The 505890-nt window shown below is 38.2% G+C and overlaps 5 protein-coding genes across 31 annotated transcripts; 1 reads left to right on the top strand and 4 right to left on the bottom strand.

Moving 5' to 3' along the window:
• Nucleotides 1-43190: 43190 nt before the first annotated feature.
• Nucleotides 43191-253676, bottom strand: CNTN1 (contactin 1). Its single transcript, XM_036400229.2, has 24 exons — nt 253530-253676; nt 196274-196317; nt 119298-119430; nt 111031-111160; nt 108402-108574; nt 106344-106439; nt 104875-105081; nt 103544-103640; nt 103209-103390; nt 101946-102070; nt 99818-99935; nt 98049-98199; nt 97432-97559; nt 95934-96109; nt 85372-85492; nt 82065-82223; nt 78662-78811; nt 75214-75284; nt 71709-71943; nt 65717-65820; nt 59933-60119; nt 58370-58482; nt 57066-57222; nt 43191-45744 (listed from the first exon to the last, which is right to left on the bottom strand). The coding sequence occupies exons 3-24, from the start codon at nt 119410-119412 to the stop codon at nt 45665-45667; spliced, it is 3075 nt and encodes a 1024-aa protein (XP_036256122.1). The 5' UTR covers nt 119413-119430; nt 196274-196317; nt 253530-253676; the 3' UTR covers nt 43191-45664.
• A 33838-nt stretch (nt 253677-287514) lies between these two features.
• NRCAM (neuronal cell adhesion molecule) lies at nt 287515-433823 on the bottom strand. 25 transcript variants are annotated; one of them, XM_054514787.1, is made up of 35 exons: nt 433716-433733; nt 423263-423327; nt 388701-388796; nt 368951-369060; nt 355904-356092; nt 353510-353527; nt 351434-351539; nt 348420-348616; nt 347383-347505; nt 346839-347009; nt 346342-346398; nt 344247-344358; nt 342134-342318; nt 340554-340685; nt 332698-332841; nt 331573-331684; nt 331079-331245; nt 330840-330987; nt 330155-330279; nt 328879-328908; nt 327414-327515; nt 324387-324584; nt 324204-324274; nt 323119-323344; nt 322714-322829; nt 319073-319277; nt 318791-318913; nt 317584-317760; nt 316461-316496; nt 309132-309197; nt 308494-308619; nt 307303-307455; nt 303724-303855; nt 300531-300609; nt 287515-291041 (listed from the first exon to the last, which is right to left on the bottom strand). In XM_054514787.1, exons 5-35 carry the CDS (start codon nt 355992-355994, stop codon nt 290804-290806), a joined length of 3966 nt encoding a protein of 1321 aa, XP_054370762.1. In that variant the 5' UTR covers nt 355995-356092; nt 368951-369060; nt 388701-388796; nt 423263-423327; nt 433716-433733; the 3' UTR covers nt 287515-290803. The 25 variants fall into 25 exon arrangements, with proteins under 25 accessions (XP_054370762.1, XP_036257572.1, XP_054370763.1 ...); XM_036401692.2 differs by lacking the exon at nt 423263-423327 and adding an exon at nt 291597-291654 and having other exon boundaries at nt 290929-291041; nt 433716-433823; XM_036401679.2 differs by lacking the exon at nt 423263-423327 and having other exon boundaries at nt 433716-433823.
• Nucleotides 296033-300509, bottom strand: LOC118698423 (lamina-associated polypeptide 2-like). Its single transcript, XM_036401719.2, has one exon. It carries the CDS (start codon nt 298756-298758, stop codon nt 296923-296925), a length of 1836 nt encoding a protein of 611 aa, XP_036257612.1. The 5' UTR covers nt 298759-300509; the 3' UTR covers nt 296033-296922.
• Nucleotides 433824-451097: 17274 nt separating the features above from the next.
• Nucleotides 451098-488116, bottom strand: PNPLA8 (patatin like phospholipase domain containing 8). 3 transcript variants are annotated; one of them, XM_036401716.1, is made up of 10 exons: nt 487985-488116; nt 485733-486945; nt 484680-484829; nt 483295-483446; nt 482470-482564; nt 478917-479088; nt 474181-474238; nt 471826-472020; nt 453813-454008; nt 451098-451955 (listed from the first exon to the last, which is right to left on the bottom strand). In XM_036401716.1, the coding sequence occupies exons 2-10, from the start codon at nt 486852-486854 to the stop codon at nt 451681-451683; spliced, it is 2415 nt and encodes an 804-aa protein (XP_036257609.1). In that variant the 5' UTR covers nt 486855-486945; nt 487985-488116; the 3' UTR covers nt 451098-451680. The 3 variants fall into 3 exon arrangements, with proteins under 3 accessions (XP_036257609.1, XP_036257611.1, XP_036257610.1); XM_036401718.2 differs by lacking the exon at nt 487985-488116 and adding an exon at nt 487632-487714; XM_036401717.2 differs by lacking the exon at nt 487985-488116 and adding an exon at nt 487295-487393.
• A 12887-nt stretch (nt 488117-501003) lies between these two features.
• Nucleotides 501004-505564, top strand: LOC118698424 (arg8-vasotocin receptor-like). The gene is made up of 2 exons (XM_036401720.2): nt 501004-502047; nt 503112-505564. Exons 1-2 carry the CDS (start codon nt 501132-501134, stop codon nt 503306-503308), a joined length of 1113 nt encoding a protein of 370 aa, XP_036257613.1. The 5' UTR covers nt 501004-501131; the 3' UTR covers nt 503309-505564.
• The last annotated feature ends 326 nt before the right edge of the window (nt 505565-505890 follow it).

Raw genomic sequence — 505890 nt, 5'->3', positions numbered from 1 at the left:
GTGCTTTTCATACTGGTTTTAATCATCTATCCATTGATTTTAATTGCTTTGTTCATGGAGTCAAATCAGTGTCATCCAAAATGTTATAGAAAATTATTTTTAAATAGTGTCCTCCTCTCCATTTTCGAATTTAACTATTAATTTGGCCTCATTATTTGTTTATATCGTCTTCTGTCTTCCAGGCTTCCAATGTATTTCTTTGACCTCATTATACATGGCCCAGAACTTCAGGCCTGAGGACAAGCAGTAATGTCTTCATTCATAAATTAAACTGGGCAAAGAAAAGGCCCTGACATTGGTTCATGATCTGTTAAGCTGGTATTGCTTCTGTTAGTGTGATGCTTGAAATGGTTTTGCCTGAGACATGTGAGCAGCCTCCCCAACCCCAGCTGGACACAGCATTAGCCCTGAAGGGGCAAGTGCCAAGAGATGGTTTGAGGTGGCTGCCCTCTTTGGGAGGTGGAGGCTTAGGGGCAAGGCTGTAAGTCCTTCTGGAGTCCCTGGCACATTTTATTCACCAGTATAAATGCACTCATAGGAATGAGGTAGCCAGGTTTGAGCCTTGAAGCCTTTTGCCTCCCTTTAGATAGGTGATTAATTAAACAATGGTTTGGGATTCCTGTGGTAAGCATACTTGGAAAAAACAGCTCTGTCCTTTCTGGCCCACTTTGGGCATTGTCAGTCAATGCACTGGCAAAACAGTTCCAGGAAGTTGACATTTTCTTTGCTTGTTCTGGACTAAGAAATTATCTTTCTTTGCCATGATGTCAGCACAGATGGAAGCACAGGCAACTGGGTTTATAGCAGAAGCAATTTTCCAGGGCAGGAACTTGTAATAGAGACAAATATACTAAACTCATCTAAAGATAACAGCTGTCAGCATACCAGACCTCCATGGATAAATACATGCAAATGTTACCAATGTGCTTACAAAGGATGATTCCTACAATTAGTCCTGTTAGTTCTGATGTAATCAAGAAACAAAAAACACAGTCCTCATGCTGTCCTAAAATATTCTTAAAGACACAACATAATTATAATTTTTTTTTGCTTCTCCAAGGTCTCAGCACCTACAGCTCCAAGTTTCATATAGCCACTCCAGTCATTGGTTCACTGAGGTGGTCAAAGAGGGAAATGCAGATTTAGGGAGATGGAGAGAGGCTGAGGAGCACAGGAACAGCAGTGCTCTCCTGAACACTGGGGACAGCTGTGATAGCACCACACTGGGACTGAACCCGGTCGCAGATCAAATAAATGTGCAGTGCCTTGTCTCCCAATCAGTCCATGTCTTCAACAGCTTCTAACACATTCATTTTGGCTCTGCTTGGTAAGGCAGAAAAAGTAACTTGAGATAAGACAGCATTTGCTTCCTTAGTCACTGGTACCTACACACACATACACAGACACACACACTTTGAGGGAGGATTTTGGTGGGGGTAACTGCCAAATAATAAAGGAATTCTTTACCAGCACACAAACCCAGCTGCTCCTGATCATCAGAGCCGGGAGGAAGAGCTATTTCTATTATAAATAGAGGGTCATATCTGCCCATAGCTCTTTTCTCATCCTAAGAGGATCTACAGCTTAAAGGATGAATTATACAGCTGTTTCCAAGTCTTCTGATGAAAATATCACAAGAAAGTAAGAAATACTGCTCTGAAATACTGAAGGTAACTGTAAGGCTCCAGGCTCCACTGAAGTCAAAGGGGAAAATCCTGTGAACTTTCAACTCCCATATGTGGGAATAAAATATGTATTTTTGTATTTCCCCCCTCAATCTCATAAAAATTATTTGAGCCTATTATTCATCCATAGGATTTCACAAAAAGGTTCTTTTCCAGTCACACTAGTAAAATGCAGTAACTAATCTAGAGTTAGGAAGACTCAGCAATTTCACTCTGAGATAAGAACTTAGATTTGAGCCTTTGCTATTAAAATCTGTTATCAGATTTTAATAGCAGAAGTCTGCAAATAATTTTTGTCACTGAACTTTGGAAAAAAAAGATTATAAGCATAAAATTAGACAATATTACTAATGTTTTATTGAAAAGAATCACCTCAGAAGGTTTACAAATTTTAAGTCAGCAAGCAATTTTTCTGTACTACAGTTTATCACTGAGCACAGTAAAAGTGTTTGAGGAAGTGTCCAAGTCTGAGAGTGTACAAGTGTACAGATATTTGCTGAAAGCTGAGCAAGTATTTGCATTCATCAGTTAAGGAAAGAAAATTCAATTAAGTTGCACACATTCAGTGAAAATGAGTACATCCAGAAATATTTGTAATAATTTGTAATATGTTATTCACCGGCACAAAGACACTGTATGATCTCTATGTTTGTGTAACTATATATGGCATCAAATAAACCAACAATCTGCTCTGGCCACTAGGAAAATGAGAACAAAAAAAACCCAAAAAAACCCAGTAAGTAGGAAGTCTAGATTTTTGACCTGCCTCTTTCAGCCACTAAATGGCCATAAGCAAGTCCTGAAACAGCTTTTCAGTTTTCTCTTCACTTACTGCTAATGCTACCCAGCAGACTTCACAGCAGTCAACTCAAGTCCCTATACAATTCCTGTAGCTAATAAAGATGCCTCACTAGGGCACCTTAGGGCAGTCAGGATTGAAATATGCACCTTCCAACACAACAGGTGGATAAAAGCACCTTCCAGGACGTGCCTGACCTGGGAGGTGTGCTCTGCAGTCACACCCTTGAGGTGTGAACCTTGCAGAGAGAGGAATTCAAGGAGCAGTGAGATTGTGTGTGATCTAAGAGTCAATCTGCCTAGTACTATAAAAGCCAAATGCTCCTAAGCATGCCTGTTCAGCCCTTTAGGAACTTACCTGATAGAAATTAACTATGCTATCAGCTTTGGACACCTCCAGCAGCTGAACAGGGGTTTTTTTTCAGTATCACATTTCTACTGAAGTCCTTGGTACAAGTCAAAGGTAGATATGAGCACTTCGATGTGTTTTTTTTTCATAGTCCTTTTTAGCAGAACATTTTAATAGTAAACAAATTTGAAGGAGGGAATAGCTCCTACACCTATTTTGTGGATGAGGAGGTAGATAATTAAATTCTTTAGATTCTAGGTCAGAATTATTCGCATAAACTGGAAATATGTGCCAGGACAGGAAACTGGGACTTCTCTTTCTCTCTTGCAGAGCAAGACAAAGCCATCTCCTAAACTGGAAGCCCAGGTAGAGAAGGCTATGCACTTGACCTATATCGATACAGTTTGAGTGTTGAGACTGCTTTTTCTTTATTCCCCTTTACCTTTCCCCCCCTCTCTTGTTCAGTGTTCAACATAAGCTACTCGCCAGCTCTGTGCCACCTCCCACAGCCAGGCTGTGCTGGCTGCCCAGCCCTGCCCAGCACTCCTGCACTGCCCTGCTCACCGTGGGGCTGCCTGCAGCCCCAGCAGAAGGTGCCAGCAGTGGGTATAAGGGTAAGGGAACATCAGAGCCTTGCCTTGCCTTGGGCATTTCTCTCTCATTTCCCTTTCCCAATCCAACTGTTGCAACCTGCAGACGTCACGGGTTTTAAATTTGTCCCTGCAGAGCCAGTCCATGGTGCACTTGCTGCAGACACCTCCTCTCTGCACAGAGCTGCTCCCTAAGGGTATGCAGATACAAAAAGCTTTCTATTTTAGCACCCATTAAATCAAGGGAAAAAAGGCTTAGGGGATAATTTTTCACATTATGGAGTCTCATCAGTTGCTGTCACTGAGAAGAGCCACTCACTCACCTTATGAGATGACAGAGCCCAAACTGGACTGGAAAGGGATCACCTCATTGCTGATGACAGTCCCTCCTGAGAAGGGCTAAGTCCTCTTGCCCTTGCAGTACTTGATCAACCAGCAAACACCCAGTGGCTGTTCCTAGGGCTTCCTTTTCACAAAGCAAAATGACATAAACACCTAAGATGAAAAAACAGTCACCCCAGTATTAGTAAAATAAGGCACCACAAACTGGAATAGAAGCAGAACCTCAGTTTCCAACTCAGCATGTCTCAGTGAAGGCTTTGACAGCTGTTCAGAGTAAAATAAATTGTTCAGGGTATTTGCACCCTTTTGCATGTTTCTTTCCAGTGTCACATTGCATAGCCTTTAGAAAACTGCCTTTACCTATGCATTTTTTGTAGTATTAACTTACATATCAACTGGTAAGGGAGACAAGTAAAAAATTTAGAAACATATATGGAAAGTTCAGAGTGAAATTTAACAAACTAAAAATAAATAAATGTGGGAATTTTGTGGTAGGATTTTCAGAACTTTTATTTAAATACCTGAATTTAAGCCTTTGAAATTAAAGTTAAATATCATTGCCACCAGAATGTGGCTGGTCTTAGTCTAAACCAGGTGAACAGGCTAGGAAGTGTGTGCAGAGAATTTTGATTACTTTATGCATTTAAAAATGACACAGATTGGAAAAAGCTATTAGTAAGTCTAAGAAAACCAGTCAAAAATGAAAGAAGCCAATGGTAATCAGTGCATGGGAATATGAGAATCCATGTACTGTTTCAGTGTTAAAGTCTTACATGATACAGTACTTAAAAAAAAAAACCAGAAAAGAAAAAGAATAGGTTAGAAATATGGAAGCAATAGAAAAAATGGAAATGAAATGAAAAATTAGTATCTTGTTGTTGATATGGGCCATAAGATAAGCATATAAGAATATGTTTCTGACTCTTCTATATGTTCTATTTGTTTGTTACACAAGCTGTAATTTATACAGTGTAGAATACCCTCTTAAATCCCATGCCTGTTGCCTACATGTACAAAATAGGTTAAACAGAAATAGCCAAGCAGCACTTTACTCTGTTGGTGTTCCTCAAATATGAAAGCTGTGATACTCCAAATATTTAATTGACCTCAAGGTCAGTTCCTTTGTGATTCAGCTTACATTAACACAAATAATGCAGTGGTAAAAAAGAAAGATTTGTTCATGTAATTAAGTATTCTAGTGCACTAGCAAACATGATTCCTAGATATATTTTACTTTCTCCATGAGACACTTACAACATTGAAGTTTCATGATTGCATTTGACAGTAGAAATAATATGCAGTAATGATTTATAGTAGTTAATCTTTAGAAATGTCAGCATAAAATAGAAGCAAATATTATGAGCAAGGAGAAATAATGAGTTTGGATTTTGTAGTTTTTCCAGCTCTTGATCTTTTTAGCCTTATTTTTCTTCTGAGTCCTGTTTTTCTGAAGTTATGCTTTCAGAAATTACTTATTAATGAGTCTGAATTAAAATGCATACAATTGCTTATTCCATAAGTAGACTTAAATCATTTCAATGATTTGTATTTTATTTTGCTTATAAATAGGATTTATTGTATTTGTCTTTTGTGGAAGACCACCTTGACTAGTTATTCTAAAACCACATCTGGAGCATTATTCTTTCTATCAGAATGTCTTGTTGCCACCCTCACTAAAAGTGGAGAGAACTTGCTACAGTTTGTGATTTTTTTCCTTGTAGGTGTGTGAGAACCGCTGTTATTTCAAACAGGTCCTTCCTCTCTGCTCTCAGCAAGGCTGGAAACCATGACCTCTGACAGATGGTGACTTTTTACAGTATTTTGGGTAACACCTGCAAGGAACAGCACTAAAGCAACTGCAGGGAGCTCAGATCAGCCTCCATTATCGATGCCTCCATGGTTTCCGTTCCCTCTCTCATTCCAAGCCAGGCAGAGGGCCACGGTGGGCCTTTGACTCTGGTGCCTGGGAGCTGTCAGAGGGGAGACAGACGTGGCCTCCCGGTGCTCCTGTGGGGGGAGGGCATCCCCAGGCTGACAGAAGGTTGGCAGAAGATTTGGCAGAACAGATGAGTTGGGGTTTTCCCAAGAGTTATGGATGGTGTCTGGTTTTTCTGATGTTCAGTGACAGTGGGGTTCATGGTGTTGTTTCCTTTGGTGGGAAGACCCAGGGCAAGGGCCTTCTCCTCTAGCAGTTTGCCAGGTTTTATTTAACTTCTACGATCTTTCTGTCTCCTACACATTTGCAAGATGTGGTTGAAAGAAATGAGGAGTTTAAGCATAATTAAAGAGGGTACCCAAACAGATATGCATATACACAGATAAGGCCAATGCCAGATCTTTTCTTAGAGACCAAACTAAGAAACAGTCTGTACAGGTAAAGCCACAGTAAAGATCTTGTGGCTATTTATCTTAGCACCTGAGGGAGTGCAGTTTAGCTGAAGAGATGTCCTGGAAGAATGCTCTCAAATGAAGTGGATGTCTTCCATTTCTGGAAATGTCAAGAGTGCTGAATTAGAAATTTTCAACTACATGATTTAATAGTTTCTATTGCAATGAGCTCAAAAATGGAAAAGAAAGAGAGAAATAACTTTCTGATGCTTGAAAACATTTTAAAAATATTTTGAGTTTGACCAGCAACATCTACTCCTCTTTTTGAGAGATTCAGACCTGAAAGATCAGAGATGACATCATTGAAGCATATTTGGACAAATTAAATCTACATTTTTCCTTAACTGCCTATCATCAGGAATTCATGAATGTTAATTCTGGTGTACTAATGCAACTTTCTAATGACTACCTACTGCTGCACTGAGGATTGACATGTACAGCCTGATAGTCTTGTTGTGGGGTGTTTTGTCAATGTGCTAATGCAGCTCCTCCCTGCTGTATTTCCTCATTGCTATTTTTTTAACCTATAAAGGTTTTCAGAAAAGAAGCCTGAGTTTTAGAAATGCTGAGCAGCAGGACGCTTCAGTGACATCAACAGGAAATAAACAGGTCCAAATCAGGTGCACTTTTAGATAGGCTGAACATGCTTTTTCTCATACCTATTAATATTGTCCTGTTCATCCTACTCAGATGTATTTCAAGATGTTTCCACCCTTCATGCTGGAGTCATATTATGGATGCATCAGTTTCTGCTTGTATCACCAAAGATATGGATCAATAACATACAATGTAGTGTAAGGGTCTGATATTAACTTTTGAGAGTTAATATCAGACCCTTACACTCCCCTTACCTGAGTGAGAAAAGCTGGATTTGGCCCTTGGTTATGTTTTAAAATTAATCAAGGCACAGCAAGATGTTCTATATTAATTTTATATTTTGCTATCATGATTGTCTCTTTTAAAGAGAAACATAAGCTGAGGTTTGGGACAACTTAGCTTTTCACCTTAAATGGTTATCTGGTATATGCAGAGGCAGGGTTTGAAATTTATTACATCTCATTTTAAGGCCAGAAAATTTTCCAAAATTAGTGGTGATTCAAACTGTAGTAAAAGCTGAAGTCCTTCCTAGATCATACATATTAATATGCCATCAGCATAAAATGCCACTTTAAATTCACTGATTCAAGTCTCCATCCCCACGAGAATCTGAAGCAGCATTAACAGCTTCTGTGAAACATTCTCACATTAAAATAAACCAGCATGATGGTTGGAAAGAGGAGAGACACAGAAAATAACTTTTTTCCGTAGTAATGAGACTTATAAGTTTCCAGGTTTCTTGCTCTCTACAACATCAAAATTTATCCAGCTTTGTGTTTGAGCAAGCAGTGATTCACTGCTGACTAGGACAGAGTCCAAAAGTGGCAATCTTTTTCTCTAAGGCAAAAGTTAGATGAACACGATCTTTTGGCAGCCTGCATATTAAGAGCTCCCCTATTCCCAGGTTCTCAATTGAGGACCTTCAGTGAGGTAAGCACTGACATTGAAATCTGATTTTGTACTGTTTGGGAACTGAATTTCAGTACCTCAGTGTTCAGGCTGGTTTTGTGAACATGACAGCCTGACAAATAGTACCAGCTGTCTGCAATACCCTTCAAGCAGTGTGATTCAGACAAGCAGGAGCTTCTCTTTCCATTAGTCCCACTTTCAGCTTTCTTTTAGTGATTCCCTCCTTTCCTTCCCACACAAATAATCTGTTCCTAAAGAAATCCAGCTTTTAGAGATTAATAGCATTTTGCAGTCAGTCTAACCCTTTACTAACAACTGTCACATTGTCAAGGCCAGAGGGATCAGAGCTCAGGGCTGACTTTCCTTATCCCTGATTCTGCCTCTGACGTGCCTTAGGATCTTTATTAAGTTAATTAACCTCTGTGACTCAGGGTAAGCACTGGTGTAATGTACATAGTAATGCTTAACACAGAGTCCACAGATGTGAGGTGTGATAAAAGGGTAGAGGACTGTTATTGCTACTAATGATCATTAGTTTGAAATCATAGTCAGGCAAAACCAAGAATAACAAGACCATTACAATTAGTTGAAAGGTAGGGTTGTGATATTTAATCATCATTAAAAGGGTACATGATGAAAAATATATTACATATTTTCAATGAGTGTCAAGAAATAACTTTGTGGGCTATCTGCAGTAAATACCATGAGTAACAGCTCTGAAAAACAAGGTTCACTAAACCTTCTGGTCTTTTTCATCCAGCATAGAGGTTATTTTTCCTACTGTGTCACACACTGTGGCTACTAGACTAAGTCTATTTTCATACATGTGATATGATGGAGCGCTGAAAACCAACAAGCCACAAGTCTGTAAGTTTATCTCTGACTTTTTCATTGTTGCTATTTTCTTTACTGTGCTTAATACTAATTATATGCAATTTCTGGAGAACCACAGATTTGGGTCAGAGCAAGCACTTTTGTCCTCTGTGCTGTACAAATGCATTATGAGATATTCATGGTCTCAATGAGGTAACAAAAAGAAGCTGACACTGTCATATAGCACAGTTGTTTATAGCTATCTTTCATTTTTTTTTAAACATTGCCTCTGGGACATAATTAGATAAAGGAAAAAAATCTCATCCATCAATTAAGATATTAGTAATCAGAACTGAATATTGGCAGTCTCAAAGAAGACATTCCTTTCTAGCTATCAAGAATTTTCCTTTATTGACTTGTCTCTTTCAGTCTATCAAAGAAAAGTTTTAATTTGCAGCTGAAATCCTGATCCTATGATGAGTCATGTTTTCTCTTGAATGCAAAGGGCGTCTGTCTGGCAAAGTTGGCAGCCTGACCTCTGTAAATATTGTTCTATTGATAAAAAGAGGAATTGGATATAGACACTAGCCAAAATAAATATTTTGCTGGGATCTTGAATGTCTCACTACAATAGAGCAAAGGGATGTTGCTGCATTTTAAATTATTCAGACATGAGTTGAAGTGAGTATTAGTTTTAGTTAAAAAACTGTCAAAGGCAGTCTGCACGTTTCCTTTCGGAAATGAAGATGGACACCTATTTAGGGACTGCTCTTTTCACTTTATTTTCATAGGGATTTGCCATTAGTTTTGTTGGGAGCAAGTCCGGGCTTTTTGATTTCTAGGAGAATTAGGAAAATATTTCAACAAAGTATTCAGAAATACCAGCATGATGTGCTCCTGTCTTTTGGATGGAGGTGCATGGAAAAAGAGCCCTTTGTGCTGTCCCTATCAGAAGCCTTCACAGGCTCAGGGAGGCTTCCTCAGCATGCCCTTGGGACAGGTATGCAAGTGGAAAATCAGCTGGGCATGGTAGGCAGCAGACAGGCTGGGCAGCCCCAGGGATCAGGGGAAGGGAAACCCTTATGCCCCCACTTCATACTGAAGAAGTACAGAAGCACAATTTCTCCCAAAAATGTAATTGCTCCAGTGGGTCTCCTGGCATGGCACACCTCCCCACTGTTTCCTGACATGCCTGTATCCCAAAAGAAGAAAGATGCACTGCTCTGTGTTGCCATACCTCCTCCTTTCTGTCCCCTTTGCTCCAACAGAAACTGCTCCATAAAGCAAAAGGGGTGTGCAGAAGGAGGAGGTGTATGTGAAGGATTACAAAGAGAAATCCTCAGAATAGCTGATGAGAGGTGTCTCAGCACCATCAAGTCACAACAAAAATGCTCTGACACAGAGGCATGAGTGAGCTTGTGCTGAAGTCAACAGAACTGTACCTTTGCTTAACCAGTGACAGCCTCCTGCTGCTCTTTCCCAAAAGGAGAAACAAAGGAATTTTTCCCATCAGAGACTTTTTCTTCTTATCAATAAATGACACTATCTCACTACTGCAATAGATAGTCTGTAAATAACAGAGGACATATATTTTTATTGGCTCATCTGTTTAAGCAAAGAGAATTCCTGTCATCAGTGCTGAGCTGCAAACTAAAATTTGAAGGTAAGATAAAATCTACTTCTTCTTTCTCCTGGAACTCACAGCGCTGCTGGGATTGCTGTGCAAGGGAATGTTTGTCTAGTGCATGTGACAGATACCCTAACACTTGCTGTTTATCTGGTTCTCCCTTCCTATCAATCATTCTCCTTTCTGTACTGTATACTTCCTGAAAAGAGCCTCCTGTTTCAAATTTTTTTAAATTAATGTTTACAATAAAATCATAATAAAGCAATACTTTTGCAGTAAAAATAATTACATAATTTACCTGGAATTTGATTCCTCTTTTCTGGAACCTCAAGCTGAACTTCCTTTTTTCCTTATTTTCTAGATCATGGAGAAGATTTGCATCTATCATCTTTCTTTGTTATGGGTATATTTTGGAAATGCCACCCTCTCAACATTTTGAAAAAGCTTTCCTACTTTTTTTTCAAAGAGGGTGACAACACTTGCATCCTCAGTACCATTTGCAGGAATCAACAAAAGGCCACCAACTGAATCTTAAACATGTGTATTAGTCACTCAAAAAAAGAGTGAGACAGGGATGGCATTCTCCTGTGTTAATCCAAATGTTCAAAGAAAATTTAAGAAAACCTGTCCATGCCGAGAACAAAATGCAGAGAACACTATCCACACACAGAATCCACGACCACCGGGCAATTCCCATCATTCTGAGTGCACAGGCACTGCCACCAGAGCACCCTGAAATGCCTGCTGAAGTCTGCAAGCAGAGCAGGGCCCACTGTGAGTGCTGGGGCTGCAGGAGGCTGAGCCAAGACCTGCACAGTGATGACACCGTGCACAGCAGTGACAGTGCCCCACACTTCAGCAGTGCCGCGGCACAACTTTGTGCCTGTGACCCCAGACACTGCCTGCTCCAACTCTGCCTTAAGGGAGGCTAATGGTGACTTCCTGGCCATGCTCCTTGCACAAACAAGCAGTGAACCTGAGGAGAAATAAAGAACAGCTTGTAAAAGGAAGCAGGCAAAAAACCAGTACAAAAAACCAAAAAATGGTTTGTGACAATCTCACACAGTCAAAACCAAGGGCACAACATTTATCAGAGAAACACAAACCTGCTTGTTAGGTTGCCATCTGCTAGAGTGCAGGTCTTCAAAGCTGCCAGAGGAAGGCTGTGTGCCTAATCAAAACACATCTCCTACTCCTGGCTCAGTGATTTAATACCTTTGCTTTTGGGAGCAAAGCATTCTCCTAAGTACCACTGGGCTGCAAGAAAGTCTTTCTGGTATATCTGTCAGAAGGCTGATTTCTGAGCACAAGCTGAAGCTACTGGGGAATTTTGCCTAAAGTCAGATTCTAAATGAATTTCTGCATAACTGTTATTGCCTTGTTCACACTCCTCTCTTTCTGCTTTTTGCTCTAATTCTCACAGCTAGAATTGATAAACTGGGGGGACGAAAACCAGGATAAACTTTTTCTTGGTTTAGGTCTAGAATATTAATGCACCTATTTTATCTCTGGGACTGCAATGGTTTTTCACTAGCAAAACCTTGTGTACCAGTACAAAGTTACATTCTGGGACAAAGTTTTAAGAATTTTCTTCCTATTACATCAAAAAGCCACAGCAGACTCAACATTAGTGCATCAGCAATGCAGAGAAGGATCCGTAATAAATGCTTGCAGTCCTATCTTAGAAGCACAGAACAAATCAAACTTCCTGAATACAGGCATCTAGTGCCACTTGCACACCCTGCCATGTCCCACTTGGTTCCTTGTCTGTCTCTCACACCAGAGAGTGCAGGTTCCCAGGTGCCTGCAGCCAAACCTGGCAGTCCCTTGCAAATGTCCTTAGTGAATTTGCCTCTTAGTACATGTAATCAATCCACTGATGACTGCACATCTAATTTACTTTGAACCTTCTTAACTACATCTCGGGATAAAAAGATTGATTTCTAGTCTTGTTATGTTTTTTGAGCAGAGCTTTTGCAGTGCTTGGGGTTTGCCTGTAGAGAAATTCCCACAGCCATCATGAGCATCCCTGTATTCTCTGGGAAAGCCTTCTTAAGTTTCAGTGAGCTTTGAACAGAGCTCATGAAGTTACTATTAAAACAACAGCTAGAGGCCTCAGCTGAGACTGACAAATACTGAATAAGAGTCAAGAACTCCCCAAAGGTTCTGAAATGAACATCAAATAGATGTGATAGACAACAGGCAATTAAACTTCCCATTTATAAGTATAAATTTATATCTTTTTATAAATTATACTTATTTTATAGATTTGGTTTCTACTCTAAACACCTAAAACATGTGGGGGAATCCAAAAAAGGAGACTACTCTTCCCAGGTCCCAGGTCAGCACTTTATCTACAAAGACATTCTCTTCACCTATTAGCTGTGAGGTAGGTAACAGAGATTAGGTTAAAGACTAAGAATTCAGAAGTTAGAAAATGAATGATGACCAGGAACTTTGAAACAGCAAGGCAGTGTACATGTCCTAGGATGCCATCTTTCCTCATGTGCTCATGTTGTTTTTTCCTTTCCATGGATTCTTAGTGCAGAACCCTGACTGTGCTCAGTTAATGAGTAACAACACAATGTTATTTTCCTTCCATTGTTCAGTGCAAGACTGTCCAGGTTTCATCTGGGATAGAGTTAATTTTCTTTCTACTAGCTGGTACAGTGCTGTGTTTTTTGGATTCATTATGAGAATAATGTTGATAACACAGTGATGTTTTCATTATTATGAAGCAGTGCTTACCCTGAACTAAGGAGTTTCCAGTTTCCCATGCCCTGCTAGGGAGGAACTGCACTAGAAACTGGGAGAGGGCATGGCCAAGACAGCTGATCTGATCTGATCTGGACAAAGAGGTATGGCCATGCCATAGAACATCATGCCAAGTACATAAACTGGGGAGATCTGTCTAGGAAGCACTGATCACTGCTTTGGGAGAGGCTGAGCATTGTTCATTGAGTGGTGAGTAACTGGATTGCACATCACTTGTTTCTCTTGGGTTTATTTCTCTCTCTCTTTTTGTTCTCTTCCCTTTCAATATTATTATTATCATCATTACTATATTTTATTTCAATTATTAAACTCTTTTTATCTAATCCCACAGGCTTTATTTTTCCAATCCTCCTGATTCCACTGAGGGTGTGTAAGGGTGAGCAAACTGTCTGGAGTAAAAACACAGCAACAGCCCAAGCTGTCTTTCTTCTCCATGAAGCTGTGTTGTGAAAGTAGGGTTATTCACATCCTCCAGAGCTCTTTACAGTGCCTTTCATTGCAGCATGTGTGTGCTTCATTGTAATGTGTAACCTGGTTTCACAAAGCCCTCTGGGACGTGGACTTAGTGCTTTTCCATGTTCCAGGTTTGTAAGTGCAGTGCAGAGTGACTAATGTCAAGTTGAACAGCATCTGCCTGCTTAGGGCTGCAAGGCCCTTGGATGTGCTCTGGAAGCTCTGGCAGGGAGAAGTCACATCTCTGTAAGCTTTCACTGGTGAATCACAGCCACTTTCTACAGAGATGTTTTGAACTTCTCCAGAGAAATGTGGTATTTCAAAGGGCTGTCTCTTGACCAAAATTGAATTTTCGTATCAGTAAAAGATAAGCTTATATATAAGGTTTATCTTTTTGTGAAACTTTATATCATAGCACTAAATCTTAAAAGAAACTACATTTAAAGTAAAAGAAGATGTTAAGTTCTGAGACAGGTAGAAGTATATTCTTTATCCCCAAAACACTGGCACTACAGTACTAGCTTTCCCAAATATTCAGAAATATGCTCTGGAAAAATAAAATAAGTTAGATGGAAGTTAGATGGAAAATTGCATTCTGTATGGAGGAAGTTTGGAAGAGTTGTGAGAAGCTAAAAATGGGGTATTGCAACAGGAAATGTGCAACCTCAGGAATATGCTACTGGCCTCACTGCAAACTCAGAGAGCATTCAAAAAAGAGATGAAAAAGAGTGTACTGCAATGCTGAAAAGAAAGAAAATCATGATAAGAACATGTAACAAAATAATGCCTGTCAAAAAATAAAGAATCTTTAACAGAGAGTAATCTCATAGAATATTGAGTGTATTTCTCTGGTCATTCTTATCCAGACTTGTGGCACCATGCAAAAATCCTTTTCTTGTTTTCCACTGCCAGCTCATACAGAAAAAGAGCTTTCTGGTTATATAAAATGGAGGTTATCAGCAATATTGCTAATTAATGGTGTAGTTGCCAAATAAGAAGCTAAAATCTGACAAACATGACCTAATGCTACACAAATATGCTTCATAAATCACAGTTAAAAAATTACACAACAGGCAGCATTTTTTTTTTGGACAAGTAATAGAACCTATTGGCAGTTAGTATAATTAAAGGCTAGTAAGCAGATGAAAATGTTTGGGGGTTTGTAGACTTGTGTATGCAAAAAAAAAAAAAAGATAGAAGTGTTTTTAAAATTCCACAGCTTTAACTGGTTGTTGCTTCAAATGGGAAGACTTCAGTGGGAGTCCAAGGATCTACAGGCAAACCCAGGTTCAGCATGGGGAGGTCTCAGATCTCTGGGCACAGTGAGGCTGTTTTGGATGTCCTCTGATGGACACAGCTGTTGCTGGCACTGATCTTGCTCCCAGCAGCCAGTGCCAGTGCACTGTGGTCTGGCATCTCCCTGGGTATCTGCCTGGTCTTGTGACATACGGGCTGCTTTCTTTGTCCCATTGTATCCCGTAAAATTTGAAGCTCTTGTGAAATACTGGAAATGTGGAGAGCCCTGAAAGGCTGTTCAGGAGATGGGTTTGCTTGGCATCTTCCCTTTGAATGGAGCAGAAGGAAGTAGAGTCCACTTGTTTAATATATTAAGTGCAGAATGTGTTCAGTGATGGCTTGTAACAGGTGGGAGCTGAAGAGTCCAATGAAAAGTCGGGAACTTCAACAGCAACCTCAAATGAGACATCAACAGATTTTGTTCTTAGGTTTAGATGCAAAGATTAAAGGCAAGGGGAAAAAAATCTTGCATGGGAGAATTCCCTTTACTCATTTAGTGAAGTTAAATCAAAGTTTTTACAATTCTGTTTCAAAACAATGAAGTCTAATGATGAGGATGAACCAAACGTTCTCATATATTCACTCAGAATGCTGTTTCCCCACATCCAACAGAATGGATTGACTACTTTTTTATTGCTATCAGAAAAGCATTTCTCATCTATTTTAGTACAGACTTAGTAAATCATTTCACAGTAATATTTATTTAAGCAGAAAAACATTTGTCAGTGACATTGAGAACTTAAGTTCCATTTGTGCTTGGCAATTTATCATTAGACCTACTGGATTGACATACCATCCCAGGAGGGTAAGGAATGCTATGAAAAACTGTTACTTATTAAAAGGAAAATCAAAATATGAATATTAAATAGACTGCACTGTGATGGAGGTTTTGTTTTAGTACTGGTGAAAGAGAAAAGCACCATAAAAGCAAAACATGCTAGATGAAAAAAACATGGACGGCAGCAGTGTCAGTGACAGCTGGCTCTGAACCTTTTGTGAACCTGCTGATTTCAGTGGCCTTTGGATGAGGTCCAGACAAAAGCCACATTTTTATATGGCAGGCAAATTTGATAAAAGCACAGTCAGAAGCAGAAACAAAGAAGTGTTGAGGAGCTTTGCAGAGTAGACAATGAAGCAGAAATAAACAGAATCATACAGTCCAAAGGACTAGAATTTGCATTAACTCACATTGAAGCCACTTGACTGATTTCCATGTAAGGAAATTTGAGCTGGAAAAAAAAATAGTAATCAGAATTGAAAAAAATCTTCAATATCTGGGTTATACACCTAAGATAAGCCCTGCCAGAAACAGTGCATGCATTATGCCTGGCATTTGGCCCATGCTTTGTATTGCAGTTGGATTTCACTAATCACAAATCCCCAGGAATTTAGAACCTCCTCCTTTCATGGGATCACCTGGCCAGCTCCCCATTATACCACCAGCACAACTAAAGCCCATGAAACACATACATACAAACACTTTATCTCCTCATGAACATGAGTAAGAGCTGCTGTTTCCACTGATGTAGGACTGGGTCTCCAGTGAAAGGTTTCCCTTGTTCCAGATGAAATTGTGAATGGCCCCTGCTGAGATGACAATGCACCAGAAAGAAACACACAAACATTTAGTGTGGGTTTACAAACACAACTGAAAAGCTGCCATGCCAAACCCCTTCATACCCCTGTAGGTACAAAAGCTCTTCAGGTGCCTTGGATTTTTAGCTTTTCCCAAGATTGTTTGAATAAAATGCAATTATTCAAATGAATGATTTCAGCAACACAAGATATACTGAATCCCTCTTTTTTGTTCCAGTAAGGATGAGATTTGTCTGACCTTGTCTTCAGCTTCAGTAGAAAAAGAGACTCTGTCTGGGTCTTAGGGCAGCCAACAAATGGGGGTGAGGGCACTCTTTAAGAAGCCCAGCTATATGACTGCAGGTTTGTAGGAGAAATTTGGATGAGCCTTTTATTTTCCCATCACTCTAAAGTAGTAACTGGAAAGGGAGGAAGAATAATAATGCATCCCTGGAACAGAGTGTTAATGGCTGCAAAGGCCAACCAGGTTGTGCTAGTGGCAGCATAAATGCCAGATTTAAGATATATTTCAATGCACAGAAATTCTTTTATCTATGTATTAGGTATTTTCTTGCTGATTGATTGATTCCTTTCCTGAGCAGAAACAGCTTATGAGCTAGATGAAGTTTTTCTCACTCCAGAAGCCTTCCCTTTTCCTTCTAATGGAGAGACTGACTTTCCTGCAAGGACAGCAGAGACCTAGGTAGGAAAATGTGACAGCTCTTCTAATGCTGTGTTGTACTGGCCCGTGGAAGTTTTGTTCACTTTTTGTTCCACAACTGATTGTTGTATTTTCTCCAGAACACATCTGCAGACAAGTTACTTTACTCTTAGCAGATGCCCAATGGGGTTTGTCCCTCAGGATCCCAAACAGCTCTGCTGTCATGGTGCTTTGGCCAGCACGCTCTTCCCCCTGGTAACCCAGAACAAAGGCATGTGTGTAATTGCATCACCTTCTTGTGTGCTCTACTGGTTAGCTCAGAGTCCTTTGTGGGGAGTCTGATCTTCCCCAGGCACCACAGAAGTAACACAGGCACTACAGCATTTTGGATTCTGCAGCAGAGGCCCTAATTTTAAGGCAATTTAGTCTCTTTGAGGATCTGGCCATTTATAAATGGTGAAAAGCAAATATCCTCTATTTGCACATGATTGACGAAGAAAGACTTTTGTAATAATATTTCATGGCTTCTCAAGAATGTCTCATGTTATGAGTCAAGATTTCCTGGAACAAAGTTGTGCTCATCAATCTACTGCCTGTGAGGAACTTTTTCTGAAAAAGAATGTGAAAAATTACTGTGTCTTTAGAAACAAACATGACTGGCTAGAATAGACCATAATTATTATGCGAAAATGAATTTTTTTTTCTACAATCTTTTTTCCTCAGGCTTCTGCAATGATGTCTTATTTTATCTCCTTCTCTAAAAACAGTACATCATTTATGATTCACAAGGAAGATGCTTTCATAGGCTTGGAGCAGAACAATGACAATGGGAACACAGTAAAATATTATCAAGTTAGAATGGCCAAACTGCCATAATTTTCTTTGCATTACACCTTAAGATGTTTTAACTGAGGTGCAAACCATGTTTTGTGGTTTTTGTTTTTTGTGTGACATTAAACTAGCCTAATCCAGGCTTGAATAGGCACCCAGACATAACTACAAACTGAAACACAGAATGTGTGAAACAAACTTTACAGAAGTACCCGTGACAGAAATTATCTTTGTAAATACAGCACATCTACACAAACATCTAGAGACTAATTGCATTCATAATTAACAAATGTTACTCAAAGCATTGTTTATATTATAAAACCTGTAGCTGGGAAGAAAACATGTTGGGCCTTATCTACATCTATCGTAGCCCAGGAATACTCTGACTTAGGTTTTGGATGAAGTTGCAGGCACTTTGAGATAAACAGGCCCAAAAAACCAAAAAATATCTGAATTTCATTGTCACAGAATAAACAAAAAAAAAGAAAAAAAAGGTATTCTGGATCAAAAGACTGCTTTGCCCAGTCACTGATATGTAGGTTTTGTCCTGTTTGATTTATCACGTTTTGAGTGGGCTTAGATGCAGACACATTAAAACATGTGATGCTAGCACTACATGTTGGTTTTGACAATTTTTGTTAGTCCTGAATTAAATCTAGCCTGGCTTCTGTGACATATGTCTGACTGTCTCGTTTCTTGAGAACACACTTTTCTTTACTTTGGAAAGAAAAATGAGGCTTTGAAAACCTTGGGGACAAAGATTTGCTCTGCAGATTAAAATTACTGATGTAAATATTTCTATTTGTTTGCCAAAGATAAAATTTGAATTTCCTATTTTATTATTTCAGACTCTTGCATGCACAATATTTTATTTAGTTGTTTTTTTTTTTTTTTAATAGGGGAAGAAAGGACATATTTACAGCAGCAAAATTATTTAGAATGAGGGTTTAAAATTTTATAAGATCATTCCTGCTATTAAATTAGAAATCATTTGACCAAGGATATAATTTTCCAAATAGTTAAATAAATGCTGAGTAAGCAATACAATTTCCTTCTGTTGCATTTAAGAGTTGCACAAAGTCACGTCACATGCTTAGATGAGACCTTTTCACTCTACTACAAAGTTGTGCAATGGTTTCCACACCCATGCTGGGGACTGAGAGGGATGACAGACTGCTTTATCTTCTTCACTTCAGGAAGAGAAAAACTGGTTGACAGTGTATTCAAAGGGAGAGAGAGAGGAAGAGGGAAAGAGAGAAATTTGTTTGGAACCCACCAATGTTATTATGAAATATCAAGTTCTAATCCACATGACTCATACCAGCTACTCTCCCCAGGCTGGCCAGAAGACAAAGCACACTATAATTATGTGGGTAAGATTGGAATGCTCTGAAAGCCTACGCAAGGAGCCCGTTGGACTCCACTGAAACCCACCAAGGGCAGTAGACCTCCTAACCAAAGACCATACCTAGAGATCACAAGTGGCAGGGCCCTAGTCCAGTTAAAACATGATGCTACTTGCCAATTGTTTCTCCCTAAAATGATTGCTCTGCTGAAAGCCTGAGAAGAGTGACATCAGTAAGTGGTCACCCATGACAATTTTATTCCTTCAGCCATTTCCTATTGCTTCAACTGCAAGGAAAAAGATTTTCTTTCCTTGCATAAAACTCTGTTTGAAAGGAATAGGCCAGGGGAAGCTTTTCTAAAACTAGAACTCTCACTCCTTGAGTAAACAAGAAAATTCCTCGAAGGATTTATTCATAGCAAGATTTTCGTTATGGTACGGATTCTTCAGCAAAATAATTTCTTATTCTGTGTGAAAGAATTAGGGTAAATGAGGACAAAAGGAGAGCACAAACTGCTGGTTTTACTTGCTGGAAAAGATCAGCCTTCCTGATTAGTTTGTCTGTTCTTTTGCTCCCTATTCCATGTTAGAATGAAAATATAATCCTATAATGTGTTTGTAAAAATGTCTTCTCCATAAACAAAAAATTTTTCTTGAATAGCCAGTTCTCAGTGCACTGCAAGGCCACCTAGATAGTCTTAAAAAGGCAAGGTAAAAAAAGAAGAAAACAAGCAGCAAAAAAACACAAGATCAAACATTTTCAATGTAAAAAAAAAATCTGTTATCTCAAATACAGTCTAGAAACACAGATCCAGGAAATCATGCCTAAAAATTTCTGCTTTCCTTTACTCATTCAAACTTTTCCCATTCATCTTCCACTTTCTCAAGGATTTTAGTATTTGCTTCTTTTCTTCTAATTCTTCTAATTGTTTTGCCTTTCCCTGTACCAGCCCCTGACCATCCCTATTCCAGTCTTCAACATGCCCAGTTCTTCTTTCCAGTTCTCCTTCCCTCTCCTTTGTCATCTGTAGCTGCTACATTTTGTGTCATTTTTTCTATTCCTCCTTTGCTAGTGAGGAGCCATGAGCTAGCATCTTCTACCTGCCACAGAAGGGAGACAGGAACACATACAAAATCAAACTCCTGTGGGAAAGAGGAAAAAGTAGAATTCCCACCCAGCTGTTGCCTTGTGCTGCTTCCATTCAAAGGCTTGCAGCTTACAAAATCTTAATTCTTCCCTCGTCCCTGTAGGTGAGGAATAAGGGAATAAAAGATCCCTCATGGAGGTCCCAGACCATAAGAACATCAAGAAAAGGAAACACTTCTAGCAAAAGAAGAACAGATGTAGTTTGCCCTGAACCTTTAGAAATATTGTACAGTCACATCCACTGGAGAAAATAATTCATCAGTTTTCTGTCTATTTTCAAATCACTCCATTTACTTTAGTTCTTCAGATTAGATCATCGCCTGGCACAGGCAGCCTCCAGGAGCTCACCCTGCTCTTCCAAGTCCCAGGTTTCCCAATGAAGAACTCAGGGAAGTTACAATATCCATCTTGATTTTAGTATCTTTCTTTTTAAACCCTTGCAATGATGTGAAAAAGAGCTCATAGAGAGCTTGGATGTTTCTAGTCACTCAGTTCAAATGCCAGGCCTGCCATATCTGCTGCTTTTACCACTAGCCTACAGCTGTTTGCTCTCCTTTGTGAGACCTAGCCGGTGTCCTAATCTACCTGTGATTTATTTTTGGCACTGGATAAGAATTGTATATTCAGTTTGTGAGATTATTAAGGAATAGTGCCACTAAAAAACTGAACTCTTGTTTCTCTGAAATCACTGAGAATATATTACTCAAATACAGTTTACACAGATTCATGATTACTAAGCAATTCTGGGTAAGATTTTTTCCCTTGTTTTTAGTTTTGGGGGTAACGCTTCTATTTTTGATTTATGCTTCTTAACTGAGGTTTCAAAGTGTTATAGTCACTCTCAGCTTACCAAGATATTGTCTGAGGCTGAAGAACAAACCTTGCCTTTAAAACAATTCATCTTTTGTCTGGGTTTTTTTGTAACCAACATTGCAATGGCACTACTTGGTGGTTGGGTTTTTTTTGTTTTCTGAACTCATCAGTACAGACAGAGCTGTTGAAATAGCTTGATGCTGCTCCTTTGCCTCCTGACATTAATCATAGTTAATTAAGTGAGAATAAAGTTTGGGTTAATGCAAACAGGCATTAATTCCTGTCATCTTCCCGCTCTCAGGAATATACAAATTGAACAAGCAGAGAAAAGCAACGTTGAAAATATGTCCTGGAAAAAACATTCAATTAACATCAGGATTAGAGGTCTTGTCAGAGATCTGTTAAAATGTGTTGCCCATATTTTCCCAATAACTTCATGAAGACAAATCCCAGTGTCTGCTCAATGAGACTATGGATTGAGATGTACTTTACTAGCACTAGGATAAAACCTTTTGTATCCTTGCAGCTGAATGTATGCCAGGCAGTGTCAGGCAGAAAATGTGCCAGGCTCATTTTTCTAGAGAACCTTATTTCAGAAACACTGAAATTCTTCCTCATGTTGCTTAAATGTAGAAAACCAAGCCCAATCAGGGATGAAGAATAAGTGATATTCCTTGTGTGGAAAAAAACTAGGTTTAGAAAGCATGATTTAAGTAAATAGGTCTCTCTTTTTTAATTTTTATTTGGAAAAGAATAATAATTTAACAATCAATTTGAAAAATCGGAAAAAGTGTCACTAGGTGAAACACTGTTGTTCCAACCTGTGTTGGCAGTAGTCCTGAAATGCTTCTTTCAGCTCAGTGAGGGAGCAGTTAGATATGTTTATGTATCAGTCACAGCTCAGTGCCTATTCTTAGAGATTTAGAATCTCTTTCTCAAAGGGTATGAAATACATGAGGTCTGTTACTACATTTAGCTAAAGCATTCACATCTCTGTTTCTAGTTACAAGACCCACACAATCAGCTCTGTCTCTAAATATGCTCTCCATGGCTTCTTCTTCATGTTCTTCATGGCCTAAATTCAACTCAGCCATTTGCCACCACCAAAGCAATGCTCTGCTGCTCTTCCTCACCTGCTAACCAGCCCTGCAACACCAGTGCCACTGGCACTACTCCTCTGAAACTTGCTGCTGCTACATCCCCATCACAGTCTCCTATTTATCCCCATCCCACAGAGTTGTTCTCACTCACAGCACCCCTGCAGCACTTCTGCCTGCTGGAGGAGTTTTATGTCTTACAGGACTGGCTCCTTCCAAAAGGAGAAGGCAGGAGAAGTTGGGATAGGAGTTGCCTTCTTTTACTCTAAAAAAAAGTGAGAAGTTTATTTGTAGCAAAAAGACATACTCAATACTTGAACTGTCCCATCAGCTCCCATAGCTCTCCAACAGACTCCTGGAAAGTGCTCCTGTCTGTCTTTGGCCACTTCTATTCAGAAATTGGAACTGCCCTCCAGGCAGGACCCCTGGGCAGTACATTTACACCCTCAGGCCCCAAGAGGGGACAGAGGGATGGGGCACTGCCAGGGGGGCTGTGAGCACCCACCCCAGGGTGCACTGCTGGGGCTCCCTGGGGCAAGCCAGCCCTTCCAGAAAGCAGTATGAGACTCTCTGCACCTCCACTGCCAAGTGGCCTGTCCAGGTGTCTGTCCTCCCTGGAGTGTGTTTTCACTCTGGATAACTCCAGATAAGCAGAAGCTGAGTGCCAGTGAGTGCCTGTTTTGTAGCTTTATGGATGACTTGTGTTGGACAAAAAGTCTCTTCAAAATAGTTATGGAAGGACATTTGCAACAAAGAAGATGTGCCCACAGCATTATAAGTTTCTCATAGTAAAAAATTTTAATAAATCTTTTAATTTGGGCACTCTTTTGCATACTGTGCTATACACATAAGTGTTGGCAGGTATAAAAGCAGGCTTCTGTTGCAGTCACAGGAAGAGGAGCTGAATTATTTACAAGGGGAAACTTTTTCAGTCTGGGAATCGTAGTCAAATGAAGAAAATTAAAAATCTTGACTGCTGCACAGTCCAAAGGCTATAAACATAAGATCTCCATCCCAATTTTTTATGTGGCTACAGGACATCTATATTCAGCACAGAAAATAATTCATATACAAGTGGATGCAGGGGGACCTGCTTTTCCCTGTTTTGACTCTTTATGCATTAATGTGTGGTAAATACATGATTCAGCACAGAAACTAAACATAGCCTTTGAATTTTTTGTCATGGGCTTATTTTTTCAGGATTCTGCTCCAGTACACTTCTGTTATCTCCATTTTTGAGTTCACAGCATCACAAACCTGCTGGGTGCAACAACTCAGCTGTTTTTCTCCTCTTATTGCTGCATACAACACATACAACTAATAGCAATGTGGAAGGGTAAAAGGAATGTGGAAGCCAGATAGAAAGCATGCTTTTTTGTAGGTACATATATTCAACTATTGCATGGTATAGATACATAAATAGCTATGCCCTTCATCCATGTCAACTCATAAAATTCTTGTTTTAAAGATGCATTAGTGTACTGCAATAAAGAAATAACAATGTATTCTTGTGTTCATATTACAGTGACACTATGGAAAAAACAGACTTTATATTCATTCTGTAAAAACAATTGTGATAAGGACAAGTCTCTTCTACTTCTGTTTATTGGTGTTCACTCCTCCAGAAAAAGCTTTTATTAGAAACATTGCCTTGGCCCTCACATGCCATCCCAGAATGGGGACCTGAACTCTCCTGTTCCTTTTGATAAAGAAAGAGGTGCAGCTGCCTCAGCTTTCAGAGCTGGATTGCACACAGGACCCACATTTAGATTCATGTGCTACAGCTTTTCTTTCTCATGGTAAGCAACTAGCAGGAAATAAATTTGTTTCCCCAATTCTAATACTGTGCAGCAGCTCTGCACTTTTGCTAATCTTTCCTCTAGCAGAGGAACTGGGTTCTTGAAGAAATCAAAAGCGTCTGTCTCTTCACTGAACCACTGAGTGGGGAGAAAACCACTGCAGTATGAGAAAACCCAGCTCATTTTGGTTTCTTTTTTACCTTCTAGACACTAAACCTGAGACAGCCATCATCACAACACTGGCTCTACTCGTTGAAAAACTTGATTAAGAGGTGGACAAATTATGCCAAGGAGATCCTCCAAGAATTATTTCCATAAAGGCAACACCATCTCACCTGGTAAAAACTATTTTTCATCTACTAAAAGTCAAAGGAGGAATTTAAGAAAGACAGAATTAAAATTTGCATAATTTTCTTCCTTGTGTTCTCTCATATCCACTTTCAGCCAAGACCATTAGTGCTTATGAGGAAGTTTTGCTTTAAAAATATTACAAAAAATCAATTATGACTGCTAGCTTTAAATAAAGAGGTGACACTTGGGAGCAATCTGGATTGCTTGATAAGCTGTGCTCCTTTGAACCACACACACTTGCATATGGTTAACATAATGCCATTAACCTTGACATAAGAATGTAGGTCATGGTTACAGAAGGGTGATTGTATTTTGGAAATCAATAACTACATTAAGGACTTAAGGGTCATCAGTAGGTGGGAGTTAATCACACTTTCCTAATGCAGGGCTCATCCTGATTTCACCCTGCATTTGTGCAGAATGTGAAATTAACTCTTTCTGTTTCTAAGGTCTAGCTGAATAAGTAGAAATTCCAACTGGAAGACAGGAATGAATGAGAATGCTTTTAAATAGTATATTGCTTTAAAAAATAATAACTCAATATTCAGCTGCCTCTGCCTGGTCTCCCAGAATCATACAGTCAAGTCAGAATTGCAACTTGCATTAAAAGGTGAGCAACCCTCCACCACATATTGCTGCTCAGTTCTGATTGCTAGGGGAAAGATCTGAAAACACAAACCTTGTTTAAGTAAGTATCATCATGCTTGGACCTGCCATGCTTTCTCTACACCAAACAGAAATTTAAAAAAAAAATCATTTTAGAAAATATAACAACAAGGAGTAGCTAAAATTAAGACAGTTTCTAATACGAAGATACCATTTTGTTACCAAGGGAGTTTCTGTCTTCAGGTTTGCACTTGAGAAATGAAGACTACTGCAGCAAACAGGCTGGATTGACTTGGCTTATGTATGTCTGTAGACGGACTTGGGATAGTCCCACCTAGCTCTAAAGTTTTGGAGCTGTCCATCTTTGGTTTCTTGGCTCCAGCCCGTAGGATAACAGAAGTTCATCCTCTGCGTTAGCTGGTAATTAATCAGTTTTGCCAGCTGTCAGCTACAGTTTTGTCAGCTATATATCAGCTGTGTCTCTCCTGAATCTTGTAACCTGGAAGGTTTTTTTAGCCAGCTGGTGTTTCTAAAACACAGAGATCAAGGCCTGCACTGGGGTGCCATTAAAAAAAGGCACATTTGGGGCCAGAACTCCTGAGCTATTTCTTTCTGCTGAAATAGGTCCTCAAATACTCACAACACTTAGTCCTGGCATGGAGTAGGACCCTGGTTACAGCAGTTTTATTCCCTCAAAGGAAAAATCTGAGTGACTCTACCAGCCTTGCTTTCTTTCAAGTCACAGCCTCACGGCCAGTGATGGGTGCTGGCTCTTCCTGGACATCAGAGTTCCTCTCTGCAAAGTGTCCCCTGGGGTTTCACAGCTCTCACCTCAAGCAAGAGTTGAGCTATAACCCTGTGATTAAAAAAAGAAATTCAGGGGGCCCAGCATCAGGCACACACTTTCCCAAAAGGAAGACTCTTCCTGTACTTTGTATCTCCTCCTGGTCCTCCTGGAGGTTGTCTAGGTGGGTAACTAGAGCCTGCTGCTTCCTCGTGCCTCCAAAACTACTTGACTTTTCCTTTGGGTTTTTTACCAGAGAGAAGCATTTGCAAGGCTTACAGTGCTCCTGGCACCCCTCAGCTTTGACCAAAAGGCCTTTTTTCCCCAGCAGTCCTTACCAGTACTCTTCTGTCTTTAAGTCTCTGTTTCTGTGCCAGGATAGCTTGCAGGAATGGGGCTTATATGGGGATATAATCGCTTGGGAAAGGAATGTAATTAAAAGCAACATATAAAGCAGTCAAAAAAAATCTTCTGAGGACGCTAGCTGGCACAATGAGAATCTTGCTGAGAATATTTAATTTGTTTGCATTATTAAGTGCAGACAGGTTGGTTTTAATTCAAAACAAACATGGCAATTAAATAAAAAGACCTATGTCAGTACAACATTGTAGCTAGAAAATTTAAAAAAATGAAAATGTAGGAAACACAAATATTCAGGCTTTCAAAAAATGGGAAAGACTTACTAGATTAACCAGATAATTAAAAATAAAAAAGAAAACAGTCCTAAAGTTTTATATCAGCTATGCTATAAGGAACCAGATAAAACACTGATGCAGCTGCCTTGATCATTAATATTTTTTTATTCCTGTTTTTCCAGTTATATGTGCAGCAGAACATATAGCATCTGATGATATCAAGTGCATGTCATAAGAAACATTTGACAAATGAATTTACATTTATTACATTTTCTTTCTTTAAATAGTAAGACACGTCCTGTCTCACTATTTAATTTTTGAAGTCTTAGCACATTGACATACTAATTTAGGTTTTCAGTTTCTTTTCAGAGAATATATGTATATATATGTATCTATATATATGTATATATATATATTGTTTTCAAGTTTGATGGAAATGTTTGATAGAAATACTGTGAAATATCAGATAGACTTGTGTGAGGTAATGCCAAAATTGATCAGAAAGATCAAAGCTACTTTTTTCTTTTTTTTTAACTAACTGAGAAGGAAATCCAGGCTTCTGAAAGACACTACATGGGTTTATCTAGTATTTCTCTTCCATTGATAATAATGTATTAAGTTATTCTTACCTGAGAGAAGTAAGAAGCATTGAGACCTGTTTGAGAAATGGGAAGCTCAAATAGGGAGATTGTTTGACTACCATAAATCCAAAAAGGAAACACCTTCAGTTCTATTATTAGCTGTTAGGAGATCTGTATTTCTTACCACCTGCTCAAATCTATAGACAGAATTATGCCATCCACTTCAAAGAAAATACTTAAAATCTTCATCTCTGGAATGGAGTATCATTAAAAGGTGTATTTTTCCCCAAACTGACCAGTTGTTCTCTTGGAACCCTTTCCTGAGCTCCTGTATTTATTTCCATTTTGCCCTTACTACATTCAGACACTGTCTAAGCCAAGTTTCAGCACAAAACAATTTTTCCCTTTTGTCAAAACCAGTCTGGGGAGGAGGGAATGGAGGGTGCTTGGATGAAAGTGTTGACACTTGAGCTGTTGTTGAGAATCATAAATATGATGCTCTAATAAATAATCCCTGCTGACAGGTTAGAAATCAAAGCTCATTAGCACAGAAGGAAGACGAGCATTTTAATGCCTCTGGATTCCACCCACTGCAATTAACACCACATACAGCATATTGTTCACCTAAAGCCATAAATCACAGTAAAAATGTCATATTATACACAGATCCTGAAACCACAATAAAGAAAATGAGAAATGGCTCAGAAAAACTAGGGAATACCACATTTTATTCATATGACCAATTGGAAACTAAACCTAGTGCTGAAAATATTTTAAAGCCTTGTAAGGTGGATGGTCCTCATAAATAAATGTGAAGGTCTCCATTTACCTGAATGAACTGCATTGCTGTAATGCCTGTGGGTCCAACCCTACCAACCCAGGAAAGCAAGAGTAAGGCAATGGTAATCCTGAAGTGAATATACGAACTTATGTGCTTTAGTCTATACGGAACTTGATATAATTCTTGGTAAAAGTCTTACAGAATTTTTTAAAGGGAAAATTAGTGACCCTTAAGTTCAAAGGATACCAAGAGCCAAATCTGAGCCTGAATGTGACACACAGGTGCAGATTATTTAAACTAGTGATTATTTCTGAGTATTTCTATTTACAGGTGTTGGACCCCAAGAAAGGGAATTGTTAGACTGTTGTTAATGTTTAAACTCATCCTCACATCCACTATTGTCAAATTTTTTATTTTAACCGTTTGATGCACTGCAAGAGGAGGCAGAACTCTACAAGTCCTGTGCCTTGTTTGATATCTTCCTGTGCAGATTGTCACTTAATTGGTCTCCCTTCCTGTTTAGGGCATTAGGTGTGCACACCAACCAGCTGAGAGAGAGATCTGAATTGAAGCAGAAAAGGGCTGGAAGGGGAAAGCGTAGTTCTGATATATTTTGCAGCATAAATGCTGAAACGTATTCAGAAAACAGCATCAGTGAAGTGGTGCCATGGCCTGTGACAGCATTGGGGATGCACAGGGCACCCTGATGGCCAGCACTCTGCTCAGGCATACCAAGGAGGTTCAGGAAGCATCACCAACCTCCAGCCTCCACCTCCTCATCCACATCCAAAAGCACCCATGCTGGCCCTGCAGCAGATGATATTCTGCAAAATGTTTCTTCTGCTACCCAGGTGTAGCACTGTACACTTGCTTCTCCCTTCTGCCTCAGCAAGGAGAAAAGCAGGATGGTAGGATGGTGCACAACCACACAAATTCCACATAAGCAACATCACCCTTCCCAAAAGGGTTTCTGCCAGCCCATCTGCAAGCAGAGACTGTTTCAGAGGTCATCCCAGAACAGCTTTGGTTTTCCTGAGGGACAAACAGACCTTATGACCCCCCCCCATTTATCAGACTCACCTCTGTCCTGGTCTGGCCTGTCTATCGGACCCAGTCTGGGTGAATCCACGGCTCAGGAGGGATTGTGCAGCTGTGCAGGTGCTCTCCAGCTACATGGAAAATTTCTCAATAATCTGGGCTTGGCTGGGTGTGGAGGAGAGCACCAGATCTCTCTTTGGGAGCTCCTTGTTTTAGTAGGATATAGGCTTGGCACTGGCCATATATGAAGAGTGGCTCTTTCCTCTGTCTAATTACCATTTTGAGCTGAGGGCCAGGAGAGGTGAGCTCTTGCTGCCAGTTCCTTTGTGTGCAGCTCCTGCACAGAGGAGCCACCTGGGTGGCTGCCCACTCCCTGGGGACAGAAGGAGATTCCTCTGAGAGGAGTCCCACTGCCTGCCCCTTGGCTGGGAGGTGACCAAGGGACAGCAGTTTCACCCCCAGCTCACCCTGGGACCCTGCCTTTGGGATCAGGCTCCCTACCACTTGCTATTTTCCTGGTCCATGAGCCTTATGTTCCTGTCAGTAGGGGCTGGGGTCTGACAGGAGCATGGGATCTTGTCCCTTCCCTGTGCCTCCTCTTGAGGATATTTTGCTGCTGAGTGGTTAAAAAGAGGCATAGAATCCCTTACAAGACAGAAATTATCCAGATACTCTTTCTAAGAGAGGTTGCAGATCAGACCCTATCTGAGGAAAAAGCTGATACCACCAGCAACATCAGCACTTCTGCTCCCATAGGAGACCATTAACCCTGTCATGAACTTGAAGGCCTCCACATTCTATGGACAGAAGAACAGAAAACAGCCCTGAAGTAGGTACTGCACAATTTCAGGGCAAAACAGTGGCAGAAATTCAGGTGTACATCTATGTCTACCATATCCTGATGGTTGCTCTGTCTGATCCCTGCTTGACACACAAAGCTTTCTGGATCAAGATTTTAAGGCAGAAATCTTTCCATGAGTAGGAAATCTGTGTCTTAGGTGGTCCAGATTTTCCTGCCAGATATCTCTTTCTGCCTGTTGTAGCTGTCTGCTTCATGTGTTGCAATCTCTGTCTTGCCCTTAGGCACCAGCAAAAGAAAAATAATCCAGTTTTATGTCAACAAATGGTTGGAAACAAACATGTTTCTAACACACCATTATTTCATGTCAGGTGGAGAAGGAAGACCTATAGCACAGCAGTGAGAACAAGCCTCACAAATGCCTCTGCTTTTTTTCACGTTCCAAAGGTATACATCCAGTCAGAAACAGGAAACACATAGCAGAGTAAGGGATGGCAAAAATTTGAGCTTCATGCATGTTCTGAAGTGGTCTTTGCCCCACTTCTCTTGTATTTCATTTTATTACCCAAAGCACTCAGTTACACATCTGAATTTCTTCATCTTGTCAACAGAAATTTAAGAATTTGGCACTTTTCCTAGAAGGGTATGGCTGCAGCTAAAGGAGAGCAAGATTCTTACCATAGTTTTCTAATCAAGTGTTTTCTTGTGGGCAAGAAATATTTGTGGGCAAATATTCCCTGTCCCACCTTAAGCGTCTCTGAGGAAAGACACATGCTGTCCCATGCTCCATAGTCATCACATATCTGAGCACTACCAGTAGCATTATTAAGATGGAAGAGAGCAGTTTCCCACAGATATGCTTCTCATTTGATTCTCATGAAAAAATAATTTTCAAAAAAATAATTTTCAATTAGCCAAGCAAATATATACTGCAGGGAGCACATGAAGGCTGCTGGCCACAGCTGGTGGGTGGATTACTCTGCTGATGTGGAAGGGACTCAGCAAGGGCCTGGTAGGGGCTGTCATGGCATCAAAGTCCAGCCTGGGCTTCACGCCACTGTGATTAATGAATCGTTTTTTTGAAACCAGTGGCACATTGTGAACGGCCTTCAGCCACTTCTCCAGCCTCAGTGACCACATAATTTACAGCTGTAGATCCAATGAGTGTATGACTGAGTGTGGACAGCCTGTGGCACAAGTCCATTGCAAAGATTTACTCATGCTACTGTGCCACAGTGTACAGCCTTTACAGCATCTTTTACAGCTGAATGATCACAGAAGGAGATTATACACTTATCTTTGTGTATTTCTGGAATCTGAATGAACCTGTGACAACTGCAGCTGAACAAATGTCTCCTCTGCATTACAGAGAAGATTGTGGCTGAAGTCCCTACAGTGTTCTCTGCTTCCCTCCCTACCCTCTGCAATCTTCCTTTTGTAGTGGCCACCACCAGCAAGGGTTCAGCATTTCCTTCCTCTCTCTGTCACTCTGGGTAGGCAGCTTATTCTCTCTGTCAGTAATACTAAGGTACTAGCAAGAGTAGATTGTCCCACCTTTATGGAAGTCCACGTGGAAGAAACCACAAGATTTCTTAGTGGATCCATATGCCTGAATCTGCTGTGACACTTTTGTGGGCACATATAATGAAGCCAAGAAAAAGCAGAGATCAACCTGCCTTGGCCTGTTTGCTGCCTTTAGGACTTTCTCAGCAGCCCTGAAGTTTTGCCTGAAGTAACTCAAAAATGCCTCTTACATTGTCATACTTGTTATGTGGGGCTCCCAACAGTTATATGGCAAAAACTAACCCAAGACATTTCCAACAACAAATTAAATAAAATAAAACAAGTACTAACAATCAAAGATGCATGGATTCTGTGGGCAAAACCCAGAACAATTTATTGTCTATTTACATTCCTTTAAAAAACTCACCACTTACTCTACAGATGTGTTTTGACAGCAGCATTTCGGCAGCTGCCAAGTAAGGATAAACACAGAGACCTGGTGCTCATAGGGAAAAGCACAAGAAATGGAGGAAGGAAAGAAAAAAAACACACATGCACATAGAAAACCCAAAGAATTTTGCAAGTAGATCAGAAAATGGGAAGACTATTTAGAAACAAGTCTGAAGTCATTGAACATTGGGAATGACTCTTCTGAGAGGAGCCTTCATAGCACCAGGACATGAAAGGTTTGGCCACCCAGTGGGCAGGCAAGTGTGACCTCTGCTGTCCACACTGACCTGACAGGAAAGCACAGGCAAGTGCTACAGGGCTGTGTTAGCCTGGCACTGTGCTCATACTTAGAGGCAGCTGTGATGAGAGCTCTCAGCCCAAACCTGGGTTACATCTGACCAGCCTGAGGGGAGTGGGAATACTAAGCAAGAGTGGATTGTCCCACCTTTACGGAAATCCATGTGGAAGAAACCACAAGGTTTGTCCTCATCAGGTTCTATGGGCCTGGGCAAAATTGCTTGGCTGAGCCACAGACTCCTTACACACCACACTGGTTGATAAATTGGATGAATTGGTTAAAGACTAGGATTTTCCAGAATACAATTATGTCATTATCAATTAGAAGGGAGGTGTATTTGGACTTTCAGTGTTCTGAAAAATGTTAAAATTTCTCCAAAAATGAAAGCTTTGACCATGCTCTTTTCTGACAGCCATTTTCTGCTTTTCCACTACTTTAACTTCCTGTCTCAGTTTTACTACTAAATCCTAGTGCCACAACCTAGTGCTTCTCTCCATCCTGGCTCTTAGGAACACTTTTTTTCCCAAAACTATTCTCCAGGTTTTTCTCTGACAGCTGTGCTGCTTGCCTTTGAAAAGCTTCCCAAATCTAAGCCCTTTCCCTTCTCACCTTTCCAAAGATCTCCCTTAGAAACTTCTGCAAAAGTGGTGGCTGTAGAGTACTTAGCTAGCACCCAAAAGTGTCTGAACAGACACCCAAAATCAAGATTTGGTATGTATATGCAGACCTGATATCTGAAAATACCCACCAGTAACACAGAACAGAGAGGTGAAATATGTCTAGAAGAGAAACTAAAAGCTAGGATGCTGTGTAAGTAGCTTAAATTTCAGAAGGATCAAGTACCCAGTAAATTTCACTGAGACTAAGAGAATTATTGTCTGATTGTGGCTGTATTTAATACAAACTCCAGTAAGAGAGACAGACACAAAAAAGGCAAGATTACACTGGCTTTGAATGTGAAAGCTGATTAAATGCATTTTCCTCAGTCACTATTTGTTGCTACTTGTCACTGTATCTATAGATTACTCATTCTTTCTGCATATCATGTTTGTGTTTGCCACACAGTGTTATTCAAATAGCCCAGATGCTGAAGCACGAGCCTGTTGCATTTTGTTGGCCAGCTGCACAAGGAAGAGATATTCTATGCCATGTGTATATAAGAGGTACTTTTTCTTATCCTTCTGTGTAAGGGAAAGCAAAATACAATCTCCACCTTTTAGAAGTAATTCCCATGCTTTTAAGTCTTTCAGGCCTTATCTATGAGGAATAATAATTCTAATTCCTTGCATTACTGACCTGTTGCCGGTTGAAATCCATTACACATGGTGAAGTGCTCCCATACCATTGTGAAACACTAATGACAAATACCCAGATATGTACCTCATTACCAAGTTACACAAGTTAAAAGTCACCAACTTGGTTTACCAAACCTACTTATCTGATTACTACAATCTGATGAAAATACAACTTAACCCCAAAATATGTTGCCTCTGGATATTTTAAGATCAGTGACTGATGTTACCTAGAGACCACATACAACTCCTGGTTGCTTGTTAGGATGTGCTGTGGAGTGGACTGTGACACAGTCCACTGCTGCTGGCAGATGTTTACAGTCCCTGTAGTCTAAGATATAAGTTCAGCTCTGGTCTCACAAACCTGAGCTTCGCTTTTCTTAAAGCCTTCTGCCTCAGGAATGCTCCCACTGCCACCACCCTTCCCTGCCCAGCATGTGGCTGGTGTTCTGCTCTCTTGCTGGGACTCGATGGGGGAGGCTCTGGTTAGATGCTACAAAAGCCTTGACTGTCCTCTTTTTCTTGAGACCAGAACTGGAACATACCTCTAGCTGTTCACAAGAACATAATTACAGGTAAGTTTAATCTTGCTGGCTTATCCCCCTCTATCTGCGTATCAGCTCAGAGTACAACATCTCATGGAAATCCAGTATTTCCACAGTGCTCAGCACTGTACCTCAAGCATAAGTAGGAGGTGTGCAGGGTGTGAGGAATGTATTAAAAGCATATATATTTGAATGCCTAAATGCCTGCATTTGCCAGCCTTGCCTCCCTGGCCTCCCTTGATATTCAGTGTAGACAGAGCGTCTCCCCCAGCGGGCAAGTCAGAGCGTATATCCAAGGCTCCTCTCTGAGTCACCCCCAGAGGTGTTACCCTCATCCCCTGACTCTGAAGGAGGAGAGGGAGACTTATTTCTCCATGCAGGCATCCCAGTTGAGTGCATATACCTTGTCAGTGTTACTGCTTTCCATCTTCCCTGGATATTTTCTATTTCAGTTTCTTAAGGGAATGAAAAATAGCGAAAGAACTGCAGGTATTACAAGCACTTGAACTAAACCCAGACTAGAGAAAATAGACTGTTGCCACATTAGCTTAATGGAGAAACAAGCCCTGGCCAGGAATGGGTGACAGCAATGTCTAAATCTGAAAGACAGACTGGAATGATACATGGATGATACACAGACTCCACGGATGATACAAACTCCCCGACTTCCAATGAATCCTACAGCATGTATAGGCCCATAAGCAAGTGCTCTGTATATGGGAAGAAACTGGTTGTTCTCCAGTGCATCCTCAACTCTATGTAAACCAGGAGGTGAGCAACCAAAGAGAGATTCTAAATGAGATACCAGATAGGTCTTTCATCCAGTTTTAAATATATGAATACATAAATCAATGTGCATGTTTATGTGTCTGGCTCCAATTAATAAGCACCCGTCCTATGCCTCAGGCTTCCTGACAAGCATCAGAATTAATAATTTAATACATGGAAGAATGATAATCTTGTGGTTAAGTAATTTGAAAGTTGGATCAGTTCTTGGCTCTGCCACAGATTTCCTGTGTGACCGTGGGCAAGTCACTTAATCTCCTTGGCCAAGTACCTCAAAGGTATGTAGGTGCCTGATCCCACCAGTTCGGCGCCACTGCTATCTTCAAAAAAGCATTGCTTAGCTGTTCCTTTAGTTGGTAGGTGTCTGAGTTCTCTCAGTAGGCATAAACAGGGTTTGCTGACATCATCCTACAAATTAATGAGCCACTTTGAGGCCTTAGTCGATTTCAAACTCCTGGGTCCCCACTTTGTCACCGCTGGAAAAGCTGGCTTTCAGCTCACGGGACCCCGCGTGGAGGTGCAGAGGATGTGCCTGCCTAGCTGGAGAGAAGCAAGCAATTTTGGCTGGGGAAAGCACTGCCTTTTTGCGAGGACTTTGGCTGCTAGAAGTCCTTTCTCAGCTGGGAAGGCTATTTCCCATCCATCCCATCTGGACCCCTGCACATTCAGTTAGGTAGCAGGTAATCTCAGTTTAGGGGACATTTTAGGAAGGACAGAGCAGAAAGACAGAGGTTTTAGCTTAGGCCAGGGCAGTGCACCCTCTGTACCTCCCAGAAGGGGAGCAGCCATGTCTGGGCAGTGTCAGCCAGCCCACAGCAGCCCAGCAGTGCCTGAAAGCTGTGTCTCCTGACTCACTGTCTCCTCTTTGCTGTGAGAATCCATTGCCCTCCCTTTCTCTTTCTCCTAGTGCTGCTGACTTTCCATGGGGGAAAGCTGTTGCTCATCACTACTGCAATTCCTCACAACAATAGCAATGATCAGCACCCTGCTGAGTCCCCTGGGGAGTTGGAGTTGTGATCTGAAACTCAGAGCAATTAAAAAAAAAGAATCCACCAAATTTATTTGCCCTTGCGGCAGACTGGGGGGACATTGACCAATGTAGTGACAGGAAAAATCCTGCATTCCTCCCATTTCCAGCTATTGTCTGAGGGTGGTGTGTGAGGCATCTTGGTATACACTGGCCAGAGCTGTTTTTCAGAGGCCCCTGCCCATCTTTCCAGAAGGATCTGGAAACCTGAGCAGCCCCAAGTAGAAGAATGATGTTTTTAGACTTTGAGGACTGGATTTAAACAAGTCAGTCATGTTCAGGTCTTTAGCATACCTTCTAAGCTCAGCCAGTTGTGCTTGATCCAAAGGAAAAGAACAAGGAGAGAAATTTTACACAGAGAAAGGAGTAAACAGAAAATGCAGCACTGAAATTAATTTAGTTGGTTTAAGAAACTATTCCAGCTAAATGCTCATTTACTCTTTTAGCTCTTTTGAGATATTGCAAACCAATCAAAATTATATAGAAAATTAGAATTTCCACGTGTGCTTTAATGGTTTCCATAAGAATGTGTAGCTGCTAAATTTCATTAACCATACATGAGAAAATCAAAGATCTCTGAGCACAACTGAGGGGCACTGAGCTACCAAGGTAAGAAGATTTCAAGCTGATGAAAGCTACTCCCTGATGTGGCTGTACTTGTGGATGTGCAGAGCTGTCTCTAGTGCATATGTTGTGGGGGTAGCAGCTTCAGTGAAGGAAAAAGCAGGCCCTAGTGGTTATTTCTCCTTCTGCTGAAAACACAGACCTCTCTTTTTGTCTCATTTACTGGCACAGCCCAATGGAGTGAGCTTGCTTGCTGCTGCTGCCCACAAGGAAGAGTTCCCAGACCGGGGGATGATGACCTTTCCCAGGAAACCTTTGCCTATTATTCCCTGGACAAATGCCAAACAAACCCCATTCTCTGGCAACTTGATGCTTCAGTCATGTTTTGTTCCCTGTTGTGCAGTTGAAGCTTCTCCCTTCCTACAGAAGTGTCTCCAGGGAGGTACAGAGGAATCCCACAACAAATCTCAGCTGTGGCCAGGAGGGCAAAGGCTTCCCCAGCCTTGCAGGTGAGGCTCTGAGAGATGTCAGCTGAGATCACAACTTCCCTGGCTCTTGGGTAGATTCAATCAAGCTGGAATGAAAGCCAGCTTTACTGAGTTCATTGCAAAGTTAAATGCACTAGGGTTTGACAAATGAACTCCCCTGATACACATTACAGGAGAGAAGCTAGGTTCAAGGTTTCTCCTGTGCCTCCGTGTTGTCCAGGAGTGCAGCATGGCAAAAATGAAAATTTAGGAACTCCTTTGTGACTTTTAAAGTTACCCAGAAAGGGCTTGTGGTGCACAGATTGGGACATTACAATGACAAAAAAAAAAAAAAAAAAAAAGGGAGGAGATTCATAAAAATAGCACAACATTTAGAAAAGAAATATTTTAGAGAGGAAAGCAATTATTTCATACCTCTGCTGTATGCATCCTCCACAAGCAATCTCAGTCCCAGTCTGCTGTCATTATAGTCAGCAACTGCCACAAATGTCTTCAGGCAGGATCAGGTCTGTGTTGTCCTCCTGGGAAGGTTTTTTTAAATTGATAATGCAATGAATAGAGTAAAACAATGTGCTACTTAACAGTTTTCCCCTTCAGCTCAATCATTATAAAGGTTGATTTTTTTGACAGTTGATCCAGCATACAGGCATTGACTAAATAAATAGTGGATGGAGGCTTAGCCAAGAAATTAGTCTACCTGTAGGTGAAACACTGGTTACAAAATGTGGTGGAAAGGCTCCCATGACAGTTCTTACACTACCCTGGGCCAAAGTGAAGGTTTGCCCTCTTATTGTCTGGTAGAAATCAACTGTTTTCTTATGGCCCTCAGCCACCTGGTCTAGTGGAAAGTGTCTCTGCTCATGAAGGGGGGTTGGAACTAGATTTAAGGTCACTTTAAGGTCACTTCCAACCCAAGCCATTCTATGATCATGTTTTATTGTTTAAAGAGAATATAGCCATTGCTCTCTGTACTATGTTTTACAGGCACATAAGCATGAAACACTTTGTGACCTTAGTCATTATTATACCTAATGATAAGCACTTAGAAATAGTTTATTAACATCTGGCAGTCATCAGCTTGTAATGAGAGTTAATATATCCATTATAGAAAATTACTTTTTGATGCTTAATGGACAGAAACATTAGCATCCATAATTGAAGGATTTTTTAACACGTTTTTTCTACATATTTTACTTATTTTCCTTTTTTATGAGTTACTTTTTACTTCTGGTTGAGCACACACTTTGCGAAGGAAAAATAACAGAGGCTTCCTGATATGAGCCAAAGGAAGTAAAAAATAATCAAAGACATTTTAAATGGGTATTATCAAAAAACCACATAATGCTTTTACATGTGTCCTTAATGAAGTGTACATTTGATTTATCTAGATTTTGCTTACAGTTCTACCAGAGAGAAGCAAGGAGATTATATATTTGGTATAGCTACTATTTAACCCCTTTACACAGTTCATTCAGTGGTTTGGATTCACAATTAACTTACAGGTCCTGTCAGTATCTACTCATGGCATGAAGAGCTGCAAGATTTTTTAAGCTGTAATTTATTTTTTCATATTTATCCTAAGATGTCATCAGAGAACACTAGGCCAGTGAAAAACTATTAGTTAGTAAATCAGGAATATGGAAATCAGAAAAGACACCACCACTTTCTACAAATAAACATGAAAAGGGAAAAACTTAAAATAATGATCATAAACATATATATTTGTCATTTAGAAAACTATCTACTTAGATGCAAGATCTCCCATTGTATTTTTCAAATGTTCTTTCTCATAAGATTTTTTCATCCCATGTTTACTTGCATTTTTAAAGATCAGAAACGGAGCTGACTTCCCTGGAGTTTGATTTTGTAATAATTCTCAATAGACATCACAGCTTTTGGCATAACATCAACATTATCATAGTTTATATGCAATTATTCTCACAGTAGTTCTAGTTCATTACTTTCTGAGGAGCTAATACTGTCAACAAGACTTTGGTTTTCTAATGCTATCATTAGAAAGAATATTTTTATTTCTCACTCTGTTATTTCTCCACTGGTGTACTCCACAGTAGTAACTCCTTCCTTTCAGTTGCCCTGAGGTTCCTCTGTGCTAGGATGGTACAAACACATTTTCTCTTGAGCAGATATCCCACAGGATTTTACTTTTGGTATAATAAGGTTCAAATATTTCACTGATAATCTAAATTTTCCAGCATTTCAAGATTCTGAAGCAAAAAATAACCCAAAACACATATGTTGGCAGCCTCTCCTGGGGCACACAGTCTCCCTCAGTCTCCTTTATAGCCTTAGGAGGTAGCCAGCCACCCAGGTGTTCCCACCTAGCTTCAGCAATGACTCAGCTGAGGTGAGCTCTGCTTGCCACAAGCAGAGGTGAGGGTGATCAGCCTGTCCCAGGCGAAATGGCTCCCTGAAGCCTGCCTGGCTGGCTCCCCAGACCTAGGGGAGGTATTGTAGGACATAGGGGAAGTCATGGAGGTACCTGAGTTGGGGTGGAATAAGTTGTCCATAGCACAATGTAAATTCTTTATTGATGTAAACGCCTTGTCCTTCAACATAAAGCCAGACCTAGGCATATTCCCCCCATTCTGCCATGTTGTATGTTAGAATAAATGCTGGTATCCAAATATCTATCATGTTCATTATGAAACTAGATTAGAAATTGCAGGTTGCTCATTGGGTAATGCATAACACGTGTTTGAGTTTAGTTTTCAGAGCACATGGCTTCAAGTTCTTTAAGATGTCTGACACTGATGTCAAGTCTTTTTAAATCACTGGACTGTATCCTTGATCCTCCAAATCTGATTCAGAGCTTTGGGAAGAAGCCTACACAGGGCTTGACAGAGTTAAAAGTCATGGTGTTTTCACCTACCTCTTTGTTGTACCAGAAACGTCCATGAAATTGAGTGCTTGCAAAATCTCTTGGACACCTGGATAGTCATTAAGGGATTTTTCCTTGTTTTAGAGCTTAACTAACCATGATATTCCCTAGTGATGGCTTTTTATTACCAGTGTTAAAGTTCCTATTCAGTTTTTCTTTTGAGAGAAGGAAGAGAGGAAGGGAAAAGGGGAAAGCAAATGAAGAAAAGCAGGGGGAGAGGAAAGAAAGGAAGCAAGAAAGAAAGCAAGAAAAGAAAGAAAGGCTAAGTACTTTGATCATAGAAATATCCATTTTTGTTTATCTTTGCTGAAAGGCTGAGTGCTGGGAGAGCACTGGCCAGAAGCCACCAGGTTATCAAATTGCAGCAAGGACATCCTGGAAGATGCCAAGTAGGGAAATGAACTGTGTTAACTAAGTTCATGCCCCCTGTGCCCTGTGTTCCTGACAGAGTGAAGGCTTTTAGTTTCTTCAGTACTGATTAGAAAAAGACCAAGCCAGTGATTATGCTGTTTCTATATTTAAAAAGTCCTGTTTTCCTGCCTCCTGGAATCCATAAACCTCAAAGGAGCAGGTTCTTTTGTTGTATGCCAACACAGTTACTAACATTGAAAGTTGATGCTATTTTCTAGGTCATTTGCATTAGCACATTTGGCTCAGTCTTGAGTGTTTGAATTATTGATTCCTTCCTTACCTACATAGAACTGTTTTACCCTCTTCTCCTGTACTGCTGTCTAAGTCATCATCTCTGCAGCATCACACAAATCAGTGCTGTAGGTTGATGACAGGAACCTTTGCTGAGCAGAACCCAATGCAGTCATTCTGTGTGCACTTCCTTGCCTCTTGGAGCACGAAGTTTAACCTGCCTGTATAAAAGCTGCCACAAAAAACTGCAGAGCTCCTCTCTATTGTTTTGGGCTTTTTTTTCCTTGAGGTATTAATTTTTGTCAGATTATGTTACAATCCCAGTGCATGCTTTACATCCCAGTGTGCTACTTGCAGAAGGCCCACATATATAAATACACTCACCCTCTGTAGACCCCTTTGTATCATTCCATCATGAGCTTTTTCCTAGGTATAAATCAGGTACTGAAGCTGGCTGAAGAGTCTTGTGATTTGATGCCAGAGGAGACATCACCTTGGCTTCGGCACACATGTCAGAGTCCTGCAGTGGTACTTGGGTGCTCTTTTCCTCTGTGAGAGGAGCACAGTGGAGAACTGGCTGATTTTCAGCAGCTCTTTGAGCTGCAGGTAGATCCACAGGGAATCTGACATGCATTATTCTGTCAGCGTACAGTTAAATAAGGATCCATAATTAACTGCTTCAGTCCTGTCACAGAGATCTGACAGATGCTTATTTCTCAGGATCTATAGCTAAAAACCTTCGGGCAGAGAAAACAACATATGACTTCATGAATATTATTGGCTTATCATAGACTCACAAGATAAAGAATAGCAGTTTAATGTTGAAGCGCAAAGGTGGGTCTGCAAAAGCCTCACCAGAGAGCCTTTCCCTAAAGCCCTGTGCATGTCTCCACTCCCTTCTTAATTGCAGATAGAGATAAATTAATAGTAAGGACTAAGCTTTTGTGGAACCTACAGCAACCCTGAAGATTTTAAACTGATAACTAACAGACCCAACCTGCAGCTGGTAGTGCCAGCCCTGGGGCACAGACTCCTGCACTGCTAAGTGGTTGCCAGGGGCTCTGGCATGGCTCCGGGCTGCACCATCTGAAAACCAGTCCTGGAAAGAGCAATGGTGATGAGCAGTGCCTCATGAATGCTGTGGGTAGTACCAGATTTGAGCAGCTTGGAAACACCATTTGATTCCACCAGCCCAATTCACCTACCATGTCCCATGAGTGCTACCATTCTGCAGACAACTGCAGGGCAGCTGTTCATAGAGAGCTGTCTGGATGGGATGAATTCCCTGAGTTTAGTGTCTCTGGGAATTTGGCATTTTTTTAGACGTTTCTCCCTGTGAGAATCAGAAATAAATGTCAATGTGCAGCTAGTACAGTTATTGGCACATAGGTCCAAGTTGTTGAGAACTCCCAAAGACTTTCACTTCAGGGCTCACTGGATGTTGAAATTCTCCCTGTTCACATCATATGGACCTTTATGCTGGAAGATATTTCCTTCTCTCCTCCCATTGAGGAGAATTCAGTGGCTTGTGCTGGATGTATCATTTCTGAGGCCAGGGCTCTGTTTCCATGTCTGGACAGAGGCTTTGTGCTCTGAAGACAACAGCTGTTGCCTGTGTGCTCTCCAGGGCCCTGGGACCACACCACCTGGGTATTTCCTGAAGGATTTAAGACCAGACCAAAGTCAGACAATGACCACTGCTGCCATTCACCCCTATGGCATGTGCCCACTTGGATCTGCATGCCACAAAAAAGGATCTAAATTTGGCTGGAGCTGGATTGTCTCTTGTGCAATGGAAACACTTCTCTTTCTGCAAGCATCAGCTGAAGGACAGAAGTGACATAGCTGCACCATGACAGCCACGAGGAGGGGACGATGCCCAGTCAGTATCTTTGTATTCTCTGTTTGGATTTCTCTTTTTGCCAGCAGATGATACTACAAACTCTCATGTATGCTGCCTGCTTTGAGAGAAAGAAATTATGTCATATCTTTTTGTGAAGCAGACAGTTGGTGGCTGTGACAACACAGTAAAAGACCAAAAGCATCAGGTGTTAAAGACATGATTAGATTATTTAAATATAGACCAGAAGAATCCAATCATCAGTGCTTACCAGGGGTTGCCTGTTGAAGTTACCACCTAAATCAAGAGCTTGTAAAGGGTTTTGGAGAATAAAAACTGGCATAACTTCCAGTGTCATTAATTAATCAAGAGAATAAATTAAATGAGAGTTAAGGCCAACTAAAGTGGAGGAGGTATTTTTCAAGTGTCTTTTTATGATGTTCTTTAGACTTGGTTAATTGGCATGGAGGTAAAAGAAACATGTTAGCCTGGCAAGAAAAGAAAAGACAGTGCCACTTCTCTTTGAGATGTGAACACCATTTTTTATTTTCTATTGATGAGGACTTTTGTGCATTCTCTCCTTTCTTCTGTTTTTGGAAACAAGAAGAATTTTTAAATGGCAAAGCAAAAGGAATTAGTGGTAGAAAGTTAAAAAGACAAGTAGATCATCTCTGGAAGAAATGGAGAAGGGTGCAGAAGGAGTTGGGAAGGGACAGCCAGGACAGCTGACCTCAAAATGCCCCAGACCACAGGCCACCACCCTCAGCACAGAGAGCTGAGGGAAGATGAAGGGAGTGGGGAACAGTCAGAGTGATGGCATTTGTCTTCCAAGTCACCATTACCCATGCTGTATCCCTGTTTTCCTGGAGGTGGCTGAACACCTGCCTGCCCATAGAAAGTGGCAAATGAATCCTTTGTTTTGCTTTGCATCTGTGCATGGCTTTTGCTTTTCCTATTAAACTGTCTTTATCTCAATCCATGAGCTTTCTCACTTTTACTCTTCTGATTTTCTTTCCACTCATGATCAGACAGTGAGTGAACAGCTGTATGGGGCATAGTTGCTGGCTGGGGTAAAATCATGACATATATCTACTGGAATAGAAAATGTTACCTGAAAAAATACTCTCCTTAGTTATCTCTTGTTTCCAAAAATGCTGAAAAGCTCTCAGGATGCTCTCTCTTACCGATTTTAGGAAAGTCTTTCTATCTGTATTACCTATAATCAAAGCAAATAATGCAGAAAAGCTCTTAAACTCCAGCAATAGTCACAGGAAGGCAGGGCAGGGATACACAGGACTTCATTCTATCCATACCTTTACTATCACAAATGACCACATTGCTGTTATGAAATTAGAAAGCTCCAATTCAAAAGACAGTTATAATACTTTGAGTAACATTAATACATTTATTTAATTGTCATTTACTTTTCATTCATAAAAAGGACAAAGCACAGTCCTGTTCTACTCCTTTGAAAAGAAAAGATAAAAAGTAACTAAAAAACCAGTTCAATATTCATCAGTATCAAATAATAGCAATATCAATTTTCCTGAAATATAAGGAAACAACAAATATGTCTATCTATATAAACTTTAATTAAGAACCTTGCATTTTAAAGCAGATGATACATTAGTTAGTTTTTCTTGACAACAATTTGAAGCTGAAGGTCCCAGTCAAATTTACACAATTATGTGAAACAGAAAATTCTCCAACTATCTGATCAGTATGTGACACCTACCTCATCCATGTTGCTGATTTAAAAAAAGAGAAGTGGCTTTCCGTCCCAGGTCATTTCCATGCAAAATGAAACAGTTTTGCTTCTTACATCATGTATTAGAAAAGTAAAAGGCAATCATGCATTTGGCAAAATATGTACTTGTGGTTGTATATTATATAAAAATGAGTCTTACTGCAAAAGAACAAAACCAAATGAAGCACAATAAAACACATTTTTTGTACAGAAGGCTTACAGCATATAAGTCTCTTATGTATGAAGACAGCTCATTTCTCTTTCAAATAATTATACAATTTATGAAACTGAGTAGTGTTTGACACTTTGACATTCCTCTATAGGGGAGTATCACTTTTGCCTATTTAAAAAATTTTCTTCTTGTAACAAATAGTTAAAATTAAACTAAAACCATATTATTGATATTTATTAATGAAGACTCTACACTTTTACATGTAAATATATAGTACAAAATTATACAAATAAAAGGAAAGGGTGTAAATTATTAATAGACCTATTCTTGCTTCATGTAAATATTATTACGGACCTCTACAGTATCAGTTCTAAAAAGATAAAATCTATTTCTAAGTAGCTAGCAAGGTTGTGCTAATAAAATATGATTCAAAGCTTATAATTCTTGAAGCATCAGACATTGCACTATTACTTGAGCCAGCTGATTCAACACCACTGTGTTTCTTCATCATTCACACCCAAACTAATTCCCAGCATACCATGGAAAATGAAAGGAATGCGCATTTCTTTAACAACTTAAAAAACCCCAAACAAACCAACAAAGAAACCCAGCACTGAAACACTCTAGACACAGTCAGAACAAAAACATTCTCTATCTCTAATAGATTCCCATTTTGAAAAGGCCATAGTAAACACGTAGCTTTGACTAACAGTTGGGATCTGACTTTCACGTACTAACACACAGTTGGATCATCCAGTACTCTGTCAAATAGAGAAATGGTCTCAGAACTTTAAAACTCTTATTTACAACACTATGAACATTAGAATAATATCAAGTTCTTGAAAAAGCATATAGTTCCCCCAAATGTATGCCTTCAATACAGGAAGGTAACACCTGGTGTCTGCAGCATAAAAATGTAAATATAATAATTTTTTTACTGTGCTACTCTGCTTTTGCCATTTATTGTATATCTTTTTTTTTTTTTTATATTTTAAATCTTTTCACTCTAAAAAATAACATACGTTTCCTACCATTTCATGGTCCACTTGGCTGTTCTTAGCATGGACTTCATCTCCAAACTCCTAAGTGTTATATTGCTACCTTAATAATAACAATAGGAATAAGACTAAATCAAAACCAATACATTACGCTGCTTCCCTGAAAGCTGACATTTGACTCCCAAAACCAGCAACAATTACCATAACAGAATTTTTCAACAGAATTCTTTTCAGAAAAGAATATAATAAATCTCGGGTCAGTGAAGCACAGGTAAATTCCTTTAAGCTGAGCATGCTATCCATGCTTGGGTGAACATATTTAAAACAAAAAATCCTTATCACTGACTTTTATTTCAATTCCTTCAAATTCTATCCAATGACCTCAAGAAATATAGCTCTAAATAATTAAATGTTTTTGCTTTGACTGTCTCTCTAAAACCAGTAATCCCAATAAATGATGACGGGGCTATTCAAAAATATGCAGTACACAAAACATATAGGATAGTACAGACAGACGCAGTACTCTTACATTTATCACATACAATCAACATTTCAATCTCTATTATATTTCACAATTTGTTATTCAAGTTAAAGCACCTACGTATGGTGATTTTACTTTCACTGTACAGCCTATGTTATTGGGTTTTAACACTGTAACTTGCCCCATTGGACCGAATCATGCAACTGTCACAGATCAGCATAAGTGTTTTATAAGGCATATTGGAACAAGTTAAAAATTCTTAGCCGTTCAAAAGTTGATTACTTCATGAAGGAGTTCCTGGATGCCTCAGTCCTCTTAAAGTTCATAGGAAATCGGTAGGGTAATTCTTTTTAAAGTGTAATTTATTTGGCTTAGGATGGTGACACAGGAATCAAAAAGAATCGTGGTCCTCATCATCAAAGGGAATCCTTTGTGTAATGTGGAGGACAAGGTGAATCCAGCTACATTCAGAATCCCGAGCAGGCAAGGACACCCAGGGCAGGCACCACTAGGACCAGGAGCAGAGTTGGTACTCCAACAGCGGCACCTGTGCATCGAACAGAAAACAACACAGTATTGGTCTGACTGCAGCACCACTTGCAGTGGGGGAACAACCCTGAATTCGACAGAGTATGGAGGCTGGAAACCAGCTGGCATATCTCAGCACAGCCCCTACCTGGATGAATAATCTGCAATGGACAGAGACTTGTTACAGTAGGGCGGAGGACTCGCTCCTTTGTTCTGCCAGAGCTGCATGTTTATGCAGCATGTTTATACAAGAAACAAGGCCATTCAGGACACATCAGTGTATTTTGATTTGGCCAGTCTGACAAGCCAGGAGGTTATTATACCAGAAGGGAAAAGGTCAAAATAAATATTTAAGCTTGTGAAAACAAAATTAATGGAGTCTTTGAAATGTGACAAAGCAAAGAGACACCTTTGGAAATGTTAATGCTCATTTGAACAGCAATAATCTGAGAGATGTCAAAGAGCCTGGTCCGTTTGTTTACCTGCCAGACTACAAAGTCCAGATGGCCGACTTCTAGTAGTGTGGCATTTATGTCTGTTAAAGTCACAAGGGTATTTCTTAAACAAATATTTTAAGACATAAAATATTAATCTATGGTTTACAAACTTTACATGACTCGCTCTGACAAACAAAAATAAGAATTGCTATTGTTCAGAGGTTTGTGCTGCGATGGTCCAGCTCCCTGTTAAGAAGCATCTATATGAGAAAACAACCCAGCCAAACTGTGCAGGCTGTCAGTCTTGGAGATGGGCCAAAGGAGCCTGAGAACTGGATATTCTTTCACCCCAGGGAGGGCTTGTCTATACCAGGATGGTAGATGGGCAGTGCAGGACCCAGCTTACTGCTGCTGAACACTCAGCACAGAGGTGCTTGCAGCTGGTGCTGAAGGCATTGCTGGAACAGGCCCACTGGACAGCTCTCCAGAAAATGTTAAATGAAGAAAAACCATACTGAGAAGGTAATGCACAAACTGAGCAGCAGAGATTTCAGCAGGCCTAAAAACAAGCACAGCATGACCAACGGCGAAAGCACAGGGGTATATTTATCTTATTTTTTAGTGATTTATGAGCACATTAATGTTTTGGTTTTGTTCTTAAATATCAGAGTACAGGTTCTTAATGAATGAAGACATAGGGGAAAAACTCCAGGTTTTGTGTTTAAGAATATCCACAGAAAATGTATTCTGCTTTTGTCAGACCAGGATAATGCAGTTGGAAAGACGCAAATAAATATTTTGAACACTTCTAATGAAGAAAAACAAGACAAAAAGTTTGCTGAGTAAAGTTGAATGATGTGCAAGTATGAGGAAACATCTCTTTGCATGTTGCTGTTCTACAGAGAAAAAGGAATAATAAATCTTCCCCTGAGATGTGCTACTGGCTCCAGAATAGTTAGCAATTCACCTCTATTATAGTGATTCCTTACAAGGTTTAGGCACTGTTGCAGAGATATATTTACCAGTTTTCTTAAATAAAGCAAGTCCTATCCTTGGACAACACATTAACAGAACATTAGCAGGATAAATGCACATTGAGCAGATCATCTTTTTCTTTCTTGTTAGATTACTGACCTACATGTAAGGATCCATACTTTACTGGAAACATTATTTGCCATTGCATGACATCAGAACACTCCTGTAGCTCATGAATGAAAGTTAAGAAAAGTTTTGCCTAAGAATAAACTACAAGAATTAAAAAAATAAAATTCTGCTCAGTAATGCAATTGTGATCTGTCAGTTTTATCAACCTTTAAAAGCTAGAGAAATGCCAGATAAAGACTCAGTGGAAGTGTACAAATAAACATGTGGAGGTAAATTAAAAGAGAAGGATTAGTAAGCTCCGTCTGAAGTCTGGCCAGGTATGAGCTGGATATATGTAGTGCCTAAATATTCTTTCTCTCCTCAGTGTTATAATGTGTGATCTCTCCTCTCAATCAGCATTTTATGGATCCAGTGTGCAAGCAACTGCAAACTAAAACTATCAAAATCAGCATCAAAACCAAATCAGCATCACACAACCCAACCACCACTCTAATGCACCATGTGCGAACTTACTATCAAGAGTCCTCACATCTTTTAAATAAACAAAACACATGCCCTTAAATTTGGCTGGGGTTTTTTGTTTGGGTTTTTTGTTTTGTTTTGGGGTTTTTGTGTGTGTTTCTTTGTTTTGGTTTGGGTTTTTTTGGTTTGTCTTTTATTTTTTTTGTCTTTTTCTTTGGTTGGTTTGGTTTTTGGTAGGGTTTTTTTGTGGGTTTTTTTTTGTTGTTGGTATTTTTTGGTTTGGTTCGGTTTGTTTTGGGTTTTTGTTGTTGCTCTTTTTTTTTTCATCCCAACAGTCTGAAGCAAAAATAGTGAAATCTTGCACAGGCTTTACTACTGTCTGGTATATAATTCCTTCAGCAGATAATTTTTAAGATTAGGTCTAAACTATCTAGAGAAACATGTACCCAGAATGTAGTTGAACATCAGATAAAATCTGTATGGGATGCATGCAGTTAACCTAACTTTTTTTTCTGTCTCCTGTTCTCAGAAGCCTTTCTCACACAAGTGGTTGTTCATCTGTCTGAGTAAATGAAAAGAAGAACTGCTCGATGGCTTTTCCTTCAGCTTGATCTTTATGTATCACAGAAACTTCTTGTAAAGTTCTACTAATTCACAGCTTTCTACTACTATTTTAAATTCTCTGTTGCCATCTCAATCACATAACATCCAGGATGAAACTTCCACATTTCTGAAAGGAGATCCTAAATTTTACTGACATCTTGAAAGTATGCAACAGTCTTCCAAATATACTCAAAGGAAATAAAATCAATGCCTAAATGAAGCATGCATTAAAACAGTTCCAACTTTGATGTATTTCTTAAGCCTTTGTGACAATTTGTTACATCATTATTTTCTTTAAATGTTACTTATCTTTATATACGATATTTTTGGCCCTTTTCCCAACATCAATGTCTTTTCATTGTGAAAAAAAAAGGACCTTTGAGATCTCTTCCGGACCTCAGCAAGCTGCAACCTCCCTCTGAGTGGGCCTTCTCAGAGCCAGCAAACTCTCAAGTTTGTTAAGCTCAGGGGACTGCTGATGAATGCCAAGGACACAGCCTGGGCTGATAATCCCCCTCCTTAAGGCTCAACCCTTTGCCTGTGAAGATGCAAATACATTTAACACGAGCTCTTCCCTAAACTCAATGGGAATTATTCACACACTCCTTTAGGTCTGTGTGCGTGTGAGTGTGAATATGCCACAGCAAATGCACTGTGAGCGTTGCTCTCAGATTCTCAAGTATGTTGGATTCATAAGTCAGGCCCATAAGAGAGTTACTGATGTGTTTACAGTAAATTCTACAGAACCTTTTCTTAAATTGTTTGACTTAGGCTATTGATTAAGTGCTGTTAAGTTTAAGTGCTGCTAAAACCACTAGGCCTAAACTGTTGGTCAAGCTGAAGGCTAAGTTTGGTGAAGGGGGTCCCCTTGAAACATTCTGACACAACCAGAGAATGTCCCTTATTCCTTTTTATCTTTACCCTTCCCCATCCATACCTTTTGCCATTCCCTGCCTCCATGTGGATAATTTGAGGTTGATTTTAGTTTTAGACAGATTGATTTTAGATTTTATTCTGATTTTTCTCTGTGTGTTTTGTCCATCTAGTAAGTAAAAGAGTGAACCTTACCAACAAACTTTGTTGTACTTTCATTTTTACATTAAATCTGCTTTTGCGGATACCTTTGCTGATGATTCTTCAAACAACCTAAAAACTCACTCATGACAGTCTGTCTTTGTGACTGTTTTGCAAAACAGATTCCTTTATTTTCTGAAAGAATGACCAAACTCCTACTCATTTTCCTGTAAATAATACTCTCCTTTTGGTGCAGGATCCAAGGACCTATATTCCATTAGGGCTATCTGGTTTTTAGCTCTCCTTTTTACTACAAGAAGGTTAATTGCAAAGCCTTCTTCTATTCTGTTTCTCCTTGAGTCTAAGTTTGTCCACTTCTGTGTGAAAAAAATAGGCCATCTGAAAAAATGAAGGGGTTTTTGCCTATTCCAGTCATTAATTTCTATATCAACTATTAGGCTTCATTTGTATCTGTTTTCTCAGTGTTTTCATATTTACTCAGGTAGAACAGGAAAACAGAAATGGGGTGAAATATAATTTCTTCAAAGACTACTGCAAAAGAAATAGGTCGTATCAGGTGACAGGATTTAAATTCTGTTATCCCTATTCATGGAAAATGGAAAATAATGGAACTAATCATAATATACTTATCTTGCATCACTGGCATCATTACTAAATCAAGCATCCAACCTTCCCTTGTCTAGGAAACCTTTTTTTGTGCATGAGGAAATTTTCCTCTTGACTGCACCATAAACCTTTCACTATGGAGTGATTCACAACTCTGTGATTTACTGTTTTTGCAGCAGAGTAGATGTATGGGATGGAAACAAAGCTGTCTGTCCATCTGCTCATGCTTTGGGCTGTGCTAAGGTTTGCTGTGCATCTGGGGAACAGCTTCAACTATCCTAAGAAAAACATATTTAAATTGCTGCTGATGGTCTGGGTGGTTTTTCTACCCCATTATGTTAGTCTGTCCTCTCCTACTTGAAAATTCTGTCAAGGAAACATTTTGTTTTCTTCTGGCAATAGCATCTGGAACCTTGGCATTGTCAGCAGCTGGAGCTTCTATTTCATTGATTCTAGCCCTGCCACAGACCTGGGCTGCCAACATGAAAAGATGACCTGGACTCCAAAAAAAATCAGAAAATTTTCAGTTGTTGGGTTATTACTTGGCTGTCAACAAACATAGGTTATTTCTCAAATACCTCTTCCCCCTCACATATACTAATATGCCTTACAGATTCTTTTGCGTGGAGAGTAAAGTAGAAGACCAATGGTAATATTTTTTCATAAAATATACTCTTAAAGCTGTGCACACAACAAATAATAGCATGAAGAGATTCTTCTGTGACCTAGGCAGACCATCTTCTTTGGCCAGTTGGCATGTCGAGGGATTTCTACTCCCCCTTGTTCAAGAAAATTGGGGTTTGTGAATTTTTCTTACAAATAAATTCAGCCCAACTATATACCAGCTGTGTCACTCTTTTTGACTTGCAAATAGTCCACATTTAAAAAGCCACAGGGTGCAATGGGTAAACAGCAGAAACTCTTCAGGTGCAAAATGGTGGCACAGCCTCCCTCCCTCTGCTCCCTGAGTACTGCAGCACCACAAGGAACAATCAGTGGCAACAAGCAGCACCCAGGGCTGGAGAGCAACACAAAAAATACGCAGACAATAAAAATAATGGACTGAGAAGCAGCAAAGAAAATAAACTAGTCCAGCAGGACAGATCAGCTTCAATTGACCTTGCTCTTCAGCAAGGCAGAAAAAGTCTTAAATTGGGCATTAAAGTCACTGCAGAAAGGAAGAAGGAAACAGGGATTATCACAGGATAATGCAGACTAAGAAAACATAACTAGATATGAAAATACTTCCACCATCTGTCCAAACTTTGAGTTTGAATAGAAGAAAAAGAGAAAAAAATTGAAATTAATGAGAATATGGCTGTTCAAGATAACACTTGTTCTATCACTGAGTATGTCACCTTATTCAATCAAACTAAGGCTTGGAAGAAGGCAATACCAATAAATTAGAATTGTGATGAAATGAAATGTGATGATGAAGAAAAATCAAGAAAAACAGCAGAGAACAAAATATGTTGTTTTAAGCATATGTATGTACCAGGTTAGAGGGCATTCTGAGTATTTTCTAATTAATTTTTCAGTAGTGAGACAACAGCAAATGCATTTTGAAAGTTACTCTTCTTTTAGAGGAGAGCTCTTTCAGAAATGTACTTTTAGTTCAGTAGAAGCTTTTTGCTGTATTCTTGTACAAGATGCATAAGAAGTTCCAAGGTGAGGAACAAAGGACTGTCCTGCCCCAACTAGGTAGAATCTGTTTTCTTCAGTATTATGATTTTTATCTGTGTTCTCCTCCTCTTATTACTACAACAGCTTTTGCAACAGATGGGCATTTTCAAATCAAAAGGTTGTGATTATACCACATGAGAAGTGAATGATCACCTGACTTACTTGGTACTAATGTGTGCAACAAACATTTGTCCCCTTTTAAATAGTAACTGAAAAAATTAAAAGATAAATAATTAAAAGGATTGTGTAAATTAGTACAGGCAAAATTTATGCATTTTCCTTTGAAAGAGCTGTACTTCAAAGTAAATGCTATTTCAGGATCCAAAAACATGCCTCTGGCAAATGGAATTCATATGTGTATATATATGTGTGTGTGTGTGTGCACTGAACACAGAGAAACTGTAATTTTGTTCTCTTGCTATAAGCATATACAATACCTAAATTATTCTTTCTCCATGCCACTATTAAAACTGAGACATTAACCTGATTTCACATGTGAAGCTGAAGGTGTATGGTACTTCCCTTTCTTCCCCAATATTTATTCAAATAAGAAGAGTAACCCTTCCCTCTTTCCCACTCTGGATGAATATTTAAAACTTGAGAGCTTCATTCTTTTTTTCCTTACTCTGGCATAAAGCAACTGCACTGGGGCCAGTGCAGTTACACAAGTGAAGTGAAAAAAGAACTAAGCACCATATGGTTTTAGTTCCTACTAATTGCAAGATTGTTTTGATTACACTAATTTTAGTAATATGACAAAGCACTGCAGTCCAAAACTCATGCAAGAGACAAAAAAATTTCTCAGCCTTTACTGTATTTCAAAGGAAACAGATAAGCCTATTAACTCTTGAAAAAGACTCCATTGGTTAAACAAGTCATTCCAACCTTCATCTGGTTGTGGTAACTCAAAAATGAATTTTAAATTGTGTAGCTCATTAATTCACTATAATGGCTTAAAAAATAAAGCTCCTTGCTCTACGACAGGCACTGGCCAATAAAATACAAAAGATCGTGGCTGTATTTTACACTGATTATAGCTGTATGCTGGAATGCACATATACAGAGAGTTATTATATAAGAACATTTATTTCAAGATGTTCACTAAAAAGAAAGGCATGTGAGGTAGCTTCAGATACTGTTTGATAAACTTGTATCACTCTCAACTAAAATAGTGTAACCTGTTGGAAGCTGACTGGTTACATGAGAGCAAAGTGGCTGCAGGATATTTGCCTCCCCCTTCTGCAGGTGACTGGGTTTTCTGTGAGATGGGAGAGGATGAAGAAAACAAAAAGGAGTTTTTTTCCCTTGAACAAGGAATTGAGATAGAAATAAAATCTACTTCTAGTTTCTTTTCCATTTGAATTTCAAATGTAATTATGTTAGTTAAAACATGCTACAATTTTAGTTCCTATGTTAGGACCTCAGGGCCAGTTAGTGCTCCTGAACCTGAAATATAGGATAAAAGATGTGTGCTGGTGTCCTGTCTGGCCTCCACCTGTGTGCTGGGATGACTTTATGATGCTGAATTACATTCCCATTCATCTGTTTAGCCCAGAAAGAAGTCTGTCCTTTAAAAATAGATCTGAGAGAGAAGGAAAAGCAGTGGAATTTTTTCAGGGCTGTATTCAAAACCAAGGAGACAAGAGCTGCAGGTGCCTCTGAGCGCACGTTGTCTGCAGCATGGACAGGGAGTGGGAGAGAGCTCTCCTTTGCTTTTAGTTAGTTTTTAGCTAGCTGAGGCAGAGAAGTTCCTCAGACTGTGGCTTCTTCTTTTCCTGGAACTGTTCAAACCTGCTCTGGACAAAAAACCCAGGAAAAAAACACTGTGGGCTCCCACTTGTGGCACACTGGGGGCCCAGGACACTGCACTCCAGCACCAGAGGGACTGAGAGACACTCAGTGAGCCAGAAACACCCACAGAGCACTCTCTCTGAACTACAGAAGGGCTTTCTGAATTTGCCCTCTCTTCAAAACAGCAAAAGGTTTTATTGTTGAATATTATTCATTTTTTATGCTTATAAATACTTTGCTTGTTAAATAAACAGTTTTTTCCACTTTTCTTGAAGGAAGTTTATCACCTAAACAGGTGGAGGGAAGGACTGCTGAATTTTGCCCTTTAAGGAACCATCCCTTTGGAGGTTCCCCTCCAAATTTGTTGCAAACTAAGACAACCTACCTATCCAGAAGGCCTCAGGTTCCCTGTATTTCATGTCATGCCTGTCAGAATTGTGTCCCTGGACGTAGCATTTGAGATGCCTCAGGATGTCCCTGGTAAACTGGGGCATCTCAAATGCTACAGGCTTTATTTAACATTCTGAATTACACCCTAAATGACAACTGATTATAATGGGAGCTTAGACACCTAACTCAGCCATATTATGTAGATTACTTTGGATTTGATACCCAGTGAACAGCAGGGAAACACCCACTTGGATGACACACTGGTGTTGCAGACACTCCTTGTTTAAGATCCTGCCATTCCTGGTCATATAGGCTATTTGGAACCTCTGCCCTAGATACTTAATTCTCCCCATTCACTTCTGCACAAAATTAGGTAGGTTTGCAAACACTGGAATCGGATGCCTAAAGGTCATGTAAGGCAATATTCCTCTCTGAGTTTGGTAAGACTCCTTATGTTTTGCTTTAACTATTGTTTACATCTCTGTGTAAATATGTAACTTCCATTTTGGTCAGTCAAGCACCACAACATACATTCCTATCAAACTACATCTTCTCTTCTTTGCAATTCTCTGAGAAAAACCATAATTTAAAAAAAAAATTAACTACTCTATCATTCTTTTGAGATAATTATTCTAAATCCTAATCCATTACTGGAAGATTTCCTTAAAAATAAAAATTAGCAGACATAATTTGCCATGTGTAGGCATTAAAATTATACTTTGTTCTGCTTTTTGGAAAAGCAGCCTAGAAATAACCTGAAATTCTTTCCTGATTGGCTGTATACTATGTGTTCCAAAGAGAATACCTTGCCTTTTGTCTCTTTTTCAAACTTTCCTAAACTGAGTCCAGGGAATGCTGTCTCTGTCTAGGTCAGCAGAGGCACAGTCCCTGTCTGTCTAGCTGGTGTGTGGTACAATTTATGGATGAGAACTTGTCCGCAGTGCGGAAGACAGTTTAATGCAAAACTCTGCAAATCAGCATTAGCAGGGTGCTAACTCTCCCAGTGGTGCTAATTCTGTACAGACATACTTGGGACAGGTCACAGTCTTGGCAAGACTGATCAGCTTGGGCTTGACATTGCACTGACACGATGCTCTGGGAAATAATCTGCCAGCTGCAACCTAAAGGCCTTTGCACCACACCAATGGCAGGCTGTAACACATGCTTGATACAAAGATACTTAGGACATGTCCTGAAGACAGGAGTTCCCTAAACATTTTTGTGACTTATAAAACATATTAAAAGTGATTGTCCCAGTGAATGATAATACAACAATATATTTCAGATTTTTTAAAGTGGTTGACTTACTATCCTAAAATAGTCTCATAGAATATGGTACACACAATTAACACATATGCTAAATGGATTAAGAAGTCAGACACTAGCAGATTTCAAACCACAATTATTGAAGAATGGGCACTGAATTTCTAGTGCAATTCCACACTGAACAGCTCTGGACTGAATGCAATCCATATATTTATATCAAAAGCAGCAGAAGTAAGCACCTATGGAACCAAGATGGCAAATAGAGACAACAACAGATTAATACAAAAATTCAGACAGGGACTTGAACCATTCAAACCAACTGTGCTTTGTCATAGCCACAGGCAAAATTAAACACAAAGTTAAAAAGAGACATGACCCTGCGGTGGTACTCTGCAAATGATGAGATAGTGCATCCTGGAAAGTATGGATTCCAGGAAGAATTTAGAGATGGTATTGGACAAACAAGATGAACATAATTTCATAGCCCCATGAAAGGTAATAAATGGCTAATGAAAGCCGTTCATGAATAATGCTGGAAGTAGTTAAGTGTGGGGAGGTGAGAATATCTCTGCAGACAGCTGAGTTGAACAGAGTGCATATATAGTATCTAGTCTTAAAGGAAGTATCAGAAGCTGGAGAGGTGAAGAAAAGAGTTGATGAATTTATTTAAGACCTGATGATTGTTATTGAGGAGAAATTCAAGGCAGACAGTGTTTTAAACATTTGATTAGTCACTTGGCTAGTATAGATACAGTTCTTAATGGGAACAATGTATTAGACACAAAAACACTCTTTAATCTAACAACAGCTACAAAAGGAAACAATGCTCGGACACCAAAGCCAGAAAAACATAGATTAAAAAAAAATAGGTAAAATGTGTCTACTGTGCAGGTATTCATAAGAACAAAATAAACACAAAATAAAAACTTAATACAAACAAAAATGGTGATACTCATGAGCTCACGCCAGATTATATAAGCTGTGTATATTATTGGAAACCTGCAGATGGGAGGTCCACTCCTTTAGGCACGGGCAGCTTCCCCCACAGTACAGGTAATACAGCATAAACATTGTTCTTTTTAAAAAGCCACAATAATGATTGCATTGCTTCTGTGATAAGAATATTTTTGACATTTAATCCTTTCTATTCCCTGGGTTAATTTTTTAGATTAAAAATACAAGAATACAATGTAAGTGATGGAATTATAACCTTGCAAAGAAACTATCCAATTCCTTGATGTCTATTCATATGTTCTCTTTCATACCAAACAGTGCCAAGGAACTACTTAAGATAAAAAACTAATAGGAAGGAGATGTGCAGACCATGTCTGAACTTGTATTCATAGTCATTATTAAGCCAAATTTGAATTATCCTAAGCCACGGTCCCTTCTCGTCTTTACCAATCATCCAGACCACTCTGAATTAGAGCATGTGGAGTTTCTCACTGCTTATTTATAATTTTTGTGCCACAGATCCCCTTCTCACTGAGAAGTGGAACTTCCCCAGCAAGAGGTCTGTGGATCACTGTGGACCATTCCTTTTCTCTATTATTTTCCTTTTAGTGGCAGTTGTCAAAGGAATGACATAGAGGCAAAAGGTGCTAGGCCTATGGGGTTATTGCAAGCTGACACCTAGATCCTGAGGTCTGCACCATGTAGTTATGCCTGTGGGACATTACTAGAAGTGGTAGCCTAACCGGGGGCACCAGTAAAAGCACTCTGGTATTTGGAAGATTGGCAGTGCTTCTAGGATTGAGCTGGACTGCTACAGGAGTGTCCTGTGTGTGTGCTATGAGTCCTCAGAAATGTTTTAAGATATACTCTTATTCTCAGTGCAGTCACTCCTGAAGGGCTATCTTTCCAATTTTGGGTGTGCCCATCTCTCAATAGCATGCAAGAGGAAAACACTCAGTCCAAAATTTCCAAGGAATGTGGCAAAGAAAAAGGGAAGTTATTTGCTCACCTGAAATTTTTATTTGGGCTACTTCTCCATCTCCTCCTTCACTGTGTGCTCGCACCTCAACAACATATTCACCATCGCTGGGGACTGGGACCTCTATCGTGTGCTTTCCAGTGGAAAACAACTTGCCTTCATGCTGTCCATCTGGCCTATATAGTACCTAGGAAAGTCATGGTAAATACAGTTATTGAAATGTTACATTTCCATGAAGATACATTTCTGTATGATACATTCTGTAAACTGTGTCAATGAAAAAGTATTGGGTTTTAATTTATATGAAACACTATATATACCCACACACATATATATATATATATAAACTTAGGGGCTAATACAACTTTTTAAATATTTACACAAGGTGAATTTAGACAGGATGTCTTCTCATTTTCTGTTACAAAATTATGCCACCTTTTGAAAAATAAGTTTAGCACTTACACTCAAAATAAGTAATTAAGTGATGGAGAATATCAAGGCAGGGTGGCAGAGACCATAAAATAAAAATATGAGAACTCAGCTGGGTTTTCTGACACAAAATTTATAAATGAGACGATTAGCAATTTTATTATTAACTCTCAATAATGCTAAACTATTGCAAATGAGATGGTAGTTGTCTTTTGGGACCTTTAGAAAAGATCCTATTTCTTTCTGAAATAATCTCTGTGAAACATGATTAGCAATTCCCAGGAAGGAGTGCAACTCCACAATCAAATTTGCAAATGAAGAGTATGATACTAATTTTCTTACTGCCAAGCAAGTAGCAACATTAAACAGGAATTAATAGCTGAAGTTTTCTATATGCCCTATAGTCAGTATATACACTTGCTGTGGTTACAGAGTAACTGCATCTACTGATGGTAGAGGTCCCTTCCCTTTGTCTTTCTTCCCAGACTTTAAAAACTCATGTTTCAGGAACTATAACCCCTGTATGGAGATGGGAAAGGAAAACTGGAACAATGCATACTGATAAAAGGAAAAACGATAAAGTATATAAGTTTTCTATACATTATTTTAAACCAACAGACAATAAATGTGATCATGTGGGAAATAAGGTTGTTGCATTCACTGCTATGAACTTTCCCCTAATGTGATTTACCACCCAAATGAATTTCAGTCCCCTAATTTTTTCTCACCATATTGACATAGGCTTTGCCCTAGGCCTACTGGATGGTTGCGATTGCTGAGTATAATGCCTTCCTCTTCAGCATTCAAGTGTGTGCAAGTCTGATTACATACAAAGATTCAACACTGTCTATAAAATGCACTACAAAAGCATACATAAAGATAAAAAATATTTTCAGATATCATACTTTGTATCCTTCAACGGCAGACTCATTTGACATTGCCTTCACGTGATCCCAGGTGATGATGTACCTTGAACCAGATCTTACAGAACTGATAATTCTTGGGCGCTGGCTTGGAGCTGAAAAGAAACATATGTATAATGTACACATAAATGAGGTTTCATAAATGTTCAATGATGTTTTTATTGAGACATGTAAAAATATGAAAATGGAAATTAGGCTGTCATATATATAAGCAAAGGATAGTCTCCTTCCTGGAATGAACTGCTACAGCTCCAGCCAGGCAATTTTGGATGGCTTTGTGCAGTGGCTGCATTGTGGGTCTGCCTTTCTGTGTTGCCAGAATGTAAGTGGCCAACATTACCCCTCAATGTTGCTGACCACCAGTGTTTGCTGGCATGCAACTACCTTCAGAATCTCCCAGAAATGTGGCATAAGTCATATTTATTCATAGAGAGCAAACATTCAATCAATTATTTACAGCCATTTCTACATAATTTAACTCAGATCAGCAGAAATAACAGTACGCCAATGCAGAAACCATTAATTATAACTTACACAGAAAGCTTATAAAATGGGCTCTTATTAATGAACCCTGCAGATGCAAGTTGCACAATACACTATTTACTGACAGAGACCCTCAAATCAGTTGTATGCATTTTTAGCCCAGATAATTGCATTTTAAATACACAAGATGCTTTTCTTACATTGTTCAGTCAATGCTAGTGCTAGGTATCCTCATTGAGTCAGGAACAATATTCAAAAACCTGTTATGGTATGTCAATTCTAGAGTGAGATTCAGATCGCCCACTTCTCAAGGCAGCCTGAATTTGCTGCTCTGCTGCTGATGACAATGGCATCTGGTCACATTTTATTCATCATTGACAAAACAGAAATGCAGTGTATAGACGCCTAAGCAATAGCTGGTCTCAACTGCTCATCATTTAGAATATTGTGTCCAGCTTTGGGATTCCCAATACTTGAAAGACACTAGTAATCTGGAGTGAGTACAACAGAGCAATACCAACCTGGTAGGGATCTGGGACACTTTATTTGTGAAAGAAAGGTGAAAGAGTTGCACTTGCTCACCCTGGAGGTGAGACAGGAGGGGACCTAAGAGTGCCCTATCCTGGCCAGGGGTTTATCAAAAAGGATCCAGGCTCTTGGATGGCACAGCAGGAGGATGAGTAACAAAAATGCACAATATCAATTAAGAGTCTCAGACTAGATGCTCAGAATAAGTCAGGGACTGGAATAGGTTTCTCAGAGAGGTTGTGCAGTCTCTATCCCTTTAGGTTTTCAAGATCCAGCTGGAGAAAACCCTGAGCAACCTGATCTGAGCTTTCAGGTCACCCTCCTTTGAGCCTATAATCTTAGCCTCTTTACCGCCTTTTGTAAGATATCCCCATTATATATGGCAACAAAAGAGAGGAAGGAGAATTTTAGCAGAAATTTTCAGACTAAGCAGCAATGCCATATGAGAAGAGAACATTGGGTATGTGAACAAGAAGCCATGTTTGAAAACATGGTGGACATGATTATACTTGACCTAATGCTCCATTTACTTACGTGCTTTCCTTGTAACAACATCAATGGTGCTGCTGGGAGGTCCATAGCCTGCACTGTTGAAGGCAGACACGTCCACATGGTAGCGAGTGTTAGGCTTGAGGTTTTCCAGTTTGGTTGAATACTCTTGATTGCTCACCTGTACCCGCTGTGCAGCTGCTTCTTTATCATGAGCAGCCCAGTAACGAATCTGTAAGCATGCCAATTGGAGGATTAAATGTTACATATTTAATCATAACGAAATTTTATAAAGCCTGATGTATTTCTATATTGTATATTCAGATATAAGCCAGCTAAAAGAAATCTAACAGCAATAGCATAGAATTCCTTCTACAGGCTGTGATTTTAACCAAGTTGTGTATAGGCATAAAGGAACAAAAATTATGTAAACTTTTCTCACAGTGGTTTAACTTGTTCCCAGCTAAGTCACTAGAAGCCTGGGAGCTGGATAATGCCTTCAAAGAACAAGACTTTTTTCTTGCTTTTTTGTTTTTGCATGCTACTCTGAACTTTAGTATTATTTTCTTTCACTTGTAGAGACTAAACTCTAAGAATGTTTTTGGCGTGTTTTGTTTTGCATGTCTTACAAATTTAGGCTTTTTGTACTTCTATCTATGGAAAGCAAAGTATTCAGTCATGTTAGCTGCATTGTAGGTCTGAATAGGTGTACCTAACCATTTTCAGAGGTTTTCAGCTGAACTTGATTAGGTTTCATAGCACAATATAACATTTGTCCAAGTAGATTAAGAAGTACATGAAAATATTTACAATATGCAAAAAACATGACTGTAAGCTTATAACACCTTAAAACCCAAAGCCAATTAAGAGTACCCAGAAATTCCATTAGGGTTCTTTTTTTTTTTTTCCCCAAGAACTTGTTCCATCCTATTTTAATTCATTATTATGAATTATTTAATTCATAACAAAGCACCAGGTGAAAACAGTGTAATTCCTATGGAGTGATGTCATTCCATACAGTCCCTCACATATACAGGGTCCTATTCTGCATGGCCTTGTGAGATGCAAATGAGAGTGAAACACTGTCAGTCTCTGGGTTTTGTCTGGTTTATAACCATTTGCATAAGACTAACTTACTGCAGAAACCTGAAAGAGCAGAAAGCTGTGCCCATTGCATTTTGTTCCTGAGTGTTTTCACCCTCAGCATTTCTGCTCAGCTTCTGTCTGACTTCATAATGAATTTTTGTATGTTACATGAGGGCGTTTAAAATTTTTTAGGAAGAAGTTAATACTGTTGGTAAATTCAGGCTCTAGGAAAAATCTTACTTTGTAAGATATTATTGGTATCCTGTCATCTTTTCTTTTAAATAGCAACTGCTTTAACCTTCTGTTCTTCTGACATTAGTTGTCCATGAAAACTTTATTTAAGGAATAGGTTAGAAGAACTGATGGTCTTTCAAAGTGTTAATATCACAAGTTCTCTTCTTTACAAGTTGTGGGTACAGCCCTTGTTTAGTGAGGCTTTATTTCTCCTATTTACATTTAAATTACAATATTTAATAAAAATATTGCTTCCTTTTATCTTGGAACACTTGCTGTGGTTGAATAATGAGAGATGCAGGGGATTTAGCAGCAGATTTCTCTTTACCTACTTCAAATGTCTTTGTACATGAGAACAGTATCACTACCCAGAGATTACTGTCAACTAAATACTTCTTGGAGCTTGTCTCTTGTCAATGTTTTTTGCCACAGTCCTTCCCACCAGTGCTACAGGTTACTCACTCTGATTATTACAAATGTGACATCTTAGTGGCCTTTGTCACTCTTTCCTGCTGCAGGGACAATCACACTCCTGTATCTGCAGACCAAACTGGATTTGCTTTTTAAGTTCAGCATGCACACCTGATTTCCAGCAGGCACAAAAAGATAATCTTCAGTTCTATAAATGTATGTCCTGCATTTTGTTTAGAAAGTATCATTCACTAGCATCCTAAACATCAGTTTACTTAATTTAGGCAATCGCACTCATAAAATTCACACTTATAAAGGTGGCTATTTTCCCAAGTAAACAGCCTTTACCCTAAAATGAGGACTCTGCACCCAGTCCATTCTGCAGGCTTCAGCAGTAGAGTGGCAACCTCCACCAGATGAATGGCTTCAAACTGGCATGGATCTGAAACTGTGACAGCCATTTCAGCTGAAGGTCTGATAGTGATCTTCAAGTCAGAGTTTCTTTTATATGAAGAAAATTATAATTAACATATTGTTGTAGATAAGCAGGTCTTGTTGAATGCAACCAGCTGTACACCATAAGGTATTAACAGTAAGTGGCTGACTCAGGTGAGAGAGGGCGTGTACATCAGGAGCTAGAGAACGTCATGTCTATCTCTAAGTTCAAACAAGTTTCTAGCCTGCAGCAAAAGTATGTCTGTAAAGTTCTAGGTGGCCAAAAGTTTATTAACCATGACAGGACCAATAGTAACTTTGTTGTTGATTTTAGCTGGCCACTGAAAAACAATTAATTTTTTTTTGTATGATCTATCATGTTAATTAAGTAACAGCTTTACCTTTGCATTCCTCTGCCTTGCAAAGCTTCTAACAATCTTAATGTTCATTTACAGTACAGGGAAGCTAATGGTGTAATACAAGAGTAATATAGAGCATGAAACAAGACAAGTGAGAAAAATGAATGAAATGCAAATGTCATAACTGAGAATATACTACATTTCAGACAGAATTTATATAATTTAAAAATTAAATAAAATTTAAATCCCAAATACAATAGCTCTTGGCTGCAATGTTGTGGACTCTACTCCCATACTGTGTGAGCTATATGTCATGAACACAGAAAGTTCTTCTCTAATACACAGCCATATTTATATATTTGGACCATTGTAACAACTCCTGGAAAAAGAAATACTGCTTCCCTGAGAGCTAAGAAAACTACTGTCTTCATACCATTCCTACATTTCTCACTTTATTTTTAAATAATTCCAAACTTTCTTGAAATAATTTGGAAATTTCTTTCTTGCCTCTGGAATTAAATGCCACATTGCTTCAAGGGATCACATTTCCCCACTCTACTGAATAGCCCCTCTCTCTTTTTTTAAAGAGCTAACATAGCAGGCCCAGACAGCCTTCTTATTCCTGGTGCTCTGCATTTACTTTGTTAGGGTACTCCACAGGCAATGAATTCCCAGAGAACACAGAAGGAGATTTCAACCAAGCTCTAGAATTTTTGTGGGAAATAAGCCAGTTGTGATTTGTGCGAAGGAATGCCTTAGCCATCATGAATTAGTGCATCTCTCTGTGCTAAAATCAGGAAAAAACCTGTCTTTCATGGTCTTCTCCTCTATTCAAACTTTAATATACTGAAACTCTTTCTGTAAGTATCATGAAACAAAAGCTTCCATATTCTTGAAGGTTCTACGTAGGACTGACACAAAAATACACTTTACTCATATTGAGAAAGAATGCTAATAGCATATTTCAGTCTAGAAGATACAATGGTGGCGACTAGTGATAAATTTGTTTAGTAAAATAAACCTGTTTCTATTGCATAGAAACGATGCAAAATAAGAATAGTGTCACTGTGCTGCATGCACTGCCGAGATGTGGCTGTTAGCAGTCTATTGTAAGAACTCATCAATCTTAAATTCTCTATATGGATGGAGATAGTTTTCATACTTTATCTCTTCTTTAAGTGTGAGCTGAGGATACTTCTCTGTAATAGCAAAATGTAACAGCTCACACTCATCGCCATGGGGGCACTCATGCTGACAGAATGCATTAGTGTCAGGAAAATCTAACTCCTCCTGCTGTGAGAAGCATTGTGTCACAGGTGAAATACCTCAGGATCTTTGCTCAGGGCACTCCCACCTCTTAAACTCTAGCATTCAAAAAAGTCAATTATGCAATTTTCTAGAAATAATAAAGACCAATAGGAAACTGAGAAGGTGCTCTGGTGAATGATGGTTTCTATTAACCTGTGTTACAACTGAGCAGTAATTTAAAGGTTACTATTTATCAATGCAAATAGACCCAGAGCCTTCCAGAGATAGTCACTAGAATTTTATAATGCACTTCGAATACTTCTTTCACCACAACTTTTACTGCAACTTCACAAATGCTATCTGCAGCCTTAACCTTCCAGAACAACCCTCTCTATTTTTGCCCTGTCCTATGGCTCCTTCAGGACTAATGGGGGTTCTGATCTTCAGGAACACAAGTCTTTCTTTTTATCCTCAGTGAAGAAGCATGGACTTTCCTTTTGCTGCCTTCCCTTCTGCTAGAGTGAGACTGGTGATTGTTCTGGGGAAAAATATCTCAGAATTAATACCTTATTGAGAATTGTGGGGCAGTAATTTGGGACTATCAGTCTGTTTATTGTCTAGCCAGATGGGATCTTTTACATAGTCCTGATAATCAGAAGATTTTCTTAGAAAAAGAGGGGGAGAAAAAGGAAGAAATTTATATTCTAATGTAGCTCCTCACTGTACACATACAAGCCAGTCAGTTCACGCTGGTTTGTGAATTTCTCCACAAATAGGTGGATGAAATTACACTACAGCTATCGAAACAAGGCCACACCCCAAACATCCATAGTCCATGTAGCAAATAGTCCATCATCCATAGTCCATGTAGCAAACATCCATAGTCCATGTAGCAAATAGTCCATTCCCAGGATATCCCACCTTTCTAACAGTTATTCTCTTTTCCACTCAAAGATCTCCCACATTTCTTTCTCATTCTTTTTTCGTTTTTTCTATTGAGTGTTCCATTCATCCTGGTCATTCCTGCTAAATCCTCTCTCCTCCCTTCTTCCTCTGATGTCCCCTGACATCAACCTTTATATGGGACACTATTTTTGTTAAGGTATGACAAAAGTTTTACATAAATCTCATGGAAACAGAAACAGAAGTCAGGAAATAAAAAAAAAGCCCAAGTATTACTTATTTATGAATAGATTTTAATTAAAAAAATACATTCCATGAGATTGCTACTCATTTGCATGTCCTTATTTTGGAACATAGAGGATATCTTCAAGTACCTGAAAACTTAAATCCCAAGGTAAGTCACTAACAAACTAAAGACCCAAACCCCCATTTTGGGTTGCAGCCAAAGTAAGCAGACTGTACACTGCAGAGTTTGCCAGCATCTACTGTGCATGGATGATGTTAAGACTTCCCTGCTAGAGTACTACATGGCCATTTCTCATTGCACCCAGCCTGTGGTTGTTGTCATCTCTGCAGAAGGACAAGAACAATTTTCACCAGTAATACCATTGAGATGGACCAGATGGAACATGCCCTGAAGCTCTTTTTCATGCAGAGCATAGAAACCATCAAGAAAACATCACTGTCTTGCACAATAGCAGCGTCTCTGTTATACTGGATTTTGACATTTGTCAAAATCTTACTGTAGGGTTTTGTTGGTGAAATATATTAATAACTGCTGGTAATTTAAGTGGGTCAGAGTTAGTTACAATTTTGCATATGTGTTGGAAATTACACCCAAAATTTAATTTCAATATATTTTAAGAAGTTATAGATAGGCATTCAATTACATGAAAGAGACAATGTTATTTCAGGAAATAATGGTGCCTTTTGTTAGTTGAAAAGTGCAAACATACATTTCCTAATCTATTTTAGTAATGAAGTACATAACACCAAAAATAATCTGTTTCTCAAGATGCAAAATCTGCATGGAACATGCTAACTAAAGAGAAGTGAACCCTAAGAGATGGAATGCCAGAATGCCAATTATTGTTGGCTATAACTACTGACAGTAAATTAATAAATGGATTGACAGAGTCACTACTAAACTCACCTGATATCCCTCCACAGATTTATCAGAAACATGGTGCCAAGAAACAGACATTTCAGAAGATGACAAAACCTTTACGCTCACATCTGTAGGTATTTCAGTTGGAGCTGGAAGATGAAACATATGTTAAACATTCAATCTGATCCTGTGGTAATGTTATACTTGTTTACAGGGATTCTCCTCACTTCAGTATTTTATATTATTTTCAGTATTTTATATAATTTTCCTGACATCACTGAGCTAAGTTTTAGTGTTTGAGCTGGTTTTTCTTGAGTAAAATTCAAGTCCAGTGATGATCTGTAAGGAAAATGACTCTATAAAAACAAAGCAATGATCCTGTTACTTGGCTCAGACTACGTATTTTTACGCTTCAACAGACTTCATGCTGAAAATTGTGTAAACTGAAAACAGCCTTTGATAAAGCCTTTGAAGCATCTAGTGATCTTTTACTAAATGGGGCAGCAGCTCACATATTATATACATGAGATTTTAAAGTCAGTTACACACAAATACTCATGTATGTCGCTTAGTCCTAATAATACAATTTTTTTGTGAGAGCAGATATTAGATACACAGCTGTCAGTGGCACATACAAACTTGAACTTGGTGTGAAATAATCCAAAGCCCCTTTTAGTAAGGCATACCATAAAGTTGATTTTGTTTGCATTCTCAGTTCTGAACAACAGACAACATAGAGTACAGACCATCATAATGTGATAGACCTTTATCCAGGGCTTAGAATATTACAGTCTAGTTTCATTTCGCTGCTGTTTGAATTTTAAATGAGGAAAGGAATAAAGAAAGGCATAAACTTAGCAATGTCTGTAAAAGATAAAGTTTTCCAAGTTAACAACAGTTCTCTGTCGTGAACCTTTTGAAACAAGTTGCAACAGACTGGCATGGCAGCCCTAGCTGAGGAAAGCTTTCATATACCTAATCTTCCAACTGGGCATCCAGTCAACTATGCATCAAAACAGCCGCTGTTAAGAAAAAAATCACTAACATCTCTCACGAAAAGTATCCTAGGTAACAAAATAATCTTATATGCAAAGTTACCTTTTGTAATTGTCTTTCAATGGCTGTTAATAATGCAAATGTCTAATTAAAAAATTATACATTATTGCAAAATTGTTTTCACAATGACAGGAATTTAGATAAGCAAGAGGCCTGTGCACTCATTACTAGCAATCATTACTCACTACTAGCAAAGGCAGATATGACTAGCAGTTGTCAGACATGGAACTTGGCTTATTCTGTGGGAACACAGAAATTCCCTAGTCACTGAAGGGAATAACAATGCCCAGAGTTACAACTAGAGAAACATAGATCTATTATAGGATACACAACTTAGGGGAAAAGTTGTCACTATATTTATGTATATATAGATATTTATACACATCTGTATGGAATAGATCTGCTGTTTGCAAATAGAGATGGGCTGGTGGGAGATGTGGTGGTTGGAGGCCGCTTGGGGCAGAGTGATCATGAAATAATAGAGTTCTCAATATTTGGTGAAGTCAGGAGGAGCACCAGTAAGACTCTTACACTGAACTTCTGGAAGGCAGACTTTGGCTTGTTTAGGAGACTTATTCAGAGCATCCCTTGGGAAATAGCCCTTAAAAACAAAGGAGTCTAGGAAAGGTGGGCATGCCTCAAAACAGAGATCTTGAGGGCACAGGAACAGACTGTCCCTGTGTGCAGAAAGATCAGTCAACAGGGGTGAACGTCCAGTCTGGCTGGGCAAGGAGGTTTTGGAGGTACTTAGGAATAAAAAGAGGATGTATCAGCATTGGAAGGAGGGTCAGGTCTCTAAGGAAGTATTCAAGAAGGCTGCTGGAGCATGCAGAAAAAAATTAGGGAGGCCAAAGCTCATTTTGAACTTAGAATGGTGACTTCTGTAAAGGATAATAAAAAATGTTTTTACAAATACATTAATGCTAGAAGGAAAGGTATGACCAGCCCTTGTTCTTTATTGGACAAGGAGGGAACTTAGTATCTGAAGATGAGGAAAGGCAGAAGTGCTTAATGCCTACTTTACCTCAGTTTTTAGTGGGAAGATGACTTGCCCTCAAGACACCTGCCCGCCTGGAATGGTTGATGGTGTCAGGGAGCAGAATGGTCCCCCCATTATCCAAGAAGAGGCAGTCAAAGAACTACTGAAATGCTTGGATGTTCATAAATCTATGGGACCAGACAGGATCCACCCCACGGTAATGAGAGAGCTGGCAGATGAGCTTGCAAAGCCACTCTCCATCATTTACCAACAGTCCTGGCTCACTGGTGAGGTTCTGGATGACTGGAAGCTGGCCAATGTGATACCCATTCACAAAAAGGGTGCAAAGGAGGATCCTGGTAATTGTAGACCAGTCAGCCTGACCTCAGTACCTGGCAAGATAATGGAACAGTTTACATTAAGTGCCATCACACAGAATTTACAGGATGGCCAGGGTATCAGACCCAGTCAGCATGGGTTTAGGAGGGGTAGGTCATGTTTGACCAACCTGGTCACCTTTTATGACCAGGTAACCCTGCCTAGTGGATGCAGGGAAGGCTGTAGATGTTGTTTATTTGGATTTCAGCAAGGCCTTTGACACTGTCTCCCACAGCACACTCCAGACAAGCTGGCAGCCCGTGGCTTGGACAGGAGCACTCTGTGCTGGGTTAGGAACTGGCTGAATGGCCAGGCCCAGAGAGTGGTGGTGAACAGTGCTGCATCCAGCTGGCAGCCAGTCACCAGTGGTGTCCCTCAGGGGTCTGTGCTGGGGCCAGTTCTGTTTAATATTTTTATTGATGACATGGATGAGGGTTTAGAGTCTTTCATTAGCAAATTTGCAGATGACACTAAGCTGGGAGCTGGTGTGTGTGATCTGTTAGAGGGACGGAGGGCTTTGCAGAGGGACTTGGAACGGTTGGATGGATGGGCAGAATCTAATGGGATGAAGTTCAATAAGTCCAAGTGCCGAGTCCTGCACTTTGGCCACAATAACCCCCTGCAGTGTTATAGGCTGGGGACGGTGTGGCTGGACAGTGCTCAGGAGGAAAGGGACCTGGGCGTGCTGGTTGACAGTCGGCTGAACATGAGCCAGCAGTGTGCCCAGGTGGCCAAGAGGGCCAATGGCATCCTGGCAGTGTCAGGGATAGTGTGGCCAGCAGGAGCAGGGAGGTCATCTTCCCCTGTACTCAGCACTGGTGAGGCCACACCTTGAGTGCTGCGTCCAGTTCTGGCCCCTCAGTTTAGGAGGGACATTGAGAGCTTGAGCGTGTCCAGAGGAGAGCAACGAGGCTGGTGTGGGGCTTGGAACACAAGCTGTATGAAGAACGACTGAGGGAGCTGGAGTTATTCAGCCTGGAGAAAAGGAGACTCAGAGGTGACCTTATCACTCTCTTCAACTTCCTGAAGGGTGACGGTGGTGAGCTGGGGGTCGGTCTCTTTCTCTGGGCAACAACCGACAGAACAAGAGGACACAGTCTCAAGCTGTGCCAAGGGAGATACAGGCTAGAATTAAGGTGGAAGTTTTTCACAGAAAGAGCGGTCAAATACTGGAATCATCTACCCGGGGAGGTGGTGGAGTCACCATCCCTTGATGTGTTTAAAAAAGACTGGATGTGGCACTTGGTGCCATGATGTAGTTGAGGTGTTAGAACATGGGTTGGACTCGATGATCTTGAAGGTCTCTTCCAACCTAGAAATTCTGTGATTCTGTGATTCTGTGAATATTGCATGACCATATTGCTTAAGATTTCCTTAGTACCTTTGAGAAGTTTTGTTGTTTAACAGTAATAATATCACTTGCTGACTCAAAGGTACAGAAGTACAGGTGGAATAGTTGTTATCATCTAATCTATTCCCAAATCACTGTCAGACTCTTCTTACTGTATCCATTACAGAACTTTCAAAAAAATTTCATATTGAAAAGTTTCAGCTGCCAGGGCTTTTGCTGATAAAATACTCTAACAATATTGGATCTGCTCATGCTTGTTTATGAGCTGCAAATAATTTACATCCTTATTTGTCATTTTTGTTCTATAAATATTTTGCAGCCTCTCCTGAGCCAGAAAGATGGCATCAGTTGCTTTCCTCCAGCCTTCTAATTCACTATTTCTACCGATAAAAAAAGAAATCACATGGTCATAACAATATATTCTCTTCACTGAAAATATATTGGTCATCACACAGTTATCTTCTAAGCAAAACTATACAAAGTTCAGGCTGGCAGCCAGTAAGCATGCTACAAGGTATGGAAGTGATTTTGTTCATGTCCTGATGCCAGGAGACAACTCCCTCCTCAATGCTCTTCAGAGTAACTTCCATTACATCTCTTGGAAAAATTCCCTCTAACTTGCTCTGAAGTTCCTGGATTGGATATAGGCAGTAGTCAGGGTCACAGCTCCACACAGGAGCTGTGAGCATTACTGGTAAGGTTTGTACTCTTGTGCTTGAAATCAAAGGAGTAGGTTCACTGGGCTTCTATTTCTTTTTCAGTCTGCATCTGGCATCATTTAATCACAAACTTTTTTTTATCAGGTATCTGGACTTTGCAAAAGTCTGTTAGAACATCAGCAGCCACTCAAGTGACCCCTTTATCTGGAAGCTGGAACTACTGCACATTTCCTTTTCCTCTGTCTTTTTGAGCTACTAGGCTCTACCATTTCCCTGAACTTGGACACCATAAAAACACACTTGCCACTCCTGACATAGTATGGATAATCCTAACATAAACACGTGGGAACTTATCAGTCAGTTGTTGATAAAGTCTCTGAGGAGGGATGGATACTTAAGTGTAATCTGACTGATACTGCGTTCATTACACCATAGCTATTTACTAACACACTTATACAATTGCAAAAAAAACCCCTCTGTGTTGTTGCAGCAGCTGTTGAAGATGATTTGCTAAGGTGTGCTTTCCTGAGAAAAAAAGATTAGTATTATCCCCATCAGCCAGCTTGTATTGAGGACTCTTCTGTCCTTTCTCTGTGTGTGGCCGATTTGTGAGTGAAGTTCCCATTAGTGCTAATGGGAACCATGGACATAAATCTTCCATAAAGTACACAGAGCACAGAATAGAATGGGAAGTGTGAGAATGTGGTCCTGTTATCATTTCCCTCCTCTTGGCTCTTTGGTCCACATCTGTTGACTGTGTGGAGATTTTGCTCTATGGAAAAAAAAAATACTAGCAGTTCTTTGGGTTTCTGGCAGAAATTAATAAACTGAGTTTTTTTAGAACAGGCTTGAGTGATGATAATGCAATTAAAGATGTTGTATATATTTCTTCTGATTTAAAGTAATCTTTCTTCCAGTTCTTTCTCTCTTCTTCTAAGTTTGGAAATGTCATTTAAACTTCAATCCTAAAGATCACAGCATGTGAAACAATTACAGTAAGAATTAAGAAAAATATTTTAATGGAATGTGAAAGAGGTTTCTGTTAAATTACTCACTTGATAGCTCCAACATGCAAACCAGAATAAAGTATGTAACAGGGATAATTTATATGAGACTCTAAACATGCTGGAATAGTAACTAGATACAATTGAACTATCATTCCTTCACAATTTTGGGCTAAATTCTGATACTGATCTACTAAAATACCAGGCTTTCATGTGGTCCGTTAAGAAGAAGAAAATTAAGCATGTGTCAAATACATGTATTAAGATCACAGAGACATTGCTGAATAAAGATCTAAGTATTTTAGGTAACCACTGTGAAGAGAAGAATTCTTCTTCTATATTATTAAATCTTTTAACAAGCTGTGTGAAGAATCTTGCATCCTGCTGTGTATTGCTTACTGCCAGCAAGTACCACCAAGTGCTCTGCATCACACAGAGAGCAGAAAGTGGGAGTTGGCTGTTCAGAACAAGTGTTTTGGGCAGGCAATGCACAACCCCTCTGCTGAGATGTGTCCTGCTACACTAATCAGTGTCAAGGACCAGGTTCTACTGATGTTGGTAGTGCTGATCTGGACCCACAGTGTAAAACTCATTTGGAACATTTACTCACCATCTTGTGCTGAATAAATGACAGCAGTGAGGCTGAATGGCCCATCCCCTTTGTTGTTAAAAGCTTTCACTTTTACTTGATACTGGGTTGAAGGTGGCATTGATTCATCCTTGTGGACATATCGGCCAATTTCAGGATTAGTAACTGTAACTCTTCTCCATTCTTTCTCACCAAATGGCTTGAAGGCCACTATATAACCAAAGTTATTGCCATAGTGGTATTCTCTTGACAAAGGCTGTAGAGACAAAAAACCAAAATGTTAATTTTTGCTTAACAGCTAGGTCAAGAATTAAGTATAAATAATGCAGAAAGCATTGATATGTATGTTGTAAAAACACTGAACCAAACCTCCATTTCATCCTGGTTTCCTTCAATGGCTTGTTTCCACCCCCTTTAAAATAGGCCCTGTTAGATCTCCAGTGTTAGTGCATTTGCTAGGAAAACATTTTAATAACTTTTCCTCATCTGAGCTCAGTACAACACACATCATGTTATCTCCCACAGGAAGAAATCAAGAATAATTGTGTAATAAAACAGTTGCAGCTAGCAAAAAATGACCTAAGGTATGAGGCACAGCAGATACGTAACACAGAAATATTATGCCAGTATAGGGGTCCATGTACATGTAGATATTCCTGAAAAATAATCACAGTGAAGAGAAAATCTATGTGGCTGGTCCAAATTATATTAATTTACTGAAAGTTTGTCACCTAGGCAACTGGCACAGCTGACAAAGAAAGATGGACACATTCAAAGAATGACTCATCCTACCACTTTTCACTGATGATGGAGGGGATCCAGAGGCTGATTTGGACTACCCAGCTTCTAACTGGCAAATCCTTTAATGAAATGACTCCCACTTTCAGTACAGGCATTAAAGGTACCTATCCAAAGTATTTCTTAAAACTATAGCTGATTTCCTATACCTAGGAACACTGGAAAATATGAAATCAAGGAAGACAATCTGCCATAATGGATTTTTCTTCTTTTACCAACGCTCTACATTCAGTTATCCCTTCTCAGTCCATAGAGCTTTAACCACAACTATTAGACACTGCACCCAACCAGCCAAAATCACATCATTCATCTGTGCATCAGAGGTTGACCAGAAGCATCCTTTGAAAATAAGCTTTCTGCATCACCTTTTTCCCTAATGGAAACCTCACAGAGATGAAATAGAGTATCTTGAGGCAAAGGTCTTGGAGCAGTGACACAGAAAGTAATTTTCTCTTTAGGTGTTTGCCCACTACTGCAGCACTTTGGCCAACATGTGTGGAGATATTCTGAGCAAGGTTTTATGAAACTTCCATGTAGCTGATCTTCTGAATCTATCACTGTAACTAGCTGCTTAAAATAAAGCAGAATTCGATCTCATATGCCAAAGTAAGCAGACTGGAGCCTCAGAATGATTTTCAGCCAGAGCAAACTTTAGAAAGCCAGGAATGGCAGATAAAATTATACTCTGAAAGGTCTCATATGAAATTTGAAAGCAGCTTTCTCTCCAATGGCTGCACATAATAAGTAGCTGAATAGTTTGTAGAATCCACTGAAAAGTTTATAAAAGAAAATGGGAGAGGGAAACACAAATGGGGAAAAATGAGGAAGAATGGGCATGCCACTCCTAGCTCTCCTTCTCAGTTCCTCTTTCAAAACAAGTCTTAGAAGAACTTTGATTGCATCTCTGGCTGTCTCATTCAACCTGGGCTTATGAATCATAGAAGAAGCTGAAAAGGGGTTGGCAGCAACATGTGAACCTGCCATACATTTTGTTCTTCTCTTCTTAATTAAGGACTATTTAGAGTAGCATATGCAAATGTCAGCACATTTGGGGGAATCAATATGTATTTTTATCTTAGCCTTACAGATAGATATATTGTTGTCTGTCAGACTCTGTGAAGCTAAAGTCTCTATTTAAAAACTCTTGCTAGACATAGGAGAGAAGATTCTTGGGAAATAAATACTTGAAGCCATGCTTAATTTATCTCTCTAAAGGAGCTACCCAGAACAGATGTGAAAAGCATAGCATTAGGTAAGAGAAATAATGAGAATAAAAATCTGCCTAGATCTACAGGAAATACTAAACTGGTCTTGTACTTCTGGTCTCGCATAATTCTTTCTCCTGATTATATTTTCTTTGTTTAGTTTGGTCACAGCCAAGTTATCACTGTATTGGAAATGCCATGAGTACCAGTCTTCATATACAATGCCAGAAGCAGCTCTGTAGTTTGTTAAAGTTTTTAGAGGAAAATCTTATGAAGTAAAATAATCTAGGTCTTCTGCACTTGCCCATTGCATGTGTTCTTTTGCTCTTCAAAAATAAAGAGACCAGAATTAAGCCAATTAGGACACATTTACTTCCTAACCTATTATTAGGAAAACTTCCAACCTTTCCAATATATTGTAACAGAACTGTGGACCTCTTTTTTCAGACACTTATAAATCTTTTCTTCACCGTTAAAATACTTAGGAAGACTGAATAAATATTTTGCACTCAGTTAAGAAACAAAAAAACCCCAACCCCCCCAAAAAAACTCAGCCAGGAAAGCACAAATCTGATAGCTCAAAGATATGGCTGGCTATTTCTGTCATACTTTCACAGAAGTTTCACAGAACTTTTACAGATATATGATCAATCCTAAGTTCAAAAAGAAGGAAATATGCATATGGATGAAAAACTGCATATTCATAAGGAGAATTCCTATACAACATACATGCATTGGACTTATGACATCTTTACATTACTTCCCCCAAGAAAAAGCACTCTTCCTAGAGGCAATTCAGCTGCTACATATGAAACAACTATTCCCCAGAAGACACAAATGGCATAATGTGCCATATGTATCTCATAGCCTTACAACAGTGAACAGAGAGGTCAAAAGAAAACAAACTTGGTAATTTTCTCAAGCATAACACAACCACCCTTCTTTGCCAGAGGTAATGTTGCTGTATTTCTGTTTTTCCTGGATACTGATAGGCTCTGACAGGAATCCAACAATCATTTTTTTTAATTTCTTCTCCCTAGCTTCCCCAAATACCCTGCAGTAGATTTCAGTTCTCTCTTTCATGCTGCTTTTGCCTATGCAACTTTGTTCATAAATCCTTATACTCTCTTGTGCTGTGACTTGATTTCCTCTTACCTTGGTGTCTCCTTTCCCTTGCTTTAGCTATAATCCACAGAATAGATAAGTTTTCAAAACCATTGCTTCAATAGCAGAATGAAGTCTGCTTTTAGTGATGCATTATCATAGTCAGTATGTGTTTCAAACTCTGTTTTAGAATGTTTTAGATGATATTTTAGAAATGTCCAACACATCAACCCCTAAGGTACTCTCCTTCTCATTCCTTTTCATGTACTTGTTCATGAGAAAAGTCTGAAAAACTACATATTATATACAAATCCTGTTCTCACAAGACCCAGAGACAAACCATTCACAGGTTTGAGTAGGAGCAAGATCAGATATAAGATAGTACAGATTTCATGCCATCTTGCATGCGCAATACTTACCATCCATGTTATTGTCAGCTCTCGATTGCTTCCACCCCCTCCTCCAACATCAGAAGGAGCCACATTAGGAGCTAGTGAAACAGAAGAGACAAGAACAATTACTAAAAAGTATGCAGCAGACAGCTGCAAGGCCAATGAGCACACGTGGCACACACAATTAAAATAATGATGGTGTGCAATCTGCCAAGACTAATGTACAGCTACTGCTTCAGGAAATGTGCCAGCTGTAACCATAGCTAGCAATCATTCTTCCTTCTCCCTGTATTATCTACAAATATTTAATTGAATATTCAGGAATGGAAAATTTCTTGTAAGTCTTAAGAGAAGTACACTGTGTATTGTTCTTGTGCTTTCTCAGATGTTGGTATGCCAAGGGCTCAAGCACCATGGACTAGCAACGTGTAATTACATCAACACATTGTGATCAGTTACACCTACTTCAATGGATTTACTTGCCATATACTTGCCATAGGTTTATCTTGGAAGCACTGGCAGCCTAACTGTACTCTAGATTAGTAGCACATGTCTTCTAGATAGTCATATTCAGGATGGGTAGATGTACCTAAGCAAAACTGGCATAGCAATTTATAATTTACTAATTGCATCTTACACCGATATCCTGTGTAATGAAATACAATCTGTTGATCTATCACTGGTGCACAGCTGGTAAAGCAGGCTACTTTCAATCATTCCTATACTGTCATTTCTCTCAGATTCTTTGCACTAAGTGCAATGATTCTGTTGCTATCCTCTGTGGTGTTTGTGTATTCATCTGCTGTCACTCAATATGGACACACAGTGTACCACTGAAAACTGAGGACGTGATAGCTTATCTACAGGGCATTAATTATGCCTCAGATATGCATGTATGAGCTATCTGCCCTACCTAAATTAATGTGTTCTTTGTGTAAAAAATTCTAACGGGATTGGGCATTTTCTCTACTACTCAGTGAAAGCCCTAAGTCATGGTGCTGAAGCACTATGTAATAAGATGTTTGCTGAGGCCTTCTCTGAGGGTCAGCTGAAGAGGAACACAAAGCAGAGCAGAATTAATGTTTTCAGACAGGATAAAAGTATGTAAAAATAAATTTGAAATTGAAATCAGCATTCAGTGCATGGTTTGCATTATTTATTTCTGTCCTTTCTGAAAACAAATTAGTGGAGATCAAGACTAAACATACATATGATAATTTGAAAGAAAGCTGGAGTTTGTTACTTGACCTTGTAGTCACACTATCTATTATAAATATATAGCTTTAGAGCAATGTTAGACACAGAGGGTTGCTAGAATGCTTAAGTAGTCCAAGCAGATAGATAGAAAGGCTGCTGAAGAACAGAAAAAACCCTGACTGTTTAAAGTCTAACAAGTCATTCTTTTCAAAAATATCTTCCTCATTCTCCCAACCATTAAACCCAGGTTTCTCTCTCTGTTAAGACCAGGTAACTAACTTAGACAACGGTACTTATACAATTACTCTAATGTGCCCAGAAGCTAAAAAACATAAAACCAGCCCTTGATCTATTGAATTCAAGAAATCATGAAATGTTATTGATGTAGCAAGCTGCTTCATTAAAAATAAAAAGCATTGCGCACAGTCTTAGCATGTTAGTAAGTTACTGAAATTAGTTATCTACCAGAAGAGAGACTTTAAAACTGAAAAGATGCTGACAAATTTTAAATGTAACAGACATTATTTGTCACCCACATAGTACAACAAAGACACAGCCTTGTTTGTTGCTGTTTAACACAGAAAATGTTAATAATAACTACAATATGTAGACATGGATTTTTGTTTGTTATTTACCTTTTTCAGAATTACATTAAAATGTACATAGAGTTGTGCATACTGCTTCTGTAGTACCTTTGACATTGACAGTGCAACCCAAATCCTACTGTTGCTTATAACAAATGCCAGCTCCTGGCAGAAAACACACTTGGGTGCAGAAGTTAATCTGTAAACTGTAAATTATTTATACCCTACTTTGTCATGACAATAAGTGGTGACTGATGCCTAAAAAGACTATACTACCATTTTGCATGGTGTGTCAAAAACTGTCACACAGTCTGCCAGGGCATGGTGCTGTGCCCTGGGAATCAGACAACAGACTAAATAGGCCACTTCTTGCAAAAGAGGTACATCCTGCTACAAAACTGGAAAGTATGCCATTTTTGGGGAGGCTACAAAAAATGCCATGAACGTAGCACACTGCAGACTGCAGGACACCACCCCTATTCCCCATTCCCCACTACCCCTCGTCCATTATATCTCTCCTTATCTGTGTCTTTTCTAACATTTTTAAATGTCTATTGTGCACTAGACTTCTCCTGTAGATTCTTGGGTCTTCAAATGCAGCTCTTGAGTCATAAAACATGCGCTAGTAGTCAATTTTCTAGGCAGTGATTATCTTTTACTTTAGTATTGAAGTTCCATGGCTTTTCCTTCCTTATCCAATATAATTTAACCAATTTATTTTCTTTCTCCCCAAGCAACAACATTTTAATGGACCAAGTTTGTCTTTAATGAATGTACAATGCAAATATATTTTATTTTGAAAATACTATCTAATCAAAGTTATGACGTAGCAGGTGCAATTGTAAAAGTTGTTTTCCACACTGGTTTTTCACTTTTAGTTTCGAAACTCAAGCTATGGGAAACAATTGTAAGGAAATCTGGACTGCCAGTGGGTGCTACTCTGTGGAATACAGGTTTGTTGGACACAGTCTTTGTGCAGTGATACATTAGCCCCTAGGACACTGCTGTTATCTCCTCTGTACAGACAAACCAGAATGTAATATCTGGAATAGTAACATATAAGTTCTCATTTTAAAGAATTCATTATAAAAAGGATGTGCCTGAGCCTGAAGAATATCCTTAAATATGCTCTGAGCTATTATCACTGAGCAACCAGACTGGTAAGAGAGTACGTTGTGTTGGATAATGTCACATACATGACGTGACGTAAGAAGACACCAGAGCAAACCTGCAATCACAGAAAACTGCCATTATCCAGTAGAACACATATCCTTTAGTTAGAATACAAACCAAATGGCAAATGGACACTTTCCTTGTTAAATACATGCATGTTTTTTCCTAAGTCCTGAACCACACTCCCAAACATGTGCACGCACTCATACACACACAGCCTGGCTGACAGATACAGTGGGGGATCTCTGAAAGATGCAGTATGATTCTGTTTCACTAATGAAGACAAATTTGCCATATCTTGATGCTTCTTTTCTGTCTGCTTTGATGCATTCACATCTTCATAGTTTAGTACTTGCTTAGTACAATCTGTAGTAGTGGGTGGCTGAAAATATATTCTCTGCACACTGGATCTTACAAACTGCTTTTTTTAGAGTAAAACCTAGAATTACAAAATCGGTGAATAAAAGTCTAAAAATTAAGAAACACATTTAAAAAAACCCTGACATTTTCTGTTTACGTACGAGCGCCTTCAGTTCTAATCCTCGGTGACGGCATGCTGGGCTCTCCTGTCCCCAGAGTGTTTGTGGCTATTATCCGGAATTCATATTCCATCCATGGAATTAAATCAATCACTGTAGCAGATTCCATATTTCCTTCAATATCTGATGGGTCTAAAAAAGAGATTAAATGCTTTAGAAAACAGCATTTTCCCACTTGTGTCAGCAACAGTGTGGTTGATTGTAACAAAACTTGCACTATTCTGCAACCACACAGAGAACGCTAAAGCAAACTTGACATTGTAGATTAGGAATATCACATTTTACAAAGAGTACCCACAGCAGTGACTGGGAATCTGGAAACTATGACACTATCTTGGATAAACCCTTATTGACATGTAAGTTTTAACTGGGTGTGAACTAGTACATGTAGTTACGAGATTTCCTTACTAATTACATACTGTAGCTGTAGAATTTCATTTTACCTACAGACAAATGCAATAAGAAATTTGTAATGCAGAAACAGTAAAATAAAAATTCATTACATGGACAGACAAGGGCTTGACATGTAGGGTTCAATCAATTGATGAAGAGAGGCATATAAAATGTAGTCCTATTTTGGTGCACCTAATTAGTGAACCTGTTATAACTTGCTATCTGGTTCTGATCAAGAAATGTAAATGTTCCTGCAATTCCTGTGAAAAGACTTGTAATTGTCTTAAGGATAAGCTTCTTTATCATAAATAAAATGAGTAACTCATGACTGTCTGCAATTCACAGACAATACAGGTTGTTTCTATAGCTGTCTGCAGCTATGGAAAGACAGAGGATTTTCATTTATATACAAACAAGAGTTGTTTGCCAAATTAGAGTCTTGTGTTCAGAGGAGGATGAGAACTGAGATATTCTGCACTGGAAAGGCAGCTGATTTGGAATTAAAATATAAATGCAATGCCTGCAAAAAACGCAGGCAATAACACTGTAAGCACTAGATGGTGACACCACTTCCCTCTTCCTAATGATCATTACATTTCATTCCAAAGTGAGGTCTTGAAGGAGAAAGGAACACACTTTCCATTTTCTTTCTACCTGACCACCATCCTCCCTCACCCTTACTCAAATTATTTTTCTGTCTAGTCAGTAAAGCTATTGCATACCTCTCATGTCATCCAAGTAGTGATACAAATTTAACATAATTTCAATGTCCTTCCTGGGATATCTGATCTCTTAATTTAATTTTACTGTCCCTCAGATTCCCAGAACCATTATGAACACTTGGCACAATGAGAATCTGTATCCCCTTAACTGGAAAGAGCAACATAATTGTAAACAACTTATTACATAATCCATTCATACATATTTCCATGCTATGAAGTAGAATACACTTCTTTCACAAAATACACTCAGTACTATGAAACCTGAGATGAATGATTTGGCTGGGAGAATAATGTTAGTAGTAATAATAACAGTATTTTCAAAAGGCAATGCCAAAGTATATTTTCTTGTTTCACACATTGAAAATTAGCAGCATAACTGATAGCCTAAACATTTGGTGACAGATCAATTTGGACTGTTCATCATGCTTCATTAATCTGAAAGTTAACACTGAATCAAAATGGGAGCAGCTCAGCAATTAGGTAAAAGCTTGTAGTGATGCCAGTGATGGGTACTATGATGATTTTACCTATTTTGAGGGAATCATCTATTTAACAAAATTCCTAAGTGTGGTTCAAATGAAAAAGTAATGACTTTGAAACACCAGAATAGTTACTGTCAACTTTTCAGAACTTAATAATGTGTATCATTTGTGTTAGTGTCTTTAAAAAGGAATTCAACAATCTGGATTCCTCTGTCCCACCCACTCAGCATTGTTTAGGGTAAGATTCAAAGTCTGACTGCATGTCTCAAAGACTATTTCAGTAATTCTGAGAAGCAGAGAACTTCAGAGGTGTGGAGAATTTCATCCCATCATGCCTATAAAATTGCAAGTAGGGAATCTTCCCGAGAAGTGAGAAGAGTGGTTTCAAGTCTGCTCTGAGTCAGACAGAATGAAGATCTGAAACCAACATTTATGTTAACTCTTATACCTCCATTTCCAGTTCCAATAATGCACAGCTCAAACAAAACAGTACCAGTTGCCACTTGAAATTCTTCACATTTCCTTATTTTCTTTAATTGAAAAGTACAGAATGAATAAGAAATGAAATTAACTTATCCTGAGAAAAGCAGAGCTAAGTCTAAAAGGATCCTCCCTCCTGCATGTATTTTTACTGAACCAAATAATCGTTATTTGAACAGCTCTAATTTCTAATTTATTTGAACAGCTCTAATTTCTACATTTTTTTTAACGTTCAAAGAAATCTATTCTAAAGAAGCCATTAAACAAGACATAAGAGATAAAAAGGGGCTGGGGAACCTTCTGGGTTCATTTTCCAAGCTCTTTGACATAAAAAGTATCAGTGCTGGCTGATGGAGGCAATCATATCCAAGTGAACTTCATATACTACATAGTCTGAAAGAAAAATATGATCTGAGGCAGAAGGCCTACTATATCTAACTTTTTACTCTAAAAAATGTAATGGATTTTCAGTTCAATATGTCAGCCTGTTTCTTACACATCTGTAGTTTCAAGTGAAAACTTAAATGGAAGACAATCACTGAAACTATTATTATTCTTAGTATTTAGAAATGCTGAGTATGTGATATCTAAATTCCACAGGAAAGCATTTAAGTTGCAATTTATAAGGATGGGATAATGAAACATATTGATAGGAAAATTCTGTATAGCTTGTGACAATGCTATCCTTCATAAAGCATTCAGAGATATTAGTAGCTTAAAAAATATTAAAATGTATGCCTTTATGTTAAATCCTGCAAAAAATACTACATTAGCACGTCCTGTCCTCAGGTAGGTTCCTCTTTAACTGCAATTTTGTGGCACAATGATGACATCCAGTGGTTAGAAGGATAATCTTAGCTATATTTTCTCTAGGGGTGCCAGTTTTAATGCAATTGGAACTTAGTCTGCTCCCAGGAAAAAGCAGACAATTTTAACAGCTTTCTCCATAAAAAATACAAAAACGATGACATCCACTTTTAATCCCAATTAACCTATAAATAAATTTTTATTATTCCAGCAGTTGACATTGAATGTTTCAGGCAACAAGTAAAGAGCCAAAAAAACATGTAGAAACTCTGGCTGGATCTTTTCTGTATTTCTTCATATTCAGTTCAGGCCTTCAAAATGCTGGGAACAGAATTTCCCAGCAAATGCTGTTGACAAGACACTGACAGGACAGTAAACCTGCAGCAGACAACAAGAGCATCCCTGGTTTCTTTCTACTGTGATGACTTTCTGATTAGTCAAACTTTCTAACAATCATATTTTAAAACTTACTATCTTTATTTCTTCTGGCATTACTCTTACCTGTTTTGGCATCTTTCCACTCTTCAGATAGAAAGGTTTTTGACTGGATAGTGTATTTAGAAATAGGACTATGATTGTCTGTTCCACGACTCCAGGTAAGTGCTACAGCAGTGTCTCTGATTTCTTCTATTCTTATACCTCCAGGGGGGCCTGGAGGACCTGGAAAAAGAAAAAAAAAAACCAAAAAACAGTACAATTAACAAATTAAATGTGCTGAAAGTATTAAAGTTCATCAACTTTTAATACTCTAGGGAATGATTCAGAGGACAGCTCCTCTTGCATTTTATTACTACCAAATAAAACTTCCATGATTCTTGCCTCATCAATATTGAGATAATTTTAAGTGAAAAGATGATACTTTGAAAGTGTTGCTGCTCTTTTTACTAAATAAAACTGAACTCAGGAAAAAACTCAAAAAAATTTCCTTCTCAAATTCCACCTAATGCTGACCTTATTGGGGCCCACCTTTAACCTACACTTCTGCTTGTGCCATATAGGTCCTGGCTGCAAGTTATGTGGAAAACCCTGTGACTTATTTTGGAGAAAAACCATACTGCAGAAGAGATTTCTATAGATCTCTTCCCATTTTTCTTGGTCTTCATATTACCCCAGTGTGGTAAACCCCTCATCAGGTTCCAAGCTCCTACAAAATTCTGGTTTTGTGATTGTGCTTCTGTTTTCTAAGATACACAGTTATCTGATGCATATTAACTGTTGTGTAAAAACACATACAATGCATTAGGACTACTGAAATGTATTTTCTGCTTCAACATTCAGAGATAATAAAATGCCAACATGATTCAGATAATTATCCAACAACCTGATTGAACAAGTCCCAGAGAATATTAAAAACCCCAAGAGTACCATAATATACTGTGCACTGTTTACAGAGAAACCACAGAGAATCAAAACAAAACAAAAAAGAATGGAAGGAGATTTCTGCATCAGATCTAAACACACAGTGTGCCAAATGTACTTTCAGCTCCTCTTGAGCTCTATTTTCTCCATACCGCTGAGCCAAAGGACTCAAATGAAACTAACTGAAACAAAAGCATGTACTAGCATATGTTGCTGTTCCTTGGTTTCAATGAATATATCCTTCAAGCAAGCAATTTCATTCCTTGGATCTCCCTTTCAAGGTAAGGACTAAATACCTCACTGCACGTGGAAATAGCTTCTTACTCTTCACAAGGGATGCAGGAAGTAGAAATTGTTGTTAAGAGCTGATTTTTAAGATGAGGGTTGTTGGTTAACTCTGCACCATAATAACATGCATATTTCCTATCCCAGCTCTAAGGACACACACAGGGAAGGTTTGATGAGAGACCCTGCAAGAGTGTTCACTTCAGAAGCCCTCAGGCTGGAAGCTATGGAAAGGTTCATCAGTCCCAACAACTTACCTTCCTTCTTCAAAAGATACCTCTTACAGCTTCTCCCCTCCCCATCAGCTTCTGAAAATGGCATGTCTCAGGAAACACCAAGGGCCATAGGAAAAGGAAAAGGCTTCATAGGATAGCTGATACTGGACCCACAACTAACCCCAAGGTTGGTAGTTGCTTTAGCAATGGGGCACAGTTCCACTGGGTCCAAATATAGTGGGCAGAGCCATGTGCTGATAAGACGGTACCAGGGACAGTAAACTGGGTGCATCCAGGTGACAAACTGCTGCATATATCCAAACAGTCCATCCAAGAGGCAGCTACCCACAGCACAGGCCTGAAGCACACCCAAGACGCATTCCACATTCCAGAGCTGGAAGCAGGCACATCTGTAACACTGCCCCAGTGAGGCCAACACAGGGCCACTGAGGTCCATAGGTGCACAGAGGGGCTGCAGAGTCTTCAGTGGACTAACATCACCAGCAATTTAAACAAGATCACATAGACCAATCCATATGAACTGTTAAATTCTTTTGGGAACAGACAAAACATCATGTGCCTGCAGTGACAGTGGCTATCCTTTACTGCCCCACTGATGAGGTGCTCTGGAGCATAGCTCTTTTCATTCTCTGCTGTTGCCTCTTCCTTACCAATGCAGTGAAACTACAATCCCACATTTGTCATATTTTGTAAGGTATTTACTCTTGGCCTGGTAAGATGCTGAGTCTTACACTCACAAAAATGGCAGCTGTAAGCAGAACTGTGTTCATTGCACTAAAATCTGAATTTTGAGAACAAAATGAACGCTAATTTCTTCTACAAAATAGTCTCTGAGAAACTCTAATTACTGGGTTGGAAGGGGAATGAGAAGCTTGATAAAGCACCTTGCCTTTTAATTTTTAAAAGGAATTGCTTACATAATACTAAGGCATATGAACAGATCCTACTCTTTACTTTGCAGATCTATTCTGTAGTTTCATCACTTACCATATTTGCTTTGACATTTTATCCAAAACTGATGACATTTCATGGGCTGTTAATACCCAGCAAAAAATTAAATGCAGACATATTCAAATGCACAACAACCTGAGATAACAGAAGCTCAGAACCACTACACTAGCTATACTTCAGCTGCTACACAGCTCTGTGGTGTGACTCGAATGTGGGGCAAAACACAGCAGCAAGGCAACTCAATGTACAAGTTACATCAGTTCTGAATTATCAGCAAAACAGAGCATTAGCACTTCAGAATGTGTTATGCCCACAGGCATAAAAAAAGCAAAATGCCCAAAGGACATTAACTCATGCTATTAAGACTTCACATTGTAACAGATCTTGTAGGATGCATACTGTATGAGCAAGAATAGCATTTTGAGACTGCAGTAACACTTAACAGATATGAATCAGAGAAAAACTGAGATAAACTTAACCTCAGATATCTTGGTTTCTGTAATTTGAAAACTCAGAATCCTTTTAATGTAGGCCTAGTATTATATACAATAATTTAATCCATACAGCTCTATGAAAAATGAGAAGTGACTGTGAAATGTATCCAGGAGATACATTGAAATGATCCTTGAAATCTATTTTTAATAATGATTTAATAATGAAAACCAAATTATTTTCAAATATTGAATTGCTTTCAATAAAAAACCAGAATTGCTTTCACATAAGGAAAACACCCATAATCAAAAAATCCTTATTTCTTTCCAGGAAAACACTTGCTTAGTTAGACCTCTAAATGTCTGCAACCAAATCAGTACCCTGAGTAGACTTTTATGACTTTGCTCATTTATGGACTTCTCATTTTAATTTCTACCATCTGTTGATGAGACATCACATACCCTAAACAATCAGAAACACTCTTGTCTTGGTGTCTTGTCTAGGTGAAAAGCAGCCACATTTCTGTATTACCTGGAGAAGCTTACCTCTTACCACAAGGTCAGCTGAAGCTGAGGAGTTGTCCACAATTGTCTGAGCAGTGCACATGTACCTCCCTGCATGCCGCAGCTGGACGTTTTTAATCAGCAGCTCACCATTGGATTTAATCTGTCACAAAAACAACACTTAGTGAAACTGGTAAACATCCCTAGGCAGCTATGTGATACCTGTCTACACATCCTTCCCAACTCACAGGGGTTGCTATTTCTAAAAAGTACGTGCTTACTTAGAGGATGGATCACCCTCAAACATACATCTGATTTACAGGACAGCTGTTGAAAGTGTCCCGTGTTTCCTGAGGAGCCGCAACTCTTTACTGGACATGAAAAAACTAGACACTTCAGTAAATGATTATTAACAAATCAACATTTCCCTCTTACTTTTTGAAGCCCATATCTGAAAACTAAACTTAGTCAAGAATTTGTTCATCAACCACAGTTACATGATTTTTCTGCACCATTACTTGCTTTTTTTTAAACACATTGGCAGGACAGAATGTCATGGAGTCCTACTAACAGAGCAGGATGCTGTTTGGCTCTTCTTTTTAATCCTATAGCAGTACCTGAGCTTTTAGCTCAGAGAGGCTGTAAGCATAGCCTAAACAAAGATGCACCAAGAGCTGCCCTGTACTCCTCTGCCCTCCCTTGCTGCTGAGGCCCCTGTCAGGCTGGAGATGCTCTTCCCTGGCTCAGCTCTCACTGCTCCTTGAAAAACAGCAGGACTCCAGGTAAGCAATTTACCTTTTAACAAGGCTCATACACTCATCATCCCAGGCCCTAATCCTTCCTTAACACTCTTCACCAATGCCAGACTATTGGGAAATACTCAGCCATGTTTTCAGATGGCTATGTGGGCCACTGGCTACCTTTGGCTGTGCAGAGAGGCAAACAGAATACAGTATTTTTATCCTGTGACACTTCTGAGTAACCAGATGTGCACCTGTAAAACAACAAGTGGAACGGAGACCACTATGTGCACCACAGCTATTTCTTAATGAAAAACACATTTCATGTGAAGACTTTGACTTAAGTGTTAAAAAATAACTCACTTGAAATATTTTGCTTATCCATCCTGCCTTTTATTCCAGAAAAAGATTACTAGGCTAAATCAATGGGTTATACATGTGCTAGTCTTAAAGGGATTTCTCTAAAAACCCAAATGTTCTCACCAAAATACATCTAAACTTTCATGGGAGTAAAAGTTCTACCAAAAAAATTAATACATGGATTTATACCACACTATATCAACAGGAGCAACATTCAGATTTCCTAATTCACTGAAAATTGTTCAAAAATATAACTGAAACACCCTCCCCGCAATAAAAACCCCAAACATTGAGATAACTCACTGCAATCCATAGATCTTTACATGCAGGAATAAAAGCAATTCAGATGCAAAATGGTATATATGAAAAAGAAACTGCAAAAATATTTAGGTGTAAGAACTAGTGCTTTCATCATCACAGATGCTGGGTAACAAAAAAAACCTTTGAGACAATCTTGAATAATATGGGCTGTGTGTCTGCTTTTAGACATTCAGAAGAAATGGAATAAATCTAATACCATTATGTTTCCTGATTGAAAAGGATGGGGAGAGAAAGCAAGATTAAATCTTTTCCAAATGCTCTGAAACTAGAATGAGAGCTTATAGTCTATATTTAGTGGAGATTAAAATACCCAGATAACACTACCCTTTTCCTTTCCAGACTCCAGTGAGGATTTTGGTTGCCAGCTTCAATTTCTGCTGGTGTAAAATTTCAGCACATACTGAAATCTGTTAGCATCAATTTTTTTAGGGCCAACATAAGAATTCACATATTTAAGAAATTACTGTGGTAAATAAATAAGTGGATAAAAGAAGAATCAAGGACACATGAAAGAAAGTGTTTGACTCTGGCTAGCAATACTTCAGCTGATTGCCTTACAGGGTCAGCAAGAAAGGCAGGTTACACTGTGCTTTCTCTCCTTTTGAGTTACACAAGTGCTGCTATCAAGGATCCTGCTGGATCAGTAAACAATCCAGTATTCCTGATATATTCCAGATAATTTCTCTCTTAGTTATTATTATATTATTTCCATGAGGAAATAAATATATTCACACTGTTCACTCAAGGCTAATATGGCTTTTAATATGATTTTTCAAAATGCATGCATCTACAGAGACGAGGAGAGTTAGAGACAGTGCCATTTCTGTGCTCATGCCTCCCAAGTCATTTCTGTGCTCATGCCTCCCCAGTTTATTCATGAGAACTCCAGTAAGACTGCTGTGGCAGACAGCACCCTTTGAAAATCTGCTGGGATTAGTGCATAAGTGAACACTGTCTGGCTGAACACCTGACTAATCACATGTGAGCCCTACAGTGGGCTGAGCAATTCTGGCAACAGCTTCCAGGGAGAAAAATAGTCAGTGTCAGTAGCTCTACGGGAAAAAAGATGGCAGCTACCTGATCCTCTGTCCTCCAAAAAAAGAAGCTGTAAAAAATCAAACTCTTTGATTTTTCAGTTCCTGTTTTTAGTTTGGCTGTTGGTTTTTTGGGGTGTGTTGTTTTTTGGGGTTTTTTTTTGTTTGTTTGGTTTTTTTTTTTAATTCTGCTCTTATTGGTTTTAATAAAAAAGACAAACAGTTCCCTATTTGACTGCTGTGTATTGGTTCACTAACACTAAATGTCATCCTAGAAAGCACCACAGTGCCTGTGATTCTCTGACAATTACTTGCATTTTTATCTGCAAATAAACATATGCAAATGCTGGGCAAAGCAATAAGGTTTAGAACCAGATTATGAGAATTCTTATAATCATATTATTACTTCAATAGCAAATGATTGCAAATTCTTACTGGGGCTAGTACTTATTTCTATGTTTGCACTTTAATTAAATTAATTTACTGTATTTAATAATGATGTGCCCATATACTTGCCCAAACAATAATTTCCCTTATGGAAACTTGGTCTTAAAACCTAAATGATGAAAATCAGATTGAAAAATGTAACATAATTTAAAAAATAATCAAAAAATCATAGATATGGTGTTGTATCTTGTTGCTTCAGAAGCTCTCCTGGAGCAAGCCTTCATGAAGTTGGTAATGAAGCTTTCCATACCTCAGAAGAAGCCGAAGTTCTTGGTGGTAAGAGAAGAGCTTACCAAGCAAATTAAGAGCACAGGCATCAGCAAATTCTGTCCACAAATTAGATATGAATGTACTGTACGTTTTCATCCCAAAACCTCAGCTTGGCTATGCTTAAAAATGCCTTCCTTAACTCAGAGAAGACTGAATCACAGACTGGAAACAGTGATAGCAATACTTAGGGATATTCCAAGGGTATCTGCGGTTCACCACTCAGTATTTACCAAGTTTCAAGCAAATACTTGCATCATATAAGCCCTACATTTATGATTTAATAGTGGTGTCAAAAATAGCATTTTATGACCTATTTCTGAGAGTCACTGGTTTTTTTGACCATCACCTTTGCCAGGGCACTAAATTGCCAAAAGCCATCAGAATGTGCCCCTGTACAATTAAATATCATTTACAGGAATCTAGTGTTTTGACTGAAAACAGTGTCTATCCATTTTGTTGAGCCCTCAGAGACAATAAAGGAACTTCAGTTAATATAAGACTTACAAGCACAAGTAATAGGAAAGTTAACTTGGCAGAAATAGAAGAACCTGGTAAGCAGAGTGTTTTTTTAAATTCAGGTTCTAAAATTAGACATCTGAGCTTCAGCATTGTTTAATACACAGTAGATGTAAAATGGTAAGAGAATCAATAAGAAGTAATCCAAAAGAGACAGGATTCTTGGTGATGAGATCAGTTTGTCCAAAGCTAGAAATAATGTTAAATACCTTTTTCTACTACCTGTACCTAGAATTATTTTCTCTAAATGAGCTCACGTGAATTGGTTTGATCCTGCCAGTACAGAATTAGTTGAGTGGTTGCTAAAACCAGAACAGATAATCCGACTCCTGTTGTGATAATTAAATGTAAATGTGATTATAGATATTTTCTTGCTATTGACATCAGAGACATAGGGAAAACACCCCCAGTGCAACACTATTGTCTTAATCCTATTCACCTGAGACCTTGTTTCTGTTGTATAAACCATAGTTACAGATAAATAAAAAACTCAGCAGGATAATGATGACAGTCATTCCCACTAAAAAATCTTTTCCTTCAGTGAGCTGTATTTATATGTAAAGGATATACAATGTTAATTCTACACTTGAAATGTGGACCAGGAAATATTTCCAACAAATGTATTATTATTCTTCTCCATTCAGCATACCACTGAAAATTTCTGAGGACATTGCTTTTTACCAGCATCCCTTTGGTAATAGGCCTTGTTATTTCACTTACAACAGCAGAAAACGCCTAGCTATTTGCTCACTTATGCTCATGGCTCACAGCTTTATGGCTGATGACAAAAATTCACAATACACTGCAAACTACATTTCTCCGAGTAGTGTTCACACCTGGCTTTCTTAGCTTCTGCTATCTAACTACACATGGCACATGAATTTTGGTAGCCTGGTAAGTCTCACAAGCACATAAATGTTACAGTCAACTGCTTTTGCAGAGTATTTTTTAATTCTAGCAGAGAAGTTGGCAGATCTAAAATAATTACAATTCTTTCTGCTGTAAGTAGAATAAGTTTCCTCAGAGGCTTCTGCCAGAGCAAACTGCTTGTTGGCTTCACCCTCAGCATTATATCTTCTGCTTTCCTTCCCCTCCTTGCTCCTAACCACTGACTCCATCCATCACATTCCATGCTCACTAGGTTATTATTAGGCCATTGCCTCTAAATATTCCTCCAAACCTACTCAAAATTGGGTAGCTTTGGGAGTAATACTTAGAGTCACTTTCAGCTCACTCATGTCTAAAGCACCTCCCTATTACATGAAGGCACTGAAAACAGTGTATTGAGACAGTACCTTGAGAGAGTCCTGGAACTCTCTTCCATAAAAAAAAACAGTAAGCAGTTGATTTGGTTGGTCATGCTTCATCAACAATCACCTGACACTTTAATATGTTCAAAAACTGTACTAAATGAGCTCACTACAACTCTGGCTTTGTTCTAGCCCATAAATAACCTCTTCTTCCTAATCAGTGTGTAACTGTTCTTTCCTATTTTGGTGACATCTTCATTGGGTGAGGGAAAGGCTGTGGATGTTTTTTGATGGACTTTAGGAAAGCCTTCGACAACATTTGCCACAGCATTATCCTGGAGAAACTGGTTTCCTATGGCTTGGGTGGGTGGACTGTTGCAAGGAAAAAAAAACTGTCTGGATGACCAGACCCAGAGAGTGGTGGTGAGTAGAGTTACATCCACCTGGCGCCTGGGCATCAGTGGGGTACTCCAGGGCTCAGAACTGAGGCCTGTCCTGTTTTTTATCTTTACTGACAATATGAATGAGGGGATCAAGCGCATGCTCAGTGAGTTTGCAGATGACACCAAGTTAGGCAAGAGTGTTGATCTGGTGGAGGGTAGCAAGGCTCTGCAGAGGGATCTGGACAGTCTGGATCAATGAGCCAAGGCCAATTGTATGAGGTCAAGGCCAGGTGCAGGTCCTACACTTGGGTCACAACAACCCCAGGCAGTGCCACAGGATGTGGGAAGAGCGGCAGGAAAATGGCCTGGTGGAAAAGGACCTGGAGTTGCTGGGTGGCAGCAGATGAACATGAGCCAGTGAGTGCTCAGGTGGCCAAGAAGGTTAATGGCATCCTGGCTTGTATCTGAAAAGGTGTGGCCAGCAGGACTAGGGTAATGATAGTCAGTGTGTCGCTCTGTACTTGGCACTGGTGAGGAGGCACTTCAAGTACTGTGGTCAGTTTTGGGTCCCTCACAGCAAGAAAGACATCGAGGTGCTGGAGAGGTCCAGAGAAGGGCAATGAGGCTGGTGAAGGGGCTGGAGCACAGGTGTGATGAGGAGCAGCTGAAGGAACTGGGGGTGTTCAGCCTGGAGCACAGGCTGAGGTGGGACCTTATCACTCTTTACAATTACCTGAAGTAGGGAGGTGGGGTTGGTCTCTTCTCCCAAATAACAAGGGAAAAGTTTCTCCATGGAAAAGGTTGTCAGGCTTTGGAACAGGTTACCCTGGGAAGTGGTTGAATTACCAACCCTGGAGGCATTTCGACGTGTAGGTGTGGCATTTAGAGACATAGTTCAGAGGTGGACTTCACAGTGCTGGGTTAACTGTTAGACTTGGTTTTCTTAAAGGTCTTTTCCATCCTAAACTGTTCTATGATTCTATAATTCTATCTCTTTTACTCTAATTCTTCAGTTCTTTTGAACTTTCTATTAATTTCCTGGTCTACATCTGGAGCCAGGCTAAACGCTCTGGAAGGAGGATTACCAAGGAAAGCAGTGAAGAAAACTGGAAATTAAAATCCTTGTATCTTTTCTGCTGCAGGTAACAGTGGAATCATAGAATAGTTTGGGTTGGAATACACATTTATGCAATAAAACTAGTGTCTCCATAGCAACCTATTGAAGCAGGAGCATGCAGTAGAATAACTTTGTCTACCCATGTCAGCCAACAAACTGCAATTTAAAATAATGTACAAAAAACAGGCAGTGGTAAATCTCTACTCTTCTAATATTACTTTCATAGTTCAACTTGTTCTTTGTTGTTTATAAAACCATCAGCTTTGGAGAAGAAACAAGCAAAATGTTTTGGTAAACACCATCTCCAATCCAGAATTCATCTCACCACTTTCAGAAATCTGCAGTGGGAATTTTGGTATCTGGACTAATCACCTTAAAGAATTAAATAAAGAAACAGGCTTTTCCATTTGTGTTGCACTTAAATAAGTGTGAAAAGTACCTGTCTGGCTGTGTATGTCCAGAATATTATGAGTGTCATCCTAGAACACTGTAAAGCTTTCTGTACTTCAAAGAGAGATAAAGTAAGCGGAATAATATTTGCATGAGGAAAAAGCAACCTTTTCAGTATTCAGAGAAGTCCACACTACTGCAGGTTAAGCCCAAGATAGCTGCAGGGATACAGAGGTGGTTATGCACAGACAGCTTGGATTCAGAAGCTACTTCAAAGTTGAATAGAGCCTGAGCTGTGGGTCCCGCAAGTTCTATGCTGAATGTATTTGTCTGCCTTTGTGCCATGTCTCTGCACCTATGAACACTGGAGAGAACACAGCAAACTCAGAATTCACACTTCAGAGTCAGCTGAATTCAGCAGGTTTTGCTTCCTGCTCTGTAGCACTCATGACAGTGAGGTGTGTCAGCCTCAGCTTGAGAAATGCCCCTTTATATGAGAAAATGTGAGGAGGTGGCAAGTCAGTTGTATCTATGACCAAATTCATCACCTGGCTTTACTGGATCTTTCTATCACCACTTACTCTTTTTTTGAATACTGAAAGAAGAAAGCTTCTTGCAAGGTCAACTTCCTGAACACTTGTACAGCAATTCAATTTAACTTATTAAAGATAAAATGGTGATAAAACTATCAGGGTTTCAGGTTCACTGATATAAATTAGGACAACTAATAAATAATACAGCAAACAGAAATACTGATGATATGGGAAGCTATTTAAAATGCACTTGTGTCATTATGTCACTAAGACAACTACAGCCTAAACTTGAACTCTTCTTAAGTCTACATACAAGTTTCTGACTTGAACCAGTTAAATTATGGAGTTCCTTTTCCTGACTATCCATGCGAATGGACTAGTGGGACTCAAAAGTATAAAAAAATACTCTTTTTTTGTAATTAACTTAAAGGAATATTCCTTTTTGGATACTTTATGCATTTTTTAATATAAACATCTTAAAAGTAATCTTTTCAATCTTTAAAAATATATGACAAAAAGCAGATCTATAAATAACAAACAAACATTAGAGTTTTCCAGATTACTTGAAGAGCTGTATCTTTCCAGGACTTGAAAAGATATGTTAATGTTTAATTCCGCAATCAAATAATCAGAGGAACAACCATATATAAAGTTAAAAGTAATCTATTTAATAGTAAGATTTTGAAGACTCCATTTGACTCTTTGGAAGCTAACCAGTTCTTTTTTTTTTTTTTTCTTTTTTTTCCCCCTTTACATACTGCTGTCACAGGAAATGAAAACAGAACTGACAAATGTCCTTTTGAGAAATTAGTTTTAGTATTAATGTAATGCAAATTAGCTTTGCCTTCAGCAATGATGGAGTGATGGAGACACCAAAGCTTTCATTTAAAGAAAGAAGAATTATGCAGGTGTTTACCTGAATTTAATTAGCATTTATTATGTCTATATGACAATAATAATAGTATTATTTTGAGAACTGAAATACTGTGGCTCAATCAAGTTTCAGCAACTTGATCTGCATAGTCACATAAATTAATAGTGATATTATCAGAGGGATAGATGAGGATCCTTCATCAACAGGAAATTATGCACATGCTTCATATACCCAGTAATCTTAATATTCACAGTGCAGCATCTTTTTCTTTTGTGTTTGTGAAGTGCTGGTGAGCAGTTTCAAGCTCAGCAGCTCTGGCTGCTGGTGTCAAGTGTAAACCAGCTCACTCTTTACATCCAGGAGAGCCTGAGCAAACCTGCCACCCAGTGACTTCAGCCCAGAATTGCCAGGGAGAGGGAAACTCGCAGGAGAAAAGAGAAAATCCCTTTGCTTACCCAGGAAGGAGAAAACCCCTTAATGCTACAATACAATAACAAATGAATAGAAGAGAAATACATAAACTGCATATTTGTCTTAATTATCTTCTACATAAACCATTGCATTGGATTTGCTGAATTCTGCATTTGTTGTTACTGAACTACTGAACCACCTAATACCTACAAATGCAGACTTCATATGCAATCCTACTGTTTCCTCTGCCCCAGATAAAGACCAAGGTACCTGTGGAAGAGTAACAAAGACTATTTGCACTTGCTTTGCATTTGAAAGCCCAGAATTAAGGCTTAGGAATGCAAAACTAGAAGATGCCTCTGCTAAAAGAATTTCTACCAGTTTTGATAGATCGAATGCAAAACAAACCAAGAAATATCCTTCAGGCAGTAGGATATCTTCAGGGTATCCTGAAGTAAATTAATTGATAATAAATTCATTAACTGATAATAAATTAATTGACAAACTACTTAAAGGTCCAAGTGAATTAAGAGTTCTTCATCTTCTTTTGAATCCTGTGGAGTATCCATCCCTATATCTACTGAAAAAGGAAACATTCCAGCACAAGATTCATCACCCACATGAAGAGAAGCACCTCGTTCCCTCCCTCTGCAGACCACAGAAAGTTTGTAGAGACCAAGGTAGTCTAGAAAAGGTAGGGTTATTTGGTTTTGAAATGAAGCACTTCAATAAAGGACATACAGTACTGTGGAGATAATCAGAATTTGAGATCAGGAGTCCAGGACCACTGGCCATCTGGAAGATGAAAGTGGTAGCTGGGAACTAAATTGTCAATCTTCTAAGAGAATACACATTTTCTGAAGGCCTTATTTGGTCCCACACTTGTCAACTTAAAGTGCTTTGCTAGAAAGTGCCTTAAAAGCAGGATTAAATTTCAGAATTAATTTCTCAGCAAATGAGCAGGTTGAGGCAACTCTTGACTCCTCAAAGGGCTGTTTTGTTCCAAATCAGAATAAAAAGTTACACTTTAAACATATTTTCACATAGAGATAAACAAATACTGAAAGCAAAAAAAAAAAGGAATCTCTTGGTCCATGGAAAATCAGATAATATTGCCAGCCTAGGAGAAGGACTGTTCAGGGGGCACTGGTACATCATTTTGAACACAGAGCTGAAACTAAATGTGGTCCCTGGTGTTCCCAGACACCACAACTACCATTAGCAACTATTTCTCTCCATACCCACAGTTTCTCTTGGGAGCGCAAAAAAATGGTATCTAAATATGAGGATTTTTGAATAATTTAAATTCAGAATAGCAGAATGAATATTTACACAAGTAGGCAGCCACTGGAGGTTGCTGATTATTAGGCAAATCAGTAGGTGATTAGATATAACAAGAAAGGATTTCTACTAGAGATATTAATTTCAATAAACCTGATAGAAGACTCTAAAAACATAGCTATACACATAAATAGAAAGGAACTATGATTGTTCTACAAGCCAAAATGAATGTCTTTGTATTAACATGTTTAGCCTTCTCATAAACTGCTCTTCCTCAGTGTTTACAGACTGTTTGACTCCTACCCACCATCTGGCCCAGTTTCGTGCCAAATTCCAGAAATACTGATGATAAAAACATGGGTAGGTAAAAATTAATGCATATGCAAACTTTTTTGAGGTAATTTGCACCCTGTTTACAATCAGGCTATCTATCTTACCAGCTATTTTCACTAATAATCAGAGTGGTATTTATCTGAGGTACCAAAATACTTACAGCAATTCAGAGATCTGATTTCAGGTATCTGCCTGCAAGTGTCTATGTGTCTGTAAGGTGTCTGAACTGTAATTCTGTTTGATGTTCTTGGCCTACTGGACTCGAACTGACACAGACAAGACAATTATTCACAAAAAAGTAAACTAGGCTTTCACGTGTTAAATAAGGTTCTATAATATCTTACCATAACATTCCGTTCATAATGCTCATGCTCTTTCTCAAAATCTATTACAAAGCCATTTAGAGACCAGATAAATGTCAGGTCTAATGTGGGGTCATGGGATGCAATGCATTGCATGGTAGCATTCTCTCCAACGGTGACATCGACATTCAACGGAGCTAAAGTAATTCTTGTAGCTTCTGTGAAGTTAATGGCAAACAGGGAAAATTCCAATAAATAAATATTTATTAAAATATAAGCTCAGCTCTTTACATTTTGTTCATACATTAAACCACTCCCTTGAAGTCTAGTTTACATGCTATTCACACAACCATATTTCAAAGGACCAAACTGAAGACAATAAAGAAAGCATTTTGTAACTAAAATACCTGGCTTCTGTTTAGATCTTTAAATCTCTGAATCACATTACAACTATTTTTATTCATTGACTCTGTCTCAAGTAGAAAGAAGACATATGATGAGTCCTACATGACTTGTGTTGCATTTCTTGTTTCAATTATAATATTTCCTATATTTTAAAACTTGTCTCTATAATAAATGAAAAGTTCTACTTGGTTAGGCCAAGTCAGATTTTCATTAGAGCGTTGCAGGGATTGTGATCTTAATTTATCTATTGAGAAATAGTGTAAGAGATGCATAACAAATTGTGTAAATAGCTACATGTGAAAAAGAGAAAACAATACAAGAAAAGTAAGAAAGCACATCAGCATTGAGCTGTAACATCCAGCATGATTTCTGGAACAGAGATTAAAAACCTCTTTGACAAATGACTCTTCCACTATCAGTGGTACTTCATAGACATGGGTCTTACAGAATGCTGTTATTCCTGTCTGTAGTCTACAGTTATTTGACATCAAATTTAAAATACACAATTAAGGATATCAGTACTCACAGTAAATAAAAATACTGATAAAGGAAGGTAATATAGAAGTGCAATCATATGGATATACACCCTTATCTCATAAATTTCATGCATATTTCTTTAATATGTTGAGAGCAATGCTCTCTCAAACATGCTTATACCACCACCACACCAAACTAATAAACAAACAACCAAACCAAACCAAACCCCCTACAAAAAAAACAAAAAACAAAAAAACAAAACAAAAAAAACACCAAAAACAACCAAACCAAAACAAAACAAAAAACCCACAACACTAAGGAAGGTCATCAGGAGACCCATTTCTCTGAGCCATGGCCCCAGAATCACACCTTAGCATAAGTGCTAAGCCACCAAATAAAGGGAATGCATTAAAATATGTCAATTTAATGGATCTTGTTTAGTAATCTCTTATGGAAATATCAACCCTGAAAACTGAGATACAGTGTTAGAACTGATGCAAACATACCCAGTTTCAACTGAGCAATATGCTTTAAAAGCATCAATTCAGTGTTAATGAGCAATTAAATTAGAAAAAGTAGTGCAATGCTGGAACAAAAATTAGTCATTTTGAACTAAGGGGTTCTGCCCAAAACAAGCTATTGCAATTCTGAGGCTTACCTGTCATTTCTAGAACACCAGTGCTATTGGCTTTTCCTCGGTTATTTTCTGCAAAACAGGTGTAGCGACCTTCATCCAGCTTTGTGACATTGATAATTTCCAGGCTCCCATCATCCCAGATACGTATGCTATGGAAAGTGCAAGAGAAATTAAATTTCCTATTAGAAAGCAATGCTTCCTGTAGAACTGTAGTAAATGAAAGAACAAACCAGAAAAATCATTTGCAAGCTCACATCTAACTACTGGATTTATAAACACACCTGCAGTAAAAAATGTTTAAAGAGACAGTGGATTAGACTGAGACATTAGATCTAGACATCAATCTCAGATTGCGGGAGCAAGAGAACATACTTCTATTCACTTGTACTCATTCAAGTATTTTTCTTAGAGTTTTATGGTACAATTCAATTCTTAAATCAGACTGGGTAAAGTTGGATACCCTGCTAACTCCTTAAATCCATACTGCCAGCAACATTTTGGCATATTATTTTCCTGAAGTTACACATTCTCCTGGCCCTGAAGTCTGAAAAATGGAGAATCATCCTATGAGATAGGCAGGCAGATACATAAGGTTACACTTTTAAAGCCGAAAGTGTTCACTGACAGTCGATACTAACCGGCTCCCATTTACAAGCAATTCTGTTCCTTTGCTCCAGGAGAATTTTGGCTTAGGAGCAGCTTTAGGCTTGCATTCAATGATTACACGCCCCCCTTTAGCTGCTAGGATTTTCTTCTTCATAGGGTTAAATTCAAAAGTAGGAGGTGAAGCTGAAAGCAAAAATTAACACAAATACTGCTGTTAGTGATTTTACTGCAAAACAGAATTTGTTTCCAACATACAATAAAAGACAGAACTACTGAATTGTTTACAAATGTTCATTATGCAGACTAGTGAGAAAAATATTAACAATACAGAGATGTACTTGAAGTATGTGCTGATCTACAAGAGACATGAAAAATCATTACGTAGTTTTGTGCTGTTTTACCCTAGAGGTTTCTTTCTACTGATTTCTGAACTTTCATCTGAGTTTAATCTAACAAGATCAAAGTCCACTGAAAGTTCCTCCCTTTCAAAAGGCCTTTTGATCAGCCCTAATAAAATTCAGATTCCTGGAGATAAATTTCTTTAACAAGTTGCTCACTCAATCATAATTCCAAAGAGTAGTTGGGTTTACTTTTCAGTGGTTTTAACCCTCTCTACAAACTAAAATTGCACCCTTCTTATTCTTTATGGTTTTCTGTTTGGCCAGCTGGCTGTAGGTGCATTCTGAGATGCACAAGAGTATTGAGATGTGACTGTCATAAGCACCACGCTTATGTCTCTGAGGTCAGATCTATGTTTATTAATTTTTCCTTTATTTGAAAGCAGATGAAAGAAAATAAAGCTTTCATTATTTTGCATCTTGGCATATCAGCAAGTTAATTATGTCAGCAAGTGTGTGCACAGCCTGAGGAAATAAGGCTATTGTTTAATTACAGAAGTACAGAGCAAAACTCTGACCAATATCCGCATATTACCAACACTGAATTTTGAAAACGCACATTTAAAAAGTGCTCATTTTGTGTAAATCAAGCTGGTAGTGAGCACATAGTAATGGAAGAACAGTGTAGAATGAAGGATTGTTGTGCAATGGGTTGGGAAAACCAAGAATAGTTTGGTTCTTGGGAAAGTCTGAAGGCAAGTGTGAGATGGAAAGAACAGCAACTACCACAGGGAAATTTAGAAACATACAGCCAGTGCGTCTGCTCTAATGAAATCAGTAAAAACATCAGAAATTGTTTAAAGGCTGAGAACTTTGGATCTGAGAGTCAAACTTTCAACAGGATGCTCCTCAGGAAAACAGTGGACTCGTAACTACATCCAGCCATCAAATGGCATATCTATTTGTGGGCAAAACCAGACATTGTGACTTCAGTGTAAGGGGTTGCAGAAAGCAAAACCAAAGGGGAGAATAAAAATGAAGAGCTTCAAAGGCCAAGTAAGTGACAACATGGTTTCTTAAAAACCAGATTTTATATCACAGAGGAGTGATAATATGTGAGCAAAAATGAAAATGCTTCTTAACCAGTTTTGAAAGCTTAAAAGCTTAGGCTGCAACTCTATGAGCTTCGTACACCTTCAGCACTATCAGTTCCTCTGAGGGGGAGCACCAGGAAACAAGCATTATAAATACAAACAGAAAACATGCCCCACAAGCCGGTAAATTTATTCCTCAAGTTGTTGTCAAAAACCAGCTAGAGAGCTCAAATAAACCCCATCTCACCTAGACTGAGTGAGAGTTCTTAGCTTCATCCTCACAGGAATCTGTTACCAAATAGTACTTGCAAATATAACTGCTATCTTACTCAAGCCTGAAATAGTAAATAGAGAAATAATCCCACTGACCCACAATCTTCAGTTCAGCATTTGCATAAATAATTCCATGCACGTTTTCTGCTATACACTGGTACATGCCGGCATCGTCAAAGGTCAGACTTTGCATTCTTAGTTCACCTTTCCGGAACTAAAACACAGAATCAATAAAATAACAAGATATTAACATAAACTACATAAGCTGAAGAATCCACACCCATCCAAATTCTTCTTTTTTTTTTTTTTTTTTTTTTCCTTTTTCAGTAACATTGGGATCACCTTTTTCTAAAAAAAGAGTCATTGTCATTCAATATTTAAATTTCTGGGAAAGTTCTAGTTGAGTGTCAGTAGAGAAATTTACTCTCCAGTCCCCTGTTATCATATCAATGCACACTACTGATTCAGAAATAAGAAACAAGGAATTAAATTAATTTTATGCACATAAGCTTCATTATGCCATGCTCACTCATCAGTGCTTTCTGTTGTTGCATCATTTTAGAACAGGAAAAAGTCAAAGCAAGTCCCAGTGAGGTAGAAAGTTTTCAGAAGATTCCTCTGAGGGATAGTATAAATGATTTTCTATTATTTGATTTTAATGTAAAAAAGCAAAAACCAGTCAATCAAAATAAGGTAGTTAAGGTGGGGTATTTTGTAAATGTAGATGTCAATCAGTTTTTGAAAGATCATGTTAATGTGTTCTGTTTTCTTGAAAAAATGAAGCTGAAAGCTTTAACTCTTGTATCTAAGAGCACTGGAGTGCATGGAAGATGAAGAGAATAGTACTTAGTTGAAAAGAGAACAGATTAAAGGAAGCATATTTTCTGACTATTTTATGTGAAAATGCTTTAATCAGATTTTATACAAGGAATCTTTGTTGTGCTCTAAATGAAAGGCCTAATTACAAATTATCTGATTTAGAAACAAATTATATTTTCAAGGCAATTAACATTTCTGCTATCTTTCATTTGGAAATCATCTTATCATCATAGTAACACACAGCATAATATTCTGGTGTACTACTGGAGACTTGCACACTGTGTTCTGCAATCCAGTATGCAGATTTTGTTAGTGAAAGCCAAGTACAGTGGGGACCAGCAAGTAACTCACTTGTTAAAATATTTGTTTGCAATAACTACCAAAGCTAGACAAAAGCATTGTTTTTCCTGGTTTAAGTCACCTCCATATAGCAGATGGTGGTATCCCTGCTCTGCCTCCAACATCATACATTCTTCTTAAGATATACAGTCAAAAACCAAAATGCCTCATTGTCTTTTTTGTTTGTTTTCCAAGAGTCACTACAGCTCAGCAGACGCAGAGCTGCACTGTGCCCTCGTATTCTCTTGTTTTTTTAATGGCTTTTCATGTAGTGTAAGCACTAGACTTTGAATACACTGTTGGAATGCCTGATAAGGTTTTTCCCAGAGAAGTTGTGGATCTTCCATCCCTGGAATTGTTGAAGGGCAGGCTGATGGAGTTCTAAGCAACAAGGGCTAGTGAAAGGTGCCCCGGTCCACAGCTAAGGGGTTGGAACTAATAATCTTTAAAGCACCTTCCAACACAAACCATTCTATGATTCCAGGATACTAGGAGAGAAAATTTACTTTGTTTAAACCAAATATCCAATGTAATAGAATTAAATTATCAAACAGTACTTTAAACTTCTTTTAAACATCACCTAAACATTTGCAACATTCTTTGTCTAGAAAAAATGTGAACAAATACAGGATAAAGACCACTGATACTTTAAAAAATAACCTCTATTTTCATATCTCCACTGACTATTTTCTCTTCTATTTTTAAAGACACATTCATGTTTAATGTGGTAAAAAGGATTAATTTTGAAGAAAAGATGACATTTTTTATCCAGAGTGAAGAGCATTTACTTAAAAAGGACTAGAGAAAAAGGGATATCTACCTCCTAAACATGTGGTCAAAAGTTAAGTTGATAAGTCAAAGCTGAATACTAAACAGCCTGAAGAAATAGGAGAAGATTGAGATGAAACTTTTAAAAATAGATTTTAATGCCTCATGCAAGTGGCATCAGGAAATATTTAGATCATTATAATTAATTTTCCTTTAACCTTTTAATAATGCATACTTCAAAACACTGTTTCCATGAGCTAACCACTCAAGTCTGTGTTACCTACAGCAATACACTCACCGAGGCACCATTCTTCAGCCACCTAATTGTTGGAATTGGCTTGCCCGTAGCTACACAAGGCCAGTACAGGTCACTGCCTATATCCCTTTCTGTGTCATTGATATGTTCTACCCACTCAGGAGCAGCTGCAGAATAAAATACATGATACATTGTAAATACAGCACATACATATTTAATTAGCATTATGTTGTATTAATTCCACTGCTTTTTCCATGATACTTAAACAGGAAACTCAAAGTAACGATGATACGTCAGCAATGCACCAGCAGAAAAAAGAAATTTTTGTCTTACTACATAGATTCAGAAAAGCCTCAAACTATTTTTTATGAGAATACAGAATTGAAATAATGGTTCCTGAAAAACAGAAGACAAGATATCACTACTTATATTGATCTGTAGATTATTCTGTGTGAAAATTACTCAGTAGCACCATGAAAATGATAGTTAAATGACATGAAATTGTGCAAAACTGCGTACGTACTGAAAGGATCTCCAAGAAATTACTCTCTTGGTGCAAACAGCATATGTAAGAAATTAATATTGAAACAGCCCAGCATATTTGCTTTTGCTAAGCAAACAAACCAGTTTATTAGCTTTACAAGCAGTAATAACCTTGTCACACTAATTCTGAGTTTGATCTTCTGTAGTTCTAGCACTCAACCAGAGATCTTAACTAAGATGTTCTGTACAGCCAGTGAAAGAGACATAAATCTTCTGAGGGTGCTTCAGATGTTATGTGTGACCTTTTAATATCATGATTTTATGGCACAGACCTCAGACAAGAAGCCAAGTTACTTGGGATGATTTCAGTATGAGCAGTAAGATACAATTTTTAGTTATCTAATTTAACCAAGTGCAAAAAGGGAAGTGAGAGAGAATGGAGGAATAAAGAACTGTGCATAGCTAATAAGACAGAGAGCTAAGACAGAAAACACAAACAAAATAAGAAAAGAAATCCTAACAAACCTAATGGTCTCTTTTTCTTCCAGAAGTTCATTAACTTCAAGAACTATAAATTGATTTAATTTACATTATGCATAACAGGTAACACAGAACTGTCATATAGTATATACCAGCCATCCAACCAGACAATTAATACATAAATATCATGCCTGCCACTTAATGCAAGAATTTTGATTCTACTGTATTAACTTGAACAGCAGTGTATGAGGAATCAACACAGACATCAACTGTGAAAACACAGACATTTCTAACCTAAGTAAAAGCAACACGGATCATCAAGAATAAAATTGTTCTTCCTACCTTGTACATAAACTCTTGCTTGGTGTTTATCTTTTCCTTTATAGTTTTCAGCTTCACACTCATAAAGACCTTCATCTTCATACTGAATATTGAAGATCTTAAGAACTGCACCAGACATGCTTATCTCAGCAGAGGCTGGCAAGGGTTCAAGGTATTTACTCCATCTGAGCTCAGGAACCGGACTTGAAAAGGTACAGTAAAGTACAAATGAGCATGTTCAAGAACTGGCATTTAAACTGCAGACTACAAAAAGAGCATTTGATCATGAAATATTTATTTTCATTCTCTGAAATATGAAAGCAATTCATGCTGTACAATAACTAAAACACACTTACTTTCCAAGAGCAAAACACTCCAGTGTCACGTTTTGTCCCAGGAGAGCATACGTGTCCTTGAACTTCACCTTGATATCAGCAGGATATACTTTTGCTCCTAACATGAAAAAAAAGGTTCTAAGAAAAGGCCTATCAGAAAGTTATAGAGCTAATAAAATTTACGCAGTTCAATAAAACTTTTCTTAAAATTCCAGACAAAATTCTTCTTTAAACTGCAACAGCCTGTCAATTCTTAAAGTCTGACTAAGCACTGAACTTTTACTAGTAAGGCATAAGTGTTTTACTCAGCAACTAGTTATCCTTCTCTGGATGACTAATCCTAACATTTTTAACAGAATTTCTAATTGCTTTTAAAGCATGATGATGTACTCTATGTGTGGGTAGACAAAAACCTGAGTCTGTTTTTTCACAGGCTTTTTACTGGATAGAATATTTTGAATTATTTTGAATTTAGGCTCAATTTTGTCTCAGTAATGGTATGAAGCAGCTAGAGCAAGCATATCTACAGTTTAATGAGTGCAAAGGGATGTCAAATCTCCCTACTAGCAATCCCTGTAGGAATCCTCTTGCAGTTCTAGACGAAGAAGACAGTGTGAATACTGGAATATTTGGTCAAAGATCACTTATTTGAAAATATATTAATTCAATCAGTAATATGGAAAATTGTACAGATAAAAGAGTCACTGAAAAACTGATGATAATTTTATGAGAACCTAGTGACTGACAGTCAGAAGTGGCAAAAGGGAATTTGGTTCCTATTTAGAAAACATGCAGTTCTCCTGCAGAAACGGCAGCCATTAATCCAGTAACACAAAGCCACAGACGTGCCTTAGGAGATTGAATAAGAGACCAAAGCTCTCAGGCCACTGTTGGATGGGAAATTTCATCATGGTAAAAGGATTTTCCTCTTTCATGGGGGATTTTCTGGGGGAAAAGAAGTAAATCCTGAAGCTGTTCATCAGCATTTACATGAAGTTTCTACTTTTCAGCCATACTCCTTTGAACCAATGCCAAGACTAGAAAAGATACTGAAGATTTTGCGATCAAGGGCTTATCACATAAAAAAATGGGGGTTCTGGGGATAAGAATTCTGTTCTCAATGATCTGAAAGGAAATGTGTGAATTAATCAATGGAGATTTCTTTCATAAAGTTTTCACTGTGAATGGGAATGATTTGTACCTCTGCATCTGAAACACCAAGTAACATTGTGCAGCAGCCATTATAATTTGCCATATAATTCTCCTTACAGAAATGAAAGTAGTTATGAATTAGCAAAATTACAATACAAGCAGTTAAAATGCCGTGCATAGTATTTCCAATAAATACTTACGATCAGATTGCGGAATAAGTGGAATAAATTTACTGAATACACTCTTTGTTATGGAAGGGCTGGACACAAAACATGAATAATTGCCCTTATCTGATGCTTCCACATTTGCAATGTAGAGATTGCCATTTGTCTGTGACACAAATCGTCGTTTGTCCAAAGCAATGAACACTGGGAACTCATTTAGAAGCCAGCGATAACTGAGGTCATCTGGAGGAAAACACTTCAGTCAATATTAAAACCCAACACTATCAGCTATTTAAACCACAGAATACTGTCTGTATATAAATCACTTGAGTCTAATTTCTAGGTTATAGATCTTTTCTTCAGAGAGACAGCTATGCAGACAGATTTATGCATGTTTCAGCAGCCAGCTCATTCCTGACTACACTGAACACTGGGGCACTGCTGCTGTCAGTGCAGGTTACTGGGGACCTGGCTACAGTGTGCACACCTTGCCCTGGGCACAGCCATCCCACAGGAACAGACTGGGATGGGATGAGAGAGGCAGCTGGGTCTTGACCTCATGCAACTGAGAAGCTGGGAACTGTTCAGCAGTCTTGTGATTTAGACAAAACCTTAGAACATTTTATCTAGTCATATGTCTTCATTCTTCAGTTCCTTACAATGCTTAAACTGAGCATGAAAACTAAATCATTATTCCATTTTACAAGGTAAAAGAGATGCTAACAGCCAATTTCATCCCTCATGATGGAACTCCAGATGCTTAAGATTATGGGTATAATCCATGCAGAGCTCTTCAGTAGCTAATGATGAGAAAAAGTCCCTTCCAGAGAATAAATAACCTCATCTCTGACCCTCTGGGGTGCTTCAGCTGTTCCATGATTTTAACAGAAGCCCATAACTGTGACAGTGTTCACAGGGGTTTTCAGGTGAGGGAAGAGACGAGAATGTTGACTCTATGTTCAGAAGGCTTGATTTATTATTTCATGATATGTATATTACATTATAACTATACTAAAGAATAGAAGGAAAAGCCTCATCTCAGAAGGCTAGCTAAGCTAAGAATAGAAAGGAAAAGAATGATAACAAAGGCAGCTGGCTTGGACAGAGAGAGAGAGCCAGGTCTGCTGTGACAGGTCACTAAATCCAAACATCCAGACCAATCACAGATCCACCTGTTGCATTCCACAGCATCAGATAACCACTGTTTACATTTTGTTCCTGGAGCCTCTCAGCTTCTCAGGAAGAAAAAATCCTAAGAAAGGATTTTCATAAAAAGATGTCTGCGACACATGACCATAGCACTTGAGGTGACTTTACTAGGTGCAATGAACAGTCAACATATGGTCAGCAAAACACATTCAAAACAGCAACCTAACCTAAATAGTGATTCTCAAGCTGCACAAAAGTTACTGTTTAAGTGAATATAAAGGAAACTTGCAAAAGAAAAAAAAAATTCATCTTTTACTCTTCAGACATTGAAAATGAAGCACTTTGAGCTGACTTACCTGGGTAGTGATAAGGAGGTTCACAAAGGAGCACTGCCCCAACACCTTCTCGCACTTTAACCTCATAACGTTCCTCAGGTGGAAAGGGATCCAGATCTAGTTTTTAAAAAAGCAAGGGGAGGAGAAGAGGGATTTTAACTACAGTAACTTTTTATTATTATCATTACTTTCTGTCCTGTAGTGATTACTATAGAAATACACCAGTGCATGGCAGATAGAAACTTGTTGACCCCTAATGCCAGTTTTGCTTATTTTTCATTACCAATGAATTTTTTGCTATTTTTGTCATCGTAATTTTAAATAGCAGGGAAAAGAAAAAAGTGATGCAAACTTTATCTTTAAAAAATTTGAATGAGTGTTAAGGCACTGGATCTAAAAAGTATGTACAGTATTCTCAGATGGAGTAATTGATGAAGTATCTGAGAGAATGTGGGCTCTGTTCCACAGTTTCAGTAAATTTAACAACAAAACAAAATTACAGCTGGTCAAGACTTTTGAACTATTCTAAATGGTTGTTGACATTTCTCAATCAGTTTATGCATAAGCAAAAGAAAAAAACTTACACTAAAGATCAGACTTTTTCTCTACTAATTTTAGCAACTCAATTCAGTTCTTTAGAAACATTGATTGTAGAAAGAAATGTTTTTATAGGTGATCATTAAGTAGGAGAAAGGAAGAAATACAAAAGTATAAAGAAGAATGAAAGCAGGTACTTTTTTAACAAATATTCATCAGTTTCTAGCTATCTTTTCACTATTCCTTACCTCTTTACCTATTTTAGTTTACATATTGGAACTCTGTATATTAGGGTTCTGTTCAGCATAATTTCTTAGTATACTATCAACATTTAGCTCACGAAGCCAGTGAGCTGGTAGGCAGAAGGCTATTTATTTATTCTTTGGTTCTATTTATTTATTTTGGTTCTATTTATTTATTTTTAATCTATTAGTTTTATTGTTTTTTTTTTTTTATCCTATTGGTTATTCAGGACTGACACGACTGAAACCTGCTTTAGGTATAAATAAATATCCCATAAATGAAATGTTGATGTTTTCTCCATTAAAAAAGTAACAACCTGGACTTCAATTTTTTTTTTTTTCTAGAAAATACCCTGGCTAAATATAGACTAAGACTATATCAACAATGATATGATCCTCATCAGCTCATTATAGCTTCTGACTTTCCCTAATATTTGTAGCCCCACAGTCTCAAAAGTATTATCAGAAAGCTGAACTTTTCACTAAATGTCTGATCTTCTACAGCAAGGAATGAATTCTACTTATGGAGGCCAGTTAAAGACAAGAGGGGCACCAAACCCTTAGTGTCAGGGTACCTAGGGCTTTGTGAATGGGCCCCAGTTGGAGTGGATTCCTTTTTTTTGGGATTCCTTTTTTTATCCTCTGATGATAAAATATATTTGGGGAAAAGTCAACTTAAGTCAAAATAAAACCTAAATCTCAAACACTGTCTTAAAATTTTGCATTATTCCTCATTTAGTACATCGATTTTTTGTAATTCATGTATTTGGTGATATGCAGGGCTGTACATGTACATGTCTTCTCAAGACAAGCTCATGACTGTCAGAAGTTGACAGAAATTTCCTGCAGCAGGGTTTTTTCACTGTAGCCTAGGAGTCAGGGCATACTTTACTAGCAAGTGCTGTGCCTTCCTCCTGCAGCTGTGCTTGCACTGCACCTCATCACCCTATGCCCTCACTCAAGCCTTTCTCCTGTGACTATTCCCCCTCAGGTCCTACCATGATTTTAAAAGAGTCTAGACATTATTTTCTCCAGATCTGGCTCCATTAGTCTCTTCACATAATAATTTAACAACAACTCACTGGGAAGTCTGTTATGTTATGTCAGCTGAATGCTAAAGAATATAAAATGCTTACAAACTTATTTTGTGACAATATCTGCAGACTAAGGCACTTAAGATACTGTTTTTACAGAGTAGTACAGATACAGCACATGTTAGCAGAATACACTGCAGTGTAAAACATTGGGCATTTGTAGCTAACCATAATTTTTCTATATTGTGACATAAACAACAGCTTACATCCAAAACTCAGAGTGGCTTCACTGCTTCTGACAGTTCCAAAAACATTGGACACTACACAGACATATTTTCCAGCATCCCTTGATTTCTCTGGGTTATTGATAACAAGTCTGCCTCCCACCATACTGTACCGCTCCTTTGTCAAATCAATATCCCAGTTGTTGAGTTTCCACCTATTAAAAAAGAAAAACAAGATGTAAGATTGGCCCCAAAAAGCAACCTGGTAAGAAAAATGATGTGAAAAATAACCCATAAATTCTGACAAACTATGCAGGAAGTTATTAATATACTCCTATACAAGTTTTAGGTTTTCCTTCAGCAAGATGCACAGATTTGAACTCCAGAGGTCTTTTAAAAATAGCAGCATCAGTTCTTCCTTCTTAGAGATGTGACATACTTTGTTAAAACATAGTTGCCAAGCAGTAAGAGATGCTTGAGCTGGCTGTGAATGAGCTAGCCAGTCACCAAACACATGGATTTTAAACATATCTCAAATAAATATCTAAGTTCAGACTGGATAAAAATATACTTCCTCTGCCCTTTTAAAGTATGGAGTAACGAGAGATTTTTTTAAACCTGCTGCAGATAATGAAAATGCTTCATAAAACATAACGTGCCAGTAAAGTCAGTGCAAAAGCTGTGACATCCTTCATAAAAGACCTACTTACTATTGGTTCAGTAAATTGCTGGACACTCTTCCCTTAGTTATGGTAAAACTCCACAGTCAATTCACTGAATTTCTGCAATTTTCACTTGAGGGATTAGGAGAGAAACTGGCGGCCCAGTTCTGACCAATTTTTACTTTAAGAAATGTTAAAAAAGACGGAGTGGGTACCTGTGCTTATATTTGTGTCTGTTACTGTGTCCACAAGAGGGAGCCTGTTACCTTAGAAAGGAACTGCCTGGCTCCTATGTGCAAATAGCAAAGATGCAACTTAATTACATTTAAAGATCATTACATTATTTCTGCATATTTTCTTTTTTCATAAGGTATTAGTAATATATTAGTAATATATTTTCATAGGCATTAGTATTTGACAATGATAATACACACACCACCTGTTCATAAACTATTGAAGATGTACCAAAATATGCAGAGTTCTCATTTGGAAGTGGAACTCGCTAAATAAACAAAACAAAAAAAATTAAAAATCAAATTAAACAGAAGAATTTTAAAGATGCAGCAAATAGCATTTTGATCTTATAGAGTTCTAGATATCTCTAAAACTGTCAGTGTTAGAAAAAATAAATATATCCTTTATTCAGAAATATCTAGGTATAAAGGTGCTGAGGACAGCTCATCCTGCAATGAAAATGGTAGGAAGGACTTATTTACCTCTGAGAAGAAGAATTTTGACTCAATAACCAGTAGAGGGCTGAGATGAAGACAACATATTGAGGTATACTAAAAACAATGTGTCAGGAAATAAGAAAAGTGGTCTTATTCTGTACTGCAATTATCATCTCATCACCTATCAGTGCTAATTGTCAGATCTGCTCCTAGACATAGAAGTTCTGGAGGTGCAATGCAATTCTTTGAGAGTGTTTTTGCCAGTTCAGATTTTGCTGAGCCCACAATAGATAATGAAGAATGTCAGAATTTATTTAGAACCTGTAATCTTCTATAGCTGGTGTGTTTACAGTCTTGCAGACAGAGCTGGGGGAGTCTCTGGACCAACTGGAAGGGATGGGGAAGTACAACAAAGGGTATCAAATGCATATGCATTTAGCATATGCAATCTCTCCACATCTTCCAAGCATGGCAAGAGGAAGGCAAAGCAAGGCAACAAAATGTGATATTCACATGGTGCTTCTGTACAGGCAGACAACCTGTAAGCAGATTTTTAAAAGTGGCAATAAAGATGAAGTAAACTCTTTTGATGGATGAATACCATAGTTCACCACAACACTCTATTTAAAATAATAGCAGACTTAATTGGTTTTTCTGTTCTAGAAACCAGTCTGGGAACACACATAAGTGAGTACTGGGGTAGGTCATAGGGTAATTTTCTGAAACGGATCTCATATAAATGCACACCAAAGCATTGCTTTCTACAATAATATCGTTATTGTGAAAGAAGTCCTGTGAGAATCTGTATTAAAACTAGCTGAAATGATTTTTCAGAATGAAGTTTTTCACGTCTTCAGTAGCATAGCTGACACATTTTTGCCCACTGCCCTGCAACACAGAGGATGCAAAACCAACATGGGATGTAGAATATCCAGGTTCAACAATCAGTACTTCTCCTTTCAATGCAAAATAGAATAAAAAAAGTCATTCTGTATCAAAAAGAACAAAGACTCAAATCTCTACTAACCTCAGCCTAAGCTGGAAAGATAACCTCTCAAATTTATTTAAAGGTCACTTTTTTTTTTTAATTCACATATGGAGCAGTATTTCTTTCAGAATATGAAAATATTTAATACAATATACTGTTTTTAATACTGATTAGACATTTTGGCAAATTGAATCAAGGTTGAATCTTACTCAAAAATTGTGTATCTGCGCACTTTTTTCCAGTCTTGAAGACTTCACTCCAACCTTTTAACGCAATCATTTAATAAAACAATTTGAAATAGCTGCTGAATAAAATATTCAAGATTTTTAAATCAAAACAGTAGATATTACCTGTAAGTAGGAAAAGGAACTGCTCGTGCTCTGCAGTTCATTGAAACTTGTCCATCTGAAGATTCTTCTGGATAGATGGTATCAATAGGTTGCTCCTCAAAAACGGGTCCATAACCTTTGTTTCCTTCCTCTGAAAACAGAATAGAATTTCAAATTAACTAGCAGTCAAACTGAAGACAAATTTGCATCACATATTCAAGAATCAAAATGTGAAGGAAAAACAGTGAGTCACCCGAAGTGAAATTCTATGTGCTTCAGCAAAACTGGAGCAGTACAATTTTAAAAAGGTCCTACACTGAAAATAATTTCAGTTTGGACAGTCAAGCACTTAAAGGTGAATAAACGTAAAACAGGTTTCAACACAACCTGTATTTTTAATCTTTATCCTTCATTTGTGGATGCTGTTGTAAAGTTGGTAGGGTCTGCCCACCCTTGCTGCACTCCCTTCTCCTTTATCTCCTCCAAGCATATAAGGTTGCTCTTTGGGGTCTAAGAAGCAAGACTAGCAGCAAAGGTGGAATGTTCTGGGAAAATTCTTCTCAGTAAATCCAGGATGTAACTGGGTTTTTTTTCTGTGAAAACGTCAAATATGCATTCTACATAAAGAATGACTCTGTGAGGAGGCAGTGGATGCTCAATACAGATAAAATTTTGAGACAACACAGTTCTCTTATTCTCACAGGTCTCTACTGAGACTGAAACAACAGTCTGGACACCTGTGAGCAAATTCATGGGAGAACAAATGAACACATGATTGCATGATTGCTGAACCTGAACACAGGTTCACTTTCCATTCAAGTTCAGAGCTTCAAATCCTAGAGATGCCAGAGACTTGTAAAATGACTGCAAGAATCTTCTAATACAAGGGAAACAAACAAAATAAACATAACTTTAATTAATAAGATCCTCAGAGATGGCTGAATAATTTAAATCTAAAGCAATGGTTAAGGATGGAAATTATTTTCAAAAGAAATGGTTAAGGATGGAAAAATCCTATCATTTTGCAGTAGTGTCTGTGCTATCTATAAAAATTTGCTACATATCTTGTAATTTAAAAAATCTTCTCAGATGAGTTATTAAACTGGCAGTGTAAAAGATGAATGCTCTTAAATCAAATTATGACTTTGTACTCATGCCCTTAAAAGTCCTGTGTTTTGTCCTAAAACATTTTAGATTTAATTAGACAGTTTTTAGGAATCGTGTAAAAGAGGAAGGAGTCTCTCTATATACCTAAGGAATGTGAATTATACCAGTGTAAAAATACCACATATCCATAAAATATGCTTTCTGCAGATATCTTTTTTTATTGTTTTTAAATTACCTATTCATAGATGGACACTGGATTACAGTACTAGAAGAAGACTGTTTGCAGATAAAAAGCAACTTCCCTTTTGGCTCCTAATCGATGGTAAATGGTAAAAAAGTCACCATTTGCCTTGATGACAGGAGCAGGTACAGAAGATACAGTTACACTGTGAAATGTATAGTCAGACAACTTAATTTTTAAAAACTATTTCATGCAATGAGAATTCTTTCAAAGAAGCAAAGAAGAGCAGCTAGAAAGGCAGAGATTTTAAACAATGGTCTGTTTTCTTTCGTATTTTAAAGCACAACACAGTATAAAAATCTACATATTGCTAGACCAAAAGAAGAACTAATTTCAGACTGAAAAGGCAAGATTCACATACTTGCTCAGAGACTGGAATGACTAAGCCAGAAACCTGATGGCATGTTCTGTGCAGTTCTTAAATATGAGTACAGAATAACAACAGTCTCCAGCAGCAAATTGCCATATCATATGCAGCTGACTCTTCACCTTAGGACTCAAACGATGTTACAGAGCACTTAGGCATTTCATGGCATGCATTTTTAATGCTGCCAGCACTATTAATTATACTGAGTGAATGCCTGCTTCTCACACCTATCAAATGTGCTTTATAAAGGCACTTCTGCTGCAATCTATTATGAATCTGGTTTCAGGTGTCTGTCTGCACAGAGTAAGATGTGCACACTGAATTTCAGGTATGGCAAACAATAAATCTTTTATTCTCAGCCACAAGACCACACATGGACCAGTGATATGAAACAGCACATGGGAGAAAAGAGAAGAGAAAGGGGCTGTGAAAAGATCTGCAAGAATGTTCACACTTTAAGTGAAGTACCATGACTGTGGGACAAAGTCTGAAGAGTGACAAAGGGAAGACTAAGAGTACAAGGAAAAGCATCAGCTCACTGAAGTTGTGCCTACACGAAAAGTAGAGAAAGAAGAAAACAATAGCTATATTAGGCAAACTGAGGATGTGACGAAGATCACATTTCCTATGTTTGGATCCTGTTTTAGACAAGAGGATGGACCATCTGACCTCTCAAACAATGCCCTATGTTTTGGGTAGATTTCTTGTGATTTTTATTTTAAATTGGAGCAGAAGCTATCACCTGACTATTAGAGGCATTCTTCAGTGAATTCTGAAAACAAGACTCAAACCTTTCAATATTGCTAAAATGCATTAGGAAGTCTGTGAAAAGGTCAAGAAAATCTTTCCTCAACTGATGAGATAACGGACCCTGTATAAGAATCTTTCCCTCTGGAAGGTGGTCATATAATTCATTCTCCAAGTGACATATTCTAATGAGTCTCCTTCTTCTCTGTTTCCTGTGCACCTATCTATTTCCTTGGCACTCAACATTGCCAAAATTGACTGTCTGAAACAGTTGTTGGATGTGAGTATTGATCTACCTGCAAGTGTTGTATCCAGTTCCATATTTTAACATGAGAGAGAGACAAAGATCTGTTGACGTGGTGCATGGCTAGATTAACCTTGAGTGCTAAAGGGTGTTGCACATAAGAGCCCTGGAGTCATTCATTATCAGTTTAACTAAGTTGTCAGGCTCTGCATTAGCCTTGCAAGACCAGAAATCATTTGATATTTAGAAGTAGATCTGTTTTCAGTATGTCAGAGAAATGAGGACCCACCGGTGTCTGAGAAGCTCACGCTCAAAAGCAAGATGGGAATGAGCCAAAGTACCTCTACCAGGCATGCAGGAATACAAAATGGCACTTCCACATTTCTGAGCACTGTGATCACCAAACAAATTATGATTATTTAATTACGAATGTCAGACACTGAGCAGTAGCATGTAATGGTCTTCTAACATCCAAGCAGGGACAAGGTAAACAGGCATTAAGTATATTCATCCACTTCTTTTTTTGGAAGAAAATTATTATCTCTCTTTAGAAAATGTGAATAATTCTGCATGTTGTGATAAAAAGCTTTAAATAATGTAGATTCTAGCCTCCAGTTCAGAAATGCCTTTTTGAACCTACTGTTCTGGAAAATGTCCAAGCATGAATTATTTAAGGTTTGGGGGCTGGATTGTTTCTTTACTTCTGTAAATCATGTGGGAAAAGTTGTACTTGGCATTCATGGGAAGCTTATGTGCTGAAGCAGTAATGTGTTCATATTGAGAAAATTCATAACAGAGTGTCACCATGATGGAGAAGAGAGGGTAAGTGTAAGCCATCAAGATGCTAAAGGCAAATCATTTTCCAAGAGCCAGTCAGCCCTTAAACGGAAAAGGTAACCACTCCAGCACTCCCCGCTTCATATCATATGAAAGATGAAGACTGCCTTTGGGAAAGCTGCCTCCATTTTTCTGGACTCAAAGGAGCAGGAGAATATTGAAGAGCCCCATAGTTAATGATGTAGTTTCTCCTTTACAACAAGTTTCAAGTACAAAAAGCTCCAGCCCCTGGCAGAGCAAGTTTCTCCACCTGTGCCTAACAGAGTACAGTTTTCTGGTCTTCTCATACTGCCAAGAAGAATGTCAGCCAATACTAATTATTGTATTTTAAACATGTTCCCATTTGTGTATTCACTATTTAAATTTTTAGGTGGTTCTTCCTTAAAAATCCAAATGTTAGTTAGGAAGTGACTGAAGACCTTACATGTTGATCCTATGGGAAAGCCAGTGACAGCAAATTAGGGATGAAGCTAAAGTGCAGCAGTTATCCTCCACAATCCCCCCACACAAGCCTTCCTGGTGCATATGAAATACTGGCAGAACTCAGAAATTCAGCATGCTAACAGCATCTCCATGTACTCATCAAAACAACTGTCTTGCACTGAGAGGTTCTGCTTCTTACTGGCTTTCTTGCTTTACCAGCCTTTCTCTGAAGTTTTGGTTCCTAGTGATTTTTGGAAATTTGGCTGCCTAAAAAGCAGAAAGGTTTAGACATTTTCACCCCTGGACTATTGCCTCATTTTGCACATTTCAAGATAGTTTACTAGAGTCACAAGCTGCCTTCTAAGGCATGATCTGACCCAAACTCAGATACTGTCTGGCTCTGCAGTATCAAATCCCAAGGTAAGGTTTCACAATCCTCCACACCAATGGCTCCCATCTTGTTTGTGGGAATCTAAGGTAAAAAGTAGAGCATTTTATGAGAAACATATTATCAGGGGGACATTTTTCACTATTGATTGCTTTCATGGCCAAATGTAATCTACTATTCATTAAACACAATAAAATACAGGGTCTTTGCAGTTTTTGATTAGTCTTTTGGAAGAACAAAACAAGCTGTGGCTGAAGAACAGTCTTAATACTTTTAGCGATAGATTAGAATCCCGACTGAAGACACACTTGAGTTCACTGATTTACCTGGGAAATAGTGGATGACAGAAAAGTTTGAAATTCAGACTTAGCAACAGGACATGAATGTAAAGAGGAGTCAAAGGTAACTTGGAAGTGCATTGGAGAAATGTCAGGGGGAAGGGGAGAAGAGTCAAAATATTATCAGTAATAGGCATGAAATAACTTTTTTGGCAGTGGACTGACAATCACTGACACGTTCCCTGAGGAGTGGTTTGCTGCTCTCATTTGCCTTGCACTACTTAAAGTGCACTCTGAAAAGCAACTCTTGTAACAACTGTCTGTTCCTTCAGTAAGTGGAGACCGAATTATTTATGGGATTTTCACCAGTTTATATCTGCAGGACTACATTTCAAGCACTAATTTACCTGGAAAAGAAATAGTGCTCCTGTCTCATTGCAGAAGATGATCTCTGCCTATACCTCTGATGCCTGTACCTCTGATCCATAAAATCTTTGCTTCCTTTCAGTTAAATAAGTGCACATTCACCACTGATGAGAAACAGCCAGTCAATGCAACAGTTCTCAATTTCTGCCTCTAATTACCACAAAACAGAACTGGCTAAAAAATCAAGGTGTTTACTCCAAAGCACACTCTAAAATTCTAAAAACATATGTATTTCACTTTGGGAAATATTTTTTAATTTCCTGCTGTGAGACAAAGAACAATTTTAAAACAAATAAAACCCCTCAGCTTTTAGAGTCTCAGAATCCCTGTCCTCTCTTCAGGCCCAATTCTAAACATCTCAAGTCAGGCAGCTCAGGTTGCTGGCTCTCTGTTCCCGAACACTTCTAGCTGTTAAAGTCTGAAGGCTCTCAATGCTCAGTCAAATACATTCATACTGAATACTTTCAGGTTTTTTGGCTGGTATCTTTGAACTTGGGGACACCCATAGGGTGAGACTTCTCAAAACAATGTATCTGCAAGCTATCACTTTCCTGGGTCCAGAGCAGTTAATATAATAGTAGGTCTGTTTAGGAAGCATGGATTGCAAAAACCTAGACTACAGAGTCACAGACAAGTTTGCCAAAGGCAATTTATAGAGTAGAACCACCTAGAACTGCAGATCCAGCACCACAAAAGGCAAGAGGAGACAAATATACTTCCAGAGAAAGCGTGTTTTGGTAAAAGGTGCTAAAACAACTTCTTAAATACTCTGCTTTCAATATCTGCTTCCAGTTACCTTGCCTCTTCACTCTGGAACTTGGTCTGCCTTGCTATTTTAATGAGAACTCATGATCTTTACTCAAAAACTGTCCCCAGTTTACACATCCTCCATTACTGCTGACATTGCCAGCATTCCCCTTGATAACATCCTGTGTGAAAGAACACCTCCGAGAACTTCATCACTCTACTTGTGCTCCTTCTTCCTCTTCAGTATCTTTCAATTTTTAACCACACTGAGAACAGTTCCAAGCAACCTGTTATATTTCATCTTGGTTGCAGATACATATTGCATACTGCAGATACACATTTTCTGGATACAATGGCATTTTCATTGCCAAGACATACATTCAAGACAATTAAGCCTGACTGCCAGCAGCTCTCAAACCCATTTGAAATAAGAAACCCTCCAGCAAGATTCAAGTGCTGGGGCTGAGCAAAGACTGCAACATCAGATTTATATAACCTAGATGGGTGCCATAAACCCTAGATGATAGAAGCAGATTTTCTCTCCACTCAAAAGGTTATTTAATGATTTATACAAATTTATTGATTTAATGATTTATGCGAAGTAGAGCAGGTCCAGGAGCAGAGACTATGTGCACTACTCAGCCTTGCAGTAATACACTGGCAGTAACAAACACCCTCTGATTATATAAAACTAGGACTCTTCCACACTGGAGGGCAGGTGCCATACCTTTAGAGATGGTCAGAGGTCTTAACTTTGGCTTTGATGAAAAATGCAAGCAAGTATTTATTCCATACCAGGAGATAAGTTAGGAAATGTGTTTGAATGGTAACAGCACGATTAGAACCTGCCCTGGATTCACAATCCTCCACACCAATGGCTCCCATCTTGTTTGTGGGAATCTAAGAGTGCCAAGAACAACAGCCCAGTGAGAGATCAAACGAGCCTTGCTATGGCAGTGCCAGTGTGTACTCATGCTGCACATGGTGTCATGACAGCCCACTCTCCTCTTCCTATGTCACTTAGTTGTTACCCTCACAGTTCACGACCTCCCAATGCCATTTTCAGGAACTTGCCAGCAGCTTCATTCTGGTGCCAAGGTTTTTTTTGCTAATGGGCAAAAATGTGATGTGCAAAATACACAATAACATTAATAATTTAATCCTGCCTGTCAAGAAATTACCTGAACATTTGTTCTCCTTGATTGACTCACCCCTTTTATCAACCAGTGTCCACACTTGTTTGGCTGCTGTAGTTGATTGTTTTGTTTGATGTCAACAGGTCCAGAGCAAAATCACGTGTGTAACGTTACCAATAGCACTTCATAGTCTTTTCTTTATTATTATTTTATTCTTTCAGGAAAAGCCCAGTATTGAATTAAAGTGGTGAGTTTAAAGTTTTAATTTTGGTGCTAGCAGCAAGCCTCATATCTTAACAGAGAAAAATTCTCTTGAAACACACAGTGAATATATTGTGAAGGTATTGACTTTTATCAGGCATCAGTAATCAACTCAGATGTGGACTGAAGAACACCATTCAAAACCACAGAGTAAAGTAACGTTCCTGCTAAACCAGAAATCATTCCTGTGAGCTCTGGACTGATTTCTTAAAGGCAGTGAGCTTACATCACAGTCTAAATCAGATTTTTTGACTCAGTAATAAGGAATATGGTCCCATGGAAGTGAAATTAGGGCAATGCCTGAAATGACATCCCAGATTAAGCAAGACTGTGACCCTCAAAGTAGGGAAGGATCCAAAGCCTAGCTTGAAATTAACCAAAACATCAGTATGTGCTGTGTTTACACTAACATAAAAATTCATCCCAGCAACTAAAACTCAGCATTCACTTGAATTGGCATGGAAATCTGAAACAAACTTTAGAAATCTCAAAGTTGTTTGGAACAGTTGGAATTTTGCCTTTTCACAGACCTCCCTCTATCTCTTAAAATGGAACTAAAATTTCAATTGCAAATATTTCTCTAAATGCAGATGCTAGAAATATGACTCCAGAATGTTTTATTATTTATGGCCCCTCTATTTGTGAAAAAAAAAAAAAAAATTAGAGTCAGAATATGCAGAATTACCCCCCTGTATTATGAAAAACTACCACTACACTGGGCTTCTGAAAAATTATGAATTTTAGATGGTGTCAATAATACAGAATTTCGTTTTTCATTATTCTAACCATGTCGATCATCTGTGCACAAAAGACAATTTATATACTTTTTATAAGCTAGAGAAAGATTTCATTCTGTAAATCAAATTAGACAACGCCAAATTTAAAGTCCAGATCTGTCTTTCTTCAAACTTTTTATTATGGCAGCCATTCTAATAAATATGCTTCCTGCCAGTTTCATTGTTCATACTTAGTAATTTGTTGTATCAGCACAAATAAATTAAAGCCATAAAAACATTCTAATTGTCATGGAAACACATAAAACTAACAACAGTTACTTTAAGGAAATAACACAGGAGATTGTCTTACCTACTGCCAGGGAGAAGACAAAACAGGGTGTAATAAGATGATAAATGAAAAACCAAATGGTTATCTTCTGTTCGGCCATCATCTCAAAAGGAATTGTGCACTTCAATACCATCATTCAGAGAACTAAAAAAGTCTGTTACAGAGAAAGAAGAGAGAGTCAATAACTCTGACATAAGGCTTTATCTCATATCACATTTGGCCTGGCAGTTGATGTGACTAAACTGAATACTTAAGAGTTGATATAGGAGAGAATCTTTTGAATAATAAATGCATCATCAGAATTTCTGGACCAAATTAATTATATCTATTATTCAGAGAGCACTCTGTTTCAGAGTACTCAGATGTTCTGGTGATGGTATAATACGGTAAATGTTAAAACTGAACATCCTTTTTTACACTTCTCTTCTGTATTCTATCCTCCATCTCAGTAAATACTACATTTCAACTCATGCCTCCAAAATCTGTAAAAAAGACTACAGTGAAACTAAAGTCCATGCATCTCTTTCAGATTCATTTTGTCTAGTTATCACCATTTTAAACCTTTAATATACAATTAATGGTCTTTCACAAAAGTGGCTATATTTTTCATGAGTTTCCTTTTAAATACTGAATATAATCATTATTGCTATGTTGTTCTCAAAGGTTTCTCTTTTCCATATGGGAGAAACTCTGCCTGTATATATACTAAAAGCAAGCTAAAAAAGCATGCAGCTTCTTTTGAATATTCTAAGATTTTATAAATTATTTTTCAGACACTTCTGTAAGATTTGTTACTACTTCAAATTAGAATATTTTGCCAGTTTTTTCTTGCTGGGGACTATTATCTATTTCTTTAGAGAAATGTGCCATCATGTTTGCAGTGTGCAATTCTCTAGGTTTTTTTTTGATGGATTTCTTGTCACAAATATATAAATACATCCTTTATATCCATCACACCTTGTTCTTGCTTCTTGATTGGTTCTGCTCTAGCACTCATTAAGAACTTCACACAAAGCAAGGCTTCCAGCTTATCACTGACAGAATACTGTATCTCAGACATATGCTGCTATCATCCAGTCCCCTCAGTATATTCATTTTGTTACTATTTCATTATAGAATATGCTTATACTTACTTAAACACCCTCCACTAATAAGCATCCCAGAACATGGTGCATGCTAAAAAAAAGAAGACTTATAGATGAGGGACATTATTTAGTGGTAGACTTGAGCAGTTCTGGGTTAGCAGCTGGACTCAATCTCAAGAGATCTTTTCCAATATAAATGACTCTATGATTCTAATATTGCATTGTCATTTTTAGCAAGGTGTTGTCTCAATGCTCCTGCTTTCCAGCCTCTCATGCCAGGAATTGACACTGACGTCCACCTTTTACCATACTTGCCCTTTCCATGTCAAAATTTTTACTTAATTGTTCATTTCCAAAAGCCAGGTATTTTAGATCTTGTTTTGAAACTATCCCATTTCCCACCTCCAACACCACGAAAGGGGCAATTTTAAATGACAAAGCACAAGTAAAAATACACTTGACTCCCTAAGTATGGTCAGGATAAATCCTGTCCTTGTTACAGAGAGCCTCTCATCTGAGCTGCTGCCAGACATGCCTGCTGCAATGTATGTGTCTCACATCTCCCCCTGAGGTGGCTAGGAATGTGTCTTGGCCACTGGGGCCTTTTACTTCTCCCCTCTTTCTCAGAATAATGCTAAGATGTTCATTTGAACATGCCTCAAACAGTGAACTTTCCTTAAAACAGAGTTTCAAGAGTGTTTTGATAAACTCATAATGCAGGAAAATGAGGAGAAATATCACAAGAAAATCTGCTGGCTCAGAAAGTACAGGAGCTGTTGCATGTCACATTTTTCCCTTTTTTAAGCAGAGTAAATCCTTAATAAAAAGTTAAAAGCTATATGACCCTACAGTTATGGCTGTTACATGAAAACTGTGCTCAGCAAAAGACCGACAAGAGTTAAACAGTGATTCCCCAGAACTGAGATTTATTTAGAAATATTTCCTAGAAAAAGGCTCTTAGATTGGCAACAAACACATATGCTTACTATAGCTGGATCCAAGGAGAAAGATTTACTAAACGTCTTTACCTTCCCACTTCTGTTGGCACTAAAGTTTCTTCAGATTCTGTCACACAAAGGACATCCACAACTATTTCAGGCATCTACCTTGACCAGTGTATGAACTACTGCATGTGATTCATCCAGAAGGCAGTGGTAGGTTTGATGAAGAAATGACTTTCTATACTTTTCCAGCAGCCACGCCCAGACTATGACATCCTTACATTATGACACTGCCTTGCCTGAAACATTTGTTTCCAAATGACATGAGTAGAGTGCATAGTTATGCTGAAATAATGCACATAATTAAATAGCAAGGAAACAGGAACTCTTTAGGGAACAACGGTAATTACACAGCAGCTCATGATGATAATAACTGTGTTCATGTGTATTGATAAAGGAGACTGTTAAGAGCACTGTGTTCTCTGACATTATAGTCAGAGAGGGAAGATCCCTCCTCCCTCTCTTCAGCAGAATTTAGGTTTGATTTTGGAAAGATACAATGTCCTCTAGTTCCCCAAAAATCCCTTTTTGCAGGCTCAGGAAAAAAAATGGTTTCAACAATGGCTCCAAGTGCAGTAAATAAGAATTGTGTCAGTAAATGCTATAAATACTTCATTTTATTCCGAGACAAAAATATCCACCCTGCCAGGATTTAAATCCTTTCCCTACTCTCACTTGTTTCGGCTGAGTGGGTTCTGTATCTACAGCACAGCCATCCCTCCTGATTCATCTCAGCTTGTGGGTGAGAAGCTGTTTCACATCACTCTGCTGCATTTTGGCAGAGCTGGCTGCTATGAGATGAGATAGCACGCAGGTTATTGCTGTGTGTGTGTCAGGTGGTAGAGCTGTGCACAGTGTTACCAGCCAGCTGCCCAAGGAGTCATCCCAGCATAGCTGAGGCAGCAGCAGTGGTGCCAGAGGCAGCACTGTGGGCTGCAGTGCTCAGGCAGCACAATCTACTCCTGCTCTACAGCTCTCAACCTTTTTTCTTTGCAGAGTGCAGAGTGAGAGGGATATTGCTGCCTAACTAAAAATCATTCCTGAACAAATGAACAGCTGAGTCACTTTTCTCCTCTAAAAAAGCACAGAGCGTCTACATACCTAGACATACATCATTCAGTCTGCACAGTACACTTTCCTTCTTCTTCCAAACAAACCATCACAATTTCAGAAAACAAGCAAGACACTTTAAAAACATGTCTTAAAATAAGCAGGCATTTAAATGCAACCATGCCATGTTTAATTACTAACTAATGCTCATTAACACATTTAGGTCCCTTTCTACTGTACAGTTTCCCAAAAGAACCAGTCACCACTACAGCACCTTTGCTAGATTCAAAAAAACCAAGTTCTGGTGAGCTGTCTGGAGTGCAATGACCAAAGGAGGTGGAAAAAACTGGGGCATTGGCTGCTGAATGAGAAGCACATTGAATTTTGAACACAGGGACTTGCCAGAGTGCTTCTGGAGGCCTGCAGTGTCTTGTGATGCTTCATTAGGATGAGTTGTGTTCCCAGGACACAAGGGTAAACCTGTCTCTCTACAATATCCAAGTGTAAGGATTCTTTCATCTCTCAAAATGCACTTTAGGAAAATGCCTACATTTTCTGCCATATCCTGTGTGGCTTTCTTCAGATCTTCAGTACACTTTGGCATTTATTTAAGAAAAAAAGACACCTATTTTACAGCTATGGAAGCAGACAGTGTTTTCCATCACTTCCCCACTAAATCCAGACATGCAGATGACATCATTGTTTTGTGAGGACAAAAAGCATTTATAGGGTAGACAAGAAAAGAAATTACAAACAGCAGGTAATTGAACTCAGTTTAATAAAGATTTTCAAGATCAAAGGCAGCACAAACAAGGTACATAATCTACCAGATTTGAAATCAAGAAGGGATAGGGATAGACAGGGGACAGCAGAGCAACAGTAGGGGATGTTGAAGGGGTGAAGAGGAGACAAAGATCTCAACACTACAGAGGGAAGGAATGCCACGTGGGACATTAGGATCTGTGGGAAGATGGAAACAATAAACCAACCCAAAAGGGCTGTTAGAAAAGAAGGCAGAGAGGGAAAGTGAAGGAGATATAGGTAGATAAAGGTGTATGAGAAATACCAGTTGCCTCTGGCAGTAAATGTCAACATTTAGCTTGGAAGAGCTTTGCCTGAACATTGCCTGCCAAGGCTTTCAGTGTGGGAGCAGCATGATTGTCAGCCCCTGACATCCACTCCAGGCTCCAAGGAGGAACCCCAAGTGCTGAAGGGGAAGAGAGGGGGCAGAAGAAAGTGTTTAGGAGCTCTGGCATGGTACACTTAGCTGGAAGAGGTAAATCAAGATGCTTGTTATGATCCTCATTTCCTGGTATATTATGATAATTATAGACATTCAAGTTTCAGAATTGGTAGAGATTCTGTCCAGATTAGACTGTAAATAGATACAACAATCTAGAAGAAATGTGTGGCTCTCTACCCTTTTTCAAAAAATGAATATATATAATTGCAATAATTCACTCACAAATTAACACAGTGGCAAGTTATAATCAAAGTCTTTTAGGAGTCATACAACACTTCAGCCAAATCAGTGTTTTGTATTTGTTTTTACTTCAGACTCTTTCAGTGATTTTTGCAATCATGTAATTTCTCCTTGTCTTCATTTTCTTAACGGAGTTGACATTTTCTTCTATGATAAGTAACTCCTCACAAATCTCATTAGTTTCTCGTAGAAACAAGATAAGTATGTAATACTAATAAGTATGTAGAAATACCACAAAATGTTTTAATTTAAAAAAACAATTATGTACATTGCATATTATTTATTATATCACTTTTTGTCCTTTTCTGCTATTTTGGCCCTTACAAATTAATTTTGTGATCAATGAACAAGTTCTGAAAATCTGGGTAAAAATGTGCCATTAAAAAGGGCACTGAATCTTGTTCACAAGTCTGGCTTCTCAACCATCACCTGCGCACAATCCAATTTACTTCTGAAGTCAATGCTTTAGCCACTAGCATTTATAGCTTTCTCTATTACTGGAAAAGTGATGACAGTCAAGTTCCTTGCCACTGCACAGATTTTTCTCATTCCAGTGGTCTGGGATTGCTGTAAGCAAAGTTCCAAACCAGCCCTCTTACAGCACTGCTGCATCTGCAAGAGATTTTATGTGTTAGCTGGTTCTCACTTAGGAGTACAAAAGTGACTTTAGTTCCCTTCAATAAAGGCTTGTAGAAATACTTCATTTCCTTATGATTTCTATAATTATAATCTTTGTTTTTGACAGATTTGTTCAAGTGAAAACAGAATCTCAAATCCACCACTCACAATACTGCCCACCGGCCCAAACAGTCCATCATCAACAGTCGTGCTTCTAATATTTTCCACTTCATCCTATATAAAGAATATAGCTACACTCTCCCTTTCACATGAATGAAATCCAGCTAGAAAGCACATCAATTTGATAGCCCACAAGTAAGATACTCTTCTTGAACAGAATTTACAATTTCAAGGACAATATGCAATGACATAACAAAAAAGCACAAAGTTGGAGCAACATGCAGGCTAATTTTTCCCCTCCAATAACTTCATGCTTTTTAACTGTTTACTGGTGCCAAGTAACCAATAATTTAAAAAAATTAAAACAAACCCAGAATAAGTTTATTAATATATTTTAACAGGCTAAATTAGCCAGTTATTCTATCACTACTGGATAACCAGCTCTGGGATTTTGTTTAATAAACATTGACTTGGAATAGAAAAAAACAGCATCTTGGAGGTGATCTGGAATTTAATACCATCTGGAATTAAATCTGGACAAAGATGACAAGGAAGACAAGAAGGGATTCTTCAACTGCACCAAAAACAAAAGGAAAACAAAGGATATAATGTGGGTCTATTGCTAAATGGAGTGGGAACACTGGTTACATGAGGACGCTCAAACAAAGCTGATGGACATCTAACAAGGCTGCTTGGAATTATCTTTGAAGGGCTGTGGTGATCAGAAGAGGTCCCTGAGGACTGGAAGAAAGCAAACGCCACTCTGGTCTTCAAAAAAATCAGCCTCACCTCAATCCTCAGCAAGCTGATGAAGTGCCTCATTCTTGAGGCCACCTCTAGCCACACAGATGACAAGATAGCAATCAGGAGTAGACAAGGAACATTCCTTAAAGGAAAATGATGCCTGACCAACCTCATTACCTTCTACAATAAAATAACTACCTGGATGAATGAGGACAGAGCAGTGGGTGTTTTCTAGCTCAACTTCAGCAAGGTTTTGAACACTGTCTTGCACCATCCTCATAGGAAAACTCCAGAAGTGCAGGCTGGATCAGTGGACAGTGAGAAGGATTGAGAACTGGCTGAACAGCAGATGCCATAGTATCATAAGTGGCAGAGGGTTTAGCTGGAGTCCTGTCACTAGTACTCCACCCAGTATGGTTTAACATATTCATCACTGACTTGGATGAAGATGCATCCTCAGTAAGTTCACTGGCAACACAAACCTGACAGGAGGGCTGATACCCCAGAGTGCTGTGAGCCCTTCAGAAGGGCCCCAGCACATTGCAGAGATAGACAGAGATGAGTTGTCTGAAACTCAGTGAAGGCAAATGCAGGTTCCTACACTTGAGGAAGAATGCACCAACACAGGCTGCATCATCCTTCCCATTTTCATTGTTCTCTCTGTTTTGTCTGTTATTTTGTCCTCATAGTTTACACAACTAATAATATGTCTCATTTTTCTTACTTGCATCCACTGATTCATTATGAATCAACATTAATTTTCTTCCTACAAGGGCCTTAGAGCAGTCACAGCTCAGCTAACCAACACCTCTGTAACAAAGGGTCATCTGGTAATACTCTTACAAATATATATTTTCAGGGACATTAAGCATCTTCTAATTTGTGGTAAGCTCAACAACTCATCTTAACTATTAATCATTAATACAGTTTAGTTACTTTTCTTTAGGCAGGTGCAAAAACATCATTTGAAATACTTTCAGATCATGAAGTCTTCCTTAGTGGTACTTACACACTGTCTTTAATTCTCACATCAGCAACATAGGGTCAGACAGACAGTCCCTATCCACACTATTTGCTCTATCAGCAACTGGTTGCTCTTCTAAGGTAATAAATAAGAAAAAGATCACTTACTACTATCATAACTCACAGGCATTACTCACTTTTCTGAAAGCTTGCTGTAAGGGCTTTGCTGCTTAAAGACTGCCTGGTAAAATATTTCAGCAACAAAAATCAATAAACATCCTTGCAAGTCCTGAGCATCCTGCAGAACAGCATACTACTCTGTTCCCATATGTACACTTGCACAAGCTTCCACTTGTGTCTTAAAGACCAAGCAGTTTAAATTTGACTCCAAGGTAACCAAACATACCCAAGTCTCTAAAATCAGCATGAAAAAACATCAGCCACTAATACAAATAAATATCCATTACTAAAACTGGGTATTCCTTCATGATAATGGAGATTTTTTAGGTTACTTTGGCCTATAACTTTTAAGGGACAAAACACATTAACTTCTTAAGAAAAATTAAGTGTATAATTGATGTTCTTTTTTTGAGCTTTAAATTTTGTTAAAGTTTATAAAAGAAAAAAAAATACTAATCAGAACTTTATATTGAAATTAAATCTTAAAGAGATCCATTTCTAAGAAAAAAAATCATTTTATGTTTCAGAAAAATGAAATGAAGACTGTATAAAAATCTTTATCATGCTCTTGGCATTTTCATTTGATTTTCACATTTTCTTGAACTTAGTAATACCTTGTTATTCATCAGTAAATGGAGATACTGGAATGAATCACGTATATTCAATAAGTTCACAGCAGATGTATTTATATACATAAAAATTTAACCGTTTATCCATATAATCTGCAACTCAGGACACTCTATAACATACTACTTATTATACAGCCAAGGCCAAGCTCAGTGGGAGATTTCATCTTCAAAATGCATGTTTCCTAGCAACTCTCTTGAAATCAGAGTAGCATTTTTAAAATTTACATCAATCACTTGGAACTGTTGAGAATCCTTAAAAACGTCTCTTTCATGCTATGAATAAACAGTTTGAATCAGACTAGCAGCTGCAAAAAGGAGAAAAAAGGAAAATCAATTCAATGTTTACTAGAACTTGCTGGTGGATTTTGGAACAATACATTATTTGTGCCTTTTGGTTTTAAGCTTACACATTTCAGAACAGATGTTGGTGAGATCCATTGGTGTTTTTTATAGGTTTGAGCTGCCATCACCATTTCAAAGATCCTCTGTGTTTTAAAGACTACTTTTCAAGGATACATACTCATGAGGTAGGCTTAGCTGTGCTCTAGAGATTTTAGCAGACAAGGAATGATTTCATTCTATTGGTTTCATGACCTACAACTAAAGCATTGTTTCTGTCGTCTTCAGATTTTTGGGGAGAAAAAAAAGAATAAAACTCATTCTTTTGAAAGCTTTTTTTTTTGCCTCCTAATTGTCAGTTGATACTTTTAATACAAGTTACCTATCAATGCCAGTAGAGCCTCAGAGGCACACAGCATGTATAGAAATCCCTCCTAACACATAGTCAACAAGGAGGGACACAAGGACATATAGCATCAGAACAGCCTTTGGAAATCCCTGTGCCAAAACCACTACATCTGACATAAGAAATCATATTTTCCCAAAGCTACTCAGAATCTTGATCTCATGATTGCACTTAGATTAAATCAAGGTGGATCAAGGAAGAGAATAGACAGGAAAATGGGCAGGCAAAGGGACAAAGGGTCTGGTTGTGACTCTTCTGGGTGACAGGTCCCCATTCTGTGTGCATGTGTGTGGACAGACACACAGGTGCACACCACTGGGATGGGACCAGGAGTCCAGGTCCCTGTGGTGGCAGCAGCAGAAGACAACAGAATGTGTCAGAGGTCTGAGTGGTGGCTGTCTCATCTTGCAGCAATTCCATGTTTTTCCATGCAAAGGAATAGTCCCTACAGACAGAATTAAACAACTGCCTACAGGTCCTGCACAGCTAATCTGTATTTACTGCATTTCTGACATGGCCCAGACATAGCCTCCAACACGGGGGCTTTCCCTGTTTAGGAGCTTCTCACAAAACAGGTATGATGAAAACTGAAGTAAATGATACCTGAAAAAGACAATCCTTTCAAAACAGGAATCGTACCAGTTTTAAATAATAGCTCTGACTTGAAAGTATGAGAAAGTGTGTAGTAGTGTAAGGGCTCTATGCTTACTACTCCTGCTTTTCAGCACTGAAGAGAGTTCAGACATACCATGTCTTTGCTTAAAACTTACACAGTGAATAGGCATGGTAATTTTATTAATTTTCCCTATTATGACCTAATGTTTTCATTTTTGGCCAAAGAACAATACTTCCTAATTCCTGATTTTCAACTTCTGGATAAAAGAATTATTATTATTATCATCATCATCATGATTAAATTTTTCCAATTATTTAGGTTTATCTAGAGGTTATATATGACCAAAACTGTTCAACAAGCAAGGTTGACCATTCAAAGTGCACTGTTAAGTACTCATACAATATTAATGTTCTGATTTTTCATTGTCTGGTACCACAATTGAAGGGCAAGAAACTCATTACCTGAGAAAAAGAAAAGCATACAATCACCTGCAGACACTGTTCTACCCAGTAAAAGCAAAGTAATCAGCATATATTCTAATATCTCTGGTGATATGCTAGTGGATCTACAAATTCTGCTTTAATCCATTAACTTTTACACATATTTTCTATCATGCCTGCCTTTGTCCTTCTTCCTTGACCTTTTCCCCAAAGTGCTCAACTTTTCTTAATTGATCTAATTAAAATGGAGAGGTGTAAGGTACTTTTCACATTCAATTTATTTGTAAAAAAAAATTTGATAAAATTACCTCCAGATGTACAGCTGAAATGACAAGAGAACAAAGTGTTACTCACAGCAACCAATACCAGAAACTAAATAGCATCATTACCTTCATTGCAATCTCTGTGCTTTCATACTGATGGAGATATGAGAACACAGTTTAGCATGTGAAAGAATATTTTTTCAAAAGGCTATGTGAAGGATGATGCTATTTTTAGTGATCCAGAACTGCTGTATATCACATTCTATGGTCTGCTAGTGTATCAGTAAAATGCATCATTATAGTAACACAAATGTAGGCATTTAGTATTTCCATTTCTCAAAATATTGCAATAAATCACCTTTTAAATGTACAATGTTTGTTCTGTAACATTCTTTGGGGGTATTTGCCTTTTTTTGGTAAAAAAAAACCCAACAATTTCCACTACAGTAACAACAATATGAAAAAAAACTTCTAGTGGAGAAAATGACGATAAAATATTCAATATACACAATTAAACTAACCAGGCATTTTGCATCACAGTTTTATATATCACCTTTCTCTTCTTATAAGAGAGTACCTACAGAGTAGCTCTAGGTCACAGCACAGATAGCTTCTGTGTTGATGGTATAACAGAAAAGCCCTTTCATAAAACATTGAAAGTTGACAATAAGTCAGTATTATCTTAGATATGCCTTCTTACATTACTAATTGCTTAGGTCATTTATTTTAATGCTGTAATCTGTCTTTCCCTTCAAAGCAAACACAGAAGTGCAAGGGCAATTTTGAAGAGCTAAGATTTCAGTATTTGTGATCCAACACATGATTTAAAGTTCAAACTCTTGCAGATCATTCTTTGGACTCTTCAGCAGAAACATGACAATGACAGGAGCATCCAGTCCTTTGTCAGTATGGCATACTGGCACTGAAGGATTTAGGCAGAAGCACAGCAGAACAAAGGAAATAACATGATGGTTTAGGACCCCATGGACCAAGGTTAGGGTTCTATGGGAATGAAGTGTTATCAGATTATTATGAACAGATGAGTTTTGGAAGACATGCAGCAAACTTCACTCCAGGAGGCACGAGATCCCCTAATAGAGCATGTACCAAAGAACTGAGAAATAATGTACATTAATATAACCCTTTTTTGTACATGAGAATTGAATGAAAGCTAGATTTTTCCTGGTATACATGGGCAAACTCGTCTTTGTCTATGACTAGTATAACATGGTCAAAACCAGATTTTTTTGATACAGGCAAAAAGAAAAATTCTCTTCATCTCTGATCTCATACTTCATATCTGAAATTACAGTTGAGGAGATTATTTAGGACACCTTGCTATATTCCTCAGTAAATTGTATGTGAGGAGAAAAAAAACAAAGTAAGGAGAATTTAATTCCTTTGCTTATCATCAACTTTCCTCTGTCTTAATGTTTGTTTTCCAGTATATAGCTTGAAGAAAACCATCACTAGTGGATAAGTTTACTATTCACAAAATATTATAGTGCTGTGCCTATAAAATATAAAGTGTCAGATATTTTCATTAAGTGCTCCTGTTAATACCACTATTTTATGCTTCATGGCATATCTAAAGATTATTTCTTCTAACACATCATTAGAATTTTAAAAAAAATGGTTTTGGTTGGCAATTTGGACTTATCTTGCAAAGAGTGTGAACCTACAATGAACACCAAATGCATTTAAATCAAATACAGAGAGAACAGGTCAGATGATGGTCCTAAGTGACCAGTATCAAGAGCTCTTAGACTCCATAATGTTTAAATTACGCAAGAAATGGATTTGTAAAGAATTCCCAAAACCTGACAGAAAGCTCACACAGTCCTATACATCTGGATGCAAGCACTGAGATAAGGTGTGCTGACTTAGGAAGGCCATGGAATACAGATGACGTTGTTGAGAGAGAATGATTCACTAGAAACAAGCTTCAACAAGTTTCAAAATACAGCCTTACAGAAAGACTAGATATTTTAGAGAATCAGAACTGTGAAAGATGCATTGCGGCAGGACCACGTGGGGAAAAAATATAGGTGATAATAGCAGCATTGATTGGCAAAAGCTGACAGGCTGAGAAACATTTATAAGGTATTGTAACCAGGAAATAGGTTGCCTTCTGATGGAATGGTGCTAAGTTTTACATCTCTTGTGTCTCAGTATTCATCAAGACTGATAATGAAATATGATCTTTTAAAATGCCTCTCAGTTCTCTGTCTCTGTAAAAGCTGGGGAAACCAACAAAAGTGACTCATCCAGTGTCTCATAAATTTTATTGAAACCATTTAGCTAAAATAAAATGCAAAATCATAAACTAAAAAAAATTCTGAGGAGGGTTATCTGAAAGTGATCAGCTGCTGCTGTGAAACAATTTAATGAATTTGACTAAAATCTGTAAATATTTTGAAGAAATTTTGAATAAATTTGTATTCAAAACATGAATATGTACCATAAAGATGGTTCTAAATAGTTATTTTTTGTGTTTTAATGACCAACTTTTTGTTATTGATTTTATACATTTAATTTTTCATTTCTTATGTGGTGTATAACCCCCTTCTTTTTCTAATTCCCAGCAGACACAGGTTAGATGTTACAATAACACTCAGGTGGAAGAAGCCTGACAGCACTTGTGAATAGCTCTTACAGCAAGCATTGTAAAAGTTTCCTTGAATTCAAGCGACTTTAAAGTATATCTCTTTGAGGCCATGTTTCAGGGTCACTTTGACACAGGAAGTTTCCTTTCTGAAGTCTTCCCTTTCAGAACTGTATTGTTGTTCGTGCTGCCAGGCAGGCACACAGCTGCAAGATACAAGCAAAACTCTGAAGTCTTGGGCCTTTCCCATGTACTAGTGCCAAAGGAAGGACATGGAAAAAGAAATTACAAGAGAAGGTTTTTGACCTGTTCAGCTTGGTAATACTTGTAATTTTGAATTAACTGTAAATTCACTCCTGGTATAACTGCAAATGAAAAAAAAGTCTGTTTTTTAAAAACCACAATTAACAGAAGGTACAAAGCAGCCACAGTGTTCTTCCATGCTTAGAAAACCAAGGCATTCACAGCAAAAAGGAATAAATTATGGAGGTTATAAACCAGAATGGGTGCTCTCTGGACAGCAGCAACTCTGAAAAGCATCTAAGGGATTCAGTGGACAAGCAATTTTATTGGGGTTTCCAGGACAATGCTGTGGCTGAAAGAACTGTGTGACCCTTAGGGATTAAATGACTAACAAGTACAATTATCATGTGAATTTGCTTGTTAGAAAAAAGCAAATTTGCTTGGAACTAGCATGACTCATATGTGAACACTATCAATAATCGTGATGCTGAGTGATATTTATTTAAAGAGACAAAAAAGAGCACAGTTATGTAAAATATACACAAATATACAAAAGGAGTGGAGAAAATGCCTTATGACAAGAACTTTGCTTGTTCAACCTGTTTGGCATATCAAGGAGGTGACTGGGGAATATCCTGGTTACAGGACATAAGTATGGCTTGAAATTACAGGAGACAAAAAGGTACTGCTATCTTCTAGAGAGAGACATAATAAAAGCAAAAATCTGGAATTTGATTCTGGAATTATTTAGATGGGATGTATGGTAAAATTTTAGCAAGGCATACAGTGACATTCCCAGCTCTTGATGTCTTCAGTAACTACTGAACAGTTTTTTGCAAGGCAGAAAGTACCAGCACTGAGGCAGCTGACCTGCCTCGGAGTTCTCGCTGCCTTTCAAGACCTCCAGCTGCAGACAGAAGGCAGATGATGATGTTCTGGCATGGTGTTTCCCCAGAGTGGGATCCTTTCAGACTGACAAGACCTGTTCCCTGTTCCCAATTTTTTAGCACCTCCTTTTGCTGTTTTCTGTAAAGGACACTACAATTCCAGAAAATAAAGTGCCATGCTCCAGTGACGTTCAAAGTAGATTATTTTTTAGTGAACAGCAAATTTTATTGTTCCTAATGATTAAAAACATTCCAACCTACTTCTTTCCTGAATATTACAAACAACTATGGAAGCTACAAACAAAGCTGTGATCAAGGGATCAAAAATATAGAAAGGAATGATTGTAAAAGAGAAACTTCTTGATAATAGCTACCTCAATTACAAAAAAGTCTGGAGATGATATTGGGTTATGAATTATGATGAAAGATGTGCCATTTACATAGAAATAAAATACCAGCAAGAAAAAATTTTTATAACCAGCATACTCATCATTTCATCAGCAGCAAGATAAAGAAACAGACCTCCATGTATAGATCTCACTGCTTCTCTCTTAAAACAAGCTTCATAGTGCATTTTAAATTTATGCAATAGACCTTATGTCAAAGAGTATTGAGAAACTTTAAACTTGATACTTCAAATGCTACAGGCAAAGATTTAAAGACTGACTTCTATACCTATTATAAAAAATATAATTTTCAAAAAGTTTTCAAATATTTTTGGATGTTCCCTCCTTCCCCCTTTTTTTTTCCCTAAACATTTTACTCATTTCCACCAATTAATTTAACACTGACACTTCAAATCACATTACTCGAGATGAGATGCTGCTCACTCTAACATCTACACTCCACTCTTTCCCCAAACATAATTCACTTCTTATGTCTCATTTTTTCTTTTTCACATAATCACAGAATGACCAGGTTGGAAGAGACCTTCAAGATCATTGAATCCAACTCACGCCTAACACCTTAACTAAACCATGGCACTCAGTGCGACATCCATTCTTTTTTTAAACACATCCAGGGATGGTGTCTCCACCACCTCCCAAGGGCAGACCATTCTAGTACTTTATCACTCTATCCATAAAAACCTTTTTCCTAATATCCAGCCTGTATTTCCCTTGGTGCAGCTCAAGGCTGTGTCCTCTGGTTCTGTCAGTTGCTGTCTGGTGAAAGAGACCAACCCCACCTGACCACAGCCACCTTTCAGGGAGTTGTAGAGAGTGATAAGGTCACCCCTGAGTCTCCTTTTCTCTAGGCTGAACACCCCCAGCTCCCTCAGTCGCTCCTCACAGGGTTTGTGTTCCCAGCCCCTCTCCAGCCTCGTTGCCTCCTCTGGACGCGCTCAAGCTCTCAACGTCCTTCCTAAACTGAGGGGCCAGAACTGGGCACAGCACTCAGGGTGTGGCCTCACCAGTGCTGACTACAGGGGAAGGATGACCTCCCTGCTCCTGCTGGCCACACTATTCCTGATCCAGGTCAGGATGCCACTGGCCTTCTTGGCCACCAGGGCACACTGCTGGCTCATGTCAGTCAGCTGTCACCAGTACCCCCAGGTCCCTTTCTGCCTGGGCACTGTCCAGCCATACTATCCCCAGCTCATAGCATTGCAGGGGGTTATTGTAGCCAAAATGCAGGAAATGGCACTTGGACTTAATAAACTTCATCTTGTTAGACTCTGCCCATCCATCCAACCATTCCAGGTCTCTCTCCAGAGCCCTCCTACCTTCCAACAGATCAATACACAATCCCAGCTTAGTGGCGTCTGCAAATTTACTGATGAAAGACTCAACACCCTCACCCATGTCCATCAGTAAAGATATTGAACAGAACTGGCCCCAGCACAGACCCCTGAGGGACACCACTGGTGACTGACCCCAGCTGGATGCAGCACCATTCACTACCGCTCTCTGGCCCGGCCATCCAGCCAGTTCCTAACCCAGCAGAGTGCTCCTGTCTGAGCTGTGGGCTGCCAGCTTTCCAGGAGTGTGCTGTGGGAGACAGTGTCAAAGGCCTTGCTGAAATTCAGGTACACAACATCTACAGCCTCTCCTTATCCACTAGGCAGGTCACCTGGTCATAGAAGGAGATCAACACGGTTGGTCAAACACAACCTACCCCTCCTAAAGCCACACTGTCTGGGCCTGATCCCTGGCCATCCTGTAAGTGCTGTATGATCATATTCAACATAAACTGGTTTTGGCCATTTTTACCTAATTTCAAGCACATTTATATAAACACATGTACATCCATTCCATTTCTTGTCTGCCTCTGTCTAGTGCCAGGAACTAGTGGCATCAAGAACCAGCCTTTTTGTACCTTTATTTACTAACCAAAAGCTCCCTCCTATAGTACTTTACCATTGCTTGTAGGTACTAGTTGAGTCCTTGTGAGTTCTCTATGGTATTCACCCCTTAGGATAAGGTATGCTTCCAAATACTGCCATTATTCTTGTGATTTTTCTATGAAGCCACTAATATTTATTCAATATATTAAAATCTACCTGAAAGGCATCTACAATGCTTTCCTCAATCTTACTAAATATTTCCTATTTTACTGTAGTTCAATGTCAGAGAAGAATATTTACAGATAGCACTAAGATACTGATTATCTCCAAGACTCCCCATGTCATTTTTTAAAGCCATTCACCTCATGGAGAAGATAAGCTAATCCACAGAAATGTCTGAATTTTACAGATATCTACCTCAGGGAGGGGGAGGAACTGAAAATGCCAGGAACTGCTTGTCTGCCTATCTATCCATTCTGTTCTGCATTGCAGCTATTCAGTATTAAGGAAGAAACTGTTCATTCCTGAAACCTGTTTTTAAAAATCATGTGGCATACTTTCAGTTCTGTGAAATGCAGTTAATGAACTGTGCACAATGATTCGCTGCTAGATCCTGACCTTCCCTACTATTTAATTGGCAATTAGTTCAACACACTGCACTGCATGCACTGCTAATGTTACCACGTTACCCAGACAGAAAGTTGTTTTTTCAGAAAGGAGTAAAAGCAAAGAAAAAGGATGTATGAAATTCCTTCACTGGAAAGGATGTTTGAAACCCCATCACTACCAGCCCTTGGCAAAGATAAAGAAGGCTGCAGATTGAATATAACCTGTCTCCATAGGGAGCATCCTGCCAAAGCTCAGTGTGATGGTGCATAAAAGAACAGAATAAAGGAGGCTTAAAAAGTGACCACAGCATTCTTCAGATTTCTTGGCTGTAATCCACTTATGAGTCTTACAGTTTTTATTAGTCTTCCCTTCTTTTAATGAAAACTGAAATATGACACAACCATTTATATTTGCAATGTTTCTACTTCAATACTATATGTGGAAAATCAGGAAAGAAATTATGAATACATTGGCTGCTGCTTTTTCTGCATGAATAAGACTGTTATTGCTTTGGACTATAATCTGAATTCTCAGACAAGTCAGACCAAGTGAATCACAGATATTGAAAGTGTGCTGAGAAGCCATCTGATTCACCACTGTGCTACCACGCCTCCTGGATAAGGTTATACAACATAAAAATAGACACAGTGAAGCACTGTATTGGAAGCATGTTTAAACTGTAAAGTTTTCTGTTTGTATTTAAATAATTTTTCTAGAAGATTTTTCAGGATAAGAAATGTAATTTCAAGAGTTAAAATAGAAAGCAGATGACTGTAAGCTCTGTATGGACTCTTTTTTCCTAGGAAGATAATTACAGGCAACAATCTGTCCAAATGTCTCATAGCAGATAAAGAGTAAGTGATGTATATAACTATTGTGCATCCCTGCCGTGATGCAGCTGCTGCTTCTGTGTCACTAATGGACTCCTCTCTTGGCAGAGAAGGAATCTCCTGTCCTTTTTCAACAGGTGACAGGCAAAAATAAATTGCAAATCTTTGAGTTGGCCTGTCAGGAAGCCAATTATCATTTCAACTGACCAGAATCACTCAAAAAGAAAAGCAAGGAAGAAGAAACATGACAGAAGATGACAGAAAAATGACAGAAAAAACAACAGAACTGGGCAAAAAAGTTGATTCAATGTTGAAAATACGAGTAGTCTCAAAATAAAATTAGGATAGCCTCCTAGTAGTTGTGCTGTTTTCCTTGCTTTCTTTTTCATTTGACGGGAGTAAATGTAAAGACCAGGCCCCTGTGGATCTTTTCTGGTATCTTAACAAAACACACTTTTCCCCTGGCAAGTTTTTACAGTTCATTATTTCAGTGTTTTGGGTTTTAATAGAGTGCTGCATCTTATTCAGCAGTAAATACTGGTATGAACTTGAGAGACAGCATGGGTGGAAGAAGGGGAGAAGACAGAGGGAAGGCTTGCTCATCCCTCCAATTGTAATACACTCCACAGCTTGCCCAGGGGAGGAAAGGGTGCTGGCCTCAGGGACAAGGGTGCAAAGAAAAAAGGGATAAACATGGTGATTTGGCTTAATAATATGCTGCCTACTATATCAAACTGGATTAGATACAGTTCATTTCCTGCAAAGGTTTCCCAAGATTTGCTTTACATTGCCTTGTGCCAAACTAGAGAGTTGTTTCCTGTTATCCCATAAAAGTGGGTTTAGTAGAAGGACACAACTGTAGTATGAAGCTGGGAGCTGCATGGTCCTGATGGTGAGTCTCAGATTAGGACACCTCCTACTCTACAGCTTGCTCCTAAATTTTCCCCCAGTACCTCAGCTGTTTAAACAATGACACCCAGCATAGATGACAAAGATCTTTCTCACAGATGCAATTTTACCACATGTTAGAGCAAACCAATTTAGAGACTGTTTAATGAGTGGCAGTCCTAACATGATACCTACACGTTTCTTTCCTTCAGAGTTTTCAGAAAGCATGTCAGTACATATGGTGCCACTGGTTTCGTAATTCATCATGTAAAGTGTTTGATTTGATTTAATTTATATGTAAAAATGAATAATCATATGAATGATGATTAATTGATAATCACTAATTTGCTTCCAGCTCTTATCTTCATGTTTGAATGGGTATAAAATATGAGTCCTTTGGGAAAGGAAATGCGTGGTGACACTGGAGGCCTGCCTGCACAAGGGTCAGATGATAGGAAGCTCAGACAACGCACTCATCAGAGCTGCTCAGGGTTGTGGCCTTTGCCCCCTGGCATCCCACTGAGCTTCCTGCCTTTGCAGCCAACAGTAAATAACAGCAGATTTGTGCATTCATACACAGGCAGATTCTATCAGGAGGGAGTGGCTTTTATTACCCAGATTACACAGAAGCAGGTTCTCAGGGAACTTTAAATGTTTGCAGCTCCTGGCATGTCTGGTATCCTGCTTTCCACCACCAAGAAACCTACCAGCTTTTTTCAAAATGTTTTATTAGAAAAAAAAAAATTTCTCTCTAGCAGATCTAAAAACACTTTTCAGAATCTTCACCTAAAACTTAATTTCAGGTAAAAAGACAAGATTGTATCAGTATTCTTCTTTAGCACAGAAACACAGGGCTAGGCACTCACTCATTGTCACAAAATGGGGGAAATAAACAATGTCCCTAGGTGTGCTTCTGTCTGCCTCTAGAACTGCTGTGCAGGAACTATTATTAGAATTGAAAAAGAAGAGCTAGTACTGAACAGTACTAAGTATCCAGGTAGTAAACAAGTATACTAAGCAGTAAAAAAGTTTCTAAATAAAAGTAAATAATAAAAAAACTGAAAATGGTCTTAAAAGCATTATGTTCTTAGCAAATAGGTGCAAGTTACATGGAAAAAAGACAAATATCTATTGTTTATATAACTAGAATCTACACAGTATGTTGTACAAACTGGAAAGTTGTTCAAATTCACAGGTTTTCAGATATGGTACAAGATTCTGTTTTATCAATGTATGTCAATGATAAAAAAGATTGTATTAATATAAAATAAACAATTATATTATCTCTAATCTCAAAACTCATTTGACTGATAATGCTTACATTTATAAAATGTTGACTGGGGGCTTGAAGACTCAACACTGTGCCAACACTGGCAAACTCACTTCACTAAGTTTGCCATTAAGAAAAGCAGGGTGAATTTGCTCACAGACAGAGTTGGTCTGATTCCATGCCATGCTAAAAAAAATGCTTACCACAGATTCTAGGAATGGCCCTTGATAGAAGTAACTTCTGCTGCTCTTGAACTGTATCTCTGTATTTTGAACACCAGAATGGTGTCCCTAACCCAGAATGGGCTGTAAGAAGCCTCCCTGAGGCCCCCACTCATGCATGTGCTGACCCCTGGGCTGGGGGCTTTGCTGCACTTGGGCTCTTGCCAGAGAAATGCTGCAGACACCTGTGCCCAGACCTGACCGTGCCTTACTGACTTCAGTCCAGACTGGCAATTTAGACTGGCAACCCAGACTCTTGCCTGAGTCCTGATTTCCATGACTGGACCTCCTCTGCTCTTCTTATTCAGTTATAAATAGTGAGGTGTATGTCTACATACAAGAACATGTACCTTAGCATGGTTTCAGCCATAAGAAATGGAAGGATCTGCAATTTGCACGTGTCTGTGTGTATGAAATGTGAGTGAGGAAGGCTGCTGCAGCAGGCTGAGTCTGTAAATGGGGACTGTAACAAGGTGATGTGTGTGGCCAGCACAAATGGTACTGGTGTCATTGAGGACACTGCCCTGCCTTGGCTCATGTAGTGCCATCCCCTGCCGAGCAGCCTGCTCTTCCGGGCCCTGAGAAATTGCATCATCTGCTTTGGAAAGCACACAAAGAGCTGAGCTTGTACACAATGGGAAAGAGACACAGAATAGGTAATTTTTATAGAATGAAACAATTTGCATCAGACATTATGAGGTCACAGAAAAACATTTTGAATTTTTTGTATCCAACAGCTTAAACAGCTCATTAAATTTAGGTTAAGATGAAGAGGATTGGCTAGCTTTCATATCCATGAGACATTCCATACTCTGCATGCCTGCAGGAAATAAAATTAAATTAAGAGTTTAAAACTTTCCCATGCTCTCTGTAAGCATCTAAAGGATTATTAATGTTCATTACCAGCCAAACGCCAAGTTCCATTTGTAGAACCAGAGAAGAACTCCAGGATGATCACTGAAGCATTATGCATGCTTTTGTAATCATGTGGCAAGTTTCCTATGTCATCAAAGCAGCTGGAGACTGCTTACTTCCAAATGCTCCAATGCCAAGTTTGTTTGTCCCAGTTTCAGAATGTTACAGCAAAACAAAGCCAATTTGGACACTTTATTTTCTAGTTTTCTGCAATACTTTCATCTTTACTAGCCTGTTTTGAACTACCAATCTTTAATAAGTGAAGATGATTTTCATCACAAAGGCACTTATTCAAAAGTTAATTTTGCAGATATCCATTAACTCATGTTGTCTACTGCTAGTAGGCAAGACATTTGATGACACCCCTGCTGTTGAACTGACTGTAAAAGTACATAAAAAATAAAAAAGGAAAACACATATCTACAGTAGAAGATAAATAAAAATTATTTGTGTTTTGCTTGCTTAATGCCGATCTTGCTTGTAAAAATTCCATCATTTTATTTGACCTTGACTGCTTTTACTCATTGTAACACACAGAAGTATTCTTTTTTTACAAGTTTAAAAAAGTAAGGGAAAACAATAATGATGAGAAAAGTCTATCCTCTTTTAGCTGATGTTCTGCCAACACTTAATTGCCATTATTCTGCACACACCGATCTACCAACTAACCTTATTGTTTCCATACACTGAGGAATTAGAATAAGACTTGTACTTAATAAATAATTTTTTTAAACTGCTTATAAACAGTTGCAGTACTTAGTTCAAGAAAAAAAATATGTATCAACAGAGACATTCATTCAGGTGCAGATTCATTCAATGATCCTGCTTCTTCTTGTTTCCAAAGCTGAAGTATTCTATATAACCTAGATAGAAAAATCTTCACACATACTGTATTTTTCTTTCAAGTGTTACATCACTTTAAAAATCCTGCTACAGTTCCTGTCTTTCCAGGAATACCTAAAAACTGAGCAGTCACAGTTCTGTATCTCAGTGATATCTTTGTATTATCATCCTATGTATCACCACCACCATTCTCCTTTGACACCAAATGTCTCCTTATGTTCCTCCCTTGACACCAAATCAGGCCTGAAGACATGCTTTCCAAGGAAAGTAACCACTTTAACATGAACTTTTATTTAGTAGTAAGGCAGTAAAAAAGAAATCTATTTTTGTATAGATAACTGGTACACGGCCTTTTAGTTCCCTCTGAGCCTCTAACTTTTCCTTGTCATTCAGCCTGTAATGAAGAATTCCCCACACATGCTTCCTTTTTAAATATCACAGAAAAGGAGCTTCTTATTTTAAAAAAGCACAATAAAAAGGTCCGGCTCCACAATTTAAAATAAAATTCCATCATGGGATTAAATCTGAACTCTTATCTACTTCACGATGTGTACATGGTCATGTAAGTCCCCAAAGAAAAATTGCCTTAGAACAAATATCTCTTGTCAGTGCAAGGAAAGACTCACACAAACCCACAAATTGTTTCTCAGAACTAAACTATAGTTTTTGCAGCAATAAATTAATGTTCAGTTCAGAAGGATCATTTGCATTACAAATGCCAAAGCAAACCCAAACTAAATAAGGAGATATTAGCGATGAAAGCTAGATTCTACAATGTGTTTTGTTCTGATCTCTGGCAATCAGAGTAAAGAAATATTTCATAGCCTACAAGCTCGGGGTGAAGTAACCAGACTTACCCTGTCACAGCTGCCAAGAGCTGACTGTCTGTGCCCTCCTCAAATACTTAACTTCCAGGAGACAGATCTCACTGTTCTGCCAAGAACTGACTGCAGCAATTCAGAGCCAATGAAGGGTCATGTCATGAAAGGACATTTTCTATAGGAAGAAAATCCAGGAGGCTGCCCATCTCTAAGAGGGGATAGAAAATGCCTAGTAGCATCTGCTGGGGTATAACCTGCTTCTTGTCATGGTGGAAATGTCTCTGCAGTTCACTTCCTTGCTGTGGAAGCACATCAGATATGATGGTGATAGTGTTTTTGCTGGATCTTAAGGATAATATAATCAAACACCTTCCAGCACACTGAGCTGTTTAGTGATAGCAAAAGTCTGCCCATGACCACCTACTGTGGTTTGGTGGGCCTGCAGACCACTTCAGCAATGCTTTCCACAAGCAGATTTTGCTTTTAAATATGCTGCAAGCGTGAAGGGGAAAATTATGAAATGTGCTAGACAGTACTAGAAACAGAAGCCCTGCGTGGGTTAAAAACAGTAAACACTGATGGCAATTCCACCATAATCCCCTTCTACTGTCTTCTGAAGAAGAGGAGACAATTGGCAAAGCATCTCATCTGCTGTAGCCAGCAACATCAGATAATTGCAATGGAGATTCCTAGGATGGGACTCTTCCATTTACATTGTATAGACTAAGGTTTTACTGTAAATGGTATCAAATTTCACTATGTAACTAGCTGAAAGTACCTCCAATCCTTCACTGCCTCAGCTTTATTATCTTACAGCTATTCACATTTGGATGTTTATTGCATTTTATTGTCATTGGCACAGTTACTCAAAATTGGCACCTTACAGCGATTCTTACACATAATCATTTAGACTGAATTTGGAGACTGAGTCATGGCTAAAAATTGATTTGAATAGAGCTTTGTTCATTTAAGCTGCAGGATGAACACTTCCAGAAGTGGAGCATAGAGTCCACTTCTTTGATTACTTTGATTTTCAGTAACTGCACTGCTGTAATTTCTCAGCAGTATTCAATAGTACCTTCATGTGTTTCTGCAATAATTTTGGTACAAATAGTAATTTCAGTAGAGTGTAACTGTTGGACAAATACCTCTTGTATGGAGAGACATTTGAAAATGTTTGAGAGAAATGGGGTTGAAGACTAGCAATAGGTATTTCAATAATTCATGATTAAAAACCAGAAATTTCCTTAAGGGTCTGTGTGAAAGAAAAGCAACATACACTATAAGAACGAACTGTAGAGCACAGAACATTATTTAAGTGCCATAGGCTCTCTATTTAACCCCTTTTACTTCTTACTGAAGAAGCTTAAAGGAAAGGGACAAACTGCAAACCTAAAGCTCTGGAAGGATGTGCACTACCACTGAAGACAGCCTGATTTTTTATAATGCAGTACAGAATGCAATTTTTCTTGATACTGATTAAGCCACCAGAGAGGTGCTGAACTCCTTATTTTCACCAAATGGCAAATTCCAGGCATGCTCAAAAGTTGACATTTCATTCCAGTGAGTCTCAGGAGTAGCTGCAGATGTTCAGCACCTATCAGAGTTAAGTCCTTTGTCACTCTAAAGTAATTGTCTGGTTTAATTCTAACATGTACCTGGCCATAACATGAGATTTTCATCAATTAATGAAAATACATAGTAAATGCTATAATAAATGATACTGGCAAGGAATACATTCAACTCACCTAAGAGATTAAAGGGTAGGACAATTTCAAAGAGGTTATCTTTGCTGGTAAGCCTGGTGTTTTAATTATTCCTTAGAATTAAAATTTATATGCAAATTAAAAAAAAATACATCTTTTTTTTGAGGAAAAAAAAAATCTACCAGTTTTCATAAAGAATGAATAAATGCTTAATCTCCATCATGTGCCTAGAAACCCAGCATCTTTCTTCTGCTACTCTTCTGTTTGTAGACAACAGCATTATCCTGGTACCAGCGAGACAAAAGCCATTTACTGCTAATAAAGTTAAGCCAGCCTGCCTTTGCACTGCAGAGAGGCTGCCTCTAGGAAACGTGCTTAAGTTCAGAAACTTCGTTGAGATGACCAGAAAAATGTGAGACTAAAAAGAAGACTGACAGAAAATTCTTCAGTGAATATGTAGAAGATTTTTTTGTCCTTGGAGTGGAGAATGGTTGTACTCTCTCAGTTAGATATTACAGTACTAATGCTTGTGGATACAGCAACCTGTTCGAATCTGGAATACTTTAAGTAGATGAAAACTTGCTAAGGTTTCCTAACAAAACTTGCTTTGTTATGTTTTTTTTTTCCTCAATTTAATACATTTTATGTTACATATCTTTCATATCTAATGAAACATACTATTTCATGAAACTGAGATAGAAATACAAACTAAATGACATTTAAACAAAGGTGTTTTGGTACTCTGGTTAGTAACGCAGTCATATACCTAATATAATTAGGTAATAAACATAAATTACTATATTTGAAGACAAGCACATTTCAAAAACTTGCTCCCTGACCATTTTTCCTTAGGATTAGTGCTGGAGTGTCCTTTTCTGCCATGTTGGAATTGAGAATATGAGTGGACTTGAGTGTTGTTAGTGACACTTTTACCAGTAATGACATTTAGGTTATATTTTGCTTTGATTCTTTTTGTCAACAAATCTTTCCAATAAATTGTTAGTGCTAAGAAGATTTATTCTAACAGCCCTGACAGAGATAGTAACACTAACAGCTTGATAAATAATTAGAAACTTACCTACATTGGTACATGGTCCTAATTTGTCGAGTTTAGACCTAAAGTTTTCTTAGTCAGGGAATTAACAGGAATAAAAAGGGAATGCCTGTTTTACTTCCTTAGAAAATGTACAGGACACTGGTTACCACTATAATTGTGTTATAAACAATCAGCACATGCCCTAAGATTTGCTACGGAAGCTGTAATACCCTATAGTTTATAGTAGCTATTTGCATGCCATACAGACTCAGTAAAGAAAAGCAGCACTATGTTAAAATACCTATTTAAGAAAAGCATTCATGGTTTGGAAATTTAATTAAAAACAGCTAATGATTTTAAACATGCTTCTTTAAAAAAGAAAACAAACAACAAACTAATCGAGTTAATGTTTGGGAAATCACATTTTAATGGGTGATTTCTCAAATGCATATCTTTTACAGTTGTGTAATCTAGAAGCAAAGGCTAATACTCTGAAGCACATCCTGAAGCCCTGTTATTACAAACTTAAGAGCAGAGTCATTCAGGATACTGTCTACAGTTGGAGGATAGAGATCCCCCTGACTGCAAAACCAGCTCAGCCTACCAAAGATCTAAGTGTCATAGTGGGTGCTTGCTTGATTGTCTTCTTTCACTTGCCCCCTCCTAAGAGTGCCGAAGTAGACTATAAACCTAGCTCATGCAACTCACTTGGATGGATAAAGTTAGGTGAGACGAGCCTGATTCCTGGCTCCTAACATTTTAATATATTAAAAAATGACAGGATCTGTATCTTCTATTCCTTTTAGAAGGAAATTTACAAAGAGTCAGACAAAGTGCTTATAAAGAGGATAGTTTTGAAACCATTTCTGATTTAGTGACAGGGTCTGGTTTCCAGTTTTATCTTTTTTGATACACAGCATGTCTGTCTCCACACAGTCTCAGTTATGGTCCCTCTCAGAAAAGAATACAGCCTTCAACAAAACAATGAAGCTGAAAAATAGAAATAAATATATGATTTCTCACTTTGCAGAACTGGCCTCTTCATGTAAGACTGTGACTTGAGGGAAAATACAAAAAAAGCACCATAATTTCTGTTGGAAAGGCTTTCAGGTTTTTTAATATGCAAAGACCTACTACAATCCAATAATCCCAGTTGCTGATAGTACAAAGACCCAACAACACTAAGTTACTGGAAAAAGAATACAGCCTTTAACAGCTCTCATTCACATTTCCAGTAGGAAAGAGCAACCTCACAAACTGCTGAAATTATTTTTGAAAATGTATACATTTAAAAACTAGTCACTCCTTCTAATTGATATAATACATCTAGAGGGCAGCTGAATGCCAGACAGTTGTTACTGCCGTGAAATTTTCATCTAGTAAGTGTGACAATTAACATCCTAACCGCATTTGTCTCACGCTAATGCTGAGTATCACGAGACCAAATTGAGCACAGCCTGTTAAAAACCTGAAGAGCAATTTAATATAGGAATAACATTTTGTAGCCAGCTGAGATTTACAATTTCTCTTACATAAAGTAGAAGGATATATGGTTTCAGATTCTATTGCCGACAGTACAAATAAACATGAATTCATCCCTAATAGGCACTGCAGGAAGTCAGCTATGCAATGTTAATGATTCTAGACTCTTTTGCTAAAGTATACAGTTCATAATCTCAAGCAGATTCCACGGTTCTATGACAATTAGGATATCATGCAGAGCAACAAAAAAAGCAACGCCAGCTGGAGACAGTCATTGAATCACACTGTCAATGCAGCAGTAAAAGAAATCCTGTTCTATCAAAATGAAAAGCATAAAACAAAGATAAGATGAATAGGGTCAGGATGTAAAGCAATCCAAAACTGCCACCTTCAAACTGCTGAGTATTAAAGATCTTTGGGTAACTTTGGGTACAAGTCAGCAGATTGGGAGCTGTCTAACAGGATGCCACCACCGGATGTCATGGTGCTTCCACAACAAGCCACTGAACACGCATTTATCAGGCTGCACAGCTTGGAAGTGGCAGTACTGGGAGTTCAAAACACTGTCATGTTAACACTTTTCTTTTAGTTGCTTTTCACTTTTACAATTTTCCCAATTTACTCCAGAAGCTGAAATTACTTGGTAAGCCTCAATAATACTTGAAGAAGTGAAAAAAGAAAATAAAATTTTATAGCTAGCAACCATAGTGCTGCAATTATCCTAACCCTAACATCATGTTTTGTTTTCCTTTAACGTAGGTATAGCAGGCCTTCTGGAATATAATCTATTGTACTTACTCTTCTGTCTACTCAACACAGAATTGAAAATTTCCTTATTGTGTGCTAGCACCTTTATGTTCTACCACACCATGAATTTTACTAGCCAGGTAAAATGTGTTACACGCTTATCACAATCTAAACAGCAGATTTTTGCAATAGAGGGATCCCAACAGCTAAAGCTGGAAAACACCAAACTTTATGCATCTACTATTATCTTTCTTTAGAATTCAGCCATGATATAAGCTTCCTTTCACCTAAAATGATATAGCTATAATGAAAGTGGTATTTTTGCTCTTCTGATTATTTACTATAGTCCACTGGCAAATCTAGAAAGAAGGGAAAAAGCAGCCTAATTATATAGGTATTGTATTAAAGCATCCTCCTCTGCTGATTGGCTCTGTGAAGGAAGCAAACGCAGAAACTCACAAAGCAAAGAATACTGGAGACCTGCATGAAGCCTCTACCCACAGCTAACAGGGCACTTCCCCAGAAAATACTGTTTCCTTTAAGAATATCTTTTCGTAGATTAATAAGCAGAAAAGATAGGGAAAAAAGTGATATAGATATAATAAAAGTGATATAGATATAATGGGGTGGTTTTGACAATGGAATAAGGGTGCCAGAAGGAGATATTTTGCCGTGCAGCACATCCTTAAGTGTGACAAAAGGAGATATTTTGCTGGGCAGTACAACACTGAGATGATGAAGAGTGCTGAAGATACAACACCCTTCAAGGCAGTAAGATCTAAGCTATCTGTGAAGAATTCCAGGAGATCATGAGACCAAGTTACTGAAGGTAAAATGGTAAAAGAGCAGATGAAATTACGTTCTGACATTAGCAAGTGATGAATATTAGAAAAAGTAACAGCACATACAAAAAACCAAGGTCTAAACCAGCCATTACCACTCAACCTCCCCCACATTTTAGCACAAGTCCCCAAATATATCAATCCAGCTCCCAGCAGCACTACTGGTCCAGTTTTAGCTATGATGAGCTCTAAATAAAGGTAATTGTCGTTTCACAATCAATGCTATCTCATATGGGAAGAGTAAACTAAAAAGCCTTCAGACATTCCAACTCTTCTCTGGCTCTTAGCAGTAGCAGCAGCCTTCCAAGCTCACTACGAGCTGCGAACAATAATTTTGAGTTCAACTTAACTATGTCATGCAGTTACACCATGTTGAGCAGAAAGGGAGTGTTAAGTATGCTAACTCTAATGGGCAGCTTTAAATGAGCTCTGCAAACACCCTGAGTGAACCTGCTTTAATGGAGAAAGAAGCCTCACACTGTCATATATCCACAGATATCACATACAGCCTTCCAGGAGAAACCATAGAGAATAATAATTTAAGAACAGTAATCCACATGAAAAAATGATCCTCCCTCATGTATTTTTCATCTGCTTCTACAACTCATGCAACCCCTCAGCTTTGCTAAGGTCCTGAATAGGAGCAGTGTCTCCTCACACAAATGTATGCTGCCACTGGAACCAGCTCACGCTGGGCCAGCAAACACAAGGATTAGCGACGATCTGCACAACCAGCAAACAAAAGTGGTGCTCTGACAAGAACCACTCAAACTCCTACACCTGCACAGCTACCCAAGCATTTGATACAATCTACCAAATGCTCTTATCACAGGCGCCTATGTGGCTAACACTGAACAACCATTTTGACAAGAACAAAATTTCTGCTCCTCTTGAGGAATAGAATTTGAATTTTCTTTCTCAAATCAGTGGAGCTAAACCAGTATGAACATTCTTGCTGATCTGCAACCTAGAAAAAACATTTTAAGGAGAATGCATATTAGTGCCTTGCTATTCTGAGGAACTGGAGAGAACGTGCCATACTACATGCAGGCATCCTCTGCCTACATCTAGTTCACATTCTTTTATGTGTCCATCTTTCAGATGGACAACAGGCTACAATTTAAGTCAAATTCAGCATGCACAGATAGAGAGATATTATTCAGACTGCAGTGAGGCATTAGCTTCTGCTTTCTCATTCAGAAAACAGTCATTTCAATTTCTGTAAGCTTCACGTTCTTTTGGATTTATCTGCTCTCTACCCACTCCAGCCCATGAGAAAACAGCTATCTTCCTTTGCAACCATGGCAAGGTCACTTGCCGCAAACTGCAAAGAGAAAACTGGCTGCAATTACTGGATGTAAGCACAAACACTCATTCTCCTCACTTGAGAAACTGAGCTGTTGCTATCAATTACATGTATTTAGCTCTTCCCTGGCAAGCATAAATGCTTGCATACAGTAATTACAGCTGCTCTGATGTCCCCAGAAGGAAGTAGGGGAAGTAAAATAAATTATAATAATTAGTTTTTATTGCCTTCCACTTAAGTTTTATGCTTTTAATTACAAAATCTTACAATTAATAATTTAAAACATATTTTCTTTTTTTTTAACAGTATTTCATAAACTTAGGCCACAAAATACTGTCGCTTTGTAAAAGCATCTCAAAATCTACTGCATTGCTTGTGGGCTCAGAATAAATAACTTGAGACTCATGGTTAAGCATCCTAATTGGTTTGATAGACCATATTTCAAATATATGTATTATGTCTAAGAAATTTAACACTGTAATTAATAAAAATGCAGTAAAATATATTATTTTACACCATATGTTTAGTAGTGAAGACACACCTGAAATTTCCTTACTACAAGGTATTCCTCTGTAATAATTCTTTGTGCACAGGCTAAAAAAACACAGCATTTTTATATTCCTTATATATGCTATATTCTTCTGCAGTGATTAATGCTGCATGTTTAGTAAGTTAATTGTTAGGAATTCAACACAGTATGTAATGGCGTTGGTCTTTGTGGAGAAAAACAGCAAAGAAATTAAGGTATTTATGTATGAGAGAAAGCAAAAATTATTCTTTCAAAAATTAATCTTCAATGGAATAGTAACTCAAACCTGCATACAAATTCTAGTATTTGTTAAGTGTGATATACCAGGGAAGATTAAAAACCATCCCTCACATTTCTGCTAAAGTTCTTTGAGGGAGCCAACAAGGTAATCAACTCATTAACAGTGAAAAAACCTCAAAGCTGGTTAAGTGTCACTAGGAAAGAAACAGAAACCTCACCAGAAAATGTCATGATGCCATCCTATAGATGCTGACATCCCCAGCTTAGGTTCTGGGATTTTAATTCTCCTCCACTCCAAAACACTGCAGGTAGAAGGGTACTGACTGCACTGACCCCAGGAGCAGTGAGGAGGAACCAGCCCCAGGGACCTCACCCCACACCACCTGCACTTCAGGTGTTCCACTCTGCCCAGCTCTAATGTGGTGGCACAGATGAACCCTGGCCGTGTACCCTAAGCTGTCTGTGGCACCAGACTGAGCTCAGCACAGCCCAGTTGTGCAGCCACTGCTGCAGTTTATTCATTAAGAGTGACAGGAAGGTGTAAAACACTATGTGACCTACAGTTAATGAGGTAAGAAACCTACAGAAAGAAGTGTTATCGTTGAGAAGGTAAAATACAGCACTAAAGCAGTTCATAAGAAAAACATAACAGTTTAGAACTTTTAGGTTTTTAAGGTTTAAACCCTCAAGGTTTAAAACCCCAAGAATAAAAAACAAGGACTTGGAAGATGGAGATTCAGGAACACTGAAGATAATAAATTATTATTTCCCCACATGGCTGATACCCACTGCGGAACATCAGGACACACAAAGCTTCTTTTTGAGAGGGGTATTTCATAGCTTTTTAGGTCTATCTATTGCATACATTAAGTAATAAATTTGAATTCCCAAACTGCATCTATCCTGCTTGCAGAGTGTCTTGAGGAACAGATTACTCATGCAATGCGTTCCAAAGAGAGTATTCATTTAAAATAAAGATGCGTGTGAAGCACAAGTTTCACATCAGTTTCCTCAGAAGAAATCCAGTTTGTGTATTGCCCATGCCTTTACACGAAAAAAGGATGACCTGGAGATTGCCATCAAAGCCCACTCCACAGTAGGCATAGGTACTCTGGATCTCACTACTGATTATGTAAGGATGTCAAGTTTCTTTTAATTAATTCAAATGCAATTACACAATCAAGCAATACAGAAATCTCTAAAACAAAATTAAGCCCAAGGATGGCAGCTGTGATTTGGGAATTCCCAAAGTAACAAACTTCTGGGAATAGAAAGAATATTGTAGGAGTACATTATAAAAAATTTTCCTTTTTTTTATACTCTTCTTCTTTATATGTTATTTCAAAGTCCTAGAGAGAAAATACTAGGCTGGATAGAAAGACTATTTTAGAATCTTACATAATTCCTGTTTCCACACAGTTTTGATAGTATGTACTCGATATACAAAGCAGTAAATTTTATACACATGTCCCTTTTCATCCAAAAGAAATAGGCAGTAGGGTTTTTTTATTTCCTTTCATTTTTCTATTACAAAATATTAGCTTTTTCTGATGTGGCTTCTTTGACTATACTTTGCTGGTCATGTTAAACTGCTGCATAAGCCAGACTTTGCTTAAGTATGCACAGAAGTTAGGTGCTATTATATATATATATATAAATATGCTATAAAACCTCTTTATACACAGTAGAACACTCAAATGTCAGTGTCAAGAAAAGCCAGGATAACCAGGCCTCTTAGTTTAGCCACAACTGTCCTGGGATACCTGTCTCTTCCCTGCAAACTCAAAGGACTACCTAACAGACAATTTCCTTTCAAGACAGTATTTCTGTAGTCTTCCCTGTTCACTTTGTACTAAAATGACAAAATAAACTGAACTCAATCCACACTTGTGTATTCACCATGAGCTTAAACTTCTAGCATCATGACCAAAGGCTGGCTGTATGGGACATAGTCCCCTCTCAAGCAATCTGTCCTGTGATGATACAACCTCCCTGGTAAAGGGAGAATCAAGCTGGGAACAACAGGGTCACAGTTTCACTACAGAACTCCAGCCACTTCCACAGAATAAGGATGGTTGCGTATGGTGTCTCAAATAGGACCAAGTACTGTAAAGCAACTGCAATAACTCTTTAGATGCATGAGGTTTGCATGACAGTCCACACAAAGATGAAGGACAGACCTTTGGTACACCTTTGGACAAAAAAATTAACCCTCCATGAAAAACATTTTTTAAACAATTAACCATTTATGGAAAACCATTTTCTAAGACATGTATTTCGGTTTTGTGAGGAGGGAGAAAAAACAACACTGTTCAATCAGGTAATTTCAAAGCCAGTAACTAAATCAAATGAATTTTCAGGACATTGAAAGTAATTTCTTCTGCTAAACGCCCACATGAACCCAACATCTATCATTCCACCCAAAGTCCGCCATTCTACCGTTCAGATTTTTGTTAAAAAAAAAGAAAAAAAAAAAGGGGGGGGGGGTTTCAGACCACTAATTATCACATAATCACAAATTTATTTGCACTTTGAAAAAAGACCAGAGGCAAAAATATTTGTGTCAAGAAGGGTTGTGTAAGAAGATAATTAGATAATTAGTGTATGGAAACACTGATAATCTTTTTTGATGATCTGGGTATCTGGGTGAGGGGATTGAATCTACCAGTGGCAAATTTGTGGAAAACAAGAAGTTGGGTCAGTGCGTTGATTTGCTAGAGAATAGGAAGGCCCTACAAAGGGACCTGGACAGGCTGGATAGATAGGCTGAGACCAGGGCCATGAGGTTTAAAAAGACCAAGTGCCAGGTCCTGCACTTGGGTCACAACAACCTCAGGCAGCACCACAGGCTGGGGGCAGAGTGGCTGTAAAGCTGCCAAGAAAAAAGGCCCCAGAGGTCCTGGTTGACAGCTTAAACACGAGCCAGTGTGTGCTCAGGCAGCCAAGAAGGCCAATGGCATCCTGGCTTGCAACAGAAATAGTGTGACCAGCAGGACCAGGGCAGTGATTGTCCCCTGTATGCAGCACAGGTGAGGCCACACCTTGAATCCTGCATCCAGTTCCAGGCCCTTTTCACTACAGGAAAGGCATTGAGGGGCTGGAATGTGTCCAGAGCAGAGAAATGGAGTTGGTTAAGGGTCTGGAGCTTGCGTCCTACAAGGAGCAGCTGAGGGAGTTGGGGTTGTTTAGCCTGGAGAACAGGAGGCTGGGGGTGACTTTATTGCCCTCTGCAACTACTTGACGACAGGCAGGGGTTGAGCTCTTGCCCCAGACAACGAGCTGCAGAAGAGGGCTTAGTCATAAACTGTGCCAAGGCAGGTTTAGGTTGAACATTAGGAGAATTTCTTTCACAGAAAGGGTGATTAGACGTTGGAATGGACTGTGCAAGAAGGAGGTGGAATCACCATTCCTGCAGGTATTTAAGGAAAGACTGGATGTGGCACTCAGTGCCATGGTCAAGTTGGCATGGTGTTGTCTGGTCATAGGTTACACTGGATGATCTCAGGTCTTTTTCAGCCTACCTGATTCTGTGACTGGGCACTAGCAAAGTGGGAGTGCCCGCACTGCCCTGACAGGAGAGTTCATTTGTGATCCAGTATGAAGTATAACTTGTAGCTCCTACTTTAGTAAACCTGGGTTCTTAAAGGTAGGTCAAAAATTCAAATATGGTGTTTTAAACAAAAAATTTCTTGCATTTTAACGTCATGAATCTACATATCCATTTGCAGTGGAAAGCAATCAGTTTGACAGCATTTTTGAAAGCTTAATCATGTGTACTTAAGGATTTCAGAAGCTGACTTTTAAGGCTCAGAAAAGTTTCTTACTTCTTGAAGCTGCAAATGATATGAATACCATCTCAGGGGCAGCTCTCCAACCTCTAAAGGTCCAAAAGTGGCAAAGCAAATCCACTGACATTTATCTTCAAGACACCCATTATTGGAAGGCTTCCATTTGATATTTAACACTTCCAATATATCCATTTTCTAATCTTACTGATCTCATACTTTACTATGTGCTTTTAGCAATATTATAAGATTTATGTGTAACAATAAAAGAATCTTTAACTTATTATTTTAAAATAGAATAATAGAATAACTTGATTTGAAAGGGTCCCCTAAAAATCCAACTTTTGGTCCAGCACAGGACAACCCCTAAGAGTCGCAACGTGCACCTTAGAGCACTGTCCAAACGCTTCTTGCACTCTTGTCAGGGATTGGTGCTGGGACCACTTCCCTGGGGAGCCTATTCCAGGGCTCAACTACCCCCTGGGTAAAGAATCTTTTTCTAATATTTAACCTAAGCCTCCCCTGACACAGCTTCAGGCCATTCCCTGAAGTCCTGTCACTCATCACCACAGAGCAGAGATCAGTGTCTTCCCCTCAGGAGGAAGTTGTAACTGCAATGAGGTCTCCCCTCAAGTCTTCTCTTCTCCAGGCAGAACAGACCAAATGGCCACAGTCACTCCTCACAGGGCTTCCCCTCGAGGCCCTTCAACATCTTTGTAGCTTTCCCTGGATGCTTTTTAATCGCTTAATATTTTTCTTATATTGTGGCTCCCAAAATGACACAAAATATTCAAGGTGAGGCCACCCCAGTGTAGAGCAGAGCAGGACAATCCCCTCCCTTGCCTGGCTGCCAATGCTGTGCCTGATGCCCCCCAGTACAGGGTTGCCCTCCTGGCTGCCAGGGCACTGCTAACTCAGACTCAACTTTCCCTTGAGCATCTGCCCCAGGTCCCTTTCTGTGGCATTGCTCCTCAGCATCTCCTTCCCTAGTCTGTGCATCCAGGCTTGCCTCATCCCAGGGGCAGAATCTAGCACCTGTCTTGTTAAACTTTATACAACTGCTGAATGTCTAGCCCTCTAATTTGTCAAGGTCTCTCTGCAGGGCCTCTCTGCCTCTGAGGGAATCAACAGGTCCTCACAATTTAGTGTCAGCAGCAAACCTCTTTAACATACCTTTGCACATCCAAGTTATTTATGAAGGTTTTGAAGAGCACTAGCCCTAAAATGGAGCCCTGTGGAATGACCCTGATGACCAGTTGCCAGCCTGATGTCACCCCATTCACTGTAACCCTTTGTACCCAAACCATGAGCCAGTTGCTCACCTGTCACGTGATGTGTTTGTCCAGCTGGGTGCTGGACATTTTCTCCAGAAGGATCCTGTGAGAGAGTATTGAAATCTTTACTGAAATCCAACAAGATTACATCAGCTAGGTTCCCTTGGTCAATTGTGAAGGGACAATTGGACAACTTAGTCAAGTTCTGTAACTTTTTTTAATTCTACAAAGTTTTAATATCAAGCATCTGTATCGATAACTCGTACGGCAATTTCTATCCCATCCAGGATTTTAGGAAAAATATACTGATATATTTTATAACTTGAGATCAGAGAGGAAAACACTCTCATCCAAACACCTACTTGCAGTCATTTAAGACTGCAGTCTGGGGAGGCAGCCCCAGCTGGACTCCAGCCTTGAGAACTGATGTAGTCTAAAGTAAGGCAGACCTGCAAAAGCCTGAAGCGCTCAGAACACACCCAGGGTCTGGCATCACTGCACCACCAGCTTCCTGTGGTATTCTGCTGTGCCTGGTTGTGATGTGTGGTGGAGGAATGGCCTAAATACTTAATGTCTAAGCACTGACTAATATTCATAGAAAACAGATGGGTTGGAGGAGATTCCAAATGCCTGAAGCTCTTTTTTGTCCTCATCCGTCTCCTGCATGGAGTGTCTGGCAGCTGTACTCTAATGTTTTCATTTGTTTTGAATTAAACTTTTCTCTGCTCTTGTCCTACCCATTTCTTCTTTCATACTCTGCTTGTGACCCTCTCTGCACATGTGCCTGTTTTAATTATGAATCTGCTTGAGTAGGGAAGGCAACCTGGGCTTGACTTATCACAATATTTACCTGTAGGTCCAGGGAGATTTTTTTAAGCAGCACTTTCAATGCTAGATTAATCTGTTACCTTATTCTACACTATGGCTTCCTACAGAAATCCTCTTAGAGGTCTTTAAAAAATTTTTAACCATGGTTTAAAATAAAGAGGTTTTTCTTTTAATATGACCTCTGACTGTAGCTGATAAGGTTAAAAACACTTCTGCAAACTGCTACAGATTGTGTAATAAAATAATTCAACCCCTAATAATTGTGTTCTTACATCTTATGAGAATTGTGTAGCTCTTGGAGACACTTTTAAAAAAGTCTAATCATTCTGAGTACATTTCATTAAAATCAGAAAACATTTCATTTAAAAGTAAGACAGAAAAAGAAGGCAAAGTCTTGAAAAGACTCAAGCATGTGTTACACATATTTGTGAGAACTTGCGTATACACACACACTGAAGTACAACAGATCTAGATGATCTACAATAAAAAAGACTGACACCTATTCCCTGATCTGATTCATCACCCATTTATTATTTCGATCTGATAAGTATCTTAGTTTGATTTAATGTCATAAATAGTATTTCTATTAATGTTTAATAAGGCATAAAAGTTACCATGAAAAAGCCCTTCTGACCACTGCAATTTATGGTTGCTAGAACTAATAAAAAATGAAATTATTTAAATACAATTGCATGCCACTGAAGTACTGAAATTAATTTTCAGGTTTTTTCCTCAGATATTATTTTAAACTGAAATCCAGACTAAGACTCATCTGTATACTATTACTTGCTTCCTAATGTCCTTTACAACTCCTTCAAGTCCCTCTAGTCCAGCTATTTCTTTCTCTGATTCAAAAAATCAAGTTGGACCACCTTCTCCTCCTAACTTTTTATTCTAAGTAAATGTTAGTAACAAGTAGCTCAAAGCTGAAAAGGAATTAAATTTATTTTTTTAGCCTTTTACAGGCTTCATCTGCTTGTACCAAATACGATATTCTCCACTGCAGCCATGGCACAGTGCACATACTTCTGTGTTTGGCTACACCAGCAGTCCTGATAGTCTAAGAAATCTTCTTGATTGCTTATCTCAGTGCCAAGGGACTTGGATGAAGAGCAGATTTAGAAACTTGACAGAAAAACAGTCAAGAGGTTTCCTGCCCCACTCTCATTTTATGCCTCTCCAGCTAAGGAGGCCACTACACCTGATTCAACTCTATATAAATCTGGAACTGACTTCTATACTGAAAAAGGCTGAGCAGCAAAATATGAATTTTTCGAAGAAACTGGTTAGCCTCACTAACAGTACAATCCAAGGATGACTTTCTTGAGTTTAATGACTGAACTACAATAGTGTTTGAATAAGATGGACACCAGGAAAGAACACCACTGTATTCATGTTGGACAGAAATCTTCAAAAGTTTGAAAAACGTTCAGCAAATTGAAATGGGAAAAAAAAAAAAAGCCAGCACTGTGCCATTTCAGTACAAACAAGATAGCCTAACTTGCTCAGTTCTAAATGAATGAAACAGGAGCCACTTTAAGACTGTCTTAGAGTTCAGCCTCCAGAGGAATTTTTAACCCACAGGGTTTTAATTCTTTTCTGGCTCAAATGACAGAGGGCACTTCCTGGTGCCATCTGCTCTGGACTCAAGAACTATGACATAGCAAAATATCACAGAGTGGGCTCCACCAGTGAGGATTTTTGCCTGCTCATCACTAAATGTGCCTGATGAGCTTTCAGAGCCCTCATAACATCAGGTAGGTTCACACATACCTCTTCATTGGTATATGCCTGACGTCACCAGTGAACCTGGATCAAAAAACCTGGACAATCTGTGTCGCATGAGGTGGCTTAATGATTTCTACTCAGATTAAACCTGAAAAATATTCCAGTGGACGTCACTGTCTTGAAGACATTTTGTTGACCTCTGGGTATCATGGATAATACATAACATCAAATGCTCTCCCATCAGAGAGCAATGAACAAAAGCCAGACTTGTCCCTGCTTGTGCTTTGGAATGAGTGGCTTCACAAGGCCTGGGAGCTGTAAGAGTGAAATGCAAGGGCAAGAAGAGGTGCAGTTTCATCATGATATAATGTTAAGGACTTCAGCAGAATTACTTTTGGACTGGAGAAATAGAAGTGAGACTGAAAGACTCCTTAGAACTTCTTTAACTGAAATCTTTAAAAATACGCTGTCCCTAACACATTCTGTTGTAGGCTTCTCTGCACCTATAGAACAGTTGGAACAGAAGGACAATAAGAGAACTTTTAAAAATGTCTTAATCACAAAACTTGCCATGCTGCACTAAACCAAATCACCCATAGGAGCACATTGGAACTGTGTGGTAGAGCATCTCAGTACAGCAAAGCCGAAGGGCAGCGATGCTACATCTGAGAGCCATGGCAGAAGGAAACACTTGGTTTCATGCCTTAGCACACTTGCTTTCCATGTTTCTGATTTAATATATAGCACTTTGTAAAAAAAAACAAGAGAAGCAGCAAAATTTCCACTCCTGGGCATATGATACAAGGTAACTTAATGTACACAACATCAGAACAGGGATGGTGTCTAGAAACCAGACTTCACAGATAACTCTTCAGAAAAGTATTTAATCCTGGGATTAGTTTTAGAAAAATTAATTGGCTTTTCATAGAATGAAATCTATACCCATCAAAGGAGGGAGATTCTGGAACAACCTTCCAAAGAAGGAGCCAACAACTGTTCTTAAAAAATTGAGAAGTTTTTGAAAGAAGTTAAAGAACAGAATGCTCTCTTTATTCTACCATCCTGCATTTTAAAATAAAATTATTATTAATAAAGCACTAGAAAACACCACGTTCAAAAAATTTAATTCAGAAGTAAACAGGGAACAATTTGAGTACAGTAGCATTTTATGTTTCTGGATGTTGATTACCATAAGCTCTTACTAAGGTACCTGCAGTTTTCCAGATCACTGTGTCAAGCTCCATCCTCACCTCCTATTCCAGTGAGTATATGGAGGTGTTCACTTTAAGATGAGCTTGCCATTCATCAAAGGTTTGAGAGGCCTAAGGAAATTATTCATGTCATAGTGAAAAGTAATACCAACATCCTTCAAATAATCACAATCAAACCATAAGAACCTTGTGCCTTCCTGCAGTAAAACTGGCAGATGGGGCACGAGAGGACTCAGGCAAACCTGCAAGCTCACCTCTGGATCCTTCTGTAGGGAACTGTGGTGTGGGGGGATCACTCCAGGAAGCAACCAAATAGGTGCAGAAGTGTTCTCCTACATTTCAGAGCTATGGATCAACAAGGAGTTAAAGCATAAGTCTTTCCTCTTGCTTCTATATCCTGGCTGCACAGCCCATAGGCAGCCATAGGACACATTTCTGGCATATGTTAATAAGGGGCAGACAGAGAGAAATAATATCTCAGAAAAAAATGCCTACAGAATTTAGAATAATTAAGATTAACTGTTGATTAAAAAAACCAATAGTGTTTTAATTAAAAAAATAAATAATTAAAAAAACCAAGAGTGGTATAAACATCTTTACTTTCAGCTGAATATTTTGAGTTGCTTTCTCAATATAGTTGTGCAATGTAAGTGTATGGACACAGTCAATCTGGTGAAACATCTGAGGAAGTAATTTATCTTAATTATAGCAAGCATGCAGGACAACCTCACATAACATCAGGAAATGTATCTAGATGATATAATAGGGCACGGCAAAGTAGTTAAGTGATGGCTCATGAGTAGAATTGTTAGTTAATTGATTTACAGCTATTCTTTAATTAGTAGCAAATTTTGACCTAAAAAAATAACAATATTTGCAGTTAACCATTTCTTGGACAAGGCAACAAAACTTTTTTAGTGGTTTTACTGCTGGTACCCTCAGATAAAATACTGGATTTTCATTTCAACATCTTCACTTTTTAAAAATTATATCCAGATAGTTTACAATCTAAACACCATTTTAAAATGAAGTGCTGGAGAAGACAATGTCTAAGTATAGTGCATAAATCACATCCTGCACTCTTTCTGGGAAAGAAGAGCATTGCTTGCTGAATATGAAATCAGCCCAAGTTCTATTAACTATACATTAAAAAAAATTAAAAGAGCAAAAATTGTGATTCTCATGGTATAAAGCCTTAAATATGTTCAGCATTAAGTTCTCTGCCTCATCATAAATAACTTATAAAAATCAACTGAGTGCATTTTCAGCAGACTGATCTACATTGCAAGAATGCTGTATATATTAAGAATATTATCTACAGAAATCAGCAGGAAAAACCTTAAAGCTACTCTTAAAGTTTTAATTTATTCTAGGCTATCAAAATATGAATAACTGTAAAATTACCAATTGTTATCTAATTTGAGCTGTTTCTGACCTGTCAAAGAAAAAACATTAATCAATTTCTATTTTTATGTGCTTTTACCTTTTATAATATGTTTGAACCAGTAAGAAAATCTTACTGGAATACAGGGAAGGTTTTAGATGAAGCAATTTGCTTCAAACTTTCTTACAGAGCTTGCTTTTAAGATATTCACTTTTAAAAATGGCTGTGACTCTACACCACACCACTCTCAACCTCAGCTATTGAGAATTTCTAGTTACATTTTTGATGTTAGATCAACTTGAACATGAATTTTGGTTTTATTCACTCAAAAGTCATACACAAGCATGTCATATAGTTTGATAATGAAGAGGGCATTGACCTTATAATCTTTCAGGTCCTCTGGCTATTCCAGACCCTGGTGGCATTCCCAGAGTCCTGCACTTCAGTGACAGAGCACACCACAGGCCACAGCTGCCTGCCAGTAGGCACCTGGGGAGTGTGGCCCCTCAGCACATCTAACTGACCTTGCAACCTGCAAAACTGGGTGTTTGTCCTGTGGCTGAAAAAAAATTAAGTGACTAAGTAGAAGTTTTTTTAAATCTAACTACTCAGAATTTGTTAATGAGAGGACAGGAATTGAATCTAATCAGTGAAATGACCACACCCCAAAATTTAACCATCACTTTCAAACTTGCAATTCATCTCAGAAATCCCTCACCTTAGTCTGCTGCCTCAAAGACATGACTTCTTCCCCTTATCTAGTCATTATTTATAAAAATTATTATGAATAAATGAAAATTTTATTTATTTATTGTTCTTTTGGCTTCCATGAACATACACACCTAAGCCTTTGGTTTATATACTCCATTTAGTATGTTCCAGCACAGACATTACTACAGAAATGTCTCTGAATAATTAGGTACAGTGAGTGGGTTATATGTAATCAGTGCCAGCTGAGCTCACACAGAAAGAAATACTGACAAAGATGTATAAAATATTCACAGAAAGAGTTCTGACATTTTCCAGTGCTGGACAAAGTAATTAAAATCAAAGACACAGCTATCATCTCTGCTACAGTAAAATCAAAACTCCCAATGAAGGCTCCAAAAGCATGCAACAATAACTATAATAGAGTTTCCCAAGCATTTTATTCCAAATAAAGAAGTTTAATAAACATGGAGAGAACAAAGCACTGCTATTCTCATATAAAATTTCATGAACTTGAGTAAAACAAGAGCTTAGCATTTTTGATTTGTCCTTCATTGCAACCAAGAGCAGAGCCCAGTCCCTGTATTTATGCCCCATGACAAATCCTCCCTCAGGAAGGAGGAAGGATTGCATTGCACAGCTACATGGCACCTACATCTAATGACTCAATTCCCACCATCAGACCACTGGGCAGGCAATGGGTCTCATTCCACAACTGGCAACCTCTAGTGACCAGTCTCATTTTGCCATTTGCTCATTTGATCTCAGAACCACTGTTGTCAATCACCTCTTTCATCAGAAGTTGTGGCTGAAATTTCATTTAATATAAGTGAAAGGTTTTGGATGTACACAAAAATCAGGCTAAGCATAGAAGGCCACTACAAATGGAAACTAGCATTAAATGCTTCCTTTCACCCCTGAAGAAAGATGTCTGGAGGTTTTTTTTTTCCATAAGTCTAATCATAACTCACTGTTTAACAGAATTTCATAAACAAATTATTAGTGCAAAATAATAACATTTATATAGGGCTCAGTTATCCATACTTCTTTCAGGCTAAGAGAGAAAACAAACATGGAAAGTATAGAAATGAACAGCACACATTTGCTTCTCTTTTTCTTTTCCTCCAGTCTCCATTAAAAATAGCTGACAGTATAAGGAATTGTATAATTCATGGTAAGATGCATGCCAGAACTAGGAAAACAAAGTCACCTGGGAAATTTCTGCAGGCACAGCAGAGATACAATAAAAGAGAAAGCCTCCTAAAGAGTCACCTTGGAAAGTTCTAAGTCACAGCACTCATCTCCACTGTGGGGAACAAAGAGGAAGGCACATTATAGCATCCAAGACATACTGTAGTACTTAAGAGAATGAAGTTTCTCTGAGAAAGCACATATTTCTTGTTTTAAAATCTTTCATCTTCATACTTTCCCTGTTTGAGGTAGTTTTGACAGAATTTTCTAAACTCCCATTGGACTGAAAACAAGAACATATTACAAGTGCAGAGAGAAGTGCCATGAGAATGCTTTTCCAAGCATTTGAAGAGAAAAACCAGTTCAAAAAGAGATTAAACAAATTCCTGGTGGACAGGTTAATCAGAGACTACTGAACTACCACCAGCTGTCTCTGGATCAGGGATTCACTGAGTAGCTGAAGGCTGGAAGCTGGAAGGTAAAGCAAGGGAAGTGTTTGTTCTTAGTGACTGTTCAAGCTAGGATGTTGGATTAGGTCTGGTCCAGCACAGCCCTCCTCAGAGTCTTGCATTATGCTCCCCAAAAAATCTGAACTGTAGCCACTTTCACCCAAAACATCCTGTGTGACAAGCCAGTCCTAGGTGTCTCAGACAGGTAAAGATGCTCTGTAGCAACAATGGCAGAAAAATAACCAACACTACCAGTTTTCTGAATACTACTAATTGCTTACTTGGATGAAGTGTTTGGCAAAGGTTCTTTACCAGACTCTGGAAAACAATGGTTCTCTTTTTTTCCTCAACAAAAGCCCATTTAAAAAAATCTTCATGGTCTGGATTGTTACCAGGCTACCAATGGACTTCTGGTTGCTGTAGCCCAGGCAGATCTTTCTAACAGAAATAAAAGGTAAGAAGGTCTATATTTTATGCCAGATGTACTCAACTGTTTGGCATCTCCTTCTTTCAAGTGTTACTTCATTAATGACTAGATTCTAGATGAAAATTAGGGTAGTCTGTTTTATTTTTAAATGTACCCCAAATTGAGATTCAAAGGGGATTTTAGGGGGAAGAGAAGAGTGTTTCTGTCTTCTTACTATGTGATCCTATATATAGCTTCACTAAAGCTTCTGCAAGTATGTGCAAGCCGTACTTTCACACCCAAGTGTCTATTTCAATTTGGACTGGTTCCATGTGTGAACATGCCTTTATTTTATGAAACATACAATGTCTATAAGGATTTTTCATTACTTACGCCATAAGATTATAGCAAACAAGGCATTTTAAAAAACAAACAAACAAAAAATCCAAAATGCTAACCTCAAAAACACAAAGATGACCCTGCTCTGTATATGTACCCGTAAGTGACAGAAGGTACACATCCTCTAAAGAAACTGTCACCAATATCAGGAATAGTAACCTCCCGATTTTGGCCTGTAGTTTTGGCTCATGGTATAACCCAGAAGCTCCTGAGGATTTGGCTGCATCCCAGTGCCTGTGAACACCTGCATATGGACAGCTCTACTGCCCAGAACCTCCACAGCACCACACATGGCAGCTTGTCTCAATTCTGAAGCTGTGTTGTGGGTTGCAGCTGCTTGTGCACTGCCATCAGAATGAAAACTCTTCTTGCCTATTTAGTGAATTAATCAATAAACTACAATTTCATACAGCACATGTGGAGCCCTTGGGATGCTAAAAATAGACAAAATGATAAATTTCTCTTTCTGGATTTTTTCATGCTTCTTACTACTAAAACCATGAAGAGCAAATACACAGGAGAGTATCATACATCATTGGTGTCAAATTATTAATTAGCAAAGTCTAACTTTTCCGATGGGAAAGCTGCCTGCAGATTTCAGAGCAGCTATGCAGGCTAGGAGGACAGGAAGAGAGGAGGGGTAACACACTTTCCCCGTGCATTGAAGCTACCTAGTAAGAGGATGAAGAGCTTATGCTTAAGGATCAAAAGGGAGGGTGATGTGCCCTGGCCCCAGCACTGCTGCTTGGGGCACTTTGGGGTCTGAGGTGCTCTCACAACAAGACCCCTGGAACAGGGGAGCAGAGGAGGCAGAGCAGAAAGAGAAGTTAGCTCTAGGATGAGGAGTTGAGAGAGAAGGAGGAAGGAAGAAGGAGAGAAACTCAGCAGGAACTGATGTACTGGTTTTTCTCCTGGCACCTTGGCTCTGCTGAGCTTGTTTCAATGCCTACACCAGGCTGTCTCAGCAGATTAAAGGGACTCCATGCACACATAGGGTGCTGGGAAGCATCAAGTGCTCCTTATTCTTTAGCTTCTAAGGAGATTAGTTACTAACAAGCATTTCTCTAACTCCAGCAGCACAAATGCCCCCTTTTCCATCCCCAGATATGCATTTCAAACCTGGGATGCTTCAAATCAGGGGGAAAAAAAGGAAAAATCAGGTCAGGAGTCCCAAAAGGTAAATGGCGGAACACTCCTACTTCCACTGCAATGTTCAGTTCTGGTAAAGACAAAGCATTTGAACCCAGTAAATAGCAAAACTATTATTTTTTTCTGGAATAGTAGTAGAACTATATAACTCCTTTCCAGTAGTTTCCACTGTTTCAAGTGGAGCATAAAACCAGTAATGAAACAAAGTGCAGAATTAATTCTATAAATGCAGCCATGATCAATACAATGCTACATTACCATCACAAATGTAGTAATGCCTTAAAAAGCCAGTTTGGGACTTCTTTCTGTCTTAAGAGAAAAAGGCACTTACTTGTGCAGGTTAACAACCCAAATTTTCTTCCTTTCCATGAAAAAAACCTGCATAACTCCCAAAGTATGATGTTGCTGCAGGCAAGAGATCAGAAGCTACTGATCAGAAGATCAGTGTTGGCAGTAGTAGCCAATGTGAAGATCCTGACCTACATGTAATGGATACAAAGTTCAGACTCAGCTCCTGGGCCTGGCTTACAGCCTTCATGGACAACGTGGTTGTCTGAAACCTGAGCTGTGGTAGGAAACCAGCCCCGCGTTGTGCTGAGGCTGCCACTGCCAGCTGATATTAAGCCCCATGAGTCCCAGCGCAGGGAAGCAGAGAGCAAACACTATGCTATATTTTATGCTATTACTTCTATTAATATGGTGCTTTGTTTTGAAGTGTCTGATTCACACAAGATGCAATAATCATAGAGGAGACGATTGCGTTGCCTGGACAAATCAAGATTTGTACAAATATAATTCTGCATAACGAAATACCTGACTAATACCAATAAATGCTATTAGTAATTCATGCACTCTTCATTTGTGATATTAGAGTCATAGAATCATTTAGGTTGGAGAACACCCTGTACTAAATCATTACAAGAGGTTGGCAAAGCTGTGGCTAAACAGGCATCACTGTATTCACATAACAAAACTGCTCTGTTGCAGACATCTTTTCATTAAAAATCCTTCTTTAGGATTTTTCCTTCTGAGAAGCTGAGAGGCCTCAGAAACAAAATGTAAACAATGGTTATCTGCTGCTGTGGAATGCAAGGGAATGCAACAGCTGGACCCGTGATTAGTCTCATGCATATGTTTAGAATTAATGGCCAATCATGGCAGAGCTAGATCTCTCTCTGTCCAAGCCACAGACCTTTGTTGATTCATTCTTTTCTATTCTTAGCCTAGCCTTCTGATGAGAATTTTTCCTTCTATTCTTTTAGTGTAGTTTTAATGTAATATATATATCATAAAATAATAAATCAAGCCTTCTGAACATAGAGTCAACATTCTCATCTCTTCCCTCACCTGTGATCACGGTCACACTGCTCATTATGAGAGCTTCAAACCCTAGGTCAACCTTAGAGTGATCTTCCAATCACTCCAAACAGACCACCCAGATAAGATGTGAGGGAATCTGCAGGTCTTGCTTTTCCTTGCGTGGCTTCCCCTTTTCCATTCTAAAACCTCTTCCTTCTTCATCACGCTGAAAGACTGCAGAAGCAGCAGCAATGGAACCTTCTACTGGTTTCATTCCCATTAAACTATATGTGACAATAGCAGAAAGGACTCAAGTTAAGTTACTCTAAGAAACAGGTTTTCTGAAAGAAGTAAAAAAAAAAAAAAAGTAAAACAAATCAGAAATCCTTCTGATACTTCTGTTCTATTTGGCAAGAGAAAGCTGTCTGCCAGTTTCTAGCTCACAGCCCTTGGCTGTTTCCCGGCTGAGACTTCTCCCTAAGGATATCCCTGAAATATTTTCATCCAGAGCACAAGGGAACAGCATGCTCTGCCCCAGGAGGAAGACAAAGACTAGCCAAATTTGTGACCACTCTGCAATCATTCCCTGCAGCTATCCCACTCATCCCACACTAACAGCATTTTCAAAGGGGCCCAGTCTTCCAGACCTAGAAACTTAAATCAAGAGCAAATTTAGGAAGAGTCTGGTTCCAGTCCTACAATAATTGGCTACGTATTTTGGTCCATAAAACAGTTCCACCTTCCCTGCAGGGGAAAAGGTAAACTAGAATCTGTCACAGGCTGGATACAAGGTCCTGAAATTTCTAAGCACTTTCTGATGATGGTGTATAACATGTAAGCTCATTATTTTGCCTATCTAATGAGTTAAAAGACTCCATTTTTTTCAGATGTCAATGTTTTCTATACAGCCTAAACTTTGCTGAAGTGTTTGCTGGGATATCAAAGTGAACATTATTACCAGAACTATATAGGCACAATTAATTACAGTTTTTAATTTCCATCAATTAATAAAATGAAATTTTTTATTTAATTTCTAACACTATTTTCTGGTCAGTAACAATAAGTATGAAGTCTTGTGACACAAAAATGTCAAACTGGTGGCATTTATCTGATGTCAAGAGCAGCAATAACACTTTTACAGTCTGCTAGGTTTCTCCACACAGAGGCAAACAAACAGCCCAAGGGTAATCTATTTCATCCTGTAACAGGATGCAGTGGGAACAGCCTCATATCCAATGAATAAGATCACCACTCCCATGCCTTTGAAGAAGGACTCAGGATGGGAGACTGGCTACTGGACTGAACAAGAACAAACACCGTGGGGTTAAGTCATATTCCAGCACCCAGAAGAATGGCCTGTGTTTGAACTCCCTGTGCTGAAAGATCTGCAAATTTTGGTGCCATTATGTTGATGCTTCCAACATCAAACCTTGAGGAACAGATTTTTGCTGCCTACAACTGTTTTATTTTCTGCTATACTGTTCCTCCAGTCTTTTGTGCTTTACTGTACCCATACCAGACGAAGTTTTCAGACACTAAACACATTTTAAAAATAAAAAATACCATGTAGCTCAAGAATCTCAGCTGAAAAATTCTAAGTAATTTCCCTGACCTACATTAATCAATGAATTTATAGCCTCCACCCTACAGGCAGCTGAGTAATTATTTTTATAAAGTAATCTTTAGTGTGACAGCTTTTTTTTAGTAAAAATGCTACCAGTACAAATCCTATGACACAGGTTTCTCTTACCACTTTCTCCTAAGAGACTCAAGACCTCATTTTCCAATATACTGAAATATTACAGTACTGTGAACAACATCTGCAGCAAATGAGACAGAGAAGTTTCAGTTCTCTTTCTGATCAGCTAAGCCAAATGAGTTTTTGGTGCTGCCAGTAAGTGAAGTTTGACTCAACTCTGTCATCCTAATTTCATCAACAGGAAAACGTTAACAGAAGGAAAATTTGCCTATTCTCAGTTACTGCTGAAAAATTAGTACTTAAGGAACAGACTTCTTGAACAAGCAGGTATTACATACAGACATATTTTTCTGCTGCAGTGGTAAAGTATCCATATGTTATGCACTCTAAATTATTTTACACAATTGCTAATTGTTAAGTGTCTGAAGACCTATTTAATCATTCAAAGCAATCTCATATTCTCAGTGATTACTTCTCAACCATGGGATAAAATGTAAAAAAAATAAATTACTAATAACAGTATATAATATAGTGAATTACAAGAAAAAAGCCATTTTTCAATGTGTTATGAATAATTTAGAAGCATGCTCCTGCTTGCAAAGATACATGCTGAAACATTTCTTTACAGCTAATCTAGTATTTTGCCACTTTTGGAACAATACCAACTGCATGATAACTTAATATGCATTAATTCCTGATATTAATTCCTCTTACTAATATGCATTAATTTCTCATCTGCTTTCTCTTTATAGTAACAAATGAAAACCAATATTGAGCAGAAGAAAAAACCTTTCCTTTTACCTATCACAAGGCCATAACTCAGAAGTATGATAATGCTACTTTACTGCAACAGGGAGTGAGAACTGATCTGTGTTCATTCAAGTTCACATGATGCTAAAGCATCAGCTCTTAAAGCTCCTGATTTTTCTACTAGTCACCCCTTGGGTTACTAACTGAACTGAATGGATCTGCTTTACAGCCCAGAGCAAGAACAAAATCAATAAGATTTGGTAGCATGCATCAATTCTGATTGTAAATGTATTTATCAAAAGACAATTTTCCAGAATTAAGCCCAAGTCAGTTAAAATTTGCAAAGTTGCAATTTGAGAAAACTAAGTACTATAATTGAATCTTTGGCTTTATAATGAGAACAAGAAAGACAATATTCCAACACATTATTAATGGACACTTCTATCCACATTAAGCTGCCATTTTTTTCCTAACACTATTCCTTACTAATAAGATGCTTGCAAGATTGTCCCTTCTTTACCCTTTTCTCTGTATAGCACCATGGATTACTTATTGTTATTTTAAATTATATAATTAGCCAGTTATCTGAGGAGATTGTGGACAAGAACACTACCACCAATCTGTTCTTCCTCAAATTACATATATAAACAGCAAATAGTTGCTGGGCTGCCTTTGCTTTTCTCTCTTTTATTCAGGCTGTTTGCTCTGTAGTGACTAAAATATTTATGTATGCTCCTTTGAAAAATCTCCTCAGAGTGACCAACAATCACAGTCCCTAGGCAATTTCAATGGGCCCTGGACACCTTTCTCAAATGCATTGGAAACCCAGCCATTATTCTTTAGAGAATATTCGTATTTCCAATTTTTTACCTTTAATTCATGTACCTGTTTTCTCATTAAACAGGTAATTTAGGTACCTCACCTTCAATGTGAAAAAAAATGGTAATTTAGGTACCTCACCTTCAATGTGAAAAAAATGAAAAAACCAATATTGTTGTTATAAGATCCATGTCACTGTGATTACGGCTGTGATGCTTATTTATGACAGTCAAAGAATGCAAGCAATGTTCATTCACTGATACATCTCCACATAGTAGCAAAGCATTGCAACAGCTGAGCCATATTCAGTAAAACACATATGTTCAGAATTCAGTATTCGAATGTGCAACCTTTAAATGCACACATGTGAAATTCTCTCTCACAGAAATACATTTCCATTAATTTACTTAAGTTTCCATGAAAACTGAAGGTATGTATTCCCTAGTTAACCGAATGAAATTAATTTAGGAAGTTTTTTTTTCTGCTGTTAGTTATTCTCATTTTTACATCTGTTTTCACAGTTGAAAGCCTGCTTAATCTTCAAATTACGCATTTCAGGTAATAAATCATGGCACAAGCACGGGAAATAGAGTAAATCCTCCATGGCAAATGAAGACTGACGAGCATCTTTGCGAGCAGCCAGCTATGATACACATCTCCCTTGTTAGTGCCACAGCGAGAGCTCCTCCCTGCTGTCGCTGCCATCCCCGCCGCGTCCCCGGCCCAGCGCTCGCACGCCCAGCAATGTGCTGGCATTCAGCGCACGCCAGACCCAGCCTTTGCCTGCCAGGATTTTAAACCCCCTCTAGGTGTGTTCCCCTTCCCCAGGCTGGATCTCGCAGCCGTGGCTGCTCCGGAGGCCGGCGAGCCCCTCCCAGTGCCGCCGTGACTCAGCATCCCGCAGGCCGCCCTGGGCTCCAGGGCCGCGCACGACCGGGCCCTGCCCAGGAGCTCCGCCGGCACGGTCGGGCCCTGCCCGCACGGTCGGGCCCTGCCCGCTACGCTGGGCCTGCGAGCTCCCCCGGTACGGCGCGGAGAGCGGCGAAGGGCAGCCCCGCACAAGGAATGCGTTCCCAGGGTTGGAAACCGCCGCTTCAGCCCCATGACCGCTCGGTTTCAGTCGGGCGATACTAACAATGCCTGATCTCTGGTACAGCGTGCTTCCAGCTGATTATTTGGTAATTAACGAGCAAACACATACTGTTCACTGAGACAGGGCTCCGTATGTGTTTCTGTGGAAATGGGGCATAAGGAGTCAGGGATCCAAAACTGCCCGTTAGGCGTTAGTACATGTAAATGTAAAATTACAATGTAAACTCAAAATAAAAAGGCATTTACCAAGGAAGGGTAGCATACTGTTGTGAATGCTTGTAATGCTTACTGGCAATACCTTGGGCTTTGAGATCACATAGGAAACAGCTTTCAGGTTTATTAAACTAGCTGTTTCTCAGTACTCTCTGACAATATATCTCTTTGAAAGTATGGGTATGTCTTCATGCTACTGAACACAAAGGCTGAACACAAGCATTTGTACTCCTTTTTCCAAAATATGAAAATCTACAAGTGCAAAAAATAGGATCTAGAATTTTTCAGCATTTACTGTGGTAAACAATTTTAATTAAAACATGTAATTTAACTTTTCTTTTAAAAGCTGGTGTCTCTATTGTACATCTATATGCGTTAGACAATTTTCTTGAATATATCCAAAACTATCAAATTAAAGAAAGGTAGACTGCTTTTATTTTTTTTAAATTTCCAGCAAGTTCCATAATTAGAAATAGCTGTACTTATATGTAAAATTTCTAAAAGTACATTGTTTTCTGAAGGACAGTAAGAACAGGCTTGTCTATTCACTGAATGAAAGCACAGATTTTTATCCAAAATGTAACAGTATTATCATCTTTGTTATTTACAGGACAGACAAGCAGTAGATTCTGGAATGCATTTTCCTGGCACACATTTTACTGTAGCTTGCAAATATTACAGAAAATGCACAGAAAGAAGAAAAAAGGTCAATGAAATTTCACTGTCATTATTCAGTTAGGACCTCTAATGAAACAGATCATGTTATTATATTGATCATCTCAGTGACTGTCCTGCCCCTCCCCACAACGCAGTCATCTATAGCAGACAAAAATTGATCAGAAATGTACACTCTTGAACAAACTGCAGGATTCAAACACAGTATTTAGTCTCAGCAACATTTAAACAACCATTTATCAGACTAGTAGGATCTCTGCAGTTATATCCACCTGAAAATCCTGACTCTGCGTTCCAGCCCAGGTATCTGAGTCAATGTAACCACACTGCATCATCATAATCCTTTCTCAGCATATTCCCTCTACCGCACTCAAATCCACAAATAAAAAATATCTCTTTTTACCTCAGATGGTGAATTCCTTCTTGTCCTTTTGTTCATAGTAACTATTCCAAGTTTGCATCTTTGAAAAAATACAAGGATTGTTAAACCAATAAACTTCGCAGATCCTCTCCTGCAGCAGAAAACAAATTAAAGGGAAAAAACCCAAAAACCAACCAAAAAACACTTCAAACTGTGACCTCAGAGCAGAGCACAGCCGTTAGCATCCCTCAGCCAACCTTCAGCAGAAAGCAGGTTTAGACAGCACGAAAACTGGCTCTGTACATGGCTGCAATGCTTTCAAATCAAGCATTCTGTGCTGTAAGCTCAGGGATTTATATCTTCTTAAATAGGCCGTCCCACTCAATGCTGCTTGTGTGCATGAAAATATGAAGGATTTCACTGCAGTCACTTTATGCAAGAAACTACCCCAGTCATCTTTACAATTTCTGTCACTATGCTTTGAGACTAAAGAATGAGGACAGCATGCATAATTCATGCATTAAAATTTTCTGTGCACTTCCTGCAGCAACTGTTACATCCAGTAATGGGGTATCGATCAGCTCATCGCTAAAACAATTGGGGCTGGGCAATTGCTGTGCTGCAACAAACAATGTTCCATCCAAAACAGGATGCAGACGCAGGCTTCCCCCTGCAGCACTCAAATGTAACTCCAACATACATGGCATTTACATATTGCAGAGTGTTTAATCTAGACTCTGCATTTCTTTGACCTCCAAAAAATGCTGTGTTATCTGAGCCTTTTATTTGAAGTCTGTATTCTCTGCAGACTTCTTTGACTGTGCAGCATGAGAAGCAAGTATGTTTTCCTAACCCCATGTTCAAAGCACAGTGAACCTCTGAAAGCACAGGGTAGATGTAAAAGCTTTCTACCCCATGACATATTCTTTGCCCCATACACACCTGAACCATGTTTGTACCAGGAAACAAGTCCATTCTCACTTGAATCCTCTTATGAGAGAGCATATATTATATTCTATCTGCATAGACCCGCATAGATACATCATTTTTGTCTAGAACAAAGCACATAATTTGTATCTGCCAGATCAATTAAAGTATGTTCCAGAGTTTCTACTTCTCTCCATAGATCTGACCATCTTCCAGCCTTTTCAGCGTACTTCTTTTTCCGGCACCCCTGTCATTTAAACAAGCTTCATTGACAGTATATCAACCCTATTTCAGCCTCTGTCTTCAGCAGCCTCAGGCAGTCCCCATCTCTGACACACATCTCTTACACACAAAACCCAAAACTGCCACTGTTTCATAAGAAAAAGATGGACAAAAGGAAAACAAAGTCATAACTGAGGTGAAAACCCAAAGTAGTATTTAAAAATAACATAACAAGTATTGTTGATTACCCTTGTGTTGCCAAACTGCACTGTGTGGGAACACTGTTGCATGAACCACCCAGACCTGTAGTTTCCTGAATGCCATGGAATTATTCCTTAGCCTTGACAGTTTGGCTCTGCTCCGTAGACACTAAAATACATCATCACTAAGATAAAGAACTCTTACTGAGGTTGGTTAAAATATATTCAAGAAGTTAGTAAGATAATAATAATTAATTATTCCTGGCAAAACAAAAAATCTTGATGGAACTGCAGCACAGAGACACATATTGTTGAAAACCTGAATCTGGGCTAAAGTATCAACTCTCCTGCAATTGTACACATTCAGAGTCCTACCAAGGAAGTTAATGGAAAACTGTCTGGAGCAAGTAGGATTTGGCATACAGTCTGGAAACTTGAATGAATAGAGGCTTTTTCAGCAGAAATTCAGGAAGAAGTTTTCCTTTGTTTGTCTCTCACCAAAGCAATCACCTTTCAGTACATGCAGCATCTACTGCTTTCCCTTATGCTGAGGCATGCCCATACATTTCAGTGGGTTGGCAAATGTATCTCCAAGAAATTCCCATATGTTCATCTGGTACATCCTTTCTCAACAGCTACCAAAGCTATAATATAACAGCAGTTAATCACTACTTTGGGAGACATCAAAATCAGATGTTTAGTTTGTCAAATTCTTCATGCATTACAATACTGAGTGCTGGGTCACAATAATCTCTGACAAGCATTAAGCGTGAAGTTAAAAGTCGTATCACCAGGTGATGTTGTTGACCACCTGACTCCTTAATTAATCAGATTAGAAGGTTTATTCAGAATGGGAATAAACCTCACAAAGATGAGATTCATGCCCCAGGTCATGCAGTCCCCATGAGTTCACTCTGGTCTTACTCTAATCAGTCCTAAGTGGGAAGTTTACTGGGAAAAGAATGCTCATGTAGGCAGTGCAGACTAGTTCATCCTGCACTTACCAGTACAGTGGACATCTCCCACTTCTTACTATGTTGGGAGTGTTCTCCAGCTAGACACCTGAATTTGGACAGATAGCAACCCATGCCTACGCCAGAGTAAGATGCCCATTCACTGTCAGAAATCTGTCAGAACCAGTTCAGCTCTTGTTGTCTGTTTAAGGGCAAGTTGAATCATTCTTATGTTTGTGACTCTGTTGGTTAGATTTCTGCCCAGTAGGATCAGACTGAGAGCGTGTCAATCACATATAGGTACTAACATGTAGACCACTCAATTTACACATTTCATTCTGTCACTGTATCTCCCCTTCATTTGATTTAACAAGACATTTCCTGGACATAGGGAAAGAGACATGGTAATTTCAGGAACATGATCACTCTCCCTATTCAAGCTATGTTTGGGATTCCTTAAAGAAAATGAAAAATTGCTTAAACCTGATTTCATATGTAAATACCGCTACACAAGTGCCATATTGGACAGTTCTGTCCAGAATATGAATTTTGATCATTGACTCAGAAAGAAACCAACTTTTTGCTTTTTTTATGAAAGTTAAATTACTCATTGAATCAGAGTTGAAATGGAAAACATCTCCATGTGATTGTCATTGGTACTATAATACATCAGTTAAATAACTATTTATGTGGAAAAAAATTGTTAAAATGTCAGCAACACTTGCCTGATATTTTAGAATTTGTATGTAATATGGTGGGCTCCTCAAGACAAGTTCTGAAGAATAAAGTCTTACATCTATCAGGGAATTTCATAAGAAGCATGAACAATACAAATAGAAACTGGTACAATTTCTTTGGAAAATAAATATAAGAAGGGTCTTAAAATTTAGAAGGGTAAGAGCTAGAAACTGGACAAACCAGTGTTTTCTTGAAGTTACTGGCATCAGCAAACACAAATAGGAGTGTTATAGGTATCATTACACTGAAGTACTGCCTGGGTATTTCACTGTGTTAGACAGGCATCCCAAAAATATCTGACCATCCATGCTGACAAAAGCTGTGACAATATGACAATCCATGCTGATTGCCTTCTCTGTGTATTTAATTGTAATTTTAGCATTCCCTGATTTGTTGCTGATGAAAAGGAGATAATGAAAATGCCCTGCTCTCCTTGCTTTACTCTGCCTATTCCACACTTCTCATGTAAATGAGACATTCTCATTTTTACTATGCCTAGATAGATGTCAGAAACCCACAAGAAAAAATACAAAGATTTATCCTTCATCATGAAAACCAGTTCCAGTATAATATACAGCCTCCCAGCCCTCCTGGAAAATTACCCTTTCAAAGTAGAAACTCCAGAATTGGGAACTTTCCCTTCAATCTGGAATGGGAAAGTACTCATGGCATGTAAGGTTTTAAGTCATACTACGCAGTAGACTGTCAGGTACTCTCAATCACAGGATCCCATTTTTAGCAGAGTATATTCTGAGACCACAAAACCATTAAATGCTGCCATTTCTTATAAACATCTTACAACTCTTCATTTTATTTCTGGAATTAGTTTTTGCAAATTTTGCTGGTTTATGTGCCTCTATTTTACATTTGTTATTCTCTCACTATAGTCCAACCTCAGCCTTGATTTATAGAATCATACACACGTTTAGGTTGAAAAGATCCTTGAGATCGTTTAGTCCAACCGTTTACCTAGCACTTCCAAGTCCTGATGTTCTTCCTTTCTTGATGGTTTTTACTTTTTGCACTAAAAATGTGCAAATTAAACTCATTAAATCTCTATAATTTGCAGTTATCCAGGCCTCAGGAAGTGGGCTCACTTTCATTCTTCCTGACATCCAAATAATTTTTCATGTTTAGCAGTTTTTACTTCTGATGTTTTGGCTACCTTGGCACAGTCTTATCCTGATGTCTCTAACTGTTGCTCTGGATGTGATTCAAAGGAACAACTTCATGGTTTCTTCTATGCTTTCTTGAGAATTTTTTGGTGTTTTTCCTCCTAAAACTTTACTCTAATACAATCTCATTGATAGACACAGTATCAACTATTATCTCCTCTTTAGATGCTGTACGTCTACTTCAATACTACCTCATTCTTTTCAAATTGGTATCTCAGACAGTATTTCTGATACTGTAAATTCAGGCATCAGCTTAGGCTCCTCATAGACAACTTAGGGTTTTCATTACCCACCCCCACAAATTTATTCTGCCAGATTCTTTCTGAATCACTGTGTCAGTCTGGATGTTATCTCTAACCCAAATCATCCTTAGATCATTAAATTCACTTGCAAAATCTTTCTGCATAATATTGCTCATATAAAATCTTTTAATATGCACTTAATACCCTTGTCCAGATTCTCATAATTTTAGAAACAAATTAATACAAAATATTTTCCTCCGGCCTGGACAAAGACAGCACCTTATCAGAGCACTGCTGCTCTGAGCATGTGACTTCTCTCCTTGCCTCCACTTCTTTCTTTGGTATGACAAATAAAAGCAAGTTCACACTGGTTCCATAGACTACTCTCATTATTATTCTCACTTGGTACTGAACAGCCAACTTACAATTAGTCTGCAAGTTATTTTTCATTATGTCCTTGTTAAATTCTCAGTGAACCACTTCTGTGCTTCCTCCCATTACACTTCACACTTTGGAAGAACTCTGCAACACCTGCAAAGTTATTGCATTGCCCTCCTTCAAACCCTTTCTTAAATCTTGTTTGCTATGATAATTGCAAATTAAATTGACAGCATGTAGGCTGCTCTGGAAAGCTGAGACCGCTATCCTCAATGGATGATTTTCTTTCACTGTTTCTTTGCAATTCCCCATCTGTCTTTGCCTTTTATGTTATACTTCCACTCATAACTACTATGAGTAATTCTCACTGGGAGAGGGAGAGACTTCTTGTTTGTTTAAAGTGATCTCTGTTTGATGACTCTGACTTTTCAGCACTACAGTAATGGAAAGTACTGGAGGGCACAGAACAATAGGAATTTAACCAGAACTATCTCACAGAACCTGTGGAGTCAGGCATAGAATTTGAGCTGGCCCTCAATTCCTACAGAGAAGTCATATGAGGCTGAACGAAATCAAGACTGCCAGTTCAGTCATTTAAGCTGAAAATGTGACTTTGATCTTCTGTGGACCACATTGCTACCAATACCTAAACATGTACCACAACAAAACTGCTGCTTGTTCTGCTTTACTGTTTAAGCCAGTGTTCCAAGATGTCAAAGATACTAATTATATGAAAATGCTTTCTTTAAACATTATTCAAAAACAATCATGACATTTAATACGATTATATAAATTGCATGCCAATATGATTCTCCCTACTACTTATACTATACTGTATTCTGTAATATAGCACAGGCTTTAAAAAATCATACTATTTATTTATAGTTATATTATAAAACAAAAGAAGAATAAAAAAATATAGTAACCATAGTTATTGGTACAACAGACTACTATATGTATCAGCCATATTTCAAGTGTAAAAGAGATTCCATATATACTGAGAAAAACGCCACTCCAAATGTCCCAAGAGCTCCAAGAGCCAGTTACAGATATAGAGCTGTAGAGAGTACTACTTTCATGTTCTCCTAGGCCTTTGCACTCAAACAGCAACAAAGGCTGTATCCAAGATAACACAGAAAACTTCCCTCCAAATGGTTTACAACGTTTACAGAGCGATCTACTTCAAATCACTGCTGATCCAAAGCTAGCATCAAGTGCATCATGACTTGCTGCAGCATATGCTTCCACAGACTATACTGACAGGAACTATACTGACTGACTGTAATACTGACAGGAAAATTCTCTTCACATGTTTTTTTGGTCACATCCTTGTCCTCAGGCCAACTGGCCAACCCTTAGGGCAACAGAACCTCTTCATATGTTTTGAGCTTAGGAAACAGTCTGTTTGATATGTTTTTTTCCTGTATCTTTGATACTGCTGGTTTTGCACTCTACTATACATGCTTCTTCTGTGACTTTCCTGACCTCTGGATTGATTGTTCTAGCCATCATTAGTTAATAACTCCCTCCGTTTTCTTTATTGGTCATCACACTACCAACTTACATCACAGGATAGACAAAGCAAGCCTATGCTTGACCCAGCAGCAATTCAGTGTTGGGCTGCTTGCTATTAAAGCCAGACTCCTCTCCATATCATCATCCAAAGACCTACAAAAATTCAGGGTACACCACAGGAATCAACTGAATTACGTGTTTTGCCAAAAAGGAGAAAAATCCAAGTATCCATGTGAGCAGAAATTCAGGGCCACTGCCTGTGCAGAGCATAGCAACAAGTTCAGGGCTGCCAACTCTTTAAGCATGAAGCTCAAGCCAATAAATGTTTCCAGCTGACTGAAATGCTTTCATGACAAGCCTTTTACCATACAAACTGCTGCATCCAAACATCTTGCTGGAGTTGGGTGGGAGGGGGCCACAGGGTGAGGGCAGGGGCTTGGGTAGCCAGGGGCCACAGGCAGCCCTTGCCTCAGAGGCACAAGTCCACAGCCCCTGAACAAGCAGTTTGGGGCTGGGCTGATGGCAGCCAGGGCAGCCACAGATCCAGATCACTAGACAAGACCACTGCAACAGGGCAGGCCTGAGGTCCTCCCCAGAGCACAGCACGTGTCACAAGGGCGAGACCAAAATCATGACAGTGCCCACTCTGCCTCTGTGTGCTGCAGCAGAGTACTCTGTTGAACACACCCTGCCAACTCCAGAAATCTGGGCAACAGCACACTCCCAATTCAGAGATCTTGTGGCCACAGGAATCTGATGCCCTGAAAAAGCGTTTCAGATGCCAAACCACAGAAATACCAACTTATATTCTCTCTGCAAATTAATACTAGTGACAAAGTACACAACAGTCAAAAGGCATTTTCTCCTGCTCACTTTGTAATCTGCACATTTAGATTTTTTTCTGTTTTCTACTCAGTCTGCAAACTCAGAGAAAGCATATTATAGCTTTTCAGAGTGGACTGCTGTCCTTGCCTTTGCAATGATGGAGGAAATGAGCATGTCTTTTCCCACAATGAGCCACTAGAAGAAATACATTATTTGCTCACCTTAATTTTATTTCATTCTTTACTAATTTTGCATGTCATAGTAAAAACTTTTGAATGACAAAAATGTCCCTGTGCTTCCTAATAAGCAACATGAGATAGCATTTGGGTGCATGAAAATCACAGGAAAACTGAAGTGGGAGGCCAGTATTTAATTTTTATCCTTATGTCAAACATACTTCTCAGTCAGTGCCATCAAGTGTTTTCAAATGCAGGTCAATCTAGATCAGTAGCTTGCCAGTAAAGAAGCAAAAAGTGACACAAAATAGGCAGAAAGCTTCCCACTTCTCTGCTACCAACAGCCTGTATTTCAGTGACAATCATTCTCTGCTATTCACCACCAGCCCCTTCTCCTCTCTGCCAGAGCATGGGTTTTGAATTTCTCATCTATATTAGTTCACAGTTCTCTGAATCAACACTTCCATCACACAACACACAGCATTAGCTCTGTCTGACCAGAGAAAATAAACATAAAAATACAAAGGGAGAAAAAAAGTCTTTTCTGCTTGGGAACAACTGTGTTCCTTCAAATAAAAACTGAATCAGACATTTGGATTCTCCTAGGAAGGAATTTCCCCTGCAATAATATGCATTCTCAAGTCCAGGAACAATCATGTTTTTAATCTTCCACCTTAGAAATGCACTGTGAGAAATTGCAAACTGCAAATGAAGAGACAATATGAAATGATGAGTTCTAAATATGCATCACAGATTGAAGGGGGAAGAGCCTAGCAATTAGGAGAAGCAGAAACTCTGTTATCAGTGAGAATTTAGTGGAAAATCAATTAAATATGTAAATTTTCACCTTTGGGAGAAAACACAAAATTAAGCCAGACCAGGGTTACAAATTCTATAAAAAATGGGAATGAGAAGCTTTCTTTCCTTTAAGCCTTATTTTCTAACCTGTATCAGTGCAACTGGTTTATGTGACTCTTTACTTCCTCCTCCCCATGCTGCATAAACTTTTTGGGGTCTTACGTGATTTTTATTTTTTTTCCAACAAAAATGAGATTTCACCAGCACATACAGAATAGGCTATTTCCACGGGGTGATGCAGATATCTGAATGAAGAGACTAATGTCTAAAACTTTGTCTGAACAGACAAAGGAATAACAGGCAGCACTTTGTGAGAAGCACAACATATGACATGAACTACAAAACATAAGGGGTTGCAACCACAACATAGGGTATGCAAGCTCGTTTGTTTTAGAAGAAGCTAAAGCAATGGTACTAAAACAAAATTGGGAATTGTTTTGAGGAAGTATGAGCTCGATTTCTAGTCCCAAAGTGAAATGCTACCATGAGATATACTGTGGGAATATTGGTTTTGAATGAGTAAACAGTCAGTATGCAAAAAACAAATAAAGGATACTTTTGAATGGGTGTGGTCTATTTCTGAAAGAAAAATACTTTTTGGTCCAATGACTGTAGCATTGCAGTTTCTGATTTTAACAGCAAAAATCAAAATGAAAAATGATGACACAGTATCAGAAACACATCTGTTGTACACATTTAAATGTTCACCAATTCTTTTAATACAGACAAATTAAGCTAAACATTTCACAGATTAAAAAAAACTAAGCAATTTAATGCAAAATAAATATTTCTAGTCATTGGCCAGTGTGTTTTACTGATATAGTTCCAAGACCAAACATTTTCATTTACATGGCAAATGATGGGATGGCTGAAGGACTGCAACATTCTCCCACTGTTCGCAGAGACACATGTCTGCATTGAAGCATGGACAGTCCCATAAAGATAAATTAAAGAAAAAATTCCAAATGTTCTTTCAATTACTGAGGTCTGCAAAAACTAACAGCAGCTCCTTGACAAATACAGGAAATGTTCCATAGGAGTCAAATCACCATAAAAGGCTAAATACTGTGCCTTCTGGAATGCAGAAGTTAAGAAACACTCAATCTCCTTCCATATTCCCCCCCCCCCCCCCCCGCAAAAAAAAATCCACCAAAACAGTTAAATTACTGCCTTTTTGTAGTTGTCCATCTTACAGTTCTCCATCTGACTAGTGAGATGAATAATGTCAATGTAACCATTTAGGCCTCTGAGTTGACATAAGCTGCCTGTTAATTTTTTAGTTATTTTTTACTTGAGATATTAACAGGCATACAGAGACTGTATTTTCGAAAGAAAAAGGCACAGCATGTTTCAAAGGAAAGGAAACTGCAGTGAACAGCTTAATGGACATGTACTGTGTATCCCACTCTAACTGTCCACGAAGGAAAGTAGCAACCTCAAGAAAAAGTACAAATATGCAAGTCTTCTAGCTACCTCACATGAAAACTAACTTCTGAAGAATATCAAAAGGTACTATCCTTTTGTGTTAGCTTAATTGTGTGTTTCAGGGCTGCATTTTTTAGGATTTACAGAAAGGGGTGGACTCCGTTCTCTATATAAAGCTTTTATTTATAACAGCAGTATATGGATACTGGCAAACAATGAATCTATGGCCAAATCCTGAAATAAATTGCAAATATACCATCTGGCACTGAAGATTTAGTTAAATGTCACTGATACAGCCCACCTGTTCAGAGAAGTTTCATTATACTGAAGTTTCACCCAATTTCTCACAGAAATTATTCGTTTCTTTCAAGCATGAGAATGGTCTAAAATAAAACAACTGCAGGCATACAACTTTAAAAGTAAATAACATAAGTTATCCATTAGAGAATTAAATATAAATCTATTCATTGACCTCTAAAGAGCAAATTAAGTTAGTCTTGAACTTAAAAGTGATATTGGCCATATTCCATCTCTTCCCCTTGTTTTCAGTGCATTTTCTGCCATAAAGCACATAAAAGGTTTTGTTCCTATCAGATTGAGTAATATTCTAAGATAACCTGACAATGAAGGACAGTAATCCTCTAACGAATTCAATTTTGATCTTACCAGTGTATTTCCAGACTACTGATATGTTATCACATCTTAAAAAGCTAGTAATCTTTTGTAGTAGAAGCACTGAATCTGATAGATGCCTCTTACCACTATCTTCCTCTTCTTTCCTAATATAAAACAAAATTGCTGCTGTACTGTACAAAACATGGAGCACAAATTAGTGACATTTAAACGACTATACAAGCTTAAAACTGTGGCTAGGGTTTGAAGAATTGCTTTCTAACCTACAGGCTCCAATTTTGCTATAGAGCTACTGGCAGTTTCTATGAACTTAGCAGGACTGCAGGGTTGTTGTAGTGTGGATGTTTGCTTCGTAGTATTTAGTTATACTTCTCACAAAAGTAGTTATGTTTATCTGCTATCTCCATAAAAACAAGCTGAGATTTCAATGAACAGCACTGTTGCTTTAAAAGGAAACATACAAGACTTTAGTTGTCATGACATTAAGACCAGACAACAAAGCCATCAGAGATAAACTAGAGAAAACGTGTCTTCTACAACTCTCTCTATAGTTCTGCAGTGTCTGGAAAATACCTACAGTGTTCATCATAAAATAATTCCTCAAAAACACATCTAGACATAGGGCAGTACAAGTAGTTGTAACATTGCCCTGCAACAGCCTTTGCCCTTCTTACCAAACCAGCTTAGTTTTCTGAGTTTTCCTTTAAAGATTCAGACTCTGACCATTTTTAAGGAAAAAAACCCTAAAACAACACAGCACACACCAAACAAACAAAAGCCCAACTAAAACCTAGTTGCATCTCAGCTTTTGTGGTTCTCAATTTCTCCCACTTCTGTCTCTGTGTGGTACTACAACATGACATTTACTTCACATGCAACTCCAGACAGCCACATTCTCTGCACCCTTTCCAGCTTTCCTTCCACCACAGCATTAAGCTTCTCTTGGACACCAGTCATCCCCAGACTGGGAGCACTGATGGCATGGCAAGCTGAGGTATAGGACTTGTGATCATAACTTTGGCACCCAAGCCTTGAACTTTATCAGAAGTTGCTGCTGCTAGAAGAAAGAGCAGCAGCTCCCCGTCATCCAACTGGATGAAGGAAATATATGAGTTCTCCTGGCTGATGACATCCAGAAGTTTCCTTGCAATTATCCTAGGCCTATTAAAATAAAAGTTAAAGAAGACTCCTAAATACTGCTCCATGCCAGCAAAATGAGACACACCCTGAACTGCTTCAGCATTCAAAACTGCCACTGACAGCAATGCAGTAAAGACTCTTCCCTGCTGTTTATCACAATGGAAAGTCAAGAATCCATAATGAATAAACCAGCAGGAAAGACCAAGTCTGTTAGTGCTACCATTTCTATGTTCACCTCTATGAGCTGTAGAAATGCTCACTGAAAAGTAGGAACAGCTTGTCAAAATAACCCAGCCTATGTAAAGTCATTTTCATTCTCAAATTCTGCTTTTCACTGACACAAGGACTGAGATCCAAGATACACTTGGAGGTTCCTAACTTCTCTGCTGCTTTTCTTCCGAGATGTGAAAAGAAAGACTTTTACCTTTTAAAGGTCAACTCACACTGTTTAGACTTTCTTGCTTTCTTCAACAGGGAGAATTTTGAAGATTTATTATCTACTCCCACGTGATCCAAACAGCCCACCTCCAAGTCACAAAGGATTTATTTTTATCAGAAATAGAAATAATTATCAGTAAGCAAGAAAGTAAATAAATTGCAGTAAGACTGCTAAGGCACATTAATAAACTATTGGAGCCAATGCTCTAATTCCTATATGCAGTTAGATTCACAGGGGAATTTACACAGTAACAATATTCATTAATAATTATTGCTATAATTCCCTTATTATGATGATCAAGGAAGCTTTAATTTGGAAGATGTAACAATCATCTGGGCCCCAATCCAGCAAAGCACTTTAAAAATGTTAATTTTCATAATAAAAATAACCAACTGGATTTTAACAGGACTGACATGCTTAAGATAATCTTGGCTTTGTAAGCCTATAATGGGAAAATCAAGTAGAAACATTATAAAAGTAGTCCATGAAATCCTGCCAGAACTTTGCCTCAATATTACACCATTATCATACATTCTCCAAGGAGCTGCTTTCTGCTAGGAGACTTCCAAGTAAAATAAAGAACTTTTACAGAAACTAATTTAGAAGAAAAATATCTGTTATGGAGCCAAGGACTCTTAAAACAAACATACAGCAAAGAGCCAGATGATCACAAGATCTATATCTGGTACTTAAGATTTATGTGTCTGACCTGAAGCCAAACCCTGAACAAGATCTTCCACATCTCATTTTGAAATGTGTTGTCTTTTCCTTTACTCACATTCTCCAATAAGTGGTTGCAAAAACTCCTTCAGAAACAAAGACTTGGGGTAGATAACTGGGTGTTCAGTTGCAATTTATGGAAGAAAAGGAAGAAACACTGGAACACGTTTTATTTAACATCTTGGTGACATTTGGACTGGGTAGGAGCTGATCACAGTAGTTACGAACAAATTGCCAAACCTCTGCAATCTTTCTGGAGAATAGATCAAGACTAGCCCTGGGGAGAATGACGTAGGAATGTTTTTGGACAAAAAGCTCAAGATAACCCTTTCTGCAGCCCAGAAAGTGAAACATTTCCTGGGCTGCATCCAAAACAGGCATGAGAGCAGGCCACGTGAGGTGATTCCACCCCTCTGCTCTGCTAAGACCCCACCTGGAGCCCTGTGTCCACCTCTGAGTCCCCAACACGACAAGGACCTGTTGGAAGGAGTCCAGAGGAGGGCCATGGAGTTGATTACAGGGTTGGAGCACCTCCCCTATGAAGACAGGATGAGACAGCTGCAGCTGTTAAGCCTGGAAAAGAGAAGACTCTGGGGAGACCTTTAAAGTGCCTTCCAGTATCTAAGGGAACTCACCAGAAAGCAAGATGGGGACTTTTCACAGGGGCATGTAGTGACAGAACAATGGTCTTTAATAGAAGAATGGTAGGATGTGAGACACTGGCACAGGTTGCCCAGAGAAATTTGGCAGAGAAAACACTTCCCATCCCTGGAAGCGTTCAATGTCAGATTGTATGAGGCTCTGAGTAACTTGCTCTAGTAGAAGGTAACCCTGCTGAAGGAAGAAGAGTTGGAACTAGATGATCTTTAAAGTCCCCCCACAAACCATTTCATGATTCTATGATGGGATCCAACCCCTTTTATCTTACCTGATGCAGAATGCCTGTCTCTAAGGCTGCGAGCTTGCCACAGCATGTCAAGACTCTCAAAAGCTACCTATCCATCTGCTTAAAAGAAGCAGTGCACCTCTTCCTAGTCCCCTATGGAAATGCATTCTTTTTTGACCAAAGTCTTTATTCAGTACACTAAACATTTACAAAACATCACCAGTCATAGTGTTCAGCCTTATATTTAGACAAGGCTTTTTGGAAACACAGACCTTACTTTTATTTTTTTTTTTTTACACCAACCAGGAAAAGAGTAGTGGTCAAGGAAGGGTATCTCTGAATTTCTGTAATTAAATTGTATCTGTATTTAGCTGCAGCAGAATGAATTCTGAAGAACCCAAATAAATTGTCAGGAGTTTTTGAAAACAACATGAACAACTTGCTGCCTTTTTATTCTACAACATTTGATCATGCTCTCCTTTAACTTTTTTCTTTTGCTCTTATTTCAGACCAGTTGTATTCTCTGGTTATATACTTAAACATTTAATTTTATGTATAGAGTCCAGTGAATTCATCAGCTGTATCTGATATTAAAACCCCTACCTACGCCTCTTGACTCTTGCCCTATGCTAGACAGAGATTTCTCCTTCTAAATTAATTCAGCATTATTAGGAATGAAACACAATGACAAGTTTCACATAAAATCATATTTCAAATGCTCTGTCCAAGTTCCAGACAATTTTATAACGTAACCTACCAAATTTTAAGTGCTGGTTCGTGCCTCTCTTCTCCTTGAGTAGCTAGAGACCACTAGGTTCTATCCCAGAGTCCAGCATTCAGAGACACCCATCTCCCATCTGTATTTCCCATGTATATAACACACATCTTCAATTTGCCCTCACACCTACCTTTATGCTTAGATTATTGATGCTCCTAATTAATGTTGATGAGACTCAAACTCATACTTGGAACTTTTAATTTCAAGTCATACCACCTCCCTCTGCCTACCCAGAGCATAAAAAAACAACCAAAACAAAAGGACATCATATTGAGGAGGCAGGAAACTAGGAGAAGACGTAAAGGCCATTTTAAGGTTTATATGTTGCATGATGTTTCAACTCAATTAAATATAACTCAGTACCAGAAAATGTGATTACATATATTATTAACTGTACTAAAACAAATTATATTTGAGTTGCTGAAAATACAGTGCACTGCTAGTGGAACATAAGTGGATTTCCTGACTCATTCAGGCTGAAGGTTAATCCTAGAGGCTTCAGAAGCCAAATGGAAGAAAGGCAAAAAATCCCACACCACCAGTGAAGGACATTTCACTAATTATATGCACTTCTATATAGCTCCCAGACTTGACATAAATGCTTCACAAAGAAAAGGCTATGAAGTTTATCTGTATGCCATGTACTCAGCTATCTGGAAGCAGCAGCAGGTGACCTGTCAGGTAAGCGTGTGACCCAGGACAGGTAGAGCCCCGTACCTGATGTGGTTGTTGTCCTATGAGTTTACCTAACAGTCCTTCCCACATCTGCACTGATGGCACAAACATATTAAACATCTTGAATATGCCATGGCATTGCATAGGCTGGCTCATACAAAACAAACTATATTCCCTAGGACTCTTTTGACATTGTATGCCATGCTCCAGCTATATCCTAATTTGAGAAGGTAACTCCACTTTACTGCCTTTTCTTCTCCCCCCTCCTCTCAAGGTGCATCAGTTTCCTAACATATCAAGGCTGGAAAGAATCCATGTTGTATTTAAGGAGGTCCTCTAAATTAAAAGTCTGACAGGTGAGGACTGTTGAAGTGTGCATATACCCCCAAGATCAGGATTTCAGACCATACTGATTAAGCTAAGCTTTGGATACCTGCAGCATACATAAATGCTGCAGGTATCCAAAGCTTAGCTTAATCTACTCCAACATCCTAATACAGCAACTAGGAGCCTAAAGAAAAAAGTGTTTGAATTTCTTCAATGAACACCTTTGTCCTTAACCTTTTCTAACCTTATGCCCTTGAACACAAAGAAATTTATTTCTCTTACCCTCTATCAGAACTATCAATGATCTTTGGCTGTCCTTTGGAATTTTGTTAACCTCTTTTGAGATAATAAACTGTCATGATAACATCAATACATCATTTTGCAAAATATGTTTACTTTTATTAATTGAAAAATACTTTTAAAATAATTGGATTACTATGTCACTTATTAATATGTCAAAAATAGGTGGAATTATTATATTATCTGTTTAATCATATACAGATGGTCAACTTCTGTTGATCTAATTGTAGTTCTCCAATTATACCTTCACTGGAAGCTTTTTCATCTGCAAAATGAACTGTCCTAAGCAATTACTTTGCAAAATAGTTCACCTGTGGGTCAAAGCATTTTTCTAAAATTTCTACCTATTCATATTTTTGAAGGTATTTTCTAACCTTTTCCAGATGCTTTTTATGCCTTTATGCTGACAGATCATTTACCTTTGGTTTTGATCCTAGGTCCTCTTTGCACTATTTCTGCACAATTCATTCAAAGTATTCTATTTTTATTAAAACTGATCTCCTCCAGGTGCAATACCAGTTTCTCTGTGTCCCTTGTCTTACCACAGGCTCTCTGATGAGCTGTCTGGCACACTGGTGACTCAAGGAGGACAAGGGCAGGTCAGTGGCAGTCACATCTCTCCACTCTGGGAATCTACATCTCTGACTGTCAGTCAAATGCCAAATTTAACAAAATTTACAGCACTCATAAAGGCTTTTTCTTCACTCAGGATAAGGTGCATTATTTGATTTCCTTCTCTTCATTCTGGCTTGATGCCAAAGGCCACTCTAGCTTTTATAAAAGCAAAACTTCTGAACTAATGTTATGCTTTGTTTTTAGAAATTATTCATAAGACTCAAATCCTTTTGTCACAGTACAGTAAAAGTAAATATATCGATACTAGCAAAAATACAAACAAAAATTACTAGCTCTCAAAATATGACCAGTGGCAAAGTACTTTAATTGTGACTCCATACAGAAGTCTATTTTTTTTAATGGTTTTTCTTCTGGAGAGACATTTAATGAGAACTAATGTTAATCTATTGAAAGACCAGACAAAAGTATTTCTGAAGCTGTACCTCAGACTACTGCCAGAGAACAAAACCAAAAAATGGTTCTGTTAAAGATAAAATATAAAGCAAAATAGCTTTAGTTGCATTAAGCATAAATGTACATAGACTCAATTTTCCACTTGTTCTCATCTCTAAGGCATCTTATGTCTAAAACTGCATGGTTGGTGAATTCAGTAATTATGTACTTGAAAACTGAAACATGAAGCATGAAAGTGAAAAAAAAAAGTAATCATTTGTTCTGTGGTCAACAGATGTAATGAAACAAGATTTCCTACAAACTGAAGTCCTACTTCTCTCATGCTTCTTGAGCCAAATAATTTCAGTTTCTTTCCCAGCACATGTACTTCCTGACATCTCTGGGCAGGAGACACCGCCTGCTATGCTTAGCCCAGAGTGTGTACATGTTGATGCTGCCAAGGGAAATATGTAGCAGCTTTCCACTCAGGAGGGCATTGATTTGGGTTTTTTCCTCTCTACTGAACCATGGACACCATGAAACTTGTAAGAACTTAATTCTCTTCAAGGCTTGCAGAGAACCTCACTCATTTTAGTGGGAGCTAGTACAGGAGGTCAGAACTTGATGTAGAGGACAGGCAAAAAGCAGTTGCACAAACCTCATTTCCTTAAGAAACACTAAAATGTTATGCCAAATTAAAGTTCCATTACATTAGCAGTGCTGGCAGCACAAGCTCTATGAAAATTTCATCAGCTTATTAAATTTGAGTTATGTAACATAAGACTGTCATAATGGAGTTAAATGTACAATGAAAGTATATCCTAAAATGTTTATTTTGAATTTTATATGTACCCTGCACACCATAACTTATATATATATGATGTGTCCTTGTGTGAAGTGAGTCCCCATAAGTATTTAATTATATTAATGATATTTTTTTCAGCTGTAGGTTCTCATCAAAGTAGAAACCAATCTAACTGGGTGATGAGATACTCTGATCCTTGCACACCTCCAAGGCTGAGCAGCTGGAATACAAAGTGACAGTGGTTGGTACCACAGCCCCAGGGCTGTGCCTAAACCAGGCAGAGCAAGGAGCTGGAGCAATTCACAAGCCAGCTCCAAGAGTTGTTCTGTTAGCTACTCACTCATGAGTCTTCACATCTTCTTTATATTCAGCATAAGATTTAAGCAAGAAGTAGAAGCGTTAGTTTTACTCTGTATTGAAAGTAAAGGTCAAACAGGATTCATGTCTTGCCCACATTACTGCTGTCTTTTCCATACCTTCCCCAAGGGTGGACTGGCTTTCACCAGACTCTCAAGTCTCTGAAATGCTGCTCCTTAAGACCCAGAGCTTAAGAATTTCCTTCCTACAACCTACATGACTGTTCATTCCCTTCTTAGCTACACCCCTGAGAAACAACTAATCCAGGTTGGTTTGAGCACTTTGGACAAACAATAATGCTCCTTGTTTGCTTCAGGTGGTTTTCATTCAGGGAAAGCCTCTGAAAAACCCTCTGACAACCTCCTGGTTTCTGCACTTCTCATGAGGAATTTCCAGGTTCCTCTTCCCAGTCCTACTCTGCGAGGCTGAGCCATGTTGCTGGCAACCAGCTGCTTGCTTGACCTGTAAAAACATCCACAGTCTGATTGCTCCTGTCACAATTTCCCAGATGCAGTTTGGCTATTACATGCAAATGGCTCTTATGAAATTACTATAAAAAGCAAAATGAAAGCCTCCTGTCAAAACAGAGGTTGTGATAAAGATGTTGCTCACAGAACCAACACCAAATTCACACAGACATATTCCTAGCCTGCACAAACATCACTCACTTTGAAAAGTATTATTTTTCATTTCCTATAAAACAAGGGAAAGAGAGATCAGAAACACACAGGTTGCACCTCCCACCTTAAATTATCATCTTCAAGACAACTTCTCTAAGAATTGGTTATCAGGAGGCAAGTAAATGACAGCAAGTTAATGCAGCTCAGGAATGTACTCCAATAACTCACACATGGTCTGCTGAAGCACCTAATTTAATACTTGAGCTTCCTAAACAATAGGCCTGAAATATCAATACCATAAAAGTCACTCTTCCTGGACTTCTCCACACAAGAATGTGACCAGTTGGTTCAGTATTGCTCAACTGAGTTTCACTGCAAACACCAATAATGGGAATTTTGGAGAGTCATGTTGCAGGCACAAAAAAGCACACACAGACAAAACTGGAACATACCTAAGATATGCATGCAGCCACAACAGTGAACAGGGCTCAGCAGCCTAAGCAGGAGAGAGACTTCAATCACAAGCCACAGCTTTCACCTGAGTTCAAACTTCAAAATATAAATGAAATAGAAATAAGGCTGACTTTCTTTATCCACCATGAAATGAATCATGGACCATCATTCTTGGTTTCTATTCCTGTTTAATTTAAATCCTTTATTAACTCCAATGCATGTTGTGGATACAGAAGAACATTTTAATTTAGAAGAATATTTTCATCTTCAAACTCTGTTGTGAAGCAGAAGAAGGAACATTTTCAATATTCAATCAAGTCTGTGGCCGTAAAGCAATGTGCTGGCCATTTTTGCTTTTCCCTGTGCAGACCTGGTAGAGAGATGGTAGCTGGTGAGTTTGTCACCCTCAGTGCTCCACACCTGTGATTTTTCATGGAAGAAAATTACTCACCACTTCTAAGATTACTGTATTAGATTTTTTTTTTGTTGTTGTTATGAACAGGCTGGTAGGAATCTGTAAGATCTGTAAGGAATACATGGGGGTAAAGAGCCCATACTTTCAGTCTTTGCCTTCTTTAGGCAAGCCTAAGGGAAGAGAATAATAGCTGATGGGAGTTTAGTGGCCTAAAATTCTTTTTCCTAATGTCAAATAGTTGAGAACTGGATTTCACTGGAAGCAATTATTCCAGAAGGATTGAAACAGTGCCAGAAAGAGAAAACTGATCTAAGAAAAATGGGGTAAAATAGAAAGGAGGAGAAGGAAACAAAAAATCTCATCAGAAAAATAGAGATGGGAAGTACTTGGGCCATCTAGATCAGTTTGTATACCTCAGCAGTATGCATACATCACCTTATACAATTTCATACTTCAAATGCCTATTTTTGACAGAGCTCTAGAAACAAACTCAAGTTTCTAAATGAAGTTATCCCTAGTAAAAAACAAGTCCCTGTAGGCCACCACCCCTCTGCATAGAAGATCACCTCTAGCAATATTTTTTTTGGCAAAGCAGATTTCCTTTGCCACTACTCAGATGAAAAACGTGACTGCATCTCCAGAAGCACTCTGCAGTGATGCAGACTCAAGTCTATCAAGACCATCAGCCAATCCACCTAACACCACTGTCACCTCCAGCTGTGGAAGCCACTTTTCTGATCCATTATCTGTCCCACAGCTTATCTCCTGGGAGAACAGCTCACCTGGCTGCAGCCAAAACAGACTCACTGCTTTCCCATCAGCTCCCCACACAGCTCTCCTCACCAGAACAGCACTGAGTAGACAGCAGATGGTCTCTCTCCTCTCTGTGATGCACACCCAAAAGCTAAAGTCTTCACACCATTATTTCCATTAATATGAGATTTTTTCTATGTTACTTCAGCAGCTTCACAGTGAGTAATAATCTAATTTGCAGAAGCAATTGCTTAAATCTTGATGCTGTTCTGGCATTTTCAATGCTCCGCATTTTAAGGAAGATGCTGATAAGTTTTGGAGACACTTTCAAAGCCAGGATACACTCTCTATTAAACAAATGCTTCAAAGAAGATTGAGATTCTCTGAAGCTTATTCAGTGTGAGCAATCAGATATCCCATCCTACTGCATCCATGGGAGTGACTAAAACAGGTATCATCCAGGAGAGAGCAATTCCATTTAAACCTGTCTTGTTTGTGTGCATGCATTTACACATGTAGAGACATGTAGGTGTATGCAAATGACATTAAAACGATATAAGGAGCTGTTAGCAGCACTGCTGTTTAAATTGCCATGATACAGGATTAGCAGAGCACATGTAACTCAGCAGTTGGTGATACCTCATGTGCAAAATCAGGTATGCACTACTCAGTCATTTATAATTCATGTTCAGATCAGATTGTTGTCCAGCTCTCAGTTACAAAGTACTATGCTTCTGCTATTTCTCAATTTTAGAATGGTACTATTTTGAAGAATAAGCATGAAATCTTATCTTTAAAATGGAGAGCTATATCCCAAAAAGGCTCTTGAGCAAACTCAGCAAGGACCAGGAAATCAGCTGAAGGTGCACTTTAGTGTGGAGTTTTAGTCATCCTTGAAGTGATAAATAGGAGAATTATACACTAATACATAAATATTCTTAGAATGAATATCTAATTTCTGCTTTTCTATTTGGTATAATTAAGACAGTACATGATGTTAGTGAAGTCATTACTGGTATTATGCATTTAGTCCTTGAATCAACACCTTAGAATATTTAAGACCGAATGAAAAGTTTCTATTTAGTCACAGTTATCAAACTTGCCTCAGGCAGGACCTAAAGAACTTTAACCTATTGGGTTATTCAAAAGAAAGCTAAGATGAAATTGTATACTCCACAAATACCAGCAGACAGTAACAGATTTCATACTATCTGCAGTGGTTTTGAGTGGGATTTATACAGCCTATTGTTTAAAAAGTCCTTAGTGTTAACATTAATCTGTGATCACTTGATCTGCTTTTTAGTGAATAAGCATCTTTAATAATGCAACTATCAACAAATGGAATATCTTACTGAGACATCTTTGAAAAAAAAAACCACATGCATTTCAAATTAATGTCCATATTGAGAAAAGGTTCTGTGGTCTGCAGCTATCTAGTAAGTGCTTTTGGGCCTTAAAATCTACAAGTAACAACTGTTTTGCATAATTATTGGAAGGTCAAGTAAGCACTATTTTGCAGATTTAGTCTCTTTACAATGAAATAACACACACTGTTCTTGTTCTTGATGCAAAGTGAAATATGTCGAAGATGCCAAAGTCCTGCAAGGCCATTTGGCACACTCAATTTTTATCCACATGAATTACTTTTTTTATTTATTTGGGAAAACTGGCAACACATAAAACTGCATTAATGTCTTGCCTTGATTCAAATAGATTTCACCACACCTGTGATCTAAGTGCTTGACACAGATGCTTCCTTCCTCAAGAACGAGTGGTGTTTGACCCCAGCACCAATTCCAGAGGTTGGTTAGACAAATATCTGGATAATCTTCCTCCCACCAGCTCAGCCTAGGGAGTGCAGTGTTGACACATGAGCAAAGGAAATGCCTTTAGCATCTGCAAGTGCTCTGCTCCTAATCTACAATAAATTATGTTGTTTATGCAAACAGTGCTTCTTCTGAGCAAAATATAGTTTAATTTTCTTTTGCAAATGAAGGGCTTGTGGGTTATTTTGGGAACTGGTATACAATCATCTCTGTTACATCAGTTACTGGGTTTCCTCCAAGGCTACTGGCTTTTGTGGTCCACTCTAGCAAAGACTTCTCTGGACACCCCCAGGTATAAGTATCCATGCCTGACCAGCACTTGAGGCTGGTTTGATAATGATTGAACTCATGGCTACATAAGTGCTTCCATACTGTCCTGCCAAAGTCAAAGGATTTTGCAGCCGGGGGAACCGCACTCCGGAGGTGCCTTTCAGTAACATACCATGCCCATTTTAACCCCAAGCAAGGTGGGAAAATACTCAGGCATGTTAAAAAACTGCAGCAGTAACTATACTGAAGTATGCATGTAGTAAATACAAACTTTAAAAAAATTAAATGTTGAAGGCACATGGTCCTGCCTATTTCACAAGAAAATTAGTCAAAGACACAAATACAGTTGATTCAGGCAATCTTAGCTGGACATAATTAATCTTTTCACAGTCCTACTGTATCAAACACCTGAGTAAATTATAATCTTAAACAAAATTTTCTCAACAGAAAAATGGCAAGATAAATTACCTGGCCTGTTGCAATGCATCAGTGTATCACCCAATAACTCAATTTCTGCAAATTTGCAGCAGTTTTGTAAGATACTGCTGTACACAGTACTATTGAAAAAAAAATCTGTTGGTTTTTTTTCAAATAAAAAAAACCCGCAAAAGCACAATTAACTGCATTGTTGTGAAAACTGGTGCATATCCAAAACAGCTCACAGGTGAAGATCTTTTATCAAGGAGATAATACAAGACATTTACATTTCTGCCAGTCAGCTCCACAAGAAGAGCAGACCACTCCAACAGTACAAGGATAAGAATGTGGAGCAGCAGAAGCTGAGGCAGTTGAGTAATTCATCTCTCTTGAGAGGAATGATTGCACTCTGTACTAGCTGGCACAAACTGTTGAACAACAATCTACTATGTGGAAAACAGATTCGCCTTTATACTTTGCTTAGGCCTTGACCAAAAGCATCTTAAAACACTTGAGTAATTTGAAAATAATGCCTCCAATATAAAAGGCAGATGCATAGTTCTAGAAAGTAATGCATAATAAGCAGAATCTATCCTATGAAGGCCTTTCCAGGGAAAGGCTTATTGGACCTGTTTCTGGTCATTTAAAAATATCCAAAAGGAATTCAGCAAGACTGTTGACAAGTATTTAGTCTGAAGTAACAGTTACAACCAGATAGTCTTTCATGCTTACAGGTATTGCAATGAGGAAGAGACTCCACTGCTTCACAGAAATACAACTATGTATGAAAAGCACTAGTTTTGAATGCTTGGATATTTAATTATCTCATAGCCTCAAAGAGATTTCTAGATGAGAAAATCAAAGATTTTCTAGATGAGATGCTACAGCTTATTACGCAGTAATTAATACACCAGCATTACTTCTGCTGAATACCTGAAGAATGATAGACTTGCCTCTCAGCCTTCTCTTCAAATACATGAGAGCCATCATGCTTGGTCTTATCACAGAACCATGTCTCTGAATCAGACACCAAGAGAGGGTCACAACAGGCACTTTGTGCCACTTCCCTGCAGCCTTGGCCCCAGTGCTGAGCTCTGCCAGAGAGTGCTCCTCTATGGCAGCTCAGCATCTCTCCCAGACCTGAGCAAAACATGAATGACTGGCAGATCCTACCAACACTGGCTAATCCCATAAGGTCAGAGAGTAACAGGGAGGCTGCAGTGTTGTATTCCAGCTGCACTGCCCTACGCCCAGCCTCTGTCATTTTACATGACAGGCACTGTCTAAAGATGGTGATCAGAGCTGTATGCTTACCATGTGACCTGGTCCCTCTCTGCATTCCAGGAGAGAGCTGTGCAGGACACCAGTGACTTACTCCCAGCTGCTTCCTTCCCTGGGGAAAAGCACTGAATTACATTACACCTGACCTGCATCTCAGTGCAGCTGCACAGATGCCCAGCACTACCTGATGAGCTTGCAGGCAGGTGCCCTCTCCCAGCAGAGATAAGCAATGCTATCAGCCACTACAGGGAAGCACGCACTCCTGCACTTACACCTTCCACACTGCTGTAAGGATCTTGGTTCTTCATTTTCCCAGGCAAACAATAAAAGATTCATCTTTGCTGATGACATAAATAAATTGGAAACAGCAGGAGATTGTGGCCATTTTGAATGAAGACAAAAAGCATCAGGTATTATCCAGCTGCTCCTGGGATCATGAACTCATTTATACAGGAAAAGAAAGTAGTTCTTTAATTAAAGAGAGAAACAGCACAGTCATACCAGTTAGGGGCTTACTGGTAAGGAAAGTATAATATATACTTGGAAAATTGAGTGTGAGGAACAATGCCACTAGGGTGGATAAACTCTTCCTCAAACAGAAAAGGAGTGTGTAAACAATTTCATGGATCTCATCTCAAATAGGAAACAGGTTTCAGGAATGAAAGCTCTATCTCATAAATACCTGTCCTACAGAAAAGAATGATGCCCTTGTAAGCACAGAGGGCAGAAACCCTATGAACATCTGCTTGCAGCAGTGTGCATGTGCTGCAAGTTTGAGAAATGCTAATGGCTCCAGCAGATCTGGCTGATAAGAAGCTTCACTTAAATGTGAATTGTACTAAGATGCTAAGCACAGCTGTGTAAGGACCAGAACTAAAACAGTGAGCCATGATATCATACTCATAATCCAAATAGAAAAGCATTGCCAAACTTCCACAACTCTGATCAGACAACAAGAATCACAAATAACTACTTACATCTTTGTTAGTGAAGAAACCAGTTTTATAGAACATAAATAAAAACAGCTTAACAGATGAGTTAGCTCTCTCCAGAAGTTATACCATAAATCAAGGTCCAAAGACTGAAATAATTCCTAAAATGTATGCAATCTCATTAGCATTGAACACTCATGTCATACTATACAATATATATTAATGAACCAGCATATAATCCACATACTGTCACATAGACAAAAAGTCATGTCTTAGTACTTTGGAAATGGATGAAAGATCCAGATAAATATTTAACTCTAGAAGAATGAATTAAACAGTAAAACTGGGGATTTTGGGAGTATTTGTCAGACAGGTTAGCTAAGGATGACTAAAAACTTAAGTCTGATCTACACTGATTTGTTTGTTAAGTTAATATACTGCTTCAGTTAATTGTAAACAGAAATGCAAGGAGGAATTTCACAAAAAAAAACCCCAAACCACAATATGAAGAATTACTGTCATTTGTTTATATGACACAGATCCCTTGGGTCTAGTGCTACAGAATCATTCAACAAAACAGCTTTCAATATGTCAAAGACACTGAGGTTCTGGCTCTCAGATTACTTTAAAATTGTATGTAAGAGCTGAAAAAATAAAAGTCACCAACCTCTAATAAGGTAGACTGTTTCACTGCAGATCCAGATCCAGTATCTAGAAATGAATAAAAACAGGTTTCACTTGTTTGCTCAATCCTCAGTTTTTCGGTTACCAATTGTCAGAATTTGTTATGCATATTTTTGTAACATTGTCATACAATCAGCTTTTAACAGATGTTTCCAGCATTCATAAATATGTGGGTTTCCAGTAAGTCACTTCTTTGTATAAAAATAGGACATACCCACAACATTCTTCTAAAATTAAAAGCAGAGTAAACCCATCTGGTTTTATTTTTCCTGATAACTTCACAACAAGCTATTATAGGCTTCCTTTAGAAACTGGCTTGGTGAAGATGTAGCTACTTTTTCAAGTTATTAACACCTGACCACAAAAACATTATTACCATCAGAACCACTTGATCCTAGAGCTCTCTCCTGAAGTAAATTACACTGAGATGCCTGCTCAGATACATGCTATCACAAAACTCCTGCTTTCTCTAACACAATTCTTCCCTCTGTGGTAACTCTTCTGACCCCTCCTTAGATTTGTCTCCATCCATCAAATTTTGGCATGCCCTTCCAGGAAAAAAAAAAGTACACAACTTCGGGTATGACTTCTTTGTCCCAACTCTTTTTCGATTCACAGAAGATGCTGATGCTGTCAAACTACCTCCAAATCTCAATTGCCTCCCTTAGGAGTTTGAGAGTTACATCCACAGTATATCTTGATCAGTGGATCAAGGTAGGAACTACATTACAGTGGCACTACTTGCAACTTTCAAATGCTTCAAAAATCTACAGCAGCTCCAACCTCTGCATAATACAGAGAACTCACTTCAGAAGTTTGCTACGTAAAAGGAAAAGATTTTTCAGCTCGCTCCTACCTCTGTATTTGCTTTTGTAACTGTAGTTCATTCAGATTATACAATAGGACTTCTAATTTGTGTTCATAGCCAAAAGCCCTATGATTTAAGTACACGAGATATGGAATTATCTTAACAATATAAAGTCCAATTGCTGCTTCTATGAGTGCCGTAAAAATCCAGGCACTCAGGCTCCAAAGCTGTATTACTCTGTAGGTAGCTTAGTCAAGATGTGCTTGTTACTCTGTTTCTCTGGTACTCTAACTTACTGTACTACTTTTCACTGTGCTGAGAGAAGATCATGACTGTACTTTCAGGCTCATCCCTTCTCCCTGTTTATAGGTCAGTTACTGTACATGTTAAGACACCTGGGCTTAATTCTTCTGTTGCTGCTAACATGGACAGAATATCACAGTATTTCCCATCTATAAAACTTTATTATTTCTACCTCCTTGTAAACTACTATTGAGAATATGTAATCTTAACTACTCTTACAGACCCAGACAGAAAAAGACTCACTTTGCCATACCTAAGTTTCATTCTCTATTCACTTCCTTGCTGAGTATGTGTTTTCATGGTCAGAAGTCTTAGTAACTCTCAAAACTGGCTTTCAAGAAACGCATTTATCTTGAGCATGAAGTTCTTAGATAACAAGTTATGGAGTACACTATCAGAACAACACAATATATTCTGTCATTCTTTTAGCTCTAAATAGAACTGTTTACATGCTTGCAACAAAATTGATTAGCTGGGTTGGAAAATAAAGAAAAGGTTCTGAATGGTTTTCTGAAATGGCAAGAATTTTAGGAATGCCAATTTCTTATTAGAGTTCCCTAGGCTAATAATGTATTTTTCTAAAGCAAAGGCATGAGAACTATTTACTATCATGTTCAGTGAAACTCCCTAACACTACTAAACAATAGTCTTTCTATAACTTCTCCACATTATTTTCTATCATCCCTTTATTGTACACCAAACTTTGCACTTGTTGTTACAAGATTTACATTTATTTATTTCAACTAAAGCTTATGACTGCTGTAAAATTCAAAAAGAAAAAAAAACTAAAGAAATCACCAGCAAATTTAGTCCTCACAGCTCAGCAGCTCCCCTGCCCACATACCAAGGCACAGCAAGGAAAGGAGATGCTCCAGCAAAACTCACTCCTAGTGTCTAAATAAGAATCTTCCACAGGCAAGATTCTTAGAAGAAGAATGGAAGCCATCAAAATATATTCCTTTTTGGAAGCCATCAAAATATATTCCTCCTTCATATCTGAGGAACAGCACTGAACTCAAAGTATTTCTATCTGTTGGTACCTGAATCGAGCCACTGAGTTACCTAGGAAAGCAATCATATTCATTTTACAAGGATTCACAATATTGCACCAGGTGTCATGATAATAGGATTTGATAATTTTAGCTAATAACATAATGAAGACAGGCAAAATACTTTTTTTTTAGTTTTACCCCACTTTTCCCATTCACAGTGGGCTGTAAAAGATAATGAAGTGATTCGCATAAATCTCCATAAATGAAAATTTATAGAAAAACAGAGAATTTTAGAACATCTTCACTTCTTCAGCCTTAATCACATTGTGAAGCAAGAGAGAGCTGCAATCGATGAAGTTTACTGCTGAACTCAGTAATGCCAAAGCAATCATAAGGAGACCTTGAAAACACCACTTTCAGACTTTGCTAATCAGAAGAACCCATCAGTTCAGCACCAGGCACTGGCTGTGCACAGCAGTGGTAAAAAAAGGCCATTATAAATTAACCTCCACTCAGAGAAAAGCCCTTTTGTAGTACTTGTCACATATATTGTGAATACATTGTGGATGACACTGTAGGAGGAGTATGTCATACAAAAGATCACCCATGGACAAGAAACACAGGGCAAGTAAGAACTTGACCAAGCTCAAAGATGATTACTTGGCTTGCATCAGAAAGATACAAGTATCTCCATGACCTACTTAGGAGTGGCTTCTGGCTGGGAATACAGTATACAGAACCCCATAATAATAAAAAACAGGTGCTGTTTTTTGTGCATGTTAGGAGCTCAGATATTCCAAGTTTGAAAGATACACAAAGTCATTGCCTTCCTAGAGATATTAAGGTTCAATTGAAAAATAAATATGCTAGTTTGTCACACTAAAAAAGGATCTTGGTACAAGCCATTAGACAAAGCATTTCTACAGCTATAAATTATATTAAAATTTCAGTTCTGACTCAGAACAGTAAGGACTTCAGACATTGCTCTAGTAGCTTTAATCATACTGTTAGCAATAATTTTCCACGCTTCCTCTGCATTTCCACCTAATCACTTTAAGTATCTTTCTTCTTCATCCTGCACATATGGCCTTTCCTACATACACCAAAAAAAAAAATACCTCGAAAACTGTAAAAAAAATTATATAACTTAGCTCTTTCTGAGACTATTGTGTAGAAGTCATACCAATCTTCCTTAAGCTCAGGCATTAACTTAACTCACCTCACACGCTGTAAGGGCAAGCTTAAAGTCAACTGAAAAACAGGCACATTCACAGGAAGGTATGCACTGGTATAAAAAAAAATTCCAGTAATCAGAAGCCAAATATTGAGAAAGCTCCTTCATAAACTATTAAATAGAAACAGAAAAAAAAAATCACAGATTTATCGACAACCCCAGAAAAAAACCCCAAAGTGTAGTGCAGCACTTTTTTCAGTCTTTTTTTCTAGCTCAGACAAAAGGTATGAGCTAGAAAGTACAAGGCACAGTATACAGGAGTAAGGTAAAATCAGTTTTAACATTAGTAAATAGAAGAAAAATTATGACATGGAACTAGGAATCAATTAAGAAAGTGCTATTGCAGCATATGCCACAGCATATGCCAGAGCTGAGAGGGCCACAGTGCACAGCATCACCACACAATTTCAGAAGGCTTTAAGCATTTTCCCCTGCAGAGTCACACCATACCTCATCTGAAGGCTTCGGGCATCTGCCCCAACAGAATAACATCATAGCACATCAGAGGGCTGTAAACATTGCCCTTCTTGGGCTTCAGCCCAACCTTTTATACCCCGATGGCTAATGCATTGCACCTGTGTGCCTTCTGATCCCCTTCCTGATTGGTCAGTGCTGATTGCTCAGTGCTGATTGCTCAGTGCTGATTGGTCAGCACTCCGTGTCTCATTACCTTCAGTGCTGTTCACCTGCTTTTCACAGCTGTAGCCCATTAGGGATTGAGGGTCCGCCACAGCCCCACTCCCAATTACCACAAACTGTGTGCCTACAAAGTGCAAGTAAGGCAAGCTTGCTAGAAAACAAGTAAAAATGTCTCTTAGTGGATTTATGAGAAGGCAGTAAGGGAGCCCCAGGATTAGCATGCCACTCATCTTTGGACCAATGTGCTGTTGATTCATTGTAACCTCACTCATCTGCCCCTCCAATTATCCTTGAGAAGTATTGGCACCATCAGGCTGCAAGCTCAAAGCACGCTGAAAGGGTGAGTGTACACCAGAGAATGGAACACACACTAAAGTCTGTGTATTAACTGTATCACTAACTGTAAGGAGCTGTTATTATAAAATAACAGCTGTTATTTTGCTTAGAAAGGTAAGACTATAGCTAAAGATAAACCACAGCTCCTCACATCACTCATCATTTCTCTGTCTCTGTAACAGAGGCACAGTCCCAGGCTGAGCACCAGACCCCTGCCTGCCTTCAGCAGAGCTGCTGCTAAAGGCATCAAAAATCACACTTCCAGCTGCCATCATCAAGTTAGAATGAGATTAAGCAATTTTTAAAATTGCTTTGGTTAATCACAGCAACATCTCATCATCTTCTACTGGCTGCAGGCTGTTCTATTAGCTGTTTAGGTCTGCAAACAGGGACAATTAGGTCGGTGAGCAGTGGACATCCAAGATCTCACCCTTCTACAGATGAGCTCATTGCAAACCCGGGCTAGAAACAAGTCAACTCAACAGTGCAAAACAGGACAACTGTCAGTGTGCTAAGAGCCTCTGCAATGTTTGCTCCCTGTTTATTCTGATTTTAACTTAGGGCTGAAGCTTAAGTCACCGCTTTCGCAAGGAATTAAAATTGAGTATTTTAAGTTCAGTCATACTGGAGGTGTATCACAAAGCAAAGAGACAGATGTAGCTCCTGCATGGGAAATTACAAAGGCTCTTATCCTGAAAAAATTTACATATCAGAAACTTTATTCATGTAAGTAATCACACAGGACCAGGATCTTATTTAATCTTTCTTCAGAAACTGAGCCTATACAAAAAGCACACCAATGCTGCCTCTACTTTCAAAAGCAAATCATTCATTTTATATTATCATTCTACCAGTAATTTAGCTGTACTGTTGCTAAGAGGATTTCCAACATATTAAAGTATTATTGAAATAATATAACTATTTGCATTTGAAGAGTATATTGTCTATTCCAAACAATACAGCAAGAGATCCCCTCCATATATTAAGAAATCTCTAACTAATCACTTTAAGGCAATGATGTTACTCATTGGAGAATATGAAATTCTATTCAAAACCTCCTTCATAAGCCATTCTTTATGCAAGACTGGAATGGCTTCTGGCAAAGCAAAAAAGATCTGCCTGTGACAAGCTAAGTGTAAGTATGAATTTCTGTTGCTACAAATACAAAAGGAGGTTTAAAAAAACAAACCAAAAACCAAAGGTACTTGCTTTTTGACAAAGACACAAAGTTTCTTCTTTTTGATTAAACTACCCTTTGTTCTGGAGAATCTTCAAGCTTGTTTTGTTAGTGTTGTTCCAGAAACCATGTGATAACATAAACTTGAGTTATGTAAGTTACCATCCTACCACTAAAAGTCTCTTTGTAACATCCTCTGGGTGTGAGATGTAGTATTCCAAATGTCTTAGCTGGGAACAAGTTAGAATCACTCTAAACTGAAAGCCTCCTCATTTCTATACTATTTTAAGGCTCAAGAAACATCAGAAAACCAAGAAAATCCTCTATTTCATAGCTACCCTCACTACCTACATACCATTTATTGACAGTTGGGCAATTAAATAATTTTTTCTAAAAATATGAGACTATTTAAATGGTAAAAAATATGTTGCATGAATTAGTAAATTTTATTCTACACTCAGCATAAAGAAGTTCACTTTGTGCTATTTATTGTTAAGTGGTATTTTCAAGCTCTGACTTTGGTAACATTCATGTACCTTTAAATTGCCAGTTCATTGAAGAACAAAACTAGATTATTAGTTATTGGATTTCAGTGATCCAGGGAGCATGTTTGGACAGCCATAGATTTTGCTTATACATTGTACTTTGAGCATTAGATGCATAAGATATTTTGAGGTGTCCCTGTTTCTAGCATGTGCTGATTATGGCTGGGATAGTTAATTTTCACAGTAGCTGGTATGGAGCTGTGTTTAGGATTTGTGACCAAAACAGTGCTGATAACACAGGGGTGTTTCAGCTGTTGCTGAGCAGAGCTCACCCAGAGTCAAGGCCTTTCCTCCTCTCACCCCACCCCACCAATGAGGAGCTGGGGGTGCCCAAGGAGATCTGAGGGGACACAGCCAGGACAGCTGACCCCAGCTGCCCACAGGGATGTCCCAGACCATGTGGTGCTGTGCTCAGCACATAGAGCCAAGGGAAGGAGAAGGGAGAGGGGGATGTTTGGAGGGATGGTGTTTGTCTGCTCCAGTCACTGTTACCTGTGATGGAGCTCTGCTTTCCTGGGGATGGCTGAACACCTGCCTGCCCACGGGAAGTGGTGAATGAATCCCTTGTGTTGCTTTGCTTTCAGGCACAGCTTTTGCTTTGATCTCAGCTCACTAGTATTCTCACTTTTACTCTTCTGATTCTACCCCCCACCCTACCAGTCTGCTGATGCTTAGTGGCCTGCAAGGGTTAAACCACAATATAGCTCTTATCTGGGTTTGGTCACAAGAAAAAATTACACATAATCCCTCCTGTGAACAAGTTTCATTCACATAGAAGCAGTAACAGCCACACAAGTGAGATCATTCTGTGCACTAGGTCATTATAAGTGTACATCTATAAAGAATTAGGTATTTCAATGAGTATTTCAGCTTAGGGTGGTATATCCCGTATTTAATACTGTTCTTCACCATTGACCAGAGCAATTACCAGCCCAGTTAAGGCTAGATTTGAAAAGTGCATTCATATTTCATACAAAATCTATTAGGAAGTGGAAAAAACCACATGTTTACTGACTCCCTCGTTTTCATGTATTGTGTCACTACTGTATTTGCTCTGAAAGATAATGGACAGTTTGAAAAAATAGCTGCAATAAAAGCATTTACTGAAACCAAAAGCATCAAATCAAAAAGGTTTGCCAGAGTGAACCAAGCTCAATCAATTTATCAAGGGCTTCCAAATTTAGGGCTGTCAAAGACCTGTTACATATTTCTCCTAAGTATACAAAAGGAAAATAATCTTTTACCCTTGAGAATAATGTTAGCAAAGTGCATTCAACCAGCTCAAGCTGAATTATGCTAACAACCCTGTTCAACTCTGGACATGGAGACCTTCAATCCATCACTGTAAAATTTGATAAAAGTGTTCTGGGAACTGCCAAAAGGTTCATGTTTAATTACCACTAGAATCAATAGAATGAAATATTGCAGAGAATTACATGTTCTACATCACTTAAGTTTTCTGATTCCCGACTTCTGGGCTTACAGAGGCCTGGCCTGCATTACCTTCTAAACCGTAATTCATCTGGTTTAGAAAGAGTAATTAATTTCTACTCCAAAGAACATAAAACTGTCACCACTTCAAAGTATGTTCCACAGGCCTGGATTTACTGGGAAGAGCAAGGAGCTGCATCTGCCCTTGTTTCTATCATGCAGAACACCCATTAAACAAATGATCCAATTCTTCATTACAGGCTTTTCAGCTGGTGAATGCATGCCCAAGAACTAAAAACAGATCTGGATTTAGCTCTAGTTATGAAAAGAGAAAGGACATCATATCAGCTCCTTGGGAACAAGCAAAAAATTTTAGTAGCATTTGGAGAAGGATTGCCTAAAATTTTCTGTCAGGTAGCAGGATACTAAATAATTTAGTCTAAGAACTCCAATTAGAAAACAAAAGCACTAATAATTCTGCAATCCTTAAGGTACTAATATGTTTCTCTGACAAAATCAGATGTAATTTTCAAAATACTACTACCACAAGTATCAAGCCGCAGGAATAAGCATACTAGTGCTTGAATGGTATGCAATAAAATAACCTGAAAAAAGGAAATAAAGTATTTGGGTATTAGTTTTTTATTTTTTGCACATGGCACTGAACAGAGATGCTAGAAGCATGATACATTAAAAGCACTATGTTTTTATTTGTGAAGTCCTGTTAAGATATTTTCATTAAGGTACCTCTCTATAAGACACAAGAATATATACTTCTAGCTGTACTAGCAAGCAAAAATCCTCTTTTATATCTGACTTCTGCCTCCATAATGTTTAACAATTCACCTATGCATACTAAACCAGAAAATACTTAACAAATTTTCTTTGCATTTATGTAAATACTCATAGACCAATGTAAGTTGCTGCATGAGCAGATGACTGAAGAAGCCTTAGATACATGAATCCTGCAGCTTCTCCTGTCTGCCCTGCTTCAGTAAGAATTCCAGCTCCTTCCCTTGCCCTTCAGAATTACCCACTATCCCATGGCACCTACGACTGATGTCCACACTCTGTAAATCGCCCTCCAGGTGTCCCCACAACGTGCCCTATATCTCGCTTAAGACCTCAACGAGGTGCAGCCAGTTCTGCAGGTGTGTGTGCTTCCAGCACAACAGGTAACTGTGAGCTAACACTCCTCCTTACTGGGGTCAGTTGTTACAGTTATTTTGGGAAATTGCATTCATTCTCAAGCTTGAATTAGAAACAGCACAACAGGTACAAAAGTTACCAGAGAAACACCTGTGAGTGCACAAGACTCGGTACACAGTATCCATGTCTCATTTCCTTAAAAACAGGCTAAACAATATGCAGGCCCTTGTTTTTCATTAAATGTTTCTCTGGAAAACTAAATACTGATGAAACCTTTAGCATGTCATGGGCTTTTCTGCCATTCCACTGATGTAAACCTCATGTTTATAGATATATAAGCCAGGGAAAACCAGCTTCTCTTGGGCTAACAAGCACAATTTTTCCCCTGTTTGTAACTTTTCTGAAATTAATGAATTAATGAAAGTATTACTTCACGTAAAATTACTTCACTGAAAAATGAACTCTATTCTCAATTCCTGTCACATGAGTTACCATCTCTAAATGTCAGATATTCCTTCTAATGAGATACTGATCACTTGGATTGGATTAAATCTGAAGTAAAATTTAAATAATTTCTCTTCTATCATGTGCTCCCTGATCAAACTAGCTTTCCATAGAGGCATTTTTTGATGTTAAAAATAAACATAAACCAAAAATGTTTCCTTTAAGTCTAAAAATGTCATCAGTAGTAAATATATCTTTTTTTTCCTTACCACCCAATTTCTGAAAGGCCAGCTCATATTCCATGTTGAATATTTTAATGATTTTATCTTGGTGCCCAGTTAACCAAAGTCTCCTCAGTAAAATCAGTATGTATAATTTCATGGTTTGGCAGAATTGGCATTCTAGACACTGAAAATGCTAATGCTGTTTACCACGTGCATGCCTAAAAGTCCATCTACTATTTTTTCTATCAAGCCAGCCTGCTGGGCTTAAAAGCTGAAAGTTAGAAACCTACCTATTGGGCATGCAGCCATATCAGAGCCTCCCAGGACTTCTTGAACCCATTAGAGAATGTATTACACGACCAGGGAGTCATCTCCCTCCTGAACCTATACAGTAAAAACATCCAAGCATGTGTTTTACTGTAATGGTATATAGATTTGGATTTACAATTAGCTTCATCATAAAAATTTAAGGTCTTGCATAAGTATCTGCTGAAGAGACTCACCTTTGCCCCAGTACAAACTAAACAGAACTATACACTTTTACACCTGACTACTTCAAAGGAAGACAATTTTTGAGTGAGTATAGGTGGAAAGGAAAAGTGGATGGAACACCCATTATCTTTTTTCTGCAGAGCTTTTGGCCACAGTTATAATTTCCCCAAACTGGAGGAGAGTGAGAAGGATGACAACGTGAGCAGTATTACCTTAAATACAGGACACTTAAAACTGGGAGAATAACTGTGCTGAAGTTCTGATCATCTGTTTTCCATTTCTACAATTCATAGAAAACAGCGTTCTCCACTGGCAAAGATAAATAATGCACTGAATTTTAGGATTTTGGATGACATCCAATGGGAAGAAAACTAAGATAAGATCTTAGGGATATAAATGGGCCCACGTAACGAAAAATGAGATTAGGAGTATTAAAAAAGTACTATGAGAGCTTTCCTGATTAACATTATGTATATTATGTCAGATCAGAGAGTCCAGAGAGACTGGGGCTGTTATCTGTATCATTTCACACAGCACAACACAGCTCAGCCTCTGGGATGCTTCCACCTAGTCTGTGGGGTTTTTTTGCCTCATCCAGAAGGTGCAGATCAGCTGTTTGAAGAGTAAACACAGTTCCAACAGTCATGCTTCTCCTGTGCTTGCAACTGGGGCCACACAGTGTGGCTGTAGTGCATGACAGGAGGTGAGATATTTCCTCCTATCCATACATGGACTGCTAAAACTCCATGGCTGCAGCTGCCAGTGAGTCATGAAACTTGGATCCAGCAAAGCCTGAGCCATTTTAATGTGCAGTGTTCAGTCCCCTCAGATGTAATACTCAGAGGAAACCAAGCCAGGCAAATGACACATGGGAAAGAGTGAAGACAGAGTAGTGCAGTAACTTTTTTTTGTGTGTACACATAAAATGTCTACTATTCTGATAATAAGCGGATATTTTCTAGTCCATGTATTATGAAATATTAAGAAAATAACTAAAATAACTACAAAGAAAGAATATTTAGCTTCTAGTTTGCTCTCATTCTTCACAAGGAATGAGAGCAGAATACTGTGACTGCTTTCAGAAACAAGCTCATGAATTATACCAATTAACCACAATTAATTACCAGTCTGGTTTTTTCCTCTGTCTCATCTGTTTTGTTGACAGCCATTGACAGCCATTACTTTGCTCATAGTACCATGAGTGCCCACCTGAGGGAAGAAAACCTCTTTGAACTGCAGAGAACTCCCTGATCTTTATCAGGTTAAGAAAATAATATTTACCTTTCCTTTGCCTTCTTCTCTTAGTAAGGATAAGGGAATTAAAAAATACAAGGAACAAGCAATAAATCACTACTGAGTATTAATTTCTAATAAAAAATGACACACTTCCCAAAAAAACCTTACCCTTATGTCAGAAGAAAGGAGGGGAAATAAACAAGAAAGGAGCTCTCCCAGACTATCCTTCACCTCCACCTTAGGAGAACGTCAGACTGAGTAAATGCATCTCCTCTTCTGCAGAAGAGACCATTAAGGTCTTCCATCCTTTCATTGCACCAACTCCTCCTACCTCTCAGGATTTGATAATTTTAGCTAGTAACATAGAGATCAGATCTTACTGATTCTTCTTGACAAAGAGAAAACTGAATCCTTTGCCCCTATTCCAGCCTCTACTACAGATATTTTATGGCAAGTCTTGAAATGTCATCTAGTGCTTATATCTCACAAAGAGTAAGGATTAGGAAAAATAAATGTTGATTTCATTATGTGATGCTATGTTTATGTTACAAGGTTCTCTCTTACTTTTATAGTTATTTCTAGAAAGCCTTTACCAATAAATAAATCACTTCTTCCATCTGGGCTTTGATAGGACTTTGTAAAATAATAGCCAAATTCTGCTCTGACTGAAATCACTGTTAAAATTTCCACTGATCAAACTGGATACAACACCCTATAGTAAATATATGATCTTAACACTGTCCATATTGTCCTAGGTTTCCCTTTAAAATACTTTAAAACTTAGAGAAGGTCATTCCTGGTTGCATATTACAAAAGTACTTCAGGAACAGATGTGCACTGCTTAGGAAACTCTTCCTCTCTCAAGCATGGTGCTTTGAACCTTGTCCTCCCCAACGTGGTCCCTTGAAAGCAGGGAGCATATGTTTGTATAAACCAAAGATGATGGATTATATGATGTGCAAAATCAAGATTTGATTTATTGTTTGCTTTTTTTCTTTCAGAAGCACACATACATTAGATGTATATAGATGGATATTGTATATTAGATGGATATTGTATAATAGATTGTATTGTATATTAGATTGGATATCAAGGCTAAGATTCAAAATCAAAGGTTATATAAAACAAAACAACTTTAAAGGAAGTTATGATATGCCTTTAAAGACTACCAAAAGACAAACTTATCTCTGTTTACACCCCTTTCAAACTTACATTCTGTTTGTGCCAATGCTGAGCTGTGCCTCACAACTGGCTGAACCATACCTGGTGAACTTCCATGCCTCCCATAAGTCTTGGCCTGATCTGACTGGATGGCTTATGAAATCTGGCTATATACTGCACCAGTTAGAAGGCTAAAAGCCAAAAACAGCATTAGAAAAGAACATTATAAATGTCCTGTGTTCCAGCAAATAATGGACTCCAAAACATGTGTTCTTCCACAGAAAACTAAAGTGGACTTCTTCAATGTGTTATGAAACATTATTCACACTGGGACTGCTTTACGCAACTGATATGCTGGAAGAAATCTTTTCCAAGATAGCATTTTTTATTGCAAGTGGAACTGTTTCCTCCATTTTATTTCAGATCTCTCATTACTAGGTTAGAAATTAATTTCACATGTTTACATAGTAATTCTCAAAAATAACTCACATGATGGGAAAAAAAAGGCACAGATTTTGAAATGTTTTCCAGTTGGAGAATGAGTTTTGGGATCAGTAAATGAGTCAGTAAATGAAAGCTTTTTGAGTCAGTAAATGAAAGCTTTTTCAAGGAGATTTATCCTGTATGTTATACATGCATTAGGAGGAGAGTGGAGGAAGGATAGTGGAGGATAAGCCACAAATGAAGATAATGAGGACTTTATGTGGATGGGAATTTCTGGAAGATCAAAATGGTTTACAAAATATTAAGGAAGCTCCTGCTACAGGAAAAACACTGCAAGATCTGTACAGATGGTTAATATTCTTTGCTTATTTTTAGGACTAGTTATTTAAGAAATGTTTTTAGTTTTCTTTCCTAGTCTACCTCCCATAATTATATATTTTTGATTTAAAACTCCAGAAAAAAGCTTGTTTGTCTGAGTGGGCCAATCTCTTATTCTTTTATTTCTTTTTAAACTTTTATTAAGGAAGCCGTAACAATCAAACTAAGCTGACCATATTTTTCTCAAGTCTGATTTCTGCTGTGCTTTTTCTTTTTCATAGCTTGCAGAATGAGGGAGGGAAATAACTGCCCAAGTCCTGGGTCTATCCAGTATGGTTTCAAGAGAATCCTGACCAGAAAATTGTTTGGTAGGCCATGGTGTCCTGTAGCCAGCAAACTACATTTCTAAAATTCACATAAATAACTGCTGAGAAAGCTATGTCTAGCAGAAAACAAATAGGAGAAAAATCTTGCCACGATTCAGAGAGACACAGTGACAGATTCATTGCTAAAAGTATGGCATAATCAAACTGGGATGTCTTTTATTGGATTTTTTTTCAGAGTTAAATCTATTTGAATAAATAAGGTTTTAGGACAGCTGGGAACCAGCAAAAAATATGGCAAGGGACTAAAATACTACACTCAGTTTAAATGACATATCACAAAATCTGGAGCTCAGTTCTGTACATGCAATGTCATCCAAGAAAAGTATCAACATTTCGTGAACTCTCACTCTCTTACAGTTAGAATCCTGTTGTCACTGGCCCTGCAACTTCAGCATCCTTAAATTTCATCTTTCAAAACCAAAGATATTCAAGAGTATGGTTTTATTTTCAGATAAGGAAGTCCACTAAGTAGCCTGTTACCTGGGTAGGAAACCGATACTCCAAACTTAGATATTTTAGCTTTGGTTTGATACTAGATGAGCTCAAGTAGAAGATATTCCAGGCAGGTGACTGCCTAAAACTGTAAAACAGAGCTGCTTTTGTATAGTTCAATTCAACTATTGACTAAAGCCATCACCTTTGGCTTCTTGATCCAGAACTCGTTCTACCCCAAAAGATAATTTCTTCTGCTTGTCATGAGTGATTTGGAATTGATAAAGAAAAATATCTGAAGATTCTTCTAAAGTTGCTTTACTCTCAAAATTTTTTTTTTACTCCTTCATCTCACGGCTTATACCAAGGACTGTCTTGAAAATCTGTCTTGGGATTGTAACTGTAGATGGGAGCTGAACTGTACTTCACTCTTGACAGATCCAACCAAACATCTGAAAGCATCCATGAACACTAAGGAATAATATAAAGCTTTGCAGCAGTTTCTTTTTGGATGCTCTAAATGCAGAGTATTTAACTAGTTTAGCTGCCAATTTGAACCTTCATAAAATTTTATATAAAGTTTCCTGTGTTTTATAGGAATTTATAAAAACTGCTCTTACAGACTTCCCCAATACATGCTAAATTATTTCTCATAGCTTTTAATTGCAATTTCTTGGCCATCCAAGAGATGCCCAACAGTCTGCATTTTATCTTCTCCCATAGTTTAAATATATACATGTAGAACTGTTTCTGATCAAAGAATTTTAATTGGAATCCTCAGAATTTGAGTTAAATAAAAAGAAAACCTACTTTTCCTCAGTGAAAAGAGAATCAAAAGGTAAGGCAGATAAGTCTTGGCTATAAATATTTCAGTATTTTTTTCCATTGTTCACCCTGAAAACCTATTGGAAAAAAACATCCCTTTCCATGGTTTTTTTGTTTTACTTATGCTCTTTGCTTTGCAAGAAACAATTTCCACTATGGGCAACAAAAATATATTACTGTATTTTCCTACAGAAGGACAGAAAACTATTATATTTTTCTCCTTTTCCCTAAATATTGTCCATAAATTATGAGAAGCTATTTCTTTGCAAAGTTAAGCAGAAAAAAATGCCAATATAAAATCAGTAAAAACTGCCTATAACTGTAACTTCTACTCTACAGATCCTCACTTTCATATCAATTAGTGGTATGTTTGGCCTGTATGTTTTGTGTTGTGCAGGCCTTTGAAATAAACTGGTTGGTGTAACATTCCTGAATGCCAAGTGGAGAAAGCAGATCCTAGGAGGATGCTCACCAGTACTTTTCAACAACATTTTTATTACAGGAGAAGTAGTGTCTCCTATCACCTTGTAATGTCTTTTAATGTAAAGGAAAAAACAGATGCTTACTTGTCACTAGAGACTGAAAATGTATTTTCTACAAAATGATTGCTCTACATCTTCTTTGACTGCTTCATCAGTTTGCAGATTGCTGAAGAAAAGCTTCCTATTTTAGGCCACACACTACCTTGCAAAAAAGCCCTATGAATGCAGGAATAAATAGTAACAAGAATACAGTCAGCACAGAACAATATCAATTTCTAAAAGGAACTCTTGATGTTCTAAATAATAATGCACTATCCATCTCTGAATTCTGACAGACAAGAGCTGACAAATGCTGAAGTTTCATTTTGTTTTTTGTTCAACAGCTGCTTTTCCAAACCATTCCAAGTTGAAGAATTCCCAGGCCTCTGGCATACATCACAAATCTCAGCTTTCAGCAGATGTTGACAGCACAGCATGTCCCTTCACACACACACTTTTATTCACATAGAAGCTCAATAATTCAATAAAAACTTGACTATGCAGTAAATGAACTAATACAAATTAACTTAAGACATGGCAGGAATGGCTTATAAAGCTCCTGGGCAGTTATCACATTTCTAAATCCTTTCTAGCACGTGGAGAGGAAGAAGGGTTGCTGACACCAGGAGATGCAGCAGAAGCTGTACAGGACCCTGTGCCCCAGACCCTCTGCAGGTGCCTCCTCAGTGGGAGGATTACACTGACTTTTGTGACATTGGCAGCCAGCCAGTTCTGCAACAGAGAGAGAAACATACAGGGTGCCAAGTCCCAAATTATGCTAAACATAGACACAGGGATGCTGAATCACACTTGAGGGATTAAAGTCCTTCTTTCTCCACTCCCTTTTCACATCAAAGTGGGGTCAAATTCTTTGGTTTCTGAACTATTTCTGATTGCTCTTTAGAGCAGCAAGTGCTACTCCAGCCCTCCGACAGTTATCCTGTGCTTCAGCTACCACAAGCTTTTTTATAGCATGCTATTGACAACAGTGTTCAAATTAGCCCTGAAAAAATATACATTATACACACCAATAGGCAGAATTTCAGGGCTGGTTCTGGCAGTTGCATGACAGTTCCATTACTGCACAACCACAGGAGCCTACAGGAATGAAAACGTGAACAAGATTTATTTTTCCTCCATTGATATAAAATACTTCGAAATTATATGATGAAAAGCTCAGCTCCTTGTTGTTACTGCAAATGAGTGCATACATAAAAATTAAATCAACTGGAATTTCACTGTAAGACAGGCAACATTTTCCATACAGAAACTTTGGCCTATATAGGTGCTTCACTTTTCCTGAGTGCACTGGAGAATGTGTTGGAAGCACAAGCAACCAAAAAAAGGGCACACAAACATGTTGTGCATTTCTGTAAATTGTCCTCTTCCTTTGAAAGCAATTAGATGTTGGGTCCTTGAATAAGGCTAACACAAAAACACACACAAAGATTCAAAATAGGCAAGAAAAAATTGTACTATGCAGACTGCAAATATAAATGACACCATGCTATCTCACAAGGCTTTAACATATGAAACAAAAATTAAAAGAGAAATATAAAAAATTAGAAGAAAATTAGTCAAATTATACATAGCAGCCCAAACAGCTGTATGCCTCTTGTGAATGTAGTGCTGTAGTGTTTGAATTTCACTCAGCATTCACATGATATTTCTATAGTCTACATAACAAACAGAAGAAGATTTTTTTTTATACAAGGCCTTAAAAGAAGTACTTGGTTATTGGCTGCCAGAAGACAAACAAGTGAAGCATTCCTTAAGCTCCTTGGGAATTCATATCTCACACCTTTTTTTCAGTCCTGTTTCAATCTTCCCTATGTGGATGGAGTATTTGTTTACTGGTCTTAGCAGTCACAAATGCCAGAGTCTGGAACATGACTTGCAGCCAAACATACTCTTTGACAACACCTGTTAAGTTAAATAAAAAAGAAAACCTACTTTGAGGTTTAAGCTCAATGACTTGGCTCGGGGAAAAAAAAAGGGTCCTCTTCAGTACTAATACAGTGCAACAGTTCTTCACAATAACCTGTCCATTGGAGACCTCAGGGAGGTGTAATTAGTAATTTCTGATGAAAAGGTACAGTGACCAGAAATTTTTGTTTTTCCAGACAGCTAGAGCCTTTCATTCAGGAGGTTTTTCCTTGTAACTGAGGATGCAATCATCTCTTTGGTGACAACTCACTTGCAACCAGTGCAGGAATTACCAGGCAGTAGGTAGCAGAGTGTCAAAAATGGCTGCTGATGGAGGCTGCTTCCCCCACAGCCAGGGCTGGCACTTCTTGCCTGAGAGAGAAATGACCTGGGGAAGCCAGCAGACTTTAAAATATACTGTTCTTAAATGCAAAGCCTCTGGTATCTTAGGAGCACTGTATTTAAAACATAGGATTAGACATATTTTATTATTATAAAATTAGGAATTCCTCACGCTTTTGTACACAGGGGCAGATTACTTCCCCAGAGAGCAGAAATAAGGCAAGCAAATACTTAGACTTAAGCAAACACAGAGCCTTGCCAATGAGAGCAGAACACACTTGAGTCTTACTCCAGAGCAGCACCACACCAGCACATCCTACAGCTCCCTGAGGCAGCTTTTTCTCAATAAAACTGGACTATTTCTGCCAGTGTTGTTTCTCTTATCAGGCAGGGAAGAAGGCAGGGTTTGAAGTTTCCCCTGGCAGCTCCAGGCCCCCATTTCCAGTGCTGCTATCACAGCTGGGGCAGATGTAGCTGGCTGCGATGGCCAAGTGTTTTGCAGCCAGGTGTATTTCCAGTCTCAAACAATGACTCTCACACTTCTGGGGCATCTGTTTGGTTTTGATACCAAACCAAAATCTGTGGCTAAATAAAGGGCAAGAATATTAAACCATGCAGCTGACTCCCAAGAATGAAATAGTAAAGTAAAAGAATTTTCTCTTTGGTCTGAAGAGACTGATCAAATCCCATCGTAAATCTGAATCAGAACTGTATCTTTACTGTGCAAAGAGAATTGATCAGCAATATAAAAATAGGACAGCAAAACAGTAATTTCTTCTCCATTATGGGAATTGTACATCCCAAAATAAACATCTTCCTATCCACCAGCTGAATATAAGAGTTATTTTCAAGGCTGACAACTGCCTGCTCTATTTATGTAATTTAGAAGTCTGAAGTATTTATACTATTAAAATCCAGCATGTGGTAGAGATCTGGTTTTGTTTGAACGGGTCCAAGGCACAGACTATACTGAGATGAATTTTTTTCTGACAAAAATGGAAAAATGTTACTTTACTGAATTTCTAGCTAGTAATTGTTTTATTTAAAATAGCAACTCAGGTAGTATTGGAAGGACCAGTTTTCTAATAAGACAAATTAAATTTAAGAAAATTCTTCCTATGCGAATTGGAACATACTGATAATTTCTTATTTTATCTGATCTTCCTTAGTCATCTGTTATTATGTTTCTGTGTGCTTTTTTTTCTGCATGTACAGTATTTATTTTCAAACCAAAATACTCTTAACAAAAGTAATAAAACAGCATATTTTAACTGAACTCTTTAAGTTTAGATTGACTAAATAAGGATATTAGAAGAGGGACACATTTTTGAAACCTTCTCCATATTTTGCTGGGGTTTTTTATTACAAAAAAACCCCACAGAATTGTACCATTGCTGTTTTATAGAAAATATAAGAGTGAAGTCAGTTTTTTGCAATTAAATTTTCAACTACTGCTGTGCCAGGAATTACTACAGCTTTATAATTTAGTTTTCTGCGTGATTCTATCAAGTTTCTGTCAATCCTCCTTGTTTCCAAATGTGTGTGTTAGTAGCAACTTTAGAGGGATGGAGAGAGTCAAGAGAGGTGAAAAAGCTCTTTACTTCCTCATCTAGTTTGCTGCTCAGTCTCACTGACAGAGAGTCTCTCTCATATAGAGAACTCAACCTTGTTTTCTATAGTTCAAAAAAAGAAGGGAAATTCTAACTCCAGCACAAGACATCTGCAGGTTTGTGCTTTTTGTATGCTCAAGCAAATTATTAGAATTTGTCTAAGATTAATGTCAATGCTTTCATGGTTAATTGACATACATTATCTAACATTTATTTCTGTAATTTCATTTTGCTGTATTCCCTGCTCATTTTGCATTCTGAAGGAGAGAAGGGCAGTTTTTCAGCTGACCTAATGAAAACACTGCCATGACAAATGAGAAACCAACCTGTGTGCAATGGAGTCTGGCTGGAGAGAATGCTAATTCTCTGCCTCAATACTGCCTTCAAAGAGATTATTCAAGGCTCCCTCTGACATGGAACACAGTGACCAGCCAGCAAATGCTAGAGATGAAAATAACCTTTATATGTTTTAACAAAAAGGTGAACTAAAAAAAGCAATCAGTCTTACCCTTAATGTTTACTATTAGTAGTGAATGAAGTGACTTTATTTAGTGCTTATTCAGTAACTTTCACTGGCAGGGTTTTTACTATAGATTTTTAAGTTATTAAATCAGAGTAATTTATCTACATAAGGCAAAAGATACAAAAAATAAGAAACAGGAACCTATGTTTTTTAAAAATTACCTGTTACTGAGATCTAGCAAATGCCTAAAAAACCTAGAAAAGGGATTTAAGCTACAGTTTTGCAAAAACTACATACACTGAAGCTGTGAACTTAGTGTCCTTGTCAACCAGGTGGAGTTGTTTATAGAATTTAGGTATCAAACACTCAAAAGCATGATGACAACTCAAATGACAAAAATGAGGCTCAGCCCCAATCTATCGAAGATGCATGAATGAACCAAAGTCAGCAAATGAATCAAAATACTAAGAGTAATGAAAACCTTCTTAAGGTGACAAAATGTAAAAGTGTAGAAATTACCTGAGATTTCTAAACTTATACCTATAGAAAACCAGAGTGATGTACAGTAAGTAGCTTATACTACCATGAATGCACGTAACTCATTAGTACTAACTTTTTTTTCCTGAGAAGTAGTCTTAATAAATTTTAAACTTACAGTAAGTGCCTAGCCCTCCTGAGAACTGAATCTTAAAACAGGACACTACTGTGACAATTCTATTAGAAGGCACAAGTTTTTTAGAATTTAAAATTGCCAAAGTAATTTAAATATGTGACAACAAAAAATCACAGGTTACCAGCCTCGCATAAGACATACTTCAAGGGCAGAACTGAAAACTGAAAACAATAAATACTGTGTAGATACAGCAGTTCAAAAACAATTAATGAAGTCTTACCTATAGCAAAGAACTTGGAAAACTTGCAGAGTTCACATTGGTTTTAAATGTATTAAATAAAACCCCAGAAAATACACAGTTTGTAAAGTCTCAGAAATAGGTGTCTAATACCGTTTAGGAGTCTGTCAACCCCTCTAATAGCCAGACTCAGGTGGTGAAGTCCATAGTTCAGTTGTACTCCACATCCTTTCCTCAGGACACACAGCTCTTGGAGCTGCTACAGGTATTAGAAAAATATTGAAACAACTCATCCAGCAACAGCTGCTAATTGTCCCCCAGAATGCTCCTCTGACAGGGAGAGAACATAATGCTTCACTTCTGGTTTTCCAGATAGATTCCCTACCTTGAGGCATCCTGCCATGTCACATGGTACCAGTCAGCTCCTGCACATTTCTAGAAGGTGTTTCTCCAAACTATTCTGATGCTCTGTCATTCTACAAACAACAACCACAAGTGAATGGACTGTGGTCTAAGTTCACATTCTGTATTACAGTGACCATTTGATAAAGCCTTTAACACCCCTCAAGTGGACAGCTGCTTCCTGATTCCCAGGAACTACTTTCCAATCCATGATTATTACTAGCTAACTGATGGCAGAGTTCTTCAACAAATCCATCCTCCCTATCTTTGGCCTGATGATCATAAATGTCAAGGTAGCATTAGTTGTCATTATTTATCCCTCATTATTTTTTCCCTCAGTGGTATCTGTGTCACTTGATTCCACCAGTTTACTGTGCATTAACTTCAAAGGTGATAATTTTTAATCATCATGTTTAGTTGTATGATTTTTAGTTTCCCATTATGTTTTCTTCCATTACAGTTATAAGCAGGAAAATGTAAAAGCACTACCTTTCTGCTGCCATTTGTTATCTTCATAACTTTGCATCAGCTTTATATTAGCTCTCTGTCTTGCCTGAATGGTTTGAAGAGGTATTGAACCAAGGGCTTTGATATTTACTAAATGCTCTTTTTACATTATTCATGGGCAACTGTCAAAGCATCAATAGAGAGTCAGTAAACCTTTCTGCACGTGAAAATTAGAAAGCTACAAGACACACTGCACAATAGGTAGGTGAAAACTGTTTTCTAGGTAGAAGATTTACATTTTGCAAGCATCAAGATGGGTGTTTAACATGTTTCTAGGATTTCTAGGATGATGTGGAACACTGCCCCTGGAGCCCTGCTGGCCTTCTCCCCCCGCCCCCTACCCCCCAGCAGTTTTGGGCTCAGCCATGGAAACACATTTGAACCATCCCAGGAGCTGCATTTGGCTGAAACTCTCTGACTTGGCCAATTTTACAGTAACAGAAAGGGCAGATGCAGCGGAGTGGAGAGACCTGTTTTCACCTAAAAGTAAAGTAAAACAAAGGCACCTTGAGGAAAATGCCATTTGGAGTTTTCATGTGATCAGAATGAGATTTCATCCCCTGAATAAAATCTTAAAATGTCATCCAAGTTCATTCACACAACAGACAGGAACATGGGTCATGTAAACAATCCCTTACTTTCCAGCAGTCTACATCTTTCAGAAATTACTAACAAAAGTCTACAAAAACCCATCCCACACTTTTTCCTCTCATTTACTTTCTCATCTCTGTAAGATCAGAAGTTGATAATTGCTTCTGTCTTAAGGGATGGTAAAATGGGCAGTGATCTTTCTTACTCACTTATTTTATACAAGGAAACACTACAGCAACACTGTCATGAGGAGTTCCCTTCCTCTCTGACACTTTCAGTGACTGTAAAACTCACCTCTTTCTCTTCTTATTCAAAAAGACCTTGACTCTGCTGTGAACTAGCACCTTCAAACACTTAACAGGAGAGTAATGCCGTCCCTGCGCTCCTGAGAAAATATTTTCTCTGCATAAGGCAGCAAAAAATTTACAAAGGGGTACAGAAAGAGACCAAAATGACTTGGACCTAGTTTTAAGAAGCAGAGGTAAGCAGAGGTGAGGCAAAAGCAATAGCTTTCCTCTCTAATGGACATTTGGATAACTATGCATGAGAGAATGGAAATTCACTTGTGCTGCCATGTTTCAGCACTGCATTTTCCCAGACAAGAAATGCAGACACTCATCATTGGAGAAGACAGAGGAGAACCTCACATATTCTTTTCACAGGACTATTTTTGACACAGTAACATGTCTTCAAAACTGGGAGTCACCCCACATGCACACTCCCACAGTTTAGCTTAGCATGTAGGGAATTAATCTGAGGCAGAAAAACCTCAGCTACATTGGGCTGAAAGTCAGGTCTTCCAGTTCTTGGGTAGTGCTCTCCAAAAAAAGACAGCTAACATCCTCTGACTAAAAGGTTGTTTCTTTCAAAAAAAAAACCGAACAGCTGAGACCATACTGGATTTTGCCATAGGTCTGCTCTGACATGAAAGCATGAGATGTTCTTTCTTTGAATACATGCAGGACACTGACCTCTTCAGAGGATTTAGGTAAAGCAGTACTTAAATCAAGATTCATCCCATCTCATTACAGCACAGAGAGGTCCAAGTTACAAAAGTCACCATGCAGTGTAGGGTCATTATGTAATGAGTGGAGAGAGACAGGCTGTGATTCATGTGTTAGGTATGTATTGGCTGCAAAGAATAGCACTGTTTGAAGATGGAACAAAATCAGTGTAGGAAGCTGGGGAACTATCAGTCAGAGAAGATACCCACTGTATTAGAAACCTCCTATTAAAGTGGGGATTAGGCTTTGGGCACCAAGCCCATTATTAGGCAGAGCTCTCATTTAGATCTGTTCTTTTGCCTATTTCTTAAAGCAAATCAAAAGTTTAAGAAATAAAGTAACATTATAATTAACCAGTTTATTACCTGGATTTGCAGATAAGTATGCAGTAAGTACTGTGTGCTTGACTCAATTCATAACAGTGTGTTAAGCCTTTAAAGTTCTGAGGGCAACTATCAACACAGAAACATCTTATTCTGCCTATGTCATTTCTTTACTGCTAAATTAATATTTATTATTGCACAAAATAGCTGCAAAATGCAACCACTCATTTTAATTGTCTTTAGGAGTTAGGAATAATGACAAGTACAAAATGGACTAATAACTTATGGTCAAAAGCCATTAAGGTAAAATGACTGCATTTCTGAGTATAAATGCAAGAAACAGTAAAACTTTAACAACGAATCAGGTAGGAATTGAAATAATAAAATAATTGTTTTCTGGCTACCTGCATCTTCCCTGAACTTGTCAAATTTCTTTAGACAAGTTATTATGTATGAAATAAATTTGAACATCTGGAGGAAGGGCTCTCCTTTGGGGGAACCTCCTCCTCACTGCTGACTGCAGAGAAAGCACAGAACGGTAGCTTAACTGGACACACACCTTCAGATGACTGAGATTTGCTTAAATGTATAGATAAGTCACTGGTTGCCACCAGCACCATGGACTTTTTCTAAACCTTTTTTCTTTTTAACTGCAACAGTTCAATGATCATTGTGAGGGCTTCCAAGTACTAACACCAATGCAAGCCAGAGGACAAGAAGATCCAGCTTAAACCAAGGAGGATGCCAGACCTTCTCTATTGATGGCAGAGCAGATTTATAGAAGAATAAAGAAAATTGCTTTTCACAGTACAAAGAATGCCATTATTTTCTCAGTGTTTTTGGAGCAGAGATTCTTTCTGCCTGGACAAGCAGAGAATTCACTGAGTAGTAGTTTCCACTTATAAGTAGAAATTTCTGCTTCTTAGTGATTTCTAATAATTAACTTTTCTGATGTTTATTTTAGCTAATTAACTAATATTATGAAATAATATTTGATGCCAAAATTAAAGTCAACTAAATCCCATTATTTATTTGCTTGTGATCAGTGATCTATAAATAATTACACTCTTTATCACTATTTCACTTATCTCAGCTTTACAGTTCTAGAAAACAACCTTGACAGTTTTAAAAAGCATCAATATCAGATACAGGAATCAGCACTATCAGATATGGGAAGCAAGATTTTGGAGCTTTAAGCAGATGTATGGACTAAAATGACATTGCAGAATGTAAAGGAGTTTAGGTCACTGAAGAAATTGTCCTGGTGAATATACAGCCTTATACAGTTACAGTCTATCAGCTACAACACGTATAACAAAATTCTGTAAGGTTGTCTCTCTAGTTTCAGAAATAAATGTATAGTTTTAAATATTTAACTATAAGCCAAGGAAATTACAAAATCTGAAGTGCTTGTGAATAGCAACACAACTAGTGTTAGCAACAAAACTAGTGGTTCAAAACAATAACTGGCACAGGACTAACAGTAGCCCAGCAGATAGCAAAGGTGGCAACAGTAAGATTACTCACAATGAACAGGAATTGGCAATATCCCACATATGTGTTAACCAGCTGGAAGTGCAGTTCCTGTTCCTGCTCTGAGACAGGGCTTCTACCAGCATCCCAAGTACTGACACTTCATAGGGAGTGGGGAACGGAGAGGTAGCAGGGGAAGCTGGCAGCAGGTCAAGCAATGCTATGAAGGAGCTGTACAATTGCAATTTCTTCAAGGCAGTGCAAAACCTACATCTCTTTATTTTGGGAGAAGCAGTTAGCCAGATGTTAAAGCACAGTACTCAGGACACCAGCTGGTAGGTGGTGCATGACCTGGAAAATAAAAACTCATCCAAACATACATAGAGGAGAAATGTAGCTCAGGTCTAGGCAGCCAGACCCCACAGAGCAGCTCTTCAGCTGGGGGACATAGTATTCAGCTATCAACCTGTCTCAGATAAAGAAGTTTTTGTGACAAATCCTGGGACAATTTCCAGCCAAAACTGAATACACCTAGTCCCAGGAAGACAGAGAACTACGCACAAAGCAAGGACCTTCTGACTGCACCTAGTAAACTCATAGCAGACCAGCGCACCAGCAGTGGAAAGTGGCCCTGGCACAATGCACAGGGGCCAGCAGGACCACCTGGAAATACAGTCACAGGAAGACACAGTCAGAACAAGAGCACTCTAAACTCTGCAAACCAGCTCATCTCCAGCAATGGCCATTGCCAAAACGAGATGCCAGCTGTAGGTGGTAGATGTAGCTGACTCCCTCTAAACAGTTCAGGCAGACTCCATTGTTAGTATTTAAAATTTGGGAAACATAGCTCCATCCAAAATCCACACACTCCAAGGAGTAAAATGAGGGAACAGATGATGAACACTTTGCTGGATCTGCACAATAAACACTTCGAGAAGCAGGAAAACAGAAAGAATTACAAAACCAGCAATGGAGTCAATATTGCAGAACAGCTGTCGAGGCAGCTTTGCAGATCTAGCTTCAGCTGCTTAGCAAGCGTAATGGCATCAGTTACATCTTACTCACATTTTAAAATACTGAGTGCCTACAGAACAAGTACCAGTGGGGGAATGGTATTCTACATAATGCACTGGACAGCAAGACAATTTCTTCAAGGAACTGGTCTCTCTGCAAGGAAGATCCCAAAAAAGATACTCTAGTCTTAGTATTCTGACCCTTTAGCAAGTGACAGAGAGCAATAAAACACAGGGTGGTTTCCTCAGCCTGATGAGAAAGCTCAATGAAACAAGCATGTATGTTGCCACTGGCACAAACCTGCAGCTTCTCACTTACTGTAAATCTGCCTTTTTAATCTCTGTTTGATTCAAAAGCTTCCCAGGTGAGAGACCAAAGACAACTCCCCCTCTTCCCATGAGTGTAGTTTCCTCTCCACCTCTCAGTTCCATTCACACAGAAACACAACTAAGGACCTTAACTTCAGTGACCAAAAAAGTCATGTGTCAGTCCTGCCCCATAAACCCCATGCCACATTCCATTGTTAGCGCCTGAGTTTATCTATTCAAATCCATAAAAGGATTTCTTGATGCTTTCTGCATCAAAAATTAAAGTATATTCACCCTACTCCAGAGTCCCAAGGGGTAACCAGGAATGCCCAGGCAGCAGTCTCATCATGCCCACATCTCCTGTCTTAGCAAGCAATCATACATGCAAGGTGGATCATCCCACAGAGAAGATGCCACCTTTTGTTCCCATTAGTGAATTTAATTTTCTCAATTTCATTCTGAAGATCCCCTTAATGGTTTCCTTATATTCATAGACTAGGCTATTTTTCATGCCACCATGTGAGTGGGCAAATGTGAAGTAACAAATTTGGTTGTACATAATCTATTTGCTGGGGAGAAACATAATTGTACCAAGCCCTTGTACCACTGAAAAAATAGTAATTTGTTTGATTCATTTAGTAATATTTAAAATTCATTCAATTGATCATATATTAAAAAATATTGACTAATTTTCATAGCAATTGATTAATTACAACGACGTTTCAATGTGATTGAGTACACAATCTCTACAACAACTGTCATACTTTAAAAATAGCAATGGAATATGTTTCCCTAACCACCAGCTGGAAGTTTAATTAGTTAAATGGTAAGTTTTAGCACTTACTTTCAGAAGAGATAAGATAAATATGAATTTTTTTTTCCAGTAATGTGCATACTGTGCATGCCACTCAAAAATTGACAGTGAACACAGACTGGGAAAGTTTGCATCCTTTTCATATCCCTTACCAATCCCTGAGGCACATACTAAATATAACCAGGGTTAATTTTTTTTAAACTATTTATTTTTCAATTTATTATGACTTCATCCTTGGTGATGCCCTATTTTAAAATTATACTAGGCTGGTTTTAGACAGTAATTAGTTATATATAAAACCCAATAGCCTTATTGAACAGAAAGTAATGACATTATCCCTTCAGAGCACAAACTGAATTGAAGTTACCTAATAAATTCTTTGAGCAAAGACAACACATATCAGAGAGAACATTATTCTACCAAAAGTAGATCACAGCAGCTCATGAGCAAAAAGAGCAAAATCAGATGCTCTAATTGTTAGTACAGTGTTTTAGCTTCTGTTAGTAAACAGAAATGCTAACAGGTTTTTAAGTCTTTATTCTGTACATGTGTACATAATATTTAATCTGAAGTAACTGACACTTGGTAAAATGGGAGCCTTTTGTTCATTCTACACAAGAAACTGCTGATGAGGAAAAATGTATTACTCTGTTATAAGAAACTTTTTACAGAGCATTGCACATTATTTTTTTAACTTCTATTCTTGAACAATTTTAACAGATAGGACACAATGTTTACTTTCTTAGCCAAATAAACCCTCAACCATTGCTATTTGACTTATTTTATTTCAGATTTCAGGAGGAAAACTCAAAAAGCACAGAAAGGAAAAAAATAGAAAATATTTCCACAAAAATAACATTTTTACTTTTCTCTTTTCATAGCAAAACACTACTCTATATCAATCAAAATTCAATTGAATTTTCAAAGAACTTTAAATTCTGTCAATTAACTGAGTTTATTTTAAAAGTGGCTCTTCATTCTCCTGAAACTCTGGATCATCAGTGTTGCAAGACTAGAATTTACATGCTAATAAAATCACATAAAAACATCCAGATAAAAAGCAGACTGCAAGAGCTCTGAAATTACTCAATGTTTCACAGCTATTTCTTCTTAATTTTTTCCTCTAAAATGCCAGGTAATTTGTTGACAAAGTATTTCTAATAAAGCAGTATTTTCACCCACACAGTATTTTTTGTAATATGTAATCATGCTTATGTACTTACATTACTGCTTTCTCAGTACAATTTCAAAACACTCCATAAATAAATAGTTTCAACCTCACACATGAAAAGTTTTGTGCTATGTAAAAAATTACTAAAAGATTTTATCATCAGGTGATCTCTGATCACCTTACACTTGAAATTAAAAAAAAAAAAAAGAGTACATCCAAAATGGTAACTTTGGTTACAAGTTGGTAACTTGTACAATGGTACAAGTACCGCAGCCTTTTATACACGCAGAAAAGCAGTAAGGAAATGTTTTACCAGGTCACACAGAAAAAATTCCAATCATCTTTCTTAGTCAAATCACGTTTTAAACCTCAGTAACCACGCAATGTAAAAGAAAGCCAGCCAGCAAAGATTGGTAGAGTGGAAGTACTTCTTTCTGCTAACACCACTAGTCATATGTCCTTTTGCATTAAGTGAAATCTTCAATCAAAAAAACAGAGAAGGAAAGGCAGTGAGAAGAGATGGACAGCAGTGAAGCTGCAGACTGTGGTGGAAGAACACTCCAGACTCCCAACGCCCGGATCTCCCAAACTGACTTGGTGAATAGTCCTGAAATAGCACAGCAAGGTGATTGGAAACACCATGCAAAGCAGGCTAAAAATCAAATATTTAGCACACTCGAGCTTAAAGCTCAAAAGCTGCATTTTCCTGCAGAGCTCCCTGCACAGCAGGCCACAGGCAGTGAGGTTGGCTGTGCTGTGCGGGCAGGAGCCGCCCTTCGCACCGAAGCCCCGGAGCGCACTCAGGACAGGCTGCACTGCACGGCAACACGGCCTCTTCAACATGGAACAAAGCCATCGCTGGCACCAGCAGCTCATCATTTACAAACATGTGACTAACATGAACATAGTGCGATCTTTGTTCTCATGCTGAAGCAATTATCAAAGAAGATTCAATGTGGAGAACTGACATAAAGGCATGTGCATGTAGGAAACCTCACGGGATTTATCTAAACACAGGCTTCAAAGACTAGAGTTTCTCATTTAGGGACTTAATATTAAAAAAATAAAGTTCAAACTGCTTCATTTTTCTGAATTCATGGAATAATAATGAATTTGCTTTGAAAGGTTTGAACTAGAATTATACATTTACTTGACTTTTATAATAATATCTATATAGGAAAACTGACTGCATACTTAGACCATTATGAGGTTAAGTATTTCACGAAGAAAGTTTAAAAACTGGCTTTTATTTGGAAATTTAAGTTTAAAATTTGAAATTAAAATATCAGCAGAAGCTGATTGATGACATCACAGTATCAAAATATTAAATCACTCTGCTGCTTCACTGATTTCCAATGCTCACCTACAAAGCAAGCATAACCATCTGTAGCTCAGCTCTTTATTTCAGAAGTCAAAGTACTTCAGTGGTCTGGTGAAAGCTATTCTTCACACATCCAGAAGCAGAAGAGAGAATCCCAATGAAGCTCTCCTCCTCCAGCCTTTGGAGTGTGGAACATGAGATGGATACACCGCTGCCTACAGAAAGAGCTCTCTTGACCTGCTTAGATCATTCTTGTGTGTGATAAAAGGTGAACCCAGTTTTGCCACATCTACCTGCTGATCTGGATTAAAAATCTCAAGAGTTGATCAAAAAAGTAGTATCAGGCTACACAGATTGACATATATTCTGGAGTGCTTATCAAATAAGTAAGCTGCCCTAAAAGAGGACCAACATTAATAAGAAAACAAAAAGGAGTGGGAAATATAATCTCTTCTGAGATCTTTTTCTGTCCCTTATGCTCTCAGCAATTTCTAAAAATATTTCTGCCAACATATTGTTTTGTGTCAAATAAAAACTGAAGACATTTGAGGATATGATCTTTGGTTTTTATGCCTCATTGTTATAAAATTAGTCTCAGATTCATTTTTCAGAATAGAAACATTTAAATATTAAACATGAAGAGTGCATCTAATACTTGGACCTGCAGAACATTTTGCATCCTGTTTGTGCCCTCGGAATTGAATTTTACTATTTTCAAAAGAATTAACATAATTTTGACTGGGGAAAAACAAAAAAGACAGCCTACATCAAATTTTTCATGCTGAAACATATCTGGTATACAAGATTGGTATGCACAAATGTCTAGTCTATTTGTGTTTACTTTCAGCACACCATTTCAGAAACATTTTTTCAAATAGCCACAATATTAATATCTGTTCTTCATTCAATGAACATTCAAATTGCATTGTTCCTGAATGTTCAGAGTGTATTAAACATATTTCTTTTTCTAGTTCATTTTTGTGTACTTACAATTGTAAATTTCATTGTACTGCAGCAGGCATTTAAAATAAAGTGGTTGGCTAGTTGGGATTTTTTTAGTGAGATGGGGGAAAAAATGGAGACATTCTTTTTTGAGTGAAAATCTACTACATTCCACTTCCAGAATTAAGAGCACAACCAAATCCATCTAAAAGTTCCTTCAAGACAGGCACAGTTATGGAATGGTCTTTCAGATATGTACAGATGCACTCAAATATCAGCAAAAGCGTGTTTTCAGCTATCCAGGCATTCCTGCTTTAGGCCTTACTTAGCATTGCAGAACTGTCACTCCACAGGACTTTCTGCATACTTTCAGTCTGATAAACTGTGTGAATAAGCTGAATTATTTAAGTAATGCACTGGACTATTTAAGCACATCTATCACCTCCTATCACCAACTAACTTTCTTCAGAACCCCTCTCCCAGAGAAAGGGTGTTTCCTACTCAGTTTCTTGTGCTAAATCACATTCTGGCATAGTGCCTCTCCTTTCCATTGTGAGTGAGAAGTGAAGAGTATCACCCAGCCCACTTTGATGGCAAACCTGGGCTAAACTTGGGTAATACATGTTGTTATTAGGCATCTCCAGATTGGGTAGTTTCAGAGAGATTATTTCAAAACAGATTGGTGAAAAAGAGGCTTGAATTATTCTGACCTAGTCTTTCATTTTTTTTTATAAATACATGGGTCGCAGGCACTTACATTCACATCATGTTCAGAGAAGTGAAGAATATATCTACTCCTCCTGAGTGATTAACTCAGACAGAAATATCTACCTTTTAGATGCCTCAATTGGGTTAGATAAGTATCAGCAAATTATTTAAGGAAGCATTCTGAGGGATCATGAAAACATCCCAGATTTCCCCACACTTCCCAAGGCCTGAAGACAGAACTGCAGAGGAGCAGGGCTGCCACAAGCAACAGAAAGACAGCAGCAATGACTCCATACTGTGGACACTGTCCAGATTTTCTCAGCTTCTACCTAAAAGAAAATTCTTTGCATTTGAGACTCTTGAGTTGAGCTGACACAACTCTTTTGCCTTTAAGAGGAAAATAAAATCATCTGAGGGAACTAATTATGGAAAGGAATCTGTGTATAACTATGGAAGTAATCTTTTCTTACTTCCCCAGTTAGACGGGGTAAAAATACTTCACAACATTTCCAAGGAGTTAACATAATTTGTTTCCAACCTGTTTATGGAATATCATTCTCAAGAGATCAAATTTAATGAACAAGGGTATGTCTAAAAGGAAAGGGAATACAGATCTAAAGGTACTTGACTGAAACTCTCAAGCAATCAAGCATATGAAAATATTTAATAGGCATGGAAAGCAGGAGATAAATGAACACTGGAGAAGGCATTTTTAATCAGTCAAGTAAATTCATAACTGCAACATAAGCGTAACTTGATTGGAATTCATGTAGCTTAGTAATTTTTACAGTATAAAGGCTTTTCCTTGCTTATTAGATTACTGAATTAGGTGGTTGAAGTCTAAAGCACTCTAATGTTCTTCCAAGAACTTGGGTGAAATTCATTAATTCACCTGATTCTATTTTGAAAACTTCTCATGAGCTGCTACAATTCATTGTTAATTGTAACATTACACCAAGAACAACACTAAATAATATGGGTTAGAGGCTTTGTCTGGCTACTCTGAAAGAATCTACTCTTATTCTGGTATTTGCTGTGTCACACAAATGGTACTATGCTGAGGATGTTGCATACTCAGTCACTGTTTAACTACTGGAAAATTTCCAATAGAAAGAAAATTGAGAAATTGTTTTAGTGAAGTGGTTTCCTGAACAATCTTGGATAAAAAGTCTCTCTCCATACAACTTTTGAGCTGAACCTCTATCTCACTCTTCATCTCTATATTTCTCTATTCTCTATCATCTAAGGATCTTAGAGCGTTTGCCAATATTTATTATACTTCATGGCAATCTTAAATTATACTTTTAGCTTTCTATAACAGCAAAACTAAGCAATGACAGGACCACTAGGACATGCACTAGAAAAGGTCTCTATGACCAAAACGGCCATAGTAAGAGTTTAGTATATACATGTATAATGCATACCATCAACCACCAACATTAATTCTTGCATCAAGGTCTCCTAACTTCTGAAAACACTAACACACAGATTTTATGAAATAGTCCATCTTGGTTAAGGTTAATATAAGAGTTAATAACCCTTCTCTTAAAAAAAAAAAAAATTACTGTACTTTACTGGTGTTTCTTGCATTTTCAAATTCGAGCTTTACAGCCCTGCTGTATTTTGTCAAATTAAAGGGCTCTCTAACAGTAGCTTTCTCTTCCCAGTGCAGGGACTCACAATCTTTGATCAAGTCCTCTTTATAAACCAAATAAATTGATCTTAAGTCAGCCTGCAAGGTGTTTTTGCTAGACCACAAAGTATTTTTGTATGAGGTATATGCCTTCAGATCTTTCACAGTAATGAAAAAATTCATTTTGCTTTGGAATGTATGTGCAAGAACTAAATGAAGCACTAACAGAATTTCTTAATGAAATTCAGCATTTATTATTTCATATAATCGATAAATTATTTTGGAGACTTCTCATATGGCTATATAGGCTTTCACATAGTTGTAGAGAGAGCTAGACTCAATGATCCTTGTGGCTCCCTTCCAACTCAATATTCTGTGATGCTGTGGAGCTAAAAGGTCTCCTTTTTCTAATCCATGATTTTACATGTTCACATGAACATACTCCTGTACATGTACACACATTTTTTGTGTTAACTGTGCTGATTCAACTGCTTACTTTCACAATAACTTTAGGATTACTGCTTTTAAAGTAATAGTAACATTTCAACACAACACATCGTATTTCCTCTCTGTTAAGGAAATCCTAAGGCTCTTTCATTTAATGGATTTATGGAGTATTAAATGCAATTAATGAAGCTTTATTTAGTTGAAGGAAACAACCACATTTTCACAGGATTAGCAAACTTCAAATTGTATTCAATCAAGAAAAGCATTAGTCATATTCATCTACCTGTATCTTATAATTTTCTAATGTTTTTTCTCATGTGATAGAATTCCTGCTTCATCATTCATTCCCAAGAAACAGGAATTACACTTTTGTGTGTGCATTAAGTCATCATAATATTTACTTTATAAATGTTGCTTTATTACTTAGCACTTAGCTGCATACTTGTATGGAACCAAAATTAAATCATTTTTGCAGCTGTCAATGTGCCACACATTTCTACAGTACCAGATAAATCCATAATCACGCTGCTGATTGTCAGCAAAACTACAATGGACAGTTTTATTACTGCTGGCAAACAAATGTCACAGAGGCCTCTGAGAGCCATGCTGTGCCATGACTGCTGCATGCAACACACTGGAAAATCCTATCTCTGGAAGGATTAACCACTACTCCCCTGCCAGTAAAGACTGAAGGCCACATAAAAAATGAGATAATTGACAATTAAAGTGTTGGGAGATTGTAAGTGGTTCAGTCATTATTGGGCTTGATCCAGTTCTGAAAGAAATAACTGAAAGAATCCCCCTGATGATGCAGACTGTAAGTAACACTACTAAAATAAATCCTATTCAAGTACAGGCTTGAAGTTGTCTTCTATATTTTACACATTTAGAACTACTAAAAGCAAACTGCTGCCACTTATAAGTTTCATTTTTAGCACATATCCCTCTGAAATACTTAATTAGGTAATCTAATGTTCCACTTTACTACGACATTTAGCTCTGCAGGAACACCAATAAATGGTACACAAATTAAATGCATAGTAAGGACTAAGGTATTTTTATGACACCTGTTCCTAATTCAGAAGGCACAATAAACATCAACCAGTTCACAAAATAATCAAATATTGACACTTCACCAATAAAGCAGGGTATCTAGTACAACTGGTGATGAAATTAACAGGAACTAATACACTAAGAACATCCATCATTGCTGCCTGTGTTGTTTTTTATCCTCTTTGCATTTCCCACCCTTTTTAATTTTTCATCTGTTGTTAGCAAACAGTTTATTTTAAGGATCTTGAGGGATTCTCCATGAGCACACCTAGTCTTTCACCTGTTTTAAATGACAGTGCTTTCACTTAAAATAAATGTTACATTCTGAAACAGTTTCCCCAAGACCAAAATACTTTTTTCTTTTGTACCAGTTACATTAAGCCTTTCTGAGTAGTTTTTGCTCAAATATATGCTTCAAGGTCATTGCCTTAGAATATCATTTTACCTTAAGAAAGTGTAAAAGTTAGTGTGACCTACTTTATGATACTTGTATGCTGACACTGCTTTCAAATGAACATCTAATTTGTACAATTCACAACACAGGTGAACAGTTTAATGGGATATGGGAATTATTCACCCTGAACTGAACAGGAAAAAAGAATAAAATCACTCCACAGATATACAATGGAGAGGTGTCTGTTAGTGGGTGAGGCTTGCATGAACTAACAACAAAGCCTGGAACCTTGTTATCCAAAAATGTTCATTTGTAGCTTCCCCATAATTTTTCTTAGGCAAAATTCTGACAACTTAACAGTGCTTGTCTCCTCCTTAATATGAGAGTATGCCACCAAGACCTCTGTGTGCCTCTGTCCCAGTTACTGCAGTTACTATGCTGCAGATTAAGACAAAACAGAAGTGTTAGTTCATGGCAAAACCAGTGCCAATCTGCTTTGGCTAAAAAATATTCTTTCATAACAAACTCATGTTTTAATTTTATGGTACCATTTCTAAAACTATTTACATTATCTGGGCAAAATCATAATTGCAGCATACTTACTTGTTGACAGTTACATCGGTGTGGTAACATGGAAGAAATTGTTGGTTAATTGCTCAAGAATTTTTTCAGAAGCACAGGCATATTTTGCAGCTATTGTTGAGCCCCAATCTCCTAGACTGTCTCCTTAGCAATTAACCCAATTAAGTGAATTTAAACTTAGGTCATGCAGGTTTATCAGTCCTAACAGTAATGTTTCTGACAGTAGAAAAGGCACCTGTTGTTATGCACTATATTGTCCTGAGTTTCCATGGGACTGAGTTTGTACTGAATTTTTTTCCCAAAACAAGGATGACAACTTCCTAAATCAAAAGGATCACCACCTGTAGTTCTCTAGGAGCCATACATAGTAAGCAGAATGAATAACAGACCTTGAAATAACTAACTGAATTACTGAATTAGAGAATTGAGGGAAGGGGGCAGTGGGGGCATGGAGGGAAGAACAAGAAATTGAAGTGGAAGTAAACTACTAAGAGCAACCCTATTTTATCCACAAACAAATCTTACAACCAGCATGTGTTCAGTGGAGCTGGAGAATATTAAGGATGCTCGATGCAGTCTCTCAGACTCTGCTGGAATAGAGATGTGGTCCGTGAAGATCAGAAGGTGGCCATTCCTCTTTCATCATAGCTGGGGATGTGCCATTTTGCCCTCATTACAAATGCAGAGTGTATGCTTGGCCAACAAACACACTGAATCTACATTCTGCAAGTGACAGGATCAGTATAGTTAGATCTACTATGCTACCCTGTTCATCCTTGGATAGGGTCCCTTAAATCAACTATCATATCTTCTTTTCATGAAGGACTACTCTTGACGTGATTCCTTGTATGCACTGCAGTTCTCCTGATGCTGGAACTCTACTGGTCAGCTCAAGTTGTTGACATGACTATTTGTGTGATATGGATTTGAGTTTCTCACATGCTTTGATACCACGCTCCACTATTTGCCATGAGCCTCTAAATCACTTCAGCAGTGTCACTGAGTAATTAAAGAGGTGATTAGGTCAGAAGCACAAGTACAACTCAGAAACTTTCTTTCTCAAAACCACTTCTTCCTCTTGAATCAGAAAACAAATTATCCTATTCACAGGAAGATCTGCCTTGGGAAAGATTAACTGCTAGTGTCATCTGTCAATCCATAGTGAATCACTACAACTTTCTACAGCTTCAGAACAAACTCTCAAAGAAAAATGTGATTAGCAGGTTGTTGGCACAGATGAATCCACAGTACCAGGCTCAGGCATTTTGTCTGGAAATAGAGAAAATATTTCTCTGTCTCAGCCATCAACTTGAAGCAATCACAGATGGCCCATTATATTACATACACATTTATAAGGCAACAAACCCAAAGAAAAGCCTTCTGTAGAATGATACAGAGCCTAGTTACCAATAGAAGTTTTTCAGACTGAAAGAAGAGAAAATTAAACATACTGTTCTGAGGGATGGGAAAAAAATAGCAACAAAATCAGATTTTAAAGACCTTCATAAACATGTCACTTCTGCTAAATATCTGGCCAATGCATGCAATACTTGGAATTTTTAAGAATTTTGTATGGTCTTCAAGTTAATCTGTATTATACAGCTGTGTCTAATCTAGAAATTAAAGATGCTCTAAACCATATTACCTGACATAGAGTTCCACTGCCATTTCCACACTATTGCCACCTTATACAACAGAGCCAAGAAGACACAAACTCTCTCTCCTGGGAAATGGTTTGGGACCATATTAACTCCTGAACTATGCTCAGGATTGTTTCTGCATGTCCCAGCAAGAAATCCTTCTAACAAGTTAGCAGGAAAAGCAGCTGAACATAGCCCTCTTGACTAAAATTGTACAGTTACAAATCAAGTGTTCCTAAGATTATTTCCAGCAAGAGGCATGAAGACTGAATATTACTTCTACACATTTACACATTAGGCAGAACCAGTATTCCAAAAATCCTGCAGTTAACAGTTTGTGATTCTAACTGAGCATTGGTAGCACCTTGAGTCTAAATGTCTAGATGCTATTTGTGAAACTTAATTTTTTCTTCCATTTAAAAACTCATATTTTTCTTTGGTCTCAGACTTTTGTCTAATCTCATTGGTAATATTCAAAGGCTCATCTTTTTGTGTTCATTAGAGGAGCTGCACACACAATTTCAGATTTGCAGCAAGCCTAACCACACAGAATTTAAGATGTTCTTCTTTACCTATAAAGCCCATTAAAATTTTGAAAAGTATCTCAGTATGGTCTCATCATATTGACACTGACTTTGTTTGGCATCCACCTTGCCTCAGTAGAGTCACCACACTTGAAAATGGAGATGCTCTGACAGTGCTGAGATTGCCTTAAAGCTAGACAGCATCTGGAAACAATAAGCATGCAATTTTTAGACAACATGCATACATGAATACACACACACAAGTGGCAACATGAATTCTTAGCTCATATGAAAAAGCAGCTAACACTTCAATTACTAACTACAATGTCATTACAAATAATGAATGTTGTCAACTAAGAACTATATATCTATAGTTCATATCCAGATGTATAGAGATATCTAGTGATATATCTACACATCTGGACCCCCACACTGAAGTCATTGTGCTCTGTGTACACTCCACTGCCGTATGTATTGTTCTCAAGATAAAAAGGAGCTTGTTGTCTGGCCCAGACTACCTTCTCTCTAAACATTAACTTCCATCCACAGTCACATTGTTACAAGAGAATAAATTTCTAATTAAAATATGGCACTTCAAACACAACACACAGTCCTTTTGGTCTTTCCACAGTAAAACCCCAAACCAGGAAGAATATTAGAACTAATAAGTATAACAGGACTTCAGATATGTTTTCAGTTACCAGCAAAGCAAAATAAACTAATATCTTGATGTGATTCTTGAAGTAATTTCTCTCAACTTTAACCTAACTTACGCACCAAATCATGAAGACTCACTCACTAGGATCTTGCTGGAGAGGGGTGCACAGACCGAGAGCTGGCATGGCCAGTGGAAACACTGCAATCTTCAGCGCAAATCCAGACAGCACTTAAATAAATAAATCCAATTATAAAACAAAATTTAGATATGAAAAATAAGAATAGAGCTGATCTTTTTATGCATTTCTTTTCTTTCAGGATAAGAGTACTTTTACACTGCTATTGAACAAAGTGAAAATTCCTCCATCAGAATGAAATAAAAATATAATGTTAAAATCTTGTTCACACAGAAATTGATCAGACTAAAATTACCTTTAGAAGGTTACATTTCATGTTAGTGCCTCCACAGAAATGAAGACATTTAAAAGATCAGTAACTATACTGCTAGTGGTCATGAAGTTATATGGCATTTTAAAAAAATGATATTTGATGTAATTAAAAATTGCAATTGTTGCTACTTTTATTAAAGATAAACCAGTAGTCATTAAGTCAAGTTTAACATGACATTTAAAAACAAAAATTAATTCTCTCTTGGGTAGAAGAATTTGACATTCCAACACGGCAGGGTGACTCATCTACCTGACCAGAATGCACTGGAATAATTTGCCTCCAGTAATAACAAGCAGCATACTGAGGAAATTATGATCAATTTGTCTGTAACTCCTGCCTTACAATCCTCTGGAATATTCTTGAGGAATGTGTTTTACCAGGAATGTCACAGGGGCAATGACAGGGAAAAAAGTAGTGATACCCCCTGAATATTAGTACAGTATTTGAAGGATTGATTGTATTAAATTAAACTACAAAATGCACCTTATGCAACAACCACAGAAAAACAATGCTGTCTACTAAATTCATGAACAGCCAGCAGGACTAACATCAAACCATTTATTTAAATAGATAGCTATTTTTCTGCATTAAAGGTTTGGCCCAAATCTAAGCAATAATGGAGCTTAAAGCACTAATGGTTAGAGAACCAATGTTTCTCCTAAATGATAAGGCAGAGAAGGTTGCAGAACATTTACATGTAGCTGAGATATTAATCCATATAATCATGCAGTTCTCTGTTCCCATGGCAACCATTAGAGAAGAGTTTTCACCCTGAAGGACTTTTTCTTTCATGGTACTACTGGAAAGCTGCCATTGGAACAGTGTTGGTTATCTGTTGCTCACAGCACAGGAAATTCAAGAATGTGGACACGCTAACCTTGAGAGAGGCTGAGCCCACTGAGACCAGAGAGGAAAAGTAGGCAAATCCACATGGCCTGAGTATCTAACTTTGCATCCCCTTTCTCTCAATTTCCTCCCAAAACCCCACAACTGAAAATAGGATCACACAAGTTAAGATTCATTTCACCTGAACAAGATCATCATAATAAAAGGGAAACAAATTTGAAAGAATAGAAGCAACTCCATGTCAGAAACGCTTGGCATCACGTAGGAGCAGAGTCCAGCCCCTCCTCCAGATGCAGTTGGTGTTTCTCTGGCAGTCTGGCCACCCAGCCCATGGGGCTCCTGGCCACCCTGCTTGGGTGCCTCTTCCTTGCAGTCCAGCCAGCCAGCCTGAATACAGAGGGAACGTCTGGAAGGAGCCAAGGCATAAAGTTTACATACCACAACTCAGGAATGAACCAAACAGCATGCTATGCTCACATAGGATATTTAATAAAACCAAAACACAACCATTTTTATAAGGACCTGCATTTGAAGGAGTTGAGACTTCCACAAATGTTAAAGAACTGTACTTTGAAGATGAAAAACTTTCATTTAATGTTAGATTAAAGCAGCTTCTCAGGAATATGCCCTATGCTCTCCTATAGCAAAATGTAGATCCCACAGGCATCCTCCTCAAGAACAAAGCCCCTGGAGTGCCCTCTCCTGAAACACCTCCCAGATTTAATCTCATCTCTTGAAAGCTTTCTCTTAGCCTCCCATAGCCTGAATTACCAACGGGGCAAGAGGAAGGTCCAAGCTATGTACTGGTGCCTTAGAGCAGATCAAAAAAGACAGGCTGAATCTTAGGTTAAAAGCTTCCTGAAGAAAACATGGAAAAACTGATTCATCAAATACTCTACAAGAAAGGCCAGAAAATAGGGTTATATTTTAAAGCCAGTTATGACAGTTGTCTGTGGCAGAACACCATTTAACAAACCACTGCAGAGTCTGCACTCTTCCATTTTGTGAGGCAGATCAAAAGCTTACATTATAAAACAGAAATCATACAGCTACAAATCAAATACTCTTAGACTGAAGAGGAAATTAAAATGTCAGTAACATGAGATTTTACCCCATATTCCAATTTTTTATTTTTAAAAAAAGCAAATGATATTAAGCGATTATTTTCCCCAGCTATTCAAAACAGCAGGCCAGTTCAAAGCAAAGCATGCTATCATACTGACATGCTCAGAGTTTTATTAGGAAGCATGTGTATTTTTAACTCTTGCCATTTTTGTCTGATAAAAATACTAAATTTCTGTCCATTTGTCTGCTGTAACCAGTAAACTAATACTGCAATATGTGAATTCTAGTAACTAAAATAACTTCTAGCCTAAAAGCATGACAAAATAATACTTTCATAACAAGCATAAAGTGGTAACTCAGATACACATATCCAAAAAATGTAAATGAAGAAAACCAACAACAAGAATACTAACCCACTGTCTTATGGTTCAGAACACAGGAGTTATCTGTGTTTGCTTGCTATCTCTGCTGGAATACAGAATAAGAAGTATGCAAAAGTCTTTTTAAAAACAAACAAACACCACAACAAAAAAAATCACAATAAACCCCAATGAAACAAAACCAAACAAATCTCCAAAGCAAAAACCAAAAAATCTCCCACAAGAACCAACGCTTTTTTTTTCCAACTCAAACAAGCTTACCTTACATTATTGTCTTTTAATTCTAAGATCACTTTGGATGCTCAGACAGAAAATTAGCTGGTTGGAGTTAGTTTATGTGGTGGGTTGACCCTGTCCCCTCCTCAGCTGGACAGAGGTGAGAAAATAGAATGTAAGGTTCATGGAAAAATGTAAGGGAGCAATCATTCACTAATTACTATCACAGGAAAAACAGGCTCAGCTTAGGGGAATCAGCTTAATTTATTACCAGTCAAATCAGAGATGGGTAATGAAGAGTCACTGATGGGCTTGGTCATGGCCAGTGGCGGGTCTGTCCTGGAGCCACTTGGCACTGGCTCTGTTAGACACAGAGGAAGTTTCTGGTAGCTTCTCACAGGAACCACCCCTGTGGCCCCCCACTGCTAAAACCTGGCCATGTAAACCCAGTACATATTAGTAAATTCTCTCATTGTTCAATGAAAATATAATCTGTTGAAAATACATCCATTTATGTATGACTGTTATCTGCATTAGCAGGTGAACACCAAATCAAAATACTTAGAAGTTCTAAATTATAATACCTGGAATTACTTAAATTTCTGAGTCATTAATAATATATATTCAAATTTATTTAAAATGAGCAAATGTATAACTACTATTTTTGTATACCTAAAAACTTTAGTATGTGAAAGCATATTTCTAAAATACTACTCTGATCATCTTTTCCTTACACTTTTGTCTTCCTAAATTAAAAAGAAACATTAAACTATCACTATGACAAAGATGGGAATAACTCATTGTATTTTTTTTTTGTCAACTAGTTTTTATTAATGTTTTTCTGGACGATTTTATAATACTTCTTACTAAATTCTACAGGAAGTCACAAACACAGTCTGTAAACAGAATTTAGTTTCTCAGTAGAACAGAAATATATTTCTAGGGAGCTGAAATAACAAACCTATTACCTTCCCATTTATTAAAAAAAAAGGTTGAAAACATTTCCACATCTTCCACACAAATACTTAAAAGGAATGTAAAATTTAAATAAAATATTTTAATAACTCTACAATGCATCTGCTTTGACTCATGCTTTGTGCCTCAGGACTTCTAGACTGCTGGTTGTTCAGATGGCTCACTCACATTTATTTGTATCAATAAATAAACAAAAGATCTCTACCAGGGGATCATTTCAGCAGTCTGGGGATGGTTTTTCTCTTCTGTAAGAGATCTCTAAATGTGGTCTCTTAAGCTGTAATAATTTGTAAAAAGTGACAGCTTTCTTAGTGATTTCTAATGTGTTTTTCCAAGAATTTACCAACTCATTAAAAAGGTGATCTTTAATAGAAATCAAATTCTTCACAGACAAATAAACTGAAATCAGTTTCACATCTACATAGCGGGAGAAAAGTCAAAGGCAATCTTCACTTCTATTTGACTAGAAATTCAAGTTGAAACATCATCATCATCTCTTTTCTCATGAAATCCAATCATGCAAATACTTAATCAGTGACCTGTCAAACTCCTCCTCATGACAGCATCAGTATCAAAAAATTATGCCCTGAGGTTTCAATATGCATTGACTTTTCTATGGCTCCACTTAGTGATAAACCCAAAACCGGAAGATAAACCATGACCTACTTCTTCCATTTTACAGATTTCATTTACTGCCTCTAGTGATAACCAGAAAACATCTCTCCAGGGACTACATGAGCATCTGAATCCAAGAGGGAAAATGAACATAATCCCAAACTCTTAAGAGTCAAAGCTGAATTTAGTCCCTGAGAAAAGAACACTCTTGCACATACTGAACGGGACAACCATCTGTCTGAATACATCAACAGAGAATATTTTTGATAGCTGTCTGAACGGCTATCAAAATCCCCAAAAGGAACATAAAACTTGCTCCAAATTAAACATAATAAACATTCTAAAGCTACCACTATGCAAAAAACCCCACCCCAAAACAAAACAAAAATCCCCTGCAGCATTATCTATTAATTTAATCTGAAATAGATCTTCCTGTCATCAGGCAATGAAATTCAGTATATTTCCTCCTCCTTTGCATCTATGATAATTATTCAAATTTTTTTCTACTCTTTGCTGTGCTTACAGCTTTTGATAGCTTTAAGTACTGGGAAAAGGAAAAAATTGGTCTAAAATACAGGACATCAACAAAAACAGCATGCTCACAATTCTCCATGCAAACATCTACAAGGACATTACTTGGTATATCACTCATACAAGGACCAGAAACCCGTATCAAATGGGTTCACAGGAGATAAAACACTGTGCCGAGAAAGATAACAAATACAAGCACTGTCTTTAGGGGATTATGTGCTGAGACTCTGCATGTCTGTGAGCTAAACTAAGCTATAGAGGCAGCTGAAAGGAGATAAATGACACAGGCATATAGTTTAAGGGAACTTGCTATTAAAGGACCATTGAGATTTGCACAGTAGTTGTGGGATCAGGGTGTTCTTCCCAAAGTATTCAAATACGTATTCGTAACATGTGCATATTAAGAGTGGTGACAAATTCAAATTGTTTAGTTAACATTAACATAATCACTCAGAGCAAAAAAAAACATAAAAAACCACAAAATAAGACACAAATATTATGTCCCTGACAGAATACAGCTTGTATTTAATTTTCATTAAATCTAGTTGTCTAATTTACTTGCAGGTTCTTAAAAAATTAATGCTAGATTCAGAGATATTAATATGCCATTTAAAAATTCTAGTGATTCCAAAAGAATCACTAAACTATTTTTGTATGAATTAATGGGATTCCCACTTCACTGTGAAGTTACAAAGTATGGAATGACTCCAGAATTACTGAGCTATTCATCACATTAAATTGACAACCCCATGTAGTGAAACCATCAAGTGAAGACTCTGTAGCCAATATGCTCAAAGGGACATATAAGATCCAAATGAAATATTCAGGTAATTAAAATACTAGAAATTAAATTAAAACATCACGCTATGATTCAGTCTATATCTAAGGACATATTAAATACTAAGTACCCAGGAACACCAAAAAGCAGGGACATAACAAACTTCTCTTATATAATGACAAATCCAACTAGCTTGATATCTCCTCCCAACACTCACAAGAAATTCAATTTGAAATTCGAGCTGGAGAATATTAAGGATGCTTGATGCAGTCTCTCAGACTCTGCTGAAAATAGAGACGTGGTCCATACAGATCAGAAGGGGGCCATTCCTTTTTCCTTATGGTTGGGGATGTGCCATTTTGCCCTCATTACAAATGCAGAGTGTATGCTTGGCTAACAGACACACTGAATCTAAATACTGAAAGTGACAGGATCAGTATAGTTAAAACAATCTTAAAATAAAGATGCCTGCTTCTGCAGAAATAGTTCACTCAGTTATAATAAATATATTTGTGTTGGAATTGCATTAAAAGGTTAGATAAAATCATCATGAAATGCATTTGACATGACACATTTTTTGTTAGTATTTTTATAACAACTGGAATATGGAATTGAACTTGGTTGCAGTGGAACAAATAACAAAACTTCCACAGAAGTAAATTAGTATACAAAATGAAAATTCAAAATTCAAATTGATTACAGTTCAATTCCAAATATAACAAGAAGATTGAAAGAAAATTGAGAAAAGTGTTTCACAGGTGAGTGACATCCCATTGCAGCTTTTCAATTCAGTAGCAGCTGTACAACGGTTGCATTGTCATAAAAATCCCACTGCTGGGAATTTCTCTACATGGAGTCAGTAGAAAAGAGCAAACTAGAAAGAGAACTGTGTGCTGAAAAGGTGTCTAGCAAACACTAAGAGGCTGTAGAGATTTATTGTCCTGTTGCCTTCTCATGACATGAAATGAGACCCAGGGCCTGTGGCAGGTGTGTGAGGCCCCCAGGCCGTGTCAGTGCCAGCCAGGGGCTGTGCAGCTCTGTCCCCATCCCAGGTGCCCGTGGCAGCTGCGCACCCACAGGGACACCGGGACTGCCCCTGCTGCTGGGGGACCTCAGGGACCCTGTGACCCTGCCCAGGGCCACTGTCACACCAGAGAGGCTCCCTGGGAGCCAACAGCCGGGCTGGGCTGGCACACGGGTCACTGGGAGTGACGGCGGGGGTGACAGGGTGTGTGTGTGTGTGTGTGACAGGGTGTGTGTGTGACAGGGTGTGACAGTGTGTGTGTGACAGGGTGTGTGTGTGACAGGGTGTGTGTGTGACAGGGTGTGACAGTGTGTGTGTGACAGAGTCTGTGTGTGACAGGGTGTGTGTGTGTGACAGAGTCTGTGTGTGACAGCGCGTGTGTGTGTGACAGGGCGTGTGTGTGACAGGGTCTGTGTGTGTAACAGGGTCTGTGTGACAGCGTGGGTGTGTGTGACAGGGTGTGTGTGTGTGACAAGGTCTGTGTGATAGTGTGTGTGTGACAGTGTGTGTGTGACAGAGTGTGTGTGTGTCTGACGGTGTGTGTGTGTCTGACAGGGTGTGTGTGTCTGACAAGGTCTGTGTGATAGTGTGTGTGTGACAGCATGTGTGTGTGTCTGACAGGGTGTGTGTGTGACAGGGTGTGTGTGTGACAGGGTGTGTGTGTGTGACAGGGTCTGTGTGACAGCGTGTGTGTGTGTGTGACAGGCTCTGTGTGTGTGTGACAGGGCCTGTGTGTGACAGGATGTGTGTGTGACAGGGTGCATGTGACAGTGTCTGTGTGTGACAGCGGGCTCCTGCAGGGGTGGGAACAGTGGCACAAGACAAGCATTGTACCATGCAAGTGTCTGTTTTAACAATAGCCTTACTCTAGTCACAGTAAAACCTTAATTGACAAAAGTTGTTCTAATACATTTTCACTGGAATCTCTCTCTCTTACTCACTCCCTTATCAGGGAAAAGAGAATTTACAAGCATGTTTAAAGAGAATTTATGTTTGGATGCTCTAAATGACATCAGGACTTAATCTCCTGCATACCCTGACATGCATTGCAACACAAACAAAGTATTTTGTCAACATGTAATTCTGTTCTTTGTACAACTTGCCTCTGAAAATGTACTCATATAAATGGGTTTTTCACACTTTCACTATGAAGAAAAGGTACTACAAACTCCAAGACATGATTAGCTCAGATGTCCTGTTTGATGCATGAAGAGACTCCACTAGCCCCATAGAAGGACAGATTTCTCTGAATTCTGTCATTCTGGCTTTAAGTTCACTGTGATTTGTACCCATACACATTGACACAATCTCCAATAACTGTTCAAAGCAAAATACACTTCTAAGTATCTCTCAACAGTAATATCCCACAAAACAACTCACCGTCGCTCGATTAAAAAATAAAACAACACAAAAAGAAAAAAAAAATCCAAACTAACAAAAAAAATTAAAGAAAAGCAAAATGAAGTAGTAAAGAATCATATTCTCAGATGCACAGTATAGAAATCTGATTTTTATGAAAGGGAAAGGAGACTTTTTTTGTATAACTGCAGACTGACAAACATTTTTCTTCCTTGTACAGCAATATCTTTTGCCACTAATTTCACACAAGTACCCCCGAAGTTTTTCCCAATCAGCACCCTCTTCAATTTCCAAATATTCTTAGACTGGTTTTCAGAGGTATAGGTGAGACTGAGCTGCTGGCTCTTAGTGACACAAGTAATTCAGAGAGCAAGTACTTCTTCCTCATGCTGCCCACATATAATCCCTTTTTCTTTGAGAAAATTTAATAATGGCTGATTTTCTCAGGAAAAGGAAAAGAGAAAGAACTTGTCTTAGAAAGCCTGTATTGTAGCATAAGAGAAGGAGGCAATTTCCTTACTCAAATTCAATGCCAATTACCAAGCTGTGCAACTTACAGCTCTCACTGGGAGCCAGCACCTGCCAACTGTCACTAGACCAACAGAGAGAAAAGAGACTCAGTAATGTTTTCATACTCTTCTGCAGTCAGAATTAACAAAATCAAATTAAATCATGTTAAAAAATCTAACCAAAACACTACTTGCAAATGTCTGTAAAAGGTAAGAGAGTATTTCTAAAAGGCTGCAACAAATATTTCTGCTTTTATATCTCACTGCACTGAGAAAACATGGTCAGCAAATTTATGAGCAGTCCTAATCTAGAGCAGGGCAAAATCAGACTATTTGTTTTAAATTGTTGTTGTGAATTTAAACTCATGCAAACAACTTCAGACTGAAGAACAGAACAGCTAGGCAAATTAAGAAATGTGCGTTTGCCCTTGTTAGCTACTGCCTCCTCTGACCCAGCTTCTCATCACTCCCGATCCTGAGATGTGAATTACATCTACTGAAGTTCTCAGGCCATCAAGAGAACTTCCAGGGAAGATGAAAGAACAATCCAAGATGAAAGCCTGGTTTTCAAGTTTTAATGAGCTATGAATTTGGAGACAAGCATGGGTACAAACAATGTATCAAATTGATATATCCAGCAACAGAAAATTTTGCTATTTTTCAGGAAGAGTAAGTTTTAAAATGTCACCCTAGTGCCCACACTAGAATTTTTTCATATGTACTAAACCAACTCCCAGGTAAAGATCCCATAGAACAGGAATAATGAACTCAGAATCAATAAAATTACCCTGTAGATTAAAAAATAAAAATAAATACACTTTTTACATAAATTCTTAGCAACATCTGAAGGATTATTTAGAGGCAGCACAAGCGTCTATGTTCTGTGAAGTTACTCCCAGCACCTAAATATTGATATTCTATACTATGGTAAACATCTTGAACAGAGAGCTCAGTCCAATCCCAAACTTGCATCTGGATGATAAAGGTTAACAGACTAAAGTTAACAGCTAACAAAAAGTCCTCTCATTTAAATTCACTTATTTTTTACTCTGAATTTTGTGTTCTGACAAAGCTTTCAGATAAGGAAGATCAACTGACAAGCAAAAAAATACTGAAAAATGTATATTTAAAAATAGATTCTCCCAGAACAGGCAAGAATTAGGTCCTGGCCTCTTTGGAATGATTGCCTATGTTTTATGAAGCTGAAATGAAATTTCCTTGCTGGTACACCAAAATTTCAAAAATTTAATTTAGTAGCTACACATATAAGCATATTTCCTTTTGAATTATTTTATTATCTTAGATTACAATGGATCCAAGAGAAATGCCAAATAACTGCCCCTTGACTGCTTGCACACCACATTAAATAGCACAGTATCTAGCCAGTACCCACACAATAAATGCTTTACCCCTTTAGAATGGCACTTAGTACTTATAAAAAAAAAAGTTTAATCTCAGTAAACATGGCAGTCCTTGAAAAATAGGCCAAGAATATCCTAAATGTTTGGAGTGCTTTAGTTTAGACAATCACAAGTATGAAAACTGTTCTACCTAGAAGTCTGCTAACCTTAACAACGGCTGTCTAGAGACAGGTACTAAACTGCTGGAATAGAAATTGCATTGTAAGGTGCTCTGTATGCTTCACTGTCCTTATATTAATCCAGTTTTCTTTCAAGCTGATCTGGAAAGAATATCTGAAAGCTGATTAATTCTTTTATATAAAATCTGTGGGTGCTTTGGTAGTATTAAATAATGACCGAACAGTAAATTCTGACCTGTATTCATTGGTTTATGTGATATACTAGACATTTTTTGACAGTGGCCAAAAAACCACATACATCTCTCCCACACTCTCCTTTCTTCTCTTGCCACTTGTACCATACCAGAGTGCTTGATACTTGTTGGGATTTGGGGGGCTGGTTTGTTGATGCTTTTTAATAACAAAAAACACACAACACACACATGGAAAACCTTAGTGACTATTTGCAGGCTTTATCTAGTCACTGTCAGTTTAAATACTATGTTAGCAACGCTGCCAAGGATAAGATCAGCTAAAAATATTTAGTAGGTCACAAAAGCCTGCTACATGAATGTAAATAAAACTGAGGTAATACATAAGTATATGGTAATGCACTGAAGTATATTTCTTTCAGAGTTGTCCTAGTTTAAAAAAAAATTAAATCCTGTGCTGCTACTCTGTCCTTCCTTCCAGTATATGCATAGGCAAAGTCTGGATTATGTGAAGATGCTGTAACTTCAAAAACAAACATCACATTTGACTGGAGTTAAACCTTCTGAAAAAAAAAAAAAAAGCCTTTTTATCTTTTGAATGCTTCAAATAAGATCTCATAGAAATGAGACAAAACAGGTTTTATGGTTCAGCCACATTTAAGACTGGGTCAGCTGGTCTGTAGAGAACCCACAGAATGTATTTCTATAAAAGAATGCGAGCGGAAGTGGCAACAGCTGTGCTTTATTACAAACCTGAGGCTGTTTAAATACAAAACTTTCTTTATGCCTTTAGGTTTCTGTAGCAATCTCTGCCATTCTGCGCAGCAGATAAGTAAACTCCCATTTTCACAACAACAAAATATTTGGTTTAATCAAATTTGTCTTTTTCTGTGTTTCACCTAAACAGTTAAGCCCAAATTAACCCCATTTCTCACATATGCCACTTTCCTTTATGCCCCAAAATCATATTTTGGAATCACCTAGCCTAATAATATATGAACCAAAAAATTGCTGGTAATAAAATTGCAATCATGTCTTTTTCATTCAAACCCCTTTAGTTATCTCAAGTATTCTTAGCTAATAAAACACAGATCACCATCATTTTAAAAACAAAAAGCTGTTTAAAATTTTAAAACAATTATCTGCTCTACTATCCCAGAGGGAGAATTTATATTGTTCTTGGTCCTGTTCCATAGTCAACATGAAATTTCCAAGAAGAAACAGGGAGAAATACTTCAGTCCAAGAAATTCCTTAAGTAATGACTCATTTTTTGCACACATTGATAGAAGATCCCCAGAAGAATAAAAAGTATCCTCTACCAAGTAAATGTACTTGTTCATTTCAATAATACAATGAAATTAAGTCAAAGTAGCTTTTACACTGACATTTTAATAATGGAATTAGTAACTTCTAAACTCAGTTCTTCAAAATCATCCTGCTTGAGATTATCTACTTCTCTTTGGTTTTTGGGAGTATTTAATAAAATATTAATGTATTTAACTTTCTTCTTCAGTTCACTATCTTCAAACAAATAGGAGTGTATGGGGGAAAAGACCATGTATACAGATATATTTGAAGATGTGAATATAAGTTAATGTAATAGTGACTGAATGAGGTCAATGTGTCAAATAAGACAGTCAAATATTTTTTCCATTAAGAATTTTTTTTAAATAATTTTAATTAGGTTTTGCCAGGGCTTTCCAGACTCTTATTTTATAAATACCAGCTACTTAAAAGGAAATATCTAAATGCCTATATACTCACACATATAACCTCTTTATAAAAAGACAAGAATTATCAGGTGAATTGGTTGTTATAGGAATTACCCCATACATGCATTTTTCAGTTAATGCATTAATAAAGTTTGCAAAACTCTTCTTTTGAATGGGTAAGATCAACACCAAGAAATGAAATAGGCAATGAACTATTATGATGAGGTAAAGGAATTAAGATCTCATACAGCATTCCCTTAAAACTCTGACAATAAACTTTTATTCCTACACTGACAAAAAAGAAACCCCAACTAAATAAAGAACCCACAACCAAGGGAGCCAAACATTCCATCTAACAAGGCCTAATGCAAAACTGAAACAGGAAATGTTTAAACAACAAAGTGTAAGTATCACCCCAGATGTTTAGAATGGAAGTCGGCATTGGCACCATTCCAATAATTATCTTTCAATGGTTTCGTTTGGATTTTGGTTGGGTTTTATTTGCTTGTTTTACAAAACTTGCAGAGTACTCATATCAAGAAAGAAATTAAAGCAATCAAAACAAAAATCATGCATAATTTTAAGTGCAGCAAGTGCTGAACTTTCACCTTTATTTCAAAAACAACCTATTACAGTCAAGTTGCAGACTAATTCTGCCATTGGGATGGCCTGTTTATGCATTTTTCAGGGATATCATGGCTACACCTAGTCTAAGTGGCAGAACTGAATACTTCTTCAAAACACGTTAAAAATTTCTGAAAAATTTCAGGGTCAGGAAAAGTCAGAAGGACGAGATATAATAAAAGTACAGAGCAAAGAGAGTTCAGGAAGTGACAACAAGAAGGCAAAAAAAGCAGCATTTCAGAATGCCTGGCTTCCCAAGATCTATTTCAACAGCAGCTGGCCTCCCTGGGAGCTCCTTTATAATGAAAATCTGAAGTGGAAACTGTTCAATATTCCAAAGTTCATTTCTATAAAAGAAGTAAACTGTAGACTGCTGATGAAAGGGGAGCTGGGCTTCTGGCAATAAACAAAAGAGAGATGACCTTAATCTCAGAAGAAGACATTCAGAAAACAAAAAAGTGTTATTTCTAGCAGCTCTTTCTCATTTATCTTAATTATTTTCTCTTTGCTTTGCTCAAAAATGATCATAGTGGAAAAGTCCAATGTTTTCTCTAAAGTACTACTAGTAACAGCAGAGAGTTCGCACTTCTAGAAAAAGCAAGCCTTATCAACAGGTATGTTATCCTTCTAGGCACTTTTACAAGTTTGCTTATAATACTTGGTAAAGGAAAATACAGTCTTGCTCTACAGCTCAGACACACTTAATGTCTTTTTAATTTTATTTAAGATCTTATTAGTGAGTAGTTGGCAGGACAACTGATTGTCTTTATCAAAACAAAGTCAGCATTATTCCAAGTTTCAAAGAATGTATTCTAGCTGGAAATACAGATATCTAGAAGGAAGTCTTCATGAAGAAATATCTGAGGTATATGACTGCTTCTCTTTTCTCACTGAAGAAATAAAAAACTGGCTTATTTCTCCTAAGCTCTGATGAATCCTAAACATGAAAACCTCAAGAAAAGACATAGTGAAAAACAAAACTATAGGTGAAAGGTTAATTTATGGTATTCATAAAATCAAGAGAGTTCTCAAAAAGTTACATATTCACCACTGCACCACACATTAACTGAATTATAAGCAGGGCCTAAAAAAAAATAAAAAATCAGTGTTCTTACGGTACACAAAAATTTCAAATTACATGGATTTCTGTCCTGATGGTGGAAAACACCAAATTTCCCATCTCACTGAAGCTGATGTGTTAAAACCAGTCACTGTTCTGTTGTCCCATCCCTCTGGTTAAGACAAGGCACCTAGTATCTCCTCATTGAGTAAGCACTGATCCTTCCCAGAACGATTAAACAATTAACACAACAACTAGGAACAACATTGAGACAACATGAACAGCCTGTTCCACTTAGCAGCATCAGTGTTTTAAATATTTACATTCAGATTTTGAGTATGAGATTTTGTATGAAAAATATAATTTTTATAAAGAACAGTTGTATTAATAGACCCAATTATTTTTTCCCCATGAATTTAAAGATGAAGAACTACAACCTGTTACAACGTGTTAACTGACAAAGCTACTGAATTCTGCTATAATCTCCCTGAAAACAGACCTATAATAAAACATCTAGCCTAACTAATCCACAGCAAATCTAGCAGTGCATTTAAATACAATTACCAATAAAAACTATAAAGGGAATTCAGTCTGTAACATTATTTCATTCACACATTGAGTATTTTGTCTGTTGGCACAGCTATCCTTTCCCATTCAGAAAGTACTGTTCAAACTGTATATTGACTTTCCCCCCCCATTCCCTGAGAATTACAGAATAACCTCATAGGATATTTCATGCTGTAAGACAAGTCAGAAAAAGGGATGTCAAAGGATAATTCATATTGTTAGGGATGTCAGGAGGTTTGCAGTCCAATCTGCTGAAAGCTAAGACATTTGGTCAGGTTACTGGGGGCTTTATTTTTCAGTCTTGAAATCTTTCAAGAAGAGAAAGTGCACAACTTCTCTGAGTAACCTGTTCCAATGCTCGACTGAACATATAAACATCTCTCTTTGATTTTTACAAACAAATTAAATTTAGCAGCTAGTAAGCTGAAGTGTATTACTCATATTTTATGGAAAAGAAAACCAATTTCATGCGAATCTAATGCAGCAGTAAATTCAAGTCCATGTCTAACAACTCTGTGTATTGGCTTGACTAGGAATAACTAATAGTAACGCTTCTGTTCAACTCCTGCTGAACTGGAGAAAATTGAATTGTCTATAGTAAAACAGGATGTTTCCAATAAAGCTATAAAAAAGATCACTTATCTCATGACTAAATCCTGATCTCTGTGCTCCAAGCTAACTCATTTGCATGGCACCAACATATCATCTGTCCACTATATGTCAATTATAAAAACATTACGCAAATAAGGACAAAGAACTTGTCAAATATGTTTATTTATGTTTCTTCATCTTAAAATACTCTATCACATTAATTATTCTGTCTGTAGTGCTAACCATAGCTCAACCATGTCCCTTATCTCAGGCACAAAAGCTACTAAGTTATTGCAAATACTATTTTACCACATCCAAAGACTACCTTATGTAAACAAAACTACCATGGTGCAGTGGCAACTCCAATAGTTTTATCCAGATCTCAATTCGGTGAGATGCTTACATCATCTTTTTGTAAGTATTTGTCTCAAGAGGTTGTAGCAAATCCTTGAGATAAAATGAAAGAGATTAGTATGAATACAAACAAAACCCAAATCATCCATTATTTTATGTGCCAGCAGCACAGAACCCTGCAAAACTTAGCTGAGTTAAGTAAAAATACAGGATATGCTACAGTCAGAATGGCTGATTTCTCTGCATAAATAGAACTATTGAGGTTGCTTGGCATTTCTATAGTTCACTACCACTTACAACTACGTCCAAGTGTCCTGTGTGTCCTTGCTTTCTGCCAATGCATATAAAACATATACTTACATGTCACATCAAAAAATTTAAGATTTCAATTTTTAATAAGGAAAACCACAATAATTTTTCTTCAGAAAATGTTTGTGACTATGGCTTGAAGCCATCAGCATAGACAGGCTTCGAGTTATTCTATGCTGTTTCATTTATCTCTGAAAATGTAACAAAGACCAACCAACTTCTAAGAAGAAAGTACCGCGTGGTTTCAGTGGAGAAGAACAAAAGCCACCTTACAGTCTTTGAAGAAGAATAAAAATTGAGACCAATGTCTGCTAAAAGCACAGAAAAAGTGACTGGAGACTGCAGAAAGGAGACTAGACTGGGCTGACATAGCAAATCAGGATGAGGAGGCTCCAAGGAATAAAGGAAAGTAAATTGAAGAAAAGCTGATAGGAAAAAAGCAAGGAGACAGGACTGGGTGAGATATAAAAGCAAAACTTGGAATGGTCGAGACCAGGAATAACTAAGACACTCAGACCAGCTACAGGACGAAAAAAGAGCTGTCATTAGGATACATATAAACGATGAAGTGAAAAGGACCATGCTTACAGAAGTCGTGCAAAAGAGCCCTCATGCACCACAACACATTCTAAAGCCTACAGTACAAAGGACTTCAGTCTTGCACCACTTTTCCACTACCCAAGCAAATGCCCTACAAGTGACACCATTCTGTTTAACCACTGCTGTACATGAAAGGGACTGCAGTCCTGTAATATCACTCGTGATGGTAGAAGTTCAGGAGCTTTTTGCAAAGGATTAAACTTTTCCCATTCTCTTTGTAACCACTGTAGGTCCAATACAGTAAAACGATAAGAAATTTACTTGGAGAATTGTTTTTTTTCTGCATTTGCTTGGTTGGTTGGCTTCTTTGTTTGTTTGTTTTTAATTCCCTAAAATTTAATTTTCTAGGTTTTAAGGACATTTATGGGACATGTATGCATATTTTACTTCACAAACAACACAAAAGAACATTATTAAGGTTACTAAATCAAGTACTCAAAAGGTGTAAAATGACAAACTGTTGTCTGTGCAACCATAACTAACTTCCCTTGAGTGTTTTTGGTTTTTTACAATACACTTAAGTAGACAGTAGACAGACTTCTTATTCAGTTACCTTGCCACTGAAGATGATACAGAACTGAAGGCAGGTAGGACTTGTTTTATCTACTGAAGAACTGAGCTTGCAGAAAGAAAAAGAGACAGGGGCTCTGCAATATGCCACAAAGACTTTAATGGCTAACATTTTCTCTATTGTAGTTTCCTTCATTCCCCTTAGTGCCATGCAGCAAGCCATTTAACCTAAAACTTCCATAGTTTGTAATTGACAGTAAATTACTCTTTTCCCCATTCACTCTGCAGATACACTCACAGATGTGGAGCAGCCAGGACTGTTATAAAAAGCAGTAGCAGGTATAACTTGAGCAAACATAATTACATGAATTGTAAAAATTTCAAACTGGACACCAAAAATGAGTGAGTACTTTTCACCTAACCCTCTTTGTGCCTTTCTTCACCATCTGCATAAGTGTTGTCTCACCTTAGGTAGTGTTTGATAAACTACTAGTACTTTGTAGGGCATTCTGATCACATACTGATAAGCACTTTGGCAAAGCTCACACAGATGTTATCAGTTCTGTCTTCAAAGCAGAGCTGAGTAACACTGAATAAATAAATCATGGGCTCACACAATGATCAATGAAAAATACTGAATTCTCTTAAGTGAGCTCAATCTATCCCATGCAGTGAAAGACAGGATTCCTGTGGAAAAAAAAATAGTATGTGATCATGTAATTAAGACTGTACCAGAAGTACATGCTCAAAAAGGCACTTAAAACCCCTTTATCCCATAACCTTAATAATGTGGGATTTCTCTAGAAAAGGTGTTTAAGACAGACACTCAATTTAAAATTCCATAAAATCAAGTAGGTTCTTGCATTACCACGAAGCTGTGTTGAGGTTGCATTACTTTTTAGCACCACTTAAAAGTGAAACTGGAAATTTCTTGCTGGTTTAGAACAGCATTGTGGATAATACAAATATGGACCAGGAAGAAGTGTTTTGCTTAGGTTATTTTTACTTTTTGCAAAATTTAGAGATAGAAAAGATCTATTTTTTTATAATGTCAACTATTGCTAAAGAGAAAAACTAAGCAACTGATAACATATATTTGAATGCAAATGACCAAATAAAAGATTCATACTACCAACAATTTTCAGAAACATTAAGGTGAGTTCTTACTAAAGAAATTTTGGTGCGTTATCATTTATAGAAGAACATGGACCAAAGATCATATTTTCACAGAGATCTGTACAGTATTTGCACTACAAGGACATTTAGAAGTTACTAATGGTAGATGAAAAAAACCTGAGAATTTTTATAACTTCCAGTTATTTCAGAAAGCTTTCTCCTGTCTTATGTAATTTCAAGGCCTGTGCTGATGATTTTTAGTGGTTTACCATTCTATACAAAAGAATGAAACTAAGTAACATATTGTTAATTCCTTCTTAGATACAGCCACCTCTGCACAGGTGGCTGCATTTTAAAGGCGTATTTTTCCCTAAGTCGTACAGCCTAGTAATTACATAATGGCTTATTTTTTAAAACGTTAACAAACCTTTTTTAATGTGCTTTAATATAACTGTATTATAATATTGTTATATAACTATGACTGTGCTAGAATATAACACTCGAAAACATTCACAGCTCAGAGGTCACACTTTACTTTCATTACTAAATGGAGCATAGTTGATTAACTGCATAGATAATCTCCCGTAGATTTCATAAGCAGAATTAAACAGCGCTTCATAGAGCAGCTGCAATTCCTAAAGAGCCGCTCACCGAGGTGCAGGCTCAGCCCTTCCAGGTGCCTTTAGCGGAGCTCAGCAATGGCATTTCTGCCCTCACCGGCAGGTTACTACAGCCGCCCCCAACTACTGACATTACGGAAACGCGGCGCTGAAAAAAGGCACTATTACCATTTTACAAGGAGAAAAGACAGTGAAACGCTACCATTTTTACTGCAAGAAGGTGCACTGAAAAAAAAAAAAAAAGCCAAACCAAAAACCAACACCCTTTTTAGCCCGTCACCACTAAGCACACCCAAAACGCAGGTAAACCAGCGTACGGCGCAAGGCTGCGGCTGCTCCGGCACACAGACCATGGTGCTGAAATGATGCGCTGCAAGACCACGGTACGGACGCGTTTTTACACACGCTGCCAAAATCCATCCGTGCGCCGTAGGAAACCGCGCACGAGGCGTCCCCTGCGGCAGCATCCCGGTCCCTCGGCCGCCGGCATCCCCCCCGAGCCCACGACCGGCGGGGACAGCCCTCGCCGGGGGATTACCCGGGGCAGCCGGCCCGCTTTCGGCAGCCCGGGGTGCCGAGTAATCCCGTGCCCAGCGGGCAGGCTCCCTGGGAGGGGGCGGCTTCCCGCTGCCGCCCCGCTCCCCGCGCCGGGAAAGGGCCGCCGCCCCCGGCCGCCGCCAAGGAGGGGTGCTGCCCCGCCGCCCCGCACCTGCCCCAGCTCCCCGCCTTCCCCCGGCCGCGCCGGCGAAGTTGTGACTCCCTGCCGCTGAGGGGACCCACCCGAGGCGGTGCCCGCTCCCCAGGGCCGCTCTGCCAGCGCCGCTCGAACGCGGGACCCCGCTGCGCTGCGCGGGCGGGGGGCGCCCGCCGCGCCCGCTGCCGAGCCAGCCCTGCCCTACCTGCGCAGTGCCACCGCACGGCCGGGCTGTCACCCCGCGCCGCCCGCACCTCCGCTGCGCACCGGGCACGTCTCGGACGGCGCTGCCCGGCCGGCGCCGCTGGCTCGGCTCGGCGCGTCCCTGCCCGCTCGGCAGGGCTGACAGCCGCCCGCGCGCCCCCGCCCCGGCCGCGCGCGGGGCCGCCGGGGCCGAGCGGGGCCGAGCGGGGCGCGGGGAGCGGCGGCGGCTGATTGGACGGGGGTGATGTCACTCGTGCGCGCGCCAGCGAGCGGGAGCGCGCGGGAGCGGGCGGTGAGGCGGAGCGGGGAGCGAGCGGGAGCGGGGGCTCGGTGCCCGGTGCCCCCTGTGCCCGGTGCCCCAGGCGCGGGAGCAGAGCCGCGCTGGAAGCGGTGTGCGGAAAGCGGCGTGAGGAGTGCCGCGGGGCGGAGGCGCGCACCGGCCGGCAGCCCTGGCTGCGGTGGGCGGGAGGAAAGGGGCCTCTGCAGAGCGGGAGGGGCGGAGGTGAGCAGGGCCGGGGGCGAAGGGGGCTCGGCATCCCTCCGTCCGCGCCCGTCCCGTTGGCCCTGACACATGCCTGCAGTGGAACAGCACCCCGCCCTCTGCAGGGAGCCTGTGCGGCACCGGCTGCTGCTCTGCAGAGACACGCTCACCCGTAGTGACGGACACACAGGCACAGATTGATACAGGCACGGACACACAGACACAGGCACAGATTGATACAGGCACGGCCACACGGGCACAGGCGTGCGCGCTGCACGTGCCCAAAGGGCGGGCGAAGCCCAAGTTAAGCTGCTGCCCCTATCCCGAGCGTGGCTCTCAGCTGCGCCGGCATCCACGGACCGCGTCTAACAAGAGGCGGGAGGCGGGACAGACCGCAAGGATGCAGCTGGGCAAGAGTCGTGATGCTCGGGATACCCGAGGGATGTGCTCGGCAAGGCCAGGTTCAAACTTCCAATCCATACTCTCCTCACAAACTAGGAGAATGATTTTGAAATTACACGATTTGTCTTCAGCCTGAATTTATTTTCTGAACTCTGTGTCTTCTCTGTAGGACCATATTTCTTACTTCTTTTTCATTAACACAAAGACTAGCTATTTATTTTTAAAGTATCTACTTGTCCCTTGAGCCCCAGTCTTATGGTATTTTCCACATTATAAGTTGCAGAAATCAAAACTCCCAGAGGAAAAAGAAAAAACAAATATGGGGCTTGCTGCATACCCCCTTGTAGAAAGCAAACAGGTCCGGAAAAGTGGAGACATGATCCACTGAAAATTCATGAGCTGCCAAATTTGTGACGACTGCTACAGGAAGGACTCATGAGGGACAGAACATGGAACCTAAGAAACTTTGGGACACGAGTTCATTCTGTATATGAAATGCCATTTTTGATGGCAGTAGGGGCTGCAACCATGACACTTTATATTTACAGAGAGTGACAGATAAGACACAGTTACTAGCAGGTACAGCAGAAATAACACTTGACTAGGTTGCACCACCTGCATGACAGTAAAGACCAGAGAGTGAAAAACTTCAGCTAGTCCAAGGCCCTGAGACTCCTTGTTTCTTTATGATCAATTCTTATGGTGGGAGTAACACCAAAGCAACGTACATTTCCCCTTATGAAAAAATTAGGTTCCTGCAGTTCCTTTTTTTCCCTGACACTTGAAGTAAGAATGGGAGGACTACTTCACTTATAGCTGTCATCTTGGATAGTTCTCACATGTCTGAAATGATTTGAACTCTAAAACACAAGATAGCACTGACTTTGTGGCTTCACTGTTTGCTGATTGCACCAAATACGGTTTTGTCAAGTTCAGTGAGCTCATATTCTCACGACCATATGGATCAGAAGCTTGTTCAAGAATAAAAAAGATGGTTCATAAAAAACCTCAACCAATAGATTTTCATTTAGTCATTCCAGAGTTGGAGGTTTAGACTTGGGTCTTTAATTCCTGTATCTTAATCCAATACTGACCATTGTATGTGTACACAAACATTCAGAAGAGGAGAAGAGCTGTCACTGTTGGTGTGCTCTCAAAGCAGCAGGGACAGAGATTACATGCCAGAAAATTGGGAGAAAATTGGGTGGTTGCAAAAGTGCAGAAAAAAATGGGAAATAAAGATTGAACAGCATATTAAAGTAAACAGGTTAGATTATGCATATTGGCACAGTATCTAGTCATTAAAGAGAAGGCATTTGAAGTATTAGAGAGCTTTGAATCTCTGGCACAGACCTCACATGAACGTCAGTTTTTAGATACCTTAACTGCTTTCTTATGGTGAGGACTACAAAACAGTTTCAGCCCTTGCTAGGATTTAGAGCAGTCTTAGAACTGCTCTGAATGGCGTTGTTCATTGCCTCAGGCTGCATTTGCTGCTAGGAGCTGTAAAACACAAAGTCAGCTCTAGGATGAGTTGTGCAGAAGGGCTGTGGCGTGTCCCCTCTGATGTACAGCATGGGCTGCTGTGTACTCTGCTACTGTGCATTTAACACTTACAGTACTCTTTGAAGGATGTTCCTCCCTAATATTCAGTAATCTCAGTTTATGATTTCATTGCCAGAAGTTAAGATGGCTGTCTCACACATTTTGAAGCAGGGTATTTTTTTACTTAAGTGTACCAGTGGGTGTCTCTGCACTGCACAGAACGTCTCTGTCTCCCCCTTTGCTTGATTCAAATGTCCTTTGCTAGAGTCAGGGAGTCAGTAAGGCACAACAGGAACAGAAAACATGCTAAAGGCAGAAACAGAGTGCTTTCGGCACCCTGTGCATTGTAATCATCAGCTGCTCATTATTCCATAACACTCTCCTTACAATCTATGTGTATTTTAGTCCACATACATACCTACATCCCTGGGTACTTGATTCCTGTCAGGGATTTGCTCCCTAGCTATGTCTATTTCATCCTTATGTTTGAATCCCAAAAGTCCTTTGGGATCCAAACATAAGGATGAAATAGACATAGCTTCAGCCTGCAGCACTTATGGAGGGACAGCAACCACTGACCTCACTTCATATATTTTACAATACTCCTAGGATCCCCCATGGGAGGAAGGGGGGGAAGGGAAAATGAAACAGGGACAACAGCTTTCTGTTATTGTAATAAAATGGAGACAGAGGCTAGCATAAGCTTTATATACCCCTACCCAGTACCAGCAATCTTTTAGAGGATTAATGAGATTAGAAGCCCCTATTCTTTTGCTAATGGCTGTTTATTTGAAAAATGGCTTTTCTTGTAAACATACAGAAATGACCATATGTTACTCCATACTCCAGTGCTGCCTTGGGATACTGCTAAAAGCAAAGAATTAATATTATGTTCCAACTCCAAATTTTACAAAAAAAAAAAAAATAATCTGCCCTTTAACTCTTTGTCTATAGAGTCTTACCTGGTTGAGGGTAATGCATTAAAATAGATTAAGACTATTCCTTTGAAGAATTGTGCTGCAGCTTATGCTGCTGAAGGAAGGCTAACAATGTTAACAATCCATTTTAAAATCCATGGTTATTTGAATTCCACATGTATATTTGCAGAGATAATTTGAACTCTGGCTATATCCGAGCCTATCATCCATGAAATTGACACATGCAAGTTCCTTTTCATTGCTCCCAAATGTTGCAAAATATTTCCCATGATATTAAATATTTTCAGATGAAAGGAAGTTTTAGAGTCAGACTTAACTGAGCTGAACACTATTCTTGTTGAATTCCAAGCTTTTTTACAATGAATGAAACACATCAGGAAGGTAATTTTAATTATAGAGCTTAAAATAGAACATACGGCAAGACTCAAGGTTGAAATTAAATTCTGTATCATATGAGTTTATTCTCAATAGCTTGAAGTTTAATCATTGAGGCTGTTATTTCCTATGCTTGATCTCTTTCATGAATCAAATGTTTCTGGAAAATGATTCAGACATTTTTGAGGATGCTAAAGGATAAAATTAGATACTTGTAATGAGAAACAACTTTTTCAACCATTCTTGTAATGGGAATACTGTCCCTATATCTCTCCTCAGAAGGGATTAAGAACTCAAGGTCTGGCCAAAAAAAAAGTAGCTTAGAGCTCAGACAGGTTTTTTTGTAAAAACAAAAATATTAATATCTGACAAAGAACTGGAGCAGGAGAGAAATTAAGAGGATGACATGATAATATATTTACAATCTGTTGATCACTGACTGGTGCCATATGCTCTGGATACCAGCCCAACTTTGGTCATTAGGTTGCTATAAGTTGCACTGGAGTTTGTTTAAGAAGCAGTCACATTGTGTCATGGGTTGGGTGAATATAAAATTAGGTTTTCCTCTCAGAGGGCAGATCTCAATTTTCCAGTGAACCTACCCACAAATGAAAATATTTAACTTTTGCTTTAAATTCTTTTCTCTATGAGCTATTACTAGGATACCACAGCACAGACAACTCAAGTGCAACTTCAGAGAAGCAGAAATTGCCCAGATTCTCTCCTGAGTCAGAAGTACAATCTCTCTCCAGTCCAGTCCATATTCCATGGATCCATATAGCCAGAGGCACAGACAGTGTTCTCACTGCAAAACAAAAGACAAAACCAAACCAAACATTTTTAGAAAGTGGCTTGTGTGGCCCTGTATCAGCCATTTCTCACATGTGATGTTGATTCTGTTGATTACTGTTGATGCCCACAGTTACTCATTTAGCCCAGGTGACAGACCATCATCTCATGAACACAAAATTCTGCAGTTTACTGACAGTGTCATATATAGGGAAGATATTTCAGTTTTCTTTAAGTATATGTGAAAATCTGCATAAACATTTTGGGAAAAGACTACTAGCACTTACTGCTGTTTCAAGTCTTTAAGAGATACTGTGTTACCTTTGTTTCTCACCCTAATCTTGTTTCTCACTCTAATCTTATGCATTAGAGTTTTACAAGGGCTTCATGGGTTTTCCTTTAAGAATTCCTGTCTCGTTCACTATAAAAAGTGAATATATGTGATACAGCATCTCCATAATATTTCTTTATGTCTGAAACAATCAACTGATTCAGGGACAATTTACAGCTAACTGGTGCTAAGTAAAAATTCCTCTTCTTTTTTCATAGTAGCCATGAGTGCATTTCCTGATGTTCTCCAAGGTTCCCGTCTTCAAAACCTTTCTTCCAAAAATACAGGTATGACAAGATTTTAGTATCTTCATTTCAGTATATGCATCTAAGATACAAAATGACGTGTGGAAATTACTAAATAAATTGCAAATATCTCAGCAACTAGATGCCCTTTTTATCAGAAATGCTAAACATTCTCCATATTCTTTATAGGCGAGGGACAAGGTAGATAAGATTACCTAAAGTCAGGGCTGAGACTTTCAAAATATAATACACCTATTTCAAAGAAAGTCACTTCATTCAAACCTCAGTAACAATGCAAACATATTCTGTACTTTGGACTCTGGATTTTCGTGTTCTTTCACCATCATTTTGTGTGGGTAATATATAATGCATATTTCTATGTCACTTTTTATTTGCTTTTTAAAATAAAATATTCATCAGCCATACAAAAAGAAAGAATTCATTTACTTCAAAGAAACGGGATTTCTGTGCAGTAGGATTCAGCATATCTGTAGAGGCTACAGCATGCTTCAGTTTTCTGAACAGTATTAAACAATTCTTTGATGATATTTTAAGAAGTTCTTCTAGAAGGAGCAGAAGGAGCATTTCTAATGGAAGACTCTCAGTCACAGAAGGTACTTGTATATTATATACTTAGCATTAATACCAGATGCTTTCTCCTAAGGTGTGGCAGATGCCTTGGACTTCTAGTACATTTGTATTTGCAGTAGCCTGCTAGTCATTGCTTATTAGCAATGTGGGATTTAACCTCCTTTTCCTAAATCTTATCTGAAATCTGCCTGACAGGACAAGATACAGAAGCCGATACAGCCTTGCCTGTGGAGGAAATGGGAGAAAGATTAGTGCTAAAAATTGTATGTCCACTGTTATCTCTGCTGTTGGTTGCCATCAAGGTTAGTAGTGAGTGGCTTCTTTGTTACTGCCATTGTCTTCAGCTGGGGAATATGGGCATGTCTGTCAAGGCTAGAATGCTGCAGTGCTTGCAAAACTACTCTGAGAAGATATTGCCATTCAAATGTCTGAAACAAAACAACCAAAATATCAGCTCAGTGGTAACGACACAGCCAAGTTTACTGCTTGCTGACACATTTGCTTGATGATCACTAGTACAGGAGATAAGGTATATCAAAATGATGTACTGGAACAGTATCAAAATGCATCACCAAACACTACCATCATCTTCACTTAGTTTTAATTCTTATTTAGCAGAACAGCCCTGCTTCAATATTATATTTTGTATCTTTGTTTTCTTGATATCCTGATATTCTTGATATCCTGTCTTAGGTAGCATAACCTCTTCTTTATCAGGTTCAAAAGTTGTACTTCAGCTTTTCTTTCCTAGTGTCCTGAGCTTTTATGTGACAATGTAGAGGCTGAGAAGCATGCTGCAGCCCTACAGCTCCAACATGAGGGACATAGAAATCTGTCACATACTTGCTAGTGCTAATGAAAAGACTCCAACCCTGAAATCTCCATTCATATCTGAAATCTGTTTGGTCACCTTGTCTTGACTGCATGTGCATGTAGGTAAAGATACAGATAGATGATAGAGATAGAGAGAGATGATATTGAGATAGATACAGGCATGTATGCCTGTTCCTGTGCACAAATGGATTTAGAACAATTTTCATCTGGAAGAAAATAATAAAAAGGACTATGTCCTAATTTTCATCCAATAAAAATCTTCTCTTTTTGAGCTCCAAAAAAGTCTTTAATCTTTTCAACTAAAAATGACAAAACTTAATGTAAAGAATTCTCATGGGACTGATGTAAATTGGCTGCTCAGTAGTTGAGATTTTCTAATAAAAGGCTAATCTTTAAACTCGACCAGAAACTTCTACTTCAAAAGATTATACTTTTTTCACTCATGTTTTTTCAAGCAAGGTATTTTTCTGCTAAAAGGACACAAAAGTAGAGAAATAAAGGGAGAGGTAATAAAAGGCTCCAATGAATTCCTTGGTGCTTTGGTGCAATTTGTGCTTAGCAGATACAATATTTTGGGGGACAAAAACCCCCAACAATTACAATTGACAATTAATGCCTTTCTAACATTTTTGTGACTAATCCCAACAAACTGCATCGTTAGACTGCAATGCACACAATTCCTCTGTTCAAAGAGTACTTTAGAAAGAAAAATTTAAATTCAGCCTATTATCCATCTGGTTTGGGTTTTTTTTTCATCCAGTGACATTCTAATGGAACATGTAGAAACTGTTCTGAACAGCAACCGGAACTAGAAGGTCTCTCTCCTGGATAAATGACATAATTTCTTCTTCTTCATTTCTCTCCCATTAAATCTTCATTTATTTTCTACAAATCTTCAGTTGGACACTCTTAATCCTGCTGGGATTTAGGAGCTAAGTGTTACTGGGGTGGAGACTGTATTTGGGAAAATACACACTTCCTACAAGAAAATATAACATCCAGGGAATTTAAGTTATTAGAAGCTATAAGTTTGTATGATACAAGTCTTAGAGATCTGAAATTACTGTTAGGTGGCACTTAGGTCCTTTTGTTAATCTGCTTGTCTGCTGCTCTGCAGATATGTCAAGACCAAGTTGTAACAGACTGGTCTAACCTCCTCATACAGCAGCCTAACCTCTACTGAGGAAAGATAAAAGGTAGCTGATGTTAAATACTGGGGAGTTTTTAAAGTTTCCTCATAATAGATACTGAGAAAACTGGGGAGGATGATTTAGATAAAAATGCTGTTGCCCGCCTACAAAAGTAGTTGGAAAAGAATACTCAGGGTAATTAGCAGTAACTCAGAGTCAAAATGGGAAGGTGTCTGAGAGATGTGACAAGGGCCTGCCTTGGATTGTGTACTTGCATTGTTGAGAGGAGCAGTTGAGAATACTACATGGCTTACAGTGGCAGAACAGTGGAGAGAAGGATCTTGGCCAGACACGGGAAGTAGGACACAGTGATTGTGTGGATGATTGTGATTAGATTTATTGCTAATACAGTATCTAAATATTGCCAGTGCAGCATGTAAATAACAATTCTATCATCTATTACATGGATTATAGTGCACTCAGGTTGTTGTCCTTCCTATTGAGTGAAGCATTTCAGTGAGACCCACTTGCTTTCTAAACTTCCAGGTGTGGCTCAGTCCACTTAGTCTCAGATTTGCTCAACAGTTTATTTCTAAATGGTTATAATATAAGCTGGTTAAGCTAGAAATATACAGTTTCAAAGTCTTTGGCCTTTTAGAATTCAAAATTTAAAAGCCACATAACATCTATGTAGCTACTTCAGGATTTTATGCCCCTGTTTGACTGGATCTTGGTGCTTTTCATTCGTGCATACAACAGGGAGTGTTTCCTGTCTTTGGGCTGAACACACCCTGCAGGAGTCCCTGCTGGGCCGTGTGTAGAGGTAGCAGTCCACACAGAAGCTGCTTGTAACCTTAGGAGACCAGTTTACACAACTGGCCCAGTTTCCAGCAGCATTTTATACCTGTATGCAGGCTGATGAGCTCCAAAGTAAATGGCAAACTCTTCATCTCCCCCATCACTGGAGCACGTTAATTATGCAAGCACCTAGATGGTTCCTCCTGCAATACCCACCTGACATTTGCATCTTTGGACAAACCACACTGGCCATCAGAGATGGAGAAGGGTGGTGGGAGGCAAGGGAACAATGCATGCAAAGACCCATCACACTTACTAAATTCAAAGATGGCAGTGAGTCAGCCTGACAGAGGCCAGGTTACTTCAAAATAGAGTGCACATGTGGAGAATCCATCTGAGGAAAACTAGTGTACTGTAGGAGAGGATCCGTGGGTTATTTGAGACGATTCCCAAGCACAAGCAAACACTGTCACAGTGCTGCAAGAAAAATCACACATTGTACTGGGACTTAGAAACAGCAACATACAAAATGTGTGAGCCAGTCCTTCCACCCACCATAGGTCTGGCAAGGTTCTATACCAGTACCATGTTTATTTTTGGACATGACAACAAATGGATGTGGAGCAGTTGGACAGAGCTGAGACATGCTGAGAAGAGTCACTGTGTTATATGAGAAAATCAGACAAAATGGGATTGTTTAGCTTAGAGAACAGGGAACAGCAGTCTGTTACAGAAAAGGTGGAAGAGGTTCACCTGTTGTTCAAGCCCTAGCAGAGAAAACAAGAAGAGATGGCTATAAATTACAACTAGGAAGCATCAGCTTAAATACTAGTGGTTTGAAGTCTCCAACTTAGGAGCTTTGTAAAGACAAAAATAATCTCACTAAAGATGACCTTGCCTCAGGAGATGGTCTGGAGCAGGTGATCTCTTTAAAGCCCCTTCAGCCTTGTGATTCCCTTATTGATCTCTAAATCTCAACAAGACTGTTTTTGTGTCTCAAAAGCCACAGGCAATAGCAAAACCAATTCCTGGGTATCTTCAGTGCCAATTTTAGGTTATCCATGCCATAGTAATATTGTGTTCTGAAGCTGTAAAAGTGTATTTTGCCCGTATTACTTTGCATTAACTGAATGATGATGGAAACACCTGCTACTTTCTATAAGAAGATAGTGCAACAAAACTAGTGGCTACTTCATTTATCACCCTGCCTGGAATCTGCTGAGCTGTACCATAAGATGGCAATTTCAAAACAGAGAAATCTGCTGGAAATACCAAGGCAGTGCCTGGATTAATCACACCTACCTTCCTGTGTCCTGTGTCTACTGTATAAATACCTACAACCACACAACTCATGCTGATCTCCGTTCATGGTGAACAAAGAAACCAGGCAATTTTAGGATGTAATTCATTGAACTTAGTGTGGATGTTGGTCTCAGGGTGAGATGAACAGAAATGCTTATTATTCTCCATTGACTAGAGGGAGACTTGATGTATAGCTCAGATGGAGAGTTCTCCGTGGTTAACATCCTTATTCTCTAAGAAGAAATGTATCTGGTGTGTCTCTATTCAATAGAGTGCAACAGTATTGACCTAGCAGAATTAGATAAAAAACTGTGATGACCAGCAGCTGTTTGAAAGAGAAGGGAGACCTCACTCCACCTCTCAGTTAACTCCTACAATCAACTGCAGATAAAACTAGGAGCTAGAAATTATGAAGCTGAAATGACTGACCTGTAAGAAGGAAGTATCATGTAATTGATGTTAAAACAAGAGAATTAATATGTAAAATCAGGGCAAGTATCTTTCAGCTTAAGAGTCTGTTGATTGAAATTGCTGTGTACTGGTGTTTATTTTGAGTTAGAATGACTATGTAGATTGAAAAGCATAATATCCCTTCCCTTGGGCACTCCAGATGAAGTGTGAAGTTAGGTTCATGCTATGTATAGAGTTACATATTCATTATCAGATTATTGTATTTCAATCATCAAAAAATAATCTAAAAGGAAGGAGCATGTCACTTCTAGCCTAAGATTTTTTTCTTGAAAATGTGTCCCTTTCCTATGTTAGGATTTTCTGTAAAACACTGTTTTAAATTGAGAAAAGACCAGAATGCACTCTTTAGCCTCAGTGTTGAGTACTTAACCCCACCTTCCTCTATAAAATCAAATTTCTTCCTACAAGATCCCCTAGTTTTCTTTTGCTCTGGACTCAACAACTATGTTAAATTAAACAATATAGCATTGAAACTTCACCAGATATACAGGTTTTTACCTGTATAAGGTAAAATCAGGCATCCTGACTGGTTCTATGACTCCTGGCTATTCCAACACGCCCTTCTTCTCCCTCTTCAGCATTTTCTCCCAGTATAATTCTCTCTCTTTATTACAATGTTCTGTTCTGGGGTTGCAAGACAGTCAGATCCCATGCTAATGGTTGCAGTATATGTTCCCACTTAGCAGGAGCCATTTGTTACCAGGGTCCACTCTGAATATCATCTTGCACAGTGCTGGAATCATTCTCAGTCAGTCACTTGCAGGAAGGAGAAAAATAAAAGAAAACTCTCAGCTCTGGGGCTACTAGAGACAATGTTTCCTCAAGTGCATACAATTTTAATTGTTTTTTCATTGCTTGAGGATCCAGAATACGGAAGCCAATCAAGATGAACAAAGATCACCCTTTAGAAATTTGCCCTGCACACAGACCCCTGAATATATATACAGCATCAGACTGTATTTCTTTTTGCCATTTTGAAAAACCTCATCAAGTCTGACAGAAATAATAGTTTGTATATAACACAGAATAAGTTCAGTTAATGGGATAATTAGGGATGTGTAGAAGATTTCTGAGTTCAATGTATATTACCCAGATGCATTAGAGTCCTGAAATAGCAGGTTGAAGAACCTTTCTCTGTACAAGAGGGTGTTATGCAGCAGTCCCTGGAGCTTCATTATAAACATATTTTTAGATAGCTACTTCGAACTCATGTTGAGATGAAAAAAGACTATGTGTAGAAAGAGATACTAGTTAATTTCACTTTTGTAACAGCTACAATACTTTCCTGTTCTTTACCATGAAATTTTGACTCCCCAGCAAGTTTCCATGGATTTTCCAAGGCAAAACCCAATAATTTTGCTAAAGGGGGGAAAATAAAGATACTATACCTTGTAAAAAAGTATTACATGTTTTTTGAAGTGTGGAGTATTTGTAAATTTGGTGTGCATTTTAAAATTGCACACCAAATTGCATTTAACTATTCAGCCAGCACATGCCTGTATTTCCTAAATATCAGCATATTTTTAAAAAGTAATACACTGAATTTGGCTTTGCTAAAATATATCACAGATAAAGCTGTTGTGTTCCCCCAAACTGCTAAGTGCTGAAATTCAGACATTGTTTGAGAAATTTATTGACTTTCTTGCCACTGTCTCCCACAAGGATTGAAAAGACCCTTACACACAAAAGCTTCCCATTTCTGAGGTTAATGAAATGGTGAAATTTGCTGGATCAAGATCCTAATTTCCAGCTTAGCATTTTAAATACAGTAGGAAAACAATTCATCAGTATTTAGTGTGCATATTTACTTATTTTCCAGTGACCTCCAGATAACTGACATGTTCCAGACTGCAGTCACTGAAATTGCATTATAAATAAACAATATAGACACAAAAAGCGAAATGCAAAGGTGGGTAAATGAGCAGATCCCAGAATGCCACGGGTTATTGCTCTCTGGAGTTAACACTGAGAACAACAATATATCCCCTTACTATGATTTAAATTGTCTCCTCAAAAGAAGCAGGTGCTCCAAGCAAGAGACCCAAATAGCTGTGAGATATGCTGTAACACAGTAGGAATACAAAACAAACAAAAGATCAGAGAACAGACTGAGTGCAAATCAGAATAGAGTGCAAAAGTCTCTGCTTATTCCCCCAGTGTTTGGCTTAGGTTGAAGTAAGATGCAGATTGTTTCTGTGTGGGTAAGCAAGGACTGCCTTGGAAGCAGATGCAGATGAACACTTGGGCTGTGGCCAGGCTGCTTCTGATCTGGCCTTAGTCTGCAGTGCCAGTGGTGGAGAGCACTGAGACACCATGCAATGGGCCCAAAAGCACCCACAGGTCCAGGGTTATTTTATGTTGGGAGATCACGTGTAATTTTTCCATTCAGTTTCTGTTTTTCAAACAGAATCTGAAAATCAGCTGTGTCCAGTAAGTTCAGCTGCATTAAGGACATAAGGACACGTTTCAGGCATCAGCAGTGACACTGTCATGCTGTTAGGTGATACTTTCCAACAAATCCAGTCATCTCCACAAAATGCTGCAGCCACATGCCAGAAAGGCTCCTTCTGTGTACAAATCTGATATCAGTAAAGCATAAAAGATGAAATTGCCAGTAATGAACAAGAATTTTAAAGCCATATACACAGAAAGCAAAAAATCAAGACCAGAAAGTCACTGTTAGGTAGCAAAATAAAAAAAAAATAAATCCAAACACAAAATCCAAACACAAAACAAGCTAGCAGCCTGGCAGCAGTCTCTTTGGAGCTCGATACTGGTTTTCAGCTCACAGCTGCTGAACACCAGCTGCCTGCACCTTATGTGGCAGCCCACATGCTAGTCCTGCAGCTTTCCAAAGGCCCCCCTTGGTGAGCTGACCTTTTAGAGAGATTCTGGAGAAGGAATACAGTGTTTTCTGCCTGACCAAAACGAAGGCAAATTTGCTGAAAATTAAAGCTTTAATGTATCCAGATATAAATTACTAGCCAGCAGTGTGCTGGAGAGAACAGAGGGGCTGCTCACACACACCACAGGTTCAACACACCTGAGGCTGATGAGCTCTCTGCTGCTGTGCTGGTGGAACTAAGAAAAGTGAATGTAATCTCAACAGCCTTACTGTTCCTATTGCTAAGGAGCTTCCTACAGGTGTCATTATTGGAGTAACTGTACTATCAACGTCACCTCATATTTGCATTAGGAATTTTTGTTCAACTTGCCTTTATTATTGACAAACCAGGATGTTTTTAGACAGACAGCTTGTCATTTTCCATGCCCAAATACAGTCTTTAACAAATTCCTAAAATGCTGATGTTTGTCTTCAGGAAACCCTAGAACTGTATCCTTTGGAAATGGTCTTGTCATTAGATGGGGATGTAGTTTTTGTGCTGTTACTTCTGTAATTTTGGTCAAACTCAGGCAAGTGACTACTCAAGTGAGTAAAGGCTGCCACTGTTTTACAGGTTAAAGGTGTAATGTGTCAGGGCACAATAAGCACGACTGAGTCAAAATATATTTAGGCAAAAAAACTAAATGTGTCATGTCTGGTACAGAGACCAGCTGGCCTGACACTGCCCATGGCATCATTATAATCTCACTCTGTAGAGCAGGGGGGCCTCATTGCTGCTGCCTGCTGGGAAAGGTCCCTGGCTCTGCTAGCTTCCAAATGGTGCCAGTGAACTGTTTCTCAGAGTGCTCATTGGTCTGGATCAAAACTGTCACTGTCACCATCACTTAAGAGTGCAGACAGGTGGGTGTCAGCACCCCAAGACTGTTTAATTTACTGGTACAGCTTTGACCTCAGAGCTCCTATGTGTCATCCTCACATACAAACATGCTTCATACTCCCTGTTCTGCAACAAGCTTGAGTTGCATGAGGAACAGAGAGGGAATCTGTGTTTGCCCAGAATTACCTGTATCAAGCCAAACTTTCCTTGAAACTGCTTTTTTTTGCCTAACTCTAGGACACCCTTTTTCTCACTTTGGGGTCCTGATATTGTGCTAGAAGCAGCCTGACTCAACCCTGCTAGGTTTGATGTGCTGACCAAGGTGTTACTGCACCAGACAGGTCAAAGGGGAGCATTGGAGAGTTTTCAGTTAGAGCTGCTGGAGAGACAAGGAATGCCTGGGCAGGGGAAACAGCATCAGGTGGACAAAACTGGTTGAAGATCTGTGATTAACATTTCCTGCTAAATAATGCCGAGCCATTTCCAGGGTATATCCACAGTGCTACTTTGCATAACACTTACCATATGCTCACTGAGACAACATCTTGGTGGAGAAAATAGTCTAGGCCTATTTTGTAAAAAATTTCGATAATCCATTAATTAAAAAGGCAAATTAAGCTTGAGCAGAAAAGTTTCATTTTAGCGCTTTGTAACTTTTTAGTGTTTGTCTTTCCCACTTCAATAATGAGACTTTAAAACAATTTCCTGTTTTGACATTTAAGATAAAATGCATGAATATGTATTTATCCTTTCTCTACAGAGATGCTGTGAACATTCTGGTACTATGGATAAGTCAAAACACTCTTGGAAATGCAATGTGAAAAAATATAGGCAACAATATTTTAGTTTAAATATTTTAAGCATTTTTACTGGGTTTTTCAGACAAAAATGCCATGGCCATCCTTCAGACTGAACTCAGGAAGGATGGCACATGTACAGTTGAAGTGCTCTGTTTGCCCCTGCAAACATTACCAACTTACAGCTGTAGTAATAAGCTGCTGAAGAACATGCTGCTTTAATACTGGAAAAATGAGTTTAGAATAAAGACAGGCTGTAGTTAATTACAAACACACTCAATGCTCACATCTGAGAGCTCTTCAGTCATAATGACAGCAGATATTCTATATTTGGTACAAGACATAGTAAAGGAAATTGACAAACCGTATGTCTGATGGTAAAATTAAGAACTCATTGACTCTCTGGGGTGCTTAGAGTTGGAGAGAATTGCCTTCAGATAGATTACTTGAACTCTTGTGTTTTGTACCAGCATCTGTGCAAAATCAAACCTGAGGAATTCAGTGTTGGTTTTATCCAGATCGACCATCCTCCAGCAGCCTTTCCTGCTTTTCTGATAGGGAAGCTGTGTCAAGCTATTTCAAAATTTCACCAAGCTTTAGACATGGAAATAAAAGTGATGACCTGACAAAATACAAATGAGATTTGGATCTCTTTTAAATATTACATCAGATGGACTATAAACTAATTAATATAATTGAGCCTTTGCTTTGCAGTAGCAATATAGGATATAATTGAGATAATAAGTCAGAGAAAGAGACTTAAAAGGAGGCAACCTTTTAATATAGAGCTTACATTAACTTTTATTTATTCATCAGATCCCTTTTTGGAATTATGAGATTTGGAGGCACAATATGCACTCATTCTGTCACGATGGCATAAAACATCCTTATTGTTTGGGCTCAGTTGTAAGTGCGTGTATGAAACAAAAAGCTAACACAAGATTAAAAATGGGGTCAAAACCAGGGTGATTACATTTTTTGTCACATCTGGCATTTGGTGATTATTTCAGTCTTACAATGCAAGAGACCAATTCCATAAGAAATGGATTATCCATACACATATCATGAGGCAAACCCAGACTCTCTCCTCATATTAAAAAAATGTTCCTTTATCTCCCAAAAATACACTGTAGATTCTCCAAGATTCCACATACCTGTTGGTGTATTTTTGAATCAGGTGCAGTGATGAAATTGCAGCACCACTGTGAGGACACAGGTTTACATCACCAGCAGAAAACACCACCCTCTCCTGACCTTTATTTTCCTTGACCTTTCGGACATGTTGGTCAGTATGTGATTGGAATAGTCAGGAGTTTAATGAGGATTTGGCTGGCACTCAAGCAGCCTGTGTTCCTGGGGTTCATGCAGTGCCAGTACAGGGCTTGGGGAAGTACACTGGCTTCAAGGCTGGGAAAAAAATGGTCACAGTTAAGATTAAAATTCTAATGAATTTGGGCCACATGCTCATGAAGGGACCAGCTAGACAAACTGCATGTTTTTGCAGGGCTGTATTTCTGAGAAATGCTCCCAATAAATACCAGAGATTAACAATAAAACTCATAACTACTTGAACAATTTTTTTCAAAATGTCTGTCCCACATTAAAACCAGAGATTTCTTTTCTCTCATGTGCTGGCCATTTCTTTTCCAGGATTCATTTTTCAGCTCCACAAGACCCTTATCCAGGTGCTTTTCACCAGCTTTGTGTCCCAGCTTTTTGTCATCTTCTATGCAGCCTGAACCCCACACAGCTATTTATGTGCACCACTAAGGATTTCTGTGCCTCTTAAAGTCTGTGCCTTAAACACTTGGGTGACTATTGTTTTTTTTCAAAATGAATGTGGAAAGCCTCCAGAGATGCTAGTGGGAAGTCAGAGGGTTGATATGCACTGTGTGTTCAGGGTTGTACAACACGGAGAGAAACTGCATCTTAGATTTCAGATTGCATACAAGGACAACCTGAGTGTGCGTGGGAGCATCTTGGAGGCAGTCCGGATTCCAGGTTCTGTCCAGGTTCTAGATAGCTCAGTTAGACATAGAAGTGATGATGGGGTCACAGTGAATTTAAACTTTTGTGAAAGGGAGCAGATATTCTCAGCAACAGACCCTCTTTCTTACCATCTGCATCATTGTATAGTACTGTAATGTCTTAAAGCCCAAAACAGGGAATAATTTTAGACTCTACTTTTTGTTGTTTCTACACAAAGATACAACAAAGCACTCTCTGGAAATGCAGTGGTTCTAAATATTCTCCTTGGTTGCTTCTGAGGTTTTTTAGGAAGTTAATAGATTTCAAGTATTCATGAAAACTCTGCAGGTCAGTAAAGGGAATGCAAAACTGGTCAGAAATGGTATCTCTACATAGAGCTAAATCCCATGTAATTTGGGAATTGATGTGTGTTTCTTCATTTTTAATTCTGAGGGAAGCCTTCTGTTAGAATAATATTTTGTCCAGCATTACATATTCCCTTTATCTAGGGAGCTGGCAGGGGAAGAGGACAGAAGCTCTTCAGGCAGTAGAAGTTGAATTTAATAGGATTCGCAGAAGAGATTTAAGGAGCTAATCATCCTTATAGCTGCTCAAGTTCAATTTTTATCCCCCAAAGCTACTAATTTTTTAAGCATGTATTTTTGGCAGTGCTTTGCAGCAAATATCTCCCCTTGGGGCACATAGCAATGTGCAGGCTGTATTACATAAATGAGCTTCTTTCCCATCCCAGTAACCCATAAATGCCAGTGACACATAAAACTAGGTATTCCCTCATCTCAGCAGGCTGACCTAGCCCAAGCCTTACACTTAGTAAAGTCAGAGGAGGACACAGTGGCAAGCAGAGCTACAGTCCTTAGATGCCAGGATCCAGAGTCAGAACTGACAATATTGGATGCCCACAAAGTACCATCCTAACATGAGTAAGGGTCTACACCAGGATTTAAAAAAATTGGCACTTCCCCCTCTGTCAGCCAAAGTAAAAGCCATAGATGGCTGTATGTTTGATATTTCAAACATATATTGATATACGTTCAATTTAGAGGAAAGAGGGTTAGAAAATGCAAACCAAGTAGATTATTTTTTTGCATACATTTATCCCTCTCTCAGTTACCTCCATTGTGAATTCAGTGTGATTTAAATTAATGGAGTAAGAGGGATATTGTCAACAATTTGGAAGGAGATATTTCAGAACTATTTGAGCACCCCTTATGCCTCATAGTCACCTTGTTCTCATTAACATAATGCTTGTCAAGGAGCTGCAAAGTGTTTTTATCAGTGAATAGGTAGAAAAGTGAAATAACTGTGAGTTTTGGGGTTTTTATCAAACACTTTAGATGAGAGAGATACACAGCCCTGCTTTCCTTGAGTTCCCAAAATTCCTGGCTTCTTTGAACCTATCTTGAACATGTCTGGTATCTCCATAACACATCCTCCTTAAAACACAAGGACATTATTTTAGCATACTAAATGCAAGGACAGCTGAACAACTCACCTCACAGCAGTTTCCTTCAAAAGGAGTGTGTGTCCTGTGTCTATATGGCAGAAGAGGGTCATTCATTGGTGTCTGGGCTCACTGCCCTGCACTGGGAGACAGCCAAGATTTGTCTGAAGCTGGCAGCCTTGCTGCCAGGGGAGGCAGGCTGTGGAGAGTTTCTCATCATCTGATAATTACTGCAGCACACTGAAAGAAGAGTAGGGCTGAAATTGGCCAGATCTGGAAGGGTTGAGATGCCACCACCGTTTTCAGCAAATCTTACAAAGCTGAAGGCAGCCTACATGCAGATGTTAGAGTCTTTCCATCTCTGTCCCTCCAGGAGTCCCAGAGGCAAAACTCCCAAATGGTTCCTGGGCACAGGGGGGAACAGTGAGCTCTGAAAACACTCAAGAGAAAAGTAAGTCCCTCTGCTGACCTCAAATTCCATTTTAGACCGCTGCATAAAAAAAAATAACAAGTTTGAATACTTCAGTTTTCAGAATTAGCACACAACCTCTGCAATGATCCTCCCAAGAGGTGTCACATTCCTCAAATCCTCCTATGAGTCCTTACAGATTTTCAGCTACCAAGTGCTTGGCAACACTTTTTCTGCATTGTCAAATATTTTCTGTATTTGCTTGGATAGAAGCAGTTTGAATCTTGTAGGTTAAGTACTGGGACAAGGCTGTGAAGGTTAGTAAGAACTGTGAAGATACAGTGAAAAACACTTGGAAGATAATGGGTTGTATACAAAATTTTTAGTGATTTTAGAAAAGGCCAATAATAAAAAGACATCTAGAAGAAGAAAAAAAGTCAGTGAAGATGAGGAGCCAAGGCTACCTGAGTCTTCCACCTGACTGGTATCTTGAGTGTAGCAACTGTGGCCATGTTGAAAAAGGCAGAAAAAGCCATAAATCTCCCCAGATGAATAAAGATGGGGAATTAAATGCCAGAGAGAGTACCTGGATCTTTTCAATGTATTTTAAATGTATTTAACATGTAGTCACAACACTGAAAAGTTCAAAACTGTACTTCATTTATTATATCTTTTCTACCTAGGTAGAGAGGTCCTCAAGAACGGCAGGTCAGCATCAGTGGATATTGCTCATGCTACCTGAAAATAAAATATATCATATTTCAGGAGCATCCCTCTTTTTGAAATCCTTATCCTTACACTTGAAGAAAAATATATGTAAATTGAGATTGCCAAGATTGTCTGTGGATTTGGATGATAAATTTGTATTTATTCCCGTAGAATTTGGGGAATGGGATGTTTCATAGCAATTTTGAATTATATTATTTTAAAGGTTTTAGATTTTTTTTTCTGCCATGTTGATAATCTGAACAATATGCAATATCACTTACAATAACAACAGAAGCCATTATTACACAGGTGGCCTACTGAAGGCTTATTTTATCACATTTTTATAACATTACCATGCTCATTAGAATACATGATCATGTATATCAGATGAATGCCAAAACCCAGTAATCATGCAGTCACTAGGAGCTTCTCCTGCACTCCCACAAAAGCTGCACTCATTTACTTTCAAACTTGTGGCTGTGAGCCAGTGTACATGGGCAGCCTAAACTTATCAAACAAGGAGCTGCTTCTTCAGTCGTGAGAATCTTGCTGGCTGCAGACCCTCGGTAACTTCTGATGCCACTAAATCAAAAGCCTGACACAATTCCTGATTCTGTGTGGGAACTTGCTTAGACTTGCTTCATTTCTCACTTAACCAGAGCCAAGCTTTCAAACCTGCACAATTTCTGTGATATTTGTAAACTGCTGATAATACAGAACTATACTCATCAAACATTGTTTTGCATTCTGATAAGAAAAATAATTAGCCTAAGCATATTTCTATAATTACAGTAAAAAGCTTTGCTTTTCATGGTGCTAAAACTTATTTTTAATTGGATTTACAAACTGAATTAACTTTATATAATTGCCTAGGACCCTGTAGTTCAGCTGTTAAAAATCATTATCCCAGCTGGCCCCGAGCAGTCTTTCCCCATGTCTGACCAAGCAGTCCTGAATACAGACACATGTGAAGTGCTGCCTCGTGCTCCAGGGGGTGATGGAAATGCAGGAAGCTATCAATAGCCAGCTCAGGCTAATGAAAGCACATCTCTGCAGGGCCTGATCAAGCTGATGATTGTTTGTTAATTACATGGGGCAAGTTCAATGGCATTTCCCTGCAATAGGTTATGTCTGCTTGACCATGATATCTACTCAGTTTATACACCCATTTAATTACATTGCCTTTTTCATACTGGCAAAATGCAGAAACTCCTATTAAGTGAATAATTCAGAAATAAATGGGGTTTTGCCAGTCTTATCACATAAACTCACAAAGAATTTTCATTGTGTATGTATGGAACAGAAATACCAAGGTCTACTTACCATTTTGGTATCTAATGTCTCCTTTCCAAAAGAGAGTTCTCAGCCTGTTCTGTGTAGCTCCCCTTTTCATCCTTACCTCTGCATTTCTACCAAGTGAGCTGTCTGTGACTGCCTCCAAAAGCCCCTCTGCCCACATTTTTCCTTGCTTTGTGAGACTTCTCTGCACAGAGATTTCACAACATTTATGGAAGAAGAAATATTGTATCATCCAACTCAATTTCTCTCTGCTTTCAGCATGTCAACCATTATATATTTTCTTGGTATCACATCCCATGTGAGTTTTTATGCCTCTTTCTGTTCAAATTTGGGTCTCATCTCGTCTCACCCTTGTCTGAATCAGAGTAACAGCTCCAGATAGTAGCTGCACTCCTCTGCTTCCTATTTTTTTTCTCTCTCCCAATATTAGTAGTTCTGGCAAATCTCTGTTTCTTTGTCTCTTGGAAAAGGAAAGTGGTCTTTGTTACAGTAGAAAGGGAGTCTTTTTGAGACCCATACATTTTCTGCACTTGGTAATGTACAGCTCATGAAATTGGAAAGGGACTATTTTGGACCAATAAGAGCGTTTAAGGGCTCCTTTGATGCTGCAGAGTCCAGATTTGTTTAGTTTCCAATGCAGAGAAAGAGTGCCAGTCTGTGGAGTAAAGGATGTCTACTCTGACATGTACACTTAAGGTAGAGCCACAGGAAGCATCTTAGCTCCTGAGACATGGTCGGTACCCAGCCAGCCCATAAACAATGATAAATGGTTCAGCTGCAGATCTGTCTTCCCAGAAATCACTTTATACATAGCTATGAAAACATCCCAGTTAAGCAGTCAGATGTGTTATCATAGCACCAAGCTCTGACCCCTGGGGTTACATAGGATCAGCTCAGAACTGGAGTCTCAATAATGGTTTTTTCCTACTCTTTACAGACCTTTATACAGCTTCCAAATCTGAATCACAGTAGCTGTATTCAGTGCCTGAAAAAACAGTTCCTATTCATTATCATCCCTCTAGTACTCCTTAGGCTGCCAAATTGCCATCAGTGCTTTCACTCTTAGTTTGTATGTATCTTCCTGTCCCACTGGCTCAGCTTCTTCTTGTGTTCTGTGTTCTTTCAGGAATGATAATTTAAAAAGATACCATGCATCTATTTGAAATAATACCTTTTCTCAGTGGCTGAGAAAAGGTATTTTCTCCAGCTGCAGGCTAGGGTGCTGACTTGCACATCATCTCCTACAGAGATGCATCTTCACTGCAGTTCAAGCCTGGGAAATCCCATCACTGATAGCTTTGGACCCACCACAGGACAGGGCTGTGGGACCTCACCTCTTTGCCATGTCAATTCAAAACAGAACCAGGCTCCAAGGGCTCCAAAGGGTCAGGGTTGAGCTTTCTGCAGCTGTATGGGCAAAACTAGAAGTTTTGTGAAGTATTATTTTGTCCATTTTTGGGTTTTGGATGGTATCTAGACATTCACAATTGATAACTAAAATGCTGGGTGATGGATTATTGCCATCAATATAATCTTGAAAATTTTTGTATGATACCCATGTGTGTTTGTAGCCATTTTATCTTCTTGGGCATAATGTCAGGCTATTTTTCAGGTACATATCATGATTTATGCCTTTTCTCTTAGAGTGAAACTTATTTCACTGGAGTAATCACAGTTTCCAGTCTACCTTTTATCAATGACATCAACTCATTCACCAGCCTAATGCTGCATTATCCCAGGAAAATCACATTGTTGTGGTGTTACCTTTCCCCAAAGGAGGCTGAATTGCTTTTATTACTTCCTGCTTGAACAACTGCTAATCTCATTTCTGGAGTTCTTCCAGCAGGAGGACTATACTTCTGACATGATGGATTCAAATCACCCATGCCAGGATTTAACAGACTGAGATATCTTTCTTCAAGGGCAGAGATTTGATTTCCTAAAGAAACTGTGATTTAAGGACAAGTGGATTTTTTGCACAGTTCCCCATTTATTCTCCTGTTTTAATGAACTTGCCCATATTTTGAGTTTTTCTGATTCCAAATTGATAATTAATTGCACCTACAGCAAGACTCTATAAAGATTTACAACCTGTAAGTTCTATGATTTCTGTCCCTATTGAAAAGGTAAATTACCTAGAATTTGTTGTTCCTGTTTTCCTGCATTAATTTTCCAGACTAACATTTTAGTTTGTTTACCTGAACTGCTAAATCATCTGCTTATGTTTAATATTCAGATTCCCAAACGTTATTGATTGTACAGAGTAAGGTCTAAGGCCAAGAGCTTATGAGCAGTCACAGGACAAATCCATATCATACCCAGCCTTCACCAAGGTAAAGCTGTGGCTGTATCCTCAAAATACACTGAAGGGACACTCCCATTTCGAAACTAACAAATTAAATTCCCCTGAGATTAGGCAGTAAATCTGCAGCAATGAATTTTTAGTCAAAAAGGTTTCACATTGAATAGAAAGCCTACAACGGGGCTCCCCTGGGTCTGGGGAAGGAGAAGAGATCTGAGGATGGTGGCAGAAGAACACAGGAGCCTTTTCCTTGACCACTAAAACCCCCTCCCATCCCCATCATTCCCCTTCTCCACCAGCCCTCACACAGTTCCTGCAGTGACAAGTACATTCTATGTCAGCTTGCGTCAGGAATCTCCAAGCAATATTACTGAATAATTTCGTGTGCCTTAACTTCTGCTTTTAGCTGGAGGTGAGTATATTTTTTATAAGAATCTGTCCCTTAAGCAACACCCTTTCAATTCTTGGGGAAGAAAAAAGTTAAGGTTTCTTCTGCTATGAGGGACTGATCCAAATAAACATCTTAGAGAAGTAAGTGGATAGTGGCAAGTCTCACGGGTCCTGCTGTGTCTCCATTTCCTCTCCCAGTCCATAATGTGCATTTTTACTCTTAGCAGAAGGATTTAAGACTTGGACCTGAGACTTACAGTTGGCTGCTATTTAAGAGAATTTGCAAAATAGAGAAATATCTTATCAGTGTGTCTTGTGAGAGGATAAAGATTAATTTAAAGTCAAAAGCTAAGTTGTTTTTTTAAGCAACTTAAATTGGATGCAAAGGGCCCAATCACATTTTTAGTATCACTTAACATATTGGGATCTCTAAAAGCCTCACTGTACTTTTGTAACATGAATAATAACAACCATAACAGATTCCTTCTGGCAATGGATCTGGTCTCATGGACGAAAATCACAGACATAAGAGTAGAAAAAACTTATTTAATTGAGATCTCTTTTCCACATTGACTGAATTCTGCCAGTCCCAGTGTCTGTTTCCAACCTGTTCAGTCCTACTCAGTGGGAGCAGTTTGGACTGAGGAGGGACTCTCTTCTCTTTCACTACCAGAAGGGCACATGGTAGTCAGGGCAGCACAACAGCAAGCTGAACCCACTGGAAAAGTATATGGTATGAACAATGAAAACTGATCTTATTTCCATTAACTTCACCACATAAATTTCAATTTGCCCTTAAGGCTATTACCCACAGGAAGTTACTAATTTTGAAGCTGATAACATACATGTCTGTAGTCTATCACTTGTGGTTTGACTATCCAAAACATAAAGCAGTGTTTTCTCAGCTCAGTGGTTTTAGTGCAGTGTGAGGCCCCAAAGGGGGCTGGATTCTGAGAAAAAAACAGTGCACCCAGATATTAGGTCATTAACAATGAACTGCATTTCTAAATGAAGAGTGTGACTTATTTAATTATCCAGTTAGTGGGAATATGATTGCTAAATACCCTTTAGAATAAAGTATTTAAATCAACTCAATTCTCCATGGATGTCTTATTAACTACTATTTGGTAGAAGAGTGGCTATTACTTGGGTCTAAAATTGTTCTTTTCCCTCAAAAAAAAAACATTTTAAGGCATCACACAAATATGCATGCAGCAATGGGCAGGCAGTTTCCTTTTAGGCTTGGGCAGTCAGCCATTCATCTCTTGCTTTTTGTTTCAAGGTTAATGTTTCCTTCATGTCATAGTGGCAATAAAGTGTTTCTAAGTGGATTTATTCTTGCCTATTTATAGAAAACAAATGTGAAGATCTTAGAGATTAATTTCTTTCAAAGCTGCAGAAGTAAATACATCTGTGGCAGAAAAGTTTTGTTTTGGTCACTCACACTGCTTTTTTCTCTGCCTTTTTTCCCTGGTCTGTTACTTACCTATTTCCTCACCATCCTCACCCCTCCTATGCTCTCTTCTTTGGCACTTACCTCTGAATTCTGTTGGGGTGTTAATGCTTGAATCAGTGTATCTTTGAAGGTACCTTCAACTGGGTACACCTACATCATATATGCTGGCCACCCTATATATACCATACATGCATGTACTTTGATCTGTGCACTTTGTCCTGTTCATTTTTGCTGTTAGTTCATGTCCTTAAAAACTCAAATATTTTAAAAAAACACTTTAAAAGGACATTTTTAATAGTGATGATTTCTTGTGTCTCAAGCAAACTATGGAATTTAATTAATTTAATTATATTATCTTAAGAAATAGATCATGCCATATGAGAGAGAAAAGAAAGCAGCCTTGGAAAACCAACCTGTTGTAAAACTCATCTGTGATCACAGAGCAAAAGCTGAGCACTGCAAGAAAATACAGCAGCCACACAAGATCAATTACTCTATAGTGTCATTAGTTGGAGAGAGTCTTCAACCTCACAGAAGAGTGGAATGTTCTCCCTACTAGCCACTTTGGATTTTATTTCACAGTGCAGTGAACTCAGTGGGATTTTGCTTTCTGGTAGGCATGGTCACTGCTCTGCTCGCAAAAGTACACGTGCAGAGCTGGTTCTCTAAACTAACTATTTATTTCCTCAGAAAATATGATTGGGTAATTTTAGGGAGTGTTATTTAAAGTTGAAGGATCCCTTCCCTCTCCCCCTTTATCTCCCTTTTCAGGGTGACACATTTGTCTCAGAACCAGAGAAGTGCTGAGACAAATGTGCATACAGGTGTATGTTCTCAAATTAAAGAAGGTGTAGGATGAGGTGGTAACCACAAGACCAAGGAGCAGAGACCTGGTCTTGACAACCCTGTGTAGACCCCACTTTGCAGGGGATGAGCTGCCCCCACTGAGGCTCAGCCTGACCCTCCTTCCCCCTCCCCAAGCCTAAAGCTGTGGTAGTGGTACAGGATTATGTTTTTCCTGCAGCATGGCTGTAGTACATCCTAACTGTTTGGCATATGGAACGTGCTGAGACAGCACTGAAGGGAGCCAGAGCTCACATAGTCCTGTCTCCGTTGCCAGCTGGGAGCAGGTACCTCTGAGAGCCCACAGAGCACTTGCAGAGCCCTTCAAGACAGCCTGGTAATGAGCTGACAGCAGTGCTGTGGGGCTGGTTGGGGCCCCAGAACAGAGCCTGGACCAGGGATGCTTCTAATTAACAGTGGAGACAAATCCACTGAGGGCAGTGCAGAGTCAACAACACTCCAAAAGCATGCTTTCATTAGGGCTTAACTTCAGCTGTTTGCTTTAATGCAGAATGATGCAAACTAACATGTTCCAAAGCTACACTGAACCTTAGGAACAAGGGCAGGCTTCAGCACTGGTTTGAATGTTCTAAGGAATTATGACTGAAAATACCTGGATATAAGTATATTTCAGTAGAAATATGTATATATGCTGAATGTGGTTTGAGCATACCTGTTGAAAATGTAGGGGTGCAATTGGTAATTATAATATCACATTACTAACACTTGGCCACATGCAGCTCAGGTATGTGCAATTTATTTTAATCAGTATATATTTTAATTTTATCACTTCAAGGTGAGGCATGTTTTCAGCTTATTATTATGTTAGAAGGTGAAAAAAAAAAGTAGTGGATAGATTCATGAAGTTGACAACCTTTCTTGCAAGGGTGGTGCATGGACCCATGCCAAAACTGAAGCAGGATGCCTGGGGCTATTCAATCTGGCCAGTAACCTTCCAACAAACATATTTATCCAAACCATTTGGAGTGAGCAGCTGTGTGGTACTTAGTTGCCAGCTGGGGTTAAACCTAAAGACACTCAGTTTTAGAAGAGTTGAAAGCATTTTTAGTTTGTTACCTGTTGCTTCAGGAGCAATGAAACCCGGAGAGACTTACAGATCTGAGCAGCATTGTGATTCACAGCCACCAACCTGCAGCATCTCAGGAATATACTCATTTTGCACGACACACGCTCTCTCTGGATTTACTCTCTGAGTGTTTCATGCAGTGAGGGCAAATGGTTTTTTGTTTCGTACAGGAAAATTGTGTGTGTGTGTCTGTGTGTGTACTCATTTCTGAAGCGCTTTTTGGAGGTGAAGATCTACTGTAAAGTTAATGTGCTTAGGAAATCCATGCTGATTCTGAATTCCAGCTCCTTTGCATGGGTCTCAAGTATCTCTATCAAAACTAAGAAGCCAAAAGTCAACAGAATAGTTCCAAGTGTTCTGTTGACCAGCATGCAAGGTAAGAGCACAACAGTGTAACATGGAGTAAATATCCTGTTTATCATGAGGTCAATAAAGAGCACTAACAGGTGCTCTATTCACAGTATATTCAGGAGTTCATTTTCAGTACTTAGTCTGTCCTCTGCACACATCCTGCATCAACACTTAATACATGTAACAATGTGAATTAACAGAAAAGCACAGTATCTAGCCACTTGATTTTACATAGGTCACAGCTTATCTTGGGAGTCAACCACTACGGCAAGACAAGAGAACCTGAGAATGACACATGGCTCTCCACACCAAAGCATGCCCTTCCTCAGCAACCATGATACCTTGTTTTGGCATTAGCACAGTTTACTTGTGATCAGTAGCAATTCCAGGCAGAGTAATTCAGGAGGGGTTCAGGCACACACCTCCAAGTCCTGCTCTGTCTCTGTTTTTCCCCTGCAGCAGGGTTAATAGATGCTTGCTGTGGAGATAGCTTGAATGACAGCACCAACATCACACTGGCTCAGAAAGACCTGGACACTGGTTTCCCCTTTTTCTCTGACCAGGCATGTCACAGGTATATTTTATGAAAAATCCTTTTGCCAGGATTTTTTCTCCTGAGAGGCCTCAGAAACTAAATGTAAGCAATAATTATCTGCTGCTGTGGAATGCAACAGATGCATCTTTGATTGGTCCATGTGAGTTGTTTCTACTTGATGACCAATCATGGGTCCAGCTGTGTTGGGACTCTGGTCAGTCACAAGATTTTATTATCATTCCATTCTTTTCCTTGCTAGCCTTCTGATGAAATCCTTTCTTCTATTCTTTTAGTACAGTTTTAATATACCATTTTCTTTTAAGATAATATATATAATAAAATAATAAATCAGCCTTCTGAAACATGGAGTCAAGATTCTCATCTCTTCCCTTATCCTGGGACCCCTGCAAACACGAGCACACGGGCAGGCTCTTCCTATGCTGGCAAAGGAAACACATTAACTTATTCTTTCTGCACACTTTCTTTGAGTGTGCAAAAGTGTCTCGGGGCCATTCCCATGACAGTGAACCTCATGACACTGGTAGGCTGGTCTCTCCTAACCTTGATAAATGTTCATCTCTGTGCCAATGCAAGTCTCTGCCCTGTCTAAGGAAAACGGGTGATCTTGCTAACCCAGGTGGGCATCTTCATTTGTCTTTGATCTTCTACATGGTAACACACTTTGTCTATTTGTATTTGCTGGGCTGAATTAAAGGTGCACAAAGCCTTGGTTTACTCTGTATTCCTTTCCTTTTCTTTTGTATAAATAACTCCAGATGTGTCAGTTCTTTATAAAGTTAAATTCAAAATACATAATGAAACACTTGTTAAGACAAAGTTAAGCCAGTGGCCACAGCCACCCTGTTTGCAGGAACTGTTTCCAGTGGTTACTGTGTGAGATGTTCACCTAGCACTTTGAAGGAGGGGAAAATCAAATGTTCTCCAAGGATGAGCCTTCCTTAAGTGACTTCTCTCTCCCATAACTCTTCCCCTCTGTGATGGTGGTAGGATTTGACCCTGGGTGAGAGCCCTGCCTCAGAGCAGAGCTGATTCCTTAAGGCTGCGTGTGGGGTGGAGGAATTGTAGTTCTTGATGTGAGACCAGAACATAAACTAATGGCAAGACTTTTAGCAAGGCTATAATTTCTGCTCCTATATGCTTCATTTTATGTTATCTTCAATAGAAATCAACTCCCTAACCCCACCATAATTTACTGGTTTGTAATTTGTCTTGAACTAGAGCAATCCATGTGTTTCATACATTAGCTTTTATTTTGTCACTTGAAGTAGCTGAACATTTCAAATTCAGTATCTGTGTATTTTTATACCGATTCAAGTCTGACATGTAAAGCTGCTTTGACATTAAAATCTGAGTTACAGGGAAAGACTTGCTAAATGCAGGACTAGGTTGCACTGATTGTCAGATCAGATTTTTGATAGACATTATGGTATACAATAATCTTTCTCCAAACATCTTACTGAAAACCTCATCATGAGGTGATTAATAGATGCAAATCACTCTTGAAATCTATCTACTAGACATATTAAAAAAAAAAAAGCCTGACACACAACAAAAGCCAGAACTAAACCTGCAGAAAAGCTTATGAGTGATAGTGAAATTTATCCTGTTTCTTCTATTTTTTACATGGAATATCAAATACCAGCCATTAAAATAGAAACTTTTATCTACAAGTAAAAAGGATATTGCAGTGATTCTCTCCAAGCTTTTATGTATAGAATTAAAATGTACACCCTGAGAGCAAGCCTCATAAAAATAGACTAAGTCCATAAAAATGGACTAAGCTTCTGCAATGGCCCTGTTGCATTATTTTCATTATTACAAATTGCTAGTGAACAAGCAATGAGCAATAATTTCACCAAAATTAGGTACATAATTAATGTTTTGCTTTTTTAGTAGAATGTTTTTCAGTTGCAGGCTGAATTTAGAAAATGTGATTTAGAAAAAACAGATCACAGTTCTGATAGATGACTATCTCCAACACATAAGCTGGCTGTGGCTGTGATGTCCCCCCTGGAGGCTGAGGCTGCTGTCATTAGTGGAGAGACCTTGACACCCTATTAGACAGTTACTCACTAAAAAATATTCATTATATTCAAAACTCTGCCTGAAGACCTGCCTAAAATGCCACAAGCACTAGTCTCAGCTGGTGTAAATGAAAGCAGCTTCAGTGGCTTTGTCAGGATGGAGACTGCCTTCTCCATCTAAAACATCTGTCCTGGGTTCCCGTTTTCAGCATCTCTGCTCTCACCACCAGCAAAAAGAAAAAACTTGCTAGATTTTCTTCATTGTTAATCATTAACCTCTGGCTGCATTTTCATCTTTAAAGCAGCATGCACCTATTTGTTTGGTATGATGCTGATATATGATGATTTTTCTATAGCAGTGTTTTGAAAGCTTCTGTTATTTTCTTAACACCTCAGGCTTTCTTATTTTATTCTGCTGCCTCGATCCATGCAACAAGTCTCCAGCTACAAAACCATGCACAGCCTGTGCACCCTGCAGATGCCTCCCCCTTCCAGCCTCACTGTCACCACAAGGCTGATGTGATGCCAATCCCAGAGGGCAGAGCTTCTGTCCTCCTCACACGAATGGGCCCTGACGTGCTGAGCAGGTTCCCGCAGGCAGAGTCCCTCTGAAGATGATGCTGTCTGACAACAGGAATCAATCCAGCATTTCTTTATCTCATTTCAGAGCCGCAGGACTCCTGGGGCTGCGACATTGAAAATGTGCCGTGTGTTACCCATCCTGATCAAAACACTCAATGGTGGTCACCGCCCTGGACACGCTCACACAGGGGCAGCCCAAGGACTGTCAGAGCCAGGGGCGCCGCGCCAAGCCCCGCTCCTGCCGGAGAGCAATCTGCTGCCTGACGAGATGCTCCCATCCCCTGCATCAAAACCTTAAGCTTTTCTGCTTGGACACAGAGATTAAGGGCAATCCTGACAAATTCAAAACCGGATCAAGTATGGTACCTCAGTGAGATGAACCGCTGTCCTACAAATTGCCCAGCCAGGCTGCACTCCTGACTTCTCAGAGGAACCTGTCCCCTCCAGTTGCACAGGTTCAGCAGCCCCAGGCAGCGTCTTTTCCAAACCCATTGTGGCAGTGTAGGCTTCACATGAATTGCAAAAGCTGAGCTAGTTGGCTACACACCAACCAGGTCAACAGCATTTAAAAAATCTTTATTATTGTTCAGCTTCCAGGCACACATACCTACAGACACATATCTGGGAACTGACAGCCTAACAAGACATTTGTCTGGCTTCTGATCCTGCCTTGAAAAAGCCTTTGGGACACGGCTATCTGCCGAATATCAGACCAAGCATCCCTGTCCCATAGTTCTTGCCAGTTTACTTCTCAAACAGCACTTCTGCCCCAAATGTCCATGCAATTGAAAATCATGATAACAAATGGTTGAATTAGAATAAGGTTATTGTTGCATAGAAAACCAGAATCAATGTGTTATGCAAAACAAGCAAATTATTATGAACTTGTGTCTTATTCTTTTTAACCACTATTTTATGGTGCCTTTATATCTATAGATACACACACACACACACACAAACACACACACACACATTTTTATCCATTAACACAGGATGTGAACTTCAGATGCTTTGGGCTTCTGCTAACCAACAATTGTAACTTCCCTCTAGTGGCCAATTGTTGCTTAAATGCTAGTGAGTGAAGACCCGTCTGCCTCTCATTATAAAAAAGATAAATCAGCTTATTTTAGAAAAATATATCTGAGTTTCCATTTTGATAAAGTTTATGGTCATTGCCTAATTGTAGTAGAACAGCACAGGCTGTTTCCTTATTCAAGCAAAACTTTGGAACCAAGCACCTGTAGTGAAAAGGACAGGAAGGAAAAACAATCTCAGTTAAATAGAAATTCTTGCTGGATAATTGTTCAAGTGATATAAGTATACCAAAAAATTGTGGTTTGTACTGCTAGAAAATAAAAGCTATAGTATTCACTTATAGGCAGGGTAACCAGTTTTCTTGTGGTATTTGTGCCTACAGGCCATCATATAGCCTAGCAAAGGCCATTTTCCCTCTCCTTGCTGGAAATCAAACTCTTCCTGTCCATGCCGGCATTCTTTTACATTCATCTGTCCTCTGACTTGTCCAGAAACTGTTGCAATTAGCTGTCTTTTTTTTCCCTCTCTTCAGTTTTATTCTTGAAGAATCTCTTTAAAAACATTAATTCTGGTATTCCGTGTTTGGAGGCCTCATTGTGTAGGTTCTTCACCTATCAGTTTGTATGGCTTCCTTGTATCTTCCTTATCTCAACAGCTAGGAGAATGCCCACTTTCCTCATATTACTGGAACACTACTAGTCAAATTCCTAAGAACAGGGAAAAGTATCACTTCAGATTGCCTAGTCCTATACCTGCAGAAAGTGGGTGCTTTTCAGGAGATAGTTTTAGCTTACTTCAAAAAGTAAGGAAATTAAAGCAACGGCCTTGTATGTTTGATTGTCCAGCTGGTTACTACTTCCCCTACGCCAAACCTACAAACTTCCTGGCAATTCTCAATTGTTTGACTGACATTTTTAAGATTGTCTTAAAGATGTCTTAAGATTGTCTTATATCTTTCTAAGTCTCCTGGGAAAATAACTAAATAAATAATAATTTTAAAAATCAGGAAGGAGAGTGATGTCCTATTGATCTACTTTATGCTGTTTGTCACCAACAGACAGTCTGGTCTGCACCCAGCAGGCTGTGCTGCTCCACACAAGCAAGGGCTCCTGCTGCCTCTGCCATTTGTCTGTTTTTCTCTTTTCGCCATTCAGGCCAGCTATCCTACTATCTGTTGGTCAACTCTTTCCAAGAAACCTCAGATATTATACTTTTGTTCTTGCATTTTCTCTGTCCCAGAAGTTTCATTTTCACTACCTCTTCTTGCCGCACCAGAAGGTAAACTTTTCATGCCACAACTCTCTTTCATTACAGTACATACATTGCAGAATGTCTATTTGAAATATATCCTGAACACTGCCATTTGGAAAACTTCATTTCTTCCCTTAGTCCTGTGAAGTCTTGAAACCCTTTAGATCTTTGCAAACACAGGGCAGAGGAGTGGGCTGCTATCCTCTCTCAGGTAAGATGTTGGGTTTCAAAACCAAAGTATCCCTCTTCTGAAGTCTTGGGAACATGGGAAATGTAGCAGACCCTCTGGAAGATACATATCAAGTACAGCTTACTGTCAAAGGTCAATGCAGTTCATTCCTCAATGTAGCGCAAGACCTGGTAATTTTTAAAAAGTTTGGCACCAGAACTGGACTGACTAAACTTTCCCTGTTAGAAAGCTCAGGTCTGGTCTGAAACCCATATTTGTACAGCATGGACCAGGTATGTTTCCTCCTCATCACTTATATCCAAAATGTGACAGAAAGCCAGGCAGAATTAATCTAAGCCACTGCCTAGATTTCTGACATGATGCCATGGGTTTTTTTTTCAGCTGGCAGGGAAACCACACTACCTTCTGAACTTCTTTATTTTAGTTGAGCACCTTAGGGCAAGACAAAACAGGTCAAAAGGCTGGCTGGGTCCAGGTGACAGGAGCTGTCTCCTGCCCTGCCTCTCTCCAATTTAAACATGTGCAAACCTTTTACTTGCCAGCTGGCTTCAGATTTATCCGGAGGGACAAAGCCAGTGCTGCCAAATACAAAATAGCACAAATTCCTCCAAACCCAAATGAAGAATCATCCTTCAGGTATTGAACATGATCACAATTTTTTACCAGCTCATTTACATGTGAGCACAGTAAGGAATGTCGTGGATATTTTTGCTGCCAAAACTCATGAGAACACTGGGATAACCATTTTTCTCCTTGCTTACAGTCACAACAGATCACATCTACTGTCAATCATAGTCCTGCTGACATGTATTTATCTTGACAGTTTGATCTAAAGTTTCCACTTCTCATGTACAAAGAGCAGCCAGAGATTAAAACATGATGGCCAGTTGGATTTACTTTCACTCTAGGGGCATCATTTGGGGATAGATTCCTACAAGTAGTACATTCAGTTATTTCCATCTTCCCACAAAACCAGTTCCTGCTTCTGCCAAGTCTCTGAAAGGTTCTTTCCTAAGGTAGATGAAGGGGGAAAAAAAGAGAGGGAGTGGGACAGAAACATAACAAAGGACAATTGCTTTTCAGAAATGACTGGAATCTCATTCTCTTCTGATTTTCTCCCCCCTCCCATTTTTTTTTCAGAAAAGAAGACACTTCCAGATGGTAGCTAATATTTCTTCATATATAATTCCTAGGATTTCGTTTTAACATAGACCAGACATCATGAAAAGAGAATTTGGTTCCCAAATCTTTTGCCACTTTGCCTCTGCTAAGAGGAAATTGCATTTTCCTAGGAACAATGTGAGAATAGATTACAAGAAAAATTACGATTGGAGTATCCTCTTTAATTCCCTCAGGATTTATACAATCACTTCAGTGAGAATAAAATCAAAGCAAAGGTATATCAGTAAAAGAAAAGTGTAGCAACTATACGTATTAGTACACTTTGGGGAACATGCATAGATAATGTATGTGTGTCTCCAAAAATTGTTACTGTATGAAATCCTTCTCCCCAACTATGCCTAGGGAACTCAGACCTCTCTTTTCAGGAAGTATTCTTTAATTGAAACAGAAACAGCTGTATTTCATATCTCCCAGACAGTCTACATTGCTGCAAAAATCAACAGATACCTGTACAAAAACCAAGGCAGCCGATATCTGAAGATATTGCGAAGATATTTGAAGATAAAAGTGCCAGAACTGAGTCTGTGCAGGTGACAGGAGCAGAAATATCCAGGGGTTTCCAGTTAATATGGGAAGGCTGGCAGAACAGCTTCTGATTCAGTGATAAGATCCCTTTTTCAAGTATCATGCCCACTCATCAGCTTTTGGATACATCTCCTGAAGCACCTGCATCTCTTGGAATCCATGGCTCTCTTGCAGTCTTCTACGCAGAACAGCTGCCCTCCTGCCCAGTCTGTTTCCATTCATATATAGGATAGACAAGATATGAAAAGAGCATTGCAATGGATTTTGTGTATTGTAAAAGATGATGACTAAAAATTCCTCACTTCATATTTAAAAACAGATAACCATAAGTTTGTATGTCAGACAATTCCTTTAGGACACAAAATCCTTATTTGGGATCCTATCTGAGGGCTCTTAATTTCAAATCAACATTACTTTCTCTTATTCACACTTACAGGTATGGAACATGACTGTTTCAGTTATTTTCTTTGCAGTAATATGACTAAATAAATAATAAAAACATTCATGGAAGTAAAATGTAAATCACAGATTTCAAATGGAAACGGTCAGACAAATTTACCATTTTTTCAATTGGTAGCATGTGAAGGTATGCAAGTTTCTGTAAATAATTTGGTGACAGTAATGGAAGTTCTGTAACATCATGGGAACAACCTCTGTCAGGGCTCTTTCATGCTGTTTTACTACTTTGAATTCTTAATTACAAGACTAATCTGATGTGATTTTTACTGCTAGTGTAAACAGAACAAACAGTGAAATTTTAAAACCACATTTATTTTTAATACAAAATCCGTTGCACTATTACAGAAGTGAGCCTTTATGTTTACCCCCACATGCACAGATAATTCAGCATCTACAATTAAATAAGAGTAAAATGATATTTTTTTACCAAAACCATTGGCAAATCCTGTGAAGAAATGTTCTCTTTGTGCTTTGTAATCAGTGTTCATAGAATTCATTTTGTATTTCAGTTCCCATTAAAAAAACTGACCAATGGAAAGCTCAAAGGTGCGAAAGAAGCTTATTACAGCTGGGTTACATTTGGGATTACTTCAGTTGTGCTTTACCTACAATATATACATGAAAGCTGCAAGGTGTCCTATGGGCTAATGTAGTGCACTGGCAAAAGCTCCGAATGGTTCAGTTGGAATCTGCAGTAAATGAGCAGATAACTATCTTATTTTCACAGAAAAAAAAAAAAAAAGAAAAAAGAAAAAAAAAATTAAGTAGATGCTTTAAAATACCATGCACACCATTGGCTATAGTACTTCTTACACAGTACAACATAAGCTTTCTTGGTTTATTTGTCTGTAACACCTAGAAGCATATAGCATCTACGCTTTAAGTGTATTTACAAATTCAACAAAATATCTACATATAAAAAGCTTACTTAAAATTAAACTTGATGCAAGTTATGAAAAACCAATTTATTGGCAAATGAAACTGAGCATTCCTTCAACCATAGGTTGTTATAAAAATTTATATTTGGAGGTAAACATTTGATTGATATAGTATGCAAGAAAATAATTTTTTAACCGATAAGGGAAATCCTTTACCAATAAACCGTATTAGCACTTGTCAGATGGAATGCTGTGGTCTGAGCGTAACCCCCACACTGCTTCAGGCTGGAGATAATTACAAAGCTGCCACACTGATCAGGCTGGGACACAGAGAGAAATGCACTCTCACCAAATGATGGAGTCAGCTGCTTTGGGTTTTTAATGATTTATTTTACAAGAGCTTATTCCTTGCTGTGTTAGTAAATAATTTAACTCTGGTTGTGTTTTGGGATTTTTGTTTGTTTTGTTTGTTTTCATTTTTGTTTTAAGTATTCTAAGGCCATGAAAACATGTTGTGCTGTAACTGTGTAGAAAGCTTTTTCTAAAGGGAAAAAAAATCATTCTCTTCTTTATGTAATTTAAAATATTTTAAACTTTCCATTTTTAGCACAACAGTTTCATAACACTTCTTTTTCTTCACATTTTTCCTTTATTTGGCAATGACAGTAGTCTGCTAATCACAGTTTACTGCACCAACTGATTTAGTAGTACAGCACATTACGGAATGCATATTGTATAAAGGCACTGAATGTAATTTGCCCTGTGTTTTCTGGAATATTTTCCTTAATTTTTAAAGTTTTTCTTTCAGTGACTGTAAAAATTCCAAAATGCATTGCAATGCATATCTTTTATGCCCTAAAATCAATTCAATATGTTTTGATGTAAAAATAGAACACTGTACTGCCGTAATACTCGACAGATTAAAAAGGCTATAAAGTAATAGGAGCAAAGAGCAGATAATAGGGTCTCATTAAGCATCAGCAAATGCAAGTGTCATACTTAAATCATTTAGCATTTATATACTGTACATACTGTTCCTAACTGTCTTGCAAAAAGACATATGATAGCTAGACATTAAGTCACCAATTTCACAACAATGTCCACAAAGACATTGAAGTTCTATATAATACTACTATAACACTCTGACATTGAGAACGGAATTCATATCCAGGGATTCAGCTGAGGACTGCATAACAAATTGTCAAACCATGTCTTTATAGTGTACACAAGATTATCTGTGAGTTGTGTAGGGGGGTTTTTTTCCATGCATTTTACTGTATTTTCAACAGGAAACAAAATTACAAGCTGATGTTACTGTTTGTGTCAGTTCCTTTAAAAAAAAGTAAAAATACCCAAGTTTTGAACAAAATTTGAATTTTCTATTTTGACTCATAGTAACATACCACTTACTGTGTCATTATGCTGTGTACTGGTGTTAACCTGCATGTTCTCATAGCATTAACTTCTGGTGGTGAGGAGCTCCGATACCTGCGTGTTCATAGTATGAGAAGGAGGATGTACAAGTGCTTTAAGCAAATTGGAGATACAAGGGGATCAAGTTCTGTGGTTACACAAATGAATTCATGGCATTTACAGGAGAAGGAGCCTCAGAGCTTTCATTTCCTTCTGCAGGTTCTTTCTCTTTTTTACCACTATATTGTCCAATAAAGGAGCCATCCTCATTGAACTGACCATTTACACCTTCTCCATAGTCAACTAAACTATCATCACTGTCTTCTTTTTTCACAGTTCTGTCTGAAGGTGTCCGGCTTCCTTTTTTTAGAGGTTTATGGTCCTCTGCATCGCTGCAGACACAAACAAACAAACATGGGATTAATGAATGTACTGTTTATTAAGACAAAATCAGCCATGCATGCAGATTTTATGAAAAGCATGTGTGCAGCCCTATAATCCTTTAGTAAACCCACATCACATTGTAGAGACAAATCAATATGATGCAGTTCACATGGAAACATGGTGTAAGAATGGTTTAAACAGAGAATGTCTTCAGTGGCGGGAGGGGGAGTTGTGGTTTCTTGTATTTTTTTCCCCCATCGTGCATGACTTTACAGTGGGCCCTTGGCTTAGAGGTCATGTAGATGCAACTGCAAGCATTAAGAAGTGGGTTGTAAAGCTATAAAAAATAATTTGTTTGTTCTCCAAAGTAACAAGCTCATGATGTGCCATGAAGTTAGTCTGTTAAACTTCTTAATTTCTTTGACTCCTTGAAAATGAATGAGGAATGAATTTGGTTAAATGAAATATACTGATTTTCTTTACTAGTATAAAGAAAATAAAAGAGCTGCATTTCAAATAATTTGTTACATAATGCAGGCCAGACTTGCAATTTTTAACCTTACCTTTCAAGAGACCTACATATTCCATTAAATGGGTGCAGAAGAAACAAATGAAAATAGCCTAAGAAGAAAAGCAAAGTCCATATCCTGATAGTGATCAGTATTGTATCAATAATAAGTTGCTCTTAAAATTTCTACAATATTTACTGTATTGCAGGTAAAGCAACAATTTAGCTTACAGTAGCTAGAATTGAGGAGTTGAGAGCATGCTTAGTCTTTTTCATTTCTTATCAGATCCATCTCCCTACCCTACTCCATGACTGATAATGTTCTGACAATGATGATGGTGATTTGGAGGACAACAGAAAAAGGAAAGGAAAGAAAGGCCAGTAGAGGAGATCCCTGTAGCAAAGAACTGTGGTCTTTCCTTTGTCAGTGAAAAGCTGCAGCACCATCAACATCCTCAAATAAATTTGCAGCTGTGGTAGGCTTGTATTTCATGAAATAGATATAGTTGGGCTCTTTTCAGAATCCTTTACATTGCACTTCAGTGTCAAGATGAGGACTTCAGCAGCAGCTCCAAAGCATTTTGAATTGAAACCCACCATTGCCAGCTGCACTTTTGGGTGCAATTATATACCTTGTCTTAAACAGAACATGTGACTCGATTTGCATATAGGGTACAAAAAAATGAAGTGGTTTGGGGTTTTTATTTAGATTCACAGCTTATGGGAAATATAAAGAAACACATACAAAATATTAAAGAAACAAAATTACATTTTGCAATTTCTAGAACACTAGGCTGAATATATACTCAGCAAATTATTTTAACCCTCTTATTCCTAAAACCTTTATTCTTATAAAATAATGCATTTTTTTTCTAACTCATACCTTTAAGCACCCAGAGAAACCATATATATATATATATATATATGGGTGTGTGTGTATATATATATATATGTAAAACACAAACACAGGATGTACAAGGCCACATCAGATCATATAGTTAGCCAACAAAAGCCCTGTTGAGAAACTGTTGCTAGAAAACCATTACTGCCATTTTCCATCAAGCTGTTTCTCCTCATCACCTTTTTCTTTTGTTTGTTTTGGAAAACACTAAGTTATTAAATTCTAAAAGAAGGCCACCTCTAATATGCATATACTTAGAGAAAAGCATACCAGAGATTTTATCATTCTGCATATACACCAGAAAAAAAGTGGTAGGAATATCTCTCTTATTTACATGTAAGAAAATCCTCATGCTCAAAGCACACAAAAGAAAAACCTCCAAATGTGACTGTATCAGGCTTGATGTTTTACTTATTGTGGTGTACAAGGCATGAGGATAAATGTCATTCATCTGTGCTCACTGGTGCTACAAACATACAGGCAAATAACATTTAAAAGACTGTACTCCAAAATTTCAAGAATCCAGCAGCAAAGTGAAAATGTTTGTAACACTATGAGCACAAGCAGATTACAGAGACATTACTGAAGAGAGTTCATTTTGGAAGGACCCCATATTTAAATGTTGAAGATGGAATTGAGTATTTAATACTCATACACAATGTAGTTTCTCCAATGCCCCCATCAGAAGGTATTAACAGTTATTAAAAAAGACTACAGGAGTCAAAAGAAGGCCAGGCCCTCCTGCTGAAATTGTAACCAGTCCTTCTCCCAGGGAAGATCTGCTTTCTGGGTTAGTCTGTTAAGGAAAGGGCACCGGTATATGGTTTGCTGTTTAATTTCAGGTGAATAGCTTCATAGTTCTTTACACCATAATATGCAGAAATTAAAATAAATTAAAATTGCAGTTGTATCATACTCCGATTGGTCATGAATCTCTGTGCAAATATTCTAAAGTATGACTCTAAGCCAGTGTAATTCACTAGGTTGGAATATACATATATAAACAATATGCCACTACTGTATAAATACACCAACATTTTTGTGTTTAATCCAATGAAAAGATTGATTTGCCATTACAATTTAGAAAAATCTGAGTATGAGAACTTCTGCTTTCTGTTGCTCTTCTGGTTTTCTTATTTATATTTTTGCAAATGAAGTTTATTTATAAGACAAACAATGAAGAAATACTTACAGAGTTGCATTGAGTATAAGGTTTTTTCTATATTTTAGTCAAGATGTGAAATCCACAATCTCTATAATTGAAAGCAAACAACTGCAGATTTACCCAGGAGTGTAACTACATGGAGGTGGGTACTGGTGTGAGAGCACAGTCACAGAAACTGCAAAAATCAAATATGAACCCGGGGATTCCTTCACTTGTTGCACTATATAAGTCTAGAGAGAGATTCTGTCAGGACTCTGGCAGTGGGAAAAACAAGTGGGATTATCCAAGATGCTTTACACTCCTGGTTCAGAAAAGATAACATATGCCATGGTACTATTTTTTCTGTATCAAACTGGATTATGACTCTTAAAATCAACACAGTCTTTTGGGTGGAAGAGAAAGAAATTGGGAAAAAAACCCAAACAAATAAGAAAAGGAGAAAAAAAGTGAACACATCAATGTTTTGGACAACACTTTTGCTATCCTGGGAATTCAAAACAGAGGAGGGGCTCTGGTGGTCTGGCAAAATGAGTGTATTATCTGTTTCCTGACAAGAAGCAAACTACAAAAACTGCTGAATTACATTAGGAAGAGCTATAGAACACTTTAGACAGTAGAATATATAATATTATATTGCCAAAACATGGTAAAGCCATAAATTTTGATACTGTACCCACAAGGTTTGCCAACCTTGCTTACAACTGTTCATAAAACTATTCCAAAGTGCAATCAGGACAAATCATAGTTTCTTTCTGTTTCTGTTTGGGGTTTTGCTTGCTGACTTCTATTACATACCTAGTGTAATACTGTGATATTAAAAAATAAAGTGCAAATTGGGTTGACTAAAATTACAGTGGTAAATTGAAGAAGTTTTTTAAAGCGTCATTTATGCAGTGCATATAATTAATAGTCAGAAAACAATACTTGATGGGAACCAAACATGAGGTGAGAATGGGTATGCTTTATTTAGAGCCATGGAAGTTAAGTGTTGCCATACTTTTACTATTTTTTGCTGTAAAAAATAAATTCCATACTAGTATCTTTTTAGGGATGCAAATTTCTCAAAGAAGACTCATATGTACCAATCATTTTGATAGGTACTTATATGTACCATATACACTTCTTTTCAGTAAGAAAAGTGTTCTTATATTCTTCTTCGTATATTAAAGCATATTCTAAAAGCATGATTTAAATATTAATCATTAATGATTGCTATTATATGAATATGTTTCTTTCTTCTTAGTTTAACGAAACACATCTCAAACTTGAAGTTAATTATGAAGGTAACAATAACATAAGTGCAAAGTACAGATTTATTTGTTTAAAAAAAGTAATTCCATTTCACAAGCTTATCAATTATTGAAAGAAATATGTACCTTGAAATCTCCTTTCTTCTTTCAACTTTTCAATTTTTCTTCCTTAGATATGGGTACATGCAGCAACCAGTCAGAATGGGGAAGACACTTTTACGATGCCTCTGCAGTCCAGCAGGCAACTAGTTCCCAACTAAACTTTGCCACATTCACAGACATGCAAAAAGACTCAATATATGGTTAGCAATATACTACTTTTCCTCACAGCAGAACTGTCAGGTGAAAGGCAACACGAAACAAAGTGGGTAAAACATTCTGGGCAATGAGACACAGAAAGTGGATGCAGAAGATGAAAACTGTTAGCAGTAAATTCCTTTTTCTGTGACCTCAGGTCAATAGCCCAGAACTGTTTAAGTAAAAGCAATGAGGAAAGCCACAGAAATCCCTTCCTCTATGGCTTCCCTGCATACCCCAGGAGAATCTGTCCCTATACCTAAGAGGTTTCTGCTGACACTCTTAAATTATTAGGACTGTGAGTCCTAATATTATTACAGTCAATCCAGACTTCAAACCATTTTACTATTTCTTATTTAAGCACACCTATATTAGTCTTCTGAGTAGTTTTTCATTAACATCTCTCTAATATTCAATCTTCAATCCTGACAGAAGCTGGAAAAACTGGGTAATGAAGCCTTGGCTTTAAAAAGCAATGTGCTGAAAAAGTTGTTAATCACACAAGTATTAAAGAATTAAAACAAGAATTGTCAAAGAAAGTACATGTGTGTAAATTAGAACACAGTGAGACCACTGCCAAATCCAATTGGACTGTTCAGTTCTTCAGGCAGTCCACTGAGATAACCTCTTGTTCTGGAAGGGACCAAGCTTAGAATTACAGTCTTGAGGCACAAATCATGGCTAGGTCCCTAGGGAAACACATCTAAGCTGCAAGTTAAGTAACTACAAGAGAAAAACCCCACAATTGTGGTTACAAACTTTATTTTCATTGTTAGTTAGCTCAGAAGAAGAAGAGTAATATATTATCTAGAAATCCCAGAACTCTCTGCCACAGTGTCTCACAGCTATCTAGATTCTAGGAAAAATACTGTGTCAAAATATTGAAGAAAAGAGGCAAATAATTCACCAAAATGTGCAAATATCCTGCGTTACCACACTATCAATCCAACCACTGTAGTTGCCTTGTCCTGTTTCATCTTCTTAAGAACATTCTTCAGACCACTGGACTTTCATCCTTCCCTTGTAGTTGCTTGCTTCCAGTCTTCCAACCCATGAACTCACGGGTCTGTAGCTGTCATAACTTCTTAATTTCTCTCCATTTATGGACCAAGAGGAAAATTTAGGCTGCTTTATACACCTACACTGACCTCAACACACATCTGTGGTACTTATTCTGTTTCTTGCAGGTTCTTGGTGTAGACAATGACTGTCCACAATTTATTGTCTCAGTCTTCTACAACTCAGAAAACCACTGAGAGTGCAGAGAAGATTGCTACAGAGGCACTGTTTTCCCTTATTATGTAAAAATGAAGGAATCCATCCAGTCACAGGAACATAGCATCCATAGTCATTCCAAAGTTCCCGAAACACCTGCATTTCCTAAAGCATTATTTCCTTCACTAGATCAATATGGCAGAAAAATCTGATTGCTGTCTGGTCCTGCAGACCAGCCAACTCCCACACAGAAAGTATTCTCTTAGTTGAAGTTGAGGAGTGCAAAACTTCAAACAAATCCAAAGCATCCCAAGACCACTAAGAAGCCGAGAAATAGAATGGGAAAAAACCCTCCCCTAAAGAGAGAGGATTTGAGAGCTATGATTTCTCTAGCTTAATTAGTCATTAAGATTTAAGTAACTTCATAATTTAAATCTTTCTTGGAAACACCTAATTTTCTAAGCACTGGGTTTATTTGTCCAGAAATACTGAAACATTTCCATGTCTTTCACTCTTCTCAGTTCCTGAGAAACTAGGAAGCAAGTTTATGTTCTTAGAAAGTTCCTCTTGATGGTCTGATATCTCTCTGAAAGTGAGATGTCTTTTCATACTTGGCATGAAATGACTGTGAGACCTTATACTTTCCCTTCCCTCCTTTAAACTTTGGGGGAGAACGCAAGGAACTCACACACTTGTGAGGAGAACAGGAAGAGCTTCCAGCAGAGCTCTTTTTTTTCCTCTGACCTAAGTAGTGCTTGTGTTCTGAGACATCCTTCATGATCTGGACTAAGGATTCACCAAACAGCTTGCCCCCTGTGTATGGCAAGGACAGCAGTTTACATTTCAGATCTAGTGATGAGCTCCAAGGACGCAGCCAGAGAGCTCTCCAAGCTACAGTGAGGCATGCCACATTTTTAACAGTGAGTCTGAGAGAATCCTCAGCTGCATCGTGGATAAAATTAGCTGCAATTTTACACAGCCTCTGTTTTCTCTGCATGGCACCAGATGGGACCCATTTCTTTTTGAATCTAGCTCGTTCTTCCTCTAACCATATTAGTAAAGCTTTAGAAGCATAAGTGCAGTAGATAGATACTCCAAGCTGGGCTGCAACTAGCTTGAAAGATCTTTTAATTGCTTCCTCAATCTTTCTGTCAGTAGGATCTTTAGGGAGAGCATCTGCATTATCAGGCACTGACAGTAGAGAATTACCAGTAACCAATACTCTGTCTACCTCAGGCAAGGTTCCCCACAAAGCAGCTTTGTCCACTGGAAAAGGATAGAGCTTACGTAGGACTGGTGGGGCTTCATGCTTGCCTTCGGGATTTCCCCAAATTCTGCAGACAAGATCTTCCACAGCTGAATGGATAGGAAGTGCATTATCTACTTTGCCTTCTTCAGAGGGGATAAGTAGTTCTTCAGAGGCACATTCAGATTTGGAAGATTTTAGCATTAGCACCCTCTTTATGTGTTCAAAAAGATAATTCTGATTTTCCATGTCAAATTTACGCAGAGGATCTGGTCCTTCTGGATCTTCTGTAGGGGACTCAGATGCCACCTCTCCATCTTCAGGGGCTGATTCAACCTCCAAGGCCTTGTCAGCCTCAGGTTTCTCCTTCCCAGAAGCTGTTTGATCTTTTAGGCTGTCCATATGATCAAACTCAGAAGTCTGGGAACTGCTCCCAGATGCTTCTAAAGGAACCAGTGGAACTTCTGTAATTGGTACCCTGGGATGCTTCACTGAATGGGACCTAGCCTGTGCCACAGATGTTATGCTTTGTCTGGCTGCTGTCAAAGCATCCTTTAAGACAGTGGCCAGCTCAGGCAAGATTACAGATTTCATTAGTGAATTCTTTTCAGATTCGGAGAAGTGAGTAGCAGTAGAAGGTCTTACCTTCCTGTGGCAGGAGCTCTGCGTGTCGTCTGAATCTGAGCTGCAGTCTGGGGTCTGGCTGCACCAGTGCTGGAGAGAAGAATGCTGCCTTGCCAGTAAGCCACCAATTGAGTTGCAGCTGAGGGGTTGCTGGAAAGGGGATGGCTGTCCTGCCTGAGAATCTGAGCCCTCCTCCAACCCCATAATGTGTTGCTCAGAAGCATGATGTCTAGAGCCATGCCTGTACTTCCATTTGTCTGACCTCTTTTCCTCTTGGCAAAGGGAAGGAGAGACAGAACTAACCCTTGTAAGCTCTGAAGACTGCCTAGCCCTCCTCCTGGTGTAGGAGGTCTCTGATCTGGTGCTGGAGTATTGATCCCCTGACCTTCTGAAGAAGTTGGATCTGTCAGATCTCACAGACTTTGCTTTGGTAAAGAGAGGGTTTGCTTCAGGAGAATTGGCACAGCTACCTTTTGTTTTCTTTTCCTTGTCCAGTTTCTTTCCTGTCCAAGCAGACATGGACCTGAAGTGATGAAAAAAGTTCAAAATACTCGAATTCCTAGATCTTTCAAAAATTACATTTTTTTCCAAGGGAAACCCTATACCCTTTTTCCTCAAAGAAGCACCGCATCATGTGAGGCAGACAAACTGGGAACTGAGTGACTGCAGTGATGCTGGGCTGCAGAGAGGATGACAAGGTATCTTCTGTAATCTGACTGGTTGCTGCTCCTGCCCTGTCTCTAAGGAAAAAAGAGGAAAGCCCAATATAGACTAATTACACAGAAATACATTTTTAAAAGGAGGTTTTGCAGGGTACATAGAAGTCTCCCATTGAATAAGTGTGAAAGCTTGGCATGCATCTGCCCATATTCACTAGACATGAGTGAATGAATGCATTATAAAATAATTTAATAAAGCTCTAGATCATTCTTTAGATTAACTCAAGCCACTTAAACATGGAGACATAAATTAAAATCTTGCTACAGGTCACACATGAAAGCAGGCTTGAATACTTATTCCAGGCCTGAGAAAACATGCATTGAGGTCACCTCATTTGTACAATTCTGTACAAAGGTCAGTTTCTGCTGCTGGAAGTTCCAAGAATCAAGAACCAGTGGAGCAATACAGGAGTATGCAAACTAGGCTTCCCAGGAAAACTTATACAGTACTTAAACTCTCCTTCCAAAGATTGCTCCATACTTCCTTTTTTATCTGTTGAATTTAGGTAATTCATATGAACTTACAGCTGTAATGAAATACTATTCTGAACTCATTAACCTAAGAATGGAGTATATTGTTTTTAATCAGAGAAGAATAAACAGAAACTGCTCCTTAGCATTCAGAACTGCACATCTAGTCCTGTCAGATCAGGATGTACCTTTTCCTTCTATGAAGAAGCTATGGCAACAAAGTAGATCCTTCTTGAAAAAAATCTGCTTTTTCTATGTACATTTGTAAATGCCAAATCTTTGCAATAATAAAGAACTTCTACACTGCTTTTGACACAGGAATGCACCACAAAATCTATTTTATACCCACGTAAAATATAATCATATTGACCTACTTAGAAAATAGTAACATTATTTTTTGTACTAATCAAAAAACAAATAAACTGCTTATTTAATAAGCTATATTCATAATTGTTGTATGAATAGTCTTGCCAAGGCATGCTTTTGGTAATGCCAGATTTGGCTAGTATAAAGAAGAGTGTCAGGAATAAGAGCTGTGTTGCATGCTTTGAAGCTGCTTGCTATAGATCTTGTACTGAAATACATGAAAGGGAGATTTGCTTTCTTTGTAGGACACTCCTTCACCTCTGTGTATAACATCACTTCTTTGTTATTGGATTAGGTGTTAGAACTGGCAGCTATTTTAAACACATTTGTTTTCCAGTCAGCTTTCCAGATTGTCTTTGTTAGGCTTCAGTTAGAAATTTATTTTCAAAAACTGTAATGCTCAACATAGTGCCCCAACTAAGGACACTGCATCTGGCATTTGAAATCTCTGAAAGATGGCTTCGTAAATAAAGATTCCACACTTTGACTTTCAAACACACACAATGGTGTTTGAATGTGGTTTTCACCTTGCATTAGCAAATGGTTTATACTAAGCTTGGATAATTTTTTTTTTCTAATGGTGTGGTTGAAATGTTATTTTTAGTTCTAAATAACACAGGATACAAAATCTTTGACATGGAAAAAAAAGTTAGTCTTAAATTAATAAGTGTGATACTATATACAGTACAAGTGTGATATGAACAGTGAACATGACAAACCACATCAGCTGCTCACCTGTATTCACCAAATGTTCCATCATCTTCCTTCATAGGTTGTATTTCTGGATCAGCATGTGCATCCTCCTTTTCCTTCACTAAAATATGTGAAATAGCAATTTTTATCATGAAACTGCAAGATGAGAAAATCTAAGACCTTAATTTCTCAAACTGATCACACTTGGCAGGAATGTCTTTCGAATAAAAACTATTTTTAAATGGGTCCGTAGGCTTTTTTTTTTTCAGAGGAAAAAGATCTGCTAATTAGTGATAGGATTTTATTTCCATTCAACTATGACTGCAAGTCATTTTGTATTAGCAGAACTTTTTCTTTCTTTTATTTCTAGCAAAAAGAGAGAAAATTGTTAAAAATCCTACTAAAATAACTTATTTACTTAGATTATTAATAGAGTTATTGCCTAATCAAATTTGAATTATTTAGTTCTACTTAACAATGCTCTCTATTTCTTCTTGATGTTCTTCTCATAATGATAGATAAAACTGAATCAGATTCACTTTTTTTCACTGTCAGTTTGAACATTTTCTGCTTTAACTTCATGTAGTAAGCCTCCAAACAATTTTAGATTTTTTTTTCCATTATTAATAATTCTCAAAATGCTAGGCATGGTTTGTTTCTTCTTTTCTCAAATGTGATCAAACCCAACACAAAGTCACATACACTGGAACCTAAATTTTACACAATTGTATTTCTTGCACATTCTGGTTTTAGGTTTAATCCTTGTTCACTGGTGGGAATAAATCTAGGCATATAACTTGTCCCTATAACATAATAAATGTAGCACACTGACACAAAAACCCACTAGCACCTGAGGAGTCAGATATTTACAGATGACATATATTCTTATAAGTTAAGATTGTTGACAGGATAAAACAATATACTGACTTTGAGAATTCTATTTATGGTTCTTCCCTTTGCCTTTTCATTTCTGTTTTTCTGGAATCTATTCAATTGTTTCCCTTGTCTAGCAGATACAGTTATATAATCCAATACACAATCTCTTGTCTTTTACTCTGGTAATCTCCACACTTTATTTGTACATCACTGATTTATGTGCCATTATTTAAGAGGATATTAATTATTCTTGACAGTATTTACTAAGTCCATAATTGCAGTAACACATATGGCCTTGAGACATATCGAGCTGTTACAATTTCATACTGAAGTAATGAATTACCTTCTACATACCACAGGCAACCTCAAGATGACATGCAAAAAATTATGATGAAAAAGAGTTCATAACTTAAATTTTCATAGATTTCATAACTTACATTTCATAACTTCAATTTCTCACTACCTGTGGAACAGTACATTTGCAATGACCCAGGAAATACAAAGTCACTGCTATAAACACTAGTACAAACTGATTCTGGAAATCATAAAAACAGTCCAGGTCCACCTTTATGTATGAGTCTGTATATACATAGGTATCTGTGCATGAAGAAACGTATACCTTGCAACTAATAATTCTGCAGAAGCAGCAAAAAGGACAGAATATCAAGGATCCACAGAGCAATGACAATCTTAGCATCCAACTGCCCTCTACACTTTTATGTAAAACTTCTGTTTTACTCTCCTCTAGATGGTGGCTCACTCTATGTCTTCCTTACTCTTTTTAGTTTCATCACTTCATTGTTTCAGTCACCTGAATCACTTTTTCTATGTCCTCTGTTATCTCATTTTCTCTTTAAAAAAATCCAAATATTAGGAAAAAAACCCTAAGATGATGTCTTTGGCCTGTGATATTTCTCTATGTACTACTATGTGTTCCTTAATCATCTGTTTTTTCACAGGCATAGGCAGCTGGAACAGAAACTTCTCTTACCTAATTTTTGCTGTCACTAGAAATCTTTGTTCTCTCTGTAAAACAATCTAACAGATTGGGCAGAATAGAATTCTTGTACTTAATAACGTGATTGTCTCATAAAAATAATCTGCTATTCTATTCCAGCAGATTTCCCTATGAAGAGCTGAAGTTCTTAGTGGTCCCTGACACTATGTTTTTAGAAGTGCACTGATCAAAATAAGCAGAAGAAAATAAAACAAAGTGTGGGTTTTATTTAATACTTTTCTAAATGCATCCATATTTTTCATGCCCAAATTAACAGTATGAACTTCAAGAAGTTTGAGTTGAATTTAAATAAGCATTCTAGAGTCTAGATATTTATTCTCAAACCTTAGGAGAAAATATTTTTTCATTAAATCAAGATTTTACATGAAACTTAGCAACTGTACTTTCTATTGCAGCTAGAATAGGAGAATGAAAAATCAAATTATCCTTGGATGCTCACTTGAAGTTCATTCATAGTCACTCATACCTCAACAGCTGCTCTGTGATCCTATCCAGCAGTACTGTGCAAGGTACAGTGGTTGTCACTGCCCTTTTCAAGAGAGCTTTGGTCTATGGAGCTACTCCATAGAAAGAAATATAATACTAGGGAAAGATATATATGATACCTGTATGTCCACATACATACACACACATACATGCCTTCTGTAAAGTACACCAGGAGGGATGAGTGTTTTGATAGAAGACATACATTGTCTAGCTCCAATTTTTAATGAATAATTATAAAACATACTTGGCCATTCCTAGACATAGTAGAAAAAGCCATTTATTTTACACCTCCTCTTAGAAAGAAAAAAATATAGAAAAAACCCCCCAGCCTAACTGAAGGATGGTAACTTTAAACTTAGCTGAAAAACTGCAGAGGCTGAAGATGACACAGATTCTGGGAGGGAACTCAAGGTATTGGAAACAATATAAAATATGAAGAGATTTGTCCTATGGCATGCATTCCCATACTTTAAAGTAACCAGTAGCTATGATTTGGACTTCTGACCAAATAAATTCTAACTCAACTCATGTTAGTGGACTAAACTCATCTGCATTGGACTTCAGAAAGTGGAATGTGCACTAGTGGTGACGTTCCAAACAAAGCTCAACCTCTCTAGAGAGGTCATGCACTGATAGGACCCTCTGGGGATGAAGAAGGTCCTTCTCCTATGCTGAAATAGATGTAGGTTTCCTACCAAAAGGCAGATGGCTCCTGCCAAGCCCACCAAATGATCAGACTGATTTGCCATATACACAGTGTAAATGTAAACCAGCAGCAAATGTAATTTTCCAGTAAGCCTGAGATCTTAGTGGTTACCAACAGATGAATTTTACTACCCTGGTTAAATAGCTTACCTGGATACTTGCCACCCTTATTCCTCCTTATGAAGCAAACAATGAGTAAAATCAAGATCAGAAGAGCAACAGCACACATTAGACCAATGAACCATCCTTGAGTAGCGATGTCTACCTGCCGGCTTGCCATTGCTAGAGATAAAAGAAGAAAAATTATGTTTTGCTGCATTTAAATGCTATGCTAATTCAGATAAATAATAGACAATATAATGTTCATCAAATAATAACATTCACTGTGAAAAATAGATAGCATTAAGAAAACCAGCAATTCTGTATTTTGTATTTCCATTATTCAGAATATTTCCAAGTACCTACGCATAGAAGTTAGTTTTCGGTATATAAAAAGTCTGCTAACATTTAAGCTTAGCAACTACTTTGCAAAATCTACACACATACTACATTACTTTCTACAAACCTCAAAACTATTCTCAACCATTTTGAATTAATTAAACTCCTGATATAAAATTTCAAATTGTAATTCACACAAATATGTCGATTGCATTCTCAAGATGAATAAAAAGCCAATACTGGTAAGCTAATGTATTTCCATCATTCTGAAATGGGGAAACAGATGGATCATTCAAGGAACCTAGCATTAAATTTCAACTAAAAATCAGCAATAAAGCATCCTTTAAAACTTTATTAAGCATCAGGTTTTCTTTCTTTCCTCAAACCCATACCTCATCCTACAATTAATTTATCATGATTACCATGATTTAGCATTAGTGAGGTGGGAAGCCTTCCCTTGGCACTATTTCTCTCCAAATGCTAACTCTAGCTGGAAGATAATGTAAATAATAAGCAAACTACAAAGAAAACACTACAGGCACTAATAAGAACAGGAATTAACTATGTGTTCTAGAGTCTGGATCTACTGGTCTCCAACACAGTAGGAGGATTATTCTGGTGAAGCTTATTTTCTCCTCTATTGCTGGAAATACACTACAGGCAACTTGATTTAGGATTAGCTGCTGGGAGAAGGTGGAAGAGTGAGAGGAGTTAGGGATACATGCTCCAAACAAAAAAAATATGAAGTGAAGGAAGATGAACATCTCTCCAAACCTGTCTTATTCATTCTTCAACTTCTTCTCCAGACCCAAAACCCAAGTATGAAACTCTGTGAAGAGCTGCTCAACTGACAGAATTCAAGCCAATGTCTCAGTGTCATTTTCTAGTTAAGGAGTGTGAGACAGGTATCTTAGAAAAGCAGCAATGGTCTCACATTCCTGACAGATTCTATGGAAACACAAAGTTCTTCCGATGTACAGAATCTCCAGTCCACTCCATACAGAAGACCAGTGTGTATTCCACTTTAGAAGTACTTTTTCTTTAAATGCTTATATTTGGTCTCACTGGACTATGACTTGATTTTCATCTAAATAATTCAGTGAGTTAATGTGCTCAGTTATTTTGGAGATACACTCAGAAGATTTCTCAGTCCTTGTTTATATTTTCTGATATTTTAGAAAGTGACTCTTATATGCACAAGAATTTAAACTACTTTTACATCAAAGGCTCTACATCTCATATATAGTTTATATACCAAAATATTTCTACTCTTTATGCCACATATAAATATACGTAAATACATATACATAAAATAGTAAAAAGTGGCAATTAAAAAAGTCACAAAAGGAATCTTCCTCTGAACTACATGTGAAAATAAAAGAAAATTTTGTTTTCATCTTAAGGGTAAAATTATTTTGAGTTTTGTGCATCTGCATTCATAATAGGACATTAGATGTTGTATAATACATACTGTAACAAAATGCAAAAGCACAATTCACATTCAAATGTAGTAAGAAACAGAATCAAGCCAAAAACTCATGCATAAAAATCTGCAAGGTAGATGGGAAGATGAAAACTTACTTATGCAGCTTCCTGTATTAACTTACTGCATTTCCAGTAGGAAAGGGTTTCTAGATCTCTGTGCATCTTTAAAATGGCACATTTCCTGCCTATGCTAAGCAAATTATTTGCTTCAGGCAGAACAATGTTGCATCTTGGTGAACCACTGATGCAGGAGTCAATGCAGAACAGTCTACCAGGAATGCCCAAAAGGATAAACCTGCACACTATGAAGATGCTCTATAGGAATGCTTGTCAAAGAAAAAAATGTGGGAAAAGCCTCATATTTGAAATACCAAAGTTTCATTCCTAATAAGGACATACTCCAGTGTTTGCCTCTTTGTCCACTCCATCTTTTTGCAGTGTTTAAAAGCTTTGACCAAGACTGAAGACAGTGTGACAGAAGATTTTTCTGTAAGAAATAGGCTGTTTAAAATTTCATGCTGAACATTGAAACTTGCCACTAGAAAGGAGAATGGAGTGTCTAAAGTCCCTTCTTCCTTAACTACACAGGGGAATGAGTTAACATGACTGGGTAAGTACAGGAATCCTTATCTACTGGCTCAGTAATTTTATGCAGGGAGATGCTTTTGGGAAGGTTTCCATGCAACTTGTTTTGAATTATATTACAGTCTTGGTCCTTGTTTTCTGCTCCTTTAGGCTTCAGATGTGTATATGCATAGCATTTCACAGGTAGGCTTTTGTACCACTAGCTGTTCCTGGCACTGTATTCAGCCTGTACATATTTGCCTGGCACTGTTATTCAGCACTATGTTTTCAAACCTTCCTGCAACATGATAAACTGTGAACAGAAATTGAACGAATCAAAGGAAAAAATGACGATTTTAGAAAGTGCTCACTTTCAAACTGGCATACCCATTATCTATATTGTTGCCTGATAAATATAACATAAAGTTCAAGTGTACTTTTGTATTTTAAATACTTTCTTATAACATTCTGGAGTTGGTGGGGCTACTGCTGTATAACTATGCACTGGCTAAAATGCTTAGAATGAGCAGAAGTGGCTGGCAAAGACAAAAATAATAACAGCTGACCAAGAACACGATGATGGCATGGCATGTGATGGCAACACAATATTCAGCACAACATCAAAGAACCTTCCAATAGACCCTTTTTCCTGAGTGCAACTGGCAGGCATTGCTGATTTGCTTACAGAGAAATAGGACTGCAGTAGGAACATAAGAAACTTAAACAGCCTTCCTGATTCCCAGGATATATGTGTGACATCAAAATCCATATTAAACTAGTATATGGCAGGAAAAGAGAGATTTACAAGTAGGAATGTCTTAACACTGGTATAAATAGATTAAATGAGACATCAAATTGAATCTGCATTTTCTGATTATGCAAATATTTTAGCCCTATAAAAAGCAGCATTATTTAAATACAGCCCTGTAATGATACTAATTGGAAATATAAGAAATAGGCCATCTTCAGTGCACAGCACACAGATGGAGTAAGGGCAGGGCATATATTGCCCCTAGTACAAACATGAGTCAAGTAGAGTGATTTGAAAGGATTGTAACATTCATAATTCAAACATAAATAAACTGGCATTATTTAGGCATTTATAAAATAATTTAACATTGCTCTATGAAAGGAACATGCAAAGATTCTAGCTGCAGCATCTCTTGCTAGAAGCATTTCAGCATTGGTCTAACATGGTTCTGGCTAGGATACAGAAATGTACTACGGTACAGTGTGCCTCACCTGGACCTGTCTCAAACACATCCTCTGAACTCCTAAAACCAGACAGGCCCTCAGCACCAACCCGGACTTTATATGCTGTTCCTGGTGTTAAACCCTTTAAGACAAAGAAGCTTCGAGAACCATTTACAATTTCTTTTTTCCAATCTTCTTTGCCTATAAAAATTTTAGGAAAACAACAAATCGGTATTTTAATTTTATCTGTATTACTGAAAGTTTCTAGACAAAATACTACTGACAGTTACTTGACTAATCTATGGATCATCTGAGAAAAATAGCTGTTGTCTCAAAAATAATTATATAAAATTATGAGTAATAAATTGCATGCAACATATTAAAGAATTCATTGTACAGCAATTATGAAACTATTTTAAACATTTGTTCCATTGTACTAAAGAAATAAAAATTTAATTTATTTTTAAAATGCTTATTGAACCTGTAGTTATGAGAGACATTAAAACAGATTTTAGACATTTTTTTAAATGACACTTGCAGTTTCAGTCCATATTTATTTTGGTCAAGAAGTTCTACTTCAAAATCTGAATCTCTCTTGTATCTTTTTTCTAGGACAGTCTCAGCTATTTCTTGGCCAATATCCAGAAAAATGCATTTCTATTCCAATTTTCAGATTAGTCACCTTTTGACATAACTTTAGAAGGATGAGGTATTTGAAAAGGAGTATCTTGCTTTTATTAGCTAACTTTGTTCTAATTATTACCAGTATTATCAAAGTTTTAAACCTGGTTTTAGGCAATAAGGGCACATAAACTGTTTCATATCTTATTTTAAGGTTTAATTTAATAAAGGATATCTTATTTAATCTTTTCTTCCCTGAATTAGGCATAATTTAGGAAAATCCTTGTATCCTACTTTAATGCAAGTAAACATATTTTTACACATGTAATCGCTTCATGATAAACTTCATGCAAACTACGTTTTTAGAAGTTTGCGTTCAAAAGAATTTATAAAATAATACAAAGGAACAAAGGTTCATGTTTATCTATTCATCAAAAACATGCTAAGCATTGATGTTTATTAAAATGAAAATTATTTGATCTTCCTGATCAAATTATAAAATAATTTAAGACATTTAAGAGCTATCATTAACACTGGGTCAATTTAAGACCCCATTTACTGTAAAAATCCAAAATACATCTCAAAACTTTATCAGAATTTAATGAAATGACTTCTTACTGCCTGCTACACCATATTCAACATAAAAGTTCGCATGATCTGGTCCCTCATACTCCCAACTGATATTGGCATAGGTCTCAGCAGCAGCTGTTGTAACATTTCTGATCCTTGGATAAAGTGGTTGAACTAAATACACAATAGAAAAACAAAGCAGAATATGCAGTTGTGACTTCATACATTTAAAAAAAGTATTAAAAGAAGTTACTATGTTAATTTAGACCATATAGAGGGAAAGTATAGCACATTTTTCATTGGTTCCATTACTGGAAATTAGTGACTAAAGTACTGTATTTTGAAATTTAATCCCAGGCAGTTACTACACTAAGAAATTAGAAAGTAAAATCTATGTACTTTACTGATCATGCTCTGTACCATAAAAACTGCCAAATACTTAAAGATTACCTAACTGCCAAAATTCTGAAAAACATTATTTCTATTCATCTGGAAGTAAAATGAGTAAAAGAGATGAGAACACTGTCAGGGTAATGGGAAATGGTAGGACAGAAGGGAGGCATGAAGGTGGTAAGCTCCTCCCTTTATGGCATGTGGCACTGAATGGACTGCAAATGCCCCAAGTGCAAGCCCTTAAAGGATTTTGGCTCTATTGCATGGATAGTGATAAAAAAGGAAGACAATACCCTTATAGAATGTTGGACGGACAGTATGCATGACTGGGGAAGTTGCAAAAAGGATTTCTGAATATCCTTCACCATCAGAGATAGTAGGAAAGAAAAAATAAAGAGTAAAAACATTTTGCATCAAAAAGTAGCAATTAACTAATACAGTAAAACCTTACCTGTTAAATAAATAACACATGCACATTCTAAGATCATGCAGGTTTCAAATAGTTTTACTTGTTAAAAGATGAAACAGCTAAGTGATACACATGTATTTGAAAACAAACTGAAGTATGTATGTACTGGCAGCTTTGCTTTCACAGGACATTCCTGAAATCAGCTTTTGTTAATACTATGCATTCATGGCACCTTTAGACACCAGAAAACTAGATATCAGATATTGGAAAGCCAATATCAGAGTACTCTGGAGTGAAGGACACGAAGGACTGGAATGCAAGGAGCTGCCCATTGTAAGGTGCTGTGTCTCCCCGCTGCCATTCCAGTCAGACAACAGCACTTCTCACAGACATGCAGAATGCCCACATCTGTGAGAAGAAGAGCTTCTCTCTTCAGCATTCTGAAATTAGCCACTTCTCTGCTCATATCTTCGTTCTTCGCCACTTTTCTGCTCATACCTTCGTTCTTTGTAACAAGCTAGTAATGCTTGCTACAAATGAACATATAGATCAGTGTCTCTGCTTACCTAAGACTAATGAAAAAATAGATTTTAATAGTTTTAATGCTGTAATAGGGCAGATACAAAGAGGATGGTCCTTAGAGGCATGAAATTAGCTTTAACTCAAAATGCTTCACTTTGCCACTAACGTTTCTATCCTGCTAAAAATAGCTTTTCTATTAGGAGCATTAAAAATGCTTCCTAAAGGACCATGCAACATCAGAGCTAAAAATCGAGTCTCAGTTAAGACAAATGACAGAATTCCAATGGCTTCATCTACACAAGAAAAAATGAGCAAAAGCCTGTTATCAAGGCAAAAGAGGCTACACAGAATTTATCTATCCACTTAAATTACTTTCTTCTTCTAACAGGCTGGCTTTGTCCATATGGCCATCTGGAAAAAGTTCAGTTATATGCACAGACAAAATGGCTTACTTCGGCCCCTAGATGAAATAATATGTATACAATGTCTAGAAACTGTAGATTTGAGTATTTTTTAAAATACCTAAATTAGGCAAATTCCATTGGTTCTTCTGATAATGTATTCTGATTATTACAATGTTTTACAAAATAATTTTTTTTATCACCAACCAAAATAATAAGGAATATATTATTTAAATTATAAAGAATAGATTAATTTCTTGCTAAAATCACCTGACACAATAATTGAAAAAGCACTAGATTAAAAACAAAAAAAAAAGAAGAGCCATTTAGGTCTCTAAGTCACAACAACCACCCTAAGAAATACCAAAGCCAGAGCTGTCTATGGGAAATCTAGCATGTAACAATATACACTATGGTAATGCAAGGGGATTAGGTTCTGTTTCTCTGTGCCACTTGTAGAGGTAGCAAGAGGAAAGAAAAGCAGTCTCTAAATTTAGGAGGGTGCAGAGTCTGAGATTGCAGACAGGATGTATAAACTTCCTCCTGATTTAGACATAGGAACAGGTGTTTATTTCAATAACAATCTCAGCGTTTGTGCTGTGCCAAGAAAACAAGTGGCTTGTATTTGAAATATGACTTTGTTTTGTTTCATTGAATTGTATTTTCTCAAGGCCATATTCGCCTGGATTTTGGTCTTCCATGGAAGATGTCTAATTAGCAACCCAACCGTACAACTGATATTTATCACAATATTAAGGACAGAAAAAACTGTTAGCAATAATCTGTTTTGTTCTCCTGCAAACAGATGCCACAGCATTACCCCTAACTTCTCCCTTCTCATGCCTGAGCACTTGGGGATGAAGGAAACTGTCTCATCTTCTGTGAAAGACTCCAGATAATGGAGAGCTTCTAAATTACAAAGCAAATTCAATAATCACTCCATCTTATCTTGTGGGGTATTTTTCCATCTCCAATTTCCAGTTTCTGCTCTCATTAAAGAGTTGCCTGCTAGATTAAAGTATCTGGTAAAAGTCTTCCTGTTCATATGATTGATCATGTGTTCATATGATCAATCAAGTTGGCTCCGAAAGTTACCGTAATTTCCTTGCCATCTTACTTCTAAATTCTCTCAAGTGACTAATTTATGCTTATATTTATCGAATGTACTCATATCTGATTCTTACCAATAGCTGTATGAACATATAGCTATATTTACCCACATGTAGTATTTGGTCAGATTTAATTTCTGTGGGGTTTAACTATTGAATAAGGTGCACCAGGAAATTTGTTCAGTAGTGCGCTTCTTTGCAAAGTTATTATTTTTGCAATTCTTTTGCATTATTGCTTGATCTCATTTTCCATCAGGCCTGCCAAGTTTTACTTAAGTCTGTTAAATGTGCCATATTTGCAATATGACTACACACAGAAGAACATAAAAGAAGGCTGATGGATCCTGAGGTGATGAAAACCTGGAGGTGAATTGGTTACGACATTTAAAGCTTGTAGTCAATCCACCCAGACTCTTTTGTCTTCTCAATCACCACACCTCTAATTGTAATTAACCTCTCAGTTCTTCAATATGTTTCCCAGCACTGTTCACAAATGGCACATGTGTAATTGTCAGCTGGCAGAAGCTCCCAGCATGTGCAAGTGCCAGTTGGGAAAAAAGGGGGGAGAGGGGTGGGCAAGAAACTCTGTCCTGGAGAGCAGAGCACTGTGCTCTCTCATCTGTAACCATGCCCCACACTGTGCAGCAGTGCTGGCAAAAGCATCACTCTGAAAAACATGGGAATGGACTGCCAGTAAGTTACAGGTTTTATACAGACCCACTCTTATTCATCTACCTTAATTAAGCTATTTCACTCCTGCCTTGATACCGTGCAACATTCAGCTGGCATTTCCAAGTATGGTTTCATTCATGTAGTATAAAATATAAAAGCACTATATAAAAGCATTTGCCAATTGTTGAGAAAGAGGCCCAGGCTTGAAGCTAAATTTTCTTCCACTTTCAAATTAATTCCAGTGCTTTTTTACTATAGTTGTTTGGTAGAGTTTTATTTAATTTTTCAGCCTTTCAGGAACACAGTTCCTACAAATAACAGTTATAGCCAGGCTGCAGAATCAATAGGACTTAATAAGACAGAACTTGAGACTGGAAGGTATTTTAACAATGAAATGGTACTCTTTCTCAAGATTTTGTCCAGAAGAACAATAAATAATCCCTAAAGTGACTAAAGTTTAGGAATTTCTTGGAATTCACCTGATATTCAGGAAAAAATGTTGGGTGAGTGCAAAGCACAAATTTGAAGACTAGTGTCAAATGGGAAAAAAAAAACCCCACAAAGCAATATATCATAGACAATTAAGTTAAAATGCATATATTAAGAGAAAAGTTTATTTAAAGGAAAAACCCACACCCACACAAGAAAAAAATGAAGAACAAAGGTAATAGATTCTGCCAGAGCCTGTCAGACACAGGAAAGTGGTTTATTTTCCTTTGCCTTTTTAACATTTGTAGTATGAAATTCAAGCTTTAGTATAACAGTAGGAGTGAATTCCATTTCTGGCAGTGAGAAACGGGCATCAGTCACTTGTGGGATTATTTAGATCAATTGCAAGAGCATTTCTGTGTGTAAGAAATACAGAAGCCAAAGAAGAAATGCAAAAAATTATGTCACTGATGAGCACTAGAATGACATCTACAAAGCAAAAGGCATTTTCAGGAATTTTTGCACAGTGATAATAATAATTTTCTCTAGTCTAGCATGCAAAGCATCAGCATTGTTCCCAGTGAACTTAAAAGAGGACAAAAAAGTGGTTCTGCATAGCAGGCTGTACTGAAAGAATCACACAAATACATAATGGAGAAGTCCACAGGGGGAGAGTGGCTGAAGGAGCAATACAAAAATACTACACTTCACTTGACTGTAAAAGCAGCTTGAAATTGTTAGCAAAGACATGGACATATTATGTGAAATTATTCAAGAGAGAGGGAAAACAGATGGTGGGCAGAGAAAATTATTTAAAGAACTGCATTTTGTACAGAACAAAGAAAACTGAGACAATCTTCTACAAAGAGATCAGAGATACAAATTCAGTTGAGACTGATTTCCAGCCCACAGTGAGGAGTTACATGCTGGTGATTCATTCAAAAACCCCAAAAGAATAGCTTCAAACCCAGAGGACAGACTACTTACTTATCCCCCGTGTAACAAAAGGGAGTATTATTTGTCACTGGTACGTGAGATATGGAGTTCAGTAGAAGAAGGCAGACCAGATTGAGTACCAGTGACAGGAGGCACTAGCTACAATTAAAGGTTACTGTGATCCCACAAACTTATTTTGATTGCATTTCAAGACTACCAGTTACCAGTGTTGGCATGCATGCAGATTAGAAGTCCTTGCTTTCAAGTGTAAATGTTGACTAAATCAAAGAGAAAGCAAAAAGTGAAATGAGAAGGCTTGTGGAATGAGGCTGACATGCCATGCCATGACTCCCTGTACTTCAGCTTACAAAAACCATGCATCCCTATGACTCTATTTTAACCAGCAACTTTCATTTCTGCCACTGGTCAAATTGGAATTCTCTTCCTTCCTCTATAGGGCAGGTATTTGAAACTTCTTATGGAAAAAGACTTGACTCCTGTGGTCACCTGAGTCACCTTGCAGGTGCTACTATAATTATTTTATATGTAATTGGGTTATTCCCCCATTTTTCTCACACCTGTGTTACCTCATGCCTGTGGTTAGCTGCCAATATATAAATGGCAATACCAGGGCATGCTTAGTATCTAACATTAGGTATAATAAATTCTGTTTTACATATGAAGTTTTCAGACACATTTAGAATATAGCTTGCTAAGAAAAATCCTTTCTTTTTTCTTTGTAGTACCATTCATTTGATCAATTTTAAGTAATTCATTACATCACAGTATTAGAAAGGAAAAATGACAGTGCAAGTCAAATAGGATTATCAACTGTAATATGATAGCTTTTTCATTTAGTAAATAACATCTAATGATTTACTAGTGTAGGCTTGGGACACTAAAAATATTGACTCTATTATAAAGATCCTTAGATTTACCACAGCAATATATCATTCTGCACTTAATAGTTTTACTGTAAGAAATGAAATATGTCCCAAGTGGCACAGCTCACTAAGGTTTAAATTATTTTAATTCCTCCAGGACCATGTTTCTAATGTATATGGCTGACCAAGCTGCAGGTCTTCACAGGCAGCTATCCAGTAGAAAACACCAAATGCAGAAATTTCAGTTCAGCAGTTTAGGCCAGCTGAATCTGGGACCTACTGTCTACTTAAATTCCAGGATCAGCGTGCTCAAATCAAAAGAAAAAAGAATAATTACATTCTGGTAGGTTCTGCCCTTCAAAATTAAAAACCCAATATGTTTTTGACAGACCACAAAATGGTTGTGGTCTAAATTTGTTCTGGCTTTGGGTCCAAATTAATAAGAAATGTATAGACATGTAGGCTCTCCTGCACTTAACAGAAAAGGCAAGTTCACTGCTGGGTACAGCTACTTTTTGAGTGGGCTGAGCACTTCTATCTTCCAAATCCACCCACTCATGAGACAAACTAACTTGGTGCTTGATCTTGATAATATGATCCTCCTTTTCCTTACTCGTGGTCCCTGACCAGTGGCAAAGCAGTTAACATGGTATTGGAGAACATTCATCTCAGGCCTGCAGCAACTCAGATGTCCTAACAGATGTCATGGCTTTAGTTCTGTGCTGTTTGCAGGTCCAAAGTCTTCTTTGTAACTGCAAGAGCTACATGCTACAGGAATATGTGAAAACTTTGAAACCATAAACAGCATGGAACCAAACAAAGACATCTGCTTAGTTTTCAGAGAATTTGAGATGACAGCTCTGAAATGTGAGCTGCTCCAGCTAATCTTACAAATAAGATGCTTTCTGATAGCCACATACAGCTATAATTAGACCCCAGTTTCACACAGAGAATCCATTTTTCCTTGCATGAGTTTTTAGAGTCAGCTATAAATAATGAAAACTTAATTTACATTTCTGCTGTGCATGTCCAGGACTAAAGCCAGTTTGATTGTTCCAGTCTGTGCTGACTTTTCAGCAACGACTAGAGTAAAATAGTAAAAAAGACTTGCCATCAAAATAATTCCACAACTTCACACTCTTGCCAGAAACACATCTGATATCAGAATACACTTATATCTATACATATAAAAACATATCTATATGCCCAAATGCAGGCATACATATATTTATATATTGTCTGATTCATACCAGACTGGGTGAATGAATTTCTTTCTTAGGGCTATCATTCACAACACCTGATAATCAAGTGAAAAGAAACTATATGTAAAATAATTTATGCTGTCTCTTCTAAGTTTATTAAAAATGTTGGGTACTTCATGTACAGATTTTGACTTGTGCTGTTTATGGTCTGAGAATCTGAGGCACAGGTGCTCATTAGTGTTAATGACACCCTGTTATTCAATGACACCTCTGTATAGAGAGATATTCCTGAGTTTGAACTACCTCAGGACAACCTTTGCTTCTGACAATGAAGTATCAAAATTCATTAAAACTGTATGCAAAACTGCATCATAAAGAACTAAATATTACCAAAATTAATGAATAAGAATGATACTAGCTTATACTCACTGAAATATCCTCAAGTACTCACTCACAAGATCTGTGAACCTAAAACAGCCGGAAGACATTTGCCTGTCTATTCAATCTGATACTCAAACTGAGAAGTAGACAGAGGGTATTGTCAGTCATCTGTCTCCTATGCACAGTTGGCTTGCAAATGAAGTAAATGTGTTCAAGTGGGAAGCAGTAATCCACAGTGAGAACAAGATTGCAGATAGTTTTTTAAAACAAAAAAATGCACATGGCCCAAGCAGTAAATGAATCTCCTTCACAAAAGTGATGTTTTTTCTACTCCAGCTAATCAGTGCTAGTGCACCTGGATCCTGAATATTTATGACAGTGACATATAGCTGTTAAATGTTCAGAAATAATTAGACTTTGCTAAAGCAAAGCTAATGAATTCCCCTGAAACTCTGTGGCAAAATAAACAGATGAAAGGTATTAATAAGCATTCTGGACTCCTTAAAAAAAAACCCAACAAACCCAAACAAAAAACCTCCACAACTGTTTTCTTCCAGCCCTGATTATACTTTGTACAGAAATGTGTAGTCCAAGATTTTCTGTCCTTACCACTGCAATTTCCCCATTTGCAACACTGCAAAATCCACACATTAATAAATCATGCAGTTTCATTTTACCTTTGCCTGCACCTACAGCAGGACGGAGAATACCAGCTTTAGTGGAGGAAAACAAGAATAGGAACACTACATAATTAGATACAACACCAAAGGAAACATACACATATAATTTCACTATACAAAGCATGCAGACTAGATAAAATGTATTAATTCAAATAAATTAGAAACAATCCATCTATGCTGAACCCTGACAGACTACAAGACAAAATGACTGTACATGCATTTACAAAATTTTATTGGTCATGCTTGTTAGAGTGCAAGATTTAAAATAAATATGGTTCATATGCAAACTTAATACCCTGACAGAGAAATTGCATTGAATAGCAACTCATCTATGGCATTTCCAATAAACCATAATTTTAATGAGCATAAAAAGATGTAAAAACATGGTATACCAAAATAGACTTATTAATATTAAGATGATCAAAATGATAAAAAAGTTCCAAATTTCCTGTTGGCTTTCAATTATTCTTATTTTGTTAAGCGTCAATATTTAATTTACAAACAACTTTAACAAAGGTCTAGAATGGCTACAAATATAAAAATCAATTGTGACAGGATTTGACTATACACTTGGTAGTTTTTAAATTCTATACAGTTACTTGAGGCCACAGGTGACAAATGTATTTCAACAGTTTCACAGTTTTTTGCCAGTTCTGTGAAAGCAATTTAGATTTTTTTGCATACTAAAAAAAAGTAAATAACTTCCTCTAATCACAAACCTGCATTATTCCAGCATTTTTCTCTGTAACCAAAGCTGGTCAATGATGCAGAATAGTTGAATAGACAATAACCACTAATGATGTAAAGTTACATGAAACTTGAAGCACGGAAAGGCCAATGACTGTCTTAGAGGTTGCGAGTTGATACTAAAAGAAGAGGCTTTATATATTCTTGGGGATTCCCACTACAGCAGAAGGCCTTTACATGTATTTTCTTTAAAAATATTTAAAATACTTTATTAGTATATGACACATTTAAGAAAGCTCTAGGAAAAAAAAAAATCACTTGGCCCTATTTCCTTAGTGGAAGGAAGCAATAGAAATATTTAGATACAGATGTTTAATATAATCTGTAGTGGTTTTTAAACTCAAAGGAATTTCCTTATACATATATATCTTACCTTCATCCATAATTGTTACCGCTTCCTCAGTTATCTGACTTCCTGATCCAACTGAAGTCTGTGCGTTAAAGTAAAACTTGTACCGGGTGCTGTAATTTAAATTTTTTAATATCAAGCTGCTTTCATTGGCAGGAATTCTTATCTCTACCAAGGGACCCAATTCATGTGTGTTGTTGACTGTTGTTACAAAAAAAAAGAAAAACAAAAAAATTAGGAAACTTGTATACACTGTCATTGTATTTTAAAAGGTTTTTGGTTTGTATGTATTTTTTTTTGCTTGTCTCTGCATCTATACTTTCAAAAGAAAGTCATCTTTGTATAAAGGTGCCAAAATCCAACTGGGAGATAGGAAACACCAGCAAGTTTTTTAAGATCAGGTTTCATTCTTATAAATCTCTGAATCCAAGGCAAATGAGTTCAGTTCAAATCACCTGAATTTATGCAGCATTGAAGCCCTCCCTGACCATTGAAAAATTCTGAAACTCTAAGCTCAGTATGCTTAGGAAAAGAAAACATTGAAGCTCTTTGTGTCTAATGCCGAAGAACAGTGGGACTTGGTAAGTGGAAGAAAGTAAATTTCCTTTATCTGTTCCATGCATATGAAACTCTTTCCTTACCAATGTCACTGCTGAGAAACTTCTGGGCTAAGTAAACAGCTGGGATATAAAAGAAGTGATTTAATAGCTCTGAGATGAGTAAATGGCACATTTATGAATTTTTATTTTTAAGATTATTATACCATGAAAATTGAAAAAGCAGACAACAATATAATTTGGCATACTTTGGTTTACTTCTAATGACATTTTCTCTGCAGTTAGAATACAGAATTTTTAAGTAGTAGTATCTTGCATCTGACTTCAATGCCACTTATATGTAGGATCTCACCTTCATTTGTCTGTGAATTACAGTTTGAAGTAATGAAAGTAATAAAAATGTTAACCTTGTACTACCTCAAGAAAAGGTTTCCAAGTACAGTCATCTATGTTATCAAAATGTATTAGTCTTTTTCAAACTTGACATTTGCAATGCAATAATATCTTTTGTACATTATAAATTTAACATAATATTTTCTTCATAAATGGATTATCATTTGGTAGATACATTGCCTAAGTTAGAGTTGTATCACAGAATCAAATAATGATTTGGGTTGGAAAGGACTTGAAAGATCAGAAGTCCAACCCCCAAAATATATTAATATTTAACTTACTTGGCTGAAACTTCAGTGTATATGATGTCAAAACACCATTTGGATGGGTGGGTGAACCCCACTCCAGAGTCAAAGAGTCCAATGTTGGGTTAGTAATCTTCAGAAAGGAAGGTGAACTAGGAACTTTTAAAAAGAACATAGAGTAAATACAAAGTAGATTAACTTAAAACAGGTCATTAATTATGAATTCTTAAGAATATTACTGTATTGAGAAAGATTATTATTTTATGAAGTCCAAGTAAACCCCATTTAAGTTTAATATCTAGGGTTTTCATTTCATACCTCCTTCAGGGGTCTTAAATACTTTGTCTGGGCTTGCTGGTCCTTCTCCTTTACCATTAACAACTCTAACATTCAGCTTGTAGGAACTATAGGGCTCTAGCCCTGGTAACATTCCAAAAGTCTTGTTTCCCCTGAAAGTCAAGATCTTTTTTTCTATATGTCGTCTACTCCTTCTGGATAGACTCTGCACTTTCCAGTAGTAAACCTAAAGACAAAAAAAAGAAAAAAATTTACAGTGACTGCTTAGCTTCTCTGATTTTCTAAACTCTGAGCTTTTCCATAAGTGTCCATGAATTATAGGTAGAAATAACTTCAATTTTAATAAACTCGGATTAGACACAGCATAGAGCTTTCCTGCTCCAGAAACAGACCTTGTCCAGAAACAGTCTACACAACTGGGTACATACTACCACCTGCCAGTCCTGCCAATGCTCAAAACCAGTTTTCTACAAGTTCTGGCTGGGAACTACTTTGGTCTGTGATCATTCTTCTGCTATCCAGTCTATCTGAGACGCAGAAGTTATCCATTCTTTCAGTAAGACGTCTACAGGCCTTTCCAAGCAGATTTGGACTTTGGCTCCTTGTTAGATCACATCCCTGACCAAGCTATTCCTTGATGTCAGATTACCTATCAATGGGGAAGAAATCAAAAGTTTTGACTTGGCTGGAAAAACACACATGTTCTGAAATTACCCTAAGGTTACAGTACTGGAATGATCTCCACCCAGGGATGGGAACACTGTCCCTCCAATTATGTGACAATTTGGTCAGATGAGAAAGCTGATTCTGGTGTCCATTGAGCTGACTGAGTTTCTAAAAAACCACATATGAGCCTTAGAGGTGCTTTCCCTGCACCCTCTTTACTACACAGTCTCTCTACCATGGTAACTTGAAAGATATTAATAGCTGCCCCTCCAAAAGACTTGTGTTACTCCTGAGACTGTCAGCCTCAAATACATAATTGTTTATTTTTCACAGCATCATTATCATGTGAATATGATCACAAGCTAACGATCATTAAGAAATCTAAATGAATAAAAAATCCATTCCTATTCAGGCCAACTGCAAAACATCTCTTAAATTTAGGAAGCTGGGATTTCACACAGGAGTTTTAAAAAAAAGGGGCTGTTAAGACTTGCAAAGCCCAGCTAGACAGCTATAAAGCAATGTTGCACTAACATCAGCTTTCAACATACCATTTCACTCCAATCACTTTTAAATGCCACTATGTTTTACATGGTTTGAGTTAATGTTTTTCAATATCACCAGCTGTCATCCAATAGCTCTTATCCTATCAGCTAGTGTAGAAAATCATTTACAAGCTAACAAAAATTGAAGTGTTGGTACTATTGGTACTGAAAGCTATAATAAAATAGAGTGCATCACATTTTCCATAATTTCTTCCTAAGTTTGAAAAGCTTTATAGTACTGCAGTATATTAAGTAATAGCTAGATTAATACAAGAGCAAAATATGAATTATGTGCTGTAGATGGCTTTGTTACACATCTTTCTGCTTTGTTCAGACATCTGCCTTCAAGACGTGACTCTTGAGTCACTCTCTTGGTTCTCTCTTTGTTAAGAAATCTGCCCCCAGTGCAACACTGTATATTGGGCTACTGACAGAAGAATTTTATTAATTAGGAAAGAATGAGTGTGCTGGTAGGATTTTGCTTCTGTGTTTACAAAGAGCTCGTCATGTGCTTTGTAAGCTACGTCAATGATGAAGATACTTCATCCATGAAAAGTTTTCAGTTTGTATTGAGAGAAAGCTTTTTACCAACAGCTACCCACCAGGTCTTATTATTTCTCATGCCTTGTCTAATCTTTAACCTATTTTAGCTTGATTTAGCTGCATTTGCAAAAATTATTTAAGGTATTCTTGCTGCATCTGCAACTTATTCAAGGATATATCATTGTCACATCTGTCCTAGCCAGAACAGCAAAACTATTCAGTGCTCTGGTCTGCTGTCAATCCTGTGGTTGTGAGCTTCTTTTACTATTTATTATCAAGCAACTTATTTGACCTTCAGTTTTGCTTAGTGTGTGTAATTGTGTGGCTCTCCTCCCCACAGAAAAAAAATTATATCCTATATAGAGAAAGCATAACAAATTAAATAGAAGTGGTCATGACATGGCAAACCCCCTGGATCATGTGGAAAGGAAAGTGATCCCATTAGTGATCACAGGACAGAAGATAACCCTCAGACACTGAAATTCAGAGGAAAAAAACTTTGGATGATGCCAATTCACTGTAACCATGCTGTTGAACTTAACACCTGCTGTACAGGCAGAAATGTGTCTATGGATTTTGGTTTTGGTATCATTATCAATCTTTAACAGAAATTTTGTGATTTGGATTAAGAGCTTTAGTGTTGCTGTAACTTGATTAATAACTACCACTAATTTCACTAGATTCCAACTCTTTAATCCTCATATAACAGACATTTTCTTTTGATTGCCCATTTCTGCATGAAATACCAGGTCGATGTAAAGCTGTTCATCTAATAGATAACATTTAAGAGACTAGTGAAGTCCTGTTTCTCAACTGAGTTTATTGTGTTAGTGTGGCAAAGTAGCACACAAGCTACAAACATTCATACTATGTCATACAGAACTTACGTGTCAGACAGTCTAAGTCTCCCTGGATGGTGGTATTTTCTGCCAGGAAAGAGATATCTACATACCAGGAACTCACATTCATGTGGTAACCAACTGAAGTTCAGTTTCAACATTTTTGACTGCTCCATTTTATAAGTATGGTGTACATTTATTCTTCTCCAAATACTCTTTACTGGTTTGATGTTTCAAATACTTATTTTACCTCCTTTCACTTAAAAAGTAGTAGTTCAAATTAGTCTTAATCTAGTTTGGGCTAAGTAATCTGTTTTGTTAGAACACCCTTATGAGAATACTTACAGAGGAGCAAAGAAGGAATTACTTTGATTTTCTTCTATTGTTACATAGGATGTCAGTATACCCTCACTGAAGCAACTTCTCCCTATCCTCCAGGGACATCAGTTTCAAATCTTGAAGTCATTCTGTCTCCCCTTTTCTATTAAATTGCAGTCTTTTTCTCCAGCACAGCCTTTTCAGTTATGACCAAAGGCAGCACACTACCTTAGAATAAGTTTCCTTCCATTATATGGGCACTCTGAATCTTCTGCCATTTCATATGTCCTTAAGTTGAGCTTTTACACCAAAAAGACACAGAACCCAGCATATACTACTAAGTGCCCAGTTACTCTGAATTAAAGACATGATTGATCATATTGAAGCAGAAAATGAGTAACCTTAGCATTACACCTAGAAGAGAGTCCTACCAAAACTAGCTCTTCACATCCTCTCAATTACTTTAGAAAAAGGTCTGTAAAACTGTTACCATTTCTTAGCCTGTTTAACATGTGCAAGCTTGATTGCAAACACATGCCATTTTTCTTCAAGGACAATGTCACAGGAAGCTAGTGCTACAAGGCTGGAACATTGCTGAACTCTGTATGAATTGTATCAAAGCTTGCTCTTGTCAGCAGAACTTGGGAAAAGCATGAGTCCTCCTCCATGTCAGTTACTTCAGTCTGGATACAATCTCATACAGGGAGACTGATCTATTGTAATAAATACGGAAGAGAATGACCGTACTTACTTTGTACCCTTGAAGGTGTCCTCGGACACTTTTTAGTGGAACTGGGTCCCAATGCACCTTTGCTAATGTGCTGTTAATAACATGAACCTGCACATTGCCTGGAGCAACCATTGGCACTGTGTGGAAAGGATGCAACAAGCACCTAGTTAGAATTAAAAACCACACAAACAGTTTTTTAGAATGAGTCTTTGCATTGTACTCATGGAACAGGTTAAAATGTTCCTATGTTTTCAGTATTGATACTACAGAGTAGCATGAAGCCTTTATTATCTCTGAATTGCTTCCTTTCAATTAAAAAAATAACTACTATTCCCCATATCAATATTTCAGTATTTTAAATAACCATTCAGGCTACACATTTATCTCCTTTTAATTAGGATAACTGAGTCAAACTACAAAACTTACAGTCTTCCCCTGAATGTCCAATCACCTCTGATGGCTCTGGTGCATACCCCAAGTCATTTAAAGCTTGCACTTTTACTTCATATGGAACAAAAGTTGGTGTACCAGACACAATATATTTAGATACATTTGCAACTATAACAGATGTCCATTCATCATCAACATCTTTCTGGCGCCAGCTGACTTTGTACTGAAGCCCTGGTCCATTAGACTGAAAACCTTTTAAAGGCTGAAATGAAAAGAAATATTTTTTAAAATATTCTGAAGCATCTGAAAAATCACAACTTAGAAAGAAGTACATTGATTCTTTTATAGAATGTCACTGAAAATTCACATTTGTATTCTGCAACAGAGAAGCACTGGTGAAAGTTATGCAATTTAGTTTTTACAGGAGGTCACTTCAATTGACCATTTTTTTCAGTTTTCACTTTTTGGTAAAAAGCACATTGAGTGATGTTGGTGGCTAATTCTTACACAAATAGCACATTATGATTTCTGTATATATATTTCGTTTTCAAATATTTCCTAAGAAGTGGAAGAGAGAAAACCAGACTTGCACCACCTCCTTATGAAGAGTGTACCCTAGGCAATATTTCTTGCCTGAGAGGGCAAATTGATTATACATGGCTCTCCTTCAGCTCCTGTCATGATGGTAAGGGCATGATGGAAAAAACTTCAACCAAAGTTTTCTACTGAGAAAGTGCACAATGATTAGTTTATCATAAAAGGTGACAGTAGAAGTAACATTCACATTAGTATTCACTCTAAAAGTTAGACTCTCCTTGACATAAACCTCCATTTATATTTTGAAGTTTTCCTAAACTGGCAGCAAAACATCCTGTATTACCTAATTATTGGCTTATCTTGAGAAATTATGCAAGGAAATCTGCCCTCCACCTTTAACTTATTTTCATATTTAAAAAAAAAAATCAGTTTTTTCATGAAAATGAAGATGGGAAATGTATGAATTTAGCCCTTTTTCAATAATATTTTAAGAGGCAGTTGGGTATTCTCATCATTGGTTCTAAAAAAAAAAGCTACTCACAAACCTGAAAACACACGAAACCTTGAAAAAAGACCCAACTTACCTCCCATGTTATTACCAAATTATCAGGTTCTGAGCCTATCCCCTGTACATTAGCAGGATTTTCATCAGGACCTAAAAATAAAATATTTACATGTGAACAAGAATGGCTGGTGTGTGATTCCAAGCAAACTCAACGCTATTCATAGCAGGAATCAATCCCTGGGAAGTGGGAATAATTATTTACTTGCAGATTTTGTCAGGTACTGCTCAGATGGCTCACTGGGCTGGCTCCTGCCAATCCTATTGACGGCGATCACACGGAAGGAGTAGTTGACGTAGGGAGACAGCTTCAGCTGCGCCATTGTCTGGGTGCCAGGCACCTCCGTCTGGTAGCGCCACACGCCCGGCTCGTGCAGCGCGTCTTCAAACTCGACCACAAAGCCTGCAAGCAGGAATTGAATCCAAGCCCACGTCAAAACTCAAAACAGCCTCCCAGACAAGTACAGGCGTTTCTGAATGAGCTAGCCAGAAGGGATTGCTCCAACCAGTGCTTTCAAAAATCACAGAACCTGACATGTAAATCCATAAATCTAACACAAATCTATAATGTGGATATCAAAAGTAGAAATAAAGGTGAAATATAAAAAATAAACCCTTACTTTTATCCTTTGCTACTGTCATTAATGCAGCCATCCCTCAGGTAACACATTATTACAAAAGCTCTCTGTCAGGTACCGGATTTTAATTTAATGGGAGCCCTTGTACTATCACAGCAAGGAAGTAGAATTTGACTGCCAAATACATTGTTCTTAGTTGTATCAAGCAGACAGCAGGCAATACCTGTATAAATTTAAAACTCCCTGAATATTTCATTTTCCACAGTGAAACTGGTATAATGAAAATCTATTTAAAGTCAAGAACCTATACTTGAGGAAAGTTTTTGAGAGCACTTTTCATTATCTTCAAATTAAATCAGGGAATGTATGTTCAGAAACTAAATTTTTTGAGAGTACTCTGTGTGAAAATTATGATGATTACTGTTAAGACCTTACAAAGCATACAACCTCAGGGGTAAATAATTTTGTAGAATTCCAAAAAGAAAATTATATCATTATGAAAGACAAAAGGACATTTTTTACAGATGTGAAACAGCCAAAAAACCTTGCTGTAAGATATGAGACATGAATTCTGAAAGACTTAGGAGGAATTTTTAGGACTCAATAAAAAAATGGGAAAAGAATGTACAGTCTGAGTACATTCCACAGAACCTGGAGCATCAAATATTTACCTGGAGCATCAAATATTTGTGTGTTGTGTAACAAGAATTTCCTCTATCTCATGTGTGGGTGGAGACAGAATATGACTCAAGATCGATCCTGTTTGAACTACCAAAAAAATCAGAGTGGCATCTAGAAATTTCTTTTAGAAGAATACTTACAGCAAGCACCACGTAGAAAAATGAACAATTTCAGGAGCAAGATATAAAAGAGGTAAGTAGTACTAATCATAGCCTTCTGGCTGGCAGATTTAATTCTGACCTAAGTAGTAAGAGGGAGAATTGACCCCAAATTACTGAGCTACTGCTGCATTTGTGTGCTCAGTGATACAGGTCTTGGGATGGGATGCCTCCTGGATAAAGTCTTGCTGAAAAGGTGAGAACATTATATGCCAAAAAAGGTGTTCACTACTGCTTTTTGCTTCCCTGTCCACTAGCCTTCTGCCTGCAACTCCAGTAGAATAATTTATAGGCAACTTCAAGGGAAAAAAAAACTATCTGAGCTCTCAGAGAGATTCTAGCATGTCTGTCATACTGTGCAAACAGATCACTCCTAATGAAGTGCAATCCTTGAGTCTTCAACTGCACTTTGAAGTGATAGCAGCAGCAAAAGAAATAGGCTTACTTAGAAAGCAAATGCCTTATTTTGCATGCTCTAAGAAGACCATGCAGGAATATAAATTGTATTATAATTAAACCCAGCATTATTTAGTTAGAAGAGTTCAGTTTCCAATATGAGAGTGCATGCAGTATATAGTTCTAGAAAAACCTACAAGAGACAACACTGCCTAGCACTAACTCTTTTGCAACAGTGTGATCTCATTCCTACAGAAAGACAACACTTCTGGCATGGAAAACAATGAGAATACCAATAAAAGTTTATGTATATGAATAAACCACTATTTAACTGTTTACATTGATGTCTATATATTATATTTTAAGGTATATTACTAATTGATATACATTAGAGATGCCTGAGACCATAAAATTTCAGAAAAATCACTTAGCGTTTCATTAAAATGCAGCCAAAATCTTTCATGTGTTCAGAAACTTGTGAAACTCTGTCTTTTACAAATTTTCCTTTCCAGATATCTGATCCTTATGGTTTGTTTTCAGTGTTGATACCAGCCCACCATCAAACCCTGGACAGCAACACCCAGTAAGTCAGTCTAACTAATTTGTTCCAAACATAACATCCACACCGATCTTAGCAACTTGTGGCTCTTATCATCTAAAAACACACTGCATAAATAATGAAATAATTGAATTAAGTTGCTCATAGGGAAAAAGTAATGCCAAAAAGTCTTTCTGATCCCATGATTTTTTGGAAAACAAACATTAATATCTTTATTCCTTGCTCCTAAATTCCCCCTTTGTCCTCTCTGCTCAATATAAGCAAGAGTTTTCATTATGTTTTAATGGGAAGAATAACAGCATTTAATATCAATTTACTGTCTGAAAATTGTATAGATTGTTTAGTTTTATGGATGTGGTTTATTCTTTTAATGGTCTGGATTAGAACAAAAACCCAGAAAAACTATCTACTTTATATTTTCATGAAAAATAAACTTCTGCACCAGTAGAAATGGATAATCACATACAATGGTGGTACTGATACTATTTCAAATTCACAGAATTACAAAAGAGTTAATGCAAGATGTTAGTAGCTCTCTCATTCAGAAGCATACAAGCAATGTACAAGACTGCTCTCTACATATTCATAAAATTGGACCTTGTCAGACAGACCTCATATCAGTAAATATAACTTCTATATTATCTAGCACAAGTTTTTGAATAAAAAAGCCCAGCTCCTCTGGTCTTCCTGCTTGGCTGTACAGTATTTATTAAGGGTATGTTATGTAAATAAATGGCAGCTGTAGAGAATTAATTTATCATTTCCCCACGCTGTACACAACATTTATTCCAGAAATTTTTGGAATTTGAGAACAGTTAGAACAAAACCTTCAATGTAGTGTAGTAGACAAACAAACATACTTGTAATGGGACTGTTGTTTTCATCCCCTGGTATCCATGAGAGATCAATACTTCTTTCTAGCTGACCTGTCAACTCCAAGTCAAAGGGTGGATTTGGCCGAGCTGTAAATCAAATGAACACAAAGTCAGTAACCAAACCAGAATATGTACTTTAATATTTGAAAAAAATCCTTACATTCCAATTAAAGAACTCCACAAATAGAGCAGGGCAGGTCTACTCACTTATGTAAGCATGACTTAAAGACTAATAGCATGCAATTTTTACAAAACAGACAAAAATGGAGAACTGATGTAACCTGGAAACTTCTATACCTTACCAAGAATTGGTATTTATTTTTAGCTATGTCTGAGTGCACTGTGATATAAAAATGTGACAAGATGCAAGGAATTATGAAATGCCTCTTTAGTTTATCTTTCAATGATTATGGGTGGTTATCTATTGCAACAGACATACCTCATACAACATGGAAAATAAAGAAACATTCATATAAAAGAAGCTTTTCTAGAACCATTACAAATATTTTTATATGAATTCAAAACAAGTATACTTCAAACAGAAACTAATTGCATGTTACTAAATTATTTTTTGTTGCTCTTTTAAAAAGACTCAGAAATACCATGCAAGCTGTTATTATAAATCCTTATAATACATAAAGATGTAATTGTCTGTTCCAAATTCATGAAGGTAATTTATTATATGATTTGTTACACAAAAATCACAACAAATAACTAGGTTCAGGTAAGAATACATAAGCACTTTCACTGATAGGATTTACATAAAAGTGCTTAAAACCCTTACACTTAAAAGTATTTTAGCTTAATATATTGCACTTGAATCCCCAATTTCAGAAAACATACTACTATCTAAGGTTCTATATAATCAAATATAAGACTATGCCTGACTAACAGATTTTTTTTTTTTAAGTTTTAACTTAAATTTTAAAATTTTGGTGATTTCATCAATTATAATTCAAACTGGTCAGTATGAGCATATTCATCTTATGAGTGGAGTAAAATTAAGATAAACTATGAAATAAAATAGAGCAGGACTACAAGGCTGCAAAACCAATGTTAACATACAACATAATTTGGTTGGTGCAAAGTCTTTAATAGTGAATTACCTTTCACCAAAGAACTGGATTTACATTTTAGATATTTCATTTACTATATAACTAACTTGTGTTACAGTGTGGTCTATGAGAAAAACATTGCCATCCGATACCCAATCTTAATTAAAATTATCTCTGAAAACCAATTATTCCCTAAATATAAAGCAGCCTGCATTGTAACATTCCAAAGTTCTGTGCTACAGTAATGGAGTAGTCAGTAAAATGGGATGAAACCACACAGACACAGACACACACAGAGGAAAATGGGAAAGAAAAAAGGCAAAAAGAAATTGCAACAGGCAAATGAGCAATATATCTGCCTGATGATGTAGAAAGAGAACTTTGTTTTAGTTTACCGTAAATGATAGCTGGTGTTGGGGGAGCAGCTGAAAAGAACATTAATATAAAGGATTTAATCAGTTAGTAGCCAAAGAAACAGAATACTGTAGGTAGTTAAAGACTATAGTTATTAGAGACAAAGAAAAGTTAACTTATTTAGATTAAATGCTTAATTAAAAAAAAAACCAGATTATAATTTTTCACTGAAGGGCTAAAAAACCATTATTGAATACTTTATTCATTTTTAAAATGACAGATCAAGAAAATAAATAAATTAAGCAATCCTATAAAAATTCCTAAATGAGTGCTAGGCTTTTGGCTTAGATCATTCCTGGATAGGCTTAAGATCACAGCAGAATTTTAAAACACAAACATATTTGCTCTGAGTCTCAGATTGAACTCATGTAAGAATCATTCAGGAAATCTACTTAAAACTTTCTTACAAATTGGAGAAAGGGCAAACTAATATATTTGGCAAGAATCTGCAATCATAAAACTTAAAAGAGAACAAAGCTAAAAATACAATCCATGAGAAGTCATACAGCCAAGTCTGCTCAGTCTTTCTGAAGCATAATTTAATTGTTGAAGAGATTCCTGAGATAACACACTCCCAACACAACAAAGACATGTTCCTGTTGGAAGGAGTTCAGAGGAGAGCCACCAAGGTGACAACAGAGCTGGAGCACCTCTCCTATGAAGACAGGCTGAGAGTTGGGGCTGTTCAGCCCAAAGAAGAGAAGGCTCTGGGGCGCCTTAGAGCAGCCCCCAGCACATACACAGGGGACTTTCACAGGGGCATGTAGTGGTAAGAGAAGGGGGAATGGCTTCAGCTAAAGCAGAGTGGGTTTATGTTATGTATTAGGAAGACATTTTTTTATGGTGAGGCACGGGAACAGGTTGCCCAGACAGGTTGTGTGGAAGGTGTCCCTGCCCAAGGCAGGGGGGTTAGAACTAAATTACCTTAAAGGTACCTTCCAACCACAGCCATTCTGTGACTCTACCAGGTTCATGTTCAAATACCCTCCAAAATTAAATTTCCTGTAGTAGCTCAGATGTGGTCAAAATAAAAGCTATACAGCATGAATCTGCCTGTAGCTACTCAGTCATCTTGTAAGCAGCTGACTCAAATGCAAACTGTAAGGTGAGACTACATTTTTTAAAAACTGAAACACATTGACACTTAGGAGGCATTTCTGTTATCCTGTCCTAAAAATCAAAACTCTGTTTGTGCTTTTCACTTTAAATCTAATGCTGTTTTCATACTTAACAGTAGAAGTTTGAGAGCATTCTTACCAACAACAGTAAGCACAGCACTTGCTGAAACACTGTCCAGAGTAGTATTAACTATGCAAGTGTATGTTCCATCATCTTTATCAGTTACATTCATAATGGTCAAGTTGTCTTTACCAACTAGAAACCTGTAAATACAATAAATTCAGCCACTGATTTTTCAATAACTGGTACTGTAATAAGAAACTTGCATAAAACATTATCAAATCCCATATACTTGTACATACCTAAACAGCTATGTTTACCCAAGTTAAGCTGTGGGACAACATAATCTTTTTTTTTTTCTTCATTGCTCTTGACCGTCTTCCCACGGTGATTTTTATTCTAATGCGCTTTTCTTTTCAAATATATTCAAACAAATTTTAAATATTTGTGATCCAGAGCAAAATAGTTTTATGTTATTTGTTTAGCTTCTTAAGTCAATTATCTTTACCTTACACTTAACCTATAAGGCCAGTGTGCATAGTTTGTATAAATGTTTACATCTCATTTTATTTTTAATTCTATCTTGATATTTTCATCACACTAGGTAGGTCCTTTAGTCACCAAATATTGGATAGCCATGATGTTTATCAGTCTTCTTTGGAAAATATGTCAATAGGTCAGTATGTTCCTTTCAAAGATCAGGAAAAGGAGCAGACAAAAGGACCTAGAAAATTAAAATAAAGGAAAACTATGCGGTCCTTACCTTTCATCATCTGGCAGTTCATCATTGTCCTTCAACCATGTAACTGTTGGTAGTAAGGTAGAATCATGTTTTATTATACACTCAAAAGAAACCTGGCCATATCTCTGAATCACTTTGTATTCTGGCTGTTTAATGATCATCGTTGGATCTGAAATTTAAAATTAAAATTAGATATCCAGAAAGTTTGAAATTCTGTAAAATTCTGAAAATCAGTGATGAAAGAATGACTAATTTCTCACCTTTAATTTCCAACTGCACCTCATTTTGTATCTTTCCTAATTCATTCCTTGCTACACATGTGTATGTACCGGCATTACTCTTCTGAGCCACTGGAATTTCCAAGGTTCCATTATCATGGAAAACGTACTCATTTCCACGCAGGATGCTACCTTTCACTCCCTTAAACCTTGGTACAAGAAGTAATATCATTAGCCAGCATCACAGTTAAATTCTGAATGGTTTTATTGCCAATAAAATACAAGCTTAGGACTGCCACATTAGAAAATAGAGACAGAAGCACTCAAAGAAATTTAAACTTGACTCTGTAGGCGTAACTTTACTGCTGGTTCATTAAGTACCTGCAATATTGCATTAGCAAATTGTAAACAGCATATATTTTAAAAACATTATTTTGAAATTGTAAATAGATTTAGAAAATTTTAAAGCTTCAAGTGTTTACTTCCATAGATATAAGTGGCTCATCTTCTGTTACATAAGCACAGCTGGAGCTTACCATTCAATTTCAGGCTTAGGTGACCCAAAATAAGCACAGTCTAGCAAAGCAGGGCTGTCTGCAATGACTTGATACAGTTTATTAGCAGGAGTTAGAATTCTTGGTGGCTCAGCTGAAAAGACAAAGAGATCTGCATATAGTTACAAAGTTACAAATAGCAAATACATAGTAAAAAGTATAAATACAAATACAAAATACAAAGACATCAAGAATGGCCTAAAAAATTACATAAAAACATTTTTCCCTGGGATGATTTGGGTCTCATTTGGGCTCAAATACATTCTACTACTGGTACTAGCCTGAGGAAAAGTTAATGCAGGGAAATTATCTTGTGAAAAACAACTGTTTCATGCCTATTTACAAGTAATAGTGATGGGCACCAAAGGCAATGATTTCAATTGGAAAATTTAAATCAGTACATACTTCAAGAAGATAATCTCCTGGGTACAGACCAAACTATCTAATTCCAAACAAACCTGCAGGCAGAAAGAAGCTAGGATGCATTTTTGGTGTAACACCTACATTTTCTGTCTTTTAAAGGACAGTGTCAATCAACACATCTGCCAGTTCCTGCAAGAGAGTCACTAGAGGCCATTCTGCCTAGGATTATGCTACTAGCTTTTTTAAATTCAGTGAAAAGAATTAGAGGGACCACAACATATTGTATTGTAATCAGAAACACATGCCAGGGAAGCCTTAGAGACAAATGCATAATCATGTCCCCTTGCAGCAGTAACTTGGAGATCATCCATTCCACTAATCCAAAACATCCAGACTCAATGAAACTGTATTGAAATGTACTAACTTAAGCAACACTAATTCCTGCCTTCTTTGTTGGGCTTCTGTTTGACTGACTTACACAAACAAAAAAAAAAACAAAAGAAAGATAAAATTTCTTCCAATTTTTCCCAGCTTTCACATCTATCCTTCTCACTTTGGAACAGTGAAAGTGAAATTCAGAAATATCCTAAAAAAAAAAAAAGCTATGTATACCCTTGCTCTTTACAGGGGTCAGGAAATAAACCGATTCCCAATGAAGACCTCAAGCAAGGCTTGAGCAGAGAGTCTGTGTGTTAGCAGGAGACAACTGAATACCCAAGAAAACAGAAAAATATGAAGTCTTACCCAGAACATTCACAAATGCATTTGCTAGCAAGTATCCATATTCATTGGAAGCATTGCACTGATAGACAGCACTTGACCTTTCTTGCACGTGTGAGAAAATAATGGTGTCACCATCCACCTTTCTGCTAGGATCTTCTGGGGCAACTGTTGGTGTAAAGAAAAAGAGTTATTGCCTTTCCTAAACTGCTATTGGATTGCAAGTTTCATGCTTCTGAAAAGAAGGAAGAATATGAAAAACCAATACCCTTTGAGTTGGTTTTTTTCCCTGGGTGACTGATCACTAGTAAAAATGTGAATTTTAATGCAGTTTAAAAAGTTCTTCTCATTCTACAGGTATTAAGTCAGGATGGTTTTTTTGTTTGTTTTCTAAGGGAGTGAAGTTAAGATTGTATTTTGCACAAAATACAGAGGAAAAATACCAATATTACAAGATTCAGGCAAATACAGTCAATATCTAGAAAATTACAGAAATATTTCTGAATGTCACGATACAATGATACAATGACATAGTCCTCTGTGTCTTTAAAGTTTCAAATTGATTGTTATTCCATAAATAATTTTCCAAATATAAAATTAGCCATACTCAGTTGAAAATTATCTCAGAGTAAAGAATAAGCATTCCTTCTAACCAAGTCAAGAAACAATCTTCTCAAGAGCAGAGTTAGTTCTTCAGTAGGTGGCACTCTTTCCCTTATGTAAGAATTATACAATGCCATTTCCTCAACTGCTCTGGAGTGGCCTGAGCTGAATCAAACAGCTTCTGCATCACAGAAGCACCCAAGACATAACAGAAAATAAAATTCTAAGAAAATACTGAAGAGTAATAGCTGACAGTTCTGATACAACTGAATGGCATTAAAGAAGTATAACGAAGAAAAAACAGCTTGTAACACCACACTGCATAAAAACGCAAAATCTATAGTTTAATATTTTATGAACATACTAAATAAGACCAGATATATTATTATTGTATTAAAAAGCACAAGTATTATTAATAATGAAAAATTAATGGTAACATTACTGATCTACTAATATGAAAAATAGATGTATTTCTACAGAAATAAATGCATCATAGTTTGGCTGCATCATCAAAATTGACACCCTTATTGAAGCTTGAACAAGAATATTTGTGGAACACATTATCATACAAGGAAATTCTTATTTTAATTCATAATAAAAGATCAATCAAGTAAATTAACATCCATTTTCTGTGACAGGAACCTTTTGATTCAGACAATACCTTAGTTCTCATCTGTAAAGAAAATGGAGACATTTCTCCTGCATTTTCTTAAAGTATGTATTACTGAATTCTCTACAAAAGAAACCAGATGAAGGGGACCACAGTTCTGTGCTTCTGCTTAAGGGTATTTCCAGCTTGGATGAAATCTAAGACCATTTTTCATGTGAATACCTCAATATCCAAACAGCTGCCTCAAGAACAGATTTCCATTTCTGGTTTTTCTCATCTTCCACCACTCTGAGTTCAAATAAACATCACAAATTGAAAAATTTTGGGAAGGAAGAGAAAGGTACTACTGAGATTTTAAATGCTTAGTCTCTGGACTTCTGGATTGCTGGCACATATTTTTCTCTCATTTGCTTTACTTCCTATTGTGTTCCATGTTTCACATTGCCTCCTTTTCTACGTAAATGCCATTTTCATTAAAAGATTCATGGGCTGAAAATAGCTGGAGCAGGTGAGCAGCCCAGCAGGCAGGCCAGTCAGCTGCGGGAAGCAGTCTGTTTCTGCATACAAATCACAGTTCAACAGAAGACAGGCACAACTGCTCTCCCACGAGGAAGGAGAACTGTCCACAGCCACTCCAAGCATGGCTGCTTCCAGCCCTGGGCTCTGGGCTTCCCTCCACTCATGCCCTCTGAAGCCTGCAGCACTTTCTGCACCCAGCTGGGTCATTAATGGGTGCACAGACTGCCCCCCTCACACACACTCCCACACATAATCCCTTACAGGATGATGGCAGGCCCCTCCTGGAAGGCTGAAGCCATTAATTCAATCTTCTATGGCTGAAGGAACTGCATTGAAAAGAATGATCTAACCACTAAATTACTATAGAAAAACAGAGGCAGCGTCTTCCCTTCCCTCTGCCATACTGACAGAAAAAAGGAGATAACCCCTTTCAGCTATCTGAAGGAAAGGAGGTGCCTGTTCTCTAAAAAGGGCTTCAAACTGGGGTCCCAAGAGAAAAGAAGGCAGAAGTGTCAGGTTAGCTGGTGCTTTCTGTTAATTGGTCAAGCCAATTGGATGCTGAAGGGCACTGATTCAAAAGCTCCCTGTTAAGACAGACATCTATTTAACTGTCTGCTGAATACAGCTTCTTTAATGGTCTGAAGCACGCACTGCTGCACTCACAGACACAGAAACATTGAACTTGGAAGGGACTTTTGGAGGTCATCTGGTCCAACCCCCTGCTCAAGCAGGGCCACTCGGATCCAGTTATCCAGAACTGTGTCCAGATGGGGGAAGGATCACTTTCCTCTACCTGCTGGCTACACTTTTGACTCATGTAGCCCAGGATAATGCTAGCCTCTTTGTAGCCAGCCATTGCTGGCTCATGGTCAACTTGGCATCCACCAGGATGCTCAAGTCCTGCTCTGCTAAGGCACTATCCATCTGGATGGCCCCCAGCATGTACTGGCACTAAGGCTGTTTCTCCTCAGGTGCAGAACTTTGTTCCACCGATCACCCTCTCTGGGTTTGGCCATTCAACCATTTTTCTATCCACCTCTCTGCTGTTTATCCAGCCCCTACATCAACAGCTTGTCCATGAGGTTCTAATGGGAGACAGTGTCGAAGGCCTCACTTGCAGTCCAGGCAGACATTATCCACTCCTCTTGCCCTCATCTATCTGGCCAGTCATTTGATCATAGAAATGTATGAAGTTGGTCACCTCTTGGTAAAGCCATGAAAACTACTCCTGAAAGTTTTCTAGTCCTTAATGTGCCTTGAAATGGTTTGCAGAATTAGCTATTCCATCACCTTCACAGGGATAAAGGTGATTGTAGTTCCCTGGTTTCTCCCTCTGGCTCGTTGAAGACAGGAGTAGCATTTGCTTTCTCTCCATCTTTAGGCACTTCTCCCAGTTACCATGATCAAGCAGATTGAGACTGTTCTTGCAATGCCAGCTCAGTCAGCACTTGTGGCTGCATCCCATCAGGGGCCACACACTTAGGTGTGTTCAGTTTGCTCCTGACCTAATCCTTTTCCAGCAAGGGTACACCTCATTCTAGTCTTTTCCCCTGGTCTTTGGCATCTGGGATTCCTGAAGGTCAGTCTTGCTAGTAAAACCTGAGGAAAAGTAGCATGCAGTACTTCAACCCATTCCATATACCAGCCTACCACTTAAAAAAAAAATCTTTTAAAATCCTTTTCTGGGGAAAAGGAGTGATGGCAGGGCCAGTCAAGCACTGCTTGTTTGTATATATGAATATTCTGGTCACATTACATGATAGTGGCATGAGAAGGAGAAAATGCTTTTGACACATTAGACAAATCTGAATTTGGCACTGATAGGCAAAATAGCAAAAACCTATATAAGAGTTAAAATGAGCTTGTACAAATAGGATGATGAATTAAAAGGATTTGCTATAGGAGTTCTGCTGCTGCAACAAGACAGGTGAACATGTGCCATCTAACAGAAAACATCTGCTCCCAATAACATGGAATCTCAGCTTATCAATGTGTTTTGGTCCTTTCTGAACAAATGCCTGGTTTCACTTGATTTTTTCATCACATTGTACAATGATACAGCTTCTTGACTCTAACCATGTTCAACATATTCCTAAACAGAGAAGGCAGGGCCTCCATCAGATATTCTTGTTGTAGTTAGAGATCAGCACTGTGAATAACTTCTGTTCATTTGATTGCATACTTCCATCTGTTTCACAAACTTTTGACAGCCTAAGCAATTACTTTTGCTAGTATGCTCAAATAACCACAATGGCACCATTATTACTTTTTTTTCTTGAAAATAAAGACAGAATGACATGTGCTCTCTGAACAGAAGTAGTTCAAACATACTGTTACACTTAAAACTGGAAGGGGAAAAATCTGGATTAAAAAAACACAGATAACTGAAATGGTAAAGAATATATTTTTCCTTGTTTTACCAATCTCACTTGCTCCTCAGCATATTATTTTCCTCTGATCACTGAAATCCTTTTCTTGCTGAGTTTCTGATTCTGACAGTTCTGTTGTCTCCAAAGGCACAGCATTACCTGCACTAACTATAACCACCCTTGCCTATTTTGTGAAGAATTGAAAAAAACCTGATAATCAAAGGTTTTTCATCTGCTGAAGTTCCTAGGCCAGATGCAAAGTTCCAACACAACAAGCAGTGGATAAACATCTTCCCATGCAGTCTTCTCTCCAAGACTGAAATAATGAGGGCATTAGGGTCAGCAAATTTCTCTCCACCCTCCCATAGCTGCAGTGAACAACTTCTGGTTTTTACTCTCAGAGAAAATGAAGGATGATGAATCTCTCATCCAGGGCATATCAAGGCCTTTCATGACAGAAATCTAAGGGCTAATGTTTCTCCCTTAAATTCAGTGTGAGTACTAATGGAGACTAACTCAAACCTAAAGATTCAATGTGGAATGTAATATGAGAACAATGTGTTGAAAGAAGATAAACAGCACTTTTGCACTACTTTGTATAAATCTAAGTGTCTGTATCTAATATTTAATAGCTCACCATGAAGTATAAACCACTGGACCAAAAAAACCAGTCTCTTGTACAGTATTTGCAATGCCTTTCTGAAGTCCAATTATGAAAGCGTTTCCCCTTCCCAATTAATTTGGGTTGTTACTTTCTTAAAAGTTGAGACACTTTATGCATGGCTTCTCTTTTGTAAAACCATGCTGAATATCTAAGCAGTAAGACAGAATGGATTATGCAGTGATATAAATAATGCAGATCTTGAGTGTTAATTGAAGCACAAGGCAACACAGAGTCATGGCCTGAACTTTCAACAGCTACTTGCCAAAGTAATTCTAATTGACCTTAGCAGGCACTGGGCACATAAGTTCAACATACTCCTGTGAGTAAACATTAGGAGGTTAGGTTAGGTCCTTATCATTCCAACATGACTAAAGCAGCTTTTTTTTTTAGAAATGCTGGTGTTTTCAGCACGACTGTTGAAGAAAACTAATTAAAATATTTCAGGAAAACCTAGAATCTGACTTAAAAAATATATTTTTACTCAGATTATTGGAATATTGAACAAAATTCACACCATTGCAATTTCATTTTATAGTTGCTAACACACACTACATTTTTATATATATTTTTTTTTGCCTTTTCCCTATAGATATTTAAAGCTCAGCCTTTGACTGAGATATGGACGAATGGTTCTTTCTCCAACATTCCCTCTTCCTTGTCTGACTCTATTATGGAAAAACAAAACCAGAAGAATTAAGTATCTCCCAGCTGTGCTTTCCAACAGAAAATTAAAGTATTGCAAACAGATTACTAGGCCACAAGAGGCACATTGTGGGATATATGATGACAGCAGTGCTTTGAAATTCAAATGTAGCTCTTTTTCTTTGAAATCCTGCCATGGGTGTAGCTCTCTCAGCACTGCCCTGAAGCAGAAACAGCTGCTTTAGTTTCCTTTTACAGTGATTTCCTAATCATTCAGTTGGAAGATGAGGGGCTCAATTCTATAATTTAGTAACAAGTGAACAAAAAGGCACACTGTACTTGGTAATTTCCAGAACAGCTTTTGATAACTCAGAATAATAAAAAATCACAAGAATCTTAAGAACTGCACTTTCTGTGATCATGATGCCTCTTATGTCCTGACAGATGCAGTGTACTAGAGCATCCAATGAGCATCCAATGAGCTTGCACTTAAATATTTAATGTGGATAAGACTTCAGCTTTTCTCAGCAGTGAAAATGACCTTTAATATAAGGCTGAGCTTTACTTATTTCCTGTGTTCTATTTTTTTTCCCCTATGGAGTTTGAGTGGGTAATTTAATTAAAGTCTTTTAATTTTTACTGAATACCCTCAACAAGACTTTGTGTACCAATTCCTCAAGGCCTGTCCAATATATGCTTCCTTGTATTTAGGAAATGTCATGGCATCCTGCAGCTGCTTCTGGAAACTCTGTTTCATAATGTTTTACTGTTACTGTGAAAGAAAGCAGAACACATCACTGCTTTTCTGGAAAATGTGCTTGTCGGTCCTTTGAACAGCTCATCCCACAGCTTTGATAAGGAAGAAGAGCAAGGCAAAGCTGACTCTCATAGCCAGATAAAAAGATTTTACTAGTCAGGAGGCCTGAAATAATAGTTAACCTACAAGAACTGGAGGATAATAATCCCCTCCAAACAAATAAACAAAAAGGGAATGGTGAGTATACAGAAAACAACAAAGGAAGATGAGACCACCAAAAACCCAGAATGGAAAGTGAAGGACAGGTACCAAACTTTGATGATAAAATGCATTATGATATATTTATTTATAAATATATACTATACAAAATTACATTGATATTTTCCTATTTTCCTGTCTTACCATTGTTTGATGAGGTGATTAATGTCAGTTTATGTAACTTATTTACCAATGGAAACTTCTCAATTTAAATTTCAGGCTGTAGATCTCACCTTCCATTTAATTAGGATTCCTGAAACAGGTTATTTGCTAAGTATTTCTATTTGTTTCAATATATATCCTTATTTTGCATTTTTTTCCCTACAAATAAGTTTGCTCTCTTTTGTATACCAAATAGTTCAAATCTATCTAATGAGGGTTCTTGTTTACTTCTTGCTATTACCTAGATTCTGACCCTAGACAATCCTTCTCCATGTCCCAAACCTGGTGAATTTTATTTTGTCAACAGACTAACAACTCCTAAACTTCTGAAAGTGACAGAAGGGACACTGTCATAATTTAAACAGAAAAGTATTTTAGAGTACATTATCTCTCATGAGCCAACAGGTGAGACTGGTTTTTTATTATTGTTTTGAGAAAGGGGAAGGATAAAGGTAGAAGAACCAAGTGTGACTTTAGAGTACAGGGCATGCTAGTGCAAACCCAGCTGACAACACACTGCAGTGTCCTCCAGAAAGTTCTTTCCAAGGCAAGTTGTACTATATATAGCAGCTACCTTGTGTCTGTCATACAGCATTGCCAGTCCTAACACTGCAGCAAGTAAGTGGCTCAATCACCAGTTCAGGGCTGCTTTTCTTACCCATGCACACTGAAACAACTGTTCCACTGCCTCAGGGGTTCCTTTTCTTTGACACCAACTTGGCACAAACTGTTTGCCAGGTAGCTGCTGACACATTCAGACAATTTTGCTGCTGCAGCTTCTTAGAGATGAAGCCTGGAAGGCTCAAACATACACTAAGCTGCAAATCCTGCAGTGTATTGCAAATCCTGAAAATCCTACAAGTGCTCTGTATATCCACACATGTGGGAAGTTCACTTTTTATGTCACATTTAGGATTCCTAGTCAACATTAGAGTTGCAGTGAGGCAGCAAAGGAGAGAGCTAGCAGACATGACTGCCACAGAAACACAGGGGTAACAGTGACATCCCAGCAATGGCCCTCTGAGAGGCACCATCCAATAGCCACAAAGATACTACCAGCAGAATGCCAGACAGAAGAACCAGGAGCAGGATTACACATTTCAGCTCTTTCAAAGGTACATTTTGTTGTTCAGCTTTTACAAACCACAGTATTTTATCACATCTTTTATGATGTAGCATTACCTGTCAGGAAAAAACTACACAAATACAGACTCTTCACATCTATTTGACAAAAACCACCCTGAGACTCCTCATATTTTCTTACTCATGCTCCTGTAAGGTAATTAAGAATCTTACTTGCTATGGGAACACCATTTGCTAACCAGCTTATACTAGGCTTCGGGCTGCCATTAGCTCTGCAGATCAATGTTCCATCTTCTCCAGGAGACAAAACCAAGTTTCTGGGTGCTGTTATCCAGTATGGAGCAGCTGGGTTTAAGAAAAGAGAGACAGCAATTATTTGCCAAAATTATCTACAGAAAAACATAAGGCTCAGGCATAGTAATCAGAAGATAAATCAAACAAGCTATGTGTAGATATAGACTTACAGCTATACTGTTACTGTATATGTACATATATACATATATATATGTGTGTGTGCGTGTTTATGTGATACTCAATTAAGTGGTAGATCATACATTGGCCAAACTGACCTCCTGGTCACCCACTGCATTAAAAATCTGAGAAAAACAACAAGAGGACTTTTGTTTTATTTAGGGTTGCCTGCTTTGAATCTAATTTGCCTTTCCTAAAGAAAGCAAAATTTATCCGTGTATGGCATTTGCAGACACTACAGTGGTCTTCTGATTAATTTCAGAGATATCATGCTCTTAGTAGTTAGGATGTTAGGAATTAATTTAGGTTTGATTGCAAAAAAGAGATTTCACATCAAGGGTGAAATTTTAAAATGACAAAATCCTTGATCTCACTTAATTCAAAGGCTGATTGCAGTGGGGTCAGATGTGTACCTGAGACAGATAAAAACACAGAGATCAAAATGGGTGAAACACTGTCCTTACTAGAAGATATTCACATGTTTCTCCATCCTTTTATACAATAAATAACCACAAACAGCATATATTATCACATCTTGCAATTAATTTTCAGATTTTGGATTGATGGACAGATGCAAACAGAAAATTAAACTTCTGTTCTTAGAAAGGAAGTTAAATGTGATCATAAAAAGATGCTGATCTACAACAAAATAAGTGACTATTTAGCATGCAAAGTAAGCAATACAGCTGATGATTTCAATGACTAATTAACTGTCATTACAGTTTTTTGTTTCATGGCATTCACAGCATACTTACAATTCCTATTTAGACAAACATGTTGTAAATGTTTTTAGAACTATAAGGCATCATCTTTGGTAAAAACATGAAGAAGATAGGAACAGAAATAACAGTAAAAGAGAAAAAGGAAGAAAAACATAAGAGTGTAAGACAATAGTAAAATAGAAGAAAGAAATAATCTGGGCTATATGAATGAAAAAAAATGGAGAAAATGAGGATGAAATGATGAAGAGAGATAAGGAGGAAGGTAGAGAAGCAAGAGAAAGAAGCACTCTAATGACAGATAATCAAAGGATCTAAAATAAATGTAGTATTTGTGCAAACCAAGGCATTATCTTACCACTGTTACAGTAAAATCAGTAACAGTTTAGCCTGATGCTTTACCAAGTAACATTAAAAGATGAAAAAGCTATTATAGATAGTAAAGCTCTTCCAGTGTTAGAATTCAGATAGTTGAATGTTTCCTCAGGGTGATCTTTAACCATTATCATTCATCCTTTTAGCTATACTTCATCCTAGAAAGCCTGCTTCCATCCTGCATTCTGGACCTTGACAACATTCCATTAAGGATAATTTTAGTATTACCTTTCACAGTTACTGAAATCACATGATGAACTGAACCTAATGCATTTCTTGCTATACATTTGTAGTTCCCAGAGTCAGCTTCTGAAACATCTATAATCTTGAGAGTTTTCTTAAAGTTTTCAAAAAATGTTCTGTTGGCTGGCAGTTCCCCACCCTCCTTGATCCAGCGGATTACTGGTGTGGGTCTGGAGAAGTAAAAGCACAGATCAAATTTAAGGACTGAAGAAAAGGGAGGTAAGAGTTCAGAATGTTAATATTTTTAATATCTGTTTTATAAATAATTATTTTAAAAGCCTCTACCCAGATTCTGGGCCACATCCAACAAATATGAAAATATGCCAGCATTTGTTTCTAGGAAATGACAAGTCTCACTAACATTGTCAATGGCCATCTGTTCATAGGATTAATAATTACAGAATACATTTGTCTGCTGATTGACCTAAAAACCTGATGGTTAATAAATGAAGACAAGCTTCTACTATCAAATTGATGCTTATGGTGCTTGTAAAGGTAGCTTCGATAAAATGACAAGTTTATAATTATCCTTGGTGTGAGCAATATCCTAATACTTCATGAACATCATACACTTCACAAAAGACCTGTAAGGAGGCAGAAACATTTCTTGTGTGAAATCAAGAAAAATCGTCAGTATTGAGCCAAGTATAACTTCTTGTCACTGCACTGAGTCTAAATCTTGGCTATGCCCCATGTTATCTACAGAAGTTGAAAGTTGTTCAAACATGTGGAGATATACTTTGAAAATTACAAGAAATTGCAATTTGTTGCTTACTGAATAGAATGTGCTCTCTCAAATAGTAATGGCTCTAAGCAAATGTTCCCTTAGCAGTCTAATACCACATATTTTATACCACAGACAGCTAGGAAAGATGACTTTTAATTATGGTGTCAGTGATTAGGAACAGTTGTTTCAAATAAAATCTGCATCTGGCCCTTTGTAGACAAGTATTCCCTCACTGATTATTTGTTTTTTTAATTACATGACAGCTAAAGACACAAAGCCATCTAATATAGTACAGTCTATTTTTTTTCACAGGTTTTTACCCAGCCATTTTACTGGAATTTGGATCACCTAATACTTTTATTGCAGGGTTGTCAAAAGGCATATAACTATATTGCAGATGGAGATTACCTGGGCTGGTGCTAATTCCACTCACAGGGGTGGTTTTGCTGGTGCTGCTGGGGCAGGCACCTGAGCAGGCCACAGCTGAGAGAGAAATACTGCACTGAGGCTCAGATCAAGCTGGCCTGAGCACAGCCCTGTGGAGCTCATGCAAATAAACATGTGTGTGGTGCTGTGGTGCATGATTTGCAATTACTGGCATTCCTCATGGCTACCTGAGAGCACTCTGCCTTTGTGCACTGCAAACATATTTACAGTTCTTGAAATAGGTACTAAAGGTTTTCTGCTTCTATTCTAACACCAATCTATTCTCAGATTTCTTCCTGAGAATGAAACTGATTTAAAGGTCAACCTAACTCATGAAGTTAAATTGCTCTTAGTAATTTTCTTCTTGCACAATAACCAGCAAAAGCAAACTTGCATTGCACTGAAGAAACAAATACCAATTAAGCTCAATTACAATGAGAAATTAGATGTAAGACCTGAAGATTTGTTTTAACAATTCCCACCTAGCACTACTAAGCAATTATTACCACATATAAGCAGTTTTCTTGGATTAGAACAGCAAATTCATATCTATTTTTATATAATTTGAGAACCTAATGACTGTAAACTTAGGAAAACAACAGAAGCTTTATTCCTGACTGCAAATCTGTGGATATATGTCTAAGATTAGTCTATAGGATTTCTTGCCTGTGTCCTTTACAAACAATGGCCCAACCTATATCCTGTGCATAGGGTTTGGGGATAAGAGAAGGCAGAGGCCATACACATTCACAGCCAGTTTCAAAGTCTGCTGATGCCCAAGTAAATGGTGGAGTTCCTTAAAAAACCTCTTTCCATTTTACACTTCTGCTTCTTTGAAACACATAAGCTTATACAGCAGTCACGTTTTTAAGCATGTCTGAAATGTTTCCCTCTGTTTCTGTAGTCCTATTTAGAAAAAAAAAAAATGTCTCAAAGGTTACTCACAATCCTGCTGCGATGCACTCCAACAAAAGCACATTTCCTCTGAGTTCCACTTTGGTACTTGCGCTACCTGTTGGTGTTAGAAGAACTGGCTGCCTTTCTGTAACTGGCTTTGCTGGAACAAGAAGTAGTAAAATAATTAATTCTAAATTTTCTTCTGATACCAATCAAGTGCATACATCCATTTTCACATTTTGAACAGAGATTTTGCTCCACATTGGGCATTTGATTAAAAACCATTGTGCAGCACAATTACAAAGCTGAATACATTAGTTTTTTGACAGACATAACAGATCTGTTAAATGCCACAATGTTGAACACATAGAAGAGAAATGTTATTATTAAAAGACAGGAACAATTGATACAAAGGTTTTACATAGGCAACTGTGCAGTCTTAATCCTAAATAGCTGCTGTTTCATTCAATAGAACTATAATGGAGAGTAAGGCCACTGGTGTGAGGCACAGGTGCAAGACTGAGTGTTACCGAAAATTCCTGGGCTTCCATCAAAATAAAAATAAAGCAAAGTTATTTTTAATCAGAAATATAAACCAAGGGAGTGGAAGGTACAGTCTGCTTTAGAATGTGTTTTAATATTTTCTAGACCATGTGAGGCATTGTTTCAGAAATTAATCCCGGTATTTTCCTCTTACTATATATTTAACTTTAACGTAAGCTGTTCCCCAGTCTTACAATACAGAACCCTGATTAACCTGTAAGCAATAAGCACAGTAAACAGGCAGCTATAAATATAAGATTCATTTTTGATACTATACTCTGTTGGCTTTTGAAGAATATGGTATTTCCTATGTCTTCATGGAATTCAGAATAAGAGTTTTCTGTAATTATAGAGTGTTTTCTGTGAGCAGTCTAATGTTCTCTTGTAACAATATTCATATATAGAATTAAACGGCTCTGAAGTGCTGTAAGAGTCTGAACCATTACAATAAATAGTTTTGTTTTTTAAAAATGGGATAAGAAACATAATAAACTCGAAGCTTGTTAGGGTACATGATTTACTGATACATTAACATAAATACAACACTTCATTTTAATCCAGTATGTGCTGTGAATTTCTTAATAACCTGTACACAATCAGCTCAAAGTTGTGGGAGAACAGAGCAGTACAGAGTCAAGAATGCAGCCGACAGTCACAGCAACAACTCACCAACCCAGGGGCTGCAGACTCACTTGGCCAGACTGTGAGTGCTCAGAACAATTACTCAGGGTGGTTCTGAGCTGGGAGCCAACCCAACAGTGTTTTCCTCACTAATTGTAGCTGATACATCGCTTTGTGTTCAGATACTCATTTCTTGTTTGTCCCTCCTGAATAACATGCAATTTTTATGTAGAGAAGTAATATATTCTGTGCCCATGTTTTATTTTAGGATAATGTAAGTTATGGTTCAATATGCACAAAGCCCCATTGCACAAAGAGAAAGACAAAAAATAGAACAAATATCAAGTACTTTCTATGTCACCCAATATCAAGTGGAGAGTCTAGAATCAGTGGTGCTCCACAGTCAGCCTTGCTAAACACACATACATCTGTTCAGGGGGATTTAATTCAGAACATACAAAAGACCATTCAACATAGATTAATGGAAAGACCAGCTTAAACACAAACAAAAATTATCCTACCACTATGAATTTATTGGTACATTTGGTAAGTTATTAAATGTGAAGTGGATCTGTTAGGTGCTTAATTGTTGTTATTGATTATGCAGCACATGACATTGCATAGTCCTAGTGATAATGAACATATTGAAACTACTAGGTAAATTGGAAGAAAAATATAAAAAAAAATCAACACAGTATAGAAGTAGTTTTTAAAATCTGCACCAGTGTGAAAGCAGTCTTTTATTATAAGCGTTTATATTTTCTATGAGTCATATGTTACAAGAGAATTGAAAAATTAAGTATTTGAAAGGATCACACTGTGCAGTCCCTTTGTAAAGTATGTATTATCACCAGCACTAATTGATACCTTTATTAGAAACTGAAAAAGGAGCAAAAGATTAAGTAGCCATGGAGGTGAAGTTAGTTAACTAAATGCTACTGTAAAACAAGGAGTATCAGTGGGGACCAGTGTAACTCACCACCATAAATATCAGTGTCACTCAAATTAGCAGCTATAGTGTCATTCAATGAATCCACTGAAATAAACAGAATATCATGAAGAAAGCATAAAAAAGGGATAAATTAAAGTTCTGGGAATCAAAAGGTGATGACATGGCCACGGTGAGTTAATCAAGTGATTGATTAATTTGCTTCAATAGTTACAATAATCATAATAACTTCATATTCTTGCACTGGAAAAACATTTGAAAACTGTTATTTTTTACACTGTATATATCAAATCTTAAAATTTTTTTCAAAACATAAAGCCTTATAAAGTGAAAAATTATAGCTTTTAAAATAAATTATCTATCAAGAAAAGTGGAGATTACTTTTCAAGTTCATACACTAATGTAATTTCTTATTTAAAATGGAAATGAAAAAATTCCCTAGCATAACACTACTTAACATTAACATGTAACTTGAGAACTCTGGATAAATACTGTGTAAGTATGTAATTTGGTGATGCAATACCTACTTGAAAAGACTTTTACAGATATGGGCTGTTTCTGCTGTATAGTTTGTGTGTGATTAAATCTTGCGTAGCAGATATAGTCCTCCCGGGTGTCCTCTGGTTGTACATTAGAAAAATAAAGATCTCCGTTTAGACCTTGGGAAACTCTTTCACTTTGAGGCAGCCTTTGGAAAGCTGAGGGAAAGAAAGCACACATTTATGTTAAATATAATTGACACACTCTATTATTATGATCTGCAGACTCCACATTCATTCAATTACACTTGTTTGTGCCTTGGTACATGTACAGACATTTCTAAGCTTCCTGATGAGACCCTTGTCTACTCATTCTTCCCAGTGGGTTAATCTACAACTTACATTAAGATCTCCAGCTGCTTTTGGCTTCGTGCTTTTGGGCTGTATGTCTGCTTGTTTCCTCTGTTCTACAGAAATGGAAATTCACTGAGTTTTAACTTAGAGGGAAACTTCACCATCTGTGGTTTTGGTAAGCAATGATCTACTACACAGAAAAACTGCAAGAAGTCAACTGCATAAAAAACAAACTCACCATTATCCATCCAAAATATGATAGGTGGTGGCAAGCCAACAGGAGGTCTGCAGTGCAGCACTAGGGAATCACCCTCGCGAACATGATTTGGTTCGAGCTTTTCTTTCGTCCACAAAGGCGATCCTGCAGAAAGTGAATTTGACACACACACAACCTTTGAATTGGCAAAAATCTCAAAAATTTAAAGGGAAAATGCACAAAGTACTCCATAGAAATGAAAGAACTACATCCACCAGAATGTTAAGTCCTTACATGTTTACTAAAGCTTTTATTTTTGTCCGTTTTTATGTTTTCTTGGAAAAGTTCACCAATGATTTATTAAAAGGATGATCAACTGATTCAAATTAATTTGTCTACTCACTAAAGGTTTTATAGCAGCATCTTGCAAATTTTTAACTATACTGAAAAAAAAGGTGATGTGCTAAAATAGAAAAAGGGATAGACATTCCTGAAGCAGTATTATACAGGCACTCTAATTAAGATGTGAGAACAGCACATATTAAGCTGAGAAGCTTGAAAACTAAACTGAGATAAAGCACATAAAAAGCTGTAGAAACAATCTACCTACAATCAAAAAATTTTAGCTTCTTTTTAGTTCAAATCTATTATGTTTTAAAGCTATTACAAAAACTATGGAGTACAGACTAATAAACAGAATAAAAATTGTGGTCATCAATTATGCCATCAATGTCAACAAATTATCCTTAAAGCCTTAAAGATGTAAATATTTTATTCTAGCAGTAGTGTCATACATACAACTCAGTTTTAAACATTATAAGGTTATCCAGATGTATCAAGAAAAAAATTAAATTAAAAATTACATTTTAAAAATAATTTTTTTTCTAAAAAACCCCCGTATTTGAGAGAACCTGTAATACAGTATTATACCTGATTGTTAGAAAATAGGCAGTAACTTCTAGCATGGTCATTTGGATGACTGAAGTTTTAAGACAGGAAAACAAAAAGGCAAAAAGTTCATAAGCAAATAAGAAAACCCAAGTGTTTCACACTTTATGAACATTAAGAGCTTTACTTACTAGAAGGCCTTATAACGATATTGTTGGAAACGGCTGCTCCTCGTTCATTCCTTGCTGTACACTGGTAAACTCCCTCATATGCTTCTGCTTTCCCACCATTCATAATATTTATGACAAGAGTCCCTGAATTTGGTTTCATTGTTACCTGGGCATCTTTATCTATATCAAAATGAGTTCCATTGCGTGTCCAGGAGAAGCTAAAACAATAAAAATAAGAAGTAAAGTTTATTCTTAGCTGCATTTTGTAGATTGTATGAAGAAAAAGGAGAAAAAACAATTAACAAAAATACATATTATGTTTTCATTAGCAGATAAGTAGGACTAGTTCCCAAACTGAATTAACTAATAAAGCAATACAAAAATTTTACTATAAGAAATCTTGCAATATTTTAAGATAAAAGATTTGGCTGAACATATTAACAGGAGCTATTTCAAAGTCATTTCTTTTTTTAAAAAATACATTAAAAATTTCTGAAGTTAATCATACATGGAAAAGAATTTATTTCCTTTCTATTAAAAATTATGCAGTAACATCTGCAAGAACTGATATTGCTAAAGCTGCATTAGCATTTCCATTATAAAACCTATTGTTGAGAGGGTTTATAAACCTGTCTTTAAAAACTTGCTCAGGGCTGAAATGTGTCATCTCAGGCCCCAGCAGGAGACCATTTCTTTTAATTGGTTTGGTGATTTTGAAGTTATGCAAGTGAATTAAAGATTGTGGTGAGTTTGAGTCCTTTTCACTATTCTAATGCAAACATAATTCCCTAATAGAAATTATATAGTCTGAGAGCCTTTATTTCACCTAGTAAATTTATACCAATACTACTCAAAACAAGAGATATTTTGAAAGGTAGTCCTTAAAAATGAAGACTGATAGAACTCATAAAATAACTTGTCAAGAAGCAGAGATTCACAGTCTACAATTTAGACCATAGACACCACTTTCCTTCTTATGCTCTGTTTATGGTCAGAAGTATAGTCACAGAGAGCTTGACCAACACCTATGAAGTGCTGAGCACTCACAGCTTCAAACACTGTGAACAGCAGTTTTCATACTTGTTACATTTCAGCTTCAGAATCTTAAGCACAAACACTTTTTGTGCTGGTATAAATGTATAAATATATATGGTACTGGAAAAGCTCAAATTCTAACTGACTTAAATTGTGCCCTGACCCTCTGCAGCAGGACTGGACATGATATTTGCACCTTGTGTTGGGGGAGAGAAGAACTGGACCTGCAGCAGTGCTTGGGAGGACTACCAAGCATAGTGAATTAATAGTGAACCTGTATCTTACAACTTTGCAGGTGAAGTTTCAGAATGCGGGGTTTCTGTTACCAATAATATTAAAAATGCAAGAAAGTGTAATGTAGATTCAAATGAGAGGTGGAAAAAGTGGTACAAACCCCTGAATTTGAGATGAGCGACAGTCAGAGTCTTTGCTGCTCTAGCTATAGGTAGCAGCACATCCACAAACCTTTATGCCAGGTGCTCTCACCAATAAGAAGTTATCACACTGATATCACACAATTCACACTGTGGGCTGAGAAAGTCCACCTTTGACTTCAGAGCTCTGGAGCAGTTCCAGTTCCAAAATACATTTGCAGGTTACCAAGAGTGATGGACCAAGCAGACTAACTATTGATAGAAATTAAATAAATTTCATATCTTAAAAAAACAGCAAGGCTAAGCATAAGCTTAGAAAACTCATTAGAAATTTCTTTACTTAAAACCTGTCCCTTCCTCTGTAGCATGGAAACAAAGCCATGTTTGATGAGGAAGATGAGGATGTGCAGCAGAAAGCCTAGGCACATGGCTCAGGTATCTCAGTCTCACAGGCAGCACTCTTGTTCTCTCAGGTAATTCCATCCAGAAGTGTTCAAGAGAAACACCTGCAGAAGCAATACTGTTGTCCCAAAGTGGACAATAATAATCTGATCCTTTAGGTAAACACCTAGACTATTAAAAATGGTATTGGGCCAGCAAAATTGAAATGCTGTCAAACAAAGCAGCTCTGTGGAACTCCTGTCCTTAATGGAACACTAGAAAGAGTGAGAATATCCCAGATAATCTCCATCTTCTCCATTCTGTTGACTGTGATGCCAAGGCAACCAGCAGGAGTAATGAAGAAATAAAACTGGTTATTCAGAAGAAATACATCTAACAAGCTCTGTCTGTGTCTGAATGAGCAGTTTAACATGGACCTTGCTAGTAAGGTGTGGCATAACACTGCTAGAGTAGAGAAAAGGGCATTTTTATGTTCACAGTCTCTGCAATCAGCAGCAGTTACTAACAATGCCAGAGTGTATCACGGCTACTGATGTTTCCAGTGCAGGTACTCAGTAACTTGAAAGGAGTAGCTGTCAAATATTTTAAAATGCTGAAAGATAATCTTAAAATGGACAACAAACAGGAATCTAATCCATTTCTGCCAAAACCAAAAACTTGAGGCTATTAAATACACAAGATTTAAATTAAATACATTAAATACATATGATCAATAAGACTGATACAGACTACATAACTTCTGACAAATTGTATTTCAAGACCAGCCTCATAAAATGGAATTATTTACAAAACATTACATTTGAATGCATTAGTGTTAGCCTGACTTTATTCACTGTCTGTTCTTCTTAAAGACTATGCCTGAACTTGGCACATGATCTAGGTCATAGTACAGAATGTCTCCTAGTGTGTTCCATGGGCATTTACCTATCTGTAATAATCAAGCATTATTTTACTGTTAAGAGTTTTGAGAAGAAAAAAATGCTACAATTGCTTGATGACTCTAGAAACATTTAAATGTCAAGTGTGATAAGAGTCAAAACTGTGCTGATATCTGGTAGCTGTGTAATTTACAGAGGTACAGATGTGTGCATGTTCTTGCATGTGCAAGCACATTCATACATATAATCTTGATCTTGTTAGTTTACAAAAATTACAGTATGTTCTCCTAGTTCTTCCATACTCCTAGGCCAATAAAAGCAAAAAAAAAAAAAAAAAGCTACTAACCTAGGAGGTGGCTTTCCTTTGGCTTCACACTGTATTACAATATTCTCTCGAGGGTCAACAATGTAATCTTTTGGAGATTGCTGAGTTATCGTAGGAGGCTGTGACACTTCAAATACAACAAAGAGAGAGGATTTCAACAATATTTTCAAAGTACCATCAAGACACTTCTTTGTAAGCAGAGAAAGAAGAACTGCAGTTAGCAAGCACATCATTGACAGAAGAGTGGGATTAAAGTATCATTTGTATCAGGAGGCTGAAGTTCTTTACCCTTGTAAATCAGTGTAGCTATGCTAACTTCCAGCTGAGCTATCCTGATTTACAGTGGATGAAGATCTTGGCCAAAACGTTTAATGAAAATATAATTTCTATACCTCAGATTTCAACAGATTTTTACAAAACCAAAGGACACTCAAATTCTAAGTCCAACAATCTGAAATCAAGAGCTGCAAGACTAAACCTCCACAAAATGGTTTTGTACCACACAGAAGGAAAAAATATACATTGCTTTGTGCTTCTAAACATTTTGTATATTTTCAAATTCTCTGCATGTCCACACATTTATTTTGTTTAAGATATTGCCTTAATCTATAAAGCATGCTTTTAAGAACTACTTTTCAGGAGTAAAAAATGTGTTATAAGGAAAAGACACTGTTAAAAATGACAAAAAAAGTATCTAGCTTCCAAATAAAGTAAACATGTAGGAAAAGTAAAGCACCAATTCTCCTTAATGTATCCATTAAAAATATAGTCACGTGAACTGTCCAGAAGAAGTAATCATTTAACATTTTTAATTTTTCAAGTACTATAAAACAATTAACACAGAATTAAAAAAAAAATTGATTCACCTGACAAAGTAGTTGGTGTCTACCTATGGTAATTTATAACCTATTACCATTATCTATGCCCATTTTTGCATTTAAAAACACTGTTTGTGATATTAAGACAGTGAGAAAGGTGTTGTCATCAACATTATTCATATATTTATAGTTTAGTGTCACCTAAATAAACTTGTTGAATAACATGCCCATGAACATCCCTGCCTAAGTGCTGTAAATCACCTGTCCAGCAATACCCTTTGCTTGTGCTTTGGGGTAATTTCTAGCCACTGGAACAAAATATTTCAATCATTAAAGTTAGTTTGGTTCTCATGCCTCACTCCAGACAGTTAAAATTCTGTAACTGGGATTTTTATTTAAGTCTTCCTTAAGGATACCATTACACATTAAGTACTCCTTTGCACAGATGGAGGTAGTTGTCTGTAAAACCCTAGCTGCAAGAAACAGCAGTGAAAAGAAATCAGATCATGGAATCATAACCCAACACATGAGCTAAGCAGAACAGGCCATGGAGAACTGGGTTCTGCTCCTCACTGCACAGGGGAGAATCCTTGAAAGAGGAAGGCAACATTCTTACATGATGCCTTTGTGTGCATTTCTTTAGGAGTACTTGAAGGCGGTCCTTTTCCCTCTCAGAGGCATCTCTCAGGGTCAGTATGTATCAGATGGCAAATTCACTCTGAAAAAGGATATGACACAAACACTGCCCAGCCTACAGGATATTCCATCTGATGCACATAAAAAACCTGAAACCTCCACTCCTGTGTTATGGACTGCACTTAATACTGATTAAATTAACGATAAAACTAAAGCTAAGTTAGAACCCATAAAATAGGAGGTCTACTTAAATAGCTATATCCACTGTGGATATAAAAATATGTCCACATCAGATATGTAACATAGTACAAAAGTACATATATTCCAATAATTTTCAATCAAATATATTTACTCCTGAAAGTAGTAATAAAACACTGCACATGCTGATATTGAGTGAAGATTTTAATGTTCAAGTAGCACACCATCAAAAACCACACAATTAATTTATTCAGAATATCAGAATGTTGTTTTATGTACATTAGTATTTTCTGAACACTGCATGCACAAAACATCTAGATACAGCAAACAAAATCATCAACAAGATGTCAGAATCACACATTTTTGGCAACAAATTCAATTTGCAGCACAATCTGTATTAATTTTCAGCAGCACACAGCCTATTTTTAGGTGAAGAGTAACTTACATTCTTCTAGAAGTTTTGCTTTTATTCCCACATCAGAATCAGCAGTTGAATGGACAAATGGAGATTAAAGAGAAACATTTGTTAGTGAAGAGAAAATTAGCAATTTTGAGAGGGAAGATAAGTGTCTCTGACAAGTACTTTGGTCACCATTAAAAAGAAAACTTTTAAAACATCCAGCACTGCAACCCATGCAGCAATGCCTGAAATTCCAACCACAATTTCCATTGTGTTAGATATTACTACATTTATCTTAAAGCTCTTGGCATGAGAAACTTTCCTGAAGTGTTGACTTTTTGATGGCAACCATGCTATGTGATTTGGCCTTGCAAGGACATAAAATACAAATACTGAGGTGACAGCAGCAAATCAGAATTAATGGAGTGCACTATGCTCATGCTGCAGTCAAAATCAATCCACCCATATGATCACATGGAAGAACAAAGAGAATGCTTCAGGCTAAAATTACTCTTGTAAAGACAAAAGCATCTAATCCTGCTCAACAGACTTGCAACGCTTTCTGGCTTGAAAAATAAGTAAACAAAAAAAAATCATCTTAGCTAATTGGAATTATTGCTTAATTCCAATGTTGTGCATAAACACCTCCCTTTATCAATAGGCCAAATGTCCCTGAGTCCCTACATTTTCAGTCATTCCTGGCCTGCTTTGAGGAGACACTGACTAGGAACTAGTGAACTTGCTATGAATAGAAATTTTTAACCTGGATAAAACCTAAATAGTCAACTAATCAAGTAGGTTCTCACCACCAGGTCTCTATGGTTGATATTCAGGGAAGACCCACAAAAAAATCTAAGTCCTTCCCTTGTGGTGCTCTCCCAGAGACCATTCTCATCATTATTTATGAAAGCGATACCATTATTCCAGATGTAATTTCTGGTTAAAAATTCAAGTATGTGACTTTATCAGACCTCACAAAATTAATAAGCATGAAGCAGAAGGGAATTAAATTCTCAGTACAGAATTAAAATGATATATCCAAAAGGGCTATTATTTTTGTCTATTGATGCATTTCTGGTAAATTTAACCTAAAATCTTGCTCTTAAGATAACAATATTAAAGAGGTGCAGAATCTATATTAGTTGCTAAACTACAAGATAGGTTTAAAACACTATTTATAGCCTGCAAAGATGTTTAAGGAGAAAAATTAAGTGTTGAAAGTAACACATTCATTTATTCATCAAACTTTCAAAGCCTTCCTTAACCCACAGCTTATTCCTCTAAAAGCATTTGCAACACAACAAGTTGGATGTCATTCAGATATATTGATTTTGTTACAGAAATACAGGTCATTGGTTTGATAGGCTTGTAAAATGCATAGGAAAAAAAAAACGCCAAAGCACTTGCAATGTATGTCAATGATTATTAAAGAAAAACATGCATTTCTGGAAGGGAGGAAGGTGTCAAAACCACGGGGTAAAGAAAAACATGCAGATTAGAATCACAGGCAAATTTACTGATGTATTAATCCATCAATTAAACACCAGCCCTAATGTTCTCTTCCCTGGAAATTAGTTTAACAAATGAATTATCACTGAGAGGCGCAACATGGCTCACTGAATTCTGAAAATGTGATCATGTTTATCTTAGAAAGAAAACAGCAACCTAAAACATGAGTAATTTAATAAAATTAGCTATTGAGAATGTAAAACACAGAAGCTACCATTGCTCCCTTTTCAACATGGAGTGCTATCTTCAAGGTTCCCCCTAACAGAGTCTGGTATTAGACAAGAACTTCAGATAATGGGATTTCCCCTCCTCCAGGCGTTTCCTCATGTGTTAATGCTGGACTTCCCTGCCCAGCACATTTCTAACATGTTTTTAAGAAAAAATTCTTAACTGTTTTCAGGCACTACTCAAGAAATCTAAGAGCCTTACTTACCCTTTGGCATCAAAAAAATAAGATGCTTTGAGTATCTGAATTTTAGGTATTTGAATTTTTTACTAGCTCTCATACCAGCTCCAGGGAACCTCTTCTCTGAAGGTAAGGGTGATTTGATTGTTTACAACCACTAGGAACTGTCCTGGGATTTTTAGAAAAATATCAATGTGATCTTAATTTCACAAATAATTAACATTTAGCAGGGCTTTTCTGACTTTCTTCAGTTTGATCAAACAAAGGCACACTGAAATGTAAGTAGGATTCTGCGAGAATCCTGTGTTACACCTCCTCAACTGAACAACGTAACTCATTTTATATGCACAGGTTTTGAAAATCTTCAGTAAGTCAGTGTAAAAATTCATAATTATAATGTCCTGATTGAAGTCACCAAACACACTCTATTTTTAGCTCCGTGTTGGAGTTATCTTCAGTTTCCTACAGAAATTATTTAATTACTCTTCCATTATTCTGCACTTACTTATCAGGTTAATACTTACAGTCAAGAGGTACATCCAGTGCAGAAATAATTTGGCACAGAAAGAGGACCAGGGAAGTTTTGCTTGTAGACATGCTCATCTTTTTCGTCATGATTTTAAGCTGTACTGAGTAAATCACACTTGAAGAATGAAGTTCAACTTCGTAAGACTAGATAGCTTGTGGTAGTTATGTAAATATAGACAAGAAACCTGATAAATAAAAAAACAAAAGAATGATATGCAGATATAATGGAGAGTTAAATGGTCACATGCATCTTAAAAATATTATGAAATACAAGCAGTCTAAATACTATATCTAAAGATAAGGGTTACACCATGTATTCTACTGAAATCCAACAAATTCACAAGGTCATCTAGATTGTAACACTTTCCTAAAGAAGCTAATGAAGAAATCCCACAACCTTATTGAACGGAAATACAAATACCTCTCCTAAGAAGGATAAAGCATCAGTCAGTCCATCTAGTTAAAAAAAGAGTATATACTAAAGATAACAGTCCTCTGAAGTAGATTTAGAGGATTACAGCTCTGAATGCCCACCTAGTCTCTCTTTCAAGCACCCTGCACCATTCTTGGAAAGAGGCATTTTAGGCATCTACTTCAATGAAAATATGTCAAGCCATGAATTTGCTAAGTAAACTGTGGAATCTTTCTGCAGCTTTGAGTTAGGTATCCCAGCTTCTCCCCACTTCAGAACTCTTTCTAATAAGGCAGCTGTGGACTGAATACACAAGACTTGATTAAGGTGCTAAGGTGCTATCCTGAGACTGTACCTGGGCTCCTACTTCTGGATATCTGACTCAAAACAGGTAACATCAAAATGCTTTGTCATTTCTAGCCTGAAACCAAAATATAATTAACTGTCAGCATATTCTCAAACACCCTTCTCCTTTCCTATGTGACAAACTGCTGGTAATGAAACTTAAGTTCTTGGAAATCTGTTAGATTTCCCTCCTCAGCCAAGCATGAGAGATCACATTAGCCATGCAGAATGATTCTGGTTCCCTTCTTATTTTCTGCATTCAGGAACAAGCTCTAGCTGAGAAAAATGGAGGAGTGAAAACTGCCTGCAAGCCCCATCAGCATCACCAGTGACCAACAAAGAGCTGCGCAGCCCTAGAAATCCAAACGGTGCTTGCACAATGCATTCTCAGTAAATGAACATCCACTGAGAAAGTACTTCCCAGATGGATTAGGAAGTTCACAGTGATCAGCATTAATTCACCTTGAAGAGAACACTTGCTCAGCTCTGGCTACAGATATGAAACACAAAGCTATCCAGTCTACAAGGAGTTAAAGCTGCAAAGAAGCACCTGCTTTACAAATGTTAAATTAAGATTTGTTTGTGCTTCCTGAAGTTACTTAAGCCAGTCTATGGTAAGAATTTCCCTCATTTTTCACATTACAGAAGAATTTATGCCTCTTAATTGCTGCTGTAAATTATCTTTCTCTTTGTACAGTCCTCTGAGCGAGACTGGAATTAGAAACTAGAACTGAGGTGTGGAGCTCTACTTCTCATCCTAACCTAGGACATCAAACTCCCCGATTCTTACTGTCACTATCTGCAAAACAGATTTTTCTATCAAAATAAGAATATTCCAGTAGGTTAGAGTTCTACACATGTACTATTTGGAGCTGTTGGGAACTACTGACTGGACAGGTCAAGTTGCTTATTGACATTCCAAACTATCTCTAGGACTGTATACTGTAATGTAATGACTAATTACTTATCATGGCAGATTAGAAAAATTATAAAACACATCAGAAGAGAGGACACCATAGTTCGGGCTTTAGCATAATTATTTATATAAATATAAGCTGGAACTTCACAAGCAGTCAAGGTGGCATGCTAATCTACAAAACATTCAGAAAGGGGTTCAGACACCTAGCAGGAAAGCATGAAAAAAACTCAGACTTTTCTAGAAAAACAAACTGAAATTTGCTATATTTTAATAAGCACCCTAAATTACTGGGGTTGAGGTGGGAAAGGTGAGAAGTGCTTTCCTCATCCCATTTTGGCACATACAGTTTTCTACGCTCCTGCTGAAGTGAGCAAGGAGAAGGAGTAGAGCTTCTGTCAAGAGTGCCTGAGAACACTCCAGCATGTTTCCTGCAATGAAGTGCTCTCCAAAAAAGCTGATTTTATTCCAGCAACCACAGCTGTCTGCTCTTCTCAGTTAAACTAGGTTCTCACCCTCTGTTCTCTGATTAATATGCCATCTCCTCATTACAGTATCACTGCAATTATCAAGGTGCCCTCTCCGTGCCATGACCTGGGATTTACAGGATACTCTTTGAAGTACTGCACAAGAGAACCTTGACTTCTATTGTTTCTTCTCCATGCAACGTTTCAGTTCTCCTCCTGAAACCCTAAAAACCCTCCACTTTATTGTCTTGTTCTTTTGGCATGTAAAATGAGTATTGCAGTGATTTGAGAGTATTGTAAAATCAAATTGCATTTGCTTTGAACAAGTACAAATGAATACACAAGCACTGGTGAATCAGGCAGGGGCAATTAAAATGATTGGGAAAGTAATACTCTTGAGAAATTGTCTCATATTGTCTACCTCTGCTGCTGCAAAGTTCCAGTTGGATACCAATTGAATCTACTGCTGGGATGTTTGGGTATAATATGGGAATTCAACCTCAGAGAGCCCAAAGGGTTTGCGACAGAATATTACTGAAAATGATTTTAGGTTTGTCAGCACAACTGGGTGCTCTTGTTGAATGTAGTCAAGATTAAATCTGGCATAATTTAGTATGAATACAACAGCTGCTATGTAGAACTAAACATTGCTTTGACATAACATTATCTGCTACAAAATAAGGACAGGCCTCTAAGCACAGATCAATGTGAAGGCTTCAATTGCAAAACTTGAAATATTTATACAGCAGATTGCCTTTTCCTCCAGATAATTTATTTACGATCTCTTGTAACTGAGACGTTTTTTTCCTACCCTCTTCATAGGAAAACAAATATATTGTCACAGTTTGGTCAGGAGTTTGCTCGCTCACCAATTTGTACAAAATATGATTTTCTACACTTGCATACCTCTCATGTACCTAACAAAATGTCACTTGTTATGTCTAATGTGCTTCTTGATGAGATGCTGATTGTGACTAACAACATGGACTAAGGGTTGAAGCTATGGGATAGCAAACAGGAGTCCAGTTAAATAAAAATGCATAAGCAAAGTGCAATAGTATTTCATCATAAAGTATAATTTCAGAAGGCAAGGGTTTTATGTACGTATTACAAAAGAACCAGGATCAAGTGAGAGACATCAACCTTTTTTTCACTTGGGAAAAAAAAAAAACCAAAGAATTACTTTTTAAAAATGACCCACAGAAAGACACAATTAGAAGAATGAAGGCACCTGAGGTGAGCCTGAGGTAGACTATATGGCAGAAGATCAAGACGCAGTTGGTTCCCAGTGGTCTCTTCACTGGGACCATTTGGCTATAAATGGTCTTCAGCAAAATACTGAAGAGCTAGGAAAAACAACATGTATATGGAAGGGATAATTTGGAAGGCAGAATTCAAGACTCCTTTTGTAAATCAAAAGGGACAAGGATCTCCTCAATTTTAAGAGCTCAAGAGCAAATGAATCACAGAATTGTTAAGATTGGGAAAGACCTTTAAGATCACCAAGCCTAACTATCAGCCCAGCACTGCCAAGTTCAACACTTCACGGTGTTTCTAAGTGCCACAGCTACATGTGTTAAATTACCTCCAGGGAGGAGAGCTCAACCACTTCTCTGAGAAGCCTGTTCCAGGGCTTCATAATTATTTCAGTAAAGAAACTTTTCTTAATATTTAATCTAAACCTTCTCTGGAGCAATTTGAGACTGTTCCCTCTTGTCCTTTTGCTTGCTACTTGGGAGAAGACACTGGTACATCATGGGTTACATCCTTCCCTTCTACTGAAGAAGCATCCATCCTACCTACTCACTGACACTCCCTGAATTGTGTCCAGGCACCATAGAATGACAATTGGTCAGGTCAGTATTTGCCAAAGAGAGTGCTATCAGGTGAACAGTATCCACGACTGTAGAGCAAACACCCACACACAGAGGATATTTTACTATACTATACCAGTACTGAGTAATACTGATTTCTGATTGGAATATTAATCCAGACAGACACACTATCAATTGACACCTCAAAGGTGAGTCAATTGAGGCTCCAAATGCCAGAGAGAACACATTTTTCCTCTGGCTGTCCTCAACAGAAGCATACAACATGTTTAATTTCCCTGTAAGTGCTGCTGCAATATTTCTTTTTTAGGATGTAAGAGTGTAAGGAAGTGTGTTTACTGAAATTCGATCTACTCCAAAGTTAGACAGCATTTTCTAAACGTAATATTGTTTCACAGAGATTTGATGCATCACTGATTATGCATTTCTACTCAATTATATTATTTTTAAGACAAAAAGGTCTTTAGAAATGTGAATGGAAACCAAGGTCAGTGTAAGAAATGTGAAAAGGTAATTAAATTGCAAGATAGAACAACTGGAATATTTCATACACATTAGGGGAAAAAAGCATTATCTTCTATATAAACATGATTAAATTAATGCAGTACAAGTTAGACACTGGAGATTAGAGAAAAATTATTACTTAGCAAAAAACTCCCACTGCTTCATTTGTCTAATGCCTCTATAGTGAAAGACAGACATAATTAGAATATAGGAAAAATAAATAGTTTTCAAGGAAATTTGTTTCATAGCAGTCTTATATCCACAGAAACATGAAAAGCAATTTTAAATGGCATAAATATATTTAGTGATTTGTACATTAAAAAGAAGTGTTGAAGATTATAATAAAAAAGCACAAAATGCTCACTTTTGAGGACAACAGCAATACCCTTGTCTTAAGGATAGGTCTTTATGGTCTTAAGGATAGGTCTTAATGGAAGGTCTTTACAGGACTTACGTGGTTTACACAACTATGCTAGCTATGCAAGTATTAATAAGATTATTTAAAATATTTTCGAATGAATGGTTTCAAATTTCACCCTTCTTTTTAGGTTATCTAGTATTTGCAATAATAGGCCACATAAAAACCACTAATTATAAACAAATATTTAATTAAAATATTTCAAACAGAAATAGATAACAATGCACTTAGTGTTACACTACGTAAGTGGCACAGACACAGCACTACTAGAAACAATAATGCTTTATAACAAGAATAATTCTAACTGTTTTTGTGGAGGTAGTATGACATAATAGACTAAACACCCAGGTCTGTGCTGATAGAACCAAGTAGTAGTCAAAATTCTGCTCTTGAATAACCTTGTAGTCAATTCAGTCCCAACTGGTTTGCTCCCATCCATCTCTTACCTATTAGATGTAAATTATCCAAGTTATGATCTATTTCTACATAGCTGGTCTTAATCTACTTAGCACAGGACACATAGCTTTAGAGTGTCTGAATAGAGGGGTCAATAAATAGAAATAATTTTTTAAACTTTCTAAAAGCACACCGCATTAGAACTATTTCTCATTCTTTAGAGCCCTGGAAAACACCACACTGCTTTCCTCCGAGTTTTTAATTTGTCACAATCTACTATAAATCTATCCTTTAAAGTCATCAGGAAATACTAAATCATTTTCTGTGATCTCCTGTTTATGAAGCTTAAGCCCATTGCTTTGGATTTGGCTACACTGTAAATATTATAGGGATATCCATTTAAAGAGAACTGGATGAAATATAAACTACACAGACAGAACTCCTGAATTCAACAATATCTCCTCAGGACTAATTCAGATGCTTCAGCTACTTGTTAGGGTTAGATGCTTGAAAATGGCACTTAGCCATTTTCAAGCTATTTTGACAAAGGCAGATGGCCTTGTGTGCCACACTCTAAATGTTCTCAGCAGTTCTATATACAGCAAAAAAATCATCAGCCTGGTTACACTCCTGAACTGCCATTACACTCAGCATTACTGTTTTGGCTCTGAGAATGTACTTAAGCATTCACAGTGGTCTCCTTACTTTCCACAATCCAGACATAATTTACAGTCTCTCTACTGTGACTCTATTTTCAACTATGGGAAAGCCACTTAGTCCATGAAACTTCTTTACTGACAATCCTATATAAAGACCTGCCAACTGGTTTGTTATTCATCAAAGTCTGGTCTGTTTCGTTACATAGTTCAATTCATGTTTTTATTAATTGGTTTCACGTGGCAGTAAGCCAAATGCTTTTCAAAGTCATCTTACCATCATCTTACCAAATGCGTAATTTTACCAGATATTAAAAGATTAAAATCAAGTTTTTGTAAATCATTTGTTTTACAAGCTCTACTTTCCATAAAACTCTGAGCAGAATCAATTTTACTCAAGGCTTTTAATTCCCTATCAGCTGAGTCCCCAATCAGCTTTTTCCATATGTTCTCTGTGATTTATATCAGGCTATACTTACCCTGCTCAATCTGCTTGTCTATTCTGAATCTGGGCAGAACACCAGCTACCTCCCAGTCTTAAGGAACATATTAAAAACGAAAACCTGTGAACCAGATATCTTCTCCACTGGCTCCTCTGGAGCTCACAGGTAGGCCCATGACACCTATACTTGCTAAATTACATAAAATTATGTATCTTCAACACATAGTATTCTATATCTACTAATGGTTACTATGACTAAAGAGGCTTTCCATCCTAATATTATGAATCATAATTTTTCTTCCAATAATCATGTTACTTATAATAATATAACAACATCAGAAAACAGTGTTTCTAAGACTTGGCCCTATTAAAAAACCCCAAATATTTGCCTGCTTGTCTCCACCATAGAAATGACCAACACATCTGCCATGAGAACATGCCTAAAATTTCATAGCTGCTAACTGGATCTCTTTGGTAGATCACTATGAACACTGGGATGCAGATAAAAAAGCAGAGATAGGGGTCCTTAAAAATTCCACTCTCATTTCAACTGTCTGGTCAAGAAACACAATCTATGAGCACAAAAAAATGCAGGGAAAAAAACCCCAAACAACTAAGCACAGAGGTCAAATATCTAATTAAGGGCAGCAGGTAAGCCTGTAAATTCAGTCATGTGTGACAGACTTGAATCCTTAAAGCAGCCACTTGGAGTTGACTTTTAAAACACTGGAGCAGGGCTAATCTGTGCTTTTACAGTTGTCTTACATATTCCCTTAAGGGCTATATTGGATTTGGCCCTTTTGAGGATTTAAACAGAGCAGCAATTACTTTTTAGGTCCTGCTCAGCTTAAATGATAAACTGCTTTGGCTGGGGTGACTATAGACATGGCCAAGCAAAGCTGTGGATAGCCCTCAAATAGGTAGGTAAGCCTAGTAAGCCTGGCAAGTTTAGATGCTCCCAGAATCAAATCAGCATCTGAACAGCACTTTTGCATTGCAAATTTAAACAGATGTCTAGGTCTTGCTTGGGTCCTTTCTGGTGTCCTAAATACTTGACTGGATTCAGATTCTCTTACCTTTTTAATCCCCTCATGTAAAAATGATGGAATAGAGCATAAAACTAATGGTATAGTGACACCTATTTCAGCAGCCCTTTAGAGTCATTACAGCCTGAACAAATACTCATCATCTCTTATGCATGTGCACATACTTTACTGTCTTTCAAAGACTTGGTTGAGATGTTGGAGTTGAGTGTAACTTTGCAAATCTGCTGCTGATGATGATCTACTCATGCTGAAGACCATGAGTTTACAAAGGAGGGTGTGAAAATGTAACTTGCATAAATTTAGGGAGCTAGTTTGGCTTGAAGTAAATCACTAAATATGGAGATCAAGGAGAGGAAAGAATTCTGCTTAATCATTAAAATTCTCAGTAAGTTAGAAAGAATTCAGAGTAAGTGAGAGAAAATAAACTAAGAAAACACATTTTCAGAGCTTGTGGATGGTAAAAGCAGGTACCTAGATGATGCTATCATTAGGACAGTTCTTCATGCTTTGACACTTTTAGAGCATGCAAATGATCTTGTCACTCTTTAAGTACAAATAATTCAGCAGAAACTTCAACAAGGAAAACATTTTCCAGAAGCCCATCTCTTTCCCTCTGAAAGGTTTTGCAATAGAATAAAACAGTACTTATAAGAAAAAATATCAATGTATCATCAGCCTGCTTTCACAGCCATACCATAGTGAAGTGGTGAGTGGAGCCATACCCTGAGTGAGGACTCCCAGTTCAGTTCCTTGTAACTATGCAAAGAGGATGCCCAGCTGAAATAGTCCCTGAAATATTTTCTTTACCCAGGAGATGTGATAAAATGGACTTTTTTTTTCTATTTTCCTAATTTTTTTCTACCCATCAAAATTAAGTGCAGGGGTTTCAGAAAGCTACCTAAGGAGAAGGTAATACACTCTGTATTACACTGGTTAATTATCCTCTTTGCATCCCGACAGCTAACCCCAAAAGCACTGACCGTCCAGAAGTATTCCTGCAATCCTGGAGATACTCTTGAGAAAACCATACTGTGCAAAAGAGCAGGATCTGATTCACAGACAGGGCAACTCCTCCCTTGGGGAAGTAGAGCAGAAACCACTAATACTGGCATGAAATGCTGGAATAGTTATGCTAAAGAGGAGGTCACTCAGAATAGGGACATTGCCAGAAAAGGAGGACTAAGGCATTCTGTCAGATATAAAACCTTAACAAGTACATGAACAAAGGAGGGTAAACAGTGCAGAAGGAATAAACTGTACCAACTCCAGCCAGCTGCCCTGGGTACATTTTTTGGTGATGGGCATTGGGAACTAGCCACCTACGTGCAACACCTATTTAACAGGTAAAAGTTAGCCTGTTTGCCCATTTAATTTTAAATAATTCTGTTAAAGTAGTTACAATTAAACCTGTTATCTGCCCACCATTAAAAACTGAAATGAACAGAGAACTGTGATACTAGAACTTCAACACTGTAGAAATCTTCTTAGCTTTCTCTCTAAAAGTGAGACTTGATAATCTTCACATTTATTATAGCTATGCAAATCAAGTCTGTTCCTGCTTTATACAGCAATTCAAACTGCCACTGCTCCAACAGAATTATGTGAGACCTATGTAAATGAACCAACTTATAATTTGTTTGCAGATATCACCAGTGTTGTGGTACATTTCATAACCAGGTCGCTACACTCAGGAATGCTGCTGAGCACCATATGTGAAGGGGTGAATACTGTCCTAACAATGGTTAGAAAGAATTTGCCCATTTCAGGACTTTCTGAAAGTGATTTCTGAAGTGATTTTTACCACATGTTTAAATGAGCAACTCTAATTTCTCCTCACTCTCAAATAATTCATAACAACTCACAAAGTTCTGATTAACTTCATCACCAGTAGAAAACCTGCCTGCTGCAGCTGGACACCTCAATTCTATAGATAAAATTAAGCAGGTAAGATTGGAATTCAGGTTTTTTTTCTCTGCTACCTTTGTTTTTCTTTTTTTTTCCTTGAACCTCCACCCAGCTCTAGTGAGGGCACATCTGGAGTGCTGTGTCCAGTTCTGGGCTACTCAGGACAAGAGAGACATAGGATCTCTGGAGCAGGTGCCACAGAGGGAGACAAAGATAGTTAAAGGGCTAGAGCATCTCTCTTATGTGTCAAGGCTGAGGGAGCTGGGCCTGTTCAGCCTCGAGAAGGGACAACTGAGAGCATTAATGTTCATGGAGCATTGGAAGTTGATGGAGCAGATCATCTTGAGTGCCATCATGTGTCACATTCAGGACAACCAGGGGTTCAGGGCCAGCCAACAGGGATTTAGGAAAAGCAGGTCCTGCTTGAGCAACCTGAGCTCCTTGTACAACAAGGTGACCCACTTAGTGGATGACGGAAAGGCTGTGAATGTTGTCTACTAGACTTCAGTACGGCCTTTGATTACTGTTTCCCACAGCATTATCCTGGAGGAACTGGCTTCCCACGGCTTGGATGGGCATACTCTTTGCTGAGTAAAAGCTTGGCTGGATGGCTGGGCTCAGAGTGGTGGTGAATGGCAGTGAGTTGGCAGGCAGCCACCAGTGGTGCTCCCCAGGGCTCAGTATTGGGGCTCATCCTGTTCAGTGCCTTTATCAATGATCTGGACAAAGGGATCAAGTGCACCCCCGTGAGTTTGCAGGCAACACCAAGCTGGGTGGGAGCATTGATCTGCTGCAAGGAAGGAAGGCCCTGCAGAGCGATCTGGACAGGCTGGATCGATGGGCTGAGGCCAATTGCATGAGGTTCAACAAGGCCAAGCGCCAGGTCCTGCCCTTGGGTCACAACAACCCCAGGCTCGGGGAAGAGTGGCTGCAAAGGGGCCCCATGGAAAAGGATCTGGGAGTTTTGGCCAGCAGCCATTTGAACATGATCCAGTGTGTGCTCAGGTGGCCAAGAAGGCCAGTGGCACCCGGCCTGTACCAGCAATTGTGTGGCCAGCAGCACCAGGGCAGCAATTGTTCCCCTGTACTCAGCACTGGTGAAGCTGTACCTTGAATCCTGTGCTCAGTTTTGGGCCCCTAACTACAGGCAAGACATTGAGGGGCTGGAGTGTATCCAGAGAAGCGCAATGAGGCTGGTGAAGGGTCTGAGCACAGATCTGATGAGGAGCTGAGGGAGCTGGGGCTGTTTAGGCTGGAGAAAAGCAGGCTGAAGTGGAACCTTATGAAAGGAGGTTGTAACAAGTTGGAGGTTGGCCTACTCACCCAAGGAACATGAGATAGGACAAGAGGAAATTGCCTCAAGTTGTGCCAGGGGAGGTTTAGATTGGATATTAGAAAAAATTTCTTCACTTCAAGGGCAGTCAAGCCCTGGAACAGATTGCCCAGGGAGGGAAGTGGTTTAGTCACCATGCCTGGAGGTATTTAAAAGATGTGTACATGTGGCACTTTGGGACACAGTTTAGTGGTGGACTTGACAGTGCTGCATTAATGGCTGGATGTGATGATCTTAGAGGTCTTTTCCAACCAACCCATTCCATGATACTATTATTCTGTAAAAATGAACATTTTCAGTTCACAGCAGGGTAAGTACCTTGGATCAAAACTTTGGAAGCACAGATGACATTTTGGATGAACCAGCATTGCACCTGTTATTACTTCCCCACACAGTCTACTGCTATCCAGAAAGCTTTCCATTTATTACTATACTTTTCTTCTTGCTTAGAAGAAACTATGTGATTTTAGTAGGTTTTACTGACACTATTAAACTACATCTGTTCAAATGGATAGACCCCTGTTGTTATGTTATTTTAGTGGAAAGACTTCAAATAACAGATATAGTTTACTAGAATTCATATTTTTAGTATTTATCCTTCCTTTTGCCAGTGTTATTCAATTAAATCTGTGACTGGCTTCATCTGGCATAATTAAATCTTGGTTTGATTAAGATATGTTCTATCTTTGCTGCAGCTGATTCTGCTAACTTTCTGTTCTCCAGCCATTTTCTTGTATCTTCATTATCAAAGGCCGAGAAAAGAGAATTTATTCAAAAACATAAATGAATGTCTATTTTTATGCATTTCACATTTATGTAAATGTGAACAATTTCTCTGCTAATATGATGTTAAAGGATTAGTATGGTTCTTAAATGAATGTATTTTTTAGTTTAATGTATCAAAAATAAAACCCGGCGGCTTAATTCTCACAATAAATCTTACCTCTCTAATAGAGTTTAAAAACATCATTAAAAGCCTGAAACCTAAATGGGATGTGCTAACCTACATTTCCATGCTCTTGCTCTTTCATTTGAAATACATTTTATACATTAGGAATATTTTCAATTTCTCATTTAAAAGAATCAGAGAAGGCATTTAACACCACTGAAATAACGTAATTTCAGGTGCAATTTAAGCAAGCAGGATAGAACAAAGCAAGTAACTAGAGCCTGAGTATGCCTTTTTATAAAATCATTAATTTAAACCTTAAGGGTAAAAAAAGCTCATTTATTCATCAAGAAGTTAATCCAGTTTGTTCCCTAACTAGGAACATTTTTTTTTCTTTTTTTTTTGTATGTCTATGCTATTCATTAATGAAACAAAAAAAATTTCACCCAGGACTTCAGATCTATTATGTCAGTAAACATTACATTTTGATGTAAAAATTTACATTGTTCACAGAATCATTTGAATTTCACATTCATATTACCACTGAGGAGATAAAGGGAATTTCTTTCACGTTGCCATGTTCACTACTATTTTCTTTGACCGTTTTAAAACCAATTTATTCTTTACATCAAAATCTCAAATGCAAACAGCACACATTGCAAGAACAGTATTTTTTTTGTGTAAATACTATTCTAAGCATATATGATATCCTTACACAAAATACTAGATATTGAATTACAGAAAGATTCAAGGTGAAGGAAAAAGAACATTGCAAGAGGAAAACACAATACAAAATCCGAAAATAACAAAAAAAAACCTCTTGAAATTCTGTATTTAGTACTGCAAAAGCACTTCACTACACGACTTGTAAACCAGACTGTAAATTAGTACTAGTAGACTGATAAGCATATTATTTTATCCACAATAGAGAATGAGTACATTTAATGGTTCAAAAATAAAAAGAGCTTATTTACATATATACATATATAATATTTGTATTGCACAAAGAGGCTTCCAAAGTAATATCTGCTTGTTATGACAGTATGTCTAGGCAGAGTAATGAAGTAGCACTGAAATGAATTGAATTCCTATTTCATTAAAAGGCACTGGTTTATAATTATGTATACATCTTCTTTCCAAACTGCCATTTTTTCCTAAGCCAGGTTATTTGCTCAATTTCTAGACATACACAAAAAGTTAAAATCTAATTTCTCTCCAATTACCCAGATACACTAAGAGCAATTTCTCACAGCACAACTATTAAAAATTATTTCATTCAATTTTGCCAGCTCTAACCTTTTTTGTAGTTGTAACATCTAATGCACCTTTTTCGTGCAAATGCAGTATCAAATATGAACATTTCAGAAAGAAAAACTCAAGAAACTATAACAGTGAAGGCATCGTAAAAGTGAAAATAAATCACTCCTCATTAACTTTGATTACTTCAAACACTTTGCTACGCTTTATAGTTTTATAAATTACCTTACTCTTTGAGGCAATTTTCAGTCAATCCAGTCATAGTCAGAATAACAGTGCATCAAGGCAGCTCGTCAGTTAGACCCTTCTCCTTCACACATCTTGAAATATTGATCCTTCAAAGAAAATACAAAGGACTGTTCACTCAACTCTCAAGCAACACCTGCAGGTAATACAACCATATTAACATAACACTATTTTGGATTTCAACACATAAAGAAAGAAAAATTGCTATAAATCAACATTAAAGGCAAAAATTATTTTCTCAGACATGCTAATTTGAATTGAGAGAGAAGCTGTTGTCCCAGAATTTTTAATTTTACATTAAATTGTCTTACTGCTTATACACCAGAGAAACTGTATTTAACTAAAACCAGAAAGCACTCTTTAATCTTTAATATATAATTAAATCTTGGTGGTTTTTCAATTTATCCAGAGATATAGTACCTCTAAAAACTGTGCTTTGTTGTATTCATTTTAATCAAATGTTATTTTAATTGGGTCTGTAAGGACATGTAGAAACTACTGCACCATAGGGAAGAAAGTAATTTTTGATCTTCTATTCTTACATCTCTGAAACCAGCCTGGTTTGCAGTCTCACCTTTAACTTCCCTTCAGGGATTATTCCCTAGGATTCCACAGTTTCAATTCCCAGTTCAGATTTGCTCAAAAGAATAATGTGTCTCAAAGCAGTACTTCTGGAAATCAAATCAAAACATATGGAAATGGGGATATCTTACCAAATTTTCCATATGATCTATGGGAAGAAGTCAAAACCTAAGGTAGGGCTCCTGGGAAATGCTTCACAGACCACGTGGACATAGCACAAACAAAAAGGCAGCTCTACCCACCAGGTAGGTTCCTGATGTTTATGAAGGTGCCACCATATGAGCACATTACAGAACTGGAGGCCCTCCTTCCAAAAAGGAGCAAGAAATCAAGACAAGACCTTCCTTAGACAAGCAGTTGTGAATGGACTGCATCCCTCCTTCCCCAATCCTGATTTCTCCTAAGCACCATTCCTTCTAGAAAACAGAGAGGGGCTGCCTTTCCTTCCTTCACAAAACCTGTAAGCTAGCCAGCACGACCAGACTGATAGAAAAGCTATTCTCCACACTGCTGAGTGCAGCCACCTATGACAAGAAAGGGTGATGGGAAATAAAGCCCATCATGGGAAAAAAACTCAACCAGACCTCGAATAAGAACAGTCTACCTCATACTGAAGAAGAGGGTTTGAGACATGGCTTTTCTTACAGTCAGAATAATAAAATAATAAATCAATAATACACTCACACAGAAATCAGTTATAAGAGCTAAGACTGGTGGCAAATCCAGGCTGCAAAATTAGGGCCGCCCCTCTCCTAGTCCTCCTTCTTTCCTTACAGGAACTTGACTCAAGCTGTTTCACTGTAATCATTTGAGAAGTAGTTGACCAGTTTCTAGCCTAAACAACAAATTAAATTCATAACTATACTCTACAATTCAGTTAGATTCAAATTTTCCAGGCAACACTTAACTTGAAATTAAAAGCTTCACTTTCCTGTCAGAGTCAAATTTAAGGCAGCAAATCAACTTTCATCTCTTAATGCATAAAAACAGTGTTTCTCATTCAAGACATATTAAAAAGTTCTAAGGATGGGGGTGTGGGGAATGCATTGAGATTTTCTACATTTGTGGGTTTGGTTGGGGTTTTCTTTCATTTGTTGGGGTTTTGCACTGAGTTTTATGCAGAAATTAATCAAATTTTGAAAGGGGTTATATCATGTTGGCTGCCTGTGCAGCAGTAACTAGACAGCAATGAGAAAAGAAACCATTGCAAGATTCCTCTTCCTGGAGGAAAAAACCAGAAAACAGGCATCAACATATTTAGGGATTTTCAGCATATGAATACTTTTCCTATAAACCTGAATAGCAGAAAAAGGAAAAAATCTGTGCCTTCTTTAAGAGTCATATCTTAAAGAGTTTCAGTTTTCTCACATTTGAAATGCAAATGGAACCCAAAGGCAACCAGGCTTTTTGTACCCCATATCATTGTTTTAAAAATGTGTACAAGTTTTCACAGCACATCACGGGGATCTCTGCATTCATACTCATGTCGCATTTTTAACTTCACAACTCATTCTGTAACAGGAACTGGTTTCTTTAAAAAGGAGTCACTTGGAAGCAATGTCCATGAAATCATGGAGAGGGTAAAGATGAAATAAGATCTTTTCTCACTCTTCTTTAATCTTGATGGTGAGTTCCCAGCATAAGACTGGGTCCAACAGTTTAAATGAATTTTCACATATAATGCTTGCTGCTGGGTTGTTGCCAGGTAAGATCATAAATTTCTGCTTAATTAAACCACATTCCTTTTTTTTCCACAGCAGCTGATAATCTTGGCTATTTTCAATGCTGCAAGATGTATTCACATCAGTACATGCTGGGAAAAGTATGATACACCTTTTATTTAATGTCAAAAACCAGTATTTCCAGATGTAAAATCAAGATTGGCACGACCAAGACTCTCTGAACTTCACACATAAGCTTTCTCACATATTTAATCAGAGAAAGTTTACCCTAAGTCGTTACACTGGTTTGGCAGAGATATTGAATGTCACGGGGAAAACAGAAAGAGGAAGGAAAGTCTCAAATATTTAAAATGGACAGAAGTGTAGTTAAACTATTTTTTAACAAAATGAATCACTTCAGTGTATTTGAGTCAAGACACCTGCACCAAAAAAACTCCCCCCCTTCAAAAATCTGAGTTCAAATAAAATAAAAACACATAAAATTAAACCTGAACAAACTTGAGTGCTGGGTCTATATATGAACTCATCTATACAACTGGCTTTGCTACTATAAAAGCATTAAGGACCAGGTTAGAAAAGTAGTTTCCCCTTTATTTGCCAGCAATCGCTGTAATCTCTTGATCATTGAAGTACTTTATCAGAAGGTACTTTTCAGTACTTAAATCTTTCATATACCCTAAACAACTCCCAGTATGAAAAAAGGAAGCTTCACAGAGACTTGAACAATGACTTTTCTTCTTTGGGTGGCTGGGTGGAGTCACGGAATTATGTAGGGAAGTTATTTCCACAAATTAAAACAGAATCTTTGTGTGTGTGTGTGTGTGTTTGTGAAGGTGTAGAATTAGGGCCATGCATTCACTGGCTATATTCCCTTCTTTTTGCAACAATAGACCTTAGTGGTCTCTCCAGCATTTCCTTTTACTTAAATGAAAAAGCTGGTAGTTTATTTAAGGGTGGATTTTCCCACTAGACTTGCTCTGATCTAAAGAGAAGTAGCTGTCAAGAAGACATGAAGAGGTCCTGAGCTCTTCTGCTCCTCACTGCCAGCTCCCGCCCTCTCCCCTCACATTTAAGAATTGTAGCATCCCGAGAGAGCTACGTCAGTTCATTGATCCAAGAGACAGCAAACCTCTGCAAGAAAAGATTAGGTTTTGACATGACAGGGATTTCCTCAAAGGAACTACCTCTTTGGGATAACTGCCTGAAATTAAACAGGGTAAAGCAGGATGTGAAACTGTATTCCCAGCCTAAGTCGCCATGGATGTGAGGTGAATGCAATAATGACATATTCCCATCGCTCTACGCTGACTCTGTTCCTTCCTACTTAAGCATTGGCAAGGAATACTCTGCAAAGCCAAGGACAATTCCTTCTGAAGTAGAGTCAAACATCTGAAAACTGATATGTAATATTAATTAAAAAATCAAATAAAGATCCTAGTATCTCTGACTTAATCCATTTGACTCAGTGAACAGTGAGTCAAGTAACATCCACTGATTTTTCAAATCACTACCAAGTACATAAAAGTTCAAATATGTTCCTCAAAGACAGCCTTGCAAATAGGCTTTCTTTTCACCTACTTTGCTATGGCAAGAACTTCTCAGAATTGCAGACTTACTACTTTCCCAAGGAATTCTGTCACAGTCTTCAAATTTTGTTTATGCTTGGCTTTTTCATTCAGACTAATCAGCCATCCAGTATTTTGAACTGCTGATTATTCTGAATGACTTTCATTCAGACATTCTTTTCCATGACCTTCAGCAAGGACACAGTTTCTCCAGTGTCTGGGATTCACAGCCATACTTTCTTTTTAAACTACTTTTCCATTTCCTTCCAGATTGTAAAACTTTCAGGTTTAAATACATTCAACTGCTGGATGTAAGAAACAATCCTACAGTAATCCTAACATGAAAAATCCTGCACTAAAATTTCTACCTCATAGAAAACTGACTTCAGTTGTAACAATTTGGCTAAAAAGAGCACTAACTTGGACTGAGTTCTACTTTATTTATATCACTTCACATGCACAGAATTGTACTATTCTCAGCAGAATTTCTTCTAAAGCACACAGGGAAGAAGAGAAAAGAATTGGATCTGCTGCCTTTACAAACTTCCTGTGACAATCCATAAAGTCCGTACAGATTTTTCTCTCACCATGCCTCAGACACTTTTCATAAGATGTCATAAATTTCACTGTACATTTTTATTAAAAAACACTGACATTTTATTTTCCCCATCTTTATGATTCAAAGCATGTCTTTGTATTTCTTTCTAATGAGTTGCAGCATTGCTCCTAGTGTAGGCTGTTAGATATGTGAATTTTTAATTCTGAAGAGAAGCAATATATTCTGCAGACTCCATAAGTCATGTAAAAAGAAATGTCAAACCTTTATTGGATTTCCCTGAGTTTTATATCCACCAACCTTTCAAATCGTACTTGAATAAATTAGTGCATTTGGTTTATCGGGAATAAAATAATTCAAGAAAGGGTAGGCAACTACCATACACCAATGTATGCAGTTTTCCAGCAAAATAATTCTAAAATAGTATCATCCTTCATATACATTTAACAGAATGTATTTTATAAACAGCGTAAATTTTGTATCTGAAGGCTTTTATTTCTAAAGATAGGAAAATTATGACTAAGACACTCGATCATATCTGAGAAGCTGTGGCAGCCCAGTTAAGTTCCCACTCACTGGAAAGAAGGAGATTTAAACCTCATTTTTACAAAAGGAAACAAAGGAAAACCCAGGGAACCACAGGCCAGTCAGTCTCACCTCAGTGCTTGCCAAGACCGTGGAGAGCAGAATCTCCAGGAAAGAATATTGAGAGACATGGATGGTAAGGAGGTGATTGGTGACAGTCAACACAGTTTCACTAAGAGAAAACTGCCTCACAAACAATAGGATGACAGCATCAATGGATAAGGGAAGAGCAACTGACATCATCTCCCTGGATTTTGTGAAGCATTTGACACTGTCCTTGCACTGTCCTGCATCCTTGTCCCTAAACTGGAGATAAATGGATTGATGGATGGACCACTCAGTGGATAAGGAATTGGCTGGATGGCCACATTCAGCGAGATGTAGTCAATGACTTGATATCCAAGTAGAGACGAGTGGTGTACCTCAGGGGTCAGTGCTGGGACCAGGACTGTGTCACATCTTTGTCAGTGACACGGTCGCTGCCATTGAGTGCACCTCAGCAGGTCTGCTGGTGACACCAAGCTATGTGGTGTGGTCAACTGTGGCATTCACATTTTCTGGAAAAATCCTGAGCGAAGGGATTTTTCCAGAAAATGTGAATGCCACAGTCAACATGCTGGAGGGAAGGGCTGATACCCAGAGGGACCGGCACAGGACTGAGGTGGGGGGGTCTGTGCAAACCTCATGAAGTTCCACAAGGCCAAGTGCAAGGCCCTGGGTCAGGGCAAGCCCAAGTACAGGCTGGGCAGAGAACAGACCGAGAGCAGGCCTGAAGAGGTCTTGGGTGTGTTGAGAAGCTCAACATGACCTGGCAATGAGCACCCTGCAGCCCAGAAAGCCAAACGTGTCCTGGGCTGCATGAAAGTAGCATGGGCAGCAGGGCAAGGGAAGTGATTCCCCCCTATTACTCTGCCCTCATGAGACCCCTCCTGGAGTGCTACATGCAGGTCTGGTGTCCCCAACACAAGAAAGATGTGTCTCTGTCGGAACATGTCCAGAGGATGGTAACTAAGATGATCAGAGGGCTGGAGCACCTCTCCTATGAGACAGGCTGAGAGAACTGGGATTATTCAACCTGAAAAAGAGAAGGCCTTGGGGAGACTTACAAGTTCCCCTAAAGAGGCCTAAAAGAAAGCTGGAGAGGGACTCTATAAGGGCAAGTATTGACAGGACAAGGGGGAGTGACTTTAAACTGGAAGAAGTAGGTTTATATTGGATATTGGGAGGCTATTCTTTACTGTGAAAATGGTGAAGCATCGGAACAGGTTGCCCAGAGAAGTGTGGATGTCCCCATCCCTTAGGTGTTCAGGGAGAGGCTGGATGGGGCTTTGAGCAATCTGGTCTAGTGTAAAGTGTCCTTGCACATGGACCTTTCCAACCCAAACCATTCTATTTTTCTATAAAAATTATGGTTTAAGTGATAAAGTTACTAACATTATATACTTATAAAATTAATAATATATGTGTGTGTATATATATATGCACACATATACATATCAAAATTATATTTAGTCCATCCTGTCACAAATTAGAGCTATATTTTTCAACATAATGAGAATTTGTTGCTCTGATGAGTACACTTTAAAAAAATACCCTGATTGCAATTTCTGTGCTCACTGAATCTTTAATACTTCTGGCACAACACAGCTTTTCCATTTGCACACTAGTTTGCAAATTATATCATTACTACCCAATAGTCAAATCAGCTATTAAAAGGAATATGAAAATTTATATTTAAGGTATTTATGGAAAAGGGGTGCAAACAAAGACAGATCATTGACAGAAAATTTGTTAGGTTAATATAATATTCTGGAATGTGACAAAGAGGGAGAATTAACCCAACATTCTCCATCAGAACTCACTGAACTAATATCAGAATTTAAAATCTATTTTTGTCAAAAACTAACTGTGTGCCATGTTAAAGAAAAGCTCACAGGAGAATAAAGATTTGCAGAAGGCTCTGGCTACTAATTTCATTTCAACTGTTGGTATCCTCTTAGGAAGAAAAAAAAGAAAAAAGGAACTTTCAAAACACTGTCAATACAGTAAAAGAAGACAAGTACTGCTTTTGGCATGAATGCTGGCCAAGAGGCATCCCACTGTGTAGGTTATTCCAAAAAGGAGATTTTAAAAACATATTTAATTCATCTATGAGAGTCCAATGTAGCATTCTTTCAAAAATTAATCCAGCGCTATTTTTGTGCTCAAAGCTTCATGGTCTTTTCAGGCAGCACCCTGATGGAGCAGCTCACTGCTTCCACTTTGCCCAGGCCACTGACACTTTTCCAGGTTCTGTTTAAGCTTCTCCCTCTCTTTCAGCATTGTCAGTGTGAACACACATGCCAGCTGTCATCTCTTCAAATCTGTAGGAATCCTTTATTTGTTAGGAAGTTTCTCTGTAGAGAAATGTTTCTGAGTGGAAAAGCATTTAGCTCAGTTTAGCTCTGTCAAGACAAACGGCAGTAGCTAAGTCAGTCTATCAGCATCAGGAAGCTCTCTCATAACAATAAATAACCATTTATTTTGTTCTCTAAAGTAGACAGGTACTTTAGACATGAAAAAAGTACCACATGCGTTATTAACAATACTAGAAGGATGTCAATGGGCACAAAAACTTTCACAGGAAGTTTTCTACTAAGCTAGTTGTAGGTTTAAAGGTGCTGTACTCCGAAATCCCAAATTAATTTATACATGATCTTACTGACTACAGAATGCAATAAAAAGCACGTTAACCTTTCTTGATGGAAGAAAGCACATTTTTTGTACAGAGGTACTGGCAGTGACAGTAGGTAGAGCCTTTCCTTTTGCCACTTGACAGAGTACAGTGCAGTAGTAGACACAAAAGAGACTTGCTACTGTTCCCAGAGAGTCTGCCCATCCTTTTTTCTACACTATCATGATTTGGTTTAAAGGAATTACAAAACAAAAGTTTTTGGTGAGTAATTAATGGATTAAATTTTTTTTGTATTTTGGCAGGCAGAATCTTCAATTTCTTCTGTTATCTTGCCATTAGATTAGGTCAGTATTTTCCTTACAAAACTTGAGTAAAAATTTTAACATGAGAAGGATATATCATTTCAAAACAATTTTTTCCTTTTTAATTCATGTCTGCTTTGGTGGCATTTCAAAAACTAATGAATATACAGACAGATGACTAGACGACAGATTTCATGTTTTTGCTTTCTGTGGCTAAACATTTGATGGTTTTCTTGCAGAAATGGGTTTCCTGAATAACACTTCATAGAAATTCAACAAAAAGAAAAAGAATTTATACTGAAAAGCTGTAAAAGCCAAAACGACATGAACTGTAATTATTTTAGAATCCAAGTGGCCATCAACTTTTGTATTTCCCAGTCTTTATTGTTTTGTTCTAGAACTGTACACTGTCATTATCTATTCTTTCAGCAGTATTAAAAGGCTTTACAAACTGCTGATTCTCAGTCATTTACTCTCTGGTGAAGCCAGAGAGCTTTAAAACATTATCAGACCACATCACATATCAAAAGACACTTAGCTTCTGCAAAAGAGGGTTCCTGATGCCAGACAGATTACATTATTGAGCTGTTACAGTACTCAGATCTGCTAAATTTTAGAAGGCCCACGAGAGTTCATGAATCCCAAAACAAAACCAAAAGCCTCTGTGGGATACATGAGATTATGTTTTCCCCAGCATGCATTATTTAACAATGTTTCTGCTTTGGATTCCACAAATCCCATATAGATTAACCATTTAATAAAAGCCTGAAAATGTAGATGCTCCACAGATTCTTTTGCAATGTAGCAGTTTTTTCTGTTTCACAAAAGACTTACAAGGGTTGCAGAAAAAACCATAACTAGAGAATTTTCATATCACAAATATTAGACTTCTCCTTTTGCAACAGAGGGAATGCAATCCCTGGTGTTTAATTAGAAGTCTGAAATCACCTACTACTTTGTACTATTCTAATACTGATCCCAAGTGAATGCCAAGTGATACTGTAAGCACTTTTCCCCTCTGATGATAGTGCCCACACAGCTACATTATAGGGTCAGTGAGATTTTACCTCAGTCCTGTTGAAAGCTGAGGTCCTTCTTCCTGCCTCTGTCTAACGAGTTTATGGCCAGAACATTCAGTTTTCTATCCTGAGATGTACACATGATAAGAGAGCTCAATAGGAAAAGTAAAACCCATGCAAAGCACAAAAAGGAATTAATTCACTGCTCTGCAATGTTCAGCCATGCCCAGAAGGGCAGGGCCCCATTATGTGTAATGGTTACTGGGGAAAACAAACACCATCATTCCAAATATTCCCCCTGTTCCTCCTCCTTCCCTCCTCTGCACATACTGAGCATGGTGTCATATGGAATCTCCCTTTGGTCAGCTGGGGTCACCTGTCCTGGCTGTGTCTCCTCCCAACCTCCTAGCAAGTTCCAATTTCCTGGCAGAACAAGAAGCAGAAAAGGCCTTGGGTCTGTGTAAGCTTTGCTCAACAGTAACAAAAACATCTCTATATTACCATCACTGCATTCAGCAGAAATCCAAAAGACAGCCCCATACCACCTCTGTGAAAAAAATGAACTCTCTCCAAGTCAAATCAGAGCACAATGTGTCACAGAAAGCTTTCCATATCCCATCATGGCCACTCTCCTTTCAAATTAATTACGCTGAAAAAAGCATTGTCATCTTTGTATGGATCTACCTACTTGTGTAGACTAGTACAGATGAAAAGAGCTCCAAGAAATCAACTAGAGAAGTAAATCAAATATTCTGAGCCTAATTCTATCAGTTTTCCTATATCACCAGGAATGCAACCTCACCACAGACACCCAAGGTAATGAATAGTATCCTAACTTAGTAATGTCAATAGGAATTCTGCTGCTAAGTTCAACTAGACATGAATGCGTCCAAAACAAATAAGGTTATCTCCCAGATGAGTACAAGTAACAAAGGAGCTACATAACCTGGTACAAAATGGGTTCCTCCTGGAGATAAAATGGAAGGTGTGCTGAACCAATGTGATTTAAATTTAGGAGTGGAGTACAGGTCAAGTAATTAGCTTTCCTGAGGTCTGTGAGAAGAAAGCAGGGTGCAACAGAGTGCCTGAGATCAAAGGTGCTGTGCCAACCATATCTCACAGAAGCCACTGTCAGACAGAGCATGTCACAGGCAGTCATTGTACCAAGCAGACAAGGATGGTAACTGCACACATAACAGAGATAACTGATGACGCCTGTCAAGGTGCAGTGCACACACAACATATTGCCCTGCAGCCTGTTTGGGCCCTAAGCCTGTGCTCTTTGTAACTCTCTCACAGGCTCACTTCTTGTACAATACCTCTTCTTGAAGCTCTCCTGAAGGCAAGACCAACAGTGCAGCCCTCCGCTGAACAACAGGTGCGGGAGAAGAGCTGAACCTTTCCAAGAGAAGATGTGCTACTGCAGCTGCAAGAACAATCACGGGTGCAGGAACATTTGCTGCTACAATCTGCAACTCAGTGTTCATGTATTTGTTTATTTTTACTTTTCCAGGGAAGAAAACCTTGTTCTTGACTGGTTAGGTCATTCAATGCTGGACCCTATGGATATGTAATAACTTGACAATGAACAAGCTGAGAAGATTAAATACTGTATACACAAGACAAGATCCATACTTGAACACTTTGGACCAAACCCAGAAAAAACAGACACATGTTTTCAAGCCCTGAATACCATAAGAGGAGTAATTCATATTGTTGGTTTGGGCATCTATGTCCCCTACTATACTGAACACAAGAGACATTTTTGCACAGTATTCAAACAGTTACTTATCGCAGTGAGGAAATACCTATCTAGACAACAGAACTTAATGGAAGTTATTAAATTCTTTCTCCTGAGTTTAAAATACTATTATATCAGCATAGACCCAGAAAAGAGAACTGCAAACCTTTTGTGCAGTGATGAGAACATATAATGACTTTGAATATGGAAAAAGGATGCAGCAACACTTGGCATATTAGTGTGGTAGAATCACACCAATAATCATAGAATATGCTGAGTTGAAAGGCACCCATTAGGATCATCAAGTCCAACTCCTGGCCTTGCCCAGGACAGCCCCAAGAATCCCACAATCTGCTTGGAAGTGTTTTTTAAATGCTTCTTGAGCTCTGACAGGCTGGTGCTGTGACCACCTCCATAGGGAGCCTGTTCCAGTGCTCATATAACAACAGAGTAGGAGGAAACCTGTGTAGTAGGCCTTTAGCATTTCATGTTTAAGCTAGCAAAAGGCCCTAAACATGAGAATCTTGGGAGTTTCCATTACTCCATAAGCTGTGACTCTGCACTCGAGAAAAACCTAACTGCTTGTATGAAGTATAGCAAAGAAGTATTAGTAATAAGGAGTACACTGTGTGTCAAACTCCAGGTATCATCTTGTGTAGGGCTGCCCTCTAACAGGAACCTCTGATACATCAGTTTCTGTTTTGTGGAAGCTGTTCCTGGTCCTTATGAGTGCTCTGTCCCACTTGCTAAAGGGCAGACTGTGTTACAAGGTGCTTGTGAGAAGAATAAAACTAAGAATTTTTCTTGGACCTCTAAGGGAAAAGGTTACACCAATGAAAAATACCTTGCATCAATGACAAATCTTCCTGCAACTTCATACAGGTTTTCTGCACAATTTTTGGAATAGCAGTATGAAGAATCAACTCTCAAAATCTCATCATAATTTACTTCTTTGATACCAGCAAATAAGCATCAAACACCTTGGAAGAACTACTTTGGTTTTAAAAAGAACAGGCATGGATCCAATTTCCTTATAGTTTAGGCATAAGCTATTCATCACTTTCCTGCATTGATTCCAAAAAGGAGTCAAAAAATGCTCCATCAGCTTTTCTAGACTTGTGTTAATTTTCAACTGCCTAAAGAAAGGATACTTCTGTAGTGAGCAAATTGGTTTTACAAAATATTCAGATTAAAAGCTTACTTATAAACTAAGTTAAAAGCTGATAGCAGCATTCATGTGAAAATGTTGAGAATCCCAATAGTATTTTACACCAGGTAGTGTTTTGTGGGAACTGTGTAAGGAAAGAAACAAGATTCAAATGTTAATGTAGAGAAATAACTATTTTATGGTTCCTATTAAATCCCATAACCACTTTAATATCTGCAGGCTGCATTAATATTTTGTGTCTTTCCAGTGTTTTATATCAACTAATACAATTCATGAATATATCAATTTTCCACATTCCTGAACCACCTCATTGTTCTGGAAAGGATCCCGGAGGCCCAAAACCCACAAACTACTGTCTACTCTCTCAACACCAAACACTCTACTACCTGAATCCATGAGATATGGAAAAGTACTGTGGAAAAAAAAAAAAGTTAAAATAAATGGTAGGAAACTTAATCCATTTAATTTGCATGAACTGAAGCTGTCAGATTCTTCAGGGCTCTGCAAGCAGTCCAAGGCAACTAATACTGTTTGGATGAAGGGTTGCTTTATTCCACACCATCACTCAACGTATGGTTCTACTTCATAACTTTTACAACTACTTGAACAACATTAATGGGTGGAAGCAGATCATCCTTCTGCAGTCTGCTGTTCTAGATGTGAAGGATTCAATGCCTTCCAAACCTGTGTGGCCTGAGAGCTGCTGGAGAAATCTGTCTGAACTCACCTGAGCTAGCAGAAAGACCTGACAGTTAGCAGTAGGTTATCTAATATATACCTAGAGGGTTTAAGTCTTCTTGCAGCATTTTTCTCTTTTCTTTGTCTGGAAAATATCCACTCCTGCAAGCCAAAGATCCATTTTCCTTTGAAGTACTTCCTGGGAATTTAATCGCCCAGTAAATTGCCAACAAATTTCCAAGGCGTAGATCAGCCCTGAGAGACTCCTGGGAAACAGCCTGAAATTCATCTTTCCACAGTCAGCAGGGAGGGCAGAGTTCCCCTTTAGTCATAAAAATCAATATTTGACTGGATGAAATTTACTGAGCTAAATACAGCCATATACAGGAGGCAGAAGCTCTCACCATTCTCAGTGGAATCTGACATTCCACTGGAACAATACTTTTGAGAACTGGGATATTCAGATAATTAGTGTCTAACTACATTGGCAATACAACTACAGTGTTTCCTGTTTGAATATTTGTCTTAGAAATTTAAACTTCTGCAGTTATTCAGCCCCCTTATACAGTTCTTCCATTCTTGGCAGGTCCTCCAAATTGACTGTGTACCACACATTTCAGGTCAGCAAGGTTCAAATGATGACACAACATAAGAAATACAGTGAAGAAGAACATGGAGTTAGCAAAAAAAAATTTTTTTAGTAACTGAAACAATTGTAGAGTCTCACATTCAACCCTTCTCAAAATAAATAATTGTCAATAGTGAAACAAAAATACTCTCTCACAAGACAGAAAATATGGAGGTTAAACCAGAATCATTTATTTTAAAAGAAAATGCCAAATAACTTCAGCAAAAATCCTAAAAGTGCTGACTTAAACTTAATTTCACAACACTGTAAATTATCTAGCTCATGCAGTTCTGGAAACTATGTTACCTGTCAGGAAAATGTAAACTGAGGTACCACTGAGATGCAACAATGCCTAGCATAGAATGAATTATATATGAATTACATAATATTAGGGTTTGTTGTTCGGAAACAAGTCCTCTACAAAAAAAAAGTTTATGCTAGACTACAGGCTGTTAATCACTCATGACACATTTAATTATTAACATTTTACTAAATATTCTTTAATTTTTTAATTCAGAAAAATCAAGACTTTTACACACAAGATACTCAGGCCAGTTAATGGTGCTGGAATACATCATCATGAAGGGTTAACTTTAATGGCATTATTTCAGTTTTCATTAAAAATAGCCCTTAAGAATTGTAGTGAAGCTAAATTGCTATTATAAGCTTGGTCTGACCTGCTTGCAGAAGAACATAAGATGCATATTTGGAGCGCACCAACAGTGCTCCCTCTGTTCACAAAAACAAGCCAGGGATACTAGAGGTGCTTCTCCTCTGTCCCTGCTGAGCTTCTGAATTGCAAATAGGGCAAATTCCTCTCCTGAAGAGGCAAAGAGCCTCATGGAAAACTGTCCTGAGGTCAGGCCCCAGCCTCATCCTCTTCTGAAGACAATAGGGGTCACTAAAGAATTAATTCTGGGTGACGTACACACAGTGTTCTGCTGGGAGCAGTGAGGGCCATAAAGAATAAATGCAGCTTCTACCTGGCTACTCTGAATGATTCTGCAAGTTTCAGAAGGTTGTTTCAGTTCACTCAGAAGAAACTGAGGCTCTGAAATCATAAGCAATTCCGATCCCAGGGAAGGGACTGGTACTTTTTCCTAGAGATTGATCAACAAAACATAGTTCAGAATTTGAAGACTGCAGCAAAATCATGATTAAAGCCCATTGAGTGGAGCAATTACTATTATTTTCAGAAGAAAATTACTTTCTATCCATTCTGTGCCTTTCCCTGGTGCTACTATATGGTTGTGATACAGGAGAACTAACTGACATAGAAATGTATTGGGAAATTAGGAGAAGGGTGAAATTAGTTCCAACACAATACTTGCCTTACTCATTCTATCTAAAGCACAGATTTAGATTTGCTAGCATATTACATTTTTAGAAATAAATCCACACATTCCAGATAGCTCTCCATGTACTACCAATCTGTAACACTGATAACATGAACATCTTGCTGCAGAGATGAACATGTAGCTAAATCAATAACACACAAATGACTTTGCTGTCTTAACGCTTTTAGAATATTAATTCCTTGATAGAAATAGTACAAAATTAAAATGAAGATCTACATTGTATCAGTCACTTAAATATTCACATACCTTCAGACATAATACAGTCCTGCTGCAAAACACTAGAAGAATATTCAGATAAATATAGGGTCATTTAGACTCTGCAAAACATCAGCCTTCAGCAAATGCTGAAGCCTTCCAGATATTAAAATGCACAACATTTTCTGCCTTCATTACATCCATTACATTTTTCTGATGCATAAATATGTCTAGATTATCTCATAATATTATGTATGCTGATTATGTTTTCTAACTCTTCTATAAATTTACGATAAAAACAAAAAACTGTGTCTTTTTTCCTTTATTATAGACAGTAATAAAAAAATAGTGATTTAAACTCAACAGTGATTGAAAAAACAATTTATCCCTCTCTATGTTGAACTGTTACCCTTTGTCCTTTATGTTTTGCTGTAATCCCTTCCAGTGCTCTTTTCCTAAATGATTTTGTAAGCTCATCTTTTGCGTCATACAGTATCTGTGTCTAAATTGTGTCAGATTTAGAAACTTTACTTTTTCAATACCTCTCCTCTATTTCCCCCTCCATGCTTCTTTATAAATCAAAGATACAACCAAGCTGTTGAAGAATTAACTAAGCAAGAACTAGATGCAATCTAGGAGTTGTCCTATAATTAAAGCAGAATCAGCTACAGAGAGTACTGTCAACTTGGGAAACTTGCAACTTGCTTTTGGTTCTCTTTCTTGCTAGTGACACACTCAGAAAATGTTTGATTGTATATTTAGAAGCATGTAACAGACTTCATAACATTTAAAATACTTTTAATTGCTGCTGTTAGTGATCCAGAAAGTTTCAAACGAATAAAACTTGGTTTAATGTTTCTTTTATTTTCTTTACCATCCCTCTCTTTTTAACATTATGCTAAAAAAAAAAAAAGTTATAAAATGGTTTTTTATGGCATCAGTGGTTGCATGCACAGTTACCACAGGAACAGACTCAAATTTGCAGTGATGTAGGAGTATCACTTTTATCCCACAGAAGTCATCACCCAAAGTTCTTGAGCATGCACCAGTAGCTGAGAAACTCAGGAAACTCACAGCTTAAACACTGTCCCTTTTTTAGTATATTGAAAAAACACATAGCAAGACATCTAAATAAAGAACAAGTGCTTAAAGAGGTCCACTTAATTTGATCTATACGAAGTGAGAGAAAAAGCTGTGCAAAACCTAATGTTTTATATGAACACCAAAATTATCCTAGACACCATACACTTACTACATTTGACCAGGCTGCAGTAGAACTAGAGTGGCTGTGATCCCTACATGAGTTACAGCTTCTTCTGTTTAAACTCTTTTTAGCTGTAAACACATTTATGAAACATATCAGTTTATTATCAATAAATGAAAGCCTTGTGAGGTATTTTTTAACATGTATAAATTCCAAAAACCAAAATAGAATAGTTCTCTTTCTAGACCCTTCCATTTTCCAATCTGTTAAAAATGTCTCTGACTTCTAGGGGTAATTTCTGTAAAATGCTTACATTTTGATTCTAGAATATGAAGCTCTCTTCATCCTTTCTTTGCTGATGTTAGGTAACTACAGATTATTGAAATATGCTTCTCTTTTCCAGACAATTTCTCCTATCAAGTTTCTTTAATGTAACTAGATGATATGCCAGCCTTGTTAGCATGAGGGCATTTTTCACAATAAAATTTTATGAGGAATAATGTAAACTTGAAAAATTGTACTTCTGATATTATAAACAATTCCTCTGACTCCTACCAATTAAAAGCACCCTTTCTTCAAGTCTGTCTTAAACAGCTGTGAGATGCCACGTCAAGCCTTTTCTTCTCTTTATTTTCCACTTCTGTCAGCAGGTATTTTTATTAGTAAGGACAGTGAGGAACATAAACAGTTGCTGTGTAAACAGTGTTGACAGTAGCTACCTAGCTTCACACCACTTAAGAGTATTTTCAAACTTGACAATATTTAAATAGCTCTCTTCACACTTTTAAATATACACCAATGAAAAAGCATTACTTTAGAAATACACATTCAAGTCAGTCAAAGCAAAAGTGAGAATATTCTTTTAACAAACCTTGAACTGGGGAAACACTGATTTCCTGGAGCCACCCTGCCAGCAGCACCTGCTGGGACTGAGACACTCTGGGCAGAACAAACCAGCTAATGGCAGGCTCTGAGTGACAGGAGAGCAGCAGATGTTGTTTATATTGACTTTTGCAAGGCTTTTGACATGGTGTCCCATAAACTCCCCATGGACAAACTGATAAAGTACAGACTACAGAAATGGACAGTGAGATAGACTGAAATCTGGCTGAACTGCTGGGCTCAAAGGGTTGTGATCAGCATGAAGTCTAGCTAGAGAAAAGTCTGCTGGTGTACTCCAGGGATCAGTACTAGGGCCAGTTCCATTTATCTAGTTCATTAATGCCCTGGATGATGGGATACAGTATGCTCTCAGCAAGTTTCCAGCTCACAGACCAGCTGGTTGCTCTCAGAGGGACCTTGAAAAGCTCAGCCATAAACCAGCAGGAATTTTATGATGTCCAACAAAGGGAAATACAAAGTCCTGCACCTAGGGAGAAGTAACCCCAAGAAACAGAACAGGAAGAGGGATGATCAGCTGGAAAAAGGCTCTGCAGAAAAACACCTGGGGGTCCTCATGGGCTCCAAGCAAGACCATAAGCCAGCAGGGTACCCTTGCAGCAGGGAAGGGCAAAAGCATCTTGTGCTACATTAGGAAAATATATTGTCAGCATGTCAGGATCAAGATCATTCTGCTCCACTCAGCACTGCTGAGACATGCCTGAAGGGCTGTGTCCACTCGTGGGCTGCCCAGTAAAAGCAAAAAAACATCCCAGAATGCAGTCCAGGGTAGGACTGCCAAGATGATTAAAGGGTTGGAGCATCTGACATGGTGAGCCTGAAAGCACTGAGACTCCAGCCTGGAGAAGACTGCAAGGGATCTTATCAACATGTATAAATACCTCAGGAGGACACAGGTAATCAACACTTCTCAGTGGTGCCCAGCAACAGGGTAAAAGGCAATAGCCACAAACTAAAACAGATGAAATTCCACCTAAACAAAATAAAGCCCTTTTCTACTCTATGGCTGTTCAACAGCTGTCCAAGCAGCAAGCTCCTTTACTTGATCAGGGTAGTTGTTGGACAAGAAAACCTCCAGACACCCTTTCTAACCAGGTATCCTATGGTTCTTTGTGGAAGAGACAAAAGGAAGGCAAATACATCTAAGTATTATAGACCATGGGCTTAATGTCGGTTGTTTTCTATGCACACACCAAGCCTTCAATAAGAGAAAACAGTTATCTGTGTCTGACTTCATTATATGAAGACAAGTTGTTTATTTGACTAAGGAAAAGCCTCATTGTGCAAATACAACAAAATAAGTTCTTTTTCTCTCCCATACTTTTTCTGATGCCCAAGCCCATAGGTCTAAACAGTATGAGAACCATCTAACATAGAGATTAAGGCAATGTATTTGTCATTACCAGTCAAATTATTCACCTTATTGTCTACTGAAATGTCCATTTGTACCAGCATATCAGCAAACTTCCATCACTGTAATGAATTTCTGTGTGTCTCCTCCAGCTAGTACTCAAGCAGTAAAGCTACTTTAACCAAAGCAGGGCAATGGGAAATCATCCTTCTCCTTTGATAAAGCCTTTTCTCTCACATCAAAGTATTGACACTTTTGTTCCACAACTGCAGGAAAAATGAGAGGAACCAAGAGAATGTCACAGAGGAAAGCTAGAACATCTCATTCATGAAGAGCAGGCACCTGTGCACTGACCCAATTAGGCATTCAAACACTTGTCACTTTGGAGCTGGCTGGTTGTCACTCACCCAATTAGCCCCAGGGGATGTATTGTATGGTGGCATTCCCTGACAGGAGAACTGGAGCAATGGAGGCAATGAAGGCACAGTGATAGGGTGCCAGGATCCTGGTGAGAGAGAGCAGCCAGTAGCAAAGCCAAAGAACTTCAGAGCTTCCTAAACTTGTTTATCGTCCAAAAAGCCTTTCAGAGTCTTCAATGGTCTTTTTTTTTTCCAGAGCAGTCTAGTTTAAAAACCTTACAGTAACAGTTCTCTTTATCCAATAATGCATTTAACTCCTGAGTGACTACAACAAGAACCATTTCAGAAGAGGTAAAAAACAAACAAGCAAAGTATCTTCATTGCAGAGAGAGATGCTTTAAATGTTACTTTCAGAAACACTGCCAGCAAGTAATTCAGAAGTCAAAATGCTTCAGTGACCATCTCCTACCTTCTCTGTTTTAAATATATTACTGACGCTTTCAGGCGCTCTGTTTGCCTGACTGCATAAATGAGGGATAAAATGCTTTACAACCATCCACAACTACATAGTGTAAAAGACATAAAAGTTCTGTTCTACTGAACTACATACTGTACAACATTCATACTGTATCATCTTATGCTGAGAGAGCAGGGAAGAGTTCAAGGGGGACTGGGAAAAAGGTGTTACAACCCAAACCATTTGAGCAAAGATTTCAGAATGTTCCCATATCTAAATTTGTGGTCTATGCTAGAAGAAAAAACTTACAATTTTTTGGTACAATATTTCATGTTCATTCTAAGTCCATTTTTCCTGACTCAGTCTTTCACTAGTTGACTTGCCCTGACACCTATTCTCTCCAGTAAGGAACATTAAAGATGACTGAGACTACCTGCAATTATATGAAACCATGAAATATTTTTAGCTGCTTTTCTATTTAACATACTTTGATATGCCCTTCAGTTAAAATCTGAGCTGAAATTAAAAAAAAAAAAACAAACATAAAACAACCTAACATAAATCACAGACTGTCAACTCAAACAAACATGAAAATGTAGGTAAATGCATAACATGTTACATGACTATCTTGGAAACCTAAGAGATAGAAAATCAATGCCAGTAGTTTAGGGCTTTTTCCCCACTTAGCATGGGAAAATAAAATTTAGAGGGAAAAATTATCTTACCTTTGTACAAATAACTTCTGAGAAAGTTGGTCTCTCTCTTTACTTTTCCTTCTTTTCTTATCTCCTGTATGACAGCTCTTTATTTTACTGCCTCGCCTGAAAAAAATAACATGAAAAAAATAACAACATGAAATATTTATAGAGGAAAATAATTACATTCACTCTTAAATTACAACAAATACTTCATATATATCTTTATAAAGCTGCAATACTAAATTCAGTTAAGTCAAGTGAAATTGTATTTTAATAATAGCTGATTAATATATGTTGGGCCAAAGAAAGAACAAGAAGCAGTAGAAAGAAAAGTAGCTCCCTAGGTTTCAAAGTTGCGTTTTGTATTTAGCGCTCCAAAACAGCCACTTAGATCAAACTAGAGCAACCATGGTTTATCCAGGTTCTCTGGACCATGGGTGAAAACCAGTCAGTGCTTCACAAAGCTTGAGCAAGACAATTAGGAAGCTTAACTACTTCTTTCCAGTGTTCAGTAACCCACACACCCAGTAAGGCACACTGGGTACCTCAGGAGTAAACACTTCAGTGCTCTTTGTGCTATGGGTGCCCAGAATTCTAAAGACATGCACTGGAAGAGGTGGATGCAAAATGGAAATGTTTGGTCACAAATAGCACTTGCCCAGAAAGAGAGGGCTGGGAAGGGAAATTCATAATTTGTCTTAACTCCTACTTTCTAGGAGAACAGCCTAAATTCCAGGGGATGGATGGGACTCACATACCCTGCTCCCCTCCTCCCCAATTTAAAAGCACAAATCAAAGAAAAAGAAGACAGCAGGAGAGGCTCGTTTTGAATTCAGCTGCTACCTTCTTCATTTATTGATAAGAATTCTGCAGTCAGGTCCTCTTATCTCTCACTTTTTGTTACTTTAACCTATCTTAAACACATTTAATGTTTTGTTGAAAACAAGTTGCCTATCTTTCCATAGTAGTGCACATGAGGAGTCAAACTTTCAAGTAAGCAAGGTTCAAGAAGGACCAGGAATTTTGAAAGTGAGCTTCAAAAACTTTCTGAGGAGTCCTCTTATCTTTTAGCTTGCCACAATATGCTGTCCTTATTTCAGTGAACTGGTGATGAACTGTAGCAAACAGCAACAAATTAGCATCACTGCAGCACCAGTTATTTTGTGTCCTGTATATGAAAGCATATACATTTTATTTTCAGGAAAGTAATTAAAGTTCCTTGTTTAGTCTTAACTGCAGATTGGTGCTGTTTTGTAAAGTAAACCAGGAGACTGCAACATCTCAGCTTACAATGGTGATACAGGAATATCAGTTTCATTTCTCATCAAATTCATAATTCAGTCATACAATTTCTTTCCATATACTTTTAAAAGCCTTTTTATTGTTAGATTGGCCTGCAAGTGTCAAACCTTAAATGTTGACTAGAACTCCCTTGTAGCTATTTCTTTCAGTAACAAGCAATGTTTCTCATAAATTGCTTTTTATCATGCTCTTCCAAAACAACTTGTTGCTCTTACATAATAAAACATTGGAAACAATACATTATCTTTGTAAAATCAGGAGTTTTGGCATACATACATAATTTATTTCACTGGGGTGACATTCTCTTAGGAGATTCACTTCATTGCCCTAATCTTTATTCAGGCACTCAAATCACTTCCAACCCCCTGCCTCTGTGCTCAGCTGGAAAAGCTGCCTGCAAACCAGCAGGACCCGGATGAGCCAAAGCCAACAGAGAACTTGTGTGCAGCTCCAAACTGACCACAGCACAGCCTGACAGTGATCACACAGCTCCCATGACACCAAGGTACCAGCTACATCCACCCTGCCACTCAAGCTGCTTCCTGGCTGGCTCCATCCCCCAACAAACTGTCTCCAAGACAAAAACTGAGCATGCTTTAGGGAGTGTTCCAGCCTGGAGAATCCTTCCAAACAACAGCATGGGTAAGGCTGCCTTAAGTTTTGATTCTCCACTCTAGGCAGACAGCCCTGCAATTCTCTCCTGCCAGGCACTGCATCCTCATTTGCAGCCTCTGCCTGCCTCCATGGGACTCACTGGAGCAAACCCCAGGATTTACAAGTGTTAGCCTGTAACATCACGACTTCGGTGGGCTGGAACACAGCTCCCAGCATCCCAGATACTCTGAACTAAAAGACACCAGCTGCTTATCAGGGCTGCAGGAACACCACAGCACCCAGACCACACTCAGATTATGGCCAGCCTTCTTTTTTAAGAGACTCATTTTCTAAAGCATTAAAATGCAGATGTGGCCCAGCCCTTACCAACCACCCTAACTCAATGACAGGTATTTGTCCCTGTCCTCTTATTTTTGCCATTTAACAACATTTGTAGCCTCAAAGGCATTGTTTAAAAGTTAGGCATGTTCTGAAACCCAGGGATGACTTGCATAAGACCTCATATACAGGAGAAAACCACAGCTCTGTTGACATCATGGGTAATCTTTCCAAGACTTCTAAGATTCACTAAAAGAAGGGGAAAAAATGAGTAGGAAATAAAAATCAAGAAGGAGGGTAAAAATGATGGTTCTAAAACAAGTCCATAGATTAGATGAAATATGTTTTAACATTTATGAGATGTATTTGGGAGTCTTACTATTAGCTTGGTAACTAGCATATTGTGGAAATATAAAGCACACTTTTAAATTTTCTGCACCTCACATTATACTTACTACATACTTATTTGTTCAGATATTCATGAAATAACTATAACTTAGTATTGTTGCTTTTCTTGCAAAAGTGTTGATAGACTGCAGGGAAGCTAAATTTAGAAAAAGAAATAATACACAGATACCAATAGGTAAATATGCAAAAAGTCAAATGTGAAAAATCCAAAATAAAAAAAATCCTTTTTTTTTCATAATCTGACTGGCTAAATGGTTTTACATAAAATGTACTCAAAAATATTCTTTAAAATATCAAGACACTTTAATATTTTTAATGCAACCTTAAAAAGCAATAGTGAGACAATATGCAGCTTTCTCATAAAATTAATCATGTATCTATGTACACATATATTTAATTCAATTTCTGTTTACTTTACAATACTGTGCAAAGTTCTTTAATATAAAATATTTGCTTTGTGATATTTGATGTGGTTTAAGCACAGTTCTATGCAATCCAGTACCGCAGAGCTCCATTGTTCAGCCTTGTGTAATTTCTTCTTTCAGAGCTAAGGATTAATGAGGAGTTCTCAGAAAAGGCGAAACCACCCTGGTTGGTTGATGAGGGCAGTGATCCATCTTGCTGTCATATCTATCTTACTTCTGGGTGTGCCCAACCCCAGATGATTCTGCCAAAGTAATAATGGAAAAAAAATACACTGGAAATACAACAAAAGTAGCTTTTAGCTTTTTTTTCATTTCTGATACACACACCCTCATGAAGACACTTTGTAGAGTGGGTAGTCCAGCCTAGATTATATTAGCAGCCGTAAGGAAAATGCCCAAATTTTACTCATAATATACTAATCAACACAGAACACAGATTTCATCTGATTTTTAATATGTTGCAAAGCCATGCCCTTCCTTCATGGATACAAATGCTAACCTCATTCTGTCAATTCCTAGACTATTAATCAAAGTTGACTGTTTCAGTAAGTTACATAGCATAGGTTTGTTCTCCTGTTCAAAGTCATAACCTGAATTTTTTCATGACACTTCATTCCAATAAATCAAATTAACACTAAGGTACATCAATCTCAACTATTTGGGTGAGCGGGAAGTACCAGGGTAGAGAAAGAAACTTGGCCATTACCTTGTGCATGTAGCTATACAGCTGTCATGGTCCTCTTCCTTTTTTTTGGTGGGTTACTTTTTCTTTTCCTCCTTTCAGTAAGTGGTAAGAATTTGTACCATGCTCCCCTCCATGTTGCAAGCTTGACAAAACTCTGGTGCTAAGCCCTGCTGCTGCTGGCCTGTGGACAGGGGCACACGCAAGAGGGGCCCTTTCCAGCCGCCCGTCGCTTTGTCCTCGGCCCTCCCGAGCTTCTGTGTGATCAGCACAGCCTTTGTGGCCATACAATAGGGGTTAAACATTTCCCTGTATTTACAGAAAAGCAGAGCTAAATCTGCTTAGCCGCATGAACCTTTTAATAAAATTACGCTCACACTATTAGGGCATTTTTCCATTTGTTTGGTTTTTTAAGAGAAACTAAAAATTATAAAAACCAGAAGGAACATTATATATATATATATATATATATATATATATATAATATAGGGGTTTTTATGTTTTTCATATGTAGTGCATCGAAAATGCAATCAACATTAAGATCTTTCCCCAGGTCTTACATCCACAGTTTCCTTCCAAGCAGTTACCTGAGACTTGCCTATTTACTCAGAGATATAGTTTAATTTCTCCCTTACATTTATTCTCCTTGACGACTTGCTACTGGGACAACCCCCCATCTCCAACGGGGTTGTCTAAGAGACAGATCACTGCAAAAACTACAGTCTGTACTCAGTGGTGAAATTCCAGTGTAAGAATGTAAAAATGTACAGAGAAATAAAGGAAAACATTTTAAAGAGTCAAATGCACTTGCCCACATTCCTAAAGACACTGATCTCATACACCACATGAGCCTCTGGATCACCTCTCCTTTCCAAAGAACTACCTTGAAGTAACACTGGTACAGAAAACTAACATTTTTTTCAACTCCTAAAGAAAGTTTTTAAACCGTTTCTTTCTGGTTTGTTCTGTTACAAATCCAGGTTTTTCCCTTTGTGTTTTTTTGGTAGGTTTTTTTTTTTTTTTTGGTTGGTTTGGTGGTTTTTTGCTTGTTTGATTGATTTTCTTGTTTTGGTTTGGTTTTGTTTGTATTTTTCTTTTTGTTTGTTTGAGGGGGTTGTTTGTTGGGATTTTTTTGTTTGTTTGGGTTTTAAGTCCAGTAAAAACATGTCTAACTTTAAGGATTTTGCACCTTTTTATAGCTAGCAGGATGAATTCTGTCAGTCTCTATTAGCACCAAAACCAGTTCAGTACAATAAATTCATCTGGTCCTTTTGAAATCTATTCAATTTTTAAGGCTTCTTAGAACAATGTTTTTCCTCACAAAAGCATGAGCTGGACTTAAGAATATACTTCAAAGCAGATTGCCAGTGAGGTTCAGTAATGACTGCATCCACCTGAACTCTTAAACTTGACAAAATAGAACCTGAGTATGCTAATTTGAGCTCTCACTTCACATACGTGTCTTAATTCTAGAGCTGCAAACACTTCACTGAGAAGGATAAAAAAAATAGAGTTTAATTACCATTACAGGTCATTAATTTTTTTACGTGGAAATTTATCATCAAATAGTATGGTGTTGATTAGGCAAAGCCTCTGCCATTCAGTTACTAATCTTTAACTGCACATTTACAGCTGTACATTCAAACAGCAACAGCAGACATTAAACTGTAAATAAGAAGCTAGTTACCATGCCACAAGCATGGCACAGTATTCATCTATTTTTGCTTAGTAACATTTAATTCTTGGAAAAGCTCAATTCTCAAAATAGTTATTTTCATGGTTTCAGTCGTTCCTTCCAAAATGAAGTCCCAGAAGTAAACAATTTGGGTAAGGCAGTAGCTTTAACTATTTGCTCCCCTCTGCCTTTGACAACATATTATATCAAGAAATCAGCTCATATATAACTGCTTGACCAGAGTTTTTGTGTTTAACTGTGTTTAAGCAGGAATCGGCCTCTGAATTTTAGAACTGAATGATGGAGGGGCAGGGCTTATTTTGTCATCTGATTGACCAAGCCTAATCAGAATTATTTCTGCACACTGCTTCACTACAGCTGTAGATCCATTAAACACTAAATGCTCCAGAGGCCCAGTGCCCTCCAGCTTCCCACTGTGACTCCCACTTTTCAGACAGTAGCTACTCTGTGGGCTACTCACAACATTCAAAAAATGGAGGTGTTATATTTAATGGACAGCTCAAAACCCATAGCAAAATCTGTCACTTGAATGCTAAGACAGCAGCTATCATAATAAAACAGGCTCTTTGTGGTGGAGACTTATAAAGAAGCCTTTGATATGGTTCCCTTACTTTCCAATACATTTCTATTAGGAAAAGATTTTCAGTCATAATAGCTTTTTTTCTTCAACAGAAATAATCATGTCTGCCTCTGAAATGTTCACTGAGATAGGCACTTTTTTTTTTGGTAATCATAATATTACCCTTTTAAATCTTAGTACCATTTTAGCCTAAGGAAGCTGTAAACTAATATAACCACTAGGAATGACTTAGTGCACAATTTACTTATTAACAAAACCTTTTTTGAACTGTTTAAGCAGAAAAAAAACCTGTGATATGCACATACAGCACACAATTCCTTACTTGGAGATCTGCTTGTTAGAAAATATAAAAAAAAAGATTCTGAGAAATATCTAGGAACTGTCGATACATCTAAGACATTTCAAACAGATTTTGGGCTTTCCTTTCCAAATGTCCTCAACTCTTTCCAGATATATGATAATACTCAGGAAAAGAAACAAATCACTTATGCTGAGGTCAAAGTCATATTCCCATCAAAATTTATTTAGGGCAATACTCATCTGAGACCTCCTGAAGAGCTAACCTCATGGTGGAGCTTAACCCCAGGGATAGGCTTCAGACTCTGGGAGGTTGGACTGGGCAAACACATATGGGATCTGTAACTCTAAAATGCAGCAGAGCTCACAATTACCCAGGAATGGGGCAAAGGAAGACCCAAAATAAAAGCTGCTCCTGCAGTTAGGTTAGGGCAATGAAGAAGATCAAAGGCTCACAATCATAGTATGATAATAAAATGGGCTGCTTCTTTTACCTGTTACTTTGCACACTGCATGTCTTTAAAGCTTCTGCATGCCTAACAATTGCAACTGAAGTCATGTCAATAGCATAATTTTTAGAGTATAGACTTCAGTATTGAAATGTACACCATTTATGTCCACATGACAAATGGTAAGATGGTATTTCTCTTTGATGATTACACCAGGACCAGGATTAGGCATCCTGGATCATACTACTATTACTAGTACTATTGTTTGTTTGAAAATCAAGAGGCAAAATGTTTCCATTTCCTACATAAGACTTAAAGAAATGCATAGTCTTGCTTTGTTCCTTGTACATGTTTTGATAGATTCATTTTCTCTTTGCCATGCTTTGCATACACAAACTTGATTTTTTTTTAATTTTCCAGCTTCAATTTCCTTTACCAGTAAAGCCTTCAGCAATCATAATTTTGTGTGCAAAACTTTTGAGTTTCTTTATGAAAGACACCTTTATGATTGTGGAGTCTGAAAATACTTTAAAATGGAGATGATATTCAAAAGGACAGTTTCACAGGGATAACAAGATATCCAAGGTGATGATTCACTGTCACCTGCATATCCTTATCCCAAAAATTCAACCCAAGTACTTGGGTTGGGAGGTGAATTTTAAAGAGTATCTAGTAAGTCTAGGATATTACAAAGCAAAAATTGTGAAGAGCAGGATCCTCTAAGGATTACAGAATTTATTTATTTACTTTAAAACTTCATCATAACCACTTCTACTTGTTTTAAGCTGTTACCACTGAAATTTCATGGACATACTTTAATTAAATCCATTGCTGTTGCTCTTTCAGCAATCATTTATTCCTTTTGCTTTTTTTTTTCCTACAAACAACAGGAGGCTCTATACAAGAACATAGCCAATTACTTCTTACCAGTCACCAACACATGATAGGGAAAGCAGGTAAAGTAATTTTTAACTAGACCTGAGTAATTATTCTTTGTTCCAAAATAATTGTAGCCTATATGTCCTGATCACAATTTTTAGACTTTTGTCTCCTTTCTACATTTTCCTGAAGTTCATGGTACCAGCCAAAGCAGACTATCTGCCAGCTACAGAAAATCCCTTCTCACACACTCTGGGGATGCAGACTCATGCAGGTCCCATTTCTCTTAATTCTTTACAGGGAGAGCCTTTGTTCACATACATAAGGCACATAAGCTGTTTATCACACAGAGAAGTTGCCAAGGAGTGTGAGATTTCCCTGAAGTGATTCCAGCACAGCTGACTGAGAAGAGTCCTCTTCAAATAACTCAAGGTTTATTCACTTAATTATTTTATCAGCACATCCAGTTAAGTATTGTACATGGGCTTTCTCTATATTTTCATGTTACTTTTTAATGAGGAAGCACCATAATAAGATTCACAGCATTAACTTTAATTATACTAAGATTTTCTCTAGTACTGTTCTCCATCCCTTTTCATAGTGGAACAAATGCTTTGCCTTTCCTCTTTGGGCACAATGAGTGCCCTTGACTACTGGATGCCTAAAGCCATGTAAATATAAAGAAACACAGTGTAAGTGTAGACAAATGTGCACTTCCCAACCTCAGGATGAGGAGATTTATCAGCAGCTAGAAAAGCAATTGCAGCTTCAGGAACAAAAGAGATCTGCTGGTGCTGCAGTGCCTGTAGCTAACTGGAAGTTACTGAAACTAAAGACATCAAGTGCACAGCCAAAATGAATTTGCATCAACTACCCATTAAAAAAAAAATAAACAGAATCAAGCCCATGAAAGAAATGGAAGAGGATGACAGCTATGAAGTGAGGTTACAATCTGGATTCTGTAAAAAAAACCCAAACCAACCAAACAGGAACACAAAACAAAAAGCACCATTCAAATAGTACCATTCTAACAAGCAAACAAAAAATCCCAATAGGACAGAATCAAGAGTCTGTCTGTTCTCAAGGAAAGGAAAAAAATTAATAAAATTGAGTCTTTGGATGTAGAAATATTTTTGGGATGCTGCAGGGGTCCAAGATGTTTCTTTTTCTTGGTAAGGCACATGTTGTTTGAACTTCTGCATGTGCTATATGTACCTAAGCCTGCACTCACTACCCAAAGAGAATCTGCCTAGAATGGAGGCCACATTCAGCTGCTGATGTTCCTCTGTCCACCCTCATCTATAATCACACATTGAAACATCCAAATTATCAGCACCTTGAACTTTCCTTGAATGCTCTCTAGCTATCTACCTTTTTTTCTCTGCATCATTTTGATAAAATTTAGAAGCTGTCTTGAATTGTGTCAATAACTTGACGGATATCTTGAAACTAAGTTTAGCCACCTGAAACTCCTTAGGGACAGTACACACACACAGCATGCCAAGCATACAAAAGAACTGGGCTCCCCAAAGCACTGGCACAGACAGCTGTAATTTGCTTTTAAATAAGAGTGAGAGGAATTTGACGTGTGGCAGTGCTTTCTCCTTTACACTGAGCAGCACTGGCTGTGGCTCACCCAGGTTTTAGCACTTGGCTTCAGTGGCACAGCTTGTTCAGAGACAGGGAAGAAAATCTCTTCCCCTCACAGATCATATCTGAGGGAAAAAAAAAAAAAAAGACCTCTTTTCTACCCCCTTTGTCCTTGCTATCCAAAGATCCTAAAACACGATGAATAGGGATTTTCCTCAGAGACAAACCATGGGGGCTTGCATCTACTTAGCAAAAAAGCACATTTTATCTCCAGTCTCTCTTCCAGTCAAGGCTGTTTTTTGGAAAAGGCACAAATCCATAACAATTCTTCCAGTAAGTTCCAAATACAAGATCTTCATTCAAAAAAACCAGCACTCAGCAGTAAAGCAGTCTTAATAAAACAAAAAAAAAAACCTGACCTCCTGATTCTGTGCCAGTTTTGCTGTGTCCCAGCTCCTCCCAGTGCCCACTGCTGGCCCCAGAGGAGAGCCCTGGAGGCACCACTGCTGTGCACAACTGGAGCAACACAAAGTGGGGAGGGGAGGGGAAGGGAGTGTGAAAAACTGAGCAGCTCCACAGGATACCTGTGGGAACATGCACAGCCACACTGGGAACTGCTGCTGGGGAGTGGAAGCCCCCATTTTGATAAATCTGACAATTTTCAAAAGGGAAAAGTTGAACATTACTTCATTTCTGGGCTTCATCTTCCACAAACTTTCACTTTAACCCTGGTTTCTATTTCTGAGACTAAAACGTGAACATTATACCAAAAACACACATTAAACTGCTTTCAGGTTTAACTTCTTAAACATGGCATGTTTTTCACTGCAGCAGAGCCCTTTTATACTATACAATTAAGACTTCAAGGTCTCAATTTTAAAAAGATTTTTTTGTCAATCTGCTGGTAGGCAAATTAATTTTCATGACTACTGATCTAGAATGAATTTCAACTATTGACCTGGATATAAAAAAAAAAAAATACTCAAAGGCTTGAAACCATTCCTTGCTGCAGTCCAGTTAGAACCACATTTGATTTTAAATACATTTGAATAATTTGGCATTACTTATGGAAATAGGACATTTGATATTTTTCTTTCTAACTATACTTGTGATTTCAAAGTATTGTCTCTAGATGTGCCTTTCACATCTTCACAAAGACTCTGTATCATTAATAGTCTGTAAGTTGTCAAATGCTTTAGTGTAGCAACTAACTGCTGAATTTGGCTTGCATGAATAGAATAAATATTTCATTTTTATAGTAGCCACTGCAGGAATATTAAGCAGGAGCCACACAAGCATAATAGCTATTACACCTCTGCAACAAAAAAAAAAAGAGAACTATTTGTATTTTCTTTAAAGACAGTAAAACTATATAGCAACAGGGGTAAACTAAGCAATAAAATCACACATTCAAAAGATAGTTTCAGCACGAAAATACACTATTACAAATACTGGCAGTGGAGGAAGAAAGTGGCAGGTTGTATATAGTACCCAAAAAGACCAAAAAAGAAGAGTTGGATTCATTTAGAAATAAAGTCATTATTAAATATTATAATATGGAAATTTTAATAAAATAATTAACATCATATTCATTACAGCCAAATTACCACAAATCCAAACTCACAGCAGGTCCAGGTTTTGATTTGCATGCATTGCATGATTTTGTCTTCTCTGCAGTAAGGGATTAAATATTCACACACATATAAAAACTGGCTTTATCACTGCTTAAAAACCCCAAAGAAGCTGTGCCCTTTATAGGTTTTTCCTTACTTCACACATATGTCAAATGACTTCCTACAGGACTCAAAAAAAAAAAAAAGCTAGAAATCTCTACAAGAACCTGAACTTTGCAGAAGCCTGCTTTGCAGTTATCAAACAACCTGATGAGCAGCAGATGTACCTCTCCTTCACTAGCAGCTTAGATAGCAAAGGTGTTTGGAATCATTTTTGCACATAGGAGGCTGCTGGAGTTGCCAACCATCCAGTTCAGTTGTTTACTAACTGCCTTTTGTAGAGCAAACCTGGTTTGCAGCAGCCAGAAGTGCTGCTCAGACAGAGCAGTGGGGAAATGGCACAGCTGTAACTGCAGCAGCTGTGACAGCAGCAGGCACAGTCATGACAGATTACCTCCTGAGGCCATGTGGTCCCTCTGCAATAACACCATCTCCTCCTTTCATTAGGAGTGTATGACACAAGTCTAAAGGTATCAAATTATTTTACTTTTCAATTGTAGAAGGAGGAATACAATTTACATATAATTTCTATATTTAAATGTAGTCCATTTAAAGCTCTTTTTTGCTTACCAAATTGTATGCCATATACAGAATTGCAAAATAGCTACCTGTTTTACAAACTCAATGGAAATCTCCATCCATAGGACAGGTTTTACTTACACAAGAGCCTGCAGCTCTGTTTTCCAAATTGCTCTACCCAGGAAACCAATGCACTTACAGCAGGTGCTCGAGGTAAATGTGCTGTGTTCTCCTCCAAAAATATAGATAGCACATGCACCAAACAAACACAGCCTCATGCCTCAAAGGGTGATGAGTTTACAACATACACAGTAATCAAATGTGAACTCACAAAGTAAGGAGCTTGTCTTTGAGGGGCTTCTACAGCCATTGTTGACATCTTATTGCCAAGTTCCCACACCTTCTTGGCAAATTCTCATGGGCAGCTCCTCACAGCACTGACTCCTTCTTCACAGCACAACCAACAAACTCCATCTCTCTCCTCACCCAGCTAACCCACTCTTTTGTAGCACTCGTATCCTTATTGGACACAGCTGTGGCCTGTTCCTAATCTTTGGTGATTAGTGCAGCTGCAACTCCTCAGGTGTGAGACTACCTTCTGCACTATCTTTATTTTCTTACATTCTATACTTCCACAGGCCATGACTAAAACTGATGCTGTTTTATTCAGGATACTAATATTAGTCAGTATTTCAACACACAAAGAAAAATTATGGTATAGAAGGGATCTGTGAATACCCTGGTCACATGGTGTCCTAATTCACTTCTCTCTCAGTACCACCTCTCCATATTAAGAAAACCCCTGCTTCCAATGAGTTACACTTCTTCCCAGCAATCTTCAAGTATTTCTCTAACTTCACTATTTACTGGAAAAACCAGTAAATAGATAAAAGAAAACCATTAATCTTACCTTATTGTTTTAGTTATACTATTATGGTCTGTAAATAACAATTTACATTATTAGTCTTTCCTGAAAGCATGATGATAAAGATGTTACCTCATTTTTAAACTAGGAATATTTTGGCGCAGGATCTGTGATGGGTGAAATGCCAACTTATGATAAACCCAAGTCCTACTGAAATTCTGCAAAACACATTTGGAAATTACCTTAGCAAACACAGCCTATTAAAAATTATGATTTAGTCTCAAAACACTGAAAGCATTTCTTTTTCATCTTAAGAGATTATTCAAGCAGGCCTCTTGACTTCGTAAATAAGCTTTTAGCAATTATTTTCTACAAACACAGAAATAAAAATATGTTTTCACTTTGCTATGCTTTGGGGGGGGGTATTTGAAAATATACTTAAATCTAAAATTAACTAGTTAACATATTAATTACTTTAGCTACTACTCAATTTTCCTTTAAAGAACAGTAAATTGTATTAGGATGTACATAAAACAAATAAATACCTAAAGGATGGTTATGGAAAACAAAGACTAGAGACTTGAAGACATATTAAGTAAACCAGGAAATAAAATAAAAAGTGTATTTTATTCTGCTGTTGCTGTAGAACTGTTTTCCAATTACAAATCAGATTGTTTTTATTTTCTGCAGCTGCCACAGTGTCATAGTCTGTCTAGGATAATCCATCACATCAGCCAGTAGTGGTATATGTGTACAGCTCTCCCTTATTAAAAAAGGAAAAAAACTTGGGCAAGGACCACAAAGAACAACTTTAAAAACATACTTTTACTCTCCAAACACTACAAACAGCAAGAGAGTAAGTGTATACTATTGACAAAGCTAAATTCAAGATGGGAACTGGAATTCAAACAGGTTAAAGGAAGAAAAAAACCAAGCAAACAAAGAGTATAAGAAAAAAAATAGGCACTGCAGGTTCTTTAAAAGGATTTACAGGCATATATTGATTGAGGTTCACACGGGGCACTACCAAATTACTTCAAAGCACTAAGGTAGTTTTAAAACACACAGCAAGTTAAAGCTGTGGCATTATTAACATTTAATGTTGTTTTGACTTTAAACAGTGACAAGATGTCTATTTTACCAAAATAAAAAATTCATTAAAGAACTCTTTTGAGATAGAGAGTCAGGTTTAAAGCGTGGAGTGCAAAACTTTCAGCTTCCTCAGCTCCTGAGGACATTTGAAGAACTGTGTCTTCATGCCAATTACAACACTACCAACTCAATGATGGTATCTGCATTAAAAAAATAAAATTGTAAGTCAAAATCAAAACCTATTTTGAAAAAAAAAATTGATAAAATAACAATGGCTTTTGATAAGTTTAGAATGTCATTCTGGTTTTATGTTTAAACTGAACAAGAACTAAACCCACCTAAGCCTCATGCTAAGGGCAGTTCTGTTAAAAGAGCTCACTTTTCTGCCAGCCTTGCAAAGGCATGACATCCTCCACGTAACCTGATAAATGATGCTGAACTGGGATTAACTTAGGTGGCCAACAGCAGAGTAACAGGACCTGTCAGTAGAAGAAATGAGACAGTCCCTCATCCCTCCTGTGTTAATACAAAAGCTAATAAAATTCAGATGGCCACAAATAAAGTGAAGTACAAGAACCTTCACTTATTCTGAAAATGAAAGCTTAAAAAAAATCTTTTTAATATAGATTTAAATGTAAGACTGTTCTACAGAGAATTCTACAAGCTGCATATCACTACTTAATATGGCACAGTCGAGTTGGCTGCTGCCTATTAAGAGCTGAAATGACTCAGGGCTACAGAGCAGATGATATGCACCAGTGTGACAATCACACAAGCTTCAGAAAACAAAGAACTTTGGTGATGACAAGATCACAGTAAGAGATACTAATTCTTCATTATGTTCTGTATGGGCCTCCCAGACTTACCTGGTTCTGCTCTTTGTCTCCTTCTCACTCTGCAGCTACCAGGACTCTGCACCCTCTCTCCAGCCCAATCTTCCTGAGCCCAGTTCCCAATCCAATTCAAATTGCAGTGTTACAAGTGTCAGCAGTGGCCAGAATCTTCACAAATCATGCCCCCTTTTTCAGCAAACACTGTAATGTACCTGCATTAATGGTATGTTTCACTTTCAGCTAAATGTATCTTACAGTCTAAATCAGCCTCCCATTCAAGTAAGCTCTGCTTCATTCCCTGTGGAATATGTCCTTACCCTTTTTATATATCAGAGGCAAGTGGAAGGTGCATTTATATTTAGGAAGCTAGTTCAGGCACCTGGGTATTGAAACACAGGAAACAGAACTACAATGACAACTGATAACAACACAGTCTAGAATGATAGCAAGCTGTTTTCATTTTGCACCCAGTACATACATTGGTAACACCTGTCAAAACTACAGGGTATCAAACTGATTTTCACCACCTGCTGAGAAGGTGAGCAATCCACAGAAACCACCTGACTCCTCTAATAAGCAGCAAAACCAAGATAATGAAGAAAATAAACCCCATATCTCTTTCCCTACAATACCTAGGAATTGCTTTTGCCCCAGGAAGAGAGGCTAGGAACACTAGAAAAACTGAACTTCACTAGAGATGATTTTGATCTTAGCTACAAGGCTGGAAAACCCAAAGTATTTTTGTCAGCTGGCAAATGATTAAAGCCTCCAAGTTCTGTGCTCTCCCAAGGGGCAGCAGGAGCTGGGGTTTGTGTGCTGCAAACCCCCCCTGCCTGGCAGCAGAAGAGCTGACAGATCACCTGCCAGCACCACAAAGACAGCACTGCCACTAAGCCTGGAAGCTGGGGCTTCAGCCACGCTGCAAGCCAGCAGCTCCAGGAGAAGAAAGTGAGAAAAAGATCCACAAGACTATCAGTAGGTCTCTGAAAATAGACAACTCAAGTTGTCCATGCTAGAAGTAATTGGGAATTCAGTCCTACGGAATGGGGGAGCTTCTGCAAAATGTTTCTCCAGAAAAGTTTGATATTTAACACTCTGGGAGTGGCCTGTTGATCCTTTCTACGTGTGCTTCCCCCCCCCCATCCAACTCCATGTATATTTCATAAACCCTACAAGGTAGATGAACTGTTATCTTTACACTGATCTCTATAACCATAACAACAATTAAATTTTCCAGCAACAATCTCAGCCCTACCCCTTATATAAGCAGATGATTATTTACATCAATTTCAGCATGCCTTATCATGTAATGATTATAATGCACTTGTACGATAAGACTAAAGTTCCTACCACATTTGCAGAATTATTCTAGTGTTTTTATTGAATCCTTTATTGTGTATTTTTTTTTATTTCTCTCAGCAAACCTTTCATAGCAGATCTTCAGAGAAATTTTTGGGAATATAGATTCTATCTATTCCTCATTATAAATAATGACGTAGCTTAAAAGCAGAACTGCAACTTCAGATCTGTTTCAAGTGATCTAAACTCTGACCTCTGCACAAGTGATCTAAAAAGAAGAAAAATAAAAAAAGGAAACGTCTTCACAAAACGCCACCAGCAGAAGAGATAACTTAGGCTTTTGCAGTGGAATACACAGCAACAGAAACATGACCCCAAAATTTTGGATTCAACCTTAGAAGCTGTGCAATGGATACTGTTCACAAGCCCATTACAGCCCAGATGAACCTTTTGTGCATCTCTATCCCGCCTCTTCTTATACTGCTGCACCTTGACCTCATCTCATGCTCTCTGCTATCCAAGCTTCAGCTTTTCCTTCAGGTTTTTCCTGATATCTCCTCACTTCCCAGCTGTTACTCTTACCTGCTGCACTCATCCTTTCTGTCCTCCAAATGCATGCATAAAAACAAGCTTATAGGTTTTTAGATCAATCTGTTTCTCCCAGTTCCCCAACTTCAGAGGCCTAATCTCTGCCATATTCATCATGACAACACATGAGTACAAAAAAGGTCTGTGCAGGAGCTTAAGCACTGATGTGCATGACCATCCACAGTGTTTGGTTCCCTCAGCTGGCTTTTCAAATTATCACCTCACTTGGGGGCTGTTGGCAGTGGAGAGCACCATTTCTATTTTAGCCAGCAGTGCTCCAAGACCTTCCTAGGCAGCTCCTGGCTCTTGTACAGTCCTATGTTCCCCAGGACACATAACACACATAACCAAGGCCATGCTATGTAAAAGAAGATCCTGGCAGTCTTGGCATTATATCAGACACTGAACTGAGCCTTCCAAAACCACCATTTGATTAAAGGACAGCATTAGCCCATAGGACTTGAAGGAGACAGCACACAGTGTGGGAGTGCCCAGACCATTAGAGGATGCAGCATTTACCAATGTCAGTCAGACACCCTACCCCAGTTGCTTAGCAGGGAAGGATCTGTTTACTGCCTAGCAATTCCAAGCCCCAGCTTCACCAGTTTCACAACTTCTCACAGAGTCTGAGCCTAACTATTCACCCTCTTGCTGACTCTCCTTGCTCTTCCACATTACCAGCTACTCATTCCTCAAAACTGACAAGCAATATTATTAACCAAAGGGCAAACTTCCTTTTCCCCCTAAGCCACTGGCTCTTTTGCCAAGCCCCAAACTTGGCCAGCTTCAATAGCTTATTACTATAAATACAAAGCCTTGTCAGACACCTCCAGGTATAATTTGGGATGCACTCAGGATAGTTACAGTATTTGTTACAGTTTATGCTTTAGTACTGAAAACAGACAAGCTGAAATTTATCAAAGGTTCTTTAATTCAGCCAGTATTTAGTCATAGCAATTACAAAGTACCAATCCTACACAGGAAGGTTTCTAAGTAAAAACTGTGGCTTTTTTTATTTCAATAGTTTCTACTCTGTCACCATCTCAGAAGTGACTGATTTACTTTGGCTGAAATGTTTCAAACAAAACTAGCTTGCAGCAAACACTAATGTCAGACAGCTTAAAAACCAGATAGCACTAACAATTCCTCCCTTAAGATAAAGGGTGAGACATGATCGACTGTTACAAGTTATATTTATTTCATGCAATTTGGTAGCACTGTACCCATATGTATGAACTAAAATGACTCAAACCAGGAATGAATACATAACAAAAACTAATTTCCAGATTTGAACAGAGCTCTAATTTTAGCTCAGTATTGTGTAACAGTTTTCTCAGGTATAATTTCTTTCCAAGTGTTTAAATTAGGAAGTTGTTCCCAACCACTTTTAAAAGCAACTGGAAGAAAAGCTGCATCTAGATCAGGTGCAGCACACGCCTTACTCAGATGGCTCAGGAGCATCTGGTCTGCTCAGAGCAACACTTGACTTTTGGCTCTGTGTTCCCACATTTTTAGAAGCCTACTCTGTATTCAGGACTGCAAAAGCAGAAGCATTCTCCTATACACACAAACACATGCCATCCCCTAACAGAAGTGTGGGAGCAGCTGGGATCCTTAGAGCCTGAGCACAGAGCCAGCAGCCTGCACTGCGAGGCACACACCCTTGACAGGAACCCTGCTCCAAGGAGCAGCTAAAGCACAGCTCCTTTCCTGCCTGAAACATAACAGTGCCAGTAGGAAGAGCTTTTAATTCAAAAGCAGCACACTGGAAGTAAAATTAGCTCAAAGCACTGGATCGTGACTTGGCATCTAATCACTGCACCATCCTACATGATTCACCAAATGAAGAACTCCCAAGTGGCTGACCTTAACAAAAGCAAACCTCCACCACATACCTACAGTACAATATTTTTAAGCATAAGGAACGCTGCAGTACACACTGATCAGCACAACCATACAAGTCAGACAGCTGGGCACATTCTGTCTGAGCTCATTTAACAATAAACAAAATCCATCAATTATTAGAAACATAAGTATATTACTGCTTCAATTATGCAATAAACCTTCAAAAAGGGTACTTGAATATTTAATGGTTTAAGCATGGTGGGCAGAGATTTGTATTTTAAATAATTGTTGCTAATTTCCCGACCACCATTGCCACCTCAAAGGAAATTTCCAACGTGAGGGCTAACAACACACTCTAGAAATCAAGCATTTCCATCTACTTTTCTATTTTAAAACATTTAACCCCCTAATAGAGAACACTAAGTGACTAGGTTTCCCAGGTTATCTGCTGACATAAAGATACTGACTTTAAAAATGTTAAATAATTAAAAACTGCAAAACATTTTTTAAAGTACACTTAAAAAACCCAACTGAGAAACAGTTCCACAGAATTTCCATAGAATATTCCGCATTTCATACAAATGAGGAGAACAGACAACAGTAATTCGCTTTCCTTCAGGATGAGCACCTTCCACTGTGTAACTAAATCTTGTCTTTAACATCATGCTCATTTGAGCAAAAACTTCTTCATCAAGAATTATTGGTCTAACACAAAGATAACCTTCAAGTTAAAGAAATAAATAAACGTTGCCTGGTACATAATTTCTTGCATTTTTCATTTTTCTGGGTTATCATTTTCTAGTGACGTCTGAATAACACTGGTACTAGTCAGTGTAAATTGATCCTATATAAAAGAAAAAAAAGCCAAGTATTTTCTCCAGTAAAAACCTTGCAAGTATTTTGTGTAAAAAGGAAACTGGTTATGCTTCTTCTAACACCATGACTAAATTCTTCTTTTCACTCTGCTTGAAAAATAGTTTATGGGTCCAGTTCTAGAAGGCAACACAGCTTCATAGTTCCTTGAGAGGTCATCTGGGGAAATAGTGCTAAGTTTGTCAAATAACATCTGACAGTTGACTAGGTATCACTCTATGCTAGAAATCTAATAAACTAAATTACAATCCCACTGAAGGCAGAAATAATATAATTGAGGATACAGGCAGCTAATGAGGAAAAGAAGGCCTTCCAAAGCAAGACATGTTAAGCAGGGCATAGAGAGATTGAGTCAAATTTAACAGCTATTAAGTTAATTGAAAATTATGTCAGGAAAGCATAGAATTCTTAATATAGCACATTCTCACAAATAATTATAACTGGGAATTATTATCTGAACTGGAGGTTATTGTCATCATTCTCCTTCCTACTAAAAAGTGCCAAAACCATCAGTCAGATAGGATTTTCTTTCTTGCCTTGTAAAATGCTGTAATTTTTTTCCCCCATTACACATCTGAAGAGCACAGAAAGAAAAAAAAAAATTTACTTAGGCTCCAACAGTGATGCAAGTCTACTGAAATCCTGCCAGTTAAAAACACCAACCTTTATGTTCAGGTTTCACTAAGAAAGACACTAAAGATGTTCCCAAGGCTGTATTTATGCCTTGCATCATCTGTCTGGCGATAGACAAAAGTCTTTGCAAGGTCTTTATTGTTAGGCCAGGAAGTTAATGAGGCAGTACACTTACCAACAGCAGGGAAAGCACAGACAAACTCAACAACTGTCTCGGGCTGGTTTAATACGTTAAATGAAATGCAAAATAATGACTATTTCACATATTCCCAAAATGTGTTTGTACTCATAGAAAACATTTCTCTGCATTTTGCATTTGAACTTAGAAAAGCCTGACTTGAAATCATCCTGATTCAGTAGTCCATGAATCACCCCACATGCACCCTTGCTCTTTAGAGCCCACTCACTGCCACACCACGCTGACGTGCCGTCCTTAGGATTACTAAGGATGCTCCAACAAAGGGGGATCGCCCACTGGTTTCTATAAATCACCTTGAACCTCACTGATTATTTCAACAAAGGTGGTTCTGATACACAGGCATCTTTGGCTGCCTTCACAGAGAAGAGAAAGGACTTAAATGAATGACAATATTGCATCCTAGAATTAATTACAGAACAATGATGACAACTGAAATAGGCCAAAGCAGTGAAGTCATTTAGCTTTCCCTAACAAGCAGCATATGAAATGCAGCAGAGGAAAAAATCCAACACTTTTTAAACACTCATTATTAATTACTAAAGAAATAAGAATGCCTATCAAGCACACTAATCATGACTGAAAACTATGACATTATATGAAAGTGTAACAAGGTATTTCTCTTGATTTACAAGAGATTAAGCAGGAGGGGAACATGAAAACAAGTAATAAGAATCCCTGTTGAGCCTGACACCCAAGTTCTGCTTTCCACATCTTTCCATACTTCAATAAACATGAAATGAAAGTTTTACATTTTTCTATGGCAAAGAAGCCCACCCTGAAACACCACACCCTCCTCTCATAGCATAAAAATTATTCCACTGTTTAACTACAAATGCATACTTTAAAGCTTTAAAAAATATTTTAAAATACATATTTTATCACTTTTCTCCATCTAAAAACCCTTTCCTTCTTGGAAGTTTTTTGTTTATTAGACCTAACTGCATGAACAATAATGAAACAACAGAAATTAAAAAAGCCTGAAACAAACAAAACATTACATTGCAACTCCTCCTCTTAAAGCTAAGTAGAATGGGAAAGTCTAGACAAACTTAGCCTTTGGTGTGAACTGCAAAAACCAGTTGGGATTTTTCTCTCTCCCTGTTTCATTTAGGCAACCAAGTGTTTAACCACTTCTATGTGAAATTCAAAACTCTAATTCTAAGAAGACCAGAGAAAAAACCTCTGCCCTAGATTTCAGGTAAATACTTCATAGGAGGGGAAGGATCTTCCTACTTCATATGCCCAGTGAAGTAGCACTTTATTATCACTTTATCTGAGTTGGTGCTGGACAATGGGATAGCAGGGATCATCTGGGATCCAAACCTGTTGGAAACCACAATTATCTTATGCATGTTAAGACCATTGCATTCCTGGTTCAACACCCACTCCTTCCTGACAGAACATAACCCACCCTGTTCTTGTTCTCAGGGCACTGAACTCAGCCAGTATGAGAGAAGTGTCGACTCCTTTGCTGTAGGTGGGTCTCTGCATGCTCCAGCACATAGTCACTAGTACAGAAGGAGGCAGATATTCCTCCTTAGGGCACTCAGCAGGACGAGGAGTCGTCATTTATTGCTGCCTAGGACATTGGGCTGGGCTAAGATATTTGTCTCAAAGGAGAGACCACACAGTTTAGCCCCTGAATCATTTCTAGCAAATCACTATCAACAGGAAACACAAGAAACAGTCCGGGTTTCACAACTGGAAAACCTCATTATTCACATCCTCTCCTCCTGCACTAGAGAAACTTCCCTCTCTCACAAGTGAAGATGCACTTTTGACAGACTTTTTCTCTTTCCTTAGCTCTCATTTTTATCCTCCACCCCCACTCATTACAAGCTATCCATATTTCCCTGCTTAACATTAACACTGAGACAGCCTCAGCCTGTGTCAAACAAAGGCTTTATCTCTGCCCGTGGGTCTGCACTGACACCGTGGCACAGCACAGCTACACCTGACACAGCTCAGGTGCTCCAAACCTCCATCTCCAGGGCAGTGTGGGACCCAGCACTGGCTCCCACGGTGATGACAGGGATGAGCTGGCCTCTTCTGAGGTCAGAGGCAGCATGGCACAGGTGGCTCAGCAACACCACAGCCATGTAAAGCAGCTCTGTATGAAAATTTGCATAGAACCAGCTTCAGATACCCTGTGAGGAACAGCACACTCAGGCTCTCCACGCTGGCCTTGGGCTAGTAAATCCTGCCAAGCCTGGGAGGGAAGGCTGTGAGCAGTCAGATTAGGTCTCTCAACCTCATGCTGGGATCTCAGGCTGCTTACTGGAGAGAGTTTAGACACACCCAGCACCCTGAACTCCAAGAGAGCTTGTCAGCTTCCCATTTAATGCATGAATGCATATGGCTGGCTTACTGAACACCTAAGCCAAACTGCTGGCACCTGCTGAGGATGGCAGAGCAAAAAAGCCTTATTTGGAGACAGCAGGAGACAGCCCAAGTCCAGGCAGGGCCAGTGCCAAGCACTGAGTGGGAACTTTTTGTGCCTCCCTGACTGAGTTTATGCAGCCTTCCACTTCAGGTGGGTACTTGAGCCTCTCCACTGTCCAGACTAACACTCTTCCACTCCAGGAGCAGCTGCTATGATCTTAAAAACAGAAAATGCCAAGGTGTGCAGAATTTTCAGAGAGTAGTAACCTTTGGTCATTATGCAATGTTAAGATTTAACCATACAAGAACAGACATAATTTAGTTTTCCACTGTGAATGACAGAGAGCAGGTTTTCCTGGTATAATACTAGGAGCAGTAAAACTACTTCCCAGTGATTAGCACTTTCCTAGATAAACACCTTCATGTTTTTCCTAGATTAATGGTTAGTTAAACAAACAACTAAAAGAAAGAAAAAAAAACCCACCCAATACCAACCAACCAAACAAAAAAAAGAGCTGAAAAATAACCATTTAGGTTTATTCTGAAACACAGTATTACATATCAAAATTGAGTATCACTAAAATGAAGCCTTGTTTAAGAAGCCACAAATGCTTATGGGAGCATGTTCATGAGTCATTGAATTGCTTTCCTTCTCTGAAATCACCAGCACTGGGGAATAGTAGATTTCTGTATTAAAGGTCAAGCCAGAACAAAACAGGTAAGAGTATACACTGATAACCAAATGTTTTCAGCAGAAAACAAATAAATGTTTTGGTGAAGTTAATTGTAAGTAAATTCCCACAGTGTGTGGATAACACTATGACCTTTAACACATGCACATCCATAAATCTATGAGCAAGTTTTCTCAGAATTCCACAATGTAGTGAATCACAGGCAGGTATAGATCACAGTATGATTGTCAGGTCACTTTATTCCAGCCAAACTGAACAAGCATTAAGACAGGTAATAGACTAAGTATTAATGTAAGTGTCTTTACATGCAAACACCTGGGAATGTACATAAAAATCTTGGCACTGGTGAGTGCATATGGAAAGAGCGACTGACAACTATGAGGGAATTTGTGAGAATGACTAAAATCAGTCTAAAATAAGTATCATCTTCACCTTCTGTGAACACCAAGCTTTGCTGAAAAGGAATAATCCAGTCCATGGAAATCCACGAAAACAAGTAGGTATCTCACCAGGAAAGGAATGGAGCCTCACTGTAGATCTACACAAGAGGAGTGTTTAATGTTCACCCACTGGAGTCTGGGTGGCTCTTTGCCCACTTCAGACTCACATGAGCTCTGCTGCCCTCGCACAGGCCAAGTCTCTCCTCCTAGATGGTGAATTAGGGCTCTGTCTGACAAAACAGGTCTTGTCTAACCTGAATTTGTGATGTAACACATGACGTAGGTGAGAACCCACAATGTGTGAGAAAGAAATAAAGGGGAAAGGTCCCAAGCCTGGTTTTCTGGGGCAGAACCAAAACAAAGTGCCACTTCCTCATGCCTCAACTTCTGCATCTCCAGATGGCTGATTCCCTCTGTCCACAAATGCTTTCTAGAACATATCCCAAATAAACACAGGAGTTTCACACCCATCTTATGCATTTATGCTTCTTCAGAAGCCAAGGGGTAGAATAATTGAACCCTTTTCAATGAACACACAAGCCCATTTCAGTCAATCAACCCAAAAAATTTACTATCATTACAAGGGTGTAAGACTGACCACAAGGATAAACTGAAGATGCAACATTATTTCTAACTTTATCCAAGACATCTCAATTCAGAAGATGAACATTACACACAGTTTGACTTTAAAAAAAAAAAAAGTAAAAAACTCTGGCTCTAACAGACACAAATCAGCTACAAAAATTAAGATTTTTATGTCTACTAAAACATTCTATTTTTTTAATCCCTTTTTTTTTTAGAAATCAAGATTCAGTTAGAACAGATAATTGCTCTCAAATTCAAATAAAAATTATAATGATCAAATAACACCTAGGGGTAATACGAATTTTATAGTTCATCTCCTAATCAAGCCTGTCTTATAATATTTTTTGAATATCATTTTGCTTGTATTTTAATGAAATTTGCAGCACAGCCCAGTAAGACTGAAATAGGTTACTGTGCTGAGATGAACTGCCTCAGGGACTCTGGGGTAAAAAAGAGCTGGGACAGACTCCTCTTCAGTAGTGCCTCGTGCTGCCTTCATCTGTCAGCTCAATTCTGTACCAGCATGTCTGTGATCACAGAGACAGTGCTGCAACAGCCTGTTATTTATTTAATGAATCCAGCCCAGGAAAAGAGTATGGGAGGACTTACTGTTGTGTTTTAATTGCATATTTCTTTGATGAGAAAAAGACAGAGGGAAAACCTCTTCCACATGAGGCTCCTGCCCTAGAGACAATGTTGACTCTTTATATTCCCTTTCAAAGTATATAAACATGAGCCTGAGAGCAACAGTGCAACAGGGAGTGAAAGATGCCACAGGGGCAACACCAGCCACTTCAGATTACCCTGACTTCGAGATCCTTGGGGCAACAAGGGATGCACACAGCAAGCTCACTGCCCTGAACCTCAGGAGAGCAGATTTTGGCCTCTTCAGGGATCTTGGTAGGGTACCATGGGATAGAGCCCTAGGGGGAAGAGGGGCCTAGGAAGGCTGGTTAATATCCAAGGATCTCCTCCTCCCAGCTCAGCAATAATGTATCCCAAAAAAGAGGGTAAAACCACCAGGAGGCCTGAGTGGATGATTAAGGAGCTCCTGGACACACTCAAGCACTCAAAAAGGAAGACTACAGATTGTGGAAGCAGGGACAGGGAGCCCTCTGAGGAATACAGAACAGATTGTGCAAGCAACCAGGGACCCTGTTAGAAAATTGAATCCCAGACAGAACTACATCTGTCCAGAGCAACAAAAAAGCTTCTACAAGTACATCCACAATAAAAGGAAAATTAGGAAAAATGTGGGCTCTCTCCAGAAGGAAACCTGGTTACCTGGGATATGGAGAAGGCTGAGGTACTCAGTGAGCTCAGTCTTCAGTGGCAACTGCTCCAAGCACATCACCCACATCACAGAGAGCAAAGGCAGGGAGTGGGAGAGTGAAGAAACACGCACTGCAGGAGATGGGGTTTGAGACCATCCGAGGCACCTGAAGGTGCACATGGCCATGGGACCTGATGAAATCAATGTAGAGGCCCTTAGGGAACAGCAGATGGAGTTGCTAAGCTGTCCATCATATTTGAGAAGTCATGGCAGTCCCATGAAGTTCCCACCGACTGGAAAAGGGGAAACATAACAGCCACAATTAAAAGAGGGAAAAAAGGAAGACCCACAGAAATACAGGCCAATCTTATCTCTGTGCCTGGCAGGATCATGGGGCGAATACTCTTGGAAACTATGCTTAGGCACATGGAAAATAAGAGGGTGATTTTTGACAGCCAGCATGGCTTCACTAGGAGCAAATTTTGCCTGAGAAATTTGATGGCCCTCTATGATGCTACAATGTAAAGTTAGTTTCTTGTTCTCAATTTGAATTTTGCCATCAAGACACCATAGTCCTCTCCATGTGGTTTTCCTGCCATTTTTTCCCCTAGTTTTCTAGTCTGCTGTCTGTTCTTTACTCAATATAGCTGAAAACATTTTTAGTTCTCTGCTTCTTCCATACAGCTTTTTTAAAGAAATCTTTTCTATCTTCACTTATCATCCCTTGAGAATTCTGAGGTTTCATTTTCTTGTCGCCTCCAACTGTCTGTCCTTTCTTACTGTCCTGCCCAATGAAACCCTTACACTGACACTGACTAGTGAAAGGAGGGGAGAAATACAGAACAAAGAAGGCTATTTCCAATTTACTGGAAACTTGAATCAGAAGAAAAAAATACACACGCAAAAGAGTATATTATAGCCAGGAATCACTGCTAGTCCAACTCAGCACATAACAACCAACGCACTGCAAAACCAGAAAAGCCACTACACATGCAACTATTTAAAAAGAAGTCTGAATCAGTCAGCTTTCTCAACATGACTGCACAGAAAGGCAATGTTGCCAGGCTGCCCCAAAGTTACAGCTATTCTGATCCAAGAAAAGGCACTCAGAAGTCAAGCATGCCCATTGAGAGCACTGAGTCATACCACCCTCTCACTGGCAAGAAGCTCTGCTGCCACTTTCCCCACCTCTACAGCCTGGTTTTGGGACCTGGCAGCTGCTCCCACACCCAGAACAATACCCCATCATGCCACAGACAGCTTGCCATTTTGCAAATTTGGTACATTTTAGTCCTGCTTTTATGATGCAAAGGTAAGTAACATTTGATAATGGATTGAACTCAGAATGACCTCATCTTCAACTGTCACCATATATTGACTCAGCAACTGAAGAGGGACAAGTGTTTGTATGAAGAATTATGCAGAATTGTGACCACATTAAATGATTATATCTCTGGGCGAGAGAAGTCACGTGTTTTTGATTTCTGCATTTATACCATAAGCAATTAAAACAATAATTGTAATTCAGTCTGAGTATCCATATCCATTTTATAAAAAGCAGAAATTCAAAAGCAGAATTTATGTTTTGCTGTTGAAGATGGAAAAATCCATTATCAGGCTTTCATTTACTTTATTTTAAAATAATTTTAAATCCTAACACATAGAGAGTACTACACCTTGAAGAAAAGGACATGGATTTGTAATCAGCTATGAACTTCTTCCCAACTATTTCCAATGAGCTACTGCATAAAACAGATCTAAAATGTGCCCTCCCTTGCACACTGTTCTCCCTGTTCCCTATTCCAAGTTTCAGCAGCTTAGAGTTAGTGGTGTCCCACAGTATAAGTCTGTATTTTAGGACACCAAAGCAGGTTAAAACCATAGCAACAAGTAGGAAGAGAAATTATCTATCAGCACTGCTACTGAACACTGGTTGCTAAATGCAGACCAGGCATTAAGCATGGGAGAAGAAAAAGTACAAGCTTGGAGCCCTCATTAGAGGTTCTGCTTATTTTGAGAGGGACTGCTCTAAAATTCTAACTAGGAAATCACGTTGGAGGGAAGGGAGGCTATCCTGAGTCCTGCAGGGATCCATGCTCAGGCTTATGCTGCTCAGTGGCTTCAGAAATGACCTGGAAAAGGAGTAAACTCTGAGCCTTCAAGAGCTCCAAAATCCTGGTAACTATAAAGACTGGCTACAGCTAAAAAGGGCCTTGCAGTAAAACAGAAGACAATAAAATAGCAAACCCAAAAGTCAAACAAAAAATAGCTACATAATGAATTGTCAAAAAATATCTAGAATTAAATACTGAATTTATGTTCAGTATTTAAGTTTATGATTAGACCTAAGTCAGTGCAACACTCATCACTGGGTGAAAAAAAAAACCAAACCAAGAACTGGGAAAACAACACAGAAAGAGAAGAGGATTTTTTTTAAATGTTTATTTTATATACATATCTGATGTTTACAGTATAATTCAGCTGCACCTGCATCTGTTGTGTAATATTTTTCCTCCTTCAAAAACCTCTTTTCTCCCCAAATCTCAGAAAAAAAGTCTACAGCCACATTGGGAAACAGTTTTAAAAACAATCTTCCAGTTGCCTCTTTTTTCTCATGTATAGAAATTGTTACTTCTCTGATTATAAACAAAGCATATAATTTTAATAGATAGCTTTCTAAACAGACAGAGGTCTAAAAAACTGGCTTTAGGATATAAATATTTTCTTATTAAGACTCACCAAAAGCCATGATGACTTAATAGAGTCCAACTTCTGTTTTCTCAAAATGATTATGGAAGAGATCATATTAAAAATACCACATTCCAGGAAAAAAAAAGAAGTATTTTCTGTTAAGTATTCCCTCTCTTGCAATACATTTAGTACTTCTATTATACAGAGATACCAATTTTTGCTCACATGTCTGACAAAGGGACTGGAGTAAGCATTAATCTGGAAATTAATTTATATTAAGTTGTCACCATTAACAAGCCCAAACATAAAGACAGCTAAATGTGCTTGTGCAGAGACTTCCTAAATGCAAGAGAGACCAAGATCAGCCAGACACACACTTACCATTCCTGACTGACTGTAGCAGCAGCTCTTCTAATCAGAGAGATGAATGGATACGCAGTCTGTCAGAAAAGGGAACAAAGACCTGTGGCTACAGGCAAAAAGCTCCCTGCTCACTGGGCTAGGAAGCTTAATTTGCATTATTCGAAGCAAAACAGCTCTTGTCAGGAGGTTTTTGACCACCCATTCTCTTTTATTTCACAGTGGAATTAGGTGATATTATCTATAGCTAATTGTTTGGATCCCTAGAACAGGCTGAGCAAGCAGTAACATTGGCTGGGCCACACTGGTTTAACACAGCTTTGGAAAACAGAAGGCTAGATCATCATCCTGCTCACATCCCCAGCATAAAACAAACCTGGGTCCTTTTCCTCAGAGTGCTGTGTCAGCCTCTCCAAGGAAGGACAGCATCCAGGAGGATCAGACTCAGCATTAGAACTTAAGCTTTCCAGAGCTGCCAGAGCAGTGGTTCTGCCTCTCCAGGTGGACTGGCACTCTCCTGCTTTCAGATGAAACAGCTCAGTTTATGCACTGGTGTGAGATGGTGACAGTAGAGAACTTGCTAGTCATCTGCTGTATTTACTCAGCTCTAACTCACTGCTTAACAATTCCCTGGCAATTTCTGGCTCATTTGTACCCATGAAAAGAGCGCTCTTTCATTTAAATGAGTTTATGGGGTAAGGTTACCACATGGTGGAGGCTAGCAGGTGTCACTCTGAAGGTGTGTCTATTACACAGGTATATGTTTACCCCTTCCCTGTATCCGTCCAAAAAAAAGGAAATAGTTTCTGACAGGAGGACACGAAACCTCCCCTTTGCATCATGCTTTGTCCTAGGCTTGCCTGTGGCACATGTGCTCTGCAGACTGCTCAGCTTGACCAAAAGGCAGCACAGAGGGTAACAAGGAACCTACTGAAGAAAAACAGCCAAGCCAACACCTGTAGCTCAACAGGCACAAGAGAAAGGAGCATCTCTTCCAGCAGCACTGTCACTCTAGGAAGCAATCACTGCTGTTCCATCACTGTGCTGTTCCACACCCATTCCCCTCCTACCATAAAATCCAAGAACCCCCACTAATCCCACCTATTCAAGAGCAGAGGTTTAAAAGCCATGCAAAACACCACTGTGTCCTTGACCAGGCTGTCATCTAAGAGCTGAGAGCACAATATCTCCAGGATTAATTCCTGCCTGCTTAAAACTGAGGGCTACAGGGAAAGCTGAGCTTTGCAGGAAGCCATTGGCTTTTCCAGCTGCTTCCTTGGTATTTAAGAAACATCAAGCTTCATACTCCATTGTTTTTTTTTATCTCTTTGAACATAAATTGTTGGTAATCACTTAAAAGGAGCTTTTCTTAAGGTCGCTTCCAGCCAATTTTTACCAGAAATTATTACCATCCTAAAATTCTGAAAGTCAGAATCCACTTTTCAGGTCTCAGAAACAATCATCATTCCCTCACTGAAGAGCACATGAGCATCTATCTGAATGCTCCCTAGAAATGGCAGAGGGGGAATACTACAGGAATTAATCTTCTAAAAGGACAGGCTCTGATTATTTCCCTAACATTTAAAGTTCTTATGGCCTGTGGCATTTGGGAGCTCTAGTTTGGTGCTCAGAGTACAGTGTTCCACAGAAATGACAACTAAGCTGATGGGCAAACCATCTAGTTATACTAAGAGATACAAATACATGTCACAGAATACAAGAACTTTTATTATTTAAAGTAGAAAGAATAAACTATCTACATGCAAAGTACAAGTTGAGGTTTTTTTCTTGCATATTTAAGTGCAATACTAGCACTTGACAAGTACTAAATTTTTTTTTCCCTCTTAAGTTTCTACTTTTTCTTCCTTGGCATCTATATATTAAATTGTATATACAATTCCTTGCAATGCAGGAAATGCTGCCAAATGTTTCGCTGGGAAAAACATTAGGGTAATAAAAGTTTGGAAGAAATCTGGTGAACAAACCAGATATCAACACATTTGCATGAAACCAGGCATAAGATATGTGGAACAGAAAAACTGAAATTACTCTGGGGGGACAAAAAGGCATCCTTCCAGTTAAGTCTGTTAATAAGGAACCTTGGCTGCTGAGTACATCCAACAATTCAGCTTTCCAGCAGGAAACACTAGCACTGTCAGAAACTTTCTTAGCCTCTCTGTTAGGGAGTGCCATATTTCAGGCATTCAGAGCATAAAGCAATGACAACAATGCAGAGTCACATGAAGTTGTTCCACGCCAGCTGTGTAAGTTTCCTGAAATCTCATTCACCTAAAGGTCAAGAACTTTTGATACTGTACATATGAGGCCTTTGAGAAATTATTTGGAGTTCAAGTGCCTGTAAGATTTTCCTCATGATTCATTGCAAAGCCAACACTTGACTGACTTGCTTGGCAATGTGACATGTTATCCACATATGTTCTGCTATGCAGGAAATGCATTTGGTCTTTTCTGCTGGTTTTAGAACCAAGTAGCTCCCTGACTTAGAAAAAAACTTTACGGGGGTATGATGGACTACAGCAATTTCTGATTTTACCAACACAAATTAGATTGTTTGTAACAATCCTGACTCAAGAAGATATCCACCTTGAAAGTTACTTAAAAAACCAATCAAAATTCAGATTTTCAATTCATATTTTAAATTAAAAACTTGAAGTAATCTAACCTGAAAATATCAAGGATTTGGAAAATGGTATTCTGCCAAGCCTAATCCTAATGTGCTTTGTTTTAAACATACATAACCCAGCAAAATGTAGCCTCTGGCTTAAAAACAATCCTGTATTAAAGCCATAGGTAATCTGTCTTACATAATGCTATTTGCATTTTGTAAATCCTGTTAAAAATACTTGTGACATCAAATCAATGTCTTCTAATCGCAAATGCAGCATCCAAACCAGGACTCACATAGGAGACCTGGTTTGGGGCTTTTTCTTTATTTTATGAATAGTCTTTATAGCATTTGTGGTATACATAAACAGCACAGTTGTATGAACTGAAGTTTAGTATTTTAGTACAAATATAAATTAAATTAGAGAGTTATCATCACTTATCCTTGGAAATTAAACTAGAGTCTAATATTCCAGTTTGGTGAATTACTCACATCCATGGGATGTGATGATAAAAAAAGTTTTGCCACTAATAAAACAGATAACTTTATGGTAGGGAGTTAACACTAAACCTTTTGCTAATTCACCTTATCCCACCTAAATTTTGAACAGCAATTTAGTTTGTAGCATAAAAAAGTTGCAGAATGTAGGCAGATATCCAAGTACACTGCACAGGCCCCAGGTGAGCCTTAGAAGTTCCTAGAGAGTCAACTTCACTCCCCCAGCTGTGCACACAACACATATTCTGAGCAGATAAACAGCTGTCTTTGGTTTAGCACTCTACAGCTCTCTAAGTAGATGTGATTAAGCACCTGAAGTCTACAAGAGTTCTCTTGAAGAACTGCAAAAGTCAGATGTGGTGGGGATCACAATTCCTGAGAAGCAGAAACAGTGATAATTCTGCTGACTTCCTCCTCAGCCAGGTGGCTAGGGCACATATTTAATGATTGATGGGAGATCCAACATCAAGCTCCCCATAAGAAGGGCTGATTGAATGGGGCTGCTGATGGTTTATTACAGAATACAGGCTCACTGGAAAGTACAATCTGGCAGCCCTCCTTCATTCCCTGTTGCACAGGGGCTCAGGACAGATGAAAACTTTCACATACCATGCTCTTTGTCCTGGCAGTCAGAACCCAGAGCACAGAAGTGACTGAGATCCCATGAAACCCAGCAAAAAACAAAAAACCCACAAAAACAAAACCCCAGACCAAAACAAAAAGCAAACAAAACACAACCAAAAGCAAAAAAACCCCCAACAACCAAAACACAACAGAACCAGGATCTCCCACTTCTTCTGTGACCCAGTCACTGGGAAAAAAATGTTCTTTTTCCAATACTCTGAAACATTTGTCCACAGAAGAACAACAGACAAACTTGTTCTGAAATGGACAGAAGATGTCAGAATAATTTGAGTAGTTAAGGTTGGAAAGGATTTCTGGAAGTCATCTGGTTTAAACATTTGCCTCCCACTCTGCTCAGCAAAGGAACAAATTCAAAGTTAGATACAATATCCTAATGATTCCTTAATGCTTTTAAGGAAAGACAGACAAGGATTTCATTGGACTGGTCTTCAGTGAGTTCTTACTTTTCAACAAGATGCAAAATGCTAAAAACAAAGTTCTCTAGGGCAGGTCTACCCCATACCAGATAGTTCAGATTCTGGTACAGCTGAGTTTAAGTTATAAAGACAGGATCACACTTTATTATCCATAACCAGACAATGAACACTACGTTTACAGATATGTTCAATTATTGCAGTAACATTTGTCAGAAAAATATCCTAGAATCCACAGGGTTCCAAGCCCTGATCTGGTTCAGTTTAGTCTGATGGTCTCTTTAAATTTGAAAATACAAGTGCTGCATGTCCTACCAAGTCTGGCATACACTCAGCAGAGTAACAAGTATCCCAAGGTCTCATCTCTGATTGTAGCTAAAAGCAGACACCTGAGGGAAAAGGATACATGTGTGGCAATACCCTCCCAGCCTTCATCACCTTCCCATTGCCCAACTCTACTGCTATACAGTCTTGATGAAGTACTAACATTTGTACACCATGCTGTCACCAGGATAAAGGCATCCCATTTCAGAAGCTATAGCAGGCTGTTTGAAACATTACATGCTGTTAGTGGCAATGGCTGTAAAGTCAGCAATTAACATTAGCACAGAAACCACTTAAGACATAGTGTGCTTCCAGGAAAACAGCACAATACCACAAAGTTTTTCCAGAAAGCTTGTAAAATGTGTATCCGTTCCTTTATCCTGATTTTACTACCAAATTTTGGTCTAAACCAATATATTTTATATTGTAGCAAGATATACAGAATTTATAATTATGGAGAAAAACAAAATTACATTCAAAACACCATACAGTTACCACGGCTGTGTCTGTGTGCACACCCAGTACACTTACTCACCAGCCTCCAGCATGGACCAGGAACTGTTCAAATGAAATATCTCAAATCAGTCCCTTGTAGCATTTGCACAGCACGATGACTGAATAAACTCTCACCTGCCTTTATAACAAGGCAGCTGGTAAACAGGACCCCTTCAGCTGGGAATAATGGGCAGTCCCTGAAGTTTCCCTAGGCAGCTCCAGCTGTGCAAAGACCAACTGGAGCTGCTTGCAAGCATGAATAGCATCTGATGTCGAGAATCCAGCATTCCCAGAGACTCCCTCAGGCAGCTGAAACTGTTCCTATTTACATGGCAATCTTCTGTGTATATGCAAGACAGCCAGGAAATACAAAATGGAATAGAGTTTATGGTAAACTGAAAGAAACAGATCATGCATAATCAGCAGAAAATGTTTTGTGGAGTCTCATTTAATCCAGATGAAGAGACTTCCACCACCAGGTGATAAAGGACCATCAGACCCTATCCAAGAGATTAGATTCCTCAAATGAGCATTACTCAACACAACAGAAACTAGTTGATTACCTTTCCCATTCACTCTTTAAACAAACAGCTGTCTCTGTAACAATATTGAGAAAGTTATTTGGAGACAAGGGACTACATTGTCTTTTTCAAGGAAACACTATGGTCATCTCACAGAATTTGTCAACATGTTAAGCCTACTTCATTTGCATCTGTGTTGCTTCCTTAATGGTTTCCAAATTTAGGTTTCTGGCATAGTACCTAGAAATACTTTTTTTATCAAAGTTGCAGTGAACTAAACGACAGCAAATTATCAAAAGCCCAATTCAGGCTTCAGATCAATCCTAGAGACATCATTCCCATTTTACATATATGCTAGACCAGAAAAAGCCAGTAACACTGAGATTTTCATGTAATTTTAAAATAATGACACCAGATGGAAAAATAGAACTCCAGTCATTTCTCACACATTTTTTTCTGAAATAGCTGAAGTGAATTCACTGCAAATTCCTGCAAGTACTTTAAATTACTACCCAGACAGGATCAGAACAGTATTGCCCAAGTGAAGGTTGCACCTACCACTCGCATCACAGGTTCTCAGTCAGTCCAAGCATGATCAGCTTCACAACTCTGGCTTCTCAAAAAACCCAGCCATTACAGACAAGTTTGTTCTTAGTCTGAATATTTTCTTCATATACACTGTTAGGCAATTCCAACAGTTTTCCTACTCCTTAAAGATCAACCATGACTGCTTTGAATCGAGAGTGATGAGCAGCCGTAATCTCAAGCACAGGTGACACCTTAGGAGCAGTGGGGAACCAGTGCTGATGTGCAAGCACAGTCACCACCCCAGAAGGTGTCACTCCCACCCTCATTTCCTTCCCTACAAGCATAGTTTTATTTCAATTATCCAAGGCAGTAAAGGTTACTCTCCTGCTCTCTTACCTATGTTTGCTCACAAGAAGTCAATCTGGGGCACTTCTGCATTTACAGCACAGTTAATACATAGCCTGAAAAATAAATAGAAATAACCTTGGCAGAAATCACAGCTTGGAGAATCAACAGAAATACACATAATGGAAAGCTCTTTATTTAAAACTACTGTATGATGATACTTCTAATGATTGCAACTTGCCAATGTAACATTAAAGCCACTACCAGTTCCTGGGACAGTTAGCTGGATGTGCAAGGGAAGCTCCACCCAAACACACCCCCTGCTTCAAAGTATAACAAAAATGAATGAAATCTCAAAACTCATCACCTTTTGTCATCAATCTCTGTATCTAATCAATAACTTCACTACAACAGAATATCATCCATTCATGCTGAAGTCAGTGAGGATAATCTGGCCATGCTGGTTCTCCAAACTCAGTACTAGTGGCATTGTCCTCAGCCATCTGCAGGATATTGTATTTTCTTTACAGTATAGTTGTTAGCTTTCCAGTACTGAAGCTACTGAAGCACTTTTCAGAATTAAACTAGTTTAATCTAAGTTTTCCTTTCCACATCACCAATAAGATTAATCACCTCAAATGCAGCTTCACTAACAGCAAAGGAAACTTTTGATGAGCAAGGTATGCTACATGAAGGACTTCTGAAAGTGGAATACTTATGCTAACCATGTGTCCTTTCACACAGAGTTTTTAAACTGTGGTACTGAACAGTGAAATAATAAAACAGTAACAAAAGTCACCACTATGAATCTATTTAGTGGAGCAGTATTTAATATTCTTGAAAAGCATTAAGTGTTAAAAAACTGTACTGCATAGTACCCATCAATTGTGTCTAGAAGCTGTAATCGTACATTACAATCTCAGTAGGACTGGTAATGTATGGACAGATAGCCACAGTCTCAAACAACACACAGAAATTTGCAAAATAATTTGATATGAAAACTCAGAAGTTATTAGACAACAAAGGTTTTAAGATACTTCAAAGTCTGACCGTTTGATTATATTAAGTATGTAAGCCTTCTTAAAAGGCAGCTGTAAGTTTTACTTTACATTTCTGTGCCTACTAACACTCAATTGCACCCAAAGTAAGATTTACATACTAATTACTTGCCTATGCCAGAATAGCAGGTATTTAAAAATCTATCACTGGATGGTAGAAAAAGCAATGAAGGGATAAAGAAGAAAAGGGAGGAAAAAATGTTGCTCTTCTGGGTCCTACTTATAGACTTGCAAGTGTTTTATTTTGTGCTCTGCTCAAGACTTTGTTAGAGGATTAGTGTTCAGAAATTGAATTACATTACTAAGGTTGACTTGCCTTTTCAGTACTGTCTGAAAAGGGATGGGTTGTTCTTTACAATGATATTCAGTGTTAAAAATTATCAATATCTCTGTTTCCCATAGTAATATTCAAATGGCAATATACTGACAAGTACTGAAATGTTTAAATTCCAAGTCATATTTCAAGGCCATTAGTTCAGTACCTTTCATCGTTAATTATAAAAATAAATTAACATTAAAACTGAGGAGAATTACTGAAATTATGATCAAACACTTCCTAATTCCACTAATCTGAACTCTACTTTTGAAAAGGATCAAAAATTAAAGTAGTGCACTACCTCACCACCACTAGTGAATTATAAATTATTTCCCACGACCACAGATATTTATCTTTTACTAATAAAAGCAAATATTCAACTATTTTTAAATATACTTGCAGAAACAGAAGCCTCACTCCATCCTCTCTACTATCCAGGATAATCCAGGCACTCAACTTCAGGGATCATTATTATTCTGCATCTTCAGAGAGATATGTTCTTGTACTATTTTGCAATTTTCATTCCAGTTTTCTGTCACAACTCAGATGTGTGCAGAATAATCACTGGAGCATAGATCAAGAAAGTGTCACAGAAAGGTCATTTTTACACTTGTGAGCAGCAAGTAAAGGAACAGATGAACAATCTTTAGGAGAAGAATCTTAAAAATCTTTTTTTCAAACTTAGTTCTTTACTAATTCAGACAATACTTCAGAGTTTTGAGCATCACTCACTAAAACTACAGCTTGAAGTTTTGTTTTAGTAAACAAGAAATCATAGTACTTATTTGTATGTAATTAACTAGGCTTCTTCTCTTTGCTCTGTTTCCCCTCACTTTATCTTCACATTTTCTTCTGGTTTCAGCCCTTTCTTCCTCTTCCATTTCAATAAATATGTCTTTCTATTGACAGTCAAACAAGGAAGCTACCTATTAGTTTGCAATTTGAACTTGCCCATTTATAATAATTTTAAAAATCATATTTATTTACTTTAGCTTGCTGTCTTGAGTATGATTAGTAACTGTTGGGCTGTCTTTCAATACAATCTCAGTTAAACTAAGTGGGTAGGGGAATTCACAGGAATGTTTGACTCTTAGGACAGCTTTACCTCAGGAAAAAAACACACATAAATGTCTGGATAACATAACTAATGTTATCCAGAACAAAGACTAATCTTCCTACTAATGTGAACTTTGGCATTAGCCCTGGCAGTCACTTAACTTCCAACAGATTGTGATGCTGCAGATGTTCTCAGCAATAGTGGTTCTGCCACTGTATCTAAGGGATAGAATTGAGCCCTTGTAGAGAGCTATCAAGCCTCATAACTTTAGCCACTTTACTTTTTTTTAAGGTGCAAAAATCAACCAATTATTGACTGCAACTCTTATTTCATTTTCAGGTGTTTCTAGGTTTCTAGACATGGGGGGGTGGGGGGAAGCTACGACACATTATTCAAGTGAATGAGTTATTAAGATTTGTATATTCATATTTAATCCCATGATACCCTTTCAGATGTCTGATCCTGTCAATTCTGGATGTGATAAGAAACCTACTCCTGTATTTCAATGCCAAGAAGGTGAGAAGCTTGTGAACTACATAAAACTTTAGTAGTAAAAAGTACCAGCATAACTGGTAGAGTTGAGACCCCCAGAGAGCAACCAAAGGTCTTTTAAGACATGATTGTAAAAAATATTGTGGCTTCAAAACAATGGGTTAAAGGCTTTTCTTTCCTCACAAAACCAGTCTAGGTTTTAGAGGAAAATAATTCAAAGAAAAGACATTATCACTGTAACTTGAGACAGTGCATGAGCAGTAAAATCCAAAATATTCACTTACTTTAATTAAACACCTACATTCCTGTCAAGTAAGCTAATTAAAATTTACTAGACATCATTTTTCACTAAAATCTACACTACAGCTTTCCTGAAAAAGGCTACTTTATTGAAGCATTTAAGGTCTGTAATATTAAATATTTTCCATAATACTCTGCAGAGCAAAATTACACACTTTAAAGGACACAGATATTATTAATAAAATAAAACTATATGCAAATCCTGGGATATATCTGGGAAAACATGAAATTTAATTCAGAGAGATTCTTTATTCTTTTAACTACAAGGGAGAAACTATTGAGAAAGGAGTCTACTTTTCATTTCCAAATGAAAAACATGTTCAAATTAAAATTACTGGACTCAATATAAAGGCAAATGAGTTGAGTTAAAGAACTCATTATTTACAGGTCAACTACATGATCTGATGAACTACTCTGACTTCCACTGTAGAAATACAAAACCTCAGGTGAGTTCTAAGCAGACATATTCACTTTCATCTTAAACACTATTTCTCTGTATTATATTCCTGTCAGTGTATGAAATTTTGTGCCTTTTCACTGTTTTATTTATTCAGTCATTATCTCATTGCATTTTTATAGGCATAGACTTCTTTCTAAGGATTTTGGGTTGGAGTCATTAAACACAGTGTCTGCCCTCTGGTGGTCACACTCTTCTTCTATGTTCCAACATTTTTATTCCTTCTTAAGTTAAAAATGTACTTCATACAACTACCACCAACAAGGTCTAATAGACATTTAGCTTTTAGTCACCTTGGACTGGCTTGCTTTCCAGTTAGTCAACTGCCTACATTTAAACTTTATCATGCAGAAATAGCTCACATGTAAGTTAAGACATTCCTTGTTTTGTCCCTGTCTAGAACCAAGTTTACATATCACTTTTTAATTACTCCAGCACCATAAAAGAAGAAAACCAGAACTGAAGTTTCAACTTACTTTGAGATTATAAGTTTGGTGTTGTCTGGGAAAGATGTTACACTTTGTAATACATTGAAATATTGGCTACTAGACTCCAAGGTCCATAAACACATTAAATGCTTCTGAGGGAAAACAGGGATATTTGAAAGACTATTTTCACATTTCAGGTGTCAGGGCTGCACTGTACAGAAATTTCTATAAAGACACAATCACTACAGCAGGCAAAAAGCACACCAAACTATACATAAGGTACAAACAGCTCCAGTATGAATGGTGAGTTCCTTCACAAGCCCAAAGGTGTCCCAAACACCCTTGTAGTACTACTTAGACTGAGTTGCAGCAATAGTGATAATTTTTATCTTCCCTTATGCCCTAACCAAACCTAGACCAAGGAAATAATAATGACACCTGCAGCAGAAAGTAGCTTGGAGGACTCTGGATTGTCTGTAAGAGCCTCAAGAACATAACACAGAACCACAGAAACACCACAGTGGAAAAGGAGCTCAAGACCTCTGGTTCAGCTTTTCTTGGCAAAAGCACAGTCTAGACAAGACGTCCCAAAAGTCTGTCCAGATGCATCTTAAAATTGTCCAGTGTTGGGGAACCAACTGCTTGCCTGGGGAGATTATTCCAATGGCTGATTGTTCTCATTGTAAAAAACTTCCTCTGTGGAGAGAACACAGCTCTTCACAGCAGCTGGACCAGAACACAAAACTCACAGCTCCAAGACTCAAGAATGCCTGGAGGCTTCAGGGTATTCGGCACTGCATGCAAAACCTACATTTTTGTTCTCTTCTCTTTCCATGAAGAGCTCTCTCTTGCAAACTTACTCAAATCTTGAACAGTTTTGAAAGGATGGGAAAGGAAAATCAATCTATTTTGCTTTTCTGAGCTTCAGTAGGAATTACCTAGTCAGAAGAGATGAAAAATCAGTAAAATGGCTAGCACAGCCTATCAACATCTCATCTCACCCAACGGGAAAACCGGGTTTTGATTTTTTTGTTGCCATGTAACAAATTCCACAAAATATACCAAATTCAGTTGATCTCACAATTTAAAAATTACTCCCATTTCAAAAGAGCACCAATAAAAGAGGATTTAACTTCTATTATTCATTTAGTTTTTCCAGAGACCACAGGACTGGTCTACAGGTGGTGGTGGGGCTGGGTGGAGGGACTCACAGCTTACTCAAAGAGGCAGTAACCAAGTCACTAAACCTGTTTATCACACCCAAAGAAGAGCTGTGGCCAAGCTTTTCTCTTCCTGTTATCACTTGAAAATTCTAAGAAGGAATGCACATCAAGCACCTCCTGCATTCTGATTGTCTTAGAGATATGAACAGCAGGAGGGTGGGAAACTCTACTTTTTTGTCCTTCTAAACTGGAGAAACAGCAAAGAGAACCATTGATCTTGTTACAAAGAGAAACTCGTGTACAAGCCTACTGATGAGCACCACTGAACTTTTAAACATTCTTCAAAAGTGGTCTTTCTCAAGATTTGTTTTTCCTTGTCTTTTGAATTTTGTTGGTTTCCACTACCCTGGCAATGCTACAACACTCAGTGGGGAAGGCTCCCCGTGGCCAGCCCCTGTGCTCTGGTCAGTTAACTCCATGGAATTGTCCTCCACCACCACAACTTTTTGTTTCCTGACTCCAGGTCTGGTACTGAAAGGCTGACTGCTGCACTCACTGCTTACACACCACCTCTGCAAATACACAGACACGCACAGAGCCCTACAGGGTTATGACATTGTAAAGGCAGTAAAGGGCATTGTAAAGGATTCCTCTACATGAGCCCTCAGAATCATGCTGGACAAACACAGCAGCACTGAAAACACAGAGAAAATAAAGTTTGAAGTCAGGGGCACAGATCAGAAAAAGACAATCTGACTCGTGTATAAACACTGTCATGTCCTCACTTAGGTAACAGTCTAAAGGAAAATGGTATGTTAATTTTTTGGTTGGCTGTCCAGAAAAACCTAATTAGTGGCCAAAGTCTAACTCATGCTACCGGGAAGTTATGGATCAGCTTTTTTCCCCCCTCAAACAGTAACAATTACAAACTTTAAACCCAAGGAAATTAAAAGCCATGTATACTTTGTGATGCAGACAAAGTATAAGGGCAACTCAAATCCCATTGGGATGCATCCAAATTCAGCAGTCTTACATGAGTATTTACAGAATTTAGAGAGACAACATCTGTACCAATTCTGTCTGATGTAACTGACAATTTAGACAGCTAGTTCCTTTCTAATGAGGCTGTTTCTTAAAGTTATCACGTCCTCATAACTTGAACTAGCCTTTTTTTTCCTCTCTTGGCTATTTTTATGCATCTGAAATGCTCTGCATCAAATGCTGCTTTTTTATATAAAGTTTAGTTGCTTAAAGGAGAATGGGGGTACTGTGAGCTCTTACAGAAACATTTTATAATTCAAGCTGTTATGCTTCCATACTAAAAAGTTAACAAGGGGAAAGCTGTAACCACATTATGAATTGAGCCATTTCAAAACCAAAACAGTGTAGGAAAACAGTGTATTCACAAAATGAATGCTAAGATACATCCCAATTCATACAGCAAACAAAAAAAAAAATTGAAAGCTTCTTAACAACAGTTAATAGAGGATCCAGATGAACATTTCTGCACTTATTCAACATCTACTAGAAGGGAGAAGCTAAAGATCAATCCAGAGGAGTATTTGCAATGCAATTAGGCTAGACAAGTAAGCCTGAATGTATGCCAGCTGCAGGGGTCTGCCCTTAATTCACACAATCAAATGTCTAGTGTGTCACACAGTGTCTAGCATCAGTATCTCCAGTATTAAAAGTCTCATCAGATATGCACTTGTTTACTGAGTGTCTAATCAGGGTCTGAACACATATCTAGCTGTACCTTCTAGCAGTCTATATGCCAGTCCATCACCATCTGTCAGTTAAAGCTCCCACAGACAGAAAAAAAATCAATTCTAACAAATGTGTTCGGTGCTCAAACTAAGCTATCATTCACATTTCAATATAAGACTTGAATTCCTTTTCAGTCTTCTTCAACTCTGACCCAGCTCTACCCCCTTCTTCACTGAAAAGGGCAAAGACAACAGCCCAGCAAGTGGGACAGGCAAAACAGACCTCCTTTGTTCACTTTTTCCCTTTCAGTTTTCTATTGAGGTAAATAACTGAAAGCTCAGCCAGCCTCCAGTAGCTCAGAAGAAAGCAAGATAGCTAGCTTGCAACTATCCTTTCCTGGTTAACAAACTGCAGGACAAAACTTACCGTGCATCATGTTAATCTTATTATTAGAGATTAACTCCTTACAAATTCCCTTAATATCACATTTATGAGACAGCATTCATAAATGCAGAAGTTGCAATGTCCTGAATACTAAATTGAACAGGCAATACACACACTTACCAATTTAAAATGCAACAAATTATCACTGCAGAGAAAGTATTTAAAAAATTCTGTTAATACTACCAGCCCACTCAGGAAGGCAAAATCAAATTCATTGCATATTGCCCAACACAATACCTCCTACATTATTCCCTCAGCTTTCATTACCAAGATATACTTTCCTCTGTATGCCTTCTCATTTTACCAACTCTGAACAGCACAATTTCACTGAACTATGTCAATATAATGGAAGTTAAGTAATCACAATTCAAGGTGATTTGAGACAGATTAATAAAACTACAGAATAACAGCAATTTCACTGGTGCAGTCAAAATAGATTTAATTTTAGGCAGATTCAGCTATTTGAGCTCAATCAAAATGCTCAAAAGATGCCAAACCCTTATTGTATTCAATATCATTTATGTCCAGATACCATGGCGAGTCATTTCGCTAAAGCAGGAAGAACAGGCAACATGCATTACCTGACTTGAAATCAGAATCCTCAAAATAAAATCTGACAATTCTAGAGACATCTCATTAACCCCAAGAAACTCTTAACTTGGTTACCTAAACTTCTGCTACCACCTTTTTTTTTTGGGCACCAAAGAGAAACACCACAGTGCAACAAGCTAGCAGGAGGTATCAGTATGCATCACTGGATTTATTTCATTTTCTTAAAATAAAGACCATTAAAAATAGCCAAATTTTCTTATTACAGCCTTTTTTTGTCAAACAAGCTGTGGTATATGTGATAAATAATACACTTTCTCCAAGAAGATATGGAACAGCATCCAAGGCTCAGATTCTGGTGATCTCATTCACCTTGAACATTATTACTTTTGAATAATTCTGCTGAGGCCAGTAATACTAATGACAGAACTAAGATACTATTATGAGTATGATTAAGATACTATTATGAGTATGATTAGTGGATTTATCTGTGAGTGGTGAAGAAGGTTTTAGCTCCATCCTTAGCACCAGCTGGTGTACACTACTCCACCCTCCGACGTGGTGACACAACTGCACAGTTTGCCTTTAGCTACACTGCCTTTGCACAACCCAAAATGTGAATCCACTCAATGGATCCCAAGCTCTGTCACCACCAAGCAGCCTTCTGGGTTTGCTTCTTTACTTTCAGTATTCTCAGAATGTAACACTTTCCCAGTTCTATACTGATATAGTCTGACAGCTAATTTTAGACACACAAGAGAATTTCAAAGTACTTTGAAATTCAAATAAGTAACTTTCACAGACTTCAGCATCACACTCATTAGGAGCTCTGGTCACTTGCATTGCAATTTCTATTCAAAACTAAACAAATGCCTGAGGTATAGTCACACAAATGATAACATCAAACACATTAGACAAATATTAAAAAGGTGCTGCATCTGCAAGTCAGTTTTCTGATTTCTAGGTTCTTTGAGCTGTGTAACACTGAACTACCTTTCTCTTTCCAGCTGATATCTTTTGCCAAAGAACTGCAGCAAGACGGCCTCATGGCATATAAGCTGCTCTCAAACTCAAAAGACAGTCCAGATGCTTTCTGATGTCATATAGTGACCTGTTTTATGCACAGAACCATATAACTACTATCCATAAATTATCATATCTATTACAATAAATTATGGGAGATGTCAAAATTATGAATAGTGCACTTATTAGATACAATAAAGTTTTCAGGTTTCATCTACCTTTTCCACAATATACTTGAGAATCAAAATCAGACAGAGAAAGAAATGCATAAAGAACATTAGAAAAAAGAACCCAGGTGTTTGACACTGGCTTTTTCACTCAGTAGGAGGTTGTTTTGAATAAACACACAAAAGCTGGACCTTTAGGGATAAAAAACCATCATGTCATGATCTATAGGTTTCACTGCAGAGCTATATATCACATTTTCCATTGTTTTATCCAACTACACAGAGAGCTAAGCAACAGCACTCTTTTCACAGAGTACTTGTCAATATGGAACAGGCTTATTGACTGGGCTGAAGCACACTATGATCTTAAATATTTAAACAGCTTGGCATTATTAATCAGGTACTGTTTACACTTAGACTCCAAAGCCTTGGTTTAAACACATTTCGGAGTTCAAAACTAACACATCTATGCTGAAGACCTCAGCGTCAGCTGAAGGTTTGGTTAATTATTAGTTTATAACCAAAGAGACAAGCGCACCCGGCACACAGACTTCACCACGATATTCTGCATTAATTGCTTTCAAGAAGCCAAAATAGGGAAAAACACGAAAAGCCCGCAATTCAGACACACTGTAGCTATTTTATACCTAAATAAAATCGCAACTATGAGGAGCCGGGAAAGAAAAAAGAAAAGTACGGGCGATAAATAAAGGCGCAAGAGCCGAAAGGCGGACGGCGGCAGTTCAGCACCGACAGCTCCTTCCCCCGCACACGCCCGGCCCTCGCCCCCGCCGGGCCGCGCACGAAATGGCGACCGAGCCCGCCCGGGGATGGATGTGGGCGCGTCGCAGCCGCGGAGCGTCTCCGCCCGGCCCGCCGGGCCCTACCCGCCCGCCCCGGGAGGTGCCACCGGCCGCCGCCGCAACAAAGCCCCGCAGCGGCCGCCGCGGCACCGGGCGGGCTCAGCCGCTGCCTCCTCGCCCGCCCCCTCGGAGGAGCCCCGGCACCCACGGAGGGCGGGCGGCCTCTCGCCGTCGAGCCGGCGGTGCGGGGAGATGGATGTGACACCGGCGGTGCGGGGGGATGTGACACCGGCGGTGCGGGGGGGATGGATGTGACACCGGCGGTGCGGGGGGGATGGATGTGACACCGGCGGTGCGGGGGGGATGGATGTGACACCGGCGGTGCCGGGCGGATAGACGTGACACCGGCGGTGCCGGGCGGATAGATGTGACACCGGCGGTGCCGGGCGGATGGATGTGACACCGGCGCGACAGCGGGCGCGGCAGCTCGCTGTGCGTGATGCGCGGCGCGGTGACAGAGACGGCCAGGTCGGTACTCACGGGAAGGTGCGGCTCCTCTGCCAGGGGAGAAGAGGGTCAAGGGGCGCTCGCGCTCGCGCTCCTGCTCCTGCTCCTGCTCCTGCTCCTGCTCCTGCTCCTGCTCCCGCTGCTGCCCGCTCGGCAGCCCGGCGAGATGAGCCGCGGCGGGCGCGCTCCCGCGCTGTCCCCTCCCCTCCCCTCTCCGCCCCCGCCGCGCCGCGGGGAAGGCGCGCTCCCGCGGAGGGTGGGGGGGGGGCCGGGGCGGGGAGGGCGCGCGCGTCTGCGCGAGTCGCACCGGAGCGGGCGCGCGCGCGGCGCGGGGGCCGGGGCGGGGCCGGGGCGGGGCGCGGGTCCCTCGCACCTGAGGGGGCGCGGGGCGCGTCCATCTTGGGCATCCCTTCCTCCTCCTTCTTTCGCTCCCTGCCGCCGCCACCTCGGTTAAAAGCGGGGTGGAATCGCCATGGTAGCACCGCTCAAGGGCTCCCGGACCGAGCCGGCCCTGAGCCTCCCCAGCAGCGCCCGTGCTCGGCAGGCCCCCGGGCCCCGCCTGTGCCTCCCCCGGCCGGGGACAGCCGAGCGCTCCCCGCGGCACCCCTGGAGCTGCCCCCCCGGCAAGGGCGGTGTTTTAAATAGCCGCATTATTTTAGCCCGGCAGTGCCCCTCTAAATAGATGGTTTCAGCGAGTTCCCAAACTGGAGACAAGGATATTAGTTTACACTCGAGAATTGTCCTGTTGAACTCGTTAAATTTGCAGTTCACAAGTTCAGGAGGGCGGGCGCTTGGATGCGATCACTGAAAGGGAAGCTTTGCGTGACACCATTTGGCGAAGAGTCGGGAACGGGGCTTATTCCAAGTAAACCTTTCTGCTGAGCACACAGAGCTCTCCTTCCCTTTCACGTCGGTTCATTTAATGAACGACATCAGAAATTATTTTAATTTTGAGTCTTTCATGGGCTGTGCTCAGTATTGCTCAAAATTAATCCAACTATACCTTTAACATAGCAAATGTGATTAACTGCTGCTGCTGAATTTGCCTTTGGATCAGCCGCTGTAGGAATAGACTTTGTGCATTGCAAGGTGGCAACTTTTGCAGTGGTTAACCATTATATATTTCAGGGAAGAGCTCTCAAGCTGAACTCTACAGTGATAACTTAATAGTGCAAAATGCAATGCCTAAGATGAGCAAATAGCCCTTACTCTGCATCTCTGCACAAACCACATTATGACTCTGGCAAGTTAAATCTGAACATCTGACCTTCTGAAAACAACGCTTGAGATGAATAACAGATTCTGTAAATGATATAGCACATGAATATTAATATCCAAGGGTTAAACAATAAGTCAGACATTACTTCTTCAGACTTTGGAGATATTCAGACTCCTATCAATCTGAGGCCAGGATATTAATGTCTGAGACCAGAATATGCAAAGAAGATTAGCTGAATGTGAAGAAAAACCATTTTATATAGAGAGATGAGTTCCAATGTTCTTTAATTTGTTTGCTAACATTTTCTTCTTCACTATACAACCCCCATGTTTCCAGCTGATTTATTTAACTACAAAAACACTACAGTCTAAGTAAAGGTACATAAATGTATCTACAGATGGCCTTAAAATGCTAGGATAATGCCTGACTTTTCTTCCACGATATTGCCTTCCATCAGGAGATTGTGTAGCCACTCCTGGCTTTGTGAAAATATAGGTATGAAATGCAGAGAGAAAGCTGAGAAATTATCTGTCTGTTTGCATCCCTGATGGATTCATAGGCAACAAGGTGAGCCAAACCTTCAGGAGGTTGACTGCAGAACTGCAGGACACTCGAGGAGAAAGATCTGGGTTGAAAGTTTACCTTTCTTGAAATGTAGGATCAAAGATCTGGTTAGTATTTGGGTGGCCAGCCTACAATTCTTTATAGGCACAAACCAGTGGGCTGTGGCAAACAACTTGGTGGAAATTTGACCACAAGACCTATGTAAATGAAGAGATTTTACTGTTGCAGGGAGGGCGTAAAAAACAACTTGACACTGATATAATAAACAGCTCTGCTGATGTATGGTGAAGCTGTAGTGTTGCAGCTGGTATGATTACACCATTGTGATTCCCCTCAGAATTTTAAATCTGTATTTTTTTATATTACATAGATAGACAGATATACACATTCAATAGCACAAAGTAGATCTTTCGAAATTGTGACATATTTTAGTAAACAAGTAAATTCAAAGGTTTATGCAGCTAGGAGCTACTGGTGGTGGCTTCTGCCTAGTCTGGATGACTGCTACCCATACTGACAGTAGGATGCTGGCACCAAGTAAAAAGAAGCAGGTGAGCTTGGTGATATAGAAAACAATGGCCATTATGATAAGCAGCTTTGTGGCTGAAGGAATATTAGCTTTCAGAGCTCTCTGCTGCCTTGCATCTTTTCAGTCATAGTCATCATATTACTTTTTGTAGCCTTTTTTCTCTCACTTTGTCTTCTGCAATTCTATCCATGGATGGGCAGTTCCAAGCATACTCCTAGTCTTCATTTTCCTTTTTTACCGACCTTGGTTTAATTAGCTATCATCTTCTGCTTTCTTCTGTACTGATCTGTTGGAGTTTTTGTAGTCTTTGTTTAGGGAAGCACTGATCAGGTACCCAACACATTTATTTGAAATACAAAATTGATTCAGGATCGCAGTATTGTGAAAAAGGAAAAAAATTAAAAACTTGTCTGTGATGGGTATCAGTTGTGATCTGGATCTTGAAGAGTGTTTTTAGGAAGAGGTTACAAATAAAATACTCAGAGAAATGATACTTTGGTAAAGGCTAGTGTCCTTGTAAGGGACCCCTGGCTGGGTGATAAGTTACATAGACTCCATGTATTTAGAGAAGGATCAATAATCTTTATTAAGAAACCTATACTTTGATACCCCAGCTTGCTACAGGTGGACCTAATTGGTATTCCAAGCTAAACACTATCACCATTGGCTAATTAAGAAACCACCCTTGGGTAAACAAATCTCCATAACACATTCCACATGTTCACAATACCAGGTGTAGCAAGTTAAGATAAGAATTGTTTCTCCTTCTTTTTCCTGATCTTCTCACAGCCTTTCCCCAGAATAATGCATGGGAAAGTTGTGTTTCTCTCTGTGGGCAGAGAGCTGCTGTCACAGGCTAGTGTTAGCTGAAAATAATTCTTTGACATTTTCTTCCTAAAGCAGACATTTAAAAGGATGTGGAAAGACATGTTGGGTTGTCCATCTCACCTAACTTTAGACGTCTACTATGTGAATGTCTGCATCTGAGCTAGTCAGTCTCTCCTCTGAGCATAAAGGGAACCAGAAATAAGCACTTCTAGTGTATGATTCATCTAACCTATTTTAGATGTCTACATTAGAATAAGCCATGTTGCATCCTAGAAATGCCTATTTCTCTCCGTTGGCTGTAACAGGACCAGCGGGTGTCTCATTTAGCTGTAAATGTCTACATTGTAAGAGTCTGCATGCACTCAGCTGAATGCCATCCATGTGATTTTAACATGAGTTATCCCACTGTCCCACTGTTCCACTTGTTTTGAGGCCGTACAATGGTGAATGGAGCATGGTGTAGCCTGCAAAGTACTTTACAAAGTAAAAGAGTGAGATATACTCCACTGAATGTATTTAAAGCCAATAAAGTTTAGACTAATCATATTCAGTAGATTTTGGGGGCCCCAATCAAACACTGAACAACTTTTGAGATTAATTTAAATCTAATTTATTTATGGGGACTTCATATTTCTTTTCGAGGTTTTTTTGATACTATAGTAGTAAAGTAAATGCACTTAACTGCTGGACTAATACTCTTCAGAAGCTAGTATTTATTTACTACAGCAGCATAAAATTAGAATATTTCTAAGTAGAAAAGAGACCAAAGACAAGCTCAAAAGCTTAAGTGATAATGTCTAATGTTAAAAGCAGCACTTTTTGGTAACAGTAACAAATCAGCTTTCACAGAGCACCAGGCAGAGGATGTGTTTTGATGTAAAATATGTTGAGAACTAGTGTAGCAAGAGGATTGTACAGCAAAGGCATTGCACAGAAGTGTTGTGATGTGCTGTCAACAACTGAAAAATAATTTAAAGCTTCAGAGCTATTCTCTCAACAGACAATTTGTGACTAGAGTTAGGTCCTTCCATGTCCAATTCATAAGCTGTCACCTAGGTTTCCCTTACAAGAAATCAGAGCTCTCCTGGAAGCCAAGAAGGCTAACAGGCTAAGCCAAGAGCCAGTTGGAGACAGCCACATAGAAATGCCATGGTTTGAATCATGCCTATGTAGGACTTATTCTATTCAAAGCTGGTGGCAAATACTGCCAGGAATTCACAGGGCAAAAACTTCCTTCAGGAATTAGATGCTTGAATGAAAAATGAAAGGACATGATCCTGTTCTTTGAGAAGTAGGTGGAGAGGAGGAACTGTCGATGCTGTCACCTACCACATCTTTCATTAGCTTGATCATTAGAGTGCTGATAAAGAAAGCAGGGACTGGGCTAAGTTGTTAAGCTCTTTCACTTAATGAGCTTCAACTTCTCAGGCCACAAACTTTACAAAACATCTGAGGATGAAGGTAGAGTTTTCAATCCACCCTTACAGGCTAGCTAAACACTGAGAAAAAGTAAGATTACACACATAAAATACATATCATGCAAGCAAGAAAAGTGTAATTGATGTATTTGGCTAATTAGGGGGAAACTTGAGTTTTAACCCTATGTCTCAACATATTTTACTGCCTTTTTTTTTTTTTGGTGTCTTTTTTGTTGTTGATGCTGTGTTAGATTTTTAAGTGGCCTCAGTTGTCCCCAATAGCTTGTGTGTCTAGCTTGTTCCTTGACTAATGATTAGAGCATTCTCTCTTGTGCCTATGAGTATTTAATAATTCCATGGAAAGTGAAGTACCTTCAGAAGTAGAGATGAGAGCATAATTTTATTTAGGAATACTCAATTTCTTAGCTGCTAGTTAGCAAAGGCTGGGAAAAAAGAGTTAAGCGTATGTCAAACACCCTGAACAATTCTAATTGCAGGAAGACAGTTCCAGCAGCTTGGTTTTGTGTCAAGTTTAATCGATCAGGTGGATGTGCTCTGAGAATGATTAAGAAATCAAAATTTTCAGGTAAAATGGAGAGATGAACTTTTTACAACATTTGCAGATACCATCGTATGCAGACAACACTAGTTTTGTCCTTGCTCAAGAGGTGATTTCAAGGGATATAAAGGACCATTGGAATGTTTCAGAAACTTGAGAGAGAAAGGATTATAAAATTTGTATTTAATACAAATTTTCTGTCATATTACAGAAACTACATCTTTTTTTGACAGCTGTGTTCAACATGGTGAAATGGCTAAAGTCAATGGAAACTTGATATTAATTTCAACAGGACCTGTGTTTTATCTGATATGTAAATAAAGGAAGGAAGTCCTTCACACTCAGTGGGATTAAACTGTCTGCAAACACCAAACACTTTCTGTATGTATAATTAGACTTCACATTTTTCCATTAGAAGAGGTTGACTGAGACAGTTAAAAATCTCTCAGAAGCATAACTCAAGGTTCAAGGTTCTTGAAAAACTACTCCACAAAGATCAAAAGTCTACAGACACAGGCAATTTGTCCAAAGGACTTCTAAAGTGATGATTACTAAGCAGCTCCATTTTCAAAAGCAGGAGCCTAAAGTCAAGCTTGATGTTATGATTTAACCTGTTTCATCCTTCAGCAAAGTGTCTCACATGTTAAGAGACTTTGTCTTCGGTGGAGTGTTTTCCATTATGGAAATGTTCCAGGAAGAAATGCCAAGATTCTGGAAATGCCTAATAATAGCTATTAGAGCTATAACTCTTGCTTTAGTGAAACTTTATTCCTATCCACCAAGTATTAATGCATTTCTTTATTGTGCATATCTGTAATGTGAATGAACTTAATGATTTTCACACACACTCACAAAAACTGAGCATGTATTGAAGTCTTTTATGATAACAGAGAAAAAGAGAAAAGCTGGTGAAAAAGTAAGGGCTGGTCCTTTTTCCAATACATGAATATAAATTTTGATCACATGTATAAGCCTTAGAAAAAAGGTAAGGTTTTGCCTGGGAAACTGAGAACACAGAGAGGGAAAACTTTGTGAAAATTCTGTCAATTAAGTCCTTTTGAAGTTATCCTTTAGTCTTGAACTACAAAAATACCCAAAGGACTTTAGTAGCTCAGGATACACCTTTTCTTTAAATCTGCTGTAGCTTCTGAATGAAATTAGTTTTCAATTACAAACAAACCATTGCCCTAATGGCTTATGCTTGGATTTCTTTAGCAGTGAGAAAATCTCTGGATACATTGACCGGCTCTACAGCAGAGGGATGTCAGGTCATGGTCCTTGTAGCTTTCTGAAGCAGACAACAGTGAACAGTCAGCTTTTTTTTTTTTTTTTTGCATAATCAAACATATTCCAAGATTTTCTTGGTCACCATATTAGGATAAAAATATATTTTTAAAGGTACAGAAAACTAGCATTATTTCAAATGAAAGGTTTCACTCTTCATGGTTTTATTTATGATTGTTCAAAATACCACAGAAAAACCCTGATTTCTGACTCTGAAATTGTGCAATTCACATTGACAAAACACCCAAGGAAGGAGGAAAAGCAATCCTTGTGCAGCCCATCCCCTCAGTTACAGTGAGTACTGTTGTGTGGTGTGCAAGTATTCTCAGCTTTAAATGGCACTGAGATTAGTTAATAATTCCTAGGGTCTGTCATAGTTCAGGCACAAAATGATATTTAGAAGATGTGATTGATGATCACTGGAACAGCCAACCAATAGCTCTTCTGAAACCAGGAAGAGGAGCTGAGATCCCATGGGAATGTTCTAGTTGTATGGACCTCTAGGTATGAACTGGGAATTTAGAAGAGTTCTAGAAATCTGCCTCAGATGAATGAAATACTTTAAATTACTCAGGAAAAATATTGCTGAAAATGGTAATTAGGGAACATAAGAAATGAATTAAACCCAATGCATTTGTGCATCACAAGAAATGTAATGACACACATTTAACAAAATAAAGGAATTTTAAGATTTTGAAATGCTGAGATTTTCCAAATGCTGTCAGGTGCGTTACTGCTAGACATAATTTCCACATGCTTTTGAGGTTAACTTGAGGTGCAACAAATTTGCAAAATTCCTGTTTCATGTGCAGTGAGAGCATCAACATAAACAGAAGGAATACCTTTCTTCTATCTCCTCATTCCTAACAGAAAATTGCTCTGATACATAAAAAGCAAGTATAACTATTTACTTTTACTATTCTGTCTCTAGCAGATGGGCTTCTGCTTGTGTTTTTGTATTTTGTTTAATCATTTCCAATTCATGGTTTACTGGCATAGCATTCCCCAGTACAGCACCAAATGCTTCATTATGTCTTCTTCTGCTTGATCCCCCTAACCCTTTGCCCTTTGCCACACAGTCCGAGCTTTGTTATTTTTCCATTCTTTACTGGTAAGAGTGTATCATTTTCCTCTCACAAAGTAGACGAAAGTTACACAGTTTCTAAGAACCTGGAAAAAGAGAAATCACTCTTCTCTGTCTCACTATTTACACTTTACTGGAAGAGCTATTATCACATACAGCAATTATCACAAAGTTTGGGTATCTACCATTTCTGTGCTGTGTGTCACTCAAATACACAACACCCTGTAATTATGATGTATCCCCGGTGTTCACTCAAGTGAGCCCCTTTTCCAATTTGTGTTCTAAGATAGACAGTCTTTCATTCTGTAAATACCCTTGCTCCTTCCAAAGTGCTCAGGCAGGGCTCACATTTTGAGAATTATCACTTGCCTCTTCCAGTGCCAGAACCTGCTTCCCTGCTTGCTGTGATGCTGACTGCTACAGGAATTCAGCAGCTTCCTCAGCTCAGGAGTTCCTTCGAGTATTTTGAAAACTTTCAGAAGCAAATTAGTGTAGCTACCAGCTATATGGTCTCAAATCAGATGGCTGAAGTGACCACAGAGCACAGACTGTGTAATAATCCATCATTCACCAAGAGCTGTGAAAAAAGGTTTTCCTGGTTTACTCAAACTAATACCAACCAGTTTTTTTTCTTTTTTTCCTTGCCAAACAGTTGGGGGAGGGGATTGTCCCACTCTGCTCTGTGCCTGCAGCCTCAGCTCAGGCACTGTGTACACTTTTGGGCACCACGATATAAGAAATATATTAAGTTGTTTGAGAGGATCCAAAGAAGGGCAGCAGAGATGGGGAACAGTCTAGAGGGGAATAGGGGAGGCCTCATAGCAACTTACTGCTTCATCATGAGGGGAAGAGGAGGGACATGTGCTGATCTCTTCTCTCTGGTGATCAGCCATAGAACCCGAGGGAATGGCATGAATGATTAGACTGGATATCAGGAAAAGGTTTCTCACCCAGAGGGTGGCTGGGCACTGGAACAGGCTCCCCAGGGAAGTGGTCACAGCACCAGCCTGACAGAGCTCAAGAAGAGTTTGGACAACACTCTCAGGCACGTGGTGTGACTCTTGGGGCTGTCCTGTGCAGGGCTCAGAGTTAAACTTCATGATTCTCCTGGGGCCTTACTGACTCAGCATAGTCTATGATTCTCTGATTACTTTAATAATAAAGGCAGAGTGGAAGCAAGCCTAAAAATGAAAAATGTTGCAGTTTTGTTGCTCCTTGGTGCTGAAGGTCCCAACTGGTGATGAGCAAGGTGGTCCGTAGGCTGGCACTGGCTCTCACACATGTAGCTGGCAGACTCTGATGACTCACCAAGAGGCAATGTGGGTCAACCAACCTTAGGATCTTGGGAACTGAATCTGTGATTTTTAAATCTATGTATGATCTTCTGTCACTGTAGCTATGTGATAATGATTTTCTCATTTCTTGTATCATCTGTTGTTCTAAGAAACATTTGTGCTCTGCTCAAAGGTTTAGAAATGCTATAACGCTGACATTTTGAACTATTGCCTTTTTTTTTTCTGTAACACTTTTATCCTTTTATGTTCTATGGCAGAAATTCAAGAATTAACATGAAGAGAGCTATCTTAGGCAAGCCCACTCTTTTCCAGAAATAAACAGAGGAAAAGATGAGTGCAGAGGTTGTTCTATAAACCATTTACAATTGTTTATAACATCAGCATTGGGGTTCAAAATTAGGCATGTGATCTTTAAAGACAGTACTTTACATCACAGCATTAGAAGTAGAAGGGTGTCAGAAGTCAGACAAGTTCCACAGGGCAGAGCTAAAAAATATCAGTTCTTCAGAATGGTGAACAATGATATAGAAAAAAAATTGATCTATTTTGAGAAAGAAAAAGGGAACATCTTGAAACAGTACTCAGGTCGAAATTCCTACAGAAATGCTATCATACCATTTGTCCCTAGAGGAGTAAATCCAGACTTGGATTCACAACAACTATTGTTCTAGATCTTGAAAGCAAGATGAGAGTAAGGCAGGATGGCTTCTCTGAGTGAAACTTTAAATCCTAGACATCTTCACCGTGATGAGGAAGGGTAGATGCAGTTGAGTGCACAGCTGACTACTTGCCACCATCTTCCATGACATCTTGTTTTAGTAATGAGACATATGCTTAGAGATGAGAGAAGACACAGAGCTCTAGCATATATACCTGGATGAAGATGTAAAACACTGACATTGAGCCTTCTATGATCTGATGATTTGTTGACCTTCACAGCAGTGACTACAGAGCAGAGGTTAATGCTAAAATACAGGCTAGCTGTAGCAGTTATTGTTTAAGCAAAAGGAAGGCTGCAGTACTATATCTCTATACAGCTATTTGAGCATGTCTGCATCAGATTAGAAAATTAACTGCATTCAATCATTTTCTAATCTGTTGTTTACTGTTGTGGAGAAAGGGTTTATGAGATTCAATGTGTTTGTTTTTACAAATACAGTCTGACAAGGTGACTTACCTTCTGAAGAAGCTCTTTATTCTTATTTCTTTTTAGGTAACTAGGGAAGAAAAGCTGTCCAGAAACTGTCATAAAATAGTACATATTTCTGAGCACCTAATTAGAACTTTTCTACTTTGAACAGGCTTTGGCTCTGCTTTGTGCAGTTTCATATTCCTTCATTATCTTCCCTTAGAATGCCTCTGGCTGCATCCCTAATGCTTCCAGGCTGTGGAGAAAGACTCAGCTGTTGTCCAGAGGATCCATGTTCCTCAAGGAACATGACTTCCACCATTGCGGTCAGAACACCTCCTTGTGCCCTGCAGTGATTTGGGGCTGCCAGCACATATTCCATGCCCCCTCCATGAGGTGTGCTTTCAAAGAGTCACAGACAGCACTTCTCTGAAAAAGCATGGCAGCACAGGCACATATTGGGACCGAGTAGGTTTCACCACCACCACCAGCAGAGTGCCCTTTCACAAAACAGAGAAATAAATCTGAAGTAGCAGCCTCCCTATCCCCATGTCACCCCATGATGACAACCAAAGTAATCCTAGTGGTTTGTAGGGTTAGCAGAGCAGCACTATGCTGATCCTTTGGGGTTGTTCAGGAAACACACTCCTTTCCACACACATCTGACAACCTGGTCTAACAGCCCTTAGCCCAGCACTGAATCTGGCTTGGAAACTTGTTGGCTTGTGTTGTCTCATTGTACAGTAGATTTCTCTGGGACAGAAGCTGGCATGGGAGTCTACTTTTGAGGAACTGTCACAGGCAGAAAGGAAAAGGCTTGTCACCATCTTCCTGCTAAGAATAGCTGCTTATTTTACAAACATCCTTGTATGTCAGCTGGGCACTTGATACCAGCTCTGTTAGGGATGTTCTGCATAGAAAGGTTACTAAAACAAGGTCAGATGGATTGCTGTCAGATGGATTTTATTTCTTCTGGAGACTCCACACCTTTGAAGTGCTTTTGCAATGGAGAACTTACCATTGGAACCTTTGCAGAGGGACCTCTTGACACTATTAGTCTCTCACAATGCCTTCAGGGTTTGACATTCTAAGCCCAACTGGAAACCAGACATTTCAAGTATTTTGGGACCTGAGAACTTGTCCTTTCCAGTGCTTTTAGTGACTTAGAGCTGACTGTGAGCTATTTTGACCATGGAGTATTGTTTTCTGAGGCCTAGTTGCAAGAGCTTCTTCTTTACAAGGAGCTATTGTGAGGGAGGAAAGCAAAGGCATTGTGTCCTCGATGGTAATAATGAACTAAGTCTTCTTCCTCATTATCTCCAGATGGAAAGAGAACTATCTTGTTCTGTGTGCTTTTTAAAGGCCTGACTGGTCAGAAAGACCACTAATGTGAAGTGGCTCCAACTCCAGTGTGAAGGAGGAGTATCTGTGGAATGCCCAGTGGCTGCCCGTGTCCAGCTGCTGCAGTGTCCTGTGCCAGCAGGGCCATTTGCAGGATGACCAAGCTCCCATGCAGCATGAACAGCGTGGTAATGATGCTGCTTTCTGGGCATGCCACAGCGACATCACCTCACACCAGTGACCAACTCATACTGACAAAAGACAGCAGCAATCCCACAGTCATGATCTAACACATGCTGGATATATGCAGTTCAGGAAACCAGTCTCTTTTTTAACAGTGTTTCTTTTAAGTGGAATATGATGCACCTACTGTAAATGTATTGGTTTGAAAAGAGGTAATGTTTACCTGAGAGGCTGCAGTATGCTAAGCCCTGCATAATGGATGAGGAAAAGCTTTCCATTTCTCTCTACCTGAAGTAGATGCACTCTACAGACTGGGCATAAAATACATAGGAACAACATCATGCTGGTAGTATTTTGTCTTGTTTTTTTCTTTACTATCTCCAATATACACAACCGTATATGTATATATGTATATATGTATATATGTATGTATATATATATATATATATATATATATATATATATGTATATATATATATGAACCCACATAATAAACAGCTGTCCAGAGCACACTTGCTTCCTGGCAATCTCATCTAAGTTTTCCTTATGAATCTGCAGCTCCTCCCAATGATTTCTGACATATCTAGTACAAATTATTTAAAACTTACTCTGCTATAGAAATATTATTGGCTTTCCTAATGTATTCATAGCCAGATTGTTTAGACCTGCTTGGAATGGACACAGTGCTCAAGAAGTTATGGCATGCTTATGTCTTAGTAGATTCTATAAAGAAATGCCTTGAAGTCAAATTTAGCAGTGTCAATGATTTTGCCCTTTGACTCCTCATATTAAGCAGTACCTGAAATACCTGCCTTTCCTTGTAGGACGATAAATACATCCCCTACTCAGCTTGTAAACTCTCCAACATTCCTGTTTTTTTTTTTTTCTTAGCAATATAGGTCCTGTTGTCCCATTGTTACAAGTTTTCTGACTGCCTGACTCACTTGCCTGAAAATACATTCAAATGAGGTTTACAAAATGGCAGGACCATATTTCTGGTTTCCACAGAGCAGCCAGTGAGGAATCATGGAACAGCACCTTTTGTTGAAATGATACCCTGGACACATGTCAGATTTTTAAGGCAGTTACATTTGGGGATTTGCTATCCAAATTTTGAGACATTCTAGAAGACCATTTCCCTGTGGTATTAGTGTGATAATTATAATATCATTCAATTACAAAATAATGGTGTAAGAACAAAAATCTGTTCCCTTTCCAGTTTCCAAGGTCTTTAAAAAGAAAAAAGAGCTTTTAAATGCTAAGAGCAAAACTTTGCTGAACTCAGCATTGCACTTCAAAGGTATTAGTTATCTTTCCAGTTTGTTTCTGTGGTTTTACGTGAAAATGTTATATTATAGCTTCTTCCTGAAAGGTAAAGATATCAAAATGCTCCTGTGTACTTTTTATGCTATTGCAACTATATGGGGAAATAGCTGTTAATGATATTGATATAAGAAATTAATAAATAAAATTAAATCATAAATAAAAAGCAAAATTGAACTCTTTCCATAAATTAAACATGCATTACCAGGGATATAAGTAATACAGGATTTCATTTCTTGTTTAATTTTTACAGTATATTGAAAATTGCTAATGGATCCCCTTACAGAAAACTGCCAACTTTATTAAAATAAATAATAGAATTATTCTTGTTAAATCATGAAGAAAGAACAATTTAAATAATTATGAATATCTGCAAACAGTGAAGGCCATCAGCAGAGTATTGGAGCAGGTGGCACACTGGAATTAACGGGCACGTACCAGGAGCAGACACAACTGCAGGTATGGGAATGAGGAGGCTGAGCAGCGAGCATGGGAACTGGGGGGCAGCACCTCCTTGAGTTTACTCCTCAGCAGCTGGAGCAAGGAAAGAGCCTACTCATCTTGTTCCTGCAGTTTGAGGAAGAGGCATTTGGCATGCTTATTTTTCTTTGTAAATGAGTATGACTGCACCAAGAATATATCTTACTTCTAGCAGCAAACTGTCCTTCAAACAGACCAATTCTGCAAGGTCTGAAAATCTGACTCCCTGTTTAAGCAACAGTGTGAAAAAACCCTAACAACTTGGTTTTCTATCTTGCCTTATGTAGTTGAATGTAAAAGTCTATGGGTTTGTATCACAGCCAGTCTGGGGTGCAGTCTTTAAGCTGAAAGATGAGGCCTTAACACATCCTCCCCTGCAACAGATTATGTTTATATTTAATACTTGTCATTCTGAGAACAATCTTGTAATGTAAGAAAACCAGCACTGTTTGTTGACCCAGCAGAATATAAGTATTTTAATCACTGATGAAAAATTAATGTGACCAATAAATGGTAAGCACATACCAGATTTTTCTTTCACCTTTCATTTGTCTTGTATTACTTCAGCCTGTATCAGCTCCCTTTACCAGCTCAGCAAGAAAAGCAAAATAAATGAAATACAAGTAATGGATCAAAGACAAGACATAATCCTTATCTATTAGAACTAAAGAGAAGAAGCTGTTAGACATTTCCACAAGCCTATGGATTCTATTATATATGAGAGATTAACGAGTTCTCATCTGCCACATTGGTTAGAGGGATTCAGCTGGCCAAGGATTGTAGGCACAATGCATTATAGAACCCCCTCCAAGAGGCTGATTTCCAAAATTTACATTAAATCAGTTTTTTTTTGCTCTTTTGATTCGGTGTAGCCATTCTGGAACCTTGCTCTGAACATGTTTAGCACCTTTTACTTTCAGGTTAAATTTACTTTCTAAGTTTGAGTACTTTTGGTATTATGCAAGTGTTGTCCCTTAGCCTGTCATCTTTTTCTTCTTGAAGTATTTTTAAACAGCAGCAGGTTCCCTGAATCGAGCCCTTGTTTTGCTGGATGAAACAAACCACACTCTCCTAATCTTCCTTTTGGCAGCCCTTCTTTGCATCTGTTTTAGTCTGAATATCTCTTTCTCTAATAGCACTGACCAAAACTATAATTATAGTCAACTGTGGCTGCCTGCAGCTTCTGCAATAGAATCAGTATCTTCATTTTACTGCTGGAATGGACACTGACAGGAAGTAGCTTAAAAGTGATCACACTTTGATATTGAAAAGTTTTATTTTCTTCCCTTTGGTAGTGAAACTTCCTTCAATTAACATCTCCTTCTGCATAGATAATTAGAAACTAAGAGTTGACCTAAGAAGGCATCTAAGAAAAGCTAAGAGGCTTTTCTCTTTCTGACTTTGCATAAAGGGAGATTATTTTATGCCTATTCCTTTTCATTTCCTAGTCTGGACTCTTTCTTTCTGCCTTTCAGAATCAGAGCAAAGACATTTTGTCAATTTTGCAAAAAGGATATTTTCACTTTCTCAACTAAAGCTTAAACTCATCACAGAACCATAGAAAGGCTTGGGTCAGAAGAGACCTTAAGGATCATCTTTAAGATCATCCCCATTGCTGTGGGCAGAGACACCAATAAAGTTCCTAATTTTATTTCCAGGATACAGGCACATTTTTAAATGGTAACACTCATCTGGTCAGACAAAGCTTGTAGTTGTCTCTGAATGCACAAGTTACCTAGAATGCTTATCTACTGTCTTCTTTTGATTGCTCATTCTAGATTCAAAACTCACCTAATTTTTTCAGGTTTGCTCAAATTTTCCTGTCTGGGGAATTCTCTGGTGCAGTGATACAGTTATTTTAGCAGCTGTGACTGCTGAGTCAATGTCAGTTTTTTAACTGGATAGCCCCACAGCATTCCCAGGGGTACTTTTTCAAAGCAGGATACCTTTAACATGATGTTCTGCAGTAGAGTATTCCTTTTCCCATTGTTAACATTTTTATTCTTCAGAGGCACTTTTTTCATTTTAGTCTATTCTCTTCTCAAATCCATGTTACACTGAAATCATATTGTTAAAAGTATTCATGATCCCTCCTAGATTCATCTGTGAAGAGAATTATCATGTTCTTCAGTCCATTACAATGATCAGTTAAAACCTGTTTGTATTTGACCCAGTGCTAATTCCTCTGCTCCCTATCAATAAACTCCTTCGATTTAAAATCCTGTTTCTTAATTTACTGAGACCTCATTCCACTACAGTTCTTATTCCATTTTCTGCTGTTGAAGTATCATGCAGTGTTCCACAGCCAATGCCTCAAACTTCCTGAAAATAATTTTACTTTATATAGAGTGCTGCAGGAACACATCCATAGTAGTTGGGAATTCTGACAAATTGCTGATTTTTTTTGAAGTAACTAAAACCTAATTACAGCTCAAGTGAAATACCTATTGCATCTCTGCATTTTAAAATGGTTTACAGAGGAGAAAAAACTCATTAGTGCCTCATGACAGTGCAGCACTTGCAACACTGAGGATCAAGTTAATTTGAAGGCATTCAATACAAGCATCTTGTGAATTAATGTACCATAGAGGCCTAAAACAGTCTGAATTAATTACTCTACAGCTCAACTCATTTCCATATGTACTTTTAAAAGCCACGCTTAAGAAAAATACTGTTATGGCAATAGGAGGGAAAAAGGGACAAATGAAGATACGACAGCAGCTTCCAGCAAAAACAGTATCATCCTAAATCCAGATCTTACCCTACTTGAAATAAAACCCTCAGAACATGAGGTTTTATTTATATAAAGAAATTAAATGGAAATGTTATCATTCTGTTTACTAAAGGTACATGTTTTCCTTAGATAATACTTGCCCCAAAAAACCATGACTGGAAACTTATGAATTCAGAATAATGCCTTTGATATCTCAGGGATGATGCTGTGACTTTGCTCTCTGCCAGAGAAGTGCACAATGTGTTATTACATGAGACTACCTGATACTGTTTGTTTTGACTTATGGTGCAACAAGGTTTAGCTCTGTACAACATACCTCTATCAGAATAATGCTGACCTTTCTTTTTTATATGCTTAACTCATCTCAGGCCTATGGGAAAGGTTTGATCTCATTATTCTTCTATTTAGTTCTTAGTAATTGGAATGCAAAAGGGAGGCTGTATAAATGAAAGCTGGATTATGATCATAAATCTCTGCCTTGTGTGGCAAATGTAAGGAGAGAACTCAGGATGAAAAGGATGAACATCTGAATAAAATGACACAGGTAAAAATTAAAAATATATCAAATTAAAGAAAAAAAAAGAACACCTCAATCAAATGTTTTCTTGTACAGTAAAGAATATGATGTAGCACCTCCAAGGATCTCAGCTGTCTGCCTCAGAGTTCCTTTCCGAACTGCAGCCTAATAACATTTTCAATGTTTTAAAACAAGTACAGAAGGTGACTATCATAATAAATGTTATTTTTAGTAGATAATGGCAGGTGATTAGTTCCAAACAGCAAAGTGACAAATGCACTGATTTTGGTGAAACTGGATGCTTTAGCTACTGCATAGAACTTACATTTTATCCAGTCAATATTCTCATGCACTGTAGCTGTCTACTACAAGACAAACATTCCCTCAGGCACCTGGAAAACAATCTTATTAACAGGTACATGCCAACATGTGACAGCAGCTGTGTCTACCTCAAATTTCACTGCACTGTTTTGAAGAACTCCCATGTACCTTCCTGCTGTTGAAAATGCTGTTTGAGACACTGGGTTGTCAGAGCTCACAGCATCCCTCATGGCATATGCAGGAAGTATGCCCAAAGGAATGGGCAATAGGCCTGGACTAAGTTCTAAATGTTAACTTCACAGCCCTGGCATAATTTCAGGAGAATGCACATATGGAAGTTGGAAGACAAAAGGAAATTAACATAATTTGATGCTGCAACTTCTAATTTTCTTCTTGACTAGAGCTACACCTCAAGTCTGGACCCAAAACTTAAGTTTCCCTAAGAAACTTTCTCATTCATATGAACTATTTCAATATTTTATTTCCTTTATCCTGTAACTGGAATAGCTGCTTAAGTGAAGCTGTGGGGCTTGGGATTACTTTCAAATAAAGAGTTAATCAATCTGAAGTTATTCCCATAAAAACAATAAGCAGAAAGTTCTAAAAATACTAGTTAATGTTATAATTTAATAGGCCATTTATAGTCATCCAAACATTTTACTCAATACTGTTATGTACAAAATCCACTAAAATAAAAAAACAAATTTAAATGTTATCTTTCAGATGTAAAAGTGCAATTAACACAGGCAGAGTTTTTGCAAGAATATTACATTTCTATTAAATTCACTGCCTACATAAGAGCCTAACAGGTATATTGCCTACACTAAAGTGAATGAGGATTTTTTTAAAATTAACTTTGAATAAGCCTGGTAGTTGTTAAATAAAGGTTTTCTGCCACAATCATAGCACATACACCCAAAAATGCATTGCACAATTGTTTCCATAATTTTCAGTTTTACTGACTTTAGAAATTAAAGTAGAGCAACAGAAAGATTCATTAAGTTCCAAGAGTAATTGACACCTTAAAACCTTGTAATGAGTGTGCACAAAACAGCCATCCTGAATGGCTTTCCCCGGAATCCTGATAGCTTTCCAAAGATGTTATTTACCCCGAATCAACGTTCCGCCTTTACAGTACCAAATGGATTTACTGGAACAAGATTTACATTTATCTTTCATGCATTACTTATTCATAATTTGGAAAGAAACGGCAAGCCTTCATACATGTCAGCCTTTAATTTTAACCAGTCCTGAAACCTCTGCAAAGCTGATTTTTCTTGTGTTAATATTCTTGCAGCTTTTCTCAGTTTTTCTTCATTTCGTTCTAAATAACGAATTCCATCTGTCTGCAGCTGATTGAGTTTCTCTTTACGGCTTTCATCCAGAGGAATGTCTTCATTCATAAGAGGGTTAAATCTGAAATAACTATCTGGAGGTAACAGTGCATCCAGCATGGTGTGGACTTCTGTATGGAAAACAAATGAAGAAAACAGTTCAATTCACATGACAGAGTCAAACAGTCCTGCAAGCGATCTGAACAAAAGCTGCTCTGGAATGACACAGTAAGAGTAAATATGTGCTGCTTTGCTGAGTAAACATTTTTCTACCACTGCCTCATCGAAACCCCTTTCTCATTAGAAGACTTGTAAATGACCTTGTAGCTCTGTTTACTCTGGAAAAGATTCATCGTTTATTCCAAGACAACTTCACTGGTATGACAATTAAGTAAGCTTTGGAGCTATCTAGATTTTTAATTACATTCCATTCCTTAACAAGTAAGAGCCTATCCTGAAGAGCAGGAATGTAACTTCCATATTCCCATTTCAGGATACCTGTGATTTGTTACACTTAGTACTGACAGAAGTAGGTATTATGAAAACAACAGGTATGTTCTTCTGCAATCTCAAAGTAAAAATATGTAGGACTAAAGCTTTATTTTGTTTACAACTATTAACAATTTTTAAATAAATTACTACATATTCGAGGCTTGAATTTAACATGCATTTAATTTAAAATATACAAGTTAAATTCTATGACTTCAGTTAACAAGTAAAATAAAAAACTATGTAATGCATTTATATATTCTTTTTTTATAACCTGTTTCTTTCTCCCTTTAGATCTTTTTGTTGGCTCACTTAATTAAAAGTGATAGAAAATTCCATTTCTATCACTTCCTTCAGCATTCATTCTATCTTCTTTGTATTCTTAACGTGTTCCTCCATTCTTTTAAACATTTATTGTCGTATAAAAAGTTTGAAGTGAAAAAAATATCAGGTATAAGATAAAAGCAAAAGATTCTTGTAAATCTGAAATAATCTTGTCTTGGCCTCTCCTCCTGCAAATTACTCAGCTATGTCTGTTCTTGTCTCACCACATCCAGTCTTTCTTGCCCTATTTAACTCTCCCTTTTTTCCTTTGTAATACAAGTTCCCATTTGCTCAAATCTACTCCCTTCTCTTTCAATTCCTTTTCCTTTGGTCTCCACAATGAACTTTCCTTTCTTCCTTTTCCCTTCAAATTTCTTGCCTCATTTTTCAGATGCAATGAAACTTTCTGATAGAAAGTGGACAGCACATACTGCTTCCCACAATTCCCACTGCCTTTCCACAGCTCTGCAAAAGCAAAAAGGCAATCCAAAATCTAGTTTTCTCCTACTAGTGACAGTCAGCTGACAGAGACTACACAGCAAGGGATCTAGACCATAAGACCACTTCTTCTTCCCTGGCTTTTTGCAGTATCACTTTCCTTTGTAATGGGAGGGGGAAATTAACTGTGTATCAATATTTCCTGTTTACAAAAATAAAACAGATGTAAACTGCTAGAGACAGAGTTCCAGTGTACTTCTATTTAGGAACAGAATTTATTTTAGAAAACAGATGCTTGGCTCTTCCTGACAGCAATGGAAGTCATCAGCACTGGAAGATACAGTATAGTCCTTGGAAAAGTACAGTTATAAAAGTATATTTTCTGAAGGTGTTGAAAATAAATGCTCTATATTAACTACTAAGCATTTCTACATTATGGGAAAAACAAATAAAATATAAGAAATATTATTTTAAAATTAATTCCTGAATATGCCTTTTATCCTAAAGCTCAAGTAAAAATATTTATCCTAACAGTAATACTGGTATTAAATAGTAATACTGGTACTAAAACCATACACAGTAAGTTACAAAGAGATATGCTTCAATTCAGTTTCATGGGGCTGGTAGAGAAGAAAGACAAAAGTTTGAAGATTGTTCTCTGAATTGGAGCTATAATTCTAAGAACCATAAATAAAATTGAAGACAGTCACAGTACAAGTATATCTTAAGACACCAACCTTCTGTATCAGTTGCACTGTTGATAACATTTGTCAGTTTGGCTTTCAGACTGGTGTGTGTGACATTGGTCTTTACCTCACTTTCGTACCGACCAGTGCCCAACGAAATCAGACACTGCAATGGAACATTGGGCCAGAGACACTTGCACTCATGAACTGCCAGCGCAGAAGGATTGTTTAGGAGCAGACCTCCATCCTGTAAATTAACAAGAAATACAAATATTGATACTATACATAACATATGGTCACAAAAGAAACTGCAACTGTAAATTAAACTAGCATAGCCCTAATATACAAAACCAATGAAAACCCGTAAGCATTAATTTCGAAGTTTTGTGAAATTGAACTGAAGCTGTTTGTATGATAAAGCAGCTTCCTAGCTTGGCCTCCCAGGCACTGTCTGAGCAGCTGCTGGGGCTGTGCTCAGTTCTGCTGCATTATATACAAGTGGTATACTGAAACAGCACTGTTCACTGGAATATCTAGAGAAGTTATGACTTCATTTTTGAAGACCTTTTCAGTAAGACAGATACACATATTAACAATTTCTTAATCAAAAATCTGCCTCGTGAAATGCTTATTAGTGATATGACATGGAAATTTTCTGTAACAAAACCCAAATCACTACCTGAAGATTCCAAAACAAATTAAAAAAGAAAAATCACAAGAGCTATGCTTGGCCAAACCTTACTTTGTAAACATAGTCATTACACAGGATGCTACAGCTTTGATTTAAGAGTTGGAAAGTCATTTAGGTTGGAAAGAACTTATTGAGCTCATCTGGTCCAACCGCCCTGCTCACACAGGGTCAGGTACAGCATGCTGCCCAAGGCCATGTCCAGTTGGGCTTTAACTATCTCCACAAATGGAGACTCCAAAATCCCTATGGGTAACCTGTTCCAGTGTTTGACCACCCTCACAGTAAAATATTTTTCCTGTGTTCAGATGAAATTTCCTGTTTGCATTTACACCATTGTCTCTTCTCCTACCAGTGGGCACTACTGGGAAGACCACAGCTTCCTCATCTTCTTTCCCTCCCACTCTTGATTGGTATACATTTCCTGCCAGAGTCTTCTCTTCTCTTCGCTGAATAGTCTCAGCTGACTCAGTCTCTCCTCACAGGAGAGTCCCTTAATCATCTCTGTGGCCCTGAACTGGACTACCTCCAATAGACTCATGTCTCTGTTGTACTGGGAAACCAGAGACAGGACTCCAGATGTGGCCTCAGCAGTGCAGAGAGGAAGGGCTATCCCCCATGATCATTGGCAGCACTGTTGCTGATGCAGCCCAGGATGCTGTTGGCCCTTTTTACTGCAAGTGGGCATCACTCATGTTGAGCTTGCTGTCCACCAGCACCCCAAGGTCCTTCTCTGCCAAGCTGCTTTACAACTCAGTGTAATGAGGCTATTCCTCTGTATATGCAGGGCTCTGCCTTTCACATTTTTCAACTTCATGAGAATTCTTCAGCCTGTTGAGGTCCCTTTGAGTGGTGGCCCAACCATTCATGTAACAGTCATTCTTCCCATGTTTGTATCATCCACAGAATTTCTGCAGGTATACTCTGTCCAATCATCCAGCTCATTAATGAAGACACTAAATAGAATTTGCCCCAGTATAGGTACACCTCTAGTGTCTTGTTTGTAACTTGACTTTGTGACACTGATCCCAGCTTGGGCCTAGTTATTCAGCTAGTTTGTATCCACTTCACTGTCTCTACCTAACCCAACTTTGTCAACTTGTCTCTGGTATTATGGGAGGTAAGTGTCAAAGGCTTCACGAAGTTGAAGCATCCAATGCCTTCTACTTGTCTACCAATTGCAGATGGCTGCCAGGGTTGCTCAATCACGAGTAAACTATTTTATAAATCCATGCTGACTACTCATGAGCACCTTTTTGTTCATCACTTTAGAAGTCCTTTTCTGGAGGATTTCCTCTATCATCTCCCAAGGGATTAGGACTGAAGTCAACAAGCCTGAAGTTCTCCAGAGCTTTCTTCTTACTATTCCTGAAGACATGAATGGTATCTGCTTTCCCAATAGCCACTATCATTTCAAAATAATCAAGTCACTTCACAATGGCATCAGCCAGCTCCATCAGCACTCACAGGTGCAGCACATCATATCTTATGAATTTACATATGACCAGGTCATTTAACTGCTCCCTAACATGCCTCTCCTCCCCCCAGTACAAGTCCTCCTTGCACCAGACTTTTACTCTAGCTGCAGGGGCCTGGGATTCCTGAAAGCCATTTTTACTGGTATAGACTGACACAAAGGCAGCATTAAGCATCTTGGACTTTTCCAAATCATTTGTCACAAGCTCTCTTGTCCCAGTCAGTAGCAGGCCCACTTTTTCCCTAGTCTTTTTGCTGTTCACGTACTTTTAGAATCTTTTGTTGTTGCCCTTTATATCCCTCTCCACGCCAGCTTTTGTTTTCCTAGGCCCACCTCTGCAAGACTGGACAGGACATCTATACTTCTGGGTCACTTGTCCCTCCTACGCCTTTTGTACACTTCCTTTTTATGTTGAAGTTCAGTTAGGATATCCTTGCTCATCCCTGCCTGCCATCTTTGCTTGATTTCCTGCTTATTGGAGTGGTGGTCCTTTGCTGAATTTGGAGGGAGTGATTGCAGACTATAAGCCAGCTCTCCTAGCTCATCCCCTCTTCTCTTCAAGGTCATAGTCCATGTGATTCTTCCAAGCAGAGCTCTAAAGAGGATGAGGTCTACTTTCCTGAAATGCAGTGCACTAGTCCTGCTTTTTCCCCCTGCTTCCTCCCCTTACGATCCTGACCTCCATCATCTCACAGTCACTAGAGCCAAGGCTTTCTTAATCTTTCATAGCCCTGACCAGTTCTTTACTCTTCATAATCACCAGGTCCAGCAAAGCACCTTTCCTTGTTGGTCCACCATCAACTAGGACAGCTGCTGTCACCAATGCACTTGAAAGATCTCCTTGGTGGCTTGAGCTCTGCTGTACTGTCCTTTCATCAGGAATCAGGATGATTCAAGGTCCTCTGAGGACCAGCCCTGAGGATATGAGGCTTTTTTAAGTTGTCTGAAGATCAGACTTCAGCCCAGTACTACTAGGAACAAATGCTACTCTGGAATTGAGGAGAGACATCTTTCGCTAGCAACATTTCAAAAGTGTAGGTGATGAGGCTGGGATAAAATACTTCAGGAGTAATAAGAATCAGTGTGAATGACAGTAAGCCTGAGAAGCATTCAGATAATGAGATTTTGATCCACTGAACCTCAAGAAGTACATTCAGCACTTCCTGGAAGTAAAATGATATTCACTCCAACCAAGAAGTAGATCAATTTGGAATTTGAATTAAACAGAGGTTTTTTTTTTTTGGTGGGAGTGCCTTAAAACCAGCAGTTACAAAGGCAAAACTTAAGCTTGAGAACATTACCAATAGCAGAGATGAGGATAGCTGTTTCCATTCAGAATCCATACAAATAAGTAAATATAAAAGAAAGAGAGTATTTACTATAATAGGTATAATGCAAGCACTCCCTATATTCTAAAATTCCCTTTTCTGACACCATATCTGACCATCACATTACTAAAACAATAAGGAAAAGCAACTCTACCCAGGAATAGCTTAGAATAAAAAAGGTTTTAGAGATGAAAAACATTTTATAGCAACTCCTTGTAACTACAGCTGTGCTAGATAAGTAAAACCAGGATTACTGAGCTTAGTTTTTTGAGTTTGCTTTCTTTTAATTAACCTTTCATTTCAACCTACAAAAAGCTCTTTGAACCCTCTCTGGATACCATCCGCCTTGCTCAAAACACTAAATACACTGCTAACATGAATGATCTCTTCAGTGCCTATTATCCTTTGCTCATGTTTAGTCTAGAGAACTAAATACAAGGATGTTTTTGTCCTTTATATAATTCCCCATGAATCTTTATCTAAAATCTTAATTATTATTATAGTGCTGCTTAATTATTTCTTTAAATCCTAGATTTAAAACATGCTTACAAAATAATTTCCACTGATACTGTCAATATAATTAAACATGACTGCTACACCATGGGAAAATTAGTGTTATCAGAAGTTTGAGGGTATATTATACTAGAATACTACAATATTTTTGTAATACTGACAAATAAAAGATCAAAGGAACATAAAATATATGTACCAAATGTGTTTGTGATGATAACTAATGGCTTTGTGCGATGATTTCCATATTTAAACATTCTCCAATTTAGGTTTATTGTAATGACAGTAAATTCCTAATGATTTGCAGTTTAGACACAACTTCTAGCATTTATACAGATAATAGACACATGTCCATTTTTGAAAGTTAGAAGCAGGACTAAGAAAGGCAACTGACTTGTTTCTTCTCCTCCAAAGAGATTATGGGTGATAGTAACCACATCCTAATCAATACTTCAAATAATATTACTCTGTTAAAAAAGCAATGTTCATCATACTACTTTTGCTTACAATGATCAACTACTAAAGGAGCAAATAATGCTGTTAGTTAAACTGTACTATTAAGGACTTCGTGAAGGAAATGCTGCAGTAATTTATTTAAATCTGCAGCTCCAGAAACAATAGAGCTAATTATGCAAAAAAAAGCTGAAATTCTTGTGAAAAAGTATTTTCACCATTTTAAAAATTAGTTACGATTTCATGTATGTGCATGCAAAGAAAATATAAACAACAAAGAATTTTCCATTCTGAAAAGTAAAGAACAGAAACTAATTCTTCTGTTTCTGAATAATTCCTCTAACTTCATAAAACTGGAAAAAAGCCCATCCCAAGATGTCTACTGAACTAGAAATACAGAAATATGAAAGTCAGATCTAAATATTTAAAAATTAATTTTAAGAAATCATGACATATTCTTCTCCATGCTTGCCCTTGAGACACACGAACAGAATTCCCAAATGATTGACTCCACAGTGTTGTACAAAAGATACTGAGATCACAAGAAACTTCACTGATCCTTGTTTTGGAGAACTGCTAAATCTGCTGTCTTAATTTTTTTCTCATTCTGTTGAACTTATTCTATACCTATAAAATACTATATAAATGCATCTAAATTATTTATAACTTACTAATTAAAATATTTTATTGTAAGCATTGGGCTTTTAAAATATATTTATAAAAAAACATTAACCAAAATGCAACAAACATAAATACTGAGTGATGGCCAGTAGTATGGAATGTCTTGGTAACTAACAAAAGCTTCCTCATCCATGCTAGATTCCATGAGCTTTCTTGCCACTCTGAACTTCCATGCAATTAAACAACTGGAAGTAAACAAGGCAAATTTATCTGATCTCTACAGAGATGCAACATCAATCCCTGTTTGTCTCAAAACAAAATAATGAAAACAAAATAAGGATCTTTATACCACATATGATAGTGCAAAAAGTCTTGTTGATATAAAGTGATATTTTCACTCATAGTATAAGCTTCAAGCTACAATTCAAATTCTACAAAGCATTGCTAACTTTATGCACAGCCCTAAACCTTTTTGGTTCCTATTAAGTTCAGCAGTTCCTCTTGGACAGATGGAATGTCTTCAACGCGTCACTCCTTTCCTCTATATTGTTAGCTATGTCCCTATGGAATGGTACTGCCTGTGTGCACACAGAGTCCATACAAACAGAATATTCAATAAATTACACATTATTGACATACACTGGGTCTAAAAGCAAAACCAATAGATCAAGGGAAGTGCTTATCCCCTTTTATTCAGTATGCACAAGGCCAGACTAGGGATAGATACTTTGGACACCCAGTTAAAAAACACTGAAGAACTGGAACACATACAGTAAAGAAACACTAAGATGGTTTGGGGCCTGAAGCACATAACATACGAGATGAGATGCAGGGAAGTAGGTTCGCTTACCCCATTGCAAAGAGAAAGCCAAGGAGGAAGCTAATCACAGTGTTCCATTATCTAAAGCAGAAATACCCAGATTCTTTCAAAAAGTACAGAGTAAGAGCTGGAGCATCTGTGGAATCTCCATCCTTGGATATTTTCAAAACTAAGCTGGGCAAAGTCCTGAGCAACCCAAGCCAGCTTTGAGGTTTAGCCTGTTTTGAACAGGAGGCTGGACCAGATAACCACCTGAAGTTCTCTCCTCCTCCTCTAGTTTTCCTAAGGCTCTACTCTATTTAAAGAAATACTGCATGAATCACAGATGTATGTAATTTTAGCTGTTAAACAAAATTACATCTCAAAATCTATTCTTATTAGAATTTGAATTTTGTCAGTCCAGTCTCAGTCTTGTGGAAAATGCAAAATTTGTAGTGCAAGGAGAGGTTCCGGTTGGCCATTTAAGAAAAATGTCTTCACCAGAAAACATAAGAACACACTGAAGAGGGAAGTGGTGGAGTTACCTTCCCTGGAGGTGTTTAGAAGACATTCAGATGTGGTACATAGGGATGGGGTTTAGTGGTGGACTGGGCAGTATTAGGTTAATGGCTGGACTTTGTAGGGTTTTTCTAACATAAATGAGTCTATGATTCACACCTTGCAATCTTTAACAGAAAGGGTAACTTACAGGAACTTTACAAATGACTGAACTGTTAACCTATATCCACAACAGGTGGAATTGGCCCAAGCTTTGACTCAGAACTCAGTGTTGGGCAAACAACCAGGGCAGATACCTTTTTTCTTTCTGTTCTCCTGTTCTTGGATTAACTGGCCTTCCCTACATTTCACCCTCTCCTCTCATTTAGCTAGATCTCAAACCAATTGCAAACTCTCTTTTTCACTTCCCAAACACACATTTGTCATCCCTTCCTTTCTCTGCTGCTACACTCAGTGCAGTGGCAAGTGCCAGACACTGCTTCATCTGCTGAACTTTGCAAAACCATTCTACACTTGAGTTGACTTAATTTGCTGGCAGCACACCAAACACAAAGTGCTGGAGTAGGAATGCTAATGCAAGGAGATACTAGAAAAGGGGGCATAACTCTCCCAATGTCATCAGGCAGGCAAGCAGCAAAGAAAAAGGCTTCTTAAAAATTTCTAAATAAAAAAATAGGTATTTCCAAATAAAAAATAATGGAAGTAATCAAGTAAGTTAATATTAAAATGGAACATAATAATAATACAACTGCAAAATTGCTAGTGATATCAAAGCAGTGAACTCAGGGACTGGGACATTGTTTCAGTCTTTTGTCAAATGCTTTTCAGGTGGTAAATATGCAGTCATTCTGTTTTATTTAATGTCTTATTCCCAGATGAAGCCAATGAAATTTTTTCACATGGATTATTTCACAAAAATTCCTTAATATAACAGTAACCATATTTTTAGAGCTTCTGGTAGGTAACAAGGAGTCTAAAGCTGTAGCTAGTATTTTCTATCAGTGTTCTGATAGTTGCAAAATGGTCAGGCAAGGCTCCCCCCTGTTACTTGACTTACAGATCTTCAATTATTTAAAGCAGGAAAACAGACCTTTTGTAAACAAATGTTCAAATAAAAACTCTGATGGAGATACCCTGCTTGCACAGTTCTAGAGGTAAAGAAAGGCCTGGTTAAACACTGTGAAACAGATGAGTGCAAATTCTACAATCAGAAGGAAAAGAGACTGGGAAGTCTGCAAGAAAGTATTCCAGAGCACATGGGAGCCTGGTACCAAAGGACTTTCTGAAAATCTTGTCCTATTTAAATAATTATGGTGAATGGGCATGAAGTCACCAGTGACATACTTAAGTCAATACTTTGAAAATAATTATTTGAAATTAAAATACTAAAATTCAAAAATTGTACTTTACTATGGGAGAGCAGTTGTTTCCCACAAGAACATTCTCCACATTCATAGGCTCTCATTGCACTTCCTAATTCTGTCAGACTAAAGTTGAGCCTTGTAACTGTTCTGTATAACACCTTGTGTGCTGCACAGTTTCATTTCAATTATCCTAAACTTTGTGAATAAAATAATCTAGCACTGAATGAAGGATTTATAGTGTATGAAAGCCAAGTCTGAGATTTGGAAGCTGAGTTTGTTGGCTCCATAGTAACCACTTCACCTCACTGCCTATGCAGACATGCTTTGCATTTTAGTTCACTCTTACAGACTTGCTCTGTTGTTTACTTTCACTGTATTTGTGAAAAAGCAGAGACAGAATTAGTACAAAGCTATCACAGGACAAGACAGGCTAAGACTCTGAGTGGACTTCTGAAAAGTATTTTTTAAATTCTATGCTTAAAGTCAACATAAATATCATAAATATGCAGCTTAAGGATAAGTCAGTTGCTGCAAATGAGTTTGAGGAATTGCTGCATAGCAATAAGGGGTTACTTAGAAAAACTAAAATGGCTACTTTAAAAACATTTACTTTATTTCCCAGAAGTAATGGGCAAAATCATTCTGTAAAATCATCTCAATATATTTATGTATGTAGCAGCGAACATCCTCAGAGTAGAAGACAGGAATGAGAAAGGGGAGAATTCTTTCACTACCTAAGGTAGTAAGGTCTATCAATCCAGGTAACTTCAAGATTCACATCCCAGCCTAGTCCTCTCACTGCCCTGGGCACCCAGTGTCATTATGAAAATGTCAGTAATTGTACCCTAAGTTTTAAGGCTTGCTCAGTAAAGCATCAGTGGGCTAAAAAGTTATAGTTTTTGACAAATGCTTTGTGAAAAAGAAATCTATACATTCAGATTTAACTGTACAATAAACTAGCTCCCTATAGCTTCAGCACAAACATAACCTTTTCAATACAAAGATTAAGTGATTATGTTGTTCTGTTATACATATACAAATATGTTTGAAATATACATAAATTATGGCTTTCCTCTTGGCAGAAATCAGTCAGACTGATCACAGTATTACTGAGGATGAAACTGGTGAAGAGAAGCTCCCAGTAAGACAGGCAATCTTTCTTTTCCTTAACAAACTATTTGGCAAAATATAAAAAGTTTTATAAACATGAAACAGGACAGAAGCAGAACTGTTTTCATCTTGCTGACAAGAAACGGATGGTGGTGTCAATATTTCTAACAAATCTCTGTCTAAAATGTACAGTGACCAAGAACAATTAGATTTTGCTTCATTCTAACAGTATGTTCCACTTTGCTGTTTGAGTGAGAAACTTATTTAAATAACTTCAGTCATTTTTTATAAAGCACACAATGACCTACAGTTGTCTCCTTATACAAATATTTAATCCAATTTATTCGGGAAGATTCGCCCTTGCTTTATAATCATGCTAAGTAGCAGACTCCTGGGGTCAACTACATACAATTATAATATATTCTGCACTATGCTGATTCCCAGCAGAGGCCCTAATTGGTGACAGATATAAATGTCATCCTCTTACACACCAAATTTCTAACAGTTACAGAAAGAACCAATTCCCTTATTTAGGGAGAGCCAGAGTGCTCCTTTAGATTCCTGAAATAAGCACCTTGTGCTCATTATTTTGAAATGCTGTCTCAAAATCATTATTTATGTTTAAATAAAAAAATAATCACTTAAGTTACTAGAAAAATAAATACTTAAGTTACTTGTCATAAAGACTGCAGTGAAAAAGGGATTTCCCTTGAACTGGCATTGGGAAAAATTCTAGAGAAAACATTTACCCAGAATATGAAAATTAAATGCATTGGGATTTATATTATTGGGATTTATATTATTGAATGACATTTATTAAATATTAAATTTCCATTACTGCATTATTTTACATTCTTTATTTTTTAAAGAAAATATGAAGGTGCATTAGCTGTATCTGTACTCCTGCCACAGCAGTTACAGAGAGACATTATACTAAGAACACATGACAAAATATAAAAAATAAATTCAATAACATTTGAAAATTTACTGAAAAGCTTCCTTTTCAGTTCAACTGTTTTCCCATACAGTATTTATAACTTTTCCCCCTAAAAACTAGCAACACCACAATACAATTGGCATACACCCAAATGTCATGATCAATGCTTCTGAGAACTGTCAATACTATTGCTCTTAAATGCAAAATATTTGATAATATATTTTACATTCACTAGAATGAATGCCTGGCTGAGGTCGACTTCTAGGTGATTATCTTGAATTATTAACTCATCCTAGTGAGTCATTAATTCACAGAAAATGACCTGCTGCTCTGAAGACATCACTGAATTTATGGGTTTATGTCAGATACAGAAAATGTATCCTTACAGGGTACTGAGGAAGTTTGCTAAATATTAGTAGACATCATGAAAGGAAGAATTGTTTGGCAATAAAATATATTGTCAGATATTTCATTAAAAGCATAAGTTGTGCATGACAGATCTAATTACATTAATTCTGCAGCTAACAACAGCACACATCACAAAAATAGTATGTATTTTAACCATGTTTCCCAAATGATGAATTGGCTGTGATGTTACAAGCAAAGATCAGAGTGTGTAACCTAATAAAAACTGGGCCCATGGCTGAACCTACACTGACCCCAGACACAGGCCCAAAACTCAGGGTCTCTTATGATACCTTTGAAGCACAGCTAAGTTAACAGTACAGCTTTAAACCCCAAAACCAAAACAACCAACAAGATCCCCCAACCCATGGGTCTGAATAAAATCCTTCTATATTCAGATAACTCCAGTATACTCAAGTCTAGAAGTTTTGCCCTTGCTGAAGACATTCAACTTAGGAAGCATGTAAACACTCTATTTGCTATGGCAGAATATACTGGACTAAGGAGAAAGCTGCACCAAACAATTACATTAACATGAAACCTCTACAACTGAGCAAGGAATCCCAGATATGGAGATAGCCAAATCTTTGTGAAATGGGACCATATTAAATTTGCAAAATTTCTAAATTATTTAAATTTTATTTCCCAAGATAACAATGGAAATATTTAGACTCAATACATTTTTACATCAGTAACTTGATATTACATATTGATATTAGTTTTCTTAATTAATTGGTCTACATTTTTAGCTGCTAGCTTATTAAACAACAGTAAAATGTCAGGAACTTCAAAATGCATTGAGAAAAATACAGAAATACTAGCAGTGACCCACAGGGAATGTAGGTGGCTCATTACTGGATATATCAATTAAAAATGCTATTTAAAACATGTTGGTCATTCATCTGTTCAAAACCATATAACAATCAATGCTGAAAGCTAACTCTACAGTCAACTGTCAAATCTAAATGTATTACAGACTCCACTAATTTCACATTGCAATTTCAAACTGAAATTGGATTTCCAATTATAGCCCTTTATTTATAGAATTATGCAAGTTACCTAAATTTCTTAAGACAATTTTATTCTTTACATGTTGACTCAAACACTACATTTCATTTCACTGCAACTGAAATGTATGTTTGCAGTTAAAGGATTTGATCTTAAAATGGACAAAATGTATGAGATAAAGTGAATTCACTGAAGATAACTGCTATGAAGGATTCAGGATTTGGACATGAACTACCTAGTACCTGTATCCACAGTGGAGGCAGGTGGATGGGGAGTAAGGACTGAAGGAAAAGTTCTGCACTTTCTCAAGTCCCCTAAATTAAGAAGTACATGGCTAAATGACAAAATACAGTTGGTATCAGAATCATCATGAAAAAGCTCTGAGTAGGGAACTATCACACAATGATTTAAACCACCAACATATAAATTGCAAGGCAACATATAAAGGCAAGTGTAATTCTAATCTGTATCTTTCTCTGAAAAAGGAAACACATCATACTGTTAAGGTAACATGGGTTCCAGCCTGACCAAGTTAACGCCTCTGAATTTTGTTTCTGATTTAGAAGTGCTAATTTTGACTCCAATATATCATTCAATGTTGTGAAACGTGTCTTGGGTCATGCAAAAACCACATTGAATAGTCCAGTTGCAAGAAAGATTACTCAAAATGCAGCAGGTGCAGCAGAAGACCATCAGGATAAACAAGAGAACAGAGTCTTTCTGAAAAACTGAGACAGACTCACATATTTAGACTAAGAAAATTTAAAAAAAGATGAGTGTCTTTATATAAGCATCAGACACACTAAGCACCAGACCACTATATATATCAAAATCAAGCTTTCCTTGAGGGAAGAGGCAAAAGTTTATCAATAACCACACCACATCCTTGGGCTTTTATTTGCAATGAACATTAAAAGGCTATTTTCTTTGGAAATATGGCCCCATTTAAGTCAGTGTTGACAAATACACTAACCTAAGAAAATAAAAACTATAAAGAACAGAAAAAAATTTTCTTTTTGATCTAAGAAATAGTGGCTGCAACATCAGAACATGAGTGTAGAACCTAGATTGTCTGTACAGAGCTTACTGAATGGACTCCGTTCACAATCCTCCACTCTATGCAGCCTCCTCTGACCTTACAAGATTTGTTTTATAGCAAATATTAGCTGGTCAGCAGTGTTGCTGAAGATGGACTCAAAAGTCTAAGCAAAAAAATAGTTAAACGATTACAGCTTATTAAGAGCAAGGTTTTGTTTCTTCTTTTAAATAAGCCCTCTGAAGACTACATTAGGAAAACATCACTCTGAAACAATTGAGATAAAAATTAGAATGCTTCCAAGTTAAATGCCTAAACAACAGACACTCTCAATTTCATTATACTAAACAAATCTGCCAATAATATGTCACTTAGCAAGGCCCTGCAGGGAATCTTACAAGCAGTCTGCTCTGCAAAATACCACTGGTACAGTAACCACAGCAATTTCACAAAGGCTGGTAAACTGCACAGTGCATGTCCACCTTCAGAGCTGTTATCCAAACCTAGGGAATCCATAAGGGAGAAAGAAACACAGATACCCATGTAACTTAGATGTGTCAGTAAATTCCCTATTCCTTAAACAGTAAGCAACATTGCCTTGATTGCTGTGGGCAAACGTGCATGGCAAAAAGTAGACAGAGAAACAAAGAAAGAGCTGATTCTATCATTGTGAGAACAAGATACACCTATTAAACTGCAGCCTGCATAAGCTCTGGTGCATACTGATCACCGTGGCATATCCTAAGAATGAAAAGAACTTCAATGTGACCTATATTCTGTGTCTTCTCAGAGCCTGGGAAGCACCCTTGAATCTAATTTTAAAAGCTACCATGTAAAACCAATTAGGGTAGGGTGCACTAAGTGAATCACTTTTGAAGGCCTCTCCTGTAACAAGCTATAAAGATGAACTGGCTTTACAGATTTGTTACCTAAAAAAATAAAAGTTTGAAAAATACGTAGAAACCATGAATTATCTTTTTCCAATGAAGGTGTGACTTCAAATTTTAGTTATAACTATTGTACTACATATATTTTTTTTATTTTTAGGTTGTATTCTCATCACACATCTTGTTACACCTGCTTTATTAAAACTCCACTGACAGACTAGGTGCCAATTTAACTGCTTTACTATCTGATCTTGTTCAAAGAAAACACAGTTATTGGAGCAATATTATATATCAACATCAGCACTGTAATAAATGGAATTCTAATACAACAATGGATTCATGGGAAGCCATCAAGAAAAAGGTGATCAAGTCCTTTGTATTAAATTTGGTGTATTTTCTTTGAGAAAAATCTGTGGCTTTGTTGAATTTACCACAATCACACACACAATCCATGCTGCCCTTTGAATTAATCCTGTGGGATGAATTAAGTTTGTACAGTAAAAGCTATTAAATGAAGTGTGCATAATGATTTTCTTAAATTCTAAATTGCTCTTTTAATGAATTTAATTAATAATTTCCTCAGCATACTTTATTGTCTACTGAAGTGACATTATTGAGTACCTCAAATGTTTTTCACAGCACAAGAAAAAAAAAAAGGGAAAAAGGAAAAGAATAGATAAGAAATAACACCCCTCTGATGGAAGTAGAGGGGGAAAAAGTCACTGGATGTAGCAGGACTGGGGAGAGGTTAAGAGCCTTCAGTACTTCAAAAATACATTTTAAAATAAAGGAATTAACATGTGGCAATACAGCTTCTATAATGTAACATCATGATTTGGTCTCTCTTAACTTGCAGTGTTCCTGGAGAAGCATGTTACAGGGATTAAATCCCTTTGAATGTTAATGTGCTCTCTTTTGAACCACAGAGAATATTAATCCTACTCCCCTCATCTACCAACAGCTGCACTGTTTTTTCTTACTTGACAGAGCAGAACCAGATAGCATGGCATGATTGACCCGAATGTAAATATTGCTGTTTGCAATAACTGATGGCTTTTTGCAGAAATTTAACAAACCAAGTCATCAGCTCACCTGCAGCACAAAAACGTGTTCAGGCACCTAGAAACCTCTTTCTAAAGAATGACATCAGAAAAACTGTAAAACTGATTTTTTACCTTATTAAAAAAATAACACGCTTTACACTGAGAGTGCCCAGTGCAGGAAATCAAAGTGAAATGTTTCAGTGAAAGGGCATGTGTGTGTACACAAATACACACTCACATGTAACTCTACAATTATGGAAAAGCAAGTCACAGCCAACAGATCAGTTGAGCCATGACTCCACCACAGACATCTGGAGTCATATCTAAGAACTTTAAGAATTCATCTCAACCCTATACATAACTCTCATTCTGCTACTTCATCCAGTTTGTGAAAGGACTCTGATTCTAACAGAAGCTAGATAACATAAGACATGAATATGCAGGATGACTATAAAAAATCCACTAAATTTCCATTATCAAAATAAGTATTTTCACATATTTGAAGAGTCTTCAGCCAGATGAACTGCTAGAATGTTTCTGATCCTCATTTAAATGCACAACTGAAAGCTAATATGGAACACGGTCTCTATATAATGCTTAAAGAGTCACAAACTTGAAAGCTAGGAAACAAATATTGTACTTAGCATTCTGAATTTTCACATACATTTTGGATAACTCTGTTCTTGGAATTGTTTAGAAATATCAACACTTCAGAGGGAGGCTAGTAAGAAACTAGCACAGTTAATGTTCAGAAAACAGATTATGATGATTAATGGAAGTTCCCAATCAATGAAAAAATTCTTAAAACACCATCTTTCTGACACTATACTGCAATTTTGAAGCCTTTGGCATAAATTATTATTTACACTTAATGCACACTGTGCTGATGCCCTTTTCAAAAATCACAGTACTATCAAAAACATCTAACAATGTTACGCTTCATTTATTCATGTAGTTCAAAAGCAGTTCAATCTGTTAGGCAGTGTATATCCAGAAAAGAGCAAGAATTTCCAAATACACTACATATATACTACTGGCCAAGGAACTTAAAATTACACTTGCAGTGCATTTTCAGAATAAAGAAGCTTAACAAGAATCTACTATTCCCATATTTATTATATGAACTATAAGAACAAAGAGTTACCAATATTAACATATTGGTGAGAAAGCTATTTTAAGAAGGAATAGGGACTGCATTTGGGATTCTATTTATTTTAAAGTATATTAATTTAAAATATATTTATATTTTTTATGTATTTCTTTCAATTCATGTTGACTATTTCAGCAGAGGTAAAACTCTTGAATATCTTGCTTTTTCCTATGAGCTACCATTAACTCCCAGGAAAATAAAGTAGCAGTCTGCTACATGCACAGAGGCTCTTACCCCAGGGTTAAAACAAGGCAATTCAAGGTTGTTTCAGAGTGTGCTGTGGATTTATAATCTCTGCTAGAAAGCTGCATGACGACAGTTATGCAGCATTTGCCATGTAGTAACTTGGTACCTGGACATCCAACTATCCCCCCCCCCACAAATCAGATAATTATGGAAAAAGAGATGCAGTAAGAAAAGTGCTAAGAAAAATGTAATCTGAGGAAAGAAAAGCATGTCAGACATGAAAGGTGGTTTCTATAAGAACTCATATTTAAACATTCCTGGCTGGGGAGAAGAGATTTTTCAGATTATATGAAAAAGTTTGAATCCAAAAATTTAGCATCTTGTTCTACTACAATAAACTGCTTCAGTACTGAGAACATATTTAGTTCTTTATGGCTGACAAAGGTGAATTACATCCTAAGCAGCAGCTTTCAATAATTATAATAGATAAAATAGAGAAGAATGGTGAACTTGGGAAACAGGGTTTGTAAGATCAGATGAAAGGGCTTTGTCCAAAGACTCTGGAGCAAGGAAAAAAATAAGTAGACTTTATTCCAGTCCTGTGTGTCTGAAAATACTGAATCTGATCTCTATTGACACCAATTATACATTCCCTAGTCCAGTAAACTGGACTTAAAAGTGAAATAGATTAAATAAGTACCAGCCTTACTGCATTTCACACAAGTCTGGTTATTCAGAAACTATTTTAAGATGAAGAATTGTGTAAAGCACTGTGTAGAAGTTATAAAATCATGTTGTTTATTCAGCTATCCTTCATGTAAAAGCACAGATCAATTTCCAAGTACTTTCAATTCAAGGAAAGAAAGGGTGGAAAGGTAAAAGAGAAAGAAAACTTCTTTACATAGATTAACACTGACCCATCCAATCAGTTACAGAGCAGCTTGGAACAGCTCCCAAGGCTAAAGCAGCTCCCTTCCCAGTTTTGCTTGTCCAGATGGAAGATGAACACACTTCAAGATTTCAAGCAGTGCTTTGGCTTGGAATCTGATGTGTTATTCCACTTTTGGTTCTAAAAACCTGTCAAAACTTATTTGCTTATTTCAGATAGTAGTTGATTAAAATGTTTTGAGGCTAACAAGATGCACTGTACCAGGAAGGTTGTGGGGGGCAGTCAAGGGAGGGAGGGAGGAAGAGTGTCCTAAATGAAAAAGGGAAACAATAAAATGAAAGAAAATTCAGAGTCTCCCTTCCTGAACCTGAACCCTTCCCCTTCACCTCTTAATTTCTATGCAGCTTTTAGATAGCTGAATTATTTCATCACCTTATAGATGTTGAATCAAAATATGGAAATATGCTGTCTTTATTCAGATAAAATTCTAGCTGTTTGTTTGGTTGTACACATTGTGTTTTTTTACCGCCTCTTAATCTAATGAATTTTTCTCTATTTCATCTTACACTCATTTATCTGTTAGCCTTTAAATTTCAGTACTACTCAAGCACATTACAGTGCTAAGGATATTACAGTGTTCTAATGGACACCATCAGAAATTCTGTATTTGATCCAGGTACATCTTATTACTCAAAATACGCTACTTGTTTTCCAGCATTTGAGGCTACTGCCATCATATGAATTAATACAACAGAAATGCAACAGATGCTTCCATTAAACTTAAGTGTCAATCCTGTGCTCTCTTTGTTGAAGGTCTGTGGTTCAGTCACCCTTTGTAGTCTTTTCTGCCACAGATCTGCATCAGGTATTTATTAAAATAAATACTAATAGTTTTTAATTAGTATGCATTGCAAGAAGTATTCTTTTAAAACCTGAAGAACTGCAGAATAATACAGGGGCACTGGAGGGCTAAAATCCCATGGTTAAAAAACTACTGAAGAAATTCATTTGCTTTGTTCTTTACTTATCAGGGTCACCAAGAGAGGCTGTAATATAATAAAACAGCATGCAGTGATGATAGGAGACACTGCTTTATCCTCAAGAGAATTTCTTTTGCAGTTGTCCTCTCGGTTTAATCTTACTTCTGTGGCATCTCTTACTCTTCTTACTAGCCCAGGACTAGGGTAAAGCTGAATAAGCTATCAATGGAAAGAATTAAAAAGTAGACCATAAACTGAATTTATGCACTAATAAAAACAATGCTGAAGTGTATAATCTGTTTTTTTCACATTTTACAATATTGTTATATTTTTAAGTTACACCACCTATTTAGTGAAATAATGCTCAGCAAAATACCAGTTGCAAGCAGGAAGTCAGAGGCAATTTACAACTCATATAAGGTTTCCTCCTAGGCAGAGAAGAAAGCAATAGCAGAAGAGCTTAGGTTTGTATTGAGAAGACTAAGATTTTTAAGCCTTTCTAGTTCTGTAAGGGCTATAGAAGCTAAAAATATCTTTTCTTACCCCATCTGTCCTAGAATTCCTTTGTACTACCAACTTATTTGCTTAGTTTTCATTCAGAGATTCAGACCATGTTTTTTCTCAGGTGGTGGAAAATTGGAAAATATTTACTCAAGGAGAAGATTTCAACTTACCTGATGAAGATCACTGCCCAAAACATATTCCTGGAAGTAACCTGGTGCAGCAGATGATGCTCTAATTGCTTGCCACAGCTTATATTGACAGCCTCCCATATAATGGGACTTAATGCCAGGAAAATGGTTGTAGTTTCTAAACACAAATGCTTTCAGTGGTGTTCCTCTGTTTACAATGGTGCTTACTGCAGCTACCTAGTAAATGAGGAGGAAAAAATTAGTTATATATGATGATAATAACCATAATATGAGAATGAAAGCTTCCCACCATATGAAATTCAATGTATACATTAATGCACCTTTGGAATCTTACTAGGTTCATTATTTATTTACATTTTTTTAACGTCTAGCTAAATTTTAAAAGGGAAAGTAAAACACAAGCAAGAGACCCAAATCCCTAAAGAAAATGCTATTTTAAACCGGCAATTAATTGTTTCCATGGCTATTCTGTTTCTACGAATATCTATGATATTTAAACAAAATGTGGGTGTCAACTATGTGATTTTTAAATACTTTTCCTTTTGAAATAGTGTTTCATTCTCAGAAGTCTGTAACCAGCAATACAACACTGCCATTAAATATGAATGTCAGAACTGTCAATCAATTTCTTTCTCCAAGAAAATGATTACTTTATATTGCAACTGGAGTTAAAGAATTGTAGTAAGAATCTCTCTTGCACAAGAATCAAAGTCTTTCAAGGCTTTTTTTGTAAGGATACTAAAATGTCAGTAACAAAAATCACATATGTTCATCTAAGTGAAAAGCCAAAATGGTATTTCCATCGAAAAAACCCCAACTATGACAACAAAAAGAATATATCTTACATATCTAATCACAAGGAGAAAGTACATGTAGCTATGGATGAGTGTTAGAATGTGCAAGACCTTTAGAGGTGATGCAGCCAGCCTGGCTGGCACTGTCAGAACAACACTCTTCAGCAGCCAAGTGGGTGCTCAATTCTATCTTGTTTACTGTATTACAGAGCAGGGTGTTTTCATGAAACGTTACTCAACAGCACAGCTGATACTGTGATATCACTGTATACATTTTCACTCTTCAGCTACTTAATTTAAATAATTTTATTCACTGTAAATTAATCCTTATAGAAAACAAAAATGTAACTTCTACATTACAATGCAAAAGCAAAACTGCCTGATTCACCCCCCATCATTTGATGCAGGAAGTTTTTCTCAAAAGGAGGGTTTAGTTCTAAGCACTACCAGAAGCAGTAAGAAAAAAACTTCAGAAAATATAATAGAAAACTTATTAAAAGGATGCTTTCATTTTTGGCAATACCCATATACACTCCATGATGCAGTCTATGTTGCAAAGTGCTCAGCACCTTCTGGAAAAACCCATCTTGTAATGAATTTAGCAGCAGCAGAGCACAGAACTGTGTTTAATTTTGATTTTGCTGTGCCTTGTAAAGAGTGCCACCACTGACAGAACTATAAAGAGATTAGTGGGAACAGCTAGTTTCAGCTCTATTTATATTCACATTTTATTACTGAAGAACATGGAAGGAAGCCAAAGATCCCAGTTCAAAGATAACTTTCAAGTCAACACAGGATAGCTTCTCTCTCAGAAAGCAACATACCACACCAGCCTTTTCATGTCCTTGTTTTAGACACGGACTAGGAACGCAGTCAGTAAGGCACACGTTTCTATGTTTAGAAAAATGTGAATATCTTCCATTTAACAGTAAAGCATTGAATATAGTGCTATGACACCAAAACACCTGTTAATTACAGATTGTTCTGAAATATATCCTATTATATTTCGCTTCTTTCTTCACACCCTATCCTTCACCAAAAATAAAATACCCTTGCTTTCTCATCTTTCACTCTCATGCTGCTGTATGTAACACCCCTCCTATGACTTAGTGCCTTTTCCATCAGACAGGAAGAGAAGAGATCTTGGGGCCCAAGAATGTGAATGGAGAAAACCAGGTACTCCAAACAAAGTGAGAAGAAACCCTGCCCTCTTGCAACACAGTAACACAGATCACAGCTTACAGGACAGAATCTCCAGACACTAGAATTCTTACATGAAAAAAACAAACTTGGCACAACACCAAAATGCTGACCCAGTATTTCTACACTTACAAGTTTTTTAACATCTCTGCAATATATTCCAACTAGAAGTAATAAAAATATCAGATATTGCTGCCAAAATTTAAGAATCTAATTAATTTTTATCCTTTAAAAGCATGGGTTATCACATATAGAAGCCTGAAGAGCACTTTAACATTCATGCTGTCTATCCAATGTTCTTCTAGGTACAGAATTTACTCAGAACTCTTAAGAGTATTTGTGAAATATACAATTAGAATTAACCTTAGAAAACTGTACTTACCTTTGGACATTTGGACTTTCTTGCAGTTTCAATCATAAGATTTGAGCCCATTTTTTCTCTAAAAAAAGTGTAAAAAATTGAAAATGCTCCATCAATTTAGCATGAACAAGTGAACAACATACATTTTTATCATCCTTATTTCTGAGACCTTCGCATTTAAAAGAAGCAATGTTTGTATTTCAATTTAACAATCCCATTTATACAAGTGACTTGTATACAATGCACCGACACTTCAAAATCTTCTAGCCTGTTGGAAATAAGTCTGAAGAGTGACTGAAGAGGTCTTGATTCAAATACCTAACCATAAATCATTACAATTACTAAACTACATAGTTAGACCAAATACTTTGCCACATTTAGGAATCAAAAAGTCAACATCCTTATGAAGTGGTTCTACAGTAATCAAGAATTACTCTTCTGTAGTTACAGAAACAAAAGCTACAGAGAGAAAGATGTGATTCCATATAATTTAGAAGAAAGTTAAAACATCTACATGTAGTCTTCCGTAACAGTAATCCAATATGCATTTACCATTCCTTTCTGAGGTAATATTTTCTCACATGAATACATTTCATAAATCACACTAATGGTCAGCACTGTAATTTCTCATCAGGGTCAGTATTCCCATTGTCAACTAGAAGATAGTCCTTCTGCACAGCAGAGGAGACTGGAGCAAATTAGCATACTAGCCAGTGATCTCACCTCACCATCTACTTCAACTTTGATTTGCTTACAATAAAGGCATAAAGGTATAATAGACTGGGTGGTCACCAAAAATTATTCCAAACAGGCTTTCCTTTAAATCAGCAAGCTTTCTTCCTCCCCTAGCAGACAGGTGCATCAGTCTTGTTTTGCAATTTTGGTTTTCTATACTGCCACACTTTTAAAGTAAAGATATTCCATGTGCTGTTATTATGAAATCATCCATCTACAGCTTGCACCCATGACAGGAGGGAGTAGCACTTCCACTGTTAAAAACAACAACTTTATCTACCTACTCAGGTCAGAAGACAAAAGAATCTTTAAAGGCTACCATAGCAGCAGTCCTCCATGCAGACAGTAGACTGTATATGCAATTAGGACAATTTGCTCTTCTAGGGGATATTTGTGCTTGAAGGATGGCTGCACACATGTCCTTGACAGGGAGGAAGGAAGGCAGACAGGTTCCAGTCCTACAATGGAAAACTCCCGCTGACACAATTCTTGTACCTGTAGCACAGTTTTGTTTTTGCTTTGATTCTAGTCTCAGAATCACCAGCCAAAAGGGGAAGAGTGACATCTGCACTCATTAACTGATTACAGAAGGAGATGAAGGCACACAGAACCATGAAGTAGGAATAAAAGAAATGGGACTGACAGAGGTGAGATATCAAAGCCATCTACTGATTTGCATCACTTTCATCTATTTCTGCAATGTCTGTATTAGGTATTTTTCCCAAACCCCAAATGCAAAGATTAAAAAAATGCATAAGCAATATCCTCTGCTTAATTATGGGAACCATCAAACTGAATAACTATCTCATCACATCCTGTTTTTTATGAAGGCCAGAAACTCCAGAGTAGGTACAGAGTACCTACTCTGTAGAGTAGGTACAAGAAATCCTTTCAACTACTATGCAACTTCAGACATTACAGTCTAAGGAGAAAAGTTTAGTATCACCTCCACATTTAGTTTAGTTCTGTTGCTACCATTAATACTGTAATTGCATATTAAACAAATGCATTTGTCTCATTGTTTAATTTTCTTTTATGAAGTCACAACAGAAGCAATTCTACAGTTTATTCACATATTGTATTAAAAAATAAAGCCTTCTAATTTTATTGAATAGTCCCCTGTTATCAAAGAAAAGAAGAAACTGGTAATTCTCAAGATGCCTTACTATCTCAAGTTACCACTTTAACACATTTGCCTTTGTTAAAGACTCGTAATGTGTGTTGTCTTTAGGCCACTGGTTACTTTTTCCCCAATCTTGCAACAGAAATACTCTCTAAAATGGGGAAACCAGGACTGTAAATAATATTTTAAATGAAACTGTGTTGTAAATTAATATAATGGCATTATAGTATTTTATGTATTTTCAATCCCAACAGTCACACACTGAAACATCTTGTCTGACCACAAGCATACAGATGTTTCATTAAACTGTCCGTGACAACCCAAATCACTTTTGATATTAAAGTTACTTTAAATCCTGTAAGCATTTTACATTTTTCCACTCATCGGTTATTATGCCATCCTGTTTTTCCATTTATCTACTTTGTGTCTGTCTGTGACCTATGTCCTCTAGACATGACCTACTTAAACAACGAATCTCTTTCACAAACATTGCTCTTTCATTGCTTCAAGTCACTAATATTGCAACACTTATTTCAATATTGCTATGAAGAACATATTGTCAATCATATGCTGGAAGAAACATTCTAATGGGCTACAGCAGTGATGCAAATATTTTGGAGAAAGAGCACTCAATGCAAAAGGCAAAATTGTAACTTTCACCCTCTTCTAACAGCAACAGTAGTACCAGAAAACATCTTTACCAAACCTACAGAAGAGACTTTTATACCATGTGCTGGTACAGAATGTGTTACCCAGCTAGTGACTAGAGAGCAGTGTCAATTTATATTTCACTCTGCAAAACAAATACTGAAGTATTATTACTTGTATTCCCAAACACATGCATTATCCATTTTCCTACCAAAAGAGAACACAATTTTTATCCTACGCTTCATACAGTGAATGCTTCTCAAGACTATAAATTCCCAACATGAGATTTTCGCTAGCTTGTGAAAACTCCTAGCTGCTCACCAAATTTCTCCAGTAGTTTCTTAAGACAGCATGCAAGAAGAAAATTTTATATGTCAACAACAGTCAAAAGAAAAGAGAGAAGTTGGAACTAAAAGCCAGGTTCTTACAAATGCATTCAGTATAGCATTATATATACTGATATGTTGTAAGTAAAATCTTCTGCATAATGTAAATCATTAAAACCAGTCCTTAAATTGCTATTCAAGAAATACATAAGAGTTAAAATAGACATACATAGAACATATGAAACCAATTACCTATAGTACTCTGAACAAAATGTCAGTTAACCAAAATTAGTTGTCATTTTCTGAAATGCAAGTTATAATACACCCCATGAATGCATAGAACATTAGACAAATGAAATATCAACTTAATTATTTTCAGCAAGAATACCTTCTGACAGAAAATACCACCTCTGATATTGTGGTAGGACTAAACACACATTACATGTCTGTACACTGTCAGTGGATTGTCTCTATTTCAAGCAAGGCTGATAAGTTACCATTTAAACTACAAAAACACACATAGCACAAGTAATGCTTTTAAATTCAGAACAAAGCATACAGCAGTTTCCCCATGCTGTAACAATGTTAGACCTGACCTTTAATATTGATGTAGAGAGATACCATATACCCTTACAAATCCCTTCTCAGCTCCAGGCCCCCACACCACAGGGAAGCCTCTAGGAATCCCTTCAACAAAATGCTGTGCAGGCATAGCAACTCCCTTCAACATTGAAGGTGACCAAGAAGTCATTTTTGATCAGCACATTTATTTTTTAATATATTATCCATAGACTAAATTAATTGCCTGCTTTTGTCTATTGCACAGGAGTTCTTTACCTCCCTCATGTGCTACATGTAGCTGCAGAAAAACAATAGTATTTTAATTAAAGTAATGTAAAATACTTTCACATTAGGTTATTGTGACTTTCACAAGACTTCATTTAATTGGGTGGGCAATGAAATGAGGGAAGACAGAGAAAAATCCAATTTCTAAAAAAACCACCTTTAGATACCTGAGAAGAAAAGCTAATGATATTAGTTTGATAAATGCATTTATTTCTAAAAATATGCAAGCTTCTTTCTCCAATTCATCAAAGAAGTAAGAAGCTTAAAATTCAGACACTACTGGTATTCGCACTATTCTGTCATAAAAACTCTTTTAATCCATAAAACACAGTAATTGCACTCCCAAAGGAACTTGTTATTACTTATCAAGAGGAATCTTTTACCATTTCACATTGTCTCTCAGAAAAGATTGTTCAGTTCTTTCAGTGGCAGGGTCAACTTATGCTGGTGGGGAAGCTATGATATTAGCTTGCTAAAAATGGTAAACAATTGAGCTATCAATACAAATACAGATTAATAAAACTAAGAAATAAAACCTGTAATATAATAATTCTTTCTAGTGGCTTTCCCTGAATAGCCATCAATGCAAGTGAATACACTTCACAGGCAACTCTGACACTGCAGATAATTTTTCATTGCAACCCTTACAGCTCATTTCCCTTTTAAAGAAAGTGGCAATGGACAAAGCCCTCCAATATAGCAGCAAACATTAAAAATCTCTACTACAGCATATTATTTCATTTCTCACCAATCTCCTTTACTAAAAAGGGCACAGCAGGTGGTTAGTACAATTTGTAGCAAATCTGTAACGAGTCAGATCTAGCAGAGCTGGCGAGCATACAGGAATATCATCAGAAATCAGTGCAGTAAAGCTTACTTTATTCCCCAGAAACATAAATCATTACATTAAAAGCTTCCAGCATCTTGGTAAATATGAAAACAGCTATTTCAAAAGAATGAGAGTATATGTTAATCGCTTCTAGTTGTTTTAAGAATCTGCACACCAGTGAAGCAATAACAAAACCAAATGCACTCAGTCATTGCACTAATTATTTTTCCTCTGATTATCTTTTACTTACTTGAGCATTTTTTCCCATATATCACTGTCATAAAAGGCGTGGTTCCAGCCCATTTTGACTGTTCCAACAATGACATTCTGCTTAAAAACATCTGATCCTAACTTATGGTACAGTTCTTCACAATCATCCAGGGGGATATGGAACAACCCCAACATAAAAGCTAATATAGCTCCTGAAAAAAACAAATATTTTGCAATATTACAAAAACGTATCCTGGAGTAAGATTACAAAGATGGATTACCAGTTAATGTAGTTCATAGGTTAACAGAATATCTGTCTTGAAACAGCAAGACCAACTGACATTTATTTCACTAAATTCCTGCTCAGAGATCACAAACCATGTTTTAAAAGAACATACACAATACAGAAAAAGTCAATTTTCAAAAACAGAAATATGAGAAGTTCAAACATTGTATTCTTTAACTTTGCAGATTACAACAAGCATATGGCAGAAAGCTAATGAAATCTACTACTTTACTTGGAAAGAGAAATGAGTAAGAGAAATCTGTGCTGTGGTACTAAAAATTTATTTGGAGCATTATTTGCTACCATGCAAACTCTTAAGTCAACAGAGAAATATTCTAAGAAAATTCTGCAAAAATAAAGGAGATTCCAGTCATTTGGATTACATTTGGTTCCAACCATTTATAATTAGTTTCATACATGCTGCCATCTAGTGTGTCCCTAACAGAAATGATGACCTACCCTTGCAAAAACAAAATAACAGCACTCAAAAAGCATTGCTGCTAAACACCATTAAAAGAACTGTGGAAAAATACAATTAATGCATTCTTACAATTCTCAGATATATTAAATTAAAAGGGACACACAAAACTTTAAATCTAGTTGTGCCATACTGTGAGAACATGTAATTAAGCATTAGAAATAATTAGGACACATGGTTTTTTCAATCTGGAAATAAATGCCATAGGCTTGAATACAGTTAATTTTAAAAGGTGCCAATTTTTGAAAGAGAGTAAAAATACAATGCATGTGCAGAAAAAAACTACATGCAGGAAGTTACAGAAGGCTTTAAAAGACACAGGACTTCCAAGCCCTCTTTCACTCTCACAGTGCCCACCAACTGCGAGAGCTGAGCATTAGCGGATTGATGGTCTCAGTTTCTTAAAAGGCAGCTCACATCCTCAAGGCAACCTGGGCCTACTTGACACAAAGTTTCATCATACTTGACACAAAGTTTCATCAAGAGAAACAATCTCAATTGCCAAATCACCAGATGTCTGTATTCAACGCAGACTTAACACCTAGCAGCAGAGAAACACCATTTTCCTGAGTCATGCAAATCCTCTACCACATTCTCTTTTTCTAAACTCTCCAGCACCAGTTCTAAAATATCACATATCTGCTATTTTGGTGAGCAGATTCAAAGTATGCAGAATCTATTAGATCACTGCAATGATTTTTCTCTGTGACTGCCTGCATTTATACCCTCTGACCCCCAGTGAAGAGAAGCATGGGGAAGATAACCACAAAGACAGTGATGCTGAATTCACAGCAGGGGCATTTCCAAACTTCAAAGGCAAAACAGCTGAACAATAGTAAGAAATACAAAAACTGCAGCAGAAAAGAGAAGTACAGTGCACAAGAGGCATCCTTCCTACCATTTAATTCATCACTCTTGTAAAGCACAATTCATTCAACTGCAAGACTACTGGCATATGTACTGTCAATACAAACAGAACTGCCAGACAGACATGCACAGCCTCACCCAGACATGTCTTTCCATTTATTATTGCAAACTGGACAACTGCAGACAAAAGCTTAATTGCATAAACAAAATTTAAAAGAATATGCTAAGTACTTACTAGCAGTCATTCATAAATTCCAAAATTTGAGGAAGAATTAAAAACCAAGTTAGTTCCAGTGACAGTAGTGGGAGTAAATTAAGAACACAAGGCCTCTCTATCCAAGGTAAAACACCTTTATTCATTGAAGACAACACTGGAGAAGTGTTTTGTAGGGAAACCATTGTCCAAAGAAACCACTTACTGCTACACTAACAATGAAGGATTTATTTGGAAGAGTATTAAAAATGTAAAGCAGGGAACTATATTGTGGCTACAAACAAATTCTGTCTAGGAGACCTAAACACTCTCCTCTGCTATTTTTAGTCTATTAAGCAAATCTCTTGAAACATACTTCATCTACTCAGGGTGATCTGTGTTTAATATAGTTTCTGATCGAATAGAAGTATGACAAAAAAATTGAAGAATGTGGGTTTCTAAAGGAAACTGACCTAGTAAACTACAGCATACCTCCTATGTTAAAAAACATACTTGTGCTGCTACTGGTCTAACAATTTCTGAAGGAGATTACTGTATTTAAAGGAGAAACTTATGCTTTGGAGTTTCCTGCTTTCTAGGGAGGAGTAACTTATCACTGAGTCACAAGTGTAAATAAGTCTGGGTGCGGCCTGTAGACATCATCTAGTCCAACCTCCTGTTCCAACAGGTATAATTAGAATAGGTTACTCAGGACTTGCTCAGCCATCTCCATGGACAGAGATTACAAAGTCTGAACAGGCAACTCTTTCCAGGGTCTGACCATCCCTGCAAGAAAAACATAATCCCATACCTAATTATAACTTCCCATACTCCAACTTGTCTGTTGGCTTTTCCCCTACCCCTGTACACCTTAAAAATTATTCTAGATCCATCTTCTCTTTATTTTCCCACTAGCTGAACGAGGATAAAGGCCCACCGTTAGCCTTCTCAAGGCCAAATTAACCTGGTTATTGCACTCTCTCCTTTACATGTCATGAGCTCCAGCCCCCTGGCTCTCTGCCAGATGCACCCAGTAGAAAAACACACCCAAAAGATTAAGAGTTTATAGAGGAGCCCATAACAAGACCTTTGTGGCCAAACAGAGATACTTCAGTTGTTGGGTACATTCTCATCCATGCAAGCCAATGTAGTCAGCTTTCTTTGCTCTAGAGTACAGTGATGATTCACATCCCACTTGTTCCAAACAAGACCAGGTCCTTTCCTGCAAAGCTGGTTTCTAGGCTGTCAGCCCACCTCAGTCAGCCCACCTCAGGCTTTGTATTTGGATTTACTCAACCTGCCAAGCCATTTCTCCAGCCTGTACAGACCCATATGAAGGGAAGACACCACAGCATTGACCACTTCCTCTATTAGATCATTCAAGATCTTGCTACAGGTACATTCTGTCCTTCTGGCAGATAATTAATAAAGATGAAACATTGCTGTTAACTTAATAAAGGAAACATGACTGACTCAGCACCAGTTCTTGAGGACTATTACCTCAGCAGTCTGTAAAGCTCCATAAATACCTAAGATAACTGTTTCTATGTGCAAATTGAAGATTTCACTTAAATTGAAAAAATAACAAATCAGTTTAAAGCCAAAAGTTTGCCATGAACTGCCCAAAGTTCTTATTCAGAAGCAAAAAAAAAGGACTCTAGAAATGACAAATGTACTTTCTCAGCTTACATTCTAAGTTAGAAACTGAAAAATCTCTATTTATTCTCAGATGTTGATAGCAAAACTCCAACTTGTGACTTAATAATTACCTGTGCTTACGCCACAGATGTAGTCAAAAAGTTGATGAACCGGCTTTCCAGTTAATTCTTCTAGTTTCCGTAGAGTCTGAAGTGCAACTAAACCCCTGAAACACAAAATTCCCCTTCACATACAATGGCAGTCTTATCTTACATAGCTCCAATCATTTTTCAATCACCTTTACTTCATTATAACTAATTATAATTGAAAAACTGCAACAGTAAGAATCCTGAGTATTTCAGTAAATAAAAGAGCAGCAGGACACAGTTGAAATAGAATGATGAATACTAAATATGAATGACATACTCAGGCATACCAAAAATAGTATTCAACAGCTACAGCCACGTTGTTTTACAGCAAAGGCTTGGGAGGTGATCAACTTCTGTGGATGTAGACTAAGGATAGATTTTAGTTGCATTCCCACTACACAGCACTTAAATTTTGGTCTTAACAGGGCTACATAATGCCCCTTGGAGCATATTTTCCAGTATGGGGTTTGCTTGGCCTCAATTCAATGTATCTGAGATAATGGGAGAGATGAATTAGAGACGATCAGATTCGTGTTTCTCTATCACAAAACAGTATCTGGAGTGCAGCAGTGTGAACTCTGTTGGGATAGAGCAAGATAACTGTGTGTGGCAAAATGAGCACCAAAACAAACACCATTCAAGGAGAATTGCATAGAAAAACAATACCCATCCCTTAGATAGTCAAATGGGACAGAAATGTAACTCATGTAACTCCTTGGGCATTTATCTATCAAAGAGAGACTGAAATTTTACTTCTAGTTACAGTATGAAAAAGGTTACAAGTACGTAAAACCCCAGAAGTTTTACCTTGTTCCTCCTCCATCAATGGTGAGGACTCGAATTCCCCAGCCTTTCACAGGGTCTGTATAGCCAATCAGAGCTAAAGTTTCTCTAACAGCAGCCTGAAGACTTTCATCATTAGCCTGTCTCAGTCGCAACAGGCATGGGATTAATTTTTCCTATTGATAAATACAAGGATATTTCATTCTAACCATATGTTTAAACCAAAAGAATCCATTCTTAAATTTACTAGCACAGCATTAAAGCACAGAAGTAATATACCAGTTAAAATTGGAAGAAAATGTCTTCAAATCTGTATTTACCAATGTTTTTCTCTAACAAAAGAAAGAAGGGATGTCAATATTATGCTGTACACACCTCATTGCTATAGTAACTACTATCATTGCTACAGTATCAGAATTAAACAAGCAAGATATTATGTAAATATTGTTAATAGCTAGGAAAGCTACATTTACCAGTTTCATTTTATTGACTTAGTATCACATCAGCCAAGTGCAGACTCGAGTATGAGGCACATCAAGTGCAGGCAAAACCCCAGACTTGCTTAGTAAGTACTGCACTGCTTCAAAACAAGAAATGCCTTCTAAGTACACTAATACCAAAACAAAATTTAAAATGCTTTCCCACATGGAGTATTTTTTAAACGGACATTACCACAAAGATACATAGCATTGCAATCAAAATGGGAGTAGTGAATACACTCTTTCATAATAAAGTAACTCACACATATTTATGTGAATGCCTGACCTATACCCTGCTCAGATGATTCATCTGAACTGCACTCCATTCCCAAAGGCTACTTCTTCCAGAAATTCTACAATCTTGGTTTTGTCAGGTTTGTCACATCTTGTGGAAAAAGGCACAAGGGTGACAAATGCTGTGATTTAGCTAGTACTTCTAGAATAGTCTACCACCCACCTCCTGCCCTCTCAATGCAGGGAAGAAAACAAGTAGGACTAGATTGCATTAACTTGGTTAATGCTGGTTCTCCTGCCACCTCTCTTGGAAGAAAGCATGTAAACAAGCATAGAAAGTACTGTGCATTTACAGATCAACTGTACAGCACATTCCCATTTGGTCAACTGCCACAGGGGACACAGTGTACGACCTTTATCTACCACTGGAAAAAGCTATACTACCTATCCACATGACCATGCCGTATGCTTCTAAATTAAACATTGCAATCTCAAGAGCCTTTAGCTAAACTCACAGCAGCTTGCATATGAATCTGCTTCAAACAGCTAAAAAGTTATAAAAAGAGACACTCAAACTACAATCCTTGCAAACAGGAAATATGACTAGTCCACAAAAGCACAGAAGGAGGTTTTATGTTGTTCTGTATCAATCATTTGTCAGATTGATTTTTATGTAAGCATAAAAACTATTGGCACCTTAATTGCAACTCCTCTGCTCTCTGGAAATTCTAGAAGATGATAGGTCAGTTCTTCAACCCTGTTGATGCAGACTTTTAGATTAGTGGATCTCCGCAGGGCTTGAACTAAAGCTCGAGTCCTGTTATCAATACTCACTCTTGCAATGATCTAAAGAAGACAAACAGACAACATAAAACTACTCTGAGAAATGTGTAAAATTTGTCAAGACTAATTTCCAAGTGTTATTTTAAGATTTCTCAGAAGCAATGAACAGCATGTTGTACTAGAGAGCTCCTATAGGTTCCAAGTAAGCACTGCTTAAATTGTCAACAGATATCTTTTGATTCTTTATTTAGTAGAAAATGAAATCAAGTTTACAGCAAGAATACCCCAAACCAATAGGTCAATATGTATTCAGATGGACTTTCAGGGCAACTCTCTGTATTTAAACCATTAACAAACCATAAACTGTAAAATTACTATAACTACAAAAAATACCACAATTAGATCTATCTGTAATTATGGACTCTATGCATATATGAACTAAATATATGTACCTACAGCACACACACACAGAGGTGTGTGTGTCTGTGTGTATATACATACTTAGACACTGTATATAAACTTGCATAAACAGATCTATACCTGCATAAAACATCTAATACTTAAACACTGATGTATCTATACCTACTTTTAAGTACATATATATATTTGTAAGTTCACAAATAGTATGCATACATACAGATAAAAACTATATCGTTTTATATATGTATTCATTTATAAAAGTGCACAGAATAAATCAGAGAACAGTTTGGGTTGGAAGAGGCCTTAAAGATCATCTAGTTCCAAGCTCCCTGCTGTGGGCAGGAACACCACATATATACTTATATATAAGTAAAAGTATGTGTACATATGTATGTAAGTATATACACGGGTATATACTGATTTACATAAGTAAATGTGTGTGTGTCTATGCTTAAATATAGGTATATACACTAGTGTAGCACATATGCACACTTGTATAAAACACACATAGAAATAATACATAATTAACACAAAACAAAGACTTGCCTTTTCTCTCTGAAGAGACAGATGTTTTTCCCTCTCTTCTGCAGTCTTGGCCTCTTTTGCTTTGTCCTCATCACTCTTCTCAGACACTTCTTGTTCCTGCTGTTTACTCTTTTCTGGTGAAACAACTTTTGTATCAGATCTTAACTTTGGAACCAACCCACCAATATAGCTGTCAACAAAAGCTTGTACGCTGTTACTGGGATATGAAAGAAAGTCAGTAATACTTTTTTTAGTGGAAACTGGGAGAGCAGTATTTGTCTTTTCAGTACCCAAGATCTCTGCTTCAGAAGCTAAAGTGCCTGCTGAATTCACTCTCTTTTCTTCACTTGTTACAGTATTTGCTGATGAATCAAGCTTATTCCTCTCTTCACTTTCAGAGTCCTGTAATAAAGCATTCCTTTTTCTTCCTTGTTCCATAACAGAATTGTTAAAGTAAGAGTTGATATGATCAGCTACGAAGTTGTAAGTCTCTCCAAAATTTGTAGAAAAGTAGCTTACATGAAAAAGGTGGCTTTTAGTAGATGCTGAAACTTCTGGGGTATCTTGACAAGTGCCGTTTGAACCTACTAACACAGATTCCAAGTTTTCACTTGCACAAGTGGATTTTTTTGCAGCTGGGCCTCTGTTGCAATCGTCCTGAGTTTTGACATCTGTAACTTGCTTATCATTTTCTAGATTTGTGCTGATGTTATTTGCATCTGCACTACTTTTATTTGCTTTACCCAAAGTACCTGAATGGGACTTTAATCGAGCTATCCGTGACACCAGCTCACTGTGAGTGCCAGACACTGCCTTCGAAACAGATTCTATGGTATTCTTAATTCGTGACATGCGAATGCTCACCCTTGTAAGTCCTTTAGAAGAAGAAGTTAAAAGTTTGGAAACTCTGTAGTATAAAAACTCATGGCTACAAATGTACTTGTTATACCAAAATGTTCTGCTTTTGGCCCACTTACACCAAGGCTCACTTGTATGAAAAACTCTCAGGTGTGCAGCATGATTTGTCCTCCAGCAGGCTTTAGGTCTACAGAAACACAGGTATTTGTTTCTCTGCTTCCACCAAAGACTTTTTGGGTTAATCAAAAAGAATAAATATGCATCCAAGGATAAATGAACTGTCATAACTTATAAATAATTGCACCTTTTCTATGTTGCTTTCTACTTCATTCCAAAAAATATATGTCAATAATTAAGTCCCGTAATGTAGTGTTGTCTGAAAAAGAAAAATCAAAACAAAAATTAAAACCAACAATGGAAACCCCAAATCAGAAACAAGATAAACTAAAATCACAGAGTTGTTTAAAACAGATGAAGCTTCTGTATCCTTCTGGTAAACACAGACAAACATTCAAATCAAATCAATCTCATGGGAAAATCCACTGCTCAGGACATTTGGTAGGTAGCTCACCCCAACATTTCAACACGGTACTCCCTAAAGGACAGTTTAAGCCCATCTTGAGCAACATGTGACATATAGTACTTAATGACATATAGAAAATTGATTGCTGTTTCTTCAGCAAATTATCTTGTGCAGACATAACGTTTCAAATGTCATTATATACCCCTTAGCAGAATTCCTCACAGGGGAGAAGTGACACCAAGTGCTGATGAAAGTTCAACAAAACGTGCCCATCCTAAGAGCCAAGGGCAGGATATAATCCTTACTCTGCAAAGAAAGGTGCAACTAGTGGAGCGGCGTTTTACACAGCACACCAGAGTTGTGCTGATATCGCAGGAGCAAAACCATTATTTGCCGAAAAAGCAAGCCCAGGCTTCTCCAGCGCCCGTGACAAATGCCGAGAAGGGCTGCCAGGCAGGCACACAGGCCAACTCCTAAGCAGGCCGACTTCACAGTGTGAGCAGAGGTGAAGCCCCGCTGGCAGCACCATCGTTACTTACAGTCTCCTCTGCCTATGCCGTGCCTGTCCCGCCGGGTGACCGCCGCGCAGCCGGGCTGCGGGCCGCAGGCCGGCCCGGGCTATATAAGCACGGGGGCGCCTCCTGTCCCGGGGGCAGGCGCGGCCGCTGTTCCTGCCTTGCGCCATTTCCCCGAAACGCTGCCGAGAGCGGCGTTGTAAACAAGCACCGAGTCCAGGCCCCGCTGTCCCCGGCCCACCTCCCGTTACGCGAGCGAGCCCCGCGTGCCCGGCACGCGCTTATCGTGCTCCCCCCGTCCTCATTTGCCCCACGACCCGCTGGAGACGCGGCCCGACCCGGTGGCGGCACGGCGCGGCCCGTCCTGGAGGCGGTACCTGCTGGACAGTGGCTCCCGCCTCCCCCCTCTCCCCAGGCCGCCGCCGAACGGCAGGCAGGGGCCGCGCCCTCGCGAGCGGTGCCGCCCCGGCGGAGCGGGCGGGAGGCGCCGGGGCCCGGCACCACAACACCCGCGGCGCGCGGCACTGCGCCTGCGCCCGCCCCGCGCGCCGGAAACAGCTGGGGCGCGCGGCAGCGCCCCACGGACCGCCGCCGGGGGGGGGGGGGGGGGGGGGCGGAGGGGGAGCTGATGGGGGTGACGCGCGTGACGCGAGACGGCTCGCGGGGCGGGGCGGGGCCGGGCAGTGCGCGGTCAGGGCCGGGGCGGGGCTGCTGCGCCTGCGCGCGCGCCGGGGCGGGTGGCGACGTGCGGCGCGGCACGCGGAGGGCGGGGCGGCGCCGGCGGTGGGCGCGCGCGGGGCTGCCGAGGGCGGGGCTGGATGGGACGGGGAGCGATATCCGGGCTCAGGGCCGCTCAGTGCCCCGTCCAGCCTCGCTCTGAGCGCTGCCACGGTCAGGGCATCCACATCCCTGGGCAACCTGTTCTGTGCCTTTCCACCCTCACAGGGAAAAATTTCTTCCTCATACCTAACCGCAATTTCCCGTCTTTCCGTTTGTGCCCATTACTCACTGTCCTGTCACTATAGTTTCTGTCCTCTCTGGCTTTTATGTCCGTCCCTTTCAGGTACTTGAGGTCCCCACAGAATCAGAAAGCAGCCCACACTTTCTCGCCCTGTCCTTTCACGGGAGGTGCTCCGGTTCCCTTACCAGCTTCATGGCTCTCCTCTGGGCTTGCTCCAAGAGGTCCATGTCCTTCTTATGTTGAGGACTCCAGAGCTGGGTGCAGGTGGGGTCTCACCCAGGCCCAGTAGAGGGGCAGAATCCCGTCCCTTGGTGCTGCCGCCCATGCTGCTTTTGGCGCAGCCCAGGACACGTCTGCCTTTTAGATCAGGCACAGCGGAGCAGGTTGTGCCCCACGCTGCTGCTAGTGCTGGGCTCTTGATGTCGCACCCTGTGGAGTCACTGGGAGCAAGGGGCTGAGAGAAGGGTCCCTACCCAGCCTTTGTAGCTCCTCACTGCAGGTGCCTAGGGAATATGCTCCCCCCTATCTCCTGTTTAATGCTCAGGCAACAGTGACAGCATATTTTTCACAGGTTGGACAGGATTAGGGGGCACCTTGGTCTTCCCCAGCCGGACTTCAGAGCAGCAGCTGGCCCTGAGATTCCTGCCTGCACGGCCTGCCTGAAACAGTTTTAATGAAGTTGCCAAAACTTCAGGTGGCAATGGTAAGAGAGGATGGATGCACTGCGTGCTCAGGTGGAACAATGGAGTCCTTACCATCAGGGTTAGGAGGGTCATGTCACGCATTTTCAGATCCCAGTTGTCTGCTTCTGTTCTTCCTCACAAATAAAGAAGTAAATTAATTTTCTTGCCTTGAATTTTATTCTTCAAAAGAAAATTTATACTCCTTACAGATTGTAATTTTTATCATGTATTTTTTTTATAAATTGCACAGGTTAAATTCTCCACATCTCCCAGAGCAGGACATCCCTATCTGGATACCAGGTGCCCACCAAAGTCACTCTGTCACTCCCTTTCTCAACTGGTCAGGGGAGAGAAAACAGAACAACAGGTTTGTGAATTGAGATAAGGACAGAGAGAGATCACTCACCATTTACCATCATGGGCAGAACAGACTTAGTGTGGGGAAATTAGTTAGATTTATTACCAATGAAATCAGAGTAGGGTTATGAGAAAAAAAATCATGTCTTAAAACTTTCCTCCCATCCTTCCCCTCTACCAGGCTCAACTTCACTCCCAGGTTCTCTCCCTGCTCCCCATACAGCAGAGCAGGGGGATGAGGAATGGGTTCTGCAGTCAATTCAACACATACTGCCTATGCCACCCCGTCTTCCTCAGTGGGAGGACTTCTCAACTCTTCCCCTGCTCCAGCATGGTGTCCCTCCCACAGGAGACAGTCTTCCACAAGTTTCTGCAGTGTTAGTCCTTTCCCACGAGCTACAATTTTCACAAACTGCTCCAGCAAGGGTCCCTTCCACAGGGTCAGTCCTTCAGGAACAGGCTGCTCAGTGTGGGTCTCCTGCAGATTCTGACACCAAACCTGCTCCTGTGTGGGCTCCTGTGTTCATGGGGCCACAGGTCCTGCCAAGAGCCTGCTTCAGTGCAGGTTTCCCATGGGGTCATAGGCCCCTGCCTGCTCTGGAGTAGGGTCTGCCAGGACCTGCAGGGGAATCTCTGCTCCAACACCTGGAGCACCTCCTTCCCCTCCTTCTTCACTGACCCAAATGCCCTCTCGCATATTCTCGCCCCACTCTCCCAGCTGCTGTTGCTCAGAAGCTTTTACCCTTTCTTAATATGTTATCACAGGGGCTCTACCACCATTGCTGATGAGCCCAGCTTTGGCCAGTGACAGGTTCATCTTGGAGCCTGCTGGAATGGACACCTGCCAACACAGGGGCACCTTCTGATGTTTTTTGCAGAAGCCACCCCTGTAGTCCCACTCCCCTTTCTTCCCCACCAAAACCTTGTCACATTAACCCAATGCAATGACAATTTTACACTCAAGGCATGTCACTTCCTTGGTGAAGTACTCAGTGGCCACAAATTACTCACAAGCCACATATTATCAGGATCCTTTTCATACCCAGGTGCTCATCTGTTCCCTATTAAATGTTTCCAGAGTTGCTGCCTTCTGTCCTGTTCTGCTGGTATGGTCTGCCTGCCTTGTTTGTAGATTACTGCACATCCGGTTGTATTATCCAGTGGGGGTGTACTTATGTTTTCAAGATTTATCTACTCTTCTTTAATTTTTCACAGGATTTCATTATAAATGCTTAAGCTTATTTTTAAACCAAATACTTCAAACAGTAGTGGGGTCTGCCCTAGGTGCCAGATGCAGCTAAGCAGGGAGGTTTCACTGCCTCTTGATGTATGAGTTACTTCATGTAAAAGCCTGAATGCTGTTACGAGAGCAACACAGTACAGATACTTTTAGAATGTGTAGCAGTGTCAGCTTAAGCAGCTTCCCTGGATGTGTTTGCTCTCCTGTAAGGCCCAGGGCTCTAGTGTGTTTGCCAGTGTGCTGAACCGAGATGCATCTCACCAGATGACTTAAGAAACAGTCACCCATCTGAAGCCACAGTCTGAGGCTGGCTTTAAGCAGGGTGGCTTGCTTTCTTACAGCAACAAAAGCTAAGGCAAAACAAGACCTACAACTTCAGTAAGAAGGAAGTTTGGGCATGATAAGCTTCATCCTGCCAGGGCACATCCTACCTCTCTTTGACTGGCAAATAAGGTATTTGAGGCAGGAGGCAACTGATCCCTTTTAGCTGCACATGTCCTTCCTACACAATCACACTTTATCCCATAATCTCATTGTAAAATTCTCTCCTGTGCCTGCTCATATCCCATAATCTCATTGTAAAATTCTCTCCTGTGCCTGCTCAGACATTTGTCTCACCACTGGGATATGTACAATGAATGGTGTGTTGATTCACACCTTTGCTAAGGAAAAGATTCAAGGATTTCACATTTCTGGTCCAATCACAAACCCATGTGTTCTTGCCATATTGCTCTCCCCAAGGATGGGCAGACCTGTCTGATCTGGCATGTTCAGAGGTGTGTGATCCATCAGCTTCTCAAAACGACCATGAAATGATACAAAAGAACTGAAAAACACTGGACAGGAAAAGATAAATTGATGTAGTCCCAGGCACAAATTTTGCACCATCTCAAATGTTTTGCCAATTTAGTATTCTCTTTACTGTAGTCATGACATTAAGAAGAAATTATCTCAAATTTATTTAAAGGATTGACTACTAAGAGAGCTTATAAAATCAGTCTAAGATGAGTTCATTGTGTTTGACTAAATACCTACTTTTTAGATAAGGGAGATGAATCCACATATGGTATTCAGATAGAGGCTACCTCTGTAGTTGTTTTCACATAATATAGATATAATCTCATTCAAATTATTTGGAAATATATTTAAATTTTAGTAGGATGTATATAGACTATTTGAAAAATACTTCAATTTCAGTACTTTCCCTGGAAATATCAAGGGAGAAATCTGTTCTTGTTATTATTGATGGGTTTTTGTTGATCTCTATTAGGTTGCATACCCAGCACTCAAGCTCTTTCAGAGTGGTCCCATGAAACACGATTGTTTTCAGTTTAGTACAACACTGAGAGCTGGTTTGATTTTAATGCATTCTTTCTCTGCTACTAAATTAAAAAAAAAAAATCAAAGGCTTTCAAAACAATTGCTCATTATACCTGTTACTACATGATTTTATGGGTAGGATGAAAACTTGTAAATCAAGTTACACATCAGTGGTGGTGAATCTTCCTGTTTTAAAGGGAGTTCTTAGGTGTACGTGATTTTTGTCATGTTATAGCCAAAGTATTGTGGTGTCAATAATTCTGGTGAGTTACCTGTGTTCATTTATAAGCATGCTATAGTTTTTTATTCAATGCCATTAATTATTTGTCACATTCATATTTGTATATGTGTCTTGGACTGCTGCTTGGAGGGAAAGTCATAAAGGGTTATGAGGAAGTTTGATAAAAATTGGATTTTTACCAGAAAAAATGGTTCCAAAATTTGTCAGTCTAGGATTCTCACTCTTGATCTATGAAATGAGGAAATTTTTATTTTGAGAAAACAGCTTTGCACATACTTTCACTGTATGTTTGATAAAAAGCTATTATATGAATAGCATTTTTATATATAGCATTATTTTCTTTTTACTTGTCATATTGATTATGGATGGTATTCTGAAAATACAGAACTATCACCTGAGAGACTCAAACAAATTTGAAAAAAAACCCATGTATTTCAAGGCACTGTGACAAGTTAACATATATTAGTAGAGCAGTATTCTACTAAAAATGGTGTAGAGAAAACACTGTTTTGTATTTTTATCAGCAAAATATGACATGGACAGAAGCTAGGAAACATGTAGTGCTAGCAAATATTTTAGGCTTTGCAAACACAAGTATTCTGTCTCTTAACGCTAGATGGCAGACAAAAATGGGAAAACATTTCATTGTTTTCAGGGATAGAATATTGAATACATAACTGCCAACTTGAATAAACATTCACTGAAAACCCTCAAAGTAATCAGAATTCAGATGATTGAACATGTGCTTGTGACAGCATGGATCTTTCTGCAACCTTTCATTTGGATGTGGTTTTTGGCACAAACACTGAAAATAATCAAGTGGAACTTCTCCACATTATTTTCATATTGCTTTTTTATCTGTTACTTCAATATTTTGCTCTTTTCAAAGAGCTGAAAATTCTCGAAGCCTTAGAAAGGGTTAAGCAACTCAAATAAAAGAGAAATTTTCAAAAAAACTGTCCTTGCCAGGTGGTCACATCATTGTGAAATTGTCTTCGGTAAATCCAAAGAGCAAATGATGTAAGACTTAGACTGCAGCTGCTTAGTATCTTTGCCTTGCTTCAGTTACCCAAAGTAATCAGGCTGCTTTGCTCCTTATTGTCATTGAATCTTAGACAATAATGTGTAAGTAACATGTTTGCTAAGGGAGCAACTCTCTTAATAGAATATTATAGTGTGCCAAATATTATGTAATCAGTTCACCTAGAAGCCAGTGAATATTTTGTATCATTATCCCCTTCCTCTCCCAGATACATCCTCCAAAAAAGAAGGGTCAAAATCCCCAAGATTCTGAATCTCACTCTAAAATGTCAGTTCTCTTAGCTAGTTGTGATGTGCATACACAGTACTAGAACTGTAACAAATCTCACCAAATCCCACCTTGTCTTTCTTCCTCAGTGTTTGATTTCCTGTGTCTACACTGCTCATAGCTGATGGTCTCCACTCTTTTGTGCATTCTAGAAATCATCTGCCAAAACAAGAGTATGCCAATCAAATAATTATAAACTAGACATGAATAATGTAGTTGATTACTTAGAATTTAAAATTCAGACTTGTGTTAGAGGTCATATTATAAATTCCTCTTCGGCCCCCTGTGATTATCATAAGAGTCATTCTGTTACCTTTCATCACTCAAAAAGTGATAGATGTGAATTTTGTTACTGCAGCATCTCATTGAGTGTATGATTGTGCAAGCATCATCTTGCCATCTTATTACAGAAGTTCCATACCTTCTTGGTGATTTCTCATGGGCATCTCCTTGCAGCACTGACTCCTTCTTCCTCATAGCACAACCAACAGACTCCATCCCTCTCCTGACCCAGCTAACCCACTCTTTTGTAGCACTCGTCTTCTTATTGGACACAGCTGTGGCCTGTTATGGGCAGGCCTGGTCCCAGTTTTTGGGGATTAGTACAGCTGCAACTCCTTCTGCACTATTTTCTTACATTCTATCCCTCCACAGTGTCACCCAAGGTTTTTTTGTGTAAATGGAAGTAGATCAAAATGCAGAGTCTACTTTAGGTCTGCTGGTGTTAATTCACTGTCCATAGTATTTGGAACTGCTTACTGAGTATTTCTGGAGACACTGACTGTCATTTTTATTTACATTGTCTTTTAATTAAATTATTGATGTGCTTGATCTTTGCTCTGGACCTCTCAGTATTGTACTAAGTACCATTTTAGCATTTTTTCCTTTAATAAAAAGATCTGTTTTTAACTCCTCATCGTGGAAAAAGTGCATTGTTATTCTTGATCAAAACCAGTTCATCTTAGTTCCTTCTCCTAAAGTTACACATTATTTCTCCATTTTTCTTTGCTTTGACCAGCCTTGGTGAAGCTCCTTTTCCATCAGTTGCTTTCCACGACCCTGGTGGCAGGTGAGCTATCAGGCCATTTAACGTCCTAATAGAGAACCCAGACTGTCTGGAATACTGCAAATGAAAAAGACAGTTTTTGGCAGAAGCCTATATAACTGATTTATAATGATTTATTTCTGTCTTAAAATAGCCTGATGGAAGTTGTACAAGAAAGAGTAAAAGCTCTGTACTCTGTGGGTAAACACTTCATTAAAGTTGCATGACATTTTACAGCAGCAATAGGAAAGAAGCATTACTTAGTGAATGGCTTACAAATTGTGGAAGATAATTCTAGCACCATAATAAGAACATGAATTAGGCAAACTGGTTCCAGGCTTTGGACCCAGTAGCCCCCTCACTCACTGCTGTCACTAACAGCTGTAAAATCAGAAACTTACCTAAAGAATGATGTTGGCAATAGCGAATAATAAAGTTCTTACTAAAACAGGTTTAAAAGTTATTGTTTCAGACGTAATCTCCCTAGGGATTAAAAAGAGGCGCGTAGTACTCTGCGTAGTTAGTGGTGCTGTTTTGTGGTGAGTATCTGGGATGTGCCTAGTTACAAGTCACAGGGGGCCCATACACGTTTTCTTTCCCTCTGGCTTTCATTCCTGTAGCTAATTCCTACTGGAGGATGCACTCAATTTAGAAGGTCTTGTTCCAAACTATTGCCTAACAGTAAGTATAGTTGTTTGATGTGTTGCAGTCCTACATTCTAAGGCTCTATAGACCTGCATCTGATTTGATGTAGCCTTTAATCTTACTAAAGTAATACCCTCTTCCTTTAAATACACAGTTAATTTACTCATTTGGGAAATGAACAGAGTTTCTTATAAAGTGGCAGACATCCAGGTCACGTGTGTGCAGGCGAGCAGTGTTTACATGCACATGACACATGTACACCAAACACAGATGTGCACAGTTCCCTTTTGGTGTATAAACAGGGCTAGCAGGACAAAATGTTGTCCTGTGTTCATTATGATATTGATAGGAAAAGTTAAGGGTGGTGTCTAGTTCATCTTGACTGGAAATGGATGAGATTTCGGGTTGTCCTGACATTTTCTAATAATCTTTTGGCTTCACTAAGACCTCTCCCTCCTGACCAGAAATGGTTTTGTCTGAATCAAAGCTTAACACTTTCTGAGGAATAAAGTTATTGATGCTATTTGTCATTTCGTGTCTCCTTGTGTGGTGACAATGGCATTGGTAGCTGCGTACATTGCATGACTCATTATATGCTGTCTGTAATAGTGTCTGTGATGTATTTGTCTCTGTCTTCTCTTGGCACATTGCCTTTAGATGTAATTTTTTAACTATATAAGGTTGAAGTGTACTGCTAAGTTGGGTCCAAAGAACCTTGTATATTAATATAACTACTGTACTAATGGTGGGATTTTTTTTTAAGAATCCAGAACTGTAGGGGATTGTACAGCATCATTAAGGTGTACATAATTTTAGTTCAGTAAAAAAAGACTTACAGCAAAGTAGTTTATCCATCATGTTCTAGAAATAAACAGAATTACATTAGTAAAAAATATGGACCTACCTTGCTGTAAATATATCTGTGCTACAGGCTAAGTATTGAACAGTATTCATGTGTAACTTTGACTAATTTTCTGTAGGAAAGAATCCATTTGCTATCCATTGCACTACTTCCAGAAGCAGTTCTCGTAAAATTTCATGCTGCTGATATGTATTCACATTACTTAATACATCTTCTCAAAGGTTGTCTCTATCAATAGGGCAATTTCAATGCAATGCTATGGTGACTCCTTTTATCTACCCTAGAATATATTACTAAGTAAGTATTTTATGTAAAAAAGTATTAAGAAGTAAATGTTTCTCATATTCTTGGTAACTGAGTCTTTTACTGCACATTCTAGTCCTTTCCTTCCTATAAGGCCTATGGAAGCTGTTTGTACATTTTAATGTTTGAACATAAATAGAATCACATCAGCAGTAAGGAAATAATTTTTGATTTCTCTAAAATTCTCTAAATATGTAGCAAATCATGCAAAAGCTTGTTTTTCTTAATTACTTGGTTTTCATGACTTGTCAAGTGCACTAATGATAGTCTACTAGCTCTTCACATCTGCAGAATCTCACTGAGAAAAGAGGCAGACCTGGGTTTCTTACATTAAAAGCAGACAGCAATATTTCCCACTTGATCTTTTCTTAAATAGAAACATTTTAGAACTTGCTTATCCATTCCAGAGTAAAAGACTGCAGATCTCTTCCTTCACAAGTTGTGTTTAATAAGTAATAGCTGTCAAAAATTAAACAGTTTCTGAGTTTTAGAAACTGGTCGAAGGCATTTAACCCTAAAATGCATATATTCCTGCTTCCATGTATATTCCTCTCCTGGCTTGGCAAAGATAATCTGCAATGCACTGCAATTCATGCAGTTTTTGGAAGGCAAAGGTTGTGATGGGACTTGACACACGCACAGGTCACGTGGAATTCATAGGTCAGGGGAAGTGTTCCCCACCAGCTCAGCACACCCCACTCACCACATGTGGAATAGTTCCTCTGGAGCCCCTGCACAGGAGAGGTGTTGATGAGCATGAGTGAGCTCAGCATTGCACTGTGAAAATGATCAGAGGGCTGGAAGATGTAGCCTAGTGAGGGAGGCTGAGTGAGCTGGGCTTGTACTCTGCACCAGGAGGTGCAACAATAAAGAGGATATTAAAACAGCTGTTTTCTTAAGGTAGGGTAAACCCCTGAAATATAGGTAGTGAGGAAATCTTAGGTCCCTTCCAATGCTGGGAACTCTGTTTTTGTGCAGTATCTGAGAGAAATTACATGGATCTTCCCCTGCACAGATGCCAACTGTGGAGGGGTTCCACCTTCTTCCCACAATGTGGAACCTTTTCTTTTGTGTGGCAAACAATCAGGCTGGGATGTCATCTAATTCAAAATATTCATCACTGTCAGCACAGGCTTTAAGTACAAGCCTCAGTAGAACAGACATGTACTGTTCAAGATCACTAACTCCTTGAATACAACATTTTCCACAATGCTCTCAGTGTAGCTTGGTCTGCCTGGAGGAGAGACAGCTTCAGAGGCACTAACAGTGCCCGTGCAGTGCCTAGGAGGATGCTGGCAAGAGGTCCAAGCCAGGTTTTTACTTAAGTCATGCCAGAAGAACGAGAGAAGGTGGCCTGAATAAGGGGAGGGTGTGGTGACACATAAGGAAAGCTTTTTCACAATGGAAATAAGCATTTGTAACCAGTTACCCAGGGAGGTTTGGGGTTCTAAGCTCTTGGTGGTCTTCAAGACCTGACTGGACAAACCCTGGGTAAAGTGGTCTGAATTCAGTGTTTTCCCTGCCTTGAGCAGCTGTGTGATTCTGAAATTCAGAGCAGCTAGCTAAATTGGAGTCTTAATCTATGAGCTGAATCTCTCCCTTTAGCTAACTAACAAACATTAGATGACAGTCCACCCTGATAAGTTCAGCAGAAGTTAATTAAAATAATTTAGGAAAAGAATTCAACTTGGACAGATAAAGTTTGCAATGAAGCAAAGCTGGGCAATGGGAGGACAATATTGGCATAAAAGAACAGCTAAGACTGCTTAAAAATTTTCACCGATTATCTTAATTTTCTTTTCTCAGCAAGTTATATTCCCAGAGTGGATTAAATTACAATTTAACATTATCCTGACTATCTGCTTGCATGGATGAAAAAGATTGAAAGGGAACAATCAGAAAGGTATGAAACCATTAACATATATCGAACTGATTATATGCAAGATGGAATAGAGTCTTACATCACTAGGACAATTTTTACAAGGATGGCCACCACTCTTTAAATAAACATAGAGAAGGCTACTTGTTTCACAGTGTGCTTGCCCTTTAGCCTGTGTCCACATCTGGATCCAACACCTGGGCTGTTGCCCAGACACTGTGTTCTGTGTGCATGTCTAGACTGAGGAAGAGTTGTGTGTTCCCAGGGATCTTGTTGGACCATTCTAGGCATAGCTTATAAAACACATTTGCCTGAAATATGTCTATCCATACCTTATGTGTTGTGAAAAATCATACAAATAACTATGGTATTCTGGTTAGTCTTCCAACACTATCCCAGAATTGACTTCGGTTGCATATACTGGGCTTCTTGCGTATAATTTCTTGATATTGAAATATAATAATGAAATATAAATTTATGTTTATCTTCCATGCCTGACCCCAAACTTTAAATTCTCTTTAACATGTTCCTGTCGCAACCCACTTAATCCTAGCTCTGCCGAGATGTATGTGTTTACATCATATCTTGCTGGAAGAATAAAGATCCCACTTGCCTTTTTGTTAAGTTGCAGAGTGAAGATGGTCAAGGTAAATGATTTTGAAGCACACACCTGGAACTTAGTCTCCATCAAAAGACAGAACCTGAGATCAGCCCAGCTGCTCTCCAGCGCAGTGTTTGCTATCAGCAGCATTTCCAGGGGTTTGTTGTTTGTGGTCAATTCAGTTACTCTTCTGAGAGTTGCTGGGTGAAGGGAGAGTGAGGGTTAAGGCAGACCCGCTTGTTCCCTTACGAATTTGCTATGCCTATTTCCCACTAATTGAGCAAGATTCCAAATTGAGGGGGAAAACTAAAAGGAAACAACCTCAGGAATCCAAGTCTCCTACAAATAGGCCTTAATTTAGGAAAAAAAAAACAAGGTATATTAGATTAAGTTGTTGTGATTCATACTCTTTGCAACACAGTCTTAGAGAAAAGCTTTTGTAGACTCAGGCAGCTGCAGCAGTGTTCAGCCAAGTCTAGATAATGGATACTTACAGCTGCTGTCACTGGAAAAGCTTCCTGAGATTGTTCAGCTTCTCTGTTGTCTGTTCTCACAGTCTTACCCTTTCATGAGCTATTAACATCCATTGCCTGGTGGCAGATAAGGGGGAAAGAGGGAGAGCAAAAAGGTCATGTAGGTTTTCCAAACTTTGGTACTCTACCTCAGCATCCTCTTTATGAATTTTGCCCCTCACGTTTGTTGGTACATGAAAACCTTTAGTAGCATAGAAGTGGTGGCCTTCTGTGAGCTTCCTGAGCTGGTCTTATAATATAATTGTAATCACAGTGATTAATCAGCTTAGGTTTAGTATTATGTACTATATATGCAGCATGGATATTGCTTTTCACCTTACTGGTTTCCTGCTCAGAAAGACTTCAAACTACCAGTGTACTGACTGTAACCAGAAGGATATGGGTGCCCTAGCTTCAAGTAAGGCTGCATACAAATATCTGTTATTTTTCATATTAAACTGATCAATTTTATTTAATCTCTCTCTTTTGTGATTAAGAGGGCAGGCTGAGAGATAAAAAAAACTGAAATCAGTTTAAATTTTCTATTCTTATCTGCCACAAACTTTATGCAAAAGTCATATGGGAATGTTGAAGAACAATGAATTTCCTGTGTTCATGATACAATTTACATTTACAAAAATGAAAAGGTTTAGATACTGAAAAATGATCTCACAGACTTTAGCTCTGTAATAGAATAGAGACCTTTGTGTATTGTTTCATCATAGAGACCTTTTCCTCAGTTGGATTTGCCACTGAATTTTCATTTTTTTAAATTAAATTCTCAGTAGCCTCCCAGTCTCAATAAAAGTAATTTATTTCACATGTGTTATTTTTCATTTTGCTGAGAAAAAACGTCTAAATCTTGACCATGTTTTGAAATAAAAATATTGTTTTTAGGGCAGTACAAATATTTTTCTTTTTATTTTAGAACCAGGTGACTCCAAAAGAGAGAAGAAGGAAAAAGAGGGCTATGGAAAAATGCATTTCTTTCTCTGTGCTGCATTTAGGATGTGGTCATGCCCCAGGAGCCTGGAGATTGCTGTTATGATGTGCCTGAGCTCAGGGATCCAATTTTATCTACGTATAAACCTTCCTCCCACTTCTCCTAAAGTGTGCTCATCTGGTTTGCGTAGAAAAATTTTTGCAAGAACTCCCCCGAGTAAGGGCATTTGAGTACGAGTCTGGCCACAGCTATTTACAAGTTTGGGATTTTGACTGAAGTGAGTAATTGAATCACATTGAGCCTCTGAAGTTTGCCTTTTATTTATATCTTCCCCCAATTGTGTGGCTCGGTCTGCCATTGGCTGCTGTCCCTGCAGCCTACCCGAGGGCTCTGCAGTTACATAAGACTCTGTCTGCTGGAGCCTATATAAAGCCTTTTGCATGCCAGTAAGAGGCAGAATTTTACCACAATCCAAGTCCCACTGCTTTAGTTCGCATGAGTAGGAAGATTTGCTCAAGGATATCCTGAAACTGGAACCCAGGCTGGTCTGTTTGCCAGCCTGTGCTTCACAGCTGTCAACCTCAGTCGCAAGTGGCAGCTACTGTGAGTAGCTTCTGTGCATCATGAAGAATTTTTCATTTCCTATGCAGGATAACACACATCAGACTGAGAGTCCTCCTCCTCACAGATTCCTGAGTTTGACAAATCAGTCAGATCCTATTGGAAGACCAGAAAGAGATGAGCAATTAGCTCAAGTAGAGATTGCTGTACTGGGGGTCATATTTCTGACAGCGTCTGTGGGCAATTTCATTCTCATACTGGTGCTGTGGCGAAGAAGAAAGAAGCTGTCTAGGATGTATGTGTTCATGCTTCACCTCAGCATTGCTGACTTAGTGGTAGCCTTTTTCCAAGTGCTGCCTCAGCTTATTTGGGATATTACAGATGTTTTCATAGGGCCAGATTTCTTGTGCAGAATTATCAAGTATCTACAATTGCTGGGCATGTTTGCCTCTACTTATATGATAGTGGTCATGACAGTGGACAGATATCAAGCTGTTTGCTACCCTATGGTCACTTTCCAGAAGAAGAGAGCTCTCTGGAACATCCCCATTTGCAGCAGCTGGTCTATAGCACTGATTCTTAGCCTCCCACAGGTATTTATCTTTTCTAAGACTGAAATATCTCCAGGTGTCTTTGAATGTTGGGGTGAATTTATTCAGCCTTGGGGCCCAAGGGCATATGTGACTTGGATTTTTGTAGTTATATTCTTCATTCCCTCAGCAATCCTTATCACATGCCAGGTCAAGATTTGCAAAATAATCAGAAGAAATATAAATGTGAAAAAACAGAATGAATGTGAAGCAACAAATCAGAATCAAGTCCTGCCATCCCGAGCAAGCAGTGTGAACTGTATTTCAAAGGCTATGATCAAGACAGTAAAAATGACAGTGGTGACAGTTGTTGCCTATGTTCTCTGTTGGTCACCTTTCTTCATTGCCCAGCTGTGGTCAGTGTGGTTCCCCAGCATCCTGACTGAAGGTAAGATGCTCTCCCTCCTCAGGCACAGCTGCAGAGCAGGCTGGCACACTGCTGTCGAGTGCTTTGTGTTTGCATTTTGCTTTTGTGTAAAGGTTACGTGTGGTCATTTGAGGAGGATTAAAAAGAAATACTTGGATTGATTATCTCCTATATTTAATTAGGTACAGGGAGCTTCTTGTGTTATGTGATCAAAACATCATGTGTCTGTTTTGTGTGTGTGTCTTGAGTGATTAACAATTTAAAGATTCATGAACAGCATGGTGAAAAGTATCATATGCTTCAGCAAAGCCTCAGACTTTTAGAGGTTTGAGGTATAATAGCAGTATTTTGGGTCCTAGAGGTGAAAAGAAGCAATTGGCTACTCAAAGTAATGAAATTGTTTCTTATTTACTGGGTAGAACAGTGGAGTTATAGACATCTGATTTTTTTTTTTACTATTGAAATCATCTTGATGAAATCTCTGTAGTAAACTATGAAACAACCAAAAGTTGTCAACCAGCTGTTAATAAAGCAAAAAAGCATGCCTGAGAGAGTTATCAAGCACCATGTTGTAAACAAGAATGGGCTTGTCAAATTTATGCTATTGCCTTTGTGAAAGGCAGACTCTATATGTGACTTTAAAATCACCTATTCTAAATAAAGAGAAAAATAAAAGAGAGAAAAATATCATAGTCCTGCCTGATAAAAACAGTAGTTTCTGAACTTTATTTTAAGAATTCTTCCTGTCAGTGTGAATTTGACTCTTATTCTACATACATTTATGTCAAAATATATACCAAATAGTATTTATTTGTATCTGTTTAACAGCTTAGTAATTGCTTTTAAAATTAATGCAACTGCATCCAAAAAGAGCTATATGAAGCTATTTAACTCTGAATGCATACAATAAAGTGTGCTTTATACCTTCAGCAATAGCAAATTGCATTGATATGGGAATTTCCTACTATTAGATTGGTTTTAACATATGAATAGATACAGCAGAAAGCAGCAGACTGTGAAAATGTGACTAATATTTATAGGAGTGCTTTATTTAGTCTCTCATTCCTTTAACTGTTTTGTTCTAGGTTCAGCATTCACCATTATAATGCTCCTTGGCAATCTAAATAGTTGTGCCAACCCATGGATTTACATGTACTTCTGTGGCCAGATTCCACATTGCAGAAGTAAGCAGCTGGAGAATACCTTGGCTCAAGAGGAATCCGTGTTCACGGGGAGCATTCATCTCGCAGACAGAGACCCTGAGAACAGTACTTCTGCATAAATGCTGAGGGCTTGTTGTTGTGTTGTTACATTCCCTCTGTTCACAAGGCATATTGATATTTTACCATCATCCCTTATTTTGTGGATAAGGAAGCTGAAAAATTGTTTTTTGTTGTAAAAATATATTTCTCTGCAGTTCTGTAGCATATTCAGGAAGTTTCTGTGTTGTTCAAGCCTGACTCAGTGCTTCAATCACCACTGTCTTATAATGAATTCCTGTAAAGACTGACAAAGATACATAAAAGTATCTTAGATATTTTGTGCTCTAAAGTACTTCCCCATCTGTGATTCTGGATTTCTAAGAAGTAAAAATTTATTACTACCTGGTTCAACAAATTGAAACATAATTAAAAAGAAACCGGATCTAATTAAACTTGAATATGTTTTCAGAGTGAACCATGAATTGTTCATCATTCTGGTGTGATTGAGGGACAATCACAATCTTGAGAAGGCAGCACAAAGTCAGAAAAGGCTTTTGCCAGCTCTTACCAACACCTGGTTTAAATTAACTCTTTATGTACATTTATAAAATGCCAAGCAGCTTAATATAATTTAAAAAAATAAAAAAAATTGGCGTGCTCGTGACATTGAACCCTTACTTCAGTTTCAAATTCCGTTGCGGATTGCAGGTATCAGCAGCATAGCAGCAGTTCAGGTTTTTTGGCTTCACACCATGGGATTTGATTTTCCATGCATTTCATGATGTGTAAGCAGTTAACTGGACACCTACACACACCCCATACACACACATATACATACTCTAAATAAAAGTGGGTGCTAAGAGAGACACTTTCATTTGGCATTCAGACCCATTTGTTCTAGCATGAGATTTATTGACAGAGAACCAATTATTTTATTCCTTCGTATCCCTTTAGGTTCAAATTCAAATATTTCCATTTGCTGTAAAAATAAATCTGCATATCTTTATTTCAAATGCCATTTGTTTGCTGGTTTGTGGGTGTTATATGCAGGTAGCTATTTATTTTCTTTCAATGTCTGCAATCTGATCAGAGGAATGTGGAGGGAATATCAGCAAGGCTCTTTCAGGTGAGAATGGATCTGCAGGGACTCTGTGGCACTTACATCTGGTGACATGTAATCTGTCTACTGTAGTTCATCACATTTCAGTCTTCTGAGTGCTAGCAGTCTCAAATTTCAGTAGAAAAGCTATAAAATTGTGGGGGTTTAATAGTCTTTAAATTGTAGTCAAAGAAACATTGATTTTAACTAAATACTGATCACATTTAGTGAGTACTGAGAAATTCTGCTGTATGGTGAATAGTAACACTTCAGGTTAATTTATAATGAAATGACTGCATATTCAATGATTTCTATTCTCTGTATAATTAGATCAGGTAAGGGCAAGAACCAAATATTGCTGTTCTTTATAGTGGGAAAAGCTGGTGCCCCAGCCCAGTTGACAAATACAGGTCTCCAGCTGTTAGGAAGAAGAAGGTGGGTGAAGGCAGAGCCAGGCAGGAATGGGGAGGGTTTGTATGAAGGTTTTACTACAATTACAGCTGGTAGGGTTTTTTTGCTGTTTTTTCCCCTCTCCCTTCAATTAGTAGTTAATAATTCTACCCCACAAAAAATTCCCTGTTAGAGCAAATCTGTAACTCAAGTGAATGTTCTCAACTGGGGAAAGAATATCCAAAATACAATTCATTCTATTGATAGGATAATGATACAGCCACTCACTGACTTTCTAAGACTTTCAGTCAATTAGCTCTTACTCAAGTTTTCCTTTATGACTTAATCCAATGGTTAATGGTGGGATTTTTGGGTTTTTTTTCCGTTTCCTTTGATTGTAGTTAGTTACACAGCATAATATGCAGACTTGAAAGGAACTGAAAACAGAAATGCTTCAAGGAATCACCCGTGTCACTGCACTACTGCAGCAAAACTCCTCAAAAGGCATTGATTTGCAAAGAAAACAGGCATTCAGATTGTGTGCAAAGAGTCATCCAGATCCAGAGCTGGTGGAAGTCACAGTTCTCTCGAGACACCACAGTGGAGTCATTGTGCCATTTGGCACCACCTGATCCCATCTCTGGTAGAAGTTTAAAGGTATAACTTCTACTACTTACATTTCTGCATTGCTGACACATTTGTTACCGGCTCTATAAATAATTTGGTAGAGTTGGACTTTGCAAATAACAGTACCTTGATGTGTTCATTAAAAGTCTGAGAGAAATGTTAACTGTCCCCATCTCAGATATTTTAATCATGACGTGAATAAAATATTAGAACTTCTTAAGTTCAGTGATGATTTTTCACCATCTGTAATGTTCAAAACACTTATGTTTTTGACTCTCAAGTGTTTTCTTTCTGAGTTTTTCATTTTCCTTCCCCTGACATCAGTCCTGTGATTAAAAAGAAAACTAAAGGTTGCACTATAGTGCAAACTTCAGGCTATGGATACTTTTAGTTTCAGTCTCTCAGAAGGAATTTGAACACAGGTATTCCTGCTTTTTCTCTTAGGAAAATGAAGTGGGCTGCATTTTCCAGATGTACGTACTCATCCTACATGCCCTGCCCTGCCTACCCCGTGGGTAGCACTGAATAACTGTCTCAGTGGGGAGT

The sequence above is a fragment of the Molothrus ater genome, chromosome 5 (assembly GCF_012460135.2).
Source record: "Molothrus ater isolate BHLD 08-10-18 breed brown headed cowbird chromosome 5, BPBGC_Mater_1.1, whole genome shotgun sequence".
NCBI classification, from domain to species: Eukaryota; Metazoa; Chordata; class Aves; order Passeriformes; family Icteridae; genus Molothrus; species Molothrus ater.
The sequence above is the reverse complement of the archived record's forward strand: the minus strand, read 5'-3'. Positions and strand labels throughout refer to the sequence as shown.

Excerpts from the sequence above, each read along its gene's own strand:
- LOC118698423 (XM_036401719.2), bottom strand. The coding sequence starts at position 298,758 with ATGTCTGCTTGGACAGGAAAGAAACTGGACAAGGAAAAGAAAACAAAA.
- LOC118698424 (XM_036401720.2), top strand. The coding sequence starts at position 501,132 with ATGAAGAATTTTTCATTTCCTATGCAGGATAACACACATCAGACTGAG. Across the intron at positions 502,048-503,111 it reads CCCCAGCATCCTGACTGAAG|GTTCAGCATTCACCATTATA; the intron begins GTAAGATGCTCT and ends GTTTTGTTCTAG.
- CNTN1 (XM_036400229.2), bottom strand. The coding sequence starts at position 119,412 with ATGATGGTATTGAAGTGCACAATTCCTTTTGAGATGATGGCCGAACAG. Across the intron at positions 111,161-119,297 it reads TGTCTTCTCCCTGGCAGTAG|AGGAAGGAAACAAAGGTTAT; the intron begins GTAAGACAATCT and ends TTCTGTTTTCAG. Across the intron at positions 108,575-111,030 it reads GTTCCTTTTCCTACTTACAG|GTGGAAACTCAACAACTGGG; the intron begins GTAATATCTACT and ends CTTTTTTAATAG.
- NRCAM (XM_036401679.2), bottom strand. The coding sequence starts at position 355,994 with ATGACGAAAAAGATGAGCATGTCTACAAGCAAAACTTCCCTGGTCCTC. Across the intron at positions 344,359-346,341 it reads TGACACTGATATTTATGGTG|CAAAGCCAGTTACAGAAAGG; the intron begins GTGAGTTACACT and ends TTCTTGTTCCAG. Across the intron at positions 323,345-324,203 it reads ATTTGGTAATAACATGGGAG|CCTTTAAAAGGTTTTCAGTC; the intron begins GTAAGTTGGGTC and ends TTTTCATTTCAG.
- PNPLA8 (XM_036401716.1), bottom strand. The coding sequence starts at position 486,854 with ATGACAGTTCATTTATCCTTGGATGCATATTTATTCTTTTTGATTAAC. Across the intron at positions 482,565-483,294 it reads ATTGATGGAGGAGGAACAAG|GGGTTTAGTTGCACTTCAGA; the intron begins GTAAAACTTCTG and ends TTTGTGTTTCAG. Across the intron at positions 472,021-474,180 it reads GAAAGTCCAAATGTCCAAAG|GTAGCTGCAGTAAGCACCAT; the intron begins GTAAGTACAGTT and ends CTCATTTACTAG.